General features: G+C 43.0%; 5 protein-coding genes, 2 long non-coding RNA genes and 3 pseudogenes across 12 annotated transcripts; 3 read left to right on the top strand and 7 right to left on the bottom strand.

Annotated features, from left to right (window-relative positions):
* The first annotated feature begins 6,525 nt into the window (after positions 1–6,525).
* Positions 6,526–295,074, top strand: LOC306639459. The gene is made up of 2 exons (XR_013757653.1): positions 6,526–6,675; positions 294,430–295,074. It is a non-coding gene; the product is annotated as an uncharacterized lncRNA (long non-coding RNA).
* On the bottom strand, positions 13,814–23,698 carry ACCSL (1-aminocyclopropane-1-carboxylate synthase homolog (inactive) like). The gene is made up of 14 exons (XM_079102855.1): positions 23,170–23,698; positions 21,979–22,038; positions 21,543–21,613; positions 21,127–21,196; positions 20,840–20,906; positions 19,657–19,754; positions 19,365–19,442; positions 18,563–18,663; positions 17,412–17,501; positions 16,687–16,732; positions 16,447–16,588; positions 15,145–15,287; positions 14,902–15,055; positions 13,814–13,913 (listed from the first exon to the last, which is right to left on the bottom strand). Exons 1-14 carry the CDS (start codon positions 23,680–23,682, stop codon positions 13,831–13,833), a joined length of 1,716 nt encoding a protein of 571 aa, XP_078958981.1. The 5' UTR covers positions 23,683–23,698; the 3' UTR covers positions 13,814–13,830.
* On the bottom strand, positions 113,548–114,904 carry LOC306639455 (uncharacterized protein C11orf96 homolog). The gene has a single exon (XM_079103053.1). The coding sequence runs from the start codon at positions 114,887–114,889 to the stop codon at positions 114,173–114,175; it is 717 nt and encodes a 238-aa protein (XP_078959179.1). The 5' UTR covers positions 114,890–114,904; the 3' UTR covers positions 113,548–114,172.
* On the bottom strand, positions 131,571–167,548 carry ALKBH3 (alkB homolog 3, alpha-ketoglutarate dependent dioxygenase). Of its 2 annotated transcripts, XM_079103049.1 has the most exons (10): positions 167,404–167,548; positions 164,574–164,722; positions 164,120–164,223; positions 163,224–163,258; positions 159,843–159,890; positions 158,298–158,401; positions 156,529–156,617; positions 151,067–151,276; positions 135,683–135,781; positions 134,988–135,194 (listed from the first exon to the last, which is right to left on the bottom strand). In XM_079103049.1, exons 2-10 carry the CDS (start codon positions 164,650–164,652, stop codon positions 135,168–135,170), a joined length of 795 nt encoding a protein of 264 aa, XP_078959175.1. In that variant the 5' UTR covers positions 164,653–164,722; positions 167,404–167,548; the 3' UTR covers positions 134,988–135,167. The 2 variants fall into 2 exon arrangements, with proteins under 2 accessions (XP_078959174.1, XP_078959175.1); XM_079103048.1 differs by lacking the exons at positions 134,988–135,194; positions 167,404–167,548 and adding an exon at positions 131,571–134,952 and having other exon boundaries at positions 164,574–164,667.
* On the top strand, positions 160,973–161,852 carry LOC306639457 (transcription factor BTF3-like; annotated as a pseudogene). Its single transcript has one exon. The product of its transcript is annotated as a transcription factor BTF3-like (transcript).
* On the bottom strand, positions 188,339–350,243 carry HSD17B12 (hydroxysteroid 17-beta dehydrogenase 12). Its single transcript, XM_079103047.1, has 11 exons — positions 349,946–350,243; positions 279,277–279,323; positions 276,090–276,165; positions 242,730–242,837; positions 227,092–227,156; positions 226,174–226,218; positions 210,962–210,996; positions 203,836–203,917; positions 202,243–202,308; positions 189,674–189,823; positions 188,339–189,409 (listed from the first exon to the last, which is right to left on the bottom strand). Exons 1-11 carry the CDS (start codon positions 350,103–350,105, stop codon positions 189,305–189,307), a joined length of 939 nt encoding a protein of 312 aa, XP_078959173.1. The 5' UTR covers positions 350,106–350,243; the 3' UTR covers positions 188,339–189,304.
* Positions 252,370–255,877, bottom strand: LOC306640264 (protein FRG1-like; annotated as a pseudogene). Its single transcript has one exon. The product of its transcript is annotated as a protein FRG1-like (transcript).
* Positions 310,009–316,111, top strand: LOC306638512 (uncharacterized protein; the record flags this gene model as incomplete). Its single annotated transcript, XM_079101752.1, has 3 exons — positions 310,009–310,078; positions 310,518–310,597; positions 315,594–316,111. The coding sequence occupies 3 exons, from the start codon at positions 310,009–310,011 to the stop codon at positions 315,951–315,953; spliced, it is 510 nt and encodes a 169-aa protein (XP_078957878.1). The 3' UTR covers positions 315,954–316,111.
* Positions 350,244–354,583: 4,340 nt separating the features above from the next.
* Positions 354,584–460,059, bottom strand: LOC306639460. 2 transcript variants are annotated; one of them, XR_013757655.1, is made up of 7 exons: positions 459,758–460,059; positions 441,486–441,499; positions 433,490–433,589; positions 381,640–381,739; positions 380,276–380,414; positions 379,267–379,374; positions 354,584–354,951 (listed from the first exon to the last, which is right to left on the bottom strand). It is a non-coding gene; the product is annotated as an uncharacterized lncRNA (long non-coding RNA). The 2 variants fall into 2 exon arrangements; XR_013757654.1 differs by lacking the exon at positions 380,276–380,414.
* Positions 460,060–494,798: 34,739 nt separating this feature from the next.
* Positions 494,799–495,228, bottom strand: LOC306639512 (ATP synthase subunit d, mitochondrial-like; annotated as a pseudogene). The gene has a single exon. The product of its transcript is annotated as an ATP synthase subunit d, mitochondrial-like (transcript).
* Positions 495,229–517,194: the final 21,966 nt, after the last annotated feature.

Raw genomic sequence — 517,194 nt, forward strand, 5'->3', positions numbered from 1 at the left:
GGCTCAGGCCTTGGCCCTGAGGTCTCCCTCTCAAAATCAAAACAAAACAAAAAAACCTAACAATTTTAAAAGACTGCCTTTTTAAGTCTTCGAAACATCAATTTTATTATACAATTTGTGAAAAAAAAAGGAATCAAGGATGAATTTCTCCCAAAGCATGTTAGAAAGGACCAGGGGCAGGGCAGGGGAAGTGTCCCAGGGCCAAGTCTCCAGATGTGTCTTCGCAAGTAGGGGCAGGGGGACTCCGGGGGATGCAGGCGCGCCACCGGGGATCCGGGCCGAGAAGCCAGGCCGGGTGGCCCACCTCAGGGTCTTCTGGCTGCCGTGGGTTCCGTCGGTCTTGGCTGGGCGCTTCTGGTGGGGCCACTCTGCTCCTCAACACCGCGGGACCCAAGCGGGGTTCGCAGGCCAGGGGTCGGATGCAGGTGGCGATCCTCCTCCTCACCCTCTTCCTGGGATGGCTCTGCCTTGGGGGTCCCATGGGAGGAGGAGCTGCAGTCTTCTGGACCCCGCTACTGAGACCCAGCGAGGGGTCGGGCCTGTGGGGCACAGGGTCGGGCAGGGCGGCCAGGCTGGGCAGGGCGAGTCCGCGTTGAGGAAGGGCAGCCGCACCGCCGCCCTTGTGCAGCGACTGCTTGGCGGGAACGCAGGGCGAGGGGAGGGCGGCTCGCTGGAGCACTCCTTGGGGAGCACGCCGGAGGGACCCACGGGCCCAGGGGAGGCCCAGCCGCCCTCCGTGGTCCTATCTCTTCTTTGCCAGGACACCCAGGTGTGGCAGGGGTCGTAGCCCACGTTGGACATGGTGGTTATAATGGCGGGTCTGGGAGCTCCAGGACGCCTCCCCAGAAGGACTGGGCGACGCTCCCTCGCCCGGGCTTAGCCTTGGCCCTCCTCACCTGCTCCAGGGAGGGCCTCTGTGGGCTGCAGTCAGCATCTCACCATGGGGCTCTGTGCCTCCCTGGAGACCTGCCGCCAACGTTCCCTTCCTGATCAGCCTCCTCAGCTCCCAGGTGGTTTTCCCCTAAACGGGTGGCTCCCCAGCATGAAATAGAGGATGACGCCCAGGCTCCAGAGGTCCCCCCCCCACTCCGGGGCCCTGGTTCATTTGAGTGGCCCAGCATCCTCCTACCTTGCACTTGTGGCTGGGAGTGAGAGCAGATGCCGCTCCTCCCTCCTGCGATATCTTGGCAGCTTTCTCTAGAGAGTTTTAAAGTGGCTGCCAGGGCTGGGGATATGGCTCAGTTGGTAGAGTGCTAGCCTTGCAAGCACAAGACCCTGGGTTCAATCCCCAGCACTGCAAATAATAAAGTGGATGCCACACTTCTAGGAATAAACCACAGCTACCTTCAGGAGTCACTGGCCATCCCATGTGGATCATGAGCTCCATTTTCAAAGACAGTGGCACGGGTTCCACCGTGATGGCTTAAACTACCTGTTTCCACGTGTTTCTTAGACCGCTCCTCTCAGGACACCTTGTCTTCTGTTGATTCACTTCCATCCCATCCGCTCAAATGCTGGGGGCTATGCCATACGGACTACCAGCCACCCAGAAGGTGTTTCGATCACATCGGAGGTGAGGAGGTTGATTAACATAAGCACACCCGGGTGATTTGTCATTGGCCGTATTCAATTAAGTCCACGCACACAATGCATGCGCATGAGTTCCCGAGTGCTCCTGATCGTGCCTGCTGGACATCTAGCTCCTCGCCTAATCTTCCCATAATTGGCGTCAGCCCTACCCTTCGCCTCCTGGAGGGGTATAAACCGGCTCTTCTCCAGCGCCCGGTTCCGGGTTTCCTGAATCTACAATAAACCATTTCGAATTCAAGAGCCTCGCTACTCGTTTGTCTCCTGTGCCAAATTGACTCCGCTGGACGGCGTCACTCAAGCTTCAAATTTGGGTTCCTTCGAATGCCCGGTTATTCCAAGTTGCTCTGTGACTAAGTTTGGAAAATTCGACCTAGATTCCTTTCTTGGAGAATTACCACTATCACTGTTCATACTGTCAGCATTTTCCAAACACATGTGTCTCCAGGTGAAACCAACAGATGCTTAGCGGTACTAAGGATTGGGATACCTGACACTTAAGTTCAGGATTCTCGTGTTGATGCAAACAGAGAATGCACGTAGTTTTTAATGTACAAAGGCTAATCAGGGCTCAGTAAAGGTGAGTGATTATTATCAAGCCTAGCGAAAGGTCCTGCTGTATCCTGAGCAACGCTCACAAAAGTGCATCATATTATTCAGTTGAATGCAAAATAAAGCAGAATAAAATTGTACAACCACCAAGGCTTAAGTTGAAGAGATGTCAACACGAAATACTGTCAAGACAGTAAAATAGCTAGACCTTTTGTATGTTGCTGGTGGGAATGTAAAATGGTATAACCACTTTCAGAAACTTTGTTGATGTTTTTATGAAATTAAATCCATCTTACTATGGTCCAAAAATTCTACTCCTAGGTATTTACCTGAAAGAATTGGAAATATACATATGCAAATACACTGTGCACAAATGTTTATAACTTTTATTCCCACAGCCAAAACCCAGAACAAAACCAAATGTCCATCGATGGTAAATGGAGAAAATGCAACATTCATTTGATAGGCTACTCTTCAGTAATGAAGCAGAATCAACCACCAATACATATGACAACACACATAAATATCATATGTTGAATGAACAAAGCTGAATGTAAAAGAAACACCTGTGTGATTCCATTTACATGGAGTTCTAAAACTTGCAGGATCGATCCATGGGGGAGTATGAGGCAGGGATCGGCCAGGAATGGGGAAGAGTTTCCTGGAGTGATAAAAATACTCTATACCTTAATCAGGGCATGGGTTACTTGAGTATAAAGTTTTAAACTTGAGTGGACACTTCAGAGCTAAACATTCTAGCTGGGCACAGGGGTGCATGCCTGTAATCCCAGTGACCTGGGAGGCTAAAACAGGAGGATTGTAAGTTCAAAGTCAGCCTCAGAATTTAGCAAGGCCCTCATCATCTAAGCAGGACCCTGTCTTTAAATAAAAAATAAAAAGTGCTGGGAATGTAGCTCTGTGGTAAAGCATCCCTGGATTCAATCTCCAGTACAAAAAAAAAAAAAAAATTTATATATATATATATATATATACATATATGTATTCATTCACATACATATTCCACTGAAAGAATGAACATTTTTTTAAGCTGTTTTAAAGAGTGAACATTTTTAAGCTGTAAGCTGTTCTAAAGAATGAACATATTTTTATCTCAACTCCCTAAGGTCTCCTGCCCATTGTCTTAACTCTCTGATGTCACCCTCCTGGTTATCTTAACTCCCTGAGGTCACCCTCCCAGTGATGGGAGCAAAAGCCCCTAAAAGCTGTTCCAGGAAATAGCCCCAAACAGAGGGTAAAAGAGTAAATTGGGCTAGATGACTAAATAGTGCTCAAACAGTAGGATTACCAGAAACTATTGACCAGAATCTACAGCCTGTTGTAAAACATTGTGAAACATGTTGTCAGCAAACCCAGACCCCCTTTGAAATTTCCTGGCAGCTTTGTTCCCCCTTTTCCCCCTTTCATGTGCGACCCCTCCCGATGTGTGGTTTCTGCCTTTATAAACCTACAAGATTTTCTGCTAGGGACTCGACTCCTGGAGTTGGGTCCCAGCGCGCTGGAATAAACACCTCTTGCGGTTTGCATCAAGTGACGCCTCCTGCGGTTGATTGGGGTTGCCGTCCATCCATGGGACAGAGTTGGGGTTTCCTTTTTTGGGGGCCTTACATTTGGGGGCTCGTCCGGGATAAGATGGCCCCCCTCATCCGCGGAGTCGACCTTGGAGGTAAGAAGGGGTACCCCGAAGTTGTCTGTCTTTGTCTTGTGTTTTGTTAGTTGGTCTGGTTCTGTGAGCGCGCTTTCAGTTTCGGTGGCAGCCGTTCAGTGACTCGTGAGAGTGGCTGAACAGTGGCCGGCAGACGTGCCTGGGGGGCCACAGGTTGCAGCCCTGGGGGACGCCCTAAGGGTGGAAGGAGAGCCAGGGACGCCTGGTAGTCTCCGTCGGTAAGGGCGCTGATGGGGTTCAATTGGTGGATCAGAGATTGGCGCCCGTCTGTATCTGGTTCTGGTTCTGTTGTGTGTTTGTGGCGGAGGTGGAGGAAGGGTTGGAACAACTGCGGGGTTCTCAGCCCGGGCTACTCTCGGGTGGACCCCAAAGGTTCCTTCTCTGGACTCCCGCTCCCGACAGCCCTGAAGGGTAACTTAGCAAAGTAGCTTCAGTCTCAAAAGTAATGAAAAATAAGGTCTCATAATTTTAACATCCAACCTGTCTGGATGAGATGGCTAAAATGCCTTAGACACAGAGTTTCTGTTAAAACCTGTTAGATCCTTCCAGATCTCAGTCAAGGCTTACATTGAAATATAAATAAAAGAAGCCTAAAGGCTCAGTAGGAGACCGGTCTCAAACCCAGGGAAAGAAAAGGTAAAAAGAGTCTTTAAAACTCCAGCAAAGTAAATGCTATATTTTTAATTATATGTTTTTTTGAGCTCATGATTTTTTGATCAGTTCTATTTTTTATTCAACTAGAGTTTTTGAACATCTGTTACACTGCAATGGAGATTCACCTATAAAGTTACAAGGGCTTGATTTTGTGTTATTTGTATGTTGTGCTGTCTGATGTCATGTTTTGTCTGTATCAAAACTGAGCGCTCCTAAAATTAAAATTTAAAAATGGATCCAGATACTTTTAATTCACGTGATTTAAAAAGGTTCAAATTGGGTAAACTAATAAGAGTAAAATGTCTTTGAAAATAACTTGCAAGTCTCTAGGTGGTCAAGCTAATAAAATATTGATGTTAATAAAATGTCTAATATCAATTGTTTCTAGGACTTTTCTTCAACAGGGAAGAGACAGCAAATACTGTTCAGGACACTTGTCTGATATCTTGGTTTTTTTTACAGAATAAGTGAATTAGAGTTAACATGTATGGGATTACTCTAATGTGTTTGTAGAGACATCTGATTAATTTACAAAGTTAAAATGCTAATTGTTAAATAACATCGAGTACTTTTAACTCCTTAAATTCCATGGGGTATCATACTTAAACATTATTGGTGTTTTCATAGGTTGGTAAATAAAAGGGTTTAAACTTGCTTTGTGTCATCACTAAACTAAAAACAAGGTTACTAAGAGTTATGTCCTAACAAGTGCAATTCTATATACAAAGGGTCCCAAAAGTTTCAACTGTGTTTCAATTAGAGTACTATAAACAACAGAATATTTAATCTTATTAAAATAGAGTAATTTATCTAAATTCAGAAATTTCATAAGAGTTGTTGCAGAATGTGAACAAAAAGGAACAATGAATAGGAAAGAGAAAATAAAAGGTTCTGGGTATGGAAATATATTTAGTAAAAGGAAAAAGGAAATGTTTCTGGGTAAGAAAGTGCTTGTGTGATGAAATACATGAGGGTCTAAGTAAGTGCTAAGAAAGTCGGTGTAAGTGAAGGGCAAGTTTCAACAAGTTTGTGTGTAACTAAGTTGGTTATATGTATGTGAGACAGCTAAAACTATTGAAGGTTTTTCCTAAGGTGAAATACTAACGTTCTGATATAAACCAAAGTTTAATCTATATGGTAGAATAACATGGTAAAATGACAAGGATTTGAAACACTAATTTACTCTTAACTTTGTGTCTATTAAGTTTATTCTTTAGAACAATTAGTCTTAAAAATTGGGGTGTATACAATTATGGTTAAACAACTATTATAGAGTATTGTACTTTGTTACAGAGTATACATTTCTCTTTAAAAACTCAATTTGGTAAGATAAAAGTGTCAAGGTATTTGTGAAATGGTCACTAGTTGTATATTAAATGTGTTCATATTTTTCAGGACCACAAGTTTTTAAAGCAAGGAATTTATTAAGCTCTGCTATCCTCCAGATTAAACTTGTCTGTAATGGTAATTTTAAACTTATAAAGAGCAATTTTATTGGGGATTTATTTCTATCATTTAATGTTCTATTATAGGACCTGCTATCAATAGGGTATGTGTAAAATTTGTTACTTTTTACACTGAGATAAAGAATTTCAAATGTAAATGTATTTCTAAACATTAGAGTCTGATTTGTTTAAAGGTTAATATTGTGAAATATGAAAGAAACATGAAAACATTTTGCCACTTAATCACACAAAAGGAAAGTTAAAAGCTCTCTCAGCCTTTCTTTGATTCATGTTTTAGATACTATGTTAAATTGTGTTAATTATAAAGTTTATATAGACTCAGGAAACAGTATATGTAAACTACTTAATGGTATTTAAGGAAAAGAAGCAAAGATCAACATCAGAATTAGAACACTTAAGATCTGTAAAGAGCCACGCCTTACCTGAGATAAGGCTCTGCCTCCCACCTCACTGTGTGTAGAATAGCTCCAAAATAAGCCAGACTTCAGCTTATTTAAAGTTATAGTCAAAAGATTGGTTCTTGTTGTAAAAGTACTGTGATCTCAAATAGGGGATAGAATGTAGTTCTCAATCAAAATTCAAGATAGCTATTATACAAGCTGAATATATTTTTACTCTTGCTAATTTCATTTTGTAAAACTGTTACCTGTTAATGTTTTGCAGAAGTAGCTGCTCCAAGAACAAACAACCTAGGTAACTTGTGATAATAAGCCATCACCTATAGAATAGATAGTGGTAACTTCCAGTACTAATGCAGACTCCAGTTAGATAAAAGGGTAAATAACTGTAAAGTTATGGACATTAAAGTTAAAGCCCATTACTCTTCATTTATGATTGGTGAGACTGGCTTGCTGGATAATTAAGATCAAACTTAGAAATTGGAGTTAAATACAGAGGTCAAGAAAAGTCCATATTTGGGTCTTACCCTCAACGTTAGCCTGAACCCAGGGAGTAAGAGAACTTCTCTAAGGAGCGTTGCAACTCTGGGTCACACAACCTCCTGATCAAGGAGATTGTTGAGACTAGAGGATGAAAAATTATCCAGTGCATCTGCTGCAGAGGAGGGTCATGGAAAAGGGGAAACATCCCTTGATGTTTCTAAAGGAAGTCACCTCATCAAGAGACCCTGCCTAATCAAAGTCACTGGTGGAGCTAAGGAGCCGCTCTTAAGTTCTGTACGAGTGATCCCTGTGGGAACTCAGCTGACTCTTTAACAAGACAGGAACCAGGTCAATTTGACCAGCTTGATCTTAGATACCCAGCAAAACAGTTAAAACCAAAATATAGCCATTCTTGGGCATTTAAAGGAAATAATAATTAAATGTAACTTAAGATGTACACTTGTATTAGCCCACTAGAATAAAGGCTGGAAGCTACAAATGAAAGAAAGATTCTTCAGCAAATGTGCCTGATAACTATCAAGAGAAACTGCCAGAGTCAGAAGTTTTTAGTCAGTTTAAGACCTTCCTAAGCTACACAGGTAGACTTAATCTATGTTTGCTAATATGATTATCTATTCCTAAGTAACAGAAGTATAGAGATCTCTAGTAAACACAGGTTATACCAATAAAGGGATATTTTACAAAATCAGATGACATTAAGTAGCTTAACTATATTTTCTGGGGACATCTATGACAATGTTAAAGTCCCCAAATAAAGGGTTCTCTCCAGCCTTTGCTAGGCCTAGTTATGGGAACAATTTCTCAGTTCTTCCACATCCTGGTGAGAGATTAACTTCTGTCATTTTCATGATACTCAGTGGCATGTTTCAGATGCTGCAACATTTACTTTGTGCTAATCTCATTTCAGTACTCATGTCTTTTTGTTCTTCTATCATAGAAGCAGCCGCCCCCAGATGACTTTACAAACTGCTCTTCCCCAACCAGGCTTCTTCCTGGGACCCCTTGATTGACCCGATTTTTAGAAAAGGAACTCCAAGCTGCTTGCCCCACGCCACCCACTTCCAGCTCGAAGAAGCTAGAGCGGTCATCGACCTCCTTCCCCAGCAGCATGGAGTTCCTGAGATTAGAGGGGGGAATGAAGCCAGAATTGGGAACAGGTAGTTAGTGTAGAAATAAGGGATCAGGTCAAATCAAGGAAATGGCCATAAAATCATCTGCCTCTGGAAGTTAGAAACTGCCCCTGGAAGAATGGAATGTCAAGGATCTCCGGAGCCCATTGATTACCAAATTTACCTGCCTTTATCAAGGACTGTTTATCAAGGACTGCAAACAAGGGGCTGCTAATTGGTGCCCGCCCCCTCGGCTCTTGCCTGCCTGAAATCGCCTAGTTACCTTCATCAGGGAAAGAGTAAGTGCTGTACAGGTGCTAATGCTCAGGCAACAATATCAGTCCCTCCGCCAAGGAAACAATTTGGGGGAAGAATATGTAGAGACAGAAGTTCCATGATTAGAACTTTCCGAAAAGAAAATGGGGAAATGAAAGAATGAACATTTTTTTAAGCTGTTTTAAAGAGTGAACATTTTTAAGCTGTAAGCTGTTCTAAAGAATGAACATTTTTTTATCTCAACTCCCTAAGGTCTCCTGCCCATTGTCTTAACTCTCTGATGTCACCCTCCTGGTTATCTTAACTCCCTGAGGTCACCCTCCCAGTGATGGGAGCAAAAGCCCCTAAAAGCTGTTCCAGGAAATAGCCCCAAACAGAGGGTAAAAGAGTAAATTGGGCTAGATGACTAAATAGTGCTCAAACAGTAGGATTACCAGAAACTATTGACCAGAATCTACAGCCTGTTGTAAAACATTGTGAAACATGTTGTCAGCAAACCCAGACCCCCTTTGAAATTTCCTGGCAGCTTTGTTCCCCCTTTTCCCCCTTTCATGTGTGACCCCTCCCGATGTGTGGTTTCTGCCTTTATAAACCTACAAGATTTTCTGCTAGGGACTCGACTCCTGGAGTTGGGTCCCAGCGCGCTGGAATAAACACCTCTTGCAGTTTGCATCAAGTGACGCCTCCTGCGGTTGATTGGGGTTGCCGTCCATCCATGGGACAGAGTTGGGGTTTCCTTTTTTGGGGGCCTTACACCACTACATAAAGTATGACTTTTTTTTTTTCTGTTGAAAGAGCTATTTATCACATGTGTAGTCACCTGACTTGATCCACTTGACTTGGATCATCTCAACTCAGTTTGAGTCAAAGCCAGGACCTCTGGCATTGTATCTCAAAGCTCTTGACCCCATAAACATACACAGTATCTGTAACTCACATCTTCTGGTACCTTCTCCTCTTCACAGAGCATGCACGCATACTCCTGGGAGCACTCTGGGATCACCTCACCATCCTGGGAAAATCCCCAAACCCCACCCTCAACCCTGAGAAGCACGGGGTTTTTGCCGTTGTTCCGCCCTGCTCCTGGTAAAGACCGAGTGCTTCCTAGAACTCTCCTCTTGTGCCAGGAGTCCCGTTGGTTTACTTGAGCCTGTCGCCCACACTTGGCTTGATGTTCTACCACCTGAATCTTGAGTTGAAAGGAAGACAGAAGCAGCCTTTTCCTCCCATGGAAGGCCCGATTCCTTCCTTCCAGTGCCAGAGAGACTGTCAACTGGCTTCCTTTACAGAGGTCCCAGAGCATCCCTGGGTTTCACGAGCTCCAGCAGCCCTCCCTGAATTCCATTTCTGTTTCTCCTGGCTATATTGGTTTCTGAAGAACCTTGAAGAGTCCAGAATTGGTTGATATACTTTTTTTAATTAAAAAAGTAAACTAGTGGAAGAAATTTGTCTTTGAAAAATAAGAATCACACCTGGACCTTGGGAGTGGGCGAGGAGAGTATGGTGGCAAATCCAAGTGACCAACAAAAGCCATCAGTTGGTGCCAGAAGCCTTTTCATTATCTGTGAAATGCTAACAGCCCTGCGCTGCCCATTCACAGCCTTAGTGCTCAGATGCACAAGGATTTCGCAGAGAAACCGAGGTGGGTATGATTTGAACGGCTGAAAAGTCTAGAGATGGAAATGGAAGACCCCAGGAGCTTTCCAAACAGTTCATGTCTAAATCCTCACCCCAAGAGGATGATAGGAGGTAAGGCCTTTGGCAAGTGATTAGGTCCTGAAGCCAAAGGGAGATTCCTCACCATCTCTGCCACATGAAGTCACAAAAAGAAGATGGCCCTCAGCAGATACTGTATCTGCCAGCACCTTGATCTCAGTCTCGCCAGCCTCCAGAACTATCAGAAATTAATCTTTATTGTTTATAAGCCATCTGGTTTCTGGTATTTTGTTATAGCAGCTTGAACAGACTAAGATACCAAGCTTATCACCAGAGATTTTTTTTTGGACATTTTTGAATTAAATTTTATTTTTAATTTTCAGAAGTAAAAAAGTTACAACACATGATATAAACTGCTGACACTATTGATATCAAGTTAACCTCATACATGAATGCTTTCCTTTCTTGAAAATATATTTATATCACATCCTTTAAAAAAGAAACTAAAGGATATTTGTGCTTATTAAAAATTTCTGTAATAAAATTCTAATACATCCATGTTTTTCATGACACTTGAAATACTGTTATATGTCAATTTAACCCTTTAAAAACATCACTTTTCACAATGAGAAAGTAGAAAACAATAAAAGGAACAAGCCTGAATCATTTATTCTCTTTGTCAAAAGATAACAGATTAAGTGTGGAGATCAACATGACCATGGAGACCAACCACTTGTTTCTAACCTCTAGCTCAGGAAAATATACATGATAATGCACAATCTACTGGTGCATATGAATTCACTATCCAATTCTTCCCTATTTTATAAGGAAATAAATTAGGTTTAATGTTTAAGAAAGGAATCAATTTAACATAATTGCTATTATCACAATTTAAGAAATGTCCACAGGAACCTCTTACAAAACAGGTTACTACCCATTCACCCCATGTGGGAGATTAGGCAACCCTAAATCCACATAAGGAAAAAATTCAAAACATTTTGTCTTCACACATATTACTTTTCCTCTGCACAAAGTTCAATTAAATGCCTTTGAAAGATCACTTGATATGTGTCCCTCAAGAGCTCATGTTCTAGAAGCTTGGTGCCTACTGTGGCAATGTTGAGGTAGTGGTACCTTTAAGAGGTGGGCCTACTGAGAGGTCATTTCTGACCCCTCCCCACTCTGTCACACCCTCCTGCATGGATTGTGATATCATCCACTATGAAGTGGTATAACCAGAGCCAGTACTATGCTACCTGTGGACTTTAAACCTCCCAAACCGTGAGCTAAATAAACATTTTCTTCTAGCTTCGGTATTTCATTACAGCAACTGAAAACAGACTAATACACTTGTATCTATTTTAGCAACTTTAAAATGGTTGTTTTTCATTTGTATTAATAAAAATCATAACACCATTTTTTAAACTGCAAATGGGACTCTCATTGTGTAAGAAAATGAAATAGCAAGTTCTTATGTCTGGGTAATTATTAACGAGTGCGACTGAAGCTCTCAAATTATTTTCAACTCAAAGACAGGCTACTGGAGTCATCTCTTCATCCGAGTGATTACCTTTTAGTTCCAATTCCCCTAAATTTTTTTGTCTATAGCTAATAGTTTTCCTCTCGTTCTTAGGAACTGCATCATCAGCGTAGAGTTTTGTCATTTTAACGGCTACTTCTTCAGATCAAAACCCTAAAAGTTTCCTAAGAGTTTTCAGACTGTTTGCATTTAAAATGCCTGGGATCAGGGTCATATCTGCGGGGGCGCCTAGCACATAAAACTCATGCCAGGGAAGTGTGCCTGGCGCATAAAGACCCATGCCAGAGGTTGGTAATCTTCCTCTGGAGGATGATAGCAAGGACTCGTCATAAGTTGGGTGCTGCCAAGGCCTTCCCTGGAAGACGATAGCAAGGACTCGTCGTAAATTGAGTAAAGCTGGAGCCCCTTCCTCAGAGTGTTAATCTCTCTTCCTTTTTTGTTTTTCACCAGAACTCACAATATTACGCGGATTAATCATGTTTAATAAAGTTCTTCGGTTGAAGGATGATGGGAACACAAACAGTTCATATGAGTTAACTCAATTCCAGTAAAATAAAGTTCATTTGTTTACACAAAGCACTAATATTCCTATAGGGAATGGTGGACATTCTGAAGCAATATGTCTTGTGATGTTTTTGTTAACTTTTACAAGACTCCCAGACATCTAGTTGCATATAAGTGATTCTCTTAGCTTCAGTGATCAACATATTTATTACATCTGGTTTCTTCTGCAAAGTAATGAGCCTCCCACAGAAATACATTATATTTAGTTCAAAAGAAAAGTTTTAGTTCTTTTAGATGAAGATTTTTTACTCTGAAGATAATAACTTGGTTCTTAATAGTATGATATGATTTAACATAGCATAGACATGTAATTATAGTCATGAAAAATTAATAACAAATTACTAGAAGTTATAATTAATCTTAGCAGTAAGAAATCAAATAGAAGTTAAACTTCAAGGAAAAACAGGTGGTATACAACAACTTGCCTTTGTAAGTTTCGAGTCAAGGATACTTCATTGTGGGGAAGTGTCAAGTAAGATAAGATATTACCAGATGGCGCCTGTTGGCTAAATGCCCAAATCCTTCTTCTGTTATCTATGCCCTTGAAACTCCCTCCTTTATTCTTAGTAAGTTTGTAAAGGGTATAAAAATTGCTGGTGAATTCAATAAACTTGTCAGCAACCTAACACTGACCTGAGTCTGTGTGGTTGCTGTCCATCGCCGACGCTGCGCCGCCTAATCTCTCGGGGCTTTTACATTTCAGGCCATCAAGGACCCCTGGACTCTGCTGCTTGGGCTGGTCCCCGGCACATATCCTTCCCCCTGCTGCTGCTCCCATTCTGTTCTGTGGTTTGCTTGATAACTGGGGGCTCAGGGGAGAGCCTCCTTCCTGCCAGTCCTTATGCTGTTATGTATCTCGATCTGCTCCAGCTCACTGCTAAATTTAAATACCTTTCAACTCATTTTCAAGCATCTTTCTGGGAATACCCCAACTTTGGGGGATCCAGATTTTGAAACCCCTGAAGCTTTTCACCAAGAAGATTGAGACATGAGGCCTTTCCATCAACTTTTTTCTCATTGGTGGGCCTCTCAGAATCTGAGCTGCTTCTCTACTGTTCGGACGGAGGACTCCCCCCGCCACACACACCCTGTACTTCTTCCCTTTGGTACTTTAGGCATGGCGACATCCAGGAGACCATGGAGAACCTCTGCATCCAGACCCCACAATCATGGATGCAGCCGCAGCGTTGAACACCAGTACTCCAGCCCGAACACGTGGGACCCAGAGATTTGTTCTAAAACGCTTTTGGGGAAGGCAAAAGCCAGTAAGCACGCTGGTATTTGGAAGTAGACATGCCCACAGGCACATCCCACCATGCCTCTCAGCAGCTCCTGTGCCAGCAGCTGTGACCTTGCAAGGACCCTAGGGGACACTGCATCAGCACTTAGAAAATGCTCCACCAGTTCGGGTCATGTCTTTCCTTATTTTTTGGTCTGCCCCAGACAGTATTTTTCACCTATAACCTACACTAGAATATTAAAAGTAAGAAAATTATCCCATCCCCAAAGGGAATCATAAAGAATGGGAACAAAAAAATAAAGCAGGCATGAATTTGAGAGGACATAGAATTTATTGACTATAAAAATAAACCCATCTCAATAGAAACCCCAAGAGATCCCTTTAACCTTCCAGGTACCTGTAGGCCCTCCCACCCTAACCCCAATAAAAACACCAGTTTGTATACACAATGCCCAGGGAGGACTAACAAGATGCGAAGCACCCAAACACGGCAGGTACTCAGCTGAAGGGGTGACGACTGGGAGTCCACTGGGTTTGAGCTCCCAGATGCTGGACCAGAGGCGGCCATCAGAGCCCCGAGCGGGTGGCTGGCCGGAGGGTCTACTCCTGCAACGCGTCCTCCAGCTGCTTCACCATCCAGTCGTACTTCTGTTCCTTGAGCACGTGACTGAACCGACGCATGGCTAGAGGGTCCACATGGGGACAGAGAGGAAGTAAAGGCTTCGTAGGTTTTCAGGTGGGACCCAGAGGTACCAGGTCATAGTGGACCGTCAGAGCCCGTATCAGGCACCCCGAACTTCAGCCCTCCCTCCTTTGGGATGGATTCCCAAGTCAATCTGTTATGCCTCTACCGTTTTTTTTGTTGTTGTTGTTGTTGTTTTGAGTGGGGGTACTGGAATTGAACTTGGGGGCACTCAACCACTGAGCTACATTCCCTGCCCTACTTTGTATTTTAAAGACAGGGTCTCAGTTGCTTAGTGCCTCCCTTTTGCCGAGGCTGGCTTTGAACTAGCGATCCTCCTGCCTCAGTTTCCTGAGCCACTGGGATTATAGGCGTGTGCCACTGTGCCCAGCTATGAGGTTCTTTTTGAACTTTATTGTCATATCATTAGCCTGCCAGAAATTGCAGGGTCTCATATTGTGCCCTGCAGGGTCCCTGTAACCTGGCCCTACTTGCCTCAAGTCTTCAGTCTGCTTTCCACACTAGACCAAGAGGCATTATCACCACGTGAGGACCCATGACTCACCGCTATATCCCTAGCGGTGGAACAGTGCCTGGCATGTAACAGGTTGTCATTGTTCCAATGTCATGTTCTCCACCATGTAGCCCCCAGAGACTCCCACGGTCACCTGTCTGTCTCCCCCTTTGTACTGCCAGCTCCATGAGGGAGGAGTACCGCTCCTTATTAGCTTATGGTCCCAACGCCTTGCCCAATTGCAGCGCAAGACAGACCCAGAAGGTGTAATGAATGAATCGATTGGTGCTCAAGGCACAGACCTCTTCCTGCTTACAAAGGAGTGTAATTAGAAACGACCATGGAAACAGGAGGCCTGAAGCTAGTGGCTGCTAAAGAAAAAAATGAAACAGAAGGGGAAGATTCGGGAACTGAGCGAGAGAACAGCTGAAGAGTGTCTCTCAAGGATGCCAGGGCTGGGAGGTCCCCCACTCACCCAGTTTTAGTCGAAGGGGATTTTCTGCAAAGATGACACGGAACCAGCCAGGCTCCTTGCACATGTAGGATTTGCCGCAGGACAGCATCAGCTTGTTGTCCAGGAAGCGCCGATGGAGGAGCAGCTCTTCCTCAAATGTGCACGGTGCCAGGTACTAGCAAGGGCGGAGGACAGAGCTGAGCCAGAGACGCCCCTGGCAGGTCAGCCCGCCCGAGAACCCCCGTCTTCACTCCCGGGGCTCACCGACCGCAAGTCGACCCAGACATAGAGGCCAGAGCCGCGATCGAGAAAGGGAATCTTCAAGGCCCTCAGCTTCTTGGTGATGTACTTGTGAGCTGCACGGAGCCGGGAGTGATTGGCAGGCAGGTACACTTTGTCAATCCACTCTGGACGGGTGGAGGGAGAGACCTGTCACAGATCTTATGCAGACAACTGTTGAGGTTTGCTTTCCAAATGTTCTTTGCCTGGGCTTCATGGAAACTATTTCTATCCAAGATGAATTACCTTATATTTGAGCTGATGGTGTCCACACCCAACATACCCATCTCTTACTGAAGGCTCTGGAAGAGACTTTGGGCTTTTCAATGGTTCAGTAGAGAGTGTCCCCTTTGGGTTCACACCCCTGAGGTGAGAGTCAGGGTATTCCATGAAGGGGTAGATGCTACTTTCCCCAGCTGGACAAGTAGGCAGTTACTCAAAATCTTCCTTGCCTCCTGCTTTAGACCTCACAAAACAGAGGTGAGAGGAGCTCAGGGATGCTTTGAGCCCAGTTCTCAGCATTAGCAGCACAAAGAACCAACAGAGCTTTGAAAAGCCCCGATGCCTAGGTTATACCTCTAGATCATCTGAATCAGAATCCTTCAGGGAGGTAGCCCATACATCGGTATTTAAGTATTTAAGCTCCAAGATCATTTCCAAGTACATCCAAGGTTGAGAAACAGGGTTCAGGGGGCTGGGATCTGGTCTCTGTCAAATATCAAAGATCCTGATTCTGTGTAAGGAAGCCTCCAGCTGGATTTCTCTATTTTCCCCGTCTAAAGCTGAATGCAAATGGTTTTCTAACCCTTCTACTCTAAGGATATTAGTGTGGGCTCGTTATATTGTAGGCATTGATTCAAGTCTTCCAGTCTGGCATCTGTTTCATTACGTTACGGGCAATTAAAGAAAGGGGATCTCTTCTAAGCTTGGGCCAGGGTACTATAAGAGGGATGCTCCTCTGAGACACTCCCTTGAGGCCCAGGGGAACAGTGAATCTGGGGGCCCAGATCTAAGCATGCCAACTGGCCCAAATGGCCATTCTCCTCTGGCTACCTTGGAAAATGAGATTAACTGTATTGGAAGAGTAGGGGTGTTCCTTTATAATCTGAGATAAGCAGGACCCTGGGAAGGGATCACAGACATTCACAAAGACTGAGCCGTGGGTAGGCCTGGGACAATGAACAGGGTCTGGTGTGTGGAGGGCATGTCGGAGGCCCCCCCAGAGTCCAGAATTCCCCAGGGCCAGGAGGTCCAGCCAAGAGGCTGCCCTGGGGTGGAGCTCGGTACCTCTGTCCTGGAGCAGTCGACACAGCTTGTACTGGGTGACGCCAGAGATACTGTGGAGGTAGCCAAAGGCACTCACAGCAGAGGCCACCTCTCTGTTGTGGGTGTACAGAGCACCAAAGCAGAAACCAGAGATGCCAAAGTCCTAGAGGAAGAGAAGCAGGGGAAGGAACGTCTGGTTTGTTTGCCTTTTATTCCTGAATCCCCTTCCTTCCAGACCCAAGGATGGGCAGCTGGGCTTACCTTGCTGGTTCCCCAGATCACATGAGTCCTTTTGGGGTCAGGCAAACTGGAGAAGAAATGGGGGGGGGGGAAATCAAGATTATAAATAAGTATTTGACTTGGGGGTCTATGAGTGGAAAGGGGAAAGTAGACTTGAGGTCCTTTCTAGATAATAGGGCCCAAGGGCTCCAAGTTCAAGAAACAATTGCCCCAGTTAAGCCAGAAAGTCAACAGATGAACCAGCCCAAGTGCCCACTGAGTGAAGTGCAGTACCCACAGCCCAACTAGGACTCTTCTGCACCTGGTTCAAAGCCACACGCTGGCTTGGCTCTCCAGACATGGACTGCCCGTTATTTCTAGAACATGCTTGCCTGTTTCTTATTGTCCCAACTTGGGTAAAGCTGTTCCTTCTACCAAGCATGCCCTTCCCTTGCTTTGTTGGAATCCTGTCCCCAGGGTCAAATACTACCCTTAAGAAATTTCTGCTCTTGGTCTATTTTTTCCTTGCGTTCTACTTCCCAGGACCTTCTGTGGGACTTTGAGGGCAAGGTAGAAAGTATGTTGTAAAAGGTCAAGAGAGCTTATATGCAAAATGGCATTTGAACTAGAGGATACTTGGGCGGGAAAGCGACACATTGGTCATATTTACAATCCACTTCTTAGGACACATCCAGTTAAGCAGATGTCCCATAAACTCACCCTGAAAAGCAGGCACCTCATTCCTACCCCAGCCGAGACAAACTTACCTTTCTATGCTCAGAACACTGTGGAACGTGATGGATTTGTCAAACACAGACAGCATGTAAATCTCATCTATGATCACGTGTAGATTATGCCTATAGTTGGGTGAAGAGGAAGAACAAGATCTAGCTTCTCACTGTAATCCTAACTCATTTTCGTTGATGTCCTTCTCTGGATACAGCTCAGATGGTCCTATCATCCCAGCAGCACATCCCAGCCTCCCGCGGGGCACAGTAATGTCCCCTCACACCCAGCTTAGGGGTACTGAGAAGGAGTAAGACCCAAAAGACACATGAGAACATCTTATCTAACCTTTCAACCATTAAGCAGAGATCAGTGTCTCTGGTCTTGCCAAAGACAATGGGGTCTGTGACCATGGACTGAAACCGTGTCCCAGAGTGCTTTTATCTGTAGCATCTGGCGTTTCCAGCCAGGGTCTGGATCAAGTAGTGGTACCTACTGGGCTGTGGGCACCCGTGCACCATCTTGTCTGCTCTCCAACAATGCTCTGACTGTGAGTGGTCATGACCATTTCACAGATGAAAAGGTTTAAAGACGTAGCGTCAGTTCCTCCAAGTAGCAGTACGAGCTGGTATCTAAACTCAGCATTGAGGAATTTGCCCACAACTCTTGCTTTCTTTTTCCTGTCCCTATGCCCTGTCACCAATTGGCCTGGTTAGTCCTGAAGTATGAAAAAAGTCCACACGTTCTAAAAAACAGAAGATTATCTGCCTTAACTCATAGGGTTATTTCAGAAGTCTGGGGAGAACAGGTGTTGATGTGTTCTTAGGAGGGGGCGTGAAAATTCTACAGAAAGAAGCTTTGTCTCACAAGGACTGAGAGCATCTTCCTTGGCACCTCAGTCCAAGTAATGCGGGAAACAGATGATTCTGCTGTAATGAATAGAAAAGCAACAACACTACACTATGACCACTATACAGGTGTCCATACACGGGAAAAGTCTAGAAAGGAAAGACAAAAGTGTCGGAAATGGTAAGCACATGGGTGCCTCAGCCTCCATTCCAATCTCAAGGGTTACATACGTTGTTCTTTGAACAATGCGCACCAAGAATATTTAGGTAAATTACTTTTTCTGCCTTCCTGACTATGGGTGACAAGAACCCCTTCCAGGGACACCAAGGGATGGAACCCATACCTTGTGGCAAATTCCAGATATTCCATCAGCGAGTCTCGGGAGTAGACGTCACCCAGAGGATTCTGAGGGTTGGTGAGCACAAGGCCTCTGACCTTTTTTTCCTAAGAAGGACCCAAACATAAATGAAGGGAATACAAATCCTTTATAGCTACCCCAAATTTGGCCAAGGATCCTTTATGGGCATCACAGTTTGATCTTAAACGTGCCCTAAAGCCCAGGTTCTAAAGGCTTGGCGGCCAGCCTGTGGTGCTCTTGGAAGGCGGTGGAACCTTCTGATGTGTGGCCTAGTGGCAGGAAGTTAGATTGTTGGGTTTGCCCTTAAAGGCGATATTCACACCCTGGTCTCCTCCTGACTCTTTGCTTCCTGGTCACCATGAGGTAAACAGATTTCCTCCACCACACACCCCTGCCACGATGTTCTGCCTTGCCACAGGCCAAAGAATGGGGCCAAGTGACCATGGAGTGAAACTGAGCCAAAATAAATCCTGCCTCCTTTATGTTATCTCTTGGATATCTTGTCACTGTGAGAAAAATCTGACAACAGATCAGGACATTCAACCTAGGACACCTAAAAAAGCTGAGACGGGATCTTGAGGCCGCAATTACCGAACTGCCTGCAGAGTGGGAGAAGCAGCAGCTCTGGGGCTGCCTTGAGCAGGACTCCCAGCTCCTGTGGGGACATTTGGAGGTCTCTTCTAACTAGAGCTCACCAGGTCTTGATGAGCGGGTTGTAGCAGAGCCTCTGTTCTCAACCCTTTCCGTGTCAAGCCGTGGCCCCCTGAAAATATGGTTCCTTCCTTACCTTCTGCCTAGCTTCAAGCAGGGTTTTCTCCAACTTGTCCACAGTGAGCTGGAAAGGCTGGGTGTTGTCATCAGTTATCTGGAAGAAAGCCACCACTGAGCAATGCCCACGGAAAAGCTTCTGGGTCTGGACTCCGCATCCCCAAGAACCAGTGCAACGTGGCTTCTTCACCCCCATTTCTCCAACCCCCCCCCACCATCACGGATGAGTGCGGAGTAAGGTCCTCTATGCTTCCCAAGCGTCCCAGAACCAGCCGGTGCCATGGGCTGAACCGTGAAGGGCCCATTCTGACCTCACTTTCCAGGTGGACGGGAATCAGCTCAACTTTCGCATACAGGCGGGAGCTGAAGGCGAAGCCACCATAGAAGGGAGTGGGGACCAGAAAGGCCTCTGGAAGCACAGGAAGACAAAGCTCTCAGTGCAGGCTCTTTCAGCCAGCCTGCCAGGCCCCCAGGCTGACAGCAAAGCCACCTACACAAGACATCACTTTGGCAGTCCCTTCTATCTGGGGGTTGATGTTCTTGGGCTTGGGCTTCATTAAAAAAAATGAGGGTGGGTGGTAATTGGAGATTGAACCCAGGGGTGCTTAACCACTTAGTAACATTCCAGTCCCTTTTTATTTTGAGACAGGGCCTCACTAAGTTGCTAAGGCTGGCTTTGAACTCATGATCCTCCAGCCTTAGCCTCTCAAGTTTCTGGGATTGCAGGCATGTGCCACCATGCCCAGCGAAGTTTATCTACTCTTACAGACATAATTTGGAGAAGAAAACTACTTCACCACCCAAAAGGAAACTAGACCAGGAGAAGAGGAAGGGTCATTGTTGTGAATGGCTCAGAATCGGGGACATGGGTCATGCTGGGTCAACTAGCAGATGGACATGGTCATCAGGAAAGTTTGTGTGCTCCAGGCCAAACAAGTCCGTGCAAGAAGTTCTCCCGTCATCTGGACCTGTGACCTCTTCCGTTCTTTTCTCCCCATCCTTTTGGCCTCGATGAGCTAACCAAGGACCCAAGCCTTTCATCTTGGACACTTCCTTGTATGTAACCAGAGCTTGTTAATACCTGAGCCTTTTGCTTGGGCGGTGCCAAAAGGGAGATTGAGAACAGACCTCCGCTTTATGTGGTTCAGAAATAATTGGCGCTTTCTGAGGAGGTGGGGGATCTATGAAGTCTAAGCCCGTCATCAGGGCTCCCGTATTACTCTCGAGTCCAGCTACGAACATGATGACTTGGCAGCCACTGTCAACACTCCCAAGGTGTCCCTCCTCGAGGACTGTTGTGTTTCTTTTCCATATTAAATGAGGAATCCAAATCCCTTGCTTCCCCAGAAATAATAACAGCCAACGTAGAAGTGCCAGCTCTTTGGGGGAAGCAACTCACATCAAGATGCTCTTCTTCCTTAAGCCCTAGTGCCTGGCTTTTCCTGCCCACGTGCCAGTATTTCACCGAGAGGGAAGCAGAGCCCACTGACTCACCACCTGGATCGCAGAGAACCATGGCCAGGGCAGAGAAGATGGAACAGCAGCCATTTAAAACCACCACCTGAAGGCAGAGGGGGAAAAAAAGCAGTACCCGTGTAAGAAGGTGAAGATGTGGCCACGCCATCTCCCACCCCCTAAGGGTCAGGCACCAGGAGCCTCCTCAGCTGGGGTCCACTGGCCTTTACTCTGCCCTGGCAGTCTCCACTGGTTCTCCCGTATTCCCCAGATAATGCAGAGGATCCCCCAAGAATGCCGCCCCCCCCCCCCCAAGGCTGACTCACATTTTCTGGATCAAGATGAGTGGGCGCCTTGCAGTAATAGGTCAGGAACCGAGCCACTTCTTCCCGCAGGCTGTGGACATTCAGGGTCTAGATGTCAGGCTCTCTCAATGAACACAGTGTCCAACCTGAAAGGGATCTTTACCACCCAGTCCAACCTCATAGGGAACCCTCATAGGGTTCTAGACCAAGGCCATCCGCCCTCCCCCAGGTCACAGTGGGTGAGAGTTGGATTTTGAATTGAGGCGAGGCTAGTGGACACACCAGGCTGCTTCTGCTGAGGTTTCTCTCTGGGCATTTCCTGGAAGCTGTTATCAGAGAACTATGAAGACAGCCAACCATAAATATGGTGCCTCGAATTCCTCCCTGGTTGAGGACAGTGCCGTGGACAGGAGATTCTGGGTGTGGAGGTCACTTACAATGGCTGGCCTCTCCAGTCGGGGTATTGCAGCAGGACCTCCTCAATGCAGTTCATGTCATTCTGACACAGCTGTTGACGAGCAGAGCATGGAGCAGCCGACCAGGGAAGCCCAGGAGGCCTCGGCCTGCTCCCAGTCTGCACGCGAGTGTGCGCTGCGCACTTCTGTGGCCTCCCAGGAGAAGGGTGGGAATAAATGCTGCATGCTCCTTGGTGAACGCAGGCCCCATTTGGCACAGACCGTGCCACACCATCCCCACCCCAAAGCTCCCGACTCTGGACAGCCAGCAAGGCCAGGAGCTGGGTGTGCCGTTCTGGAAGCCCTCCGTCCACTCCCTTTCCCTGCGTTCTTCTCATCACCCACATGAGACTGAGGAACATGCTAGAAGACTAGGCCTTGAAGGGGCGAGTCCAGCTCAGCCTGGAACACGACTTACCCTTTGGGTCATCAGGCCAGTGCAGAGCTTGTTCTCACTGATACCAAGGTTAAGAAAGCCCTGGAGGTGGAAGGGATCCGAGGTCAGCCCTCCTCCTACTCTGAGGACTCCTGCAGACATGCTCACGTCTCAGATGAGCTCAAAGGGAAGACTCAGCTGCCCCTTGAGGCAACTCAGTCCGTGTTTGACAACTTTAAGTGTCAGACCTTTCCAAGGACCCCAAATCTTACAGCCTACAAATGTCACCCTTCAGAGCCACAGAGATAATCGTATTATTCTCCATCTACCAGTCACTGAGTTACCACGTGCTAGCTGCTGGACTAAGTGCTTCATGTGAGTGGCCTTAACTTCTGAGAAGAGGGTGTTAAGCGATCCCCAAGGAAAAAGTGAAGGTGAGAAAAGTTGAGCCGTCTACCAGCCATGTGAACTTGCGTGGCAGGCGAGTGCCACCTGCCTGCCCCAGGGCCTGGACCCTGAACCCCGTGGGCCCCGATGCAGCCCTTCACAGAGCAATGGAGACACCCAATTCACCCCTCAGAAAGCAGATGGCCACTGTCCACCTCCCTGAGATGGGAACAGAGGGGAAAGCTTGGCTAGTGCCGTCCTCACCACTGGCTGGAGAGATGCTGTGACCTCCTTTGTTGGAGACCTTCTGTCTCCACCCTCAGAGTGACATCTTCACACCCCTGTCCACTTGCCATGGCACTCACTGGCCCTACCACTGCCACAGGGCCTTCCTTCCCGGTCGCTCCGAGCCCTTCCTGCTGTGAGGCCGTCATGCATGTGAGGCATCATGCTGCTCCTTCCTGGGAGACCACCCCAACACGGCTGGCTGGGTCAGCCATTGAGACGCTTTCCCAGACCACCTGAAGCAGAGCCCCTAGGGCTCTGGGAAACATCCACGTCCATTCCCCTGCTGGCCGGGAACATCCACCACCAGGCCACATTCCGTAATGGTAGGTTCACTCCCACTGTGACCAGCGAGACTGACCGACTCCTAGTGGTTAGGTGCTGGAGTTTAGGGAGAGACCGTGGGGTGGAGGGACCCAGACCTCAGCTCTCCAGCCTTCTGGGGCACGCCACCTCATCAGCCTTGCTGTAAGAGGCAGCAGGGCCCACGGTGCGGAATGAGGGCGAGAGGGCAGACAGTGTTGTTGGGACTGGGACTCTCACGCTGCCCCCCGTTCTTACCAAAGGGTTCTTCTCCTCGTGGTATTTGTCGCTTTGGTAGGCATTATAGTCCTGGAAGTGTGACTGGTAAAATACAGAGATGTCAACCCCACGGTTGGACAGGACGTGAGTGACAAACGAAGCTTCAAAATTGCTTTGTCGAGCTGGCCGGTCAGGTTGCCTAGAGGCCTCCTGGGCTTCCCTGGCCCTCTGCCCGTCACGTCTAGAGTCCCGGGAAAGGAGAGACTCCTGGAGCTTCTGGTCAACGGTGGCCTCAGACCACAGGAGGCTGATCATCTGGCACATGGTGTGGTTTATGATGTCCTCCTGCTCACAGATAACTTGAATGTGCTTTTCTTCTTCCAGGGACAGGCCCTGCCATTGCCTGGTTGTCAACTGCATGAAGTGATCCCCCATGATCTGCTGCAAGTTCAGCATCATCTCCAGCAGCTGAGCGGAGACCTCCCTGTCTCCGAGGCCCGCGTCACTTGTCTGGTCACAAGGTGTGGGGGCAGCATCTGACGGGTCACTCATATTCCAGGGAGTTTTGCTGTCCTCAGAAGCCTGACTGGAACCTACAAGAAAGAGAGGACAAGCACTGAAGCAGTCTCCCTGCCTCGGGTCCAGGCTCGGTGGGCACGGAACTTCCCCATCTCAAGCTCGTCACTGGATCTTCCTACCTCTGCCTCGGTTTCGGGCTTAGAATGGTTCAGGAAGTCACCTGCTCATTCAAGGCCAATGCCTAAGTGGACAAGCAGACACTCGTGCACCTCACTCAAGTGGCATTTGAATGTGCCTTAGGGCCCATTGAGGAAAGCAGGTACTGAACAGGAGCTCTCAGTTTTCCATCCTGTGCTTCAAGCAGAGCCTGCTTTATCAGGATCTAGAGAGCAAAAAACAGATTCTGCCGTCTAAAAACAATAAAGGCTGAGGATGTGGCTCAGTCGCAGAGTGCTCGCCTGGCATGTGTGAGGCCCTGGATTCCACCCCCAGCAGCAAAAAACAAAAAACAAAAAACACACACACAAAAAAAAAACTCAGTAAATCACTCTGCTAAAACAGAAGTCAGTAGGGTATTGTCTGATGGCCAAATCTGGCCTGTCACCGGTTTCTGTAGCTAAAGTTTCATTGGGACACACCATGTTTGTTGATTTATGTATTGATTATGGCTGCCTTTGCAAATGACAAAGTTGAATAGTCATGAGAGGCCACACAGCCCACAGATCTTCAACTAGTTACCATCTGGTACTTGACGGAAAAGGTTTGCCAACCCCTGCTCTGGAAATTCAGCTCTTCTTTTGCCCGTTTCCCCTGAAGGCTGCCAGACCAGATACCCAGTCCTTCCATGATATCTTGTGTGGCTTCCTGTAAATGTCTTCAACCTATTTGCTGAGAAGCTGCCTTAGCGATGGCCCCTGTGGAACCATCACCAGTGACCATAGCCTAGGAGGATGCTTCTCAAACTCTAAGTCCACCAGAATCACTAAGAGGCCCTATCAGACCACAGAGGGTGAAGCCAAACCACTGGACTTTGGTTCAGTATATATGGGGTCAGACCTGAGAGTCCTCATCTCCAACAAGTTCCCCAGACTATACTTGGAAAATATCTGACTGTTCAAACTGATATTATTTCTAAAAACATGAAAAATATACAGGTTATCCAAAAAATACGCCTTCTTATAGCTTCAAAGAAGCAATAAAATAAATTAGATCATACGAACCTAGAAGGTAAGGCAACTTGAGGCCAATGGCTGCCTTTAATTCTTTCAGACAATGTCCGTATCATCAGATAACAAGACCCCTATTACCAAAAATCTAGACTTATGCCCCTTCCACCAAATGCTGCAATTCCAAGTTTCTTTTTCTAACATTCCTCCCTGGTTACAAAACCTTATTGCTGCTTCTGCAGATTTACAGCACCAGCACTTCAAAGTACTAAATGCTTGAGATGTTCCCATGGCAACCTGCTCGTTTCCTCTGCGACACTCAATATCATTACTTGTTCAGTATCTGCCCAGATCAACCTCAGCGTCGTTTCCTTAGCACAGTGCCTGGCACACAGGGGACAGACACAGTTAATGAGCAGGAGAAGCACGGCCAGGCAGTGAAGAGAGGAGCCCAGAACGAGGACCTGGGCCATGGCAGATGGAACAACGGCTGCTGAAGCCACAGGACAAGCTGTGCCAAGGCTCACGGTGCCAACCCTGGCAACAGTGTACAATGAACTTTGTTCATCACAAGGGGACACACTGTGAAGCATGTGGACTACTGAGTGTCTACGCCTAGACGAACCCTTTGTTCCATGAGCAAAGGTACGAGCTGGCCAGAACTCCCTCTCCCACAGGAAGGGGTTACCTCGGTGGGGCTCCCAACTCTGGAGAGAGGCAAGCCTCACGTCCTTGAGGATTCCTGGACAGCATGGAGAGGTACTCCAGGGGCCAGGTGGACTCCCCTGGCTTAACTTTCCAGGGGTAGCATTCATCCCTGAACCTGAGGAGACTAGTATAAAGGGCCAAGATGGCGGCAGTGGCCCCACAACAGGGAGGAGTTTATCAACACCCTGGGCCTCGGCCTTCACCCAGGCCCAGACTCCCATATTAAGCATCTTCATCCTTCATCACTTCAATAACAAAATCAAAGACAAGACAGTTCTTTGGGCAGCTCTGTAGCATCAGCCTGGCCTGCCCGTGAGCCTAGGAGGTAAGCATTTATTTCAGTTCAGGGGCTCTCATGGAAGTACTTGCCATCACCAAGCCCCCACTAACCTGTCCCATCTCCCCAGCCCTCGGCCCAGGAGCCCAGCTACACAGGAAAGGGCAATCGGGATGGGACAGGGAAGCTGGAGGCCAATATGGCCCGAGGAGGGAGGGTATTTAAAGCAGTTAGAAAGAGAACTTCTCAAACAGGATGACGGAGCAGGAAATGGGGGTCACAGTAGGTAACTCAAAGACATGTATTTTCCTGGTAAAATATGTTTTCTGGAAAGGAAGTGAGTATCGGGGAGGCCAGGAGGAAGTCGAAGTTGGACCTCTGCCCAAACTTGCCTTTTCTATAGGAAAAGTAAAAGCCAGAGTCAGAAAGCCAAGGGTCGAATGCTTCTCTATTTCTTCTCTAGCAGAAGCTAGAGGGGAAATAAGGGATTTTTTAAGAAGTGGGTTTCATGAAATAGAAGGGAGAACAGGGGTGTAGAGAAAGGGATTGAGGGGCTGGAGCTGGGGTGGGAGGGGAGAGGAGGGGGGCTACAGAAAGAAATCGACCCAGCTCTGCCAGGTGCACGTAGGACCACCACAGCGAATTCCACTCTCATGCATAATCAAAACCATAATGAGCCCATTAAACAAATTCATAAGGGAACGCCAAGGTAGAGGAAGGAGATGGGGGAGGGGGCGAGGCGCAGTGCTGGGGACTGCAATGGAGGAAGAATGTCAGAGTGAGTCCCGGACTCCGTACGATTGTAATGCACTAACAAGGGCCCATCACGAGAGACGCTGTTCCGCAAAGGCCATGGTGCCCCTGACGTTTAGCCCTCATTTGCCTCTACTGGGGTGCACGACCCTCTCCTCCCACCTTCTCGCCATTCCTTGGTTTCCATATTCCTTGGCCTCTTGGGGTCTGCCTCCCAGTCGGCACTCAGGGCCTCCATGGCAGCTGGCAGCAGTGCCTCGGGATGCCATCGGCTGCTGCCCTCTGCCCAGCACTGAGGGACAGGCCTTGACCTGCAGAAGCTGGGAGGAGGTAAACACGGGCGGGAGCAGGCTGGCCTCCTGCTCGTGACTGTGCCAGCGCGAGGCTCTGGTCTAGGACCCCCCCAGGCACCGCCCGAGTTAATTTCCCAAATAGCTCTGCTTGGAAGGTACCACCAGTGGCCTCACTGTGCAGACGAGAAACCAGAGGCTCAGGAGAACGAGATGAATCGTCAGAGCCGCCCCGAGTGATGGGGGGCTCCACGCCAGCCCCGCTGGGCGGGACCCCAGTGCCCTCTAGGCCACCCCGTAGGCCTCTTCCTGGACCAGTGCACAGGCCTCGCCCCCTGGGGAACGGAGCCCCGGCCCCAGGCCAGCTTGGTCTGAAGCCCCTCACAGCCCAGCCCAAGGCCTGAGCCCCCCGGCCACCTGCGCTTACCGTGGCTCTTCGCCAACCTGAAATCCTTCCTCTGGTCGAGAGTCCCTGCCAGATCAGGGCTGGGACCCGCCGCGGCCCTCCTCTCACTAAGCTTACCTCAAGCTTTGCCCTGGCAGCTCTGCTTTTAAGCACAAGGTGGCCTCGAGGGTAATAATAAGATCCATCTTCCCTTGGGGCCCCTCCCCAGGGAATCCTTATTACCTCAATGCCTTTCCTTGCTCCGTTACAGAGACATGGTTCTCAAGCCATGGTTCTCCAACTTGCCGGGTGTTAGAATCACCTGGAGATCTCATAAAACACCAGGCCAGGCCCTCTGGAGGAGGGCAGGGCCCAGGCCTGTGTGCTTTACCCAAGGCACCAGGTGACTCTCACTTAGCAGCCACTGAGACCGGCTGGAGCAGGGAAACCCAATTACTATGCAAATGAGCTGCTAATTGTTCCGTTGCTAATTGTTCCGTTTCTGGGGAGGCCATGATTTGAGAGGTGCGGGGAGTGAGTTAACCCAAGGCAGGAAGGACAACTTGACCAGGGAGGATGGACATTCTCAGGCGGGCTGGGTCCCCCGCCCCCAGGCCCACCTGCATGTGTGTGGCTTTGGCAAGGTGATCCAGCCCTTCCAATTTCCCCTTTCTCCTTGTTAAAGATGGAGGTAATGAAATCTACCTCCTGGAAGGGGAGGTGAGACCCGGGGGTGGGGGGCTGTGCATACGCTAAGGTACAGGGCAGGTGGGACCAACTACCACATAGGGGATGTGTGGCGGGGTATCGTTGTGCCCTCAGCTCCTGGTCTGCTTTTCCTGAGGTCCCAGAACTGCAGCAAAGCCAAAAGCAACCTGTGGCCCCAGGATAACCTGCTGTGTGACTGTCTTCAAAAAAAAATTTTTTTTCTTCAGCACTGGGGACTGATCCCAGGATCCTGCACATGCTAAGCAAGCTACATCCCCAGTCCTGTTCTTCCATTTTATTTTGAGACAGGGTCTCGCTAAATTGCCCAGACTGGCCTCAAACTTGCAGTCCTCCTGCCTCAGCCTCCTAGGCAGTTGGGAATACAGGAGTGCGCCACAGTGCCTAGCTATTCTCAAACTTTTAAAGGGTACTTGTTTAAAATCCAAATGCCTGAGCGCCACTAAGTTATTCCAGGTCAGGTCTACAGTTGAGCCCAGAAACCTGCATTTTAAAATAAACACGGCAGATGATTCTGGACCCTCTTGGAGACACTTGGGGGAGCGTGAGCTGTGGGCAGGCGCTTTCTGCCCTGACAGCCAGCTCTTCTGTCATCTGTTCATCTCCCGTCTCTGTCATCTGTTCGAACATTCATTGGAATGTTCACCTCATTCATTAAAAAATACAACTGAAAACCGTCCACTGAGCATCCTTAGGTATCAAGCACTGTATTAGACCCTGGGATTATCAAAATGAAAGAAAGTTTTCTAAATTCAAGGAGCCGCAGAATAAGCTTTCCAGAGTCCAATCACGTCTTTCCTTGGCACAAGATGCTTCACTGGTTCCCTTACAGAGGTAGCCAGTTCACATACCCCCAGGGACATGATGTGTAACACACAGAGAACTGACTCAAGGCAAAGGGGAGGACTGGGGAGAACATGGGCTAAAGGCAGCAGCCACACCTCCTGCATGCACCTACTACACACGTTCAGATTAAAAACCAAAAAAGTGGCTGGGTGCCTGGCACACACCCCACTAATCCCAGCAACACAGGAGGCTGAGGCAGGAGGATCGCAAGTTTGAGGCCAGGCTGGGCAACTTAGTGAGATCCTGTCTCAACATACAAAGGGCTGGATGGAGCTTGGAAGAGCTCACTGGGTTCAATCCTCAGTACTGGGGGAAAAAAAAAAAAACATAGCCTTGCTCTTTGTCCTCCCGGACCCTCCTCCCAGCCTCCACAGCCCCAAGTATTGAACCTGGTGTGACTCCCCATGGCAGGCAGGCCGGGGGTCTCGCCGATGCTGGAAAGACAGTCCACAGCCCCACCCACTCCTCAACCTCCCCGTCTCCCATTCTCCCCTCCCTGCCGCCTCTCCCAGGACCCTTGCTCTTGACTCCTCAGGCAGATGCGGGACCCATGCTTGGAGCCCCATGTTCTTTGCTCTTGCCTGGCCTAGGACACACCAGGCAGGCAGAGCTTCAGGGTCTCAGCTCTCCTTCGGGTCTACCACCCGGAGTGCCCTGCCCCAGACACCTGCCTGGCTCCCTCCCTCCCTCCCTCCCCTCCTTCCAGTCTTTGCCCAGATCTCACCTTCCCCCAGAGGATACAGTCACCACCACTGAATTCTGTGACCTGCTCCGCACCCCGGCCTCCCCTCCAAGTGCATTATCTGACTTACACACTATGTCACTGTTTGCGTCCAGTGTCCCTCTCTAGAAAAGCAGCAGCAGGAGGACAGGGGTCTTCGATTGTTTTGTTTACTGATGTTCATACAAAGAAGGCCATCTGGCCAAAGAGGAGCTTGGTAAGTGCTGTAGTTTGGACCTGAAATGTCCCCAAAGGCCCATGTGTTATTAAAGGCGATGTTGAGGATGTGGAAGATCTTAGGAGGTGGAGCCTAGTGGGAGGTCTTAGGTCACCAGGGTGCTTAGTGTGCCTCAAAGCCGGTGTGGGCCTCGCCCCTTCTGCCCTCCTGTGCTTCTTGACTCTCAGGAAGTGAGGGCCTTCCTCCACCTGGGCTCCCACCCTGAGGCCCTGCCTCCCACAGGCTCAAAAGTCAGGGAGCCAGCCTTCCATGGGCAGACGCCTCTGACTCTGGGAGCCAAAATAACATTTTTCTCCCTATAAAGCTGATTATCTCAGGGACTGTGAGAGTAACAGAATGTCCACTGACAACGTTTGTGCGTGAATGGACAAATGAACGCGAAGATGGAGACCTGGGCGATGGGTGAATACCAGGGTTACCTGCCTACAGTCTGGGTCCCTTAGGATCTGGATGCTTCCCTGGTCCACTGCCTGCTATAGTTCTAAGTCACCGCGGGGCTCTTGGTGAACGTGTGCGAACACTCATCTGTCACCAACACTGATTAGCGACTAACGATGACAATGAGGGAATCGCCCAATTGGAGGCACCTGGTGAACGTTGTCAGGAGACTGATTTCCGCCGCGGATCGCCCTCCTTTTCCACCGCCTGCCGCTGGGAGCCTCCCTCAGACCACAGAGCTGTAAGGTGGACTGACCAGGAGGGGTCGCTAAACCCTTATTTTCTTGCCCGGGTGGAAAAAGGGGAGACCACGGAGCAGATGCAGAGAAGCAGGGTGAGAGGAATGCGGGGAGGTCCGGCGATGGCGGTCACCCTTCCCTTGGCCGAGGGCTGGGACACAGCAGGACCCCAGCGTGCCGGGTACCGCGGAGGGCGCGCAACCCCTTGACTCCCGCGCCCCTGGTGGTTCTTGGGACCTCCGTTCTGCAGACCGGACCTGGGCGAGGCCGGGCTGAGCCGACGTCTCACAGCTGGAAAACATCCGGGATGGGGCTGGAACGCGGACTCGGATTGGGCAAAACTGCGGTTTGCTCCCCCCGCCCCGCCCCCTGTGTGGCATCTCTGCGTCCAAGGCGAGCAGGATCCCGAGTCCAGCGCCTGCTTGGCCTGAGTCACATGGCCGTGGGTTCTAAGGTGGAGGAGGCGGTGGGTGGTGGGGCCTAAGTGGCCACTGGCCCCCCAGGAACCCGCCCCATGGCAGCCTGGCAGGCGGAGGCGAAGGCAGGTGGAAAGAGACCGCGCACGATCCTCTCGGCCCACCCCAGGGAAGGGCAGCCATACAGCTGAGGCCCAGACAGATGGGGCCTCCCTGAGAGGACCAGGCCGGGCCACACTTGCAGGACGGAGTCTCTGCTTGGATGGGGCCCAGCGTCCCACGTTAAAGCCTCCTCACCATTCAGTGAGGAAAGTGCCCCGCCTGCTTTAGAGGGCCAAACTGAGGCCAAGTGGGTTCTACTTGCTTGGGGTGGACACAGGCCCATCTGAAGCCAGGCCAAGAATGTCCTCTTCCCAGATTCCTGGGGCACAGTGATGGTGCCCTAATAATTTCACTAGGGCTGCCTGGTCTGTAGGTTATGCGAGTGACCTGGAGTGGAGAGCCTGAAGAGGAATGTCACAGTGTCAGTCACCCAGCTGGTTGCAGCCTGGTCACCTGCTGGGGAACAGTCTTCCTTAAACCACTTGCCTTGAGGTCTGTTCTGCAAAGGCACTGAAAGCCCCCGCCCACCACAGCCCCTGCCCCTTGGCTGTTCCAAGCAGTCCTGGGAGTGGCTCGCCTAGGTGTCCTCAGACCTCAGCATTCAGACCAGACCAGCCTGGGTCACAAAGACCCTGAAGAGGACTAACCTTTTGCTGTATTTATTCCTCCTCTTAGCCAATGGGGGCTGAGCATACAGTAGGTGCCAAATAGCTGCTTTTGTTTACTGGTTTACTGTTTACATGAGAAAACAGATCCACAAAACAGTTCTCTGTTTCCAGGGAATTTTTTACCCAATCTGAAAACGACATTTGTGTCCTGTTGGACAACAGAGAGGAGAGAATTTGCATTATTCATCATTCAATAAATATTTATTGAGTAATTGCCATGTGCTAGACACTGTTCTAGGTGCTGGCAATACAGAAGGTGGCAAAACAGGAGCAGTCCTCTTGCAATTTACCTTCTAAAGCAGGTGTCAGCATATATAAATAAATAGAACTTAACTGGACAGGCACTGAGGAGAAAACTTGAGTTGGTAGGCGGTTGAGAGCAAGAGAGGATGCTATTTAGATAGATATTGAGGCAAAGACCCACAGGAAGTGAAGAAGCAGCCCACATGGATTGCTAGGGGAAGTGTTCAGGCAGAGGCGTGGCACATGCAAAGGTCCTGAGGTATAAGTATGTATTTGTTGTATTTGAGGAATGGAATTGGAAAGGTTTTGAAACCTTGATGAAGACTTTGGCTTTTATTCTGAGCATGGTGAAAAGACAGCACAGGTCTCCTGGATTGTCAAACAAGTTCCTAACTGTCTGGTGGAACTGGCAGTTAGGATACTCAGGGTTGAGATAGTCTCTGGCTTGGATCCACTTGTTCTCACTGCTGAGAGGAGAGTGTCTTTGCTGTAAAGACATCTGGGACTCTCAATCCCCAGGGCAATAATAGTCTCAACCAAGGGCCACCTGGAGCTATTGTGAAAATTGTTCCAAAAACCTCTTCTCTGCTGGCCCAGTCTCTGGGGTGGACCAGGAATAAACACTGCTCACTAAGACCCACTGTCCTAGCAGGACTGTGGATGGGTCTCAGGGGGTCAGCGAAACGGGTCTGCGCCTCCTCCTCCCTGCCCCTCCCACCACCCCACCCTGGACGCCTCTTTTCTCGGGCTCCTCTGTCTCTCTGCTTTGCCTGGATTGATTTTGCTGGCAGCTTCTCCCTCCCTTCCAGCACTTAGCAGGCTGCCAGGATCCAATACCTCTTCAAATATGAATAAGCCCTTCTCCCTGCCGCGCCTGCCGCTCAGCCCGTCGGCTTCACTGGCTCTTCCTATTTGCGTCCCCCGGGGTCTTCCTGCTCCAGCTATCAAAGAGGAGTCTGTGGCAGCCACCCCTTCTCCCCCCACCAGGGCTTGACGTGCTGCTTGGATACGAAGAAAAGGGTTTTGTTTCATTTCCCACTGATGCCATCCGCTCCTGTCACCCACACGTCAAAGCCAAGGGGCGCCCTTCAAGAACCCTGTGCTGGCAGAGAGACCAAGTGAGCCCAGCGCTGGGCTGGGGTGGGGCAGCAGGGACCAGCAGCCATAGGTGACTGGGGGCCTTGGTTCCCTGTGGGGACAGGTGGCTGTCTAGCTTTAGCGGGCACTGAACCCATCTGCGGGTCGTCTGGGCCTCTTTGCCAAGATTCCTTGAGCTGGTTCTGCCTCCTTGGCTCTGATGCGGTTTGCTGCCGTCTAATATGGAGTTGTCAAGGGGGTGGAGGGTTCAAAGCCCAAGTTCAAGTCCCAGCTCAGTGGCTTACAAACCGAGAGACTGCAGGCAAGCTGCTAAGCGCCTCTGCAGATCACGTTCCTGCCTGCAAGGTGGGGGTCAGGAGCGGGTGCTGACGAGAGCGTGAGCAGCCGTCCTGCCACCCCAACCATTCCTCCCCCTGCCCCCTGAGCTTCTGTTCTTTCAGTGATGTTTCCTTGAGCCACGCAGGACCTCTCGCCAGGCTCCCGAGACTGAAGCCCTGGAAGGGAACATTCCAGAAGAGCTCCGGCTCCTCCTTTCACTGTCTCACCACACCTCCACCACACAGTGCCCGGAGGAGCCCCTGACTGATGGGGAGGTGAGAGTGTCCAGGGACCTTTGCTCCCAGTCCCCTGAAGTCTGCAAGACCCCCTGGGAAGCTTCTCTGCAGGAGGCCCCCTCCAACCTCTTAGGCTCTGTCCACCTGGGTCTCCCCCAGACCCAGAGGCTGTGATGTGGTCTCTACGGCTCCCTTCTTCCTAGGAATTCTTGGGCAGGGACAGCACCCATGGTCCCCTTGGCCCCCGCTCTCACCCACTCTGCTGTGTTCTCCTGCGACCCCCAGAGCCTTTCAGAGAGCAATGTGGGGTGCCCGGCCGCTGTTTGTGGGCACGTTTGCTGAGGTACGTGGGGCTCCACTGAGCACTGAGCACAGTCAGACTGGGCCCCACGCCCAGGGCAGTCTGTTATGTTGGTGGTCACAGCGAATCGCATCTTCTGGTGCTCACGCCCTTGCACCTTGACTCTGACCTTGGCCAGGGGACTTGCTGTGGTCAAGTGGACACTCACAAGCAGAGCTTGCTGAGAGCAGGCGTTGACCTGGAATGTCCTGACCAGCCAGCCCCCAGGCTGCAAAGCTCACACGAGACTCGGAGTGGCGACGGGACCTGGGAGGGACAGAGGAGGAGAGGCACCTACACATTCCAGCCCCAGTGGAGGGCCCGTCCGATTGCAGCCAGGGGACGGCGGGTCACAGAGCAGAAGCACGTGAGGCAGAACCACCCAGCAGAGCCCCCTTGGCTGTCTGTTGTGAGAAACGAGACGTCACTGTCTGAGCCATTAAGTTTGGGGCTGCTCTGTCGCACAGCTAGAGAAAATGGAAGCATACGCCTGCTGTAATTCCCATTCTGCAGATGCGGAGTCTGAGGTGCAAAGGGCTTTTCGAGTTTCCCAAGGTCGCCGGCAAGCCAGCGTGGCGGCTGTGAACCTGCACCCCTTAGACCTGCTGCTGGAGGCAGGGAGCTTAACTGGCTGACAGCCCTAGCCACTGTCCTGGGTCCACGGTGGCTGTCTCGCTGAGGCCCACGATTAGCACAGCGTGGCCTCAGGGACCCGGCGACTGACTGAACCTTTCCGGGACTGGCCTCGCAGAGCAGGACTCTTGGGACACCAGCCCCTCTCTCTCCTGTGGGGCCGCCAGGTCCTAAGCCTCTCCCGCCCCCTCTGCTCCCTCCCTATGCTCCACAGGGGTGTCCTCCAGCAAAACCATGGCATGTCTGACCCACCCCACGGGACAGCCACACTCCAGCCTTGAGTTTGGGCCCAGGTGTCCTCTGTTCCCCTCTAGACACTTTTCCTCCCAGGAAAAACCAGCATCTTCAAACATCACTCCCACCCAGACCTCAGAAGTCCTAAGGCCACAGGAAAGGAAAACTCCCAGAACAGGAAGAGCAAGACACAGGGTCTTGCTGCCACCATGCAGCAGCCTCAGAGGAAAGAGTGGCAGCAGGCGGCCACGCCCACCTTTGTTCCTTTGCCCCAAGCACTGGGAGGCTCACCACAACCTCTCAAGCACTCTAGACAGGACGGTGCTTCCTAGTCGCAGGTGAGAACTCCGGGTGGGACGGCTCTCCCTGCGTCACACGGCCGCCATGGGACAGTGCCAATGTCAAACCAGAGGGAAGTCGAGTGGCAGGTTCTCTGCAAACCCCAGGTGTGAATCCCTGCCCTGCCAGGGTTCTAAGCTCTGAGCCTCAGTTTCCCCATACATCAAATTGGGACGCTCGCCATCTCTTCCTCCCAGGTCAGTGTGGACCTGGAGCTCACACCTCCAGGCCGGTCCCTTTTCACTCCACTGCGTGTTTCCATCTCGGTATTGACCTGTACAAGGTGAGGGTTATCGGTAAGCCCCAGCTCCAGGCTGATATCCAGGCCTGACTCACGATTCAGTGTTGGTTGCCTTTATTCCTATAACACACACACACACACACACACACACACACACACACAGCACGTCAACTACTAAAACCCTGATAAATCAGCAAGGGACACACAAAAGTCGAAGGCTCCAAGCCAGGACCGCCCCCTCCAAAACCCCCTGGATTCCTTCCCTATGAAGGGAGGTTTTCCACAGAGACCCAGCCTGTGCTCTGTCGGGGGACTAAACTGCGCGCTCCCCCGCCTCTCCTTGAGAAAGCTCCTGGGATAAAAATAGCCAAGGAGCAGGCAGCCCTTCTGGGGCTGGGAGAAGTGGAGGGGAGGGACAGAGGGGGCCTCACTCCCCACCCCTGTGTCCATGAGAAACAGGACGTGGGGTCTCAGGGCCAGGAGGGGAGGCCCTGGGTGGGGGACTTCCTGTTGAGAACCAGGAAGAAAGAGCGGGGTCAGGACTCTTAGAGTCCCTTGACTCAGGGAAATGCTGTTCTCAGATTTACCGGAGGGAGAGAAAAACCCTGAAGAGGGCAGTAGGCTGGCAGAGCTGAAGGAGAGGGCAGCTGACACTGTCGTCCAACAAGAAAGACTGAGAGAAGCCCCTTAGTACATTAAAAAAAAAAAAAAAAAAAAAAAAAAAAAAAAATTTACAAGGCCCAGGGGACCTTGGCTTGACTGGAACAAACCCAGGGCCATGGGAGGCCCATTCTGCACGGCTGCTCTTGCCCCAGGGACCCCAGTGAGATTCCGTCCTTCCGAAGTGATCTCGTGGCCAGCCCAAGATCAAACAGCTCCTCTGGAGGGCCACCGTCCAAGCCTCAGACAAGCATGCAAGCAGAACCTTCAAGATCCTTCGGTTCCTTTTTAAGGCTTCAACATGCAGAGGAAGCATCTCAGTCCGGCAAGGGGGAGCAGCATGTCCAGGTCACATGACAGGTCCCCCGATTCCCAGTGCAGTGCTGCCTGAGCCACTAGCAGTTCTGTCCAAGCGGGATTTCATTCAGCACCAATGAGTGCACACCTGCTGTGTGCCGGGCACTGTTCCGGTATCTGGGGGTGCGAGGGTGGGCGGCTGTGCTTACTGATGTCAGGAATACAGAGAAGGGCTCTCTGAGAAGGTGCCTTTGAGCAGAGCCCTAAAGGCAGGACGGGGGAGCCACATGGAGGTCTGCAGGAGGACATTCCAGCTGGGGCAGCAGAGAGTGCAAAGGTTCTGAGCCTAGCGCGCTGCAGGAATAGCAAGGAGCTGGAGGCTGGAGGAGCTACTAGGAGACGAGGTCGCAGACAGAACGGCAGGCCCTGCAGGCCCTGGGAGGTGGCCTTCTCCCGGATGAGGCTCTGCAGGGCTCTGAGCAAGACGCTGACTTACAAAGGGACCCTTTATAAGAATCCCTCTGATCAGAGTAGCAAAGATGCCACTGTAGAGGTCAAGGGGGGGACCAGACAGAAGGACACTGCGATTACCCCAGGTGACAGTGTGGCCTGGGTGGTCACTGGGAAGGTGGTGAGAAGTGGCTGGACTCCGAGGAGCCGTCAAGCCCACAGGATTTGATGCGCCATTATTCATGGGGTGGGAGGTGAAGAGAGGCCTCAAGAGAACCCCAGGCACCGGGCTGAGGGGGGCTGATGGGAGGAGTCCGTGTGGGGGAGGGGCTGAGCGCGCGGAGCAGCCTCAACTCAGAACCGGATCCTGGTAGATCCCGGGATGCCATGCATTGAGTAGGCAGCAGCCACGCCCAAGCTCAGCTCCAGCTGTGTGGCCCAGAGGAGGCCTGGGTCAAGGCTGGTCACAGCTCAGATACCATCACCCCAAATTCACTCCCACCCCATCTCCACACAACCAGCTGGGCCCCAACACTCCTGTTCCAAGGGACGCACCCGTTATGAAAGTATTCCTTAAACCAGCGCTCACATCTCTCCACGCTTCGTGCTTATAGAACATTCCTTCCTATCGCTTCCACACCATCCTCATCGGAAGCCCGTGAGAGCCCCAGGGAGGCATCACTCTTCCTCCATACAGAGAAGGAGACAGGCACAGGAAGGCCCGAGGCAAGGCTGTTGGGCCGCGCCATCCGGGGGCTGGGTCAGGACCCTTGTCCGCTGAGTCCCGGGTAAGAGCCCTTTGGATCACACTGCTCAGCGAGCTGGATTCCAGGATGACCACGGAATGCTGGCAGAACCTTGAGCAACTGCAAAGAATGTGGCCAAGGCTGAGCTGTCCGGCACAGCAGCTGTGTACAGCAGTCCCTTAGCTGCTTACATGCAAATTTAATTAATAATACAATTAAAATTAATTCTTCAATCATATTAGCTACATTTCAAGTGCTCGCTGAGTCTAGTGGCTACCATATTGGATATCCTGACATGATAGCCCTTCCTGCCCGCCCCACCCTAACCCCCGTGCCAGAGCTGAGGGCACATGGATAGAGTGTCCCATCTCACTGTCAGCCATCGCTGTCAACTTCTTCCCTGACAGCAGACCACCTGTACTGGGACTTAATGGTTGTTTTCAGACTGATTCACTTTTTAAGCTTAACTACTTATATATGCCTTATCCTAAGCACAGATTCATGGGTTTGGTGTGCAAATCACACACACACACACACACACACACACACACACGCTGTGAGGTTCCGCATCACTCTCTTCTTGCTTACTTTAAAATTAAGACCATTTTTATTGGTGCATTACAATTGTACATATATAGTGAGTTTCACGGTTACATATTCATACATCACAAAACATAATTTGGTCACTTTCATGGCCCCGGCCCTCCCTCTCCCCCTTCCTCCCTACTCCTGGCCCCTCCTCTGTTCCACTGGTCCGTCTTCTGCTTTCATGAGATCCAGCCCCTTCCTCCACTTTTCCTCTCTAGTTTCCACATATAAGGGAAGACAGGAGACCTTTACTTCCTGACTCTGGCTTATTTTGCTTAACATAATGCTCTCAAGTTCCATCCATTTTCTGGTAAATGACATAATTTTGTTCTCCTTTATGGCTGAGTACAACTCCATTGTGTATCTATACCACATTTTTTTAATCTATTCTTCCATGGATACTTAGGCTGAATCCTTAGTGTGGCTGCTGCGGATTATGCCGCTATAAGTACGGTCTGCGTGTGTCGCTGGAGTGCGCTGCTTTGATTCTTTAGGATAAATACCAAGCAGTGGCATGGGTGGGTCAGATGCTGGGTCCATGCCTAGTCTTTCGAGGACGCTCCGTGCTGACTTCCCTAGTGGTAGTGCTGATTTACAGTCCCACCAACAGTTCGGAAGGGCACCCCATTTGTTCTTGGTATCTTTTCCAGACTCAGGAGCTCAGTGAGGAAGTCGGAACTATGTCTGTGTGTTGTTTTCTTCTAGCAGTTGCAAAGTTTCTGGTCTGGTCTCCACATCTTTGATGCACTTTTCTATTTGTTCTAATTAGTTAGACATGACAGGCATTCCGACGCACCGCGCGTTAATGGAGTGTAACTTCTCCTCCTCCTGGTTGTAATGATGTAGCGTTACACAGGTCGAGTCGACATATATCTATAGGGTTTTGACCCACATTGGGTTGACTTTTGTGCGTGGTGAGAGACAGGGATCTTCTACATTTGGGATTTCATTCTTCTACATACGCAGTCTTATGTAACCAGTTTTCCCAGCACCATTTGTTAAAACTGCTCTCTTTTCTCCAGTGCACGTTGTTGGCTCTCTTGTCCGATCAGATGTCTGTAGTATGTGGGTTTGTCTCCGCGTCTTCTGTCTATTCCATTAGTCTATGTTTCTGCATTTAGGCCAGTACCTTGCTGTTTTTGTTACTATAGCTCTGGGTATTGTGATGCTTCCAACATTTGCTTTTTTAAGTTACAATTGCTTTGGCTATTCTGGGTCTTTCATTCTTCCATGTGAATTTTAGGACTTTGAAGAATGTCGTTGGTATTTTGATGGGGATCGCATTGCATCTATAGGAGACTTTTGGGCAAGATGGTCATTTTAACAATATTAATTCTGTGTACCCATGAATGTGGAGAGTCTTTCCATCTCCTAGTAACCTCTTGCATTTATTTCTTCAGTGTTGTATGATTTTTACCATCATAGTCTTTCATCTCCTGGATTTTGTTTTTTTTGTTTGGTTTTGTTTTGTTTTAAGGGTATTGTGAATGGAATCCCGCCCCCCCGCCCCCCCCCCCCCGATTTCTTTTTCGGCAGTTTGTTATTGGTGTGTAGGAAAGCTGTTCGTTTTTGTATGTTGATTTTGTATCCTGCTACTTTGCTGAGTTTGTTTATTAGCTCTAGAAGTCTTCTGGTAGAGCTTTTTGGATCTTCTAAGTATAGGATCATATCCTCTGCAAACAGTGATGATTCGACTTCTTCCTTTCCTATTTGTATTCTTTTTATTTCCTCTTCTTGCCTGAATGCTCTTGCTAAAAATTCAAGTACTATGTTGAATAGGATTATGTAATTAAATATTATATATGATGTATGCAGTGTATATACATAATTAAAATAATAATAATAGAAAGGAAATCAGTAGAGCAGTAGAGTGGGTGGACGGCGGGAGGGAGGTGGAGAGGGAAGGGGACAGGACTAGGGAAATTGATCAAATTATGTCCTATGCCTATTCAAATATGGCATGATGAATCCCACTGTTATGTAGTATTATAATCACCCATTATAAGAAAGAAACAGAAAAGATGACCTATACAGAGGGCAGGGGAATAATCCATAAAAATTATCCATGAGGTTGTCCAGATATTGAATTTGTTAGACAAAGGCTTTAAATTGGCTCTTATAAATACAGCCAAAGAACTAAAGGGAGCCAAATATAAAGAATTAAAAGAAAGTATCAGAACAATGCCTCACCAAATAGAGAATCCAATAGTCTTTTATGATTAAAAAATGCATTTGGTAAACTAGGAATAAACTTCCTCAGTTTGACAAAGGACATCTATAAAAAAAATCCATGGTTAACATCATTTTTCACAGTGGAAGACTGAAAGCTTTCCTTATAAGATCAAGAACAAGAAAATGATGTGTGTTCTCTTCTCTCCTCCCTTCTTTTTGATTCTAGGGACTGAACCCAGAGCTTCACACGTGCTAGGCAAGTAGTTTACCACTGAGCCACATCCCCAGCTCTCTTTATTGTTTATTTTGAGACAGGACTTCACTAAGTTGCTGAGGCTGACCTTGAACATGTGATCCTCCTGCTTCAGCCTCCCAAGTCACTGGGATTATAAGTGTGTACCACCATGCCCAGTTTGCTCTCACCATGTCTATTGAACATTGCACTGGATTTTCTAGCCAGGTCAGAAGAGAGAGAGGTGGGGGGAGGGTGGGAGAGAGGGAGGAGGGAAGGAAGGAAGGAAGGAAGGAAGGAAGGAAGGAAGGAAGGAAGGAAGGAAGGAAGGAAGGAAGGAAGAAAGAAAAAGTGGGTATCCAGATTGAGGGGGAAACAAGTAAAACTATATTTGCAGATGACATGACCTTATATATAGAAAATTCTAAGAAATACATATACACAGATCATTGGAAATAACAACATACAAAAATCAATTTTATTTCTCTTCTGTAGCAAAGAAAGATGAGGGTTCACACTTCTCAATTTCAAAATTTACTATGAAGCTACTATAATCAAGACAGTGTAGGACTAGAATAAGTGCAGACATTTAGCTCGGTAGAATAGAATTGAGAGTCCAGCAATAAACCTTTACATTTTTGGTCGACTGATTTTCAGTAAGAACAGCAGCACAATTCAGTGGATACCAGAAAGATCTTTACAAGAAACAATGCAGGAAGAACAGGACACCCATGCAAAAGAGTAGAATCAGATCCCTTCCTTACACCATAGACAAAGATTAATTCAAGATGGGCCAGAGGCCTACATGCAAGAGCAAGAACTACAAAACTCTTAGGAGGAAACAGTAGTAACTCTTCCTGAGCTTGGGTTAGGTAGTGATTTCTTAGATGTAGCACTGAAAATACAAGTCACAAGAGAAAAACATTTCAATTGCAACTTCATCAAAGCTAAGCACATCTGTGCTGCAAAGGACGGCATCAAGAAGGTATAAATGTAACCTCAGAAGAGGAGAAACAAACTTGCAAGCTGTATATCTGAGAAGAGTCTAGTATTTAGAATATATAAAGAACACTTAGAACTCAATAATAATAAAAAAAAAAGACAACCAAATTTTTAAATGGGCAAATGATTTGAAGAGACATTTCTTCCAAGAATATAGGCAAACGTGCCCATAACATCATTAGTCATGAGGAACATGTAAATCAAATGAGAGGCCCTTTGTGATCACTAGGATGGCTAAAATCAAGAGTAAAGACAAGGATCAGGAATTAGCAAGGACGTCGAGAAACTGGGACCCTCAAAGTTGCCGGTTGGATTCTAAAAGGGCGCAGCCACTTTGAAAGGGTTTGGCGGTCGGTCGCTCGGAAGGTTAAACGTGGTTCCCATATAACTAAGGATTCCACCGCGAGGTTTCTACCCGGGAGAACTTAAAACAAGTGTGCGGCGGAAACACGGGTACAGGTGCTCCTACTTGCAATGGCCCCGAAGTGGAGACAGTCCAGTCCGCCCCAGGAGGAGTGGATGAACGACGTGGGCTGATCCATCCGCTGGAATGCCCGTCTGTGATGGAAAGGGAGGAGGTGCCCGCAGGTGCTGCGCCCTGAAGAACCCGGAAGACACTGGGAAGTGACAGCTGCGGCGGCCGCGCAGCGTGCGGCTTCGTTCCTGTGGAACACCTGGACCGTCAAATGCACGGAAGCACGGACTCAAGGCTGCGGGCGGCCGTGGGGATCGCAGGGTGGCCCTTGACGGTGCCCAGGGTCTTTGGAGTCATGAAGATGTTCTGGAATTAGGAAGGGTGATGACGACATCTTGGTGAGTCTACCTAACGCCCCTGAACTGCACACTTGAAGAATGAATTCTCAAGGCGAATGATATCTCAGTGAGGTTCTTTCTTTAATGAGTCCCTATCATGCTGATTTTATATGATCTTTGCCCCGAGCCCAGAAACCCCTCTCTAATGGGTCCTGAGGGTGCTGGCTCAGCCCCACCGCCCACGACAAGGCCCCTCAACCTCAGGCTGCACAGACAGGGAGGAGGAAGCAGGGCCTGGACTTAAGCCAAGTGGGGGGAGAAGGCCCTGCCCCAGCTGAGCAGCGGCTGCAGAGGGACCTGGGTTGGAGGGCCGACTGGGGTGGGTCGGGGGCGAGCTGGAGCCCTGGGTCTGTACGAGGACGAGCGAGCTGGAGGAGGACAGCCTGGCAGCACCGGCCTGGGGCTGAGGGCCGTGCCCGTCCTGCTCAGCGGCCGCTAGAGTGCTGAGGTTCCCCTCCCAGGCACCGGCATCTGGTGGCCGGGGCCCAGCCACTGTGAAGTTCCTTCCCCTGGTGGGGGTGGTGGACAGACAGAGGCCCAGACACAGGGAGTGGCCGAGGTCCCTGCCGGATGAGGAAGAGAACTCAGGTCCCCGGGTCCCTGGCTCCAGTGTTCTGCACAAAACGTCTTTCCCAAAACAGCTCTCCCTGGAGACCCGCCGGTGCCCTGGGAGCCACCTAGATTTACTGTTTAGGCAGATCATCACTACTGGGCGGTGGCTGGTGGCCAGCCCGACCTGAGGGGCTCACCCCCTCGCCTCCCCTCCCCGGCACCCAGAGGCTTCCAGGAACCACTCCACCCACCCTTCTCCTGTCCCCCAAGGTCGGTCGCCATTGCGGGCATCACGTCTCAAGCCCAGGGCTAAGCACTCTACCTGCAAGACCTGCTCCCACCTCGTCCCCAACCAGAGGTCTAGGAATGCAGAAGAGGCCCACTCTCAGGGAGGAAGCGGAGGCGAGAGTTAGGTCAATTGCTCAGAAAGGCACTGACCCCTGACTGCACCCTTCTCAGGAACACTTGGAGCCTTCTTCAGCGAATACGCAGGGCTGGTGCCCTAAGGCCAGGGAACAAATAGGCAGTCCCTGGAGACACCCTTCCCCTCTACTGCAGCTTTAGCAGACATCAGTCACCTACTCCAGCACTTTTTCCAGGGCTTTTGCATAAAGCCTTGCAGACTGTACACCAGCAGTGTAGTCATGCACCCCACAATGGGAGTGATGCCCCCGAAGTTGTGCAGTGCACAGCCCGCACAACTGTATGTGTGAGCCCTGCCTTTTCACCAGGGACACTCTGCTTGCTTCCTTCTCCTAACCTAGTGACTTCTGCACATGTTGCAAGTCCTGGCTCAAATTGTACCCAGATCACCGGGTCACTCTTCCTTGGGACCTCCATAGATAAGTACCTTCCCTTGGGTTTGGGGAGGCTGCCTCTGTGATGTGCCTGTGTATATCCAAGTGTCCTTGACAAGCTGCAGGAGGACAGAGGCTGGCCTTGAAATTACTTGTCTCCTGCCTCACCTGACAAGACGCCAAGGGCTCTATAAATATTTGCTCAATGGCAGATCTCCAAATTATGAGGGATGAGGCCAAAACCCAGAAGCAAATCAGAGCTTTTCAAAGCTGGAAGGGTTTCTAGAAGAGCACGCACTTTCTGGTTGATATGTCAGGAAACTGAGGCTCAGGGAGGCAGATGACTGGCCCAGGGTCCTAAGGTCAGTCGGAGCTCAGACTCGTCTCTCCATTCACCACCCTGGTCTCTGTTCTTGGCCCTGCTTCTTCCCCAGAAGGGTGTACTGCCAGAGGAAAGCCCTGCAACTCGGGGATTAGAAATGACCTTGGAGGCCTGACCCAGCTACTCTTCAGCTCCTGAAGGCCACCCAGCCTCTGCCCTGAGCAGGCCTCCACATTTAGACACAGTGCTTTCTGATTCTATTACGCCAAATCTTTTTATGATTATTATCATTTAAAGTTTAAAATGCTTCCTTGATTACATAAAGCCAATATCTGCTTACAGCAAATATTCTTGAGCGATCAAGTTACAGGGGCCTGATTCCCCCAAAACCTCAGGTCGGAGCAGAGCAGCGGGGAGGGGCTCTGGACCTGAGGGCGCTCCTCCCCTCCCCCAGCCCAGCCAGGACGGAGCAGCTGCTCCCCAAGGGACCTCCTCCCAGGCCTGCCCACAGTGACTAAGCCAGCCAGCAGCACTGCAGGGCCACTTCCCAGCAACCTGGGGTTTTTCCACTGGAGGACGCAGGCTCGGCCCCGCCCTGGCCCACCAGGGCAGCGACTGGTGGAAAACCAGCCAGCGCCCCAAGGCCCCCATCGTCCTGGGGCTTCAGCTCTGACTTTATCAAGACAGATATGGGAGGACCCATCAGTGCCTGAAGGTCCTCGTTGTCTGAAGAGGTGTTTGGGGACGACCAGGCCACACGGGGAACAACCTCAAGTGAGGGTCCCTTTTTTCAGTCGAAAGGACATTTTTATCAGAGGGAGAGCTGGGACTTTTGCAAATGCTCAAAAGGTCTAAAGACAACCAGAAACCAGTATGGCCTGGTACTAGCTGCGCACCTGACTTCTCACCTCTTTCTTTCTCTTGCTCCTCGCAACTCACTGGAGGGTAACGTGAGTGTCCCGTTTCACAGACACGGAGACTGAGACACAGAAACATTCAGTACTTGCCGGTGGCGGGAGAAGTGGGGTTTGGTTGCAGCTCCGCCCGCCGCCGTGGCCCAGGCTCTCTAGGACACCGTCCTGCTGGAATTAGCTCCAAGCTTGTTCTTGGGGCAGAAGTCCCTTTGCGTGAGGACAGGCTTCCAGGTAAAGTGGAGCTCAGGTCTGGCTCTCGGGAACCATGCTCCTGCCTCGGGACTGCGCCTTCCCCACCTCCTTGGTGGGGACGGGAGGCTGGAAACCCACGTCCTCCTTGCTGGACAGCCCTCTCTGCCACTGGAAGGGAGTGGTAGGAGGCAGGGCAGTGCTGGAGGCAAGAGTGGAGGCTTTGCAGAGAGGCCCAGCCAGTGTATCCTAGGCAGCTTTGGGCGACATACTTACCCAGCCTCAGTTGCCCATCTGTAAAATGGGGCTGATGTCATTACCAACCTTACTGTGCATGTTGGGGAACTGCTGACTCAGTGCATGTTTGTGCCTTGTGGGGACTCAGGATGCAGTGAGCACTCCATCCAGGTGGGTCCTCCTGCCCGCCCACCCCAGGGACCAGCCAAAGCCGGGATCCAGGCCTTCAGAGTAATACGCTCCCTGGAGCTGCCCAGTGGTCACCAGCCTCTGAGAGGGCCCTCAGTGGCCCCAGCTCTGGGTAGCCACACGCCTGTATAGTCCCCTCCCGCACTATGCCAGGGTTGGTCGGCAGGACCAATAGAATACAGTGAAAGAAATGGCATAGCGCGTCTGAGGTCAGCTTAGGACAGACGGCTTCCTCTCCTTTCCTCAGCTCATCCCTGGGGGTGGTCAGCTGCCACTTTCCGAGGACATGTGGGCAACCTGTGGCCACATGGTGAGGACTGAGGTGTTGGGCTGGCAGCCCTTGAGCACTCGAGGCCTGCCAAGGGCCACAGGGCCACCAGGAAGTGGGTCCTGTCCCCGGTCAGCCTTCTCACGACTGCGGCTCCTGCCCGTGGCTGGACAGAGCGCCTGGCGTGACCTGAGCCGGGACCATCCGCTGAGCCAGGCCTTCAGGACCAGGGAGGATCGGTGTTCCTGGCCACTTGGGACAGCGTCTCCCAGCAGGAGATGACTAACACTACCTGCACCCATGTGGTCAGAGCCAAAGGGGCACCTGGCACCGTGTCCCCTCAGCAGGGCACTGCGCTTCCTGGGCCTCAGCTCACTCAGCAGTAAGGGAAGGCCCAGAGGCTCCACAGGGCTGACACGAGGGCCCAGGGACGAGCTCCCAGCCGGGTGCTCGTTAGGTGACGAGGGGCCCTGTCAGCCGTCACCCACCCACCGCTCAGTGCACACAACTCCAGTGCCACTCTTGACCCGTGAGTCTTGTCACTGCCGAGGGACACCTGGCAGTCCCAGGTTTGGGTTTCAGTTTTTTATGACACTGTGTTTGGTGGTGGTGCTGGTTCTAGAATCGCTATGTCCTCCTGATACGAAACTAAAATTCAAAAACCTGGTGACATTAAAAGTGAAGACCTTCCCTTCCTCTTTAGTAAACTGTCTCCCTCACAGACAGCTGTTAGTAGGACTTACGATCTTTTACATAAATTCCCTGTGCGTGGACAAATGTGTTCATGTATTTCTGCCTATTTTAACCCAAAAGCAACAATGACGTACAGAGTCGTCCACCTGCCTTGTCGCGGTGCGTCTTGGGCTCTTGCTTGTAGGTGTGCTCAGAGCCACCTTCTCCTTCCTTCGACCTCTGCAGTTGGTCAGGGAGCAGCGACCATGTGCCAGAGCCCGTTCCCACGTCACGGATCTGTAAAGACGCAGTAGATTCCGGCACCTTCTTCCTAGGGCTTCCCAACCCAGCGCTATTGCCGTAGAGAACCTGAGGACCCCTGGTCCCCGAGGCAGCACGCCCAGAAAAGAACCGAGATGGGGCCTTGCACGTGATCCCACGGGGTCACGCAGGAGAAGCCCGCAGCAGGATGGGCAGAGGAAGGGCCGGGGGGGGGAAGGTGCTCATCTTCTCTCCTGCGCCCTCTTAGCATGGGTGGCGGCTGATGACTTCCTCACCTCCACACCCGGCACACAAATACCCGCAGCACAGTCATCCCTCAGGGTCACAATCCGCAGATGCCCAGATATCCTCCAGATACCTTCAATCACCCCTGGGTCGTTATAACACCGAACACGATGTACATGCTGTGTAAACAGTTGTTCTACTCAATTGTCTAGGAAATAATAAGGGGTGGGAGGATCTGTCCAGGGTCAGGACACACACAATTTTGTTCAAGTATCTTCGATCCTTGGTTGCTTGAGTCTGTGTTTGTAGAGCCGTGAGTGTGATAAGGAAGGCCAACTGCACTTGTGCAAATATTCATGGCACAAGTATTTACTAGAAGACTCCAGGCCTCTAGGTTGGATGTATTTGTTTTGTAGTAAGTTATCAGATAAAATTCTCACCATCTTCCTCTTTACGGTCTTACCTGGAAACACTTTTTTCACTAAACACGTGTGCCGGCGTGTGCGCACACACACACACACACACACACACGTCTGTTAGGGTCTCCGCCACCCTACATGAGCTCAGAATAGGCCAGTACATCCTTCCAAACACATGGTCTTGAAATACTTCTTTAGCATTTGTTGGGTGGGGGACTAATTTTGTATGTGCAGAAATTATCCCTTTTTTAATCTTTAAATCTCCCTTATTCTGCCAAGTGCCGTGGCTCATGCCTATAATCCCAGCAGCTCAGGAGGCTGGAGGACACAAGTTCACAGCCAGCCTCAGCAACTTAGTGAAGCCCTAAGCAACTAAGTCAGATCCTGTCTCAAAATAAAATATAGAAAGGGCTGGGGATGTGGCTCAGTGGTTAAGATGGTGACAGGGAGAGGCAGAGGTTAAGCGTGGGAAAGAGCTAACTGACTTCTATAGCGACCTTTACAGAGCGCAGGTCAAAATACATTTCAAATGCCTTCTTCCCTGCTCTGTGCTGAGTGCAGGGGACAGAGTGAGCAAAGCCAGGCGCAGTCCCTGCACCCGGGACAAGGTGCTGAAGTGCAGAGGCCAGGGCTTAAACAAGCTCACCAGTAAATCCTCATCAGGGCTGGTCAGTGCTCTGAAGAGCCAGAGCCGGCCAGGGAGGCCAGAGGTCAGGGAGGGAGGGGGAGGGAGGGGAGGAGGGCCCTGTGGCAGGTGTCCAGGTGAGGTGAAGAGGAGCAGGGGGCAGGAGGACAAGATCCTAACACTTAGGGAGCAAAGCATGGTGGGCAGGACAGAGAGGTAGGGGACTCGGGTTTCTGGCTCATGGGGCCCCTTTCCAAAGAGTGGGAATCCTGGAAGCGCCCCGGTTACAGGCCCTGAGCACAGCACCATATTTGAACTTATTTGGACTTTTATATCCCTGCTTTTCCATCATGCAGTTTGCCCAACCCAAGTCCCCTCACTGACTGGGGATGAGGGAACCGTCACGGACGTGTTTACCAAGTCTTCTTAAAATATGGCGCAAACGCCTCACGCCTGCTCTCCTGTCAGCAAAGCCTGAGTTGTCTGGACTTTGTGGCCCTGTTCCATTTTTCAATTTTCTTTTGCTATTTTCCAGACCAGACAGCTTCTCAGAAGGCCCCAGACAGGGTTTTGAGTTTGGAGAACAAAGTAAATCAGCCGCTTCTGGCTCTGCAGATCCCCTTTTGGCACTTGGAGATGTCAGAGCCCTGGGTGGATGCGAACGCCCAGGACAAAACCACTGGGCGGAGAGGGCTCCAGAGAGAAGGGACCTTCTTCCCACGGTACCCACTTAGACCCGGAGGGGTCAGTGCGAACCTAGCCAGCCCTGTGTAAGCCCCTCCGAAAACCCGAGTTGGCTCAGACCCGTGCCCACTTTGTTTCAAGGGCTTTTACCCCTGTATCTCCAGCACGAAGTAAGTGTTCAGTTAGTCTTGTTGAATGAATGAATGAGAGGGCGTTTTCTCTCTCACCGACGGGTCGGCTCCCTTTGTCTAGTTCTTCCATCACCAAACAGGTGTTGAGAGCAGGCAGCTCGGGTCTCACGTTTAGCATCGCTTAATAAGAAGGGAGACCTTTGTGACCAGGAGAGGCAGAGGGACAAGAGCTGGGGGCTGATCGTGGGGTCCTGTCCACTCAGGGGGACGAGGATGCCTGTCAGTGGGCAGGAAGAGCTTCTTAGATACCAAGATGCACGATTTGTTCATCTTTTAACAAGTCTGGGATCTGAATGGGCTTTCCGATAGACATAAACGTTTAAAAGGCAGTGCTATTTTTAATTTCCCAGAGATCCAGGATTAAGTCAGTGGTTTGTCATGTGACTCGTGAAAATATACAGTAGATTCATTTTAAAAGCACTGCCCCATCACCCGTCAGACCATTGCTTCAACCCCACACGCCATGTGGGTCCTGCCCTGGGGATGCAGGTATGGTGACCTGGTTGCCCCACGTGGTGGCTCATCTGTCCTTCTCCTGCCCAGTGACTCTCCTTTTTAAATAACCACACTTGCCTGAACCAGGATGTTCAGAGCAAGGGCGCCCACCCTGGCCTTCCATGGAGACACTGGGTCCCCCCCTCCCTCCAGCAACCTGGCCTCCAAGGCCCGCTGACCAGCAGGGTTGCCTGGAGAGGGACTAAGCCCTCCGTGGGATGCAAGCGAGGTCCCTTCACCTGCACCATCCCTGGCAGGGGCCAGAGAACAAGGGAAGGTACAATGTTCAGCATCACAGAGGGGAAGGCACCTGTGAAATCTGCAATGATTCAAGTGTGGTGTTTTGTTGTTGTTGTTGTTGTTTTGTTGTTGTTCTGACACTGGGAAATGAACTCAGAGGTGCTTTACCACCGAGTCACAGCCCCAGCCTTTTCATTTTTGATTTTGAGACAGGGTCTCGCTAAGTTGCTTAGGGCCTCTCTAAATTATGGAGGCTGGCCTTGAACTTGTGATCCTCCTGCCTCAGCCTCCTGAGTCGCTGGGATTACAGGCATTCGCTGCCAGAGCTGAGCTCAAGTGTGGTTTTGATGCACCAAAAGCACTCTCACTAATTCCCCCAGGGACTCGAGGCTTCCCTGGAGGCCTGGGAGCGCATCTTAGTTCAACATTGAATGTGACCTGTTGAGGTCAGGGCCCGGTGGTCCAGTCTCTAAGTGGTACTGGATTCAAATAGCACAAACCAATAGATAGCAATTAATAGAATTGTTTAGTTCAAGTTTCTTTTTTATTTTTATTTTGATTCATTGTACACAAATGGGGTATAACTTTCGTTTCTCTGGTTGTACATGAAGTAGAGTCACACGGTTTGCGTAATTACACGTACATAGGATAATGATGTTTGTCTCATTCTATTACCTTCCCCCCCGCCCTCTCCCCACCCCTCATTTCCCTACACAATCAATCCTTCCTCATCATCCACTTATCAAAGAAATCATTCAGCTGTTTTTTGGGATTGGTTTATTTCACTTAGCATGATATTCTCCAACTCCATCCATTTACCTGCAAATGCTATAATTCTATTCTTTATGGCTAAATAATATTCCATTGTGTATATATACCACAGTTTCTTTATCCATTCATCTATTGAAGGGCATCTAGGTTGGTTCCACAATCTAGCTATTGTGAATTGAGCTGCTATAAACATTGATGGGTCTGTGTTATTGTAGTATGCTGATTTTAAGTCCTTTGGGTATAGGCCAAGGAGTGGGATAACTGGGTCAAATGGTGGTTCCATTCCAAGTTTTCTAAGGAGTCTCCTTACTGCTTTCCAGAGTGGCTCCACCAATTTGTAACCCCACCAGCAATGTACAACAATGTGAAGAGAGAGCCTACAGAATGGGAGAAAATCTTTGCCACACACACTTCCGATAGAGCACTAATCTCCAGAATCTATAAAGAACTCAAAAAACTCTACACCAAGAATACAAATAACCCAATGGACAAATGGGCTAAGGAAATGAACAGACACTTCACAGAAGATCTACAAGCAAACAACAAACATATGGAAAAATGTTCAACATCTTTAGTAATAAGAGAAATGCAAATCAAAACTACCCTAAGATTCCATCTCACCCCAATTAGAATGGCGATTATCAAGAATACAAGCAACAACAGGTGTCGGCGAGGATGCGGGAAAAGGCACACTCGTAGTTCAAGTTTCTTAAAGGGTGCTTAAGAGAAGCCAGTTCAGAAACTGAGCAACGCCCTTCAGAACAGCGTCCCCTCCTCCCCCGCCCATTTCCCACCTGTCCTCTCTGGCTGTCCTCCCCCAACTCCGCCAGTGCTTCTGCAAATCCTGGGCCAGGCCCTATAGCGGAATCCTCTTGGGTGGGAGGGAAAAGGGAGAAACTAAGTCACAACAGAGTCATCTTCAGCCGAGGCAGCGAAGGCCTGGGGATGCGGATACCACAGCCTCTTCCTTCTGGTTCAATATCTGACATTTATGGAGAAGGCACCGTGTTAAATGTGGTCACAGTAACGATAAAATCTGACACTTATCTGTTAAGAACGTGGGTTCCAGAGCTGATCCCTTTGGCTGTGGCACTTACTAGCCACACGACCTGCGACCTCAGTTTCCTCATCTGGGAACACTGCTCCGGAAGGAGGTTGGGAAGACGCCATGGGCCACGAGCCCGCAGTGCCCGCCCCTGGAGGGTGCTCCACGCACCTCAGCAGGCTCCCTGGACTGCACGTGGCAGCAAAACAATGGGACAGGCACTGTCATCATGGCCATTTTACAGATGAGGAAACTGAGGCCCAGAGAGATAAAGCGAAGCACCCAGGTTGACACAATTCATATAAGGAAGGACGACATTTCGAGTTCATGCCGCTGGCCACAAACCCACCTTCTGGACCAGTCTTCTCAATTCCCTCTCACGGACGAGGAAAAGGAGATTCAGATGAGCCCTGTTCACCCCCGAGCAGGAAAAGAATGGCTCCGTGATGCAGAGCAGAGTCCTAGGACACGGGCTGCCCAGTGACCAGAACTCAAACAGAACCCGCTGCCCAGGCCTCCTGCAGTCTGCTCACCCTCCAGGGAGGAAGTTCTCCTCCTCTCATGGTCGGGACCCCCACCACCACCCAAAGCCGTCCTGAGCCTCTGCTTGTGGCCTGGAGCAAGAGGCAACTCAGCGGGTGACTCACCCTGAAGACGCCCTGTAGCACCGGGGTGTTGGCACGTCCAGGCTGATGGGGACAGTGAAGCCCAGAAGCTGGAAGTCGGTGGAGAACCAGCCGCCATACCCCTCCACCCGGCTAGCCCAGTGCCTCAGGTGCAGCAAGGTCTGACTTTGTCCCACACGGACGTGCCTGCCCACCTGGAGGGGGCGCTGCACCGCCTGCAGTTCCCAGGGGTCAAGAGGAATCGCCTCGTGCACCATCTGGCCTCACACACACTCTGTCTCATGACCAGAAGGGAAGGATGCGTGTGTACGGATGAACCCGTGTGTCGGCCCTGAGCTGGGTACTGCTCCCTTCTATTGCCTCATTGCGTCCCCACTGGAAACCAGAAAGGCATGATTATCCCCATTTTCCAAACAATAAGCTGAAGTTCAGAGAGGTGGAGCATCTAGCCCAAGGTAGCACAGCTCCTTCCAGGCAGAGGAAAGATTCCAGTGCTACCTTTCCTGCTGTGCTGAAGTACCTGTTCTCGGACTGGCCCAAGGCCTTGTCACCATGCAGCACTAAGGACTTGACTGGAAGGAACAACTTCATCCTGCAATGGAGAAGAGGACCTAGGTGGCGGCCCAGAGACCTCTCTCCAGGAGAAAGCCCTCGGCTTTGGAGCAAATGCTCCTCAAAAGCAGTGTCTCCAGATTCCATGCTGGAGGAGGACGTCTGGGAGGTCTCCAGCCTTGGGCTTCTTCTTGTCCAGGCTCTGGCATGTCTGGCTGGGAGGGGCCCTGGAGCCAGGGGCTGCTTCTCACTTAATCCAATTTTGAATAAATTTTGTCCCCAGGGAGTCGTCCATTCAAGGAAGAAGGAGCCTGTGACATTCCAGGGATGGCCCTGTGCAGACCTGGCAAAAACCATAGCAGGCCTGAGGCCCAGTCTGCCTTGCAGCTCCTGCCCCAAGGGCTGCCAGGTGGCACCGACTCTGGCCTTGTATGGGCAAAACCATCTTGCCAAGCCTGGCGTGGAGTGAGCTTTATCTCTATTTTAGGCCCAGGGTAGTGTCGGTCTCTCCCCTCGGCTCTCATTGGCTCAAACGCCAGGCCAAGGGACCTGCAGAATCCTTGATGCAGTCAGAGGGGAGAGGGGCAGGGGGTTCAGCTTGAGTCCCCAACCTCAGGGAGGAGGAGGAAATAGCTAAAAATAAAAACAACAACGCGAGCAACAACTAGCTCTTACTTGCTGCCGGGCATCCTGCTAAGAGCTTTCCCTGGAAGTCTAAGAACTTAAAGAGAGGGGTGACATCCTTACTCCCTTCACCAAGCATCTTCTAGAAGCTAGGTAACTGGCCCAGGGTCACACAGTCAGCGAGGATCTGCGAGGCTGGGCACACTGAGGCCAGCCGCTTGCGAGCTGCATCCAGCTGGCACCCGGGCTGGGAGCGATCTCGGCCTGCACCCTCGCCAACCTGTCCATCCCATGCAGAGGCCTGGGCCCCCTGGGCCCCACTTTGGCAGCAGGTCCAGGCCTAGATAATCTGAACTCTCAGGCCAGAGCTCTGTCCTACCACAGGAGCATCCTGTCCCCGAGGGTCTGGACAGGCCTTGCTGCAGGAGGGGCCCTGGGGTGAATACAGGGCACCCCTCCTGGGACTGGTCCAGTCTGTACAGAGAAGGGTCGGACCCCTGTGGGGAGGTCAATGGGGCAAGGTGGGGGTGGTGTGCGGGCCTGGGGCCTGGGCCAGAGAAAACACGGGGGAGGGTCACGCTGCAAACTGGACACTGGGACCCCCTCCCCGGCAGAGGCCTTGCAGATGCACCTTTGGAGCTGACAGACCTGGTCCAAACCCAGCCTCTGCCACTAGCTGCTGTCTGACCCTGGGGGTGACATCCTCCACCTTAGTAAGCCTCCGTTCCTTCCTCTGCAAAATTGGGGTCCTGAGTCCACCGTCTGCAGGTGCTGGGAGAATGAGATGGAGCGTGGCCACCTGTCCAGGCTGGCCTGGCCTGGGCTTGGAGGCATCCCGGGGAAGCCAGGCTGACTGGTGGCCCTGTGAGCTCTAGTGTGCAAGCTTGGAGCCTGAAGGCCACACCAGCTCAGAGCCCACACCGCTTCCAGGCCAGCTTCTCACCTCAGCTGCAGCTCGGCGGGTCCTGCCTTCACGGCAGGGGCTTTGCCATCCAGAGCGCCCCGTCCAGAAGCAGAACAAAGCCTGGGGCCGCCCTCGGCACCCCTCCCCAAAGTGGAACGCTTTGTCCTTGGAGGCCTCCCCTCCCCCAGCCGGTGGCGGGGTGCCAGCAGCAATCACAGAATCACTTATTCACAGAAGCCTGCGCACGTGCAGCCCACGATCGTGCGGTAATTAGGCAGCCAAAGGCGTCGGAAGCCCACCCACCAATGGGGAGGGGTGCTGAATGGGACAATCAGCCTTGCCAGGCGGGGGGCTGGGGGTGGGGAAAGATTGGGACTCATGGGGGCAGCCATTGAAAGCGCTCCCCAGCCCCGCCACAGCTGCCATGGACAATGGCAGGGGCGGGGGATGCACCTGCTGGGAATGGAAAAGTATGTGGCTCCAGGGAGCAGTGGCGGGTGGCAGGACAGGTCCGTGCGCCTCTGTGGAACAGGGGTCCTGCCTCTCCCTGCCTGGAAGCTGCATCCTCTCTCTCCAGGAGAAGGCCTTCTCTAAGCAGTGCTGATTCACCTGGAAAGTGCTAGCAAATTCCCAGGGTTCTGACTGAAACGTGGATTCCGGTGCCCTGGGTCTAGGGAGGGACCTAATTCCACAGGCGATCCTCACCAGCTCCTCCATGCTGGACGCTGCTGGCCCTGGGTTCTGCTCCAGGAGCAAGAAGATTCCAGTGCATCTCAGGGAGGATCCAAAGGTCATTTTCCGGCTCTGTGACCTTGGATAAGCCCCCTGTCATTGTCCTGGGGCTGAAAAGAGGGGCCTGCCTCACAAGCCCGGGCGGAGAAATGAGAAGTCAGCGGGAGCTTGCCCCTGTGTCCCCGAAGGGCTCTCATGGGAGGGGACCCTCGGCTTGGCTCAGCATGGCTCAGCTTGGCCCTGGAAGCCTGGGAGGGGGCCGGGAGCAATCCAAGCCCAAGCTCCCCACCAGACTGGTGAGATTTCTCTCCCTACTGGTTTTGGGTACTGACTTTGGGATCCCCTGGGAGTGGGAAACCTGGGGTGGGCAGACACCAAAGAGAGGAATGTGGCCCAGAAAACCGGCTCCAGGCCCCGCTCCAGCTCCTGACCTTCTGATCCGGGTCCTCTCCACCAGCCTCCGCCCTGGCCTAGCTGCCTGGGGCACTTTCTCCCCAGGGCTCAGGGGGAGCTGCGGTTCCCTTCCCACCCTGTCCTCACCCCTCGCAGACCCAGTGGAACTGGAGGCTGCGGGCTGCTAGGCCGACTTTGCCTAGGGTCCTGGGTGCCTGGTTCTATGCGCAGGCTGGGGAGCAGCTCCCGCGGCCGTTACCCAGGGCGAGGGGCTGGGAGGAAGCCGCCCTGGGTAACGGGTGCCCCTGGCAGAGCTGAGCTACCCCCGGGCAGCAGTGAGGAGGGTCCGGGAAGCCTGCTGGGTGGCCTCTCCCGGGAAGAACTGAAAGGCGGTGTAAAGTGCGGACACAGCCACTGTCTAACGGGGAGAGCTTCAGTTTTCCAAACGGAAAGCCTCTGGAGAAGGACGGCGGCTCTGCTGCACGGCGTTAGGAGCGGTTAATACCACCCAGCTGTGCCCTCAGAAACGGTCAAGTGGTAAAACACGAAATGTCCATTTTACCACAGTGAAAAAACAAACCGTCCGAAGGGAGAATCTGGCCGTGGCTGAACCGGCCCCACCGGGAGGTGCCTTCCTGGGCCTCGCTCTCTGCTTACACTTGGAACGTGGTGCTGTCGTTTTGAGGGGGGTGGGTGGTCCTGGGGATTGAACTCAGGGCACTCGACCACTGAGCCACATCCCAGCCCTACTTTGTAATTTATTTAGAGACAGGGTCTCACCGAGTTGCTTAGGGCCTCACTTTTAGTGAGGCTGGCTTTGAACTTGAGATCCTCCTGCCTCAGCCTCCCCAGCCGCTGGGATTACAGGCCTGCACCACTCGGCTGTGCTATCACTTTAAATTATCATCTTTCTCCTTTAATTGTTCTCTTTTTCTCTCATTCTTTAAAAACAGTTTCTTGTAGTTACTTTTCTGCAGAATGTAATAACATTTTACATTTTTAATGTTTACTATGAAATTTCAGATTAACCTAAAGCTCTCACCCGTGTGTCCCACCTCCATACCCAGCTTCAGCAATGTGACATCGCCACCTCCACAGCACCCCTGCACCCCTGCAGGGAGGGGCCCACTCCAGAGCGGCACCTCGCCGTCCACCCAGACTCCCGGGTCCGAGCGAGACCACAGCAGCCATTCTTGGTGATGGAGTAGCTTCTCCACCAGGCGCCTTGCTGCGGCTTCCACATATCATCGCATTTAATTTCCACGACAAAATCACTGCTCAGTAGGGAAATTATCCCCATTTTACTGGTGAGACTTCTAAGGCTCAGAGAGATTCAATATCTTACCTGAGGTCACTCGGCATTCAGAGCCCCAGAAGACAACAGCCCTTTTCCAGAAGCCAGTTAGGTGTCCCCCCCACCCTCAGTAAAGGGACATCCTCTGAGGTCCAGGAAGGTTCCCAAGGTCCAGTCTGTTGGGAAGTGAGTGGTGAACCTTGAGATTGTCTCAGGAATGACACTGTGTCAGGACCAGAGGGAAGAAGTTTGCTCAACTGCCAGAGACCCTTTCCCTAGAAGCCACCTGAGAGCTTTTTCCAGAAGCTTCTCCCACAGAGTGGGTCATTATTCCCAATTCATACTTCCAGGGTGGAAGCAGGCCAGCTGGGGTGACGCCAGGGAGGAGTCTGGATGACTCCCTAGAGGCCACACTCAAAGCCCAGAGCAGGGTGGGGAGGCTCAACCCCAAACTTCCCCACCAGCACGGCCCACAGTGTCTGCACGGTCTGGGCTACAGAACACAGGAGGGAGGGCCTGTTGTCACCTTGGCTCAGGCACAGGGACAGAGGCAAGGCCCCCTTTCCCACCCCCTTGTCTGCAGATGAAAGAAAAAAACAAGGGCACATTTGCAAACCCATCTCCTCCCCGCCACCAAGGCGCCCTCCCTGAGCCATAAGGAGAAGGCGTCCTGTTCTGCCCTCTGAGAGGCCTGTCACCAGGCGCAGTGGGGCCGGGACATGCTGGGAGCAGGGGGCTCACAGCCTCCAGCCCCTGGCACCTCCTTGGTGGAGGAGAAGGACCCCTGGAGGAGCAGGGTCCCCATCGTCTACCCTGCGCGCGCGCGCACATACGCAAACACGCACGATCCACACTCAAGACACAATCGCACACCTGCGCTCACATGCAAGCACACCACCACATCCTCACGATCACATACACTCACAAACACACCTACAGGCACACCCACACGCTCACAGGTCACGATCACCCAGGACGCTCCTGGTCTGTGCTCAATCACTCCCGTCCCCTTACAGTTCAGAGTTGTCACCCAGCTCCGGGGTGAGAGACAGGAGCTCTTATTTTGCTTCAACGAGCCCAGAAATGTGTGAATGAAACTCCATTTAGCGGATGGACAAACTGAGGCTGGACTCAGCCACCAACGAGTCACCCACAGAGGAGCTGACCCCCATGCATTTCCATATGGCCTTACCCCAGAATCTTAGAATATTTCCCAATTTAAGACTTCTCCCCCATTTTTCTCAAGCTTGGATGCCTGTTGCTATTGTCTGCTAAGAAAAACCTGAGAAACATCCAGAAAGGACTCGTGGGGACCTGGACTCCCCCCATCACCAGGGCTGGGCAGCTCGCCTCGCTCCAGCATGCAGGACAACCTCTTTTGTGATTTTATTCCCGAGTTTTCTACTGGTAAAACCTGTTCCTGGGCTCCCCATTGGCTCCCCATTGCTTGGTATTTTGTGTCTGCTTATGTTTCTGTCTCCCCCGCAAGACTGTGAGCTCCTTGGGAATAGGGACTTTCCCTGTATATCTCTGTGACCCCCATGCCTGGCTTGGCACAAAGCAGGTGCTTAGTAAGTATTTAAGTCATAATAGCAATGGCTACTGGTTTGAACGACTACCGGGTCTGAATCCAGGCTCAACTTTCTTAACTTCTCTGTAACTTAGCTTCCTCATCTGTGAAATTTAGAGAACTTACTTCCTGGGGTCAGGTAGAGAATTAACTGTGGTGGCCAATCCTAACTTGACTTCTGATTGTCTCTGTAGCCTGGGGTTTGTGCCCATGAATGGTCCACTCCCCCTGAGTGCAGACTACACATAGTAACTTGCTTCTAATCAACAGAGGATGGTCTGTCACCCACCCCTGGAATGGGGTGACTCAAAAGGAAGGTCTCTTCCATGCAGTAGGTGTCATGTTTTGAAGCCTATGTGGCAAGGAACTGAGGGTGGCCTCCAGCCAACACCAGCTGGGAACCGAGACCCTCAGTCCAACCCTGAGGAACTGACTTCTGCCAGCCCCCGAGTAAGCTTGCAAGCAGAGCCTTCTCCAGTCCAGCCTTCAGATGACACCCAACCCCGCTGACATCTGGATGGCAGCTTTCAGAGACCCTGAAGCAGAAGCCTGCGAAGACCGCGATCCTAACCCACAGAGACTGAGTGGTGCGTTGTTTTAAGAAACTAGGCTTGTGGTCATTTGCATAGGGCGATAAAGGACGATCAGATGTCATAGACGTGATAGGACCATGACAGGGCATGGCCCTCACTACCAAGCACATGACACACCTCACGTCACACTCCCCACTGAATCGTCACTAGCCACACGGGGACATACAGAAACTGAGGCACAGAGAGGTGAAAGAACTTTCCAACACCCCACAGTTAACCGTGAAACCAGGACTTAAACCAGGTCCATGTGACTCAACGCCATGTGTCAAGGTGAAGCCACACGCTGGTCACAATGCATGAGTCGGAGCAGAGGAGGGGCTGGGATGTGGCTCAGTGGCAGAGCGCTTGCCTCGCGTGAGCCAGCCCCTGGGTCCCACCCCAGCACCACAAAGATAAAGCAAGAAAGAGTGAAGGAGTCCACGGGGCGTGGAGGAATGGACATTGGCGCGAGGGAGAGAGCAGGGGCTCAGTGAAGACTCCTGAGAAATGAAAATCGCCGGCTCTTGCTTTGCCAGACCCACTGAAACCAGAGCTTCTGGGGGTTCCATTAGCGCCTGGCCCAAGGGGCCTGCTGAGCCAGCGGCCACCGGAACCCAAAGGACTGGGGCCTGAAGGGACGTGCCCACTGTTGAGGATGCCGGCTTCCCTGATAGACCCAGCCAGAAAGCTTCCTTTCCAGCCAGAAAGGAGGAGGGGAGGGGGCAGAGACCTAACTGGCCCGGGGAAAGGAAGGAGGCTGAAGAAAGATCTGGAACTCAGAGAAGAACCGGAGTGGAATTCTGTGAGCGCACCGAGCCCGGGGCCCAGGAGCTCACGCGTGGCAGTGACACTGTCCTGGGGCCCCGTGTCCAGTGAGTCCCCAGGGAGGCCCTGCTGACCTTTGTACACCCACCCACCGCCCTGTCCAGTGAGGCCCACTCTCGCCCCCTTTCACCGATGGGGAGGCTGAGGCCAGGCAGAAAGTTAGAACTGGGATTCGAACCAAAGTTTGCTCTCTCCAAAATGCCAGGCTTTTAAACCTCCACGCTCCGCTGATGGCCATCTGGTGACAGACACGGTTGGGTGGCTCGCCCAGCACCCTTCCCCACCCTGTCCCCGTAGAAGTGGAGGAGGGAGATGTCCTCGGCACAAGGCAAGACCAACCGGACTGCGGAGCTGCCGCCCGCACTGCAGCACCCGGCCCTCCGCAGCAGCTTCATTGGCTGAACAAAGCCACGTCTGTGCGAGATAAACAAAGCCACCTCTGTTTCAGTCACTGTCAGTTGGGGGCTCTGTTACATGCCGCCAAAAACCTTCCTGAGGAGACCCTGGGATTTGGATCTCAAGGTGTTTCATACCCGTGTCTTGGCTGGGCGAGACTGGAACTTACACATCTACTTTTGATTCCTCCCAAACCTCTGTGAAACAATTGTCAAGGATGTTCTTTGAGGCATAAAACTACAAGTATAGGGAGATTCAGAGAGGAAGAAAAAGCATAAAAGTTTCACAGCTGAGCCTTGCACAATGGCACATGCCTGTTACCCCACGACTTGGGAGGCTGAGGTAGGAGGCACCAGTTTGAGGCCAGCCTCAACAATTTAGTGAGGCCTTAAGCAACTTAGTGAGACCCTGTCTCAAAGTAAAAAAATAAAAAGGGCTAGAGATGTGGTTCAGCAGTTAAGCACCTCTGGGTTCAATACCTGGTACCAATAAAAAGAAAAATTACACAGGTGGTAAACAGCCAAACAAGTCACAGCTGACTTGCATACCCCTAGAACTGAGTCGTAGCCAGCACTTAGGGAAAACCGAGAATAACCTGGCTTACACTGTAGAATCCCCCAGACAACCTGGAATCGAGGGCTCCCAGGATATCTGGAAGTGGGAGGGAGGCGCGAGGTCACAGGTGAACTAAAATAAGAGGACTGAACGAAAACTTAGAGACACTCAGATTCCCACGTCCCTTTTCTAATTCTTTGCAATTGGTGACTTCTGTTCAGCCTCTAGCTCCACCCTACCAGAAAACAGGAGGAAACTGGAAGAATGTTCTCTGGAACTCCGCAGCATAAAAGAAACCAACATCAGGGATTTTTGAAATTCAGTCGACCAAAGTACCCCACAGTGAAGCAGTAACCTGACTAGATGCCCTCAGCTAAAGAGGAAATGCAGAAATACAGTCATGTGCTGCAGAGGACCTTTCTGTCCACGATGGACTGCATACAAGATAGTGGTCCCATCATGTTATATGGTGTAGGGACCATGTGGCCATCTTGTTTTGTTTTTTTTTTTTTTTTTAAATAATTTTTTAGATGTTGATAGACCTTTATTTTATTCATTTATTTATATGTGGTGCAAAGAATCAAACCCAGTGCCTCACACATGCTAGGCAAGCGCTCTACCACTGAGCTACAACCCCAGGCCGCCATCTTGGTTTTTGTGAGTATACTCTGTGAGGTTTGCCTGATGATGAAATCAGCCAACAGTGCATTTCTCAGAACATAGCCCCAGAGTTGAGCGACATGTGACTAAAAATGCATATAAACATACAGTCAGCTCTCTGCACTCAAGGGGTCCACATCCATGGATCTGACCAACAGAGGATCCAAAATATTCAGAAATAAAAATTCTAGAAAGTTCCAAAACACAAACCTTGACCACAGCTTGTGCTGAGCACTACCCTGAATCTGCTTGAGAAGAGGTGAGCGGGCACCTGCTGCAGCTTCCTTCCCCCATTCCCCGGATGCTGCTCTCTCCAGAACTCATGGGACATTTCTCCTGGACTCTCACTCACCTCGCTAGGCTCTAATGGCTGTGTCTGTGCTGGGTGTGTACAGCCATTATTTCCTGAATGACACAACTATTTATACATCATATTAGTATTATAAGGAATCTAGAGATGACTTAGTGTGTGAGAATTGCATAAGCTATATGCAAATACCACACCATTTTATATAAGGGACGAGAGCATTCATGTATTTGAGTATGTGCAGGGTGTCCTGGAATAAATCCCCTGTGAATTCAGAGGGACAAGTGGACATACATACATACGGGCCCACCGCTACCCCCCACCAGGAGAATTCTAGATTAATCGGTCTGGGGAATGGCTTAGATATTGAAATTTGTTTTAAACTCCCACAAGTATAATGTGAGCTGAGACTGAACACCCCTGTGGAGGAACAAGTCGCCTGACCATGGCCCATCTAAAGGGGTCCCAGTTGACTCCCCAAGGAAGGGGCTTCTGGAAACACCTGGAATGAGACCCCAACATCATCTCCAACCAAACTTTCTTCTGGAGGACAGAACCTGAGGGGCCACTGGCTGCCTCAGAAGCACCCTAAATGCAGCCCAAACTCACAACCCCGCCCTCACACATCCCAAACAGGCACCGCCATGCCCTGGGAGAGGCTGGTGTCCTTGGAGACATCTTGGACGTACCCGTAAATTCTATCTTCTAAGCCTCACCCATACCTGTCCACTCTCCTCCATCTGCACCCTCCTCACCGAGCTGCTTCAACTGTCACCAGAACATGGCCATCTTCTCCTGACAGGTCTTCAGGAGCCACTGCATTCTTCCAGCACATTCTCCACACCACAGCAGCAAGACCATCTTAAAAGTCCCTGCTAAGCAGAAATTGGCTCTCCCACCTTCTAGAGGTTGGAAATCCAAGACCAAGGAGTCAGCAGATTGGTCCCTTCTGAGGGCTGTTCCAGGCCTCTCCCCTGGCTTCTGATGGCCTCAAGCACTCCCTGACTTGCTGACAGTGACCTCCTGTGTCTTCACATGACCTTCTCTCTGTTTTCATATTTTGCCTTTTTATAAGGACACTAGTCATGGACTGGAACCTACCATAATAATTTCATTTTAACTTGGTCTTCTGCAAAGACCCTTCTTCCAAATTAAGTTCACACCCACAGGTTTTGGGGGTTGGGGCTTCAATATTTTGGGGGGAGATACAACTCAAGCTGTCACACACACTATACTTCCTATAGTTTCTAGGAGAAAGGTCAAACTCCTGCCATGGCCACCTTGGCCCTGTGTGGCCTGGCCAGCCACCTCTCCTGCATGTTACTGCCCGGGCTCCACCCTCACGGCATCCTCTTCCTCTGAGGTGCACTGGGCTGCTTCCAGCTCAACCACAGCTGCTTCCTTGGGGGCAGAACTGTGTCCTTTCTGTTCCTCATGAACCAGCTCCAGTATGCCCTCTCTGTCCTCGTCCTAGCCTTCTTGACCTCAATCCCAGGTCAGGCCAGTTCCCTAGGATATCTGGACATTCTCCTTGTCCTCTACTATCTGGCAGAACATCATCGTTGCAATGAACTATTTCCAATCTGTGTTCTCACTAGCTTCTGTGATGGACATTAAGTCGGTTCTGTTCACTCTGCCTTCCTAGGGTTTCATGCATGTCAACAACTGTTTGGTGAAAACAGCAGTCACTGCTCATGTCCTCCTTCAGCACAGAGTCAAAGCCGCCTTCATAGTGGGATTAGTCTGGGGTTGGCATCCTGGCACCATGACTCAACAACTATGCATCTCCTGGGCAGGTCGCCCAAATTTCTTAAGCAGAGCTATCATTAAATAAGTGGGCCTAATGATTCCCTTCCTTGTTCCCTATAATACCCAGCTCAGCTGTCCGTCGTGCAGCAGGCTCTCAGAAGTCACTTCTCCTCTTCCTAGAAAGAGCACTGGGCAGGGAGTCAGGGCACTGGCGAGAGACTTCCCACCACCTTGCACGAGTCACCCTGCCTGTCTAGGGCAGCATTTCATACTCCATGGATGCTTCTCGATTCTCCGTGGTGTCACATCCTAAAAAACCTATGATACGGCAAAAATATCATTAAGTCAAAAATGCACTCAGTCTACCTAATCCACCAAATACCAAGCTTAGCCGCACCGTACATGGTAGGGTGCCGACTATTTTGGAGTTGTCCCCTGGAAGCTGTGACTCCTGCTGCTGCCCAGTGTCACAAGAGGACTGCAGTGCATGTCACTAGCCTGGGAAAAGATCAAAACCCCAAATTCAAAGCACAGTTTCTACTGAATGTGTGTCGCTCTTGCACCAAAGTCAATAAATTGTAAGTGGAGCTATCAAAAGTCAGTGGGGAGGTGGACTAAGTCCATGACCTCAGCCCTAACAGATGCAGGGTCCCTCCTTTATAATAAACATTTAGTAACACCACCTTTACTTTCCAAAATGAAGTCTGTAGAAAAGGAAACCATCCATTCACTAAACTGAAATCCATACACACATACACAATGGAAGAACAAAAATGTATCCTGAAGTCACCATGTTTCAAGCCATTTGAATAATGGTGTGCCTACACTGAAGGTCTGTGGGGTCAGAGGCTGGCCTGCCTTCCAGGACTGGCTAGGGACATCCCAGCTGGGCATGCAGACTACCTGGAATCCTGAACTAGCATAGCCAGCAGGGGCTCCCGGTAAAGTTCAGAACAAAAAAGATAGGTTCAGACAGTAGCTGCGATCCAGGCAAGTCCATGAATACAAAAACGAAAAAGAAACCTGTGCATTAGATGTGGAACACAATCATAGTCTAGGTTTGGAGACTTAAAATCTGACCCCCCAACCCCCCCCCCACCCCACAACCATGATTTTCTAAGTGTGACATCCAGATAAGCAGCAGAGAATCACCCAGGAGTTGTTAGGAATGGTGTTTCCTCACCCTGCTGCAGACCTGATGAGTCAGGGAATCTGAAGCAGAGCCCAGTTCAAGTTTGAGAAACACCGCTCTAGAGGAGCACACAGCTGGATATAGGTTGGGCAGGGTGCAGGAAGGTCTTCTTGTACATCCCAGAGTCTGCCTGCAAATGCCAGTTTACCACCCCCATCACTGTGGAGCCCCCGATGCCCCCACGGGTCCCAAACAGCCCCACTGAGGACCAGCAGTCTAGAGGAGGGTCCCCCTGCGTGGGCTTCATGAAGCCCTTGGCCTTGGTGCGGGACTGGCAGAGGAGGGGGCATGCAGAGGACAGGCAGGCAGCAGAGGAGTCGCCCAGGATCCCCTTGTCCTGGTTGAGCAATGCTGCGCAGCCTTCGGGCATCAGCCAGGGTCTGGTTTTGCTTTTGATGGTTGGAAGTGAAGCAGAAAGGGAGGCTCAGCTTCCAAAGGCCCTTTCAACCTGGAGCCGAGAGCACTTGACCATGGAAACAGGCACAGTTCCAACTCTGGATGTGCTGGGTCCACGGACATTTCTCCTCCAAGCAGCTGCGGCCATGCGAGAGGCCAGGACTGAGGACGTAGCCAGGCCCAGCAGAGGAAGCAGATTGCAGACTGCCTGGGTCTGAGGCTGGGAGCCAAGTCCGAACCCAGGAGACCATCGGGGCTGGAGAAGCCTGCGTGGTCTGGTGGCCAAGCCCACAGGCTGCACTGAGCGGCCCTGCCCATCCCAACCCATGGCCAGCCCCCTGCCCGCTCAGTTTCCCTGGGGGGACAGGAGGGGCCATAAGCCATGAATCGCTCAGGTTGTTCCTGCCAGGTCAGTAGCGTCCTGCCTGCTGTCACCACACGCTGCATTGGCAGAGGTGGTCAGCGTTCTCTTCAATCCACATCCCCTCCTCTTCCAAGGCACCAGCCCTTGCTCTCGGGTCCGGTGGGGTGGTAAGGCCCCCACCAGCCAGGCTCATATAGAAGCCTGTGCGTTGCACCAGAGACCTGGCCTTTCAGAGCAGCTGCCCCTCCTCCACAGCCTCCACTGCTCGTTCCACCAGCGGGATGCAGAGGACAAGGACCTAAATGAGACCAGATGGAGGGAGCTGGGGCCCTGAATCACTGCATGGCGGAGAACCATACGCAGGCCAGGAACGGTCATCTCCGTGTGTGGAGCCAGACCAGCACCAGAAGACACAGCAGGAGACAAACCCACTGTGAATTTCTTCTGAAGTTCAAACTTCTATTGTGTTGGGCTCATTACGCATCCTGTGGTCTGCCTGTTACTACCGTCTAGGCTAACTAACACAGTCCACGACACTAGTATGTAGTGACACTTGAGTCATATCTGCCGCACCTGGCAGTAGAGATGGCACTTGCCAAGGCCCCTTTCTTCCAGTGGCAGGTGACTCTGACATTGATCATACCCCTTTCTTCAAGTAACCTAAGGCTGGCCATCTGAGTATGCACCCAGCACCCACGTTGAAACTTAATCTCCAACTTGGTGGTGTTAAGAGATGGGGCCTTTAGGACATGAGTAAGCCGGGAGGGCTCCAGCCTCCTAAATGGGATCAAGGACACTATAAAAAAGGTCCAAGGGGGCATACTAGTACCTTTCCCCTTCTGATCCTTCTGCTACGGTAAGACACAGCATCTGTCCAACATATTGGAAGCAGAGAGGGATGCCTTACCAGACACCAAATCTGCTGGCACCTTGATCTTGGACTTCCAGCCACCAGAACCGTGAGAAATAAATGACCTAGTCTAAGGTATTTTGTTACAGCAGCAGGAATGAACCCAGACAGTCAGGTACCATTCTCAGCACTCAACCTGCATTAACTCAATTTCCCTTCCCCACAAATCCATAAAGTAGGGTACTTGTCCCATTTCACAGATGCATACATTGAGGCAGAGAGAAATGAAAAGTGACAGATCCAGTAAGTGACAGAGGTGGGACTTGAAGCCAGGTACACTGTTGTCGAGCTTTTGTACGGAGGAGTCAGGGAGGCCCAGGGACCAAGGGCAGCTCCCAGGGTTCTGGCTTGGTAACTGAGAACTTGTGGGGCCTCTGCTTTCCCTGCTGGCCTGGAATGCAGACAAGCCAGGCTGCAAGCCAGAGGGCTGCCTGTCCTCCTGGCTGGGCAGTTCTCTGGGCAGCCCTGTCTTTCTCTAGGATCCAGGCAGCTCTGAAGGAGGAGTGGGGGAGTGCAGATCCCCAGCCCACCCCTACATCAGAACCCCTGCTGGTGTCCGGTGCAGGCAGTCAGGGAACAAGCTCTGCACAAGAGGGGAGCAGGCGGCCCGGGCTAGGCCAGGGACCTGGGGGCCAGAGCCAGGCCCCCATTTCTCTGCATTGCAGATTAGTGACCAGCGCCTCACCCTAAATTCCATCTCTTCTGGGGGCTATGGTGCCTGGGCTGGGAGCCAGGATGTGGGGGCTCCCAGGGCCCAGGCTGCAAGGAAAGGGAGGGTTGGGAGCAAGGGGCAGGGAAGGGCAGGGTCGGGCCCTCTGAGCCCCTCCTGTGAGCAGAGACCTGCAGCCACCACATGGCCTCCGGCAGGAAAGGAAACAGGAGGCTTCTCAAAATAGAGCAGGAGCTGCCGCTGGGCTGTGTTTCCCAGCTCCCACCATCTGGCCGAGCCTGGCCGGAAGAAGCAGGGGAGGGGACAGCTGCGTGTGGATGGAGCAGGCCGCCCACCACCCACCCAGCACCTCCCCTGCCAGGCCTGGCGTCCCTCTTCTTTGAACTCTTAAAGCTTCACTGCAAGGCAAGGATCAAGGACATCTGACAGATGAGGAAACTGAGGCTCAGAGAGGTCAAGTGATTTGTCCAAAGCCACAGAGCTGAGAAGTGGTCAGCTGAGTTGAGTCCAATGCTCAGCCATCCCCACAGCACCCTGGGGCCTAACAGCAGGGCCTACAGCCTGCGCAGTCCCTGGAACCCACTGTTCGTCTCCTGCCTTTGAACCTAACCTTAGACCAGCTCCCTCCACAGAAACCGAGTTTGCGATCCATCATGAGGACTAGTTTTTGCTCCTGTCACAAGCCCTGGGCTGCCTAAGAGGATGGCAGGAGGGGGCTTCATTCCCCGGGTGGTGTTGGTGCCAGTGCGGGGCCTGCAGGACGGGGGTGGCTTTTACCCACAACTGCTGCCCCTGCCAGCCACCCTTCGGTTAGCATTGCCTTGGGCATCCTGACGGTGGACGGGGCCAGTCTGGAGTCCCGCTGCCAGAGCACAGTCGCCTCAAGTTCTTTGTGGGACCCCAGGAGCCAGGGAGCAAAATGAAGGGTAGGGGAGAAAAGAAGGGAAAGAGGAAAAGAGGTGCGAACAGCATGAGGAAAGATAAGCGCCACTGAATGGGGTGGGGCGGACAGGAACTGCCACTGAGCCCAGGCTTCCCCACAGCGCAGCGGGGGCAGGGGGACAGGAGAGCCTGGGCCAGGGCCAGTGGTGCCTGAGGGCGGGCAGGTGGGCTTCCTGGAGGCGGGTCCAGACGCAGGTGTGGAGACAGGACAGGAGGCCTGGCTCAGGCCCCCCAGGGTGCTTCTCAGTGGGGTCTGCCCAGCAGTCCGCCCTCCCTCCCAAGAGCTGGGACACCTGGCTTCTGGGTCTGGGTCGTGCCTGCATTTTCTCAGAACCTCTGTACCAGGCCTGGCTGGTGGCCGGGGAGCCTCCCAGGTTTCATGGTGGGGGACAGGGACATGAGACCAGGAAGAGCAGGGCGGAACACCTGTGCTGAGATCCAAAAGAAAATGCCAGGCCTGGGGCCGCCGGGGTCGTGGCTCTGTGGTGGAGCACCTGCCCGGCATGTGTGAGGCACTGGGTTCCATCCTCAGCACCACGTAAAAATAAATGAATAAATAAAAATAAAATAAAGGTATTGTGTCCTCCTACAACTCAGCATCCCGACTTCCTTCAGCGACTCTCCTCGCCCTCCTCCCGCCTCTCCCGGGGAAGCCTGAACCCCACCAAGAGAGCCGTGCTCGTGTGGGCGGGGTCTCTCAGGGCTGCGGTGTGTCTGGGGGTGGAGCACCCGCCGGGCATGCGCAAAGCCCTGGGTTCCATCCCAGCCCTGCAAACGTCTGCTAAGTAACAAGGCTCTTTAGAGAGTCTGGCTAGCCTTGGTCCAGGCTTCCCCAGTTGTTGGGTAAGAGTACGCACTGGGGAGTCAGCAGCCTTGTGCTGAGAACTGATGCCTGACAGGTCATCTCATTTCCATGAGCTCGGTTTCCTCCACTGTAAAATGGGTGCAGGAAGGTACTCATCACCTGGAGTGAGGTTAGAGAAGGTGGTCTGTGCAAAGCCCTTGGCAGAGAATGCGGCATTTAGAAAACACCCAGGAACCGTTAGCTGCCTTATCCTTGTTATAGCCACACAACAGAACCTAGCTCCAGGCCCTGTACTTGGCACCAGAACTGTAAGAGGAAAACCCAAAATAATCAAATACCCAGAGCCGCAAAAGCCAAAAGGGAGTTGTTCACACTTTAGTATGAATTAGTTTTACAACTTAGAAGCAGGGAGGAGGCCTCCTAGTGAAAGGACCAAGTTCATATGAGCAAGGCACTATGGGAACCTCTAGCCTGGGGCTAGGGCATCTGGGAATTCATCCATCCTGTTGTGCTTTGTTGGGTGGGGGTGGGGATACTGATCTGACCCCTGAGACAGAAACCAGGAAAACCAGTTTCCATGAAAATTCTTTCAGAATCTGGAAGTTCCCTGCAGGAGGTAGAGGAAGAGGCATCAGTTCAAAGTGCCTCAAAGGAAAACTCTCAGCCAGCCAAAAGCCCATTATTGTTCTCATCACATTCCAGCCGTGGACTCATTTCTGCCAGGATTCCACCCTGTCTAGGCCTTGAACCCCAGCATGCTAGATTTTCTTGATTCTGTTGGCTGGGAAGAGATTTGGGTCTATTTTGGGAAGAGGGCCTGGTCTCGTGCTCGGTGCTGCCTCCTCCTTCCACAGACTGGAACAGTTATGACCCTGGCCTGGTTGACCTTCGTGGCTCTGAGAGAGGCAGAGCAAGCCAGGGAGTGGGACTGGGGAGAGAGGGGGCTGGGTGGGGCGTGATGGACCGGTGACCCAGATTGCACTTCCTGTCCTGCTTCCCTCCACTCCCGGACACCAGCTGCAGCGGACACTGACCATGGGCCAGCGGGAAACCTTATACTGCCTCTTCACCAGAAGGAGCGACTCCGGCTTCATTTGGGCTGAGTCGGGCACCCTCCAGCCCCTGCCAGTGCCACGCTGTCCCGGCTGGGACCCAGCACCAGCACTTTCTAATGGAGTCTGAGATCAGCACGCCTAGTCCAGCCACATCCCATTTCACAGAGGGCCGAACAAAGGCCCGGAATGGGGCAGAGACCTGCCCAAGGCCACACAAAGGGTGGGTGGCGCAGCCACACATATCCAGTCCCTGGTCTTCTGCCTGGTTCTCGGCAAGTTCAAGGGTATTGGTTCAATAAATTAGTGAATGGAGTCAGGACGCAGTATCAGGAATGAGAACCCCCGGAGCCGGCTCTCAGGGGAGGCTGTGCCCAGGCCTGCGGTGCCCGCTCCAAGGCAGTGCGCGGGCATTGGGCACGGCTGCAACTTCCTTTCCAGAGTCTGGGAGTCACTTTCTCTGACTCTTCCTAAAGAGCAATTCCTTTTTCCTCTTCTAGGACAAGGAAAGTGAGGGAAACAGTCCACCATTTAGCTAACGAAGATTCCTTGGGGGCAGATCATGCACTGAAAGGGTCATCTGCACTGCCCTCGGGGGCACGAACAGCCACTGAGCAAACAGAGGAATAGCTGGTGGCCAGTTGAGTCCCCGAGCGATGGAAGCAGCAGTGCTGAGCCCAGCTTGGTGGAGAGGAAGGTCGTGTGAGGGTGGGGTCTTCGTGTCCTCTCTGAGGCTGAGCCAAGAAACCAGGAGAGAGCTCAGGGAGCCCAGGAGAAAGGGCTTCTCCAGGCAGAAGCAGCAGCTGGTGCAAGGTCCCTGCGGTGAGCAAGAGCGTGGCATTGTCACCAAAGACAGGCCACCATGGGTGCTGGAGCACCATGAGGGGCAGCAGAGGGGGCCCAGGAGAGGGCTGTGAGGCTGGCCAGGCCAGGGCCAGGTCACCCAGGGTTTTGCAGCGTGCACAGCTTGGATCTTGTCCTGAAAGCACTGGCCAGCCAGGGATGCGCTGAGAGAGGAGCGGTGGCTTCAGCTTGTGTAGAAGGTCACATTTTGCTGAGTAAGGGTGATGCGGGGAATGGGAGAGAGACACTAGGGGGACTGGTCAGGATGAGAAAGGACGTCACCTGCCTGGTGGCAGTGTTGAAGGGAGCTAAGCGTGGTCAAATGACTGGGTTTGCTGAAGGAGGCGAGACCATGAGAGCGAGTGAGCTGAGGGTGTCTCCTCTGTGGCCTCTGCGAGTCCATGGTGCCGTTTCTTAGGACAGGGAAGGCTGAACCCAAGCAATCTGCTCTGGATAAGTAAGTGAGCGCTGCCTTTGGGTCCGCGGGAGGAGGGTCCAGAGGCCAAGAGCGTCCCGTCCCGAGGCTGGGCCTGCTTTCCTGCTTACTGCGCCCTTGAGGGCGGCGTTGAGCCTCTTTTGCTCCTAACCCCAATTTTGGCCTTGAGTTCCCAATAAAATACGGAATGGACAGAGGCCAGAGCCACAGCTCTACCTCCAAGCAGCCAAGGGTCCCCCGGGGAGACGGCCCAGACGGGTCCCAGGGAGACGCAGCCCTCCTGGCCACCATGGTCTCCCTCCCTCCCTGCCGGCCTGCCAGCTTCCTGCCAGGAGACGAGCCCCACCCTTCCTGCCATCAATCATTGACTAGAATCACCTCTTCCCACCGAGTGGACTTCCGTTCGCAAAGCACTGTGCTGTCCATCATCTTGTAGTATCCTTGAGTCCAGCCTGAGTGCTGTGGGCAGAGGGGTGGCTCCTGCCACCGATAGAAGAGGGGAAGCACCCAAGTGGAGCAGACTGGAGAGGACACGGGCCTCTGTCACCCTGCTCCACAAGGAAGGGCTATGAGTTCGTAGCCTCCTGCTCCCCAAGGACCAGAAGGCGTCTGCATCTGCCTGCGTCCCTTCAGGCTGCCGAAACTCAGTGCCAGGAGCCAGGTGTCTTACGACCCACAGAGAGTTCTTTCTCGAAGTCCTGGGGACGAAGAGGTCTAAGGTCGAGTGCAGCAGATTCAGCGTCTGGTGAGGGCCCGGTTTTCGGTTCACAGAGGCGCCTTCTTGCGGGAGTCCTTGCGTGGTGGAAGGGAGGGACTCTCTTCAGCACCCACAAAGGCACTAATCCCATGCATGAGGGTCCCACCCCTGTAGCCTGGTCACCTCCCAAAGGCTCCCCTCCTACAAAATCACCTTGGGAATTAGGTTTCCACATGTGAATTTGGAGGGGACACAAACATTCAGACCACAGCAGAGCGTCCCTGGTGACATTACAGGCATTGTGACTTTAGACCAAAGGGGCACGCATGGCTGAGGAAGGCCCTGGGAACACAGGGCCCACCTTTGAACGGGAAACCAGACTCCCTCCGCAGCCTTCCAGCTCCACATATTCCGTGTTAGAGGCCAGTCCTCTCCTGACATCTCCCAAGTGCTGGAGGGCCGGTGGGGAAGCCGGAAGGAACTCATGCCCTGCCTCGGGCAGCTCCCGGGGCTCAGTTTCCTCATCTGACAAATGGGGAGCTGGCTGCGATGTGGCAGGTGTCCTCCAGCTCCAACTCTGCAGGATGCCCAGGAAGATCTGAAGACTGACGTGAAGCCGCACCATACCTGCCAGGCCGCCCCTCTCTGGTGGCCTTGAGCCGGGCCCCACAGGAGCACCCAGCCATTCCCACCAGACACTCCACCTGCTGTCTGCATCCAGGTCTGGTGGCTCCAGGCTTGGAGCAGTCCCCCTGTTGGGCAAGGCTGTGACAGGAAGGGGACAGGACCTACCTCTGCTTGGAAGACCAGTTGTGCAACTTTGTCCTATTGGGGCGGGGGAGGCACGCGGCCACCGGGAAGGCTGTCTGTAGGAGCCAGGGCCTTCTTTGAAATGAATATCTTGGCAAGACCCACAAAGAAATGTCCTTTTGGACGTCACTAACTCACGGTCACTGCTGATTTATTCACAGCCTGGCCGCAGTGTCCTGGCCTGGCCTCCCTGGAGACAGAGCCTTGCTGGTGGGATTGCAGGAGGCAGCGTAAACTCCAACCCGACCTCTGTTTGTGCCCAGAGGTGGCCTGAGCTGTACGGGTGCCAGGCTAGCTCAGGCGCAGGTAAGAGCCACGGAGTCAAGACCCAGACCCCAGGAGCTGGGTAGGAGCAGGCTTGTGGCGAGCAGCCTGCAAACTCGCTTATTGCAGGAAAAACCATACATTTTATAGACTTTTTGCCCAATCACAATGTGCCACGGGGGATCAGACCACCAGGCCCCTACACAGGCTCCCTTGGTAACACTAGGTCAACTTGGGGCAGTTGTTTACATTCCTAGGTGGCCAGAGCAGAATGCTCCTCTCTGCAAGTTTACACACTTGAGACATTAACTGCTGCCAGCCAAGAACTAGGATTTCCCTCAACACTGAGCCTGTGGCACATTCCCTGGGCTCCCTCTCCCAAGGCCAGCAAGGAACATCCTTTCCAGGGAAAGTTGCTTTGAAGCAAGTCCAACAGAGTAGACGAGGGACAGAGAGGCCAGGCGAGATTTGGATGGCGTGGCCACACAGCATGAGAAGCGAGGTAGCTCTGAGGTAATGACGTAGCAGCGTCCTCGTTTGGAACACGTGCCTGGTTACGTGGATCCCACGCCAGCGTGTGCCAGACACAGCACTGCTCGCCCCACAGAGGCCTTGCCGGCAGACTGCCTTAGCAGTTCCACACGCAAGGACACTGCGGCTCCGTGGGGGTCACATAATTGCCCCCAGCCACAGTTACTAGGTAGGAGGGCTGGAGTCCAAACCCAGTCCTGTCTGTCCTCCCCACCAAGCTCCTCACGATTATCTGAAGGACAGCATTTAACGTGCGATTCACAAAAGGGACTCTGAATCCACTCGGTGAGTTCCTTGAAAAGTGACTGAACTCTCCTGATCTCAGTCTGACAGCCTTCTCTGCTTTCTCTCTGTGCCCTGCAGCCCTGAGTACCCACCCAGCCGGCAGCAGCTCCTTCCCCTCACTCGGGGCTGCTGGGAGAGGCTCCTCTGTCCCTCAGCACAAAAAGCAGCTCCCCGGCCCTAGTCAGCCTCCTCTGTGCCTTCTGTTCTCTACTGTCCTCTTGGCATTGACCAACACCCAGATGCCTCTTGTGTATTTACTGCTAGAGACTGCCTGTCTCTGGAACCAGCCCATAATTCATGAAAGTCAGGACCACATCCCCTGTCCTAGGCACATAGTAGATGCTCAACAAACATGTCTGGATCAATACAGAAATGAAAGCAAAGTTCATTCTTTTTCAATTACAAATATTCTCCAATGCAAACTTGGCCTCCTTTTTCTCTCGAATTAATTCCAAATAGCTGTTTCCTGAAGTGCCCTTTTTTCTAAAGCTTGCACACAGCACTCCTCAGGGTCGGCCCAGGACTGAACCTGGACAGGGAGCCTCCCGTCCACCTCCTCCATCCCGTCCACCCAGGCCGAGCCAGAGCCTGCAGTCTGACTCCCAGGCTTCTGTTGGAGCTTTTGGGCTACTGTCTGCCAGGTCCAGGTCTGAGTGGCGGGGACGAGGCTAGAGTCACACAAACACCAATAACAGAGGCAGATAAAGTGGCGGTGAGTTCTGTGTTGAGAAGTTCAGAAGCTGGGGACATAGTCAAGAAGGCCTTGGGGTGAGAGAGGGAGGTTGGTTAGGTGGCCCCGGAAGGCCTTCCTGAGGAACTGAAGGGGACGGGAGACCAGCTGAGAGTCCCGCCACACTCCACAGCAAGACTGGGTGGGGCCCAGGCTCTGTTGCCCTAAGACTTAGTGGATTAGGAAGGCGGTTGTTGGGGCCCCTCTGGGTCACCATCACCTGCGCTATGTTCCTGGGGAGCTGGTTGTGTCACCAGTGTTTATCAAAGCTTTGTCAACAAATGGATTCCTGCCACTCAGTGCCTTCAAAGTCACAAATAGAAAATGACCCGACTGTGGAGACTCTCGGCTCTCAGCTCCTTTGCAGGGCGGGCGTTCTGAATGGAGGTGGAAAGAAACGCAGGTGGAGAAGGTGCCAGGGCCAGGCAGGCGCGGGGCAGGGGCGGAGGAAGGGGCTGCGCACAGAGAGCAGCTGGCCTTCCTCACAACCTTGACCAAAGCTGATCTGGGGCACAGGCAGCCAGGCCACACCCCTCCCAGCTCGGGGGACTCTGCCAAGAAAGGCAGCCCGGAACGGGCTCCTGGGCAAAGCGTTGGTCCCCAGAGTTCAGTTTCCGGCAGGCCTCCTGGACCTCCCAAGGCAAACTTCCCAGAGCAAGAGCAAAGAAAGAGCTGCCAGCCAGCCCCACCCATGGCCCTGGAGGCAGCGGGGGAGCCCTGGGCTCACACTGGGAGGGGCGCGTGTAATGGTGCCTTGGGAGAAAGGAGGTTTTCCCGATGCACAAGCTTGATCAAAGTGACCGCTGTTTTCTCCATTTTAATTTAAAGATAAGTTGGGCTCTTGCGCACATCCTGCCTTCCGCACGCCTGACTTGCAGCTTTGAGCTGCGAGAGTCTTTGAGCCCAGCCTCCGGGCCTGGGGCTTTTTTCCAGCCGGTGTCCAGTTCCTGGGGCAGGTCCCAAGTGCTGGGTGCCAGGGACTTAATGCTCTCTAGGAGCTGATCTCTGCGGAACAGGAGCCTGATGCCACGCCTTCTTGCCCCTCATGTGGGACGCCAGGGAGGCATCTGCTACCAGTCTCCCAGAGGTCCCAGGTGGACGAGTCCAGCTGCCCACCAAGGGGACCTGCTCATTAAGGCAACCGACCCGTTTCCGGACTGCCCTGTCTCCTTGCTCCGCCCCCTCGCCGCTTCCTGCCATCACACCCCCAATAAACTGCACTCAAATTCTTCTCTCCGATTTGTTTCCAGGGTGCTTACACCAAGGCTATGTTGGATGACCAGTGACAGAGGACATGCCACGATACCTGGGCTCAAATTCTGGCTTCATCATCTACTAGCCAGGTGACAAGCTTGTGGCCTCAATTTCTTCACCTCTTGAATAAGGACAACAATAACAGCACCAACCACAGTAGTATATGGTAGGGACTGAATGAGATCGATCATAGAAAGCAATTGTCACAGTACCTGGTGCTTAGCCAACACTCAGAATTATTACAGGCTATCAGCAGGCATGGCGATGTCCTCCCCCAACCCCATGATCCCAGCTACTCAGGAGGCTGAGGCAGGAAGGAACACATGTTCAAGGTCAGCCTCAGTAATTTAGCAAAATAAAAATAACAAGGGCTGGGAATATAGCTCCGTGGTAGAGCACCCCTGGGTTCAATCTCCAGGATTGACGAAAAAGAAAAAAAAAAAAAAGAAAGAAAGAAAGAAGAAAGAAAACTAGAATAATTCACCAGGTAAAAATTGTTCAGTTGTAATATTTTTATTTTTAAAAATAAATTTTTGTCCTTTTTTTTTTCTTTTTTTCTTTTTTTCTTTTTTTTCTTTTTTCTTTCTTTCTTTCTTTTTTTTTTTTTTTTTTTTTTTGTACAGGTATTGAACCTAGGGGCATTTTACCACTGAGTTACATCCCCAGACCTTTTTACTTTTTATTTTGAGATACAGTCTCCCTAAGTTGACCAGTTTGGTTTCAAACTTGGAATCCTCCTGCCTCAGCCTCTGGAGTCACTGGGATTACAGGCAAGTGCCACTGCACCCAGCTCATGTTCAATCTTTAATTAGTAATTGCACATATATAGGGGTAGGTATGACACTTCAGTACATGTATAAAATGTGAAATGATCAGTCACTGGCATATATATCACCTCAGACATTCATCATTCTTTCATGTTAGGAACACTCAAATTCTCCCTCCAGCTATTTTGAAATATTCAATTTCCTGTCGCCAACCTTAGCCACCCCACTGTGCTCTAGAACACCGGGGCCATTACTGCAACCACTGTAGCCTCCACCTGGCAGCTGCTTCTCTCCGCCCCTTCCCCGCGCCCCATGGCCCCTGGTAATCACTGTTCTTGTCTCCACTTCCATGAGATCGACTTTTTAGCTTTACATATAAATGATAATACAGTATTTTTTAAAGATTGAGAGTTTCCTGGGGTGATAAGGAAGCAGCAAGAACGGGCAGCTGAGGAAAACATAAATTGCTCCAGTCTTTCTGCAGAGCAGCTGGTAGTTCTTACTCAGATTCACAGATCACTTGTAAGAATTTCTCCTAGAGGAGTCCCACGCTTGGGCAAGAGGAGTCAGCTGCAAGAATATTCGTTATGCCACTGTGTAAAGAAAAATTCTAAACAACTCAAATGATGATTGACAAGGAATCAGATAAAGAAATTATATCTAAATAAGAGACTGCTAGGCCGTCATTTAAAAGAACAAGAGATTAACATGTACTGCAGGAAAAGGAACACTGAGATTTATTATGAGAGAAAAAAGAAGTTGCACAGTTTTGTAAACAATAAGATTCTATTTCTGATTAAATAGCACTTTCATATGTCCTTGTAAATTTTTGTAATTGCCTAGATAAATCTGGCAATAACATAGCAAGAAGTGGTAGTTCTTTTTTCTCTTCTTTTTAAAAAAAAATTTTTTTTTGACTGGTATTAAATCCAGGGATGCTTTGTCACCATTTCTTTTTATTTTGAGACAAGGTCTTGCTAACTTGCCAAGGGTCTCACTAAGTTGCTGAGGCTGGCCTGGAACTTTTAATCCTCCTGCCTCAGCCTCCCAAGTTACAGAGAATATGTGTGACTCTGTTTCTGGCAGTGGTAAGTTATTTTTGAGGTTTAGGATTACAGAAAACTTTTACATTTAAATCTCAAACACCCATAACGTTTGAAATTTTGAAACCGACATTTAATCAGGCACCCCCTCTTGCCCTCCCTCCCCCATTTCTCTTGACCCACAAGTCATGGAGTAGACTCCATGCAAGTGTCGCCACCCACCTCCCAAGACCACCTGGGACACCCTGCATTCTACTGATTAGAGAGAGAGAGACAATAAGAGACCAAACCGCAGTAACAGAATAATTATGAGTGAAGAAATCTCAAAAAAATAATACATAAACCATAAACTGACAAAATTATTTACATCAAGGAAAAAAACTGGAAGGAGAAAAACAGCAAAATATTACCAGGAGAGACACACACAGGTGATTTTTTGTTCTTACTATGATTTTTCTTATGTTTTGGTATTTCTCATATTTTCTATAGGAAGCAAATACCTCACTTATACCCAGAAACAAAGCATAAAAATGTTAAAGAAAGGACACCCGAGAAGGAAGGGGTGGCCATGACTTGGCATAACTCACCTTTCAGGGAATAAGGAGAATGATCTAAAAATGTCCTTATGGAAATCAAATACAGGGTGCCACGGGGGTCTGACCCCTCTCTGATTGGTTATAGCCTTTTTGCTGGTAGTTAAAGACCAGGGTCTCCGCAACAAAACCAAACACGGAATTCACGCCTAGCTGCCGTGGAGGTGGCCATGTATCTCATCAGCACGGATCTGGATCAGATGTTGGCGCAATAGAAATCATGAGCAATCTTACTTTGGCCAGACAAGCCACCTTGAACCTGTCCCGTGGGTCTCTCCTTGGTCCCTTACCCAGACTTAATGGAAAACAATTGGAAACTTTCCTTACCCAGAAATAACAACAACAACAACAATTAGTACCAAAAGGTTTCCCCTATTATATCCCAAACCGTAGGTTCTCCCACTCAGAGTCGGGCTGGACCATTAAAGAAACGAGAACTCCTTACCAGGCCAGCTGACACGGGAGAACATGAAGGACACGACTGGGAGAAGAGCAGCTTCCCTTTTATTGGCTAAACCCCCACCCTCTCTACCAAGAAATCCAACCCATTTCATGTGGGGTTTTGAAGCATCACGTACACGAGGTGTCTCATCAAGCCCATTGAGCACTGTATCAAGCAAGGGGAGAAAAACAAGTCACCCCACTTCAAAAGGATGCAATGATGGGAGAAGGTCCCTCCCTTCTCCAGGTAGTAATGGATCCACTTGTGGGTGTGGCAGAAGGGATCTTGGCAGTGGGGAGACTGAGGAGGGAGCTTCTGGGCCCCTTGACACCTCTACCTTGCTAGGGTCTCCTTTATTGATCATGCAGCAATCTGTAAATGACTTACCATAGGCTAAGACTTTTGTCTTTAATTATCTTCTAAGAGCATCTTAGACAAAATGGTGGTCGAAGGACAGGACTTGACCAACTTGAGCTGGTCTTCACCTCCAAGAGCCAGGTGAAGGGAAGACTTTTCCTGTCTGGTGACACTGTGTCCATTGTGAGTTGCCCATTATATCTGGAGCACATCCTATGCATTGTGGAAGCCTGATGTCATTTGAGACCCACATGGCCCTCACCATTAGTAGCCCCATCTTGAAGATGAGGAAACAGAGGATCAGAGAGATGAAGCAACCTTCAAAGGTCACACGACTGGTGTGTAATGTCAGGATGCAAACTAAGTCCACCTGACTCCACCACCAGAGACTACTGTTACATTTGTGTGGGGGGGGGGGGGGGGAGAGAGAGAGAGAGAGAGGTCTGAAAACTACTTAGTGGGTTCCTAGGCTGTTCATTACCTTATTTCATCACAATTGTATTAAATTACCACAAACGTGTTATTTTAAAGTTTGGAAGGAGATCAGAAATCTGAAATCGTTTTTACTGGGCTAAAACCAAGGTGCTGGCTGAACTTCCTCCCTTCTGGTAGTTCTGAGGAAAACCATTTCCCGCCCTCTTCTGCTTCCAGAGGCCGCCTGCACTCCTGGGCACACGACCCTTCCCTGGACTTCAGAGCCCGCACTGGCTGGCCCCATCTTTCCCATCAGGCCATCTCCGTGGTTCTCCCTCTGCCCTCCTCATTCCCATTGAAAGACCGTCATGACTACATTGGGCACCTTGATAATCCAGATAATTCTAGATAATCTCCTATTTTAAGGTCAGCAGATTAACAACCTAATTCCATCTGCAGCCTTGATTCCCCTTGTTATGTAACAAGACATATTATTCACCTGGTGGGGGTGGGGGAGATGAGGATGTCTTTGGGGGACTTTATTCTGCCTACCACATTCAGAGGAGCAGTAGGTTCATGAGGTCACCAGGGTCTGGCTTTTACCTTCACATGGGGATTGAGACACTGATTTAGCCCCACCAAAAATATCCAAGACAATGAATCAAAGGCAAGGAATGGTCTATCACAGTGGGAGAAAGCATTTCCAGAGACCATTTCCATTTAAGGGACTGCTGTCCTGTCCCTGATGAGGTCAGAAAGACCCCACATGAGGATTATTTACCCAATCTAATTCCTGTGTACTCTTATCAAAGTATTATCTGTACATTCAAGATATTCAAACACTACAGAATTGCCAGGGAGACACTGTAATGTGCTCGCCAGAACCTCTTCCTGCTCTCCCTCTTTCTCCAGCCTTCCTTGCCATCTAGAGACCTGTTTTCTATCACTATAATGAAATACCTGAGGCTGGGTAACTTAGAAAGACAGAAGGCCTATCTATATCCCAGTTCTGGAAGTCCAGTATTGGGCTGTTGGCCTCTGCTTAGCTCTGGTGAGGGCCCCATGGAGAGCAGTGTTCCGATGTTGGGAATGCACATGAGAGGCAGAGATCACAGGGCAAGACAGGAAGCCAGAGCAGGGGGCCCAGGGCCCGTCTTTCTCTTTTTACAGTAACCTTCTTGAGAGAACTCAGGGTCCCACAAAACCCTAATTCCTTTTGAGGGCAGCACCCCAGCAAGACCTAATAACTCCCCATTAGGTCCCATTTTTAAAGATCCCACCTCCTCTGAATAGCATGACAATGGGGACCAGGCTTCCAAAGCATAAACCCTGGAAGGTCACGTTCAAATGATATTCAAACCATAGCACCACAAGGCACGTGCTGATCATTGAGGACAAGCGTGGGGGGAGGGTACATCTCCAGGTCTCACCACAGGAAACCACCACCCTCCCTGCTCCTTCCCCTCCCTGGAGACCTCGAAACCCCAGATGGTAATGGCAAAGTCTCGGGATGAAACTGGGGTTCTGGGTCACTATCAGAAGAGAGAGGCACATTGGCACGTGTTTTTTACTTTATGATCCAGAAATGTTTCCTGGTGCATGCCAAGGAGCTTGGTCAGTTGTTATACCAGCTCACCGCAAGGAACACTCATTTAGATTTTGTTAAGTTAGTCAGGATGATTTAAACCACAGAAATATAAAGCATATCAGTTTAACACAAATAGAGAAACTCTGTCTTGGTCAAAGGGCATGCGCTTTGAGTCATGACATCCGTGAGTTCTGTGCAGTGACCGTAGTCAATGCTGTCTTGCACACCTGTGGTCTGCTTGGACAGTAGGCCTTACATGTTCTCACACACAAACCACGGCAGCTCTGTGAGGCATTAGATGCGTTCTTTAGCTCGATTGTGATAATCATTTAAATATGTACAGTTTTTATTTGTCAGTGATGCCTCAATATAGCTAAATATAGGAAAAGACTGTCTTGATTTAAATTTCATTTTGAAATGTTATTTTTATTTAGTAGTAAATCAACAGCTTCTTTTGGTACATATAAGATCTACTTAGTTTTTAATGGCGTCAAATTTCTCCATGTAAAGCCATGCAGTGGACCTTGCCAGCCAGACTCCTCAGGGTCATTTCAAACTATCCTTGGGTTTTGTGCAAACAGCATGCCAAACACCTGCACGTACACCTGCACACGCCTTGGGGAATTTCTGGAGGCCGTGTTCCCACAGAGGAGAATTGCTTGGAGCCAAAATCTCACTCACACATTTTTTTTTAATTGAAAGGGTTATCATTCTTTCCAAAATACGATTTTGAAGGATTATCATCAAAGCACCTTCCTCTAAGTCTGTATCGATGTCAACTCTACGGGTGAATGAAGGTGCTCATCTTCCCAACCCCTTGCCAATCCTAGCTGTGCCTTCTATGCCAATGTGATGGATGAGAGATGACAGCTCATTTTCCTTGGTCTGCCTTAATTTTTAATAGGATGAATTGGTAGTTTCTTTTCATTATTAAGCATTTTGGTGGGCAGAGGATCACAGACTGGGACATGGGGCAGTCCCAAGTGTCATCCATACCATGAAACTCCCCCAAAGGAGTATCCTGGGCCCACCTAAGAATATATTCCTGGCTGCAAGAATTTAGAGTTGATCCTGCTTAGACCTGGACAAAGGGTACCATATCCTGCCTTTTGGGCTTTTAGCACTATTTTAGAGATTATTTTTAAATGACTGCTGGGTACCAAGCACCGGCTATGCACTCAGGACAGGAGGAGATGGGAATAGCCTTCCCTTCCCTCTCTCCTGCTAAAAGATCATGACTTTTCCCACTGCTGTCCAAGGAGCACCGGGCTCCAGGTCCTTCTTCCTAGAGACAGGTCCTTGACTAGTCTTTCTAGACAGCCTGATTTCTTCCTCAGGCTTTGTGATCAGTTAAAACATGGGTATGTGACACAGTTCCACCCAAGGAAATGCTCAGGGACATCTGAGAGGAGGATCCTGAGGTTTTGTTTGTTCCTAAAAGGAGATGCAGGCAGGATCCTGTCCAGAGTTGCAGAAGCATCTTGGTCCCACGAGGAGAGCAGGTCAAGAGGACAAGCCAATATCCTGAGACCGTGGAGAGGAAAGATGGAGGCTTTCTGGATCCTGAGCGACATCTCTGAGCCACCCAACCCTAGACTTCTTGAGGATATGAGAAAATAGGCAGTCCTTCCCGATTAATCACCTGGTGTTGAGTCTTCAGTGACTTGCAGCTGAAAACATGCTTTATGTCGTTTAACCCTACCCGAGAAAGGCAAGGATTTGAACCACAGACTTAGACTCTGAACCAAGACTACAAGTCAACCTCGACAAGAGTGTTTCAGGGCGACAGAACTGCATGCACCTGCACAGGACCTCTTTTACCACGTAGATGAAGCTGAATTCAGCTGACGTATGGAGTACAAGGAGATGAGGGTGGGGACAGAACGGGGACAGAACGGGGCTGGCACAGAAGGTTTCAGGGACCCCCATAAAAAGCTCTAGCTTTATCCTAAAGGTCTCAAGGAGCCACTGATGGTTCTGAAAATGGATTGACGTGATCTTCTTTGCCTGGACTGGGAAGGACTGGAGGGCCAGGGCGGAGGCAGTGGGCCCAGCTGGGAGGCTGCTGTCTCCCTCCTTGCCTTTTATTTACCTGGCTTCCTTTGTGGAGGAGGAGGGCTCTCTCACATCCTCAAGTTTCAGGAAGATGTCTCTGCAGCCCTGGAGGAGTGATATGACCTAGGTGTGACAGCTCTGCCAGGTGACCAGTCCTGGCCACCCACACATTCCAAGGCTGACAGAAGCAACACAAGTGTCCATCTACAGATGGTGAGTGGACGAGTGTGGTATATCCACACAAGGGGACATTATTCAGCCTTGAAAGGGAGGAAACGTTTTTTCTTTCTTATTGGTGCATTATAATTACACATAACAGTGGGAGTCATTGTGACGTATTTGTACATGCACAATGTACAAATGTACGATGTCACAATATGATTTGGTCCATTTCGTCCCCCATTACCTTCCTTTTCCCTCCCTGGGGAGGGAAAATTTGACAAATGCTTCAACATGATGACCCTTCGAGACTAAAAGGACAAATGTCACTTGATTCCTTACATGAGGCTCCTGGAACACTCACGTTCACAGGGACGGAAAGCAGAATGGTGGTCACCGGGGGTGGGCAGGTGGGGAAGGGAGCCACTGTGTGTGCCCTGGGTGCCAAGCTTCCGTGTTCCAGGTGTAGAGTCCTGGGGTGGGTGGTGTTGACAGGCCACAGCAACGCGAGTCGATGATCGGGGTCCTCCAAGCCCAGCCCCCTTCCAGCTTGAAGTGACTGGTGAGCGTGCTCTCTGATGAAGGCCATCAGTCTTGTGGCTCTCTTTGAGTCACCTCCAAAGTGCCTCGGCCCCCTCCCCGGAAGAGAGAGGACTCCTGTACTTAATGCCTGGCGTAGGTCGGGACAGGTCACAGCGGACTTTTGGTGGTGGCAGCCACCAGCCGGGGGATGGCTGCTGGAGACAGAACCCGAAAGGGCCCTCAGGATGTTCCTGGGCAGTGAGGAGGTGCGAGGCGCTTCAGAGGTGACCCTAAGAGCCACAAGATTGATTGCCTTCATCAGAAATGTCGTCCAACAGTAACCCCAAGCTGGAAGGCCACTGGGCATTGGGGACCCATGCGATCATCCACCTGCCTAAAAAAATGACTTCTCACTCTTAATTTTGAATCATTTCATATATACAGAAGATTCTAAAATGGTCACCCCTGTACCCATCACCTGAATGAAACCGATTTAATACTTTATCATATTTGTTTCAGTTTCTATTCATCTTTCACAGAAGAAAGGAGTAACGATCCAGTTGGAAACTCACTTATCCCACCTTGTTCCCTTCCTCCAAGGTAACCATCACACGTACAATGGAATCGGTTCCAGCTCATTCTACAGCTTGGAGTATCTAAGTTTTACTCCAAGCATCCATTTGAAGTTTGTCCTAATACCTCAGTAAAATATGTCTGCAACTTGGCCATATTGACATGAACAGCTCTGGTTTATTCAGTTTTAACTACTTTTGGTTACGCAATTATGACATTACAGTTATGTTACATGCTTAGACCACAAAGGTTTGATCCATTGAGAAACCTTTTTTCAATTTTGTTTTGTTTTCTGCTTCCAGCGTGTGCAATTAATATCCTTGTAACTTTTTAATTTGGAGACAGGGTTGCCAACATTGACTTTGAACTTGTAATTCTCCTGCCTCAGCTTTCTGAATGGCTGGGATTACAGCCATGTGCCAGCGTGCCTGGCCCTTGTATACACATCTTTATGTACTGATAAAAGAGTTTCTATAAAAAAAGTTTTCTCGGTAGAGCCCAGGAGTAGAATTGCTATGTATGGTGTCATGAATGTTGTTAACTTTAGCTGGTATCATGAAATTCTCTGTAATGTTCTGTGCTCACCATCAAGTACAATTAGGCTTGATCCATCTTTGCTGAACTGACAGATGCGAAATGATATTGTTGCAATTTGCATGATACTAGTGGAGTGTACAGCCTCTTATCAGATAAAGTGCAGGAAGTCCAGGATATAAGTACAGGAGGAACACAGGATCTACAGGACATACTTATACAAACAAGATACTATTGTTTATATGTCCTACATTTTTATTTGATGAGTTCTGTGAATTGCCAATTCACATGCTTTGCCCGTTTCTCTATTGACTTGTGCTTTTCTTATTAACTGGGAGATGGCCTTTGTAATTCTCCATACAATTGGTCAGTTTTATGAGTTCCGAACATTTCCACCCCATCTGCGGCATATCCTTTTACATGGCGTATGATGTCTTTGTCATCTGGAGGGGTTTTGCATTTATTTCAATGTGATTAGTCATGAAGACAAACGTTTATCCTATGTTTCCTTCTTAGAAGTTTTTGATTTGCAACTACATGCAATGGAAGTTGATCCCAACTCAGATTCATGCTTTTTTCATATGGATGACCACGTTTTCCCAGAAGGGAATGTTAAATTGTCCATACTTTCCTCACTGATCCGTGATGCTTCTCCGTCGATACTATACTCCCATCTGGTGTGTGTCTGTCTCCAGGTTCAGCTCCATTCCGAGACTCTGTCTACTCCTGCCCCAAAAGCATAGTATTTACATATTATTGCTTTAGTAACTATTACTGTCTTTTAGGATAATTTTTCCATTTTCCTCTGAAATTGTCTTTGCTCTTCCAGGCTCACTGTTCTTCAGGGTGAAATTTCCCTCCAATTCAATAGCAGAGACTTATTTAAAAATAAAAAGTATTGTCTGTATGTCCTCAAAGCCCCTTTCTCTGTGCCCTGAGTGTTTGATGACGATGCAGTGGCCTTCAGTAGAAGGTCAGGTCCAGGAGTTCTGCAACCAGACTCCTGGGTCCTCCTGGCTCTGTGCCTTTCTGGTTCTCTGACCTTGAACAAGTTACTTAACTTGTTTATGCTCTATCTCATAGGGTCACTCGGAGGGTTAAATGAGTTGACAGGTGTAAAGCTCTTTACTGATTATTAGGTAATTTGTAAGCACAGAATTAACGTGATTAAGGGCTTATGGTCTGATGTCAAGTTTCCTGGAACAGAGTCGCCCTCATTCATTCATCCATTCAAACAACAACCAAACTTTATTGTGAAATCTGACACAGAGGAGGACCAAAAGAAAAGGTACAGTGTGTCCCATATCCAGAATGATACAGCAAACACCCGTATAATCATCATCCAGGAAAGAAACGGACCATGGTTGGCCGCCATATGCCCCACCTGGACCCACCCCAAGGTACGCACTGTGCGGACTCATGGTCATTGAAACGTTTACTGCTCTTTAACAACCCTCTTTATCTCTACCAGTGCTTTTCTCGCCATATCTGCTTTGTCTGATAGTCATATAAATTCACCCTTATTTTTATTGCTTAGTATTACACGGGATAATTTTTTCATTCTTACATTTTAGATTCACCTCTTGTAAATAACATATTTTGATCTTTTAAATCTAATTTGACCATCTTTGTTTTAAAACCAAAACCTGTCCATCCACTTTTAAATTTACCCATATGTGGCTTTAAATCTACCACCTTATTTTGTGCTTTCTGTTTAGCCCATCCATTATGTTTCTTGTTAACATTATGTTTTTTCTTCTTTTTGTCTTTGGGGGGATTGAGTAGCATTCTCCCCACAATTAGTAACAGACATCATACACTCTTTATTTTTATATTATTGTCATACATGTATATTGGGTAGTAAAGTCTGTCTCATTCTACCATCCTTCCCAGCTCCCCCAACGCCCCCACTCCCCTCTGCATAATCCAAAGTTCCTTCCTTCTTCCCTACCTACCCCCACTATGGATCAGCATCCACTAATCAGAGAAAACATTCCCCCTTTGAATTTTTGGGATTGGCTTATTTCACTTAGCATAATATTCTCTAGTTCCTTCCATTTACCTGCAAATGCCATAATTTCATTCTTCTTTAAGGCTGAGTAATATTTCATTGTATATATGTACCTTATATTCTTTATCCATTCATCTGTTGACAAGCATCTAGGTTGGTGCCATAGTTTGGCTGTTGTGAATTGAACTTCTATAAACATTGAAGACATCATACACTCATTGCATTCTCTTTTTTTTAAAAGAAAAATTTATATGTATTGTTTTAGTTGTAGAGTTGTAGGTAGACACAATATCTTTATTTTATTTTTTATGTGGTGCCGAGGATCGAATCCAGGACCTCATGCATGCTAGGTGAGCACTCTACCACTGAGCCACGACCCCAGCCCCTGTATTCTTTTTTAAATATTTTTTTTTTTTAGTTGTAGGTGGACACAATACCTTTATTTAATTAATTAATTTATCTATTTATGTTTATGTGGTGTGGAGGATCAAACCTGATGCCTCACACGTGCTAAGCAAGCACTCTACCACTGAGCCACAACCCCAACCCTCTCTTCATATTCATTTTTTGGGGGCGGCCAGGTACTGGGGATTGAATTCAGGGTCACCAGAATACTGAGCCACATTCCCAGCCCTATTTTGTATTTTATTTAGAGATAGGGTCTCACTGAGTTGCTTTAGGGTCTCACTAAGTTGCTGAGGCTGGCTTTGAACTCTCGATCCTCCTGCCTCAGCCTCGGGAGCTGCTGGGATTATAGGCATGCATCACCGCTCCTGGCTCTCTTAAAGCTTATTCTTAAAGCTTAGTCTTAAAGCTTATTCTTAAAGCTTATTCTTAAAGCTGTTATCTCAGAAGTCATAATATGAATCCAAAACTTACCAGAGCCCAGTGAGACTCAACACCAAGCCCTCTTTCTAGACCATGCAAGGACCTTGGACCACTTTAATTCCATTTATACAATTTCTTAGTTATATGCTTTTGTTGTTGTGGGTCTTTTACTTCTAGAATCTCAGGAATACCTAAGGTATTGTCATAATTATCTTACATAATCAACGTTCATTTTGATTTACTTCTTCACCATTTTTCCATTGTTCAGTCTTACATTTCTAATCTTCCTATGGCAATTACCTATAGTAATTTCCCTTCTGCCTGAGAGTCCTTTAGAATATCTTTGACTTTAGGGGGTTTTGTCTGAAAAATCTTTATTTTGACTTTATTCTGTTTAAAAGATATTTTATATGAAAAACTGTAAGCAAAATCAAAAGAAAATAAACAGGCATACTGAATCCCTAGCTACCTATTACAGGTTTCAGCAATTATAGAAACTGGGGGCAAGCCTGGGTCCTGGAGCCTCCTGCCCCTGCCCCTCACCCCAACCACGTGGCACACCCCAGACTCACCCTGATTCACCTGTAAATATTTTAGTATGCTTCTCTTAAAGGAGAAGGACTCCCTTTTAAAACACAGCCACATAACCCACCCAAACATATCAGCAATGGCTCCTTCATATCATCATCTGTCTTGTTACTGTTCATATTGCCCCAGCTGTCCTGTTAATGTTTTTCCTTCCAATTTGCTTGAACTGAGATGTTTGTTCTTTGTATGGTTATTGGCCAACGTGTTGCTTTAGGTTCTGAGGATCTGACCTTCTACTTTTATTTTTCTTACATGTTGGTGCTGGTGTTGTTGAAGGAACAGTCTGGTCTTCGGTGACCGGTGACCATTCACCATCCTGTCATTTAGCAGTCCTCTGCTGTATTTTCTAAAAATTCATTGCTGGATTCGAAGACTTGGTCAAATTCAGGTTTGGTTCTTTGGAAAGACTACTTCACAGGTGAGAGTCTGTTTTCCATCAAGAAGCACAGAATGGTCAAGCACCCCTCTGTAACCCCATGGCTTGGGAGGCTGAGGCAGGAGGATCGTGAGTTCAAGGCCAACCTCAGCAATTTAGCGAGCTCTAAGCAACTTAGCAAGACCTGTCTCAAAATAAAAAATAAAAAGGGCTGGGGATGTGCTCAGTGGTAAAATGTTCCTGGGTTCAACCCCAGTTTTTAAAAAAAAAGCAGCACTGAATGTCTGTTGCTCTCCAGAGAAATAAACGGGGCTGATGGCCATTGCCCAAACCTGTTCACTCCCCAGAGGGTGGAAATGGGCAATGTGCTAGTTCCAGCAGGCCCTCCTCATTAGTTATGTCTAGCAAAGACTTTTCCTCATCAATCATGTGCTAATCAGTTGACACAGGAAAGCAGAAGGAGTGATTTCTTTTTCTGTGTTTTGCATTTTCAAATGTAGTTAGTTCTTGGTATTTCCAAAGGTGACTCATGACATTTCTTGGTAGCATTATGGACTTAAGGAATGAAACATTTTGGTGGGTTTCAACCCACTACAGTATTGTCCTTATTGATGCTCCAGTTGTCTGTCCATGGTCAGAAAGAGCTCACTCAAGTAGGCCCCTGGGACCTCTTGACTGACCTAGCAGTACTCGAGCAACCCTTGGCTTTCTGGTGAGAAAAGCTGTTCCAGGCTCACCCTGCATCCTTCTCCAAAGATCTGTGATAACTTTTAGTAGCAAATGGTAATTAAAGACCATAATCTAGACGGCAGGGGTGCTTATTATTACTGGGATAGTCATTGTTTCTGGACTTTCCAGTGACCAGAACAAGGAAATGTGTTCTCATTTCCACGAAAAATACATCATGAGAAGAAAAACGTTAGGAATCAATGCTAATATTTCTGATTCAAGTTTAAGAGCACAGGGTTTTTATTTAATTCCATCAGTCACTCTTCCACACCAAAACTGTGATACTCAGCAACACTGACGCATTCCTTCATTTCGTTTTATTGTACATGGAGCCAAGATTAGGGTGGGGAAAGTGAAGCACCTAGAGTGCAAATTTTAAGGAGGCCAGCACTCTTGGGAGAAAGCAGGTGCATGAGCATGTCCTTAAATTCTGAGCCCTAAGGATCTCACTTGCCCTAATTTAGTTCTGGCCCTGATCCGACCCTGTACATACAACACCCCAAGAATAATAACCTCAAAACCAGCACCAACAATGTGATGGTTAGAAATGGCCCAAGGTGGTAGCACTGTGTTCGATCTGTTATTTTGGAAGTTCTTGTTTCCTCATGTGGATTCTTCTAAGGACGTGCAGAAAATTGCCATGTTTTAAATATTTGGAATAATTCATCTCTATATTGACATGGCATCCATTGGATACACACTTGGGCTCATTCATTTTATTTTACTCTTAGTATCAGGATTCCTTCTTAAATTTAATTGTTTTATAATCGTGAAAGTGATTTACACCTTCCAAAGTCGAATTTAAAAAACAAGTTTATTCAAAGATGTCTAATTTCTATCTACATCTCCACATCCTCCCACCTGGCCACCATATGTAATCTTTTTTTAAAGCACTTTATCCTTTTTGTAATATAAATAAATGTGTGTGTGCGAGCGTGTGTGCGTGTGTGGGTACCCTCACAATTTCAGACAAAAGGTGACATACTGCACATACTTTTTGCGCTTCATAAGCCTTAGAGATCACTCTGGAGTGTCACGTAGAGCTCTCCCCCCCACCTAGGTTACGCAGCCCTTCGTTACATGGTTTTCCCATGGGTCCTTCCACCAGACCCCTACAGATGGGGTTTGGGTTGTTTCCAGTCTTTTCCATCACACCCAATACTGTAGTGAGCAACAGTATTGTCTTTTTGTCTTTTTATTTTATTTTATTTTTTAGCTTGAAGTATATTGCTTCGGTGTTCCTGAAGAATATTTTCACAGGGCATATTATTCTAGGTTGACATTTATTTTCTTTCATCATAATGAATAAGTGATTAAGGTATTTTCTGGGGTCTGGGGGTGTAGCTCGGTGGTAAAGTGCCTGCCTAGCCTGAATGAGGTCCTGGTTTTGATTCTCAGCACAAAAAAAAAAAAAAAAAGTCTCTATTTTCTGGCACTGTTACTGCTGAGGACCAACCCTCAGCCTAACTGCTGCTCCTTTGAAGGTAATCTGTCTTCTTTTTGGCTGATTTTAATAAGTTTTTCTCCTTTACTATGGTTCCCTGCAGTTTTTTCACAAAATGTCTAGGTAGGGATTTCTTTCTATTTATTTTACTTGGGGTTATTTGGGCTTTTGGGATTTGTAGGCTGGTATTTTCCTTCAATTCTGGAAAATTCTCAGCCATTATCTCTTAAATATTACCTCCTACTGTTTCTCCCTTTCCTCTCCTTTTGGAATAAAACACAGATTAGATCTTCTAACTCTACTCTTTAAATATCCTATCACTGTTTATATACTTTATTTTTCATATTTCCTAGCTGAATTCTGGATGTTTCCTCTGACCTTTGAGTTTACATATATGCACTTATTTTTCTGGTTTTCATTTCTTTCTTTTTTTCTTTGTTTCAAAACCACAGAATCCCATTTTTCCCCTATTTTTCTTTTGGTATGGGGGTTGGCATGCTATGGAATTTCTACTTTATTTTATCCAACATTCTTAGATATTTGCTAAAGGACTATTTTCAGGTTATCTAGATTGCGCGTGTGTGTGTATACACACACACGTGCGTGTGTATACTATCATCAGTCAATCTTAGTTAACCACTCTGCAACATGAAACGCATCTAGAATGTTAAGTGCCAGAGAAGACCAAGGGGGCAAGGGAAGAGAGATGCTAAGTTTGAAGTGTCTTCAGTAAACTCTCAGAAGTGACCTATCGTCACTTTTGCCATACTGTGTTGATCACATAGATCAACACTGGTGCATTGTGGGGAGGATTACACAAAGATGTGACCACCAGGGGATGAGGCTCACTGGAGGACATCTTGAAGGCTGGCTCCCACAGTCTACCATCTATTTCTTATTATTGCCACCTCTCCTACCTGCAAGGTACACTCACCCCCTCCCAGAACCTCCAAAGCCTCGCGCTATTACAACCTCAGCTTGAAGTCCAGAATTTCATCATCCAGCTTGGCCCCAGCAACAAAGGAGGGCACACAAGTACAGCTGCCTGCACACATTTCTTATCAGTCTGTAGACTTACAAGCTAAGAGGCAAGTTCTTTTGCCCCCCACGCAGCACATAATACTGGAATGACAACTGTACGCATCTTGTTCAGAGCAGGAGGCACAAGGGAGCACCTGCAGAGCAATGTACAATGCAGACGGTGCAGACGCTGCAGGTGCCTTGATTAAGACTCAGTCTTATTCCTGTTGAGAGTCATTCTCACCAGGTGTGATGACGAACACCTGTCATCCCAGCCACTCAGGAGGCTGAGGCAGGAGGACCTCAAGTTCAAAGCCAGCCTCAGCAACCTAGTGAGACCTTGTCTCAAAATAAAGGCAAATGGGCTGGGGCGCAGCTCGGCACCAGCACAGCCCTTGGCTGGACCGCAGCACACCAGGGCTCTGGGCTGCAAGCCGCGCTTCCTTCCCGTGAGAGCCACACGTGCTGCAGAGCAGTGGTCTCCTAGCCGGCTTTCCCTCTGAAGAAGTCTGAGGGCCTCCCTCGTTCTCTTCCGTTTATCCCTTATCTATCCCTTTCAGATCTAGCTGTGATGTTTCTGCCGATAAAATTTCTTAAAGGAGGCAGGTGCGGGCTGGAGCTGGGGCTCAGCAGTGAAGCGCTTGCCCCTGGGTTCGATCCTCAGCACCACATAAAAATAAATAAAATAAAGGTATTATGTCCACCTGCAACTAAAATAATAATAATAATAATAATAAGAAGAAGAAGAAGAAGAAGAAGAAGAAGAAGAAGAAGAAGAAGCAGCAGCAGCAGCTATGCATGGTGGTGCATGCCCGTAATCCCAGTGGCTTGGGAGGCTGAGGCAGGAAGATTGCAAGTTCAAAGTCAGCTCAGCCATTTAGAGAGGCCCGAAGCAACTCAGTGAGACCCTGTCTCTAAATAAAAAATAAAAAAAGGGCTAGAGATGTGACTCAGTGGTTGAGTGACATGGGTTCAAACCCTGGTACAAAAAAAAAAAAAAAAATTCTTAAAGTCCTCCTGGAGCTCTGTGAATCCTGTTGGGGTTTTCCCCATCACCCAAAAGCCACACACACATTTCATTGAGACAAACCCTTTCTATCTTGGACTTCTGGTGAGAAAGAACAACCCCGAGCTTCTTGGAAGCCCTATCATTTGGTCAAGTGAGTCTGAGATACAACTTTAATACTTTACTTTTTTTTTTTCTTTTGGTGTGGTGCTGGGGATTGAACCCAGGGGCTCATGCTTGAGACACAAGCACTCTACCAACTGAGCTATCTCCCCTGTCCAATACTTTACTTTTTTATTATTTTTTTTTTTTTTCAGCATTGGGGATTGAACCCAGGGGTACTCCACCACTGAGCTACATCCCCAGCCCTTTATTTTTTTCTATTTTGAGACAGGGTCTCACTAAGTTGCCTAGGCCGGCCTTGAACTTGCAATCCTCCTGCCTCAGCCTCCCTACTAGCTGGGATTATAGGCATGTGCCACCATACCCAGCACAACCTTAAAACCTAACAGGGTCTCTGTCTGTAGGATAGCATTCTCATGTCTCCTCCTCTTAGATTTTTCTCAAGTCTTAACAAAAGATCTGACAGTCATATTCTAGACCTCATTTTTAGGCCTTTTTTTTTCTGTCAGTATCTTGGATTTGATCTTTGTCAGATGTATTTATTATGAACATTTTTGAATTTTGGAGAGGCTTAGGATTTTCTAATGTATTAAGTTTTCGCTTCTTTTGTTGAACAGCATGGCTAAATTTCCTGCCACTGCATAACGTGAATCTTCTTTCCTCTAGCTTCCAATAAGATCCCTTTCTTTCTTTTGAGCCTTTACGGGAAGCCTCCATTAAAGATACAGAGCTTCTCCCAATGGTTTCTTCAGGTCGTTCAGATTTTTTGCTAATGCTGTCCTTGAAGTTCCTCCAGCTTCTGCCCGCTAAGTCTAAAGTCATTCAGAATTTTTTCTTTTGGTTCTGGGGATTGGACACAGAGGTACTTAATGGCTGAGCCACATTCCCAGTCCTGTGTGTGTGTGTGTGTGTGTGTGTGTGTGTGTGTGTGTGTGTGGTGCTGGGGATTGAACCCAGGGCCTTGTACATGCAAGGCAAGCACTCTATCAACTGAGCTATATCTCCAGCCCCCCAGCCCATTTTTATATCTTATTTAGAGACAGGGTCTCATTGAGTTGCTTAGTGCCTCCCTAAGTTGCTGGGGCTGGCTTTGAACTTGAGATCCTCCTGCCCTGGCCTCCCAAGCTGCAGGGATTATAGGTGTGCACTACCCCGCCTGGCCCATTCATACAGTTTTGAATATTTTTTTATGATAGTATCCCACTCCTGGTACCAAAAGCTGGGTTTTACATTCTATTGCTACATAAAAAACTGAGCAGTTTATGCTATCAAACATTTATTCTCTCTCAGTTTTTGTGTGCTGGAATTTGGGAGCTGTTAATTGGGAGGTCCTGGCTCAGAGTCTCATGCAAAGTTCAACCAAGATGTTGGCAAGGGCTGCAGTCAGCTAGCGGCTTGGCTGGACCTGCAGGCTCTGCTTCCAGCTTCCTTCATGTGGCCATTAGCCATGGGCTTTGGTTTCTACCACATGGTCCTCTCCATGAGGCTGCTCATGACAGGGCAGCTGGCTATATTCTGCTGGTCACACAGATCAGCCTTGTACCCTGGGAGAACAGACTCCATAAGATTTGAATAGTGGGAGGCAAGGCTCCTTGGAGGCTGATGTTGGGCTTGAATGGTACAAACTTTTTTAAAAAAGTCTGTTCATCTGCAACCTGTCAATGTGAACTTATTTGGAAAAGGGATCTTTACACATGTAAGTAAATTAAATATCTCAAGATTAGATCATGCTAGATTATCTCTGTCGGCCTTAAATCCAAAGACGAATGTGAGATGGTATGGATAGAAGACCACGAAGAGATTGGAGGTAGAGCCACCAATGATGTGTTTACAGTCCAAGGAATGCCAAGGATTTCCAGCAGCTTCCAGAAGCTAGGAAAGAGGCATGGGATAGATTTTCCTCACAACCTCCAGAAGGAACCAACCTGGCCAACACTTTTGGAGCAGCCTCAGTACATTCGTACACCTGGCTGGCACAAGACGTCAGCCGTCATGTGAGTCTCACTCAGTTCGAAGAGGAGATGGAGGTTTCCACCTGATTTTGCCTTGTGGAATCTCATGACAATCATTACACAGATATTTCCTGAATACCTACAATTTGCCAGGCACTGTTCTCAGTGCTGAGGATACCTCAGTGAACAAAGGAGACGAAATCTCTGCTTTTGTGAGACTTTCCTTCCACTAAATATCAGTTCAATATCTTGGAACTGTGGCTCCTTCAAATTCCCCATCTTATAAGAATTCTATATAGCCACTGGAGGGAAACGAAGATTCTGGGGCGGGAAGATGCATTTAATGAATGGAGAAATACAGAATTCTGTGTCACTGACTAATTCAACAGAAACACAGGAAGTGAATTATCCTTTAGCAACTCTGCCCACAGACCTCATTCTCTAAGTGAGAATGCAAAGAACAGCTGTCCCAACATCCACTGAGACCACCTCTGGCTGCTCCTCCTTTTCCATTTCATTAGTTTCTCTTTCCTGGTCTGGGACCTCCGTTTATATGGACTGCAATCAGCTTGTCCTACCCTAGCCCACCATGGGATTGAGGGAAGACTAGAGCAATTTCTTAGATTACTGGGAATACAGGCTGGCAGCGGATTAAGCATTATGACTTGTAAACTATTATTACATACACTGAGGTTTCTTTCCAGTCTCCATATCAAATCCAACCAAATAAAAGGGCAACTGCATTTAAAAATACCTACCTATGGAATCCACAAACGAACCCTCACATTGAAACTACCAATCAGAATCATGTTGTGCACAAAACGTATCACACAACAATTACTTGGCTGCCTGAGATAAACAGTATTGGATTTTCTCACAAAACCCATGTCCTCACCTATGTGTGGCACTGGACATGCCTCCTTCTGGACCATGTCATGCATGGATCATGTCTTTTCTCTAAGACACTGGATTTCAAGGCCCAGTGGACATTAGTATCACTTTGGCTGGATGAGTGCTTCCTCAAAAGCTGACAGTTAGCACTTGTCAAGGTTGAGTCCACGAATCTGCATCTGACCAGCTTCTTCAGTGATTCCAATTCCGACAAAGTGCTCCTGGGTTTCCCCCACCTGGCCCTGGTTGCTGACCTTTGGCTTTTAGCTGATATTCACCCTCTACTTGGCCCTGTTGATAAACCTGATAAAGAAACTCCTTCCCCATGCAGGCCAAGGACAGCAAACCACCTGTTTCTAGGGCGCATCTCCTAATCCACTTGGTTTAGCCCTGACACTCGCCATTACAGGCGGATCCTGACTTCCCGGGAGGTGTGAGAGCGTCTTCCAGAAAGGTGTCCTCTGGTTACCTACGGGCGGGGCAGCTGAGCTTCACTGTCACTTTGAGATGAGTTGTAAGGCCACTCCTGGTGTCAGATGGATCACCAGCAACAACTCAGTCACATCATTCTCAAAGTCACCTATCAAGGAATACAAATAACTCCATTTTTCTGTGAGATAGTTACCACCCAGAGTCTGCCTGTATGGGTTTCCAGAAGCCCAGGGCTACTTCCGTAGGATGTGAATCTGAACTCTGAGAGAAGGGCAGAGGGGACGCAGGTGCGGGAAGGGGGCTGGGCACAGCCTGGGTCCTGCTCTGCTCCTTGCCTGGTGTGGGACTTGGGGATCAGGCCCTTTCCGTCTGTGCACCGTCACACGTCCTCATTCTTCAGAGCCTGGGACTCCACAGGGAAAGTCAGTGTAGGAATGGGGGAGAAAGCAAGGGGCTCATGACACCTTCAGTAAGCACGGCCAAGCGCCTCCGGAGGCAGGAGCTCCAGGGACCACAAAGGCTGGCCGGCTATCTGCTTTCACCAAACTCAGCTGACCGGAGCAATGGACGGGAACTGACCGATCAGATCAATAGCTGAAATCGCAACAACAGTAAGTGCTGAGAAGAGGGTGAGTGGTCCAAGCAGGAAGCACTGGGGAGGGCAGAGACAGAGCTGCTAGGCTGTGACCAAGCTCTGCCCGGTTGACAAGGGACGCAGCTGCAGGATGGTAGGAGGCAGCACACAGGGCCCAGGAGCAGAGCACGGCTCAGACCCATGCGAGGCCACTCGGGGAACCGGCAGGATGACTGCCCAGGGCTCTGGACCACCACACCCTGTGCCGTCTTCCATGAGACACCCCTCCCGCTGGCCCCTCTGGGGGTCTTTCCAACTCCTCCTATCTTATACAAACCAGTCCATCTGTCTCACTCTTCATCCCGCGAATGCAGGCAACATGCCATGGTGGTCAGAACACAGGCTCTGCGGCAAACAGACTGGGTCTCAGATCCCGGATCCACTGTTTGTCGCCTGTGTAACCTTGACACTTCCTTGCTCTCAGCCTCAGTTTCATTTTGGGTGAAATATGGAAGTAATAGTACAGACCTCATACCATCAATGCAATGAATCGTGTAAGATTTTAGAACAGTACCTGGTACGGAGTAAGTGGGGGAGAATTATTAGCTTTTAATATTTCTGGTGTTACAAGAACTTTATACGCAGTAGCTCATTTACTTCCTGCAAAAACCCTATGACAGCCACTATCATTACCACCACTTTATAGATAAGTGTTCCTTCATTCATTTATAAAGTGTCGGGTACTGAATTAGTAGCTAGGGCTGGCAGAAATCAAAACAAACACAGGCCCTGCTCTTAAATGCAGAAAGAACAGTCAGAATGCTACTAGGGAGCCAGGCACAGTGAAGCCGGCCTGTAATCCCAGAAACTCAGGAGGCTGAGGCAAGAGGATGGCAAGTTTGAGGCCAGCCTCGGCATCTTAGCAAGGCCCTCAAGTAACCTAGCCAGATCAGATTCTGTTTCAAAATAAAAAATAAAAAAGGACTGGGGATGTAGCTTGGGTAAAGCCCCAGTGGGTTCAATCCCCAATACAAAAAAAAAAATTAAAAAGCTACTCGACACCCACTGACCAAATCTGGGACAATTGGAGCTTTGAGATAAGTAACAATCGTAACAATGATAAGGTCTTAAATAAAACAAGAATCTATACTTCCTTACTAATGTAAACAAACTAGCATATAAAGAAATAAATGGGGTGGGAAGAGGAAAATGCTTTGCTAGTAAATGCCAACTAGTAAATGTTGAGGAAGCAACATGGAGTTTTTATGAAATCACCAACTGGCAAATATCAGAATAATAAATGGTTTGGGCAAGAACTGCTGAGGGATCCTGAAGCCACAAGGTGGAAGCTTATGGGGATGTTCCTGCCGACATGCGTAACCGGAACCTAATCCGGAAGCCACATCAGATGCGCTGGAAGCCAGAGACACTCGACCTAACATAACGGTTTGTACCCTCAGAGATGTTAAGATAGGAAAGACGGGCAGCCGAGGGCCCCTCTAGATCAGAGCACTGATCCAAGAGAACTCGCGATCCTGGGCCAGAAAAGAAAGTCTATTGTTGTTATTTTTGCTACCGTGGAACATAATTGGAACAACTGAGAAACTGTGACTGTCTCCAGGTTGCCTCATAGTATTAAGTTCATGTTAATTTCCTAAATTTGACCATCACACTGCAAATATATATATATAAAAAAAAAAAGTCCTTGTTTTTAGGAATATGCATCATTGGTAAAAGGGGTACCAAAGGGTCCAGGAGCTTCACATTTGTAATTAACCCCAAATGGTCCAGAAAACGATGGTGATGATGATGATGATGATGATAAAGAAGAAGGTGTGCAAACTGTGTATGGATGGATGGACTGATGGACAGAAATGGCAAAGCAAGCAAGATCCAATGTGAAGCTGGGAATCTGGTAAAGACACACAAAAGCTCCTTGTGCATTTTTGCCCCTTTATTCACTAAATCTGAAATCATTTAAAAATTAAAATTAAAAGCTACCTCCCAAAATCGATAAAACTCCAGCCCTCCCCTTAGGCCTGTTTGGGGCATGGGGACAGTGTGGTTGTCAGGGAGGGAGGGAGGGAGGGAGGGAGCGGGGAGAGAGATGGAGCTCAGAAGGGGACTCTGCACACCCATGGGGACTGTGCCTCTGTACAGACAGAGCTGTTTCAGGCTGACAGTGAGAAACCTTATTTCCGGCCCTTTTCCAGCAAGGGAGGAAACAGTCAGGGGACAGTGAATGCTTAGTAAAGCCAGGGACTGGTCCCTGGGGTCTGGCGCCAGGGAAGTGGGAAGTGGGGCGTGGGCCGGAGGTGGGGCCCTGACCAGCCCCAGGGACAGCGGGGCTGCTGGGCTGAGCCCTGAGGGCCAGGGACTCACTGTTCAGGGCCAGGGCTGTCTCCTGCCACACAGGGAAAGGACAGCAGAGACTGCCAAGAAGGGAGGGGGGGGACTAGCCACTTGGATTCCAGTTAGTTCTGCTGACCTGCCATCCGCCACGCACTGTTCTGGGTCGTGGACGTGTGTTACCTCATCCTCACAGAAATGTGTGGGCTAACCTCTGCTATTATTCCCATCTTGGAGGCCGGGAAACAGAGGCCCAAGAAGTAAGGACAGAGATTCTGTTTGTGGCAGTAGAGAGGAAGAAATCTACCCGCTGACCCTCATGCTGCAAATGACCTAGAAGTCTGGCTAAATAGGAATTTTTAAAAGAATAATAACAATAATTGGTGATCTGTCAAGAAAGCCCAGAACAGTCGGAAGCCAAAAACTAAGTAAAAGCAGAGCCCCTGAGTGGTGGGCAGGGCAGGGTGGCCTTTTACCTTGAGGGCTTTGCTGCATCCTGTGACCTTAGCTTTTCTCCCAGGGACCGATAGGGAGGTGGACACAGAGTCCACTCCCAGAGCCCACACGAGGTGGGGTCTAACAGGAGTCCCCACCTGGCATAAAGCGAGAGGTCTCCACTGCCAGGCTAGTGTCACCCTTAGAACGAGACCCACCTCGGTGCTCCATGGCCACTAAAACCTACAAAGAAATCAGAAGTGGATTGAGGGTCACGGCATTTTCCCTGAGAATTCATAATCCCAAATGGGCCATCAGTGGTTTTGAAGCCTGAAGTCACATTCCCTGGTTAAAAGGAAACATCTGAAGCTGAAGTTTAAAGTATCCCTCCAGAGATCTGGGCAAGAACCGGGAAGCGAGGCAGAAAATCCCTTCTTCTTTTCCAGGAAGCTCAAAAAGCAACACGGTAAACAGAAAAATGATGCAGACTCCATTATATAAACCACAGATTCAAAAACACACGGAGACTGGCAAAAGCAGAGACTTCACAGGAAAGCCACCAAGGTGAAATTACTACACCCACAGAAATTACTTGGGGCCCAGGGAGCGACGGGTAGAAAGGATTTACTGGTTGAAGGCCGATTTCAAAAGACTCCAGCCAAAGTCGCTGTAGCTGAGGCAGCTCCTCAGCTGGGACACCACTGCCACTCTGGCCTCCATGACTGCTTGTCGTGCAGTCGGTGGTGTGCTGAAGATTCAAAAGAGCCGCAGGGTCTACCCACAAGATGCCAGGGCATCAGCCCCATCCGAACTGTGGGAACCACCACAGGTTGCAAAATATCCCCCAAGGGGCAAAACTGTTCCAGGTTCAGGACTTTTGCTCTAAAATAATAAACCTGGATCCCTTGGATACAACTCATGCTACAGACCTAAGGGGCACAGCTGGGAAAGCTCATGGGAGTAGGAGGTGGGGCGAGATGGTAAATGTGCAGAGAACTTGGGGGTAGCAGGTCTCAGACAGGGCCAGCAAGAGCACACTCCCTCAGAGAGCCTTCTCAAGAGCTGGACATGAAAGTCCAGCTAGTTCCATGGTGTATAAAGTGAATTAGCACAGAAGACAGACAAAGCGCTGAAGGGAAAGGGTGAGAAGGTCAGTCAAGCCTACCAGACAGAGAACATGGGCCAGGAAGGAAAAATGGAAGAGATGAACCTGACCAAGCAGGGTTCCACAAATTAACAGCTCTTAATAGGACAGCACGCCTGTGTGAGAAGGGACCACAGAGCAGAAGCGTAATGACAGAGTGAAGACAGAGCCAGACAGGAGGGCGATGGCTGAGGGCTGGAAGGACTGAGAGCAGAGGTGGAAGAAAGACAGACCAAAGTCAGGACTCCAGCCCAACCTCGGCCCCAGCGCCGTCATGGAAATCGAGATGGAAATGGCAAAGTGAAGAGTGAGACAGTGAAGAAAGCAGTTTCTTAAATTAGTGACAAAATGATAAATACAGGAAAAAAAGGGACAAAAGACAGCCAACAGATACATAGCTGGAATTTCTAAGAAGAAAAAAATTTCAAATGAAATACAGTAAACACTCAAAAATAGAATTAAAGGAAATTTTTCTTGAAACCAAAGATGTGACTCTACCTAAACGTTGCTACGTGTGCCAGGGAAAGCTGACCTGGAACAGTCAGTTCCAAGATTCTCTTAATAAAATTACCAGACTTAAATAAAGAAAAGTTCTTTGAACAGCCAAGCCAAAAAAGAAAAATCGAGTCACTCATAAAGGAATAAAATCAGTTCAGCTCCCATAATATTTCATGCCAAGCAGTGGCCCAAGACTCACAGGGTTTTTTTTAGCCATTTGTGTATCTTCTTTGGATAAATGTCTATTTATGTCTTTTGCTCACTTAAAAAGTTGGATTGTCCTTTTGTTGTTGAGTTGTAAGAATTTCTTATATATTCTGGATCCCCTCTCTTATCAGATATACGATCTGCCAATATTTTCTTCTGTCCTGTGGATTGTTTATTCATTTTATTGATGAAGTTATTTAATGTATCAAAGTTTTTGATTTTGATAAAATCAAACTTATCTATTTTTTGTTCTTTAGTTGCTTGTGCATTTGGTGTTATGCCTGAGAAACTATTGCCAAATCCAAGATCTTGGAGACTTACCTTTACATTTTCTTCTGAGAGTTTTATGATTTTAGCTCTTATGTTTAGATTTTTGATCTATTTTGAGTTAATTTTTTATATGGCATGGGGAAAGGTGCTAACTTCAGTCTTTTGCCTGTGGATATCTAGTTGTTCCAGGATCATTTATGAAAGATACTGTTCTTTACCTGTTGAATGGTCCTGGTACTCTGGTTAAAAAACAACTGAGTATAGATATATGGGTTTATTTCTGCTTTCAATTCTATTTCGTGATCTATATGTTGATGATAATACCACATGTTTAATTTCTGTAGTTATTTTTGTAAATTCTGAAATTGGGACGTGTGTCTTCTAACTTGGTCAGTTTTTTTTTCAGACTTCTTGTTCTTCAAGATGCTTTTGTCTATTCAGGGTCCCTTGGAATTCCACATGAATTACAGAGTCAGATTTTCCATTTCAAAGAAAAAAGGCCATTGGAATTATAATATGATTGCACTGAGTCTATAGATTAGTTTGATAAATATTACATTTTAACAATATTATTTTCTATTCCATGAACATGAGATATCTTTTCATTGACTTAGGTCTTCTTTAATTTCTTTCAGCAATGTTTTAGAGTTTTCAGTGTCTGAAACTCTGATAACTTTGTTAGTTAACTTTGTTCCTATGATATCATAAATTGAATTATTTTCTTAATTTCCTTTTCAAATTGTTCATTGCTAGTGTACAGAAATGCAACTGATTTTTGTTTGTTGATCATAAACTTTGTTTATTAGCTCTAGTTATTTAGGGTTGTCCACATATAGGATCATGTCATCGTGTATAGAGGTATCTTTACTTTTTCCTTTCCAATTGGATGTGCCATTGCTTTTTCTTGCTTAATGCTTCTGACTATAACATCCAGTATAGTATATAATGGTGAATAGCAATGGTGAAAAACAGATATGCTTGTCTTCTTTCTGATCTTAGGGAGAAAGCTTCTGTCATTCATCACTGAGTTCAATATTAGCTGTGGGTTTTTCATAAATGTCCTTTATCATGTTAAGAAAGTTTCCTTCCATTCCTAGTCTGCTGAATGTTTTTATCATGAAAAGGTGACGGATTTTGTCAAATGCCTTTTCTGCATCAATTGAGATGATCATATGATTCTTTGTTTTGTTCTATTATGTGGTGTAATACACCAATTGTTTTGTTTTTTATTGAAATGCCCTTGTATTGCTGGGTTAAATCCAACTGGGCATGGTGTATAATCCTTTTAGTTTGCCATTGAATTTGGTTTGCTAGTATTTTGTTAAGTATTTTGTCATCTAGATTCATAAGAGACATTAATATGTAGTTTTCTTGTGGTATATTTAGCTTTGATGTCAGGGTAATGATATCCTCATAAAATGAATTAGGAATTGTTCCCTCTTATTCTTCATTTTAGATGACTTTGTGAAGTACTGTTGTTAATTCTTCTTTATATGTTTGGTAGAATTCATCAGTGAAGCAATCTGGACCTTCACTTTTTTTTGGGGGGGTTGATTATTAATTCAATCTCTGTACTTATTATAGGTATATAATTAATTTGTTTTTAAAAAAAATTTTCAGATTAAACCTAAAAAAATCCAGCTTGGTACTGTATGCAAGAGACATTCCTAACACAAATTCAAAAGTTGAAAAGTAAAGGATAAACAAAGGCATACCAGGCAAATAAAAATAATTATGATGTTATGATTTAATTAGCAAAAAATGCAATTCAGCTTAAAAAGCAATAAGCAAAACAACAAGGGGCCATGTACTGCAACAAGTGGCCCTCTAATCAAATGCAGATATAACTTATGAATTTCTGAGCAACATACACCCTAGTTGTTCCAGTCACCAGGCATTAATTACGACGATGCAAGATCAGGAGCACACAAGTGGTAGGGACTTGAACTCATCTTTCTTAGGGTTGATCACATGGACAGAAAAGCAGACAGGGTGCAGCTAGGGTGAGACAGCTCTGCAGCACACAGGAGACCTACACCACAGTGAGACGGCCTGACTTTCCTCCTCGGTAACAACCCAGAATGGCAGACAGCTTTGTTCCATTCGGTAGTTCAGGGACCCAAGGTCCTTCCAAGCTGGGCCCCATTAATCCCAGAGGTTGCATTATCATCTTCTCGGAAGAAGCCAAGTGATCACCACGTCCAGGTCGTCGTGGCTGGCAGAAGGCAGGAGAGATTGCGGAGCCATTAGGATCAGGATGTAGAGCCTGGGTCCAGAGTGGCAAACATTACTTGTACTCACATTCTACTGGAGAAAACTTGTCATTAGATAAAACCAAACACAAAAGTAGGGCAGGCTTGGAGCAGTCTAACTTCATGATTAAGAAAAAGGATGGAAGCTGGGCATGGTGGTGCACGCCCGTAATCCCCGTGGCTTGGGAGGCTGAGGCCGGAGGATCGAGAGTGCAAAGTCAGCCTCAGCAACAGCAAAGCCCCAAGCAACTTGGAGAGACCCTGTCTCTAAGTAAAAATATAAAAATGACTAGATGTAACTTAGTGATTGAGAGCCTCTGGGTTTGATTCTTACAGGAAGGAAGGAAGGAAGGGAGGGAGGGAGGGAGGGAGGGGGGGAGAGAGAGAGAAAGAAGGGAGGGAGGGAGGAAGGGAGGGAAGGAAGGAAGGAAAGTAGGAAGGAAGGAAGAGAGAGAGAGAGAGAGAGAAAGAAAGAAAAAAGGAAGACAGAAAGAAAAAAAGAAAAGAAGGAAGGAAGGAGGGAGGAAGAAAGGAAAAGAGAGAAGAAAGACATAAAGAAAGAAAGAAAGAAAGAAAGAAAGAAAAGAAGAAAGAAAGAAAAAGAAAAAGGAAGGAAGAAAGGAGACGGATGGGGCAGATTTAAGGGGATCACTACCAAATCTATGCCACAGCTCATCCCTCTGGTCACTACCTTCCTCGGTGTGCTCGTTCCCTTGTTAAAAGGTCATACTCGACTATTCTCCATGGGGCACAAACCAAAGTCCATCTCTGAGAGATTCACAGACCTCTCCATGGGTTCAGATGTGGTCCCTTGTACTCTGATGACTATAAGCTAAAAGACAATTCATTTAGTGAGGTGTGGTAGTACATATCTGTATTCCCATTTACTCAGGAGGCTGAGGTGGGAGGATTGCATGTTTGAGGCCAGGCTGAGCAATTCAGTGAGACCCTGTCTCAAAAAATAAAAAAAAAAAAAATTAAAAAGGCTAGGGATGTAGGTCAGTGATAGAGCACCCCTGGGTTCAATCCCCAATACCAAAAATAAAGTTCATTTGTCCCATATCCCACCCACCTGCCAAATAAACCATGGTGGAACAGGGAAAGGAAAAAAATAAATATCCCCATTCAGGAGAGGGAGAGCAGTCGCAACACCCAGTTTTCCTTGGGTAGGAGTTCAAGGACTCCTGTCCTGAGAGTGGAAGATGTTCTGGCTGCTCTGGTTTTGTCCTCTGGAAGATTCTCCCTTGTCTCTTATCCTCGTCTGAAGTGGGTGTCAGAAAACGTGTCTTCCTTGAGGGCCGTTTGGGGACCTAAAGTAATTATGGGCTTTTATAGTTTCTTTGTAAAAAACAATTCCCTAGAAGATTTATTAGAGTTCAAGGCCGTTTGCTTCCAGTCATTTCACGAGCCAGTAACCACACTGTAGCTACATTCTCCTGTAACTCTTAGGCTTGCCTCATTTGTCTGCTTCCCGCTCTGCCACACCTCTTTCCCTCACATGAGTGACAGCTATTTTGAGGCTGCTGCAATAATGCGCTTAAGCAAGAAACACCACCCTGGACTGCACCTTGCCTGAGGCTGGATCCCTTGTACGTTTTGATTAATGGAGAGTGCTGGGAAAAGGCTCTAAGCCACAACTGTCTGAACTCCTGCTGTTTGGGTTACAGAAGCAGATGACTTTCAACCTTGAGAAGCCCCTCCCTTTATAGATGATTGCTATCCCCTTTCATCTCTGCTAAGACAGAAGGCCAGGGCTGGCAGAAGTCATCTTTGCCTATCTTGCTAAATGTAACAAGGAGCAGGTAATACTCACTGACATACCAGCTCTTGTCAACTTCTGGAGTTGCAGCCTGGCAGGCATAGGCTCTGCCTTCCAGGATACAACAGGAGAGAATTTTACCTATCATTTGACCAGGAGTCTCCAGATTGCCAGCCAACGTCTTTGTCCCTGCTTCCTGACCACTAGGTTTTGGTGATAACCACCAATTGGTTATGGTACCAATTTTTATATTTGCTGGGTAAGGATTGTTAATGGAAAGAGAGCAAGAGATTGAGAGAAGAAAACAATGATTTCAAAAAAAATTTGTTCTCATGTAGTAGAAGGGGGTAAGCATTTCAGGATGGAAGTTTTCTTCTGAATTTCAGTCTGCCATTTCCAGGACAGTGTCCTCGATGGCAAGGAAGAAGATAAGTCATGCCGTATCCAGTTTACAGTTGGAAAAAGGAATGTGGACGTGGCATATTTACAGTCACAGGACCCAAGTCTAGAAATGGCCCACTCCTACTCCATTGGACAGAGCCTAGTCTCATGAGCCTACCAATCTATAAGAAGGGCACTAGAGTCTAATCCTGTCCCCAGGAAGAATGGGAGAATAGATTATGGTGAATACTATTCGTTTATATGACAGACATAAAGGATATTAATAATATAATTTATTAGGCAGATCTGACATATGAAAATAGTAAATTACCATATTTTCATGTGACCATGAAATTCTCATAAGGTCACAAAGAAGAACCTCAACAACTTTCCAAAAAGATAAATATTATAGAAAACATGATTTGGCCTTAGGAAAATTAAAGAAAAGGAAATTAATAACTAAACCAGAAAATAAATATACACCTTCAATTAGAAAATATTACAACTAGCATTTAAACAACTCTTGGGTCAAAGAAAAAATACAAACTAAAATTACAATAATCCCATACAACAGTGAAAATAAGCCAGGCATAGTGACACATGCCTGTAATCTCAGAGACTTGGGAGGCTGAGGCAGGAGAATTTCAAGTTCAAGTTCAGTCTGGGTAAATTAGTGAGACCCTGTCTCAAAATACAAAATAAAAAGTCTGGGGATGTAGTTCAGTGGTAGAGCACCTCTGGTTTCAATCCCCAGAACCAAAACAAACATTGAAAACTAAAAAAACAAAAAAAAAAAAAAAAGAAAGAAACAAAAGAAAAAGAAAACATACAGTGAAAATCAACTGTAAAAAAGTACTTGGAGGAAAATGCATAGCTATATACCTATGTCAATTTTTTTAAAAAATGGTCCAAAGTAGGTTCAGTATGTGCAGTCACTTTCCATGTTTTGCATCCTCTGAAAACCAAACATCAGCTAAAACTCAGAATACACATAACGGCCAATAATATGGGGTAAATGGGGCAGTGGGTGGGGCAGGGGGCTGGGGTAGCAGACTCCGGAGGTCTGACCACTCCTAGACTAGCTCGAGTGTCCTAGACGCAGGATGAGGGGGCAGCTGTGTCAGGATCCTTCCCGAAGATCAGAAGGGAGGTCAGAGATTTCCTGAAGGCCAGCCAGCTGGTTCAGAAGAGCTCCGGGGGCAGGAGCAGGGCTCTGCAGCAGTGGCCCAGGGGCTGGTCCCACGCCTGCTGTGGGATGACACTCAGGTTGTTATTTGGGGTTGGCATGAATTATTCAGCACCTAACTGCTCAGCCAGAGTTTTGGGGACTCTCCCCAAGGCTGGGAAGAGGAGCAGGACGGAGGCACTGCTGTGTCAGGGAGCGTGTGCCTTGCCTTTGGGTCTCCATATTCCCTTCTGCACACGAGGGGCTGAGTGCCTGGTCTCTCCACACCCTGCCTACCTGCCTTGAGTTAATTTCAGGGCTTAAAGTCGTAAGCCTTTAGCGACAGGACACACATCAAGGAAGGGGAGGGCAGGGCTACGTGGTAGCCTGGCATTCCATCTCCCCCTCCCCTCCACCACTGGAGCACATCTGAAGTCCCCACCCCAGTCAGGAGAACAGGACATTTTCCTGTCATGGGAAAATCTGCTGTGAGCCAGGCTGGTGGAAAACCTCCTCCTGCTCCAATAGATTGAGGGAAAGAACTCTGCATTCGTTTGGCTAATACCAGGAGCTACAATCAAGAGACCCAGCAGGAATGCACTGGTTTGGAAGCAAGACAGAAATTTATTTCTGTCTCAGCCAGTGGTCCATCTAGAGTCTGCATTCCACATCCACAGGCGGCTCAATGTCATGGGCCCCCCAAGGCATTGTCCTCATTCTGGGTCAAAAGCAAGCCGCAGATACGCCCACATTCTGTCTTTTGGGAAGAATAAGCACAGGAGAGCAACACCCTCATGGTCTTGAGGCCCAGGTCCAGCGAGGTACGCACCATCTCTTGCCCCTTCACTGGGGAGATCTTAGGCCGTGACCCACACTCACTGCAAAGAAGCTGAGAAGTCCAGTCTAGCCTGTGCCAAGGAAGGGGCAGACATTAGATTTTAGTGTCCCTCTGGCAGTCTCCACTGTGGTTGGCCCTACTGGATATCCAGGGGTTCCTTCCTTCCACAACAGAACAGTCGCCCCCTTTCCAAGGAAGCCGATCCCAAATTCCATCTTGTTATACAGATCAAAGTGCAGGAATATCTCAGGGAGAGGAAGTCCTCTCCAGATCCACACGTGGCTCCTCATGGTCTAGTGATATCTCAACTGCAAGACAAGTCATCTGTCACCCCTGCCCTTCCCCCAGGTATACCCAATTTAAACGGTGGCCAGGGATAGGAACCCACAGTAAAAACTTTCTTTTGGAAAAGGGAATAATGGAAGCACACAGAAGTCACGGGTGTATAGTAGCAGAAAACCCTGCTAGCATCCTTCTCCAGGAGAGGAGAATGTTCCTTGGTTGGCTAAGCTGGTCAACTCTGTTCTGGGAAACTCTCCTTTTCCCATCATCCTCTGCGGCCACTTCTGTAGCAAAGAGGGTGCTAAATGGTTTGGCCTCCTCGGGGGGTTTCTTTGGGGGTCAAACCATCATACTCACCATTCCCTGTTCCTAGCTTCCTTGGCAATGAAATTCCCTCAATTCTTAAAAGGCTTCTGGACTTTGTGCTTCCAGACAGTTCCAGTTGCCAATAACCACTCCCAAAGATGTTTTCTCAGCAGAGTTTTGAAGCCTGATTTATGACTTGGTTTCCTGCTCTGGCCCAGGCCTCCAACTTTAGTTCTGGCTACCTTGGAGTGACTCTAAAGCAGCACTCTGAGCCTTCATCTAACCTTGCCCCTGGCCTGAAGCTATTGCTGGGCTTCTTGGGTGGCCTTTGAGAAAGCTCTGAGCAGTCACAGTCTGAACTCTTGCTGTGTGGGCTACAAAAGGGATTGCTTTCACCTTTGTGTGGGCTTCAAGGGCCAGTGCTTCTAGATACTTTCTCTGCCTGTCTATCTGGTAATCATCTACTAAAAGACACACACACAGCAGTCCATGTATATGGTACTCTGGCTCTTTCCAAACATGACTTCTAAGGTTATGGCCTCAGTTAATATATGATGAGTATTCTTCCAAATCATCATAAAAATGGTTTCACCAAATGGTTTGCCAAGGGATAGCAAGGGTCTCCAACTTTCCAGCCTGCAATACATGAACCTTACTTGCAGCAAAACCACTGAATTCATGCCTTATATTTGAGGGCTTCTGTTAGGATGGTGTTCCATGCCAGTACGAACTTTTATGTACTCGCAGTTAGGGAAGACTGCTATAAGACATTCAGCAACGATGTCGTAGCTCAAAGACAGAGGTCATATGTAAAAGTTCATGGCAACCATTCCAGATTGACAGAGTGTTCTGCTCCATGGGGTCACTCAGGGGACTAGGGTTCTTCTCTTATTTCTCAGTCATCTCCAAGGCCAGCAGCTTGATGGCCACTGGGTTGCTGGTACATACATATTCCCACTTATGGGAGGGGGAAGGAGAATGTGATGCCACAGAAGAGAGTCTGGGACATAAAGACCAGATGCGTGCCATGAAGGAAGTATTGGTGAACAATGAGCTGTCTCCACCAAGGGTCTGGGAGCTGGACGGGTCAATGGTGAATCGATAAGGCCTTGGGCGTGACCTAGATAGAGAGAACAACTGTCTATGAGGGAGCCCCTCCACACCTCCCAACATGCTCATCAAGAAATGCGGGGCAGCACATCAACGTGGAGCGTGGCAATGTGGTAAAATGATACCCACTGGGGAAGGAGGCCAAGGGAAAGACTTGCAAGCAGGGGGAACCCACCAGGGCTTGGAAGGGCTTCCCAGCCCAGATTCTCCAAGGAGCAGATGCTCTGATGGCATTAAATGTGCATAAATCTTACGAGGAGACTCCCCCGTGTGGAGTGAAATAGGGAGGGCGCCAGGGGAGCCGGAAGGGAGCCGGGCAAGTGTGAACCTGAGGGCAGAGAGGGGGAGAGACGGTGATCTTAGACAGCTACAGCACAGCCACCAGGAAATCTCTGAGCAAAGTCCACCAACCGGGAAATCCTCACGCCTCCCAGGAGCAGCTCTGCCTCAGAATCCCAGCCTTGTAGAGCAAGAGTCCATGGCAAGTATGGCCTTAGCCAAAAAAAGATGATGGATTCCAAGTCAGAGTCGTTCTCAGTCAGTTACTCTTGCTGTGGCAGGAGACCTGCAATGCCTATTCTCGTGGCTGCCACAGAGGCTAGGAGGAAGAAACCTGGATTCATATTCTAGAAGAAGACGGATGTTGGAACTAAGAAAAAAATCCTGGATTGCAATGCAGTTCCCCACTGACAAGCTGTGTGGCACTGGTCGAGAAACTTAACCTCTCTGATTCCTTATTTTCTCACCTGTGAAATGCAGAGGAAAACATTTTCTGGATGGAAGTATAGCTCCCACAGGAGGTAACCACTAAACAATGGCCCTTACCCCCTCTCCATTCCTCCAGAGCCCAAAGCGCCTAGGGCTACCCCCAGTATGCTTCCAGAGGGAGCACTCCCAAGTCGACAACCGGCCCCAGTTCCTGGGGATTGCAGACAGCTCTTCCATCTCAACCCCACACCACATGGGCCCAGAATTGGCACCGTGGGCTGCCAAGCTCACTTTTAAATCAGTCCAAGAAACACCCTGATAAATATCTTCCCCAGGGCCAAAGAGAAATATTTAGGAGAGGCTGCCGGCCAGGACAGAGATGGTCACTTGTTACTCGGCCTTGTCTGGGCTCCAGTCTGTTTGGAAACTCATCACCCAGGCAAGAGCATGGGCTGATGCTCACTATAGTATAGTGGCGGGAAGGAAGCCGGCAACTCCTTGGACAGGCCTGTCACTCCCCTTGCTGGGCAGGCCAGCTGCCCTCCCCCACCGCCCTGGCTCCCTTCCTCCCCGCCACCACACTCCTCAGGGAATGGCTTTCCTTGGCCCCTTCACACCGGCCGTGTCTTCCCGCCGGCTCCCTCGCCCAGGTGGACCTTCTTCTCTCTCTGGCCCCCAGCTCCGTTTTTCTGCCTCTCCTGTCACTTTCCATGACCTCTGCTCTGCCTGTGTCTCCTTGTCTCTCAAGGACCTCGCTCCTCCCCGCCTCTGGCCCTGGCTCGCTTGTTCTTCACCCCCGTCCCTGGACTCTGACCTCCTCTTCCACCACTTGGCTGCAGCCCAGCACGGCTCAGGTCTGCCCTCCTCTTCCTCTGTGCGGGCAGAGCCCCGGGAGCAGCCCAGGAGCGGCCCCAGCATGGGCAGGGCCTGCTCTCTCCGCACTGCCATTCCGACCTTCCTGCCGGCACCCAGCCTCTCTGGGTCACTGCCTCGGACGTCTTTCTATATCACCCACCGGAACTTCCAGTCATAGGTCAGACTAAGAAACTGGGACAAACAGGATGTCACTTACACACTTAAGAGTGGGGAGTTAGGGGGCCGGGGTGTGGCTCGGGGGTGGAGCACTTGCTTAGCACGTGTGAGGCCCTGGGATCCATCCTCAGCACAAATAAATAAAAATAAAGGTCCATCAACAATAAAAAAATTTTTAAAAGAAGAGTGGGGAGTTAGTTTAACTCAATGTGGAATATGTGTTCAACAGAATTTTATGAAAACCATTACACAGATTCATAAATCCTGGTATCAAACAAATCCAATTAAGACGTAGATTGAAAAACAGCACAGAGAGCATAAACCTGTATTGTCAAAGAAAACAAAGATGAATACATAGACATACATCCACAATGTCCACTGTTTACCTCTGGGTAGTGAGAGGAGACGAGTGACTTGCTTTGCATTATAGTAAATGAATATTTCTTGGGCAATAAAAATTAGAATCATTTTAACACAACCTAGGACCAGTGACTTTGGAGGCTGAGACAGGAGGATCACAACTTCAAGGCCAGCCTGACAACTTAGCATGACCCTGTTTCCAAATGAAAACTGAGAAGGGTCGGGGAGGTAGCTGGGTGCCGGAGAGCACTCCCGAGTTCAGTCCCCTGCGCCGCACGCACACAAAGACAAAGCAAAACAAAACTAGCAAGTGGGCAAGACCCGCCTGCTGTACTCACTGCCTCATTATTTGATTTTACCAAACATTTCAAAAGCAGCTAGTCAGCTGCCAGTGCTGGGTCCAGCCAGCTGCCAAGCAGGGAATCAGAGGGAGGGGACAGACCCTTGCAATGACACTCCTTGCCAGCCAGGGTGACCCAAGGAGCTGTGGCGGGAGATGTCTTGCAGCATCTGGCTCCTGAAGAGTAGACGTAGAGGGGGCAGAAGGGAGTCCCTTCTCTCTGCCCTTTGTCTCTGTGGGGAGAATCGGAGGGGACTGGGGGGAGGGGTCAGTGCCTCAATCGGCCCCTCCCACCAAGGAGCTCAAAGCAACCCCACCAGGGCAGCTGCAGTGTTGGACCCAAGAACTCACAAGAGGCCCTGGAACCACCGGGCCTCTTGTCACGCTGCCCCACCACAGAGGAGACACTACAATGGCCAGTGGGTTCTCAGCAGCTGGGACAGGAGCCAGAGACCCCAGTCAACAAGGCCATAGCCCACCGTCCCCTGGCAGAGCCAGGGGAGGGGGAGGACATCCTTTGAGGCCTGTTTTTGTTTCCTTGTTTCATCTCCTCTCTTCTTTTTCCACAGAGCCCAGGGTGTTAAGGGGGGGTGCCAGGACAGAAAGGGAGAATGGGGCCCATCACCCCAGACACACGCACACACCAGCCCCACCGCCAGAGGGCGCCCAAGCACAGAGAAGGGGCCCGTGGGGCGGGAGTAGAAGCCTACTCTAGCTCCCGCAGAGAGGGACAGGTCGGGTCAGGCTTGGAGTAATCTTGGAGGGTTGGCCAGGGCGGGGATCCCAGGTATGGGAATCCACCCTCCTCACCCGAATGTCATTTTTGTCACCCTGGTCGCAACCTGCTGCCAGGTGACACAGCTACGCTGGTAACCCTGAGGATTTAGGATGAGGACAGGGATGCGATGCGGGGCAGATGCTTTAGAAGACTAGAGAGAGTCTAGAAAGGAGCACTGGACCCGGCCCGCGGCAGCACTGGCCGGCAGTCACTCCTCTCCACGCGGCCCTTGTTCGTTCTCTGTAAACAAAGCCCGGCTGGACCGGGTGGGGTGTGCCCTGTGGTACCCAGGCACCTTAAAGGCTTTGACCAAAGACATGTCTCACCCGCTTTGCAGAGCCCTGAAGGGGACCAAGGAGGAGGGCTGGAAGAATAGCCAAAGGTCAGGAGCTGGCGCCGTTTGCTCCCGAGGTGCAGGTGCGCTGGGCACTGCACTGAGTCGGTGCGGGATGGCGAGACGCGGGGCCCTCACCCGCATCCCACCGTGTGTGCGCACCCGCACTTTTGCTCTTCCTCGGGTCCCACCGTCCAAGCATCCCCGCCGAGTTTCCCATCGCTTGCCCTGGCATCCGCAGCCTCCTGGAGCCGCTGTCAGGAAAGGGCGGAGGGTGAGTGGGGTCTTCCGTGCTAGGTCCCTGGAGAAGGCTTTACTCTGCCTCCCTGAGATGGCACTAGCATCGGGGAGGACGTTCTCCATCCTCACAGGGCCGCCTTTGCCTCACCAGCGGCGTCACTCCCTCCGGATTCCAGCGAGGAGGAACAGAACTGGGAGGCAGCGCCCTGGGCTAAACGTGGACCCACCTAGGGAGGAAGGTAATGCCGTGCACCGGTGGCCGATGGCCGGGGAGGGGGCAGCGGCCTCTGGTGACAAGCTTGTGGAGTAACCTCCAACTTGGGCCTCGCGGACCTCATCTCCGCACTTCCTCCCTTACCTCCCTGTCTTGGGAGGCTGGGCCTCAAAGGTTCAAGAAGTCAAGAGCCTAGAGAAATACACTGTGCAAATATATTGACTTTATTTGTCTCCATTCGGGAGCCTCACAGACATATCCGGGTAAAAAGATCGTTAAATAAACGCCTTCAGCTATTGCAATGCAAAAATAAATATCAATCCTCCCGCTGCAGCAGCAGCCGCGCTGCGCACCAAAGTCCCATCAGCCCGCCTAACAATTATAAAAGTGTTCAGCGAGAGAGTGTTGGCGTGAGTGTGAACAGGTGTGCTCTGGGGGGCACGGTGGAGCGGTGTGCAAAATCGGAGTTGCAAACCATCAGACGCGGGAGTGGAGCGGCTACCCCGGCGAGACCTGGACGACTCGGCGCGGGCCGCCTCCCGCACACACTCACAGTTCGTACTGGGAAGAGTTAAAAAATAAACATTTACAAGGGCAAAGAAAGCAGCCCCCCTCCCTGGAGTCCCCGAGCGCGCTGGGGCCAGGGCGAGCGCAGCGAAGGGCGCACCCACCAGTTCGCAGCGGGGCGGGAGTCCAAGCGCGCGAGGGGCGGCGATCCCCGGTCCTCACGGGTCCCCCCGGCGCGGGGCGCGGGTCCTCTTGGTATGCACCCGCGGGGCCCGGGGCCGGCCGCGGAAGCGCGCTTGTCCCCGCTCCGGGCGGCGCCCCTCACAGGGCCGAATCGGAGTCGCTGGAGTCCAGGCTGTTCCTCAGTTTGCAGCTGCTGAGCTGCTCCCTCTGCAGCGACAGGCTCTGCGTGCTGCGGCGCAGACACTCCAGGCTCTGCAGGAACGACTTCTTAGCCTTCTCCTCCTCCATGGGGGACACCCCCTCTTCCTCCACCTCCTGGATCTCGTCGAAGGTCACCGGCTGCGTCTTGAAGCGCGACTGGCGCGGCCGCCGCAGCCGGCCCTTGCCCTTGGACAGCTTGGCGGGCCGCACGGGCTGCGGGAACTCGTCGGCCAGGCACACGAAGTGCGGCATCACCGCCTGGTAGCTGGAGCAGATGCCCATGAGCTCGCTGGGCTTGGCGGCCGCCATGGCGCCGCCGGCGTCCGCGGGGCCGGGCGGCGGGGCGCTGGGGCTCTCCGGGGGCGGCCGCTGCGCCGGGCACCCCCGGGAGGCAGCAGCCTGGGGCTCGCCGGGCGGGGGATCCAAATCTGCTGCGGGGTGGCGGCGGCCCTCGCGGGCCCGGGCAGGCGCTCCTCGGAAGGGCGGACGGGCGGGCCCGACGGGGGGCGCGGGGCTCCGGGGGCGCTGCTCCGCTGCGCTCCGAGCCGCTCGCCGCCGCTGCTGTCGCCGTCTGCCCCGCGGCGGCCCGGCTCGCCGCTTATATAGCCCGCTCCTGCCCACACGACTGCGAGCTCGGATGACAGCGAATGCCATTTAAAGCGTGCGCGCCCCGCGCCCTTCCGCCTGACGTCGCCCCGCCACTCTGGGAAAGTAACGGCCCCTTACCCGGCGCCGCCCGCCCGCCCCCTGCCAACCCGGCTCCGGAAGGCAGGCCCCGCCCGCGGGGTTCCGGGAGAATCCGGGGAGCACGCGGCCGCACCGAGCTGCGCCCAGGGCAGGGTGATCCGATCGGCAGCCCGGGGCTGGTAGTGCTGGTTCTGGGATCCCCGAATCTGTACCAGCCCGAGTGACTGTGGGGGTGCAGGTCCCTTCCCCCGCCCGCTAGGACCAGATGCTCACACTCAGGCTCTGGTTATTCTGCCGTGGGGTTGCGCGCCGCGCGCCGGCACAAAGCAGTTCCAGGCTCTCCTGGCACCTGGGAAAGCCAGGGCGACCGGCTCCCCAGAGCTGAGCTCCGAGAAAGGAGCGGGCTCATAGTTCTTGCCACCCCCTTCCCAGGATCGCGCACACACATACGTGCACACACACACACACACACACACACACACACTATTCCATCCCAGCTCTTTACTTCCCTTGATGCCTTCTCTGTCTCCTCACCACCACCCCCAAGTTCCCTGGGCACCCCATTCATGTACTGAAGAAAGACACTGGATATGCACTAACAACAACAATAATAATAGCTACCATCTGGACAGCTTTACTCCAAGCCAGCCAGTGAGCCCCGTTTTACATAAATTATCCTATTTCATCTTCATGAAAGCCCTCTGAGGTAATTGGTATTCTCTCCATTTTCCATAGAAAAGGGAGGCCCAGAGGGGATGAGTCACTAGTCCCTAGTAACTGAGGGAGAGAGGTGGGGTGGACTCCAGAGTCCATGTTCTTAACAGCCCCTGATGAGGGTTGACACCACCAGCCACAGCCCACCACTGCCAGCCGGTCCACATGGCAGCACCTGTCCCCTGCTTTGGGGCTCCCTAGAGGAAGCTTTGTGGGACCAGCCTGAGCACAACTCACGGAGATATTGGCAAAGGAAGGACTCAGTGGGATCTGGCCTCCGTTCCTCCATATCCACTCAACAAAGGCTGAGGACCCGTGTGTACTGGCTCAGGGAGGAAGCACAGTGAGCAAGAAGGTAGAGTCCTGCCCTGGCAGGGGCACCCTGGGCACGGGGCAGTCAGGAACACATAAACAGGAGCATGTGCTGCGGTGTGGCAGGGATGCAGACAGCGAGCTGTGCGCAGCCAGACAGGCTTCCCAGAGGGGGTGACATGTAGCTGACACCCACTAGGAGTTTGATATGAGATGGCCTGAGTGCTTTTATGTATTAGCTCATTTAAGTAAATGTTAGCTGTTTTATTATCAAAGACTCTTGGGTACCAAGTACGTTAGCGTCATTTGCAGATGGGAAAACCAAGGCACAGAGAAGCCAAGCGGCCCGCCCACAGGCCCCACCGCCAGTAAGTACCAGAGCTGAGCTTCAGACCCACACAGCACGGCTCCTGAGCCCCTGCTCTTATCACACTGAAGTGGTCCGCCCTGTGGAGGTCAAGGAAGGACCAGCCGAGAGACAAAGTGGGGAAGGTTTGGGCAGAGGCACCCCTAGCACCAAGGTGTTAAACAAGAAAACACTCAGCTCCTTCGGTGGACCGCGGGGAAGCCTGTTGGCTATAGTAGAGTGGGCGACGGAGATGAGCAGCAGGGACAGTCAGTGTGGCCTCCAGGCCACGTACAGAAATAGAGTTTCATTATAAGGGCATTACTAAGGCACTGGAGGGTTTTGAGCAGGACGAGATACATCCTCCAAATTATGTTTGTATGTGTCGTGGTACTTGTTTGTATTGGGGATTGAGCCCAGGGGTATTTTGCCACTGAGCCATTATCCCCAGACCTTTTTTTTTTTTTTTAATTTTGTGATATGGTCTAAGTTGCTTAGGGCTTTACTAAGTTGCTGAGGCTGGCCTCGAACTTGCAATCCTCCTACCTCAGCCTCCAGAGTTGCTGAGATTGCAGGCATGTGCCACGATGCCCAAATGAAATTGTGTTTTTAAAAAATTCACTCTGGCTGACGTGTGCAGAGAAGACAGGGAAACAGTTGGGAACCCATTTAGGAGATTATTACATGACCTCAGACACAGGACACTGAAGACTTGCACAGGGTGGAGGCCATAGAGACATAGGGAAATGGTTAGATTTCAGACTTAGAGACAGAGCTAAGATGAATTTCTGATGGATTAGATGGAGGCTGCAGCTGGGGCTAGGGTTCAAGTTGACTTCTATGTTTTTCTCTTGAGCAAGTGTTAATGGTGGTGCCATTGATTGACAGGGGCAGAGAAGGTTGGGGAGAAGAAGACCTTTGTGGAGTCTGCTAACTGTCCATTAAAACCCACTCCCCGCTTGGCTGAGGCTGAAAATGCTCATATCAGAACTACAAATCAAAATCAACTTTATAATCTTAAAACTACTGTGATTTGAGCCAGGGTCTCAAAACATTGCCCAGGCTGGTCTCAAACTCTTAAGCTAAATGATCCTCTGACCTCCCCAGCAGCTAGGGACCACCATGCCCGGTTTGCAGCTCCTTCTAAAAGCAGCTTAGCCATACTCTATACCGAAACTGGTACCAGGAGCAGGAAGCTGCCCATGGATCAAAACCCTCGAATCTGTGGTAGTGGCTCAGCTCACAGGTGTTTCCACAGGCAAGCAGCACTGGAGGAGGGAAAGCCGGTGACCCTTGTTATGCTGGGACAAAATACTTAATGCAAACATCACACGTGAGAATAAAAGACAGGCACAATGCCTACTGAGTCTATAATTCTAGAGAAATGGTTGGAAAGAGCCAAAAAGACTGCATGCATTGGCTGCTTGATGCAAGCTATTTCATCTATTTCAAGACATTACAAGAAAGAGACTGGCTAGTTTACAAGAAGAGTGGACAGAAATAGAATCCAGAAAAATAGTGGCACTAGGGTTAGAAAAGCCCACTGGTTTTGTCCAAAGAGCAGGAGACCAGTCTATGGCTCAAAGGGTCTCTCAGTGCCCCTATTATGCCAAAAATTAAGCCAAACGAAGAAATCTCCCCTGTGGCACATTAATATATGAAGGAACCTTGGTATCCAGGTCCCTTGTTTCCTTGGTAGCTTTCACTGCAAGACAGGAGAAAGAGATGGGTTGGGCAAGGAAGAGAGGCTCACTAACTTTCACAAAAGGAGTTCTGGGTGTGGTTACTGGCACATGGCACTACCTAGAACCAGACAGATCCAAAGTCCGTCAGGTTTGTGGAGGAATTGTTATCATCGACAAAAATGTATAAGGCTGGAACACAAAGGCCAAATCAGCATCCAGAAGGGACAGGCGGAGCTGAAGAAACAGCTCATGTTGGAGAGCGCTCGCCTAGGATGTGCGAGGGCCGCGGTTCGAATCCCCGGCGCCCCAGAAAGGACAGGTTCTCACACCCTTTGGTGGTCATAGAGAATTGACAGACAAGGGAGAATTTCTGGAAAAGCAAAACCAAGGACCAGGGAGACACAGGACAAGGAGGGTCACCCCCACAGTCTCTTCTGCCACCAAGGCAGGGAAGTCCTCATGGTTCAAGAGGGTGGGCTTTGGCAGAGACTGTTAGCTCTCCACCCAGTGAAGTCACACCGCCCAACTTTCCCTGCAGCTAGTGGGGGTCCCATGTTTGCTCTCTCACCTGGGAATGTGTGTGTGCAACTCTGCTTCAATGCCTCAAAGCAGTGGCGCCATTAACCTGGGTCCCTCAATGACTATGTGGAACTGAGCTATCTATGTACACTTCCCTTGGAACTAGGAGAGAACAATGAACTGAATGATTTAACACTATTCTAATTTGGGGTCTTATTATATAAACTTAGCTTTATCCTGAAAGAACCATGAGGCATCCAAATGGAAACGTGAAGCAGGCCATAGGCACTTAGGGGTAGATGGCATTTAACACTGGGGGGAGTGGGTCAAGACCCACCTTCCGGACAGAGGGCTGGAACAGGTCTACACCAGGAGGAGGCAAAGCCAGTCAAGAACTTGGAAAGAGCTGGGGTTGTGCCTCAGTTGTACAGGACTCACCTAGCACACATGAGGCTCTGGGCTTGATCCTCAGCACCACATAAAAATAAAAAATAAAGGCATTGTGTTCATCTACAACTAAAAAATACACACAAAAAATTAAAAAAAAAAAAGAACTTGGAAAAGTGTCCAGGCGCAGTAGCACAGGCCTGTGATCCCAGTGGCTCAGGATTGCAAGTTCAAAGCCAGTTTCAGTCACTTAGCAAGGCCTAAGCAACTTGGTGAGACCGTGTCTCTAAATTAAAATGTGTGTATACATAAAGAAGGCTAGGGGTGTGGCTCAGTCCTTAAACACCCAAGTTCAGTCCCTGGTACAAAAACAAAAACAAACAAAACTTGGAAAAGCGAAGTCCAACAGCAGGGTAGGAGAACCCAGAGAACACAATTCAAGAGAAGAATTCAAGAATTCAAGAGAAGGGTGGTTGCAGGAGGAAGGAGATCATTCAAATGGAAGTCTGAGCTGGGCATGGTGGTGCATGCTGTAATCCCAGCAACTTGGGAGGCTGAGGCAGGAGGACTGCAACTTCTCAGAAACTTAGAGAGGTCCTCAGCAACTTAGTGAGACCCTGTCTCAAAAAATAAAAAGGGGGCTGGGGAGATAGCTCAGTTGGTAGAGTGCTTGCCTTGCAAGCACAAGGCCCTGGGTTCAATCCCCAGCACAGCAAAAAAATAAAAATAAATAAATTTTAAAAATAAAATAAAAAGGGCTGGGGATGTGGCTCAGTAGTTAATCACCCTGGGTTCCATCCCTGGTATCAAAAAGAAAAGAATGGGAGTACCAGAAGGGCCCAGCCTGGCTGTACCAGGACTTACTATGTGTCCTTGGATGAGCCGCTTGTCTGCCTACCTGCTGAGGTCTCAGCTGCCTTCCCGAGGATACCCTTCAGTCACTCCATTACATTTTTACATTTTCCCTCGTAGCATACTTATCACTTTCTAAAAGGTCTTCATGTTGACTTCTGAACTGTCCACCTACTCCTCTGGACTGTCAACATTAGCACTGCCTTCCCCAGCACCCAGGACACACAGAGCAGGGCACACAGAGGAGTTCATGGGTCCCTGTGGAATGGAAGCCACCATGCCCACCCTGCCCCAGGCCTCCTGGCAGGCCAGGGAGGGGCTGCACTGCTTCTGTTGGGACTTTCTCCCCAGTGCACACGGCTTGAGGCTCCAAGTTCCCAGACCAGGGAGTGGGGATACCCAAAATCGCCCCTGGATTAGACCCCCACCTTACCCCACCCCAGGGCATTGAAAATAGGAAAGAAGTGTGAGCTCCACAGCAAGGGTCCCAAATTAGCCATGAGATCATTGGCCTGAAGCCCTGCTCACAGGGGAATTCTGGGAAAAGGGGCATGAGGCTGGAGAGACTGAAATCTCCTGTCCAAGACAGGACCTGAGGGCTGGAGGTGTGGCTTAGGGGCAGAGTGCCTGCCTAGCACGCAAAACCAAGGAAAGAAGCAAACAGAAATGGGCCCTGAGATCGCACACTGCCTGGAGTCCCCTGCCACTGCTGACCCGCCCTGTCCTCTACTCCCCCCACTTCCGGATGTCTCCAGGGCCAGACCCTGTCCTAACTGGTCTTTTTATGCCTTCTGGATCCTCTATCTGCAGGAGCCAGCCAAGGGCCACTGTCAGGTTAGGAGAACACAGCTAGATTATAACCTTTCTCTGCCAGACTAGTTCTGTGACTTTGGGCAGGTCTCACTCTGAGTCTCATGTCACACCTAGAAAGCATAAAGACTGTCCCAGGGGTCAATGGCTACAGTCTGGGGAGCACCTTGCCTCATGCCCAGCCTGTCTTGAGCATGAAGTAAAAGTTCCTTTTGCTGTCATTATCTCATGCCCAAACCTTCCTGGCCCCCCAACTTGGCTGAGCAGATGTCAGGGAAGAGCTCCAAGACATTCCTGCTTCCGAGGGCATCCGGGGGCTGTGGTGCCTTACACCTCCCTGCTGCCTGACTCACAATTTAAAAGAGGACGCCGGACAGAGCCACAGGGAGCTCCAGGTCATGTCTCCAGGGGAGGAACTGCAGGCAGAAGTGAACCACGTTAAGGCTTACTGGGGCCCCCACAGCTGACCCTAGAGTGCGTGGGGGGTGTCAACTCTTCTATCAACAGACCCCTCCTCCTCGTTCAGTCCTTTCTCCAAAGGCCAAGAGCCAAAGTCTTCTGCTCTGTAGTGTGCAGAGGGCGAGAGGGGTGGGCAGACTTTGGGGTCTGGGCAAACCAGGGCCACCCAGGCACTGGACCCTGGTTCTTGTTGCCCTCTGGGCCCAGTTGAGTCTGCAGAGGCTGGAAATTCAGGGACAAGTCAATGTCCACTTGTGGCACTGTTGCTGCACCTAGTCACCCTGGCCATTAAAGGGGACACAGGATATTCCTTCTTCTCAGCAGGGCTGCAGAAATATCAGCTGCTGAACACCTACTATGTGCCTGGCACTGTGCCAACTGTGCTTTTCCTCTAAGTCACTCTCAGCAAGTCCCTAGAGGGGAATCCTAGCTTTACTCCATTTTACAGATGAGGACTCATGGTGTTTGGTAGCTTGCCAGGGTCACCCTCTGCTAAGGGCTAAAGCCGAAACACAAAGCCAGGCCAGCCTGACTCAGAACGGTGCTCACTGCTTGCGCCACTCTGTCCTGCTGTCTCTGATTCAACAGGAACAGGACCGGACTCAAAGCCAGATACCCAGGCTGTGGTGCTTCAGCTGCACTGCCACACTCTGGCCTTGAACCAGCAGCTTCCCACCTCTAGCGGCAATTTCCCCATCTGTGAAGTTGGAAGGTCAGACTTCGAGTCACCTGCTCTGACATTCTAGAATTCTCAGGCAGGGAATGAGGGGACCCATTTGCAGGAAGTAGATGCTTCCCCTTAGGCCAGAGAGTGACAAGCAGCCCAAGCTGTGACTGCGGGGGAAGGACTCCCTCCCCGGAGGGGCTGCGGAGCAGATGGGGTAGAAGACAGCAGCAGACCGGGAGGGGCCTGGGCCGCCACCTCCTCCACCATCCCCACCCACACTTCGGCTTTTGGGCAGAGCTGGGATTTAAAAAAAGTACCTACCAGTTCTTCAGCTATTAGCAGGGCTCTGATTCCAAGGAGCCTTTGGTATCCTGGGCCCCGGGTCGGATGGCAGCAGGGGTGTGGTGTGCGTCCTACGAGAGCCCTGGAGGACTCGATCAAGGTGCAGAGAACAGGGCAGGAGAGTCTCGGCTCCCGAGGTCGCCTGTCTTCCCCTGGGGGTGGGCGAGATGGCCAGGCTGCCACTGTCCTGCTGTTCTGGCCCAGACCCACTGCTGCTCAGAAGCCTTGATCAGTTGGGGAACCCCATCCTCCTCACCCAGAAGTCCCCCTAGAGTGAGTCTCAGGGCTCCACGTACTCAATGAGGGGACAGTTTTTCCAGATGGTGCTGTTTGGGTGGATCTGCACTTTGGGTGTTTTGGGTCCAGCCAATGTGGCATGTGTGTGTGTGTGACATAAATATGAATGTGGAAGGGGTAGAAAAGGGACAGCAAAAAACACATCTCAGGCAGTGAGTGACAGGGCCTTCACTGGGTGTCCTGCCTCCCGGCCGGCCCTCAGCTCCCGCTGGTGCCGCCCCACCCAGTGGGCCCTTGGCACAAAGCCTATGACTTCGGCAGCCTACCAACTGCTCCTGCCTCACTCAGAATTAGCACTTCGTCTGGTACAATTGTGAGCATAAAAAGTGTTTTGATAATTTTGCTGGAGGGTTGCCATGACAATCCCCAGCAAGCTCCAAGAGGGGGTGTCAGTGTGCACGAGCCGGAGAGAAAGGAGAGGGAGAGGGGCAAGACAGAGGAAGAGGCTCCAAGAGGCACAGGGAGGCAGAGAGGAGCAGAGCCAGAGAGACCCCAGTGACACCTCCCAAGTCAGACCATCCCACCCTGATGGCCCTTCAGGCTGCAATGAGCTCACTGTCTCATCTGATCTCCCTGTCCATGGTGCAGGGGGACACCAGCTGCTGGTGGGCAGGCTGTGGGGCTGGCACGGCAGCACAGCTCCCAGGCGGGGAGGAATCCTGGTACTTCCCTGTCCCGGGATGATCCCCAGGGAACACGAGGCTGGGGGTGGGGCAGGGACATTCTTGGGGACTCAGAGGGAGCAGGGAAACCTCTTGAGAATCCTGCCCAGACTGCTGGCCTGGCTGTGCTCACGGGAGTAATGGAAGCTCATTTCTCCACCAAGGGTCTGCTTCCATAACACGAGTACTGCCCCGGGTCAGTGGCTACAGTATGGGAAGCCCAGCATCCACGGCTCAGGAGGCCTTAGCGTCCCCGTCTGAGACCACCAGTCTCAGATCACCATGACTGAGTACCTGTACCACATGTGGCCCTTGAGCTTCACAAACTAGTTTCTCCTGTGACCTCAGCAAAGCAAGTATACTTTTGCTGTCTTTTGAGATGAAGACTTAGAAGCCCAGAGAGGTCACACAGCAAGCAGCAAGGCGGGGCAGTCAGGTTGGACACCAGTCCTGGATTGTATCCCAAGCCCCACTGCCTGCTGGTTCTCTGGAAGGTCCATCTGACACTACCCTCATGTGCACAGGGAAATGAAAGTCCAGCGACCTCACCCAGCTAGTTAGCATGAAGCCTGGCTTGCAGCCTCCAGGCCTGAGGAGTTTCTCTGCCTTAATTGAGCCACAAGCCAGGACCAGACATCTCACAGCCAACGGTAGCAACTTTCTTATGTTCCAAGTGAAAGTGCAAGTCTAGTCAGGAGACTGAGGCAGGAGGAGGACTCAAGGCCAGAAGTTTGGGCCCAGCCTGGGCAACACAGTGAGTTCCATGACAGGAAGGAAGGAATAGAGGGAGTCTGTCCATCAGTCTCCGCCATAGAAAGGAATTTTTCTGGTTATCAGCAAAACAGCAGAGGGCGGCTAAGCCAGGAACAGAGGCCAGAGGGTCACAGGTTTTCCCAGGCAGTCTCAAGTCCCCGCTGCACCAGGCAGACGTGCAAGCTTTCCTAGTCTTGACTATCAGTGCTGTGTGGTCAGGTCACTTGGGCTCTCGGAGCCCCAGGATGTGCAGCTGCCAAGAGCTGATGTGATACCAGGTGTGGCTGTTGAGTCAGGAGCCTGGAAAGAACCGTCTTCCAAGTTGTTCTACCCTGGAACACCGTCCTCATGACAGACGCGCCCTCATCCCTCATCCCTGAGGCCGGTGCAAAGCCACCCTTCCATAATTTACCACTAGGGTGGGGGCGGGGGGACCACAGAGAAAGTGCTAGGGACACTGCAGACACTTCTTACGGCCTTAGTAATGGGAGACAGCAAGAAAAGCAGCAGACAGCAGCTCAACACTGGCTATCTGGATGCCTTGGTTCTGATGTCTACTAGCAAGTTCTTCTTGTTACCCTGGGATTATAGAAGTCTCATGCCTGCCCAAACTTCTCTAGGGATGGAGGGAAGCTTATGAGGATCAAATTAGATGATTTATGAGAAGATATTGGCATAAACCTTAGTTCTTTTAGGAGAGTAGACATTTTAATTGATATAAATTGGGGTCAAAACGATGTCCTGTGGTACTCTAAGCCTGTCCTTGGGACGGGATGCACAGTCAGTCTTGTAAATAGCTACAGGACCTCTGGGACCCTCAAAGTCCTTCCTCAGGCTGCGCATGGACACCAGATGTGCCTGCTGTGTCTGGCCTCTGCGGTCTTAGGGCATGCCGGGGTGGGCAGGGGCTGCGCCAGGGCACCCAGCTCAGGACAGCCTCTCCCAACACTGCCCAGCTGTGGAGAGCATTCCTCCTTGCTTCAAAACAGTAGTAGTTGCCCCTTCTCCAGTCATTCCCTGAAGGGACATGCAGGGACGAGAGTCAAAGGGAGGTGGCTTTCGGAGCCTCTACATCATGCCCAGCATCAGCGCTTCTCACCCTTAGGTTTATCCTCCGAGACAAGTACTGCTACCCCAAGCTTTTGTTGAGGATGGGCCCACGAGCCCATGCAGTAGGCAGAGCCAGTGCTGGGACCTGAACCCAGGTATGTCTGTTGTTGACGCTGTTCTCCCCATCTCCACTTCCCACATGGTGAGTCCCAGACCTGCCCAGGGAGCGATTCAGGGGAGGATGGGGTGAAGAGGGAGCTAGCCAGGACTGGGGAAGGGTCTAGAATTCTAACTGGCAGCCAGGCTCAACTTGCCCACAACTCTTCCGGGGAGATGAGTGTCCTCTGGTCCAATCAGTAGTCTTAGAGCAGGGCAGGGAGGGGCCTTAAGTGACATCCAATCCCACTCCCCCTTTACCCACAGTGATGGCAGAAGGCCTGGGGGCCCCCCTCCCAGAGGCCCCAGCACTTGAGCCAGACAACCAGGCAGCAGGAGGGCTCAGGGACCTCAGCCATGAGCTCAGACAGGTGGCTCTCTGTGCAGCACACCTCCAGCCACACAGCCTGGTGACAGCCTTGCCCACAGTCCCAGCATCTGAGATTGGAAACCACTGTCTGAAGACACAGCCAAGAAGACCAGAGGCTCAGCTGGTGGGGGTTGAGAGGCCACAGGAAATGGAAGAAAACTACAAGCTGCTAGAGCAGGAAGCAGCCTGAAGATGAGCGGGAAGCTGCTTGCAGACCCTGGGGGTGTGGTGCAGGGACGGCCCTTGCACGGCTTAGGGACCATGACCAGCATTTTGAAAATCACACATAACAGAACACAAAACATCCAAGTCAGCACATCATATTGCATCACGAGGCTAGTTGTGCATTCGCGTGTGTCGATTTTTTCTTTTACAATCAAGCGTTGCAGTTTAAAAAGCTAAAAACGATGCCACATTCGACTGGTCAAGCCCTGCAGTTTTCTCCTATTAATGCCTGAGCGGCCTAAGTGAGCGCACACTTCCAGCGCTTCCTAGCGGGAGGCGCGCACATCAGGAGCTGTGGCCTTCTGCTGGGTGTACATTAGGGTACGCAGCCATGTTCTCCCGGACACATGCAAGCCCTGTACTTGACACAAGGGGAAACTGAGGCCAAGGGCAGGAAAGGTTTTGCCCAGAGCCAGCGGACCCAGGATTCCTAAGGCCGGGACAGGTCTGATTTCTTGCTGCCTTTTATCCACCTTGTCAGCTGCTAGCCCACGTTGTCCCCTGGCTCGAGTGGGCGGAGTCTGGTGTCTGATGTGCTGGGGGAGGGGAGGCAGGCCAGTACTGTGCTGGGCTGTGGTGACGAGCTTCTCCGGCTCTCCCTCCTCAGAGCTGTTCCTCTCCTGCCTTTGTCACTGCTTTTCCTCCTCCCACCCCTGCCCTGTGACACCCCAGATTCAGGTTCCTCTCCACCCTCCTTCCCACTGGTCCCCACAACGGCCCCCTGCAAATTCATCCCACTTCCTGACTAGACTGGGTCCCCCTCCCCCCAGCCCCTGTCCTAGACCCATCAACACAGTTGTTCTTCTCAGCAAGCAGCAAGACTCGCCCAGAGTCCAACAAGCCCCACCTCACTGGGTCCCCAGGAGCGTGTAGGGTGTAGGATGAACCGCGAGGACTACAACAGATCCACAGTCTCACTCAATTCTTGCAATAACTCTGTTTTATAGGTGGAGAAACTCGGGCTAGGAAATTTGCCAAAGTCTATGTGGCAGTAAGTGGAGGAGCTGGAACTAGAATCAGGTTTATTGGGCACCAAATATACACCACACACCACCCTGCTGGCAGCCTTTCCTGGGAACAATGTGCAGGGGCAGGCGATGCGAGTCCCACCTCATGCCGCAATGAGGAAAGGAGCGCTCCAGGCCCAGGAGGAGGAATATTGGAAAGGCAACACCCGTCCTCCTCCCAGCCTCCCTTACTCTTTCCCAAGAGAAAGGGAATGAGTTATCTGATGGGGTGGGGGGCACCGGAGAGAAGGAACTGTGCTGGGTATGGGGAATCTGGCCCTCTCCTGCCCACTTCCAGACCTGCGTGCACACAGAAGTGCGTACGCTGCTCCTGTGTCCCCCATGTGGGAAGGGCATCTGGGAAGGGCCAGCTCCTCCATCCCCCATGTGCAGGCTTCAGTGGGGCAACCTTGGTGAGTTGGACCAAGAAGCCCGACAGGTCCCAGCACAAGCCTCGGCTCCCACCAGCGGTCTCAGTAGTTCTACTGATATTCTGCCCTCACAGCCGAGTCCCATGTTCTTCTCTTGCTCCAGCACTCATGGGAAGAGGGGGTGCTTCCGGCACCAGAAAACCCTCCATCTTTCTCCTCACCATTCCCCGAGGGACCAGCAGGCCACAAAGCAGACCAGGCCCATGACTCCAGCAGTCTCCCCGGGTCTTCCTAACTCCAGTCTCCTCCCTATCCTCCATCCTGACAAATCCATTTTTCTAAAATTTACCCCTAAGCTCTCTGCCCAGGCAGGTCTGCTGGCCTGACCCAGCCCACCTTCCTCTCACCATTGTCACACAGCCCTGGACACAGGCCACAGGGGGCTTCGCAGCTGCCACTCTGCAGGATCCTCCTCCCCATTCTCCAGTGCCTCTTGCTCCATGAAGCTTCCCTGGCCAACCCACTGTGACTCCTGCTGCACTTCCGAATGTTACTGTCCATCTTCAACTGTGTCTTGTTTTTAGTGACAACGGAATGCTGGCTGCGATGAACATTTCTTGCCTGCTCTGGGTCAGGCCCAGGGAGCCTCTCCTTCAGGGGAGTGTCACAGGACACAGCACATCTCAGATGTGCTCCAACACTGTCACAGGGCCTCCTGTTTCTGGGAAGCCATTTGTGTTATGCACCTGGTATGCACAGCCTGTGGGATCGGGCAGCAAGCCCACTTTCAGGTTCTGAGAAGCAGTCTCAGGTGTACTCAGTTTCTGCCACAGGACAGTTGTACCAGCCACACTGCTTGGCTGTGCCTCCGTTTCCTCAATTAGAAAGTGGGGACAAAGCAGACCTCGTCCTCAGCCTGAGGTTAGTAAATCAGTGTTAGTATGTATAAAGCACTTCATACCAGTGCCTGGCACATATTCCAGCTTTGTACAAGTGTCACCTGTTCTCTGTCTGAATTGAGGCCCAAATGAGGCCAGAGCGTGGGCTTCGACTGTGTCATTACCTGCCTCTCATCATCCACTCTCATGATTTCCAAATGAAAACGGTCACTAACATTAAAAACCACACCAACACCACAATCTCAGTACTGGTTAAATAATATACTAGTGTATACAACACTATGCAGCCACTCAAAGTGAAGTTTGAAACAATAATGTCATATACTAACCTACATAAGAAGAGAAAGGTCACAAGACTCTCAATTCAGTGTGATGTAACTTTAAGTACACAAATGTGTAGGAAAATACTGCAAACTGTGAAGACTTGCAATTTCTGGCTTATGAAATTACAAGTTTTCTTTTTATCTTTTTAACTTGTTTGCAAAGAACACACAAACCTTTTGTGGGAAGGAGAAAAAACTAATTTTGCAAAAGAAAATAAAAGTCCCATTGGTTTCCTGCTATCTGCAGTGGAAGGGATTGTGTCTTCCTTTTATATATTCTCCACCACATCTAACACAATCTCTGGACATAAAAGCCCTGGTCTTGAACAGCATTCCAGACAGGCAATCTTACTTAATCTTCCAGGCCAAGGCGTTCCGTACAGTTTAGAAATGGCCCAAGCAGTGAAAAAAAAAAAAAAGAAAAATGACTGACTGGCTGGTGGGGGTGCATCTGAGTCTGGTCAGTTGGTGACCTGCTGGGAGACATCAAGAATTGACCTCAAGGGGAGGAGACAGTGGAATTCTGGAATCCAGCCAGGGATGTTGCATTAGGAGACCAATTACCTGGGGAGAGCATGTGGCCAGCCTGCCAAGAGCAAGCTGAGCATCAGGGCGAGACCACTTTGGCATCTGGGAGCTCTCTTCAGTGGGATCTAAAGAACTTCTGAGGAGAGGTTAAGTGCAGCTGGATCGTAATAGGATCAGCCCCACTTGGGCACCATTTTCGTTTCGGCCATCCTCCTGAGAGCCCTACCCCACCCCCAACCTTGGTGACTGCAACAGAGGCACATGCACCAGGGGAGCCTGCCGAGGGCAAGGCAGGGTTGCAGCGCCACCCATCAGCCACGAGGGACCGTCCACCCAGCATGAGGGTTGAGCTTGGGGTAAGCAGAGCATGGGCAGTGCAGCACTTGAAAGAATTATATTACTAAGCATGTTACTGTCAGGCATGTGACACGCATGATAACAATCCTCGCCAGACCCTCAAGAGGAGGGTGCTTCTCATCTCCTGGCTGAGGAAACTGAGGCTTGACTGGCTGGTCCAAGGTGACTCAGGCAGGGCAGAACTCAGATGCAAGCCCAGGTCTGCCTGACTCAGGCTGAGGCTCTTTCTGGCCTCTGACCTATATGGAGGCTGGGGTAGGGGTGGGGTTATCACAGCTGCCCTCTAATCCTGCATTTGCAGGCCGCACTGTGATTGGAAGAGGAGGCAGGTCCCCACTTGTCCATGTGAACTGGACAGTCTGGCCTGACACCCCTTGCCATTTGGTGCAGCTTCCACCACGTAAGGCAGGATGCTACCTCAAGCTGTGGCAGGGATCCCTGGCGTGTCGCCAGCAATCTGAATGGGGGAGCGGGGTGGCCAAGACTATCAATAGGGCCTCTTGGAGGGCTGCCCCATAGGCACTGTGACCTTCTGGTACTGCCTCCCGTGATCCCTCTTTGCACCAGGTCTCTTAGAGTGGCACTGAGAACATGGAGAAGCACAGAGCCTTTATCCTGTGCTCCTCATTTCCTGGGTAGCTTTTGGATGCTGACTAGGTAACTCTTCAGTGTTCTCGTCTGTTTAATGGGGATACACTTCCTAACGCACACCTTCATTGGCTCTGGGGAGTTAAAGGGTAATGCCTGCATAGTGTTCAGGACTCACCACTGGCCCACCTGATCCTACACCAAAGCTGAACAGACTCAGAAGATGAAGAGAAAACTACATTCCGATGTTCAGACGTACCCACCAGGGTTTCTGCCTCTAGGCTAGCTATCCCCACTCCCCTCTTACTCCAGGTGAACAAAGGATAAAGGATAAAGGTCAGAGAGAGGGAGTGCTGGGAAGAAACTGGTGGCCAATCCCTTCATGTTTTCACAGGAAACATCCCAGGAAAGGGCATAAGGCTTCTGTGAGGTTCTGTTCTTTTCCAGAGTCCTGCCTGGGTGGTCCTTGCAGTCTGAATACCCCTGGGACAGTCTGGCAAGCCCCAGGGCATCCTTCCTCCACCCATCCCCAAACATTCCTTAGACAGGTAGGGTATAGCCCGGGACCCAGAATCACTTTTGCAGGGAGTGGATTCCCTTCCTGCACAGTCCACCCCCACTATCCCAGTACAAGTTGCTGAGGCTGGGGGTCCGCGGGAAGGCGGCTCAGTGTCGGAGCTTAAGGTCAATCTCCTGCGGTGGGAGGGGCCAGACGCGCCTTCCTGCTGCAGCCTCTCGAAAAAGTGAGGCAGCTGTTCCACCAAGGCTGCAGGAACTATTTGGCCAAGATGCAGCCTCAGGCTACTGGGCTGCGCTTGGGCTTCAGGAACTTCGGCTGGATATCCTCAGCACGTCGCTGCAGGAAGCAGGGCTCGTCACTGAGCGCTCGCCCACACCCTTCCTGCAGTGGGCGGCTAATTGCACCTCGGTCACGTGGCCGCCGGCACGCGCAAGGCCCCCCACTTCCTCCTGCTGCCTCCCGTGAGGGGCCAAAAACGTGTAGCCCTGCAGCCCCAGGCTGCTCTGCCAGGGCCACCTCTACAGCCCTGCTGTTGGTCTTGTCCCCAGGGTCAGGAGGCCCCAGGACACACTAATGCTTCTGGCCAGGCTGCTCAGGCCTCACCTAGCCCACTGCCAACATGGGCACCCAGGATCCAACAAATCCTCTGGGTGCTTTAGTTCCTCCTGAGTTTGAAAAGACAAACAGCTCTTGTGATCGGTGGCAGGGATATCCCGAATTAGGATGCCGTCCCAACAGCAGAGCTACTCTTGCAGCCCTCCTTTCACCTCCACTCCCTATAGACAACAGAATTTGGGACCCGAGCCAAATCCTTGAGGTCCCAGCCACGGTCCTGCCTGAGCAATGACACATCCATACTCCTGAAGGCCATGTGAGAATAGGGACTGTCCCTGTGCTGGGTGACATCACAGTTCCCCTGAGGGGGAGTGACTGCATTGAAATCATCCTCACAATGATGTCACAAATACAAACCTCTGACAGCTGAGTGGGCTCATTTGACAAAACTCTCTTCAGTAGTGCCACTACAAAAGGACTGCCTCCTTCACCCCGTTTCCCTGCTGTTCTCTGACTGGCCTGCCCCGGCTTTTACACTAACAAAGAGCCCCGTCCAACACGGGCTCTCCTCCCCTGACAGGCTGGGGACAGCTTGTATAACACCCAGGCACATGACTACTAAATCAGCTGGAAGAAGCACCATTAGTCCGTGCTCCACACCAATAAATGACCATTAAAGCCATTTCTTTATTGACCCCCCGACGTAGAAATCGTATCTAAGAATGGATTCAAGCAGCACAAATCTGACAAGGGTCTCATATGGAGGTTTCTTCCAAGGAGAAAATGGGAGGCAGAGGGAAGGGACAGTTGTAAACTAGTCCCTAGGAGGGGAGTGAGTGGGTAGAATCAAGTATAAGTTAAGATTTAAACAGAATGCATCACTATGGAAACATCCAGCTTTCTCAAAGGCACTGTTAAGAAAAATAATCAAGACTTCAGATTCAACACTACAAGTGTTTATGACCAGAAAAGGCAAAGTGGGTCTTAGATATTCTGCAGCCAAGAAAAAGCTGCCAGAACTCAAGGAGAAATATTCCCAGCAGGGCAGGAACCCATCATTTGTCAGGACTTTCTCTGGAACCCCCCAGCAGGAGCATTCTGCTCACTGCAGGGCCTGCTTAACTCCTTCGGGGTTGCCATGACATGCCCAGAAGCCATGACAGTTACAGACCAGGTCCAGCCAGGCCTGCGTGCACCAGGACAGGGGCAGGGCAGCCGTGGAGGCAGTCGGGAGCTCATGCCCCAAGGAAACAGCAGGTTCGTGAGCTGTGTGACCTAAACTTATTAGGAATCACCAGCTAGGCTAGTGGTTTGTAAACATGGATCAAAGTAGAACCTTATTTCTGTACTGGGGACTCAATCTGTTGCTAAGTGTCACAACAGGCAATAAGACATTTCTAGTGTGAAGCCTGACCAGTTCCTTTGGGCTGTCTGTCGCCTAGGGTGGTGATGTTGGTGAATATTGTAAGGAAGTCCCACACTGAGTTCAGGCATCATGCAGGGTCCCTAAATGTACACACAGAGAATGAGGGAAGAAGGGATCAAAGAGGAAAACAACTTACCTGAGAAGTTTCAAGCTATATCTGTTTGAATATGGTCAATAAACACTTGCCAGGAAGATCAGCTGAGCATTTATCTAAAATCCAGAAATTGGTTTCTATCCTCTCTCAAAGAGCTTCCCCTGTTAAATGGCCAACTGCTGGTTCAGTTGGCAGCAAAGTTTCTGACTTGGAGATGCTAATGTTGATTAAGAAGAGATACGATGCAAACACCTGTCCTGATGCACAAGAAAGTAGGAGGCAAACAGGTGGCCAGTGGCTGGCTGTGGCCAGCTCTGCTTGAGCAAGGCCCCCAGGGACATCCGTTGACTGTTCTGCCTCAATTCAGTAAGGCAGAGCACACAGGTGACTTCTGGCTCTGTTGCAGAAAGTTCTGTTAAACTATTCTTGGAGATTTGTTTCCCCATCTCTACCAGGGGAACAATCCTGCTCTTGCAGCTCTGGGGGGAGGATCAGGGATTATATATCAAAGCTCTTAGGGCAGGGCCTGCAGGCTATGGTGCTCAGGGGGTGGGGGGCAGCTAAAAAAAAGAAACCTGTTTTTCTTTATGCTATAGCTGTTATAGTTGATTCCTCTGCTTTATGTGTATCATTAGCAAAATTAGCTTGATCCCAATCACTGGGTAAGAGCTACCATCAGAGAAACACTGCAACAGGTTGGTGCATCACTGAGTACGCTGTCCTTTGCTAGAGTCTGGAATTCCTATCCATTCCTAAACTCAGCAGTTTTATTGTGTGGCAAAAACTAACTTGACATTATAGAAGATATGCTATCTGAGAGGTGGAAATAAATGACAGTCAGGGCATATGTAGTCTACAGTGACAGCAAGAAACCAAAGGTAAGATTTGCGGCTGATGGAGAGAACCAGGTGGTAACCCAGAACATCTTCCAGAGAGGGGGAATCTGTCTCCCTGACAGACAGGGGTGAGTGAAGAGATCAAATGCACAACTGATGCCAGCAGACAGGGCAACCCTACGTTAGGAGGGTAAGTGACGGAAGTTTGGAACCATCTGCCAGTTCTTTCATTTGTAAAGAATGGAAGAGGAATTTGACAGTGTCACGCACCAAACTCAACCAAAGCTGGCTGTACCACCGAAGCCAGTTTTGTTGGCTTCAGTAGGAAAACAGCTAGGAATTAAATAGAGGATTTATTTTATGTTCACAGTGATTTGTACCTTTACTAGGAAGGCACAGTATGTGTTCAATTGTATGAAGCATTTAGTATTTCTTACAAAAAAGGAACTATATACATTAAAAAAAAGAAAAAAACCCCAACACACAAAAACCAGACTCCAGGGCAGGGAGCTAGAAAGCGTGTGGGAGAGCAGAGCCCTGCCAGGCACGGAGTCACACCTGAGCTGAGTGAGCCTGCGCATTCTGGCACCTCACCGTGATCACGGGATCGCTGGTCTTACAGCATGGAATGGAAACAGGATAAGAAGCAAGAAGATGCTGTAAATTTTCCCCACAGGCAGAGAGAGAAACACTAACTCCCCTGCCCTACTTTCTTCCATTTAAATCGACTGTTTTTTTCTCAGTTCCAAATCTTATTTGGAGTTAACCTGGCACTCTGCTCTGGAGACAAGAGGTCAAGGAGACACGTGCTTTTATGATGCAATAGGGGGCAGCCACTCTGTTCTGTTTTGGGAACCCTGGTGACATCACAGGCTAACCCTTGAACCTGGGGAGCTTGTGTGTAAGGGAACACTGAGTCAGAAGAGAGCCTTAGTCATGGGACTACTGAAATCTAAGGTGAAGAGAACCATGAGGTAATCGAGCCCGTTCCCTGCAGGACTGCTCCTGCTTCCATCTGGCTTGGGTTTAAATGACTCAAGTAATTCTCTAGAGGAAACTAATCTATGTGGAACAGCTGTCACTAACCGGGTATTTGCCCTCTTTAGCCTGCTACTTCTCACGACACGCTCGTTCCTGCCTTCCTTTAAGGGGACAGTTTTCTCTGGTGTCACAGGTAGTCCAGGGCCTGGCTGCACGGCCTTCACTCTGTGCGGAGGCCTGTAACCTGTCTCAACGGGCCCAGGAAGACTGATAGGTCAGGAGGCTCAGTTAAACAGTGTCCCCTGAATGCACAGCTTTCCACTGCAACAACACACAAGCTGAGATGTTAAGGAGCCAAGACAGACTTCAACACAGTCCCGAGAAGCCACCTCTGTTTGGGTTTTGGCAGCTGTCTGCCTACGGAAGGCTCCAGAGTCACTGACGCACATTTATATCTCCACTTCGCAAATGTCATTAAGGAATAAACACGTGCAGATTCTCCCCAGAGGCACAAGGCCATTTGTATTTCTTCAAATTATAGGGAGAGGGCAGGAGAAAAGCAGCTTCTGGATCAAATCATCTGTGAGCACTGCCACAGCAGTTTTAATTTGCCTAAAGATAATGTGCAATCTTGAGATGTGCTTTGGAATAACCGTCCCCACAGTAGACATATTACCAACATGAACTGCTGGTGGCTTTCATTTAATAGGACTCCAGGCTGGGAAGCAACGCCACCATCTTCCAAACAGCCACATCACGAGATCAGCTGGAGTAGCCTCTCAAAACTTCTTCCGGTGGAAGGGCTGCTCAGCGTTGGCGTGGTCCTGTTCTAGCCAGGACCTCCATCACCAAGGAGCCCCCTCAAGGGTGTGGATAAACTGTCCGAAAGGTCAGGTTTACTCTCGGTTCTCTGGAGTGGTATTCCTTGGGCACTCGATGCTAAATGGAAATGTAAATAACTTTCTGACACACACACAATTTTAGTTCTAAGGGATTTACAACTTGTTTATGAGAATATGAAAACATTTCCATTTTGTCCCTGTCTCAATGAACAGTGTTAAGCTCTCCAAATCACTGTGGAGAACAGTCTTCTCAGAAACAAATCTGTATCTGACCCCTCACACTATGCGAGCACCTTGCAGCAGGATTCTCTTCTAACTGTGGCTCTTCCTCTCAGACTCCTGCCATTTGTCCAAATCACATAAGAAAAACATAAGTGGATAACGTCAAAGAGAGGTATGAGACTTCACTCTCAGGCTAAGCAATAATATGCACACCTTAAAAATGCTCTGGCCTAAAAAGCTGTGCAGTCCAACATGGCAGCCACTAGCTACCTGACATTATTTAAATTTAAATTAATTAAAATTAAAAACTCAGTTTTAGCACCCTGGTCACTTAAGTGGTCAACAGTCACATGTGGCTAGTGGCTACTACAGTGGGCAGCAACAGACACAGATCTCTATCCTGGTCAAAGAGAGCACTCCTGGACACTAAGCCTGCAGAGGTCCGTTTGATAGTCAGCAGTATTTAACTCCTTGGAAACAAGGCCAACTTATTGGTCATTATAACAGCAAGTAGCTTTTCACCACATGCTTGCTTGGGAACTGAGACTCAGCCACGCAAGAAAGTGCCTCCAGAAGAGGAATCTGTAGTACGTGCCTGTCCTCACCTGCCAGTCAGCCTGGGTGGCTCCTTCCATGATTAACAAGGTCCCGTGATCCAAGGGAATCTTCACCCTCTCCACAAATGTGTAGTCTCCATTCTCCTCCTAGAAAACAGCATGCACTGCACTGAATGTTTTTCTTAGTGAGCAAGAGGCAACAGACAGCAGTCAGAGATGGAAAACACTGCTCCTCAGCCAGACTGTGGGGCCAGCTCTTTGGCCTTGGGCAAGTGTTTTCACCTCTCTGTACCTTGATTTAGTCAGTTGTAAGATGAGGACCGAGACAAAGGGCTGCTGTGAGCCTCGGCTGACACTTGGGCTCACGGTAAGTATGCACGAGAGCCAGCTCCATGACCACCACACCAAGATGCAGAAAGGCCACTCTAGCTTGGGAGGAAGCTGACATCCCTTACACCACGATTCCTTGTCTGCCCACCGCGGTGCTCTACATGCCAACACTGTGTGGCGAAAACGGCCTCCTAAGCCAGACTTGCTAGGCCGAGTCCTACTTCACCTTTTCCTGACTTACGCTGATTACTCAGTACCTATGTTAAAAGCCTCCGCTCTTCCCACCACGGTGCTCTGCTGTGTGGAGATCCATTCCTCTTTCGAGAACAGACAACTGCAAAATTTTCTTCAAGAAGGGAGCTCTGGCTTGCCCAGAACAATGCTGCCGTGTGAAGCCTGGCTGTCTGAGCCTTTGAGAACAGATCACAAATCCTGAATAGTTAGGGCACAAAAGCCTTGAAAGTACACTGCCCCTTTCTCCTGGAGAGCTCGAAACCAATTTCCGTCCAACACAGTCGTGAGTCTTCACTGCACAGCCTGCAAAGCCATCAGCAGGTGGCGGTGCCCCTCCTCCACAGCCGACAGAGGAGTGCATTCAGCAACCTCCCTGCCTGCAGCATCAAGGGCATGTCCAGAGCCAAGGCCGGGACAAAACCAAGCTTCTTGGTTTCTTCACCTCCACCATGGGCAGAAGTGAGGGGCCCACGCACGCATCTGCTTCACTTCCCATGCAGGGGTTACACTTGGGTAACTGTGGGATTCTATTCAGTGTAATACTGTGTTTATGTTTATTATTGTACGGGTGCTTCTGAGAACTTAACTGTTTACAGTGATTTCCCCCAGGAAAATAAAAAATCAAAACAATAATGAACTTGCATAAACAGTCTAAGTTCCAGGGCCTAACTCTTGGCAGTGACTTCGTCAAGGATAGTCATAATTTTTATGGACAGAAGACATAAGCAATATTTGAAATAACTTTTGGTTTTAGTGATTGATTTTAATTGTCTGCCATCTTTTCTCTTCCAGGAAGAATAAAGCACCAAAACATGTCCCTCTGACTACTCAGCCAACCAGAGAGCAGGGGGAAAGGTAACCCTGCCCTTGGGCAGCCCAGCTGCATCTCAGATGGCCAGAGCTGGCCCTCTGAAAAAAATATGCCAGAAAGAGGAGATGAATGTCTTACTGGAGAAAGATATTAGAAGGGACCAAGGCTCCTTAATTTAGGCTGTACAGGCGGTTACCAGAACAAGGTTCAACCGAGCTAGAAGCAGGACTCCCACTACCCTCTGCGGGACCATGGAGTGCAATGCAGCCGGAAGCAATAAATCACTTCTAAGATGGGAAAGTGAAATGAGGAAACAAGCACAGCATGAGACAATTCTGAGCTGAAGATCTCGGAACATCAAATATGTATCTGGGGAGGAGGGGATGCTAACAGCAACGGGTGAGAAGAGGCAAACACTGTCATTCCACCTGGAAAGCACCAGGCAGTGAAAGAGATTCCAAATGCAAGAGGAAGCCATCAGCACTGCCAGAAAATGAAGCTCAACAGAGTCACACTCCATTCAATATTCCTAAGATCAGAATGTTTCAAATGAGAGAAAGCCTCAGCTGGCTTTAAACACACTGCATTCAATTCAACTGCCAGCCACACCAAAAAGCCAATGAGGGGAGCCACTCGCCGTCAGTCCCGGGAGGAGACAGGGCGCATGCTGTGCACCCCTCTGCTGCTCGCTATGTATCCCTTCCCACACCTGTGGCTTGGAAAGCACATTCCTAATTTGCAGGAGGACAGGGGAGAAGACAAGGGAAGTGACCAATGCCACAGACAGCAGTACCACCCTTTAACTTAACTGAGACGCATGGAGGTGTCCTCCAGATGAAGGGCCAGAGGCGCTCCCGCGCTCATGCAGCTGCGCGTGAGGACTCAGCTGGGAAATGGATGAGCAGCGAGGAGATGGTTAGGTTGTCTGGAGGAGCGCATTCATGGTCACTAAGCGTGGTGGTTAAGCAACTACCACGCGTCTCGGTGACCCTTCTGATTTACTCAGGACTTTCTTCAAAATACAGAACACACCATTGCTTAAGATAAAGATTTTCCATTCCTGATACTAGTTAAAAGAAGCTGCTAAGATCAAAATCCACAGGGTGGGTTTTGTTGATGTTCTTGGTTTTCCACATACTTGAAACATTAGGTGAAAAAACTGAAAAATACATGTTATATTAATGCTGATCAATGTCCTCAATTGTGTTTTTCTAAGTGATGCTGGAGCCTCCACACATCATAGCTTCTCTTTCTAGGTTAAGAAGTGACATAAACTTCACAAACATGAATGATACACTTGAAACTGTTCAATGTCTGTCTTCCCACTCTGTTATAAAGCCCTCGAGGAAGGCTGCATGGTCTTGCTCTTTAAGAAATAAATCACAATGCCTATCACAGTATGTCAGTGCCAAATGACAGGAAAAGCCCAAGAAAATAGAGAAAATCACCTTCAGTCCTATCACCGGAGTTCACACAACACACAGACAAGAGTCTACATTACATAATCATGCACTGTTTTTGACACATTATGAGCATTTTTTGACATCTTTAAATATACAATATTTTTTAAATTTGGCTATATAATATTCCTTGGTCTAAACATATCCTTTCTTCTTTGAACTCACAACTACTTTTTGACCATCTATGTATTCAAGGCATTTTGCTAGTGCAAAGGATATGGCAGTAGAGAACACACTGTTAGGGCCTGAGACTTTACCAGGATTTTTTAAAAAAGAGAATATAAGGTTACTTCAAGTAGACTGAAGGCAAAACATCTCTAAATATGTATCTAGGATATATTTTTTTAGAATTTTTTTTTTTAGTTGTAGATGAACATTATACCTTTATTTATTTTTATGTGGTGCTGAAGCTCGGACTCAGTGCCTTCACATGCTAGGCAAGTGCTCTATCACTGAGCTATACCCTCAACCCCTCTAGGATATATTCATTTATTTTTTGTACCAGGGATTGAACTCAGGGGCACTTGGTCACTGAGCCACATCCCCAGCCCTATTTTGTATTTTATTTAGAGACAGGGTCTCACTGAGTTGCTTAGCACCTCATTTTTACTAAGGTTGGCTTTGAACTCGCGATCCTCCTGTCTCAGCCTCCCAGGTCACTGAGATTATAGGCATGCACCACCGCACCCAACTAGGATATATTCTTAAAAATGGAATTACTGGGCCAATGGTTACAAATCCTAGCATTTGATTTATATTACCCAATTGCTTTCCTGAGAAGACTGCATAATTTATAACTCCAACAGGAAAATTCAATACCTATCTTCTGGCTGAATAGCATCAGTTGACAAAGATTTTAAAAAGTTAGGAAAGAAATGACAACTCATTCAAGCTTAGGGTTCTGTGAGTATAGCCCAGTTCAACATTTTATTCACATATCTAGTTTTTGTCTGTATTTCTTCTGCTGTGAATCCTACTCAAGCAGTTTGTCCACTCTTCTATGCAGATGCTAATATTTTTCCTATAGATCTGTAACCACAGAGTAAGATGGTTACCCTTTGTTGTAGACTTGGCAAGTACTTCTCTTACTTGATATTTGCCTTTTAACTGTATTTATGTTATTTAACATAGAACAGCTCAAAAGTTTTAAGAGTCAGCTCCACTGACCTTCCTTTGGCTCTGCTTCATGGTTTTTATGCTTAGAAAGTCTTTTTCCATCCTGAGGAAAGTTAAATATACAACTTTTAGTTTAAAAAAGGGGGGAGGGTTTACATCTTTTTAGATTTAACTCTTTGGTCTACCTGGAGCTTGTTTTTGTTTTTTTGGTTTGGTTTGGGTTTGTTGTTCTGCTGGTTTTTCCCCATGCTGCTGCTTTTCTTCTTTTTTCTGTGTGTGTGTGTGTGTGTGTGTGTGTGTGTGTGTGTGTGTGTGCGCGCGCGCGCGCGCGCGCCAAGGGCATCACACACATCAGGCATGTAAGCGCTCTACTGCTGCACTTCACCCCCAACCCTAGGCTTCTTTTAACACAATTTCCAGGTACTTAATCCAAGGCCTGCTGCTAAAGTCTCTGGACCTCCAGAGCTTTGTTTAGAGGTTCAGCAGGAAAATGAGGTTATTGGTATACTCCTGAACAAAAAAAAAGTCCTATTGGGGATGGCTGTGCTTTTTGACTAAGTGTGCAGCTTTAGGTGGGACACACATGGAGCACTGGGGGAGGAAGGGGTCACCCACCCAGCCAGTCAGATCAGCTGAATCAACCCTGGCAATCAATGGAGTTACAGAGGATGCACCCAATTTTTGCTCTTGCATCTTCCTGTGAGACTTTTGGACAGGATCAACCATGGTGTAACTCGGGTATCAGACATGGTGGGTACTATAAATATTACAGCTAATCCTTACTACCAACGGGCAGGGAAGAGAGGCAAATAAGTCCATTTTATCAGAAGAAAAAGGAGCCAGAGGGAAAGAGCTAGCCAGGCAAAAAGCTGGCAAGAGGCAGACCTATCTAGCTTTAAAGTCCACATCTGTGTCACTACACAGTGCTCTCTATCCCTCCTGAAATCTGGTAATATTCTTGTCCTAATGACATGGCACCTAACTATACTCTGGGGGTACAAACGTACCTAGTAGCCTGAACAAGGGGCTGAGGCTATGGGGAGACAGGCCTGTGGGGCAGATGCTCACTGTTCCCCAGTACTACTCCATCTTCTGGATTCTCCAGGAAAGCTGGTAAATGAGATTTTCATATGAAATCTAAGTTATGAATTTTGGCAACTAATTCAGTTTGTTTAAAAACACTGGGCAGCATCCACAAGTCTGAAGGCCAGGGTCAGCTCCCAGCTTGCCCAGCTGTGCTCTTGAGTGCTACCTCCATCCCCATGTCAGTCGCCCGAGCTGGCCTGTCATGCAGCATTTTCTTGATCCTTTGCCACTCTACCCTTCAGTGCCCCAGGATGACTGGCACATTACCTTCAAGTATCATATTTGCCATCTCGCCCTCTACCCAGAGAAAAGGCCCCTGAGCCAGGCAATTGTTATCATCTCAGCACTAGAGGCATCAGGGAGGCTGGGAGGCTACAGTGGCCCCTGAAGTGTGGAAGGGCTCAGAAAGTAGACAGCGTGCCTAAAGGAAAACGAAGAGAGGATGGAGCAGCCACGGGAGACCAGAGTGGGCTGGGCTGAGGTTACAGGAAGACTCACAAGCTGGCCCAGGGGTTTCCAGTGCATCCCTTGCTAACGGGAGCAGGTGAAGGCTTTCGAGTTGAAAACTAAATAAAAAAACTTAGCTCTAGGTTCCCCTTTTTTTGTGTAGCTGGGCGCAGGGGGCATGATGGTGCGTGTCTGTAATCCCAGCGGCTAGGGAGGCTGAGGTCAGAGGCTGAGGCAGAAGGATCTTAAGTTCAAGATTAGCCTCAGCAGTTTAGTGAGGCCCTAAGCAACTCAGTGAGACACCATCTCTAAGTAAAGTTTTTTAAAATGTGCAATTCTATAGGTTTACATATCATCTATATTATCACTTTTAATTTGATTCAACAGACAGTAGTGTGAGCCATTTTGTACAAGAGATTAACACTGTGTCGCCATCACCCATCTGTAAAATGACAGCATTGATTTCACAAGATTTTTGAAGGACTCAATGTAAAGCACTTAGAACAGAGCTAGGCACAGAGTCAGCACTACATATTTGTGATTTATTATTAGCATTTTTCTTTTGTTATTTTGATAATCCCAAATCATATCTCTGGCTGAGGTCTATCACCTGAAACCCAGACCTATACAAACAGTGGCTTCCTTTCCACAAAGAAGTCCCAGACATCTCAAACCCAGAATAGAGAAGGAAATCCCTCATCAAGAGCAAGTCAAATGAAGAAATCTGGCTCCTCCATCCAAGTTCACAGCGCCTCCACCACCCAATGCTGAAGTCAGAAATGTGGCGGTTATTCTGGATTCTTATTCCCACATCTAACATACTGGAAGTTCTGATGGTTTAGCCTCAGAAACATTCCTCAAATCCACTCCCTTCTCCTCCTCCCAACTGCACCTACAGCCAAGCTAGCAGTCTCCCATGGTGCTACTGCTTCTACCGTCTGTCCACCTCTATCTACTCTTCTCTCTCCCCAAGCCACTCCTCAAGGGGCAGTCAGAGTGAATGTTCAGAAGTGCAGACCGAATCATGTCACAACCCCATTTACTCCCATTGCACACAGAATAAATCCAAATTCAGATCTAACCACGTGTTGTATTTTTGGGTTTGTTTGTTTGTTTTACTATTGTTTAGCTCTGTGACCTCCATGAGGGCAAGGACCAGATTTGTCACATTCACTACCGTATCTTCAGAGCTGAGCATAGTACCTGAAACACAGTTGGTCCTGAATCAATATGTGGTAGGGGAGGGAAGGAGGAAGAGGCAGGAAGGAACTGTTCCTGAAAATACTGTCTGGCATATGGGCACTGGACAGAATAGAGGCAGTAAAGACTGGAACTAAGGATACCAGAGGGAAAAAAGAAGTTTTACTATATTGGGCATGTGGTAACAAGATCCTGGGATGAAGATGGTCAATGTGAGGATGGGTTCTTTAGACATTTCAAGAAAGAATTTAAAAGCCAGGCATGGAGGTACCTGGTATCCCAGCTACTGGAGAGGCTGAGGCAGGAGGATCAGGAGGAGACCAGCCTGGGCAACATATCAAGAGCCCCATCTTAGGAAAAAAAAAAAAAAAAAAAATGGGAAAATTAAGATAAATCACAACACTGATTTTATAGAGAATAAGGAAGAACAACTGAAAATAACTTATACTATCAACCTAACCAAGAGACTGTGATACCATGAACATACGTGGACTTACTAGCAGCTGGAATTGTGGAGTTTTCCTGAAAGAACAGTAAGGAATCTCATTTTAGAATTTCAATTTTGAAGCCATGTGTGCTGCTGTTAAGTAGAAACATCTTACAAATGTAGAAAGTGATGAATGGAAATTGAGATAATAGTGAAAGCTGGAAATAAGAGATTCAGAAGACACCGGTCAAACAAATGACTAAAGTTATAAGAACTGAGGAGATCCAACTTATTTGCTTATTCACTCAGAGTACATATGCTGTGGGGACATAAGGATAAGGCAGAGACCTCGCCCATATGGTGACAGTCTACTGCCAGTTGATAATCTCCTAAAAATAATGTAGAAGGAGATAACAGAACCAAAGATAAACTTGAATGTCCACATTTAAGGGGTTGAATGTAAAGAAGAAAAACCTCAAAGAGACAGAAAAACAGCAATGAGAATAGTAGGGGAATACCAAGATTCATGACAGTATTTCAGAAGCCAAGAGAAAGAAAAGGCAGCTGATCAATGGTTGAGTGTCATGGCCAGAGGAGAAAGAAAAGCTGACTGAGGAAGATCGGTGGGCTTGGTTTTAGATGAACCGCATCAGTATAACTTGGGCAGAAGAGAGGAAAGAGCCAGAGAACAAGCATTTCAAGAGGGAGCTAGGTTGTGAGGAAGGGGAGACTCGAGTGTAGACAGCTAATTCCAGAGTCTTTTTTTTTTTGGCAGTGCTGGGGACTGCACTCAGGGCCTTGGGCATGCTAAGCATGTGCTCTGCCACTGAGCTGCACCCTCAATCCCAAATCTGTGCCTCAAAAGCAAAAACAAAACCAAGATATGTATAGTGTCAAGCAGGTTTTCTCAAAATGGTAATGGATATCATAGAGTCCCCTAGCTCTCTGGTCCGAGGATTAGATAAACGGTGAAGCTGATGGACGAGTACAGTCAAGGCTTTTTACAGAAGGAAATGATATCTGAAAACTAAATGCAACGACTTTACCTGCTGAGGGCCAAATGTCCATTTCATTGCCCTATCTCCCAGGTTACAGTTATACCAATAATGACATTTTCATCAATAATATCATTTATCTTCAGCTTCTTTCCTCAAACTGTGGTGCTGCCTGCCCTTGGAAACCTCGCTGGGTCCAGGACTGTGCCATGGGTCATCTAAGCTAGCCACTATATTTGAGCTGCAATTGTTGCTCCTATAGCACCAACATGAGAACACAGCTGAACTTTATGTTCAGAGTGGTAATATATTTGTAAAATATGACATAAACAAATATATTAGTTATGAAAATTAAGGAGAAAATAAAGCTGGGATCCCACAAAGTCATCCCTGCAGAGTTATCCTGCTGATTCAACCCACATTTAAATGATGATATCCTCGGCATCGATCCGAAATACATTACTTTAAAAACAGAAGCAGCTGAAATAAGATCTGCTAAAATAAGAGGTTAGCTGGAAAAGCATAGCTTTGAAAGCACTGAGGTTATTGGTTCAAAACAGTTTTCAACTCATGTGACATAAGAATATCTGGGTTTTTACCAAACTCCTGATTTGGGGGCTTCAAGGTTTTGATGAAGGGAATGACAGAAGGAAGGAGGTGCAAATGATTATCCTGTATCATGTGCACCCACTGACCTTCACAGCTCGACAGCGCAGGAGTTCACCAGCGCCTCACCAAGCTGGGCGGCGTGGCTGCAGTACAGCTCTGCAGCCATGGATGGCACATGGCTCCCCAAAGCAAGAGGTAGACTCCTATCTTTCCTTGTCAACCACACACACTGAAAGATAAGTGAAGTCCAGAGGGAAGAACCTGCTGATGGGGTTTATATGTACAGTATTAGGACAGGGTGGAGGTGACAAGCTCCTGCATCTTGAATTCACACTCGCAGCTGCAGTCACTCTAATACACTGCATCAGAAGAGTTGACGTGATGAGGAGTCCATTCTTTGTAATACAATATTTCCAAGAAATGCAGTTTAAAATAAGTGCTACCTTAAAGGAGCTTCCACCCAAGACTGTAGCACCAGAAACAAATGCTCTTGTCCTATAAGAGCATAGAAAACAAACTCCCAAGCCTGACACCCAGCTGACCTCAGTGGCTAGCAGAGGTGCAAGCTTCACTAGCCCAGTCGACACCAGGATGCCCCTTCCTAAAGCACTCCTGGATGTGATCTGGTCAAAATCCCCGCTCCCTAACGCTCCCTCCTGCACCCTCCACTGTGATCTATGGCATTCCCAACCGAAAAGAGAAACTCGCCTACATCCTCAACCTGCCTGCTCTACAGAGCTCCCTCTTCCTCCTTGTCCCGATCCCTGGCTATCTCCCCAAAACTACATTCCCTGAAGCCCTCTCAAGTGGAAGGCCATGGTGTCTCGTGACCCAGTGAATGGCAGAGCCAGGTGGGAGAGAATTCTCCGTCCTCTTTACTCCTCACACATTTTTCAGCTCATGTCATGGAATCTGTCTTTCTCTCTTCACCTCACCCTTGGTCCCAGGGATAAACAAGAGCTAACTGGTCTCCATGTCTCCACTCCTGCTACTGTTTTAATTCTAGTCCAGGTTCTGCACAGTAGCAATAGTGACCTTTTAAACTGTCAAAAAGGGCACATCACTCTTCTGCTTAGTGTACCTTAAAAGCTTCTTGATGAATTTAAAATAAAATTCTCTTTCTGGGGCTGGGGAGATAGCTCAGTTGGTAGAGTGCTTGCCTTGAAAGCACAAGGCCCTGGGTTCAATCCCCAGCACCAAAAAAAAAAAAAACAAAAAACAAAAAAAAACCCCAACTCTTTCTGAGGTTCACGAGTCTCCCCTGACTTGACCCATTTTCACTTTCCCAATCTCTTCACCCACTCTGCTCCCCATGCTGGCTCACTAGACTCCAAGGCACAGCCTCCTTTCCTTCCTTGAACACTCTAAGCTCTTTACTATCTAAACTAGACAGTCATCCTATGAAAATATGACCTGTGAAAGATGAGAAAAATCACCAGAAGGGAAGAAATAGTCCTTAGAGTATGCCTAAGGAGAGAAAAAAGGTTACTATTAGGACAAGTTTTAACAAATCAAGTTTGAAGGCAGATTCCACACCTAATCATTCCACATACAGAAACACAATGAATCACTAGGGAAAAGGTTGTTGTTCTCCTAAATCCCAAACTGTTGTTGGCAATATAAAACTGGGAGGTTCTTTGCAAAAAGTAATTATTCCAAGAGGATGTCAGGGCATGGATTTTAGGCTGAGATAAAGCCCCGAGGAAGCAAATGGTAATTTCAACTCCCAAAAAATCTCAAGTCTGAAGAAAACTTAAGACCTATCAAGACACACCCCACACACTTATTTACCCACTCATATCTTCCAATGAGATAGCTCCAATGACATCTAATGAGACAGCCCTAGAGATAGCAGCTATAAAGCTCCATCACTATTTCTGACCCATAGACCACTTCACCCTCCTGAGATTCTGTTACACTTCTTGGCCAAGAGAACCTTGGAACTCATTTCACTGTTATTCTTTTCTTTTTTCAATTTCTGATAAGCCACCATGGTATATACCATTTGCAACAGCTTAAAAATTCACTGATTACTGCAACAATTTTCATGGGAAATTTTTTTGATCACTCACATGAAGTGGCAACCAATTATCATTTCCATTTTAACAAGGAGTAAGTATAAAAGAGGCAGATAAGTGCTTTTTACCAACCTCAGGGACAGAAACAGGAAACAGAACCTGATTTTCTAAATTTCACTAGGTGTTTCAAAAGGACCATGGTTATCAACAGTTTCTTTCGAGTGTTTCTTGTGACACTGCAGAACAGATGCTGGGATCAGACGGTGGAATGGGAGACTGGGGTGCGGCAGCCGGGGGGCTGCTGCCTAACTGTGAAATGCTGCCCCAGTCTGGCTAATTCAGTATCCAGAATTTAGCTATTCAGTACCTTATTATTTTGGATTTCAATATTCTAATTTTTTTCTAAAGTCCAGGAAAAAATGTCAATATTTATGATCAGAGGTTTTTTCCTACTCTATTCTTCCCAGCAGTGTGCAGAACACAAAACACAAAAGAAAAAGCAAGGGAGGCAGCAAGTCTCCACCATCAGACCTGCTTTGACAACTGTCTTCTCTGGTGAGATGAACAGGGACCCTTCCTTCAGAAGGCTTGAGGGAGAGGAGCACTTGGAGAAAGGCCCAGCCTGCCCTGGCTCAATCACCTGGGGGTGGAGAGAAGCCTCTCACATTCACATACAAGACTTGGGTAAAGGAAAGAGCGCATGCAGGGTAATTCGCTAGAAAAACAAGGCTTTTGGCATCTAAACCTCCAGTGCATCACAAACTTCCTGCTATTATCTAATAACCCCCCCCACTCAGCCATCACTGTTTCCATGGTAACCGACAGAGAAATAGCAGCCTGCCAAATGGCTTTTGTAGTTCCTTTTCCAGTTTGTTCTTCTGTGTAGAATTAGTACTAGTTGGGAAAAGAACCAGGCTAATCTTTGCAAACAGGGACATGATGCAGTTTGAAAAGTACAAACAGGTTTGGGACAGGAAGTGTAGAAAAGCTCTCACAAACCCACCTCTATAAAATAAAAAAAGTGAACTGCAGTATATTTGGTAAGCTTGACCGTGGTCTTAAGGTGGGACAGTCTGGCAATAGGCAGGATATGGCTATGGTACTTTCACTCAGCCTCTGATTTGACTACACATGAGAAGGGATGCGGTAAATGACAGAACAAGATCAAACAAGCCTACCAGCCCTCAGGTATCTAATTATGATTAGAGGAAATGATAACTTTCTCTAAAATCGAAATAAATGAGCAAGAGTTTACAGACTTGGACACAGAAGAGTGAAAAAAGGATGGGTACCTTGAAGGAGTGAAATGTTTAACCCCAGGAATGATGTGTGCAAGAATCAGACTCAGTCAAATGCACAAATCAGGGGGTGCTGGTGCCTAGGAAACAAAGGTCACCTTCCCATCTCACACGCGAGAAATCCTGCGGAGCTGTGGCAGCTCTTAGAAGATCAGTAGCTACAGAGATCTTCTCGCTGCGCCCAACTGCAAAACAAACAGCTGCCGCAGGGGAGGAGGAGTTTGAAGTTTTAAAAACTCAAGACTACTTATCTTTGAAAGTAGCCCAAAACAAATGATTTTGTCTCAAAACTGCATATTTGCATGAAGTGCAGAGAATCTTGTGACTCCTCTGTCTGCTTCAGATGAGAAACTATGACTCAAGTCAAAGAGGTATGAGCTTCTTGAACAGGAGTTTGAAAGGTTCCCTCCCACAACCTTTAAAGTACTCAAGTGTCTTGTTGACAGACATGACAATTACAACGTATGGCAGCATTCTGTGATATGTCCCTAAGAGTTACAGAAAGTCAGACTCCCACAAATCCCACACAGAAGGTTAAACTAATTTACACTTTTGAATTTATGCTTTACCTTGGGTAGTATGAATCATGAGTTATGTTCCCAGAGCTATCACCTGAGTTTAGAGAGTAGACAGAGATTTTCAATAACCATTTCCCTTCAAAAGGATCATTATAATAAGTTGAAGATGTATACCCTAATGGCTGCCAACTTAAAGAAAGGCTCCTGCCCTACTACTTGAATGACATTGTGGAGCCCCAGATTTTTGAGAATCTATTCATGAAACCTGAACATGTCTTTTCAAATACTTCAACTTGTGTCCTGCTTACCCAAGAATGAGCTTCTAATGCACATTCACTGATGTGTGATTACAATTTTCAACATATCAATTTCCCCATCTTAAACGAAAGAGAGAATTGAGAAGATACAGAAAAATTGCAACACATTCGATGAGAATTAGGACTAGGTCAGGAGCTGAAACTTCCTACAGCCAACAATCTGCAATACTGATATCTTTATATTTCTTCTTGAACCCTTTCCTCAACAAGCATTGTTTCAAGACTTCAGACAAATTTTCTTATTTGTTAGAGTTACATTTTGATCAAATCAGCATCTATATCAGTGCAGATTCCTCACTATAGGGAGACAATGAAGGGGCTTTTGAGTGTTTCATGGACTGCACTTTCACTGGTGTTTCTGAAAATAAACTCCAAGAAACCTAAGAAAAAGAGAATCTCATAATGGTGGTCTTTCTCTTTGTTCTAAGTGATTGTCCACAGAAACAATGCTGCATACGGTTTTAATGGTCTCTGTCCACCCATTAATCTGTCACATAACTTAAGTATATTACCAAGAAATAGCTATTGATTGCCATGTATTAGGTTTTTATATGAGAAAGTCAAGAGCTTCTACTGCCTGGAGAGGCGAAAGAAAGGGGTGTTTCTGGGCACCAGAATATTGTTAATGTTTACGAGTAGGAAACTGCTTGTAAGGTAAAACTAACTACCCAGAAGGCATACTTTAGGAATTTTTAAGCTCCAATCTATAAATAGGTCCCACATTTTTTCCCAACGGGGTGGTGCTAGTGACTATATGTGTGTAAAGAAACAGTGACTGAGTACTTAAATACTTAGCAACAAAGAAAATAACTGTGAAGCACTAAAGACAAGGATTACACTACAGATGACATTCCTGAAGGCTGTGTGCCAGTCAGAAGGCTGGCAGGACAGCTCCAGGAGGAAAGTGAGCCCAGCTCCTAGGACCATGCCTGGTAGCATGATGGTGTTCCATGGGTCTAGCTTGAGAAGGTCTTAACTTAAATAATGAGACACAATGTTGCTTTGCAATTCATAAAGCAGCTATCTTATTAAGGGCAAGATGAATTCTTTACAAGTACGAATTTGGGATTTAACTAAGTGCCTGTGAACATAAACAATACCTAACAAGAATCCAGCAAAGGCTAGGTAGCCTGATTCTCATGTGGCACTCTGAGCACATGGAGGCTGCTTGCCAGTGACAATGTATAGGCTATTCAAGTGCTAAGGGAACAAACGGACAAGACACTGGCAAGAGATAATCCCCTGCCAACAATGACCAAAGTTTCTATGTAAACAAAAGCAAAGAAAAACTAATCAAGGGAAATTATACCAATAAAAGGTGCTTAATGGCATACATGAAGAATAACTCAATATGCTTCAAAATACCATGCATGGAAACCCAATACAGCCCAGGAAGGCAGCCCAGGGCCCCTTAATTGTATTCTTAGAGAAGTATATCTGATGAAGAACAGACTCAGCACTGAGTGACTAATGAGGATGTGGCCTAGATTAGGTCATATTCAAAATCAGCCTATTGGCCTCCACAGTTGACTGGGTCTGGTTTAATGATGCAAGCTGAATAATCAGGAACCTTGGTTAAGAAAAGACACAAACCCTGGGAAGAGGACAATTGGGTGGAAGTTTACTCTTTTCTTAGAGTTCCTGCTATTTTTCTATCTTTGTCTTGAGGTTCTACACTTTTGATTTTAAAAAATTAGGGCTGGGGCTGGGGATATAGCTGAGTTGGTAGAGTGCTTGCCTCGCATGCACAAGGCCCTGGGTTCAATCCCCAGCACCAAAAAAAAAAAAAATTAGGGCTGGCAGTGTGTATAGCTCAGTTGTACAGTACATGCTTAGCATGTGGGAGGCCCGGGATTCAATCCCTAAGATCAAAAAAAAAAAAGTAAAAAAAAAAAAAAATAATAATAATAGCCTTGGAATCAAATATCATGTAAGTTAGGTAAGAGCTGGATGAAAAACTGAAATCATTACACAGTTCAGTCACTGCTTTTCTACCTGAACTTAGACCATCACCTCTGATAATCTGGCTTCAGTTTCCCCTCTGAGAGAGTCCCAGGTTCATGCATCTTTCAGGAGAAGGCTAAGGAGGAACGAAGCTGCACATGACATTCTCACAGCACAAGGCCTGTGCTGTTGTGAAGAGCATGTAAAATGAAGGCTTCTTTGGGGACATCTTTCTTGAAGCTCTTCACCTTCTTGCCCCCACTGGCTTGAGTTACCCTATAAGCCCTCCATCACAGCATTTATCACAATTGCAATTATTTGAATAATGAGCAGCATCTGTCTACCCCCACTAATGATGTCCACGAGGGCAGGAACTGCCAGTCCTTTCCATCAGTGGAAATGAGCCCCTAACACACAGGGAGTGTAGGCATTCCTGATGGATACATAAATGAATGAATGGGCACTTTGGAAACCAGAAGTTTACCATGGGCAAGCAATCAGTTGAAAATGTTTCATCAATAACACATACTTCTATCCTCTGTATCTGCAGACAGCTTTTAGGAGCTCTGCTTTCTTCATAGAATCATAGGAGGCAGGGTGAGAATAAAAAAGAAATACTTACAGGTGGGGGCTTCTTTCTCATCTCAAAAGTGCGTGTGGCACCAAAACTGAGCGAAGCAATGACAGGGCACCTCCCTAGTGAGGGTTCATCATCGCTGTGCCAGTCCACGCTGTCCTTCTCGCTCCGATACAGATTGCAGAGTAAGGAGTTGAAGGTGTGGCCAGTGTTCCCTTCGATGCGGTTCTTCAGGGTGCTCAGCACAGGATGCCACTGTAGTCGACAGGCCAAGGACAGGGCAGAGGCAGTTACATAAGGCACAAGTTGGCAGCCACATGGAAAAACAGAAAAAAAAAAGGCAAAATCAGTCAAGTTATAAATAGGGGCATAGACTAAGCAAACCCCACGGAATGCAGTGAACAGAAGGCAGGAAGAGTTGGTCTAATTCCTCCAATCATTTCAATTTTGAAGCAAGTTAACCTGTGGAATGTTATAAAAGTACTAAATTTGGTATAGCAATGTCAAGACCATCAGGGCCTGTCTACCCATCTCATCTTTCTCATGCTAAATACGTGGCCCTCACCAAAAAGCAAATGCCAACAGTCCCCGTGGTAAGTTATTAGGGTGGCAAGTGAAGTTGACATGCAGCCAAGTAGCACAGACCCAGACAGAAGTCTGAGGAGGGAAAGAACTTTCCTGCCGGGTGCCCCTCTGTTCAATCTATTCTTATTTGATCCTCAAGGGCAGAGTTGTTTTTTAAAAAAGACATTTAATACCTTGAGTGGCGAACTTCCTAAAAACAGAACCTGAAAGGGACAAACATTCTTTTCTATACAAAAGGAATCATGACATGCTCTGAACATTGTAAGGGCTGTGAACTCCAGCAGACTTCATGGGATATCAAGTCCTGCCTCCTGTGCCCTGAGTTCACTGAGGCAGGTGGTATTTTGAACTGTCTGGCTACACATTCCACAGGAAGCTGACTCCAGTGTGCAGCTGTACTTGGTAACTACCATCAGCACAATTTGTATATTGCTGGAATTCTGCATCTTCCAAAAATCTCAAGGGCTCTATAGATACCTTAGGACAGTGTTTTTCAAGCTTTATGCTATCAAAATTATTGAGGACCCAAAAAACCTTTGTTTACATGGGTTATTGCTATTGCTATGTACCATAATAAAACTGACGTGCTGGGAATATGGCTCAGTGGTAGAAAGTTTGTCTAGGGTATGTGAGGTGCTGGGTTCAATTCCTAGTACCAGAAGAAAGAAAGAGAAGGAAAAATTTAAATTATAGGTCAACTTTAAGTGCAATAAAAAACCCATTACATGTTAATATAAATATTCTGTTATAAATATAATTTGTAAGGCAAAAAAGTGTTTTTCAAATGTCTTTAATGTATACAGGAAAGATAATTCTTCTTTTATGTTTCTGCATTCAACATGTTAAAATATGCTGGTTTTGTTGAAGTGTATGAAAAAATTAACTTCAACCAAATTTGTAGTTTATAGTGCTTTCAAATAACTGTAGACATTCAGTTGGGTGCAGTGGTGTGTACCTGTAATCCCAGTGGCTTGGGAGGCTGAGGCAGGAGGACTGCAAATTCAAAGCCAGCCTTAGCAATGGCAAGATGCTAAGTAACTCAGTGAGACCCTGTTTCTAAATCAAATACAAAATAGGGCTGGGGATGTGGCTCAGTGGTTGAGTGCCCCTGAGTTCAATCCCTGGTACCTAAATAAATCAATAATTGTAGGCGTTCTTCAATATTCCCTCAAAACTCAACAAGGACAGAGCTCTTAAAGGTTAACTAGAATGTGGCATCTGAAATCATTTCAAATTCTTTGTATTCTTTTGCATTTAAACCCATTGGTTTAGCTTGTACTTTGAATGAAACCTTTAACTCAGTATGATTTTGTAACATCCCCCTGGGTCATATGAAAAATGTTAGTTCAACTGAGTTATATACATATCTTCTATACACTGAAACATTTCATTATATAACAACAAAAATCACATCCATTAATACTATGATCTCGTCAGAAAAGTCTAAGTAATGGACAGAGGTCAGGCTTAAAGTAATGGATACTAGTTTTTCAAAGTTCTAATTTTTGCTTCCAAGTTCAACTTCTATTATTAATAATAAATTCTGCCTGTTGTTTTCCTTGAAGTGACACTAACTTCATTCATTTATGATAAAATGGATACTAAACACTCAAGTCTGAATAACCAGTCTGTTTCTTCTTATTCTTCTAAATAACAACAGTCCATGAAAAAAGCAGCTAGTTCAGCTTTCAGCTCACACAAATGCTCTCTGGTTTGTAGCAGAGGTTTCGTCCAACTAGAAGGAAGACATGTTCTCAAAAGCCAAGATTAAATAAAACTAACAATGTTTACTGCTTCATGAAGGAAAATTCTTTTTTTTTTTTTTTTTTTTTTTGGTGCTGGGGATCGAACCCAGGGCCTTATGCTTACAAGGCAAGCACGCTACCAACTGAGCTATCTCCCCAGCCCCGAAAATTCTTAAATGAAGTCAGCATTTTTTAAAATTTAAACTGGAAGTGCACAGTGGTGAAGAACACAATGACTGCTAGTACAGCTTGGTGACAATGCTTAATTCATATTATGGTGCCACCAATTTTATTCGCTAGCACTTTTGTACCATCAGTGCAAATTCAACACAGTGCAAATATCAAATAGTCTTATATTATTTTTAAAATAATACTATTGTGGATACCCCCCTAAAAGGTCTCACAGACCACCTTCCAGGGATCCACGGCTTCTACTGTAAGACTGTGACTTTGAGAACTCCTCAAATGTCTGTGTACGTTTGGTAGTGACAGAACAGATGTTTGGCAAAGCGAACATTATTGAGTATCACCCATGGCTACTGTCAGGTAAAAGCGCCTGGGAAGCATATGTGAGCACCACTTGTTGACATGGAAACCGTGGTTGAAGCTGGGAATCCTGTTGTAGTTATCAGCATTACATCCTAAGCACAACATTTTTTAAAAAAATAAACAGTGACAACAAACAAAACTTGGACCAAAACAAAAATGTTATTAAACTAACCAATGTTCAAGAGAAAAATTTCAAAGTAAAATTCCAAATATAATGTCAGCAATCTGTAATTCCTGTTTATTTTACAGCTTTAAACTTATCTTCATAGAGATAAAGATCAGATACTAGAACAAGAAAAAACAAGAATATAAAGGAGACAGGTAGTGTTTCTATAATGTGACTGTGAATCTAATTAGCACCTCCCTGATTTACTTAGGGGCTGAGCACTGTGATAATATCAAGTTTGCATTACATTTTGAAGTGGCTATATATTTTTTTCTTGGTTATTTTTGGTAGTGAAGTAGAGAAAAAGGAAGAAAAACGGGGATAATGAACTAGAGGATTAATTTAGACTCTTTAACCAATACTCTATATACAGATTCTTCAGAACTGAATGTCTAAATTAAAATTCAGCGTCATCGCACTGTTCAGTGAAGACATTCTATCCTTAAAAGACATTTGAGAAAAAGAGTACGAGAAAACAAAAATCACAGAAGTAAAAGATTTCCAGCAGTGTTTTGCAGAGTCCTTGGGACCACAGAGGTGGTTCTGAGTGGCATTCCCGGGCAGGCAGTGCTTGGATCTGGTTTACCTATTGGGTCCACGTAAGATTCACTTTGATCAAATCTTATAAAACAAATTTAAAACCTATGACTGAACCTGCCTCTTCTCTATGGGATGTTAAGCTTGAGGTAATGATGATTTTAAAATTAAACAAGTACCCTCAACATGCACACTTGTTGTGAATCCTCCTTAAAAAAAAAAAAAAAAAAAACAGAGAAAGAGGCAACTCTTGATTTTGTTCAAGATAGTACATAAACTAAATCTATTAGCAATAAACACAGAAACTTCAGATTAAAGAATTCTAATTTGACAATCTTAATGTCCAACAAAAGAGGCTTGCTTGAATGAGTTATGGAATGTTATGCGGCTTTTAAATGCGATGAAGAAGAATATTTAATGGCACTGAAGCATGTTAATGATATATAGCTAAATGAAACAGAGTAAACATAAGTGATCTTATTTTTATAGGAAATTCCTTTACATATCTTTGTCTAAAGTAAAAAAGACTGGAACTAAAACACCAGGTGGGAAAAAATTGTTAAAGAAATTTAGTACTCTCCTTTATGTTATTTGCGATTTCTACATTTTGCATAATAAGCACATATTACTTACATTAAAAAAAAAAAGTTCCCAGAATGAAAGGCAATAAGAAACTTTATTCAGCAAATCTCATACGACCTATTTACTCTAAAACGGTGCCTCTTACTGTGGCCAGTTATGCCCCAGCTGATGTGCGGCAACGTCTGGAGTCATTTTTGGTTGTCATGATGGTGTGAAAGGAACCACTGGAGGTCGTGGGTACTGCTACTCAGGACAGCCCAGCACCAAAGAACTATCCAGTCCAAAATGTCAGCAGCACTGAGGTTGACAAATCCTGTTCTAAAAGATTAACTAGAATGAGGGAAAAAGACCTTCTTCCCCACAGCCTGTTCAATCCCCAACTTCTGTTGTGGCTGTGGACAAGAAGGTAATTAATTCTGACAGAAACAAGGGCACTGGTCTATGCTGAACTGGACTAATTCAAGTCTCTCCATATTTCCAAATCAACCTCAGATACAAAGGGTCTCAAGACTTCCCTAGGTCACATTCTAAATACAGCCCTAGGAACCAAAGCATACCTCTTTTGTAAAAAATATCCCAGGCAATGTTTTATCTGTGAACATTTTAGTAAAGTGGTGGTTTGTGTTTACATATTACTAGAAGTTCCAAAATGTGTCACATTCCTGTGTATCCAAATACCCCAAGCAAAACTCCATTTTCTTCAGTCTATTACAATAAAGCATAGCATTATTTGCCAAAGGAAGATTCCAGGAACTAAACAGGGAGCTATTTCTTGGATCTTAATTCTATCTGCTGGACGAGCTTAATTTATAGTCTAAAATATCTTTGTCTACTGTCATGGAAATTTTTAAAAAACAAAAAAACAGCAAAAACAGGCCAAAGTGGTAATAAGTTGGAAGTCTGAGAAATATAGGCATAAAGTTAACAAAAAACAAAAGTCAGATTTTTTTTTTTTTTCACAAATAGCAAAGGAGTCTGAGAAATACAAAAAGACATTCTGACCTCACTGGCTAGTCATAAGGATGTAGCCACACAACAAATGTGTACCAGGGTGTACACAGAAGGGTCAGAACCAAAAAGCTTGGGGAAGGGAGGTATTGGAAGAAATAGTTCATGTTCTGAAATCCTGCACTCCAGTGCCAGTTTACTCTATTCCAGTTTCTGCTCATCCTGAGCTCATTTATAGATCAAGGATGACAAGCACAAAGTCTCAATGTTCAAACCCAGAGGATTTTATGAAATAGGAACCCTCATGTACCTTTGCAAAATAGTTCACTGTTACTCTATAGTTCTCAAAACTTACAATATATAGTCTATAAAATCACACCAATATTTCAACATACGTGAGGATTTGGTTCCATAGTGATTCTTGAATAAGTGTACGGAAGTTCTCCATACCATGCTGTAAGTCTTGGTTGCGGATAAGTTATATCTAAGAGAGAAAATACAGGGGCTCTTGAGATGGTTTAGTGCTATTCAAGGTGTACCTACTGTGCAGTAACTCTGTGCCTTGCAACGTGAAAGCAGTCAGGAGAATCCCAAAGGAAGAGAGGGATGGACTCTGACCCAGGTTCCTCATTCATGGACATACTGGGATTTGGCAAGTAGGATAGGTAGGGCTAGTAAGGAAGAAAAGACGAGAGAAGACATGCTGGCAGAAACAGCCTGAGCAAAGGCTCTGCAATGAGAACGTATGACTTGTTTGTTTCAGTGATGATAAAAGCAAGAGTCTCAAAAGACAGTAATGAAGCCTGGGCCCTTGCAAGCAGGAGTTTGTGGGTGCCAATGCCCATGTGAGAAACATGACAAAGCATTCACCCCCGTGTTCAACACTGCATAAGCCCTTCTGATTCCAAATGAAGGAAAAGTGTTCTGATCAACTATACCATGTAGCTGGTTTTAGCCAGAAGTTTTTGATGTGTGAATTTATTTAAAGAGGAAGTTATCTACAGATCTGCTCTTTTTCCCAAAACTAATATCAGTTTCAACCACAATAAGAACAAAATAAGCAGAAGCAGCAGCAGCAGCACTGGGGATGCAACTCACCAGTGAAGTGTATGCTCAGCACGTGCAAAATCCCAAGTTTAAGCCTCGGTGCCAAATAAGCAAATGAGGCAGTCGACCTATGCAAAGACCAGCTTACTATGTACCAGGCATTCAGTTAAACATTTATCATGCAGTATCTCATTTCATTAACACAACCACCATATAAGATATTATTATTAGCTCAGTTTTAAAGCTATGAAAACCAAGGATTAGAGAGTTACTTAACTAAAATTTGTTTAAAATTAACAATTACTTTGAATGACAGATCAAGTATGTAACCAAAACCTTGCTATAGAAACTCCTGGGATTTGGGAGTAGATTGCCTCCTAAAAGTCGACTCCTATTCTGATGTGTGAATAACAAAAATGAAATTGGGACACATTGCCTCTTTTTTTACAGAAAATTTATTCACACAATGTGCCAGGAAGGAAACACAATGCTAGCGCACAGATGACCCCCAGTGACCATCTGTGGCATAACAGGCAGCTTTGGCTAGTGGATGCCAACAGAGGAAGAAGCAGGCTCCATCCAGGACAGGTAATAAATTCTGCTTCAATTTCACAAGTTCAGTGAGCACTGATGCTGAAACTAAAAGAAACTGGACTCTTCTGGTCAAAGTCAAATGAGAATAAAAAGTCAGTAAGAATAAATGGGAAGAAAAAAAATGTTCAAGGCTTGAAGCTACCAAAAAAAAAAAAAATGGAAAAGAATGTATGTCAAATAGGATCAGAAAAAAGAAAACTCTGGAACCTTCCAAGAAGAAAGAAGGAAGCTGGCATTACAGGAAGTAAGAGGTAGTAAATAAAAACCAAGGGAGTGTGACAGTCACAGTGCAGCCAACCCAGCCTCCTCTGCCTCCTTCCACTCTCACCATGTCCTCCCTGATCTCTGGGCCTTCACCAGAGTTTCTTTTTTCCTCTCCCCTGTGGCTAGCTACTTCCAGCTCCTCCTCGGGGTGTCAGGTCAACTCTGTTTAAGACTGGCTGTGGTGAGCAGAGGCAGTGATCATGGAAAACATGCTGAGGGAGACCAGGCAGCGTCCCTGCAGCCTCGCAAATCTGCTTACCCTCTCTGATGCCCATCCTCTGTTTCCAGGGGACATCACGACAAAGCTGTTCCAACATCCAGTCAGCTTCTTTCAAGTCAATGAAGCCAGGATACAAGCACACCCTTGATGCAGAAAGAACTGCTATTAGCTAAGGAACATGGAAAAGAAGGATGTCTAACCCTGAGCAGAATGTTCACCTAGACCCTCCCTCCTGTGGGCAGATGAAGTCACTTTGCCACTCCAAAGCAAGTAAAGGCTAATTATCGTCCAGGTCACAATGCTTCAGATGTTAAATAAACTCCTTCCATGTTATGCCAAATGAAGGAAAAGGGATGCACAAGAGCTTTTACAGACTGTCATTCAAATACAACTCAGAATTTGAATACTACCAAGTATTACCAAGAATTTAAGAGCCAGAAATTATCAGCATGGCTTTTAACTATGAAACCTTGGGTAAGTTAGTCAACTCTCCTGAACCTTGGTTTTTCTCATCTGTAATCAAAGATGACATGCATCTCATAAAGTCACTGTCAAGAGTAAAAAGTAAAACTAATAAATGCCTGGAGCTGGGTTAGTTTAATAACTGGTGGTCTCTTGAGACACTATGCCAACTGCAGGGTAAGACAGAGATCATTACAACTACATCGAAATAAACAGATACAAATGAGGACACTTTCTCTCACTGAATACATGCTTATCTCAACAACGCCAATTTAGCTCAAAAACATTTTGTGTATCTTTCCAAAGAAATGTTCTGAAAGCCCATGGAACATTCTCTTGAAGAGCAAATCACTCTGAAGATGCATTCCATTATTTAAAATTCACCTGAAGTCATTACCAAGTTAAAAATGAACTGTAACCAAAATAATGCAACTGGTTCTGGGTAGCTGTTAACCTTGCTTAAAAAGGGGAGGTTCCGAGCAGGGTTATAAGGAGGACAGTGCCAAGGAACTTTTTAGAGACTTCAAAGTCTAGCAAAAGATCTTTCTAAGCAACTCACTTGGATGCATAAGCTCTGATATACTTGTTTTAAATGTCTCATTAATTTAATAGTAACAATTAGTATACTTACGCATTATGGTGAGGTTTTCAAAATGTTTTTAAAATAATGGCTAATGCCTAATATACATTTTAACTACTGAAATCCACCCTAATGTAGCAATATAACATGATATGTAATACTATATAATTAGTATTTGTAAGTAATTCACAAAAAGTAGTACAATGATAATACAATGCAGCACTCGCAGGCCAGAAGCCAAGGATAGGCTAGACACAACTCTAATATGAAATTACTACACCACAGTAAAAGGACTTAGTCTCTCCAGGCTTCACTTCCTTATCTGAGAAGCTAGGATAGTAACAGTTACTGTATCTGACAGAGAGTTTATGAAAATATTTTCACACTAGAATATTATATAAAAAGGAGATATTACCAAATTCTTATTCCCCAAGAATTTAAGGTGCAGAAATTACAAATCTATTTCAGATAAGGAGTACGCTGTTTTAACAGATTATAACTTGGTGATATTTATAGGCCCTCTCAAGTGAGGATTCACTTACCTAGATACACCTGTGGGTGCCAGGCTGATTTCATATACACCCTCCCTGCTAAAGAAACAAAGGAAACAGAGGTGTGAGTATGAAGCAAAAAATACACTCCACCCAGGGGAAGGGCTGCCCTTTGGAGTTCTCAAAGTCTGGCTCACTAAAATCACGTAACCATGAGAGCACTATGACTATGAGGGAGGTGTAACCCCCACCTTCTTCTACCACTGAGATAAGTGCAAGGTGGTGGAACATCCATAACAGCATGACAAATCGAGCCCTGACAGGGTCAGGCCATGGAGACAAAAGTGGAATAAAATAAATTCTCATTCTCCCCTTCCTATTCCACTGCACACAGGGTTGTCAATAGAGACAAAGACATGGGGTATCTCCCCTTTGGAGAATTTGGAATAGGGGTGCATTTACATTTGGTAAATAACTAGCATATCTCAGGGTTACGTGTTTCTGTGCTTTTAAAGACACATATTAACAAGGTTTCTCCCCTGAGTAAATTCCTTTAATGGCTCCCCAAAATTTGCTTCAAGGTCTTTATGATGTAACTCCTTCACTGACAGCTCCCACAGACTCATCATCCTCTAACAATCAACCGTTAGAATATGCTGAATGAACACGTCACTACATTTCCAGGCCCATGCATGTTGGAAGGCGTCCCTGACACCCAGCATCCCTAACCCAACCCATCTTCAGCTTGGTTGCAGTGGAGGATTCTAATTTACCCTTCAAAAATCTCACTCAGCATTGTCTCTAAACAATTCCTGACCTAAAATCCAGGCCAATACTGCTACCCGTCTCATCCTGTGTACTAAGAGACCTTACATACATGTCTACTGTTTTACCATATACAAGATTACAATTTGTTTACATGTCTATTTCATTTTGAAATGGGGATGACAGTCCCCTTAGGGAGAAGGAATGGGTTGGTATTGTTTCCTATTGCCTACACACAGCAGACGGGTAATAAAATTTACTGAATTTAATCAAATGTGAAAAAGGACAGAAATATTGCAGATGTGCAAGGTGTGAAATCCGTGAGAAAAGCAGCACAGTCTGGACAGGTCCATCGATCAAGGCAACCACGTCAGATCCTTCTTACAGAGAACGTACAAAAGGATCACTTCTGGCCTCCCTCTAGCTGCCATCTTGCGTCCCCATGTGTGTGCGCCTAATCTCAGCTGGTCTGCCAGAGAACCCCTGAGCACCAACCCTAGTCCCTGGCGCGGTCCCATTTCAGCTCCGACAAGATGAAAGAAACTATCATGAACCAGGAAAAACTCACCAAACTGCAGGCACAAGTGCGCATTGGTGGGAAAGGAACTGCTCCCAGAAAGAAAAAAGTGGTTCACAGAACAGCTACAGCAGATGACAAAAAACTTCAGTTCTCCTTAAAGAAGTTAGGGGTAAACAATATCTCTGGTATTGAAGAGGTGAATATGTTTACAAACCAAGGAACAGTGATTCACTTTTACAACCCTAAAATTCAGGCATCTCTGGCAGCAAATGCTTTCACCATTACAGGCCATAGTAAGACAAAGCAACTGACAGAAATGCTCCCCAGCATCTTAAACCAGCTTGGTGCAGACAGTCTGACTAGTTTAAGGAGACTGGCTGAAGCTCTGCCCAATCTGTGGATGGAAAAGCACCACTTGCTACTGGAGAGGATAATGATGTTGAAGTTCCAGATCTTGTGCAGAATTTTGATGAGGCTTCTAAGAATGAGACAAAGTGAACTGATCAACTTCTGAAGAAGATAAACTTGAAGAAGTTACTGGGAGCTGCTATTTTATATTGACTGCTTTTTAAAATTGTTTTGTTTATGGATCTGATAAAATCTAGATCTCTAATATTTTTAAGCCCAAACCACTTGGACACTGCAGCTCTTTTCAGTTTTTGCTTATACACAATTTATTCTTTGCAGCTAATTAAGCTGAAGAAGCCTGGGAATAAAGTTTGAAACAAAGGTTAATAAAATTCTTTGCCTAGTTAAAAAAAAAAAAAGAAAGAAAATGTACAAAGGGACAACTCTTAATATCACCTTCTGTTACAGGAGTTAGTAGTTCATGATCTCTGACCTCTTATAGACCCTTTGAGCCAAAAATACAGACACAGTTATCATCTATACAGTAATTACTACCTTTCTATGAATTAGCTACATGATTTCCTGGTACATGAGCATGAATACAAGTTTTAATGTGATATATTTTGGCCTGCATTTAGAAACTGGCTCACTCTAAATATGGAACCCACGTCTGAATATTAAAAAAAAAAAAAAAAAACTTTTGCATAGCTTTAGGTAACCAGAATTAACAAACCCTATGGCAAACAGGAATGGATTCTGCCATCTTTCTCTTGACTAGCAAACTGACAATGACCTATTTTTCAGCCTGAATGTCCCATTTGTAATGGATTTTATAGTTTTGCTTATTCCCTTTATCATCAATGAAGGAAATGCTACACAGATTTTTTTTAAATCAAAGACTATTAGAACCAGACTAAGCCTTAGGTGACATACTGTCCAAATCCCTAATTTTACAGACAAGGAAACTAAAATCCAGAGAGATGGAAAGAACTAAGGATTAGCTATAAAGTTAACTAGTGGCAAAGCCAGGACTAGACACTTTCCTTGAAAGTACATTGACATTTGTGTTGGTTTCAAATTCTTCTATGACATACAAGCAAACCTGAAAATAGCCCAACAGTACAGCAGATGGCTCATGGGTATGAACATACATCACGCAGATGGCTCATGGGTACGAACATACATCGAAAGCTAATTTGCTAGAATAAGAGGAGAGGTTTTACTGACAATTTATTTATATCAGATGGAAACTGAGAAGCAGGAAAGAAGTCAAAGCATCTCTCCCCAATTTTGGATAAGAACCATTTTTGACACAGATCAATACAAGAGGAATATTTAGTATCATTTAAATTGCTATGAAACAATCATGTGGTTTTAATCAATGGGCTGTAAGGTCATCTAGACTGCCAGCAGCTCTCTTAAGCACAACTAGTAAGATGGTACTTCAAGGCTTCTCAAAAAGCCATATTCAGATGACTCAGGAAAAATTCCCCTGTCTTTATCAAGAGTTGTTTTAGCTTACTGTCTGCAGACATCAGTGAAATACAGCCAGGAAATCTATACCAGAATCAAAATTTAATGTACTAAGGTCTTGTTGCATTTTCCATATCATCAGCAGATTCAGAAAGTCTTCCCAAAAGATCAAGTTCAAAGACATCTGAGATAGGAACATCCCAGCCTAAAATCAAGCCTAAAATCAAGACATTCTCATCCAGCTGGAAAATTCAGGGTGAGGAAAAGATCCCACGTTCTCCCTTTCACTGTGGGCAACAATTACAAGCAGGCAGCACATTACTTACTCAATCACGCGTGGTTCTGGAGCTCTACGCACTACCTGCAAGGAAACAGGCAGATGTTAATGTTGGAGTGATTCCTAATCCCCAAGAACACTCACTTACCATATCTTCTCATTTCTGGTAAAAAAAATAAACCAGGTTTACAACTATCCCTTTTTTATTCCCACCTCTTACTACCCCATCAGAGACCCTCAATTCCACTCTTCCAAGAACAGCCTTTGCTAGCACACAGAAAAATACAATTAATCAACTTTCCCCCTGGCCAACAACTCTGGAAAAACCTTCTTTACATAAAGGAGATTTAAAACACACACACACACATATACAATAAAATAAGGACATTTGATAACTATTTATGCAATAATTACTACGGCAAGATGCCTGATTTTTTAACTATTCCCCCCCATATTATTAAAGAGGGACTACTGGGGATATAGAACACTTGCCTCACATGTGCTAGGTCCTACATTCAATCCTCAGCACAGCAAAAAAAATAAATAAGAGAAACATAAAAAATAGAACCTACTCCTTTTTCAGAAGAGAATGAGGCATTTTGCTATAATAAATGAAATTTCAATTCAATTCCCAAGACATTTGCTGCAACATCACTGGAGACAGCATGGTTTAGGATTTTGAGGACTTCTATCACCCATGCAAGCCCGAGTCATGGCATAAGCTCTACCATCTACTAATGGTACAGTCTCCCTGCCAAAAAAAGGGAATAATATATGACCACAAACTGGGGCGGAATACAAAGAATCTTCAGACATAAGAGGGAACTGAAATATTTCACATTTCATGATTATTATAGATCTTTTGCTCTGCTATTCATAGTAAATTTATTCAGTCACTGTTGAGTACCTACTATATTTGTTACTATTGAAGAAATAAGAATTTACCTGCTGTGGTTCTCTGAACACAAACTCTCTGTCAGATAGATGATGCTCCTTGTTCCTCCAGGTCTGACCAGAAGTCTGATGGAGATGGCTCCTAGCAGTGGTAGCTGAAATAGGAGAATAGCTTTAAGCCAAGGAAAAGTCTGTTCTCATAAACTTCTACTGGGTAAGAACCAATAAAACCCACTTGGAGATGATATCTATGATATCAAAAATCAACTGGTAAAGTCAATAGAAGACCTCAGCACACTGTGAAAGGCTTGAGGGTATTGACTAAACAAGAGGAACACTAAAGACCCACCTTCAGTTCATCATAAAATCAGACAAAATGCCAGCTATATTTTAAATAATTCCTTAATATCAGTTGAAATGGGAGTTTATTATAAGCCAAAAGGATATACAAAAAAAAAGTTGTCTACATCAGTGAACACCTCCCCGGAGTCCTACAGGCTCTTGCCTGGCTGCACAGTCGCTGGGCTCTGGGCCGGGGCAGCCCAGGCTCCCTGCACTCGGGCTCGCCTTCTTTTATCCTCCATGTTGACCAAAAAGGTTTCTGCTCTGAGTTTTCAGATGATTTCATTCCTGATACAAACCACACAATGATAGCTGTTAATAGAAGAAAAAAAAGCACTTTTAGTTAGGATTGTGAAAGCTTGGCCTATTAAGGAGTAATTATAATCCTTTCAGGGAAAAGAGATGGCTCAATAACAATCAGAGCTTCTACATAAATCCACTTCTGTCATCACAACCTCTCAACTAAGGAGTCTAAGTCACTTGAGACTGCTGGCTTATCCTTTGGAAGCTTGTCATAGTACTTTCCTTTCTTTCATAGTGCATATTAAGAAATTCTAAAACCAGGAGCAATCATAAATTACACAACATAAGGAAATTGTAATACTCCCATTGTCCCCTACATGGACATTGAGAAATAGGCTCAGATTCAGTTTCCAAGTGCATTTCCATATCCATTATCAGTGGCTGCATCAAATTTCCCTGGAAGCTTATTAAAAGCACCTACAGGCCAGGCGCAGTGGAGCATGCCATAATCTTAGCAGCCAGGGAGGCTGAGGCAGAAAAATCACAAGTTCAAAGCCAGCCTCAGCAACTTAGTGGGGGCCCTGTGCAACTTAGATACTATCTCAAAATAAAAAATAAAAAATGGGCTGGGGATTGGTTCAGTGGTTTAGTGCCCCTGGGTTGAATCTGCAGTACCAAAAATGAAAACAAAATAAAACAACACAACACCCATGGCAGATCAACCTGGAGGATTTCATGCTATGTGAATATGACAGGCACAGAAAGAAAAATATTGATGTAGAATCTAAAAAAGTCAAGCTCACAGAAATAAAGAGCAGAATGGTGATTATTAGTGGCTAGGGGACAGGGATAGAAGGGGGATGAAAGATATTGGTCAAAGGGTACAAAGTTTCAGTCAGACAAAAGGAGTGTCAGTGATCTAATGCACGGAATGGTGACTACAGTAAATACCAATGCACTGTATATTTCAAAATTGCTAAGAGTCTGTTTTAAATGTTCTCACCATAGAAATGATAAGTATGTCAGGTGATGAATTTGTTTATTAGTCTGACTTGATCTATAATGTAAACATATATTGAAACATCACAATGTACCAATTATCATTAGTCAATTAAAAACAAAATTAAAATTAGGGCACAATGGTGTGCACCTGTAATTCTAATTACTCAGGAGCTTAAGGCAGGAGGATAGCAAGTTCAAAGCCAGTTCTGGGAAACTCAGCAAGATTCTGTTTTAAAATAAAGGCGGGCAGGGGGTGCTAGAGATGTAATTTAGTGGTAGAGCACCACCAGGTTCAATCTCCAGGATGGCCAGGCATGGTAGCACATACCTGTAATCACAACAGTTTGAGAGGGTGAGGCAGGAGGATCACAAGTTCAAAGCCAGCCTCTGCAACTTAGCAAGACAGAGCAACTTAGCAAGACCCTGTCTCTAAATAAAATATTTTTTAAAAGGGCTGGGGATGTGCTCCGTGATTAAGCACCCTGGGTTCAATCCCCAGTATCAAACAAAACAAAACAAAAACAAAAACTCCAGTATGTTAAATAAAATTAAAATAGCTATGGCCTGCCTCTAGAAAATCTGATTTAGGATAGATAAAAGTATTTTTCTTTATGAAAAACAGTGTAGATAATATGCCAGTATGTATGATTGAGTGACTTACCCAAAGTTATTCAGGAAATTAATAGGGGGTAGATTAATATTAAAATTTCATTAAGTTCCAGACTTTAGCTAATTGAAAAATCTACCTCGTAATAGCTAGTAATAGCTACTGTCTTGATATTTTTGCCAGTAAAATTTAACCCACTGTACAGAAGCATTCACAGTAACAAAAAATGAAAACAAAGACAACCAGGCCACATATTCTGAATCTATGACCCACTTCTTTATGGGTCTTGGAAAGGTTCACATCTCAAGTTCTCAAAAGTAACAAGTTAATTGTATAGCTTGTTTAGCTTACAGGTTCCCAGGTCCCACGCTCCAGAACTTCTGATTCAAAAGAGCTGAGCTGGGCCCAGTAGTCTTATGTTTAACAATTTCTCCTAGATGACAAAAATCACATATTTACCATTTAACAGGTAGGCGGACGATAGAGGCTGCCATTTGACCAAAGGAGTACAAGGCATAATTAAAATCAGTTCTCCAGTCCCACAAGATGTATGCCCCTGTTTGGCATTTTCTCTGAATTAAGGTCTTAAAATCTTAACACAACAACTAGCTATCATCCCCAAAGGGGCCATGGCCTGCTCACCATCCGTGCATACGGAAGCTGTTGTTTGTCAGGGGTCAACTGTTGAAAATCCACATTCCAGGTCCCCAATCCCAGGTTCACTCCATTTGTAGAGTCCCAAACCTGTCTGTTAACCAAGGCCACCCTCCACCCCGGGATTCTTTATGCAGATAAAGCTCAAGAATCCCACTGTAGTGAAAAGAACAAGAACTCTGGGGCCTGCCAGGGCTCGCTTTCGATCCACATCTGTCAATGCCAGTTGCATAACCTGTGGCAGATGACTGCACACTTCTGAGCCCGTTTCGTCCTCAATAAACAGAAATCGATACCTGCCTTTCGGATGGGGTGCGGACTAAGCGAGCCTCGCAGGCGAAAGCCTTGTCCTGGGTAAGGGTTAGCTCCTTTCCTTCATTTAGACCCTCCTTCTCCTGAAGGAGGCCCAGGATATGGCCTCAGGGGTCGCCCAGTAATGGCCACATCCCCAGCCCGGGGAACCCAGCGGAAAGTTCGGGGAGCGCACCTGCGGGCGGAGCCGGGCTCAGAGGTCCAAATTTGCTCCGCCTAAAAACAGCCTCAAGGTGCTCGACCCTCCGCCGCCTGTGGCTCGGGGAACCTTAAGAGTGAAGCACCGACTCCGGCATCTACCAACCACAGGACACGGCCTCACGTACTTCCTCCAGACGTCACGGGCCACCGCGGCCGCTTCCGGTGCCCGGCCTGGAGTCCGGGTAGCCCCACATGCCCTCCGCCTGGAGGGCCCAGTCGCAGAAGAGGCTGAACGGGGTCGGAGCTGAGGGCAGGGATTGCGGGTGCTTTGGTGTGAGGGGCCGGGGTACGGCGAGGGAGAAAGTGAAGACACGCCTCCTCAGCCCTGCTCCTCAGGACACGAGCTCCTCGAAACGAGATGTCCGGCGCTGGCGTCTATGGTTTATTGCGTAAAGAGCGACCACGTCCCAGCGCAGCTGTTGGAAGAACGAGGGAATTGGAGTACCAGGTCGTAGAGTGCCGAACCAGAGGACCTGCATTACATCCTGAAGTCTTGGAAAGCCTAAGATACGCCTCCTTTGTGTTCACATTACAGCCCGGACTTGCCCCATCATAGCATTTACGACAGAACCTCGGGCCACATCTTGTTGGTCTCTTCTCTACCGTGTTAAGCAAATTTTGCTCACGTGAATAGACCTAAATTCCAGACCAAATGCTACTTCTTAGTAGATGTGCAATCTAGGGCTGATACTCCACTTCCTTTTTAAATGGGCATGGCTTCTGTTAGGAGAATTAAATGTGAAGATGTTTTTAAAGAATTTAGCGCAATGCATGGAACACAAATTCAATAAATATAAAAAGTGTTATAAAGAAGAGCGTCTTCTCTTCACTCCATCTGAGCTCTTGCCTGTTAAAAGTGTGGGAAGCCATGCAACTTATGATGTGAAAACAGTAAACGTGGCACTGAATTAACTATTTTGTGCAGGTTACCTACCAAAACATGGTCGTTGTGGAATATTTAATCCTGATATAGATAGTGCTTACGTGGAGGAAGCTCAGTGTACCTCATCATTGTACCTACAATATTGCTACTGTCAAGTCCAATTTTCATAGCATCCATTTTTCTTTGTTATACTTTATGACATTGAATGAAAAATGATTTATCCTAGAACTGAAAGAAGAGAAAGCCCTGACAGTAATTTTTATCTTTTCCCCTCTGTCAACTAGTAATTTGTCAATTTCTGCTGGCTCAGGAACCTTGGCTATAGCTCCCAAAATATGTTATTTTGTCTCTTTCAATGATTATACTTTTGGAACAGGAACAAAGAAGTCTGGATTGAGGAGTCCCTAAAACTAGTGATTAACACCTACTCGGCCTCCAAGTTGAATATTTTTCAAAAATCAACCCATGGCCTTTTTGCATCTAAAATCTCTGCATAAAAAAAAAAATCACATGTATTCGTTTTTAGCAGTGCTCAAGATTGTTCTGATGTGCATAAAGTCAGAAAACTTCTGGGACACCTATAGGATGAGAAATCAGTCCAGTTTGTTTTGGACTGACAGGTTTCTCAGGACACAGGACTTTTAAGTGCTAAAGCCAGGACAGTCCTGAACAAACAGACAGTTGGTCATCAGCAATACAGGTAAGAATATAGTATTAGAAAGATGATCTTTCTGGTCTTGGAATCCTCATTGGGTCTCGTTTTCCTCATATTTGCAGTATTTGTATTTTCATCAGGGAGTGGTGGTACAGACCATCAGAGAGGACTGAAGACCAGGTGCACTGCAGATGAACCCATTGATTCTCAGCTTCAAATCCACTCCTCATTGCCTGGATCAGAATACTAGAATATTTCTCCCTTATCATTTGACCCATTGGGCAGTAAACTTCACCAACAGAGGATACAGGAAGAACATTGAAATAGGAAAGGCTCTTGGTCTTAGTTCTACTGTGCTCCTTCTAGCTGGAATCCTCAGTGCACAGTGGCCAGTAGGACTCTACTGTGTCTACTACTGTGTGTGTGACTACTGTGGACTCATTTACACTGTTAGTTCACTTTATGGTCTCACAAGTTTCTTTTTTTTAATATTTTTTTAGATGCAGTGGGTATTTATTTATTTATATGTGGTGCTGAGACTCAAACCTAGTGCCTCATACATGCTAGGCAAGTGCTCTGCCACTGAGCCATAACCCCAGTCCTCACAAGTTTCTTTTGTGAAAGTTAAGGCATTAGTTGAAGAGGAATAGAACCTCAACACTTGAACTAAGGACTCTACATGGACACAGATAATTGACAGTCTTGAACACCTAACTCACTCACCCTGATTCTTCATTGGCAATGGAAAGTAGCTTGTCTTCCTATGTCAGAGGAGACTACTCATGCTTTGCTTGAAAATATTATGAAACCCTCACCTTGGGCATATAATTGGAAAAGGGAGGCTCCTTCTCCACTACACCCACCACAGCCCGTTGCCCCTCTTTCTGTCCCATTGCCTCTAGACCCATATCTAGATCCAAATGTCAGTGCTGTAGTTGGTTGGACCTTTACACACTATGATACAGGGTTTGCACACCAAAAGAATTAGAAGATTTTGTTAATGTGTATCAGCAGAAAACTGGGAAATAAATGTACAAGTGGATTCTAAGTGTTTTAATCTAAGGAAGGCAGTATGTAATATTAGATCAAGCTAAATTAATTCATTTGGATACACTTACAAGATGTTCTTACAGACTTATGGTGTCAACTTATGCATCTGGAGGCAACTCATAACAACTTAGTTGGTGAATTTACTGCAGCTTTAATTCAGAAATGGTCCATAGTTAATGCTGTTGAGATGCCAAAGCATGATGTGAAGAGGAAGCCCAAAGATGGGGGAGAAGTGTTGGACTAGAGTTATCATATGTGACTCTGACCTGCACATGAACATAAAAGCTGTGTCCCACAAGAAGGCCCAGAAGACACTCCTTTCTGTAAGTATTGAGATATACTTTATAGTGGCACCAGAATCCTTGAAGACCTGTATGTGCTCCCTCCTTTGTAGGCTAGGTATGGCCAGGGGAATGCCACCACTGTGTTGGGCTCCATGATTTTTAGTGGAGACGATGAGACCAAATGGCAAAGTGGGCACATTGACCCCCATATGGGCATATCGGTAATTTTTAAAACAAACTTGGCCTATAGGGATCTTTAGAAGTCGCCCTCATCTCTCTGGGTATGAAATTGATGAGCTGCCTATTAGATAATTGTTTGATCTATCTACTGAGAAAAACGTCATCTAAGTTTAATAAAAATGAGACCTGAGTTGCCACAGTGCACAGACATGGTCTGCTACCTGGTTTCCAGACCTCAGTTAGAGCACAGGCTGAAATCTCTTGATTGAAGAGGAGGACAGATCTGCTCAAGGAAAGATTTCGCACCACTAACACAAGTATATAGTGTAAAATTTCCTCCAACTCTTCATTCAAGTAAATACAGCCATTTACTAGAATGACTGCATGTTGAGGAAGTGTAAATACCCAGACCTTTTAGGGGTCACTGGACCTTGGCTCGAACTGAGACCAGTCTTCAGGAATCTAAATCACCACTGTGGAGCATCCACAGAAGCGAGGGCTTACTCTGTTCAGGTGAGGAATAGAATCTTACCTCAAGTTTGACGTGCAGTTGTCCCAGTTCGCTCATAGCTTCTGTGGTTAGAGTCACAGTTCCTGAACACAGAACTGGATTAGACATATTTTGCAATGTGCAGAAAACCCATACTGACTCTCTGACCCATTAAGTGAGGGCAAGTTAGTAGGAAGAGCTAAGTGGATACCCCTGGAACTTACCCTCCCTACTAAGATGGTAAAGAGCAGCAATTCCACATCCCTAGGGGAATTACAGAGGTTAATACCATAGCCAAAGACTTATAAAACTGGATGATAATACCTATCACAGTTCCATCTGATTTGTTGTTGACCCATGCAGAAATCTAATGGATTTTGGAGAATAACTATGAACTATTGTAAATTCATTCAGGTGGCGATGCCAAAGCAGCGGCTGCCTCAGATGTACCTTTACTGAACTGTTAACATGACCCTTTGCTTTGGGTGTGCTGCCGTGGACCTGGCTAATGCCTTTTCCTCCGTATCAACTTGCAAGGAGCGTTCTGCCTTTACTTGGTAGGGCCAACAGTATACTCTTATACTTGCCTCAGGGGTACCTTAGTTCTCTTACTGTATTCATGTGATACTAATTGTCCACACATCATCCTTAAGAACATAGCACAGGTCAACTAAATGATGATGTTCTGCAGATTGGATGTGATGAGAAGGTTGAAAGTATTTTAGACACTTTAATAAGATGTGTGAACTAGAGGCTGGGAGATAAACCCCACAAAAATTCAGGGATCCCCAACATCAATGAATTTTGTGGGGCATGATGAGATATTTACTCCAAGGTGAAAGACAAAAGATGTGCTGCACTTGTTAGAATTTTATGACTTTGGGGGCTAGGCATACTACATTTGAGTATACAACTCTATAGAGTCACCTACAGGCCTGCTGATATTGAGTATGGACCAGATCAAGAGAAGATTTTGTAGCGAGTTGAGGTCGTACTGTAAGCCACTCTATCACTTGGGCCTTATGATCCAGGAAATCTAATAATATTTAATACTTAGTGTGAGTAATACTTAAACTATATACTTGTGTCTATGGTATGTGGGGACACTGGATGAAGCCTCTGCCAAGCACTAATAGGAGAATCACAACTCAGAACTCTAGGATCTTAAAGCAAATCATTGACCTCTTTCACTGATATTCTCCTTCAGATAAATAGCTTCCAGCTTGCAAGTGCAACTTGGTAGAAACTGAAAGCCTAACATTGAGACATTAGGTGACCATTGATGTTCTGGGCTGAGGATTGTCTGACTCACCTGGCTTTAAAGTGAGCCATATGCAGCAGCAAGTACTATCAGATGGAAATGGTATAGAAGAGATTGAACTTAGGCAGGTCTGCAAGGTATGAGTGAATGGCATGAGCGGGTAGTTCAGACCTTCAACACCAACGTCTGCTGCCCTGCCTCCTCTCCCTCAACCTGCGTGTGTAGCCTCTTGTGCTCTTTACAGTAAGTTGACTCGGTATGCTTCCAGGTGGCCTGATTTCACAGGTGAGTCTGCATGGTATGCTGGTACCACCCAGTATGGACCGCTGCAGCACAACAGCACCACTCAGGTGTGACCTTGAAGGACCGAGATGAAGGAAAATCTTTCCAGCAATACATTTGGTTGTCCACATTGTCTTTAGTGATAAATGGCCAGAAGTACAGCCTACACTGATTCATGAGGAGTCCTGAGTTGGCTGGATGGTCAGGTATGTGAAAAGATCAGTAATTAGAAGATGTGACTAGGAAGTCTGGGGAAGATACAGTAGGTGGACACATGCTGGGGAGACAGTAGTGTCCCATTTGAATGCTTGTCAAAAGCATGTCCTGTCAAGAACCATTTTAATAATAAGGTTGATAAATCAACACCCTCTATTGGTGTCACTTAGCCTCTTTTCAGGACTTACTTAATAGGTTCATGCAAAGTGGCCATGGTGGCAGGAGTGGAGGATGTGCATGGGCTCATCATGGACTTCCCTGTACCAAAGCTGACCTGGGTAATGCTACTACTCCAAACCTAATCTTCAAATGTTAAGAACGATACTGAGCCCTCCGTGTGTCACTATTCCTCAGGTGACCATCCAACCACTTGGTGGCAGATGGATTACATTGGACCTTTTTCATCATGGAGAGGGTAGAGATTCATTCTCACTGGAATACATACATATTCTGGATATGGATTTTTTTCCTTCCTTTCCTACACTGCTTTGGCCAGCACCACCTTCTCTGTCCTAACTAAATGTCTTGTTCATCATGATGGCGTAACCCATAGCACTGCTCCTGATCAAGGAATGCTGAGAGCAGTGATGGAGGATGGGAGAGCAGTTACTGAGCTCAGGGGCTCTGATGCCCTCATGGCTGTGGCGTGCCGGGTTCCTGGGAATGTTTCTATGCAAGTGCACAGGATGCCTAGCTGCTGTAGCAATGCCCTGCATGAGGAGGCTCTGTGCAAGAGCCCTGTCAGTTCTGACCTTGACCTCAGGCACACAGCTCCTGGGAAGGAAGGAATTCTTATGCTAGACAACGAGCTCCACTCCTCCAGTTCCTGCCCGCCTTACAGTATCTTTAAGCAATGGACTTTCTTGAGAGCTACACAAAGCTCCTCACATTGCACTTTGCAACTGTGGATTGCAACTATGGAAAAGCTACATAGGATGTCCTATTTCTGTAACTTTCCTGAATACAAAGAATAATGGTCGCGTGGTTTTTAACCTGACAATGAGACATATATAAATAAAGATTGCTGGCTTAACTGTTTAAACCTGCATCTCCATCAGAGAGCAGGCTCCACCTGATCCCAGCTTCATCTTCAAGGTCCGTGTCTGTGAAACTTTATTTTCCAATCCCCCTTCGCCCCTCGCTGGACCCCAGAGTTTGCCTACTGGTCACGACAAAGGAACTCATTTTTTTCAGCAAAAGAAGTACATCAGTGGGTTTATGCCCATGGAATTAGCTCCCTGGAAACAGCTGGGCTTCTTGAAAGATGAAATGGCTGACTGAAAAGTCAGTTATGGCCCCTGTTGGGAGACAACACCCTGAAAGGGTAGAGTTCTGAATTACTGGATCCGATTTATACCTTGAATCACAGAACATGATGTGGCAATCTCAGAACACATGATTCTGAGAATCTGGAGGTGGAAATGAGAGTGACTTCTCTCTTTAATGTATAGTAACCCACTTGTTTTCTGACCTAGTAAATTTGAGCACTACCATTTTGAGGGGCTGAATTCTCAGCATGGGACTGCTTCTAGTGGGGATAAAACAATGATTCCTCTTAATTGGGATATGAAACCAACACCTGGCCATTTTGGGTTCCTTATGTCACCGAATGAACCAAAAGGCATTGCTCTGTCAGCTGGAGTGACTGATTCCAAATCACCAGCAAATGTTGTGTTGCTGCTACAGAAAGGGCCCAAGGACTGTGTTTCAAGCCAAGGGATTTTTCTTGATTGCCTCTTAGTACTTCATGTCCATAATATTAACAGAAAACAGCAACAGCAGCAAGACAGAATGATTAATAACTTGGATTCTCAGAAATAAGGATTTGGATCACTCCACCAGGTAAAGGAACCAACCATCTGATGTTCTAACTAAAAGCCAGGGAAATACGGAAGGAGTAGTGAAAGAAGCAGCCATAGATATCAACCATGGCTTCATAACCAAGGACAGTAACACATACTGATGAGCTTCATGTATTTTTCTCCTTCCTTGTTATGCATGTGCTTATTTTTTATATATGATCGATCATCACTCTCTTCTCTCCATCCCCAAATTTATACACACACATGCTACTGGAAATGACGTTTACAATTTGATTTTTAGGTTAACAGATATTCAGTAGGATCATGACTAGATATGAGGAATAGCAAACATAGCAGCAGGTAGAGTTTTGAAATTTCATTTTTGGAAAATGATGAGAACTTCCATCACTTACGTGAAGGCTATATCATTTTTTTTAGGTGGAAAAGGAGCTGTCTTGTTCTGCAGGAGTTCAAATGTGTGCAGAAAGGTGCATGTGGCAACTGAGTAGCTGAAGGAGTGGGCTGTGGACTCCTTGACGTCTTGACTCTTCTTCAGACCCACCCTTCCCTGCCCTGTTTGGGAAGCAGTCCTCCCTTGCCACCTCACCTCTATTGAGCTTCATCAGTTGAGGGCCCTGAAGGAGGAAGGGGATCTTCTTTCCTGTTCCCTGGCTTTCCTGTACTGGGTTGAATAGTGTGCAAAACCCACGTCCGCTCCGAACCTGTGAATGTGAACTCATCTTGAAATAGGGACTTTGCAGATGTACTCAAGTTAAGGAGGTCATACTGAGTTAGGGTGAGTCCTAGTCTGATGACAGAGGAACAGAGACACTGGAGGAGAAGTCACACGAAGGTGGAGGCAGAGGCTGGAGCGATGCTGCCGCAGCCCGGCCACACCCGGGGCCCCGGTGGCTGGACAGGGCAGAGTCTTCCCTAGATCTTTAAGAGAAAGCACGTTCCTGCTGACGCCTTGATTTGGGGCTTCTGGCACCCAGAGAACACGTTTCTGTTCTTCTAGGCCACCCCATTCCTATCGGTTTGTCACAGCTTCCTTAGGACAATGACACACCCTCCCAGATGGCTCTGCAGTGCACAGTGACAGTGCACGGCACCTCCCCTAGCATCACGGTAAGCTCCCTCGGCACAGACTCAGCAAACTTCACCGCCCAGCAGCCACGGCCATATTGTTGCCAGTGAGGCTTGGGCCTTAACCCTAGCAGTGGGAGCTGTTCTGGATTTGCTTCTTCCTCCAGGCCCTGCCTCAACCTCGAGATGAGTACTGGCTGCTCCTTGCATCTCCTATACCTGTTTCCCGAAAGTTCTCTTTTTCCCTTGTAGGTTTATGATCTCATATTACAGGTAATTCTTTGACTGCTTTTTTCCTGTCCAAACTACTGTATAGTTTTTGTCTCCTATTTGAGTCCTGACTGTGACAGTGTGACCGTGGCATCAGAGGTCAGGAGCATGGCAGCCCATGGGTGGCCTCTCTAAGTAGTTGGTTTGCATCTGCTCTGGACCTACACGTTCCCTGGCTCTTCTCTCTTGTGTTGCTTCCTCAGGTTCTGCTGAGACCAACCCTCTTAAAGGAGGTTTTGCTGGCTGCCTTGCCCATACACTGAAACCAGTGTTTCTCAGCATGTGGTTGGAAAACCATCGGCATTAAGATCGCTAGGAGTTGTGGTTAAAATGCATATTCCAGGCCCCATCGGCATTCTAGCTGGTAGGTCTGGGGCAGAGTCCAGCGATCTGCATTTTAACAATGTCCTGTTTCATTCCCCGAGTCCTGAGGGTGCTCCTGCCTTTCCCAGCTGCCTGCTTTCTGCAGGTGATCCGGCTCCACTCAACCGTTATCTCAGTGTCTGGATGCCAAACGGTGTGCTTTACGGGCTGGTAGCTCTCAGCAAGGATCCTGCGTTAGCTGCACACTGCAGCATATTTTCACTTGCTGATTGTCACACCAGTCTTGCCAAACACTCCGTTTCGATCATAGGTAGCTTGTGGAGCACCTGCTGCTGTGTTCCTGTGAAAGTCCAATCTAAAGAAAATAATGGCACGTCATGCTAATAGCGCTCAGTGAAGACGCTGCATAGAGAAATCCTCAGCCCATGTCTCACTGCCAGACTTAGGGATTTCCAGCTTGAGGGACGTGGGTGGGAAGGGAAACTGCCAAGTCTGTGGCACGTTTGCCATGAGGTTTCCAGTCTTTGCCAACTCTAGACAACCTTGAGGGGTTGAAGGTGCTTCCCCAGGCTTGACAAGAACTCCCCACGGGCAATGCTCAGGGCGATTGTAGATGCTGCGGGAGAGAAATCTCCTTCCAAGGAGCCACAGGGTAATCTGTGAGTAGCAATTAATGAACAACATTGTTGGATGTGAAATTGTGAGTCACAGACAAAAAAACAGGGAACAGGGGCTGGGGTTGTGGCTCAGTGGTAGAGTGCTTGCCTAGCACCTGTGAAGCACTAGGTTTGATCCTCAGCACTACATAAAAAATAAATAAAGATATATATATATAAAGAACAGGAGAGATTACAAGACGTGACAGTGGCTGGTGAAGCCTTTATAAAATAGGTTTTAAAATATGTAGTATTCAGATAGCTCAAGGATATTCAAATAGTCACATCATTCCTAAAAAAGAGTAGGCTGCATTTACACATTCTTATTTCTAAATAATAGTAAACAATGGTAGGTGACATTTTTGAGGACCAGGTGTTGCTCTGATTATGAACGTGTGTGCGTATAATTTTCTAAACATGATGTCACAGGCATTATAAGTCCCATTTTACAGAGAATGAACCATAATGCCACATGATGTCACTGTGCTACTTCTCTGAAAATATATGGTTGAATGAAAATCAAATTAGTGAGAAAGGACAATTCCTGAAGTGGCATATGGGACCATTTCCTGAGACCTCAGCTGGTATCTTTCAGTGACTTCAAAAGTGAAGAGCTGGTAGCATTGTAATCCAGCAGACCCTGGGTTACAATTCATCTTTGTGGTTTTGTTTTTCAGAGTGCTCAGCGTGGAACCCGTGGCTTGCGCATGCTAGGCAAGCACACTCTCAGGGAGTCACACCTCCAGCTCATAAATCTTTCCTGATGGCTTTATCTAGATGGCTTAGCAGATTCTTCTTTGGAAACACTGAGTTCTCAAAAAACCATGAGAGGTGCATTTGAAGAGTACACAGGAACTGTGCACTCAGGTAAGCCTTGGTTCAAACCTTGCTCTCTCTACTTCCATGTGGGTAACTTCCGGTAAGTTACTCAAGCCCTTTGAGCCTTCCCTCCCCTTGTTTGCTGGACTGTGTGAAGATTGACTCGTACGTGCGCTGATTTACTCATTAAGTCAACAAGTACTGGTATTGATGGAAGCCAGCGCTGTTAGATGCTGGGGACAAAGCAGCGATCCCGGCAGACTCCATTCCTGCTCCCACAGAGTTGCAGCCTAGCAGAGGAGGTGGGCATTTGTCACATGTGCTGAAGACTCTGTCCTGGGGACCTAACCCCGTGGGGTGGTGTTGCAGTCCCAGGTTGGCAGGAGTTCTGCTGATCTCATTCAGTTTCAGCTGGGAGGTCAGCAGTTGGGGGCTTGCTGGTCTAGACTCCCCTTGGTTCCATGTTCTAACAGGAGAGGTAGAAGGAGGAGGTGGGAGAAGGGGCTGTTTGTGCAGACACAAGAACTCCTAAGGCCCAGGCAGGGAAGCCGCACAGAATCACTTCCACTGCCCACGCTGCCTGAGCAAGCCAGCCTAGTTTCTGGGAGCAGGGAAATAGGCTTTGCCTCTTGACTGGAGTTGCTGCAGTCACATGACAAAGTGAATGCTGGGCAGCCGAGGGCACTGGCATCCACCCCACTAAGTGAGAAGCTGAGAGAAGGTTCCTGTGGGAATAGAGGGGGAGGGAAAGTGTCGCGAGATGAGGAGAAAGGAGCCGGACCACGCAGGCCTTTGGAGACACAGTAAACATTAAGTGCTAATTTGCATATGGTACGAGGCATATGATGGACATTAAGCACTCACTCTCCATCTTCACCCTATTTCCTGTCTCACGGAAGGATGTTCCTTTGAAGTCGTCGCCAAGTCCATTTGTTTTAGGTGTGTATCTAAGGCACAGAGTTTTTGGTTTCTTGGAGTGGTTAGGATGCTTGTCAGCAAATAATCAATAAAAGCTTATTACTGAATAAATAATAAAGTACCTGAAATGATTAAGTTAATGACTGGTGGACCATTTCCCCCTGTGCCCTAGGGGTAAATTAGCCACTTTCTGGAAGTAAATGCATTATGTGAAGAAGCAAGAAAACTAAATTGATGTGCCCACACTGTCTTTTGCCCTTAGAGAACATGGCTGTTAAATAGTGTGCACATGCATCTGAGGTTCCATTTACAGCTCTCCCATAGCTGTGTGGTGCTTGGCAGTCGCAGCCATTGGTCTGTCCAAGGTTGGCTATTGCCGATGCCTGCGTCAGGGTGAGTGCTTGAATAAGAGACATAATGAGCCCAAATTATCCCTATGCTGAGTAATACTCTGTATAAACAGGGAATTTTAAAAAGTGGCCTTTATATCTCTCAAAGATTTCTAGTTTCACTTACTAGACAGAGATCACATTTATAAGGCATGAATCTGGAGGGCTCCCACCAGGTTTTGCATCTTTAGACTCCCAGAGACAGAAGAGTGGTTTTGTGGTGACGAACTTGTCATCAGTAAGTTCCTCAGGTCAGACAGGAAAATATGACCTGATGTGCTGAAGAATGTAGAGCTTCCACTCCTAACATGAGACGGGCCGGAGGACCTGAAGGTTGTCTGCTGCAAAGCACCCACACATGGAGAAGAAACCCTGTTAAGTAAGCAAGAAAACCTGTGCAAAAGAATTCCTCTGAGACCAGGAGCAAGCTGGGACCGTGAACCCAGAGAGATGAGTAAACTGGGATGTGTAGGTGGGTTGGGACAGGATAGGGACAGAGCTGAAACCCAAGAAGGGCCACATGCTCGAGAAAGGATGGACCAGGACAAGGTAAGAAGGAAAGGAAATAACCAGGGAGGCAAACAGCAAGAAACCTTTTCTCTCTTGGCCTTAACTCAGGGCCCAGGGGGAGTCTCCCCTGAGGATTTATGGCCACTAGCCTAAATTTACAAAGGTTTAGGGGTTGAATAAAACCTACATAATCCCTCCTTCTCATGGCCCCCACTCCAAACCTCAACAACTGTACGAGCTGAGAATTTCGATTTAAAGTAGATCAAAGTAGGTAGTGCCCCATGTCTGATTCAAACAAACACAATCTTCCCATAAAGAATCTGCACTTAATAAGGCCTTGAAGTTACAGTTTTTCAAACTTACAATGGTGTGAAAGCAATATGCATTGAGTACGAATCGCACTTGGGATTTTGAATTCCGATCTTTCCCAGGGCTAGGGATATGTGCCGCGGTACTTTTCCATGATGCACTGGAGCAAGCCACCACTCGCAGGGCCATGTCATCAAGAGGGTAGACAGTGAATACTCTATAGTGGGCTGAGTTGCCAAGATATGATTTCGGTAGGTGAGTGTATTAAATGCATTTTCAACTTTCCATTTACGCTGTATGAGGACGGAACCCCATTGTAAATCAAGGAGCATATGTAATTGTAATGAACAAAACTCACTCCAACAAGTCATGAAAAACATAAGTAAATAAAGCACTATTAGCACAAATAGCAGATACAATGGGGAGAGAGCTTCCAAAATTGTGGTTGGAACTATCAGATACAGACCATAATATAAGGATTCTAATATGTTTAAATCAATAAAAGAATGGCTGGCATGGTGGCACATGCCTGTAATCCCAGCTACTCAGGAGGCTGAGGTGGGAGATCACAAGTTTGATGCCGGCCGGGACAACTAAGTAAGAGCCTGTCTCAAAATAAGTTAGTAAAATAAATAATAAATAAATAGGGCTAGAGATATAGCTCAGAGGTAGAGCAACCCTGGGTTCTCTGGTTTCAACAGGGGTAAAAAAAAAAGGTTCAAAACCATAAAAAAAAGACCAGGTATTTTTGAAAAAGAATCAGATATAGTAATTAAAATTGAAATTGTAGTGGAGGTTTTGCTTTTGAGATGTGGCAGCAACAAATCCATCTTCCATTGTAACTTAGGATATAAACTAGTTATAAATTTATCTTCTTTGAAGACACTGGAGACTGTGGAGGCAACAGGAACCAGTTGAACTAAAATTCTAGAGGAAAGAACCTTTTTGGTGAGCCGCCACGTTCTTCATGCAGAGCTGAGGACTGAACTTGACACAGGCACTGGCACCTCTACCAGGGAACGAGAGCTGGAGCCCCTTGACAGTGGCTGGATGGCAGGATGGACGGGAAGCTAGAGGAAACCCCAGGGCACGGCCAGTTTGCCCCATGGGGCATTTGGCAAGTGCTGCGGCAGCACGCAGGGGTGGAGGGCTGGGGGGAAAGACGAGGCGCAACTTCCTGTAGTCTCCATGGGTTTAAAGAACAAAGAAGAGCCCACAATAAACACACTAAAGGTCTCATTCTGTTGACGTCTGATATTCCAGGGGCGCTGAATCTAATCCCAAGGCATCCCTGGCGCAGCTCAATTTCTAACTGGACTGAAAGTGATCAGCCCTGACCCTATCCAACAGGGAAAGGGCAAACCCTCTCTCGAGGGAAGTGACATTGACTTCAGTTCTTTATGTTTATTTATAAAAATGCATCGTCTGCCACACAGTTTTTAGAAATCATGAGACATGTAAGAGGAAACACAGCAGCAGATCCCCAGACGATGCAAGTGGAGGGACGAACAGACAAGGACTTTAAAATGACTACAAATACTTGTAAAAATAGATGGAAAATGTGACAAGGGAGAAGTTTAACAGGAAATTGGGACATATATAAAAGAATCAAGTGAGCATTTCAGATAATCCTTGAGATTAAGAGGTTATTAGGAGATTGTAACAGCAGACTGTACCCTGAACTCAACACAGTGAACTTAAAAAGTAGTCAATAGGAAATGAGCTAAATAAAGCTAAGCCGAGAAGTCTCACCTTATGATCCAGTAATTAAGCTCCATGGTATTTACACGAATGAGCTGAAAACAAAAAAAAAAACAAAAACAAAAAAAAAAAACATGCACACAATGGTTTATAGCAGTGTTGAATTGAAAGTAGCCAAGATGTGCTTCAATGGGTGAATGGGCAGAAGGGTATATCCATACCATGGATACACAGAACGTACTACAAAGCTTGAAAACAAGATGTGAAGAAACCTTAAATGCCTGCTGCTATAGTGAATGGAGCCAGTTTGAAAATGCTACATACCATGACTTCACCTACAGTGACATTAAAAGGATCAGAGGTTGCCAGAAGACTGAGGAAGGGAAGGATCAACAAGCAGAGCATAGGGGATCTTTAGAGCAGTGAAACTACTGTGTACAATACTACAATGAACATATAGCACATGCATTTGTTAAAATCCATAAAATCCATAGACCCTTAAGATAACTAAGTGATTTAGCTAATAATAATAACATAACCTGTATTACTTCATCATCTAAAATGAGTCATACAATGCAAGATATTCTTAACAGGGAGAACTCTGGGAGGTGGGGATAAAGAGGGATATGAGAACTCTGTACTTTCCACTCAGTTCTGTAAATCTAAAATATGTTATTTTGGAGAAAAAAGGCAATAGAAAATATCTGCTATGGTTTGGGTAAGTGTCCCCCAGCCTGTGGCATTATTGGGAGGTAGTGGAACCTTTTAGAGATGGACTAGTTGGAAGTCCTCAAGTTCTTGAAGGTGATACTGGAACCCTGGCCCTCCTCTCTCTCCTTTTGCTTCGTGGCTGCCGTGAGGTGAGCAGCTTCCTGTGCCACCAGCTGCTGCCATGATGTGCCTTCTTGCTACAGGGCTAAAAGCAATGGTGCCAACCAGCCAGGAGCTGACCTCCAAACTGTGAGCCAAAGCTTTCCTGCTGGATGTGTTGGTGCATGTCTTGAATCCTACCTAATTGGGAGGCTGAGGCAGGAGGATCACAAGTTCAAGGCCAGCCTGGACAAATCAGTGAGACCCTGTCTCAACACATAAAAAATATGTAGCTTAGTGGTAGTGTGTGTCAGGTTTCGTTCGCAGTACCACAAAATAAAATAAAAATAAATGGGCAAGTCTTTCCTCCTTTTAAGTTGATGATTTCAGGTATTTTGTTAAAATAACAGAAAGCTGACTAATATGATATCCACACTGGAATAGAGGGAGGGAAAAAAGAGGGAAGGAGAGAGGGAGAAAAAGCAGGGGAGAGGAGAGGAAACCTGAGTGGAGGCTTCTGGCAAGTACAGCCAAACACGACTGGATTTGGGCAAAATCTGAACAAAAATAGAGAGGGAACTCTGTGTCCCTATCAGTGCTCGGTAGTTGTCTGTATTCCTTTGTTCTCTACAGAGATTTACATTTGCTCTATGTTGTTCTACTCTGTATTTGTTTGCTTGCATCAACACTGGATCCCTATCTAGGAAAATATAAAACCAGTACTTAGCCCAGGACCCAGACTCCTCCAAAATCAATCTGTTACCGCTCTAAGCATTTTAGTGCAAGGTTAGATTTCAAAAGAAATAAGCAAAATCTCTAAGGGCAAGAAAACACACTAAACCAAAAAGGAAAAATATAGAACTGGAGGCAATGAGCAGCAAGACAACAGGAAACCAGTGGGTTCTTCTTGAGGATGATGCCAAGACCCAGAACAAGACTAGTTGCTGAAATCACTAGAAAGCACAAGAACTAAGCCTGAGGTTCCTGCTTTTCAGATGCCTCAAATGGGGTCGGAGTGGTACTGGGCTGGTAGAGGCCCCAGGCTCAGGGAGGAAGCAAAAAGAACATGCCAAACGAGCCCTCAGAGTACCCCCAAGATTAAAACAAACCAAAGAGGACTTCCAGATAACAAGGAAAATGAACCACTGTGAGTGAAGGCTGTGAGAAATAAAAACAGATTTAGATTCTTAAGAACTTAAGATTGGAATCACCAGATTTGGACCATAAAATACCCATGAATTAAAGTCATAAAAACTTTGAACACTGAATTGTAAAAATGAGCAAGAAGTAAAGAAACTATTAGGAATTGACCAAATAGGTTTAAATGAAAATCAAAAAGAATTTTTTCTTTTTTTGGCAGTGGGATTGAAACCAAGGGCACCTTGTCACTGAGCCACATCTCCAGCACTTTTTTAAATTTTTTAAAAAAATTTGGGACAGGGTCTTGCTAAGTTATTTAGGGATTCACTTACACATTGAAGATGGCCTTGAACATGTGATCCTCCTGCTTCAGCCTCTAGAGTCATTGGGACTACAAGCATGAGCCACCACACCTGGTTCAAAAGAACTTTTAAAAATGAAAAACATAATAAAAATGGCAGTGCATAGATTTAATAGCAGATTAAGACACATGGCGAGACCTAGACAACTGGAATAGAGATGCGAAAGACATATGCAGCATATAGCTCACAAGGATGGAAAGCATGAAAGGGGAATGAAGAGAAGGATGAAGACGTGGCACTTGGAACCGAAGTCCTGGCTGCAGGCAATGAGCTCATGTCTGCTATCTCCTGCCCACTGAGATCACGTCTGATGAAGACATGGATTCATAGATAAAGAAAGCACACGATACACCACACTTAGAGACAATGGCATGAAACTCAGGAATACTGTCATAAGGTATGATAAAAGAGCCCAGAAATATATCAGTTACAGAAGAATACCATACCAATATTGACTTCCAAACACCAACAGTGGAAGTCAGCAGTCAGTAGAAAGATCAAGTATTTCATTAGCTTCAAGATGCCACCCATTCTAAACCATGCCACTATTGTAAACAGCACTATTAAAGAAATGGTGCCAGTTAAACTATGACATGCTCAAAGTTTTCTGAGGCTTAATGTGGATAAGGAACAAACAGGTAGCAGTTTATTTTATACACAGGTGTGTGCATCAAATAATGAAAATGTCTAATTTGTAGGGTTTAAAATTCTTTTTTCTTAGTTGTAGATGGGCATAATACCTTTTATTTATTTATTTATTCATGGTGCTGAGGATCAAACCCAGTGCCTCACACATGCTAGGCAAGTGCTCTACCACTGAGTCACAACCCCAGCCCACCATTTTAAAAAATAGGGTTTTAAAAAACAGATTAGAATACTGGTCCACTATAGCATGTAAATCTGGAAAGGGTTGATCACAATAATATTTCAAAGTACCTACTGTTAAAGATGGTGTCATGATATCACATAATTTTAGATCGTATTGAGTATGCTGTGAAAAAACTTAAGGAATACAGAAAAAAACACAATGTAAATCTTCCAAACAAGCACAGAGAAACAGTATTTAAGACAATAACAGTAACACAGAAACAAGCATCAAGAAGTGAGAAAAAAGAATAAACAAATATCAGAAATAATGTGACAGAAAAGTTAATGATGCTTTAGAAATACTAATAAACATAAATGGAATGAACTTGACTATAAAAGGCCAAAGGTTTATTTGGCTTAACAAGAATCAAAGCTAAAACATAAATACATAGTAAGGCAGGAAGTAAAAGGACTGAAAAATACACAATAAATAGTATCCCGAACAAAGCAAAGGTAGTTACTGATATCACAGAGAACAGGTGTTAAGTCAAAAAGCATTGGCATTAAGGAAGTCACTGCCAGGATGAAATAAGAATTCCACTTTACTCAGATAGCTCAGTTGATAGAGTGCAAGCACAAGGCCCTGGGTTCAATCCCCAGCACTGCCAAAAAAAAAAAGCATCAGCTAAAAATTAATAAAACAGAAGAAACTGACAAATCTACCATTACAAAGATAGAATTTGAAATATCTTTTTCAGTTATTGATAGGTCAGGTAGACAAAAGTTAGCAAAGATATGAATGATTTGAACACCATAATTCTACTGGATTTAAAGACATATTAAACTATAATAAAAACCGTTTTAAGCACGTGTAGAACATTTAAAATGGGCCACATGTGAACATAAAACAAGTTTCAAAAAATTTCTAATAGTTAATTTTAAAAGTTTACATTTGTTATTGTTTTCTTAGGGCTAACAAATTATCATAAACACAGTGGTTTGAAACAAAGTTCACTAGAGGTCAAAAATCAAATTCGGTATCACTATTCCAAAATTAAATTGTTGGCAGGGTCCTTATCTTCCAGATATCTAGGGGGAGAACATGTCCCCTGCCTCTTCCAGCGCTTTTTTTTTTTGGTCAAAACGTGTCACCTTTATTCAATTTACAAGTTACACACAGAAATGCTTACAAACACACACATACAATTTTTCTCTTTTACATACATAGGATCACACTATTATGGTATTTTGTAACTTGCTTTTCCCTTTTAACAATGTTTTTTTAATATGAAGTATTCTTACAGTATATAATTTTAATGATTCCATAGTAATCTACTTTATAGTGATATTATAATAATATTTGGCCAGCTGCCTATTGGTCTATTTGGGCTCTTCCAGTTTCTTGTGGCTAGTGACATTGTTTGGCTTGTGTCCACATCACTCTGACTCTGCCTCTGTGGCCACAGTGACTTCTCTCCTGTTCGTAATCTCTTCCCGACTCTCTTATTTAAATAAGACACTTGGGATTGCATTTAGGACCCATCCAGATAGTCCAAGAAAGTCTCTCCATCTTCAGGCTCTTAACTTAATCACATCTGCAAAGACCTCTTTTCCGCTTTAGGTAACACAAAGTCAGGGTTGGTGTTTGGGGAGAAATTATTGTCCACTAAAACACACACACACACACACACACACACACACTTTGTGCCTGGTTGGATTCTAAGTACCGTAAGTGTATTAACTTATGCTTACAACAATCTATGAAATAGGTGCTATTATTTTCATTTTTCAGATGGCAAAGCCAAGGCAGAGAAAAAATACAGTAACTTGCCTAATACAGTCACTGCCAGGATGAAATAAGAATTCCACTTTACTCAGGATAACCATTTGTATTATCCATTTTGCTTACTTTTCAATGATATGTAAAAGGACAATGGACAAAGTTATAATATGCCATTCACATTAAAATTTTTAGAAATCTATTCTTTGTGTCCATGCAAGATACAACATTATATTCCCAGATGTCTCCAAATATATCTCAACAGGAAAAATAATTATATTTCTATGTTAGTAAGCTTTTCATCCCAATGACAAAATGCTTAAGACAAACGAAAGAGGAAGAATTTATTTTGGCTCATGGTTTCAGGTTACAGTCCACAGTCGGCTAGTTCCATTGCTTTGGGGCTGAAGTGAGGCAGGACCTCTAGGCAAGGGGCCTGGTGGAGGAAAGCTGCTTACCTCAAGGCAGCTGGGCAGAGAAAGAGGAAAGGGCCCAGGACAAGATAGTCTCCAAGAGCATGCCTTCAAGGATTCACTCCCTTCAACGAGGTTTCCTCTCCTGAAGTTCCACCACTTTCCACAGTCTTTTCAGCTGTGAATCCTTCAATGGGTCAATCCATTGATGAGGTCAGAGTCATCATGACCCAATCATTTCCCAAAAGCCCCACCTCTGAACATGGCTGCATTAGGGACCAAGCCTTTAACACAGGAATCTTTGAGGGACACTTCATATCCGAACCATAACAACTTTCACAAGGGAATTTAAATTGTCCATACTTACATGTTTTGCATGATGAAATGAATGGTACAATTATGCTAAAGATATTAGAATATCACAAAGTAAACATTTTTAAACTAAATTGTTTTCAACATACTAAAAAACTTCCATCATTTGCTTTCGCCCTGGTAAACTACACACCAGAGTAACAGAATGCAGGACCACTGAAACCTCAGCTTACTTCTGGTGTCAGTGGAGTTAAGAAGTTATAGTAATAAGCTCATTTCATTCCTATATTATCACAATAAATCTCTTACACATTGAATCATATTAGGATTAACATCCACTGATATAAAGTTCAGTTCTATTACATTTCAATGAAATAAGTAGTGAATGAGAACTTAGAATTCATCTCTTTAGGGCTGGACCATTTAAGGAAATGGAAGACTAACAACATCACTGAACAGTTATTAATTTATTCCAAGTGCTTGTGGGACTGGCATTAGGGCAAATCAGAATAGTGCAAGCCATTGTTTTAAGACACTTCCTCTAATGCACAAGGGGGAATATTTTGCATGTCCATGCAAACTATTTTCAAAGTATTTTGTATCTTTTAGTGTACTGGTCTTGCAGACCAATCCCTCCCCCATGTACCCACAGGTTCTATCTTCTACCTTTCTGCAAAAACAACCAGGACAATCAACCAATGTGGGAAAGCATATAAAATACTGTGTCCAAGTCATTGTGGTGTCACCATCTCTATAACAAGTGGAGAGAGGGGGAGAAAGGCAAAGGATTATTCTCAGATTATGCTCTTCCTACTTTTTGGGTACTAAAATACATTTTCTTTTCCATAATGATTCTGATGGATGATGGTAATTTGTGGTTGTTTTTTTTTTTTTTTTTCCTTCTTTTTAAACCTTGAACTGGCAAGATTAACAGCTAGAAATACTTTAAAACCCCATTTAAATTTTTTTCTTTCTTCTTCTTCTTCTTTTTTTTTTTTTACAAATTTACAGGTGCTTAACACCAGGAGTCACAACCTAGGTAAAGGCCTATCTTGTGCTGCTTATTTCACAGTACTGAATTATTCCTCAGTGGCATCCCTATACAGATTTGAAACAGGATAAAAGTCAGTCTTATGTTAAACCAGTATAAATATGATCATAAGTTTCCAGGACAAAAAAAATATACTTTCATTCAACCCATGGTTATATCACCTTTTATTAAAGCTAATTGTATCAGTACTATAGGGTACCAATTTTAAAAGTACAATGCCACTTCCATAATAACCATTACTATTTAAGTAGTCTGTTTTCATACATGTGAGCGATATTGGTGCAGAGCAAAACAAAGAAGGTTGGGGGTCTGTGCAGATCCTGAGTCAGGGTCTCAGTGCACCACAGAGAGTAGTCTGCCTCGATGCACATTTTGGTCCATTTATCTTTATAATTCAATCATACCACATAGCTTTCAGTATTTACATGTGTAAACTGAGAGGAAATAACATGTTACAAGAAAGTTTATTTTAGTGGGCTTTATGTGTCATAAATAACTCCCCCTTTCATAATCATTTTTATGTTATTAGCTACTTTTTAGAAAGAATAGTTCCATATAAACATATAAACTGGTACATTTGTCTACAAAACCTTATAGAGATCTATGTAAATTGCAGTTTGGCCACCGATAAGCACATTAATTCCCCATTTCTTCAAAGTCATTATTGTCACCAGTAAGTAAATTAATTAATTAATCCCCATTCCCTCAAAGTGAATACAATTTTTAAAAAAGGAAAAAAAAGCATTGCTAGTGATTATATTTTATGGTATATTTCCAGAGAAAATATAATAATGATCACTGATACTTTGGGCCAGATGAAACGGATGGCTTTTATGTTTGACTGTCATTCTGTGATTTGCTGCAATCATGTTCCTTCCTATTAAATTGTTCTTGGTAATATCAGTTCTATATCCATTTGATATTAAACTTCAAAATTAGTTCTGGTGGGATCCAGAACACGTGTCAGGAACTTCAAAAAGCAACTTGTTTTCCTCCCAATCAAGACAACATTTAGCCAGGTTCCCGACTGCTGAAACGACAACAGCAGCTTCTGGGGTTTGGTAGGTGCTGTGCAGCTAATACGCACAGGCTGAAGCCTCTAAGTTACTCCACGCTCAGTTCTTCTTGGCTTTCTTCAGATATCGAGCCCTCAGGGACTTGTTGAAACCCATGGATATTTTAAAATGAATCCACAGAGGCAGGATGGAATTTATTGAGCCCTAGGGAAAGAAATGGCAGAGATATGTAATTACAGCACAGAACCTGGGCCAAATGAAGCCTATGACCTGATGCTACTAAATTGTTATTTTACTTACAGGTAGATTTTAAAGTTCTTGGGTGTACAGTTTAAAATAATGCACAGATGCCTCATTAGACATTTAGAGAGTGTACATACACTATTTTGTATCACTATTTTGTGACTCAGTGAGAAGGAAAAACCCCAAACCAGAAAGTACCGAAGTGAGACTTAAAAATCAACATACCATAAGAGAGTGGATCAGGTATCCATTGGTTCGGGACTGCAAGCCTACTGTCTTAATTGCAGACTTCACAAATGTCTCTGAAGAGGGCTTGTCCCAAGTTGGCTTTCGGATTTTAGCCAGTTTTGTGGCTACGAAGTATGGCAGGACACTCTAGAAAGACACCCCCCCCAAAAAAAAAAAACAAAAAACAAAAACATGTCATCCATTAGGAAGGCCACAAACTCAGAACAGACAGTGATGCTTAACTGACAGCTGTAAAGAAAGGAGAAAAGAGAGGCAAGTGTCTAAACATAGTTTGATAGAACACATGAAGCACACAACAAATGGTAGCAAGTCAATCTATGAATAAAACAGAATGAGACTGGTGGAAGTATTAAAAATAAATAGAAACCTACCTTTCTGAACCTTTGAAAGGAAGGCATTGATAGCAATCCAGAGAGCCGAGACTCAGGGGACCACGCCCTGACTAAAGGGAACACTGTTGCAGAACCAGTAAGTTTGAGTTTTTGACACTGTATCCTTTTAAAGAGATAATACTCCTTTGCCCTGTAATTGATTGTGAATTAAGCATGCACTATAAACTTTAGACTTAAAACGGACATTTCATTTTCTTAGTCTTACACTACCACTTTTCTTTCCTAACTTCTTAGCATTCTGATTCTGAGTTTTATAACCTTTGCTAGTGATCAGATAGGACTACCTCTTTTTTTTTTTTTTTTTTGGGTGGGGGCTGGTGAGTAGGGTGGAAAGACTGTATAACAATATGTAAACTGCTTGAGTAACAAAAGACACCTGACAGGACAGATATGGGATGACAAATCTGAATGAGATCTTTCAGAGGATTTTTACTAATGTCATTTCTTGCTGATCTTGGTACATTTTGAATGTGATTCAACACAGAATTCCCTAACAGGAAACCCTATTACAATGAGTCCTGAGTCATGACAAAAGAGGTTTCTTCTGTGATTTGAAATAACTAGGGCACTGTAGTTCACCAAAGGTGAACGTATTCTCTTCGACTCACATGTGTGAAAGGAAAGGGCATAAATCTTAATGACACTTCTGTTAAAGAGGAGGATCTGTTCCAACAGGTGGTAGTCAAAATTAACACTTCCATATCAGAAATAAAATTGAGGTCTATTCAATAAAATTGGGTTTCCTTTCTGCTGAGATTGGAAGCAATGGGTCCATGCCCCTTTGGCGTTTTGTACATATGCAGGTTTTTGTAATTTTGGGTTCCTCCTGCTCCCAGGTCTGAGTCAAACAAAGAATACGACCCTCCATTCTTATAAGTACTGCGCACTAACCGATTGCGCCACCAGAGCTTCAACTCAACATTCTTAATATGTAACCTGAAACTTCAGTCCACTAGTTCAGTCTAGAACCCCAGGACTGGCCACTGTCACTCTCCATCTTTCCCCTTCTCATCCCTGCAGCCTCAAACCTACACTAAGTAAACTAACTTCACTAAAGCACTTCAGTACCTGGGCCAATTTTAATTATATAACTTTAGATTTTTGAGAATTTGTTTTTTGGCATTATCACTATCCATTCACCCCTCACTTAATAAGCGAGTTTTTTTTTTTTTGGGGGGGGGGTACAAAAAAGACTTTAATTTTAAAACCAAAGTTTTGTTGCGAGGATCTGAGCACAGACCTGTATCACTGGCACTAAGTATAAAATGTGGAGTTCAATGGGTAAGTCAAGTTTGTTCACCCAGCAAAGCTGAGCCACAAACAAAACAGAACATATGCTTACACTCTGATCTCAAATAGTGAAGGAGCAGAAGCAAACCTTTTCTCATCTCTGTGCCTCTGGTTTACTGGTTATAAAAAAGTGAGAATTTAAAAGACTTTCCCACATATAGATCAAAGCCTGCTAAGATTCTGTAAAGTTTTGAGACTCTCAAGATGCAGATGCTCTGATAATTAATACTTTTCAATTGCATTATAATTTCTGGTTCCTTTATTCCATCCATCCTTCCTTCCTCTCCCCTTTAATATGCATGTGGCATAAACTGGATTCTTGATCTTGTAGGAAAATCACACTGCACTGCCTGAGTGAACCACTTGATGGTGCCAAAAGTTAACTCATCACTTAGCTAAACTGTGGCAAGAGTCTAGAAAAGACCCTGGCTCTGGGGGGGGAGGGGACAAGAGATGCACACAGGAATTCCAAGTCGAGTTATGTTTTTCCAACTAAGAAATGCAAATTCTGTTCTGTAAAGGGTATTTATTTACTTCTGCCATGGTTTAAAATCAAGGTGGTTGACATGATGGAAAGGATTCAGAGATGAACTAGCTTTTAAGTTAAGTCCTAAACAGTGGAGGCACCCACCAGATAAACAAAGAGAAAAACAGAAGCAAATAAAAGGAGACAAAAAAGAGCATGATGTTCTCAGGGAACTGTAAGTAGTTCAACACAGTTCAAACACTGGCAATGTGGGAAAGAGGCAAAACAGCAGAGAAAAAAACAAAACAAACTGCATCCAATCCCTGGATGGTATCAAGGTCTAGAACACAAGCTACATATTCACCACTATGCTCCAATGCTTAGAACAGCCCTTAGTATACAGTAGAGGCACAATCAATACCTACTGAATGAACTTGCCAAAAACCCCACTTCATAGGGTTTTTCACTTCATAGGGACAGCACTGAAGAGCAGTATTTAGGGCCCTTTCTGCTGCTATGGTCCATAAAATTAATCATACCAGGAAGTTGATAATGAGAGCTTAAACCAAAATTTTAGATACCATGAAGCTTAAGTCAGATAATCTATCTAAACAAAGGCAAACAGAGATCCAGTTACTTGCCAAGAATTGTAAAAGGAATATTGTTTAAGTGTATGTGAACATAAAGAATTATCTTTTCTATCAAAAGGCCATCTAGGTATATACTTAAACTATTAAACAAAAGCCCCATACATAATTAATCCATTTTTCTGTTTTCCTTTTTTTTTTTTGGTACCAGGGATTGAACTCAGGGGCACTCAACCACTGAGCTGCATTCCCAGTTCTTTTTATATTTTATTTTGAGACAGGGTCTCACTGAGTTGCTTAGGGCCTCGGTAAGTTGCTGAGGCTGCTTTGAACTCGAGATCCCCCTGCCTCCACTGGGATCAGTGCACCACTGTGCCCAGCTCCATTTTTCTCCCTAACACATCATGGGAAATAGGTGCAGAAGATATACATACTTTTATGGTAAGTGTTCTGGGCAGAATTTTAAAGTTGTTTAACCTCAACAAGTTCTATACAAACTTTGTCAGCTCAGAAACAACCTGACCTTGATAGCTATAGATGTGGGCAAATATCCTTGTTTCAAGATTCAGAATCCCAAACTGAAAATAACCGGTTAGGTCATTACACGACGACTATTAATGGTTTTTCTTTGTTTTTGTTTTTAAATCCATGGAGTAACTTAGTTTTTTATTTTTATACACAAATGCGCGCGCGCGCACACACACACACACACACACAGTGTACATGTATATTTATATTTTTCTTCCTCACTCAAGTAGAATGCTTAGGTACCTGGTCCTCACAAAACAGGTGAGGGGCCTTGGTTCAGAACAGGAAAGCTACTATACCTTAAGGCCACAGTGGGAAAATACTCAAGAATCTTGGGACTTCATGTGGAGCATCTTTCGTGTGCAGTCAACTGTGTACTAAGTACACCTTCTCAGATTTAAACAAGACCACAGAACAGTTCTTAACAGGGTTTGGGATAATGTGGATCCAGAGGACACCAGGCTCCCGTCCATTTGCACAATATGGGATTCTAGACCTGGTGTCTAATTTGCCTTTTCTGTGAATTAAATCTACCAGTGTGGCCAGCACATATTCCTAAGGCACTCCTATGAGATATAACAGGAGCACTTTGCTTCCTTGAATTTGTGTATTCATCTGCTATTTCAGGATCTGAAGTCCTCAGAAAACCTGATAATCATACACACACACTATAGTTTGGGAGTTTGTATACTCTACTTGCAGACAACAAAATTGGTTTTCCCCCAAAAGGGTCCTTGATTATGTAATTGGTAGAAAACCTCAGACATCCTAGGAAATGTTAGAGAGAAGAAAATGTTCTGACAGTGCAGACAATGAAAACTGATGTTGTGTGGCAATGAAAAATAGGTATACATTTTGTCACTTAAGCTCAAAATAAAGGAGTTCAACATATTACACTTTGCACAAAGAAAATCCTTGACCAATGCTGGCTAATAATTATACAAGTGACCTGTCTCTGAATATGTGGAATTTATATGTCAACATTCAAAGAATGAAAGGAAAAATGGTGTAACTGCACAAAAAACATTTATTTAACAATAAATGATTTCCTGAGCACATAGTAAAACATGTTTAGACACTAGGAACACAACTGAGCACAGAAAAGTCCTTAATCTTACAGAGCTTACATGTAGTAAGGGGACACTGGTAGAGGACACTGGTAGTGGAGGCTGTTTCTGCAGCTGGATAGATAAGAAAGGCCTCTCCCATGTGGTGACCCAAAAGCAAAGATCTGAAAAAAGGGAGGGACGCCAGCCAAAAGGATACCTGGAAGAGCCTTTTAGACTGAGGGGGACAGCTAGTGCAAAGGCCCTGAGGTGAGAGTGTGCTCAGGGCATTTCAGGAACTACAAGGAGAGCATAGAAGTAGTACAAGGGTAGGATGTAAGACAATGTGGAAGTCTGAAATCAGAACACTGTAGGTGATAAAAACTCATGGTTTTACTCCAAAAGAAATAAGAAGCCATGGAAGAATTTTGCTTTAAGGAGATTATTCTGGCTGCTGTGAGCAGATTGCAGGGTCTTTAGACACGCGTGGGAACAAGGAGGCCAGGCTGGGAGATGCTGCACAGGGACCAGGGTAAGGTGGCATGGTGGCTCAGATCAGAGTGGTAGCAGTGGAGGTCCTGAGAAGTGGTCAGAGAGGGGGTACATTTCAAGGATAAACTAAAGTCAGTAGGGTTTCCTTATGGACTGAATTTGGATGTGAGAGAAAGAGGCAGTGGCATACAGGGAGAGGGGCAGGGGTCAGCGGCAGGTGAAAGCAGACTGACCTGGATTTGAATTCAATCATTCCCACTCACTAGCTGGGTGATCTTAAGCAACAGGGGTGGGAGAGAGAGCACTGTTCTTAATGTACTAAGATGAGGAGTGAGTTAAACACCATCCGTTAAGAGTGTGAGATTTGAGCTCTACTGTATAGCAGCAACTATTTTCTAAGTGTTCTAACATTCATGTTTTTAGAATCACCTTGGAAAGAATTTGGCTAATCTTCACGTCTTGTAAGAGGTGCAAGAACACCATTTCCACAGAGAATATCTGACTACTGAGGTAACTATTTGGTTATCTTCCCTCTGGACACAGAGTTGATGGTTGGAGGGACCCAGCAGGTTCATTGATCATGTGGCGCAACACTGTTGTACAAGGCCAAGGAAAATGTACATCAGCACTGACACGGGTGGAGATTCACCTCGTTGGAGTTCAATTATTCCAGCCAATCTAATCTTGCCATTTTGAAGCCATTTCTCAAAGTTGGTGCAGTTGACCAGATCTGAATATTTCCAGAGAGGATTTTTATGTTGCTTCATAGCTCTGTTTAGACTCCATTTGCACTAAAGACACACTCTTTTACCTCCTTTTATTGTCACTGGCAATTAGCAAGAAAATTGAGTGGATACTTATGTTTTCCAGTAGCCCTTTTATAATATTCAGCTTTCTAACTCTTTGAGACCTAACAGATCTCTATTACATTTTTTAAGAAATCCTTGAATTTTGTTTTCTCCTTTAATTTGTTCTGTTTTCTAAATTTCATAGATGAAACCAAATTGAGTTTATTCTGATTTTAAAAAAAAAGTCACTTTTTTAACCCAACTAACCAAACTACCAACTCTCATAAATGAAGAGGACAAAAGAACTGTAAGGTGACAACTTAAAGGGATGGGCCTAAAGGATTTCTTCGTGTTGGTAAGTTTAGATCTAATGGTGTGGTTTTTTGTAATCTATTGCCAAGAATAAGAAAACCTACCTCATTTTCAGGGAGCTGAAACCTACAGCCACCCCCTCTGGGTTCAGGCGGTCTCTACCTGCTTCCTCTCTGTTCCTCTGCCAAAGAGGTAGGCAAAGGAACCTTAGGGATGGTTTCAATTGGCAAATGGTCTCCTGGTTGATAAATTTCTCAGAGACCCGGCTTCCTAGTCCCAGGAGGAGCACTGGCGAAAAGCAGCACCTCCCTGAGAGCCAGGGAGGCACCGCAGACCCAGCGGCTTCGGAATGGCGCAAACCCAGGTCGCACTTCCCGCATGCTTGAACGCATCACCCACCTTTAGTTCCTCACAGCACCATCACGGCACCAAGCCACGGAATTCCTGTCTTCATTTACTGCTTTGCTGTCTGTCTGCCCTGGTTGCCACTGTATCCTTGATTGCCAGACCAAAAAGTACCCTTGAAATATCTCTTGACTGAAGAAATTTGGAACACGACATATATACCTCCAGTCTGGGGCTCACTGAAGTGTAATATGCTTAAATGTCTGTCTTCTCTCTCTCTCCCTGGAGGACAGGAAAATGTCCTATTTACCTCTTTCCCCACTGCCTGGCTAAGGATCTCTTAAACAGCACTTACTGTCCGATAAACAGAAGTGACCTCGGGCAGGTCACGCGCCTCCTATGGACCCCTCGTTTACTAAGTGTAAGATGGACTCGGTCAACATCCAGCTCAAGGGAGGTCAGTCGGTGAACGTGGAGCATACTGCACATGCTTAGTGCAGGTAGCTTTCTCCCTTCTTTTCTCCACACTTCCATGCCATTTCTGAGTCTGCTGTGTTTCTCCATATGTCACATTATTTATCCCACTTGCCAGAAAGATTAAGTCTTAAAGTAATGAAGCAACTTTCTGTGGGTCAGACATCACTCAGCAGTAAAAGCAGAACTCAAACCTTGCTCTGCTGACTGCGCTATGTCCTTTTCTCCCTGCCCCTAAGCACATGGTGGCAAATGCAGTCTGCACCAAAGCACAGACTGGATGGAGGGAGCACAGATGTGGGTGTGCTTTCGCTGTAATCTCTTGCTTTGAAACATCTGAATATCCAGGCAGCACGTTCTGATTTGTATTTACAAGGCAGGCTGTGAAGAAACATCACCGGATGCTAAATCTAAGGGAAATTACAATAGGCAGTGGGATACGTGCATGTTTTAAAGTGTCTTTCCTCAGACTGCTTATTAGTCAAAGGGAAATTCAAGTAATTGCATGGTAGAAAAAAAATGGGTGACACATGACTGAAGGGTCAAAATTGAGGATCCTATGTCTACGTGATGCCCTGAGAGGACACATCACAGATGCGGTATTCTGGACGTGAAAGCATAACTGGAACCTAACTTTGCAGAAGCATCAGACAAGCCCCAAGTGAGAAAGATTCAGTTAAAAAAAATGGGGAGGCATGCTGTGTGTTTCAAAAACGTCAATGTCATAAAAGACAAAGAAAGGTGGCAGATATATTCCAGATTAAAGGAATCTCAATAACAGGTCAATGAAGTTGGACAAACCTGATTTGGTTTTTTTAAAGATTTAATTATAACTTTTTTTGACTTATTAATTATAAGGTAATAATGAGACAAATAGTCCTCACCAATGGAACATACTTTTGATAAGTTTTACCCAAGGTGCTTCTTATTCTCATTTTCTGTTCAAAATCAATACTCTATCAGGCTCATAATTCAGCTCCAGGGCATTCACATAACTTGTTGCTGCTGCTGCTTCTTCTCTTCTTCCTTTTTTTTTTTTTTTTTTTTTGTAAAAGGCTGGGGTCTTGCTATGTTGCCCAGGCTGCTCCTGAATTCCTGGGTTCAAGTGGGTCTCCTGACTCAGCCTCTCAAGTAGCTGCATCTATAGATGTGTGCCACTGCACCAGGTGTTGCTACTGTTTATTTGTATTTCCAGAAAATGATTAAAGAATGGCAAATCTGAATTAGCTTCTCCTCTCCCTCTCCCTCCCCCCCCCCCCCTCTCTCTCTCTCTCTCTCTCTCTCTCTCTCTCTCTCAGGTGCTGGGGATTGAACCCTGGGGCACTCTACCACTGAGCAACATGCCAGTCTTTTTTTTTTTTTTTTTTTTTTTTTTTTTGCAACAGCATTTCACTAGTTTGCCCAGGTTGGCTGCAACCTAGTGATCCTCCTACCTCAGCCTCCCAGTTGTTGGGATTACAGGCATGTGCCACTGCACCCAGCTGGCAAATCTGAATTCTCAACAGGAATTTTAAATACTCTTACAAATTATAGGAAACAAGTTGAGGGAAAGATGGGGAGGGAAAGCAAGGAGAAAATATTAACAAGGAAGTAAAATAAAATAATCTAGAATTTGAAGAATATACTTTCTTCTACGAAAGAGCAATCTGGCACACATTCACATGGAGGCAGGACCTAAAAAGATGGTTGTTTTTCCAAAGTTAGTCAAAACCTGAAACTCTGCAACATAGCATTAGCCCAGGAACCACCCACAACTGAAGATCTGAAGTTCATGAGAGCAACATAAGCAGCTCAAAAGGCCCTCAAAAGAAATGACTGTGTCACAAAGCATAACCACACTCAAACCAGAGTCCTCTGTAGCACCAGGCAAAAGGCAGGTCTCTAGTGTAACACAACTTACACGTGCCATTAGCTATACAAAGACAAACAAGATAAAACTCTTTCTGAATTAAAAACAAAACAAACCAAAACCAAAACCAAAAACAAACCTTGTTCTCAAGAATACACTGAAGTGGGGGAGACAGGGAGCCAGAGAACAGCAGGCAGAAGTAGGTAAGATAAAGGCAGAGAGGTGTGAGCAAATGTGTCGTGGGACAGAGACAAGGATTTCCAGTAGGCAAACTGTGACCAGAGCCTTCAAAGGCCAGGGATCACAGCGCTCAGGTGTGACGGGCACTGGGAGGACATGTGGCATGGACTTGGAGAGGAGCTGGGGAAACGGATGCCCGTGAAGAAGCCAGTCATGGTAGCTCACAGGGCAGCACGCGTGCTGGACATCAGTGTCCATTCTGGCCTGAACACAGGGAAGGACGATGACAGGATGTCAAGAAAGACAGTGGCCCCGTGGAGAATAGATTTAATCCTAAACCTCATGCGCAGCCACTTGAGAACTACGAAGGAAAGCAACATTATCTGATTTCTATTTTAATAAGAGAAACATGTGAGATGGAGTGGACAGTGGAATCAGCTGACAAATATGTCTAGTCCCCAAATTTGGAGACATAAAACATCACCGAAAAAACCCCAATAATTTTAAACTCGGAGTTTTATTTAGACCAGATTTTTTGCCCCTTTCATCAGAATTAATGAGGTTCTTTTTATTCTCCTTCAGCATTCTGATGTGTTCACACAGCATGACAACTGTGCTTTTCTTCATAATTTGAGTATTTTTTCACCAAATTCATTCTAAGTTTAAATCTCAAACAAATTCATGTGAAGAAAGACAATGATTGGTGAAATTATTTAATTTAGAATTATTAGGGAAAAATAAGTTTATCAAAGTAAATATACTTCAGAAGACAAATACTGTAATGTTATAGTAGTTTCTAGTCATACCAGATTAATAGGAAGAGAATCTGGAGAAAAATATCTTTGAGGGTAACAGGCTATGAAAATGAGAAGCCAAGCATGGCAGTGCATGCCCGTAATTCAAGTGACTGGGGCTGGGGTACCTGAGGCAGGAGGACTGTAATTCAGTGAGACCCTGTCTCAAAATAAAAATGACTGGGGGTGTAGCTTAGTGGTTGTTAAGGTCTGGACGTGAGGTGTCCCCCAAAAGCTCACATGTGAAACAATGTGAGAGGCTTGATGGGGAAATGATTGGGTTCCCAGAGCCTTAACACAATCAGTGAATTAATCCCCCAACTGAATGTGACTGAAGGCAGGTGGGGTGTGGTTGGAGGAGGTGGGGCACTGGGGGCATGGCTTTGGGATATATATTTGTACCTGGCAAGTTGAGTCTCTCTGCTTCCTGCTCATCCTGTGAGCTGCTTCCCTCTGTCACACTCTTTGCCATGACGTTCTACCTCACCTTGAGCCCCACGGAATGGAGTCTGCTGTCATGGACTAAGACGTCTGAAACTGTGAGCCCTCAAATAAACCTCATTCTAGCAAACCCTGTCCTCCCCAATGTATCTTATACATATGAGAAACTGCAACTCCAAGTATTACCAAGTGGCTCTGACATCCAAGCATCCCTTGGATGAAAGCAAAGGTGGGAATTTACAATAAGCAGGCTCTCCATGGGCCCTGGTACATGAGGAAACAGTCATCATTTCCTTTCTTTCATTACCACTCTCTCTCATGATAGGTAACTTGGCTCCAATATCTACCAGAATGAAAAGGGTTATTAGCAGCAAGAGCTAGACAGCACTTAGGTCTATCCTGATTATCTGCAGATATGAAGGATGAAATGGAACCAAGCGGCCAAGTACCTTTTGGCTCCATCACTTCTCAAACACAGATGAACCAGTAAGTGTTCAATACAGTCTTACAGGTCAAGAGCAAGTAGCTTGGTGGGTAAAAACAAGGGCTTTGGTGCCAAACAGACCAGATTTAAGTTCTGGTTCAATGTGGGCAAATAGCTTAATCTTTTAAAGTCTCAATTTTCACAACTTTAAAAAAAAATGATGATAATCACACTATCTTATGAGATCCTTATGAAATGGAGTGAAGAGAGGCAAATAAAATGTTTAGCACTGCCCCTGGAAAGTATCCACTCAAATACTCACAATTATTTTGATCGATCATTTGAATTTTAAAGGTGCAAAAAAGCAAAATGTAAGGCTGAAAGTAATGAAAGCCATAGTAAGAACCAGGTGTGTGTACAGGTAGGGTAGGGGATGGGCAGAAGCAGCAAAAAGGCAGGGATTGCAACTTCTCCCAAGACATTTTTTAAAATGTGCCTAAGGGGCTAGGGCTCAGTGGCACTTGCCTAGCATGTGTGAAGCACTGGGTTCGATCCTTAAGACTGCACACAAAAATAAGCTAATAAAATAAAGGCATGCTATCCATCCACAACTACAAATAATAATAACAATAATAATATTTTTAAAATGTGTCTAAGCATGGAAACACTGGGAGCATTATTTCTCTGGGTTAAACAACAGCTAATTTGAGATAGGTACTCATAAAACCCACTGTCTGTGCTGCCTCACAGTCTGTATTATACTTCACAGTACTATATCTACTAACTACATAATAAACTCAAAAGTCAATACGAAAATCAACTCAAAGTGGATCAAGATAAGCTAAAACTATAAAACTCTTAGGAAAAAACAGGGGAAAATCTTCGTGACATTGGATTTAATGGATATTTCTTGGATATAATGCCAAGGACACCAGAAATAAAAGAGAAAGTAGATAACCTGCACTGTACTAAAACTGAAAGAACACTATCAATGCTCTGCACAGAAGACACTACACCAAGAGAACTGGGGACTCTTGTACACTGCTGGTGGAAGGTAAAATGGTGTAGCCAATATGGAAAACAGTATCATAGTTAAAAATTTAAAATAGATTTCCCATGTGATCCATCAATATCACTTCTATATGCACATCCAAAAGAACTGAAAACGTGGTCTCAAAGACATACTGTGCGCCCAGGTTCATATCTGCGTTATTCAGAATGGCTAACAGGTAGAAGCAACCCAAATGTCCGTCAGTGCAAGGGTGGCCAAACCAAATGTGGTGCTATATGTATGAAAGAATATTATCGAGCCTTTGAAGGAAATTTAACACATTCTTCAACGTGGATGAATCCACGAAACATTCTGCTAAGCAAAAGGGAGACTAAGGCATTCTGCTAAGTGATTTGATCGTGAAAGATCAACCTCTATATGATTCTACACATAAGAGTCATCAAGAATAGACAGATTCATGGGCTGGGGTTGTAGCTCAGTGACAGAGAACTTGTCAAGCATGTGAGGCAGTGCGTTCTTGATCCTCAGCACCACATAAAAATCAATCAATCAAATAAAGATACTGTGTCCATCTACAACTAAAAAAAAAAAAAAAAAAAAAAAAAAAAGAATAGACAAATTTCAGAAGGACAGAAAGCAGAAGGTGGTGGTTGCCAGAGAGAAATGGGGAGCTAGTATTCAGTGGGCAGAGTTTCAGTCTGGGAAGGTGAACCAGTTCTGGAGATGACGATGGCGATGGGTGCACAGCAAGCGCATGTATCGATGGCCCTAATTGCATGCTTAAAATGATGAACACGGTAAGTTTTGTGCTATGCATATTTTACTACCACTTAAAAGAGCTATCAATGATCTGATTCTCTCAAAATTAAACCGTTAAGAATGTACAATAATCATGCTTCAACTGTTTGTCGTTCTACTTTAGGTATCTCTACTTAATTCTAGGTGATGATTTTGAAAAAGCTAGACTTAGGTGCATCAGGGAAAAAGCAAGCATGTCTTTAATGGTGTGCTAACGTCACATCCACTTACTGAGGAATGTGATTTTCTTTCGTTGCCAAGACAGCAACTGTTGCTGTGGAAACCACACAAAAACAGGGATACTTCACTGAAACAAACTCCACTCACCTGCACAAAGATGCCCTTGCTTCTATACTCCTCATGGAGGCACTGAGAGAAGAAATCCACAAAAGCCTAGGAGGGCGGTGGGAGTGAGAAGAAAACACGCTCGTTACATCAATCTGCCTGATCTGTAGCCATGGAAACAAAAAGTAATAAACTACTTAACTCCATCATTTCTAATCATTCTTTCATTTCGAAGGCAGGAAAAATGTTTTAAAAAACCCTCAAAGCCCCAAGTGATTTCTATCTGCCACTAAATGAAGTCTAACCTTACCAAATATAATATCCAGACCAAAATTTCTGTTTAACTGGAAAAAGCTCATTCTTTTTTTTTTTCAAAAAATTATTTTCTAACAAAAACATTTTTATTATAACAAAGGATATATTTCTACTCTCTACTTGCAATGTAAGCAGAAATGCAATATGAATTTTGTCCTATTGGTATTCTGTTGTGAAAAGGAGACGAGCAAGCATCTTCTGGATGCTTCAGGGTGGCAAAATCCAAGAAGCATAGAGATGAATGAGAGCCCATCTTTGGATAATGCAACCTGAAATCTATCTGTCGCCTATAATGGGCCCTTTCTCAAAGGTGAACTCAACCTGGGGTTTGAAATGCAAAGTACCAATAATGACTCTACGAAGGTCTGAAGTAGCAACAGTCTGCACCCATGGAGAACAGGCAGGAAACTGAAGTTCAGCAAGCACTTCCAACACATGCCTGCATTTTAAACATATCTGTGGTATGTTGGGGTTGTGGGGTGGTGTTGAGGTTTTTCAAAAAGAAAGTAGTGACTGAGGTTTTTCAGGTGAAAAAGGAAGCAGGTGGTTTGCTCTTTTCTTTCACTGGCATGTAGCAAGTTCTTACTATGTAGTATAATTTTGCTTATTTTTCTCTAAAAGCTTGTTTAACTTCAACATCTAAATAGTCATTTCTCCCTCCGGAAATTTATTCTATGCCTCAATAATGTATCTGAACATGACGCTACTGACCTGCAGGCAGAAGGCATTCTACATTATTATCCTAGCAGTAATGTGAGGAGGTGAATAGAGATGTTGTATGAAATTATGACAAATTACACAAAGTCTGGAAAATTCTTGTCACACCCCAGAAGTGACAATGTATTTCTGTGAATTCTGCATAATGTGACAGAACATTACACTCTCACCAGTCTATCTTGGCATACTGTGTACATTTATGTGCTGACTGGATGCAGTTCTTCTATGTTATGTGAAACTGATTCACTCACATATCAAATCTCTAATCTCTGACTCATTAGCATCATGTTCTAATTAAGAGAGTAACTGGCCTAGGCCAGCTCTCCATGGAAAGCACAAGCATCCCTTTAAAATCAGTAAATAAATGGGGGGAGAAAGCATCAGCAGCTCTGATGTGTTGGAGTCCCATTTGTAAATTTACACCTAACAGTACGTCTCCAGCGGTGGCTTCCCTAAAACTCATAGGGACTATTCTTCTCTTCTCCTAGTCCATTGGAAAACTGCCAAGAATAGAAATTCAAGAAAGTTAAGTCTATGTTAATTACTTGAACTAAAAATCATTCCTTGGTCTTATAATTACAAAATTGACTAAAATTAATTCACCTTGGTCGCAGAGTAGATGGTCAATAGTGGAACCGGAAACATGCCACTGGCAGAAGAGATGTTCAGAATTGCCCCTTTCGATCTAAAAAGGAAAATGTGCCAAGTCAATGGAGTGAAATCACATACACAATTGTGTGTGAATTACAGATTGAGATGTATAATTATTTGAAACAGAACAACATAGCTGCTTTCCTAACACACATCTCTCCCTGCCTTTCATCAGTGAGTGATATGCTTGGTTAGTGAATGAATCATAATTTAATCAACTAAAAATAGCTCCTCTTTACGATGAATTCACTTCCCAGTCTTAGTAATCCAGAGCATGATGGGATCAGATCTATGCTCGTGCTGATCTCTATCTCTCAGGTCTTCTCTATCCAAAGCAACAAGAATGCTCACTTACAGGGCTAAGGGCAGCTCGGTGATAGAGTAAGTGCTTAGCATGCATGGGGCCCTGGGTTTGATCTCCAGTTACACACACACACACACAAATCCTCACTTACAGGTGCTTCCCTACATGCACCTTTATTGTGGAATATCATCTAACACTAGCTTGCTCTAGTATTTAATCATTCTGTTTGCATAAATACGTTCCCCCTCAACAAAATCATAAACTTCTGGGAATTGTACCCCACTTTTATTCAAGCACTCTGCAAATGCTAACAAACAGGTACTTAAAGAAAACCTCTGGCAGTGAGTGAATAGCTACATTCTGCCCTCATACTTTCCTTGGTTTGCAGATATTTGGGCACCAAAGAGTTTACTCCAAAACTCTCCGTATCTAGTTCACTTATGTATTCTTTTGCCAAAAGGCAAAGCTTGATTTCTTTTATAACTTTTAATCATACCAGTTGTTAACAAGCACATGCAGGTAAGAAAGGTGCAATTATGATTTTAGGAACGTCAGAACTACCAACTCTCCCCCTCATTCTATTCTTCCGAGGGTTCTCTCCCTGTGCTGGGGATTGAGCTCAGGGCCCCACATCCACTAGGCAAGCACTGTACCTCTGAGCAATACCCCTAGCCAGATCCTTTTCTTCCGCTACTGAAATCCCACCCCACCCACCTCCCATCCTCCACAGCAGGTTCGTTTCCTTTGACCCAGTTTCTCATTGTTCTTTGTGTTCATTAATTTCCACAAAGCCCATTTTCTTTAAGTATTAAAAAAAGGGGGGACTACCTAGACCCTTTTGGGGCAAAATAACAGAGGAAACAAGATTAAATGGCATCTAAGTTATTTCAAACGTAAATCTGAAAAGAAATAATCCCCAAAGGTCACCGGCTCCATCTGCCAGCCTCTAGGCAAGATGCCACTCCAACCATCAAAGGGAAAGGGAAGTCTGGATCCTCAGTTTCATGTGTGTCACCGGAAACAAGTTGGTGGTGCTTTGTCTTTCTATTTGTGTGTGTGTGTGTGTAACAGAAGTCCTTATTAGTAATACATACGTCTCTAAGCAGTAAAATCCATTAACATTTTTGTGACAGAAATAAGACTTCAAGTTTAAAAATGCTATTAAGGGTTTTGAAAAAAGCCATTGATGCATGAATTACATCATTCTTGTTTTTTTTTTTTTTTTTTTTTTTTTGCTTGTGTCTCTCTCAGAAACAGAATAGTCTTCTTTTTTAATTTTAAAGTAAGAGTTTATATCAGGAGTTAGAACCCAATCCTTTTAGATTAAAAAAAAAACCTAATTAACAATGAACACCTAATCATTTCATTTTATCTATATCTGTAAGAAATTCCTTTGATAAAAATGGAATAAAAATCACTTTTGTTACAGAAGACTTTTAATACAATATTAATCTCTGTTTAAATTATCTTCATCCTTTTAGGGTGCTACAATTAGATGATGGTAATGATTGCACAGCTCTGTGAATATGCTAAAAGCCACTGAACTATGCACTTAAAATTTTAAGGTATGTAAAATATATCTCAATAAGTCCAAACAAAAAGAGAAAATACATATTTACAATATACTGGAGTGCATCACCTTTCAGCAGGGTCAGAACCCAATCAAGTGAAAGCCAACAGTGACTGTGTAGTCTGTGACATGGTATGCTTTCTGAGAAGTGACCTCCAATCCTGATGAGCTAACCCCCGTCCTGTATGCCAAGAATCTTTTTATGTGTGAGTTCTTATTTTAACTTTTTTCTCATAACTAAGAATTGTTATCTCCTCACTCATACAGAGCAAGTAAAGAGAAGCCAGTTGGAAAAAGATGCAGATGACCTTTTCCACTGAAGCCAGTCTACCATTGCTGGTTTTGTCAGCTGGATTCTGTACTCTCTTCCACTCACACTAGAAGGGGTGGTTGTGTTTGCCCTGGATCAGAAATCTTACATTTCTTATTTCATTTCTCACAAATGAAATGCAATTTAAAAGTCTTTAAAGGTATGCTTAATATTATCAAATACTTCTTAAACATTAAATCTTGAACTCATTAAACAGGTTCTTAAAACTTTACTCACTGAAGTCATGATTCCAACATTACAGATAATAAAAGCTTCTTTCCCATTTTCAAGAAATATTATCAGTAATCCAACAAGTCACAATCATACAACCATGCTCCTTCACTTGCTTATTACTCCCTGAGGCAGCTAAGATCTTTGTTTCCCAAATATTCTACCCTGATTTAAAATTCTAGGGTGTAAAGCTATTTTCAGCAAAAAGTCAGAATTTTAGGGTACTTTCTACAAAACACAGCATTTGCATTTTAAAATACATTAAAACAAATTTAAGACCATTCAAGTGCTGCATAATGTGACAATGTATTACACCTAAGAAATAAGAGGATAGCATTTATGATTCTACCAATGACAGCAGAGAAAGTACCCCCTTTACAAATCTGTCCTACCATCGAGAACACATATTTGTCAAGCAAAAACCTTCCCATACCCACAACAGCACACAATTCTATCTCTGTCTCACTCTCTCTCCAAGGATAACACTATTCAACTTAGTTTTGTCTGAATCACAAATAACACACTGGTATGGCTTGTCTCAATCCTCTACTGTATACACTATCATTTATGTAGAAACGGGGGTGAACATTTGAGACTGGAAGGCACAAAGGACTGGTCTTTAAAATCAACGACTTTGTCTAGCTCTAATCCTCCATCTAAGCAGAATTAGTGACGTCAAACCAGTTTCCATGGCAGAGCCAGACTCATGACAACTCTGTTATATCAAGCAGAAGGACGAAATGGGCTGCGCTTAATTGTACACAGAAACAAACCAAACCCTGGTTAATCTCTCATTTTCCAGGGACTTGGGAATAATTCTAAGATTGGAAGGAACATTAAGAATTTTTGCCTAAGTTCTATAATGAAGACTCATGTTGCTCATACTTCAGCAGATTTTCTAGTTTGTTATGACAAACATCCAAATAAATAAGTTAAGAAATATTTTCTGTGATGCAACATTCTTAATTCATCATACTGCTTACTCGCTAACAGTCCACAATGGTATCACAGTGGTATGAATTACTGAGGATCTACTAGAATTAAAATATTGCAAAAACAAAGCAGAAAATATCAGCCGCTAATAAAGAAGTACCTCTCTTCCATTATTAGTCCCCCCACATGCCAAGCAAACTCACCCAATCCTATAAAATTTAGGACCTTGCCTTTATAGTTTCCTATAGCTATGCGGTCTAGAATTCCCTCAAACCTGTGCAGTTTCCCATAAGACTCTCTTTAGTAGTCACCTGGATAAAAAAAAAAAAAAAATTGCCAAACCTCTGTTCTATAAATGTCCCACCATTATACCAGACTTTTGTAGTATCCTTGTTTTCACCTCTATAAAAATACTATTATCATACCGGAAGCAATAGGTCTCCTTTGAAATAAGACACTGATTTCTGCCTTCCTCAGGAAACCTCAGCACTGCCCCACACTGCAGGTGAAGAGAAGGAAGTGGAGAGGTGGAAATGCTACTGTGAAGAACTGGACACAGGGTCAATCACAGTGGGGACAGCTACCTTTTATAGGATTTGATGATAGGCAAGGGGAAATATGCGAAAAGACTCCCTCACAGTTCTTCACATTTCCACTGCCTATCAGAGGACACACTCGTGCTCCTGCAGTCATTACATATATTATAGATATCTTAAGCTTAAACATAAAGCTGAAATTGGTGTAGACAGCTCTCAGAGAGACTCTCAGAAGACAGAGAAATATATTGAAATAGAGTTCTATGTCAGCAAAGAATCTTGGAACATAGGGGTCAGGTATATAATTAGAACCAGCAATCCAAATACTTACATTATACAAATATTGCTTTGTTGAAGAAAGTTTGCAAACATTTAACACATGAAAGAGAATTACCTGCCCTAAAACACCATAACATGTCATAATTCCACCTTAAGCAATACAATATGAAAGAGGCTATTTTTAGCCTTTCCATGGTTGTTATGGCAACCACCTCCTGGCTCCAGCTGTACACAATGTTTATAATTCCAGGGAAGTAGAAAGAGCGAGTTTCCTCTATAATGTAATTATGTACTTTCTACTTCTATGGTAATAATACCTTAGTTTGATTATAGATACTTGTTTAGTGATAGTCAGTTGGCTCTAGGCTACAGTTCTGGAGGGTTTGGAAAATCTCATACATCAGAGGCAGAATCGGTGAAAGGAAAAGGGGGGGAACCAACAAAGGCTTTTTCTAAAGGACACTGCTGTTACTCAATGGAGACACCAATCTATGGAAACCAGCTGTAAGAAACAGGCCATTTGGGGTGGTGTAAAGAGTAGAATATAAAGAAACCACTTATATAATGTGTGGGACAGACTGCTTTCGGGTGACCTGTTCACTTGGAGTTTTCTTTCCTTTGGGACAACATTTCTGGCTTCCCTTTCAGTTAGCTGAGACTGTGACAGAATGAGTCTTGGACAATGGAAAATGGGCAGAGCTTTCAGGCTAGCCCATGTGCACCCCCCCCAACTCATGCTGATTCTCCTTCCCTCATCTGCATGCAGAGGAGAACCTAAAGAATGATAGAGCCCTTAGCTGGAAGGAGCTTCAGATCCCTGAAGGACGGGGTAGAGATATGCAGGAGAAATAAATCTCTACTATGCGAAGCCTAGGAGGTTTGTCTGTTATTGCAGTTAGCCTGTCTCGACGAATAGACACTAAGTGACTTCCTAAATTCCAGCGGATGTAGATATTGCTTCCCCTAATCAGAAGCACTGATTCATAGAATCCGTACACATTTCTCACTAGTCCTTAGCAAGTACCACAATCATCCCCATGATGTCAGTTTCAGTCCACAGCTTCTGATAGCTTTCCACCAGGTCATTTCTCAACTTTGGTTTAACATCAACGTGACTTCTTCAGGGCAAGGATTCAACTCATCTTCTGAATGCTCCATAGTAAATTTTACTCAATGAATTCATCCTGAATGAATTAATTCTTTTCTTCACACTTTTTTTTTCTTTCTTAATCGGTGCTTTAATTATAACTGGTGATGGCTGCTAGGTCTACAGAGAGAGCAGTGACGCTTGTAGCGCTTCACATTTGTAATCTTTACTCACTATGTAACTTTATAGCACTCTATTTGTCTGGACCTAAGTTTTTTTCACCTCTCATATTGGAGGGTTGCTTTCAATTAACATAAAGGACTAGATTTCTACGACTCTGAAGCCAATACTTGACACTTTGCAAAATGATTTCACAAGCACTATCCCTTTTAATAAGGTTTTCATCAACATACTCAAAAATTTCTTTTACAATACTTCTGTGGTTTATAAGCTTTTTTTTTTTTTCCTTTTTTTCCTTAGGTGCTGGGGATTGAACCCAGGGCCTCACACATGCTAGGCAAGCATTCTTCCATTGAACAACACTCCCCACCCAACTATTTTTTAATGGATGGATTTATTGTCCTCAATTATTACTACGTCATTTGTGGACGTTAAACGTTAATTAAGATGATAGCCAAAATTTCATCCTTACTGAGTTCTGTTCTGTCTTCCCCAACTCTGCTCTTCTAGGGTTCTGCTCTGGTGTGACCATTACCATTTCCATGTCTGACCATCAGGAGAACACTCCCACTGCCAGCCAGCAATAAGTATCTTGAAGATTTCAAAGGAAATTTACTAAAATAAACTACTACAATACACAAAGCAGTATATGTAAAATGGAATTACAAAGAACCTTGATGAGAACAGTTTCTTCATCAGTCTCTGTAGATCCCCATCTCTAATGATTAAATGAGTTAACACACATATTAAATAGCCAATGTAACACCTGGCACACAGAGGTACCCAATAAACCGAAGGTACAATCCCTGCCAGGAGCTGGTCATGGAGGCTTCTAAACAGAAGTTAGGTCCTCAGGTCCTTCCTTTTCAAAGCTGCGATTTCTTTGGCTCTCTTCCAAACTCAGTGCAACTTTGCAGAGGAAGGAGAACTCCGAGGTCCTAAATGCAGAAATGATCATGCTGGCTCAAGATGCAAGCGTGGCTCTTCCCGACAGGTTTTCTCTGGAGGTCTCGCCATCATTCAGGTTTTCCAAGGGAGGAATAGAGCTTAATTGTAATTTTACACTTCATGTTACTTCAAATACGAAAACTACCACATTTTCCTCAATAAAAATGAAGCCACTCAGCATACCCTAGTGGTATCCAATTTGAACTGGAACACAGATGAGACCAATGGACACTGCCATTCCTCCAAGGGGGTTGATCTTGTGACCACTTCCTAACATGCCTAAGTTCCTCCATACATCCATTCTCCTAGTAAGAAGTGGAGAACCAGCGGATGGCATCTTGCTCACGAAACTCCACTGACCTGGGCTCTCAGAGGATGCAGCTTTAAGAAGGCAATCCCAGGAATATCCCAGGAACTCTCTCCACCCCCTCAGAATAGCAGGCAATTGAGTTAGTGATGGTGACTCAGGCTGGCTTTTTAATCCTGATCTAGAGGAACCACCACAACCCTGGAGAGGGAAATAAAGAATCGAGTGGAAAAGGCCTCCTCTGGTGACTCACACTCCACCATGTAACTCGCCTGGCACTCAGACATGGAGGTTGGGCTCATTAGTCACTTTAATGAAATTTTCAAAGGATTCTCCCTATAAATAATAATGAGCTCCACATCCACAGTGTTTGTGTGTGAGCTCGTGACTCACCTTTCTACCATGCCAGGCAGCACCAAGCGTGTCATCTGCAAAAGGGAAAACAAAACACGGTGACTGAGAACACAGGCCACGGAGTGAAGGACACCCACCCACACAGGAGAAGGGGATCACAAAGCCACTTGCCACTCAGCCAGACAGCAGTTCACTTCATATACTCTGTATAATTTGGCCGTGTCAAGAGTGCATAAAAAGGGAAACAGATGAAATTACTGGAGATGACCCTGAGAATACTTTCAGTGAACTTGGCTGAAATTACCTGCCTGAAACACAATACTGGCCCAGACATCTTCAAATAATAAAGGACTTACGGTGAAATCAATGGTTCCCAAAATGTATTATTAGAAAAGGACATATGTTATCACAAGAAAGATCCTGCCTCCCAAGATTCCTAGAACTTTCTAATCTCAAGAGTTCAATCTTTTCTGATATATGAAAAAAACAAACAACCCCCCCAAAACAAAACAAACAAACAAACCAAAACAACTTAGAAGAATTCTGTAAAGTGACAAGTGGGAAAATATTAAGTGTACCTTTCACTTAATATTCATTTCTTTTGTTGTTCCAGCTAGATGTAAAATTCATCCTTACAGAAAGTCAAGGTCATCTGTGGTCTCCAGTGACCAACAATGAAAAGGTAACGTCTGCATTCTTTCAAGACTTCATAATTGTGGCTAAATGCATCTAATCATGAGAGGCTACTTTCAAACTCTGTTTTGAGAGAGTCTTAACAAGAAGAGTTCTGAAATCCAATGGGTTAGGCAAGACGACTGCCCTGTGAGTACCAAGGCTGAACTACAAATTCCCTACTCCTGTGAATCATCAGCTCTTTAAGAGACAAATTCTGTTCTGTAATAATAAAGCCTGCATGCATGCCAGATTTTTAAGCATTCTAACTTGAATACTATATTAATTAAAATGCATAGTATTTGAATAAGAAGGGATTCTTTTTGCCTAGAAGCACCCTGAAGAAAGAAAACACCACCCAGACTTTGCCCCGGTAAACTCTACTTCGTGGACGTCCAACCCAGATGTCAACCCTAGAGATGTCACATACTTCCCAGCGAAAATGCAAGTTCAAGCTGGCACTGTGTCACAAAAGATGAACTCATATATTGCCAATTTCAAAAAAAGGCACGTCTTCAAAGCATAAGGGAACCTTCCCTTATTGCCCTTCTTCCATACAAGTCTACTTTTTTTATATTAAAGTGGCTAAAATGTGGACATGATAAAAGGAGGTAGGCCAGCTATCTTCGACCTCAAGGTGAGAGCCATGTGCTAACAGTGGCAGAGCAATGAGATAAAAAGAAGCAGGTTTCCTGGTGACTTCGGAGCTACTGTGACAAACCCTGATTACCTACCCAGCTTTCCATCGGAGACGGAAATTTCTATTTTGTTTAAGCCACCACTGTATCTAAACCAATTTTCTAATTAATACAATTGACCATTTGTTTTGATAACAACAGACCAGTGTTAACATTTTAAGATAATACAAAAACAGAACAAACAAAAAAAACAGTTTCCAAACTGGCTATGCTGGCAGCCCAGTTTCAATATTTCATAGTTTTTAAAACACAGTTCTACCTCTTCTCTTTTCTAGGTTTGCTTGACTTAAAATTAAAAATGTGCCTACTGGGCTTCAAACCAAACTTTATGGAACCAAGTTGGAGAAAAGGCTGATCCACAGCTTACCCTGAGAGCCACCTTTTCTCTTCTTGGACTAAGAGCTCTTCAAATTGTTTACATATTTCCTAAGAGTTGTGCTTTCCTAGAAGCACACAGGAACTGCTCAGTGCAGCTTCTGAATCGCTACTAAATGCAAGTGTGGTCTGTGGTCAGGCCACGGTCCTAACCCCAGCCTTCGACCTCCTGCTGCTGTGACAGCCACTCCTCTTCTCAGCGGAGTCCAATCAGTCGATGAAGGAAGTACCTACATTACAGCTGACCAGATTCTGAATCTCAGAAGAGGGAATGGGTATAATGGACCGAGCACAGAGCACGTCAGGGACATCACTTGGAGGGAAATCGTGTCCTTTATTGTCAGCCTGCACTACCCTTTTAGGACGCAGCACCATCAACGACCTGTCCTGCCTTCATGTGTGGCACGCCCCAGACAGCCCAGAGCCAAAAACAATGGCATATTTTGAGGTCATTCAGTTCAGCTATTCGCAAAGAAGTTGCTGGACAATTTACTTTTTTAATTTGTTCTAATTAGTTATACATGACAGTGGAATGCATTTTGACAATCATACATAAATGGAGTATGACTTCTCATTCTTCTGGTTGTACATGATGTACAGTTACACCGATCATGTAATCATATATGCACATATGGCAATAATGTCCAATTCATTCCACTATCCTTCTTATCCCACAACCCCGCCCCTCCTTTCACTCACCTCTGTCTAATCCAAAGTACCTCTATTCTTCCCTAGCCATGCCCCCCTTGATGTGAATTAGCATCTGCATGTCAGAGAAAACATTCCAACTTTGGTTCTTTGGGATTGGCTTATTTCGCTTGGCACAATATTCTCCAGTTCCATCCATTTACTGGCAAATGCTATAATATTATTCTCCAAGGCTGAGTAATATTCTGTTGTGTATATATACCATATTTTATTTATCCATTCATCTGTTGAAGGGCACTTAGGTTGGTTCCATAGTTTAGCTATTGTGAATTGAGCTGCTATAAACATTGATGTGGCTGTGTCATTACAGTATGCTGATTTTAAGTCTTTTGGGGGACAATTTTATTAATATTTTAAAATAAATTAGTTGGGATTTTCTTGGAGGTAGTGGAATTATTCTAAGATTAGCTCATTATGACTGCACAACTCTAAATGTACTAAAAACCACTGGACTACACACTTAGACAGATTTTATGGTATATGAATTATTCCTCAATTAAACTGCTTAAGAAATATCTTAGTGATCATATGGATAAGAACTGAAATTACATTTGATGTTACTTGCTGGGTGCAGTGGTACATTCCTATAATCCCAGCAACTCTTGGAAGGCTGACTCAGAAGGATCACAAGTTCAAAGCCAGCCTCAGCAACATAGTGAGGCCCTAAGCAACTTAGCAAGACCCTGTCTCAACACTGACAAGAAAAGGGCTGGGGATGTAGCTCAGTGGTTAATTGCCTCTGGGTTCAAACACCAGTACCAAAAACCAAAAAACCACCACCACCACCAACAACAAAAATTTGATGTTACTTTATCAAACCCATGATGTAAGAAGTCACTCAGAATGCGCTATGTGTGTATCAACTTATAGTCTGGAACAATGAAACAACATGGTGGTGTAGCCTCTCTCTGTCTCTCTCACAGTGCTGGGGATTGAACCCAGGGCCTCACACATGCCAGTCAAGTGCTTTACCACCAAGCCACATCCCTAGTCCTGTTATTGTCATTCTGTGTTCAGCTGAGGTCATATTAACAGCCAAAACCACCTAGATGTTGAGGGCTCAGGATCTAACAGGAGAAGACACAGATAAATAAATCATTACAATGCTGTAAGTGGACAGGGCACTGACACTTAGAAGGACCAGTTCTGCCTGGGAATCACGTAGAGCTTCACAGTCTATGTTTCCATTAAGTTCTAAGAATAGAGTTCACTAGACAGAAAAGAAATCCCAGTAGAAAGAATAGAGTGTAAAAAGGCAAACAACTTGTGAGAAAATAAAAATGTTATAGAATTGATGAATTTTAAAAAATTATCCACTGGATGAACAAATTAAACAGATAAAGAAATCAAGTATGTGCAGCTTGTTAAACATGTCGTGTAACTTATATTTACATAAAATATCATGGTCAGCTTCACGTGCTAGTAAAACAATGTACATGAGATATGTCAACAGCTGTGGAATTTTTTTTTTTTTTTTTTTTTTTTTGGTAAAGAACAAATTATTTGCATTCTTAACAGTATCTAAACAATTTTTTTACATTTAGCACATTTCACCAGGGGACCATAATGTTTAACTAATGTATAAAGAGGTCCCCCAAGTATTCTGTCCTGAGATCACCAGAGACGGAATGAAGAAAAGGACTGGTTATAAAAATAACCTTACCTCTGTGTGTGTGGGTACATGCCCATTTGTGTTAAGGAAATGAGACTTGTAAACTGCTACGTAAAGTCTTGAAGGGGTAGATAGTGCCTATTTAGCTTTCCCATACAAAAGGAGAAGGAATGAGATTTGTAGGCCAGCACTCAATCTGGAGAACTACCAGGAAAGTCACAGACCTGCTAATGAACAGATGCTGACTAGGGATCCGAGCACTAGATGAATACTACTAAATGGTCACAGAGTTTTAAAGTTCAACTCAGTTTTCTTCCTAGACACAAATTTATACATTTAAGTATAGTCCAAGAACAATAAAACCTTTAGTTGGAATATTGGGGACATATAAATGCATACATCAGGAACTATTTTTCCCTTATACCATGTGCAGGCATGCCACATTAAATGACTCCTTCCTGAATGGAAAAAATTGTCCAGAAAATGATCAGAGACAAAATAAATCCCTGAAGATATAATCATGCTGGGCATGGTGGCACATGCCTGTAATACTAGTGACTCAGGAGGCTGAGAAAGGAGGACTGCAAGTTGAAGGCCAGCCTCAGTAACTTAGCAAGGCCCTAAGCAACTTAGTATTTTGTCTCAAAATAAAAATAAAAAATAAAAAAGGGTGAGGGATGTAGCTCAGTGGTAAAGCACCCTATGTTCAATTCCCAGTATAAAAAAAAAAAATCATGCTTATAAAATTATACAAGTAACATGCTAAACATTAAATGCATTAAATGTTTTCTTGATGGTTTATGTGTATGCACATGATCAAGATATATATTTTATACATATGAATTAGAACTCAAAAGTTTTAATAACATAAGTTAGGAAGAAATAGCAGTTTTGATGCTTGGCTACTAAAGAGCCAGAAATACCTGTTGAATGCTCACTGACCAAATGATTCATCATCAAAGACACATGTTCTCTTATGTAAAATTTAAATTCTTCCTTAAAACTCATTAGCTTCCCTTTATAAATTCTGATTCTAAATTATTTCTCCTTGCAGAAAAATGGAACACTATTTCCTGTCAAATAAAGGTTAACATTGAAAAGACTGAAAAAAGTTAACTTGAAATCTGCATGTTTTCATAAAACTAATGCCTTCATCTATTCTAAGCTATCTTTCTAATCAGATTGCTTAATATATTCAGTGTCAAGCCTTCTTTGTTTGGGTACTTGTACACAAGTTCTTCTTAATAGTCTATGCATACGTGGAGACTTCAAGTTCCATTAAATAAAAATTCTCTTTAACATCAAGTTTTTTACATAAGATATTTTAACTAAGATGTTAGTTGTTTCACTTACTTCGTATACACTGATTGGGATCTTAATATCTGGTTATTTATATCCATATATCAAGCATTTCTGTGATAGCCTGAACTCCATTTCACAGATCATAAGCTGTTTCTGGAGTTAACTCAATATGCTAATTTTAGACCATCTGCAGGTGATAATTGCTGTACCAGGAAATTTTTGTTTCTCTTAACAATTTCTAAAATAAGGTTATTACGACTTGCAAGTTCAGTGGTTAAGAATACTAGTCAAATAATAGTAAACATGAGTTCTATACTTGTTTTCTTCCATACTGACTCTGTTTCCAAAAGTGTACAGCAAGCAATTTTAATTCAATGAGGTAAAATGCCGCAATAGTACTTCTATAACAATAAGAACTTCAACTTCTTGAAGGAAAAATTAATGTTTACGATTTATATACATACTTTTAAAATTTCATTAATCCTCACCACAAAAAAAAGATAAAAACCTAAAATCTAAAAGGGGAGAAGTCATTATATGTTATATCACATTTAGATATCAAATCACTTTACATGCTAGTGGGTCATAAAGTACACATATGTACAAAGATAAATGAATGTCCTGATGACAGCTAAGTTTAGGATTCCTTGGGGGAAAGCACATATTCAATTTCAAGAATGAAATATTAACTGATATTTACTAGTACAGCTATGTATATTCTGGTCAAGAAATAAAGAAGTTTTCATGAGCTCATACGAAATAAAAACTGGCATTATTAGATCATTTAGTTGAGATACATAACTCAAAAATACTCTGGCTGGCCAAGAAAATCCTTGAAATGTTATATTAAAATGTAACCATCTGTGGATGGGATCATACATGATTTATTTTCTTCTTGCTGTTCGTGTATCTTCTTCATATTTTGGCAACAATTCTGCATTGCTTTTATAATTAGAAAAGTACCCACAATCTTAAAAAAAAAACAAAAAACAAAAAGCCTTCTCACATAAATAAAGGTTTTTTTTTTTTTTTTCTCTTTCACTTCTGTAACAACAGTAATCAATAATTTGTACAAGGAATTAAATAGGTAGGCACCAATCTAGATTTTTCCACTTTTTAGTATGAAATACTAAAAAGTTTTTATACTCTAGTATAAAAACGGATACAATACGAATAAATTACTTCTGTATCATGTAACTTCTGGTATTTGGTCATTTTTTGGAAATGCTATCACATAATGCTAGAGACAACCAAAGATTCAAATAATGAAAAGATTAAAGTTCAAGATGCTTTCATAAAATAAGAGAACAAACGTTGTCACCTGTGTCACCACTGTGTGCAAGCAGAGAATAAAGCATAATAGTTTGCCCACGATATTGGCTATCATACACAAAACTGGGGCACCACAGACACTCTGTCCATCCCAGAGAAATCTGTTTCAACTGAACAGGATTTGAATTCAAGCAACTGAAAAATGAACCCACACAAATGAGAAGAAAATTTCTTAGATGCAAATACCTTACATAAGTTTTCAAATGAAATAGTTAATAATTTTTATAAATCGTAGTTTAATTGTGAAAAGAATTAACAACAACATTACACAATGCCTGGTTTGGGGAAATTAGGTGGCAACTCCACTGGAAGCCACACTAGAATGACACAGCACACATTTCCTTTGTCAAACTGTGTAATTTGAGCTCTGTGGTACCAAGAACACAACTTAATTAGAAATTCTCAGAAGCTCACCTATATGACTAACAGAATATTTACTGCACAGGAGGTGGGAAGTTGGATTAGATCAAGTTTTGAAGTGCTTTGAGATCTCCATGTATTATTTGGTTTTCCTTTTCACTGATGTTTAATTCTTTGTGGAAGGCAAGAGTTCTTTTTGCCATTTTACTTTACCTGAAATTCTATCCCATGCCATATAAAATACGTTTTTCCTTTTGTAATAAATTCTAGTTGATCTACATTATAATAATTTAACAAAATAAAATAAACTTTTCAGAACAGAGGGCTGCAAACAATTAATAATGAATCTGAGGCCACAATTTAAAATCCCTAAACAAAACTTTAAAAAAGAATATATGTACTATCATACTTTATCTTTTGCAAGTTTAGTATACTAGTATATGCTAAGTGCTTCCACTTCTTTAATTTTTCCCAAGTAAGCTAACTTCTCAAAAGTACAGACTTCAGGAGAAGGATCCCTTAAGTTCTCAGAGAGATCTCTACATTGTCATCTGTATATGAGGCATTTCTTTCCTGAATTAGTTTTGCTTTGAGCTCAAAAGAACCTTAGAACCAATCTACAATTACTTTTCATTTTTGAAAGAAGAAAAGGTAGTGTGTCATGTAGTTTGGTAAATCCATCATTTTGTAGTTATGTCTGAAGTAGCCCATATCTATGAGACCCAAAGGACTAAATGTACCCATAATTTCAAAAATTTTAGGAGCCTAAAGGTAGCTGATTTCAAGATGAATGAAGACTCAGGATATAAACTTGGAATATCTTCATCAGGTATTCTAGATATTCCCCTGGGTGGGGATCAGTGGTGAGGCTCCAGCTCTTCTTTTAGTGATTAGTTTCCTAATGTTGTTAACTTAAATTCTTGGGGCAGGCTGATGGGATACATTCTTAGCAAAATCCCTACATTAAATACAATTAGACTGCTGAACCGATAGATTCTCATGAATTTCCAAATTAACACAGGGCTCCCCCTACTGGTACTGGGTCCCATGTCCGAGGCAAATCCAGGTAAGAAAAAAATGTTTCTGTGCTTTTCATCCATCTGTCCATTCACACAAATGTCACCATGTTCTCCACCGGCAGGGCAGTGCATCAGGCACTTCTGGGGAAGTGACATATAATATATACACAGTGGTACAGATGAAGAAAACTGGCTTTTCAAAAAGATGCAAAGGCCCTCACACTCTGAATACTTCATTTTCAGAGAATCATAAGAACAAACAGAAGATAATCTGAATGTTTACATCCCCCTAAAATTCATATGTGTGACTTGAAGTTCTAATGTGGTGCTAATACATATTAAGAGGTGGGGACTTTGGGAGATGGTTACACCATGAAGGCTCCACTCTCATGACCCGGATCAGTGAATTCAGAAGGAGGCCCGAGTGAGCTTGTTTGCCACTTCCACCATGTGAAGGCACCGCAAAAAAAGCACCAAAGGGCCCTCACCAAACTCTGAATCTGCCGGCGCCCTGAACTTGCACTTCCTAGTCTCCAGAACTGTAAGAAATAAATCTTGGTACTTTTTTTATAAAAATAATTTTTAGATGTTGCTAGATCTTTATTTTATTCATTTATTTATATGCAGTGCTGAGGTTCAAACCCAGTGCCTCACACATACCAGGCTAGCGCTCTACCACTGAGCCACAACCCCAGCCCCAAATCTTGGTTCTTTATAAGCAACCTTTTCTAAGTTATTTATTCATTGTTACAGCAGCCCCAGTAGACAAAGACAGAAAGGACTGATTAATTAAAGTAACTCTAATCCATCTACTCCATTTAATAATATTCAGTTTGAAATTGACCCAACCAAAATATACTGGTAGTTCCTATCTAGTCCATAGACCATTGGTTTGTAACCTCTAACCCTGAATCAGAAAGGAAACTTACCTTCTGCCAAGTCAACTGTGGCAGGTTCAAAGATTAGGAAATTCTTACTGTTGACTTCAGCAGAAATATCAACAACTGATCCAAGCTCAACTTTCTAGGCTACATACGATCAGTGTGATCTATATTCCTGAAGAACTTGACCTAGAATTTTCAGTTTTTAGAATTCATTCATTCATTTACTCAAAAAGTGGTAGAGCACTTGCCTAGCATACGCAGGTCCTGAATTCAGTCCCCAGTACCCAAACAAAACAAAACAAAACAATCTGTTACATCTACTATACGTAAGGGCTAGGATAGGGCAGGGAACAAGTGGGACATGCTATTGATCCTCACTGTGCTTACGATTGATAGAGAGGATCAACACCAAAAAAGAAATGCTGAGTGAGCGACGGGAAGACCTCCAATGTGCTGTATGGTACTGCGCTGACCCGGAGACCTAATCTCGTCAACGGTGGCAAGGAAGGCTCCCCGTCCACCTCCACCCCTAGTCAGATGTGCTTTCAAGTCCCTACTTTGGTTGACCATATGATAAAGGAAGAACTAGAAAGAATTATGCTCTGCTTGAAGGTTTGAGGATGTAGCTCAGTGCCAGAGCGCTCAGCATGCACAAAGCCCTGGGTTCCAGCCCCAACATCAACAAAAAAACAATTACTGTGCTGTTTGAGATTCCTTATCACCATTCCCCAATAGAGCAAACACCAAAGCTCAATGGTGTCTCACTATAAGCAGTCATTCATAAACTTTATTTGGGGTTATACTTGCACTCATTTCCTTGTCTGCTCTAAGAAAAGTAATAAAGAAGGTTGGACATGCCTCTCTATTTGTCAGAATGGTAGCCTGGAAATCTAAGGAGTGCAGCTATAGGAAGGCCTTGCCCTAGCCTTCACCTTATTGACCAAGCCCAGCAGCAGCTTCCCGCTCAAGGATCATCATAAGGAATGGTCCCCACCCCATCCTTCAGTGGGTGCTATGGTTTAGATGTGGTGTCCCCCCAAAGCTCATGTGAGACAAGGCAAGAAGGTTTGGAGGAGAAATGTTTGGGTTAAAGCCTTAACCTTATCAGTGAATTAATCCCCGATGGATTAACTGAGTGGTAACTGGAGGCAGGTGGAGTGTGGCCAGAGGAAGTGGTTCCGTGGGGGCGTGGCTATGGGATATATGTTTTGTATATAGAGAGTGCAGTCTCTGCTTCCTGATCACCATGTGACCTGCTTCCCTGTGCTGCACTCTTCCACCATGATGTTCTGCCTCACCTCGAGCCCTGAGGAGCAGAGCCAGACTTCTATGAACTAAGACCTCTGAAACTGTGAGCCTTCAAATAAACTTTTCCTCCTCTGCAACTGCTCTGATCAGGTCTTTTAGTTACAGCAGCAAAAGAGCTGACTAAACCAGTGGGGCTGCAGGCAGTTCAGGTAATACTGTTTGGACGTTGCTCACTCGGAAAGGAGTGAAGTGCTGATGGTCCCGAGGTCCTGAAACTGTGATTAAAGCAATCAAACAACAGTATAGCTGGGAGCAGGAAGGCAACCCCAAATTTGGCAGATGTTAAAACAAGCAATCTCAAGTCAGAAACAAATGGTACCAACAAAATCTGTTTTGTCTCTGGATTGATGGAGTCAGCGAACGTGTTTGAACTTAGGCCTATATTTGCCTGCCCCTGGACCTACGGCACTTCTCTCATTTTTTATGATTGATCCAATGGTGATCAATAGCAGGCAAACAATTTCATTTGCAAATTCTCTCAATATCATGGGATGGAAACCCCTCCAGGGATAAAACTGAAAGATTCTAGAAGAGTGTGGTTCAATATCCTGAGGTTTAGCTGTCTCTATACTCCACCGTTTCTGGAGTGAATATCATTGTTCTTGATAAGAAATCAGATTTGTCTTAGATTTTAGTCACAGAGCAACTGAAATCCTAAGAAAAAAGCCCTACCTGGAGCACTTTTCTTCCAGTTTGAGAAGATCTACCTGCCACCCTGGTCATCTACACAGAGCTTCTATATCACTTAAGGAAGAAAAATAAGGCTGAACTTATCCCTAAAGGATTTAAGAGCAAAACTAGAAAAGGAGACTACAAGCCTTCTAGGAGTCTGAGGGAAGGGGAAGCCCAGTTAAGTAAGCCGCTGAGAGGGACGAAAGGAATCAACTGAAATTATTGGGTAAGACTGAAAAGTGGGACCATCAGACGGACTCAGAGGGCAGTTTACAATTAAACGTTAGTGGTCTGCAGCCAAAACTATTCTGGTTAGTATTTCTTCTGCAATATTCCCCTGGACCACATCACCATCACCTCATCTAATGATAACCTGCAATTCATTTGCTCTGAGGACAGTTTAATTTTATCATTCCTCTACTGGAATGTGGGACCTATGGGGTATTTGTAATCACCTGACCTATGCACACAGGACAGGAGAATGTGGACCCAAAGGAAATGTAGAGACAATTTGTTCAGGGCCCATGGCATGGCATAGGCCTTGCTATAAATTGCTGGAGCCCTACCCAGCAAAACCCTCCAAATTAGGGGCACAAGCCCAAAGTCACAGGACAAGCTGATTTCACCATGTGGTTTGGTGAGGAAATAAAACTTGGACCAATCTTGCTGGTAAGAAGAGACTGTTCTTATTTTCATATAAGGTTTGTTGAAAAATTTATTGTAGCTTTAGGCTGCAGACACCCATGCCTTAGACCCCCTGATGTGCAGCCACCATAAAACCTTTCGAAGATTCTGTAGCCAGACCAGTTTTCACTGCCCTTTAAGTTATTCCAGGGCTCCAAAGAGTCATGCTATGAAAAATGCGTCCCTGTCCTGGGCAATATAATCTAGTCGACTAAAGAATGACAGGAGCCGTCCATCCAGCATCTCACAGGGCAAATGGCAGCGGCATGAGAGCCCTAAACCTGGGACTGCCACACACAACTTCACCAAGGCGAATGCCTCAAATGCCACAAAACACCCACTGCCAAGTCACTCCACGCTAGTGTGAACTCTGAACCACAGGCTGGCTCCCGTCCCCCTCGCCTCTACGGCTCTCCGTTCTGTGCAGCACAACATTTGAGTTCCTGCACAATCCCGCCCTTGGTCTTCTCGCCTCCTGGTTTGCCACGACACTGTTCCAGTCAAACCATCTTCATATCTGAAAGAGCACTAGTCAGCTGTGCGGCAGAGGTGACATCACATCGACCCCACTCACCGCACCACAAAAACATACTGACTGTCCTTCATATTGTTTTAATTCCAGGAGTCACTGACTTCATAAACCAAGAGCTTGATTTTTCCCCATTAAACATGCACATCACAACGGTACAGGAAAATTCAAATTCAAACTAAAAATCAATTAAGGGCTGATTATTTGGCTTAGTGAAGAAATATCTTAAACAGCAAACTCCCTTAGTGCTTTTTAAATGGGATTTGGTTTTTGAAAAAGGCCTACATACAATATTTTAAGCATATATCCAATTCTTCTGCTATTGTTGCTTCCCATCAATATGGCTCACAAGCGATGAAGAAACTAGCATTTGTCTCCACTAACTCATTTCACGAGAACAAGTGTATATGACAATGTGAAAAAAGAGAAGGGGAAGAGGAAGAATGAAGAGGGGGAGGAAGATTTTGCATTTTATCGAGATGTTAGGAATGGTGCCTTACTACTTTTTTTTTTTAAAGTGCAAGCTACTTTCCAATGCTGTTGGGTTTGTGCTGTTTTATCCACAATGTCACCCCCGTCCCCCTGCAGCACGGTGTGGTCTTCAAGCAAGGGTGTAATGTGATCACTGCTGCACGTGCTAATCTGGGTTCAGAGGGTGCGTGAAGGGCACAGGCTGTGGCTGTGGCGCATGGCAAGCTCACTAGTCCTCCCAGATTAAAGGCAGGACCTTGGCCTTTTATCATTAGTATTCTGTAGACTGCCAGCCAAAAATCCATGTTCTAGGAGACAGAGCAGGCACCTAAGTGCAGACAAGCAGGGGGCTTGTAAGAGAAACTACTACTGCATCTAGAGTTAAAAATCTTACATAGTTTATCTGACAGAGGAGTTAAAATTATCAGAAAACAAGTTTGCAGCTAGTATTAACAATTCTGTCAAATAAAATTTAAACACTTGAACACATTTTCTCATTAACTCAGTACAATATATTAATTATGAAACATGTGTGCATTGTTTTTAACACTCATTATTTCCAAACACTTGGCCAAATGTACCAGAAAAGATATATGAAAGTAACAGGACACATCAGTCATTTCAAAAGGCAAAATAACAGAATACAGAATTACAGACTAGAAGTGATATTAATTTTGATCAAAAACTTTGCTTTCTTAAAAATATAAAATCATAATTACACATATTTACTAAAATGCCTTTATCAGTTCTGAGTTTCACAACAACAACAATTACATTTTCAGAGCACTTATTATATATTCTGGGCACTGTTCTAACAGCTTTATACATATTACCTTATTAATTCTCACAACTCTATGAGGTAAAGAGAATTATCATCCTCAATTTACAGACAAAAACTGAAGTACAGAAGTTAAGCTGTCCAAGGTCAGATATACTAGTAAATAGTAGTTATTTAATTATCTTGAAACCACAGACTATTAAAGAATGATTACACTTATATAAGGGAAATGTCTTTAAAACCAATAGCTCTCTTCATGTGAACTGCATGTTAAAAGTACCAGTTTTATGCATGTGGGTACTGCTCCACATCTACTCAGATCCACTTGTTACTGATTTACCTCACTTAAACTAAATCTCATCTGAGAAAAAAGCCTGGCTAATAACAATAAAGAAGATACAATGGGGGTGATTATTTGTTTTGTGAAATTTGTCATTTTGCAATATAATTCATCTGAAGTGCCTTTAAGTAGCAAGTTACCAAATGTTATTTTAAAAGACTGAATTGGGGTTGGGGATATAGCTCAGTTGGTAGAGAGCTTGCCTAGCATGCACAAGGCCCTGGGTTCAATCCCCAGCACTACCAAACAAACAAACAAAACATAAAACAAAAAAAAACCTGAATTAATACTTTCAAACAACACGTTATACAGGGAGAAGGATAACCATACACGAAAAGCTGGACAACACAGAACATTCCTAGGTTCTTGCACTTGACATCAAACATGTAAAAGTTATACTTTCTCTAAGGACCTGAAGACACAGGAGAATTTTTCTTTTAAACATTCACAATAAATACCAATACCATGCCATAAAGTAAAAATTAACAACCAGTTCTTATTTATATTTATCTGATCAATTCAGAGAGTTCTGAGTGAAACCTTTATTTCCTTAAACTAGTATGAGTGTATTATATATATAGTATATGCTAGTTTATGTAAGCATGTTATAACCGTGTTTTATATACTATATATATGAATGTATGTATACATATATATATACATATTCTGTATGTATAGTGTCTACACAAACTAATGTGTTCATATATAGGCTAGTGTATGTTGTGTGTGTGAGTGTATATATATATATATATAGTGTATATATATAATATGTATGGTTATTGAAAATGTATTTGGCTTTCCATAAGAATGCTCAAATTTAAGTATCTGATACTGCACCCATGGGAATTTTGCCTCAGGCAGAATTTTTCACTGGCCTGAAAAATTATGGCCTGAATCAAAGTATGGTAATTTTTTGTAGTTACTGTTAACAACTAAACAAAAATAGTGTTGAGTTACTTCCATTTGCTAGCTATTGTTCCTTTTAGCAGGAATTAGCTGTGCTGTCTTTTGTTGGCATATCCGAGGGACATGGCTACAACACATGCTTAGCACTTAGCAGCTAGGCTGGCTATTAGGTGTGGCTACTAAACATCACTCTCATTACTTCATAGTACCATATGCTCCAAACAATGTTGTGCCATGACTTTTAAATTATCAATTTAAATGGATCATAGGGGAGACAAAATGAAAGTAATGTAGTGATGACTAGCAGATGGATGAAGCCAATCTTCAGCCTAAGTTTGTTTTTGTAGTCTCAGGACATACTATAGTATTTGCATGTAGAAGATACTTAGTAACTGTTAGGTTATTAGAAAGTGAACAATACAGATACTTGTTTGGTGTCAGTTCTTGCTACTTCCTGAGAATATAAGTAAATATACACCTTTCAAATGGAATAACATGTTTTCTCTAAGCAAGAGCTGACTGAAGTGAATCAACTGACCACAAATCACTATTTTTAATTGAAAGAACCAAAAAAGTTAATATTTATAATAAAGCTACTTACCTTACAAACAGAAATAATATTAATATTTATCAGTTTCTTAATGACCTGCAAAAAACATAGATAATTTTATATAGATTTGATCATGGAAGTGACCATATTACATATATATATATACTCAAGTAATTTGTGATATATTGCAAGTTTCATGAGATATTGCAAAGACCTTGAAAAAATTATAGGAGTTGGGATGGAGAGGCAGATTTTTATCTTACTCTCAGTGATACAGTATTTTTCTAACAAAAGCAGCAATTCATGCTAATATGCAAAAGACAAGGTAAATGTGCAAGTAAAATTTGGAAGTGAAAAGACACATTAAATTCAATATAAATAGAACACTTTGCAATTTCCTCTCTCCTAATATGGAGAGTAGAAATTATTGAGTCTGATTTTCAACAGTTTAAAACGATTTACATAGTCCTTCAATGACATGTATTCCTTGTTTTCATTAAAGGATTATGTGCATATCAAGGACACAGTTTTCCTTCTAGTAGAACTGGTTTACCTGAATCAATGATGCTGACAGATATTAACATATTTATGATTTTAAAATTGATGTTTAGAATCCTAATACTTACAAGAGTTGTCTTGATATAATAAAAATAAGAACAAAACAAACTGATAATAACTTACTGATTATTATTATTATTATTATTATTATTATTACTGATAATAACACTATATAAATGAGTTTATAAATATGTTCTCATTCAATCTTTCTAACATTCCTATGAAGCTGCCTATTTTATTGGTGAAGAAATTAAGGTTCTTCTCCAGAGAACTCATGGAATAAGCAGAAGAGTTAAGTATGAAACTCAGGCAGCTGAACACTGGTACTCACAGACTGAATCATTACACAGTACTGTCTCACTAATACCTGCAGGCATTCTTTTTGTTACCATAAGACAAGGAAAGACTCACATTGTCCAAGTCAGGAATTTCCAAAAAGTATTCAGGATACTCATATGACATTCCCACATTGTTCACTGAAATAAGACAAAATCATTAGCTAATACACATTTTACAGATTTATTGAAAACAATGAGATTAAAGTCATCAAGACTAAAATGATACAATTACATAAAATACTGCTTATGTTTGGAATAACCTTTCCCACACTTTTCTATTCAAATTCTATACACCTTTAAAAGTCCAGTTCAAATGTCTCTTCCTTCCTTTCTGGTAGACTTAGCATCTAACCCTTGTCAAAAGGACTTCTACTCACCTCTTATGTTCCATAGCCCCATAGTACACAGAGAGATATGTGTACTCTCCCTCTGTAACAGTTACTTGTAGATATTGCTAAACTCTTCTCTACATCTTCAATTTTCATAGCGTAGTATAAGTCACCTATGACATGCATCTCTGTTTGTTCATCTCTGAGAGCTTACGTAGTCATGCAACAAATATTTGCCATATACTTTGGGGCAAGACATGTGCTAGGCACTGGGAAAAGAAACCGCTTCTCACATCATGGAGTATACAATCTAGTAGGAAGAGAAAAGTGCTTGTTATGATTTAGATGTGAGGTGTCCCGCCAAAGCTCACGAGTGAGATAATGCAGGAAGGATCAGAAGAGAAATGACTGGATTATACAAGTCTTAACCCAATCAGTGAATTAATCCCTGATGGGATTAACTGAAGTGGTGGGGTGTGGCTGGAGGAGACTGGAATTGGGGTGTGGCTTTGGGGGATATATGTTATATCTGGAGAGTGGAGTCTCTCTGCTTCCCGATGATATATGTTTGTTCAGATCACATCAACAGTCTTAGAGCTCTTAAGCTAGGTAACTGGAGCTGCTTCCCTCTGCCACAGTCTTCCGCCATGATGTTCTGCCTCACCTCGAGACCTGATGAATGGAGCCAGCCTTCTCTGGACTAGGACCTCTGAAACTGAGCTCTCAAATAAACCCCTTCCTCCTTTACAGTTGTGCTGGTCAGGTCACTTAGGCAGGGCAGCGAAAAAGCTGACTAAAACAGTGTTCAACCAAACAATCAAACCATTATTTCATGACAAAGTGCAGAGTGCCATGGGGAGCCTGTCCATAGCACTCTGTCAGCAGAGCCTGACTTCATCCGGGAAGTGCAGGAGGATTCTTCGTGGAGACAGGAAAATGGGTGAGATTAAATACCTCTGATAAATCACCCATCAAAAGCTGAAGTCATGTCTCTGTCTTCCTTGTTTCCTGACTCCCCAGTTATCTAGCTTAAGGTTGGGGCTCTAAGACTATTGATGTGATCTGAACAAACATATATAATTAGGTCCATGATTTGAATGCTCAGATATCCTGTGTTTTTCTCTAGCTCTGGAAAGGCTAAGACAACTCCCAAATAAGGAACATTTATAGGAATTAAATAGTAAATAAACTTCTGGGCACAGTGACACATGCCTGTAATCCCACTGGCTGGGGAGGCTGATGCAGGAAGATTGCAAGTTCAAAGCCAGTCTCAGCAACTTATCGAGGTCCTAAGCAACTCAGTGAGACACTGTCTCAAAATAAAAAATAAGAAGAACTAGAGATGTGGCTCAGTGGTTAAATATCCCGGGTTCAATCCCTGGTACCACCCTGACAAAAGAAAGAAAAGGAAAGGAAAGGAAAAAGGAAAAAGGGGAGAAAAAGGAAAAGGGAAAAAGAAAAAAGGAGAAAGGAAAGGAGGAAGGAAGAAAGAAAGGAAGGAAAGAGACAGAGAGACAGAGAGAGAGAGACAGAGAGAGAGACAGAGAGAAAGAGAGAGAGACAGAGAGACAGAGAGAGAGAGAGAGACAGAGAGAGAGAAAGAGAGAGAGAGAGACAGAGAGAGAGAAAGAGAGAGAGAGAGAGAGAGAGAGAGAGAGAGAGAGAGAGAGAGAGAGAGGAGAGAAAGAAAAAAGAAAAGAAACCTGATAGTAAGTTAAGGTTTGGTGCTCAAAGCTAAGTCAGTCACTTGAGGCAGCTGTGAGTTTCCAGATCTGACTTGCAAAATTTGGTCAGGATGGCTTGAACAAGACCAGTGAAACCTGTCTGAAATATGTAAGTAAAGGACAACGGCAAAAAACCCTGCATTTAATTAGAATTCATGGCCATCTGAATAGGGACAGTATCTAAACATAACAGAGGTCCAAATTCATTTTCAGTTTATTCAATAGGTTTTCCCTCCACTGGGGGTTCCAGGGATCAATTCTATAAAAGATCTGTTAACAATTTTAAGTCAAAACTAGTTGAAGGTAAGGTTTTATGTTCACTTGACTTTGCCCTAACCACTATGGAAATATCAAAGATGAATAATTTATTCAAAGTGTGACTGAGAGAAACCAAAATACCTATTAAAATGTTACACATAAACAAAATATTCTTTACAAAGTCAGTTTAAGATAACAGAATCCTTAAGGAATGGTTTTGCCAGATGGTAATATTTGCAGTATTTTATTTTTTAAATCTATCATGTAGAGAAAATTCCATTTCCCTTCACTCTCCCATATCTAGAAAGACTTCTATCCTCAGATTTCTTTCTAGCCTATGGAAATATTAATGCTATATTTTAAAATGCTAAATAAAGTTGAACAGTATAATAATAAATCTTTTAAAATCCAGACTTGGTTGGGATTTTTGCTTTTGTTTTTTAAATCTGGGAGCTTTGTAAGTGGTACAGATGACTTCAGGAGGCTTGTGAATAAGTAGGCAAGCAATAAGTAAGTACTACTGTGGTTAAGGCTGGGCTAACAATAGACAGTCTTCAGATCTGCCTCTGCTAATTGAACAGAGGAAAGCTATCAACCCTGTCTATTCATACAATGAAAATGGGAATATCTATTTAACTTAGCTCTCTTTACAAGAAAACATGCTCAACACTGAGAACTTTAGCCTGAAGAAAGAAATAATGTGTACAAGGACTATTCTTTTATTAATGCAAGTACACACATTTTTTTAAAAAGTTAAAGTTAGAATAGGTCTTTCAGAGCATCGAGTTCAATTTTATGAGGGGAAATGTATACCACGGTCACAATGGCAATTTACCCTACACTAGGCATTAGGACATCTAAATTCCTTCTTGCTTTACTGGTTGCATCTTTTGCTAGTGAGATGCATGCTACCCTTCATCTTTCCACAATAAGCCATCACTTTAGAGTGCTATTATTCAAGAGTTTAGAGAGAAACAACAATTGCTCCTTATTGGTGTTCAGAAAATGACACCCCAAAATATGGTGCGTTGGTGTGCTGATAATTTTAAATCAAAGTCATTTGGGGATCAGCAGATTCTGGATGAGGCTTTTCTCTGAAGTTCCCTTATCTACTTAAAGACCAGATACACCAAAGAAGAACACAATTGCCTTCAATCTTCTTACTGAAATTTCATTAACCAAGGAAGATTAAACTCATATTACAGAGGAGGAGACTGAAAACCAAACGTCACACCTAGAGGCTAGAGTAACTTTGTCCCAGGAAGTGTCTGCTCTTTGGCCCTTTTCATCTCCCTTAAAAATCATTTCCTACCCCTCTGAAGTTGCCTACATTTCCCTCTTCCCCTCTCCTACCAAGAGAGCATTTAAGCTTCAACCATCTGGCTCTTCTGAATTTCATATTTTGTGTGGCTCCCATGCATGTGTGCATATTAATGAATTTGTGTGCCTTTTCTCCTAATCTATTATTGTCCTTTTATTTCAGCAGACTCAATTATCAGACCTTCAGAGGGAAAGCTTGAACTTCCCGACACTCTCAAACAGTAATTTCCATAAACTACAGAAGAGTGAGAATCTTTTGGAAAAGGCAAACCACTGCAATTTTATTTTGAGACGTTAGATGGCAGCAATAACCAAACAGCAGGCAGAAAGCTTTCAGGGAATGGCATAAGGAAGAAAACAGGCTTTGGGTAGGAGTGAAAAGATGGAAATAGTTCCATTATAATTTAATCTCATTAAGAATGAGTGCAGGCAATGCCATCTCTATATTTTACAAGATTCTTTATAGGATTTACAAAACCAAGCAATGTTACAAGTTGTTCTAACATTATTCAGAAAGTTGAAAAGCCCTTCTAAATGGTAGTATCTTAAAAATTCACATTAAATATTAGATTATTAGTGTTTTCTTGAATTTTTCAGATGAGGCACCAGAAATGGATTTAATTTTTTTCAGTGCCCTGAAAAACCCTTTCACTTGTGTATTCTTTGTCTTTCAGAAAACAAAGAATATCTGTGTAATCTCAAAATCCTCACCTTTTAGCCCAGGGCCTGGAACACTAATGAAATCTTTCCCATCCATTTCTCACTGAGTTCTTAGACTGGGAAGAACCCAAGAGAAGAGATGAGGCAGACAGAGAAGAGAAGGGAAGAAACACCAAGAACAAGGCCCAAGAGAAGTGGAAAGAGAAGTTGGACAGGAAAGCGATCCTCCTCGAGTTGACCCTGGAGGAGAACTGGCAGTGAGCTGTGCTCAGCTGTGCGCTGCTGCCCGCTCCAGAATTGCAGAAAACACCAATGTCAACGTAAGTGCTGCATTGGAATGACGCAGAAAATCCAGAGTGATTCTGAATGTTGTTCTAACTTCTGTCCTCCTACTTTAGAAAATCACTTCCACATCTCTTACTTAGAAAAAAAAAATACAATAAATTCTTGTTTCTTCTAAGGCCATTTGCTGCTGATCTTTCTGGGCCTAGAATTCTCTATCAAAACCAGCTGCCAGAGAAATAATGTCATTAGAAAATTAGATTTTTGGTATCTGGGTTGGGCATGAAGGAGGAGCAAACAATAACTTACTAAAGGAAAAACCACTCATACGAGTAACCCCACCCAGACTGTCAACCTGCTTCTTTTTCTAGATTAATCAGAAACCTAAGAAATTAATGTGGCTTGAAAGTACTTTGCCTAATAGTTGAACTTCCAAATATAATTCAAATAATGCAAAGTTTTCTCCACTATTTCCTTCTCATGATATTAAAGCAGAAAGCAAGTTTACATTTTAGTTACGTTTGTAGTTCTATATCCTAATCCAGTTTTAGCATTTAGAGTTCATTAATAAAAAATGCTTCAAAAAACTGCTGTCACTTCACTATATTTTGAATAAATATAATAAAAATTTTAAATGTACCAGTAATAGTGAATACATCAAAAGCGAGTGAGGGGAACCCCTTCTGTACTTAATTTTTTAGCTTAAATTTTTGTAAATGGGTTGGAGGTATAGTTTAGTGGTAGAGCAATTGCCTAGCACACCTGAGGCCCTGGGTTCAATTCCCAGAACTGAAAAAAAAATTTTTTTTAATTATTATTTTTATTTAGCTTTTAATTTTTTATAGGCTGCATTTTGAGTCATTGTACACAAATGGGGTACATCATTTCGTTTCTATGGTTATATACGATGGAGATTCATACGATTCGTGGAATCACACGTGTACACAGGGTAATGACGTCTGACTCCTCCCATCATTCTTCATACCTCCCTCCTTCCCATTTCCTTCTGCATATTCTAAAGTTCCCCTGTTATTCTCTCATTCCCCACCCCCACCCCCACCCCCATTATATATCATCCTCCACTTATCAGGGAAAACATTGGGCCTTTAGTTTTTTGGGCTTGGCTTATTTCACTTAGCATGATATTCTCCAAGGATACAAACTTGAGAGTCCAGCAGATCCCAGGGTTCAGTTCTGGCTCCATTAGCACCAGTTTCTAACAAGAAGCAAATGATTTCACCCTAATAAGCCTCAGTTTCCTTATTATCTTTATATATGAAATAGAGATAAGAATTTAAGAAGCAAATGAGCTAATATGCATAAGCTCTTTAACCCAATGTCTGGAACATATTAACGTATTAAATAAATTGAGGAGGAAGAGCTTTTATCATGTAGACATTAATTCAACAAAAATTTATTGAACTCCTACTCTGTGCCCTAAACAAAGTGCCCTGCTTCTATTTTATATGACCAGCATCAAAATAGAGAAGTTCTTCTGCAAGACAGAGCTCTGGGTAGTAGGTAACTAGAAGAGCTGTTTATACTGATCAAATTTATCCCAATTCCTCCTCTACTCTCTTTAATGCATTCAAGTGGATCTAGGCTTACAGTCTATACGGAGTGTGGAAAGTGATGCAAAGAAAATCCCTTCTCTGCCTTATTTAACATATTGCTGTAGCTAGCACATGTTCATACACTGACAGATGATATTTGGAACACCATGTAAAACATTTTGCAAACTTTACAGTTTTCATACACTTGTGAGGAGCAATTTCCAAATAAAAGAGAGTTTACAAGGCTTTAAATTGCAGTGCCTTTAATCAGAAATTGAAAAATTAAGATTGAGTCAGAAGCAACACAACAGAACATTTTCTTTCCACTATTTAATTATAAATTGCTGTGATCCTTGTTACAAAAGTAGGTAATAGTTTCCATACATAAAACTGGAAGAGGGGACAAGGAAAGAAGAATGACATGAGGTTGGTAGCTAAATGTTAGCTAACAGGAACACATTTATCTATTTCGTGACTTACAGTTCTATTTACATTTCTGAATCACAGAGCTAATTACCCAGGTTTAAGTTAAAGGTTCTGCTTTAATTAATATCATTAGTGGGTTTTGAGTAAAAGGAAATAAATTTGAATTCTGAAAGTCTTATGCTTACTTTAGAAATCCAATCTCAGTCAATACATCTAATGGAATTATAAGGCATTATACATAGTCTGTAATATTCCTGATGAGTCTCCTGGTATGCGTGTGTGTGTGTGTGTGTGTGTGTGTGAGAGAGAGAGAATTGATTCACCTATTCTGCTTACTGTGATTGGCTATACCAGGCTTCTGTCTCATTCAGTACAAAGAAACCTCCCTTCTAGCAAGGAAGGATGTTTGTACCAGTGATCCAACTGTCTATTTGAGTCTCCACCTGGATTTCTTACATTCTCTCAAGCTTAACATATTCCAAAGAGCACTCCTTATTTTGCTCCATAGAATTTACTCCAGATCCAGTTTCCTATTTTAGAGAAATGCCATCTAGTTGTTCCAAGTCAGAACCTGGAAGTTGCTTATTACTAGTTGTCTAATTTTGGACAATGAATGTAATCTCTTTACATCTTCGAAATGGGTACACAAATACATCTACTTTATAAAGATGTTGAAGAGTAAATGAGATGCATCAGCATGGTGCCTGACATGTAAAGAATGCTCAATGAGTGTTGACAATAATGATTTAAAATGAAGCTATTATTGTAATTCTTGACTCAAGACCTCTAATAAGAACACATCAGAAAACAATCCTGGTGTGTATTTGTCGTTGTCTATTTCTATCCATTTCTACTGCCACCTTCCTAACATAAACCATCATCACCTATGTTTCATGGCCTAAATAACCTTACTGGTCTCCTTGTATCAATTTTTGCCTACTCCTGCTTGGAAGTCAAAAGGGATTTCTCTAAAATTCTAATACATTATCAATTCATTCTTAAAGTTCTACAGTGGCTTCCTACTCTACTTCCAATAAAGTCTATTAAACTAAATCTGGCCTGAGGATGTCCTCCATACTGAATCTTTACATAACAACTCACAACTTGGAAAGTGAACCTAACTTAAGGGTATGCTTTTACAACAAATAGCTGAGTCTCGGTTAACCACAGACAGCCAACTGATTAGACCACGTTCACATGAGGTGAACATGAAGCAGCACCAGTAAAGTTGTCTCTGTACCTGACTTCCATTTTCTGTCCATAAGTGCTGCCTGCCCACTTTGCAGAGCAGAGTTCTTTGAGCCTCACATGCAAACAGTTTTCTGCTCAAAACAAAAACAAAAACAAAAAAAAACTCTGTTAAATTTGGTTTACTGAAAGTTTTTCTTTTAACAAGTCCCAATTTATTAACCTGGTTTTCTAAGACTTTCATGATCTGGTTCTGCTTAATTTTCAGATGCCTCTGTCTCTACTGCCCTCTCGAAAATCCTTGCTCCAGGTTAGCAGTCCTGTGTCAGTTCCTTCAACATGTTGAGCACACAGACTTTGGGGTGTTTGTGCATGCTGTTTTTCCAACCAGGAACTTCTGACAACACTCCTCTCAGTGTTAGCTTTCAGGTTTCAACTTGAATATTACTTGCTTGGGGAGCCCATCTGTGATAGTTTTAACTTTCTCAATAACATAATCTTCCATTACATGTAACACATTCCCAACTACTTGTGCCATGGCTACCTTCCATGGAAGCAGAACAATGTCTGTTGCATACCACTATGGCTCTGAAATTTTACTTGGTTAGTAAATTAGTATATGATTGATTGAAGGAATCAATTAACAAATAGGAGGCAGAGAATAGAATAGTGGTTACCAAAGGGTGGGGCAGAAGAGAAGGAAGAATAGGGAGAGGAGAGCGAGTGGGCACAGGGGAACAGTTGGAGAGGAAAAATAACTTCTAATATTGTATATAGCACAGTATGGCTGGCAGCAAGTAATTGTATACTTCAAAGTAACTAGCAGAGGGGATTTCAGTGTTCCTAAAACAAAAAATAATAAATGTTTGAGGTGACAGATATACCAGTTACCCTGATCTTATCATTACACATTGTATATTATACACTGAAATATCATACTGAACCCCCAAGTGTTTTTTAATAGCAAAGGAAAGGTGCTGTGTAATAAAGAATTTATTTGGCCCCTGTTAAAGGGATGGAGGTTCTAGACCTTGGAATACCCTTAGTGACAGCAGTGCCTTTGTTATTAATGGCAGACCCTTGGATCACACCTGGGTTTATGCTAATAAGATGACTAGAGATAAGTGTTGGTCACTATCAAACTGGAGGGTTGGGGTTTTGAGTCAGTTCAGTCTTCAGATATGGGAGGAGGGCTCTGGGGATTGAGTTCAATTACACTGTCAGTGACTTAATCAATCATGCCTACATAATGAAACCCCATTACAAACTCTGGATACTGAAGCCTGGTGAAGATTCCTGGTTGGTGAAAGCATGGATGTGCAGGAGGGTGTCCCGACTCATAAGGCGAGGGCACAGAAGCAGCTTTGTGTTTGGGACCCTTCCAGACTGTTCTGTCTCCTCATTCAGCTGAGCCTGGTTAGTATCCTTCATAATCAAGAATACAGCACTTGCCTGAGCTCTGTAAAAGGCCCCAGCTAATTGTCAAACAAGAAGAAACCATAGGAACCCTGCAATCCGTCAAAAGTGTAGGTGGCCTAGGGACTCCTAAACAGCTGGCATCTGAGGTGAGGACAATCTTGTTGGAAACTGCCTTTGAACCTGTGGTGTCTATGCAAACTCTGGGTGGTTAGTGACAGAATGTGATGGTAGTCCTACAAAAGGAAAGATTTAGAAGTATCTTAAAATTTCAAAAAGCACAAATATCATATCCTGGCATTGGCGGAGAAGCTCCACCCCCTCCCTAAACTGTCATCCTAACGTAGTCCTACAATTCTTTCTACATTCCTGCTCTATCAGCCTCCTCGCTCTTAAACCTGAGCCGTTTTCACTTGCGGCTTCAGACAAAGAGGGCAGTGGTGTTTTCAAGCACGTGAAGTTTACCCTTGGTGCCTTCTAAACCAACTTCATTTTGCCCTTCTCTTCCCCCCTTCTCAGCACCCCACTGACCATCAATCTGCCAATACAGTTTTCTTCTTAAGTCTATCCTCCATTTCAAAATGATTTTCCAAATCTTTCATTAACTAAAATAGCATTTCCTCAGGGCAACTAATCCAGCAAGAAGTAGACAGATGATAAAATGAAGAACCAATCCCAGTAAGATGTAAATGACAGTTGTAATCAGACTTTTCAGAGGTATGTTTAATTCAAAAGACAATTTAAAACTAACTTCTAATTTGTAAAGCTCCCAAACAGCAAGAAGACCATCTACAGTTTTATGTATTTCTAGACCCCCTACAGAAGTGAGGATCTCTCTTCTATTTATAACTTCCTTAATCAACTGGAACTGGGAAGCTGCACAATTTCCTAGTATGCCTATTCTCTCTTCCTTCCAAGCAATCCTACACAAGCTTTCCTCAGCACACTTCTGTGGCCCCTTGGGTCCTTCTAGTTCAACGTCTATTCCTCTTCCTTTGATCCTCTGAGGACTCAAACACAAGGAAGCCCTCTCTGGATCCCAATCTAATTATCTGGGAATTTGCCATTTGGAAGCTAACTCCTCTTTTACCCTAAGTAGCTAATAATACTCTTGGGTCTTTTGTTAACTAACTTGGAAAACCTAAATATACCCAGAGAACTGACTCATCTTAACTCTGATGAATACCTCTCAAACTATCTTTTATATTAGTAAACATAGTATCTATATTCAACTCTTCTCTTTTCCAGAACATTCTGGGAAATACAGGTTTTAGGGGAGAAAAGTAGAGTACAGGAGCTTCCCTAAATTCTTAAGGGTAAGGGGGAAAGTGGTGGCATGGGCCAGGATGACAAAGAGGTGGGAAGGGCACCAATTAAAAACTAATTCACTAAGTAGATGAGTAGAGCAATTATTCACTTACAAAGGGCGCGGAAAGAAAAGAGAACAATAATGTCTAGCTCAGCTTCACTATCTGTACATATTATTGTTATTAAAATGAGGCCTCTTAAAATTATGGGCAACGTGTATGGGTAGAATCAAAAGTCAGTGGTTGACATATAGTTCTGAATACAGTAAACCAGGATGACAACACAGATCAGGTACCAATGGATCCGCTGGATTTTTCAACTGACATAAACCATGACACTCTGGGTGGAGAGGACCTTGAGAATATTTGGCATGGGGAAATTCTCATCTAGTGTGCATTAAAAGCTTGAATAAAGTTACGGTGGCTTTTAAAAATTGATTCACAAACTAAGTAACTATATTTTTCCAAGAGGATCTTTCTTTCTCTTTCCAGAATAAAGACTCTCACCTTTACAAAGTTAAAAAAGCCATAGTAGTGAAATTTGAAAAAAGTATTGTCTGTGGCATATTTCAAATCCAAGGCTACTCCTTTGGCCTTGGTAATATACGCCTCCCTGCAATGTATTGTGCAAAGCCCTCCAAATCAATTTGGAACACAGAGGAGAGTCTCTCCAGAGGATCAAGTAAGTATTATAGCAATCACATTTTGTTAACCAATTGTTTGCTTATTCAGAGATGTAAGGATGTCATTTTCTCCAAATGTTGAAGTTTCATAAGCTTCTGAAATCTGTATTTCTTAGTATTTGCCTGAAAGACGACAGCAGATGCTTACTTTTTTTTTTTTTTTTTACATAATAGAATTAAGAATTCAACTTTTCATTCTTAAGCATTTAGAATCTCATCAAGTTATGGTGACCTTTCAGGATAAATTCATACAATACATGGCTGTTTTCTTTCCACTTACCTCATTGAAAACCTAATGTTTCTTTCATGACAAAGGTCTTTAGCATTTTCCTTTGTAATTCTGAAAATATTAATTTTCTTTATTAAGCATTGACTATAGTTTGGAGCTTAATGCTATTCAAACAAATAGAGTTTATCTTGGTCATTTATTTTTCTTTTTATCATTACTAGTTTCATTAATACTCAGCAGAAAAAAATTCTTATAATAGTATAGTATGGACTGCTAGGTCTTACTAGAAATCAAGCTATACATAGAATATCATAGAGAAATCTATAAAAGGTGAGATTTTTAAGAAGCAAAGGAGGAGGGAGAATAAATGATTTTAGCCTTAGGAAACAGAGGTGAGGATACATAGGATCTGAATGGAGATGAGAGAGGGAAATAAGTCGAAGGGGCTAGAAACCCAGGTAATGGGGGAGGGAGGGTAAATAAAAAAAAAAAAAAAAAAAAATCAGACTCCCCTCACAAATTCTAGAAGGTTGGATCCTACTAGAGAAGGTACTGTAAGATTAGAGTTGGAATATGACCAAGTAATAAGATAAAATTCTGCTCACAGGTGTGATTTTCAAAATTATAATGCAATCTAAGTATGCTATATTAGCTAATAAATGTGGATGACTGAAGGGACAGTTGTGATAGAGTAGAAAGAAAACTAAACATACAGCCTAGTTCATAAGATGATTTTTCAAAGTACCACTGTACACTTTCAAGAATTATGTAAACATTAGCTATAATTATTTATATTACTGATCTGTAACCAACTATAAATCAAAACTAAAGTTGCCTCTATCTCAATAATTATTCAATCAGAACCATAGGTTTGTGTGGGGTTGGTTGGTTTGTTTGTTTTTTGTCTTTGTGGTGCTGGGGATTGTACCCAGGGCCTTGTAAATATGAGGTAAGTACTCTACCACTGAGCTTTACCCACGGTACCTCAATCAAACTGTTGAATGACAGTAACTTTAAAGCAGTATTTCTCAGTCTCGGCTCTACTGATATTTCAGGCCAATAATAATCTGCTGTGGGAGTCCAAGCGGCATCCTTAACATTTACCCAATTGGGGCCAGTAGAACTACCCAAGTAGTGACAAATGACAAATGCTGTTGTTCTCTGCCAAACTGCCCTTGGCTCAGAACCATTGCTTGAAAGCACTGGGGGAAAAATCTAGAATTTATATTTATGGCTCTCCCACAAAACTGAGGATGAGAGACAGCCAAGATGAACAAGAGCTAAGATGTCCATCATAGCAGCCAACTGCCACATATGCCTACTGAGTACTTAAAATGTGGCTAGTCAAAACTGCAATGTGCTGTTAGGGGAAGCTACACACTTGATTTCAAAGACTTAGTTATGAAAAAGAATGCAAAATATTTCAAAAGTTTTTCATAGTGATTACTGGCCAAAATGATAACATCTTAGAAATAGTAGATTCAAATCAAATACATTATTAAAAATTAACTTCATCTTTTTATCTTTTAAAAATGTGGCTACTAGAAAAGCTATAATTGCATATGTGGCTCATGTAATTGTTCTATTGAACAGTGCTTAAATCATGCAAAAGAAAAAAAAAAAAAAAAGATGCTTCCTCCTTCATGCTATCCATTCCTGGCAGCCTTTGATTGAGAGAAAAGCAAACTCAGAAGAATCTCTTTACACTCTCTACAGTTTCTTTGGATCATATCTAATCTCACTGCTTCCATGAAACTACTACTCTTAGCTCTCCAAACTGAACCTCCAGATCTAAATATCCAACTATCATGCTGACAACCCCACTGGGCTCTCCTAGAAGGGCCCAAACTGAAATGACCCCACTCCCAAAATAACTCCGCTCCCAGGATTCATTTTAGTGAGTGGTGTTACTGATGTGGATGATGAAGCCAGAAACCTGAAGGTCATCCATGAGTTCCCTCTTCTTCATCTAACCTGCAACTTCTCACAAAGTCCTCTTCTACTTCCTGAATATTTCTGGAATCCCACTGCTTAGGCCGGGTCACTATGATCTCTCCCTGAATCAAGTGCCCCTTCCCCTTTATACTCTTATCACTTGCCTTTCCTTCTAGAATATTATACTATAAAAATAATGTAGTATAGTTTTCCTGGTTCATTGTTGTAACTCCAGTTCACTGACTCATGAATGGATGAATATGAATGAATGAAAAGGGGTACAAAGTAACATACAGGTTGCCACTTGCTAAGGGGCTGGACTACATGAATAATGGCTCCATTAGCATATGAGGCCTGGGAGAACATCAGTCCTTATGTCTAAATGCCAGTGCTTGTATGTTGACCCAAGTCTTAGGAGTCTAGAAATGGGGGGAAAATGCTTGGGGACCATGTGCCCTGCACTCCCATCCTTAACACATCTAACTATCAAACTGAAACTCAAATCAAAGCCTTCCCATCAATAGTTCTGGATCAGGAAAGAGCTGCTGAAGATGCCTTATCCAAGACTCCAGTTCTGCACCAACCTGATGCCTAACAATTTCTGTCTCCAATGTCCTCACTGCAGAGTATCTATAGTTTCACAGTCACACAGGGAAAAGCAGCTAAAATGTATACAAAGAACAATTATGATGAAATGTACTACTTCTGTAAGTCATTCTCCAAAAAGACAAGGTCAAAGCAAGTTATAAGACCTACCCGTGGTCTCCTTTCGTTATAGATTCTTGGCCCCTTTCCTGCCTAAGTCATCCTTCTTCATTTCCTAGTCCCTCACCAGTTTGAAAGGAGGCTGGGATAAACTGTGGCAGCATCTATCCTAATTAGTAATTTGTAGTTGCTAATTTGGAAGTTTAAAAACAATAAAGATTTTTACATATCTTAGTGTTGTTTAATGTATTCCAGATCTAAGCTATGGAAGAACTTTCCAGAAACACTTGTACTTATATTATATTATAAAAATAATGTAGTATAGTTTTCCTGGTTCGTTGTAGTAACTCCAGTTCATCGACTCATGAATTAATGAATACGAATGAATGAAAAGGGGTACAAAGTTTTCCCTATAAAAGGTTTATAGGTGAGGAATGATGAGTAAAAGGCTAAGAATACTTTTCTAAGCCTTCCTTTCCCAACTACAAAGTACCCCTTTTAAGTGAAAGACTTTCCAGAAACGCGTATTTACAAAAGAACATGTAGGCACAAAAGCAAAAACTAGATCTGTGTTTTTATTCATCTTTCACCTACTGGTTCTCCTGTAAGAGAGGAAAGAGTGTATGGGAGGATGAGGCATGATGAAGTGTGGTGGACAAGGCAAGGGCCAAGAAAGGATAATATGTCAAAGCCACGGTTTACCACAAGTCCAAGGGTACCATGTAAGGCTACACTTGTGTAACTGATGTTTTAAAACTATCTTATCTATAAATTATATAAAAGATAATTCTCTTGTAGGATGAGGGAGATTAGGTCTATGACTGAAGAATGTCAGGAAACATAAAAATTCTACTTTGGAGGGTAAACAGGAGGATCAGAAGTTCAAGACCAGCCTCAGCAAATTGGTGACACTCTGTCTCAAAATAAAAAATAAAAATAAAAAAACAAGCATAAAAATGGTTTTCTCTTCAGTTATCTTCCTTTAATAGCCCAAGAAAGAAAAGAAGAATAATTACCAGGTTCTCACCACTTTAGGCAGTGGAATAAAGAGATTTAGTAATAAAGTGGTTTTCCTAGACTACAGATACTATTGTATGGAAGACAGTAGTAGAGTTAGAAAAAAAAACAAACCAAAGATGGACTCCCAGTTGTGCCACTCGATCTTTATGAGATTCCAGGTAAATCACCAATCTCCATAAACCATATTCCATTTGGTATGTGTGTGAGGAAATTATTCATTTTTGGAAAAAAAGGACAGCTATTCAATATATCTGTGATATTAAAACTTCATGGGGGGTAGAGAGGGAGGAAGAACATCAAAAAAGGTTTACAGGTTAGGAATGATGAGTAAAAGGCTTAGAAAAGTATTCTTAGCCAACTACAAATGGGTCTTCATCACCCTTCTGAACGGATTATTAAGATATAGCTATGTCGCTATCTATATAGAATGAGACTGGGAATAAAGCAAGCAGGGAAAATAACCCAAACTGTGCAACTGTCAGGAATTTATAATTAACACAAGGAGTCAAACATATACAGACTATTGTCATTTGATGATCAACTATACTAATAAGACAATTTTCTTCTCACTAGTCATTTTACCTCTGAATACCGAACATCCCAAGAGAAAATAAAGGGATAGTAAAAGTCAAAAAATAAATTCAAAAAAGAGTATAAATACAGTAAAAATACAAACCTAAAATGCCGATTTCAAGACCTGCCAGGCCTGTTTTAATTTTATCATAAATATCTTCTGATGTAAAGTCAACAGCAATGGTCCTTGTCTCCACTTTGAATTTTTCTTCTAGAAAAAAACAAAACACATACACAAATGAGAAAAGACAAGGAAAATTAATATATAGCAATTAGGATTAAAGCATTTGATAACATTATCCTTTCAAACTCTTTTTTCCTCCCAATTTGATATGACATTTAGACCAGGATAATTTTAAGCAATCATGAGACCATCTAAGAGATCACAATAGTTCAGCAATTAAAAATTCCAGTGTCGTCATAGGGCCGGGCTGATGTTCCTTCATCAGTTCTCCTTTTACAAATCAATAATGGGGACTACTTTTTAGACCCTTAGGTACAAATAATAAAACATGATTCATATCATAATGTTATATACTCTTTAAATATCACTGGCTTTGTGATTTTAATTGCAAATCGATGCTTCATAATTTAAAAAGGAAGTCTTTATGTTGTAAAATATCTTAAAGTGTGATATATTAAAACAAAAAGTCCACCTTATTAAAATGGAAATAAAATGAGTATGATCTTATTGTAATTTTGGATCTTGGTTAATAGCCACTACATTTTAAAATCCTCACAAAATACACAGTAATAAATCTCTAAAATGACATGAGAAAGACCTCAGTGTTCTCCTTTGCACAGGACTATTAAAGTCCAAACAGAGCTGAAGGAAATAACAGCTTCAGAAATGGGACCCTGGAGAAACAAAAACTCATCTGAGGCAAGGTATAATGTTTACTTCTGCCTTCACGAGTCAGCCCCTTTGAAGAGAGAGAGTGGGCTTTGAGGTCACCCAGACATCGGATCCAATTTCATTTCCACACTTATTTGCAAAATGACTTTAAGCAAGTCACATGTCCTCCTTGAGCCTCAGCATCCTCTTGTGAAAACAAAGGGAATACACACAACTTAGGATGTGGGGCTCAAGTGATACCTGTGGGCAAACAGGAGGTACCCCAGAAACACAGGTCCCCTTTCCCCATCAATCCCCAGCCTCCTTCCCTACAAATGTTATTCTTTGAAACCTGCTGAAAATTCAAAAGAATTAATTTTAAAATCCTCCTTCCAAAAATAAATCTTTCTTCAGTCAAAGTCAATGTCAGCTCATCACAAGAGTTTGTAGGATTAATCCTCGTAGGAGGTATCCATTCTTGACCTAAATGGATTTATGTCTAAAACTAAAGAGCTGGTTCATTAGAGACTTGATTCTTGGTTAGACTCAATGAAAAGTATTGACCCTAGGTACAAATTCATGCATAAATTGAAGAGAAGAAAAATCGACCAAGAAAATACCTTATTTGGTGTTAAAGGTATTCTTACTGTTGCAATATGTATGAGGTAGATATGTGTTCAGGTAGTGGAGAGTTAGGCACGGAGCTGTTATTTCACTAGAGCTGGGTAACACATCTTATTAGGAACGGCTCAGAGAACTTACCACCAGTAGCTAAAGAACACCGACTCTATTATAGCCCAAGATTCACACGGGGGCAAAAAGCCCCAAAACAAAAAGCTGAAGGATACTTTTTGCTGTATGTAAAATTTTATTCAAGTATAAAATAATTTTACTGATTTACTTTGAAATAAAGGTATTTTTCTATACTAGCATTGGTTCAGGAAAATCTCTCTCTAGTAATAAAAGTCACCCCACAATCCCTGCATCTGATTCACTCTTTTATAGCTTACAGGATTTGGTGAAAGTTCTTGCACTACTGTAGTCTTGTGCAGATATGCTGCTAAAAACAATTCAGCCACTTTTGGAAAGTATGCTATTTCATAATGAATGCCTGCAGAAGCTTTCTTTGTATTCACATTAGGATAAGCAAATGACTTCTGTGTAAGTTTTTCAGGAAAATTTAAAACTTTGAACTTATACCCTGATTCCCCAGAATCCTGTCCTAGCCCAGTCAATACTGCTTTTTTCCTCCTTACTTTTTCTTCAGTACCTCTGAATATGGGCCTTAAAAGCTTTTTTTTTTTTCAACGTAAGTCAGATAATATCACTCCCCTCCTCACAAACTGTCTCACTCAGAGTAAGAGTCACAGTCTTTGGCCACAGCCTAACACTTCTCTGATCTCATCCCCAACCGCTCTCCAGTGGCCCTCCAGTGCTAGCCAGTGGCCGCTCACACTTCCCTAAAACTCAGAATATGCTCCAAATGCCCTTGGGGTGCCGGCACCTTACTATTCCCGGTTTGGAGTGCTCGTCCGCATCCCGTGTCTCTGTTGGGTCCTTGAGCCAATGCTGCCTTTTCAGAGAAGCACTGCTTGCCCACCTTTTTCAAAATGCCCCTCCCGGCTTTACCGATTCTCTTGCACTGACCACCTTTGGATGCACTGTGTTTTAGTGACGTAAGTCACAAATAAGCTTCACAAAGACAAGGACTTGACTCTGTTTTGCTCAGTTATTCAACAATGACACAAATGATGGAGGATCTTTCTGCCCTCCTCTTATTCCTCAGGTTGGCTCCCTCCTGATTCCAAGAGGGCTGCAGCCATCACCTGCTGACAACAATGTTCAGAGGCAGAACAGGGATGTCTCTGTGACGTGTCCCTTTCACAGACTGAGGAAAACCTCCCCAGAAGATTCCTACAAACTCCCCTCTTGTTTCCTGGGGATCGTGATCTACACCTGCTCTGGACCAGGCCCTCCGATGGGCTGTGAGGTTTTCATGAACTGACCCCACACCCGCCATAAAGTTGTGAGGGGCAAAAACAGCAGCACATGTGTATGCGTGTACGAAGAGGAGAGGAACAGTTCTCTCCGACCCGGCTATCAGACAAGAATGACAGGTATCCTAAAAGGCTGGCTTTCAGGATAAAGTGGCTGGCTTCCTTGGGACTTAGGGAAGTAATTCGAGGCTACGCATCTTTCTCCTTCCCACAGCCTACCACTCTGCATCTTGTCCCAAAAGAAGGTCAGACTACTGGACAATCTGCTCACATTGAACATCAGCACGAGGGTATAGTAAGCACCAGCACATGCTACAGAGCAAGCTGTACTGCCACCTTCGCGACCTCCCCAAGACAAGGATTTTCATAAAACACACCAGTCCACAACCCAGCAACAGCCCCTGCTGGGGAAGAATGAGAACTGCATCGAAGCCCCTGGAGCGTGTGCATCTGGGCGCTCAGATCCTTGCCCACAACAGAGGCCCACGGAATGACAGCCTCTGCAAGTCTTTTTCCCAGAGTAGGAGCTGCAACAAGATACGATCGATACCCTGCAGGTGTGCAGGATAAAGATACACAAACAGAATTGGAGGCTGCAAAGACAAAATGAGCCACTCAAACGCTGACAAGGTAACTCTCATTGCCCCAACTGTGGAATATCATCAGCAAGCAGTTTTGGGGTGTCCGACAGTCCTTTGGAAATTGCTGCACCCAGGAACCTCTCCTTCCAGTGGGGGTCCACAGTCCATGAGGTATTGCCATGAGGATACAAAGTCACTGGACAGCTTGTATCTTTCAGGTCCTGATTCCAGAATTAGAGTCTGTTTATTATCTTAGTTTTCTGTTCTTTATAATGCCCTAATTTTAGGTATGAGTTTAAAGATAGTGTTTAATATTTCTAGTAGTGTAAGCCTCCCTCATTACTCTTCTTTTACAAAAATTTACTGCTTTTTCTCACCTGCTTAGTCTGTTCTTATTGGGTCTGCATTAAGCACTTCAATTAAGTTTGTGTAGAACGACAATGTGGCATTCCCTCTAGGCTCTCTATATATTCACATGCTGACTAAACTTCTGATGATAAAATCTGTAGTTACAACTTCTTAGAGAATTAAAGAATTCCCTTGGGCTGGGGATGTAGCTCCGTGGTGCAGCCTCAAGCCCATAATCATGGGTATTCTACTTCTACAGCCACCCTGCGATTTTTGGACTCAGTGTATTCTGAATTAGTTCAAGGGTGGGTCTGCAATTCACAGGGAAGGAACTGTACCCACCAGAGGTCTCAAGATGCTGCTGAAATACCCCTAAACATTAATACTAATGCAAGTTTAGGTTCAAACCAATTGAGGTCATAAACATATTCAGAACAGCCTCCCTTCAACATGCTTCTAGTTTTGCCCATCCTTTTTTTCTTTTTTTCCATTTTGCTCCCCAAATTGGCACCTCCTTTTAAATTCAACAGTCTTCCTCTAAGACTTTTCATACACTTTGGAAAAGCTTTCCTCAAATATCTCCCCTATGTGACTGGGGATATTGTGAGAATGCCAGAAAATGAGTCTAATCTACATAAATTTGTGTTATTTAAATTTTCTAGCAATAAAAACCAAAAAGAATATATTGATTCTCCTCTACCCTCCTCTGCTCCAAATAAATAGCCCGTTTTCCCAAGTTTCAGGTTTCACCCTTAAAAAATTCCGATTACTTTCACCCTTCCCTACCTTTCCTCTAACGTAATATTGTCTAAGATTCTAGTGGGCCACTGCCTGTGTGGACAAATTTTTAATGATCCATTTCCTCCAAGGGAAAGCTACTTACTCTCCAGGGATACTCCTGGAGACCTTTAACGTAACCCCATCAGGAGTTTACCATCCTGTGTGAAGCAGAGTCTCTATTTCCTAACAAACAGGTATCATTTTTGTCATTCTTCTATTTCCAGCACCTTTATGCTTGGCATAAACCAGAGGCCTCTCTGCTAAGGCATGAGTCAATACCTCTAGGCCAATACAGCTGATTTATTAAAATCCCCTTCATGGTACTTGCTGAACTTCTCTCCCTTAGAAATAAAACCACATGCTGGTAAGAAATGTCTATATAGGATATAACATAGGATATATTAGTCATTTTAAAGCATAAGATAAACTGAGAGACAAACTCAATTCTTTTGTCTATCATTCTCACAGAAATGCAAACATTTTTGAGTTGTAAAAACTTTGTAAACCATCTAGCCTCATGAATGAAGTACTGCAGGAGCTTAACTTGGAGGTGTGGCCCTGCAGGTGGAGGCTGAGCCAGGGACAGGCCACTCTCCCTATCCCCAGTTCTGCCAAAGGGAGGAGAAGGAAAAGGCTTGTAGGGAAACAGCTGGAGTCAGTGCTCACGATTTCAGCTCCTTGCACATCAGTTCATTAAGTTCTGTTTATCACTATACACATATCTTTCATGTTTAAAAAAAACTCTCCATTTTTGCATAAAATTTTCATGGCTTATGTTGCTTTGAAGATGTTAAATAAACACAATGAGGCTTTTGTACTCTCTGAGGGAGAAACAATGAACAAAATCCCCTAAACAAATTCTCACCACTTCTTTCCTTCTGTCATTTTCTCTTCCCAGCCTCTCCATCCCCAGGCCCTGCCATATTCTTTCATCCCTATTTCTTGGGGTGAGACACTCCCAAGAGAATGCCTGCCTTCTGTGGTTCTGGAGGAAAGAGGATTGTGCCTTGGAAAGGAATAATTCATCTGACTCCATTTTTAAAGGTTCACTTAATTATAATTACCAGAGATGCTACTCAAATAATGGTCCATTTTTTTACCCTGCCCTTGAAAAATATTCATAATAATTTTAATCTCATATGAAGAGACCTACTTTCGGTCAAACCAAAAAATTAATCATAGCTCATCAGGACTCCATCCCAAACCAAGTACTTCTTTATTTTAAGCCAAGGTTATTATATAACATTACAGTCTCTTTAACTAGAACAACTACCTGCAATAAATAAAAACCTTCTACCATTTGAATTTGTTCTATTCACGGGACATGAATAGGTTCCATTCTTTTGAAAGCTCTGGGTTCTACACTTGATTCAAGAATGGTGGACTCTAAGATAAGTCACCCTTGAAATTTTCAGGTGTTTATTTTTGGTTCTTGGAAAACAAAAGATCTGCCAATAGAGCACTTGATTTTTAGTTTTTTGAAAGGAGAAAAAGAGAAAAAAAAAAAAAAAACCAAAAACTTTCTAACACTCAGAATCTACACTTGATTCCAAGATGGTGTTGCTAGTAATATGGAAGCAGAGTTTCTTGGGAAGAGATGGGATGCGGCTGCAAGCCCTGGTGGAGAGCCCTTCACTCGGCCTTTGACCTTACAAGAATTTCATTTCTTAGTCTATAAACCACAAGAGATAACGTCTGCCCTATATAGTTCTTATAAGGATGATATGTGATGGCAGGCTGCTTGCCATGGTTGGTTCTCCTTGACAGCATGGGCTTCTCTAGGTATTAACCATCCTGTTAATGCTTATCTCTTTCTATCAGCTGCTTTTTTTCCCCCCCAAGTTGGCCATGAATATCCAACTCTAGTTTAGAAAATTATTTATTTATTACAGTATCATCCATGGACTCGGTGTCATGATGCACTATTTTTATCCTTGCTCTTAGTGTCCAAGTATTTTTTTTAAGTTGTAGGTGGACACAATACTTTTATTTATTTTATGCAGTCTGAGGATTGAACCCAGAGCCTCACACATGCTAGGCAAGTGCTCTACCACTGAGCCACAACCCCAGCCCCCAAGTATTTTTTTTTAACTCAACTTGCTTGTGATTTGAATTTCTGAATTACATTTTTATTCACTTTTCATCTTTGCGGATCAGGAGGTGTTACAACGTATGGCATGTCAGTTTAACTGACAAGTTTTCTTTACTAATGGTTATAAGCCACATCATTATTCCAAGATCAACAGTGTCTTAGATTTGATGAAGGAAGCCCAGGACCCTGCTGACATCCACCCTTTTCTCTCTTTTTTTTATTAATGTTTTTAATTTGTTCTAATTAGTTATACATGACAGTAGAATGATGCATTTTGACACACTGTACACAAATAGAGCATAACTTCTCATTCCTCTGGCTGTACATGGTGCTAAGTCACACCAATAGTGTAATCATACATGTGTTTAAGGTAATAATGACTGTCTCATTCTACCATCCTTCCCATCCCCACCGCCCCACACCTCCCCTCACTCCCCTCTGCACAATCCAAAGTTCCTTCATTCTTCCCTACCTACCCCCCACTGTGGATCAGCATCCGCTTATCAAACATTTGGCCTTTGTGTTTTTGGGATTGGCTTATTACACTTAGCATGATATTCTCTAGTTCTATCCATTTACCTGCAAATGCCATACTTCATTCTTCTTTAAGGCTGAGTAATATTTCATTGTATAGCTGTACCACATTTTCTTTATCCATTCATCTGTTGAAGGGCATCTAGGTTGGTTCCATAGTTTTAGCTATTGTGAATTGAGCTGCTATAAGCATTGATGTGGCTGCATCACTGTAGTATGCTGATTTTAAGTCTTTTGGGTATAAACCAAGGAGTGAGATAGCTGTGTCAAATGGTGGTTCCATTCCAAGTTTTCTGAGGAATTTCCATACTGCTTTATATATTGGTTGCACCAGTCTGCATTCCCACCAGAATGTATGAGTATGCCTTTCTCCCCACATCCTCACCAACACTTATTATTGCTTGTACTCTTGATAACTGCCATTCTGACCGGAGTGAGATGAAATCTTAAGAGTAGTTTTGATTTGCATTTCTCTAACTACAAGAGATGATGAACATTTTTTCATATGTTTGTGGATTGATTGTATTTCTTTTTATGTGAAGTGTCTGTTCAGTACTTTAGCCCATTCCATGACTGGGTTATTTATTTTTTTGGTGTTTTTTGTGTTCTCTATATATCCTGACATCCACCCTTTTCTTTAATGTCACAAAATAACCTAGGACAGCTTCCAATTGTAAGATTCCCCGATTCCAGAGCTTGTAATATTCTACCACCAAAACAACTAGTCAAGAAAACTACCCATCCTACTATGACCTGAAATCTTTAGTATGTGCTCATTCATTTATTCAAGTGCACAGGCATCTGGAACTAGGCAAAGTATCTCACTCCCTAACCTGTGTTACAAGGGTCTGAGTCTGGTTTGTGTTTGTTTTTCTTATTTATTGCTACACACTTATAGCCCAACAATACCTGCTACATTATAGAAACTCAATAAATATTTTGATTGAATAAACTCAAGAAACACATACTAAGCAGTACCCACATGCCAGGCTTCACCCTGAGGACAATAATTGGTCATATTTTGGTGAAGGAGATATGTGTAAATCCAACTGCTGCTCTAATAAACATGAACAACAAGCATTAAAGAGAAAGAAACTTCCTCTTGCTTGCAGAGGGAGATATTCTAAATAGGATGTACTGTTAGTGTGGAATTTTTGAGGAAAAGCAGGAATCAGCCGTGCAGAGAAGTAGGCAAAGGCAGAAACTGGAGAAAAGGAACAGCATGTTGTAAGAACCCCCGTGGATGGCTACGTGGTGCCCAGGGGGGAAGTGGGAAAAAGGCATTGTGGAAGGAAGCTGGCAGAGGCTGTACGTGCCAAGATAAGCATGCCTGGCTACATAATTAGTGGAACCCACTGAAAAATAAAAATGCAGGGCTCCTTGTTCAAAAGTGATTAAGAATTTCAGGACAGTGACAGCAGAGCATTAAACCAAGTGTGGACCCTTCTAAGTGCAAGGCCCTGTACAAATGCTCTGGTCACAGGCCTAGGAGTCAGCCCTGTAACAAGGGTACACTTCATCCTGTGTGCTGTAAGCACTTAGCAGAGGCTATTAAGCCGGGAAGTGACGAGATCACACGTGGGATTTTTATTTAGGACGGAAATGATGAGACAGTGTAGAGGATCCACAGCCTGTTATGAAAAGCAACAGGTGGCCGGGAAAGGACAAAGCAGGTGCTTCATTAGTTCCCCGAGAGAGGAAGGCTCGAAGGAGAACAGCAGAGGGAACAGGGAGGCAGGCCAGCCTGGGCAGACCAGAGTCAGGACTGCAGGATTCTACGCTGATTAGATACACAGCTTCAGGGAGAGAGGACACAATGGTTTCATCCACTGGCTTTAGAAATCTGGTTAACACACTATCACATCTTAGGGGGAAAACAGTCTTCCTGGCTTTGCATATTAAGCAACATTCTCAATGTTCTTGTGTGTCTCAGCATTTTTTATGATATAATAAAATGTTTTTCTATTATTTTTTTAGTAGAGTGAGTCTCTTCTGGAGGCATCTTATCCTCTCTCTTTGTTGGCTTGAAAAATAAAATGATTACCAATGAGATTTGGGCCAGAGCTGACCAATTTTCCATGCAGGATAGTCGTGAGCTCAAAATCAAGTTAGAAGAAAAAGAGATCTTTGTGTAACCCACCATAATACTCTTCCCCTCCTCTTTCAAACAACGAGAGCTAAAATTAGAAGTCAAATATCACACTATACCTTTCTTCCACAAATGTGGAATGAGCTACTTTTTTTTTTAAAGAAACCTCTTTATTTTAACCTGTTCAAATACCCTATTCTGGTTTTGTGAAATCACACAAGGAAAAACACATTCTTTTCAAAATCTATATTTGTCATTTTGTTTTTTTTATTTTATTTGTGTATGTGTGTTGGTTTTTATTGTTGTGTTTTCAGTACAGGGAATCAAATCCAGGGCCTCAAGCATACTAGGCCAGTATTTTACCACTGAGCTACAACCCTAGTCTTATGTCAATATTTTTTTAAAGGGATGCTTAACAGTTGCTTTTACATTAATAAAACTTTTGAAAAAATTAATCAAAACCATAAAATTTAGGGGCTGGGGAGATAGCTCAGTTGGTAGACTGCTTGCCTCGCAAGCACAAGGCCCTGAGTTCGATCCCCAGCACCACAAAAAAAAAAAAAAAAAAAAAAAAAAAAACATAAAATTTTAAATGTCAGTTATTTATTTACTTACTGATTGCCAGTGATTTTTGGGGGGGGAGTGGGATGGTATGGAGATTGAACCCAGGGTCACTCAACCACTGAGGCGCTCACTTTTGCTGAGGCAGGTTTTGAACTCACCACCCTCATCCTCCCAAGCCTCTGGGATTACAGGACTGTGCCACTGTGCCCAGCACCAATGAATATTTTATTCAGAAAAAAAAGAAAAAGAGAAAAAAACTCCTGGTCATTTGCAGTATCTAATCAGCTTTCAATTGCCTCTTCGGTCCAGAAGTATCTCACACAAAAATCCATCTTTCAGAGCCTTTTTAAAAATTCTGTTGTCTTCATTGTATTTATTTTGTGGTCTTGGAAGCACTGAATTTTGTTTTGTTTTGTTTTTGGTACCAGGGATGGAACCCAGGGGTGCTTAACCACTGAGTCACATCCCCAGTCCTTTTTATTTCTTATTTTGAGACAGAGTCCTGCTAAGTTGCTTAGGGCCTCTCTAAATTTCTGAGGCTGACTTTAAACTTGCAGTTCTCTTACCTCAGCCTCCCGAGCACTTGAGACTACAGGATGTGGCCTGAAATTTCTTTACATAGTTGATTCCATACTATTTTATATTTCCTTTGTCTTCTTCTGGGATGTCATTGTTTTTCTTGGCTTCCCTTTCAGCACAGGGCCTAATCTTTATCATTTCTTCTTCTCCTGCTATTTTAATTTTTGCTTCTACATCTCCTGCTTCAATGCATCTAATAAAGCACCTCTCTCTAGCCGATAAAGCCATTTTCCCATCTTGAAAGACTGGTTCCCATTGTTCTGTTGGTTCAATTGCATCTGAACAAACCACAACAAGCCCATCTGAGTTTATATCAAGGCAATCCTGAGTCAGACAATTTGACGGCCGTGAACTGCTCTGGAGAACCCTCAGCAACTTCTTGGGTGCCGCCCCCATTGTCAAGTGCATGGATATAGGTTCCTTTATCCATTTCGATGGCGATGGTTCCTGAAATTTCACCAGAGTTGGATACTATCCACCAGATTCCAACATCGAGTTGGGTTTTTTTTATCCTTTCCTTTCTCTTCTTTTCTCTTTTTCTTCTTATTCTAGCCCTCCTTTCCTTGAGCATGAGCTTGATGGACTTGACATAGGAGTATGTGGCCATGGTTCTGCTATACAAACAGGTGGGATCTAGCTCAGGACACAAGGCTTAGACCAGAACAGAAACAGGTAGAGGAGAAACAAAAGTGGATTTGAAGTAAGAACTTTCCCAGAACTTAGGAAACTGAGACAATGTAATGCATCCCTCAGGTCACGCTCTGCCTTAACACAACACTGACTCTCAGATATGGAAATCTACTTTCTGTTTCCTACTGGGAAGCTCAATATCAGCTATTTAAATGAGTATTTACTTTATTGCAATTGACATTTTAAGGTTAATGTAGTTAACATGCCAAAACCAGAGCCATCATTCTCTTCAACACAGCCCTCTTCATTTAAACTGTTGAAAGAGCATAGTTTTCACATACTAAACCAAAATAAAAGCAAAGGTGTACACTTCTGATGAAGTACAACCTTGTACTTCAATACTCTAAGAACAAAGAATAAGAGTCTAACACAAGTCATCCTGATCCTAAGACACAGCAGGCACCACATAACACAGGTAGGGTTGCAGATAATATTCTACTAACAAAACAGGAGTAACAATTACTAATTACTTAGCACCAACTTGCCAAGAACTCTCTAAATGACATTATGTTATTTAAGCTGCATGAGACTTCCTATACATTGATGAAGTTTGATATTTGAATTATTCTCATAAATGTTCGTTTCCACATTTAAAAGGTCATCATTTAAGTATTTTAAATTTTTTAAATAGTCTCGAAGTTACAAACACTGTACAAAAGTAGCTCTTCCCCCTGAAATCACTATGGATTAAAACTGTTGATCTGATACCCAACACTCAAAAATACTTCATGCCTATCCAGAGTCCCTGAAAGTCAAAAACATTAAAAGACATTTTTTGCCTTCTTTCCTACATTGGCAAAAGCAATGGTGGGTAAAACTACTAGAACCTTAACAGGAATCAAAGTGTGTCACCTAGAGGTATTGGAAGTCACTGTATTCTTCGCACTGTAGTAAAAAAGAAAACAAGTCAGTTTCATTTAAGTGTCCCTTAATTTTTTTTTTTTCCTTAATGAAGTAATAAAAATCATTAATTTCATTAAATCTCAACCCTTGAGAGCACAACGTTTTAAAGTTCCACGTGACAAAAGGAGGAGCATGCACATTTTTCTAGATACCTAATATAGTGGCTGTTCTCAAGAGAAACATTTTTATAATGGCATCAGGAGTCCCCTTTCTCCAAGCAACATCATTTTACTTGAAATAGTAACTGACAGAAAAACTATGCTTATTCAGATTTGGCAGACATCATCTCAAAAACGAATGAAGTGGCACCTGTCACTTTGATAAAAATAAACAACAGTATTTTGTTGTCTGTGATAAATGTTGAGTTTTAAATGAAAATTGGAGTCCTGGAAAACTTTCATCACCACCCTGAATTTGAAAGAAAAGACTTTTGATGAGATTGGGAGCAATATTAACAATCATGATTCTGTGTTCTGATATGTGGATGCTAAAACACAATAAAGGAGGGGGTGGGGAAGAACAGAAGTAAGGGGAAGGAAGGGAAGGGAGGGGGATGGGAATAGGAAAGACAGCGGAATGATTGGACATAGCTTTCCTGTGTTCATCTATGAACACAAGACCAGTGTAACTCCACATCATGTACTACCACAAGAATGGGAAGTTACATGCCATGAATGTACAACATGTCAAAATACACTCTACTGTCATGTACAACTAAAAAGAATAAGTAAAATTTTTTAAAACATCAATGCTCTGTAATGTGTCAGAGTAGTGATTTGGAAAAATCAATAAAACTAAGGAACCAATATTTTCCAATGCATAAAGATATAAAATCCTGATGGATGTAAGTCCTATTCAAAGTGTGAGGTAGGCCAATGAATTCTAATACACCTGAGTATGAAAAATTCTTTGATATGATTTTAGATTCCACATTGCAACTAACCTTTAAGAAACCTCCACTTACAGAGTTTTGATGTATCAAAAGAATATCCACAATTATCTAAAGAGGCTATAAAATAATTTTCTCTTTTCCAATCACGATATATGTATATATCCAAAAACATATATATCTTGGTATCGATTTTCTTCTTATTCTTCAACTAAATAAATGTATTGCAAAAATAGATGGGCAAACCCAACTCTTGTTATGTCAGATATTAAAGAGATTTCCAAAAATGTATAGTAATGCCATTATTCTTACTAAATTGTTTCACAATAGTTATTTTCCTCAAAAAACAGCGTTGCTAGCATGTAATAGATGTATTGTTATTTTAAAATAATTATTTTAAATAATTACTTTTAAATAATTATTTAAAAATTTCTCCACTTGAATTTATGAGAAAATAAACATTGATATCTGCATCTGACAAAGAAAATGCATGCCAACCAACAATTTTAAATGCAGCAAAATTCAGCTTCAGATTTAAAGATATCTGTATTTGACATAAACCAAAGCTCTCTGGAGTCCCCCATAATTTTTAAGAGTTACTATATGGAACCTGGGGCCTTGTGCATGCTAGGCAAGCACTCTACCATTGAGCCTCATCCGCAGTCCAAAATTAACCATTTTAAGGTAAACAATTCAGTGGCATTTTGGACATTCACAACATTGAGCAACCACCCCCTCTAGCTCCAAATCATTTCCATCGCCACAAAAAGAGATTCAATATTCACTAAGCAGTTGTCCCTTATCCTCCCTACCTATACTCCTAGTAACCACCAATTTGTATTCTTTCTCTCTAGATTTACCTATTTCAGATATTTCATATAAATGTATGTTATGAAATTATATAAAAAAGTAAGAGTTGCCCAGTGTGGTAGTACACATCTGTAATCCCAGCAGCAGGGGAGGCTCGGGCAGGAGGATCACAAGTTCAAGGCCAGCCTAAACAGTGTAGTGAGGCTCTAAGCAACTTAGTAAGACCCTGTCTCTAAATAAAAAAGTAAAAAAGGGCTAAGGATGTAGCTCAGTGGTAAAAGTGCCCCTGGGTTCAATCCCCAGTACAAAAAAAAAAAAAAAAAAGTTACTAGAGTTACTACTATAAAGAGATCCTGAGATCAAAAAGGCTGAGAAGCTGCTTTCATATGTATTTATGACAAAAAAGTCTTCGAAATAATATACTATCAAAATCAAGAGATTAACATTGATACATTATAATCTTCTAATCTTCAGTCTATTCAATATTCACCAATTGGCCCAACAATGTCCTCTACGGCAAAAGCACCCAAAATGGAATAATGCAACACATGAAGCTGCCTTTCTGTTTAGCCTCTTTCCATCTGGAGCAGACCTGCCATCTCTTTTTGACCTTCACGTCCTTGACACTTTGATGATGACAGGCCAATTACTTTGCAATGTCCCTCAATGCAGGTGTGTCTGCTTCCTCATAATTAGAGTTAAGTGGTGCTTCTTTGGCAGGAAACCACAGAAGTTAGGCTATGTTTCTCCTTGTATCCTTTTGGGTGGCACAGAATTTCAATTTGTCCCATTAATGATGATGTTAACTTTGATCCCTTATTAAGGTGGTGCTTGCTGGGCTCCTTCACTGTAAACTTATATTTTTTCCCTTTTTAGATGTTGATAGACCTTTATTTTATCCATCTATTTTTATGTGGTGCTAAGAATCGAGCCCAGTGCCTCACACATGCTAGGCAAGTGCTCTATCACTGAGCCACAACTCCAACCCCTATTTTTCCTTTTTTAATTAAAAAATAATTTGGCAGGTTGGGTCTGTAGCTCAGTGGTTGAGGGTCTGTCTAGCATGTGTGAGGCACTGGGTTCAACCCTTAGCACCACATAAAAATAAACGTTTAAAATGAAGGCATTCTGTTCATCTACAACTACAAAATTTAAATAATAATAATAATAATTTGGCATTTTGTGAGAAATTATTGAAACTATATAAAAACCTCATTCCCCATCAAAATTTTAATTCATTCATTTATTTGCCATTATCAGTATAGGCTCATGATCTCCTATCTTGTTCAGTGCATTATAACTTATTCCCATCATTTTAATTTTAGTGCTCAACTTGTCCAGATTTTGTTAGTGAACGTCCTTTCAAGCTGGCATTTGTCTTTTTGACATTTTTCCTGAACAATATGGAAAACAACAACCCCCAAGGAAAAAGGGGAAATCTCCCCAGGGAGAAAGGAGGACAACCGGTCCCAGGGAGAGAAGGAAAACAATGGGCTCTGGACTTTCACGTTTCCAGCTACAACAGGCTCTGAACGTCCATAATTTCCCAACTGCCCAACTGACACATTCTGCCATGATTAAGTCTCACTGAACCCTATAAAATTCAGACCGCTTGCATTTTCTCTCTTGAAAATGTGCCCCTCCACTGTAATAAATATCACTGATCCACTGAGGTCTGTCTCCACTTCTTTTATTTCTCTTTCATGTGCTTTAATCTGACCATTCTTTGAATATTTGCCTGCTTTCTGACATAATGAGACACTCTAGGTTCATCTTCTCTCCTCTCTGTTCTGCAGGAAATCCTGGTTCCTTCACTGGAAAACAGTTTCTGGGATTCAGGAGCTGGGTGTCAAGTTTGCTCACTGTGACTGGAGTATCACTTATCCCAGAAAGACTCTAAGCTTTAGTTAGCACCCACCTTTTGAAGCATCACAGACACAGTACATTGAGCAGTGTCCCAAAGAGTCCCAAAGAGTCATTAGTTGCTGACTGGAGATCCTACTTACAAGCCTTTGATAGAGGCAGTGAGTACACTTGGGGTTCTTCCAGAGTTTGGAAACATTGTAAATCTTCTTAGATAACAAATGCACAAATAATTTATTTAATCAGAAGGAAAGTAGAATTCATTGTACTGGAGGAGGAGAATACATTAGGGCAAGTTAGGAGAAACAGAGTATGAAGATGGTAAATTCAGAGGAATATTCACTAGTCTCCAACATCTCATGGAGGGGAGGGAGGCAAAATAAGGTTGGGGAAACTGCAGAATGTTTATGTTTGCTACTACCAAAGTCAAATGCTGTTTAACCAGGAGGAGGTACAGGTACTATTTAGGCTTCCTGGTGGCCAAGTCAGCAAAGAGAAACTAAACGCGCACAAATGAAGTACGTAAAATAAATCATAAGCCAAGGAAGGCCACACGTAGTCAAATTAAGGCCAACTTTAGAGAAAGGTCTGACAACAAATTCAGGAAAAGTATACTACAAGCAACAAAGGCATGAAGTTATATAGGAGAGAATTTGAGCAACTTACTAAAGATCCATACTTAGCCAAAGCTTTCAAGAATATGTGTGGATGCTGGTCACCAATTTTATCCCTGTGACTATGGTCAAGACAGGTGATAAACCACGTGGGCTGCAGTTCTAATCATCCATATCAAGATCTAGAAGTTACTCTCTGACCCCTACCCTATGTATAAGATGGTCTAGTGACACAGAGCAATCTAGGGGTTGTTACTAAATCCCTGTCTGCTCAAGAAGGGAACAGAAGAGGGAGTCAAGGACAGACACTTAGGTTCCTACTTCTTCTCTACTGTAAACAATATTGTCTTGAACAACCTGTTCATAAATCTTTGTGCAATTAAGCAAGTTCTTCTCTAGGAAAAGTTTCTAGAAGTAGAACGGTTTAAAAGGTATTTATGTGTTTGTGGTTTGGGCATAGCAAAGGTGATCGACTTTCACTTTTTATAGTTCTGTACAGTTTGAATTAATAGACCGATTAGCCTCAGAAAGCAATTAGTATTTTGCAATTAAAAAAAAAAAATACCCCCTTGACTTCAGGCCTCCGGGGACTATGAAGAGGGTCATGCTGCAGACAGTAAAGCACACGAAGGAAAGTGCCGCTCAGGAGACAGAGGCCTCCCGCCATGGCAACTCGTAGGAGCCAGCTCTCTTCATGTCATATCCGCAAACCAGAAGCTCTGGGAGAGATGGCATGCTCATGAAGGAAGCTTCTGGTTTTATTTTGGCTTCTATTGTGGCCAACAGGGATCTGCACCACAGTTGAATACAACAAAACGTTTTTTTAAACAGAAACAAAAGTTTGGCATTCAATTTTTTAAATTTGTTCTTTTTAGACATACCTGACAGTAGAGTGTATTTTGACATATTATACATTCATGGAGTATAACTTATTCTAATTAGGATCCCATTCTTCTGGTTGGCATTCAATTTTATCAGCAAATTAAACTTGGTTTCATGCAAGTTCACCCTGAAAGATACAGTCCCTCTCAGTATCCTGAAATCAGGTTTCAAGGGCCACAAATTTGTATGATGGTTCCTAAATCCTTGTCAATATTTTAAGAGTTCTCTTTTGAACCTAACTGTGCACAGTAAGCTTTCTGACTTAGGAATAAAGGTCAAGGATCAAAAGGCTCACGTGATTAGGTCAGGACCACCATTAATTAATCTTCCTTCTGAATTATCCAAAGTCAGCTGATTAGAGAACTTAATTGCATCTTAAAATTCACTGCATGTGACCTAATCACAGGAATGATATCTAGTATACTCATAAGTCCTTATATCATCTCTCAAATGGGAACAACACATTTAACAAGTCGTAAAGGGTTAAGGATTCAATGAGATGATATCTATTGTGTTTATAATAATCCCTAGCAAATTTAATCATCACAGAAATAATGACTTGATAAAAACATAAATTAAAACATTGGGCCATGGATTAATGAGCCCTGAATAATGTGACCCTCTACTTGTGGCACAAGCTTCTTGGTTCTCCATGCCTCAACCCTCACTCTTGCCTCACCCCAGGCGACTTGGTTCATTTCTATCTACTGCCTCGCTTCTATGAAAATATGGAAAATAGGATCTAAATGGACCCGTTTCAGTCTATGGCCAGGATACAACAGAGAAACAGAAAAGAAAAACATACATAAAAAAATAATAATAATTTTTGAAGACATAATGTTGAATTTTAAAAATGAATAAAAAGGTAAAAAATATATACTTCCTTTGTGCTTTTAAAAAGTCAAAGGAGGATATGCTAAGAAATCTAGATATAGACACTTTTACAGGCACTATATACGAACAAAAATTAGAGATCTAAATTTATTCTTTCCAAGACCATGAAAAACTTACATTGCACCTTAGGTGACAATGATATGTCAATATAGGTTCATTAACCTCAACCAATGTACCATTTGGATGCCAGATTTTGATAGTTGGGGAGGCTATTTGTCTATCTAGGAGCACCAGGTATATGGGGACTCTCTGTACCTTTTCTTTGATTTTGCTGTGAACTCCAACTGTTCTTTTAACAAGTCTATCTGAAAAACAGACTGTGAAATATTTTTAAAATTTAGTAAGAAAAATCTGCTCCATAAAATACTGTTCAAGAAATTTTTGGACATCTTCAAAAAGCTTTCTCTCCCCCGCCCCCCCCAAATCATTCATAAGAAACTGTCAACTTCAAGAAAGAAACCCTTTCACAAAAAGACTAGGAACAGACCACATTCCCATGATGCTCTGTTCTATTCAAGAAAAATTAACTGTTCCCACAGGATTTATTCTCCATTCACACAGGACCACAAGCTAGCACATGGATGTTTTACTTGCTTTTAAAATATATTAATATTCCTAAAATTCTGTATATCAGTACTTAATTTCCTTCCCCTACCATTAAGCAGCTGCATTGCATAAAAGTACCAGAGGCAATGTTGCTATGTAAAATGATGGTTTAAGTAACATTAAACCCTTCTAGCAGAAGTCATCTTGTAACTGTGCCAAGAGAAAATTCAATTAATTTCAGCACTGTGTGTGAATGGGTGATGGAAAGAAGGCAATGCTAAAAATACAAAAATATTTTAATTCATGATTTCTTTAAGATAGTACAAGCCAACTTATATGAACACACACTTGTTCTATGACATTTTCGAGAATGAACTTTTAGGATAAAACAGGGTGGGGAGAAGGGTAATTTAAAGATAGCTTATTTTTCAACTGATGAAGTAACTTGCAGCATATTTAGTCTCCATCATCATTAAGGATCTTTAAAATGTACTTTGAGTCTGCTCGCTACTAATAAGGAACCATGCCAGCACTTGGGACCATGTCAAAAGGAGGGCAATGTCCAGGTGAACAAACTTAAAAAAACTTTGTAGGTTGATAATTTTTTCTTTTAAATTTTTATTTGTTCTTTTTAGTTGTTTTGTTGACAATTTTTAAAAGCAGTTAAGTAAAAAAGGTTAGGTGTTCAGTATTGAAATAGGAATGCAAATGTGTTCAAAATTCATAAAAAATACCAAAAGTTAAGACTTGAAAATAAAAAAAAAATGTGTGGTCTCAACCTGGTTTGGGGGTTTTGTTTTGTTGTTTTTGTTTGTTTGTTTTGGTACTGGGGATTGAAATCTGGGCTCTAGCATGTCAGGCAAGCACTCTATTACTGAGCTACTTCCATCACTTGCAGTCTTGTTAAATGTTTATTATCTTGTTTTGTTTTTAAGATGACAGCAGACATAATAAATGAAGGTCTAGATGCCAATCCAGAGTCTATTACAGTATTTGCAGAATTATCTTAATCATAATCACTGTATTTGATACCTCTATGCCAAAGAACCTAAAAGAAACAGCAACATCTTGTGCATGAGAAAAAGACTATTGCTATTTTTCAAGTATACAAAAAATGTGTACAAGATTATTCGAAGTAGTGTTACTGATCATGGTCCCAAACTGGGGACAACTCAAATGTCCACCAAAAAGAGGTAACTAAATTGTGGTATATTCACAGAGTAAATAAAATAAACGAACTATACTTACATGTAAAAATACGGATGAATTTCACAATTAGAGTTGAAGAAGCCAAAACTAAAACACACACACACACACACACACACACACACAATATCATGGCATGTAATTTATATAAAGTTCAATAAAGTCGAAATTAAAAGATAATATTAAAAATTATGATAGTGGTTACCTCTGGGGAGAAAGATTACTTCACTCTGATCACTCACTAACCTACACATGTATATTTCTGGTTTTCCTGTGTTCTAAGTTTATACTGTTTTTAGTATTCACATTTGTAGGTATGGTTCTATTATGAGACAAAAGCAAAATTAATGGAGAATATAAAGTACAACATACCCTACTAAGAGAAATATATTTCACTGAAAATAAGCAAACCCAAGAGAAAAAAACAGTCTACAAGTCTCACAAACAGCCTACAAGGTTATTGCAAACAAAGTCAAACTTCTCACGACATGTGCTGCGATGCCAAGAGACCTCAAAGGGTAATAGAGGTTGCAAACTCCAATGTTCTCAGGCCAAGCTGGTTAACTAAGTGAGCGATAATAAAAGTATACAGGCCGGCACTGTGCAAGTGGAGAGGGGCTGTGGCAAATAGGACACATCCCATCTAAGGGACAACTGGGTCATGCTTCCAGCTGATAGTTCTCTGGGCCCAGGGTTAGCAGATTCTTTGAATTTTCAAAAGAAAATGTAAATTAAGATTCTTGTGATAAAGTAAAATGTTCTGGGTCGAACATTTTAGTGGATCAAACAAAACTTGTCTATATGGTACCTGTTTGAGACAGTATCAGGAGAAGACTGCTTTGGAACCAAGTCCCAATGGAACCAGGGAAGAAAATGGCCATCGAGAGACCAGCGGATGATTGGGTTTTAGAGAGTAAACATGCATTGCTCTGAGGAAGATGAAAGGCCTGTGGATTAAATCAGAACCCTGCCTAAAGGAAACAATATGGGCTGGCAGAGAAGAGGCAGGGTGGGGTGCACTCTAAGCAATGGTTTTCAAACTTCACTGCAACAGGCCTTTTTAGCAAAAAGATGTGAAATTCAATAGAGCAGTTCTTGTTTATCCTCAGTTTCATTTTCTGAGGTTTCATGTACCCACTGTCAACTGTGGTCTGAAAAAATTAAAGGAAAATTCCAGAAATAAGCAACGGGCAAGTTTAAATAGTACATTAAATTCTGAGTACCATGATGAAACCTCATGCTGTCTGGTTCTATGCTGCCTGGGATATGATCTATCCCTTTGTCCAGAGAATCCACAATGTAGGCACTACCCTCCCGTTGGTCATTAGGTTTGGTTATCAGATCAGCTGCTGTGGTCTTCTAGTACCTGTGTTTAAGCAAACCTTATTTTACTTAAAATGACCCTAAAGAGCAAGAAGAGTGAGTCAAAGGAGGCACCAGGGCACTGAGCATGGACGGACAGATTAACTGGTACAATGTGGCAGTGCTGCAGGGCACACTCATGGGGCCTTACAATTCTAGATTAATACCATAAAGTGTAACTGGGGACACGCGGGGGTAGAATGAATACTTGGAAATATCACAAGAAACATCACCCAGGAGTGTAAAGAGAACTAGACCCGCAGTTAGATGGCCTGCAACGGAAGCTCAGCTTTACCGCCCACTGGGTGATCCTAAATAACCTGCTAGGTTTCAGTGTTTTCATAATAGTTCCAAGGATCAACTATGTATGTGTATTCACAAAATGTCTCATATTACTGTAAGGTTGTCTTTAGTCAAAGCTTATTTAATAAGTATATATAGTTTTATTTAATTTAATTTCATTTAGCTATTAGTTTTACCAATTCAAAGTAGACCAAAAGTATATGGTTGTATCTTAAGTAATAAAAAAGAAAAAAAATAATCCATTTTAACCAAAATACTCACGTCTTCCAAATGATCCATGATCCAGTGATAATGATCGTAAAAAAGCAACTACCTTCACACAGCCATGCTATGAATTGTTTTTTATTCTCTCAATATTATTCTGATACTGTTTTGGGGATGCACCTCCTAAAAGTACCATTCGGTTATCCAACCACCATATTTTAAGTATAATTAACAGCATGATGTAATAGAAAACATAATATAAGAAGCCAAACACCCAAACTTTGTCTATCTCTTCCATGAATAGATATGACTTGGTCTCTTGGACTTAGCTTCCATATGTATAAAGTAAGGGTTTTAAGCTATCAGTAGTTTCTAAACAGAGGTAACCTTTAAAATCATGTGAGGAGTATGTTCCTAAACTACACATGCCTAAATATTAAGGGCTCCACAAAAAGAAATGTATTTACACTTAGGCTTAATACTTCATCAGGCATTGCAGCAATTTCATCTTGGATTATGTACATTTCTACAGCATTAAACAGAATGAAAGAAAATTAAAGCTAATTACTTATCAATTTATTTGTATTAGTGGTCTGTTGTTATACTAATTCTATCCTTTTTTTTTTCTTAAGTAATATTATGGTTTGGATGTGAGATGTCTCCCAAAAGCTCATGTGTGAGACAATGCAAGAAGGTTCAGAGAAGAAATGATTGGGTTGCAAAAGTCTTAACCCAAACAGTGATTTAATCCCCAGATAGGGATTAACTGAGTGGTAACTGAAGGGGTAGGGTGTGGCTGGAGGAGATTGGAATTGAGGCGTGGCTTTGGGATATATATTTTGTATCTGAAGAGTGGAGACTCTCTCTGCTTCCCTCTGCCACACTCTTCTGCCATGATGCTCAGCCTCACCTCAAGCCCGGAGGAATGGAGCCAGCCTTCTATGAACTAAGACCTCTGAAACCGTGAGTCCTCAAATAAACTCTCCCTCTCCTATAATCGTGCTGGTTGGGTTCTTTTAGTCATAGCAGTGAAAAAGTTGACTAAAACAAGTAACAAAGGGATAAAATAAGTAAAAATTTGAAAATTCCTTGTGTTTTTAATAGATTCATTAGCTCCTTGATGATACAACACTAGATGATATAAATTACCTAAATAATTGATTTGTAGTTATTTTAAGACTAGCATGTAATCAAAAAACTGACTTTGGTTAGTAATGGTAAAATAAGATTACCAAAACAATTGATAATGAACAAGAAAATATATAACTTTATTCGATGGAGAAATCAAGTTAAAATGATCCTTTTCATTAAAAGTTTCAGAGTACTTTCTCTTATGATGAAAAAGGAAGCAATCTCTACACAAAACTACCAAAAATTAGAAATGTTTCAAAGACTATGCCTTTCTACAGAATCTTTTAAGGCCAATGGCTGTACCCCAAATTACAATTATCCACTTAGAATAACAATCAACAATTTAAAAGTGGGAGGAGAAACACCAATCATCTACTTAAATAGTTGTGCTCATTTTATAACACTTCGGTCCCATATTTCCCAACCTAAAAAGTTTTTTTTTTTTTTTCTTAAACACAAAAGTCACTGAACCATCAATAATCCAATTGGAAAGACCACTTACTGTTTTAAAGAAATCATACAAACACAGGAAAATATTTTAATTAAGAGGTACAGCCAGAGTCTGGCCGTGGAGCAGTGCACTCCCACATGCCTCATGCCTGCTGTAGAACAGCATCTTTCCAGCAGCTGCCTTAATTGGAGATGCAGACCAACACATGCTAATTTGGCTGGGCCAACTAATTGGTAGGTATGCACATTTCAAACAAAATATCCACCCATATTACAGATGTTGTTCTCCATCTGCCTAAATGATTGGTAACAAACAGTAATGAAGTTGAAAATAAGCTACACTTGGTGAAATTGTTTAGTTGAACAGCTTTACAACAGGGTCCCATATTAGTTTAAAAAATCAGAACATGTGTGCCAAAATTAGAACATAAACTAAATATCAAAAGCATCTTTCTGTGCAAGATTAAGAATAGGAGGAAACCTTACAATAGCTCTGCAGGGGCACCTAAGCACTTGGCCACATGCCCAGCCTTTTTTACATTTTATTTTGAGACAGGGTCTAAGTTGCTTAGAGTCTGACTAAGTTGCTGAGGCTGGCTTCAAACAATCCTCCTGCCTCATCCTCCTGAGCTGCTGGGATTACAGATGTGCCCCATCACACCTGGCTTATAAAAGGCTTAAAAGAAAGAAAAAATATGTATGGCCAATAAACCAAGAAATTAAATAAAATGGAATTATAAAAAAGCTTGCAATTAATTCAAAAGCAGGTAAGGTAAAATGAAAAAGGGAACAACAATCAAAAAGGAGGGGGGAATAAATAGAAAACAAAGTTAAACTGGCAGATTTTAACCCAATCATAAATAATGGCAGAGAATGTAAGTTGTCTGAAGACCCCAAATAATGGGCAAAAATCAAACTGAATTGAATAAAAAAGCAAAACCAACTCCATGCTGCCTACAAGAAACCCAATTTAAATATAAAGCAATAAAGGTGAAAAGTAAAAAGATAGAAAAAAGATATACCATGCTAACAATAATCAAGAGAGAGCTGGACAAGGTAAACTTCAGACAAAATAGACTTCAGCACAGAGATTACTACAAAGACTAGACAGGGCCATTTCCACAATAATAAAGGAGTACTTCATCAGGAGGCCATAGATACACGTTAATCACAGAGAAACAGGCAGATGGAGATTTTAACACCCTCTCACAATAATTCAAAGAAATAGTAGAAAGAGGACAAAGAAGGGCAAGGACAAAGAAGAATTGAACCATATGATCATCAAACTCTTTCTTTTAAAATTTAAAAGGGTCACTATTCTGAATAGCTTACAGACTAACAGGTACTTAATTAAAACTAAAAGAGAAAACTCGAGAATTATCAGATAAGAACAAAAATTCGGATGCTTTTAAGCATGCTGGCATTTCAGAAAAATCATTCCTTACAGAAATGGTCAACCCAGATCAAGTAATAATAGTTTAAAAAATTCAAACAACCATTTGGCTACAAACTATTATTTTAAAATGTATTAATATAGCTTTTTAACCATTTTTAATAATTGATAAATGCAGAATTACAAGAATTCAAGTTTCTCCTAATTAAAGTGAATCCTTGGCCAAATTAGAACTGGTTTGACAATTTTAATTTTAAAAATAGCCATATGCCTTTTTTCCTGATCTTATCACAGTATGAAATACAATGCCAGTATAACATTCCCTTTCTTGAACTTTTAAATTTTCTACATAGGCTTTACCAGTTACAGTATCACTGCTTCTACAAACTAAAGTTATGAAAACCTGATGTCTTTATCAGAGGCTTGAATTTTCTGAAACCTGACAATGCCACAAATCATATGAACTTAACTCCCTACCCTCTGCAGAGAACTTCAAATGTCATCTCTTTGACAAACATGGTATCAATGATTCTGTTGCCCTGCAATATCAACCTAAATATGATTCTTAATTGACCTTAAGATCCTTTACAAACATTCACAGTGAGTTCAATAATGAGGAACCTTTGATTACCTAGACAATTTCTAAAGATTAAAATTCATAAAGAAAACTACAATTAGGATGGCAAACTCAATGTAGTATGTGCATTATCTTATTAACACAGTAACAAATATTATTATATTTTAATCTAACATAAAAGTGATAACTTGTCATCTAAATTTATATTTCACTGGGTACATAAAATATATTGAAATCAACAAAGAAGACTAATATCTTAAGTAGTCCGGAAGCAGTTAAGGAGAAAATTGATTTTTGAGAATATAAAAATTTATTCTGTTCCTTCAGTATCCAGTCTGATGAATAAAGATTCTGTATCTCCCAGAACACTCTCCCTTCCTAAGTGTCTGTTAACTTTTTGAGCTTTTGTGTTGACTCTGGTCATTCTGTTGAACTTTTTTTTTTTTACTACAGTTTCCCATTTCTAAAGAAAGATTCCCTAATTATTATTGTTTCTTGTAGCTATCCTTTATTTTAATTACTGTCACTCTAAACCAAGACTGTAATCACTTATTGTCTTGGGCACCTATGACTTCTGCTTATATTTTGGTATAACGACTAATGTTCTGGCAACATTTTATGTTGCTGTCTTTACAAATTTGTGCCTCAAACTAAGAATAATACAATTGTCTGTTAAGATATATTTGAGAGCCAAACAATCTTTGGTGTTGCCTAGGCAGTCACTAGGTAGCACTATTGAGCAAGGAGGATTCTTAGAATTAACTGGAGAATGTCTTCTCCATATCTTTAATTAGTTCTATTCTCTTATAAGAGCTGCTCTGTTAACAAGCCCATAATATGGGAAGAACTATTAAATCAATAAGAGAAATTCAACATCCTGTTCAATTATGCATAGGCAAAGTGTAACTAATAATGAATATGACTCAATATGAATATGACTTGTAATACTTCTCAAGATGAAGAGAAATATATTCATGATCCTGTGCAAAAAAACAAAAAAACAATGTGAACAAAACAATGCCTGAGATTATGTTTATAAGTATAAAACACTCTTGTTAAATGGTGGCAATTTAAAATCACACTTTATGGAAGTCCCTGGAGAGTTATCCATGCCTTTAGAGTCATAATAAGGCTCATGGTCTCAGGATAATCCTTGATTAAATTATTTTAATTATTCTATGTTATATCCCAATAGGGGATTCCACTCTGACACTGCTAATTACTCTAATAAATTAATCATTAGTCTTTTCACATGTGGGTCCTACTCTTCCTCCAAGCTTAAATAAAAGCCCTGGCAATAAACTAGAGGGTAGAACCCCAAAACCTTAGAAGAAACATCAGAAGAATAATGGAACTCAGCAAAGCCTGAATCAGTACTCTTAACTATTGCTGATGCTGCAGAGACTCTACTCATGGGCCAGGTTTCCCTCCCATGTACACAACACTGCCACCAAGAACAGATTGTCAGCACCAGGAAACTCAGTATTCACAGGGTTCCACACTCCCAAATCAGATACTTTTTGTAAAAGCATGCTGTTGACAGTAGAACAATAATTAATTTCATGGCACTTGGGGTTGTAGCTCAGTGACTGAGCACTTGCCTAGCATGTGTAAAGCACTGGGTTTGATCCTCAGCACCACATAAAAATAAACTGGAGGTATTGTTGTCCATCGACAACTAAAAAAAATAATAAGAATAATTTCACAATACTGAATTGAACCAATGAGGAAAAAAATTAATAGTAATTTTGAGAAAATATCTTTTCTTTCTCAATTTGCACTAACCCTCATTATGGTTGGTTACACTTGGGCAAACTGAAATTAATACATTTTTAAATGGTATGCTGTCCCTACTCAGCTCTCATAACTTAGCAAAAAATATTCCCTGGGAAACCTTAATACAGCTTACAAAGTAGCAGGTTATATTTTCCAAATAAAGATTGTACTTTCCAATAACATCTCCCATCCTGCATGTTCTCTGCCAATTTTACCATGTTACTCTCTCATCAAAAGGTGGAGTCTAGGGGTAGGGGGTGGCTCAGTGATACAGCACTTGCCTAGCATGCATAAGGTCCCGGGTTTGTTCTGTAGTACTGGGGTAAAAAAACAAAAAGGTAGAGTTTATTCCCCTCCCCTTAAATCTGGACAGATTCATGTCTGCTTTGACTATGTAGTGGCAATACTACACGAATTCTGAGACTAGGTCACAAAAAGACACCAGTTTCTTCCTGGTTCTCCTGAAACGTTCACTCTGGGGGCAAAGAGTTACCAAATAAGAAGTTCATTTACTCTGATGGCCATGCTAGAGACAGGTACTCTCTTCAATAGTCCCAGCTGAGTCCAGCCTAGGAGCCATCCCTGGCCATGGCAAACACCTGAGAGAGAAGCCATCTTGATCTTCCTTCTAGTACATCTTCCAGTGAAGTATCACTGAGTTATCTCAGTAATGCCATGAGGAACAAAAGTCCTGGCAGAACTTGAGAGTATCTGAAGTGAATTTTGCTTTACCTCAATAAGCTTGAGGTAGTTTGTGACATAGGAATAGTAACTGGAACATAAACTAGCAATTTATTAGATAAATTTAAAGATGACAATTTTGTAGAAAATGTAACACATATTGATTGACCCTGTCTACAAAACTAATAAGAATAACAAGCAAATATTATGTCTTATTGAATTCTTTTACTTTACATGGCAAAGTAATTATTTGCATTAGCCTAATAAAAATCCATCTTTCTTCTTTCCATGATATAATTAGACAAAACAAATTTGTAACCATGACCATACCAGAGATGTTTCATTTAATGGTAAATCTCATTTGATTAGGCATGACAATAACACGGGTAAGAAAAAAGGATTACACTCCCATATGTAGAAGCAATGCTTCAAAGACCTTCCAAGAAACTAACCTTGGGGGCTGGGGCAGTAGTTCAGTGGCAGAGCGCTTGCCTAGCACGCGTGAGTCACTGGATTCAATCCTTAGCACCACACAAAAAAATAAACAAAAAAAATAAAGGAATGCTGTGCATCTACAACTACAAAAAAAGAAAAAGACACTAACCTGGGACCTTTCCTATAGCTTGAGAAGTCTCAGTTTTACATGTAGAACAGGATATCACTTTCTGGAAGGCCAGGAACATTGACAAATTTGGAGATCTTAGAACAAGAGAATACCTCCACAGTTTCAAGTACTACAGGCAAAACATGTAGAGGCAAGTTGGATGGATTTGGGTTTTTGGCCTTGAAATACATGAACTCTAAGGGCAATTAAGATATTTCTACAATTATAGAAATGATTTTTAAAATATGACTCTAAGAGTTATATTGAGATTAACTCTCTAATCCTGATATCATGTCATTCTGGCTTCACTGAGCATAAAACAAAAAGGTCTTTATGTGTTAACTACTGTATCTTGACCTTACATAAATGAAATAGGCTAAATATAACAAGGGGGTCTTAAATCATAAAGTTCCAAGTTTTCATTCTTGAGAATATTAAAACCAAATTGACAGGCATATTAAAATAGGTTAGAAATCACAATCTAGAGCTTATATATCCTTTATATAGATTTTCATATACACACCTGGAAATATATATTTTCAAATGCGCTAATCATTCACCCTATTTTCTCCAAAGAAAAGAATTCTAAAAGCATAGTATTTGTTTCAAAATGATCATAAGCAGTATATTTCTTGCTCAATTTAAGTTTTTTATGTTTCCTATACATAGGATGAAAACACACAGTGGGTTAATAAAACTGTTTCTGCATCACAAAATTGCAAAACAAATTTATCTGGTCAAATATACATCTTAGCTACACAGATTTGAATCACAAGTAAGGACTGGAAAGAAGTGGAATGGACCTTTTTCTACCTATCCTATTCCTCTTGTTAAGTACAGACCAGCAAAATGGAATTAAAGGGCCATCCTACAGCTTTACAGCCTGAGATAAATTACAAAAACAAAAACAAAACAAAAAAATCACCACAGTTTGTTTTTAATCAAAGCTGATTAAAGTGCATCCAATCAGAATTACAGACTGCCAAACAATAACGTGACTGGTAAATGTCACCATCTCTACATCCTGCGAGCCACAGGTTATTCAGGAAGCTAGTGCCCTTTGTATTGTGCTTCACTGTAAATAAAAACCTGGCTCAGCATTCAAAAATTAGCTAGGAGTGCTTCTCTTTGACAAATTAAAATTGGCAAAAATACTTAATATATAAATAATCCTGGCTGACAATGATAATAAAATAAGCTTATTATATGTGTGATGACTTTCAGCTTGTCTTAATTCAACGGGTGACAGGTATCCTTACAAAGAGCTGTAATTTCATCAAATCAATCAATCCAGATGAGGCATTTATTCATTGTTGGTGAAACGTTTAGTTCCCTACCAAACTATATATAGTCCTTTTAAAATTTTTCTGAAGAACTTTGGCTTTGATGAGTAGGCTGCCCTTCACATTCACAAGAGATTGCTTATAAAGGCATCAAATATCCAAGTTTGCATGACGACAGGAGAGCACTCTGAGCCTCCCTTGCCAGTGCAAACAGAAATAGCCCGCAAACAGAGGGAGAGAAAAACCTCTCCCTCTTGAGTCAAGATTAGTCTTCTCGGGCTTGAAGATCCTGGAACACAACATCACGACAGCAAGAGCCGTTTTCTTTCAAGAGGATTACTCTTGTCCTCAAGACTCAACCCGGCCATCCCTTACTGCCACCACAACAGGGTTAGATTGCAGTATTCTCTGGGGAACATGTACAAAGTCTGATCCATAAGCTTACACACAAAAATAACTGCAAACTTGCTACTTTGTATTGGTAGAAGAGTTTTGTGTTGGTAGAAAGCTAAGAAATACATACAAGAATTCATTCTTTGAGTATTAGACCAAGGAAAACGATGTAACACCAGAATGGGCCAATTTTTTTTTTTTTTATCTGATTCACGTACCAAAGAATTAGGAGGGGCTCAAACAGTTAGCTGGGTTGGCTGACTGACACTTGCGCTTCATGATAGCCTAGATTTAATAAGACCAGGAGGTCACAACTTCCTTGGCATATGGTAAAGGCAGGGCTCCAACAGCTTAAGGAAATTGGAATGTAAGAGGAGAGTTACCATGTGCAATTTACACACACACAAACCCTCTGTCATTACACCCGCAGGAGGGCCCAGAGGAAACTTCCCTCCCTCGGGCTCTACCTCCATGACTGGAAGGCTATTACAGGCAACTTTGGGTTATTCTGGCTCCTTTACCATCCTGCCTGTCACGGGACCCAACACATTGCTACAAAATAAAAACCTCTCCATTGTTTCCTCTCTCGCCCTTTGTTCATTTTCTTTGTGGAACCTGGTACAAAGTGCAATTACTTAATTTGTTTGGGTTTTTGTTTTGACTTAGTTTTGAGTTTTGGATTTTTCCTCATTGTCTCCTCCACTAGAATATAAGCACTGGAGAGCAAGGACTGCATCCAACTTATTCATCATCGTGTCTCAACTGCCTAGCACAGAGCCTGGTGTACAGACAGTCAGCAAGGATGTGTTAAAGGCAAAACTAAAGGGATGTAGAGATCGTTTGTATTCGTCAACATTGAATTCTGGTACTTCTCTTTTCCTGGAACAGATAGGTTCATGAAAACATTATCCCTCAAAGAGATTAACATCTCAATTTAAAACATGTCCTTACTTGTAAGTCTTCTGTGTGTTTTTTCAAATGATGATGTGGTCTGCTGGTATCACATGTCTTAATAAATTATATTATGCCCAGAAAAAAATTTTTTCAGAATTTTCAACAAGGAAAAAAAAAAGTTCCTTTTAATAAATGTCAATTCAGTGTTTTTACCATCTCTTTTTTCATGTTTGAACAGGATCATCTTCCAGATCACGTTTCTGCCAACAGTCACAAGTCACCTGATATCAAAAGTTAACCAAATTCTCAAATATCATTAAAGTATATTTTCTGACTCACTGAGCAAATTTTGTGCAGGCTGGAGTACTTACTAAAAGAGTGTCAAGAGGGAGCTTTTCCTATTTCTATATCAAGGAGATGGTGTGCTCATTCCCATTATAGAACTTAAAATTCAACATTCCATTTAACAAAAAGGCTTCCGCTTTCTGCCTTTGAACCTTTACTTCTAGCAACTAAACAGTTGCTTTCATTAACAGAACATTTCTATAAACACAAACACAATATTTCTATAACTTTAAGAGTTCTTATACACTTGATCACAGTAGCTAAGAATGAAACAGTACTAAGATCCAGGAAGTATGATAAGTTCACCTACTGTTTCAGTAACAACCTCAGGCTCATTAGTACCAGGCTTAATTCAAATTCACATTTCAGCAAAATTGCAAAATGCTGTATATCTTGGCCCTTCAGTGTTGCATTTACATAGCTGAAATCTTGAATATTAAAATCCTTAAATGCCAAAAGACCTATTAAATATCTATATACCACATGTTTAGTTTAGTAAAGATCTGTGCTCTTAGCCAGGTTTAAAAACTTTTTGAAAATTAATTTTAGCATATTTAATATTAGGAATCTTCAACAAAAATCTGTTTTTTGGACAGGGGGTGTAGCTCAGTGATAGAGACATGCTTAACAATGCGTGAGGTCCTGCATTCAATCACCAGAACCCAAAGGAAAAACAAAATCTGTGTTTTGGATAAAGATGAAGTACACTATAATATGTAATCTGTCCAACAGGACTAGCTATGGTCTGGAAAGAAATAACAAAACATTTATCTCAAGGAAATTGGAGGGATGAAGGAAAGGACATGACACATATGAAAGAATGTATAAAAATAAAGCACTATATAAGTATTAGAAGTGAGTGGCAATGTTAAAAATAAAAAAAATACAGAAGAAATCCTCTTTCATCTGGAAGATTTGGTACAATTTGTTGGTTGGCTTCTCAGAGAAGTTAAATCAAGGAATCACAGAGATGAATACACACTGTAATCATTTTTATTTTGATTTAAACTATGGATAAATGTAATTTATTCACCAATACTCTACACAGGGTCAAGACCTTATCTTTGAGACTGGATCTGCAGACCAGAATTCCATAGACTCTTCTGCATGTACTACACCCAGGTATTATTTGACTACAGGTTCAATTCTTTTAAAGTGCAGCGAAAGTTTCACATATGAAATAACCAGAGATTTCTTGAGTTTTATAAGTTTTCAAATATTTTATATTCGTCTCTTGGTCACATCAAATTTGACAACAAATTTCTGAAAGAATGCATTTTGCTCACTTTCTCAGAGCACTCAGATGTAGTTTTTATAGAAATAATTTCCCTTTTTTTTTTTGGGTGCTGGGGATCGAACCCAGGGCCTTGTGCTTACAAAGCAAGCACTCTACCGACTGAGCTATCTCCCCAGCCCAATAATTTCCCTTTTTACACTAATGTTTCATTGTTGTACAGAATATGTATAACAAATGTATCTGGCAGAAGTCTGGAAACAAATACAATAATTCTTTTTTCGGGGGGACCGGGGATTGAACTCAGGGGTACTCAACCACTGAGCCACATCCTCAGCAATATTTTGTATTTTATTTAGAAACAGAGTCTCACTGAGTTGCTTAGTGCCTCATTTTTGCTGAGGCTGGCTTTGAATCCTCCCTAGCCACTGGGATTACAGGTGTGTGCCATGTGCCTAGCACAATTAACTCTTAATAAGGAAACAATTTGACTTGGGTAGGTACAAGTGTCATACCCAGAAGTTTGTCAGTCACAGGTGGTCAGCACACTGGGTACATTGGTCGGTCAGTTTGTTTTACCAAAAAATGTGTGGCACTGATTTATTCACCAGGTTGGTTAAGCAGAAGTTAGTTAAGAGAATCTTTGCCATGTATTCAAGTCGCAGATATGGCTGACGAGAAAGAAAGTTCAAAAATAGTACCTCTGCCACAGGTGCACCTGCCACCTTTTATATTTGCTCTCAATCATATGTGTTATGCATTTAGAGACACTGAAATCAAAAGATGTTCACTATTAAAATGAAGCAATAGAAAAGGATTCAGTGTTTCACTGAAACATGATAAAATAATCAGAAAATCTGACTCTAAACCACAAAAATAGGTGGGTTGGTAAAGGGCATTTCAAGCAAATTACTATAGGCCTAAAATAATTTTATAAAATTATTTTGAAAGATTAATAAAAACAAATAAAAAGTTATTTAAAAGATGGTCCATCTTTAAAACATGCCATTAGCGGAATAAAAAAAGAAGTTTCCTGAACTCTAAATAAATGTCAGTGTTAGGTATCTGCCTGAAAACATTAAACTCATATTAGTTATATGCTTTTGCAATTGTGGAGTGTTTAATGCAAGAACTTACTTATCTCACTGGAAACCTGGTTCAGTTTATCTTGTGATCTGCTGATTAGGACAACCTTCATTCCACGATTTGCTAACTGAAACAATAAAAGAGAATGCAAATTACACTTTTGCATTTCATTTTAAAACAAAAATATATACCCATATAAAGATGTATACCCATTTTAGGAAAACCTGACCAGATGATAATTCAAAATATAAACCCAAGTGTAACAAACAGGCAATCCATAATGAAGTCTTCACAGAATTTCTCAAATGGCTGTCTTTCTAAACTAAGTACTCAAATCTCAAAGTGTTTTAGAAGGCAAGTGACTTTTTCCTTTTTCTTTTGAATCTGTACATTGTTTGGGTCTTTTAAATTGTTAACATGTCCACTACTTCAATAATTTAAAACAGCTTTAAAAAGAAAGTTTTCATTGCAAAGGAGAGGGAAAGGAAAGTACTGAGTAATAAATTGATCAAATATGTCACAATGAATCCCATTACCATGTATAATCACAATGCACCCATAAAAAAAGGGTTTTGTCATGGACTGAAGATATAAAACAAAGATCAGAAGACTAGCAAAGAAAACTATAGTTAAAATGTTAGGAACTCCTAAAATATAGGATAAATACTTAAATTTTTACTTGGGCATTATAATTTATAGACAACTGAGGTAAACTAAGATAGTTAAATTAATAAATTAATAACAAATTTCCTGAAGAGCACCTTCTATGTATGTATGCAATGCTGGAAAGTGCTGTATAGAATGAAAAAGATTTATGTGAATACAGTTACTGCCCTAGGGACATACAAATACGGGAGTAAGGAAAAAAACTAATATGCACAAAACTTCTTAGTGCACTATTCCAGTTTATAAATGAGCAATCAGTTAGGTTCTATAAACTGTAAGTAATTTCGTAAATTAATAGTCTAGTCTTAAATCCTAAAGGCAGCTTTTATTAAGTAATGAGTAGTATTGCAAATGAAGTTATAGAAGAATATTTTTTATACTAACAAAGGCTGGTAATTTTTAAATTAATCTGCTATAAAACCACTGAAGAATCCATTAGCTATACTGATATTAAAAAAAAAATTAACAGAAGAGGGGAGACAAGGAAAAGCTTTTATTTCTAGAAAAAAATCTAATAAACGTAGGACAAAGACCATTAGAAAATCACCATTTTTTAAGCACTATGATAATAATAATAATAATTTAGGCAAAAATTGTCAATGGATCTTAAAAACACTGGATGAAAGATTGCTGGCAAACGTAATATTTATAGTCTCAAAGTACCATGCCACATACTTTTTATTAATTATATTTATAATGGAGAGTCACGGTGTTATGATGTGGATATGAGGTGTCCCCCAAAAGCTAGTTAATGCTGAAAGGTTTGGAGGAGAAGTCATTAAAATATGAAAACTCTAGCCTAATAAATCCATCCTAGTGTGAATGGACTGGGTAGTAACTGTAGGCAGGTGGGCCATGGCTGGAGGAGGTGGTCACTGGGGATGTGCCAGGAAAGAGTTCATCTTCCTTATGGCCCCTTTCAATCCCTGCTTCGTGACCACCAAAAGGTGAGCAATGTCCCTCCACCATGCCTTTCTGCCATGATGTCCTGCCTTACCTTGGGCCCAGAGCAATGGAGTCCCACCACCATAGACTAAATCTCTGAAACTGTGAGCCATAATAAACCTCTCCTCCTCTAAAATGTTCTTTTCAGGTATACTGGCCACTGCAACAGCTGACTAACATAGAAATAGGCTAACTAACATACAAGGTAGACTTAATAAATTTAATAAACAGCATCTTAATAAACTGTTTATCTTAACACAATCAATAATGAAACACTTGGATTTCTTATACCTCTTGGTAGTATGAACTCACAAGGATAAATATCACTTGCATAACAATCCTGCTAGAACTGTTTCTCCTGCCAACATACTTGTAATCCCAGCTACCTGGGAGGTAAAATCAGGAGAATAGCAAGTTCAATAGCATCAGCAATTTCAGGAGACCCTGTCTCAAAATAAACAAAAAGGGTTGGGATATAGCTCAGTGGTAGACAGCCTGCCTAGCATGTGCAAGGCCCTGGGTTTCATCTCAGGCATGACAAAAACAAAACAAAACAAAACAAAACGCCAAATCAAGTGTACACATTATAAAAGAAAAAGTAAAAAGGCTTAAGGAACTTTTCTAGATTAATGGAGACTAAGAGATATGGCACTAAACACAATCCTTAATCTTCAATTAGAAGAAAAAAGCTATAAAGGACAGTACTTGGACAATGGAAAACTTACCCATGGATAACAGTAACTGTCAAGTGAAATTCTGTGTGAGCATCGTAATGGAGCTAGAAGGGTGAGTGCTTAGTTCTTACCAGACTAATCCCAAAATATTTTGGGGTAAACGATTATAATATCTATATGAATTTACAAATGGTCCAGTCAAATAACAATAATAATGAAAATAGTAACAATAAAGTAAGTTAACAGTGACAAAATGTTAATTGGTGAATCCAGGTAAAGGGTATATGGGTGTTCATTGTATTCTTCTTGAAACAATTCTACAGTTTTGACATTCTTCAATATAAAAATGGGGGGGGGGGTGATTTTTTTAAAAAGCTGGGGAATGATGGGAGGGATTCAATGCCTTTAACAGGATCTTCACCAGAACTGGGTAACAACAGTGGCTGCAGGGACTTCTGTGGGGACTGGAGGGCAAGGACATTTGCCTCAAGAGCATTGCTGAGGTTTCTGCTTCACAAATGGGTCTTCAACACCTCTTCTTTCTTAGCCGTTCCCTGCAGTACACAGGACTTCAATGCTCTGCCTGAGTCTGTCAATATCTTTCTGTTAATCATAGTCCTTCTTGTAAAAATTTGACTTCTAAAGTCAGTTGAAAATAACTGACTTTAAAAACTGAGACCTTTACACACTTAAATGATACAAAATAAAACTACACTAAATTTCTTACAATTAAACATCATGGAAAGTTTTATTCTTATTTTGCTCAGATATTTGCTTTAATTTTCTTTGTTTATGTACATAACCATGGCATTTCTGACAAGATAAAAACAAACAAAACCTATTGTACCATGCAGTATTATATTCATTATTTTCAAAAATTGAAACTATTATGAAAGTATGCTACATTTGTTCATTTTTTAATAATAAAAAGAAAAGTCTTGAAAATCACCTACCTCTTCGGCATATGATTTTCCAATTCCATCAGTACTACCTGTGACAACTGAGAAAGGAAAAAAACAATACTTTAGTTTAAGAACAACAATGAGGAAGTGGACATATTTAAAACCCAACAATTACACACAAGAAAACCTGTGTAATGTTTTGATGTTAAAAAGCAACACCTGGGGCTGGAGGTGCTCAGTGGTAGAGTGAATGCTGAGCTTGCACAAGGCCCTGTGTTCAATCCCAGCACCGATAAAATAAAATAGCAATACCAGTGGTTCAAATTTAAGGTTGAATACCCATCACACCATTGAAATTAAATGCACTGCAACACTATAGTATCAGGGGTAAAGTAAAGATGTACAGCAACTAAAATTCTCACATAGTGCTAGTGGTACTATTTCAGAAAAACTATATGGCAATATATCTAGAACTAAAGCCATGCCTACGCTATGATCCAACAATTTCAAAAGACACAGACACATATAGCTACCAAAAGAATGTTCACAGTAGCTTCACTTATGCAGAGTAGGTAAGCATGCGTAAGTGTAATGCACGGGAAAGTAAGTAAACCAAGGAATAATTATACAATGAATACTAAAAAGCAATATAAAAGAACAAACTACTGATGTATGGACAAACCTGAGACATAATGGAGTAAAAGAAGTATGACACAAAAATATGTAGTATTTCCATTTATTAAGTTCAAGAAAAGGCAAAACTAATTGTTGGTGACAGGAGTCAGAATATTGCTTACCTCGGGGTTGTGGGATGATTACAGGGAAGGGGTATAAACTCCTGGGATGCAGGAAATATTCTACATCTTGATTAAGACAGCATTACTTCTGTGTGTATGCATTCATTGAGCTCTATGTGCTCCTAAGTACACAATTATTTATATTCATATCTTAATAAACTAATTTTTAAAGGTAGTACCAAGAAATTGAATTCTTCTATGGGAAAGCATATTTCTATTACAACCTTAAAAGTTTTATGTAGCAGAAACATTTGAAAATTATAATGTGGGACTGGAGATTTGGCTCAGTGGTAGAGCATTTGCCTGGTATGTATGAGGCCTTGGGTTCCAGGCACTGGTTCCCACGAACACACACACACACACACAAAAGATGGGTCAAGCTACACCATGTATCTTAACCCTGAAATACTGGAATCATGTTTGTCTCAAGTTCAGAGCACAAACTAGGCATGGTGGCAAATGCCTGTCATCCCAGCGACTCAGGAGGCTGAGCCAAGAGGACAGCAAGTTCAACACCAGCTTTAGTAACTTAGCAAAACTGGCCCTGTCTCAAAATTGAAAAAAAATAAAAAGGACTGGAGATTAGACATTAGCTCAGTGGAAAGTGCTCCTGTGTTCAATTCCCAGTAACCTCCCTCCACCCAAAGAGTTCAAAGCATGAGCATCTGCTTCAAAAGATTAAGGATGTCCCCAAACTTCTCTAAATGAGCTTTTCTAAAACAATTAGATTATGGAAAACAACTTATGGTACAACTTATTTTCTTATACTTGTCCTAAAGCTACTTCTTTCAAATTACATAAGATAGCTTCCAATTTTACTATTCAGAAATATGGGAAACATTCATATTCTTCCTGGCTATATCTTTCATAATCTCATACACTTTCATCAACCTCTTAGCCATCATATTTCTAGCATTAAAAAAAAAAAAAAAAAAAAACTTTTTGAAATAAAAAAGTAAATAAATATCCGGAGCAGTATAAACAAACCTCCACATACCCATGGTCCAGCTTTACCTATGATCAACTTGAGGTTAATCTTGTTTCATCTATACTCCATGTTTCCCCCACCTAGGATTATTCTGAAATGAATCTCAAACATCGTATCACTTCATCCCTTGATTTCAGTTATGTATCTGCTATTAAAAATAACAAAATCATTATTATACTACTAAAACTAATAATTGCTTGAATCAAGTATCTAATCAATATAAATTTCCCCAAATGTTTAAAAAAACAATAATTTGTTTTAATAAGGATTCAATAAATTCCATATTCCATACTGGTCAATATGTCTATTAAATCTCTATAAATTTATAGGTTCTATCCATCCACTTCTCTCATTCACTCTTAGAGACACACTCTCTCTCATTTTCTCTCTCTTTCTATTTGTTGAACATACTGAGCACAAGCTTATGCTTTCTCAGCATGGCACTTGCTGACTGCATTTCCCTGATATGATTTAACATGTTCCTCTATCCTTTAGTAGTTGGATATAGATACATGATCAAGTTCAGGTCTGAATTTTTTTCCCTAAGAATACTTCATAAGCAATACTGCATATTTACATCAGAAGGCACAGGTCTGGTTATCTTTCTTTTTGTTATATTCGTGGTAATTGATGATCTCTGCTGAGACCCATTATTTTATTAGGGGTTGCAAAATGATAGCATTTGCATTCACTCATTTATCTTCATCTATTAAGTAGAATATTTCCAGAGAACTTATTCCTCATTAAAGAGTTACCACAATGGATGGATAGTTTGTATAGGAACACAAGGTTAAGTATTTGAATATTTTCACCTTTTACATATATATATATATGTAATATATATTTTAGTTGCCAATGAACCTTTTTAAATTTATTTATATGCGAGGCTGAGAATTGAACCCAGTACTTCACACATGCTAAGCAAGCACTCTACCACTGAGCTACAACCCAGCCCCACCTTTATCAGTTTTTAAAATAAATTGTTTCCTTGGCATTTTCCACAGGTAACTCATATTTTTACCATTACAGTTTTGTTTGTAAGAAGCATTATTAACACACAGATTTAAACATTTGTCATAGAACCTAGCTAAATGAAATGGAGCACCACATGAAAGTTCCTCCAACTCCTTATCAATACATAATTGTGCTTTCCTTTAACTTTTCATCTCCTGAATATTTCTGGAGGTGTGAGGATCTAAACTTTGTACTGTATTCCTGTTACTGATGCAGTAATGTTACACAAGTAAAGGACAAACGCATGCTAACAGTGTTCAGTTCTCTCCTTTTCTTTCTCTTTGATAAACTTCCCTGATCTTTCCAACTTCCCAGAACCTCCCTCCTGCCCTCTTCTTTCAAAGCCAAATTCAAGCTCCACCAATTCCACTGTTCCAGATCATTCTGAGCAAAAGTAATCACTTCTTTTTCTAAATTCCTGCAAGCACTTTACACAACCTTATGACACTTCACTACTCCTTAGTTTGAATTATAATTCCTTGCATCTACATGTCTTCATTCTTCAATCAGATTCTAGGCTCCTTTCCATGATATGCTCAACATGGTACTCAGACATTTGCTGACTACATGAATGATGCTCAGCAGTTAATCTTTAAAATTGTAAAACACAAGACTGCTTGCCTGAGAACCTGATATCTCAAAGGTCTTCACTTTACAAATTCAGTATCTTACACTCTTCTACACTAAACACCTATCAGTCACTGACCTATCTTATTTGCAAAGCCTTTTGTATGTAGATTATTCTGTTTAAGCCTGTAACTATGAAATAAGCAAGCCACATCTGCAGTTATAGCAATGAACTAGTAGCAACATCAGATTTCTTAGATTATAGGTTTAAAATCTGGTAACAACCTCAGCACCACAATAAAATAAAATCTCTCAACAAGAACATGACTAAGAATTAAATGACAGTAAAGTCATTTGGTGTTCTACAACTAATATGATTGGCTGGAATACATTTCAAAAGAATATGAATAACTCTGTTGTGTGTGTCTGTTTTGGAAGTTGCCAACCCCAGCTGTTCTCAGCACACTTTATAACCAAGGACAGTCATAGGTGTTGGGGGCCGCTGCCCTGTAGGGCCCGCAGTGGTGGCTGGCCTCGCCCTATGGCGCCGAGAAGCCCAGCTGCAAGTGCTTTCTATTGGCTGACTGATCTCCTCCGCGTCCGTGCTTAGCTCATGATCAGTACATGTCCTCATTACCCACCATTAAGTCTCCACGAGCCAAACGCCTGACCCATTAAGGTGATTGGCTGTTACGTCCCATAAAGCTGTGTATTTTGCACGGCGGCGGGAGCAAGCAAGGCAGAGCAAGCAAGGTAGGGAGGGCAGGCAGCAGCTGCGGGATGAGAAAAGAGGAGAGGCGGCCCCGGCGCGACTAGAGAGGAAGAAGAGAGAAGTGACAGCTGCACGAGAGAAAAGGAGAGAGAAAGCTGCACGACAAGAGAAGGAGAGAGAGAGCTGTGCGACAAGAGAAGAAAAAGAAGATGGCGGCGGTGGAGGAGGAGGAAGAACCAGGCACTCGGCTCAGAAGCTCTCCCATAAAAATAAAGACCTTAAAACTTCATTTGAGAGCCGAGTCTTCATGGTACTCACTGGACGAGACAATAGGCAGCTAGAATCTGCCAGGTCTGGAGATTCCAAAATTTGCCTAATGGATATCGAGTCTTCCTTTTCCAAATTCTCCAGTTTGGGGATTTATAGTGGTACTCACTTCATGAGTTACTTACTTAGTTGTTATGAATATGGAGATATTTTTTCTTTCTTCTTTTTTTGTACCAGGGGTTGAACCCAGGGGCCCTTAATCACTGAGCACGTTCACAGCCCTTTTTATTTTTTGAGACAGGGTCTCCCTATTGGCTTATTACAATTGAGGAAAAATTTCTACACACCCCTTTTGTTTTCCCCATCCTTCTGATAAAGTTATACGAGAACGTTCTGACAACAGTGTTTATATTATTGGGATACTGCAAAGTAATTCTGACATTCCCCATCAAGACTGAGCACAGATCCCTTAAGTAAGGGCATGGTACCCAACAAGACTGCCCTTCTGATGTCAGACGTCAAGTTCAGAGTTCCCCAGGTTACCCACATTTCTGACTACAAACTGGCTAAAAATTTGGGGGTTTCCAGCAGCCCCTCAGATTTGATAATCTACTGGAATAATTTACAGAACTCACAATAACTTCCAGTTATAGAGGATACAAATCAGGACCAACCAAATGAAGAGATACATAGGATCTGAGGTCTGAGAAGGTCCCAAATGCAGAGCTTCTGTGTCCTCTCCCCAGGGCATAGAATCAGGAGAGGGATGCTGCCTTCCCAGCACATGAATATCTTTACCAACCAGGAAGCTCCACCCAGCTTCAGTGTCCAGAGTTTTTATCAGGCTCCGTTATAAAGGCATGACTGATTGGATCACTGGTCAATGATGGAAGTCAATCTCTGGATTTCCTCTGGCCCTTCCCAGAGGTCAGGAGGCTGGACCGATAATATCAGGTGGCTCAAAGTCTCAAGTTCTATTCACATAACTTTCTGGCATGTCCAGGCCAACTCTTGAAGCTATCTAGGGTTCCACCATGAGTCATCTCATTAGCATGAACTGTCACAGTCACCCTGAATAACAAAGGCACTCCTATAAGAAGTTTATCCAAAGAATTTGGACTCTCCTCCTCAGATCAAGGATAAAGCCTAGTCAAATTTTTTGTTATACAACAATTATTATGGTTCAATAAAAGTATTTCTCAATACTGATCCAACGGTACAAAATAATTACATTTCATTTTCTAGTCAACCTTCTGTCTTCCCTAGAACAGAACTGCATCGCTTCTCATCTGCATACTTTCCTTTATAAACACCCCATGCTCTGACCTCAACACAACAGTCCACGTGAGCAGGCCCATTCCCTTGATCACTTTTTTCTTCTTGGAGATCACCTTCCCAGTGTCTGTTACCCTGCTCCAACTTGGAAGGGTTCCTCTGCCGTACGGTACAGCTGTTGTCTGGGAGCATGGTCTTGGGAATTCCCTTGGCTTCTCTCCTGTGTGGAAGCCCTTTTTTCTAGATCTTGTTCTATTCTCTCAGTATGGGAGAGCATATCTGCCAGTAGCTTCCCAAGAATAAATACATGGAGATGTGTTTGCAAACATTCTTTTAATAAACTTTATTTTAGAATAGTTTCAGACTTAAAAGAGACAGTACTAACATCCTACATTACTATGGTATGTTTGTCACAATTCATGAACCAATACTGGAACGACTAACTAAAGTCCATATTTTATTCAGATTTCCTGAGTCCTTACTGAATGTCTTTTTTCTGTTCTAGGATCCCATCCAGGATAATTATATTACATTTAGTCATCATGTCTCTTTATTTGATGGTGTGAGACAAGTTTCTTTTGCATATTTTTTTAAAAACTCTATATTCAAACCTCAAAATTATAGTTTGACTAGGTGAAGAATTCTAAGCAGAAAATCATTTTTAACAAAGCATCTTAGACAACTCTCCATTATCTTCAAGCACAAGTATTGTTTAAAGTGTTTCACCATCATATTTCAGACTATTGGTAAGTAACCTGCTTTTCTGTCACTGGGGCTTTTAGTATTCTTACTTACTCTTTAAGACTCCATGATATAATACCTAGGAGTGGATGTTTTTCCATTCATGGGTGCTAGGCACTAATGGGTCTTGAAAATTGTGGCTTTAAATTCTGAGAATTTTCTACATTAACTTTGATAATATCTTCCCCATATTTTTCTCTTATTAGAATCCCTAATAATCTGAATTTGAACTTAAGAATTTCTCCATCAATCTTTTTTCATTTTCTGATCAACGGTTGTTTTTTTGTTTTTTTTTTCCCCCAGTGCTGGGGATTGGAACCCAGGGCCTTGTGCTTGCAAGGCAAGCACTCTACCACCTGAGCCATATCCCCAGCCTGTGATCAAGTTTTAATATAGAATAGTGAAGCCTATTTTGTGTAGAATAGAATTACACAGTATAAAATTAGCAATTTACCTTTTAAGGTACAATCATACAGTGGGGGGGAGGGGGGCACCAGTTTTCCTCAACTGATTATGTTAAAAGTATAGGCAACTGTTTAACATGCTATTTCAGTGTTTATCATGAGGAGACAGTGCTACAAAACATGCACAATGTAGTCTTTAGATTATATAGAAGTAAAAATATTTTACATTTTGATTTCATTCATGTTATCTCTTCTGTCTTTCTCTTCAACATGAGACCAGTAAACTGTCCACAAGGAGATAAGTAAGTGGAATCAGGAGATGTTCCCCAGCATAGAGATTAATATTCCAGGTAACTGCTCACACGAACAGTAAATTTGGCTTTCTAAACAATGTTATCCTTTCACAACTGTGGCTGTTTGTCCCCCCTTTTTCCTGGGACATAGCTCCTGATAATAAAGACTATTACAAACATATCTCCCTTAGCTGTTTTCACCATTTCATAAACATGTCTACAAAATTCATTATATAGTAATACACCTGCTTTATCTTCTGACACAGCAGCACTGAGGAGATGTGCTGGGGTGAGAGGGAATGAATGCAGGAATGGGGCAGGGGATGAAAGGAAGGGCAAGTTTAACAAAATCAGGAATGAAAAACTGAAAGGGCAGTGTCTAATGGACTGAGCACAACATGCAACCCGATCCTTGACAATGGTGTACATTAAACAACCGTCGTCAGGAACAAGCTTGAAAGGATTTCTAAGAAGCCACTGCTGAACATCATCTTGAGAAACAGCTGAGGGAAGAGGACTGGATACATGAATGCATGAATAATCAGAAGTTCTACTGGTCTGAGTAAATTATCAAAAGTTTTATATTCTAAGCTTCTGCAAGAGGAAACTTTTGTAGCAATTTAGCTGCCAGAATGTTACAACTGATTATGTAGTCATCCAACATTGTTTGCTACGGTTTGTGCAAAGCTAATATTGTTGAGGTCACTGTCTTAGTCGCCAGTGCACAAAGTCCCCATATAAAATGCAACACCTCTTACTGTAAAGAGGAGCACGAAGTCCTGCTCATAGTGTCAGGCATCACTGGAACACCTGAAGACTTGCTGCTTTTTTCCAGATTGGTTGAGATTTTTCTTTTTCTTTAGTCCATTTTTATCGCTATGCTTCTTCTACTTGGTGGCTGCAAGTGTGTTTCATTTAATAGGTCTTGCCTCTGACGAACCACTGGTTTGTGGCTGACAGTGGCTGTATTTGCTTTGTTGGGAGGAATGTATGTCAAACTGGTCAGCAGCTCTCATGGCGCCTTCATTGAGGCAGGAAGGCTTGCCAGGCCCTCAGAATGCTGCCACTGGATGCATCACTCCCAGCCCCAGGCAGGGAAGGGTCCAGACAGAGGGGCAGGCGGTGATGGTGGCAGCAGTGGCGAGGCAAACTCTGTGCCCATCTCCCGCCGAGGGCACTGTGCATCGTGAGGTCCGGTACGCAGGAGAAAAAGGCCGCCACAGCCCCGTAGTGCAGGAAGCCTCCCGAGGACCGCCTCCATTATCTTAAAAGTTATTTTCTACTTTCCTATAAATTTCTCCAACTTTATCTTCAAGACTCTCTACTGGCCTTTTAAGTTTACATTTTCAGTTTTTAATCTTAAAGAACTCTTCCCTTTTCTGATCGCTTGCTTGTACTTTCCCGACCTCTCTCGGCATCCTGTCTTCTTTTCCCTGAGGACATTTATCATAGTTTGTTTACATATTTACATTTTCCTCTACTCCTTATATTTTGTCTCCTCTAAGTTCCTTCTTGATTGTTTTGCTCTGTCTCATCTTGGAAGCATTAAAACGTTGGTAAAAGTGCACAGATGCGGTAATTATACCGTGGCCTTCACTACAGGACAATCAATGGTCGAACCAGCTTTTTCACTGGGGAAGCCACAAGTCAGTATCAGTTTTCTCTGGGAATCTTCAGTGTCTCTTAAGAAGCATTCCCATCTTCCAGTCTTCTGGGTGGGCAGTCATTAGTTTGTAAACTTTTTATTCTTCACCTGATCACTGCATTCTTCTGCCCAGTTTCCCAAAGTCTCAAGCACATCTGGCTCAGAGCCCAGCCGCACTGTCTTCTGAAGTACTGAAGTACACGTTCAATTCGTGTGCTGTTCTGGGGTCCAAGGGATGACTTGCTTGTTTCCCAGTTGTGGTCGCTCTATGAGCTCTCAGGTGACTGCTCTGTGAAGTGAGTTACCACTCTTCTACCTTCATTTGCCTGGACTGGGGATTAGGGATGACAGAAATTCCCTTGTTGCATCAAAATGGAACTGTTTCCCATTCTTCTAGTTTTGGGGGAGGAGATCCAAGAGATGAAAAGCCAGAAGTACTATTACTTGACCATTTTATTTATTTTTTGTTTTTTAACACCTTTATTTTATTTATTCACTTTTATGTGGTGCTAAGGATTGAACCCAAGTGCCTCACGCATGCCAGGCAAGCACCCTACCACTTGCCTAGCACACATGAGGCACTGAGTTCAATTCTCAGCACCGCATATAAATAAATAAAATAAAGGTCCATTGATAACTAAAAAAGAATTTTAAAAAATGGAAGCACCCAACATTCCTCTTAAGCACATTACACTTAAATAAACTAACTTTAATTCAGGATGAGGTACTGAACACACTTCCTAGAAAGATTTCGCTTTCTGCTCCCCGCAAAAATGCTTTTTCCAATCATCAGCTACTAATAATTACTAAATTTAAATCGAACTGGGCTGAGGGCATGGCTTGGTGGTAAGGGGCTTGCCTAACATGCACAAGGGCCTGGGTTTGATTCCCAGCACCAGGGGGGGAAAATGAAACTAGCCTTTCTTTAGAAACCATTCTGTGCATAACTACAGAGAATTCAAAGACACGTAAGACCCACTCTGGGTAGTAAAGATCCTAAAAAATCACCCATTTCATTGTTAGGACTTTAAATACTTAGTAAAAACAATATGACTTTAAGTTGTACAAATATTAAAGTTTGTCCTCTGATGTTTTTAGTAGATTAAAAATACCATTCTTCCACTTTTAATACTTTTCAAAACCAAATCCAATACTACATAGTTGCATATCACACTGCCTCAAAGAAATTTTTTTCCTGAGAAAACAGAGAAGTACAAAAAGTATTTAAGGGCATAAAGAAATAAAACAGGAAACCCAGAGCCTCTCATAGTCATAGCTACAGTGCCACAGGTGTTCTACATAACCAGCGTTCTACACAATGACCAGGCAATAGGGAATGGAGCTATCATTTCGCCAAAAGCAATGGCAGACCCTTTAGTTCTCCAAGCCACATGGCAAGTAAAGTATCCGCAGCAATGTACAAACATAACCAAGTCATCTATAAAACTTCAGTCAAGCACAAAAACAAAGTTTTACTCAATTAATGTGGAAAAAATTAAATTTATTTAAGATGGGGAGGTGAGGTGAGGTAGGACAACAACAAAGACTAGCCCGCTTTTGCTAAGATATATTCTTTAAGGATACATATTTTTGATCAGTAGTTACAGAGATAGGCATTGTAGTTGGACAGAAAAATCCCTCAATCACATTCAATTTTTTAAAAATAAAATAATAGTGTGATATTAACTATGAAGATGATACTACATTGTCAGGGGAGTGACTACGTCATGCTAATCCGGGACACCATCTTAAATCAAGACTGTTGGTTGCTTTTGGGAGATCAGAGAAAGAAAAGAAAGAGATTACTTTTTAAATTCCTTTTACTATTTGCATTTTTTCACATTGTCATGTACATTTTATCATGTCATATATTGCCTTTTTAAAAAAGAAAGTCCTTTCTCATCACTATGAGTAGAAAGATAGTGTAAACTAAGCCAAAAGATCTTCGTCTACTCCAATTTCCCCAAAGCCAAGGTAATATTACTTAGATGAGTATTTCCCAAAGTCATTTAATATTTTCTTAAAACTGATCCTTCTGGGCTGGGGATATAGCTCAGTTGGTAGAGTGTTTGCCTCACAAGCACAAGGCCCTGGGTTCAATCCCCAGTACCACAAAACAACAAAAAAAAAAAAAAAAAAAAAAAACCTGATCATTCTTTCTCAAATAAAATGCAAAAAAACCTGACTATTTAATTACTATTTACTCAATTCATTCCTATAAATGCTGTCAGCTTCAATGAATAGAAACAGACTATCAGTGTAACATATACTGCACATATATATAGTTTATATGTTATACTGATAGTGTCTTTATATATTTATATATTACATTTATAGAGACTATATATATCAGAATCATGTATGTATTAGTCTATATATTTATAGATATTTAAAATACATATATTTAAAAGTACTCATCAACGTGTGATCATCTCTTAGTTTATTTCTGGGAAAACACTGACCTAAGCATTCCCACCCTAATATTCTAATTTTCAATGAAAATCAAATGAAAAAAAAGACCAGCTTAGAAGTCATTCAAATTAGTTTTTTGTTGTTTCTTAAAATGACAGAACTAAGCACTCACAGCTATAATGAAATAAGATGTAATGTGCAAAATCTTCCCTATGTGGGGCCCATTCTTCATGTGTCAAATGCACGTATGGGCCAGAGCCTGCTACATGCTTTCCTTAACAACTATATTTCCTTCCTTCTTTGCAAGAGAACACTGACTTTTAGCCCAGCATACTGTAACCTGGAATCTTTATTTCCTGGAATCTCTATTTCCCAACCTCCAAAGCAGCTAGGTGTGGCGATGTGATTAGATTCTGGGAAAAAGATGTAAGCACAGTTGTGGAGGACTTTGAAACAGATAGCTTGAGGAAAGCTGACGCAGCAGAGAAGGCCCTTTTGCCCTTCATGTAGTCAATTCAAAAGTGATGACCAAAACTCCGGCAGCCTCTTGACCCATGAAGTACCTTTGAGGGTAGAAGACTCAGAGGAATTAAGCTACCTGATCGTATCACTGAACTACTGCGGGGGCGCCTAGCACATAAAACTCATGCCAGGGAAGTGTGCCTGGCGCATAAAGACCCATGCCAGAGGTTGGTAATCTTCCTCTGGAGGATGATAGCAAGGACTCGTCATAAGTTGGGTGCTGCCAAGGCCTTCCCTGGAAGACGATAGCAAGGACTCGTCGTAAGTTGAGTAAAGCTGGAGCCCCTTCCTCAGAGTGTTAATCTCTCTTCCTTTTTTGTTTTTCACCAGAACTCACAATATTACGCGGATTAATCATGTTTAATAAAGTTCTTCGGTTGAAGGATGATGGGAACACAAACAGTTCATATGAGTTAACTCAATTCCAGTAAAATAAAGTTCATTTGTTTACACAAAGCACTAATATTCCTATAGGGAATGGTGGACATTCTGAAGCAATATGTCTTGTGATGTTTTTGTTAACTTTTACAAGACTCCCAGACATCTAGTTGCATATAAGTGATTCTCTTAGCTTCAGTGATCAACATATTTATTACATCTGGTTTCTTCTGCAAAGTAATGAGCCTCCCACAGAAATACATTATATTTAGTTCAAAAGAAAAGTTTTAGTTCTTTTAGATGAAGATTTTTACTCTAAAGACAATAACTTGGTTCTTAATAGTATAATATGATTTAACATAGCATAGACATGTAATTATAGTCATGAAAAATTAATAACAAATTACTAGAAGTTATAATTAGTCTTAGCAGTAAGAGATCAAATAAGAAGTTAAACTTCAAAGAAAAACAAGTGGTATACATCAACTTGCTTTTGTAAGTTTCGAGTCAAGGATAGTTCATTGTGGGGAAATGTCGAGTAAGATGAATGTGCCAGGTGGCGCTAATTGGCTAACTGTGCAGACCTAACTTCTGTTATCTATTGATAAACTTCTAAGAACTTTCTTCTTCATATGAAGTCATAAATATTTTTAGTGAAAAGTGTAAGGGTATAAAAACTGTAAGAAGAATTCAATAAACTTGTCAGCAACCTAACACTGACCTGAGTCTGTGTGGTTGCTGTCCATCGCCGACGCTGCGCCGCCTAATCACTCGGGGCTTTTACATTTCAGGCCATCAAGGACCCCTGGACTCTGCTGCTTGGGCTGGTCCCCGGCAGTTTGGCGCCCGAACAGGGACCTGATTGGTAAGTGTCTTATTCTTTTCTTTTCTTTTTTTCAGGCGGTTGGCAGCTAGGATACTGCCCGGGGAGCCGCGGTCCCCTCAGTAACAGAGACTGAGAAAGAAAGGGCAGGGATTGGAAAAAATGGGTAATACAGCATCTAAGGAGAGAACTTTATTTCTTGATATAGCAAAGCATTTATTAAAGAAAAGAGGTGTTACAGTAAGTTCTTCACAGTTACAAGGCCTTTGATTTTATGTTATTTGTTTTTGTGTCTGATGTCATGTTTTGTCTGTATCAAACTGAGCGCTCCTAAAATTAAAATTTAAAAATGGATCCAAATACTTTTATTCACGTGATTTAAAAGGGTTCAATTTAAGTTGGGTAAACTAATAAAAGTGAAATGTCTTCAGAAATAATTCGCAAGTCTCTAAGTAGTCAAACTAATGCAATGTTGATGTTAAACAATGTCTAATATCAATTGTTTCTAGGACTTTTCTTCAACAGGAAAGAGACAGCAAATACTGTTCAGGACACTTGTCTGATATCTTGGTTTTTGCAGAATAAGTAAATTAAATTTAACATGTATAGGACTACTCAAATGTGTTTGTAAAGACATCTGATTAATTTGCAAAGTTAAAATGCTAATTGTTAAATAACATTAAGTACTTTTAACTCCTTAAATTCCATGGGGTATCATACCTAAACATTATTGGTGTTTTCATAGGTTGGTAAACTAAAAAGTGTTTAGAATTGCTTTATGTCATTACTAAAAACAAGGTTATTAAGAGTTATGTCCTAACAGGTAAAACCCCAACCCGGAGGATAAGCGTTCCATCTGCTTCCTTATCACTCCCCCTGCTCCCCCTCCAGGTCTGCAAAGCTCCAAGGAGCTCTTAGGTTTGGAATTAGAGTTACCATCTCTCCTCTTACTGTGTTTCAGTTAGAGTACTATAAACAACAAAGTATTTTATCTTGCTAAAATGGAGTAATTTATCTAAATTCAGAAATTTCATGAGAGTTGTTTCAGAATGTGAACAAAAAGGTGTTGACAGAAAAGAAAGAGAAAATAAAGGGTTCTGGGTATGGATATATATTTAGTAGAAGGAAAAAGGAAATGTTTTTGGGTAAGAAAGTGATTGTGTGATGACATGAGGGTCTAAGTAAGTGCTAAGAAAGTCTGTGTAAGTGAAGAGAAAGTTTGAGCAAGTTTGTGTGTAACTAAGTTGGTTACAAGTATGTGAGACAATCGGTTAAAGCTATTTAAGGTTTTTCCTAAGGTAAAATGCTAATGTTCTGATATAAACTGAAGTCTAATCTATATGGTAAAATAACATGGTAAAATAACAAGGATTTGAAACACTAATTTACTCTTAACTTTGTGTCTATTAAGTTTTATTCTTTAAAACAATTAGTCTTAAAGATTGGGGTGTATACAATTGTGGTTGAACAACTGTTGTAGAGTGTTGTGCTGTGTTGCAGAGTCTACATTTTTCTTTAGAGGCTAAATTTGGTAAGATAAAAGTGTCAAGGTAATTGTGAAATAGTCACTAGTTGTATATTAAATGTGTTCATATTTTCCAGGTATACAAGTTTTTAAAGCAGGGAATTTATCAAGCGCTGCTATTCTCCAGAATAAACTTGTCTGTAATGGTAATTTTAAACTTAAGGAGTACATTTTATTGGGGATTTATTTTTATCATTCAATGTTCTATTATGGGACCTATTATCAATAAGATATATGTAAAATTGGTTACTTATTTCACTGAGATAAAAATTTAAATGTAAATTTATGTCTAAGAGTTAGTGACAGCCTGATTTGTTTAAAGGTTTATATCATAGAAGGTGAAAGCATTTTGCCACACAAAAAGGAAAGTTAAAAACTCTCTCAGCCTTTCTTTGATTCATGTTTTAGATACAATGATAAATTGTGTTAATTATAAAGTTTATATAGACTCAGGAAACAGTATATGTAAACTATTTAATGATATTTAAGGAAGAAGCAAAGATCAACATCAGAATTAAAACACTTAAAATCTGTAAAGAGCCACGCCTTACCTGATATAAGGCTGTGCCTTCCACCTTACTGCATGTTAGAGTGACTCCAAAATAAGTCAGACTTCAGCTTATTTAAAGTTATAGTCAAAAGATTGGTTTTTGTTATAAAATTACTATGATCTCAAATAGGGGATATAATGTGGTTCTCAGTCCAAATTCAAGATAGCTATTAAACAAGCTAAATATGTTTTTACTCTTGCTAATTTCATTTTGTAAAACTGTTGCTTGTTACTGTTTTACAGAAGTAGCTGCTTCAAGAACATACAACCTAGGTAACTTGTGATAATAAGCCATCACCTATAGAACAGATAGTGGTAACTTCCAGTACTAATACAGACTCCAGTTAGATAAAAGGGTAAATAACTGTAAAGCTATGGACATTAAAGTTAAAGCCCAGTACTCTTACTTTATGACTGGTGAAACTGGCTTGCTGGATGATTAAGATCAAACTTAGAGATTGGAATTAAATACAGAGGTCAAGAAAAGTCCATATTTGGGTCTTGCCCTCAATGTCAGCCTGAACCCAGGGAATAAGAGAACTTCTCTAATGAGCGCTGCAACTCTGAGTCACACAACCTCCTGATCAAGGAGATTGTTGAGACTAGAGGATGAAAAATCACTCAGTGCATCTGCTGCAGAGGAAAGTCATGGAAAAAGGGAGACATCCCTGATGCTTTCAAGGAAAGCCACGTCATCAAGAAGACCCTGCCTAACCAATGGCACTGGTGGAGCTAAGGAGCCGCTCTTAAGTTCTGTACGAGTGACCCCTGTGGGAACTCAGCTGACTCTTTAACAAGACAGGAACCAGGTCAATTTGACCAGCTTGGTCTTGGACACCCAGCAAAACAGTTAAAACCAAAATATAGCCATTCTTGGGCATTTAAAGGAAATAATAGTTAAATGTAACTTAAGATGTACACTTGTATTAGCCCACTGAATAAAGACTGAAAGCTACAAATGAAAGAAAGATTCTTCAGCAAATGTGCTTGATAACTATTAAGAGAAACTGCCAGAGTCAAAAGTTTTTAGTCAGTTTAAGACCTTCTTAAGCTACACAGGTAAACTTAATCTATGTTTGCTAGTATGATTACCTAGCCCTAAGTAACAGAAGTATAGAGATCTCTACTAAACACAGGTTATATCAATAAAAGGATATATTACAAAAATCAGATGACATTAAGTAGCTTAACTATATTTTCTGGGAACATCTATGACATTAAGAGTTAAATGTTGTGTTTAGATTCCTGGTAACCTGGACAATGTTAAAGTCCCCAAATGAAGGCCTTGTCCTCTCCAGTCTTTGTTAGGCCTAGTTATGGGAACAATTTCTCAGTTCTTCCACCACCTGGTGAAAAATTGACTTCCGTCATTTTCATGATACTCAGTGGCATGTTTCAGATGCTGCAACATTTACTTTGTACTAATCTCCTTTCAGTACTCATGTCTTTTTGTTCTTCTCTCATAGAAGCACCCACCCCCAGATGACCTTACAACATGCTCTTCCCCAACCAGACTTCTACCTGGGACCCCTTGATTGACCCGATTTTTAAAAAAAGGAACTCCAAGCTGCTTGCCCCACGCCACCCACTTCCAGCTCGAAGAAGTCAGAGCGGTCATCGACCTTCTTCCCCAGCAGCATGGAGTTCCTAAGATTAGAGGGGGGAATGAAGCCAGAATTAAGAACAAGTAGTTAGTGTAGAAATAGGGGATCGGGTCAAATCGAGGAAATGAAGGCCATGAAATCTCCTAGTTACCTTCATCAGGGAAAGAGTAAGTGCTGTACAGGTATTAATGCTCAGGCAACAATATCAGTCCCTCCGCCAAGAAAATAACTTGGGAGAAAAGTATATAGAAACAGAAGTTCCATGAGATACTGATTTTTTGTCTTCCAGTTATCCTTCGACTCTTAACAAAGGTTTTTAAGGGCCTTCAAATTCAAAAAGGTCTTTTTGATCTTCAAAGCAAAAAAGGGGGAACTGCGGGGGCGCCTAGCACATAAAACTCATGCCAGGGAAGTGTGCCTGGCGCATAAAGACCCATGCCAGAGGTTGGTAATCTTCCTCTGGAGGATGATAGCAAGGACTCGTCATAAGTTGGGTGCTGCCAAGGCCTTCCCTGGAAGACGATAGCAAGGACTCGTCGTAAGTTGAGTAAAGCTGGAGCCCCTTCCTCAGAGTGTTAATCTCTCTTCCTTTTTTGTTTTTCACCAGAACTCACAATATTACGCGGATTAATCATGTTTAATAAAGTTCTTCGGTTGAAGGATGATGGGAACACAAACAGTTCATATGAGTTAACTCAATTCCAGTAAAATAAAGTTCATTTGTTTACACAAAGCACTAATATTCCTATAGGGAATGGTGGACATTCTGAAGCAATATGTCTTGTGATGTTTTTGTTAACTTTTACAAGACTCCCAGACATCTAGTTGCATATAAGTGATTCTCTTAGCTTCAGTGATCAACATATTTATTACATCTGGTTTCTTCTGCAAAGTAATGAGCCTCCCACAGAAATACATTATATTTAGTTCAAAAGAAAAGTTTTAGTTCTTTTAGATGAAGATTTTTACTCTAAAGACAATAACTTGGTTCTTAATAGTATAATATGATTTAACATAGCATAGACATGTAATTATAGTCATGAAAAATTAATAACAAATTACTAGAAGTTATAATTAGTCTTAGCAGTAAGAGATCAAATAAGAAGTTAAACTTCAAAGAAAAACAAGTGGTATACATCAACTTGCTTTTGTAAGTTTCGAGTCAAGGATAGTTCATTGTGGGGAAATGTCGAGTAAGATGAATGTGCCAGGTGGCGCTAATTGGCTAACTGTGCAGACCTAACTTCTGTTATCTATTGATAAACTTCTAAGAACTTTCTTCTTCATATGAAGTCATAAATATTTTTAGTGAAAAGTGTAAGGGTATAAAAACTGTAAGAAGAATTCAATAAACTTGTCAGCAACCTAACACTGACCTGAGTCTGTGTGGTTGCTGTCCATCGCCGACGCTGCGCCGCCTAATCACTCGGGGCTTTTACATTTCAGGCCATCAAGGACCCCTGGACTCTGCTGCTTGGGCTGGTCCCCGGCAAACTACCATGCATTTTCAAATGAATCATGTTATGGTTTGGATGCAAGGTGTCCCCCAGAAGCTCACATGTGAGACAATGCAAGAAGGTTCAGGAGAAATGACTGGGTTTTAAGAGTCTTAATCAGTTATTTAATCCCCTGATAGGGATTAACAGTGGTAACTGAGGTGGTAGGGTGTAGCTGGAGGAGACTGGAATTGGGGTGTGGTTTTGGGGTATATATTTTGTATCTGGAGAGTGGAGTCTCTCTCTGCTTCCTGATCCCAGTGTAAGCTGTTCCCCTCTGCCACACTCTTCCACCATGATGTTTAGCCCACCTTGAACCCTGAAGAATGGAGCCGGTCTCCTATGGACTAAGACCTCTAAAATTATGAGCCTTCAAATAAACTTTTCCTCCTCTACAACTGTTCTGGTCAGATCTTTTAGTCACAGCAAAGAAATATGTGACTAAAATAAATCTTTTCTTTTATATGATTGATTATAATAGAGAATCAAGCATATATGAAAGTTCAAATCTTTAAAAGTGGTTGAAAACTAAACTTCTATTAAAGTCACTATAATAGGCCCAGAAACACAAGAGTAACATCAGTCAATTATGAAAACAAAATATTTAATATTCACATTAGAAGAAAATTTGCTTACGGACATTATCTAGTTAATTCTCACAACCACCCCCTGTTCTAAGCTATCACACCTACACACAAGGACTTGTGCAGTGAAGGTCTCAGTCCCCTCCCACTCACTCCCCGTTACATACAACCTAAGAATTATCTTTCTCAAAAACCGCTTTTATAATCTCCTTCCCTTGCCAAGAAGTGACGGTGTTTTCCTATTGCCAGTTACACAAAACCTGAAACAAAGCCATCACTCCTTCCCAATGGCGTCACCTGGAGGTCCCACCATTCATCTCCCATAAGAACTATTGCAACCGCCTTCTAAGATATTTGCTTGGCCCCATCCTTACTCTGCAATTCATTCTCCACGACGCAGCCAAAGAGATCACTCCACATGCAAATGTGAGCAGCATGTCCCTGCCTAAAGCTCTCAGTAGCTTCCCACTGTCCTCGCCCTTGACAAGGTCTTCTAGGAACTAACCTTCCCTGCCACCACTTTCCCCCTTCCACTTCTGCCCCACAGTCATGCTGAAATGTTTCCAAGGTAACATGCTCTCTCTTTGCAAATGTTGTTCCCTCTACTCCCAATATGCACCGTTATGCTTTGAACATCTCCTTTCCAAAATGTAGGCGTTGAAACTCAGTGGCCAATGCAATAGCAAGAAGAGGTGGGACCCTGAAGAGATGATAAGGCTTCCAGCTCCTCCTTCATGTGTGGGGTTAACTAAGGCACTCAATTAACACAGCATGCAGCATTCATTTGGTCTTCTTGCTATTTTGTCATCTGCCATGTGAGGATACTACATTCCAGCAATGCATCAACAAGTCACCAGCTTGGAAGCAGAGAGTAGCCCTCACATGATAAGTGAATCTGTTGGCACCTTGAATTTGGACTTGCCAGTCTTTATAAATTACTCAATTGCGTGATCCTTGAAAAAGGAGGAGAGATCAAACACCATGTCCCTGAGATGCCCCTTTCTATTCCAAGACTCTAGCCAAGTCAAGGGGGCAACAAAAGTAAGTCTGGACCCAAATGTCCAGATAAGTATTACCTGAAGGAGCACTGGCTCCCTCCATGTACACAGGGAACTGAGCAAACATGTATTCTCTGTGAGAAGTGTTCTTTTCTGCAGGTACAGCAAAGGCAGCTGTTCCTTGGAACGCTGGAAGGAACAAAGCAAACTAACAACAATGGTTGTGTAGCTTAAGCTACCAAACCCTCCCTCCTTAGTGCAGGGTGTGGAGTGCTACCCATCAAGCTGGCCACCACTAGACTTCCCATTTCAATAAACTATTTCTTGCACACCATCATCTCAGGGTATTTTGTTATAGTAGCATACACAGGCTGAGACACACTTCTACTAGTGTTTCCCTTCCATTCTTGATATTTTTCACTTGAACATCTCTCCTCCCCCATTACCCCTTCTTTGACTGCTAGATTAATTAGGACCCCATAGTTCTCTGTGTCCATCATACACTGTACTTTCCTTCATGACAATTATCACACAAGTTTCCATAAGGGCAGAGTTTGTCTGATTCACCACAGTCTAACTGCTAAGACACTGCCTAGCAAGAGCAGAAGATTAATGAGGTTTTGCTGGATACATGGATGAGTGAATGAATCCAAGAAGGTTATGAATGGAAAACTAGCCTCTTGTAATACTACCCACTGCTTCACCCACTCCTTATGTAGAAACGGTACCCAATCGCATTCACTCCTCAGCCCCTCTCAACATCAAGTGAGAATCTATCTAAAACGAGGTTTTCAAGAAATTTAGAAGTTTAACTTCTTCATGATGGGTCTACAGAAGTACACTTTCAATGGATTCTGTGGTTGTCCTTGAAGTGAGCTGATGTTCAATGCTAGAGGGACACAACATGCCAGGGTGGGTATGAAGTGCACGTTCAAAATATGATTAGGCAAAGGGGAGATTAACCACTTTGGTTTAGTAAAGGATGCTAAGTTACCAAAGGGGTGACAGTTCACTATTCTTAGCACTATGAGTTGCATCTTTAATTAACACTGGATATCCTCAGATCCCATTCTGTTACAGAGTAAGTGGAAAAATTAAGGTAGCTTTCAACATGTACAGAAAAAAGCTATGGGCCTGTGGGCTTGGGGAATAAATAGGATAGCCATGGGTAGAAACGAAGAGAAAATGGGATTGCGGGGGTGGGGGAGGAGACTTTTAAAAGGCTTATGTCTTTATAGATAAATATAACACCAGGACCAAATTTGCAAGCCTTTGAGAAGATGAAAACTGACAAGTATAAAGACTATCCCAACTTGGCATCCAGAAGAGTCTAGCTTGTTACAGATTACATAAAATACTGGCAACTGACCAGGGTTCTACTTCCAGATTTTATACAGTCAACAAAAATACTTTAGTTTGTGTAGGTTAAAAATATTCTACTCTTTTTGTCCTCAACTTGCTAGGAACAGATATTTTTAGTAAGAACCCAATCAACCTTATCAAAATCAAACATCAAAAATAGACTAGAGGAACACTGGAAGCAAACACACTATTTTTAGCTCCTCTGTCTATTCCCTGCCACTAACCACCAAATTCTGACTGCAAAGGAGAGTTCAGTTATTCCAAGCAGGTTCCTTCTTGTGATCTTTCCCCACCCTCCCACCCCCAACCCCAAACACCTGAGTGCAGAAAACACTGGGTTGATTAAAGATTAATACTGCACAAACCATGACAGCTGCCTTTCCTCTGAGTGCTTGGATGGAGGGGGATGGAAAATGACAGAAAGCTTGCATCAGTATTCCTCTTGGGGATCTATTACATGGAAAGAAAATTGCTATTTCAATTCCCTTTTGTTGCTAAAAATAGCAGTCTCAATTGATTCAAGCAAACAGTCTACAGGCTTAGCAGTGCTGAATTTAGAAACCACTGAAGTCCCCAAGAGCAAATGCTAACGTAGTCTAACACATGCCAGCTCATATTTAACAGAGAACAAAGAAGAGAAGCATGCAGGGTGCAAGTTAATAAAACAGCAGCAACTTCCTACATTTGTATTCAAGAGAAACAGTGAAAGTGATGCAAAATTAGAAAGGTCAACTATAACTTATTCTTCTAATCATATTTTAATAAAAACTAATTTTACAGAAAAATGTAAGTCTGTCCATAAGCCCAGATATGTGGGCATTTCCTACAATCCCACGATTTAGAGAAATATACATCTTTTTTCCAAGCATCATGGATTATTATAGAAAGAAAAGGCGCAGTTTGCCAAAGTCCTAGCCCAACAGAGTCCCCTTCCTCCCATTCAGTCCTTGAGGGTCCTGCTGAGCAGCCCTCTGCTATCTTTCACTGTCTCTTAACCCAATCAGACACTACAGACAGTCACCACTTGCCACTTAAACTAACAAATAAAAAACAAACTCAAACAAATAAACATTCAAAGCATCTGTGGGTTCAGGACAAGAAGGAAGAAACTGTGAAAAGCAGGATCCACTTGGGGCAGCAAATCCCCTAGGCTGATGTCCAGGCAAAGTCACGTGGTTCCTTCTGGCACCACAACCCAAAAATATCTGCTGTCTGATTTTTTCACTTTACTTGGTTAACTGAAGACCTTTCCAAATAATGATTCATTTCAGTTAATGCCACATCCTCTTTAAAAATGCAAACCCTTGTGCAAGAATTAAAAGGCTATCAATTCTCATGCCTCAGCGTGATTAAGTAGACCCAAACCACTTAGTAGCTTTCTCCGAGAGTACCTGAAATGTGAGGGTAAACTGGAAGAGGCCTCATGAGAGCAGGAATTCTAAGTAGCAACAAAGGAGTTACCACCTTTGAGTCACAGAGCCATAGAGACACCAAAGTGGAAAGGCTTATTAGGCTTCTGCTATTTTAGTACAAACACAGTATAAGTGGTAAGAACATAGATGCTAAAATCAAACCAGAGAGGCTGAAGTCCAGGTTCCAATACCATCTCATTGACCTATTAGAGGTTAGTTACTCTCTATTATCTCAGTTTCTTTAGTTGTAGAGTGAATGTAAAACTATCTGTCCCAAAGAGTCATTGTAAAGATTTGACAAATAACATTAATGCACCCATCCCACAGGACTGAGAATATTAAACAAGACAATGTATATAATATATTTACCAAGAGACCTGAACACAGTAATTCTCAACAAATGTTAACAATTAAAGTAGAAGTAGGAAGTAGAAGGGATATAAAAAGGAAAATAAAAAACTACTAAGGTTTGATATCACACTAAAAGCACAAGCAACAAAAGAAAAAAATGGAAAACTTGGACTTTATCTAAACTAAAATTTTAAGGGTGGGGAAGTAATTCAATGGTAGAGCACTTGCCTAGCATGTACAAAGCCCTGGGTTTAATCCCCAGAACCACAAAAAAAAAAAAAAAAAAAAGTAAATAAAATAAAATAAAATAAATTTGAGGGCTGCGGCTATAGCTCAGTGGTAGAGTGCTTGCCTTGCACATGTGGGGTGCTGGTTCGATTCTCAGCATCACATGAAAAAAACTGATGAATAAAGAAAGATATTGTGTTCATCTACAACTTAAAAAAAAATTTTAAATAAATATATAAATAAAATTGAGCATCAAAGGACACTACCAAGAGAGTGAAAAGACAATCCAAAGAATGGAAAAAATATTTGCAAATCATGTATCTAAAGGTCTAGTACCCAGAATACATAAAGAACTTCTATAACTCAACAACAAACTTAGTTCATTGGGTTTAAAGTTCAAAACTGAGCAAAGGGCTTGAACAGACATTTGTCCAAAGATGATACACAAAAGTCAACAAACACATGAAAACATGCTCAATATCATCACAAACATAGAAATGCAAATCAAAACTGCAATGACAAACCAGGTTGGCCATCATTTTCAAAAATGGAAAATAACAAGTGATGGTAAAGACAGATGTAAAATAAAATAGTTGCTGATGAATGCAATTTGGCACTTCCTCAGAAAAAGGTAAACACCATATCATTCAGTAATTCCACGACTAGATATACCCAAAAGAACTGAAAACAGGTATCAAACAGAAACTGGTACATGCATGTTCAAAGCAGCTCCCCTGACAAAAGCCAAAAGGTGGGAACAACTCAGATATCTATAGACTGAAGAACAAATAAACAAAATGTGGTATATCCATATAATGAAATATTATTTGGCCATTAAAAAGGAATAAAGTATTGATACATGCTATAATGTGATTAGCCTCTCATCTGAACATCATGCTAAGTAAAATAAGCCAGACACAAAAGGTGAGTTATAGACAGTAAGATTCTATTTACGTTAAACATCTGGAAGAGGTAAATTCATAGAGAAGAAGGCAGACAGAGATTTCCAAAGTCTAAGGGAGGGAGGATGTGGGGTGACAGCTTTAAAGAAGATGGTGTTTTCTTTGGGATGATGGAAATGTATCAGAACTAGACAGAGGTGACGATTGTATAACATTGTTAATATACCAAATCCCATGGAATTATTCAACTTAAAATATTGGATAGTTAATTTTATGTGATGAGAATTTTACCTCAAAAATTTTTTTTAAACCCATTTTAAATAGTTATTAAAGATTAGCTTTTTACTATGGACCACAGTATGAAAGGAAATTGCTATTTCTCTTGCTGCTTTGTCCTATAAATTGGAAGTAAAACTTCAATCAACATATCATCCAATTTACTCTTCTACATATGGTGGACCCTAAGTCTGGATTGCTCCCATGGGTAGATGGGCCCATTTACGTATGTATAAACTGAGTACCTTACATGTGCCAAACACAACAGCAGACCCTTTACAAACACTATCTTTTTTAACTGCCCAACACTCTATGAGGTACAATCAGCAGCTGCCCAGACAACTCTATGAGGGTTGTAAATAACAAGGCCTTATTATAGTATCTAATTTTACAGATGAAGAAACAATCTTAAGAGAGGTTGAATGACTTGCCAATAGTCACATCATCCTAAATCTAATCACCAGAACATGAATCTACTACACAATAGAAAACTGCCTTATAAACTCAGAACTACCAATAAGTCACATTTAGCAAAAAATGTACTGTGCATACAAATACTCCAGTCTCTTCCTCATTAATCTGATAATGCAGAATCCAACTTTATTTGGCTGTCTCATGATTATATCTCATGATTGTACATATTTAACTAGTAAAGTGATAACTAAATAGTTCCTTAACTTATAAACAGTAGGCAGACATACCAGTAGAAAAATAGTGCTCTCTACATGACTGCCCTTAAAATATATAACTCTGGCCTGATAAAATGAGTTGTACTGAACTTTACCCAAAAATTCCCGTAATTAACTTCTTTGCAATGACCCAAATTTATAAACACCAAGGTAGATAAGAATATAGGGAGGGTCTAGTGCAGATTTTTTTTTTTTTACTTGTTTTAACCTAATTCATCCAGTTTAAAATTTAACAATATTCCTCAGGTAAGTGAGTAAGCTATCCAAAAACAAAGAGACAAGGGATTCTATTCACTCCGTACCTCCCTGCTAACAAGCTATTTTCTCCTAAGACACTAGACTTCTCAGGGACACATTACAGTGAAGTCCTGTTTGAGTCAGTCTTCCTAGGAAAGACCTCCTCACTTCTCTGAGGATTAAACACTACCTGGAAGGCATGTATTTTGATGCTATGACCAAAGAGGTCTTCCCACACTCCTAGGTACTTTACATCTAGGAGGAATCATCTTGTCATGTGTCATGTCTTAGGCCTGGTCAAGGACTTTAAAGCAGGGGCTCTGTTGTAGCTCAGTGGTCGAACACTTGCCTAGCATGTGTGAGGCACTGGGTTTGATCCTCAGCACCACATAAAAACAAATAAAAGTATTGTGTCCATCTACAACTAAAAATTAAAGAAAAAGAACTTCAAAACAGCCACCCCAAGAGATCATTGGGTAATCATTCAGTATACATATAGATCTTGGAAAACAAAAGAAATGATGGTAGGATCAACAACAAATTTGAGGAAGGAAAGGAAAAATGTTCATCGATTCTCACCTAATTCTTCCCCTGCATCCCTGAAGAGGCAAAACCCTGGATGCTCAACAGAGTCGCTTCTTGCTACAGAACATCTGGCTGGATCCTCTTCCTACTTTTTAGGAAAATCAAGACTGCCAATGAAATCATGCTAAGCAACCTAACAACTATCACACTTTTCAGAATGAACACTCAAATTCACTTCCAACTGAATCTTTTTAAGGGAGCTTAATGTAATTCAACACCCTTTTTCTCAGTTACAGACACTATATTCTACAGAAAACAGTGGTGGGCTGACTAGCAGTCAGGAAACCCATGTTTCCAGTTCTGGCTCCCACTAGACAAATGGATCTAGACCAATAATTAACATTTCTGAGCCTCAGTTTCAGCATTTCCAAAATGTAGTCACAGATGAAAGGAACAACCAAGACCTTAGGAATACATAACCATGATGAATATAAGTCACAGCAATGACTTCTCTCATTTTTAATTTCTAAACAAAAACCCCATACATCCATGTTTTACAAACAGTATCAGTCGAGTCAGAGCTGATTTAAAATGATAATAAGCCTACAGCTATCTCACCTTCTAAAATCCAAAACAGAAAGAACATAAGTAACTGAACCAAAAAACCACTTTTATTTATTTTCAACTTCTTTCCCATGGACCTTTAATAAGAAAGGTAGAAAGCTCGAGACTAGTTTCTTCTGTTTCTCCTGGGAGTCCTTGGTCGAAATGCTGAAGACCAGTAAAATAATTCTCTGCTTGTGATCTGAAGTTTGTCTTATTCAACTTCCTAGATAAACTATCTCCCTGATGCAGAGGTGGGTGGCAAGAACCTCTATGGAGGAGCACTACGGAATCAAAGGAAGCATACTTTTTCTCCCTTGAAGAAACCACCTCTTATCAACAGAACCTCTGAAAAAGGCTGATCTAAAATGTAACCTTGGGCTGAGGGCATAACTCTGTGGTACAGCACTTGCCTAGCATGTGCGGGGCCCTGGGTTTAATCGCCAGCACCACAAAATAAACAAAAAACCCCAAAAAGCAATCCTGTATACTTCTCAATGATATCGTTTATTTGCTCACATCTGTCTATTCTACAAAGGCATTGTAGAAACTTTAATAGTCTCTAGTAAAAATTTCAAATGTAAATTATTTAACGAAGTTTCACTATCTGACTAGAGCCCAAACAAAGAACAAGTTCTCTGATACATAGTTACAGTTGTGTTGGTCCCCAACCTACTCACCTCCCTTGCAGGTGTCCTGAAGCAACTAAAACGATCGGCTATTTAATGTTTTGAAAACACCTTCAATTCTTCCCATGATTAGACACTGCTAAAATTTATAAATCCAGTATTAGATTCTATTAGATGTATAGTTGTCCTTGTTTTTCTTGTTTGGCCATTAATCCTTAAGATGCAAGGGCACCTGAAATAATCCATTAAATGCCATGCCTTTCAATGCCATCTGCTGGCCCTTACTAACTTAATACCTTATTGCCTTTCCTTTTCAGTTATTCAGAATGAACATGACCTTTAAAGATGCTGGTATATGGCAGCATTGCTTACAACAGCAAAAACTGAAACCATTCAACAATAAGGAACGACTAAATTAAAACATCTAGTTGTAAAATGCATATAGTGTGCATATATTATACACATACATATATATACAAATATAGAATTAAATAATAGGTAGTTGTAGAACATATATTGTATGAATATATACCTATATGCACACATATACATATAGAGTATATAATTACTGCATAAATGCTAATCTGTAATATATCCATATCTATGTGAATAATATATGGCAATCTATATTATATATTACATAGCACAGACTATCAATACAATGGAACACAAATGCAGCTATCGAAAATTAGAGCCCAGCCGGCTGAAGAGTGCTTGCCTAGCATGCATGAGGCACTGGGTTCAGTTCTCAGTACCACATATAAATAAGTAAATGTCCACTGGCAACTAAAAAAAAAAAAACATATATAGCCTAGGGTTGGGGTTGTGGCTCAGTGGCTCACCTAGCACATGTGGGGCCCTGGGTTCGATTCTCAGCACCATATAAAAAATTTTTTTTTAAATGAGGGCACTGTGTCCACTTACAACTAAAAAAATTTTTTCAAAAAATTATAGCCTCATAGACCACATATTAGCAGTAAAAGCTGTCTGTGATAAATTGCTAAGTGAAAACAAATTGGAGCATAATTGTGTGAAATGAAATTGACTATTTTTGCTTAGACAATATTTATTTTTACAGAACTTTGGAATTTCTAATAACAATTACCTAATGATGAGCCAAAAGCAGCTTACCAATAATCTACCTCAATTCTCAAAGGCAGTAGTAGGACTGACAAGTACAGTAACGAGTGTTTTGTATTTTTTGTATACATGTGCATTTTGTTGGGAAAAACCAAGCGTCTAAAAGGTCACACATAAACTAAAAATTTAGTGGGAGGTACCTCTAGGTAGAACAATGTTAAGTAATTTTTATTTTCTTCTTTTTACTTAGCTGTATTTTCTAATTTTTGTATAATAAGCAAATGTACTTCTTGTATAATGTTTTTAAATTTAAAAATGTAAACGTCTTAAAATTTGAAGTTTAAAAAAAAACTACATCCTGTAAACTCTTTTTTTTTTTGCGGTGCTCGGGATTGAACTCAGGGCCTTAGTGCTGTGAGGCAAGCACTCTACCAACTGAGCTATCTCTCCAGCCTATATTCTGTAAATTCTAACTTAAACAGAATTTCACTCCTCGAGCCCAGGGGGACACTGCCACAATGAGGTGTCTGTTTAGTTCAATTAGCATTTAAAGCCTGGAATAGAAAAAGCACTTCAACTCAAGCTTTCCAGAAATGAAACAAATGAAAAAGGAACAACCCTGCCCTGTGGAGAAACGGGGGCCACAGTCCCTCTCTCTCAATCTGAGACCAAGAGGTATAGTGGGAAAAGGACAAGAAAAAGGACTGATCAAAGAGCAAAATGGATAAAAGGATCGAGAGAGGGCAAGTTATTGTGGGTTTTCTGCTGCTTTACCATAACACCAAGTCCCTGGAGAAACAGAGTTGTAAAACTCAGCATTAAAAAGTAGCAGTTTGTTCTGAGGGGAATTTTTATCAACAAAATGCCTTATACTCATGATTTATTCCTCTAGCATGCTAAAGATTCCAGTAGATTCAAAGTTTGTATAAAATTCCTCTAAATTGGGTCTTCCCCGGAGCCTCCTAAAACTCAGGTTTTATGGAAATATAACAAAGCCACTTTCAGTGAGTTACCTGCTACCATATATAAGAATATCTTCTACTGAGAATAGAAATGCTGTGATATTTTGCATTAAATGTTTTCTGATGGACTCCACTTACTCCTGACAAGGGCTACTCGGTCTAACAAGGCAACGAGGCCCACTCAGCTTCGCCAGGCCTCTTGGTCTATTATAACAGGTCTCAGGACTTTCTATCGTGTATCTGACTATACAATTGCCCCCTTCACTGAGAACGAGTATGACATTTTTTCATAACTAATCCTTAATATAAAGCACAGTTAAGTAAGTTTACCCTTTATGTAACAACTGCAGTCTCACATTTATATACTGTGTAAATAAAATCTGTTCTTTGAATCAGTATGCAAAGCCAACTTCCTCCATTAACTTAATGGAAGCCTTATGAATCTTTTTGGAATGCAAATATCCCCACACATACTTCAGCTATTTTTATAGATTTGTATTTTCCTACACTAGGTTTTAGGAGGTAGACACCACCTGTACTCTGACAGACTGGCAGTTCTAATTTGGGACAGAATGTGTACAAGAACCCAGACAGAAATTTTACTAGACAGGATGTGTCATAACACTTGTTCTATAGGAGCTACCCAGACACCACGTGAACATGCTTCAACTGGGGAACACGGTCCATCTGAGGGCCCGTGCTGGAAATGGGAAATCCCTCACTCACGAGATGACCGAGTAAAGAAACACACAACAAGACGCTGCACGAGCAAAGGATTCTACTTGTACCTGTTGAGTAGGAACATGCTTGCGGATCAGCTTAGGAAACAATCTGAAATATGGCAGAACTCTGGACCCAGTCACGTCTAACAGCAAAACTCAATCAGTTGTGGCAATCAGGGGCACCTGTGCTTACAGGCGCCGTCTCAGGCCCCACTCATGCCCTCCAAGTCTCCTTTCTTGCTTTGTTCAGGCTTTAGAGTCTACCTAGTGCACTCTTTTAGCATCACTTTCACTCTCCTAGTCCCTCTGGAACACGGAGTGGGTGGGATGCCCTCTCTCCAGTTGCTTATTATTGGCCTCAGGACAACAGTGGCCCAATGTATTTAACTGCCTAACCACTCACCCGTAAAATAGGAATGGTGGTAGTACTTAAAGATTAGGTACAGATATCAGATCCTTAGAACCACTCCTGACACAGTAAACACCGTGTGTGTGTCGGCTGCTATGCTTTATCAACAAGGCTTGATAAACAAGCACCATTTATTAAATCATTGTTCAGTTTTTGTTTATTATATAAAGTGAAAATAACAACATGCAGACATTTTTAAATTTAGAAACCTTATACAAAAATCTTTTATTCATGGCTCCTGACTACTAGATGACTAACGTGGCACATCGACAAAAGCCCATTTGGAAATGGCTCTTCTATTCTTTCTCACATCCTACCCTCCACTGGGTTTTCTCTTGCCTGGCCTTCGTGTAGTAAACTCTCATTTCCTTACAGCCTAACATCAACGGGCCTTCCTGCACAAAGCTTTCCAGGATGCCCTCCTTCTAACAGTAATGACTTACGTTTTTATGTTGTTGCTTCTTCCCCTTTCTTTTTTTTTAGTTAGAATATAAGGCTGTTGAAGATAGGTATAGTTACATTTTATTAATGGATGAATCACCTGTGCCTAAAATAGTACCTGGCACATTATCAATTAAAAATGTTGGATGATGATATTCATCCTGGCCTACCCCAGAATTCTTTATTGAATAAATAAATAAATCTGTTCAAGCCTCATAGGTGTTCTGTACTTACAGCTAAAAATATTTCTATGGTAGGGACCAAGCAGTATATTCACAGAATATTTGTTATTATCTCTGCCATAAATACTAGTTATTATAAATTAACTAGAATTTATCAGGTGCTTACTATGTTCTAAGCATGATGCTTGGAGTTTTTAGTACATTGCTAAGTGAACGTCATCTTCTTAACCCTTATGATAACTTCAGAGGTACATACCAATTTTATAGATGAAGAAGCTGGAACTCAGAAAAGCTAAACAACTTGCCATCGTACACAACACTGCAAGAAATCAACTAACACAAATGGTAAATGCAATGTTCTGGCTCCAGTGCCTACACCCTGACCTGGAACGCTAACATGCCATGTACGTGAAATATCCATAAGTAAGTCTCTTCTCTGTAAAATAACAATTACCTCTACACATCAAAAATCCTATTTCCCAAGCCACAATATCCACCAAAGCAATTAATGTTATTAGGCCCTTAAGCAGTTATTCTGTTAATATTTGCTACACAAATAGACAAGTAAACACCAATCCTGTTTTGGAAATTCTGAGCTTTCATAAAAATGAGACATGAATACACATTGTTAAAAAATTCATTTATCATATTTAAAAGTATGTGCCCCTTTCTTTTTCTTGATTGCAGGATGTCACAAGCACCTGGAATCAAAAATGCATGTTAAAATTCTCACCCACAAGGGACGGTACGAGGAGGTGGGGCCTTTGGTAAGTATTCAATTTGTGAGGACAGAGCTTTCATGAATGAATTAGTGCTCTTTCAGAGACCAGAGGGGGCTCATTTGCCTCTTCCCCCATATGAGCAAGGTACCACCTATAAACAAGGAGACAGGTCATTGCCACATACAGAATCTGCCAGCACCTTGGTCCTGGATTTTACAGTCTTCAGAACTGTGAGAAATAAAATTCTGTATTAATAAGCCACCCAATCTATAGTATTTTGTTATACAGCAGCCCAAGTAGGATAAAACAGTTTTCTAACCAATTACATGGTGAACTATGTTCTATGTATTTACAGCTAACCCTATACAGTTTAGATATGAGGCATCCCAAAAGGCGCCTGTGTTAATGCAGGAATATTCTGGGGTGAAATGATTAGATTATGAGCACTGTAACCTAGTTAGTCCATCCTATTTAAATGAACTGACAGTGGTAAATGTAGGCAAGTGGGCGTGGCTGAGGAGGGGGGTCCCTGGGAGCACACCCTGTAAGGGCACTGTCCCTGTGCCCCCTCTTCTCTCTCTGCTTCCTGGCTGTGAAGAGTGGAGCAGTGCTCTTCCACCACACCCTTCCCCCATGATTTGCTGCCTCATCTTAGGCCCAGAGCAATGGAGTTAGCCATCTATGGATTGAGACCTCCGAAACCATGAGCCCAAAATAAACTTTTCCTCCCGTAAGTTGTTTCTGTCAGGTATTTTGGTCACAGCGATGAAAAGCTGACTAACTGTAACAATGGATTTATTTTCAACCCAAGCCAGTAGGCTTTCTGCCATATATGGTAACCCCTAGGCCCTTTAGGCAGCTATTTTCCGCAAAATAAGGTCAACCCCTTGTTGTATGAGACAAATAAATGAACACAAATACGTATACACACATAAAACAACACATTAAGAGAAGGCAGTCAGAATCCAAATGGACCCATGAAGAGTGCCTCCCAGGTATGTATTCTCTTTTCCCAGCCTTCAGCTCAGTGATCTACAGCAGCTTCCCATATTAGACAATAAGCCAGAGATGCGTAAGCAGCTGCACTGAGATGAATGAACTGTGTGGTGCTGCAAATCTGTGAATTGAAGAATCTAATGCATGAATTGAAAAAAAAAAAAAAAAAAAAAAAAAATTCTTTTCCACCAAACAGTTGTTGTTCAAACAAATCAAAGGAAAAAGAGGTGTTGGAGGGAAAATGAGACAAAGAACAAAATCTGGTCTATGTGACACATTTATAAAACTGACGGTCTGTCAGCAAGATACTGATGAATATTTTTGCAGGATAAAAATGGCAACCCAGGTCTAAAAATAAACCACTGTGCTGCAGACCTGTCTGGTTCAGCTGCACCACTAGAATACAAACACCCTCCCTCACCAGTGCATTTCGACTCAAGGGTTCACAAAGAAGGAAAAACTGAACATTTTGTTAGAAAGAGAAGATATTTTACCTGGTTTTAAAACAGTTACGTTACCTATGTAACATATATTGAATTCAATATGTTTCATTTTCTTAAAAAAATTTCATTTTCTTAAAAAAGGTAAAGTAAATGGTAACAGCAATAAACCATTAATTTGTCTTTTATAAAAGATTACTGCCTCCCAAAAACCTTATAATAAAATGGAGTGGTATTATCACCAATGAGATAATATCCTAAAATAGGAATTTAAAAATAAAATTATGTTATTTCTAAGCCATGCTGACTTGAATGGCAGATCTAGTCAAATGCTATCTCCAAAATAACTCTGGAGATAGGACCAAAAAAAAAAAAAAAAACAAAAAAACCCTATTTCATTTTGCACCCAAACTTACAATAAAAAACTGCCAGCTAAAATGCAAATGTGGCTAGGGTTGTGGCTCAGTGGTAGAGCACTTGCCTAACGTGTGAGGCACTGGATTCGATGCTCAGCACCACATAAAAATAAATAAAGGTGCATCAACTGAAAAATATTTTTAAAAAAATACAATACTTAAAAAAAATAAAATAAAATGCAAATGTGAATTAACTGTCCTTCACAAGCAGCTTTTTAACTCATCAAATCTATTCACCTTACTCAATCTTGTAGTTACAATTCTGGCCCGAGCTAACTGGTGATTTGCAACTCGAAGAGTTACAAACCTGTGGAATGCTATCATTGAACACTGAGACTGCTATTCAAGACAGGGACTTGCTATGTTGCCCAGGATGGTCTTGAACTCATGTGCTCAAGTAAACCTTGGGCTCAGTCTCCCAAGTATCTGGGACCATGCCCACACATCACCATTTTTAACAGTAAAGATAAATTAACTCTCTGAAACAATAAAAACATGAATAATAAATTTCACTTGATCCTTTATGGCCATACCCACTTGAATAAATAGAAAAAAAGAAACAGACCATTTCAGGGTCCAACAAAGTTGTCACAACAGTTCAACAAACCCCTCCTAAGTTCTGACGCTGTTCACTTGGGCTACTCATTTCACAGTAGACAGCTATACAATATAAACATATCCTCCAACATACATCCACATACTTCCACCACTGCAGCTAGTGCCTCAATCAAAATGGCAATATTAATGGGGAAATATCAAAAGTCATAAGATAAAAACAATTTGTCAGAAGTTTTTATATCATCAATCTTATTTTTGTAGTGGGTTTCACAAACTTAATGATCAAGATAAAACTCTTACTTCCCATATAAACCTTGTTCCTCTATCTAAACTCCCTATGGGACAACCTATTTAGTTGCTCTTGCCAAATGCCTCCAAGATGGCTTTGATTCCTCTCTATCCCATATTTAATCCATCCAACAAGACCGGTCTACTCTAGCTCCCAAACACATACCTTATATGACTACTTGTCATCCCCTAAAGTGCTCCGCCTAATTCAAGGCACCATCATTCATATCTCCCCTTGATGACTGCAAGGCTCCATAACGCCCATCCTGTGCCCATGCTTGGGCACTAGTCTATTCACAACACAGCAGACAGTTATCTCGGTATAAAGTAGACAACATCCCATCACTACCCTCTTGACTTCCCATTATTCAGGATAAAATCCAAAATTCTTTCCATTTTCTACAGAATCTTTCACAACTTAACCAGGCCCACCTTTTATCTTCTACTACAGTAACTCCCCCTCACCTTCTCTACCTATTCATATTCCAGTTGAAAGTCTTGCCTTTCCTAAAACACACCTAATCATGTTCCATCTGTGGGTCTTTTTATTTGCTTTTCCCTTCACCTGAACACTTATCCTAGAGCTTCACGTGACTCACTGCTTCTCATCACTCAATGTCATGTCTTCCCAGAGGCCTCCCTGACCACCCTGTCTTATAAATCTCAGATTCTTGCTTTATCCCATCGCCACCTGATTGTTATTGAGTTGATTACTGTCCATCTTTTCCTACTTGAACATAAGCTGTCTTACTCATCACTATATCCACTTAAAAAGTTAAAGCATAAACTAATCATCTACAGCAACAAAGAATGCAAACTTAAATATCTGTAGAAGACAGATAATGAAAATGAATAAAGGCAATTTCCAGCTAATATAGTAATGCAGGCCCAATACAACAATAGCTTACTAAATTTCAAAAAAGGACTAATAAACAACCTTATAGATGTAATCTTCCCATTATTTGTTGAAAACATTGTTTTAAAAAAACAAAAACCAAAAAATCTGTACAAGTCAAATAAACCATATCTGTAAGCCTGATATACACATGAGAGCCACCATTTATTAACTTCTTGCCTACAGTAAGTTTCCTAAATGTACACTTATTTAGTGGAAAAGATTATTCCTAAGATGACCATAACAAACCATCTCATTCTACACGCCTTTTGGAATGTGAATTTGCCACTCCTCCCACCAGAAGACAGAATCTACTCTCTATCCCTTGAATATGTGACCTGCTTTGACCAACTTGCTTTAGTCTTCTGGCCTAGGTCTCAGGAGGGCTTGCAGTCATGTAAGGAATTCCAGCCAAAACTACTGAATGAGAGCGAGACAAGTGGAAGAGATTTGACACTCATGAGGAAGGTCATCTTAGATACACTGGTCCCTGTCAAACTTCCATGAGCAGCCACAGACTCCAGACAAGTAAGGTCATAAAATATCTGGAATCCTCCTGCCCCAGCAAAGTCATCTTAGCTGACCCCACAGGTACAGAGGTGAGACATTCTTGAGCCTAGCCCAAATTTTTGACATACAGAAATATAATGAAATGACTGTTATTTTAAGCAACTACATTTTGGAGTGGCTTATTTCTCAGCAACAGAGAATTGAGACAGAAACCAATATCTAACAGTGAGGTGTTGAAAACTACCACCTAAAACACGTAACATTAGATTTTGGGACCTGGTGCCCAGCAGAAGCTGGAAAGTGGCAAGTACTATGTCCGTAAAGGCCAGAAGAGAACACTGCTATTAGAGCAGGAGAGAGGACAAGTCATATGGTATATAAGGGCAAAATGTTTAGAAAGACTGTTATTACAATAATATTTACCTACTACTACCTAATTTAATAATTACATAAGAGAATACTTGCCTAACTTGTGGAACTGACTAAAGACATCTCCAAGTAGATCTAAAGTGCCAACTGGCTTCTTTTAATGCATAAAATAAGAGAGAAATTAATGAAGGACTGACTTGTTTAACTTTATAGAAGAATTCAGAGGACGTACAGAGGGCTGAGGACAGTCTCTCCAACTGGCAAAAAGATTCTCAAGTTAGGAAATTGCCTCTGAGTAAATATCTAAGTAAGAGTTTGTTCATCAGTCTTTTGCTGAAACCTTGAAAGGATTTAATGTATTGCCTAGTAGAACCTTCTCATCTATACAAAGGAACTTCTAAGAATCTTAAAGATCTGCCTTTCAATAGTCTAACAGAACCAAAGCAAAGAGAGCTCTATACTGGGAAAAAAATTATGGATGTGGCTTTAGGGACATGGAATTAATCCCCAATAAAATTTATAGAAAATTCAAAGTTTTAAAGAAAATGTAGTACTAAAAGAACCACTAGAGGAGGTTCTGGGTGACTTTGAGCGTCCACACAGGTTGGGTGCAGAAGCTGCTTGGTCTTGGGTCAGGCAGAGCTGTTTTTATCGCTTTTGGGGCCGGAGCCCTCGGTTGCAAACTCCGCCAGATCATCGGTCAGGCCAAGAAGCACCCAAGCTTGATTCCCCTCTTCGTATTTACTGGAGCAGGAGGTACTGGAGCAGCACTGTTTGTGATGCGTCTGGCATTGTTCAATCCAGATGTCAGTTGGGACAGGAAGAATAACCCAGAACCCTGGAACAAACTGGGTCCCAATGATCAATACAAGTTCTACTCAGTGAATGTGGATTACAGCAAACTGAAGAAAGAAGGTCCAGACTTCTAACTGAAATGTTTCAAAATAAAGCTGCTTAGAATGAAGGTCTTTAAAAAGTCATCCGCACAATTTTCAACTTAACCAAGAAATACTTCTCCTTTAAATGCATGAAATCATATTGATTTATTAGAGTTTATTACAGTTATGAATAAATCTCTGAAACTTGATGTGTCACTATTTAATGTAGAAAATTTTAGAACTTTATTGAGTATAAGAAACTATTAAAATTTAAAGAATTTCTTGAATATATTCGTATATAATTGAAACTGCTTTAATAAAGGTTTCATTTTGCAAAATAAATAAATAAATAAATAAAAATAAAATAAAAGAACCACTAGCTTGGATTAAATAATTTTAAATAAATTCAAAGTAATTTTTAAAAATAGTAAAGTCTTTGTGAGTACTTAACTTTAAAGGTAGGAAGCAGGTTAAAAAGGCTACTCAGCTGCAAACAGAAACCATTCCTGTGAAAAAGAAAAGGAGAAAACCAAGAGCCCAAAAGATAGAGCTAAGAGTCTCTGAAAACAATATAAAAAGAGAATTCCCAAGGAGCAGAACTGGGCACTAATCAAAGTACATTCTTGATATATGGAGTAAGAGAACTAGTGATACATACCCAGTGGACTTCAAAACTGCTATGGACCAGTGAGGACTGTTCTTCCTGGGATTTTTTTGAGTGGGAATGTCTATTGCAATTTTCTTGTCCCTGTCTTACCACTGTATGCTGGATGGGGAGAATGGAGAGGTAGGAGTAGGCAATTTGTAGTTCACAAGTCTCTACATCCTAAGAAGCAGTATCAAGGCAACTGTGCCTTATAAATCTCATGTGTATCTATACTTGAGTTAAATGATAAGATTCTGGACTCCGTACATGCCTGTAATCCCAGTGACTCAGGAGGCTAAGAGGCAGGAGGATCACAAGTTCAAAGCCAGCTTGGGAAACTTAGTAAGACCCTGCCTCAAAATTTTAAAAAAGTCTGGAATGCAGCTCAGTGGTAGACTGTTTTCTTAAAACGCATGAAGACCTAGGTTCAATCCCTAGTACCACACACACGCACACACAAAAGATACGGGACTCCAAGTTGATGCCATAATCAGATAAGACTTATAGGGAAGCATTAAGTATATTTTGCATGTGGCGATGGGAACTGTTATGCTCAGAGGGCAGACTATAGTAGACCATTTTCAAAGATGGCTACTATACTACCTTCTTTCTTCTTCTTTTTTTTTTTTTTTTTTTTCTAGTGCTGAGGATTGAACCCAGGTCCTGTACTTGTGAAGCAAGCACTCTACCAACTGAGCTATATCCCCAGCCCCTACCTTCTATCTTCCACCACCGTGCTCTGCAATTTGTCCTTCTCCTGTCAAAAGGTGGGATCTTTTCCCTTCCCCTTAAATCTGGGTTGGTCGTGTGATCTGCTCTGACCATCAGAATATAACACACACAGTGGGGTGGAGGGAGGGAGAAAATATAGCTTCCAGAGCCTTAAAATACCTCACAACTTTTGTTTTCACCTTCCTGAAACAAACTCAGTGCCAGGTAAGGAAGCTCAGCCTAATCCAGTGAATGAGGCCACATGCAGAAGAATGGAGGTGCACCAATTAACGCGTCCAGGTCCCAGACTTGGATATGAAGCAATTTTTAATCTGATAGCTCGAGTGGAGCTGCCCTAGCCAGTTCTACACAGGATAGAGTAAAGTTATCTCCACTGATATCTGCGCAAATTCCTGATCCACAAAATCATGAACAATACTGTGGCTGGTTGCTTTTTTAAGCACCGTGTTTCAGGATCACTTGTTATATAGCAATAGGCAACTGAGATACTGGGGAAAGGTCAATCTGAATAATGGAAAAGTCTGAATTCTTGAATTTAAAAAAGTACATTTTTAATAACTTTTAATCTTTCACAGTGACTTTAAGGATAATAACCTAGGACTGAATCCCTCATTTATCAAATAGAGCTCTTAATGTATGCCAGGTAAGTTCTGGGCTCTAGGAAAACACCAGTGGATTAAAGACCTCATGGAGTTTATATTCTCATGAGGGGAACAAGGATAGGCCTCTACTGATCTGCTTTAATAAACAGGAAGATCTCTAATTACACACCAATATTGTGAGCTAGTGTTTGCCAACTAACTAACTAAATCTGGTTCTACCTTTCTCCTTGAAATTGTTACTTGGATGTTTTATCACTGTACCAGGAGCTATTTTTAGCTTGGCCTTTCTTCAGACTGAGCTAAAAGAAAAACAAGGTCAAGATGATATAAGACCACTAGTAAATTTGGTGCAACTGAATGTTCAGTTATCTTCTACATACTAAATTCATTCTCTGATCTAGAACATTAACACTTTCACACCTTTGTTTCTCTCCTGGAGTGTCCTTCCCCTGCCTTTACCTGGGGAACTCCTCACTCCCTCACGTCTCACAGCTGTGCCAGGTGCATACATACAGCACATGACTGAGTATTCCCAATTCTAAGTTCTTGTTTCCTTGCTTAATTGTCTCTACTAGATAGTTAGTTCCACCAGGGAAGGAACCATTCTTCCATTCCTAACACAAACTTACATGTGATTTTAAGTGATCAGCAAATGTTTGTGGAATAAAAGCCTTAAAACCTTGACTAAAGCATGGTTCCCTCATCAGTAAAATGGGACTGATCATCCAAGGAGAAGACAGAATTGCAACTTGCCAGGAAAATTGAATGTACTGTTTAAATCAAATTCCCATGCAGGTACATGTAAGCTCTGGTTTCTTGTCACTTTTGTTTTGCTTTCATTAGACATTCATTTTGCAGTCACTTGTCAGATCCCGACTATCTATATTTTAACTCAGAAGCACAAAAGAAAACCATCAGGTTTTGAAACACATCCAAAGGGCAAACACAATTTAATTTGTGGGTTTTTAAAAAGTTCCAGGCTTCTAGACCTAAACAGACTTACCAACTTAGTTTGTAAGACATGATTCCTCTGTTTTCCACATAAATGTGATTATTTGGAAACGAAGTGTTCACATGTTCTATTACACAGGCAGGATTATACAAGTCAAAGAACTTGAGGAATATGCATAAGGACCATTGAAGTTGTCATCCTGTCCTTGAAACATCTACTAACTAGCAGAGGGACTTAAATCTATACTGTTCAACACAGTATTCACTAGACACATGTGGCTATTAGTTTGATTTTAAATTCAAATACAATAAAACTAAGCATTCAGTTCCTCAATCACACCAGTCACACTTCAAGTGGCAATAGTTGATGACCAAACTGTAAAACACAGGTACAGAATGTTTCCATCATCACAGAAAGTTCTATTGGACAGCACTGCTTAAATGAATAAAACACAGTTTTCATATCAAATTACTGAAAAGTCTAAAATGGCTCTCTGCCTGCAGTAATGAAAACAGTGTGATATTTCAGAAGAAACAAACAGAGATATTCTGTGGAAATATATCATTTTTTCATAGGCTGATAGAATGCAAGCTTACGTTAAAATTCATTCTTTGAAATGACTAACATTTCAATTAAGGACAGTTCATTTTGTTTAGCAAAGTTTTCTCACTATAACATAGATAACCCGCCTCCCTTGACAGGAGAGCTTGCTCCCACAACCTCCAAAGACCTTTTTCGTAATGTACATCTTCAATATTATCACCTTTGGTATTTAAGGAAGCAATTTTCTAAAAGCCTTCCCAATTTAAAAGTCTGAATATTTTCTTCAAATTAATATATCACACTATAGTTTTGGAGTATTCTATCTGCTAAAATATATGAAACATTATGCTACTGGGACTCCAGTAGATAAATGTTAATTTTATAAAACCTAATTTAAGAGTAAAGTTCCTGAACGGCTTTTTCTAAAGAAGGTATTTCTGCAAATTTCAATTTAAAAGATGACAAACTGATTAAGTACTAAAGTTTATATATCATATCCATAAAATAGGTTCTTTTCTTTTGAAATACTAAGTTTTCAAAAGCAGAACTCAGGTTAGTTTGCAGGAATTCCACAAATTCAATGGAATTTTTAAAGAATTTCAAAGTACAGTGGGCAAAACTACTTACTAGATTTAAAAACAAACAAAAAACAAAACTAAGTATGTTTTTCCTGGGTCCTCTTAAAAGAGCAAAATATGTTTATTTCCATATACTACACATATTTTATTTACATATATGTATTTTTATACATATCATATATGTATAAATATATAATGTTTATTTCCATATACTGGATAAAAGCCAAAGGAAAATTCACTTGAATAAAAATCATCTTTATTAAAAATTTTTAGCAAGTCTTTTGTGCTCGTCAGCACCCTCTAGAGTCAGTTACTACAGTTCAGAATGAACCAGATTTTAAAACACAGAAATTTATTATTTAAAATAAAAATATAGGTAAAGAATTTTTATGTAACTGAAATCTATGACATATACAATCCTCCTCGAACATTTTCAGCCTCCACTGAGTGAGCCAGTTTTCCCCACAAAGGGGCGGAAACAGGCAGTGCCTGCTAACTCACACGCACAGCATTCCACTGTAGAACTCGGTGTCCCCTGACAAAGGCTCCAGTCTCCAGTCAGAGCTGCACGTGGCCCATCTGCAGGTCACCATTAACACGAAGAAGCCCAGTGTTCACCCAAGAGACAATGTGTAGGCCACCCCACAGCATGAAACAGCAGCCCTTTCTCTTTAATAAAGTGGGGAGTGGTAGTTAAGTCCCTACTTCCTGAATGCTTAATATATACAGAGTAGTGGCAAAATGTTTCTTGTTCATGTGCTGAATTAACTTGGGTTTTCTTTGGTCTCTTCCAAAAATTTTAACAATTATGAAGTTATCATGTGAGTTAGGCATAGAGGGCAATTTCAATATCTCCCCACTTTCAACTTCTATTAGAGTTGCCAAATGTTTCATAAATTGAATATGTCACAAGGGAGAGGACAAAAGGTCACAAACACTGCATCAAAGGCATTAAGTCAAAGCAATGCTAATAAATCCACCTTTGAATCATCAACAAACTCAGAGGAGAATTTATGCATAATATCCTTGTTTATGAGGGGTAAAAAGACCCTCTTTCTTTTACGTAGAAAACAGTTATGCAGCTTGGATCTTAGGTGGCTGTGCGACAGCCTCTCCTGTCTGCTGCTTATTACCTGAGCTACTTCACCGCCCTTTGTCTTCTCCACTGGAGGGCACAGTTAGCTAAAAAGAAAATTTGATGAAATCTAATTTGTTCTGCTCTGCGGTTCTAGAAAAAGTATGGGTGAAAAAGAAGGTTAAGGCTGCTACTGGGAAAGACATTTCAGTCATGTTTAGGAATTACATTTATCTCTGCTCTCCTTGAAAGTCATTAATAAAGACGATCATTAATTGGTTAAGACAATTATGCTCCAAACAGCACTATCTACAAAGTATAAATAAAAGATGAGGTGGAAGGCAAAGAAAGATAAAATCCAATGATGGAAATGACCCACTTCAGGCACAGAGTGACCTATAAGAGTACATGCAAACAGAGCTGGCAGTGTAGCTCAGTGGTAGAGCACTTGCTTGACATATGCAAGGTCCTGGGTTCCATCCCTGGTACCACAAAAAATAAGTAAAACAAAAAAGTACATGCAAATAGAAAAATCCCTTTTTTCAACAATAGTACACCAGTACCTCTGTCCTGTTAAGGACTCTCTAGAGTCTCACCCAGGTCTACAGCAATGGCATAAATCATATACTCAGCAAAAATAAGGTTTAGTTTTATTGTTTAAAATAATCATTTTAGAGTTATGCCAATAAAGGACACTATTCAAGAATTCATTCAGAGCTGCCTCTTCTTTACAAACCCAATCAATCCTACGAACATAGTGTAAAATATTTTCAATATGTAAAAAAAAAAATCATTAGTAAAGAGACACATAAATACCACACTTCTAAATAATGTCAATAAATGTAGTTTTCAAAGAAGCTTATAAACAATAGCCTTTTGTTATATTTTAAGTTGCTTTAGAATAAAATTGCCATTAGGTTTCAACTTACCAGTAGTAAGCTTTCTAAGAGCTTTTGTTTGTATTAAAAGTAATGATGTGATAGGACAATTCTCCAGGGATCTGACCCAGGTTATCATGTTTTATTATGTCAGTTGACAAAATATTACAATTTACATTATGAACTGAATGCATCTCCCTGAATTTGCTATGTTGAAGCCTAAACTTTCAATGCGATGGTATTTAAGTGTGAAGTTTTTGGAAGGAAGTTGGACAGGAGCCCTCATGAATAGGAGTAGTGCCCTTATCAGAAGAGGTGAAAACATGTGAGGACACAATGAGAAGACAGCCAACTGCACACCAGGAAACCCTCACCAGACATCAGGAGCCTTGATCTTGGACTTCCCAGCCTTCAAAACTGTGAGAAATAAATTTGTGTTGTTATAGCCATCCAGTCTGAGGTATTCCGTTATAGTAGCCTGATCTAAGATAATTTAGTTTTTTTTTGTTGTTGTTACAGATAGTTCAATTTAATTTTTATAAAGTAACTTTTATAGAGTAGAGCAAAATAACTTTCAATGGTAGTAAGTCTTCAAAAAGGCCATCTAAGCAGTGCATGTGTATGTGTGTATTCTTTAAGTGCCGAGGATTGGTGCAGAGCCTTGGACATGCTAAGGCCACACAAATTATTCATTTTGTCTTAAAAGTGATTCACCAAAGAAACCTAAAAATCCCAGCTTAGATATTCTGCATAATTCAGCCAGAGCCATCCTCTGCAGTTCTAGAAGAAAGGCTTCCATTTACCTGATAACACAACTGATTGCTCTCAAACCTTTCCTTCATTTACTTAACTACTAAGAATAGTAGTAGTCTAAAAAGGCAAGGAGAAAAGTTAGCACAAAGTTCCTCTGTTCTCCTGACACACAAGGAATAACAAAGAGGTCAGTGTGATTGGAGAAGACAAAAGAGATTTCTTTCAGATCTCAGCTCAAATGTCACTGTAATAAGAAAACCTGCCCTAACCTAAAACAGCAGGGATATATCCATCCTCCTCTGTTATTCTCTATCACTTACCTTGCTGTGTTTTTGTTTTTAGTACATGTCACTGGACTCACCAAATATTTGTTTGCTTATTGTCTGTCTTTTCCCATGAAACACAAGATCCATTAGAGCAAAGACTTTGTCCATCTTGTTCACTGCTCTACCCTAAAACACTATAAAGAATCTAACATACCAGGTGGTCAAATACCTGTTGAATCGACTAAATAAAATAATTATAGCAATATGAAGAGAACTCAAGAATAGTTGATGTAACCTCCCTGATGTCATATCCCTGATGTGAGACACCAGTATCAAATAAGGAACAGAAGTGATAATAATAAATGTAACAAAATGTAAAGGAAAAAAAGCACAAGAACTTCAAGATTAAAACTGGTAATAACAGCTACCTATTCTCATACTTGTCTTGAGCCCGTCATTAAAAGAATTAGATTCCTACACTAGTCAGCGATAATATTGTATCTTAAACACAGGACCGGTTGTCTTTAACTCCAAAGAATATTTCACCTATCAATATTTCATCTATAACAATAAGGCAGGAAAAATATGTGCAATACACACACACCTTCATTCCTAAGGCAAAGTTTGAATAAGTGACTGAATCTCTTATCAGAAGGGATACGCCTGTGCACAGAAGCTAGGTTTCCTTGAACCCCCAGACTGTGTGACCACAGTCTTCTGAGACTGAGAGGATGAACTTCTTATTGCCCTACAATCATTTTACACTTGGTCTTTATATTACTGCTGCTCAAGATAAACTTTATTTTCTATTTAAAGCCTTGCTTTTGAAATTCAACATCAGTAAAGCCATATACCCATCAGGGATACAAACTGGAGGCCAGGTCTCGGAGTTCCATGTATCTTTGCTCTAGCTTTTCCATGACTCAAATGGCACATTTCCTCACCATTTCAATTTTTTAAATAAATAAATTTAAATATCTCTGAATCTTTAACCATATAATTGATGATCTTCCAAACTAGGAATATTTAAAATGGGATCTATAACTATTACACTTAATACATGAACAGGAGTAAACAGTGGGATGAGAGTATACCCCGAGAACCACCGATGGCTTTGGAACATAATTAGACAAATATACACGAACGTCAGTAACCTACCCATACATCCACATACCCACCCGATCTTCATGTGGTCACTTCTAGTCCTGATCTCTTTCTAATAGTTGGAACCAACTTTGGGTCACAGGTCCCCAGATTATCAAGTACTTGCTAAACATTAGATAGTTAAAGTAACTTACAGTAGACCATACTAAGAAACTTACTTTAAGTTAAAAACAAGATTCTAGATTTGTTTGGTAATAGTCCTCAAAGAATAATAGCACTAAGCCTATTCCCACACACCTATATTCTTTAGCTTTCTAAACTTTATAAATTGAGGCACTACAATAATTTAATAGTCTGAAGTGGCTAAGAATTCAACAACCAGCATAATGAGGAATGAGATTTCATTATTTAGTGAGGCTTGCATTCATATTCTGTGCCAAAGTCTTCATCCAGTTTTCAAATGAACAACCACAAAGTTCAACCAAATCTAAAATAACTTTAAATCAGTTATAAATTTCACTCAAAACCAGAAAAGTTTCCTCCTCTTCTACTAAATCTTAAGATGCAACAGAAATAATTTTAAGAAAACAGACTCTGTCATCTCAAAGTTAACAGGAAGTGTAAGGCACCTCCAGAGTGGGCGAATTCAGCAGCTCAGCGTTGGCACCACGGTCCCAGGTGTTTTCCACCTTTCCGCCCTGCAATCTGCAGTATTAGTTCTTCCCCCAGTGAGTTCCCTTTGGTCCCCAGGATGTCTGCTGGCATCACATCCGAACATAACATCATCCTTCCTCTTCTTCCTTTTTAGATTCAAAAGACCTCTCTTCCAAGGTCCCCTCTCTCACATCTCATTGACCAAAACCTTGATATGCCCATCACTAAATCAACCATGACCAAAGGGAAAGGGGTCACTAAGATGAGCGTGAACAAAGGGATCACAGATGAGGAAGACTGGGGCCCTGGGATAAAGGAGCCAATCTTCCCTGAAGTACAGTTATCCAGTATCCATAACCCGTACAAATCTGAGACTCTATTAACAAGCATCCCAACTGTATCTGCCATTACTTCCCCAAGTCTTGCACTCATCCTGTACTGACCAAGTGGAAAATCATCTTCCACTCAGATCAGAATTAAATTACATAAAAGAGATTATTCCATACTTTAACACAAACACATACCTACGAAGTCCATTTGGTATTTAGTTAGCAGTAATCTGTATTTATAGAAAATGTTAAAATACTGAACCAACCAATCTATCAACCATCCTAGAGGTGGCAAAACTTCCACTCACAACTAAAGAATATAACTTACATCGCATATGCCTCAAATGTACTGTATTTCTTTTATTATCTCCAGGAATGAACTCCTTCTGTACCCTTTCCTCAAGTCTATTTTGTTGCTTTATTTTAATGGTTTTAGTTGTAGATGGACACAATGTCTTTACTTAATTTTTTATGTGGTGCTAAAGATGGAACCCAGTGCCTCACACGTGCTAGGTAAGTGCTCTATCACTGAGCCACAACCCAGTCCAATTTTGCTGCTTCATTAAAAAAAAAAAAAAAAATGACACCAAATGTAGGTATTGGTTATTAGAGTTAAGCTGGTGATGTCCTGCCCAGCTCCCCTGGGCACACTGCAAAGGCATCTCTTTGCCTAAAAGACTTTCTTAGTTGGCTAAAGCCAGCAACTCCCAAGTGCAGGCAGACTAGACATGCTAATGAATGCTCCCCCTACCAACAGCCCTGCTAGTGACTAGTGGCCACTGGTGTACACTCAAGCTTCTTGGCCCCTCCAGTGAGGTCAATCTGAAATGTGGGTCTTCGCTAGCTCCAGAGTTCTGCAATGAGCTGATCACAATGCTTGACAATGCCCTCTTTGCTGGCCAAATCCCCCTCTATGCGTCACTCCCTGCAGGTGCTTCTTGGGATCCTCTTCCAAATGAACTATGTGCACTTTAATTCCTATCTCATCATGTTTCTAGGAAAACCCAAACTAAGATAGGAACACAAAAGGAGAAAAGCAAATGTTTCCATTTGCAGAAATATTAACATATAATTTGCAAAATAAAATAAGTAATTCACGATTTGTTTTAAGATGTTGATAGACCTTTATTTTTTTCATTTATTTCTATGTGGTGCTAAGAATCCAACCCAGTGCCTCACGCACGCTAGGCAAGTGCTCTACCACTGAGCCACAGCCCCGGCCCAATTCGCAATTTTCAAAGAATCTATTTTGAAGCTAATGTCATTAGGGGATAAAAATGTTACTATAGAGTCCTAATATTTGCTGTATTAAAAAAAAAACCTACAAAGTACATACTGGAAAATACTTCCTCAGGTCAAACATGATACTTTTGCTTTAGAAAAAAGCAGAAAGGTCCTATTATGCCGCCATGTCATAATTTGTAAGAATCTACCTTAAGTAAAGATGAGAATAAAAAACCTTTAGAGAACATGAACGCTCATTTAGCCTGCCATGGGAACAGTGGGGTATTGAGTGAGAAATGACGGGAACTTATAATCATCTCTTCTAATGCTTCTAATATAATAATGGGACAGTTGTGTCAAGCTATGAAAATCTTCCAATTATATCATAGTTAAAATGACACTGCACTAACAATAATTTAATTATATACTTAACCCATTACCACACCTTTTACATATGCTAAAAATAAAGTTGAGGGCTTGAGTATAGCTCAGTGGTACAGTGCTTGCCTAGTATGTATGAGGTTGTAAGGTTCAATCCCCAGTACTGTAAGAAAATAAAATTAAAATTAAAATTTATTAATTTAAAAATTAATTTTTAATTTGTAAGCTGAAGTTTAAGATACTTCTTTAACACTGTGGTTAAATTAGTTTAACTTCTGGTTCAGAAACACAGTTGGAGGGAAAAATCTATTCCCAGTTATAAAAAAAATCTGTTTTAGTTATATTCTAAAATTGATATGAATTAGATAATCACATCAAAAAGAGAATCAGTGGCCTGGGGTTGTGGCTCAGTGGTGGAGTACTTACCTAGCACATGTGAAGCACTGGGTTCAATCCTTAGCAGCACATAAAAATAAATAAAATAAAGGTATTGTGTTCATTAAAAGAAAAAAAAAGCGAGAATCAGGTGTTGATCACAACAAAGTTGCAGATGATCCCAAAATAAATTTGAAGCAATCTGAACCTCACACAATTTGATCGTATCATGGGGTAATTCTATTTCTAGGTTTCTAATTAAAAGTGGAAGTGGGGGAAAGGCCAAAACCTTGTATGTGCATGATGCTTTGTACTTTCTACACTGCTTCCAAAGATTTCTCTTAAGACAGACAAGGTGAGGATTTTTAGACAAATCTGACAGATGAAAAGAATAGAATGGTTGATCAAAGATTCCACAGCTTTAATAAGTGGGACAAGGACTCCAGTCTTGTGATAATCTAGTGCATATTGCACTATATTTCGCTCCAAAAAGAAACAGTAAATTGATTTACCAAATAATAGCATAGAGTGCTACATGGGATACACCCAAAGTGTTTAAAAATAATGCTCTTTCCTAAAATATTACATGTTGAGGCGCCAAACTTCGCTAAAAAGACGATAAACTACAGCATATAATTTAGGTCAATTATAAATGATGATTGAACCAAAGGACTGAGGTATGGAACTTAACACGCTTGGCTCAGTTTGGTGCTCGTCTATGATAAAATTGCATGACATCCACACAGAAACTGTCAGAAATCAACCTCATTATCTTCTTCCCAAAGCCTGCTCCTTTCCTTTGTATTTTGTCAGTGCTTAGAGCCCCAACACTTCACAGTCCTTCTGGACTTTGCTGTCTTTCTTACCCCCAAAACCATAAATTTGTAAGAGCCCATGACCTCCGCCTCCTACCTCTCATCCGGTTCCCTCTTTCAGTCCTTGCCCTGGTTCTCTTTACCTAAGCCACCCCCGGACCCCCACCATACTTGGTTTACCGCCACTAGTTTCCTGGTGATTTCCTCACCCCCAAGGATGCTCCCTCCGCAGGGGTTCTCCAAAATACCAAACTAAATCATCCAAAATATAAATTTGATCATGATATTCTGCAGCTTAAAGTCTATCCAAGACTTCACTGTCCTTAGGACAAACAAACCCCTCGTATGGCCTCCAGGTCCTATAAGGTCCTGTCTATATTTCTCTTATCTTATCTCTTGCTTCTGTCCTAGAACTTTCAGATCCAGCAGTATCCAGTTTCTCCTGTTTCAGAGTTTTCACTCAAGGTGTTCTTTCTGTCTAAAATACTCCCCTGTGCCCAACCCTCCTTACCCACCCATGTCTAATTTGTTGATGCAGTTTAGTTTAGTGGCTAAGAGAGGACATTCAAGAAACAGACTTGTTTAAATCTCAAATGCTCCTCCACTTAGGAGCCATGTGGTGTTGAGAACAGGGTGATATCTGTGCAGCTAGCTGTCTTAATTACCAGGATGCAGGCAGTTGCGACTGCTCCCTCAAAAGCCAATACAGCGCAAACAGGACTGCTGGGCCCCCATGCTTATCGAGGTTGTTAAGAAATATTTGCCTGAGAAATGTGCAGCTGCCTAGAAACCTTATCTATCAAGGACAGGGGGGCCTAACTGCAACTCATCTCCTGCACAGTTCACCCCTTCCCTCCTCCCTTCTTCCTCTAGGGCCGTTCAGTTCTGGTGGGACCCAATGAGAATCAAATAGATTGGCAGGACCCAACCAGAGGAGGACTAATGTTTAGCTGTTCAAATGTTAACCAATTAAAAAGAACACTGTAAAACTGTTTGCCTTTCCTTATAAAAGCCTGCTGAACAAAGGCTCAGGGCCTCTTAGCATCACCGGGTTACCGTGTGCGCAGAGGACCAGGCTCGAGCTTGCCAATAAATGACTCTTTGTTGCTTGCATTGATCGTGGTCTCTGGTGGTCTTTGTGGGGTCTCGAGCCGCTGGGCACAACATATGGGGGCTCGTCCGGGATACCCCAAGCCCACCCAGACACCTGATCATAGAGTCATAAGTAACATCATTGGCCGGTGAGTAAGGCATTGCCGTATTTCTGTCTGGATTGCCTGCAGGTTCTGGTTCTGGGCTGGCAAAGTCCTGGCGGACGCGCTATAGGACCCCAGCAGGGTCTCGGGAGACGTCCCCTCGACCCATCTGGGCAGCCTTTGTGCTGCATCTGGGCGACTCTGTCGCATCTGGGCAGCCTTTGGGCTGCAATCTGGGCAGCCTTTGTGCTGCATCTGGGCGACTCTGTCGCATCTGGGCCTTTGTTTTTGTCGACAAAATACCAACTAGCCAACTTTGATCTAGCGCGCTATATGTCTGTCTGTTTGTGTATTGTATGGTATGGTCTTTACTCTTGCCTCCTATTGAATTCTTCATTGTGTCAGTTTGCTACTATTCTCACTGTTTCTCATTCTTAATTTCTCATCTCCAATCTGGAGGAAAACGGGTCTATGAATCTCCTGATAGACAGGAGAAATACTAATCAATGGTCAAATTCATTTTATCCTTTTGGAATTATACAGGGAACAGGCTCAGGTGACTCCTAAGACTTTCCTCCTGAGTCACTTCTCGAGGTCTGTGCCAGAGGAAAGAACTTCAGTGTGAACACCTAAAGGAGGGTAAGTTTGCTGCACTCTGCTCCATGGAGTAGCCAATCTTCACCAAGATCTACTTCGAGTGAGATAAATAAGCTTCTCTCTCCATGCACCCCACATCTGTTTGAGGTGCTGGTTTCTGTCTCTTCATTTTTGGAGGGTAAAATGGGCTACACAATACTCCTGCACATCCACTCCCTCCTGGATGCTCCCCTTCCCTTGCTGGTCAGATATAGGAATCCAAACTGTAGGAATAAGACCTGGGACAATTAGTATGGAAATGCCCAGGCTCCCTTTGTTTGCATAGTTGCCCGTCACTAGTCTGTCCTAAGCACCTCTTTGTTTGTCGGAGGATGGGCTCCCTTTGTCCTCCCTCAGGTCCCCTATTCTTAGGCTTAGGGATACTCATTGCAGGGTACTTTACAGTCCTTCTCCTTGTTCCTAAGAGATTTGTTTACTCCAATCCCCCTAGGCGGAGAGCTCAGCAGCTCTATTCTCCAAAAGTAGTGGGAAATAATGTTTTGTGATTTTCTGCATTCAAACCTAACCCAATTTCTCAACCAGGAAAAAAGGGGTTAAAAAGTCCTGGGCAATCCCTCCCTTCCCCCTGCCTGGCCTTGCTGAAGTCTGCATTGGAATGTGAACTGTAGCAGTTTCAGTGGGAGAGGGGGGAGTAACCTGAAAAAAAAAAAAAAAAAAAAAAAAAAAAAAAAAAAGAGGCGCGTTTTAAACTCCTGGGCTGCTACACAGATCTAACTCATTCTCTAGGATTCTTGTTTTGTTTTGTTTTTCTTTAATGCTGTATTTCTGAGCTCATAATTTTGATCCTACATACCTAGGTTAATGATTTTTTTTGTTATCAGTTCTATTTTTATCCAACTCTAGAGTTATTTTTAAACATCTGTGATTGTTCTCCAGTAAGTAAAGTTACAAGGCCTTTGATTTTATGTTATTTGTTTTTGTGTCTGATGTCATGTTTTGTCTGTATCAAAACTGAGCGCTCCTAAAATTAAAATTTAAAAATGGATCCAAATACTTTTATTCACGTGATTTAAAAGGGTTCAATTTAAGTTGGGTAAACTAATAAAAGTGAAATGTCTTCAGAAATAATTCGCAAGTCTCTAAGTAGTCAAACTAATGCAATGTTGATGTTAAACAATGTCTAATACTTTTCTTCAACAGGAAAGAGACAGCAAATACTGTTCAGGACACTTGTCTGATATCTTGGTTTTTGCAGAATAAGTAAATTAAATTTAACATGTATAGGACAACTCAAATGTGTTTGTAAAGACATCTGATTAATTGATTAATTTGCAAAGTTAAAATGCTAATTGTTAAATAACATTAAGTACTCTTAAGTCCTTAAATTCCATGGGGTATCATACCTAAACATTATTGGTGTTTTCATAGGTTGGTAAACTAAAAAGTGTTTAAAATTGCTTTGTGTCATTACTAAAAACAAGGTTATTAAGAGTTATGCCCTAACAGGTAAAAGCCCAACCCGGAGGGTGAGTGTTCCATCTGCTTCCTTACCACTTCCCCCTGCTCCCCCTCCAGTTCTGCAAAGCTCCAAGGAGCTCTTAGGTTTGGATTTAGAGTTACCATCTCCCCTCTCACTGTGTTTCAGTTAGAGTACTATAAACAACAAGGTATTTTATCTTGTTAAAATGGAGTAATTTATCTAAATTCAGAAATTTCATGAGAGTTGTTTCAGAATGTGAACAAAAAAAAAGTGTCGACAGAAAGGAAAGAAAAAATAAAAGGCTCTGGGTATGAAAATATATTTAGTAAAAGGGAAAAAAATGTTTCTGGGTAAAAAAAAAGTGTTTATGTGATAAAATACATGAAGGTCTAAGTAAGTGCTAAGAAAGTCTGTGTGTGAGTAAAGAACAAATGTCAACAAGTTTGCATGAAACTAAGTTGGTTACAAGTATGTGAGACAATCGGTTAAAGCTATTTAAGGTTTTTCCTAAGGAAAAATACTAATGTTCTGATATAAACTGAAGTCTAATCTATATGGTAAAATGACATGGTAAAATAACAAGGATTTGAAACACTAATTTTCTCTTAACTTTGTGTCTATTAAGTTTTATTCTTTAGAACAATTAGTCTTAAAAATTGGGGTATACACAATTATGGTTAAACAACTGTTAAGAGTATTGTACTATGTTACAGAGTCTACATTTTTCTTTAAAAACTAAATTTGGTAAGACAAAAAAAAAAGTGTCAAGGTAATTGTGAAAGTCATTAGTTGCATATTAAATGTGTTCATATTTTCCAGGTATACAAGTTTTTAAAGCAGGGAATTTATCAAGTGTTGCTATTCTCCAGAATAAACTTGTCTGTAATGGTAATCTTAAACTTAAGGAGTACATTTTATTGGGAATTTATTTTTATCACTTAATATTTTATTATGGGACCTATTATCAATAAGATATAAATAAAATTGGTTACTTATTTCACTGAGATAAACATTTAAATGTAAATGTATATCTAAGAGTTAGTGACAGACTGATTTGTTTAAAGGTTCATATCATAGAAGGTGAAAGCATTTTGCTATATAAAAGAAAACTTAAAAGCTCTCTCAGCCGTTCTTTGATTGATTCCTGTTTTGGATATAATGTTAGTCTGTGTTAACTAATGTTCATATAGACTCAGGAATCAATATATGTAAACTTCTTAAAATGACATTTAATAAAGAGTATAATGCGCAATAGCAAAAATGAGACAACAATGACTGAGATTGGGGTCTCTGACCACATGACTGTAGCATGCCTGGTGCCTGGAAGTGTTCCTGTGTAGGGGCACAAAATGCCTAACTGATGTGGCAGTGCCCTCCCTGGGGAGGCTCTATACAGAAGTCCTTTCAGCTCTTACATTGATCTCAGGCACACAGCTCTTGGGCAGAGAAAAAAAATTGTTTTGCTAGATAATCAGTGTTTCATCAGCTCCCTTCTCTAGTTCCTGCCCACCTTACAGTAACTTTGGACAGTGGACTTCTTTGAGAGCTACACAGAGTTCCTAACATTGCACTTTGCAGTTGTGGAAAAAGTTACGTAGATGTTCTAGTCTCTGTAACTCTCCTGAAAACAAAGAATAATGCTTACATAGTCTTCAACCTAATAATAAGACATGTATAAAGATTGCTAACATAACTCTTTGGATCTGCATCTCCATCAGAGAACAGAGCTCCATCTGATCTCAGCTTAATCTTCAAAATCTGTATTTATAAACCTTTATTTTCTAATATTCCTTTGCCCCTCACTGAACTTGAAAATTTGGTCATGCTGGTTATGGCAAAAGGGGAAAAAATTAGCTTCAGGATTAGAACATTTTACTTAAGATTTGTGAAGAGCCCTGCCTTACCTAAGATAAGGCTCTGCCACACCCTGCTGCATATTAGAGTGACTCCAAAATAAGCCAGACTTCAGCTTATTTAAAGTTATAGTCAAAAGATTGGTTTTTGTTATAAAATTACTATGATCTCAAATAGGGGATATAATGTGGTTCTCAGTCCAAATTCAAGATAGCTATTAAACAAGCTGAATATGTTTTTACTCTTGCTAATCTCATTTTGTAAAACTGTTGCTTGTTACTGTTTTGCAGAAGTAGCTGCTTCCAGAATATACAACCTAGGTAACTTGTGATAATAAGCCATCACCTATAGAACAGATAGTGGTAACTTCCAGTACTAATACAGACTCCAGTTAGATAAAAGGGTAAATAACTGTAAAGTTATGGACATTAAAGTTAAAGCCCAGTACTCTTACTTAATGACTGGTGAGACTGGCTTGCTGGATGATTAAGATCAAACTTAGAAATTGGAATTAAATACAGAGGCCAAGAAAAAAACAGTATCTTGCCCTCAAAGTCAGCCTGAACCCAGGGAATAAGGGGACTTCTCTAAGGAGCGCTGCAACTCTGGGTCACACAACCTCCTGATCAAGGAGATTGTTGAGACTAGAGGATGAAAAATCACTCAGTGCATCTGCTGCAGAGGAAAGTCATGGAAAAAGGGAGACATCCCTGATGCTTTCAAGGAAAGCCACGTCATCAAGAAGACCCTACCTAACCAATGGCACTGGTGGAGCTAAGAAGGTGCTCTTAAGTTCTCTACGAGTGACCCCTGTGGGAACTCAGCTGACTCTTTAACAAGACAGGAACCGGGTCAATTTGACCAGCTTCATCTTAGACACCCAGCAAAACAGTTAAAACCCAAAATACAGTCATTTTTGGGCATTTAAAAGAAATAATAGTTAAATGTAACTTAAGATGTACACTTGTATTAGCCCACTAGAATAAAAACTGGAAGCTACAAATGAGAAAAAGATTCTTCAGCAAATGTGCCTGATAACTATCAAAAGAAACTGCCAGAGTCAGAAGTTTTTAGTCAGTTTAAGACCTTCCTAAGCTATACAGGTAGACTTAATCTATGTTTGCTAGTATGATTACCTAGCCCTAAGTAACAGAAGTATAGAGATCTCTACTAAACACAGGTTATATCAATAAAAGGATATTTTACAAAAATCAGATGACATTAAGTAGCTTAACTATATTTTCTGGGAACATCTATGACATTAAGAGTTAAATGTTGTGTTTACATTCCTGATAACCTGGACAATGTTAAAGTCCCCAAATGAAGGCCTTGTCCTCTCCAGCCTTTGCTAGGTCTAGTTATGGGAACAATTTCTCAGTTCTTCCACCTCCTGGTGAAAAATTGACTTCCGTCATTTTCATGATACTCAGTGGCATGTTTCAGATGCTTCAACATTTACTTTGTACTTATCTCATTTCAGTACTCATGTCTTTTTGTTCTTCTATCATAGAAGCACCCACCCCCAGATGACTTTACAACCTGCTCTTCCACAGCCAGACTTTTACCTTGGACTCCTCGATTGACCCGATTTAAAAAAAATAATAATAATAAAAGGAACTCCAAGCTGCTTGCCCCACGCCACCCACTTCCAGCTCGAAGAAGTCAGAAAGGTCATCGACCCTCTTCCCCAGCAGCATGGAGTTCCTAAGATTAGAGGGAGAAATAAAGCCAGAATTAAGAACAGGTAGTTAGTGTAGAAATAGGGGATCGGGTCAAATCGAGGAAATGAAGGCCATGAAACCCATCTGCCTCTGGAAGTTGAAGACTGCCCCTGGGAGAATAAAATGTTAAGGGTCTCCAAAGCTCATTGATTACCAAATTTACCTGCCTTTAAAGACTGTAAGCAAGGAGGTCTATGTGCAGCCCTAGGAGAAAAATGTTGTTTTTATATAGATCACTGTAGGATAATCAAGGATAATATGACAAAAGTCAGAGAATGACTAGCAAACAGAAAGAAAAAACGGGAAGCTAGTCAGAGCTGGTTTAAATTCTGGTTCAATTTTTCCCCTTGGTTAACTACTCTGGTGTCCACTATAGTGAGACCCCTAGTATTGTTGCTACTAGCTGTAACTATAGAGACCCAAGATTGGCTCTCTAAATGTTCTTGGAAAGGGGGGAATGTTGAGAACAGGGTGATATCTGTGCAGCTAGCTGTCTTAATTACCAGGATGCAGGCAGTTGCGACTGCTCCCTCAAAAGCCAATACAGCGCAAACAGGACTGCTGGGCCCCCATGCTTATCGAGGTTGTTAAGAAATATTTGCCTGAGAAATGTGCAGCTGCCTAGAAACCTTATCTATCAAGGACAGGGGGGCCTAACTGCAACTCATCTCCTGCACAGTTCACCCCTTCCCTCCTCCCTTCTTCCTCTAGGGCCGTTCAGTTCTGGTGGGACCCAATGAGAATCAAATAGATTGGCAGGACCCAACCAGAGGAGGACTAATGTTTAGCTGTTCAAATGTTAACCAATTAAAAAGAACACTGTAAAACTGTTTGCCTTTCCTTATAAAAGCCTGCTGAACAAAGGCTCAGGGCCTCTTAGCATCACCGGGTTACCGTGTGCGCAGAGGACCAGGCTCGAGCTTGCCAATAAATGACTCTTTGTTGCTTGCATTGATCGTGGTCTCTGGTGGTCTTTGTGGGGTCTCGAGCCGCTGGGCACAACAGTGGCTTTGGGCGAATTGTTCAACCTGTTGATATTTTCATTTTCTTTCAGTAAAATAGGAATATTAGCAGGACCTACCTTATTGGTTAAATGAGTTAATTCAGATACTTAGAAAAGATGTGATCCATGTTACATTTTTTAATAAACATCATCTTATTACCTCTGTGAACATCATCTCCTTCTTTCTACTACTCTCTTCTTCAATACCTCAGATTAAATGTTAATTCCCCCCCCCACCTCACCCCACCCCACCCCACCCCTATCTTCCAAAAAATCTGTAAACTCCTCAAGTAGGTTAGCGGCCACAGAACTGGCTCCTTTTACATTTCTTGGAGTTTCTTATGTAATAATTCTGTGTTCTCTGCTAGACCAATGGAGGTCCTGGATTTCTGGCTCACATTATATTCATTGGGTCTGGCACATAATCAGCACACAATGGATATTTATGTGCTGAATGAATGACCCAATTCCTTTGCTTAATCACTACAAAAGTCATCCAGATGGCCAACTAAAGTCTAAATTTCTTTTGGCTGAATTTAAGGCCATTTTCCTTCTGAACTCACCATTTGTACGACTCAAAAAAAAAAGAACTAAATTATTCTCTCCAGTCTATTGTCTCCTTAAGGATCATTACCAAAAGAACTGCTATCAAAAAATCATTATGATAATCACAATAAAGCTAATTTTTGAAACTGCACTGATAAGGAAAGAAAACAGACTTAAAACTTTCTTTTCTCTCAATGTAATAAAAATAAACTAAGAAATAGCACCCCCCACCAAAAAAAAAAAAAAAAAAAAATCACAACTCTTTATGGTTAAGTTTCCAAAGCCTTCGGCTATGCTTCTATGAACCTACTTAAACTAAAAGCAAATTAACACTTCTAGCCAGGCACAGTGGCACATGCCTGAAATCCCAGCAGCTAAGGAGGCAGAGGCAAGAGAATTTCAAGTTCAAAGCAACTTAGGGAAGCCCTAAACAACTTGGTGAGACCCTGCCTCAAAACAAAAAATAGGGCTGGGGATATGGCTCAGGTTAAGCGCCCCTGGGTTCAATCCCTGGCACCCCAAACGAGCAAACAAAAACTTCTGTTATTTTGCATTTACCCAAAACCAGTTTTATTGAGTCCTAGGCCCTCAACTGATAAAAACCAGGAAATACTGGATGTGCTGCCTGTGGCTCTCATTGCATAGAAACATACTGAAGTTTCAGGGTTTTTTTTAATCTATTTCAAACACATGAATGCAGAATTAGTCTAAAATTATATCCCTATTTAACTACAATAATTATGAGAAAATGGTAAGTACAGAAATCACTGTAAGTTTTAACAATATTATTAACCAAACCTGGTATCAAGAATAGATATTTAGGGGCTGGGGTTGTAGCCCAGTGGTGGAGCACTTTCCTCGAATGTGTGAGGCACTGAGTTCAAGCCTCAGCATCACATAAAAAATAAATAAATAAATAAATAAATAAAGGTATTGTGTTCATCGACAACTAAAAATATTTAAAAAAAAAAAAAACCAGATATTTGGCTAAAAAGTCTGCATGGATAATCTCCCTCCTTCTTCCAGAGTTAGCTTGACCACAGTACAGTGTTTCCCAAATTGCACAGTATCTTAAGAATTATCTTGTTAAAAATACATTTTCCCACATTCTTTTCTTGGAGATTTTGTTTCAGTAGGTCTGTAGTGAAGTCCTACAATCTATTTTTAACAGGTACACCTGACTGATTTACCAATAGCATGACTTTGGCTATTGCCGTGACATAAACAGACCTTTCACATTCAAGCAACATTTGAGAACACTGCAACTTGTGAGCTCTTTTACAGGTATTCCAAATTGACTTAAAATCACCCTTACTCATGAACTCTGGCAGTAAATTGCAAAGAACATGGAGCCTGAAGTCAGAAAACCTAGATTCGATTTCTTCTGCCATTTACTAGCTGTGTAACCCTTCAACCCATCACGGTATCTGCCCCCATCCTGGTATATTACATGGAAATAACAAAACCACCTCAAGTTGCCTCACAGGGTTGCTGTGGACATCCTTCAAAGACACTTGGAAAGGACTTTGTAAATTAAGATGTCATCATTTAAGATGTCAACATTTCATAGATTCAGCCTCCTTTAATTCAGAATGTGTGAATGTTGTCCAGCCTGATGTGGTTTTGTTTTGTTTTTTCTTCACATTATCTACACATTATCACCTCCTTTCACATGACAGCAATGATAGGAATTGGAACAACAGATAAGCAGTATATAGACTGAAAGTGCAAGATTAGGGGAGGTTGTTTATGGCATTAGCACTGTTTATGTGACAGGACTGGAGTTTCGGCTGTCATTAAACAAGTCTGGTAATATTTCTACTGGAAGCTAGCTTGACTGTGTGCAGTTAATGTCAGTTATTAGAGAAAAACCAATCTGGAGAATGAGTTTTATACATAGTAGAAATATTAGGGGAACTTTAAAACTGGTTATTTAAATTTCTAAAAGATACTGAACTCTTTCCTGGCCACCTTGAGAAGCATACACTAAAACAATATATTTCTTTGGCAAACCAGTGTCAACGTTATCAGCGATTTGGATTGAGACTGTGGGTAAGAGATATTGGAGCAAACAACTTAGTTCGGATTGCTTCATAAAATGAACAAGTTCCCCTTTCCTAATGTCTAGATAGGGTGTACCAAGAGCATGTGGCATAATGGTGGCCTCAGGACTTCAGATGTACGCATTTTTTACAGTTTCAGGCTCTTATACTCCACTGGCGGTATATCTCCTCATACCAGTTGCAGGTATGTGTGATGAAGTATAGTTTGGCCAGCATTCTCATTGGTACAGGTTGGGCATCCCAAATACTTTGGATCAGAAGGGTTTCAGATTTTGGAGTTTTTCAGATTTCAGAATATTTGCATAGGCTTTACCAGCTGAGCATCCTTAAACCTCAAACCTGAAATCTGAAATGCTCCAAAATCTGAACCTTTCAAGTACCATGTACCATAGGTTCAAAGACTTTTGGATTTTGGAGCATCTCAGACTGAGAAAGTTCAACAGGTACCACAAATCACCTCCACTTCCTCCCTGACTACTCTCTTCACTACCCTGCTGCCCGAGCCTGCTGCTCATTACTCCCAGCGTTCAATCTACTCTAGATGTAGCCACCATTTCCTGCCCTTCGCCACTAAAATGTCTTACTGGGTCATTGTCTAAAAAGCATGACTGTGAGCAAGTTGTCACTTCTTCCTGCTCATGTTTTTCTTGTAGTTCAACTAATGAGGTTAATAATTCTTCCAGTTCAGTTATTCTATCATTGTTCTCCCCTGCCTCCTGACGACTCTTCCATTTTCTCAAGTTGCTCCCAACATGGCTGACTGCACTTCTGTAAAGACTGTCAACTAACTGTAGCATTCGCTTCTTTCCATGAAGCCAATAAACTATATATTCAGTGTTCTATGTTTAACTTTTGTGTATTTATTGGCTCTATATACTCACCATTTCATGTTACAATCAAAAGATTCTCCAGGGAATGTGCCTATATGTCTCCAATAATTTTTAAAAGTCTGAAGGTCTGGGTTTATTTCATCAGGTCTTCAAAATAAAAAGCTACATTTTGACCTACATTTCTTAGAACTGAATTTTTCACTAATTTATCTCAGCCTTCCCATTTAGCAAGGTTTTATAGGAATTTTAATTGGAAAATTTTTCTTACTAAAAATCTATTTGCAACAATTTTGTAAAGAAGATCTAGAGACAAATAATATATAACCAAAATGTATTAATATTTAAATTTTGTTAAGTCAGCAGAGTATTCAGTTCTCTATAACCGTTTCCTACAACCACAGATGAAGAAAGGTTAGCTTGTTACCTTAACATCACTCAAGAATAATTTTTGATCTTACTGCATTTCACACTCTCAAAACTATTATTAGAGCCTGCTACCATAACTCTGTAACCAATCTTTGACTACTCAGTCTTAGTTTCATTTCAGTCTCTTTTCAGGTGGGAAATTTAAAACAAAGGGGAAGCTGGGCTCAGTAGAACACCCTTGTCAACCCAGCTACTTGAGCTACAGCTATTTGAGATCCTGTCTCAAAATAAAAAGTGCTAGGAATGTAGTTCAGTCGTACAATGCCCCTGGGTTCAAGGCCCAGTACCACAGGGGAAAAAAGAAAAAAGAAAGAAAATAGGTGTATAAATTATTTTTCAAAATAACAAAGAAAAACACCCACTTACAATAAAAACATGCCAGTACTACATTATCAAGGGACTTACAGTTTAAAACAAATGCATGCTCTCATGTACCATGTACCTCACAACTAAGGTGACAAATGTGAGGAGGGAAAAAAAAAAAAAAAGAAACAATAAGAAAAAACACAAAAAGAACAGTCACTATCAGAGCTCCAAACGTGCATAACGACTTCTATCTAGTAGTCCCCACGGAAGAGATTCAGACTCTGCACTCTATAAAGATAAAATCTCACAGAATGAAACAGTGAGGAAGGATGTAGAATAGGAGAAAGGCACTTCGGGTAGTATAATGGACTCCAATAGCCGGGGAAACCTACTACGGTTTCCTTTTTCAAGAGGTGGTGGGAGAGTCTGGGTCACAGCTACTCACCCAAGGAAGAATACACACAGAGAATTCAACAGAAGATGACACAAGAGCAGGTTCAAAGTGCACCAAGGAGCTTGATGTTTGCAAAGACATCATGAAACTTCCAAAGTTTCTGGTGTAAAGTTTAACAGGTAATCAATCTACTAGAGATATTTTTGCAAGATTAAAGTTATACAGAGGGCATACAAGAATTGGTAAGTAGGCACTATATTAGGGCAGCATAGATCCAAGAGTCTGCGACAGTGGATTCAGCATGACTTGGTAATTTCCTGTCCAGATGTGGGAAAGAAAGCATGATTCTAGGAATTCAAGAAGCAAACTGGCCACTTGCTCAATTTGGCCCTCTGACATAATATATTTGGCACACATAAAAAATGTGAGAAGTCTACATGAACCTTAAAAAATTAAGAAATTAAGAAACTCTCCACATGGAAATCTAGATCTGGGTTTCTTGTGGGAAACCATCAAGGCCTCTGCCAACAGTGCTGAGGGGGACACTCAGTAGTGGTTGCACAGAGTAGCCCACCCCTGAGCAGCCAGACATGTCCCTACATGCACTTCCGCTGGCCACTTCTCTCATTTCCTTTACCTGCCTCAGGTGCCTGAATTAGACATCTCTGATAAAGACCTGGGTGATTAGCAAAGTGGTGATATAATTAGCAAAAATAAGAAAGTCTCCAAAAAATTGGACAGAGGTTGAACTTTAAATATGCTAGGATTAAGTCTTTCATCACTATCCAAAGGGGAAAACACAGCAAGTCATTAAAAATTCAAGAAAAAAAAATCTAAAAGAGAGAAGACATAGACAAATATAAGAAATATCCGCAGACAAAAGTGATAACATATAACAATATCAGCCAACATTTCTACAGCATTTACTATATCGGATGTTGTTCTAAGGATTTTACACCCATTAAATCACTTAATCTCATTTAATCAGCACTGTCAACCTAATATTATCCTGATTTTACAGATGAGGAAACTGAGATACACAAAAGTGAAGTGACACAGCATGTAACTGTTAAAGCCAGGATTCAAAAGCAGGTAGTTCAGCTCCAGAGTCTGTCTATACTAGGACAATTTTTACATGAGGTTATAGTCTGTATTTTGTTTTCAGACTAAATAATTTCATTTTAAAAATACCAACATTCTTAGATCTGTCACTATTTAATAACTTAAGGGAATGTAGAAAGAGAAGATAACCCACAAAAATACATTAGCTCTTAATCTCAAAAATACTGAGTAACTCCCAAAGGCGCAGGAGGTTGAGGCAGGAGGATCAGGAGTTCAAAGCCAGCCTCAGCAAAAGCAAGGTGCTAAGTAACTCAGTGAGACCCTGTCCCTGAATAAAATACAAAATAGGGCTGGGGATGTGGCTCAGTGGTTGAGTGCCCCTGAGTTCAGTCCCCGATACAAATTAAAAAAAAAAAAAAAAAAAAAGTACTGAACAACTTGATATTTTCATTAATTCAACAAATATGTGTCAAAACTGTGTGCAGGCACTGTCCTATGTGCATGAGATTCAAAAATGAACAAAACAGACAATCCTTGTCTTCAGGTGCTTACTTCTCAAAACAAGAAACATCATAAATGAGCAAAATATATAGGACGGGAGATCAGGACAGGTACTGACAAAAAGGAAAAGTAGAGCAGGATAAGAGATCAGGGTGATGGTGTGGGAGGACTGTCACTTTAAAGGTAAAAGGGTAGGTTCCATTTGGTAAGGTAATATTTGAGCTAAAACTTGAATGAGGTAGGAGTCAGCTGTGCGACAAAAGACACAAGATGGCAATACCAAGTCTGTTCAAAAAACAATGAAGACAATGTGGTGGCATACAACTGTAATCCCAGAGGCTTGGGAGACTGAGGTAGGAGGATTGCCAAATTCAAAGCCAGAATCAGCAACATAGTGAGGCCCTAAGCAACTCAGCAAGACTCTATCTCTAAATAAAATGTAAAAAGGGGCTAGGAATGTGGCTCAGAGGTTAAGCGCCTCTGGGTTCAATCCCTGGTACTAAAAAAAAAAAAAGAAAAAAGAAACAAACAATGAGAGGTCAGAGGTCAGTGTGGCTAGAAGGGCAGGAGTAAGAGCATCAAAGGGGGTGGAGATGAGGTCAGAGGTAAAAGGAGGTAAAGGTTTAAAGCCTTGCTTAATATCACAGGATGAATTTCAGTTTTTAATCCAAGCAGGATGAGAAGCCACTGAAGAGATCTGGGCAGAGGATCACATGATCTAACCAGAGTTTTATAAAGATCACTCTGGCTACTGTATGAGAATCATCCATAGGGGAGCAAAGGTGGATGCAGAGAGACAGGAGGCTATTGTTGTTATTAGGGCAAGAGATCTTGATGGCTTAGAAATGACTGGACTCTGGTTATTCTGAAAGTGGACTCAAGGGGATTTCCTAACAGACTACACATGGAGAAGACTCAAACACGACTGAAAGGTTTTCTCAAATGTAACTCAAACACTGGCCCTAACCAAATTTTTCTAAGTCTACCCTAAGATTTACTAAGGGGGAGTCACATATAAATGAACTGATAGTAAATCTTGTCACCAAATAATTCTTCTGTAGGCACATTAATTATCCCAATTGATCTGTTCCTAACTTCAGCTTTTCCATAGTAAGTTGAACTACAATCATTGCTTGGTTGCAACAATTCCTTTTTGTCAAATAAGAGTACACTGTACAAATAAAAGATGTTCTTAAAAATGTTAGTTGGTATCCATACAAATGCGCAAAGGACTACATTAGAATCTCATTTGCATCTCATTTCATAAAAATCACAATAATCCTGAAAAATATCACTGCCATTTGAAAGATGAAGGAAGTTAAGCTCAGAGGTTAACCATCTTTGCCCAAGGTCAAAGAGCTTATTGAGCAGCAAAGCTTGCCTGGGCCTACCCACTCCCAAAGCTCATGTCGTCAGCTATACCAATTGCTAACGGAAAACCCTTGTGAGATACTAACAGTTCAAATTCTTAAACAATCTAGCCTTGCCTCCCTTCCTCCTATAACTAGGTTATTTATCTTTTTTAATGCTTTAAATTCTTTAAAAATTTTTTTTAGTTGTAGATGGACATAACTTGATTTTATTTATTTATTTTTATGTGGTGCTGAGGATCAAACCCAGTGCCTCACACGTACAAGGCAAGCACTCTACCGCTGAGCTACAGCCCCAGCCCTGACGAGGTTATTTAAAACGAAATAGTTTCACCTGAAGGTAGTAAAGTAAACTTTTAGAAAGTAGACTGTCTCCCTGGAATTGACAGAGATAGGGCAAATGCCTTGCCTTGCTAGACAAAATCAACAAATCAAACAAAACATTCCTTCTGACAGGGATTTGAGGTAGGCTTAGTTACCTTGGGAAAGCTGTAACTCAGTTCCAGCATTCAACAACCCCATCACTCATTCCCTGGGAAAAGTACTTCCCATTCCACAGTGGTTCGATTCTTCCCTTAGAGAAATGGTAAAATTCTATTCACAATTACAAACTCAACAATGTTATTCTTTGGCTTAAATCCCTCTACAGCTTCCCTTTATTTTTAGGATGGAGAAGAAAGGGTCCTGCTTGTTGACTCCTTGCTTCCTCTCCAGTCCCATGGAGCATCACGTCATGCCCCACTTTCCAGACTTCACTCAGGCATCTTTCATGAAGGCCATACTACTTCCTGCTGACATTCCCTTTGCAGGGTGCAGTGGCACACACCTGTAATCCCAACAGCTTGGGAGGCTGAGGCCAGAGGATCTCAAGTTCAAAGGCAGACTCAGCAAAAGTGAGGTACTAAGCAACTTAGTGAGACCCTGTCTCTAAATAAAAAACAAGAGTGCTGGGGATGTGGCTCAGTGGTCAAGTGTCCCGGAGTTCAATACCCCATCCCCACCCCCCATCCCTGCAAAAAAAAAGAATGTTCCCTTTAGATCTCAGCTTAGTAACTGTTTCCCAAGGGCAGCTCTACATCCTCCCCTTATAGACTCTTGTAAAACCAAGTGCATCTTCTTTCCACAACGTGTATATCTGGTTACTGTTTGTCATCTCTTCAGACCTTCCCACTCCACTCCAGAGATGGGTAAATGAAAAGTATAATATCACAGTCTCCCCAAAACCCAGTGAAGGTTTTGCTTGCCCTGCTTCCTCACCCTTAATCTCAATGCATATGAACTGCATGAACTGCATGTATTTTGATTTTTTGCTGAGGATCACAAAGATAGAAATGAAATAAAAGATCCACTATTTTTTAAAAATCTTTTAATTTACCCTTATCTATAAATAGCATCTAACAGTATCACAGTTGATCTATTCAAATCCATTTACCATGTATTCTGAACTTATAAATTTCATTATCTAAAATCTGGACAATTTGTTTTCTGAAACTGAAATAAATAAATTAAACTCAATTCAATCATTCAAAACAAAAATCAGTTCTGAAACCCAACACTCTCAGATGCAGTGGCAACAGTAATCTCAATTTTCTGAAGACCAGTCACCTTCCTTTTTCTTATAAAGCTTTGTCCTAGCAATCAGCTCATGAGGCTACCAAGGCAAATAATATTAATATTACACAATTTGTGCCAGGCACAGTCACATGATTTACACACAATAAGTGTTTTCATTTACCCTTTACAACAATCCTATGAAACCTGCTAATAATGCAAGAACTGACATTCAAGTCTAGCTTTGGGTCTCCAAGGTTCAAGTTTTGATTTCTAAATAGAAAAGTTAGTATTGTACATAAAGAAAGGAAAACAGAAAAGGCAGGGCAGGGGCCTGTGAGGGTGAGGGGAGAAGAGACTCTAAATCACCCAGTACAGGACTGAACCTAATTCAGGGAAATGTCCCTCAACTTTTCTCCAAAGAGCATCCAAGTGTGCTTGAGATCTGCTTGCCAGCTGGTCCACTCCTCTTTCATAGCCTCTGGCAGGAGCACTTTAAGGTTGACCTGCTAACTCCAATCTGGAGAACTTGACCCATTTAGGCACACAGACTCCCTTTTGAGAGCTGAAATGCAGAATGAACAAGTACTCAAGAACTTTTATGACTTCACCTGCCCTCATCTTTTGAAAAACATGGTCCCTACAATGGGTACTATGATCAACATCAGCTCACCATTAAGAACAGATATCTACTCCCTGATACTAGGACTTTCTGAATGTCAACAGGGAGCTTGCTACATTTACCAAGCTGGACCTCCAGGGAATCACTGAATTCACTGGAGAACACTGGCGTCATAAACAGAAAACAACAAAGTCCAGCCATTCTGGTGACTATTTGCTTTACTAAGCCCCTCAGTGACCTTCCAATGTTTTCTCACACCACAAGATTCATGATTACAAATCTGAAGAAAATCACCAGCTACGTGATTCTAAAATGAACCAACTATTTTACAACACTTCCAGAAATAACAAGCATTTGCAAATTTTAAAATATGCCTTTAATCAAGAAGTTTTTAATAAAGTTCCTAGGAAATAAAGAAATCTACTACAAAGTACTCATCCAGTCTGTAGGCCAATTACCACCAACACAGCATGGGGATCTTGCAGAATGGATAACTAAAAACTCCTATCTGCAATTCTCCATCTATGAAACCATAGACCAGGGAAATGATTTAAAGAAGCATTCATTTCCTCCTTATCCAATGGGGAAATAGAGTACAGCTCGAAGAGAGAATCAAGACAATACCTCTCTGTCAAGTGCCTGGCACACTTCAAGTATTCAACAAATGGTGGTTATTAATATTCCTCTGGGTTTGCCAATTTTAAAAATTAACATTTCATATCTAGTTCTTCATATTATGTGATACATTTCCCAAAGAAAGGCCCTAACAATAAGTTCTGATTTCTTCAGCAGTCTTCAACCATTTAAGGGAAATCCTATGTACATATCCAATGTGCAAACAGAATGTGTGTGATCATACTAGTGATCTTGGCAATCCTTTGTTGCTGGAGCTCGGTTAAGCAGTTGTGAATGGCTTTTCGGAGAATCCCAGCACAACATGCCCTTTATAAGTGCTCAGTAGCCACTGAATTAGAAGCCCCCTTGGAATATTATAGATCCAGATGAGTTCCAACAGCATCCAAAGTTGCAACACCTTGAGGATTTGCTAATGTAGATATACAGAGGGCAAAATGCAGAGGTGAAGGTCCTATGTGAAATCTAACCTCATTCCACAGAACAGAATATTACTGAGCAATAAAAATGATTCCATGCTATAACACGGATGCACCTTTAAAATATTATGCTAAATGAAAAAAGCAAGTCACACAAAAAAATGCATATTGAATTATTCCATTCGTATGTAATGTCCAGAAAACACAAATCATAAACAAAGTGGACTGGTGGCTGCCTAGGGTTAGAGTGGGTAAGGGTTAGTCAGTGAGAGTTAAAGAGTATAATAGATAGGAAGATGAAAATGTTCTGAAACTGGATCTGGCTGTACAACCCTGTGAACACAAAACCTTGAATTGTACACTTTAGATGGTTAAAATGTATAGTACATGAATAGTATCTAAATAAAGCTATTTTTAAAAAAAATCTAACTCACTAATAAATGAGTGGATCCTTTTTTCTTTGCTACCTGCAGCAATACCCTCTCCATTCAAAACTAAAAACAGGCATTCAGAGTGCTATCTCATGTTTAGTTATCAAATATCTTGACTTTGGAAGTATGCTTACCTTGCCTTAGCATCTATCATCTCTATTTCAACAGCAATCATTTTAAATGAACTCCAGTGATAGAAACTGTACAAAATGCCAAGTTTAATCTATGCTCAGATCAAATTCTACAGATTACATTCTTTGCTGCTCTACAGTAATGACAGTTCTCTCCTTTACTTAGTACAAACTGACCACCTTTACTGGCAATCTTTTGTTTACTTGTTACACTGACCTTTAAACTACTGAAGCTCCACTCTCATGGGCTCTCTTTGTTCTCCCAAGAAATGCAGTACCTGTACAACAACGCCAGGCAAGAGTCCTAAATTGGCTAAACCTACCTACTAGAAGCCAGGTGGAAGCAAGGTGATTCACTTGGAACATGACTGAAGTGAACTAGGAAAGAGATGACAACTGAACTCTTGATGAGGAGCTCAGGGAAGGGAGTGGGGGCTGAAGAGTAAAGAGTGTATGATCTTAAAAAGTTAACTAAAGAATCTTGGCCTTCGACGGGAGTTGTAGGTCAGTGGTAGAGCACTTGCCTCGCACATGTGAGGCACTGGGCTCAATCCTCAGCACCACATAAAAATAAATAAAATAAAGGTATTGTGTCCATTAACAAATAAAAAAAAATTAAAAAAAAAAAAGAATCTGTGATTGGAATATTTTCACTGATTGCAAAGCATACTCATAATTCAGGGGTTTTCCAAGTTTAAGTTTAGAAGAGATCATATCTAAACAATGTGCCAGCTACTATGGGAAACAAGAAAAATTGAGAAGCCATAGTTCCTGACCCTCAGATCCTAAAATCTGAGGAAAAATCAAATTTACTCACATGAAGAGACTTAAGAATAACAAGAATAAAAATATACTATCAATTCAACACACATTACTATTGAATATCTGAAATATTTAATCAATTATAGAGAGGAAAATACTAAATGAATATCAGTAGAACAATTAAGCAATGCCTCCCTAATACTATCTCCCACCAGCATTTATTCATAGATTGCACAGGAATAAACAAACTCTCAGTTTTGTAAAGGAAACAACTTATTAGTACTATTTACATATAAAAATTGTAAAATCGTAACTTTGGTTAGACAAATTACCTATTTTTAGTTAATTAGATCCTAATTACTCAAGTGTCACCTCTGCTAGTTTTTTAAATCATTTCAGTTCATCCCTCCAACTGATACAAAGAACCTGTTTAAAATACTGTTGACCTTAATTTCCTTTGTTTTTGAAAGATTCCCCAAGTTTGAAGAGACTAAGAAGTAGGGTTTTTTTGATTTTATTTTGTTTGACATATAAATAATGCTGTAAATGCCCAATTTGATCATGTCATCTGCTTAAAAACTTAAAATTTAAGATTCTCCAATAATCTGGGATAAACTGAACTCAAACATTTCATTTTGATAATGATACCATGATTTTCTCTGCTGCCCCATGTTCTAGTTCTAAATCCTACATAAACCCTTTCCTAATTTATCAACTATCCTTCCCCTGGAGTCAAATGTTTTCAACGAAATGACAATGTTACATTACTTGACTTTTACTAAGGTGTTACATATAGATGACTTGGACCTACCATTTGAGTTATTACTATGGTCAATTTTAAATAGTTTAAAAGTTATTAACACTAGTCTTTGCAAATTACAAATTTTTATCTTGATAATTGATTTCCCATAACACTAGTGTCTTGTGTAACTGCTGACAAAGTCCACAAGCAAGTTTTTCCAAACTGACAACTAAGAAATTGGGTGAGTCAATTGTGAAATTATAATTTGATTACAATACAGTTGAGAGTCTTTTTTTTAGACTATCAAAAGATTACAATGTCAACAGCTGCTTACATCAGGGAAAGATCTCACACAACCATTTCTACTTGAGTATGTTTTCTCCTAATGTTTATGCTGTTGTCCCGAAAGGTTAATTTACTATGTCTTTCACAATAAATTATTTAAATGTTTTTGAATGAACAAAGTAAATAACATGAAGTAACATTATTCGTGTATCTTATTTAAGCTCAGTCTGCAAGCAATTCCTAACCACACCAAAGTTCAATCAAATTAGAAGTGAATACTGTTGTGAAACATCAAAACAAATAATCACATCAAAGAATAACCACAAATGTCATAAGCAAACACTTGGTTTTTTTGTTCTGTTTTTTAAAAATCAAAACAGAGGGAAAACAAAGAAAAAAAGGAGGGCGGGAAAAGAGGTGATGGGAGATAGCGAGGACAAAAAAACAAGAAATTTTCCTGAATTCTCCAATCTGACCTTTGTCCTCCATTTGTTCCAACTGGCTGTTAAAGAGGGTTAGCTCACTTCGTGGGGGTGCTTTTCCCCCACAAACGACCTTCTGCAGTATTTCTGATTGCAACACGAAGAGCGATTGTTTTGTGAACGCAATTAAGTTTCTGCTACTCATTGGGGCGCCTGAAAAGTGTAGCGAGGATTTTTTTTTTTCTTTTTTTTGGGGGGGGGAAGGGGGCTTCGTAAATTACATGAAATCTCAAGTAACTGGAAGCAAGGTTCCATGGATCCGAAAGACTGCTGAAATTCAGGGTTCCTACACCCCCTGCCCCATCCTCACCCCTCACAAGTCACCTGAATGCTTTTCAACCCAAGCACAGGGTCTGTTTTCAAAACTTCTTTTCAAACCCTCAGCAGGAGCGGATCAAGGCGGGTAGGAAGCCGAGCCTCGGCCGCCACGCACCAGGAACGGCTTCAAAGACACCAGCCCAGCGCTACGGCAGATGTCTGCACCCACGAGCAGCACTTCGGATTCCCTGAGTTCAGCCTGCAACGTACTGAGCATTTTTAAAGTCTACACGAAGTCCGAGCAAGCCACCAGATGGCTAAGGCAGGTCGGGCGGGTGCGCGGGACCCAGGAGCCGGAGGAGGGCGAGGAAGCTGGGGAGGGGAAGGCCGAGCACCGGTCCCGGCCAGTGCGGGCCCCGCCGAGCCGCGAGCGGGGGCAGGAGGGAGGGCGCGGCGCTGCATCCGACTCACCTGCCCATTCACCGAGCGCCGGGCCGACCTCCGCCTCGTTCCCCACACCCCAGACCCGAAGAGCGGTATAGAGCGAGTACGAGATGCGCAGGGACAGGTAGGCCACGGTGCCTACGCCCACCCAATACAGGAAGCAGGCAGCAGGGAGAGCGCTCTCCATGGCTTTCGAGCAGGCCTCTCAACCTCCGTGAATGGAATTAAAAAAAAAAAAAAAAAAAGAATGAATGAAGTCAGAAGGAGGTGCCTGCGGTGCCTCTGAGGACGACACTCACGCGCCGTTCGTAGAGCCCTTTGAGCCTAAACTCCGCCCACGGCGCCATATTCGTGCTGCCATTGGTGACTTACCTTTCCTTCTGCTAGTAGTGAGTCACCTATTGGCTAATTACAGGTTTGTTGCCCCGCCCATGCCCCCCGCCTACAGGTACCGTGCGACGTTGCCGTTCTAAGACTGTGGATCATTCACCTGGCAATCAAATATCAGTCCCGCCCAAACGCCTCACCAAGACCTACAGGATTCGGCTCCCAAGCCGCGTGTCTCACCCCACCAAAGCGCCCTGGTCTCTCATTGGCTGCGATGGTCCTGGAGCTCTGATTGGCCAGGCAGATCCAGCCTGATTTAGCTCGGGCTTGAAGACGAACTTTGGATCGCAGAAACGACCAGCGAATGGGAAGTTTGTAGTAGAAAGTGGGCGGGGAGCCATGGTTTTATTTTCACCTGTGTATTGAACACTTCTATGTCTTTGTTAGTGTGTGGTCACGGTTTCCATAATCTTTCCGGATAAAGACTTGCGGCGCCTGTTTCTGTGCCTTTCCCCACCGCACCATTCGCTCTGGTTATCCTCACGTCTTCCAGTTCTTCTAAATGCGTGGCCTCCCACACTCTCCGTGCATTAAACAACTGGCAGTTCCCAACGACTTGAGTTCAACGACTTGAGTTTGACTTGCTGCAGTCAAGTAACTCTAATTCACAACGACTGAAGAGCCGTAAGATAAATGAAAAAATGACCATAGGAATACAGCTTGCAGAGCAATTGATTTTGGAAATCTACCTTCTAACTGGGTCTTATAGAGAATTAATTTTCTTTCTTTCTTTCTTTCTCCCCCCCCCCCACCCCCCCAGCGGTTCTGGGGATCGATCGAACCCAGGGCCTTGTACTTGCAAGGCAGGAGAATTTTCTTTAACCTCCCCCCACTTCCGTTTTTGTGGGGTGAGGGAGTGCAGTTTCTTTCTTTCTTTTTTTTAGTACAGGGTCGCCACATCCCCAACCCTTTTTATTTTTAATTTTGAGACAGGTCCTCTCTAAGTTGCTTAGGGTCTTGCTAAATTGCTGAAGTTGTCTTTGAACTTGCGATCCTCCGGCCTCAGCCTCACAAGTCGCTGGGATTACAGGTGTACCGCCACCAGGCCAGGTCAGGGAATGGGGTTTCGCGGACAGATGAGTCTGGACACCCAAGGAATTAGCAGGAAGCAGATTTATTGGCTGCTGCCGGCCCAGAGTCGTTCATGCCTTTCTTCTAGCATGGGTTAAACAATGTAAGTTAACAGGGTCACAAAAGTGTGCAGTCCAAGTAGAGACATGGACCTACCTCAGCTGAGTTCCAGAGAGAAAAACCTCAACGTTTCAGAAATTGTGTAAGACTGTTGTGTAAGTGCTTTACCCATAATTCTCCCTTCCTCTCTTCAAGACTTTCTGTACCCTTTTATGGCATGAATTTGGACTCACAGAAGGTACCTAAAACTTATTCTCAACCAGTAAGGACTGCTGATGCAAGTTTTTTTGTTGTTGTTGTTTTGTTTTTGGCAAGCAGGAACTCAATGGTAGTAATTCTAAGGGTAACAATTCAATTTATCTTGAGGCTAACCTGATAGTTTTTATAATATTAACTCTGAGCCATATCCTTCCCTGTCCACTCCCCCGACTCTTTCTCCACACTTACCAGATTCATTAGGTACAACAATAAAGCTGACGTGTTCTTCACAAACTGTTGGTTGTCTACTAGAATTCAGTTATGTGAATGAAACTGACATATTTTTTGAGTTTGATACCTTTGGTTGAGGTTGCTTCTTCATTTTAAAGTCCCACCACCCTCTCCCTCAGTGTCTCTCTCTTCTGGATCTTTGCCTGCAATAGAGCTCCAGATTTATGTATTCCAGCTCATCATTGCTCACCAGCTCAGTACCTCAAGATATTCAGTCCCATTTTCCCCAGGATAAGATAGAAGAAAGGAAAAAGAGACTTTATAAACTAGCAACACACAGTTTTGTCTCATGTATGCATGTATGTGGTCCACACAGACTCTGTTTCAGAGGCTGTATGCTATGAATCAATAGGACCTAGAACAGTGCCTGGAACCTTAAAGGAACCCAACAAATGTCTGAGAAAGAAAGTAGAAGTAAAGAAGAAAGAAGTAGAAGTAAGGATTCATTCAGTATGTATTAATTGTACTTTAATCACGTGCCAGTCACTGAGTTAGGTACTGGGCATACAATAGGGAGCCAATGATCAACTCTCTGTTCTTCTCCTATTCTACCGTTCAGCAGTGGGTGACCCATTTTTCTCACTAGCTGCTCCTTCCCAGAGTCCTTTGCTGGCCCTTCCTCATCTAGCCTCTAAATGTTCAGTGCCCTTGTGCTCAGACTCCAGCTCTCTTTATTTCTCTGGACAATTCTCCTACATGATTTTATCCAGTACTTGGGGTCCCAATATCAGTTGTAAGATGACTGATGACTTCCAAATGTCTCTATCCACACTCCTCTGCTTAGAGGTCCAGATGCCGACTTGGCATCTCTACTCAGATGTAAAATAAACAACATCTCAGTGATGGGGGTAGAGCTTAGTAGTAGAGCACTTACCTAGAATGTGTGAGGATCTGGGTTTTATCCCCAGCACTGAAAGGAAAAAAAATATATATGTGTGTGTGTGTGTGTGTGTGTGTGTGTGTGTGTGTGTGTGAGAGAGAGAGAGAGAGAGAAATTTATTTTTAAAATAATAAACATCTTAACATGTTCAAAATATGTTTATCACTGAAGCACATGTGCATGCACACAAACACACACACACACACACACACACACACACACACACACACACTCGCCTGTTCTGTTCTTTCCATCTCTGTTTAATGATACCACCATTCAAAGATGTATTTGAATGCAGGTCATTATCTGCATTCAAAGACCCCCAAATCTAGGGGTCAACCTTGATTTTCTTGTTAGATTTCCATATTCAATTCTTCAGCAAATCTTTTTCACTCTACCTTCAAAATATACCTTGAATGATCACTTTTTATCTCTGCCATTGACTGCTAATCCAAATCACAAGCATTCCTATCCTGGAATATGACAGTAGCCTCCTAACTGGTCTTTCTGAACCTGTCTTGGCAGACAAACATTGTTGATGTAGGACTTTTTTTTAAAAATAAGAACAGCCAGACATGGTAGGGGTATGCCTGTAACTCCATCAACCCAGGAAGTTGAAGCAGGAGGATCATGAGTTCAGCCTAGGCAATTTAGCAAGACCCTGCCTCAAAATAAAAGGACTGGGAAGGTAGCTTGGTGGTAGAGCTCCCCTGGATTTAATCCCCAGTACTGCAAAGAGAATTGAAGAGGAGAGGAGGAGAGGGAAGGGTAGGGAAGGAGAGGGGAGAGGAAAGAAGTGAGTGTATTGTGGAAAGACTTTCCATTGATTCTATAATTCATTTTGAGTATATTATTTTAACAAAAAGGAATACTGAATATTGAAACAATCTCTTTTGATATCCATTCTTTCTCAATCAAGTCTAGACACTGCCCATGCAATTAACAGGAATAATGTTTCTTTAAAATGTTCACATTTATTCTGATCACTTCAGTCTCCTTTTCAGAATACTAATTGTTTATCTACTAAAAGAAAAAAATAATGACTTCTACAAAGTGAAGCAGTATGTGCCAGAGAAGTCCTTTGGAGTTCAGGAGTTCATACACTTTGGGAAATGAACAACAATCCTTTGTTTCTGAGTCAATTTTGAGTCACTGAAAAGTTTAATGTGTACAAGACCCTATAATGAGAGCCCACTACTTTTCAGAAGTATTCTGTCCTAAAATTAAACATGCAGACAAGAATTAACCAAACCTAAGGAACCATTATTAACTCTCCAAAGAGAAAGCAATATTTTTAAATTCTGGGCTTTAGTGTCGAATATATCAGATCCTGATTCCACCTCTTCCTAGCTATATGATCCTGTGTAGATTTTAATTACTAAACATTCAACTTCTGCATCTGTGAAATAGTGAAAATATTACATAAGCATATAACAGTGATTGGCAGATAGACATTGTATTCAATGAGGTGGGTACTAGTCTGATTCCTATTTCACAGGTGAATGAACAGGGACTCAAAGCACTTAAATAACTTTCCTATGGAAATATAAGAGATTAAGTGGCAGAATTGAGATTTGAACCAAAGACATGTGGCTGTGAAATCATGTCTCCAGAAGTAGTTAAGAGAAGGCAACATTAAAAAAAAAAAGAAAGAAAGAAAAAAGAAAAAGACTAAGGGAGAATAGAAGCATCTCTAGAAATATCCAGTCATTATACAAATAACATACTCAGACCCAACCATAGTGGATTTCAGTATTTTTTATTTAAAAGATTTAGAGTTCAAAATAGTCTTTAATATGGAAAAATGTGAAACAACCATATCGTATCATATTAGTAGACAGATATTCCCATTTAATTTGAAATTCATTTTCAGTATTTCTGTAAATTGAGTTTCAGACCAGATTTTCATGATGAAATTAGGAATAGTTCAATATGATGAAAGAAAATTCTGTAATTAGGGAATTTCATAGAAGCTACGAATTTTTAAGAATGCCATCTTGGTTAATCCTTTGGGACATGTTGAATTCTTCGTGTGGCAGTATAATGAAATTTACATATTTTAACAGTTCTGTCTTCTACCTCATCTTCGATTAAACATAGTTCAAAATATTGAGTTTAACTCGCCTTTAAATTCAGTCGTCCAATCCTGGGTTGAAAAAAAATTAAAAGTTTGTGATGAACAAATCAATTTAAAAGAAACAGAAACTTTAGCATTAGAAATTACGAGTTTTCAAAAACGTTAATACTTAGCTTCTTTAACAAATATTGGCATACGAAAGCAACCTTATATGCTTCAGTGTTGCATTATGACTTTCAGAGTGATCTCACATACATTATTCCATTCAAGTGTCGCAAGAACAACCCCATTTTTCCAACTAGAAAACCAGCTCCTTAAGTTAAACTTTCTTTATAAGGATCTCTTTAGGGCAGCAGGCCTGGTTCTAGCGTGGAGCCATCTCACGCAAAAAAATACCGGCATCTTTCTATTCTACCACCTTTTTTAATAATAAAACTTAGGTTCACATTTCTTGGAGTTTTCTGTAAATATATTTCTTAAATTAAACTGAAATCAGTAATTTTGGGGAAAAATGAATTTGAAAAGACAAGTTTAATATTTTCCTTAGTTTTTAGTTTCAAAGACTCAGAAAAACCACATAAAATGGAAAAGTATGCCATCTCATTTCCTAGTACTACTCATCATGTCTGGCATGTTTGGATTGTATTCTTCCATTTCCTTTCCTATGTAGGTATAAATCCATATGATATATACAACATATGTACACACATCTCTTTTTAAAGTAAAAACTGCAATCATGATCCACAACTTTTTTCTCCGCTCACTCAAAAATATATCATTAAAAATACCACAGTGAGCCACACACAGTGGCACATGCGTGTAATCTGTGGCTCAGGAGGCTGAGGCAGGAGGATCACAAGTTCAAAGCCAGCCTCTGCAAAAGTGAGGCACTAAGCAACTCAGTGAGACCCTATCTCTAAAAAATAGGACTGAGGATGCGGTTCAGTGGTCCAGTGCCCCTTAGTTCAACTCCTGGTACCCCCTCCCCCCAAAAAAGATACCACAGTAAAATCTTGTCATATCAGTTGACATATCCTGACATATCAAATCTTGAAATATGAATCTTGACACAGTAACTGGTTTTCTGTATAGCATCAGAAGATCTAATGATCATTCCAGCAAACTTACCAGAACACTTTTCTTAAAAAAAAAAAAAAAAAAAAAAGGAATAACAACATAGTTAAACAAACCAGTATAAAAGTAGGTGGAAGGGGGTGTAAACTGTGATACTTTAGCAACATCAGACTGCCAAACAAAAATGAAAACTTTAGGATGGTTATGGAAACAAAGATAAAGTAATAATAAAGGGGAATTTCAGGAGTTTTTCTTCATCTGAGAGCGTATATTAGCAATGGATTCAGAATTTGCTATCCTTACCCATGTTTTTTTTTCCTAAAAATTCTACCTACTTTATTTATTTAGGCAGTGCTGGGGATCAAATCCAGGGCCTCACACATGCTGGGCAAGCTCTCTACCACTGGACAACACTCCTGGTCCTAGCTACTTTGCTGTCTTTTACTTGTGCCTAGTTCCTTCCTACCTTGCCTTTATTATCTTTGTAAATGTATTTGATGCATATCAAAGATTTCATGAAATACATTTTAGTTATAAAGCAAAATGTAATGAAAAACTGTAAACTCACCACCCAACATAACAACCTACACCATATGTACTTTTATCACAAATAGGCATTAAAAATAATAGATTGTTTCCTTTTGTGTGTTTGTTTGTTTGTTTTTCTTGTTTGTTGTTGTTGTTGTTTTGTTTTGTACCATGGATTGAACCCAGGGGCACTTAACCACTGAACCACATCCCCAGTCCTTTTTATTTGAAACAGGATCTTGCTAAGTTAATGAGGCTGGCTTTGAACTTGCAATCAGTCTTCCTGCCTCAATCTCCTGAGCCCTGGGATTATGGGTGTGCACTACCACACCTGGCTAGTTTTACTTATTTCTGAGCAAAAAGGATGTAATCCCAACTATTCAGGAAGCTGAGGCAGGAGGATCACAAGTTCAAGGGCAGCCTCCACAACTTAGTGAGATTCTGTCTCAAAATAAAGTTTTCGTTTTATGTTTTTAATTTTTGTATTTGAAGAGGCTTTATTATGATATAAAACACAATATTAAACTATGTGGTGGTGCATGCCTGTAATCCCAGCAACTCAGGAGGCTGAGACAGGAGGATCGAGAGTTCAAAGCTAGCCTCAGCCATGGTGAGGTGCTAAGCAACTCAGTGAGACCCTGTCTCTAAATAAAATACAAAATAGGGCTGGGGATGGGGCTCAGTGGTCAAGTACCCTTGAATTCAATACCCAGTACCCAAAAAAAAAAAAAAAAAAAAAAAAGAATGCAAAGATATATGTTCAGTCAAATGTATAATTAAAAAGTCAACACAATGAAACTCTCAGACAGATAGATAGTCATTGCCCCAGAAATCTCCACTAACTCTTCCCAGTGAAAATGTCTCCCCATCTTAAGGTAGTCACTTTAAAAAAAAAAAAAAAAAAATTTAAGATGTTGATAGACCTTTATTTTACTCATTTATTTATAAGCAGTGCTGAGGATGGAAACCAGTGCCTCATACATGCTAGGCAAGCACTCTATGGCTGAGCCACAACCCCAGCCCCAAAGCAGCCACTTTCTTAATTTGTATGTATCACTTGGTTGCACACATCTACACACATACTTACTCTATCCACCTATATGTTAAATTGCACATTATATCCACATGTTGAATATATAGCTATAGGTAACCTATACATATGCATCCTCAACAATTTATCATTTTTACGGTGAAATTTTCAAAATCCCTTCTTCTATCTTTTTGAAACATACAGCACATTATAGTTATCTATGGTCACCCTACTGTGCAATAGCACAACAGAATTTCTTTTTTTTTTTCTCCAAATAAAGCTTTACAAGAGGGCTGAGGATGTAACTCAGTGAGCAAGGGCCTAGATTTACTCCCCAGTACAAAAGAAGAAGGAGGGGGGGATTAAAAAGGGGAGGGGGAGGAGGAGGAGGAGGAACATAATGTAGTAGATACTGGGGAATGCAACTCAGGACCAAGAAATTACTTCCTTTATTTTCCAAGTGTGCTGGCTGTTGAGGGCTCAGAGCTGTGCCCCTCTATGGCCACAGCAGTTGGCCAAGGGGAGTGGTTTTGTCTTCCCCTCAAGGGGAGCCTGCACCCATTCACTAGTTGACACAAGGATACAAAAGCCTGGACCACTTACTTCAATTACACATCCCTCTGGAAGACCTTCCCAGCTTCAGAGTTCCCTATGGGATTGCTAGAATCCTTCATTGTAAATACTAAGCTGTTCAATGTCTCCTTCAGCTTAATTCTGCTTCCCTCTTCCTCTTCTGATAGATGTTCCCCAGAGTTCTCTATAACAAATCCCCTACAAGCGAATCTCAATCTTAGAGGCTCCTTCCTGAAAAGTACCACCATTATGGGTTGCAATATGTTTCCCCCAAAAAATATGTTGAAGTCCTAATCCCCTGCCTGTGAGATAAAGCCTTGTTTGAAAATAGGGTCTTTGCAAATGTAATCAAGTTAAGATGAGGTCATACTGGATGAAGGTGAACCCTAATCTAGTAGTTATGTCCTTGTGAAGAGAGAGTCATTTGGAGTGACACAGAGAGGGAGAAGGGAAAGGGCTGGCCTCTAACAATAGAGACAGAGATTATAGTAATACAGCTGCAAGCCAAGAATGCTAAGGATTGCTGACAACCACCAGAAGCTAGGAAGACACACAGAAGGATTCTTCGGAGTTTCAGAGAGAACAAGGTCCTGCCTGCACCTTGAGGCTGCACTCCCAGCCTCCAGAACTATGAAAGAATAAATGTCTATTCTTTAAAGTCACCTAGCATGTAGCGATTTGTTATAGGAACCCTAAGAACTCATTCATGGATCTAGTGCATCCTTGGGTAAGTCTTTTAGTACTTGTTTTTTAAACTCAACATCCTGTATCTAAGAATTATTCATGTTGACTGTTATTCAGTTGTTGACTACGGTTATTGCTATGGTTTGGATAATTGTTTGTCCCCCACAGGTTCTTGGTTAATGAATGGTGTTGAGAAGTGGCGGAACCTTTAAAGGGTGGCGCCTAGTTGTCATAGAGGAGACCTGCCATGGAGCCAGAGTGACTGCAGGGGTTCCCAGTGACCGGGTCTTAGGAGGGATTTTAAACAAGTTGCACAGAATACAGACAAGAGTTTATTAGCAAAAGTGAGAGTAGAGAGGTCCAGTACCGGCTCCCTGCAAACTGCTTCTGGGGAGAACAGCGTAGCTCTTAGAGTCTGGGTTTTTAAGTGATTTGGGTTCCTTTGTTCTTGCCTGAGTTTCTCATTTTCTCTTAGGTCACTTATTACCCTTTGTGTAGCCCTTACCAAATTTTCTCTGAGGTTCCCGATGACCTGGTTACAAGGGGTGAGTGTGGCATGGTTTCAGTGACGGCCTGAGCCAAGGGCTGGGTACACCATGGTCTTGAAATAATAGTTCCCTTATGGGGTTGTTATTAACTGTGGCTGGGGGAAGTTTGGCATACCAGCTCTCCAGTTGTGTGTCTGCTTTGATAAAGTTCCCTGTGACTTCCATTTCAGCGACCCATAGACTCTCTTTGATATATATGCCTGATGTCGCCTCTGTAAGTTACCACCCTTCATTGGCCTCCCGCCGCTCATGGCTGCCTAGCTCCCTAACATAGTGGAGGTGATGGGGCCCCACCCTTCAAGGAGATCCATCAATCACCTGTCTCAAGGGAGTAGGTTTTTTTTTTTTTTTAATAATTTTTTTGTTGTCAGTGGACCTTTATTTTATTTATTTATTTATAGGTGGTGCTGAGAATCGAACCCAGGGCCTCACACATGCCAGGCAAGTGCTCCACCACTGAGCCACAACCCCGGGCCCGGCCTCCTCTCTTGCTACCTCTCTCACCTCATGATCTCTTCCACCCATGCTCCTGAAACTGGGATGCCATCTGCTACATCGTGAGGTATGAAATCCCCATCGAATGTGGGCATCAGGTCCAGCGTCCAGAACCGTGAGCCAAAATAACCTCTTTTCCCTGGCACCAAGCCTCACGTGCTTTGTGACAGGAACACATAATGGACTAAGGTGATAGTGGTTCTCCGTTTCTTTTTTCTTCAATGTCAATGGCAATGTCTCGTGGGAGATGTATAAACAACATATACATGAAAAGAACTTTATTCCTTCTAAAATGATTATGCTTCTGTTTTGGGGATATACTGTCTTATTGTTTATGTTCCTTTATTTTATTTCAAACACATTCAGAAAAATTCCTGTATAAATTTAAAAGTTCATTACATATCAGTATTTGCACATGTATATGTTAGGCAGAATAATGATCCCCAAAGGTATCATGTCCTAACATCTAGAGCTTGTGAATGCTACCTTGTAAGGAAACACACTGTAATAACAGGATTCAGTTAAGGACCTTGAGATGGGGAGATACTACAAGTGAGCCTAACTTAATCATATAGGTCCTTAAATTGGATATCTTTTCCCAGTTTTGGTCAGAAAGGGAGATGTGGCCAGAATGATCACAGACATGGTAATATTGCTGGCTTTGAAGATGAAGGAAGGGGCCATGAGCCAAGGAATGGAGGCATCCTTGAGAAGTTTGAAAAAAGCAAGGAAATGAACTTCTCCGGAAACTCCAGAAAAGAACCCAGCCCTGACACCTTGATTTGTAGCTCAGTGAAACCCAGGTTGGAGTTCTAACCTATAGAACTATAAGATAGTGTGTATTGTTCAAGTCATTCATTTGTGGTCATTTGTAACAGAGATAACAGAAAATGGACGATATGTGTGTCTCATAAGGAAGTGGACCATGCTGTAACTGTGGCCCCTCCTCCGCTGCTTACCCTCAAGCCATGAGGTCCTCTCTACAGTCCTCAAAAGCACCACCTCCGTGTTAGCAGGGCTGGTTTTATGTCAATCATCTGGGATCACTCAAGTGAGAAAATAACTCTAGATAGCTCATGATATAAGTATACATATATACACATACAGAAGTATGTGTATATAATTATATATGTATGTATATATTTATATACAAAAGTATGTGTTTATTATGCAAAATATATCAAGAGCATCTTTTCAGTAATTTGAGAAAAAGAACAAGCCCTCAGTTGTGTGACCTTGGACATTCTGGTATTTAGTTGGCTGAAATGTAAAATGCAGATGCAAATAATGCCTACTTTATTTATTTATTTATTTTTGGTACCAGGAATTGAACTCAGGGGCACCTGACCACTGAGACATATCCCAGCCCTATTTTGTATTTTATTTAGAGACAGGGTCTCACTGAGTTGCTTAGCACCTCGCTTTTGCTGAGGCTGGCTTCCAACTTGGCAATCCTCCTGCCTCAGCCTCCTGAGCTCCTGAGATTACAGGTGTGGCCACTGCGCCTGGCACTTAGGGGTTTCAGTTCTGGTATATTTATACTTCCAGCGGTAGAAATCGGATTTTTTTTAGACAGGGTCTTTTCTGTCCATGTTGCCAGCCTCATCTGGAACCCCTGGGCTCCGGTGGTCCTCCCACCTATCTTTTCCCATCCAAGCATCTGGTCTTACACATGTGCCCCACAGCATCCAACTGCACTTATTTTTCTTTTCTACTTTGCCTATTCATGTGTTTTGCTTGCTGGAATATTTTTCTAATGATTTTTTTTTTTCTTCTTTGTACTGGGAATCAAACACAGGGTGTTTTACCACTAAGCCACACCTGCAGCCCTTTTATTTTATTTTATTTTTTTAATTTTGAGACAGGGTCTCACTAAGTTGCTCAGGCTGGCCTAGAATTTACAATCCTCCTGCCTCAGCCTCCCAAATCACTGAGATTATAGGTGTATGCCACCAAGCCTGGCTTTCCTAATGATTTGTAAAAGGTTATTATAAGAGTATTCATATAATGTTACTGCTTTTAAAAATATCTTTTTTATCATGATTGATTTCAACCCTATAAAAGGTAGAATAATGAACTTCCACATATAATGAACTTGCATAATTACAGCTCATGTCCAGTTTTGTTTCATCTATCCACTTTGCTTTTCCTGAATTATTTTGAAGTAAATCCCAGAAAACAGATCATTTTATGGGTAAATATTTCAGCATGTATAAGGGCTCTTTTTAAAAAAAAACTAGAATACCATTATCCCATTAAAAATTAACTACAGTTCCCCCTGGCTATTATAAATTGTGCTGCTATAAACATGGGTATGCATGTATCATTGTACTAAGATGATTTTAATTCTTCAGGATAAATACCAAGGAGTGGGATGGCTGGGTCTGTCATATGGTGGTTCCAAGTGAAGGCTTTTGAGGAACTCTGTGCTGATTTCTACAGCAGTTGTACTAATTTACCAGTAGTGCAAAAGTGTTCCTTTTTCTCCATATCCTCCCAGCATTTATTATTGTTTGTATTATTATTATTACTATCATATTATTTATTATTATTTGCATTTGCCATTCTGACCAGTGAGAGATGAAATCTCAGTAGTTTTGATTTGCATTTCCCTAATTGCTAATAATGTTGAATATTTTTTCCAGTATTTGTTGGCCATTTGTATTTTTTTCTTTTGAGAAGTGTCTGTTTAACTCATTTGCCCATTTATTAATTGGGTTATTTGATTTTTTGAAGTTTTTTGAACTCTTTGTTTATTCTAGATATTAATCCTGATAGAAGAGTAACTAGCAAAGATTTTCTACCATTCTGTGGGGTTCCTCTTCACATCCCTAATGTTTCCATTGTTGTGCAGAAGCTTTGTAATTTGATGCTGTCCTATTTACTAACTCTTGAGATTATTTCCTGAGCTCTGGGTTCCTGTTGAGAAAATCATTGCCTTTGCCTATATGCTGGAGTGCCGACCCTATATTTTCTAGAAGTTGCATAGTTTCTGGTCTAATTCCAAGGTCTTTGGTCCCTTCTGAATTGATTTTTGAGCAGGTGAGAGATAAGGTCTAGTTTCATTCTTCTACATATTGGTAACCACTTGTCCTAGCATCATTTGTAAAAGAGGCTGTCTTTTCTCCAACCTATGCTTTTGGTACCTTTATCAAGGATCAGATGACTGCATCCGTGTGGACACAGATGACTGCATCACCGTGTCTTCTATTCTGTACCACTGGTCTAGGTGCCTGTTTTCATGATGGTACCAAGTAGTTTTTGTTACTGTTGCTGTTATGGTTTAGATGTTAGGTGTCCCCCAAAAGCTCATGTGTGAGATGATGAAAGAACATTCAGAGGTGAAATGACTGGGTTATGAGAGCCCTGACCCAATCAGTGAATGAATCCCCTGATGTAGTAATGGAAGGTGGGTAGGGTGTGGCTGAAGGAGGTGGGGCATTAGAGGCACACCTTTGGGGTATGTACTTTGTATCTGGCAAGTGGAGCCTCTGTCTCTGCTTCCTGATCATCATGTGAGCCATTACCCTCTGCCACTCTTCCACCACAATGTTCTGCCTCACCTCAAGTCCTAAGGAATGGAGCCAACTGTCTATGGACTCAGACCTCTGAAACCGTGGGCCCCAAATAAACTTTTCCTCCTATAAAATTGTTCTCGTTGGGTCTTTTAGTCACAGCACCAAAAATGCTGACAAAAATAATATTCTATGGTATAATTTGAAGTCAGGTATTTTGATGCCTCCAACTTTGCTATTTTTAAAATATATATATATGGTTGTAGATGGACACAATACCTTTATTTTTATGTGGTGCTGAGGATGAAGCTAGTGCCTCACACGTGCTAGGGAAGTACTCTACCTCTGAGCTACAACCCCAACCCTCCAGCATTGCTTTTTTGACTTAAAATTGCTTTGGCTATTCTGGGTCTTGTATTCTTCCAAATGAATTTTAGGACTGTTTTTTTCTAGTTCTGTGAAGAATGTCATTGGTATTTTGATGGGGATTGCATTTAATCTGTATATTGCTATGGTGGCATGGCCATTTTAACAAAATCAGTTCGGCTTATTCATGAACATGGGAGGTCTTTCCATCCTCTGAGGTCTTCTTCACTTTCTCCTTTGTTTCATAGTTGTCGTGGTGGTAGAGGTCTTTCACCTCCTTGGATAGATGTATTCCTAAGGGTTTTTTTTTTTTTTTTTTTTTTTTTTTTTAATTGATTGGAATTGTTTTCCTGATTTCTTTCTCAGCAGATTCATTGTTGGTGAATAGGAAAGCTATTGATTTTTGTATGTTGATTTTGTAACTTGTTACTTTGCCAAATTTGTTTATTAGCTCTAGCAGTCTTTCGGTGAAGCTTTTTGGATCTTCTAGGTGTAGAATCATATCATCTGCAAACAGTGATAATTTGACTTTTCCTTTCTTATTTTTATCCCTTTTATTTCCTTCTCTTGTCCAATTGCTCTGGCTAGACTTTCTAGCACTCTACTACACAGAAGTGGTGACAGGAGGCATCCTTATACTGTCCCAGATTTCAAAGGAAATGCTTTTAGTTTTTCTGTATTTTATCATATGTTGATATGTGTTTAATGAGGACATGAATGAATGCTCTTTTGGTAGATTCCTTAACATGAATCTCCTTTTGATCTGATTTGCAGAAAGACTAAAAAGCCCAATTTTAATATTTTCACAATCTCCTAATAAATAAGTTGCTTATTCATTTTGTGAGGGTTTTTTTTTTTTTTTTTTTTTTTTTTTGGTGGTACTGGGGATCGAACCCAAGGCCTTGTGCTTGTGAGGCAGGCACTCTACCAACTGAGCTATATCCCCAGCCCTGTTTTTTCCTATTTGTTTCTGTGTGTGTTGCTGGGGAATCAAACTCAGGGCCTTGCACATGCTAGACATGAGCTCTATCACTTAGCTCCATGAATATTTTGATTATTTAAATCAGAATGTTAAAAAGACTTGCTTTCCATAAACTAAGACTATTTCTTATTCATACAAGATTTTTAATAAACTGAGCTTAACAGAAAAGAAGACCGTTTGTAGAAATCTTATTAATTGTAGATTTATTTTAAAAAAACTTATTGACAGAATTATAATTTTCATTACAGGTTTCCAAGTATATAGAAAACATGGACTAAAATATTCAAGGACTACCACTAACAAAATTTCTCTATTTAAAAAAAAAATCAACTGATATTCAAAAAATACATCCAATTATTTTAATAACTCTTTCTTTGACCTCGTGTGCCCCAGTGACCCCCTTGCCTCAGCCTCCGGGGCCGCCAGGCCTATGATCACATGCTGCCTCGCCTTGCTTTGTCAATGATTCCCACCTCCCAACTGCCAGCATTGTGGATTGAAGCCCAGGCCTTGCAGATGCTCCTGAGCTACACCCCCACTGTTCATTGACTTCTTTTTTTTAATGTATTTTTTAGTTGTTGTTGGACTTCATTTTATTGATTTATTTATATGTGGTGCTGAGACTCAAACCCAGGGCCTCACACGTGCTAGGCAAGTGCTCTAACACTGAGCCACAACCCCGGCCCCTGTTCATTGACTTTTGATACATGTGTGTGCACTTGTGTAACCACCATCAACATGCAACAGTTCCATCAACTCCAACCCAAGAGTTTCTTACTGCCTTCCTGACTCCACCCATCAGAACCACTGATGCTGCTTTCTACAAATGCATATGAATGGAACCCCACGGAAAATCATTGTCTGACAGGACAATGTTCTTGAGATTAACTGGTGGTTGTGAATATTGGTAGTCTGTTCCTTTTTTTTTATTACTGAGAAGTATTCCATTTGATTATCCATTGTTCAATTGATCAATATTGGGTACTTTCCAACTTCTGACATAAGACTTTGTGTGAACAAAAGCTTGTATTTCCTATGGAGATAAAACACTGAAGAACAGAATAATGTCACAGAAGTGCTTAATTTTATGAGAAACTGCCAAACTGTTTTACACAGAGTCCTTTCCATTTTGTTCCAGTTGCTCCCCATTGACACCCTTTGGTATTGTCTTTTTTGTCTAGTTGATATACAATGGTATCTCAATATGGCTTTAATTATTGTTAATTAATTAGCATTATCTTTAAAAATATTAAACATATTTTCAAGTGCTTATTTGAAATATCTGTTCAAATCATATATAGGAAGATTTGGGACCTTATCAGGGAAAGGTGATCTTTGGCTCATTTATATAACAAAGCTTTTGCTTATTCATTTAGACTGTTATTATTGAATTGTAAGAATTCTTTATATATCTGTGGAGCGGAATCCTCCATCAGATATCTTGCAAAATTTTTCCCAGTATGGGTTGCTTTTTCATTTCCTTAAAAGTGTTACTTCAAAAGGAAGTTTTTACTTTTGGTTACACTTTTTGTCTTATCCAAAGAATGTTTGCATCACCTATGATCACAAATATTTTTCTCCACTTTTCAAGGTTTTTTTTTCATACAGTTTTAGTTTTTTTTTTTTGGTTTGCTTTAGTATATTGCACATCTTTCTAATATAAACTATGAGAAAGCACAATTTTTTCTCCCAGGCCCCTCAGGCTGATTCTCATGTTTGCTGTGGTAGAGAAAGGAAGTGATGGGCTGAACCCAGTGGCAGTGTTGAAAAGCTTTCCAAATCACACTTGGTCCAGGTTTCTCCAGGGAAGATGGACAGAGGGAAAGGAGGTGCTGGCACCAAGTGAGGCCTTGGCATAGGGCTCTGGAAAGTTCAGAGGAGCTGGAGGCCCTGGTGGCTGAACATGCCTGGATAGCCATGGACTCCTATGGCCATGTCTGCAATGCCCATACAAGGGACATCAGTCCAAACACCATCATACATAAGTAGATGGAGCAAGTCCAAAGGGACTTGCCTTAACCTGTCTCCCATGTGGGACTGACCCAGCCCCATTAAGCCCATGGTGGGCAGCCTGGGAGAGTGGTGGTCAGGGTAGCCCAGTGATGGACAGGATACCATGGCAGACATACCCCATCTGGTTTCTGAGGTGAGGTGGTATCCATCCCTCAAAGCCTTTGGACATGCACAAAGCTGAAGGAGGTCTTGCTGGCTGAGAACTTTGGAAAGCTCCTTCTAGTGAGACTGGGCAGGGGTGGCAGAGTAGGGACTGCCTTGAGAAAGCAGCTGAGGAATGGATGGATTGGGATTTCCAGAGACTTCAGAGATGATGCCTGGTCTGATAGGAACCAGGATTCAATGCTTCGACTTGGGGCTAATTTGCCGAATTAGGTAGTTCCATATACTGACTCTCTAGGCAGGGTTGGTCTGGGAAGACAGAAAAGAGACCTTCCCAAGACTCATGGGGATGAAAAGTGATCAAGGAAAGCTAGATTGGGCTCCCAGAATACAATGAGAAAAATTGAGAGAGGGCTGTAAAGGATTTTAGGTGCAGGCTGAGCTGATGGTGCCTTCTATCCATGATTCTGATCCTGACATTGGCTTGGAGGAAGAGGCAGCCCTCCTCTGATCTTCCAAAGCCCCTAAGGAGATAAAGGAAACAGTTGGAGGATGGGCCCTGGGCCATTCAAGGGCACAAGTGTATGATGGCCACCCCTATGGAACTCAGCAGGGACCACAAAGTTCAAGCCTCAGTTTGTTCTCAGAACAAGCATGGCATGGGGTTTGGGGGGCTTCAGTCTTGGAGACAGGGCAGGGTTGCAGGTCTGTCTTCTTGGCCTGGGAATATTTGGGATCCCCAAGCTGGGCCATCAAGATCACCCTTCTGGAATCACCAGCTCTCTCCTCAGTGGACAGGAGAGTAGGTGGGAGGGCAGCTTCACCCAGGAGATAGGACACTATCTCCTCTCCATTGGACACCCAGCCCCTCTCCTGGCCACACAGGCGTGTCTAGATCTCCATGTCCACAGGGCAAATGTTGCCCGTTTTGTGCTGTCTTTGGCCAGGTTCACTTTTTGAAGCAGTTGGTCCACAGGCTCAACTTTGCTTTGGTTGAACACGTCTGTCTTGTGCCGCAGCTGTGTGTACTGGCACAAATGTTGTGGATCATCTCTACTCTCTCCATTTCCAGTCGCTCCAGCTCCAAAGTGGTGGTCACCATTTCTTCAAACCACTTGGATTGGGCCTGGCTATAGGGGTCCACACCACGCATGAAGTCATCACCAGCCTGTGTGGACTTCCTCCGTGCCTTCTTGATGTCCTCCTCTGTCTTGTTGCTCAGCTTGATCTCCAGCTGCTTGGTCTTCATCTCCAGGTCTCACTGCCACTCCGTGAGGGATATCCGGGCCTTCTCCACCAATGCATAGTGGCTGGCAGGTTGCTTGTGGAGGTCAGCGATATGGTGGTCACACTTTTTCATGTCTTTCTTGAAGTTCTCATGAAAGTTCATTAGGGGTTTCTCTACCTCGCTGTGAAGCTTGGCAGAGAACTTGAGATGAACTTCTGCTTCATCTGCCAGGCTCTTCTTCACCTGAGCCCATGCTTCTCCCTGGGAGCCTTCCTCCTGTGCAGCCAACGGGTTCTGAGAGAGCTTAGCCAAGTTCTTTGCATATTCTTCTTCAATCCTTATCCCCTCTTGGACAAATTCAGACATTTATTTCTGCATGTGTTTGCCCTTCAGTTGCTTTTGGGGCAGCAGTTCAAACCCCGCCATGGTGCTATTGCCTTGAGGGTCTTTCTTATCAGGCCAGAAGTAGTCACAGTAGCTCCCCACTCCGTTGGCTTCAACAGCTGCTATTCAGGCATTGTGTCTGGGTGAGAGAACATCATGCAATTTATCATCTCTGTGTGGTCACCTTTATTTTCAAAATTACATATTTTGTCTTCATTGCCTGAAGTTCTGTCTTCCAAGTGGTCTCCTCTGTTGGTGCTACTTTCCATTGAATTTTTATTTTGGTTTATTGATTCCTTCATTTGATTTCTTCTCAGAATCCTTATCTCATTACTTATCTTCCTTCTCCTGAAACATAGCTCTGATTTCACTCTTTATATTCTCCTTAAAGTCGCCAAGCAGTTTTACTAAGTAAATTCTGAACTCCTTCTCTGACATTTCTTCTACTGGTTTGTCAATGGAGTCTATAATTGGAGCATCCTGGTTTGTTTAGAGTGCTTTAGTCCCCTCCCCCCTTTTTTTCATTTTGTTTGTGTGTCTTCCCATCTAGCCTTGGGGATCTGAGGCAGTACAGTTTCTACCCTGTAGACTTACAGTATCCCTGAAGGTTTCCAGTACCTCACAAATCTGGGTTTCAGTTTCCGTAGGCTCTGCCATGCTGCAGCCCCCCAGTTTTAGTTCTTATGTTTAAGTTTTTGGCTATTTCAAGTTCTTCTTTGAATACAGTATGAGGCAAGGGATAAGACTCATCTCTTTACATATGGCTCTCCAACTGTTCCAGCACTATTTGTTGAAAAGATTCTCTCTTCCCTACTGACTTACCTTGGCAATTTTGTTGAAAATCCTTGGATGATATGTGTGCATCTCCATCTTGTTATGTCCCTTTGATTTGGGTATCTGTGATTACATAAGAATGATACTGTCTTGACCACTTCAGTTTAAAGTCTTAAAACCAGTTAATAAATCCTTCTTGTCTTGCCCACTTTTGAATCTTTGCATTAAAAAAACAAAACAAAACAAACAAAAAAAAAAACACAGCCTTGTGGCATTTTGATTGGGATTGAGTCTGTAGATCAATTTGAAATTGAAATCTTAATAATGTAGAATCCTCCAATCCATGAACATGGTATATTTCCCACTATTTAGGTATTCTTTAACTTCTTCCAGCAGGTACTCAGGTCTCACATAATTTCTTCAGTGTATAGGCCTCACATAGTTTCTTATATGTATCCCTAAGTATTTTATTTGCTGATGCTATTTAAGTGGTTTTTGCTTAATTTCAATTTACAGTTGTCACTAGGACATAAACACTTTTAAGGAACCTGAAATACTGTCTTCTATAAAGGTCATACCAATTTACATAACCAACAGAATATGAGATTGCCTTCTTGAACACACTCTCATGAGTACTGATCTCATTTAAAACTTTTTCTCAAGTGTGGAAGATTTTTTAAGTAGTCTGCCAATTGACTTAGATTACTTAAGAATTATGACCTTTTCTTCTTGTAGAGAGCACTGTTGGACCTGCAACATAGAAAATTTGACGATTTTCTGCTCTGACTCACTACACCCATCACCACTGCCATAATTTTCTCTTTTACCTCATTCTTCACTCGTTTTCTCTCCCCTTTGTGTATGGCCCCCTAAGTAACCACTTCAATGTGTCTGACACATCTGCTTGAACACTTTTTATTGCAAAACACTTTTGTGTACATTTCAAATTTATACAAATCATATTGCTATAGGTTCCATTATCATTTTTACTAAACTCATCTTTTAAAATTATTTGTGGATATTTGTAGTCTTTCCTTTCATCTGATGCATGGTACTACATCTATACCTATCAGATATTACCTGTGCAATTCCCCAGTGATGAATCCCAGGTTGGAGCTAAGCCTCCAGCACCGAAATTGTGAATATCTTCATTTTTTTGTTTGTTTTTTCTCCTTTAGACTTAAGATTTTGAGGGGCCACATACCCAGAAACAATTTAATGTCTACATCCATTTAATTTAACTCTGCCAGGCTGCTCTACAGAATGGCTCCATCACTTTCCACTCTCATCAGTAGTGCATGATGGTTTCTATTCCCCCCATCCCCAATACTTGACATCAGCTATCTTTCTAATTTTTATCACTATACTTCATGTGAAGAGATTTCTTATTGTTTTAGTTTCAATTCCCTCTGATTACTAGTAAGTTTGAGTACCTTTTAATATTGTTAGCTGGCTGGATTTAACTTCAAAACTGCCTGTTCATAACCTTAGTAAGTTTTTCTATTAGGGGCATGCTCGCTCTCTTTCTCTCTCTCTCTTATATATATATATATATATATATATATATATATATATATATATTTTTTTTTTTTTAATGTATTTTAGTTGATGGACCTTTGTTTATTTATACGCGGTGCTGGGAATCAAACCCAGTGCCTCACACATGCTAGGCAAGCACTCTACTACTGAGTTACAAGCCTAGCCCCTATTTATTTATTTTTTTGAATGCAGTCCTAAGGATGGAACCCAGTGTCTCACACATGCTAGGGAAGTGCTCTGCCACTGAGCTACAGCCCCAGGCTCTTGTTTTTTGTTTGATAATCTAGGCATTTTTTATCTTTTGCAAATACTAATTACTTGTCAAATTTAGACATGCAAATATATATTCCCATACTGTTATCTATTATAAAATTAATACTGCCCCAGCATTTGTTGTATTTTTCTATAGCTGCATAACAAAGCACCAAAACCTTAGAAGCTTACAAGAAACCATTCTAATTTTTATGGATTAGATATTGGGAAGGGTGACACTGGGTGGCTTGTGTGACTTACACAGCAATAACTAGGGAAGCTGGGGCTGGAGGATTCACTTCCCAAATGACTTCTTATGTTTGCTTCCTAGGTGCTCCTCTATCTCTCCACTGTCATCTTTCAAGGCTTCTTCACAAGAGTTTGGGTTACTCACAATAGTGATTTCAGGTTACAAGCATTTCTTACATAGTGGGTGGCTTCCAAGAGGCAGGAAGCAGATGTTGTCAGACCAGGTAACTAATAAATAGAACTGACACATTATCACTTTGAAACAGTCTAAAGACCCACCCAGAATCAAGGAAGAAAGATATGTGTGTGTGTGTGTGTGTGTGTGTGTGTGTGTGTGAGAGAGAGAGAGAGAGAGAGAGAGAGAGAGAGAGAGAGAGAGAGAGAACACACTGTGGATTGACAAATCCAGGGCCTCAAGCATGCTAAGCAAACACTCTACCACTGAGCCCATGACTACATTTTTGATGAAAGAGTGACAATGTCACAATGAGGAATAACATACTGAGCTAGAAGAAAGTACTGTTGCCATCTTTGGAAAACACAATCTGCCACATTATTTACTGTCATTTTGAAGGCACAAGGTCCTGGGTTCAATCCCCAGCACTGCAAATTTAATTTTAGAATACTTCTTCCTCAAATAGAATAATAAAATGGGAGTCAACTTCATTTTAATTTAGTATTGGTTTCCTTTTTAAATTGTTTGGTTAGAACGAAAAAACTATGTAGCCCTATATACATCAAAAAATGAACACAAAATATATAGGATCTTTTCTGGGAATAAGCCTCTTCACAATGTTTAAAAATTCTCATTATAATCGACTACAGGTTCAAATCACAGAATAGTTGCATCCTGGGGGTTTTTGCAGGCCAAATTCTGGCACTCTGTGGTGAGGTTTAAGAAAGTCACTGGCCTCAGGGTTTTAAAAGTTAAAGCAAATGATTTGAAAAAAATTTTTCCAAAATAAATAAAAATGTCATTTAAATTCTGGAACCACACAGGTATACTGAAGGAGAAAGTGAATGAAAAGAAAAGCAAGGAAGGCAGAGGATAAAGCTTTACAACACAGAATGAAGTGGCAGGATGTAAGTGTGTGATTTCACTCATTGGGAATCAACGAGTATCTTTTAATCTATATTATGTATTTTGAAATTACTGCTAATTTGCTCTGTCCTGCCCATAAAAATCATGTGCTAAATATTGTGACTTTAAAATATTGGGCCTAGCAGAGCAAAGATAATGTATTCTGTCCTAGAAATGCATGTAGGAAGAATCAAGAAATAAAATTAATCATTGACAGGCATATAAAATTTTAAAAATACCTTATCCATTTCTCCCAGTTTCTCCCTGAGAACTTAGTAACCTCTTGAAGTGGGGAAGATAAAGATACATTCCATGTGTAAGAGAATTACAATCTAAAACCAAACAAAATGGGTTCAGAAGACCACACACAAGTCCACGAACTATAATAAAAATCTTCCTCTTAAATAATAAAAATGAAAAATGAAGATCAAGTTCTAAATGGGTGACTTGTAGTCTTCTTATGCAATCTTACTACTCACAAATGTTCATAGATGCAGAAATGCACCAGTAAGAATTGCTTACTCTCAGCAATGGAAATAGTTATATACAGGAAAATGAGATTAGAAAGGATCCGAGTAAAGGCCCCAGATAGATAATCCCACCCAAATCCCTTCCTAGTGTCTCCATAAGAGTTAGTCTAAAATGAAAACTTTGGATTTTTTTTTGTCATCTATCAAATTCTATAATTTGGAAGTATGCATTTCATTTTTAAATGAACACTACAATGAAAAGTTTTCATTTTAACACCTTGGTCAAGAAAATTATTCTTTGGTTGTGATGGGCTGACAGATCTGACTCCATGAGAATGTTACAGGCCAGACTCTAAGGGAAATGACTAAACAGACTCCATTTTGCTCTGAGACTCCATGTTATGTAGGAAATAAGCTTCTCCCATGGGAACACCCCACCTCTGTGCCCATCATCAGTTACTTGGTGTGATATGTTTAATAATATACAATGGCAACTCCTATGTAGTAAAGAATTGCTCTTTTGATTCCTATTGCTCCTAAACAATGTACCATGTGAACAGTAACATGTAACATGTGAACCATTCTTTAGTTTGTACCTAGGTAAGGGTCATTTTGACCCACTTCCCCCTCTGTCGATGATCTCGTGATGTTAATATGTAATTTCGAATCATAGCAACAGACACTTATGATTAATGTAATTTTTGGTATAAGAACCCCTACAACCCTGTGGTCGGGGCTTTTCTCCTAATAGCCATTTTTGGGGGGCAGTGTGTGAGACAGCTGGCCAGTTTAATGAAGACTCTCAAATTTGAACTTCTCAGTGGTGATCGGTCTATTTTTAAGTTGCGCCCCATAACATGGTGTATGTCTTATTGAAAGTAGTTTTGGTGAAACCATGTAAAATCTAAGTTTCAAAAAGACAGCTTTTGACAATATCTATCAATCTGAAGAATCATTTTCTCCAGAAAACATAACTGGCTCTTACCATGCTTTCTTTCAAAACACCTCCTGTTGTCTTTTATATTACAAGACATTTTACACCAGTAGCAGAATGGGAGTGATAGGAATAGAAAGCTGAGTACCAAATACAGTAAAACCTCACTATTTCATGGAGAGGTAGGTATTTATTGGAACATCTAAAAGGGTTCTGTATAAATGCACAGATGAATTGATCTCTAAACCTAACCAAGTAAACACTCTTCCATTCACAAAGCACCTTCAGACACCTTCTAATGAATCATTTGTTATACTCAAGTCAGAGATAACTTGGCAATAAAAATGTATGCAACTTCATTTGAAGCAAATTAACACTTTGGTTGTGGTTAGTTTTCAATGGTTCTACAAATCCAAACTCTAGACATTCAGACTTTCTAAGATACAAAACTAATTTATCAGAATTGATGGTATTGCACCATATCACCAAGTAAAAACAGTATGGACCATTTAAAAATAAATTTCTCAATCTTTTTTCAACTTAATACATATTTACTTATGTATGTATGTATTTATTTAGGAATTGAACCAGGGGTGCTTTACTGCTGAGGTACATCCCCAGTCCTTTTCATTTTTTATTTTGAGATAGGGGCTCAGGAAGCTAAGGCTGGCCTTGAACTTTTGATCCTACTGCCTCCACCTCCCAAGTAGCTGGGAACATAGACCCCATGCCCCAGATGAGTGAGTTAATATTCTAAGACACCTTGGGGTTAGGTCAGAGAGAAGGAAATACCTTCTTGATCTATCAATCTGAAGCTGACATCATTTTCAACAGAATCACATACAAACCTAGCCAGCTTTGTTCCTTTCTGTACCATAACTACATTCTGAAGTCGTGAAATAGTAAGCAAACCCAAAGAAGGGAGTTATGAAAATCCCACTCATCACACACATTAAAAGTTGTTTTTTAAATAATGCATGAAAGTGGTCTAACATAATGAGTTTTTATGTGCTCTAAATACCAACAAAAAATGCAACAGGTTTTTAACTTTTTCTAGAAAAAGTCATGTGGCTGCCCCTAAAACTAAAAATTGATAGCTGAGTTCCTAAATCTTTGTTGTATCTTACTTCAAAACCCTTACTTCATTGAACTTCAGTGAAAAAAACCTTTGACCCCAGTTCTCCTTGTGGGAAAAAACTTTTAAAATAATATTGTCTGAGAAATGGCTTTTTGTGACCAGTAAGGCCTCAAGGTATGTAGTCAACACCCGACTACGGAAACAAGGCATAATTTACGGAACTACTAGTACACAGTGACATACACAGTGAGATCCAAGTTTGCATGGACAGGTAAAACAGACACTAATGTGCACAGCAATCTGTTATCCTGAGATTCTGATACATGTAGTTACATGTCAAAACACAGTGCTCCATTTTGTCTCAAGTGTTGAAAGAGTACCTGATACCAAAGAGCTGAGTCCCAACATGCAGAGGGACCTTGTGAGCCAAGAGTAAGGTAACACACCTGAAAGCAAACCTGATTTCCATAAAAGAACCCCCAACAACTTCACAGTACAAGGAAAGCCAAAGGGGTTTACTCCCTAGAATCAAAGGTACTTGTGATCCTGACAGTTTTTGAAAATTAATTTTGGACACACATTTTTCCACAACTGCAAAACACTCATTTGAAGCCTCCAAAGATTTAAGAACACACCCAAGTTAACAGAAAAGCATTTCACAAGTAGGAACTGCCTGGCACTGCCTCTCAGCATTAGCAAACACGGGTAAAAGTCTACCATACGCTACAGAAAGTTAGCCACACATTCAGAGATTCATGAAACTGCTCAGATTCATGCAATTTCTTACAACCCAGACAATCAACACCGAGGGCACTGCTGTACACACCTTGTAAGACTGCAGTTCTTGCACGAGTCCCACTAAACCCAAAGAAAAGGATCCCAACTTAATCCCAGAGGGTCGTGGGCATCATACACAAACAGAGTCAAACGCTAAATGGAAAGAGAAAGGTGCAGGACACAAACTACAACAGCAAAAAGCACATTGCTAAACTCCTAGGTGCTGGCCACCCCAATGTTTCAAAGAGGTAGACGGCCAGTCGGCCAGGGTCTGGCAGGCTGGACCCTCCCCTCACCGAGCCCGTAGTAGCCAAGAGGCCTCCCGGCCGGGAAACCACTGCAGGTCCCAACGTTAACCCCTCATGCCGCTCTCCCACCTCCCAGGAGCACAGTTAGCAGGCCCTCGGCAACCTGGGGATCTGTTGGTGGCCTCTGACGTGACAGAGAGCCCCCAAAGCCCCCCAAAATGCAGAAACCGCGTGCTCCGCGCCTCGGAGGCGGCCATGACGGCGAGAAAGCAGGCTTTTTACGACAACTCCCACAATGCCGCGCGCGGCCTACAACTCCCAGAGTGCACCGGGCGCGCCGCCGTTAACCCTGTCGTGGCGCCGCGGCTGGCGAGCCTGGCGCCCCTCCTCCTCCCCGGACCTAACTGTTGCACCTGCTTTCACCCTCTCCGTCCGAAACTAACTTCAGCAGTTTTGTCCAACAGTTGCAATTATGCCCTCTCGCCCCCTACCCTTATCACACAAATAACCTCAGCTGCCCAGAAAATGATCCCCGATAGAGTACTGTTTGTTAATCTCCAGAGAACTCCTCACAGTGTCAAATTTTACCATTTAAGGGGGACACAGGTTCATTTCATCTTCCCCCTCGCCTTTATACTTTCCTGGCATTTAAAAAAAAAAAATTATTAAAGTACAGAGATTCTTGTACTCAACACTATTAATTTAAAATGTTTTCTAACTTCTGAGAACCAACGAGAGAAAGACTATCCTACAACTGTCCACAATATTCTACATCTCTCAGTTTTAAAAGACAAATTGCTTCAAATACATCGACTCAGAAAAATTCGTGCAATTCCAATTAAGTTCTAATTAAAAAAATAATTATGGGCAATATATCTTTTCAATTTAAAATTTAAAATTTTAGGGGAAAACTGTTGAGCCCAACAACATGTTTACTTTCCCTTTCTCTCTCTGGATAGAAAGATAATCAGAAATAGCATATTATCCTGTTTTACTTCTTTCTTACTTTAAAATGTCAACAAACAACACAAACAGTTTTATAAAATAAAAAAAAAATAAAGTCGACTCTTTCAAGAAAGTGCAAAATCCCCTATTTTATTCATGAATGAACTCTTTCAGTCTTTGTCATATTAATTAAAAAATGAGTTTTAAAATTCATTTCTTTTAAATATTTTGCCCATAATTTCAGTAAAGATAACAATAATTTTTAGAGATCCTGTATCATCAATGTAAGTTAAATATGCCCAAGATGTACATACACAAATTGTAACATGTTCAGACGTGTAACTGACTAAGAAAAAAAAAATTGTTTGGTATTTGATGCAGGCACTAAAATGACAACTAGAACTCTCCCAAAGCATCTGCTATTTTTCCCACACCCAAATGTAAAACAAAATGTACACAATGTTTTATTTTTGCACAAAAACATTTTGTCATTTGAAAGGGCATTCAAAATATATCATGAACTTCAAATTACAGTACTCAGAAATCCTTATACGCACGCAAAACACTAAAGCCTTATCAGGAAAAGTATATCTTCAATGAAATTCTGCAAAATTCTATTTTAATCCTGTCCCTTAATATTCTGGCTAGCTTATTAGTAAATTTTTGTTCCAGTAAACTATGATAATAAAATACTTCTCCATCATTTATTTTTTCACTCATATACAATATGTAGTTTCATAAACAATTAAGACAAATGCTACAAGACATAAAAAATAATATATACCTATTTGGAATTGTAATTCATTACATTATTTAGCTTCTGCATTTTTCTAATTTTCATTTAACAATTTAGTTAGTATCTGTTGGCAAAGTAGCATTTTCCCCTTCTATTTTTCATAGCTGTCAGAACATAGACATTTTATGCATATTTTATATATTAATCTTCTGATGTTAAAATATATGATTCATAAGAAAGGATCAAGATCGTGGCAGAAATGAAACTGATCTCATATATTTATAATATGCTTACAACTCTTTTCTCAGTGCTAAGAGATTATGGTTACCATTAGAAGGTTAGTCATGTTTTTCTTTTATCTTAACCGTCAAAATATTAGATTTAAAAAATGATACATAAAAGAACTTTATGTAAAGATTATATTAGAAATAACTTTATAATTTTTCAGATTACCAAAATCATCCTTTTAAAAATAACTTGGAAAGTTTAGTTTATCCTAATTAAGTAATTTAAGTAAGTCTTTACCTCTATACTTACATATTACTATAAATATCTTTATAAGAAAACAAATATATTTTAGAAATGCATTCTTCAAATTTATGTCAAAAAATTAGTATTTTTCTCCCAAATTTTTATATTCTTTTTACCACATGAATTTTTAATGTGTATTTTTTTACAACCTAAACTCTATACTAAGATTTTCTTAATATGCATATGTAACTGAATTAATATATTTAAAAACTAAGAGAAAGTATGTGTACTCTTGAAAATATGTACATGCTAAGAGAAGACAAACATTACAGTCTATTTCTTTTTCTAAATGTGGCATTGGTGACAAAGCTAGAATGAAGGTATTCTCCTATTTATAACAGATCCTATGTAAAATTTCTGTAACTACTTATTTTATTTTTTAAATTTCATATAAGACATCAAAGCATCCTAAAATGTTTGCTTAGGCATTTAAATTACATGTTTAGTTTATCTGCTTTAAAACATCTGACTTTCACGTATGTAATTTATACTACTCATGCAAGTAAACTGCACTAATAGAATTATTACCAAAATAGAACGAGTTGCTAATAATAAAATGTGCTCAAAAAATTATTCTGCCTTTTCATACGTTACCAGTATAACATTATTACCCAACACTGAAAAGAGGTCACACACAAAGGGCAGGTTCTTGCCTGATTCATCAATTGTTTATATTTACTTCTGGTCCTACAAAACAATAATTTCCCAGCATATATGTAAATACCAAAGTCTATATTTCTCTATTACTGCCCAAATCCTAAATTACCTTTAATTCACTGGCCTGCTTTTAAAGTATTGACCGGACTTTGAAATTTATCAAAATAGTCTATTTTTAATTATCACATTAGTTTACATTAATGTTTAGGAATATTTTAGGTGTCTAAAGAATCCTTTTTTTATGATTTTGCTAAAAAAATTTTTAAACTTTGCACCAGAAATATAACTTTCATTTTAATTTTATGTCTTAAATACTTTAAAAAAAAGAGGAATCATGTTAATCCTATTATCATGTCAGCCTATGAAAAAGTGCAACAAATGGGGTTTCTCTCTCTTTTTATAATCAACAAATTGATCTTTTTAGATGAAGAATTCCTATCTAATTTCTTTTTTTTTAACTTAAAAGTCCTGCTTTCTGTCATTTTCACAGTGTTTTATATCAGGATAAACAAAGTTTAAGTACGTGACTACCTTTTTCATTGTAAGGCCCTCTTTTCAGCTGATGAAAAATAATAGAAAACATTTACTCACCTAAAGAAGGGAAGTTTCAACTTTAAAAAAAAAATCTTCAAAAAGGAGAGAGAGAGAAAGAAAAAGAATCTCCAAGGTTCTTGAGGAGATGAAACTTTTGATATTCTCCTATAGGAAAAAAAATGATTATGATCATTTGTATGAAAAAAATCATAATAGGATGATGGAAATTTGAAAATTTTAAGTCTTAATTTTAGATATCAAGGCTTAAAGATGATTAAATTAAATTAATTCTGCCAATTTAAAAACCTGTTTTTAAATGTTATCACAGAAATATTGCAAGTCAGTATTTTCTTATATCCTTAATTGTTCTGTACTTTATTCTGCTATTGACATATTTGGGAGCCTTATCTGAGTCAATAGTTTTAATATTCTTTCACTACATTGAAGTTATTAACTGTCCTTATTGGTTGTAAGATGTTTTCTAATATGTAATAATGCCTCTCTAATACATAACTTGTATATATTAAACTTCAAATAAACACATGAAAGAAAAAAATCCAAACCCTAAAATCTCTACTTTTCAAAAGGCCTTTCTAACTTCAAATCAATTTTCCCCAAAAGACATATATGAAACACTACATAATCTGAGATGGAAATACTAAATATTCTAGGACAGAGTACAATTTACAATTTACAATTATCCTGCTTCTCCCTCTCCTTCTTTCTATGCATAATTTTCTCTGTTTTTAATGCAGATTTGTATTCATTAACCCGCCTGCCTTCTCTCTAAGGAAAAATTTTCTACTTATGAAACTTTCAGAATCCTTACATGTTCGCTTAATTTCCTATAAGGACCTACGGTTTCAAATTCTAGAGAAGGGGGATGAGTTTTATACTGTTTTGTTCCCCAAATTCCTTTTCCTAGACCTGTCTTCTAGTTCTTCTTTCTGTATGATTCTACTGTACTGCACTTCACTATTTTTTAAAAGACAAGATTTGCCTAATCTTCTCCCCAACACTTGAGGACATATTCTGATTTTGTTTTTGTGTTTTGATGTGTACATACCGTCTGGCTAAGATTATCTTTCTACACTCCAAACATAACCAATTTTCACTTCCAACTTGGGACTTGTGGGCTTGGATTCACCAGACTCTAGCAATTTCTTGTTTACCTTCTTTACCAAGGCAGCCCATTTGGGGTTCTCCTTCGAATGAATGAATAAAGTTGGTGTGCACAGGTGTCAGGACCACAAGAAAGACACAAACCACAGACGCACTCCTCAAATCAGGGAAGAAGTCCTGCTCAGAACCAACTTTTACGCCGTAGAGCAACTTAGAACTTGTCAAGGCATATGCACAAACTCTAAAAAATTCCTTTCTTTTATGTCACTTTATGTCACCTGTAATTATCTCAGTCTTTTTCTCCCAAGGATGTGACTTTGATGATGCAAACAATTTTAGAGGTGCAAAGGGAGATTTCTTTTAGGGGTAGGAGAGTGAGCAGCTCACAGGCCCAACCACAGGCAGAAGCAGTATGACCCACCAGGTCTCCACCCAGACCAAAAGCTTGAGTCTGATTCTCTTGTGGCCTTGTCACGTGCTCCCGAGAGACTAAAGATAAGCCCATGACCACACTGTCCCTCAGTTTGTCTAATTTGGTTCCATCACCCAGCACAACCAGCAGACAGGAGAGGCAGAATCAGAAGAAGAAAAGGAAAGAAAGACTTAAATTAAGATGGTATTTATTTTTCAACTCTATGCATTTCCCCAGAGCCTTTCTTCCAGGAATGGAGGTGGGCTGTGCTCTTACGCAAACTTGAGGGGTACAACATGGGGAGCTTCCAATGTCCCCGGCAGACATTAATATGGAAATAATATGGAGAGAAGTAAGTGCAATTTTTTTTAATTAAAAAAAAATGCCAAACTAAAATAAAACCCTCTTTCTGAAATACTCATAGACACGGTAGGTAAATGCTTTTTGTAAAAAATGATCCACGTGGGTACAGAACCCTGAAAACTTCATCTTGCTTCCTCCTCAGTGCAATTGGCTTCTTTTCCTCCATGTAAACGGACAAACAAGGGATGCAGACTTCCACGCTGGTAGTCATTCAGGAACCCAATGCTATTGTAACCGGGGGAGCAAGCACAGTGGGGAGCTTTTAAATCCTTCAGAAAGATTCCCTCCACCCCAACCCTGGCTGGGGGAATTGTAAAGGAAATTCAGCAAAGCATTTTTAGTGTTCTGAAAGAGGATTCCTGCCCCCTCCCCTGCTCAGAATTCCATGCCAAATTAATCTGACTCATTAGTTGCTATTGAGACACTCCGTTATTTAAAAGAAAGTACTAAGCATAAACTTAGTTAAATGTGATTATTTAAAAAGCCAAGACTGATCCATCCTAAACAGTAACAGATTAACATAAACTGCTTACCAGGTTCAACACCAGCTGCAAATGGATTCTTCGTGTGTTGGAATCGTCAGTGCTGCCAAATTCTCCCTCAACTTCCTTTCCATTTAAGGAAACCGAGTTTCTAGAAATAATGAGGGGTTTCCTTATCATCAACTTTGAAGCATAAGCTATATATCCAATCTAAGACTGCATAGCATAAAATTAGATTCTTTTTTCCTCCCTCCCTCCTTTTTCCATCTCTTTCTAAATTGATTGAAGGAAATTCACTGCCTTCTCTTCTCCATTTCCCTCCCCAAGCGTCATTCAAACTGAAGGAGTCTCCACTCTCCCTTCATCCTTACTCAAAATCCTCTTTAAACACACCACAAACTTCCTGCTTTCACTGTATTGCAATCCTGGCCAATTTCACCCAACTCTATCCTCATAGAAATGCACAATGTGAAATGAGGGGGTTGTACCGGACAACCTCCAAGGTCCCATTTAGCTCCAACATTCTATATGCGTCCATGATGTTCCAAAAAAACTAGAGTATTTCCACATCAGCACCCACATTTGGACTTCATTTCTATGTGTTACTTCTGTCTCTCTAGGTCTGTCTTCCCACCCCCTCCCAAACACTGATGATTTGGCACAGCCTTCACGCAAAGTCTGCATTCTGACTAATGCCACAGAGCCCAGGTCTACCCATTGCTCCACCAGCGAGCCCTCAAGGGCACAGAGAGAGAGAGCCATGGATCCGTTTTGCTAATTACTCCTTATGGCTTGCACCCATGATGGCATTTACATCTTACTTTTTCTCTTACATGTTATTATTTAAAGTTCATAACTTTAAAGACAACTGAGGAATACAGGTGCCAGTGTGGTTCAAGTACACTGCGCTCTATAAACATTTTGCTGAATATAATTTGGCAGATATTTTTCTGGACTAAGGGTCCCCTCTTTGCTCTGCTTCTGCAATCTAATTCATTTCTTTCTCCACAAAGCCATTCTGTTTCATTAAAAATGAAAATTTCATTCTTCCCATCAAGACCATCATTACCCCCAGCACCTGCTGAAGATCATTTAATTCCTCTGCAACACATTCTTTTAAGGAATACAACCACGACTACTTATCTAGTTACTACTCTCATGTTCATTCTTATTCGCTGGAACTTTTACTGCACATTTAATCTTAACAAACTTGCAATGCAGATTCTTTTATCATCCCCATTGTGCACATGAGGAAACTAAGGCAAACAGAGGCGAAGTCGTTTGTCCGAGGCAGGTTCCTATTTACCAAAAGATTCAAGTTTGAAATATCACATTCAAATTCAAAAATATTAAGAGTTTGTACCCTTAATCACTGTGATGCACTGACACCCAGATTAAATGATTTTCATGGGCCTGCCCACCTCTAAAATTTCTGATTACTTCAGACTGTCTGGTATCCTGATTGATAAATTATGTGTAATAGCAATATCTACTAAGTTGCTGTGAAGAATAAATAAATTTAAAGTAAAGCACTTATAACAGTAAAAAGTTTGGGGAAATGTCCAGAATTATTACTTAGTAGAGGTGTCTCAATTTGCACATAAAGATACTGATACCATGAATTAGCAAAACAAAATAATAAAATAAATTACAAATGGAACCCAGTAGTAATACGCGTCTCTTTAAAAACAAAACAAAACAAAACAAAAAAAACCAAAAACCATTTAGCCAGACTCGGTAGCTCATACCTGTAATCCCAGCAACTCAGGAGGCTGAGGCAGGAGAATTGCCAGTTCAAACCCAGCTTCAGCAACATAATAAGGCCCTAAGCAACTCAGCAAGACCCTATATCTAATAAAATATAAAAAAAAAAAAAAAGGCCTGGGGATGTGGCTCTGTGGGTAAGTGCCCCTGGGTTCAATCCCTAGTACGAAAAAAACAAACAAAAACAAAACTAAAACAACAACAACAACAAACCAACAACAACAAAACCCATTTATTAATGTAGTGGTAACTTCAGAGGCATGCTTAAATTTTAAGACTAAAATACCCCACTTTTGTACTTAGTCCAGGAATTTCTTGAACTATGCCCCTTTTTTCCTTGCTAAAAGGTCAATTCAAGGACTCAGGGTCTCTGGATTCCTTTGCTATTCTTGCTTTTTACCCCTCTTATCCCTCCTATGCTCAGTTTTGCCACCAATTGATCAACAGTTCTGGAAAAGCAAGCTTGCCAAAGTCCTCAGATATATTAAAATCATGTTCTGTGTTGAGAATAGGTTTAAAGCTTTTTTCAAATGGTGATTTTGATTTGGTGAAACCTATTTCTCATCAAAGGACTGCTGCTTCAAAATAAGACCATTTTATATTTATTAAGTGGGGTTTTTCCCCCCACAATGCTGGGTATCAGAACTCAGAACGTGTGCATACTAAGCACATACTCTACCACTGAGCTACACCCCAGCCCCAATATTTCTAATATAGTAGATTTGGACATGCACATGAGTACAGCAAGGAATGAAAGGGTCTAACATAAACACCACTGAAGCTGGGCTCTCGTGTAGAAATATTTCCCAGAAAAAAACCCCTCCACTACTGGAGGTATGTCCTTGTGGTAATGAACACATATTTTGCAATAAACAAGTACTATATTAACATATCACAAAATATGACATTACTTAGGTGGAACACAGCCCTGTAGCAATAACTATTCAAAAGACAAAATAAACATTTTAAAGAAGCACGTTAATCTTCAGAATTAGTGGTGATTCCAAAGATGATTCAAATCACATCGTTTCAGTATAGTTAGTTTTCATAATTTCTGTCATTACCTTTAGACTTTCAGTTAGTTTGTACCATGATACCAACTGTTCTTAATTTCCCTCTCAAGATTTTACCTGCAAATCTAAGGTCCTCAAACACTTTTTTTATGTTTTCATTTTTTAAAAGTCTACTGTACTTTTCTTGCAGATTCAATTCTATAATTTTAAAATGCATTCTTAAAAAATAAAATGAATAGTTTTTTGTTTTTTGTTTTTTTTTTGGGGGGGGGATTTTACTTTTGTACTGATTTATGTATTACTGACCATGCCCTAAGGACTAAGGCTCTGCATATAAGTCAAGAGAAATTTTAAATTCAAGCTCCCCTCACAACATATACATTCAATAAGATTTTATTAATATGTGAGGTATTTTTAACATTAAAATTTTGGGTCTCAAGGGTTTTTGTTTTTTTCTATTTATTACAGAAATTTTCAAACAAAGAAAAGCACATAGAATATAATAGGCACCATCTTGCTATTTAATAATTATTAATATCATGTCATATTTACTTCATTCCTCCTGTTTTTCTTTGCTGAAGTACTCTAGAAGAAATTACAGATATCATGACATCTTTCTCCTACTTCACTTTACACAGCTAAAAAATAAGGACATTTTCCTGCGTAACCACAATACCATCACCACATTTACAAAATTAACAATTCTCTAATACCCAAGCCACAGTCTAATTTTTCCACTTGAAATTTAATTTGCTTGATATCATTTTTAAGTCTCTATTCTGTCATCAGTGATGGTTCACATGTGTTCTTAAATAGAAGTCACCCCTAGAGCGACTGATTCCAGTCAATTCTGCTAAGCAATCATTCCCGTCTCCAATCTGATATGGGCCAATTTCTTACTGGACCGCCATATATGTCCGTTCTTATCCTTAAACCTGTTGGGAATGTCATTTCGTCGTTTATTTGTTTATTTGCTGTGCTGGGGATGGAATCCAGGGTCTCACACATGACAGGCAAGTGCTTTACCACTGAGCCACATCTCCAGTCCTGGGATGTCCCTTTAAATTAAATATTATTAACTGGATAAAAGATGCTCTTGGATTTTAAACAGATATTTTCCCTGAGTATTCACTGTGTTTGGGGAGCAAAAAGAGCAAGAAAGGGGGATCACAAAATGTAAATGGATTACATAGTTTAAAATGGGGTTGTTTTGCCTAATAGTTCAGTACAGGTCCATACAACCCAAACCACACATGATGTGAAGGTGTAATACACTACAGAGTAATATTCATTGAGGGTGAGAGAAAAAAAAATCATTTCTTTTTTAAATACTTACTTAGTTCCGAAAAAAAGTGGGATTTTGGTAGTTTGTGCTGGTAAAATAGCAGGATTATTTGGATTTTGAGCCATGGAGGGCTAGAGAGTGACCTGACATACATTTTAAATCATGCTCAGTCATAGAGGCCAGAGGAAAAGGTCTTACTTGTCCTTTTGTAGGAAATAGATGGAATAATAGAGAAAGAGATAATCTAAGATTCTTTTCCTCTTCAATTCCATCTGCAATCTGTTGTTGTTTTTCCTTTTAAGAAATGCCAGGACTTCCTGTGTATGAGTCTCTCAGATACTGATGCACGCGAGGGGAGCCAGTCAAAGTCTTTGGAGTCTTGAGGGTGTATGGGGGAAATAAAGAGATACCTCCTTTTTCCATTATAACCAAAGCATACTATATGATGCTTTTTTTCCCCCTTTTAAATAAGGGAACTATAATAACAGGATCAAGTAGGAAATATTTACTGATAGTATCAGAATTGAGCAAGGATGTCCATCAGCTCACACGTATCTGCTGCTTCCTGACAAACCTCACTCCAAAAGACATGCTCAACATGCCCAGATGTGCATGGACAAAAATGTCTGTGTAGATATACTCACATTTCTACATGCGATAATTTAGCTAAAAAACAGTATGCAAATTCAAAGGGAACTGCCCCCAAAATAGGAACAAAAGACAGCAAAAGCACCAGGTTCGGTGGCGCACACCTATAATCCCAGCAGCTCCGGAGGCTGAGGTAGGAGGATCGAAAATTCAAAGCCAGCCTCAGCAATTTAGCAAGATCCTATCTCAAAATAAGTAAAAAGGTCTGGAGGATGTAGCTCGGTGGCAAAGCATCTCTGGGTTAAATCCCCAGTATAAAACAAAACAAAACAAAACAAAAATACCCAAAACCAGCAAAACAAAAACAAAAATCCCATCACCACCGACAACAACGAAACAGCAAAGGCAACTAGCAACTAGAATCCAAAGACAGTCCTCAATACTTTCGTTTGGTCACCAAGGACTTTCCAGAAAAATCAATAAATAACTTAATTGTTAACCCTTACCACTGTCCTGAATAAAGCCTTAAAGCAAGAAAACCAACAAGTAAGAAGTAAAGAAGAAATATAAAGGATCTACAGTGATCTTAAAACTAGGAAATTCACTCCTGATCAATGGCATTGGCAACAGAGCCACCCAGCTTAAGAGCACATGGACAGACAGGCTGTGCACGCATCCTGGGGGGTGATCGTGCCTTCTCCTGCCTTCCTGCCAACACTCAATGGGATGGCATGGGAAACACCCCGCAAATAAACACTCACGCACTCTAGAAAACTTTAAATGCCTCACGGGAAATGGAATCTTAAAACAAGCCTTTAAAAATGCAATTGAGAGTATAAACAGTTCTGTACTATGTTATCCTTTACAGATGTCCTACCACCCCAGAAACAGGATGTCACGAGCATCGCTTTCTCGGGTACTGATTACCTGTACCCGCCTGGCACTAGAAACATTGGTCTTAAGGTTGGAAGGGCCCTCAGTGATCAGCTAACTCAGTTCATTGAGTCTACAGATGAAGACAGCAGAGGTAAATGACTTGCTAAGGCCACACTGACTGCTGAACTGTTATCTTCCTGAACAGATGACAACGGCCCCAAAAGAAGGAACTGCCAAATGGTACACCAGGGTCAGGACAGAGGATCACTGCAGAAAACAGAAGCCGAAGGACTGTGCTTTCTGACAACTTTTCAGAAGAAGGAAACAAATCTGGCAAGGAGACCCCCTGGTTCCCAGACCCCCGCTAGTGACTTGTAACCATCCCCCACTGCCTCCCAGAGTCCTCTCCAGCCCTGTGCAGTCCTAAGAGGAGGGATGTGGAAAGGAGCAGAGCGCTGGTCGCAGGAAAGGGAGCTGCCCTGGACAGAGTCCAAATAACGATTCGGAAACAAAGGACCTGGTCCTTAATGCCAGTCCTCCATCAAAGACCAATAGGGTGGTTATTTGCTCTCGGAAGTGCACAACACAGCTGAACTTTGAACAGAGAACAGTTCTTACAATGGGAGAAAGGAAAGGAAGAGAGAGTCGGGGAGGGGACAGCCCCCCCACTTTAATCCTGTTCATTTGCCTCCTGATATGAGGCCTTAGCGTCTCCCAGCTTTAACTGCCAGTCTCCTTTACCAGACGGGTCAAAAGGATCCCCACATGAGCCTGTTAGGAACAACTGAGCTCTGGACAAATTAGAAGATGTCTTTAGGAATTTTGAGGGAAAATGTCTAGACTTTCACTAACCTGGAACTTATTAAATACTTATAAGGAGGTACTTGAAATTCCTTACTTTCTACCCAATCTATATTTGCTTAAGAAACCCCATAGATAGATATTTTTTTCTGGCCATACCATTCATCATTAGTTTTCTGATAGCACCAAACTCTAATCTCCTTTGTAAATCAAAGTCACATATCCAAGTAAAAAACAATTCCAACTTTTGAAAGACAGAATTACCATTTTTTTTTTTTTTTTTTTTTTTTAAGGAAAGAAATCTAACCAGGCATCTGTGTGATCCCAGCTACTTGTGAGCCTAAGTCAGGAGGAACACAAGTTAAAGACCAGCTGGGGCAATTTAGCTAGACCCTGTCTCAAAATAAAAAATAAAAAGGGCTGGGGATGTAGTTCAGGGCTGAGCACCTGTCTAGCATGTATGAGGTCCTGGGTTCAATCCCCCGTACCACTTAAAAAGAGAGAGAGAGAGAGAGAGAGAAATCTAATGAGACTATTAAGATTCCATTTTCAGGTAAGTGTTTCAATACAGGTGACATATTAATTAAGGCAGTAACAGCTCAATCACCTTATCCTTTCATGAAAAAGCCATCCAGTTAGGTTATTTATTTATCTTTGGTACTGGGGATTGAACTCAGGATGTTTACCACCAAGCTACATCCCCAGTCTTTTTATTTTGAGACAGGGTCTTGCTAAGTGGCAAACTTTTTATTTTGACACAGGATCTTGCTAAAGTTGCTTAGGCTGGCCTCAAACTTGGGATCCTCCTGCCTCAGCCTCTCGAGTTGCTTGGGTTACAGGCATGCACCACTGCGCCTGTCTCCAGGTAGGTTCTTAAAGGGAGATAAACTTCATAGAAACACAGAAATTGAGGTGGCTGAATATCTAGCCTTCCCCTTAGGATTATCTATGGCAAGATACCTTACTGTTGAGCACTACAATTAAAGTGGCTCCCAGTTATCTGGAAGCACTGGGGATTGTCATGTTTTGGAATAATTTCTAGGGCAATATCCCTTAAGAGGTCAGAGGCATAAGAACCAAACTGAAATGCAGGGCATTATCTGAGCACAGAAAAAATTAAAGGGCACCCTACAGATCCCCAATGTGAGTATAGCTCAGCACCTTGCTGCCTTGCCAAAGACAGATACCTGCCCTAACAGCCATCACCATCCCAAAACAGGTCGTCAAAGGTACTAGGAAGGAATAAGCATTCTATCTAGCCCAACTTTTATATTTTGTAGATAAGGAAGAAAGGAAGTGATTTGTCCAAAGCCATACAACCAACAACCTCAAGATCCAGAACTTATGCCTCCTCATCCAATTCGCTCTCCTATGTACTGGGATTTTCCTTCCCAATACGTTCACCCATGTATCACGTCATCTGATACTACAACAAATCCTCTGGAGCACATAAAGTATTAGCTCCATTTTCCGGAAAGATTTGCATAGAACGTTTACCCTAAGAGATATTGCCAGACCTAGAAGCAAAGTCAAGTCTCCTGACATTGAATCAGATATCTCCCAACTGTTGTCTGAAACAACAATAATAACAACGCTATACCTGAGGAAGGTCAATCAGCTATATGAATGGATATACTTGCCATCAGATAATTTTAAATTAGAACCACCATCACCTATGCTGGCTAGAATCACTCAATATATTTAAGGCTTAGAAACAGAGAAAATTCAAAAAATACCAAGGATAAAAAATATAATAGCTTTCTGAAGGTACATTCAGAGATCACGAACGAGTCTTACGCCTGTCATGAACATGAATACCTCGAGTGGCCACAACTTGAATACCAAGTCCTTACAGGATCCCATTTGAGTCATTTGATGCTGATCACTTGAGAAATTGTGAATTATAAAAGTTATTAGATCTTGTTAAGAAATCTGTCTAATCCGTTCAACACAAAGGGATCCAGCTGTTCCAGAGAGGTTTTGTCAGAATTGGCAGTTAAATACACCTTTTCAGGTTGTACACACGGAAAGGAAGAAAGATGTTTTTTTCAAAGGTAGACCCCCGGGGTAAGTAAACTTTTAAATCCATCAACATGGAAAAAGTAGGGATGGGATCGTGTTTGGCCAAGTTACTGCTTTATATCAATTACAAACATAGACCCAGAAACTGGGTAAGACATGATTATGAGATTAATGGTATGGATTATCAGTCAGAATGAGTGACATTCATATTATGTAGCCAATAACACTTTTGATTAAGCAGTCAGACAATGTTGCAAAAGTCAACAATGCTTGTTTGAAAATTAAATGAACCTCCGAGCTTTTAAAAAAATTGTTTTTAAATTAATGTATAATTGGCAAATAAAATTATACATACTTATAGGATACAACATGACATTTTAATATTTCTGCATTTTTAAAGAGAGGTTTAAAAAAAGAGGAATACTGTACCAATGATATAATGCAATATCACAGTTTAGTTAGAGCCATGAATAGAATAAACATATCAAATCTAAAGTATATGAGGGTATGTTTCCATTCATTCATTCATTTCTGATTTTGCCTGCCACCCAGATACAGGTTTTAAAAAAAGATTTAGAAAGTTAACACAGCTCTGCAGACTAGCTCTAATCCAGCCAAATCAGTATTAGGACACAATGCTTTTAAATAGTCTGAAAAATTGATAGGGGCTGTAGTGGTCTCCCTGTCCATCTATAACATTTATATTTGCTCAGCATCTTTTGGGGTAGGTGATTTATTTTCTATCTGTAAGTTGCATTTATGTGCTCATCTGATGCCTGACAAATCTTGAGAATTAAAAATGCTTTTTTAAAATTATAGTCAATAAATGACAGTGGGAAGTAATCAGGATCAAAGGATTTTTTGTTTGTTTGTTTTTTCTCGTAATGTTTGAACAGCAAAAGAGAAATAGTTGATAGTTTCCAAGCAGGAAACAATAATGATCTCATTGAAAATGCTTAAAATAAGTCTTTTATTTGGGGTAGGTTACAAATAGAAAGTTCTTCAGCAAAATGGAATATTGCTATAAAAACAAGACACAAGAAGCCAACAACAACAACAAAATAAATAAAAAGAAAGAAAATGAAGGAAAATTTTTGCTTGTAAGAGGAAAGAAAATTTCATTGAGAGAAGTTCCAATTTCTCTAGTAATTAAAAAAAAAACATTACTTTGTAATATTTATTTTATTTGGCATGTTGTGAAACATTTTAAGCTATAACTTTATGCTTCTTAAAGGCATTCTGTAAAAAATAATAATTTCATAAATACCAAAACTTATGGACCATTATGAAGTTTTAAATTATTATTTGCATTAAAAGTAGTGAAAAGAAAATTTTGTCAGTGCATTCGAATTCTAGTAATATTATTTTAACACAGAAAAAATAATTTTAAAACATTAGGCAAAGTCAAAAGTTTTTAAAGATTTATTTATCATCATCAAGATTTTGAAGATTAGCATTATATCAGAATTCTTCAGTCAAAAATCTAAAGAAAAGAATATCATTTAAGATACTTGCAAATATACTTGAGAAATCACCCCAATTTAATTGTTAGGTTCTCATCAATATTGGCAACTACTTTAAGATACCAAAATACAGATTTCTTAATATTATGAAGTTTTAAAAAGTTAACTAAAAATTATATGCTAACTGATCTAACATTACTATTTTTTAAAAATGTGTCTTTTAATATCTAGTGATATTATGGTAAAGAATAATTAAACAGCAAAATGCCATTTTAGTTCTCATCCATTGTTCCTATTTAATAAGATATCACTGTAATTTTTTTGTCAAATAATGTCACTTTATTCTAACTCATAAAACTATTTTTTCCTTAAATATAGTTCATTGTAATTAAGTAATTAAGTCAAATATTTTTTTAAAAAATCAAGGGCTAACATTTCAGTATTTAGATAACCGATCATGTCAAAAAAGCTTTATATTATGACTGTAAAATGAATTATTTTGCTTTCACAATAACAAGACGTCTGGATGAAAATTTTAAAAATGCATAGGATTATGCTGCCTGGGTGGTGCCTGAAAATTGGATATTTGTAAACATCAGGTAGTTAGAGCTGAGTCATATAACCTTTATCACCTTCTAAAACCATACAGTCCCTCTTTAACTTTCAAAATTGTAAGTTAACTAAGTAAAATAAGTACAGCATTTAGCGATGGGTTTGAAGGTTCTAAAGCTATATTAAAACTCCCTTTGCATTGATTCTTTTGATAATAGTTCCTATTTTTCTGTGTAATACTTCTCCTTTTTTTTTTTTAACTCCATAGGATGTATAACATTTATTTCTGTGTGAACGTAAATATTTAGTCTACTAAGATATGATTATATACTATCTTTTGAGTTAAAATTTGCATGAAAATTGTAACTGGCTGCAACTATTTTATTAAGTCTAAGAGTTGGTAAAATAGAAAATTGGTAAAAAAAGAAAATTGTCATTTTCCTTCTAAAACACAACTTAAGATACTATGGATTTCAGATCAAATAAAATCATTCCTTTTCATGAAATCATTGTTTTAGCCATTTAAAAAAAAAAAAAAAGCACAACAAAAGTTTAATATGCCATATAGTCTTTGTTTCTTGCTACTAGTTCTTATATTTGTATGTAAAACAAAAAATGCATTATTTTATGCATTTTTAGAAACTAACAAATGAGTATGTGACATACTCTAGAATCCATACCCTATGTTAGAATTTTAAAACAAATTGAAATAAACAGAAGGTTTGTATTTCCAACTAAAGAGTGAAAAAAAAATCTGAGCAATAAAATACAAAATTACTTAAATGGTTGGAATTGAAAGTAAAATTTTGTTATTCTGCTTTACAAATCTAGAAACAGCCTAACTAAAATAATTTTTATTTTTATATTTAGATAAGATTGCTTTTAGTTTTTAGGAAATGCTATTAAATAGTATTTTTATTCAGAATGCATACTTTCCTATTGTTTTACAAATAGATACAATGCAGAATTTAAAAAATTCAAAATTTAAAACAGGTTTTAAAAAGAAAAGAAGATGTAAGCAATCCATACCATCATAGCAACTCTTTGGTTTTCATGAAAATAAAACTTTTAACTAATGTAATTTGTTCATCTTTTTAATAATTCAAATTCTCGTATTTGAGCAAATATCAAGAATTTAAACTATTTTTTAAAGTATAGGAAGAGTTTTAAATGTTTACCATTTTATTCCTAAGTAAAAATGTTTGTGGATTAGAAATGTTTCATATTGAAACAGAGAAATTGCCAATAATTTCTTGTGAGAGAAAATAAATAATCATATCTGTTTTTAACAAAATCCCATGTTAACTGTTAAGCCAAAATTGTTTGATTTGGTCTTCTTAACATTTTTTATGAATTATAGTCTCAGATAAAGGGACTGAGTTAACAGTGAATTTCTATAGGGATCAATTTTCCTTCAACAAAATATTTATAGCTGATAAAAATTTAAGCAAGGTAATTTGCAGAGATAGAATACTCTATAAAATTTGGTTGTTTCTTTTAAAAGAAGGACCTCATAAACGTGGTAAAATGTATTGAATGCTGATAATGTATTACATATGATTCTTTAAAAACATTTAGACTTATCTGCTTTTTTGTGAACTATAAACCAATTGCCTAAATGTATTTGTTAATAATCAAAGTTTAATTTTTAGTTACTCTAGAATTATCTATTTTTATTTTTATTTTGAAAATACTTAAAAGTTTAAAAATAATTAATACTTCTGGGGCATTTAATTGTTCAATAATTTTTTTAACAATACCATTACTCTTATATTTAGTGATTTTTGCCATGATATTATCATGGGATTTAAAAAGCCTTAGGTTAAGAGCTTAAAATATTTAAATATACCATCTTGAAAAAGTTTTCAAATTTATAAAATTGTAATAATGTTCTGAAAAGTTAAGTTGGAGAAAATTTGATTTTTGCTTTTGTTTTCTATTTCTATTTTGTCAATCTAATTTCAGGAAGTTTAAGCTTTTTGTAAACAGATAATGGTCATTTCATATCTGATATTTGAAGAATGTTGTTTTTATATTTTTGTTTGTAAAAGAACTGCCCTTTAAATTTTGTGTGTGCCCGAACTTATCTTTAAAGCACTATTAAAATTAACATCTCTCTGTGGAATGCATTCCACAAGTCTATATTTGAAGAACAAATGAGACAAATATTAAGCTTCCTTTTTATACTCATTTAACCATTCTTGGTCCAAATATTATGCTTCTAATTTTCTCAAAGGACATCTGACAGGTCTTGGCAGTACTAATTTCTGGCATGAATGGATTTTTAATTTTAATTTAAATATCTGATATATTTCCTGGACTATTAATCTACCTGATTTTTACCTTGAAATTTGTAACCCAGTTCAGTTTTATATGAATATTTTCAAATTTTTAAAAAATATATTCATAATGGATTTTCAAAATATTTTCAAAAGACCGATTATCTTGAGCTGGCTGAATCGATGTAATTACTTCTGACTCTCTGAACCTTTAAAATTTTAAAGCTTGACTATTATTTTAGCACCTATCAGTAACTACCATAGCATGCGCCAGATGTACAGGTAATAATTTCAGTTTAAATAATTTTTATTTAAATTGTGTAATTCACAAGAATATGCAAATACCATGTCATCTGAACTAAGAGCTATCACATGCAGTTTATAGACAGCTTAACGAGTTTTCTTCTGTTAAGTCTGATCATCTCATCTGAAAAAGAAAGGTACCTAGAAGGTTAGTATTCTGAAACTTTTTTGGAGAGAGGGGTACCATTACTAAAGTAATCTTTGTTTATCCTTACAAAAATTACTTTATATATTCTTAAAAGAGGATTTTTCAAGACTCTTATTTTCTTTTCCTTCGAAGTATACACATTTCACTGAAGTTGGGTGCACAGAAAAAAAAAAAAGAAAGAAAGAAAAGAAAAGAGTAGAAAAAAAAGGAAAAAAAAATGTTTATGAAATTTCTCCGACTTAAATCTTGTGACCCTCTTCAGACTCTCAGGATGAAGTGCAATTATCTAGTGAATTGATCAGTGAAGACAAACAATCCAGATAGCTCAGCCTCCCCAAATCTTCTTCTTGTTCTTGTTCTTTTTTTTTCCCCACCGAGGAGATTTCTTTTCCTTTGAATTATCTGAATAATTGCTTCAACCCTTCAGTTCAATTTACATGTCTAGACAGGTAACTAGACTGAACAAGACTTGGGGGGACTGCAATTTTTGAAATTGCATTTTTTTGCAACTGTATTTTAAATTATAATTTGTACAGTTTTCTCCATGTAACCTCACTGATGTACCTGAGGTCTTCCAGAAATCTTGTGTCATTTTCAGTAGTCATGATCCAGATATATGTACACATTTTTAAAAACTTAAAAGCAAGGCTTTCCTTTTTGTCTTTCGAAAGCCCATCACAGATCTTAATTAGGCACTTGTACAGGAAAATGTGAATTAGTACCTCCTTCTTATCCCAGTTTTCATGAACAAATGAAAGCATTTTACCCCCATTTTACAAAAATAAAAAGTAAGAATTAAAAAGATCTTTATATTTTGTTAAATAAATTGCCAAATTGCTACTTAAAGGTAATTCTTTTTAGAGAAGAAAACTGGAAGAAGGAATAGTTTAATTTGTTAAACTATGAGTAGTTCAATTAAATTTTGCTGAAACTTTAAAAAAATGTAATGATCATTTCACAAAGCAATATACATGTATATTTTACCTTTAAAAAAAAGTTGAGAGATATGAAAAAAAAAAAAGCCACCAAAAAACTAAAGTGTCATCATTCTCCCAAATGGCTAAGAGACTAGAAAGAGTTAAAAATACAATTGAATCAAATTTTAACACCTGGCAGCTATTCCTCTAACAGTTACTATTGCTGTCCTGATAAAGAAAGACTTGCATGGAATCCTTCATTTTTAGTCATTTCAAATAAATTAACTTTCTCTTCCTCCAGATTAAGATCTGGAAAAATAAAGCGTTAGCTGTACAATCTAAAAAACATATACCCGCTTGAATTTTATTACTCGATTGGATTTAAAACGTTACTGGAGCAATGTTATTTTTCTTCCCTGTTGTTGTTGGTATTATCGAGGCCCACAACATGACTACTGGAAAATACACTCTTTGGTATCACGAAAGTCCTGCAAACCAGGAATCAGGCTGTGCTAACCAAAAGGGGGGAAAAAATCAAGGCACAAAAGATTTTGATCATTAGCATTGTAGAACTGGCGACTCCATGCCACAGTTAAAATTCCTGATTGCCTTTTGAAAATGGCCTTTTCTTAGACCAGTGGTTGGGGTTCAGCTGGAAGTATTCTTATAACTTCCCACTGAAAAATAAAAAAAAAATTTCCTAAGGGGATTAATTTCTTCAATGCCTTGTTCATGTTCTTGTCTTCTCTAAGTGCATAATCTAGTAAAATCTAGGGGAAAGAAGACTGGACTAGTAAACCCACAATATCACTTTTCAAAAATAATTTCAAATATTATCAATTAGTTGCTGTTCTGTTCTTTATAAAATTGGCTTGCATTGTTTACCACCTCTCTTATTTATACCTCTTCTACTTATCCTAAAAATGATTCTCAATCCTCTTCCTGATACAGTGAAAGTGACTCTCTAACTTCAGGTAGTAAAATATGTCCTTGAGAATTTGGGGGCTATGGGGTTCTGAGAAATCAACAGGGATCAATAGGAATGTCAATAGGAAAACTTCTTATCCCCCAAATGATGTGCAGCATGTTTGGTTCCCTCAGCCGGTCTCTCAGGGTAATCCATCCCTGTAATACCCTCTCCAAGGACAGAGCCCATGCAATGGAACAGAATCACTTCAAAATGGTCAGAGTGCAAACCCCTTCCTATTTTTGGACAAAAAGGGAGAGGCTGGAATGTCAGATACATAACTGGTTCTGTGATTCAGCAAAACCTTTAGCAGGAGGCAGCTTTGGTTTTTCGGGAGAGAAGTCTTTGCAGCTAAGCAGATGGAGATCAGTTAAGATAATCTACAAGTATGAGGACCATTCAGGGGATTTTATGAGGCAGTCCCAATTTTAGAAGACGTCATTCCTTTCAATAAAAACAAATTATTAAATATATACCAAACGTGATGCAAGTTTATAACTCAAAGTTTTTTTTTTTTTTTTAATCAACAGAGTCCTGATCTTGGGGGTGGGTTGATATTAAATTTTAAATAGATCCATATCCCATTTCTAATTAGGGCATTATTGTCACCATGAAATTAAAGAATTTGGAAAGTATTTCTTTGTAAGAGATACAAGCATGAATTCAAAGTTTTCAGACCCAGGTTCCCAAAACGGTATATATAGCTGAAAACTGGGGATGAATTTTACATGTTCACATGGAGACAAGAGTCAAGGCACTCCTTTACTCTGGATCTAGCTGTTATTTATTTGCATTTCTGTCCAGACAACCCTGAGATAACTGATGAGTTTCATCAACTGCATCGGCACAGTGGGAAGTGAACAGAGGCAAGTCAGATGTGTGGCTCTGCTAAGAGGCACAATGACCCAGGAGCCTCCATGCGGTGGCCCATGGGGACGTGGCCTTCCTGCGATGGCTGGGGTGGGGTGTCTTGTGAACTCTGATGCCGATGGGAGGAGGCAGGGAGAGACCTCAGCCTTCCCTGTACTTTACACACCACCCGTCAAGACTTCTGTCTGCAGGAGACAAGCCAGGAGCCACCGCAGAGGCGGAGGGCTGGCTTCACCAGAGGAACCCACCGACCGATCGGAAGGGGTGAGCAGACTTGGCCTTGTGGACCAAACACTGGATTTTATTCCTTTCTGAGAAAGGGCATGTGGCCCTGAGATAAATCTGAAAGTCCTTGTTGTTGTTTTCTCTGTTTGTTCGGGTTGTTTCTAACTATAAATCTACAAAGCATTTTGATCACTGTTTCTAAACTGAACTGTTTGTGGGGTCTGTTCAAACTTTTATTTGAACATAAAAATAACTTGGTATCAGGTGTGTTTATTGTGGCAAAGGTTTATGAAAAGGTGTGTCTCAGTCTCAGAGATGGATCCTCTTTTGCGGACAAGTAAACAAATAATACTTTCTTGCTTATTATGGTATCTGGGGTGTCAGGGTTGAACTTCTGTGCAAAGATCTTTTTAACTTAAACATTTAACTTAAATGCATCTTAACAAATGGACCAGAATAGCTTCTCTTCATCTTCTGGGTTGCCAGCTTTCTAAAGACTGGCGTAAATGTAAAATGGACTGACCATCTATCCTGCCTTATTTATGCAACAGATCATATTTGAATATTTTGAAGGGGCACTCTCAAGAAAAATAATGCATTCAAGATATTCTAAATTGGTTAACCTAGAACCTGTTACCTCTGGGTTATAGGCATTTGAATGTACTTTCCCATGACCATGATAGGTAACTCTTTCTTACTTTTCCCTTTTCTAAAAAGATCTCATTCTAACAGTTATAATACCTTACATGTGTGTCTGACTTTAATGCCTTTACAAACATTTCTCTCTTTTGATCCCACAGTGTCGATGATGATGCCATTATTAACCCTATTTCAGAGTTAAGAGCTCAGACTTGGAAATGACACTAATGAGGATTCGAACCGCTTTAATTTTCTAGCTGTACAACCTTGAATGGGTTTCACAGACTTTCTGAGCCTCAGTTTCTTTATCTGTAAAATGGGGATGATAATGCTTACTCCATGGTATTGTTGTGAGGTTTAAATGAATAAAAGGCTGAGCCTAGTAATTGGTGCATGGTAAGTATTCAATAGATGTAGCTATTTAAAGCAAAGGTAAGTGCAGCTTAGAGACATTGAGAGATATGTTCTCTATGCAGCAAGGGTCAGGCCCAAGGTTTGTTGACTTCAAAGCCAAGGTTTATAAAACCCTTTCACTTTGTTTGCAATGTGGTTGCTTCAAGGTGTGACTCAGCATTCTGATCAAACACAAAGCAATTCTCCCCTTTAACCGGTGGACTTCAAAACCTTCCAGAGATGCCTTCATGAAAGTCAGTGGACAACTGGGCCATGTCCTGCCACAAGAAAATGTAGCAAGGTTAAAAGGCACACACGGTCGAATTACTGTGACAAAGATGAGCGTCAGTAGTAGCTCACTGTCGTTGCAGGAGGCTTTCCAAGAAACAGGTGGTTACTATAGGATTTGGGAAAGAACGGAGGTCTTTCTACCAATATCTAACCTATCTTTTAAAATGGGCATTCTTAGTACTTAGTCCGGTTTAAAAGAATAAGTGCATTGGTCTGAATGTATGGTAAGTGCCCAGGAATGTCCAAAACATAGAGAGCAGCCTCCTTAAATCATCATACATATGTTTTTTCCCATCTGTTGAGAAAGCTTATAAATGAAGTTTGTCCGGGTCCTGTGGTTCTTCACGTTTTCTAACGAGGTTCTCTCCTTGAGTTCTAAGTGGGGCTATTATCAAAAGCAAAGTCCCTTGTTACTCTGCCCATCTTTGCTTCTATCTGCCTTCTGAGTCATTTCAGTGTAATTTATTTACCCTTTAGCTGCATTGGATGCACGTTCGAGCCCTACTGACGTTCATGTGGGCTGCGTCATGATCAAAGGCAATGAAACTGTGGTCCTCTATTTTTAACCTTAAAGGCAATACCATTGTAGTTCATCTGCCCTCTGGACCCTCGAGCCCTGATCCTGAAACTTCTGACTGGCTTCTAGTCCTGGAATTCTCAAGAGACTCATGGTGATTTTTCATGATTTCAAGCCCAGCATTTTATCACATGGAACTTTGCAAACAGTTTGCTGGGGTGTGTGTGTGGGGTACAGCTTTGTTTTTGAAAGAACTAAAAGGGAGAAAGAGAGCCAATACTTAACTGACCCTTCAGTGGGACATTTTTAGAGTTGATTACTAGTAGTTGGGTGACTCTCAAAATATTAGCTTCAAAATATTTAACCAAAAATGTATCATGCAAGGTGGCCCAATTTCTTTGGTGGAATGTCTATTGGAAGATATCTCTAATATATACAGTGTAAAGAATATTTCTTGGTTTGATAGGAGGCATAAGGTGTTGAGTAGAACCTGAAATTCTTCACAAAATAAACAAAAAAAAACCAGCATCAGAGTTTGAGATTCTTCTTCAACCAGCACCAGGAAAAATGAAAAAAGAAAAAAAAAAAATTCTAACCCAGGATTTCTGAAGAAGATACATATTTTTCATGTGGAAAAAAATGAACATAAGTAAATAAAAATCAAATCTCTCTTGGAGTTATTAGTCTTAAAGGATAGTTCCCTGGAACTTATGCATCTGTTTAGATTCTTTCTTCAACAGGAGACTCCTTCCGAAAAGAAAAGAAAAATAACAATTATATACCATAATTGCAGAAATGTGATTGACAAGAGAAAAAAAGATTAACTTTCTTGTTCTAAAATGGACCCACGCAGATCTGTTTAAACCCAGGTCTTCCCAGTAAATAAGATGTTATCTTTCCAAATACAAACTCCACCTGTTTTGTTTTATGAACTATAGTGTTCAATGCAGATTCCTTAGACTTGACAAATGAACACCATCTCCGTAATACATGGTTCAATCCATGTTAAAAATACTCAGGGAGATGACTCACAAACCACGGACATTGCCAACAGAGAAGGAAGTGGACAATGGCACCCCCTGTCTGCAAGAACATGAGGTTTTGTGACCTGGGATAGTTCCTGCAGAGCAGGCCCTTTGAAGGTGCACACTCCTGCAAGGGGTGGGTCCTGACATTGCTTGGGACCTTATTCACTGCTATGTGCTGGGCGACTCAGGAGCTTGGTTTTGGCACATGCACAGACTCTCCGCTCTGAATTTCAAAGGCAGTTTGGTTTGACAGCGCCTGAATCAAGTTCATGACTCAGAGAACAACTGTTTGGTGGCCAAAGAGAAGTGATCTTGCTGTAATAATAGACTGCAATCTGCTTTCCTTCCTGAAATCTCAACCATCGCAGAGAGATTCCATCCCAGGGAACTCAACTTTTGGGAAAAGAAGGGGAAACAAAAATCACAGTGACCCAGTGCTTCTGGTCACTCCCTTCCAGTTTCACTGCCCCAAAGGCAAAAGTAGAATGAGGCCGAAAGTCTCCTGGTGCAAATTACCTTGGAAAGTGATATTTTCCCCCAACAACTTCTTATATCTCAAAAATGATGGATTATCCCAATTGCCAAGCAGTCTGCACTAAGAAGAAGAAAGACCCTGAAAATCTCTGACTTTTTCATCAACTTTTTCCCATACCTGGATGTCACTCAACCATCAAGAGAATAATGGTGACTGAAGTTGATGAAGTGGAAGATGCTAAAAGAAAAGAGTCCAATGTGAAAAATGTGATCAACAGAGTATCTATCTTTTCAATTGTCATGCATCTCTCACCAGGTTTTTATAGTTTTATGATCCACTAAAATTTGCCGTGGATTATTTTCTTAATTTGGTACAAGGGAGTAGTACAGGAGACAGTGTCAAAATCATTTTCTAATATGAAGGCAGTGTAGACATTAAAAATGAAGATTTTGTGATTCCGATCACCTGGGATCAAATCCCAGCTCCTACCTATTAATCCTCAATCTTGGGCAAGTTATACCATCCATCTACATCTCAGTCTAATAGTCTGTGAAATGGGGAGAAAACAGACACTGACCACAAAGGTAAAGATTAAATAAGTTGAAATCCATGAAGCACCTGGGGGAGGGCTGGGGGTGTAGCTCAGTGGCAGAACTCTTGCTTAGCATGTTTAGCATGTGCGAACCTCTGGGTTCCATGCTCAGGACTTCAAAAGAAAACACAACAAAACAAAAGCAAAAGCAAAGAAAACCAAAAACCAAAACAACCCAGAAAAAATAGTAGAATAAAGGTTGGGGCAGGGAATGTAACTCAGTGGTAGAGCTCATGAATGTAAGACCCTGGGTTCAATTTCCAGCACTGCAAAATAAAACAAAATTAAATTAAAAGTGAAGCATTTGAAACAATGCTTGAATACAATAATAATTAAAAAGTTGTACTAAAATTACTAGAGGTATTTCTTAAAATGTTGAAGTTTTAAAAATGATTTTTATGCTGAATATTATTTTAAGAAATAAAGGTTCTGATCCTTCCAGTGTATTGTCCCTACATTTATACTTGCTTGATCCTTTTTCTGCCTTCTCGTACTTATTTTCTCTCACTCTTCTTCTCTCTCATACAAATTTACAAAAGCACAAACCATACTTACAAGAAAAGCATTAATTCAGGATTTATAAACAACACTTTGAATTATGCACATTACCTTGGCCATAATCTTGGTCTATAAACTAAATATATATAGCTTCACATGCCTTTTCAGAAACATCCCTTTTCTCAAGGATAAAGCCATGGCCAACTAAGATGGAGGGGGATGAACAACTGGAAATAAATCATTCAGTTACACTAAAGACTTCTACTATCAGTCAGGATGAAGTAACACCAAACTAGTCTTCCAGCTGGAAACAAATACAAAACTGATGCAGAAGTTTTCACACTTTAGGCAATTGTCAGAAGAAGTGTGATCCCTGAGAAAAGGAAAACACATGATGTCAGTCCACAGCCACCTTGAAGATCTGCTGGACTATGGTGCAGGAAGGGAGAACTCAAGCAGAGGACAATGACCTCACTGAGACATGAGGTAGAGAAGGGAGTTTAGGGTTGATGAGGAGGCTGGAATTGTGCAGTGGGTACGAGAGAGAGAGAGAGAGAGAGAGAGAGAGAGAGAGAGAGAGGGATAGCACTCCAGAAATATGCATAAAATTCTCTTTGAGCTGGGGACATAGCTCAATGGTGAGCACTTAACCCAGCATGTGCAAGGCTCTGGGTTACAGTCCCAGCACCATTGGAAAATAATTAAAAAGGTCTTGAATTCTTAGCTGAACACTAACTTGTGACCCAACAGGATGTACAGGGTAATACTGTGAGCCATGGCAGAGAATTACTGAGAAGTTTTAAGCCAAACAGGAATTCCAGAGATTGCACAAGGCTGGGAAACACTGGAGATGTGAGAAGCTAGAATAGAGAGATCTTTGTGTACACACTGGGCATTGATCTTAGAAGTAAGGCTCTTCTAGCTCTGAATAAGAGTTTCAGTATTTCCTCCCTCAAAAACTTTAAAAACAGGGCATGGTGTTGCATGCCTGTAATTACAGCAGCTGGAGAGGCTGAGGCAGGAGGATTGCACATTCAGACAGCCTTAGCAACTTAGCTAGGCCCTAAGCAACTCAGTGAGATTCTGTCTCTAAATAAAATATTAAGAAGGACTGAGGAGGGGGCTCAATGGATAAGCGTCCCTGGGTTCAATACCTGGTGCTGCCAAAACAACAACAACAACCAAAAAAAAAAAAAAAAAAAAAAACAAAACTCTAAAAACAAGCCTTGAAAGGATCAAGCTCATCTGTGAGTAAATTAACCACCTGCAGAACAAAACTCAATATTCTTTAGAGCAAGAAAAATGCCATCTTGCAACAATGTGCAATCCATACTGTTCAGTATACAATAAAAAAAAAAATCACTGGCTGTGCAGAGGTAGAAAAATATGACCCATAAGAAAGGAGAAAAAACAGTCAAAGGAAACAGACCCAGAGATAATACAATGTTGGAATTAGTCTACAAGGACTTCAAAACATGTCAAAAATTGAAAGCAAAACTAGACATAGTAGGTGAAAGGATGAATAATCTCATTGCAGAAATAAAAACTATAAAAAACCCTGAAATTTTTATAAGTAAAAATTTTGCTATGTAAAGTTAAAAATTAATTGAATGGACTTAATGGCAGATATGTATAAGAAGAGATGAATAACTTGAAGTAGAGAACATAAATGACTAAAATAATAAACAGATGCCAGGGAACTGGGGGATAATAAAAAAAATGGTCTAATATAGTCATAAATGAAGTCGTAGGAGAGAAAACAGATTGAGTCAGAAAAATGTTTAAAGAGCTAATGACCATTTCCCCTCAGCATATAATAAGAGATATCAATATACATATCCAAGAAATTCAACAAACCTCAAGAAGCAAAACCACAAGTGAAAAATCACACCTATGCATATTGTAGTCACATTGCTGAAATCCAAAGATGAATGCAAAAATAGAGAATGAATAGAAAAATTCTTAAAATAATCAGGCCAGGTGTGGTGGCACATATCTATAATCCCATCAGCCTGGGAGACTGAGGCAGGAGGTTCTCAAGTTTGGGGCATCAGTAACTTAACAAGACCTGTCTCAAAATAAAAAATAAAAAGTACTGGGGGTATTAGCTCAGTGATAGACTGCCTCTGGGTTCAAAGCCCAGTACCAAAAAAAAAAAAAAAAAAAAAAAAAAAAAAGTCAGCACACATATGAAAAAATAATAAAAATGCCAATGACTTTTCATCAGAAACAATGGAAGTCAGAAGACAATGGAATAGCATCATTAGAGTGCAAAAAGGAAAAAAGAAAAACTTGCCAATGAAGAACTGCACAGCCAGTGAAAATCTACTTTTTTTCAGAGCTGAGATAATCTATTTCAACCAGGCTTGCACTAAAAAAAATGTTAAAGGAAGCCCTCTGGGAGTGAAGAGCATCATATAGGTGTGGATTTCCTGAAAAGTTTTTACGTAAAAGTATGGTTTATAATATATGCAGAAGCAGAATATATGAAAACATCATACCGTTAAATTCTTAAAATAGTAGTAAAATAGCATCTTGTTAATTTGGGGGAAGTTATGATAAATTAAGAATGCAAATAATCTCTAGACTAATTGGGGAAAAATAAAAATCAAATAGGTATAACTTTTAATTGGTCTCCTGGTTACATTTTTGCATCTCTTCAACTCATCCACCAGCAGCCAGAGATCTTTTGAAGTATAAGTCAAAGCACATCATTCTTTTCCTTGAAAACTTCCAATGGCTTCTTATTGATATTGAAATTAAAGCTCAAATTCCTAGCGGGGCTAAAAAGAACCTAAACAATGTAGCTCTTGAATGTTTTTCGACACTGGCCTTCTGTCCAATCACACTCTGCTTTGTGGCCTTAATCTTTTCTGGAACATCATTCTCCCACATCAGTACATGGCAGCTCCTCCTCTTCGTCCCGTCTCAGAGCAACTGCCACCTGCTCAGAGAAGCCCCTCTTGACCCTCTGTCAAAACCTTTAAACAAGCCGCCAAAGGATCAACCTAACCTGTGCGTAAATTAACCAACGCTCTCCAGAGCAAGACAAATGCAGTCTTGGAACAACGTAGAATCCACACCGTCCAGTATACAGTAAGAAAGTACTGAAGTCTGAAGCCTAAGGTCACCATAGAGTCTGTCCTACTTCTTAACTCTTTCCTGTGAGCCATTTTTGTTTCCTTCATTCTCCAATGCTACCTGTATTGTTTCACATGATCTAGCTTCCTTTGCTAGATTTTGCCTCTCTTGTTCATGGCTGTTTTCCCTGTGTCTGGAGAAGTACCTGGCATAAATTCTATGCTCAATATGAACAAATGAGTTCCATCCCATGAGACTATGTATATTGCCACTGATCCATCCAGCCTCTGAGTCAGTCCAGACCAAAGCGGGATTTTTCCATAGATTCCAGTCTACCTCCTAAGGAAAGTAAATGCAATTGTATTATGCATGATATATTTATTAAACATCATGTAAGTACCTGTTCTGTGGAGGCAAAAAATAAGACAAGATTCCTACCCAGCAGGATTTCCATTACAAAGATAGACCAATAGTAATACAAATAAAATAAAATTATAATAGTAATTTTAATTATCCAATGATCACCATATTTATTATTAATAATATTAATTCTAATATTACTTTAGAAATAACATAATTATCAGAATACATTAAAATTTCATGAATGCTTTACCACTTTCAAAATATTTTCCTGTGCATGATGTCATTTGATACTAAGGGAGTGACCATATTTTTCTGACATTATTTCCAGCTAGAAAGGAGCCAAAGGAAAGAAGATAGGAAGACTCTGACATAATGGAAAGAACACAGAGTTTGGAATTCTCTAGAAGATTGCACTCATCACTTTGGAAAGTAATAACAATGAGAATAATAGTAATCACTCTTTGTTAACTTCTATGAGCCTACGCAGGACTAGACCAAGTCACTCATTTAACATTGGCACATACCATGATATGCCTTTGGGGAATAACCTCACCTTTTACGCCCTTAGTTTCTCACTTCTGAAATGGTAAAAAAATTCCTTGGTGGTTGTCAACATTTGAAATAATGTATAATGGGTAGAAGGTATATGAGAGGAGCTTTAAAAAAATTAACTATTATTTTTAACAACTACCCCAAATCAGATCCTTCAGAGGAGTCTGTAGGCGACCACAGCAAGTAGTGGCTGCAGTCCAGCTGTGGCTTGCTCCTGACCAGAGCTGTTTGGTTGCTGGGGAGACCTGTAACCCTGCTAGGCTCCAATGAAGGAGGCCTACCTCGATCTGGGACCCACCAGTTATGGAGGATTAAAATAGAACAAAACAACACAACTGTAACTGTCGAACGTGAGTTTCATACAGTAAATTCCCATCGTATATTTCATCCACTTACTGAACAAATGAATGCCACTGCGCTGCCACAGAACTAGCCCCTAAGCAACAATTCATGGATCGATTTAGAATTGGGAGAAGGGAGGGCTTCATAAAGCCTTTTGAATTGGGTCTGGAAGGATGGGTAAATTTTGCCTATGGGCTAATGATATTACCACTATGGGATGAGTAATTCGAAAGCACAGGATGACAGAATATTTGGGTTCCCACCTACATATATTTAAAATAGACTTACTTTTCTGGCACTTTGTGGTTGTTGGTAGTGACTATCTTTTTTTTTTTTTTTTTAAAGAAAATATTAAAATAAGTTGCATTCCCTGATTATCTATCAATTAAAAATATCAAAGAGTTTCGTTTTGTTTTTTTTTTGTTTTTCAGGGTTTTTTTTTTGGTGTTCTTTTAGGTATCAGAAAGAAACGGGCCGGATTCATGATCTGACATACTCTGAATCAAATAGGCAGTCAGTATGCACATACACTGAGTTTTAGGAAAGACCAGATTTCGGACTCTTAGAACTCTGAATCGCCCTAATGAATTTCTAAGAAAAAGTACTCCTTGTCTGCCGGGTGGCCATCTCTAAAGTGCCGTAAGTGTGTCCACAGGAGGAAAAATGCCGCGTTCCCCTAGAGGCCCTTAAATGTTCCCCAGGTATTTTTTATAGACGGGAGTCTGAAGAGTGGGTGCAAACTGTGTCCACGGACACGTCCCACTGATGAATGCGGCAATGAGAAACAAACACACTTGTTGGTGACCTTAGTTTAAATATGCCCAAGAACAAAATTGTCCAAAGATCTCCTTTGCTGCTCATGGTCTCCCCCTATAGTAGCTTAGAATATGTTCTTTCCTGAAGCAAAACTCATCTGGATGAACCTCTACTACATATTACTATTTTATATATATATATATATATATAAATATACATATATATCAGCTACTTTAGATATATACTATTTTATATAAGTTAACATATTATTTGTCATTTTACATATCTTGTTATATATAAATATATACTATTACATGGGACAGGTAATGTATAGGAAAAAGAGGCAAGCATTATCATCTGCATTTTGCATTCGAGGAAACTGAGATTCAGAGCACTCAGGTAGGCAGTGTCAGAACCTGGATTTGAATCCATATCTTCAGGTTCCATCAGGCTTCTTCCTTGTCCCTTGGGACTTCTGGTAGTTCCTAAGACTCCTAGGGTGAGCTAGTTGTCTGAAACCAACAATTGACTGGAAGTCAGATACATGCCATTCTGTCTGGACTCCTGTCTGCTCACCTCTCTTCTTTTAATAACAACAATCATTAATCATCAATTATGTGCCAAACATTATGTCAGATTCTGGGAATATGTTGATGCATAAGATATCCTTGGTTTCAAAAGTCTCATGATGTGGTAAGGAACTCATAGTTTTATGCTGTGTCTCTGTGACACCAAATTAAAAAAAAATCTCTTTATATCTGAATCAACCTAGCAAAACAATAACAGAGCAATCCAAGCAGTGAAAAGGGAGAAGGACATTGAGAAAGGACACCTTTAGGGAAAAGGGCTGGGAAAGTCATCTTCTAGATTTTTCTTTCTAGTAACCATCAGGAGACACAACGCTCGTTTTATCCACTGCTACCAGCCTTGCAGAAAGAAGCAAATGAAAACACAAACTAGACCCATCGTAGGTACAGACTTAACCTTCCAGGATCTTGTTTTCTTCGTGGGATGAATAATTCTCAGTCTATCTCAGAGTCAGTACTGATTACAGCAAAATCTTGATGATGGGAGTCACCGGGTGCAAACACATTTCACAAACGGGGAAACTAATTCCAGAGAAGAAAGCAACTTGCTTAACCTGTTAAGGCTAGTTAGTAGCAAATCTGGGATCAGAACCCTCACTTTCTTCCCAACTTGGGGATCTTCTTTCTCTATCAGTGGTACAGGGTCTGCAGTTTAAATATGTACAGAACTATAGTCATCCTAGCTTATGCAGGTAAATGTTTCCACTATTTTCAAAGGAAGGTGCATATACATTGTTTCAATTCTGAAATTCTAAACTCATTCCCATTTTACTGATGAGGAAAATGAGACTCAGTGGAGTCACGATTTTCCCAATGTCTCAGCTTGTAGCAGAGATAGAGTACGGACCCAGGTACTTCAGTCCGCTACCCTTGTAATTCCTATACACTGAGCTTGGCACAGGCTCACAAAACATGTTCATTAAGGCCTTCAAGAACCAGCTAGAGGCCTGGGGTTGTGGCTCAGTGGTAGAGTGTTTGCCCAGCATGTGTGAGGCACTGGGTTTGATCCTCAGCACCACATAACTAAATAAAATAAAGGTATTTTATACATCTACACTAAAAAATAAATAAATAAAATTAGATGCCCTCTCTTAAAAAAATAAAAAAGAACAAGCAAGATGTCATACACCTGACTTCATTGAGAAAAGAGATATCCCTCAATCGAAGGACTTTTTCAGTTAACTGAAGCAGACCCACTTAACTGAAGCAGTTTCCCTTTCCCCCCTTCTTTTAACTCTCCCCCTTCTTTTGGCTGCTTTTGATACATCTTCCTAAGAGCTTCACTATTTGGAACAACTTTTCTGAAGAACAATTTGGCTATAATGTGGTCTAAGAAATAATTAGGGATAGTCATGAAGATTTAGCTACAAATGTCTTCATTACTGCATTACCTGATAGCCAAAATCCCATCTGATTTTAAGTTGAAATTTTTCGAGCAATAAGGAATGGTTAAATATGTGTGATGTGTGCTATAAACTGGAGCTCTCAGTCATTCAAATTATGTGGTGTGAGTGTATCTCAGTGGTAGAGTATGTTTAGCATATGCAAGGCCCTGGGTTCAATCCCTAGCACAAAACGAAACAACAAAAACAAAAACAAAAACTACACCAAATCCCTCCAAAAAAAAAAAAAAAAAAAAAAAAAAAACCAGTTGTAGATATTGCCGTGAAAGACTGTTGTCAAATTGTTGTGAAAAATGTGTATGTGAACCTGTTTTTATAAGACAAACAAAAACAAATCTATACACAAAAGCACTACATGATATTTCTGAGTGATAGGATTATGAGTATTTTTTATTCTCTTTGATTAAGTGTATTTTCCAATTTTTCTCCAAAGAAGGAGGGCATTGCTTTTTAAATCAAGAAAATGTTGTTATGGGGGCTAGGGAAATAGCACTGTGGTAGAGTGCTTGTCAGCATGTCCAAGGCCCTGGGTTTGATCTCTCCCATTAAAAAATAAAATTTTTTAAAAGTGTTAATTTTACTTTTTAAAATGCATCAATTCACTGGGCATGGTGATGCACGCCTGTAATCCCAGTGGCTCGGGAGGCTGAGACAGGAGGATTGTGAGTTCAAAGTCAGGCTCAGCAACTTAGAGGCCCTAAGCAACTCAGTGAGGCCCTGTCTCTAAATAAAATATAAAAAAAGCATGAGGATGTGGCTGAGTGGTAAAGCACCCCTGGCTTTAATCCCTGGTACCAAAAATATGTAATAATAAAAATAAAAATAATAATAAATAAATAAAATAAAATGCAGTAATTCCTCCTCCAAGGAACATCACTTCATCTTCCCATGACCCAACCATCAGCCGCGGCCCGCATAGGAGTGCTGCACCCAGGGTGCGCTGCCCAGGGTTTATTTCCACTGCATAAGGCTCACACCCCCGTGCTCTCTTCTCATGCCTGCATTTCAGTCTTTCTATCTACTGTCTCGAAACCAGCTTTCCATCTTGTCAGCATCACTGTCAGCCCCAATTTCTGCCCCACAGCTTCCAATCTAACGTGGGCTGGGAAAGGAGATAATCAAAATTTAGACTCAGTTATAAAAGAAATGCATGTGAAAGTCATGGAGGAAGTATGTGGTACTATCTGAATACATAATACAATCATTTTTATGCTTTCTAAGTTATGTGTGTATGCATTATTATTATTATTATTTTTTGTGGTACTGGGGATCGAACTCAGGGCCTTGTGCTTGTGAGGCAAGCACTCTACCAGCTGAGCTATCTCCCCACTATGTATGTAATGCATACATATTACATTGTATGCATTATTTATGTGTATATTGTTGTGACTCAGTTCCTCGACTGGAAAGTGGGGATATTGATAGGACCTTCCCTTACCTTTTGTGAAGATCAAATCAGTTGCTTCTGGTAAGGCACTTACACCAACATCTAGCATGATAGTGAGTGTTGGATAAAGAAAAAATATAGGGGAAAATAAAAGGACATGAGCTGGGCGCGGTGGCTCATGCCTGTAATTTCAGTGGTTCAGGAGGCTGAGGCAGGAGGATCATGAGTTCAGAGCCAGCCTCAGCAACTTAGTGAGGCCCTTAAGCAACTCAGGAAGACCCTGTCTCTAAATAATATATAAAAAAGGGCTGGGGCTGGGGCTGGGGTTGTGGCTCAGTAGTAGAGGGCTTGCCCTGCATGTGCGAGGCACTAGGTTTGGTTTTCAGTACCATGTAAAAATAAATAAATAAATGAAATAAAGGCATTATGTTTATCTACAACTAAAATATATATATATATATTTTTTTTTTTTTTAAAAGGGCTGGTGATGTGGCTCAGTGGTTAAGTATCTCTGAGTTCAATCCCTGCTATCAAAACAAACAAACAAACAAACAAACAAACAAACACATGAGTGCTAAATCAGAGTTGGAAGGGCATTCCTATGAGTTAAGTGCTTGAGAGTTCTTAAGTGATCTCTGGCATCTCTTTTCTCTTCTTGGAGACTTTTCTGTTTTCCTTCTTGCTCCTCAGGGCTTCATGGTGCGCGCACACACACACACACACACACACACACACACACAGGAGCACACCAGCCAGCAGACCCATCGTCCTTCCTCTTCTCTTCCACCTGGGACACGATATCCCACCCGGGACATTTTGTATAACGTCAGCACAAGAATAGCTAACATGATATATGCCGTGCTTTTGACATACTCTCTCCTATCTGACCTAAGCGTTTCATATATGTGCATTCCACAATAGCCATTGGAGGTGGGGACCGCTCTAGCTGCCATTTTGCAGATATAGGAAGTCAGGCCTGGAGAAGCTGAATATCTTGCCCCACATCACACAGGACTGTTTACTCCAGAGGCGATGTTTGGAAGGCATGTTATTTTAAGGCATGTTATTTTATGGTAAAATGAATGTGTGTAATTTCCTAGAAGAGGCACAGGCAAGAATGAATATTGCTTGCTTGGCCTCCACTTGGAAGGTTCTGGTGACTCCAGTTTGACTTCATTTCCCTTTCACAGAGAGCACTGGCTATATGGATTTGGTTGGGGAATCACTGGGAATATGGGAAACTTCTCCTGGGACCCTTGCCTAGTACTCTGCACTTAGAGGCACAACTCCTGTGTTCGAGGCCCGTCACCTGACCCTTGCTGATGAATGCAGTGATTTCATTTAAACTTTATAAGCATCCTGTCCCATATATTCCAAGTGAAGACCTCCATCATTGAGCTCATTGTGAGAACCAAAAGTGTCTTATGTTTGTGAAAATGTCTTACGAAACTCCAATGAACCACATAGCCAGAAGTGGGATGGTCATTTATTGGGGGAAATATTCCTCCTGATGACCCACAGCTATGATCACACAGGGATCGTGCACAAATGGCAGCCCTGCCCTTGGCCACGACTGCAGCTCAGAGAACACCAGAGCTTGGGCTGCTTCGGGTGTGACGTGCATCCATCCTCCGTCAGGATGCAGCTGAATTGTCCCTCGTATCTTCAAAGAACCTGGTTCGCAGGATGTGCTTGAATTGGAGAAATAATGGGTGCAGTCAGCCATCAGGAAGAACTTCCCTAAGTGGATTGAAGTGATAAATACTAGCCCTTTCCTAAGGGCTCCCTTCATGGAGATATTTTAAATAGACTAGGTGCTTGACTGTTTCTGGAATCGCTACCAGAGGCAAAGGTCAATGACCTGGGAGGGTACCATGGTTTGGATGTTGAGTATCTCCTAAAGGTCCATGTGCCTAAAGGTTTGTCCCCAGGGTGGCACTATTGTGAAGTGCTGTGGATCTTTGGGAACTGAACGTTGTAGGAGGTCCTTAGATCACTGGGATTATACCCTTGAAGGTGACTGTGGGACTCTGGCCTCTTCCTCTTTCTATATTGCTTTCCAGCCACGAGAGTATCAGTTTGCACTACCAAGGCCATCGAGTGTGCCCACTAGAGGCCAAAAGCAATGGGTCCACACAATCTTGGACTGGAACGCCAGAACTGCAAGTTAAGTAAACCTTTAAGTTAATTATCTCAGGTATTTTGTTATAGTGACAGAAAGCTGACTAACACGGAGGGTCTTTTCTACGTATGTCCTTCTAGACTGTTCCAGCATTAGAATCCTTTTCTCAGTGTTGCCAATCATCCTCATTTAGATGTCTTGGTTATTAGATCAGCTGTATTTGTGATACCAAAGACAACTCATTAAGACCTTCTAATGTTTTTGGTGTATTTTCAAGCACACACAGTCTCCAAAGAACACATATCTATTTTTATATACTTTTGAATAAAGGGACTATGGCACTTGTTTCTGAAGAAAAGTCTGTGATTATTACTTATGATAATAAATACCTTCTGTTTATGTAGTGCTTTAAGTCCTCCAGGATACTCTGTTATTAGACCTCAGAACAATTATTAAAATATAGATAGGCAATTATTATTATAGTCCATATTTTACAAAAGACAAAACAGAGAAAAAGATGTTTAGCAAGCTGCCCGAGACAACAAAGCCCATTAGTAACTGAGGTGAGTCCTGGGCCCAGTACAATTTCTGCCATTCACAAAAAAAAAAAAAAAAAAATTACTTCCATTCTATGGACCACCTAAGACAGAAATGGATGAGAAGGGTCAGGGAATTTCGGGTTGCTACTCACATAGCTATTTATCTTTCCAGTCCACAGAAATCCCAGGTAATTGTCTCTAAGCTAGAAATGTATTCCTGTAACAAGACCTTCTGCATGTTCTGACCACAGAAAACCAGGCTAAGCATCACTTTCCCTACCTGAGGGTCTTACACACATAGCAGCTCCCAACGGCAAATCTTGGAGTTTTCTTTTCTTTCCCCCCAAGTATTGGGGATTGAACGCAGAGGTGCTCAACTACTGAACTACATTCTTAGTCCTTTTTATTTTAGTTTGAGACAGAGTCTCACTAAGTTGTGCAAGCTGGCCTCCGATTTGCTATCCTTCTGCCTCAGCCTCCCAAGTAGCTGCAATTACAGATATATGCCACCGTATCCTGCAAATCTTGGAAACTTTTTGCAGTGTCACCTTTAAACAGATGGCCTAAATCCAGGAAGTCCAAGTTTCCCCTCTGCTTTAACACTCACAGAATTATCAGCCTGCTATGGTTACTGAAGAACAGTTGTAACTTGACTTGTAATAGACGGAAAATACACAATCATATCATCATAACTACAAAGTTTTCATTAGAAAAGTTCTCAACTTTAAGCAATTTTTAAAATTGAATTTAAGAGGTAGAAGGAAGATCACATGACTATGTTCACAACTAGGAAGCTGAAATTCCCCCTGTAGTATGATCTGGTTCACATCCCAGATCCAGGGGGCCTGTGAAATCTTGACATTAGACTGACTCATTACAGAATTCTGTTTGATGTCAGTAGTGGATTATGGTGGAAACCTTAGTTTTAACTATTATTCCCATTTCATATTTCAGTTTTTGATACCAGTATTTTATTAACAACAGTAAATGCCTTCAAATTACTTTGGGGGCCCTTAGAAAAATAAAAGCACATTAAAAACCACAAAACAAGCTAATGTACACATTTTTCAGATAGACTCTATTGACAAAATAATAAAATTCTAACAATTGTAACTAAATAAGATGATATTTAATGTAAACCAAATAACTACTTGAACATTGTCCTCCTTTATAAAATAAAGAATACCTCTTTTAATTGAAGATTATTTTCCCAGAAAAATTTGAGTATCACAAAATTTGATCAGTCTAGGTCAAAAAAATCTATGTAGGATAAATTCTTAATAATTTGAAAGAAGAGAAATAAGAATTATTTAATATTCAGAATTATAGTTTATTTTAAAAAATACATATTAATTTTTTCCATGCATAATACATATTATAAGGTCAGATATATCTGGGAATTAATAAAGAGAATGAAACATGTACTTGAAATGTTACAGTTCAAAATAAGCCTATGTTACATAATAATGAATTTTAAACACAAAAGCTTTATGTTATTTCATTTATTTCAAATATTTCTCAAACAGCATAACAATTTTTAAATGTTGGCCACAGAATTATCAGGTTAGCACATCAGTAATATGTATTCCTCTGTATTAACAGATTATGTCTACATTTTAAGAGGCAAATTTGGATTAAATTCTTATATAACTTTACCACTGAGCTAAGAATAAATATGGAAAAATATTGGTCTGATTCGTTGAGAGGATTTTTTATTAGAAATGAGATATTAAAATAAATTTTATGTAAACTTAATATAGCATAATTGGGGCACAGATTGCATGTGATCCGGAAATCAAAAATAATCAGCCAAACCCCGAACCCAAATTAAAACAAAACCAGCTTTTATTTTTTAAGATTAAGCCATGGAGTTTCAAGATATAAATAATAATTATTCCAAATTAGCTCCTATAACCCATGGGGTACAATCTCTTTCTTCAAGTGGGTCCACACGCGTGTGCACCTTATGAATTCCAGAGCACACGTGTCCCTTCTGCACCAGTTTCTCTACGCAGAATAAATTGTTTCCCCCAAACAAACATAATGCCTTTATAATTTTAAAAAGAGAACAAGGGCTGGGGATATATCTCAGTTGGTAGAGTGCCTGCCTTGTATGCCCAAGGCCCTGGGTTCAATCCGCAGCACAGAAAAAAAAAAAAAAAAAAAAAAAGAGAAGGAAAAAAAGAACAAAATTAACAGCATCCTACAGGGCAATGTGCTAGGAAACCACACATAAGAAAATAAAATGACAACCTAAGTGTTTTAAATCATAAGGTTAAGAGACGTAAAAGGCACATTCGTATAGCACTTTCCATACCAAATCATATCAAAGTTCACCCAACTAAGATTGGCGTCACCCATTACTGATGTGGGTTCATTCCTGCAGAAGAAACAGGGAATCTGATTAACAGCAACAGTATACTTCAGATATTACTCTCCTTCTGGACCGAGAAATTTAAAATAAAATAATGTTTCAGCAAAAAAAAAAAAAATATCAAGAAGAGTCCATTTTGACTGCGTGACCTTAAATTCACCAACTACTACTCTGTCAGTCTTGGTGAGTTATTTTTCTGGTGGTGGAGCCACGTTGGGTACAAAGCCTTGCACAATCTCACACCCACCCTCACTGTCCCTGCAAAATAACCTTAGGAAGTTTGGATGATGAAAATCTTGTCTTCCAAATGAACCAACCTATCCAGGGTCACTGCTGTTATCCTGACCTTTTGTATTGGTGTAAGAACCCAGTGAACCTAAAGGCTGGACCAGAGGGAACAATTCCTTGTGCCTGCCGGGAATACCCAGGTGCAGATCTCTACTTCCATCCCATCATGCTCCTGTGGTCTCTCCCATCCCTGTCTTGGTATGAGCCCACCGTTACCACAACCAAGATGATATGGCTGCACTACACACATTAACTCAACTAACCTAGAGCTACTCAGACTTCCCAGGCCTTACCTATTGCCCTTGTGCAGCATAAATGCCTTTCAAAAGAAAAATATCGGAAACCTGTTATTCATTCATTGGCTTATTTATTCACCAATAATGTACAGAGTGCTGCCGTGTGCTCAGAGTTGCTGTCATCCCCAAGATGGCTAGAGGAATAGTGGCAGAACCCAAAACTCCATTTGCAGAGGGCTTACATTTTTCCCTATATTCTCATCTCCAAAGCCCACATGTGCAAGAGTCCACCAAATTAACCAATTGTGCAAAAGGACCAAATTTGTGTGTGAACATTTTACAACAGATTTATACTACACCTTGATTCTAAAGCATTCCTTTAAAAAACAAAAATTCCCTCCCACAAACAAGGTGTTATCTCACAGATAATGGAAATGGAACACTTGGAAGGGGGTGGAATATGCATTTCATATTTATATATCGTTGCATTATTTAACTGGTTACAAAGAGTATGCATTTTGTAACTAAATATAATTTCACGAAATTTTAAAAAATGTCTACTACTGGCCCCTCAATATTCCCAAGAGATTGAAGTGAGACAGATGGAGGTGAAGGAGGTCCAGAGAAAGATCTAGAGTCGAGGAGAAAGATCAGCATTGCCTCATGGAGAGTCCTTCCCTAATATGGAATGAAATAACAAGTTCACTCACAGGAAAGGGAACAGTCAGAACTCTAGTGCTCAAAAAGTGGCAGCTGAGAAAAGAATTAATTCTGGTTGCACTGGGTGGCAGAATGTCAAGGTTCCCAATTGCTCCCTGATTCTTCAAACTCTGGTCATAAGTCGAACCAATCTTGGGATTTCTCACTGAACATTCCAAACCCAACAAAAAGCAAATTGTGAGGACATCCTGGTGTTTTTCTTCTTCTCTGGGAAGTAGTAGAAACAGCTGTGAACAGCTGTTTTGAGAGAACAGAGGAAGTGTTCAAGTAGGCTGGCTCTAGAATGGAAACCCAGAGTGGAAACCCCAGAGCTATGTCCCAAATGGGCTGTGGTTCTCCAGCCACAGGTTATGTGTCATCAAAAGGAGATACACACACACACACACACACACAAAGGAAATACACAGCTGGACTCCATGGCTAAGGCCTATAATCCTGCTACTTGGGAGGCTGAGGCAGGAGGATGGCAAGTTCAAGGCCAGCCTCAGCAAATTAAAAAGACCCTGTTTCAAAGTAAAATAAAAAGGGTTGGGGGTGTAGCTTAGTGGTAGAGTGCTTGCCTATCATGCAGAAGATCCCAGAGGTCATTCTCTAGTAACACACACACACACACACACACACACACACACACACACACAAAAGGAGAGGCAGTCTCCCCTCCCCTGAAACCAGGAGGTGTAAACGCTGACAATGAACAAATAACAAAACCTCTGAAGTCAGAACAGAGCCCAAACTGTTCAATAAAGATTGTCTCATTTCAGGTGAGTCCTATCCTGCCACTTGCTCTTAGCCTATCCATAATAATTAAACATAAATAAATTAAAAAAAAAAATCAAACAGCTCTTTAACTGCTCTTTTTTAAGGAAAGAGCAGATGATACTATGAGATGGGAGTCAAGACATCACTAACTCATTAACATGATAAAAATAAATATAGCCGGGCACGCTTGTAATCCCAGTGACTCGGGAGGCTGAGGCAGGAGGATAGAGAGGTCAAAGCCAGCCTCATCAAAAGTCAGGTGGTAAGCAACTCAGTGAGACCCTGTCTCTAAATAAAATACAAAATAGGACTGGGAATATGGCTCAGTGGCTGAGTGCCTCTGAGTTCAATCCCTGGTACCAAAAAAAAAAAAAAGAAAAAAAGAAAAAGAAATTGAAAATGCCAATGCAAATATGTATGATACACATACCCAGCAAGCAGAAGACACAAAAATAACCAGTCTAGAAAATAAAACGCAAGAAACAAAAGAAAAATTCTTCACATATGCACTTAACTAAAATAATCTAATGAAAGCATGAGTTCATAAGATGATAAGACAACAGGATGGGGGAAAAAAGGCAGATCTAAAGAAACAAATGCCAAAATACCATTAAAAAATTCACAAATAAAAATGCCCAGGGAGAGAATAAGCACAGTTTAAAAGAATGTCACAGATTAACAAATTGAAACAAAATATATGCATTTGAAAAAGACAAATAAGTAAATCAAATAGAAGCCAATAGACATGAAGGATAAAGATGATCAATAATAATACTAATAATAGTAATAATTATAGTAATTATTATATAGTAATAATATAATTATGTAATAATATAATATATAGTAATAATTATATTATATAGTAATAATAATAGTAATTATCTTTAGAGCAGTAAACTCACCAAAGTGAAAAAAAGTATTAAAAGAACTAACGCAAGAAACTTTCCCTAAAAAGATAGCAATCTTGTAAGTAGTGTTTATGTGCCACTGTTCTACACATATATTAACTCAAAATATTCCAACTTCTCTATGAGATATGTGGAATAATTATTTACATTTTACAGAAAAAGAATCTGAGCCATGAAGAAGTTAAGTAACATGCTAAAGTCCTACAGTGAATACTAGTAAGTCCTGTAGCATTGAATCTACCTATTAAAAAGGGCACCCAGGGTCCTAGAAAGATTAAATTGTAAAGCTCACAACTTCAAAATGTAACATCGGGGATTTAAAAAAATAAAAAAAAAACTTTCCAGATATTCAGTCAGAAATGTAAATCACTAACAATGGGAAATAATCCTGCTGTAGCCTTTTCCACAATAAGGTTAAATGCTAGAAATGCAGAGAAGAAATGACTACATTGCTCTTCTGAAATACAGTGTGACCCAAGAATAGTATTGCTATTCAAATGTAAAAGCAACATAGATAAAAGAATTCAATGAAACCATACCAATGAACTATTTTAGAAAAGAGCATTTACAATGAAATCTAGCCAATTAAACGATAAATTCAAATAAAGAACTTAAGAACAGAGAAGCTTTGGTAAGAGAATATGGCAAGAAGAATGAATACTAGAAAATAGTGATTCATTATGGCTACATAAAAAATAAACATGATATAAAATGATATATAAATAAAAACAGCATAACTAAATGTCAATAATAAAATAATGTAAGGGTTATAACAATAAAAATCAAAATGAGGGAGAAGCAGGTGGGAGAATAAAGTTTTCAACTTTCATAGGGAATAAATCAATACTGCCTAACAGCAAATTATTTAGGGTAAAAAAAAAATGTTTACAGCCTGTTAAAGTATTTCCTAATCTCCTCCTAACAGTAAGGGGATATTTTAAGAAATGGTAGGTCCTGTGCTAAAGAAGTGTTTATTCGAAGCTAGTGATTCCTTTAATCCTTTTTCTTCTTTCAATTTAAGTAAAATTAAGGGTAGCAATTTTGTTTAAAAATAGCAGGTCAAGGATGATCCCATCTTATGTGAGTGACAATATCTTGAGTGCCCATAACTGTATATGGGCATCCATCCAACCATCCACCGTTCTATTTGTTATGTGTCCAGAAATGCATTAAAATCATTGTTATTTTTAAAATCATAAACCATCTTTAAAAGCAAAATTAATAAAGTGATTTTAATATAAATAAAGAAATAAAGAATCATAGGTCAGGGAGCCCAGACTTTTAAAATCTCCTCTTTTATATGCTAAAGAGAGATTAAAAGAAAGACGGAGAGGGAGAGAGAATTAAATGCTAAGGGTCACATAAGCTGTTGTGATCTGAGCCAACATTCATCCTATTCCAGGTATTCTGATTTTCTATTAGGAATTCAAGCAGTGCAGAAGAAGATAAAGAAGAAAATTTTTAAAAAATTACACCCAGCCCTTCCGTCTAGAAATAACCATCATTGCCATCAGGAGAACATCATGCCAGACACTTTCTATTTGGATGCAAGAATTGGTGGATGAACAGATGAATGGATGGATGGATAGAGAGTCAAGCAGATACATAGAAATAGTATTTTGAAAACAGAGATTTTATGTACTATTTGCTAACAAAAATATTCCATTTAATTCCTCAACTCTAATATTGCCCAAAGTGACATAAGAAACCAGTTGCAGAGTTAGCAGTAAAACCCAGAACTTGAAAGGCGAAGGTCTATATCCTGAAGATCATGTGTTCCCCTCACACACACGCTCTGAGTCTACGTATACATTAACAGCACACCCACCTGCACACAGGTACATGCAGCCTACCAGTCTGCTGACCCTACCTACGTCATCTGAGGAGCGAGTCTCATCTGCCCCCACCGAAGGGATTTTCCTTGTCTGGCTTGTCATACCCTACTCTGACCTGGAAGGTCTGACGAGGGGATAGCTCAGCAAGACCCAAGATGCACGTGTGAGAAAAATTTCAAAGGGAAGGGCAGTCGAAACCAAGAGGATTGAGAGAGGGAGAAGGTTAGGGACAATGATATGATCCTAGGGACAGGAAGGGAAGACAGGCAGGCGCAGAGCATGCACACTCACTACGTATAAAGAGAAGAAAGCTGCAGGATGGTATAAGATAGAAGAAGGGGGTCTACTTTCCACTCTGAGGTCCACAAAAAGAGAACTCCCTACTGTCATATCCTGACTGAACAGAAATGGGAGGCAATAGGGGACAATCAAGTCCATTGAGATCGAGTTTGATTCACTAGTCAAAGCAAGTCAAAGCAAGATTAAAAAGGACCCTAAGAGGCCTATGTCTATCCCACCCAGGCAAGGCAGTGTGTGGACGCGTGGCAGAGCCAGCTGGCCCGGCAAAAGCATTTGCCGTGGTGGGGAAGGAGGAACCATTTCACCCGAGGAAGCAGTTCACAAGGTTCACAAGTGACCCAGGGGACCAGACGCGTGGGACACGTAACTCCGGATAAGACATTGGATATTTGGAGCTCATTCATTTTCCCCAAGCCGTGAGCCTTCTCCATCCCAGGAGGGACACTTGGTGATCACACGACAGCAGACTGCCCAAGAACTTGGCTGCACTTTGGAGAGCACTGACCAGTACCCAGAGTTCTGTGGCAAAGCCTAACCAAACGCCACGTGGCTCCTCAGACTACTCCTGGCCACGCAGGATTGTGTCACCCTACTTCAGTGTCTACTGAGCATTGTCACAATCCTCCAGGTTCCCCTTGAAGCCACACGCCCACAAAGCAGGAGGTCTTTCTCGATGTCCAGGGCTAATCCGAGCCCCCCGTGCTCCGTGTCTCCACTTCCTTACTCCTCCACACCACTCTTTAGTATTGTCACCAGAGTCATCTCCCCTTGTCTAACGCCTCCCACGGTTCTCTGAAGTCCTCAGAAGTCAGCACCAAGTCCTCTGCTCAACCTTGTACGTCCTCTCTGATCTGACACCCGGGGAGCCTGGTGGCCTGCTTTTCTTCCCCACTGGTTCTTGCACCCAATGCTGCAAGCGCAATAGGCTCCCCAACATTTCCAGTATGTACCACACACTCACCACTCCATGCCCTTATTGTGGCGTTGCAACAGCCAGGCATGCCTCTATTCATTACCTTTCTATCAAAATCCCACTCATCTGACAAAGCCGAGCTCACAGACGCCCCGCCCCTGTGCTGCCTTCAGAATTGAGCATCGTTCCTTCCTTCCAGCGCCCCGGTATTTGCGTTGACCTCTACTTAGTACCTGATTCATTTTGCCTTGGATTAATGGCTGTATAAATCTGTCGATTGAAATCTGTCCTTATAGGTGGTAAGTGAATGGACATTTATTGGACATCTAATGTGGGTACCAGGTACTTTCTTAGCCATCATCTGATTTGTCTTGTGTTGCTATCATCCATGTTGGCTGTGTTGGTCTAGGAAGAGAAGGGGGCTGTTTGAATCCCAAGCTTCTACAGATAAGAGGTCACTACAGTATGTCTCCTTTGGAGACTCAATAGTAGAAATGAGAAAGAGTTAGACTGATCAAGCCTGCTGGGTGGCACAGAGACAAGAGGGACAGATATTTAGTCTTGATAAGTCTGTTTTAGAAGAAAGCCCTAGTCAGAAAATAACATCGTCTTTCTTTGCTTGTTTTGTTCACCCTACCCAGAATCTCAGCACCCGGTCTCTACTGTGCTGGGCGTCAGATCTCATCAGACCCGACGCTCCTAACCCCAGACTAGTCACAAACTCACTTATTTCTGTGGGTTCTAGGCGAAATGGTGCCCTTCATGCTCCCTCAGATTTTCCTTGTGTAAAACAGGGAGTTTGGGCTGGATGGTCTTGAAGGTCTCTAACCGTTCTCTAAAAATCCTAGAATTCTATGTTGCAGGAGCATTTAAAAAGGCCCTGGGGATCGGCTTGTTCTTTAGGCCAGCTTCCTGATATGGAAGATTTAACAGGGCAACAGTGCAGGAGATCAAAATTCTCATGCATGTGACAGTGTGTGAGTTCTGTGAAAATTTTCTCTGTGTGCAAGGGGAGAAGATGGGAAGCTGTCAATCCATCAGCATATATTATATTATATTATATTATATTATATTATATTATATTATATTATATTATATTATATTGTTTTTTGGAGCTGCGGTGTAACTTACTGGCATAACACTTATCCAGTATGTGTGAGATCCTGAGTTCAAACTATCATTTTCTGGCTAGGGTATTTATTTTTCTAAAACAGATTAAAAAAAAAAAAAAAACGGGAAAAGAAAAATTGTTTCTACCCAAATACCTAACTAACAAAAACATTGCTTGTTTTTCCCCCACTAGGGGTTACCATTTATTTTTTGTTGTTGCTAATAAGAAATCAGTGAAGATTTATTTTAAATGCACTAATCTTACAGTTAAGGATCACTTTAAAACCCACAGACCTTGGAATCCAATGATCAACTTGAACGAGTAAGTTCTCTTCATTTCCTCCTAACACCTGACCAGTCAGCCAGAAGATGTTCTGCCAGAAACACGAACAGATAACTCAATAGGGCCAGGTCAACTTCTGCAGGAGAGGAAGCCTGCCACAGTTGATTCCAGTCAGATAATCAATGAAAGTACACTGCTCGTTAGCTGATCTGAATTCAACATTATCAATCAGACTGAAGTAAACACTCAGTCAGACAAGTTTGGGTGAAAAGACGCAACTTACATACAAGGTGAACCCCATCGAAACATATACTCCATTAGCGGGTCTCATAAAAACCAGAGAACTTTCAGCTGGATATTGGTGAAACCCACCACAGACCTCCACAGAGCTCAAGGATGCAGAAGCCTCCAACCCCTTTGCTGTCATGGAAAACCAAGAGGAAGCAGGGGCTTCCCCTCCACAAGGGGGGCTGCATTGATTTATATCAAATGCACCTCTGATAGCAAGACTGCTTTACCTAAAGCCATGTAGTAAAGGGTCCCAAATGTAGAAAAACCACAATGATATCAGGGCAATGGTTCTGACTATATAAGATTAGTAGTTTGCTATAAGTAAAATTATTATTGACTCTGTAGGAAAGTTTGTGTTTTTTTTTTTTAATAAGAAAAAGGAGGTGGGGAGGAGACAATAATTTATTTTGATTAGGTTCTTTTGGCAAGATGGGGACAGGATGATGTGGAATTCTGAAGAAAGAGAAAATATTTAGAAGAGAAAGGTAAAGAAAAACCAGTGACTTACAAACTTTACAGAGTAAACTGTTTTTAATACAAACATAGAAAACAGGGCTCTTCTAAAAGGGGACCATCCAGCTACATATGGACAGCAGTTCATCAGCCCTTTATTTCTTATCTGCCTGGGTTTTTATTTTGTTTGGTTTGGTTACTTTCATTTTGCAGGGCTGTAGGCTGAGGCCAGGCTGGTGGGTGCTAGGCCAGTGTTCCACCACAGCTACACCCCGAACCCCAGTTCATCAGCTTCTAGAAGGACTAACTAAAAGCCAGACTGTGAGAGCCAGCACAGCTTAGAAATCAGTGTTGTTAAACCAACACAATTTAAAAAAAAAAAAGAAAAAGGAAAAGAAAACCAAATTGGTAAATAAAAATTTGAGGAGAGTTCAATAAAATGTTTTTAAGATTCAATTTCCTCAGAAAATAGAGTCTCATATCTTTTTAAAGAGCATTTTTCACTGTGTTAAATGCTTTTCCTAAAATCAAATATATATTTTTGTTTGCTGAGGATTTTCCCCAAAAGAACATTTCCCTCCAAAATTGCAATGTATTAATAAAGCAAAGTTAACCCAATTTCTTGTTTTGTTTTTGCTTTTCCAGAAATTGTTAGCATTTTTTTTTTCCTGAAAGAAGTCTCCTAAATTGTACTTTTTTTTTTTTTTTTTTAAATCCAGGACATATAAAAATGGTTACTACTTTTTCAAGGATTGTGTATTATGGAGTAATTAAGATTTTAAAAAGCTCATCGTCTTTATGACTCAGGTAGTTCAGTTATCAGGGTGAAGGATGCACTGACCTTTTCCCCTCTCGATCTTGTTGCTAGTTTGAAAAAAAAAAAGGCATTTTTTTCCCCCCCAGAGACTACTAATTTGTACACTTTACCAAAATATGGTAGCAAATTTAATAGTAGGGGAGTTTTTAAAAAATTGATGTATCAATTAAAAATATTTCTTGTGATTAAAATATGGGCTTATGCACATGCATTCCTGTAAGAAAATAGTGGGACAGAATTTCGTTTGATGTTTATGTTTAAACTGACTTCAAATAGTCCTCCAATTTAATTACTTATGATCAGATTTTTTCTTTCCTTTTTTTATATTGTAATTTTTCTTTTTAAAAATTATTCTGGCCTTTCCTTTTTTGCTTAGTAGCAATAACTTTAATAAATTCAGAGTAAATAATTATAGTTATAGTAACATTGAAAATTATAACTGATTTACCAACTTCTTTCCTTCCAAGGATATCAGGGTAGTTTGCAAAGATAAAAATCAGCTTGCTTTCTCTTTTCACAGGATTTAGAAATTTGACAACTGCAGGTAGTAGTTGTTGCTTTTATGATATTGATGCTAAACTATTCTAGATAGTGTCTCTCCTGGGTTGGGATTTCCCTACATTGAAGGCTGCAGATTAGAATTTTATTTAAAGATATTTTGGTTTAGCATTGTCAGATATAATTGCACATTTCAATAATCAGCCTTTTTAAGGCAGCAAAAAGGATTCTGAGGTTTAGTTCAGATTTGAGGGTACTCACTATTCTATGTAAAAAATATTATTAATTTTCAGTTTGTTTATATGGCACATAGGCTACACTTTAATTTTTTTTTTTTTTACACTTTAATTTTAAATGAGATTATACCTTCTGGTATACTGGCCAGCCTGGGCCAGCATAGGACTATTTTAACATTAGTTTACCTTCAGGTACAAATGGGTAAGTTCGACCTAGGTAAGAAAAAGGGGTTAGGATCTTTGCTCTGAGTGTGTGGTGTGTTTGTGTGTGTGTGTGTGTGTGTGTGTGTGTGTGAGAGAGAGAGAGAGAGAGAGAGAGAAAGAGAGAGAGAGAGAGGGAGCGCACACACGTGTATAAGTAAAAGAGCCACCCAAAATTAACAACACATAGACCCAAACTATACAGCATAGGATTTCAAAGTCTTCATCATATCATTGAACTAAAATGTTGGAGTGTGCTCCCTGTATCTCATCTTACTCTATCGCCTCTGAGTTACTTCCTGGCTGGTGACCTCCCTCTGAACATCTTCTATGGTCATTACCTCCCTCCTCTACTCTCGTCAAAGTACATTAGCCTCCACAAGTGTGTGATGTGGGGAAAAAAAAAAAAAAATCCTGAGCCCCTTGAAGAGGAATAAACAGGCATGAACTTTGAATTCTATCAAGTAACCTCCCTCCATTTAAAAAATAGTCTGTAAAGCCATATTTTTTGCCATAAGGGTAAATATTAATAGCTAACAGGAAGAATGGAAAAAGACTTGTGTCTGTGTGTGTATGGAAAGACTGTGCCCCAGCTAAGGCCTGTCTGCTCACGACAGGCAGTGAGAAAGATGTAAGGGATGTACAATTAATTTCATCATGTTAATTGCCTGGTGTCCTCTTCTCTTTTCCAATGCAGACAACACATTTATATGCAACAGGTGGGTGAGCACGATGCAAGGTATGAAGAACAATGAACATTTGGAAATTTAGGGAAAAATTTTAATTTGGAGCAATTCCGAGACCTGGGTTCTTAAACTTGTAAAAAAATTTAATTGTTGAAATTATATCTGAAAAATTTCACAAACGTCACTAATTTAGTGTTTTCTCAAGTAACTGTCAGAATATCATTTTAATTTATTAAGGCCCCCATGCATTTAAAAAAATTTTTTTTTTGCAAAAAAACCAAGCAGTAAATAGTTACTATTTATTTATGTATAATTCTTCTTTTTTTCTTTTTTCTTTTTTTTTTATGTGGTGCTGGGGATTGAACCCAGGGTTCTTGCTATGTATAATCCCTTTAAAAATACTATAAATAACGACCTATTCTGATGTGCTATATTAAGGTCTATAAACTTTATAATCTACAAACATACACAGAAAGCATAAATAAAGATGAAATCAATCTAGTGTTGAAACAAAAACTCTTAAAGTTATGCTAGTAAAAATGCTTAGTTTAAAATTGTATCTGGAAAAATATTTTGATCAAAAACTATATTTCTAGTTTTAACAAAAAAATTTTTAAAGAAACCTTATTTTTAAATGAAGGAATGCATTTAAATAGAAAGTGGCACATCTCCCTCAAATAATCATATTAATGAATTATCACATAACTCTCTATAGAAAGTTACATTTTCTTTGGGTCACATAAAAAGTTAATATTTTATAGTAATAAATAAAATAACTTCTTAGGTATTTGAGGTTTGGTTAAATAATGATGTTTACTGGGATAAACTGCTTTTAGTGTTGTACAATGAGCTACCCAGAAAAAAAAATATACAAAAAAGGAAACATAAAATTTTCATTTTAAATCTCAGATTAACTGAAAGGCAACTCACTGAGAAAAAAGATTTTAAATTATAAAATAAAAAACAATTATGTAGTTCATTTAAAAAGGGTTTTTTTTTTTCTTTTCAAAAGGTTTTCTTTTCTCTCAGAATTCTATAGCATCATTAAAAAAATAAATTCAAAAGCTAACAGCTAATCCTCAAAAAACCCCAATAAGCTTAAATTTGTACTTTTTAAATGTCATTTGTTATTTGGAATGATAGCCACTGTTTTCATGAGTGCTTCGTGTTTAAATGCAGATATTTTTTATATGAAACTATTTGAGACAGGTTTTTTTCTGGATAAACTTCCTAAAGGATAATTTTGGGAAGGAATATCTATGATTTCACGAGTTTTATAAACCTGAAAATACAGGAAACTACTAGGTTAGATATCTCTTTATATAACAGTCTAAAAGAAATGTTTGTTTTTTAAACATTGAACAAATTCTAATTCAGGAAACTCAATAAAAATGATTTCTCTTTTAAAATTTGTAGTATAAATGAGAGTTTTTGTGCTCTATTACCTATATGTATTTTAAAATATTTTTAAAATTAGGCATAAAGAAATTCACTGACTGAAAACTGTTTTCCTCTTTTATTTAAATATTATTTCTTTAAACATGGTGTTAAGGTTCAAAACTGGTGGAAACCTAAAGGGTAATGTTTAGAGGGCTATATTTAATTTACCTTTTCCTTTTAAACTAATTTATTGGCTGCCAATTTACTTACGGACCTTTAATGAGCCCAGAATGACCGGGTTTTTCAGATAATTTCATTTTGGTTCACAGACCCTGCCCCCATGCTTGGTTTTAGTAGGTTGTGCTCCTTTTGTTATACCTGATCCAAATACTCTTGTTACCCTCTTTCAAAAAGGGGAAGGCGACCCCCTACCAAAAAAATAAAATAAAAATAAATTTAAAAGAAAATCACTCCTTCCACTTGAAACAAATGATTAAACTATTTATTCTCCTGATTTTTTTTTTTTAAATCAAACCTAAAATTTGGGTCTTGAAGATGAGTTATAGGGGTGGGGGACAAAGGGCTCCTCTAGTGTGTCTGAAGTCCTGGATTCCATCCCTATGAGTTGCCCCTGGGGATCCTGACTCCCACTCCAGGGCTAACCCAAGTAATTGCCAGTTGATTCATTAAAGCTTTGATGTGGACTAAGTTGTTGCAATTGAAATGACCAAAATCTACTACATGTAGGCCAGGAAGTGTTGAGCAAGCTCTCTGATGCTATCACCATTTGCTCAGCTCAAACAGGACACCTGAGTCTTGGTATGGTCCAGACACTCATGGGGATCCCTTGACTCTAGACCCCTCTCCTCCCTCCTGACTTCTTGACATTCGCCTTGCTGCTTCCTCGTTCCTCCCTGAACGCCATCACTCCAGGACTCCATCTAGACCTGTGCTTTGAGGGACCTGTTTTAACGTTACAGTTAACATCAGTGTAGTGCGTGCATCAGTGTAGTGAGCCCGAGGATCTGAACAGGCCACTCCCTGACATCTCGTTTCACTTCGCCAACAATCTTACAAAATCAGTATTTTCAGTATCCTCATTTTACAGGCGAGGAAACCAATCCAGAGATATAATTTATTCAAGGGCATGTGGTTCCCAAGGGCAGCACCTGCCTCACTGGTCTTCAGGGCCCATTCTCTTGACTATTAGGGCCCACTGCTTCCTTAAGCTAAACTCTCCTCCTCCTCTTAAGCCAGCAGGCAAGAATTGGCAAGAGCATCCTCTAGGCTGTGTTTGATGTGACCCCCCTCCTCAGCTTCTGTTTATGATTTTTTTAAAAGAAAAAGAAAGGAAAGACATCAAGTAGAAGTAGTGAGTAGGCTGCTGTGAGTTTAATAATAGAAAAGAAGCCAGGTGTGGTGGTGCACAACTATAACCCCAGCTACTCAGGAGGCTGGGGAAGGAGGATTGCAAGTTCGAGGCCAGCCTTGGTAACTTTGTGAGACCCTGTCTTAAAATAAAAAAATAAAATGGAAAAAAGGGCAGGGGATGCATCTTAGTGGTAGAGCATCCCTGGGTTCAATCCCCAGGACAACTTTAAAAAAAAAAAAAAAAGTGGAAAGGTACATGGGGAAGGCTCTGATTTCTATGAAAATTAAATATAATAAATGAAACCAAAAATATCTCTTCCTTCCTTTGGAATAGCCTCAGCTGTACTGGGAAAGCCTGGGGTACAAATGGTGGCCCTGGTCTTTTTTATTTTCTAGCGTTACCCAGAAAATATGGATACCACATCAGATTCTTCTTATAATTACAACTGCAGTTTGTAGCCAAGACTTAAAAACAAAACAAAACAAAACAAAACAAAAAAACCTGTCTGCTAGAACAAGTAAAGTTCATTGAAAGGAGAACAAAGTTTTTTTGGGGGAAGAAGAGGGGGTCATAAGAAAAGATAAAAAGATTTTTAAGACACTGAAAAGTGATTGGAAGAAGGAAAGAAGGAAAATAAAATACACATGAAAAAGAAAGAGAATGTCATCTACGACAGCAAAGAGTATTACCTATTCTGGACCTTCTATTTTTCCTTTATTCTTTCCCTGGTGGAAATTGCCTAAACTGAATATTTAGGATTAGATATGAGCTAAAAGAAAAAGGTGAATGGCAAGAATCTTAGGAGAATCCCTTTTCCTCCTGATCAAAAAGTTAAAAAAAAGGTGAAGAAAGAGTTGCGAAAACAATTGTGATTAAATTCAAAAGGTTTTTTAGAAGATCAGGAAGGCGAAGAATTAAAGGGGAATGAAACCAGAGAGAGATAATCTTCGTGTAGGGGCACATAAAGTAGGAAAAAAGATTTCCCTCTCAGCTCTTCTGATTTGCTCCCAGCCCGGTAATCCTGAGCACTGGCAGGCTATGGAGCAAATGGACAGATGCTTCCAGAAAAGATTATCTTTTATCTGTCACTCTGGGAATAGCTCTGGTCCTATGGCTGCTGATTCTATGATCTAAGCCTGTGTGACATTGCTCCATGTGCCAGGGAAAAATTCCCAGCAAAACAACAACGACAACAATAATAATAACAGCCAGCATTCACTGAGCACTGACTGGTCCCAAACCCCTCTCAGGCACAGTCTCATTTAGTCCTCGTCAGAATGTCACCGTGGAGGTGTTTGCGTTAGCCCCATTTTACAGATGAGGAAATTGAGAAAATGAAAAGAACCAGTTTGTGTTTGTATGGATTTTCCTATACTCGAACCTCAGCAGCAGCAGCCTGCCCCTTCCTTTAAATAGCTCTTAATGCCCTTGACCCTGTCCTGCAATCTGACACAATTCCTCATCCTCGCCCGGCCCTTTCAAAGGTGGGTTGCTTAGTTTCTGGGATCACCTCCCAGCGGTGACTTCCACTGGCTATCCTCACCGGGAGTGCGGAATAAAAGGATCCAATCCCCCACAAAGTACAGCTTGCATTAGCGTCTGCCTGGTACTAAAGCCAGAACTAAATGCCCCCTTGTCCTGAAGGAAAAGCTCAGGCCTTCTTCATTTCAAGGAAGAATCTGAGGTATAGAAGGTAGAGGAGGAAAAACACTGAAAGATTCAGAACTCGTGGGACACCTTTGCACACTGACCTCTGTCTATTTTGAGCCTTTAAGACCTATTTGCTCCTTTGTTGAAGACCTCAACAGAACTGTCTATCATAAAGCCCCTTGATCTGCTAGTCTACGGACCCCACAGCACCAGAACTGGACTGGTCATTGAGAAGCCATGTCATCCCTGGCCTTGCCTGGCTGTGATTTTGCCTGGCGGTCAAAAGCACTGAAGGAAATTCATCTTTGCTAGGAGCCCTGATCTTGTGACCTTAGACTGTCCAGCTCCAACATAAACCTCTCTTCCCTCCACCAAACTGCCAAACTTTGTCAAGAATGCTTGATCTGAAAGATGGATCACCTCTTTGAAATTCTGCAGGACCAGGGTGGTTCTATATCTCCAATGCCTACAATAAGGCCTGACACATAGTATTGGACTCAGTAAACATTTATTCATAAACATTCAACATTTGTTGAATAAATACATGAATAGGAGAGGTCTGAGCTGCGTGGCACTTAGAGATGGAGGAACAGGTCTGGAGGGGTACTGTTGCCTTTTCAGACAGCCAAGCAGTCAGAACCAGGTGGAGTTAGCTCCTCGAATTCTTTCCTGTTTCTCGCTTGTTTTGCTTTTTAATCTATTCATCTCTTTCATCCCATTTCTTATTTCTTCCTCCAGATTTGTTTCTTTTTAAGCAGAGAAATGACTCTTATCTCCTACTTGGACATTGTCAGAAGTTCATCTCTCAAAGGAGTGGAAGGGAAGTAAAGGGCAGGAGAGTCTATGAAAGAGGCCACCAGAATTCCCTCTTTGTGACGGTCGCCGCATGGTCCCTCTTCCCCCATAGTGAGGGCAACATTCATGGGGTGTTTGCATGGCTATCATGGGTGGAATGGCAGAGGCTGGAAGAGGGAAGTTAGAACCAGGGGTTGGCAATGAATCTTAACACTGACCACGTCAAGCAGCTAGGTCTACAGCACAGGACCTAGAGCATTCCAGAAAACAGTACCTGAGGGACCTCAGCCCTCCCGTGGTGTGGAAGCTCCTGGGGGGGCCTTCCCGCTCCTAAAGGAGGTGCTGGGAGAATTCCAACTGGGTTTTCCTACCCTCTGGATAGCTCACATTGAGCCCAGCAGGCAAGAAGGATGGAGAGCAAACTGCCCTCCAAGGAGAGGGAGCTGGGACCATGGAGCAGCTTCACGCTGGCAGAGGTTTGGAAAGAGCCCAATGCTGGGGTTCTATGACACAGCAAATTTCTCGTGCCAATGATTTCCTCAGCAGATAAAAGGTAACTTGGAGGCCCTGAGGTCTAGGCCGTATCTGGGGGAGAAGCAAGAGCAGTACCTAACCTTCTACTGATGCCCCAGAATGCTGATTGCTAGTAGAAGAAACTTTCTGTAAACTCTTCTTGGAACTCTGGCACCCTGAATGGAAGGGATTCTCTTATAACAACCTAGTTTGTGTATGTGGTTTTTCTCTGTTATCTGGTAGTGATAGGAAATATTTAGTGAATAAAAAAAGAACCCAGGATAGACAATAAGCAATGCGAGTTGGAGCCCCAGCTGTGTGACCTTGGTGAAATCACTTAATCTCTCTGAACCTGATTTTTGATTTAAAAAAAAACAAAGCAATTAGCTATATGTACATAGTCTATAGTTCTTTCCAGTTTTGTCTTACTGTATATTATATTGAAGTTTGAAGTTTAACCATCAATGGATTTTTCAAACATAATTAAAAGAGATTACCCTTCCAGGCAAGAAAATCACCCCTCCCCAACATTATTTTCTTAAATTTTTCTCACAGCACAACTGAAATATCAACTAAGGGGAGGAGGGGAATATCTTAACCTCTTGGAATTAACAACGACTCTATTGCCCCAAACAGATGCTATAAATTTCAGATCCTTGTATTCAGAAGCATGGCTTAAGAGAAGTTAGGTACAGCCAATAATCTCATCCTTACTTTGCAGGGTGGGAATTAAACAGGATTCCAGTTAATTTACTTATTATTTGAGTTCTATTCTCGGAGTTCAAAAAGCCCCCAAAAAATCCATATGGCAATCATTTAATTGCTACAGTAAATAAGTTTGAGGTATAATAATCTGAAGTTTTCAGTGTACTGTACTTCTGTTCTGCCCCGAGTCTGGCTTTCCCTGTAAGATTTCTGGCAGTTTCCTGTATCTGACTCACATGACATCCAAGAATTAGCAAGGTAACTCGGTTTCTTCTTTTCTCACAAATCTAACAGCCCTGGAGTTTCAAAATTCTCTGCCAAAGTCTGAACTACACCACACCCCCCCACCCCCAGCACCAGTGAGAATCACAATATGACTCTGAAGCTCAGAAATCCAGCTAAACAAAAGTTCTGTAGCAAGGGATTTTGCTGGTTAACAGAAAATGTAAAAGTATTTAGAGTTTAATGCCTTGCCCCTCAAAAAAAAAAAAAAAAAAAAAATCAATCACCTAAAACTTTCCTTAGCCATCCTATGCTGAACAGACGAAACTCAACAGTTTGGTATCTTCAGAGAAATTCAGCTCACCAAAAGACCCTTTTATCTTTGCCTCGCTCCATGGGAGGCCAAAAATGTTCCAGGACGTAGAGGTGGAAGGGGAACAGTGGGTCTCCCTGAGTCAGGTCTGTGACCCTCTACTGGGGTTTGGGAAGTTTCAGAGCATCTAAGGCCAAGTCCTGTGTAAGGGACAGAACAGGAAGTGAGCCTGGATAGTGCAGAACTTCCTCATAACTTCTGTGATGGGTGTCTTAGTTTGAGAAGGGCTGAACCTTCCAGAACTGTCCTCAAATGCTAGATCACTGGCTTCCCTGTGTCTCACCAACAGGTAGGGAGTGTGTGGGGAGGCCCCTTGAGCTGTCCAGGCAAAGGGGCTGTACTCACCAGGGACTCCTGAGCTAATTCCTCCGTACTCTTCAGCTTCTGTGATTTCCCAGATATCTTCCCTTTGTAGACCTCGGGGTGTTAGGACAGGTTTGACCACCTGAAAGTGCAAGAAGATGGGCAGAGTTACCTTGCTGGCTTAGAAGGTGAAAGGGAGAGCGTGGGAGGGGGGGGCATTTGGTAGGAAATCCAGGCACAGGAGACTGAAGGGAGGAGAAAAGGCAGAGGGGGTGATGGGCCAAGAGCTATCAAGTCAGGGGGCGCAGATGCGAGAGGAGAACTTTTCAAAGAAGTGACAAAGCCCTCCAGTTTGAAAAGTCCCTGCAACAAAAGAGGAGGGTCCTGGTCTGAGATGGCAGCAAGTCTGCCTAGAGTCTTCAAATCAATTCCTGCTTTTGCCTCCAACTGGAGACAGAAGCACTTAAGGCAACCACAGGTCCTGGAAAGAGGGCAGAAGGGACAACAGGCTCAGACAAAGGGGAAAAAACTGGTCCAAATTTGGGGAGTGGGGTGAGGGGAGGCAGAGGGGGAACAGCACACATAGAGAGCAGCCACAGTGGACCTGAGAAGAGGACAGGCAGAAAGAGGACAGCCTAGCAGGGCCCTGTGTGGCTTCCACACTCAGCTCTAGAGAAAATGGCTGGTGGTGGTGTTGAACACAGGCAGCAGTTATGCTAGCTGGCTGGGCCAAGGGGACCAGGTTTCCCGAGTGGCTTTCTCAGTAGTCCACCCACCCCCAGGGAGAAGTAGGTTGGGGTGGGAAGGGGTCCTGAGGAGGGGTACCCCATCTCCTCTGTGACCTCCAGAGGCTGGCAAGAGAAGCAAGTGCCTGGAAGTTTCCATCAGGCCCCTGGCTCACTGGATGAGGCGGCTTTTTCCAGGAGGGGGTGTGCATTAGCAGTCTAAGAACTCAAAGAGATAACTGCCCCCCCACTTGCCTTTCAACCTTGGCAAAGGCAAATTGGGGAGAAAGCGGGGGGGAACAGCTCCCACTAGCCTCAGACTGACATAACCACCCTAAGGAGGGAAAGAAAAGACTCAAGAAGCCACCCAGTCACCGATTTTCACTTATTGAGAAAGAAAAGGGGAAGGGGTCCTTTGCTCCCATCCCACGAGAAGGAGAGAACCCCTCTGCGCAAGCCCCCAGCCCCAATGAAAAGTGAGCAGCCTCAGCCCCAAGCGCACAGCCGCCCAGCAGCTGCCTGGGCAGCAGCAAGCAGCAGCAGCAGCTAGCTTCTTCCAGGCAGCAACAGTTGCCTGGCTGAGGCAGGCGAGGCGAGGGCTCGCTCTGGTGCAGCACGACGCTGACTTCGGGCGGGTGCGCCTGGGCCCTGGAGCCCCAGTCCCGCACCTAGCCTCGGCTGGGGAGGTGAAGGGGCTGGGGGCACAGGAACCCCCGGCAGCCTGCGCTGCTGTTGCTCAACCCCTTCTGTGCAAGTTGACTTCGCTTAGGTCACCTCTCTCCCAAAGCTGGTAAAGCGTTAGGCTTTTGGAGGAAGAAGGGCTTTCTGGCTGGGGAGAGGAGGGGGGTGTAAGTAGCAAAAGACAAAAGAGGAATTGAAGGGACACAGGGTGAAGCTATTTTTAATCTGACGTGGCTCTTCTGCCTTTCCTTCAGTAGAGCTATCGCTCCACAGACGGCCCCAGGTGAGAGGCAGGAGGAAAATCCCCCAGACCTTTTTCTTTTGCTCCATCTCCAGTGCAGATTTTAGGGACCTTTTTACTCTTTCAGAAAATGCATCCCGGGAGGCAAACTCTCCTTTATCTGGGGAGGGGGACTCTGATTTAGCCCTGGAGCTTGGTGTTCTCGCCTTCTCTGCCTTCCCAAGGGCTGAGCTCGTACAGACTGCCTCTGTCCAGCACTCTCCTACTCCGGAACCCTTTACTCATACCGGAGAGGGTGCAGTCGGGTGTTCTACTAACCGACAGGGGGATGCTGGTGGGTGTTTAGTTTGTTGGAAGAACGATGGTTAGGACTTGGGGGAAATTTCAGGCCCTCCCCGAAAGTGTGACGCTTCGCAGCCCTCAGGTCTTGGACTCTGGTATCCTAGACCCATCCTCTGATCTATAACCATCCCCGTGGGCACTCGTGTGTGTCTGTGTGCCCTTCTGGCCCAGTCCCTAAGGGCAAGGGCGTCTAGCAGTGCTCTCAGCTGACGAAGGGCACGGGGCTCCAAACGTGGTGAAGGCCCGATTTGTGCCACTTGTAACCGAAGTGGTCACGACTGCAATGAGTGGAAGGAAGGAGGGGGACCCATGGAGTCTCCCCACTCTGCAGCTTTGCCCCCCTCCCCAGGACCTGGCCCTCGAGAGGCCAGGATGGGGCTGCCTGCTGCTGCTACTGCTAAGCTGCTGAGGTACAACCGCAGCTTTCAAAAGCTCCTTGCCTGCGGGGGGATTTCCCCAGTTTTCGCCTATTTTACCCCCTTCGGTGCTACATAGTTTTGAGAAAGAGGAGATGGGGACCCCAGGCTGCAAAACGCCTCAAATCAGGTTAGAAGCAGGCGCGGGAGGAAGACTCCCGGGAGCGGGCGGTGCCTGGGTGTTTTCCCTCTTTTTCAGGGCTACTGGATTCACCGCGGTTCTCCTCACCTCCGGGTCCCGTGCACCGGGACGGAGGAGGATGAGTGCCTCCCGCCCCTCCCTCAAGGGCTTCCCCATCCCCCTAGTACAGAGTCGGATCATTAGGGTAAAAAAATGACCATAAAATACCCTAAGTTGATTCATATTCCAGGTACTGATTTGGCCCTACGACCAGGTTCTTTTTTTTGCAGTGTGTGAATGGGGTTATTCGGGTGTGGGCAGGGGGGTGGGGGAACGACACAACTTCTGTAAACTTTTATTGTATTTTGGCTTCTTCCCACTTCTCTGAAAACACACGCACCCCACCCGCTCCAATTCCCCCTATGATACAAAGTCGATTAAAAAGTTGGGGGCGGGGGACCCGAGCCGAGGGAAGGCGGGTGACCAAAGCCTCGGGGAGCGCAGAAAGGACAGGAGGAAAGGACTGATTCTTCCGTGGAAAACGGGGGACAGGCTGAGGGAGTCTCGGACTGAGCCGCTTCGGGAAGGTGCGAGCTTCGGCGATCGCCGGTGGCTGCGGTCTTCTCGACGAGCGAGCCCTCCGCGAATGCTTTTTGGGGTAAGGGCTTCCGGCTATTGAGTTATGTACAGCAAGCCCAGACCGCAAAAAGATTCGCGAAGGGCAGAGTCTGCCGGCTTCTTCAGTCCGCCGCCGCCGCCGCCTTCAGCCCAGGATGTCTCCGAACCCCGGAGCCGAGCAAGCTGGGTCTCCCAGCGCGCTCCACCGCGGCTCAGCCTCCCCACCCTGCGCGCCGCGCGCCCTTCCTCGAGCCCCTCGACCGGCCTCTCTATTTCTCCAGACCGCTCAAGATCCCCCAACTCAGCCCGGCCCAGCCACGAAAGAGGTGTGTGGAGGGCGAGAAGGGGAGCTCGGAGGGGGACCCCGGATCCCGGAGCCCAGCCTCCACCCCTTTCCCATAGCCCCAGCACTCGGAGCTTCCCTCCCTGTCTGTCCTATCACCCCGCTATCCTATCAGGGTTCTGCCAGCCCTGGCTGCAAGGTCGCGGATCTCTGAACAGGTACAGTTCGGATTCCCCCCGAATCCCCTCTTATCCCTCTTAGTCCCCAGCAGAGGTTCCAGCCGTGACTACAGGCGCTGCGTAAAGAGAAAAACTCCCCCAGAGCACTAAATAAATACAGACGAGGCCGCCATCTCATTGGTGTGGACTAAAATCGTCACTCACCAATCAGAAGAGGGCTCACATTTCCCTTTTTTTTTTTTTTTTTTTTTTCAGAAGGGGAAGGGAGAAAAAAAAATATTTCCATTTCTAATTATTCAACAAAACCTAGACTGGAACACGTTAAAATATTGTTGTTGCAAAAAAGCTGTCCAGGACCCCCCTCCCATTCGTATCCAAGTGAAGGGAATAGCGCGACATATTGGGAGAAAAGGGGTTCAAGAAAGCGACCTCTCTCAACGGGACCCGAGCCAGAAGATCCAGACGGAAAATGACAGGCAAAGATGATCATAAAATACACCCAAATTCCACTCTAGTCGGCTTATTTCTAGAAAAATGAGAATCCCCCCCCCCCCCCCACTAAAAAAAGTTCTGAATGCTCAAAAAGAATGGCGAAGCTCTTCCCTCGCACCTTCCCTGAAACCGGGCCAGCTCCTGGGTGTCTAATGGCCCATTTGCCTCAGGTGCCCTTTTCCTACTGCAGCCCCCCTCCTACCCATTCTGCAGAATGCTGGGGGGAACAACAAGGGAACAGCCGGTCTTTGCCAGCTCCCACAGCGACGGGAGATTCCAGCGTCTGCAAGAGGAAGGAGAGAGAAGGGGAAGGAAGACTAGAGAGAAGGGAGGATGATTTCCCCCCCACTCTCCCTCCTTCCCTTTCCCCTCCTTTCCTCTAGACTTCCTCCCCCATTCTATCCATCCAAAACTTTGAAGGGTTGCTCTCTTCAGTGCGGCGCCACCCTCCCCCCTCCGTCCTCTCTTGCCGCCCCCCTCCCCCTTAGCGTCTAAGAAGGGTTGAGCAAAGGGACGTTTGTTTCCCTCTCCAGTGGTATAGTCCCCCAGTAGGGAAAAACCTAAACCAGGGTGGGATACTGCGAACATGACAAGAACTTAGCGGGAAAGTACCGTGTTTTGGGGTTTTTTTGGCCACCGTGGAATCGACGTGCGGGAGGGCGCGCGCGCACGCATACGCCCTTGCCCAGCACGCCGGTGGAAAACGTCTCTAGACCATGGAGTCGCTGTCTACAAGTCTCTGTCGGCCCACCCCCTCCGCCCATCCATCACCCTCCAGCAGCTCTGCGACCCACCCACCCTCCCACTGCATCCCCTCGGCTTGGCTCAGCGACGGACCGACGCAAGCACACACCCTCCGAGCGTCGGCGCGCCAGCAGCGCCAGAGGGGGCTCTCCAATCTGTGCCCGCGGCCGCTACAGCGCCCGGCAACTGGGGAAAAAAAAGTTCTGCTCAGTCGATCAGTGAGCCTACGGACCACCAGCCGGCCAGTACACCATCCCCCTTCTCCTTACCTGGGTCCTGGGGCCAAGGGAGCGCGGCGGTCCGGTCTGCACTGCAGCCAGCTTGAAGGAGCCCTCTCCGGCCGGCCCGCTCCCCTCCCGTCCCTCCCCGCCCCCACACGGGTGTTTGCCCAGCGGCAAAGCGGGCTCTTCCAGGTAAGTATATAAGTTACTGTACTGTGTGGGAGGGTCACGATCTTGGTAATTGCGGTTTCTCGAGCTTAACCCCTGCGTTCCTGCCTTCCTCCAACTTGTTGAGGACTCGTCGGGTAGCGGGAGAGCAAGCGAGCGCTCCAGAGAGCGCTGGCTGGGAGGGGGGAAGACAGGTGCGCGGGGCAGAGAGGGGAAAGCGAGACCGCGAGCAGCGGAGTTCAAATGCCCCCCTGGCAGCGGTTTTCATTGGATAGGACTTCCCCCCCACCCCCGTCCCCCCAGGTTTGCAACCCCCCCCCCCCGTCTCCCATGTAGGGGACGTCTCCAGGCGAAGTCACGATTCCTTCTCAGTTCGGAATGAACTGTGACTAGAGCCGTGACGCAGCCAGCGCGCATTACTCACTTTTTGCAGTCACGACTTGGGGATCCGTGCTGGTTCCAACCAAAATTACACCGCTACCATTGAATTATTTAATAGGATCCAGTTCGGGGGTAAACTTGTGCATTGTGCCAAGCAATTGGGAATGGGAGGGGCAGAGCGGGGTGGAGGGAAATAAGGACAAGGGGCGTCCCTCCGCCCTCTTCATGACTCTTGGAAACCCCACTACCACCAACACGGCTCCACGTGTTCCAAGCGCTTTAGTGCGCTACCTCTCCTCTCCACCCGGCCGCTCCCTCCACCCGCTGCTATTTCCTTTGCAAATGTGGCAGAATTTGTAAACATAACCACGCAACTTGTGGGGCTGCGAGGGGCGAGGCTTGGGAGAGGTCCAGTTGGATGACAAGAAGACCTAGGGGTAGGGGTGGGCCGAGAGACTGCGAACAGCTTTGGTTTGCGCTGAACTGTCAAGACAAAGTGTGGGTTGCAGCGTTATTTGTGTTCTTCTCCGCAACATCAGTAACAGTCCTTGTTACTATTATGAGTTGACTGAATACTCAACCTCGGCAAGGGAACCTTTCCAGAAAGGGTCTGCTTCTGAGCTAACGACAACTCCACCCACACTATTTCAGTTGCCCTGAGAGGAGGTGAGGTCACCAAAGTTAGGAGCTGTTGTCAGGTAGATGGAACAGAGAGAATCTAGTTTCCCTTTCTTTCTCTTATGAAAAGGCTAGCCCAACAGATACTTCGCTGTCCTGAGGTTCTTTATTTTTTAACATTATATATATATTATTATATATATATTATATATATATATATTATATATATATTATATATATATATAATATCCCTGCATGCACATAAGTTTACTGCAGATCTGCAAGAGTTCTTCATTTTTTCCCCACCATCTACAGCCCACCCTTGTGGACCAGCTTGAGGATGCACTTTTATTATCCCTCTCCGAGGAGTTAATCAGTATGAATGTCTTTGCGTGCCGCGTGATATTCGTCCCCTCTTTTGCCTCTGATAACCTTCCTCCCTCCTCACCTGTCTGGCTACAGGTTTGGACAGCGTCTGGAACTGATTGCAGTGAATCTTGGGGTCAAGCCCACAACCCCAGGGAGTTGATGGCCTCCCCAGTGACATTGGTCAACTTGGAGAACACTCCTTCCCTATGTCCCTTGGCTGGTTTGCAACCCTTTGGCTTTCAGGCACCCAGCAATGTTCCCAAGCATGGACTCTCTGCATGGCACCACCAAACCTCTGCTTTTGTTTCTAATTCGCTCTTTCCACCAAGTCATTTAGGGTTCCTATGACTAGGATGCGAAGGAAGTGGAAATCATAAGAAAATGCCATTACACACACCCTTACACACCTCCCAGAAATTGCAGAATGTGGGAGTGTGGGGGGGGCATGAAGTGGGAGCAGACGAATAAAGCAACCTATAGCCTCTTATTTTGAGTCACCATCATCAGGAAGAAGTCTTTCAAACCCGCTGGCGGGAAGGTGTGGGAGCCTGAGAATGGAGATCCAGAGAGTAGCCAGCCTCTGCAGGGAAAGGCGGTGAGCCACTGGCCTTCCATTCCTGGAGCGCTGGGCCTTGGATCATCCTCGAATCTAACAGTTCCCTCTCCTTTAAATTTTTTTTTCCCTTTTCTTCCCACTCACCCCCTCCTTTCCCCAAAGCTCTCACCGAAGTCACGACTATCCCCTTTGAACATCCTTAACCCCTTCCTCTCCGTTTTCCTCTTCTGCATCCTGGGCGGGGCTAAACCGCGGCTGGCGCCAACCCCGCCCCCTGGTGCTCAGAACTGAACTAACCAAGGACCAAGGAATTTTCAGCACCTATCTTCCGTGGACAGCTACCGAGTCCTGGGCCAACCCAGAACAGATCTTGGTCCTTGGGTTTCCGGACCGGAGCGAGCGGGGAGGTTTGTCAAACGAACAGGGATTTCCCCCTCTCTTCAATGCCCTAGCCCCACGCAATTTTGTATATTGCACAGTGTCCATTAATATCGCAGAGAGATGGCCCATTAAGTCCTGTCTGGTCACCCTTTAAGACAGAGAAAATGAGAGGGGAGGGGGCAGTCGAGAGAACCGAGCTCAACAGCGCCGACCCATAACGAGAGACAGAGTTGCAGCAGCTATTGATTCAGAGATTTGTCAGGGTGATTCCCGGCTCTGCAAGAATTCCCTCTCTCTGTTCCTTTGCATGCAGCCCCAAACTCATTATATACATATATATATACACACACACATAACTATACCCCTAATCCCCTACTCAGTTTCATTCTCCTCTTTAGAAAGAGGTAAAAAGGCAGCCAAAAAAGAACCCCAGAGCATGCACAAAGTAAGCGTCAGCTCATACTTACAGTCTGCGGCATGCACATGACATAATATTACTTACCCAAACGGGAACTCCTTAAGAGAAAGAGAGAAAGAGAAACATAGGGGGAGGGAAGAGAAAGTGGATGAAGAGAGGAGAGAGGAAAGGAAAAATCCAACAATTAATTTCCAGACATAGTTGGGGGGGGGGGGGGAATGCGGTGATGTCCAGGTTTTCTTCCACCCGCGCTGGCTTTTTATCCCAGTACAGCCCTCGGTCTATTTCTGGAACACGATCAAACCCTGATGCTATTTTTAGCAAGTACTGAAAAAACCTCCACACACAAAGGCATTTCGCTGGAACGTTGCGTCCAAAACATTAAGTGTGCATTCGGCACCCCCTCCCCACTTTTGTCTGCACCACCAGACTCACTTGCATTACTGCAGAGGATGTTTTTCAAAGCAGAAAAATACCCAAATATTTCTTATATTCTCCCTCCCTCCCATTAACTCCCGTCTGCCTCTGCCTGTTGCAAGCTCCTCGCAGTCTCCCCGAGCAGAAGGCGTTGGAGTGATTGTATTCTTAGAGCTGCATGTCTCCATTGACCAGAATCCTTACATCCTGGGGTAAGGGGGGTGCTTTCCCCTTCCGCAGAAGAGCTTCCCAGGAAAGCTCTAGAGTCTAATGCTATCCACGATGGAGATTCCCAAATGAGAAGGAAAAAAATCGTCCGTACCCTTCCCACGTTTCCCACCCACGCTTTGCAAAATCGCGTGGTGTTTGCAACACACCGCCTTTGGAAATGTATATTTTGAAAGCTGCATATGTGTGTCTGTGTGTGTGTTTTGCGTTCTAGTAATTCACTACGAGGGGGTTGGAGAAAATAGACTCATGAAGACAGCGCGGAGCAGCCGCCTTGAGTCTCCTTTGCCAGCCTGCGTCAGTCATCAGCTACTGACGTCACGTGCAGATTCTCCTCTTTGGTGGGTCTGGTTCAGCGGAGAAGAGGCTTCTGCTCGGAGACAGCGCTTTGTGTTTGGCGCAGCCACTGAGCAGGCTAGGCGGCCGAGGCGGGCGCCACCCCAGGCTTGGGCTGGGCAGCTGCAGAAGAGGCTGCAGCCCAGTCTGCGCCCAGTGTGCTGGGCCCAGAGGGGCGTGCCCAGCAGGACAGCCCCCTCCCCAAACCCCCCTCCGCCCCTCCGCCTAATGCAAACTCGGCTGTGCACAGACTCCGACGCGCGTCCTTTCCCCGCCCTTTCTCATCTGGCCACTGTAGCAGAGACAGCTATGGCTATAACTCGGATTAATTCTGTGTGTTTGTCGGGCAGATAGCCCCAGCTCCTCGAGTGACGCAAATAACAGATTCTACAGCTCCCGCTCCCTCTCCTGCTCCCTTTTTCTCCCTCCCTCCTTCTTTCCCCTCTTCTGTTTCCTGCGCCCACGCATCCTGCTTGGTCTCCCACGGAATCAGCCAGCTACAGCTTCCCAGAGAGCAATGATCTGAGTTCCAGAGAGACGGACAGACTCCCAGAGCAGGAACAAATAAGCCTGCAATTAAAACACACATACACACAGCCTTTTTGCAAATGGCCAGCAGCCTTTGGGGGCTCCCCTGTGTAGGGGGAGGGGCGAGCTGATTCACAAATCCACCAGCCCCCAAGGAGACTGCTAGCGTGGGAGCACCAAGAGGGGAGGGTCGGAGCTTGTTGCTGCAGTTTCCCCTTTCCTTGCCTCCGAAGAGGAAACCCACCTCCATAGATACCTAGCATGTAGGGTATTAGCGAATAAACAACTTTCCTTCAATGGTAGGAGGAGGAGAAAATTCAACAAAGACTGCAAATGCTGTCTCCAGCGACATTATCAGGACTTTTTTAAGGCGTGGTGACTATTTACCCTTTCTCCCTCTGAAAGAACAGGAGATCTTTTTTTTTTCCTTCCTAAAATAAGGTCCCTGAAAAATGAGCTCCATGGATGAGTGCTATTTTTAAACCAATTTGAATGGCGCTCCTTTCATAAGGGTGGCAGTCTCTGCATGTACGTGTGTCTCAGGGTGTGTGGTGCATGTCTGAATCGGAGGTGTTCAGCAGGAGAAATGCCACACCTCAGCATGACAAAGGGTTATTGATTGATGGAGTTGGGAAGAATTCTTGCAGATTGGAAGATCCCAAGAGAATTACATGCACACAAATCACCTTTCTCAAATGAGCGAAGCATCTCAGATCCACCTGGCATAACCTCTGCCCTGAGAGGAGGGAACACTGGGAAGCAGGGAGCTATTTACAGATGTGGCTGGATGCATGATTTATCTCCTTTCTTAACCTTAAGTGACATTTCCCTGGGTGCCAATCACCAATTATCCAGAGGTTACCATGAGGATTTGGGGCACAAGGCCTGGGATAGAATGATGATTATCTCCCTCCTCGGGCCTCCTCGCCTTTGTAACTTGCCTTAGAAAATTTGTTTTAAGCTTAAGCCTGTTCAGTACCCTCAATTTCTGTCTATGGTTTAAGTCATGCCTACTAAAGGGAGACAGAGGACGTCTGCTCAGAACGGAGGACACCCTCTGGCAACCCATCAGCAGCTGTTCATTTTTAGCTCTACAAATGCATGTATGCATGCATGCGAGAAAGTTGCTGCCATTGGGAGGTGTGCAGTCAGGGGAAATGTCAATGACAGGGAGGCAGCCCTTGTTCTTGTGCTGAAGGTGGCTTATCACATGGGGTCATCAGATGTGACCCGGCAGACAGGAAATGCTGGGAATGTTTCAACGAAGTTTTCTTGGATTAATGGAAATGTCAGGTTCAGCATGTTTTAAAAAGCAGAGAGTAGTTGTGTTTCTAGATGTGAGAGTAGGTGTGCATAAGTATAAATCCATGCATGTGGGCACATTCACAAAAACGATAGTTTCTGTATGGATGACACACACTATATAGAGGAGAGGCAATTGAGAATAGTGTTACCTGCTTTCTGTGCTATACATGGTGTTCAGGAGCTGTTGTGTCTGATGTAGAGACCACTGTAGATTCATATAAGATCTCTAACAGCTTTCTGCAAATCCTCAGTAAGATAGAGTTGGGAATAACAGAAATGCATTCAGAAATGCACATTAGAACTTTGAGGGCACCAGCCATAGAACTTTGAGGGCACCAGCCAAAATTATGCTCCTCTAACCCTGGCCCACCTGGTGACTCCGTGACGCCTCTCTTCCCTCCCAGAAGAAGGTGCCTCTTTGCCTCCTTCCTGTCTTGTGACAGTATTAAAGCTGACTGGTTAGATTAGAAAGCACAACAGAATCATTTGCAGAAAGTTAGTCCTCTGTGGCCAGTGTCTCCATTTCTCCTACTCCTTGTCAGGTCCTGGGCTTGAGGTGGTGACCTTGTCTCCCTGAGCTGTCCCACCACCCTTTGCTGAGGCCTATGATGCCCACCCAATTCCTGTCTGTGCAGTCCAGCTAAAGCCTTGAGGAATTAATAGACTGATGTGAAAGCTGTCCACGACGAAAACCACCTTATACAATGCCAACTCTTCCCTGGGCATCCCAGGCATGTTTGAAGAGGACTCATTTTTCCTAATGCTCCCTGGAGAGGGCCTGTGGGCAGAGGGAATAGGCTGGCTGTCCTGTGGCTCTTAAAAAAACTTAGTCTTTTCTCTTTCAGGGTCAGGTGAAGTCAAGAAATGTCCTGCCTGGGTTTATTGTCTCCAAACAGGAGAAAACTGCCAGTAGGTAAATAACTGTTTGGAGGAGGGAAAAAACAAACAACCCCCCCCAAAGCCCAGATTCCAGAAAAATCAGACCCAGGGACCCTATTGGGAGGAAGTCCACAAAAGCGGGAATTCCTCTTTGCCTGAAGGGGTATTCTTTAGGGAGCAGAACTCTTTTGGTTTAAGGAAAGGGGAGAGAGAGAAGAAACCAGACATTGTGTTGGGAGCTTTAACATAAATGACCATATTTAATTCTTAAGGCAATTCTGTGTGTGTCGTCATAATAGCGAGGCCTATCCTAGGGAACTCAGAAATCACTCCAAAAACATTAGTTATCATTTTACCCATTTTAAAGTGGTGGAAATGGAGACCTGGAAGTTTGACTCATCTAAAAGCCTTCCAACTTGGAGTTGTAAAACTGGGAATTCACACCTGCATGGCTGCAACACGCATGTCCACACCTTTCATCCCGCGTTTACTCTATTCCAATCTCTGGTCTTCAGTATTCAAGTTCTAGGCTCCAACATTTGGAGTTGGAGGTGTCTGGGACTTTCTTGGCAGTGATCTAAATAATGAAACTGACTAATTCCTGCTAAGGAGACCTTTAGCCAACGGACATCATCCCACTATCCCCACTCCCTGCAAGACAAATCTACGTGAGAAGAAGACTCCCCTCCATTTTATTCTAAGGAAGGCTCCAGCTAGTTCAGCTCCATCCAAAACTTAAGGGGTTTTCTAAAAGCAGTCAATTTAAGATGGAGATGTAGTGAACTTTCTGTCCATTCAGGCTGCTGCACCAAAGTCCGTTCCTACCCTCACTGAGGAAGCAAGCCCCTTGGGTGGAAGTCATGAACAGAAGGTTATCTTAAGATAAGAACTGCAAATCTGCACCTTGAGTTGGCAAGCCACCCCAGCTCTCATTCATGCTTCTAGAAATTGGCATCCCTGATCATTTTTCTGATTCTGAAAACTTTAGAGGCTGAGCCATTAGCCCAGTGGGGGCAGATAAACCACAGCATGCATAATACGAGCTATTCCACGGTCCCCTTCCCCTGTTAAATACATGTTTTCACCACTTACCCTGATCAAGAGGTATACTCAGTCTTGGGAAACACTTCTTAGAAGCCAGCCTAGATGGAGGTCTGAGGGTGAAAGTTTTATGGACTAACTGGATGCTGGAGGAAAGGGACACATTCCATGCCCCCCCCCCTTTTATTTTTACCATCCACACTCAAAAGTCTCAACTCTCTGTTCACCTGAAAGTAATTACATTGTTCAACTTCAGGACAGTTCAGTCAATATCTACTCTTTGTACAACTCCATTTTCAAGGGACAAGCTCTTTCAAGGACTCCCCTGCCTCAGACAATCTAACTGCTGGACACCTGGGAGGACCAGATGAAGGTTTTCCCCTGTCTTGCCAAAGAAAGGCACTTCTGGGAGAAAGGACTAGAGGGTCACCCAGGAATGTCTAGAGTAGGTTTCATGGTGAGGATCTAAGCAAAGACGGGGAAGCCAGAGCAAGCACATGATAGCAGGCAGAGGCTGAGGGGGTGAAAGGAAGCCAGCATCCTATAAAGGATAAAAAACCAGGTGTTAGAGCTGGGAAAGCATGGACCACAGGGAGGAAAGGACACTCTGAGGGATGCTTGGAGATACCTGTAGGGGTTTAGCTTTAATCTTAAGGTTGATGGAGGTTTGTTTTACCCCGTGTGAATCCTGCAGGCAGAGGCGGCTCAATCACAAATTCATAGGGCTCTATTGGGTATGAACTGGCTATTCACTATTAAAGCAGCCTTGCAATTAGCTGCTGATCTACTAAGCTTGGATCACTATGTCTGATAGGCCAGGAGTAAAGAATGAGGATTGCGTTTCTGTAAGGCTGAGTCCATAAGTACAGGGAGGGTGTGAAAGAGAGGGGAAGAATCAACTAATATACCTGCTGACCTGGCCAGTTTTTTTTTTTTTTTTTTCTTTTTTTGGTCTTTCCAGGCAAGACCGTGAATGAAATAATGAGTTGAATCTTAATCTTGCCACAAGAAGAAATACTACCTTCAAAACCTCACATCTTCCATCAGTTACAGGAGCTTACAGGAGGTGGAAGAAAGAGGGAGGGTGTGCTTTCTAGGTGGGGTTTCAGCCTTTCTCTCCCTAGTAATTAAAAAAAAGAGCCTGGAATCTCAGCAAAGCCTGACTTGGCCAATCCTCAGGGTTTGTTTTGTTTTGAAGAGTCTAGGTTAACATAGTGGGGCTGAACTAACAGTCATAGCTGGGCTGGGGATTTCTGCAGGGTGTTCAGGTCAACAGGGAGCCAGAGAGGACAACTCTTAGGGCCTCGCAGGTGGTTCCAACTCTTCAGCACTGGGTTTCTGAGATCACTGCAAAATACCCAAGACAGTGCTGACTAATGTCACTTACCTTGCCATCCAGGAGCCCGTGGCTCAGGACCCATGAAGAAAAGTCTCGGGTCCCAAATGAAAATGTCTAGAGTGAAGCCATTGCAATGTGGTAGGATGAAATGCAAATTTAATTGAAGAAAAAAAATCTAGGTGATTCCATCTTGTGTTCCAGGGCAAACCAATTCTGAGGATCTTTCTCTTTCTCCTCCTTCCTACCCCCACATTCTTAATCAGTCCAAACAGTCACGAGTAAGCTCTTTCACTCTATCTGTCTGGGATTATGGGATTTCTGGCCTTTCCATCTGGTTTCAATGACATCACACTCAGATATACCTTGGGTCCCTTCACTCAGTGTGACCGCTTGGGTAGAGTGTCTTGGAACTTCATTTTGGAATTTGCTGTAGTTTACCTGAGTGTTGGCCAAGTCTGGCATGAGGAGGAGATAGAAGAAAGGGAAACTAATGACAGCCATCGGGGTACAACTCAAAGGGGAGCTTGCCAAAGATCAAAGCCATTTCCCACTGGAGGGGCACCTTAGAGAAAGAGCTGAATGGGTGGCAGATGGAGGCAAGGCGGTGATCAGGAAGGGGTTATCATGGCAGGGTTAATAGGAAGATGAATGTGAGCAGCAACATTGCAGAAAGCACGAGGCAAAAGATGACATGTATCCTGGGTGTGTGAGGACTGCTTTGAAAACTCATCTGGTCTCCTCTTGGTCTTTGGCGCTCCTACAACAAGCAAGAGGAAAGGGACAGGGTATCAGCAATCCATGTTTCGTCACGTGCAATTCCCTGTGAGTGTTGAGGTCCCGGGCTTTCCCCGCCCCTCCTTCTTGGTATCATTTTGGCTTTCCAGGGGATGGGAAGAACACGAGGGGCAGATGCTCAAGGCTCCCGCAAAGGGTGGCCAGCCTTGCCAGCCAGTGGTCAAAGAGGAGCTTACTTCCACTTGGCAGGTCTGGACCCACTATTGATCAATTAGTCCCATTTTGGACAAAGTGGAGTTTGTAGTACTAACAGGTCAAATCAGACAGTTGCTTCCACCGGTAGCTGAGGGCCAGGAGGTTACATAATGGACAAATGTTTTTAACCCAGTCACTCCGTTTAGTTCAATGACAACTCAAGCAGACATGCAGATGGCATTACAAAAGCTTGCTCCTGTTATCTCTGTTATTAACATCAGGTATTATTCTGATCTCATTATGATATCATTATGTCAACTGAGGAAGGGGCAGTTAATGGGAGATCCCGAGTTGGGGGTAGAGGAACTGGGTATAATATTTTTAGCCACTGTGTAGATTTAGACACATTGACAGTGAAATTGGGGTACAGCATCCCCCCAAAGCAGGAATGGGAATCCTGTCACTTACCCTTATCTCAAAACCCCAGGAAGAACCAATATGGAAAGGCTTTGAGGTTCTCCTGGGTAAGCAGTAAGGTTTACACTTTCCCATGGTGCAGGAGAGTTGAAGTAATATTTAGGGTTCTCCCGGGGATCTAGATCATTCTAAAATGTAGACTGCTCAGACACCAGTTTTTAAAAGCCAAGTGGTTTGTATAATCTCTAATTCCCAAGGCTCAAAATTAAGGGAGCTTAATTGTGAACCAACCCAAAATGGCAAGAAGCAACTTAGGAAAGGATCTGTTTGCAAAATGAAGAAGTGGTTTTGAAATCTTTAATTTCTGTAATTAAGAAGCCCAACTTAGACCTCAGTTCCAACCAACATCAACCACAAAGACTACTTATACCAAGTCACAAGTCTGTTCTTGATGCTGCCATTGGCCCCTAACCAAAATCTGGAACATGTCACTCAATATCTTAGGTTCCCACACCATAAAATGTGTGTACTGCTACCTGCCCTACCTACCTCACAGAATTTTATTTTTGAAAAAATAGAGGTGAACATGTTTCACAAATTTAAGAGGTCTTGCGTCCATAATGGAAATTCTTCTTAAGTCCCTATGCTGGTTACCAAGTGAGAACACAGAGTGGACAGGCACTGCCATCTAATTAACTGCCTCATGAGCTAATCTATTTATTTATTTTTTTTATAGCAGGACTGAAATGCTCTAGGATCCAGGAAGTTTATGGAGCCATCTCGGAGCCAGGACAATGACTTATATTACGTGCTGTGAACAAGTTCCACTTCTAGTCTCATGGTGTTTCTTGGCTCTTGCTTCTCTTGAATTCTTGCTTAGGAGAATCCTAAGAATAAGGAAGGTCCCTAAGGGGTTCTACTAGTCTCTAGGGGTGCCAGGAACTTATCTGATCTCTTCAGGTCTTCAGGTAGGTTTGTAAAATCCTACCATGGGCAGGATTGTGGTGAGCAGTGAACGAAAAGTACAGTGCTCAACACCATGTGGGCACCCAGAAAACATTAGTGAAATGACGAAGGAGTCAGAAGGGCCCAAAGTTTCATCTTCCTGGTGGCTCAGCACATCTTGTTTTCTCATTGCTTCAAGGAACCAAGGCCAAGATGCTCAGAGGCTTCAAATTAATACCCACAGGGCGGTGGGTAATGACTACGATGGAATTTCTTTCAAGCAGCCAGTAGAGGGAGCTCCCGAGTAACACTGTTCGCTGGTCCACATCTCCTTCGTTTCTGTATGAGGAGATGGGCTTTTTCTCCTCCAGAACCTTTACCCCAGCCTTGGTTAAAGGATCTGGACAAGATCTGCTCTCAGAGAACGCTAGGTACTTGAACCTGAGTGAGTCCCACATCAAGGATCAACTCTCGGGCTGCACTTGCAACTTGGAATGGTAAGGAGAGTTCCTATAGAGCTGATCTCAGGAGTTCTGGGGTTGAGACTTTGAGGCCAACACTTCTCCAGTCCTTGGAATTTTGAAAGTGTTCTAGTTTTTTTAGTAATTCTTATCTCACAAACAACTATATTTCTAGACACTAAAGGACTTCACCATATACTTCTTATAATGGTGTCATGGAGCCCTGACATGCCCCTCTCCCTAAAGATATGCTTTGTGTATTCCATTGAATAGCAGCAGACTGAAGGGAATGATCCTTTCCTGATCCAGGGACCCTTTGGAAGACAACTACAGGATCCCTCTCCAACAACAGACCTACAACGGCTGCCCAAAGTCCACCGGATGGACTTTACCAAGGCTCTAAGACACACTTTCTCATAGTTCCTTCTTGCTCAGATTCCTCAGGTCAACAAGTACAGCTATTTGGGGCACAAACCTTTTTTTTCCCCATATTTATTTTCTGGCTCACGGTTAATCAATGCAATAGTAGAAGCCCAAGAGATGATGAGAGACCTTTCTGGTCTTTCTTACAATTAACATTTGCTCACTGGCTGATTTTGATTAGCAATGGCCTCATTTCTTTTAGCGTACCCAAGAGGCTTTGTGCCTTACCTACTTACAGGATGACACATAGCTCAGAAGGAACTCAGCGTAAGGCAAAGACTTAAGAGTAGCAATAGTTATTGAGTATTTAGTAACCTCAAGTAGTGTGCTAACAAGGTACGCATACATTATCCCATTCAATCCTTGTAAGAACTCAGTTCCTATTCCAGTGTCCATTTTCGAGTTGAAAAACTGAGGCTTAGAAAGGTTAAATAACTTGTCCAAAGCCAAACAGCTGTTAAGTGTAATAACTGGTATTCTGAAACACAGACAGCCCCTCTTCGGGCTCTGACTGACTTCTCCAGAATAGACAACAAAGTTCCCTTCAGTATTGGGAGAGGTTTCCAAGGTTCAAAGGAACCTGAGCAATGGAACCTTGTTAAGGCCAAATAGGACCGATGGACCCATCTGGTGTTCCTTCTCATTCCATCCGGCAAGTGCAAGCTACTTCAGGAGGAAAAAGTCACCACTAGAACAAAGTAATTTCTCTCCCTTTCCGTCTCCAAGGTGATCTCTGAGCTACCTGACCAAGGCACACAGAACAAAAGGGACTCATTACATTTTCAGAAAATGCATTGGATTTTGGATTTTGGTAATTTGGGAATAAACTGGAAAACTAACAGCTGGGACCTAGTTCACGAGTAGAATTCTTTAGGTTCTACGCCTTAGAGGAAAAGACACACTTTGGGAACAGCAACTAAGGAGAATCTGAGGATAGGTAAAGGATTTTATCAGCAGTGATCAAACCATTGCTACATGTGCCCTTATTTGTAACTTTGCTGGGCTCCGTTCACTGATTTCTGGTTAAGGATCAGTGCTGACTCCTTGGATACAAGGGCTTGGAGCAGGGAGGGAAAGCAAAGACCATATAGCTAACATCACAAGAGACACTCCTCGTTAATCAGACCCTGCCTTCATGAATTTGGCTGCTTCTACTCATTTTTCCACTTCCTGAAGTCAACAGAGGGAATCTGTCAGGTAAGATGGTGTGCTTCTACTGACATGGAAGAGAAAAAAATGAAGGAGCTTCTGCCTTGAAGAGCCAAGAACCACTGACTAGAGGAAGAAGAAAGGACTCAGCACCCAGACTTGGGTCCATCCTGGCCCGTCCTCTTATCCTCTCTTCTCTATTAGCATCAAATGGATGTTTTCTAAAATATGGAACACTTCACAAATTTGCACATCATTCTTGTGCACGTCCCATACTAATATCATTTTTGGTATATTTGCTACAGAAGCGAGCACAAGCACCAAAATGTTTTGATTCATGGAATAACTTGGTGCTGTAGGCCACCAGTATTAGAAAATATATGGTTTCCAGTTGGATTGAAATAGTTCTTTTGGTTGCAAATCAAATCACAACTTTGGTCCTGATTGGACTCAGGAGAATTAGTAACATGTTGACAGGATCTGGGGTTCACGCAGATGACAGGTTCACTCTGATAAGGGATTTGTGGTCTCGTTTACTTCCAGGCTCCGATAGAGATAGGAATGTACTTCCTTCGGAAGGGATCAGCCTTCGTCATGTATACATGGTGGCTAAGTTTTTTTTTTTTAAATCTGAAAACTTAAAAGCCTACAAATTAATGTAGAGTAGTAGAAACCATCTTGATTTGGCTAAAGAAGGAAGGATAGTGGGGAAGAAAAAAAGAAGGACAGATAGCAGGGAAGAGTCTTCCTTCAGGGAAGGAGAGTGTCTATTTTGATCTTCTATTTTCCCTTATGTCACCTCCATGAACCATTTCTGTTTTCCAAATCTGTGCAAATACAGTACAGAAAAACAAGTAGAAGCAAATAATCCTTGTAGTGCATTGGGATCTTAAGTCCTACTCCAGACTGAGGGCCTTTACTTGTCCTGTGGTTCTTAACACCCAAAATGCAGTGGCCAGGGCAAATCCTACAGTTCTAGGAACCAGGCCCCCTAACGTAATGAGCTCATGGTCTTCTAAAAGGATGAATCACCACAAAAGCCTGGCATCCTCACTAAATACTATGAAGGATCTCTGGATCAACAATCTGGATCTTGATGAATAGATCTTATTCTTGTTTCCAAACTGGTACATCCACAACCAATTAACATGCTTACATAAACTCAGGGATGAAAGGATTCCTGATGGAATCTAGATGAGTTTGGAATAGAAACTTACCAATTATGGTTGGTAAGGATCTCACCAAAAGAATAATAGGTACTGTTAAAGGCTTCTCTCACCTTCTGGACTAGATTACCATGGTGGCAACCAGGATCTTAGTTATCACTGGACATTCAGAACCTAGAATATGGCTTGCTGTAAGTTTTTCTTGAGTTCCCAATTTTAATGAAGTCATAGGGACCAGATAGGAATTACTTTCTTCTGTTCTCTACTAGGGAATGAGGTCATTGAAACTTAAGATTGGTATTAGGAACAAATACTCATGTTTGCCTCCAAGGAATCACAGAGAGGGTCTCACAAAGTTCAAGGAGAACTTGGGATACTACCTTAGTGCAGAGAAGACTCCAGTCTGGTCTCTAGGCTCCCAGGAGTGAAATGCAGATGAGCCTCTCATACCCATACCTTTCAGGTCCAGACTGTGCTAAGTAAAGGATCCACTGGGATCCTTTATCTCTACCTAGATGCCTCCTCTTTGAGGTTTGGGGGTGCCAGGATAAAAGAGTGAATGGGCTTTGAGTAGAGGTGGAAGCTCTGGAGAAGATGCCCAAGACCTGTTCCTTGCTTGGTAGGGTCAATGAAAAGCACTTCCTTTGACTTCCAGTAGGGAATGGGGAAGACAGACTTCACCCAGATCTCCCAAGAGGAGACTCTGTGTGTGAAGAAAGACTTAAGAAAAACTCTGCTAGCTTCAGAAAAGAGAGAATCTACTCAGGTAACAAAGGTATGTAGTAGAAACACCATCTACAGCACACCTCATGAGAAGATGCTCTGAAATCACTTTTCTGATGCTTCCCTGGGCCCAGCAATGGCCAGAGGTATAATTATAAAAGTAACAATAAAAATAATATAGTAGACACTGAGTATGTGGCAGGCACTGTGTCAAACCATGTGAAAGTACAAAGTCGATGAATCATCATCAAAAAAACTCTTTGAGGTAGGTACATGTGTGTGTGCGTGCATGCATGCGTGTTTGGGTGTGTGTATGTGTTTTACTGGGAATTAAATATATAAATAGGCAAACACTCTACCGCTGAGTCACATCTCCAGCCCAAGGTAGGTATCAATTTTAATTGTAAAGAAACTCAGGCTTAGAGAGTTTAAATAACTTATCAAAATCCACACAACCACCTAAGTACAGGAACCAAATGTTGAACTCAGGTCTATCTGGCTTACAAATCCTGAACTATTCAGCAGCGCATGAGAGACTTATGCCCACCTCTGTTGCTGAGTAAGATGGGAAAGAAAGGAAGGCAGGATTTAAAGAAATTTTAATATCTGCCTCTGTGCACACACACGTGTGTAAACACATGTATCACATGTAGAACACTCAAGAGTGCTTTCAAATGAGCATCCATTTCATTCTCAAGATAATCCTGTGGGGCACATTAAAATGTGCACACTCCTATTGCTCAGGTGAAGTAAGCAGATCACAAATGAAATAATTTGCCCAGAATCATACAACCCACTCGATGGCTTAAACCTATGTAGTGGGATTCCAAAAATGGGAATTCCAAAAAAGTGGTTCTTTCAAAAATGAGACCTACTCGATTATGAACTGCCCATTATAGGTCAAACACTATATGAGGCTCATAAACAGTGAATAAGTCATGGATTGGTCTCTGTTCACTAACTGGACTGTCACTACAATAGCCTTGAAGTCTAGCACAGGTTATGTAACAGCATAAGCAAGAGTAATTCCCTTTCCTCTTTTTTCCCTACACAGTTTAGACCAAGCTAACTATTTCACAAAAGGGTGTTGCTGTCACCCAAAAGGACCAGGTGGAAAAGAGGAGAGCTAGATGAAGGCTGAAATCAGAACTCTCAAAGTCCCCGAACCAATGTTGGAGGGCCAGTGGTGTCCTCATTCTGCAGGTTGGATACACTTTTAGTGCCAGCTTTGTTCCACACTGGTCATCTCACATCTTTGGCTTTGTTCCTTAGAGGGTATGGAGCAGGAAGGCAGTTGACACAGGAAGGAAAAATTCCTTTCTTACCGGCGTCCATCAGGAAAGTAGGACTGTCTGTCCTTTGACCCTTTGAGATTCAAGCCCTACTTCGTCCCCAATAACATCAATTGAATTTATTGCCCAAGAGATATCTGAGAACCTATTAACCCAGACCAGGAGGTCCCTAGACAAACTTCAGGGCAGTGGTGAGATAATAATAAGCACTTGATCATGAGCACAATCATTCATGAAGAAAGCTGAGTATTATTTTATTAATTTTAGACAGTGGAAGCTAACTATGGATCAGGCAGAGTATCTGTTTGATGGAACCAAGTTTGAAAGTGGTAGGTTTGCAAGTGGTAGGTAAGGATGGAGGGGATGCTTCATTTCCAAGGTCAAAGCTCTAATCCAAGGCATTGGTGGACCTGGAAGAGATTAGCAGATGAATTCTCTCTTCAAAGCTGTGATGCTGTCACCAGGAAATGGTGAGATTTTCAGAGTGGGACTTGGTTAGAGAAGAAGAGGAAGAACAAGTATTCCTTCCTTCCTTTTTTTTTTTTTTTTTTCTACAGGTATTTGCTTGATGAAGGAAAATGAGCACCAGGATTCTCAGTCTGGGATCTGGGTTACTTCCTGGCTTGTTAAGGGTACGATGTGTACAGTCACCATGCAGGGCCCTGTACTAAAAAGGACTACGCGTTTGGTCAGAGAATCTACTGCCATTGCCTTGAAATTCTTAATGATTTTAGCTTTGAACCTGTGTTTGACGTCAATGAGCTCATGGAGAGCATGAGTGAAGGCAGAAGACAGGCACAAGGCATGCCCATCTTTCCTTGCTGTCCCAGGGTTGGCAGTGCCCCATGCGCAAAGCGAGTCAATTTCAAGTGTGAATGAGGACACTGCAGTGCCGAGAGGCCATGCTCTCTGTTGGAACCAGATGCAGAGAGAAGGCAATGGGGCTGTAAATGACACTAAAGACCAAGGAACCCTAGCACATCATTTCTTATTCATCTTCCTTCCCTGTACTTGCCATCCCCCGAGGCTATGGTGAAAATGGTGACATCCCAGGAAACGTGGTGACAGAGCGACCCATAGTTCTTTTACCTTCAGGACTTTCCCTATTCAACAGCAAGCGGAAGGTTGAGAGGGCCAGTAGAGTGCACTCATATCAGGAAGTAAGTAAAACAAGTCGAGTTCCTTTTATTCAATGTCTCCTTTGTTCTGGTATGAATGAAATACCCATGTAGGTATGGCCTATGGTTTCCTATTTACGAGTTGCATAATTTCCACAAGTCTGCAAATGAACCAAATGAACCAAATGGTGTTGTGCCCGGTGCAATGATGCGCACCTGTAATCCCAGTGGCTCAGGAGGCTGAGGCAGGAGGATCGAATCAGTGAGTTCGAATACAGTCTCAGCAACTTAGAGACATCCTAAGTAACTTAGCAAGATCCTGTCTCAATGGGCTGGGAATATAGCTTAGTTGGTAGAGTGCTTTCCTTGAAGGCACAAGGCCCTAGGTTCAATCCCCAGCATGAAAAAAAAAAAAAAAATCCTGTCTCAAAATAAATATTAAAAAAGGGCAGAGGATGTGGCTCCTGAGTTCAATCCCTGGTACTAAAAAAAAAAAACAGAAAGAAAGGGAAAAAAAAAAAAAAAAAAAAACACCCAAACCTGGTTGCACAATAAAAAGATGAATGGTAAAATTTATGCTAAAATATTTAAAGTTTTAATTTTTTAAATTTAGTATGACATTGGACAGCAAATAAGAAACACCATGACAAGTCCAGAGAGTGTGGAGGAAAGGGAAAAGCTTTATATTTTAGTACCTTTAACGGCACTTTCTTCCTACATTTCAAATGAGGGATTCTGCATTTTCAGTTTATATTGGGTCCCACAAATCACATCGGCTGGCCCTGCTCCTGCCCTTGTTCTGTTTTGATAAACAGAGTGGAAGCAGCAGGGCTTATGCAGGATGATGATGAGGAAAGTCGGGCTTCATTCTTCTTACAAATGGGTATACCTCTGCACGCAGGAACATTCTCCAACGTCGCATGAAGGGGCAACTGACACTCCTGAATGAATATGAGGAAACCCAGGGCAAATTCAGGTTCACCACATACACTCAGGGACATCAGATCCACCCCTAGACTGGCATTGGCGTTTCTTGATTGGCATCTTTAGACTTGAGAGAAGAGGAGGGAGGATGGCTTCCTTACGTGCTGCTCCGGAGCTCAGCTGTGGAGAGGACCCTGGGCACACACATGTGTATTCTTGTGGCCTCTGCACACGTGTGAACATGCACTGCACATCCTCAGCTGCACGCGACATGTGCCTGGCCACTGTAGACCTGAGAGAGGTTTGGCCTTTATGTGCATTTGGGGGGCGGGGCTGGTTGATGAACATAAAGTCCCTTTAGTGAAAATAGGTGGCAAGGAGTGTACGTTGGTCTGGTGTCCTTCTGCAACTTGGTCCTGAGGGGATCCCAGCTGAGAGTAGAGACAGATACTGATGGGTCTGGGGGACTTTGGAGGACACATGGCTAAAGATTTTTTTTTTTTTTTCTCATAACCACTTTCCCTTAAAATCAAAAGTAGACAAATCTTTGTGGACTTTAAAAAATAGAAAAAATTTCCTTTTGAGAAGAGCAACCTGTGACATCAATGCCTCCCAGACTGTGAGAGACTCTCTCCCTCCTTCCACTGGCCAGAAAAATGACGGCGCCTTTCCCAGGATGTCAGACGCGCTGGCCTGGCAGGTCTGTAAGAACTGAGTCCCCATCCTCTCTCCTCTCTGGCTGGACAAAGGTTCCCACCAGCAGACTTACGCCAGTCTGTGCCACGTTACCCCCATTTCCTTGTCCTCTGCCTGTTGGTGATTCTGGCCTTAGAGGGTGTGGCAATGGCATCCTGATTCTAATTTCCAAGTATCCTCCCCAAATCTCCCACCTTTTTGCTGGAAGAGATTCCCTTCTCGTATTGATTTGGTGACCCAGTCGCCCCCCAGGAGGAACCCCCTCACACAAACTTGCTCCTTCCGAAGTATATCCCAGCCCAGGTGGTCCTCTCTACCCAAGCAAGACACCCACTGCTTTTTATCTTCAGGTCCAGTTTACCCAGATATTCAAATGGTACCCACACATCTCTATTTAAAGATCATGAAGGATGTCCCCCACCCCCATGAGGCTTGTGCTCCACCTCCTAGAAGTGGCTGCTCTTCAGAGTGGAGGTGATTCAGCTTTCCTAGAAGATCATGTGCAGGGCGGGGGGGGGGGGGAATACAGTACTACAGCTGAGTGCTGCCCGCTTCCCTAGATTAAAAAAAAAAAAAAAAAATCTGCTCTCAGACACATAGAATTCCCACTGACAAGGTTTGGCCAACACCAGGCGCTGAATTTTTCCCATTAAACATAAAGCTTAGGATGGAAGATGCTGGGTGGGAGAAGGAATAATGATGATAGCTTTTCAGCCCTCTGGAGGATTTGAACTCTGCCCCCCCCACCCCCAGGTCAAATGGCAGATGTTCAAAAGCCCCCTCCTCTGTCCCATCACCTCTCTCCTCCAGCTCCTTCCCAACAAAGACTGACTCCTTGCTGCACACAATAAAGCCCTGGTGGATTTACCCAGATCAGAAAGCCCCTTGAAGTCTCTGTCAAAACTAATCTTCTCAGGAGAAACACTTGTTGATAACCACCTCACTTTGTGCTTTGTGCAGCGGCAGGAAAGAGCAGGGCGGGAGGGGAAACCTGGCCTCTGACCTCTCCATCTCCACATAGCCTTAGGCACCATGCAATTCTTAACCTCATAAAACACCCCCCCCCCCATACCCTGCAAGACGTGGCTCCCATCCAGCTTCTCCATCTCTGGCTCACCCATCTTAGCACTGCCCCCGCACCCCTCAAGGCAGGAGGCCAACCCTGAGCTTCCCAAACTGTGAGCAAGTGACCCTGGCCAGGTTCCAGTCTTCCCCAGACCCTTGCAGCCCCCACACGTAACCTTCTGCCCTTTGGGGCTGGCCCCGCTTGGCTTCCTGCTGCAAAGTTTGCCAGGTGCCTTTCCCGGTGGTTTTCCTTTCCACAACCGGCCCTAAGAAATCATGCATAAAGATTTCCCTCTACAGGTGGTTGTGAGCTGTAGCAGTTTTTGCTCCAGCAATGGAAACGGTTTTTTGTTTTGAAATTGCATTTCACCCACTAATAAGGTTTTTAACAAAAACTATTTTGCTCATACCCACTAAAGACTTACCATTTTCTCCAAATAGTGGGAAAAGAGAAGATTCAATTCTCTATGCAAGAAATCTTATCACTATGATCACCACCACCCTGCCCTGACTCCCTTTATCTCCCCACACTTCCCCCACTTTGCTCTGACTTCATGAAACCTTTTTGGAACTAAATTTTCACGTGCAAAATAATTATAAGAATGAAAATGCTCAGTGAATGAGAATCAGTCCAAAATATGGCAAAGTAGAATAAGCACTTGCCCACTACAGAATCCCCCTCCACCCTCCCTTCCACACCACAAAACACTGGGGGGGGGGGGGCTGCCCAGCATCCCTTCCCCAGTTTAACACCACAGGATTGTCTTCCAACTGGCATGCCTCCTGCAGAAACCACACACAAGACCCCAGGAAAGCCTGCCCAAGAAGTCCAGGCAATTTGTACAAATATTGCTGTTCGATGAAAAAGACAGTAATCATGGCCAGTCAGACAGATCTACTCCTCCAAACATTCACCAACTGACATCATAAACTTTGCAAAAGCCAAACACAAGACAGTGCATGGTATAACCTACCTTGGCGAGCTCCTTCACTTTTTGTGCAAATGTTTTCCCCTCCGCATGCTTTACACAGATTTCTAGGGAAATTTGGAAGGACTGGTGAGGGGGTGGGAGAGGTGAGGGAATGAGGGTAATATAAATAAGGAAGCATTTTAAATGCACCACGCAAAAAGCTCGGGATTTCACGTTATGTGTCTGCACTCTTCCCGGAGCAAAGCAAAACAGTTCGCGTTCAGTGCCAGACTTGGAGGGAGAGGGAGAAGAGAGCGGGAGGGGGAGAGAGGGAGGGAAAGGAGGGAGGGGAGAGAAAGAAAGAGGGGGGACGCAGAAGGAGAGAGAGAGAGAAGAGAGAGAAAGGGAGAAGAGGGGGGCGGTTAAGGGGAGGAAAAGAGGGAGGGGGGAGAGAGAGAGAGAGAGAGAGAGAGAGAGAGAGAGAGAGAGAGAGAGAGAGAGAGAGATGAGGGAGCCACAGGGAAGGAGGAGAGAGGAGGCAGCCCCCTCCCACGCTCCCACCCCCACACATTCAGGCACCTCCTGAGTAACTGATCAGAGCAAAGAACTCATCACCCACGTTCGAAAACCCCGATCAGGGACCAAGTCCCGATGCACATACTCGCGGGTCTATTTATAGACACACCCTAATGATATGCATTGCATTCTGAACCGTAAATGTGTGTGTGCACACGGATTACATACGGTTTCTTTGACAGGTATTTTTTTTTTTTTTTTTTTTTTTTTTTTTTTTTTTTTTTGTACTGCAGTGCGACTGATTATATCTGTTAGGATTTTCTTTTTCTTTTCTTTCTTTTTGCATCAGGAATACATGCATCAGTTTTGAAGACGTTCTGAAAAAATGGTGGGGGTCTCAACGCTTCCAAAACCCTGGCTTTCCCCCCCTCTGCAAAGCTGGGATATTTGCAGAGTTGGGGCTGTTTGGAAAGGCTCCAGCGCTGGCTCGGTGTAGCACGCCCAGTTCCAGCCGTGTGTGCTATTGACCTGCATTGACGTCAGTGCGTCATTAGGTCTCCCTTAGAAACACTGACTTTCAAAAATAGTATCAAATTAATTCAGTTGGAGCCTGGTGAAGAAAGGCTACTAGCTAGAATCAGCCATAAAACTCCAGAATTTTCAGCCCTAAATCTCTTCTTCTTTTTCTAGGAGCCAAATAGAAATCAGATTGTATGGAAAATGCCATTGATAGGGATTTTTTTTTCCTTAAGAAGAGGGACCAAATTAGATTGCAAAATCCAGAACTGTCTCTCTCTCTCTTTCTTTCCCCTCTTTTTTTCTGATCTAAAAATAACTCCCTGCTTGAGCTGACTGCGGTATCTTTTGTGTTGCAGCCCTCTGTTTTTAGCAGTCTGGCCCCGGTGAAGGGTGGAACACAAGTACAGACATTGATCTATTGATATTTTTGCAAAGCCAGGGATTAATTTTAATAAAACAGGTGTGCCCTTATTGTGGTGATGGGTATTGTGGTGGGGGATGCCTTGGGGGAGATTTATGTCATTCACACCTTCTCAGTTTCATTTCTTCCAATTCATTTTTTTTAAAAGACATAATTCCCACCCCACGTGTCTCACGTGGCCTCTGACCAGCACATGCAACCCCCATTCATACAAACACAAAGCGACAGTGCATTCACATTTAGCAGAGGTAGCACATTCATAAGCAAGGACTCTGATGTGTTCCTCCCCTCATGGCTGCTAGGCAGAAAAGGCACAGCAGCCCCCACAGGATTAGGCTTTAATCTGGGGGATTTAAATATGCAATCTGATAATTAAACTGTATTATTATTAAAATATGCATTTATTAAAAATCTGCTTTTTATGGGGGAGCATTGCTTCTTCCCATAGCTAACAATATAGGTTTAGTTTTTCTATTTTACAAGCATACATTTTCATATACTATGACGTATATATGTGAATATAGAGTGTCCCCCTCATGGAAGTCAAGCAGGTGGGATATGCTACCTGCAGGTCTTTGAGGGGTGCATTAGACCTTTCTGTTTTCAGAGAAAACAGTTTATAATCGTTTTGTGATCTGCATTTCCCACATTCTTGCTCCCCACCCTCCTTCCCTGACTCACCCCCTCAAATGGACTGCACTTGTGTCTCTGGCTGATAAAAGAATTTGGTTTCTCTGACCCATTCAGTCTTTGGCCTCCGCTGAGACTGTTAATGAGGGGACTAATTAGGACCATTGTATACAGGGGACCTCCCAGAGGCCTCTTGGATGACAAGGGATGTGGGGGGCCTTGGATGAGGGAGGGGAGCCAAAAAACAGTGTTTAAATCTGAAGAGTTAAAATCGAGTGACCATAATTTTATATATATTTCCCTATAAGATCAGGTTTTCAATGTGTAAACTCCCAATAATTTTTGCTTCTTACTAGTTTCTAAAAGAATGAGGCCCTTCCTTTCATTCCCTGAAATCTGATTGGGAGAGAGAAGAGGGTAAGATCTTGTGGACCCCAACGTGTCAGACAAGGACAAAATATGCATCATTTTACCATGCCAGGCTAGTGGGTGGGGGACGTGGAGGTCAGAGAAAATCATATTCCAACTGCTACCCACCTGCCCTTGGCAGTCCCAAGCCGGAGCCTTACGGGCCAGTCAGGAGGCTGTGGAGATAGAGTTTATCTAAGGACAATTCCTGGTGGCTGCAGGAGACTTGAGCTGATGACAGACTGACCACGTTTTCCCCTTTGTCTTTCTTCCCTAACTTCTCTGTGGCTTCAGGGAGGACAAGCCAATTGCCACTAGCTCATAATACCACAGCAGCAGCAGCAGCAGCAGCAGTAGCAGCAGCAGCAGCAAAAGGGAAGTGTCATGAGAGAATAAAATATTTCTCCTCCCTGCCCCCAAGCAAATGCTCGTAGACTTTGGTAAAGACACCCTATCTGTGGATGCTTCCAGTCAGCCAGGCACCTGCAAACCACTACCCCAGCTTGCAAGGGCTCCCATACACCCTCCATCACAAATGCATTCATTCACAGAAACTACCGTCATTCATACACCTGCACACAACCACGTTCATTCATATTTTAGCCACAATTGAAGCCACACACTTGCCTGCAAAGGCTGGACCAAGTGCACACGGCAGGAACATGCCTTCAGAAGGTTGTTTCTACTGCTTCCCCGCCCCTTGCACAGCTTCTTTCCCCCAGGGGGTTTCAGCTCTGAACTGTACAAAATCCTGGCAGAAATAAATTTCTGCCATTCAGACAGTGGATCCTCAGCCTGTATAAAAATCCACTGACCTGGTCCATGATTAGATCACGGACACGATGCCCAGGCACTGGCAGAACTACAAATGCCTAGGTAGATGAGGGGGCCAGTTCTTTTTCTGGCCTGGTTTTCCGCACTTGGCAGCCCAGTGAATGAAGTGAGAGCCAAGGGAGGGGCTTGCAATGTGGCCCAAGACTGCATAGTGTCCCACTTGGCCAGTTCAGATCTTGTCCTTTAGGGAGAGGTGAGAGCCATGTGAGCTGTCAAGCACTGCAGGAGCCAAGAGCTGGCATTCCAGGGCCTGGGAATTTTTATTGGTCTGTGCTGGTGCTGTGGATGGTAAGCTGGGGATTCTTCATTTTGCCCCCTTAAATCCACCCTGCATTTGCTCCACCTGTTTTGTTCCCAAGAGCTTGACCTCTAGGGACTGCATCAGCAGATGGTCTTGATCTCTGGTTCAGCTAAGTGGGTCCCTGGGAGCAAATCCAAAGATGGGAGGAGAACGTGGTAGGATATTTATTTTCCCATCTCCCTCCTTGCCAAGCTAGGGTTTGTCAGTGGCTGGTTCCCTCTACTAAAGCCACAGCTCCTTTCAAGTGGCTCTCTTGAACAGCTATGGTAACAGCTTTTTCTGTGTATGTGTGTATGTGACCATTAGACCTGATTCTCAAACTTTCTAGGTCTGTGGAACTCTTAAGCAGGACAAAAGTCTACACACCTCATTGATCCCTACCGGCTGCCTTAAAACATGTCTCCCATTAGGATGCTGGGTGAGCAGTTTATTTTCTGACATAAGCCAAGGGGGAGCTTTTTCAGTTAAGTACAGAAAATCAGAGAAGAGACGCTGCTGCGGATATTGCAGAGTAGTGGTTAAGGAGAGCTCTAGAAGTGGGCTATTGGCTTGGGAGTTAACCAGCTTTGTGATCAGGGGCAAGGTACTAACTGTCTTAAGCCTCAGTTTCCTTCTCTGTAAAATGTGAATAATGGCACTCTAAGACTTGTTATGAGGACTTTATGTGATAATGCATATAAATACGGGTAGTTTCTTAATTATTAAGAGTATAAAGCTGGGTGCATGCCTGTAATTCCAGCTACTCTGGAGGCTGAGGCAGGAGGATTAGGTTCAAGGTCAGCCTGGGCAACTGAGTGGGAGAGATCCTGTCTCAAAATAAAAAGAGGTGGGGATGCAGCTCAGTGGTAGAGCACTTACCTCGTATGTGAGAAGCCCCTAGAAAGTTTGAGAATCATCGGTCTAGATGTAGACATACACATTCTCATCCCCTCTCTCTCCCTCTCCCACTCCCTGCCACCCACCCTCTCTCAATAACCATCTATGGGGGAATTAGGACTTTCAAAGTTTTTGGACCATAGCCAACAAAAAGATATTTATTTTATACCATGACCTGAAGATATACACACATACCTGAAAGAAAAACGATATTCAGCCTTAAAACCTACAATGCACTCTGATATTTCCTCATTAATTCTTTTTCATCAAAGTAATTGGGTCACAACCCATTGATGGGTTGAGATTCACAGACAGAGAAACAGTGACCTGGCAGAACTCCCAAGGATCAATGTGATAAAGACTGGGTCATCCTGGGGATGAGGGAATAGGTAGAGGCCATTTCCTGATGACTTTAATCAGCTGTTTCCCCCCAACCTATGATTTTGGTTTCTGTGGTTTTAATTTTCTGTGGTCAATTTCAGTCCTAAAACATCTTAAATGGACAATTTCAGAAATAATTCATAAGTTTTAAAGATAGCTGTTTTGACCAGCATGATGAAATCTTGCTCCATCCTGCTTCAGAGGTGACTGTTTGGCGCATCCACATGGTGGATGCTACCCACCCGCTAGTCATCTAGTAGCCATCTTGGATATTAGATCCACTGTCACAGTATCCTAGAGCTTGCGCAGCAGCACACTGCCTGTATCACTGCCTCACTTCATCTCATCACAGAGGCCCTGTGTCATCTCCTATTATCATGAGAACGGTGAGTAAAGTACGGTGATATATTCTGTGAGAGAGACCACAGTGACATAATATTACAGTATATTACTATAATTATTCTATTTTATTATTATTGTTCTTGATCTTTTACTGTGCCTAATTTAAATTTTATTATAAATAGGTGTCTATGAGAAAAAAAATCATAGCATACATAGGACTGAGTACTACCTGTGGTTTCAGGCATCTACTGGAGATCTTGGGACTTATTCCCCAAGGATAAAGTGAGACTATGTAGTTACATTAAAGTGGGCAACAGCTGGGGAAGTTCTCTTCAGAATGTGAGATTCACTTGACAAGCTTCCGAGTGTACTTACCTGTAAGAAAGCAGGACCTGGACAGGGGGAACTCAAATGCCTAGAACATAGTGTTTGTCCTCAGGGAGCGAATGGCTTAGTAACAGAGTTAAAATTAATTCCCTCATTTACACATTTAATACACCTACTACATGCGAGGAAGCACTGTTCTACATTAGTGAAAGTGACAGAAGTTCCTGACCTCGCAGAGTTTACCTTCTCATGGTAGTGAAAGACAACAAATAAAAACCAAAATAATATAGTGTGTTCAAATAGTGGTAATGGCTTTGAAGAAAAAGTGTGAGGCTATGGAGACTGACTGGTAGGAAGACCTTTTGTAGATAAGGCAGTCAGGGAACGGTTCTCTGAGGAGAAGCTATTTGACCAGAGACATGCATGAAGTGAGGAATGAGGCATGTGATTTTAAGAGACATGCACTCCATTAAGTGGGGCCAATAAGCACAAAAGCTCTGAGGCAGAAATGAGCTTGGAATATTCCAGAAAGAGGAAGAAAGTCAGTGTGGCCAGAGCTCAATAAGCAAGGCATCTGAGAAGGACATGGGGCCAGATGATGTAAGTCTTGACCATGATGCTACGTTTTGAGTAACATCTGGACGTGATGGGAAATCATTACAGGGTTTTCAGCAGAATAGTGACATAATCTGATCTATATTTTAAAGGATCCCTCTTGCTGCCCAATGGAGAACTGACTGAAGAGGGCAGGAAGGAAGCAACGGAGCTGCTCAGGAGGCTATCACAGCAGTCCAGGTAAAAGATGGTGGTGGCTTGGGACAGGCTGAAGGTGATGAGGCCCACTAGCTCATTGATGAAGACCTGGTGGCCACATCAGTGGTATCTCCCTCGAAGAATGATGCCTCTGCATGTTCATAACAAAACGTAGACCGTGAGGTGCCAAGATGAGTACACGATGTTGTGGGAACTCAGATGAAAATTACATCTGGCTGGGGGATGAGCTGGCACTTGAGCTGTGTTTTCAAAGATGAGTAGGCAGAAATGGCAAGGGAGGAGAGGACATTCCAAAGAAAGGGAGAGGCCAGGGAGTGAAGACTCACAAGGAGGGATGTAGAGGGCATGCTGCCACCAGGGGCCATGTTGTGGATATGGTGGGTCTGAAAGGGTGGACTAGGACAAAAGGCTGAGCAGGTAGGTTTGGAATAGATCATAAAAGGCCTTGGGTGCCATGACAGAGTTTGGGCAATCTTCACCGATGTCCCTGAGAAGGATTTTATGTGATCAGAGCAGAGCACTCAGCACCTGGGTGGGGTAGGGGGTGTGCTGCAGGAGAACCTAGGAGCCTGTGCTTTGGCTTCAGCAGACTAAGCCATCAAGGTCTGTGGCCCTCCCAATCCCAAATCCTTCCTTCCAGACAAATCAGCCTTCTCCCTGACCAGTGGGCTGGCCACAATCACCCCTTCCACTCTGCCTTTGCTCATGCATAAAGCTCCTGTCCTTTTATCCAGACCCTCCCCAGTCTTCTCTGTCTCCTTGACCTCTACTGCTCTCTGCCGTGTATCAAAGCTCTTGTCCACCATTCATATTGGGTATAACCTCACATACAGGCACTTCTCTAAGCACGTATTTTGAGAGCCTAAGATTCCCCCATGGAATATAAATCCCTTTGGGTCAGGGACTGCACTTGGCACTCCCTTTGGTTTCCCCAAGGTGCCTGGCACTCCATAGTCAATTACACTGACCACCGCCACACGTAATTGAGTGTCCAGAGCCAAGTAGCCTTCTGGAGAGACAAGGGTAGAAAGGCAGGTGTCCAGACACACAGACACCTGCCAAAGGGCACTCAACTCCCTGTTCCCAACCCTTCCCCCATTCCATTTCCTGGCCATCTAAGAAATTAACTCTAAGATCAGGACACACTTCCGTCTTACCTTCCATAGAAGGGTCCTAGGGGACTATATCTACATGCAAACACACCAACCCTGTGATTTCCCTTAGGGAGACAAGGAAATGGGCCTGGTCAGATTCTGATGTCCTCCCCAGTCTTCCTCACATACCCGTCCTTACTCCCTGTCATTTGGGTGACAGGAGGCTTCCCTGGCTCCTTGACCCCGGGTTATACGCCACACCATGCATGGCTTTCCAGAGACACTTATTTGCTATGGGAGTCTCTGCTGTGGAGTCCTTGTCTCAGGCAGCCCCTCCACCTCATTTCACGTCATTGGAAACAGCTACCAGTGGAGACACAAGTTTCAAGATAGCAACAAGGCTGTGCGACTACCTTGGCACCTGATACCTTGCAGAAAATGGGTCACTTAGGGACATATTGCCAAGGCACTGATAATGGGTTTCCTTCTATTCTGTTGCTGTGGATACTCGATTTGGTGCTTGGGCTGTCCTTGGCCTCCATTCCTCACCGATTCTTTCCAAACCTCTGTCTGACGTTTCTGGGAGGGAATAGGGTGAGGGAGATCGGTGCAGTCAATGACCCGGGAAGGATGAAGGTGCTGGATTCCTGCTCACGCCTTGAGTTCTGTGCTGAGTCCAGGTTCCAATAAGTCTCTGCACCTTTCCCACAACTGGGTCCTCAAGACGGAACCAGGCGGGGACGCCTTGTGCATGCAGTGATGCAGGCTGAAGAGCGCGAGCGCGGTGGAGACCCCAGCCTCCAACTTCCCTTCAAAAGTCCTTCTCCCTGCTTCCCTCCCAACCTTAGGTGCAAATGTGGGACCAAGTTTTCCCTTAGGGAAGAGTCTCCCATTTAGTGGAAGGCAGGGTCTGAGGGTGCCTGGGGAGGGGCGACCTCTTTTCACAGAATCCACACCCCTTCCCCAAATCCACGCCAGCACAGAGCTCAGCACATCCTCCCCTCGACCCTCAAATGATGGCCTGGAGCGAAGGTGAGGCTGCAGAAAGAAAATGTCCCCACCCCCACTCCATCGCCTCCCTTCGGTGCGTGGAAGCCGCGCTGGGACTGCGGGTCACGCGGGTGGCACGCGGCCCTGCGCCGCGGGCACGTGAGGAGGCGTGGCCTGCGCCCAGGATCCCCTCTCGCGGCTGCTTGCGTAGCAGCGCGGCACCCGCCCCGCCCCCGCTCCCACTCCCGCCCGCTCCGCCCCTCCCGGCCCGGCGCTGCCGCCCCCGCGCTCCTGCGCGCGCCGCCCCCGCCTCGAGAGCTGGCGAGCGGGGGCGGGCTGCGAGCCCTGGGAGGAGCTGCTGGCGGCGGCGTCGGGGACTGGGGGCCGGCCACCGCGCTGCGGGACGCCCCCCGCCCGGGAAGTCCCCTCCCCAGTCCCTCCGGGGGCCCTTCCAGACCTTCTGGACTTTTTTTGGTTAAGATTAGGGGCGGGGAGAGGCGGGGCTGCGGGCTGGTGGAGGCGGGGGAGCTGCAGTTGGAGGTGAGGACCCGGTCCCAGTCCGCCCACGCACGCGTGCTCTCCCGGCGCTGATGATGTCCTGCCCGCTCTGCTGCTCCGGCTGGGCTCGTGACTCTGCTTCGTGCTGGCAGAATTCCGCAGCGTGCACTTGGGCTTGGGGGCGGGGATGGCTCCCCATGTTACCCCTAGAGCACGTCCACTCTGGCCTGCCAGGAGGCCGTCCCAACTTACCTGCCCCTCCACTGTCGCTCTCTGGCTTCCCAAGCCAGGTCATTTCCCCTCCCCCTCCCTCGCCCCCGCCCCCGTCCTGTCCCCTCTGTCGGGTCTCCATCCTGCACCTAGTTGCTTTATGGGCATTGGGAAAGTGCCCATCGCTTCCTCTAGACCTTCACAACCTCACCTCCCGAGTTGACAGAAGAGGGGCGTGGTGGGATAATGGGGCTACACACAGACTGCCACAGGGCTCCTTCCAAGGACACCTCGGAACAGGGAGGCGGAAAAACAAACAGGAACTGTTGAACAGGACGACATGGAGTCAAAACATTAGCTAGTTTCCACCCTCCCCATGTTGATCACACAGCGCGTGTCTGTCACTGGGATAAATATTGTGGTTTGGTTTTGCTCAGCACCCAGAAGACGCACTGGCTGCCCCTGGTAACTGGGCAGTGAAGCCTGGCCCAGGGCTCTCTCCTGTGGGATGTCGTGTTGGTGACGCAGGGTCCAAGATAAGGCGGTTTGTATTGGACACACAGAGAGGTAGGGGGAGAAAATAAATATTATGAAGAGCAGGAGATTCTGTCCTCAGAAATCAGACCCAGTGCACTTCCTGAGGGTAACCACCTGCCTGGGGGAGAGTGCCCACACACTCCTCCCCTAGCCAGGAGTTGATTTGGGATGGAGCCTGAGAGCTATAGAGACTTGGGGCCCTCTTCTCGAAGTGGTGGTTGCCTGGGCTGAACTCTCCCCAGGAGGAGGGCATCAGAGCCAAGCTTCTGAGCTGTGAGTGGAGAATTTCAGGTTCCAGCAATAGAAGCTGTCTATGAGCTTGACCTGGAGAGGCCTTAAAACTGCTTCGCAAACAAACCCTATCAGCCCTCAAGAAGTCTGAATAGATGGCTCAGTTTTCCCTGCTCTCTCCTGTGCTGCGCCTAATGAATGTATTGAATCTGGTTGCCTTTAACATTAGAAACTTAAGCATAACTTCAGAAAGCCTTATACCTCCGTGCCATATTGGCCTCTCAGAAGTCCTGTTACTCAGGATAGCCCTTTCGTAGTTTAGCCGCAACTTGGTTTTTTTTTTTTTTTTTTTTTTTTTTTGAGTCAATTTTGTTACCCCATGTCACCTTGAAGACAGGGATTACGTGCAAGGGGCCTTAGGAGAGGGATGCACTCCTTGTGGAGAAAAGGACAGTGCAGTTTTAGGGTCCTTAGGCCATCCATTCATAGTTTTTTGAGTGCCCACTGTGCCTTGTGCAAGATATTGGGGGAACAGTTCAAATCAACAACTCTGATGTTGGGGACTTCTGAGTCTACTTAGAATAAAAGCAGTAAATGAGTATATCACAGTGAGGTAATTGATATAATTGGATTGCTCGTGAGGAGGGAAGAAGTGGCAGAAATCTTCCCCAGGGAGTGTATCAGTTAGCATGGGCAACATCATGCTGCAATAACAAATGAGTCCAGCATCTTATGGCTAAAAAACAATAAGGGTTTTATCTTCTTAACATTTGCATCTACCAGAGGCCTCCTGTGGTTCTCTTTCATGCTCTCTTCCTTGTGGAACCAAAGGTAATGTTACAGTCCCTGCATGGAATTGGTTAGTCTTATGGTAGATGGAGTCATGTAGTGCCTTTTGTTTCAAAGTAGCCTGTGTCACTCCTTTTCACATTTGATTGGCCAAAGAAAGTCATGTGATTTAGGTTGGTCAGGAAGAATAACCCATCTATGAAGTCAGGCCAATAATAAGCTGCCTACCACAGCTTCCCAGAGGAGATGAAGCATGGCCCCACTGCATATTAGACCTGGAGCTGGCAGGTGGGCAGGCAGGGTGGGAGGAATCCTACAGAGGGAGTCCGGTTGGCCATGCCATGAAGACTTGAAAGTGGACAAACCAGTCATTTCCTGCTGAACAATCTTTCCCCTAAACCTACACCGTGTAGGAATATGTCATCTACCCTCACCTGCATTGTTGGATCCCTTCTAAAGGGCTTGTCCTGGCCCTGTTTCAATAGCTGTCACTTGAGGGAGAGGATGCTGATTGGATGTTGTACATCTTCCTAGGAAATGGACCCAAGGTACCACAAAGGGACCTGTACTCCATGAATGCTGGAACACCTGTCAGGGAGGTACCTTTAAAAAGACCACAAACCAACAGGTTGACTTGGTAGTTTAATCCTTGAAGATGCAGAGTCTAGCTTGTGGTGCGTCTGGATGGCTACACATGGGATGGACGAGGGGCTGCTGAAGTGGCTGCTGAAGTGTCTTTAGAGATCACAGCCTTGTTCATGGCACTGACTGTTGTGTCTTTAGAGATCACAGCCTTGTTTATGATGGCTGCCTAGGGCTGGGACACCCAGCCTCTCTGTCCTGGTGAGCCTGGTCATGAAAGGCCTCATTCCTTCCCCTTCTTCCTCTTCCTGTCCTGCTATGTCAAAGGAGGTACATCTCCTGGCCAAGATGCCTTGGTGGCAAACACCCCCTTGAAAGCAAAGCAAGGACAATATGTGCTATTGATTCCTGAACTAGGGTTGAACAGTTGTTGGCTTTTTCTGCACGATACTATGAAGGCCTGGGATGCACTTTCCCTGATCTGTATCCCCTGGTTCCCTGGGTACCATAGCTGCTGCTGCCCCAGGAAAATTTATTAATGGGTCGGCTAGTTACCAATATCCTGAGTTACCAATATTTCAGTAGCAAGTGACATAATCCAGCCTAATGGGCTCTTTTTTTTTTTTTTTTTTTTTTTTTTTAAGTTCACATAACTGAGAAGTTCATAGGGCAGATTCAGCTTCAGGTCTGGCTTCACACAGGGGCTTAAACACACACTTTCTCTGCTTTCTTTTTGGTTGGCTCCATAATCAAATGGGCTCTTTCCATCAGGCTGTAAGTTGGCTTGAGAACTTCTATCATCCACCCTCCCGATTCAAGCCCGGTAGGAAAGAGTGTCCATGTGTGCCTCTCCCAGCGTTTCTGGAGTAAATGTTACTGGGCATAGGACCTTCCTGAATCAGTTGTGGTGGTCACTGGGGCCTGCAGTGACTTAGACTTAGACTTAGCTACTGGGGCAGTAGCTTGTGGTGAAGCCCTGCCCACGACAAAGGTGGAGAGGCAAAGGTTCCTAGAAGGGATCTGGGGGTGGTGAGGAGAAGAAAGGAGAATGGAAGTGGTAGAGGAGGGGGCAGAAGCAGCAAGGGTCCAATTTCCTAACAGTCTGCTTTGCATTAGGTAACCATCTATGCTAATGCCACAAAACAAATCACCCCAAGACTCAGAGGCTTACAATAATAAGCATTGTTTTCTCACACACAAGTCTGTGGGTGGTTGGGGTGTCTCTGCTTTGGGTGACTCCAGGTTAGCTAAACTTGGTCCCAGGATGTGGGCTGCGTTCAAGCCTGGCCCATTTTCTGTCATCATCCTTGAAACAGGAAGCACCTGTGGCCTGTTCTCATGGCGATTAGGGAGAGAATGTGAGCAGGAGCAGGAACACAGCAGGTCTCCCGGGTCTGCAGACCACCCTACAATTAGCTCTGCCCAGACTTCTGTGGCTGAAAGGGGTCCCAGGGCTGGCCAAGTTCAACATCAGTGGGGCTGAGAAATATGGAAAAATAATCCAGTTACTACAGTCACAAGAAGTGAGGTTCACAATTAGAACAGGCTGCTCCCAATTTTCTGAGCTCCACCTGCCTGTGGTTTCCTTCACAATTGTTCCATGTCCCTGTGGACACACAGAAAGGTGGCAATGGGTACATCTCATACTAAGTGCTTTTGTCCTCCCGCACGTCCTCTTACCCTGGCCTGGCCTTCAGGCTGCCTCAAGATTTTCCTGAACCAACTGTGATTAGCTTTGCCTCCCTTTGAAGCTCTGAGGGCAGATCCAGGAGCTGTGTTGGTGAGTGTCAAAAACAAATGAATGGCCACCTGTATGGAATGTCATGGAAGGCGTTCCTGCCCTGTGTGGGGACTGCACATGATGAGGTTACTTTTGGGTGTCCTAAGGTGCTTTGATTCTGGGGAACCCTATTTCTGACCTATGTAGTTGTATTTTAGGATACAGGGTTGGGCCTGTAAATCCTTTTTGCTCCCAATGACCTTAATCTGGGATCCATCATGGCAGGAGACTACAGTAGGTCCAGTTACCCTGGGGGCCCCTGGTCTGTCTTCCCTGGGGAAACTGCCAAGGAATTGGAAAAAGGCAAGATTTCCAGTAGCCATGTTTCTTTGTAATGCTTGCCTTTGCCTCTGAAGAGTCTCAGGGAGAAGAGTGATCCTGGAAACACTAGTCCCCTCTCTCTTGCTCTCTCTCTCTCTTTCTCATGGATTTTCAAAGAAAAAAAGGAAGGAGGTGAAGTGTGGTGGTGAATGCCTGCCTGCAATCCCAGTGACTCAGGAGGCTGAGGCAGGAGGATCTCAAGTTTGAGACCAGCCTCAGCAATTCAACAAGACCCTGTCTCAAAATAAAAATAAAAAATAAAAAGGACTGGGGATGTAGCTCAGTGATAGAGCACCCCTGGATTCAATCCTCAGTACCACTAAAAAAAAAAAAAAAAAAAAAAAAGAAAAAAAGAAAAAAAAAAAAATAGAGAACAGAAAGGAAGGAAGGAAAGAGGAAAGAGGAAGGGAAGCCCTCAACAACAGGAAGTTCTTCTTCATGTCTAACTTGTCTCTCCATGGTTGTGGCTACAGGCTATCCTTCCTCCTTTCTCATCTTCCACATTTTTTGCATATGGTGCAGTCTGTCTAATGCTGGTGTTATGGAAACCTCTTCATTTTGTGGTTCCAGAAGAAAAAAAAAACCTGGTATTGTTTATTTCACATCAATAAACAATTGTTGAGTGAGGCTGATGTTCTGATTCTGGCTCTGCCCGCTTTCTAAATTGTGACCTTGAACAACTTATTTAGCCTCTCTTGTAAGACTGTGTACACAGTCTCCTTGTCTATAAGATGTGGTTATAATAGATCCTCTCTCGCAGGTTCTCACGAGGAGTAAATGAGTTAATACCTGTAAAGGGCTTGGAATAGTGTCCGGTACATATGTACTCAGTAAGTGTTGGCTATTATTATCCTCACTTTGAGATGAAAAATTTAGCCACTGTCCTCAAATAACTCAGACTCCAGGGAGAAAAATGGCACTGGCCACACGGTGATACAACTGTTCTCTTGTCTTGGGCGACAGGGGTATGTGGGTGGTTATGGGAACGCAGTGAGAGAACGTTACAGGTGGTAGATTTTTATTTAAGACAAGATCTTCCTAAGCATTAGAACTTGTCAAAAAAGGAAGTAATGAGCTCCCCTGTAATCAGAAGCATTTAGGCAAATTCTAAAGCTCTACTAAAATTGAAGAGACTTGAGTTTGCAAACCAGTGGTTCATGGGCTGGATCTGACCTGCAAAGGTAGTTTGAAGGCACTGTATTTTTTAAATTTCAATTTAATGCCAACAGATTAGGAGATTTTTGTTTTTAGACTTTTGTCATTTTCATTTGTTGCAGAGTTGGAAGGTCTGGCAACTCCGAGCTTCCAATTCTGCATGTCATTAGTGGTGTGGTGCTATGCCTGTTCCCTTATGATTATGCCTGTATTACAATCGTTATGTCTTATGCCCTCTTCCAGGACTTTGTCTTTCAGGTATGGGACTCACCTGGCTTCTCTCCATTTTTGCATCTGTAGCATCTGTTGCAGAAGATTTGAATAGTGGGTGCAAATCTCAATGAGATGTTGTCACCTCTAGGACTACCTGATCCAATAATTACTTTCTCCTTATTCTGAGAGCCTGTACTTGTGTTCTGGAAGACAGATCTGACACTGGCACAGAGCCCTTCATTATACAAATCCTTTACCCCTACTTCTTGACAAGCCCCGTGATTCCCTTTAGGAACTCTAGGATACTAAGCTGAGCCTCGAGGGGCCCTATTATGTATATGATACACACACACACCTGCATACTGATGCAGGAGGTGTGGTATATATATATAAAACATAAACTTTTCTATTTTTAATTGTACAATTCGGTTGCATCAAGTACATTCACAATATTGTATGCTCATCACCACTATCGATTTCCAAAACGTTTCCATCCCTAACAAACTCTATTAAGCAACTCCCCATTTTTCCTTCCTGTCATCCCTTAATAATCTCCATTCTACTTTCTATTTCTATGAATTTGCCTATTCTAGATACTTCATGTAAGAGGAATCATATAATATTTGTCCTTTTGTGTCTGGCTTATTTGTGTCTGGCTTATTTCAGCCCAATGTCTTCAAAATTTATCCCTGAATCTTGTAGCACATGTCAAGACTTCATTCCTTTTTTTTGGCTGACTAATATATCATTGTGTGAAGATGCCATATTTTGTCGATCCCATCACCTGTGGATGGTTACCTGGGTTGTTTCTACCCTTAGCTATGGTGAATTTTGCTGTTGTGAACATGGATGCACAAGTTCCTGTTGAAGTCCTCCTTTCAAAACTTTTGGGTGTTGATGTTCCTACTAGGCTTGAATTTAAATTACATCATCATCTTCCAGGTCTTTCTTCTTAGTAAAAAGCACCTGGCACTTCCATTTGTGCAGATGCACAAACCGAGCAGCAGATCAGGGATGGAAACTTGGAAGCCATGTGTGTGGTGCAAGGTCTTCATGCTAGTTGGGAATCTCCCAGGGACCAAGGTCATGTCTGTTGCTGTTGCATCTCTAGGGAAAGTGACCAGAATGCAGTCAATATGTTTTTGAAAGAATAAATGAATTGTGTGTGTGTGGTTTACACTCTAACAGAGCCTTTTGATTGAACTCCTGGTGTCTGTTATTCTCATTCTTGTCTTTTTCTAAGTGCCCTTCTCCATCTATTAGATACACCATCACCGTGGGACCTGGACAAACTGATCGTGATCCATGTCTTAGATAATAACAACTTCAGCCTCAGACGGCCTGTGCTTTCCAAAGTGCTTGTGTCCACAGTCCCAGAAGCATGCATTTCCCCATCTAGTGTGTGGTTTCAGCAGCAGCTGGCTCCTGGCTGGTGTGAGAAACGTCCCCCGATGGTGGGGGGTCTGGCATGGAAGAGGGGGCAATTTGAATGCCTTCGAGCCAGGTTTTGTCAGAAAACCTCTCGTGTGCTGCTTAGTATAAGTGTCGTGGTGTCCGGGGGTCGGAATCTCCTCGCCAATTCTCTTTTGTTTAAAAAAAAATGAGATAAATGTAATTTGAGTGGAGTGAAGTGGTAAAAGTACTGCTCTTGGTAAACCGCACTGTGGATTTGGCGGTGGATTCAGAAAATGGGGCCTCTAAGAAGGATTCCCCCCTTTCTCCTCGGAGGAGGAGCCCCCTCCCGACTCTCCGAGGAGGTAAGGGGTGTGGCTTCAGTCATCGGTGTCCTTTGTCCACTACTTCTTGCCTACATAACAATAAAAGCTGTCATGAACGGCACGAAGACGGAGTGCGGACGGCGCCCTGCCTGCTCGCGCTGCCGGGGGCGCTAGTGCAAGAAGACGCGAGCGGGGAGCGCACCCTGCAACCGCCGCGTCCTGCCCCGCAGCCGGTGGGGCTGCATTCCAGCTTCACCGGGGACATTTCTTTGACTCTCTGGTGTGGGAAGAGGTGCTGAGGCATGAGGCTGGGAGGTGGGTGCAGGGTGCAGGTGAGCTTGTACAGGTTTGGCAAAAATGGAGAACTGAATCCATCCACGAGCTGAAGGCAAACGTTTGCTGAAGGCAAACGACCTTCCCAGCTCCTCGGAGAGTGGGCAGGGCGGAGCAGCGCAGGCAGCTAGCTGAGCGCGGGAGGTGGCTCTTCGCGGGCAGGAGAGGGTTAACCCCTCGGGCGCCCAAGGACGTCAGAGCGAGTTCTCATCTCTGGCTTGGTTGGAGAGCTTTGATCCCTGGTTATTCCCCCCCCCCCCCCATGCCTACGCTTTTTATTGTGTTTTGATTTCGAGATATGGCTTCTTCTTTTTAATATTTAAAATATTTAGAGGGGATTAAATTCATACTAGTGAAAGGAAAGAAACCCAGCAGGCCAGACAGTGGGGTGTTGGGAGGAACCCTTGGGAGTCCCTGGTTCAGCTCAAGAGCAGGACAGCCACCCTGACCTGGCTCCCCTCCATCTCTTCCTTCCCTGGCACCCTGAACACTGCCACCTGCCATGGGGCTTCCTTCTTGGAGTCACTCTCATCTACTAGTCAGTTGTCATCAGTGTGGGTACATTAATATCATTAATATGGACAGCTGCCACTAACAGAGACCTGAACCCTCCTGAACAGTCATCTGAGCCTCTGTTGGGTTATGAGGCAGGAAGATCCCCAAGTCCCCGCATTCCTTCCTCTTTTGCTGACCCAGTGACAAAGAGCATGGAGGAGAAGAACAGTCTCTCTAAAGGTGAAACAAGGAAGACTGAGGAGATTGGGTTAGAGAAATGAAGGTGGAAATGGTTCTGTTCATCCAGTGACAATGTAGAGCAGCATCTCAGCTGTTGATAAGATATTTTTAAAAGGAGTTGTCATAACTTGGGGAGTATGTTAGTTAGGTTTTCATCACTGTGACCCAAATACCTGACCTAAGAACAGCTTAGACCTAGGAACAACTTCGAGATGGATAAGTTTATTTTGAGCTGACAACTTCAGAAGTTCCGTCCATGGTTAGCTGCCTCCATTGCTCTGGTCCTGACGTGAGAGAACATCATGGCGGAAGGGCAGTGGTGGAGGAAACCAGCTCACTTCAGTGATACCAGGAAGTACAGAGAGGACAAGGCACCAGGGATGGAATATAAACCTCAAATGCACACCCCAGTGACCCACTTTTTCCAGCTACACTCCACCTGCCTACACTTACCACCCAGTAATCCATTCAAATTATAAACCATCCAATGGATTAATCCATTGATTAGGTTACCACTGTTGTCATCTAATCTTTCCCCTCCTATTAACACAGGCATTTTTGAGGGACATCTCATATCCAAAGCAAAACAGGGAGGGAGGGCATGGTTAGTCTATGGTCATATGGAACCCAGTTTCCCATAGCCAGTGGGCTCCATATGAAGAATTTTTCATCTGAAGCAAAAGGTGCTGAGCTCTAAGGTTAGGTGAGCGGAAGGCAAGGCAGTGCCTTTGTGTGACATCTTGGAGCCAGAGATTGGGAACAGGGATATGGAGACAGAGTCCCTGAAACCCAGAATGCCAGAGGTGGAAGAGGTGCCTGAGGGCATCTAGGGGCACCTGCTCCCCAGAGCAAGAGTAAAGATCATGTTGGCCCACGTTGCTAAGATGGAAGCATCCAGTTGACTTGCATTCTTTGGGTCCTAGGGAGATGACTGGGGAATGGATAGTATTTTACTTCAGTGGAAACTCATCATGTGAAAGGCCTGGGAAACCTCAGGAATTGCAGGGGGTGAGTTGGGCGTTCCAAGGCAAGACCAAGTGGCCTTTATATCTTCTTAGTTTTGCACATAGTAGCAGTAACGGGGACAGAGATCAAGGCATGGTAGGTGGCCAACTAGTGTTAACGATCAGAACTGAGTCTTCTGAATTAAGATCTGCATTATATGACATGGGCTTTCTGCCAAGGACAGAACATTTGAAGGAGATCATGACAATGGTGTTTGGGAGACAAATCTCCCACCTGATCAGAATAGCTTAAAATGGAAATTTGGAAGGAAATTTCAAAAACAAGCCCAGTATTAGTGAAAAAAGAAGAAACAAAAAGTAATAATCCTGAAGTAATAATCCTGATGGGGTCTCGGGTTTGGGCTGGGTGTCTTTACTTTCTCCAGTGGCTCCTCTCCATCAGCTTTCTCATGTCTCCAAACCCCGAGGCTGACCATGATGGATCCATCAATGGGTTCTCAGGTCCTCTGGCTTCTCTTGGATTCAACTAATTAGAATCCATCAGCATGAGACTGGAGGGTAGGGGCAGGGTGAAATTGGGGCATTTTAATTTCTCATCCCTCCCAACTGGGTCTCCATTACCCTTCTCAAGTTCATGGCTCTAGTCAGGTGGAGCACTGCTTCAGCAACCTTCGTGGTATCCACCCCTTCCCTTGCTCCTCCAGGATTTGGAATGCTAACAGGCCTCCATTGTTGCTAGCTCCACCTCTTGCTAGCTTCCCTGAACCCTGCCCACACTACTTAACCAGTCCTTTTATTAAACTCTCCTCAATGACCCTATCTGGGAATGACATTTGCTTCCTACTGGGACCCTGACCAACACAGTCATTGTTATGGTTTGGACGTGAGGTGTCACCCAAAAACTCACATGTGAGACCATGCAGGAAGGTTCAGAGGAGAAATGATTGAGTTGTAAGAGTCTTAACCCAATCAGTGAATTAATCCCTGATGGGGTTGAGGTGGTAGGGTGTGGCTGGAGGAGATTGGAATTGGAGCGTGGCTTTGGGGTATATATTTTGTATCTGGAGAGTGGAGTCTCTCTCTGCTTCCTGATGATGTGAGCTGCTTCCGTCTGCCACGCTCTTCTGCCATGATATTCTGTCTCACTTCGAGCCCTGAGGCCTGGAGCCAGCCTACTATGGACTAAGACCTCTGAAACCCTGAGCCCTCAAACAAACCTTTCCTCCTCTATAATTGTGCTGGTTAGTCACAGCAGCGAAAAAGCTGACTACAACAATCATCTAATAATACAAAGTCGAAATTGTAATGTGGGGTAAATATGGGTGCAAAGTCACCAAGAAGACTCGGATGAGATATATGACATGAAATCTATGGTGGTAAGAATCCCTCCATCCAGACAAATAGGTTTGGTTGCACAGTGTCAAGGAATAGAACTCTGTTCATGCATTTATGTAAAGAGATACTGAGTGTCTTCTTTATGCCATGCACTATATTAGGAACTGGGGAGTCAGTGGGAGGCCAAAACAGACAAGCCTCCAACCTTCATGGTATTTTCAGTCTAGGGAGGGTTATAAACATGAATCACATAGCCACACATATAAAGATACGGGTAGAAACTATGATAAGTACTTGGCAAGATAACTCTCAGTTTCTCTGAGAGCATCTAATGAAATGCTAATTAAAGGTGAAGCATCAGATAAAGCTTTGAGGAAGAGACACTTGAGCTTAGGCAGAAAGCAAGGGAGGGGGCAGGGGAAGGACATCATAAACAGGGGGAAGGGATTGGTCAAAGAGACTAAGGGAGAAGGGTCTCACAGGTATCCAGTGAATCTAGGGGGTGAGGTCTTTATATGTTGAGATTTAGTTTTAAGGGCCGTGAGAGGCATTACTAAGTTCGGAGCAGTGAAGCAGCATAATATTTTAAATTTGTTTTAATTAGTTTTACATGACAGTCGAATGCATTTTTGACACATCATACATAAATGGAGTAAAACTTCTCATTCTTCTGATTGTACATAATAGAGAATCACATTGTTTGTGTAATCATATATGTACATAGGGTAATAACGTCCAGTTCCTTCTACTATCATTCCTACCCCCATACCCCTTGCCTTCCCTTCATTTCCCTCTGCCTAATTCAAAGTACCTCTATTTTTCCCTACCCCACCCTTATTGTGAATTAGCATCTGCATATCAGAGAAAACATTAGGCCATTGGTTTTATGGGATTGGGTTATTTCACTTAGCATGATATTCTCCAGCTCCATCAATTTACCTGCAAATACTATCGATTTATTCTTCTTTAAGGCCGAGTAATATTCCATTGTTTTGTGTGTGTGTGTGTGTGTATTGCATTTTCTTCATCCATTCATCTATTGAGGGGCACCTAGGTTGGTTCCATAGCTTAGTTGTTGTGAATTGAGCTGCTATAAACATTGATGTGGCTGTGTCACTGTAGTATGCTAATGTTAAGTCCTTTGGGTATAGGCCAAGGAGTGGGATAGCTGGGTCAAATGGTGGTTTCATTCCAAGTTTTCTGAGAAATCTCCATACTGCTTTCCAGAGTGGTTGTACCAATTTGCAGTTCCACCAGCAATGTATGAGTGTACCTTTGTTCCCACATCCTCGCCAACACCTATCTTTGCTTATATTATTTATAATTGCCATTCTGACTGGAGTGAGATGAAATCTTGGTGTAGTTTTAATTTGAGTTTCTCTAATTGCTAGGGATGTTGAACATTTTTTCATATATTTGTTGACCATTCATATATTTTTCTTCTGTGAAGTGTCTGTTCAATTCCTTCGCCCATTTATTGATTGGGTTATTTGTTTTTTTGCTGTTTTTTGAATCTTTATATATTCTGGAGATTAGTGCTCTATCTGAGGTGCGTGAGATTAAGATTTTCTCCCATTCTGTAGGCTCTCTTTTCACATTACTGATTGTTTCTGATTGCCAAGAAGAAGTTTTTTAGTTTGAATCCATCCCATTTTTTTATTTTTGAAAATTTGTTCTAATTAGTTATACATGACAGTAGAATGCATTTTGACACATCATGCTTAAATGTAGTATAACTTCTTCTGGTTGTACATGATATAAAGTTACACAGGTCATATAATCATATATGCACGTAGGATAATCCATCTCATTTATTGATTCTTGATTTTAATTCTTGAGCTTTAGCTAGAGTCTTGTTAAGGAAGTCATTTCCTAAGCCAACATACTGAATATTTGGGCCTAAATTTTTTCTATTAGGTGCAGGGTCTCTGTTGTAGTGCCTAGGTCTTGGATCCACTTTGAGTTGAATTTCATGCAGGGTGAGAGATAGGGGTGTAATTTCATTTTGTTACAGATGAATTTCCAGTTTTCCTAGCGCCAATTGTTGAAGAGATCATCTTTCCTCCAATGAATGTTTTTGACACCTTTGTCTAGTATGAGATATTGTATTTATGTGGGTTTGTTTCTGTGTCTTCTATTCTGTACCATTGGTCTACATGTCTATTCTGGTGCCAATACCATGCTATTTTGTTACTATAGCTCTCTAATATAGTTTAAGGTCTGGTATTGGGCGCATCCTGCTTCACTCTTCTTGCTAAGAATTGCTGTGTCTGTATTGGATCTCTTATTTTTCCAAATGAATTTCTTTTTTTTTTCTGTTTTTTTTTTAAATTTATATTTATTGTAAACAAATGGGATACATGTTGTTTCTGTTTGTACATGGAGTAACAGCATGCCATTTGTGTAATCATACATTTACATAGGGTAATGATGTTTGATTCATTCCGTTATTTTTTCCTTCCCCCACCCCTCCCACCCCTCTTTTCCCTCTATACAGTCCCTCCTTCCTCCATTCTTGCCCCCCTCTCACCCCCCATTATGTGTCATCATCCACTTATCAGTGAGATCATTCGTCTTTTGGATTTTTGAGATTGGCTTATCTCACTTAGATGATATTCTCCAATTTCATCCATTTGCCTGCAAATGTCATAATTTTATTATTCTTTATAGCTGAGTAATAGTCCATTGTGTGTGTGTATGTATGTATGTGTATGTGTATATATATATATATATATATATATATATATATATATATATCACAGTTTCTTTATCCATTCATCAATTGAAGGACATCTAGGTTGGTTCCACAGTCTGGCTATTGTGAATTGAGCCGCTATGAACATTGATGTGGCTGTATCTCTGTAGTATGCTGATTTTAAGTCCTTTGGGTATAGGCCGAGGAGTGGGATAGCTGGGTCAAATGGTGGTTCCATTCCAAGTTTTCTAAGGAATCTCCACACTGCTTTCTAGAGTGGCTGCACTAATTTGCAGCCCACCTCCAAATGAATTTCATGATTGCTTTTTCTAGTTGTATGAAGAATGTCACTGGGATTTTTAATAGGACTTGCATTAAATCTGTGTAACGCTTTTGGTAGTATGACAATTTTGACAATATTAATTCTGCCTATCCAAGAGTGTGGGAGATCTTTCCATCTTCTAAGGTCTTCTTCAATTTCTTTATTTAGTGTTCTGTAGTTTTCATTGTAGAGGTCCTTCACATCTTTTGTTAGATTGATTCCTGTTTTTTTTTTTTTTTTTTTGAGGCTATGATGAATGGGGGTAGTTTTCCTAATTTCTCTTTCAGTGGATTTATCACTGATGTATAGGAATGCATTTAATTTATGGGTGTTGGTTTTATATCATTCTACTTTGCTGAATTCAGTTATGAGTTCTAGAAGTTTTATGGTGGATTTTTTTTGGATCATCTAAATCTAGAATCATGTCATCAACAAATAAGGATAGTTTGAGTTATTCTTTTTCTATTTCTATCCCTTTAATTTCTTTCATCTGTCTGATTGCTCTGGCTAGAGTTTCGAGGATTATGTTAAATAAAAGTGGTAAAAGAGAACAACCTTGTCTTTTTCTACATTTTAGGAGGAATACTTTCAATTTTTCTCCATTTAGAATAATGTTGGCCTTGGGCTTAGCATAGATAGCTTTTACAATGCTGAGGTATGGCTCTACTATCCCTAGTTTTTCTAGTGTTTTGAACATGAGGGGTGCTGTATTTTGTCAAGCACTTTTCTGCATCTATTGAAATAATCATATGATTCTTGGCTTTAAGTCTATTGATGTGATGAATTACATTTATTGATATCTGTATGTTGAACCTACCTTGCATCCCTGGGATGAACCCCACTTGATTGTGGTGCACTACCTTTTTAATATGTTTTTGTATGCAATTTGCCAGAATTTTATTGAGAATTTTGCATCTATGTTCATCAGGGGTATTGGTCTGAACTTTTCTTTCCTTGATGTGTCTTTGTCTGGTTTTGGTATCAGGGTGATACTAGCCTCATAGAATGAGTTTGGAAAGGCTCCCTCTTTTTCCATTTCATGGAATAATTTGAGGAGTATTGGTGTTAATTCTTCTTTGAAAGTCTTGTAGAACTCTGCTGAGAATCTGTCTGGTCCTGGGCTTTTCTTGGTTGGTAGGCTTTTGATGGTGTCTTCTATTTCATTGCTTGAAATTGATCTGTTTAAATTGTGTATGTCCTCTTGATTCAGTTTGGGTAGATTATATGTCTCTAGAAATTTGTCTTTGAGATTTTCTATTTTATTGGAGTATAAATTTTCAAAATAATTTCTAATTATCTTCTGTATTTTAGTAATGTCTATTGTGATATTTCCTTTTTCATCATGAAATTTAGTAATTTGAGTTTTCACTTCTTCTCTTCATTAGTGTGGCTAAGTTTTTATCGACTTTATTTATTCAAACAACTAAATTTTTGTTTTGTCAATTTTTTGAGTTGTTTCTTTTGTTTATTTCATTGATTTCAGCTCTGATTTTAATTATTTCCTGTCTTCTATGAATTTGGTGTTGACTTGTTCTTTTTCTAGGGCTTTGAAATGTAATGTTAGGTCATTTATTCATTGACTTTCTAATCTTTTAATGGATGAGTTCAATACAATAAACTTTCCTCTTAGCATTGCTTTTATAGGGTCCCAGAGATTTTGATATGTTTTATTGGTATTCTCATTTACCTCTAAGTTTTTTAAAAATTCTTCCCTGATTTCTTCTGCTGTCATTCAATAGCATATTATTTACTCTCCAGGTGTTGTACTAGCTTCTATTTTTAAATTTTATTATTGATTTCTAATTTCATTCCATTACACTCTGATAGAATGCAGGGTAGTATCTCTATTTTTTGTATTTGCTAAGAGTTGCTTTGTGGCATAAGATGTGGTCTATTTTAGAGAAGGATCTGCTGAGAATTCTTCTCAATGAGTATATTCACTCATTGATGGATGGAATATTCTATATATGTCCGTTAAGTCCAAATTGTTGATTGTATTATCTAGTTCTGTATTTTTTGTTCAGTTTTTGTTTGGAAGATCTGTCCAGTGGTGACAGAGGTGTGTTAAAGTCACCCAGTATTATTGTGTTGTGGACTATTTACTCCTTGAAGTTGAGAAGGGTTTGTTTGATGTATGTAGATGCTTCATTGTTTGGGGCATAAATACTTATGATTATTATGTTTCGTTGATGTATAATTCCCTTAAGCAGTATGAAATGTCCTTCTTTGTCCCTTCTGATTAACTTTGGCTTGAAGTTGTCTTTATCTGATATGAGGATTGAAACCCCTGCTGGTTCACACAGTCCATGTGCATGATATGTTTTTTCCCATCCTTTCACTTTAATGTGTGGACGTCTTTTTCTAGGAGGTGAGTCTTCTGAAGACAGCATATTGTTAAGTCTTGTTTTCTCATCCAATCTGCCATTATATGTCTTTTGATTGAAGAGTTTAGGCCATTAACAATCAGTTTATTTTTGAGATATGATTTAATTTCCTGTTCATTTGATTCATTTCTGGGTTTTAATTTGACTTCTCCTTTGATTGTCTTTTCCTTTAGTGTAGTTTCTCCCTTTGCTGGTTTTCATTTTTTTTTTTTTTTCATTTCCTCCCCATGGAATACTTTGCTGAGGATGTTCTATAGTGCAGACTTTCTAGTTGTGAATTCTTTTAACTTTTGTTTATCATGGAAGTTTTTTATTTCATCTTCACATCTGAAGCTTAATTTTGCTGGATATAAAATTCTTGGTTGGCATCCATTTTCTTTCAGAGCTTGGTATGTGTTGTTCCCAGATCTCCTAGCTTTGAGGGTCTGGGCTGAGAAATCAGCTGAGATCTGAATTGGTTTCCCTGTATATGTGATCTGATACATAATCTCTTGTGACTCTTTAAAATTCTCTCCTTATTCTGTATGCTAGGTATTTTCATTATAATGTGACTTGGTGTGGGTCTGTTGTAATTTTGTACATTTGGGGTACTTTAAGTCTCTTGTATTTGATTTTCCATTTCATTCTTAGGATTTGGGAAATTTTATGATATTATTTCATTGAAAAGATTGTGCATTCCTTTGGTTTGTAACTCTGCTCCTTTCTCTATCCCAATAAATCTTAAAATTGGTCTTTTCATGTTATCCCATAATTCTTGGAAGTTCTGTTCATGGTTTCTTATTATCTTCTCAACTTTATTTTAAAGATTATGTATTTTGTCTTCAATGTCTGAGGTTCTGTCTTCCAAGTGGTCTGGTTTGTTGGTGATACTCTCCATTGAATTTTTAATTTGGTTTATTGATTCCTTCATTTTGAGGATTTATGCTTGATTTCTTTTCATAATCTCTATGCCTTTATTGAAGTGATCTTTCATCTACTGAAATTTGTCTTTGATTTCACTCCTTACATCATCCTTTATGTCAGAGATCAGTTTAACTATATACATTCTGAATTCCTTCTCTGACATTTCTTCTACTGTGTTGCCAATGGGTTCTATTATTGGAGCATTTTGATTTGTTTGGGGTACTTTGTTCCCTTGTTTTTTCCATGTTGTTTGTGTGTGTGTCTTCCCATCTATCAGTGTGGATCTGAGGCAGTACAGCTTCTACCCTAGAGGCTTATAGTGTCCCTGAAGGTCTCCAATACCTCGCATTTGAGGGGGAAATCAATATTGACAGCACCCAATGCAAACAGTATTCAGCCTTAAACCAAAGAGCTCCTATCAAGATGTCAGGCACTTCTCTCCCAGGCAGTCCTGAGGGCTGAGCGCGGGACCTGTGTGCCTGTCATGGAAAGATGTTCTGTATTTGGCAGATCAGGACGAGGGGCTGAGAGGTGAGGGTTGGCCGTGTAACTGTGAGTGCTGGGCCAGGTTGGTGGCTAGGGAGGGGTTGAGAGACTGGGGATTGGGGAACCAGAGGGTCCTATTGGGTGCGGGACTGATGCCAAACCTCTGGGACCAGGGGACTGATGGATACCAGACTGGGGAGGGAGTGAGAGACTGGGCTGGTGCCTGGTCCAAGCGAATGCTGGCCCAAGTGGGCCCTGGGAACCCAGTGGGTGTTGGACTGACTGGCTGGGTGAACCAAGAGCAAGATGCTCTCACATCCTCTTCCTACCTTTGGACTTGCTGTAGACAGTCCCATCCATCCCTGTGTGCGTTAGGACTCCCAGAGCTGGGGAGAGCCCAGCTCCCTCCTACCTCTGCAGCAAAATGGTAGCTACTAGCACATCCAGCAGGAAGTCCTCCAGTGTAACCAAACCCACGGGCACCTTGATAATGGGCCTCCAGGCCCCAGCCTCTCAAGATGGCAGTGGTGGTGGCAGCAGTGTCCCAAGATGGAGGCAGCTGCACCCAGAGATGGGGCAGTTGTGGCCAAGTAGCATGATTTAATGTCATGAAAGTTGGTGGCCCCATGGGGAGCCCCTGTGAGCACAAAAGGAGAAACAAGTGACATGGTTATGGTGGCCTGGCTCACGGTGATTTGCTGCATTCCTTGTTTAGAAAATTAGAATCTGACTTAGAGACAAGATGCCAACTGGGTAGAGCCATTGGGCGCCCTATTCTGTCATATTTTGGCATTAAATGCTTATGCTTTTTCAGGAAATTGAGAAAGCAATGAGGGCAGTCATATATTATGACCAACAAAGGAAGAAATCGTAGGCAAAGTGGAGGTTTTTGGAAAAAAAGGGGAAATTCTAGGGTGAAAGAGACATGTGATCTTGTGGGTGGGTCAGAGAGGAGGAGAGAAAGAGAGAGAGAGAGAGAGAGAGAGACAGACAGACACCTAGACTGGTCACAGACAGATATGCTGGAAAGCAAAGCCTTCAGAAAGAAAACAGGAGTTACCAGCTTCTGGTTAGAGAGTAAAAGAAAAGGAGTAACTGAACATGTACAGGAAACACTACCGTTTGAGTTCGTTCAGGTTGCCATAACAAAGTACCCCAAACTGTCTGATTTCAACAACAGAAATGTATTGTTGTTTACAATTCTGGAGGTTAGAAGTCTGCATTCAAGGTGTCTGGTGGGTGGGTTTCTTCTGAGGTCTGTGAGGGCAGGAACTGCTGAGCATCCTATCCTTTGTTTATACATGGCTGTTTTCTCTGTACGTCGCTTCATATTGTCTTCCCACCCACTATAGATGTCAATCTGTGTGTCCATCTTTCCCTGTTTATAAGAACACCAGTCACATTGGATTAGAGCGGAACCTAATGGCTTCCCTTTTAGCTTGACCACCTCTGTAAAGATGCCATCTCCAAATAAGGTTGTATTCTGAGTGAGTTCCTGGGGGTCAGGACTCCCAACATATCTATTTTTAGGGTACACAGTTTCAACTCATAACAACTAGTAAATAAAATTCAAGAAAAACTCAAGTGCTCATTTTGTACCAGGCACATTGCTAAGTATGACAAAGCCCTGTAGGAACACTTGGTGCTGTGGTAGAATACTGACACCCAGAAACTTGTAAAGCAGGTTAACAAGTGCTATGATAGATACACTTACCTCCATGACACACTAACATGGGACACTTTAATGTAAAATTAAAGCTACATTTAGGACAGATAAATCACAGTGGTGCCACAAAGAAAGGGTGGTCAGCTGTACATTAGTGGTCAGAGAAAAGCTTCTTGGAGGAGGTGACATGAACTGTCTCAAGGATGACAGAGAAGAGGTCCAGGTGAAGAAGCAGAGAGAGCTTTCGTGCAGAGGAAATCCATGGAGCAAGTCACTTCCATGGGTTTATACAGAACTTCAGGGTCAGTGGAGGGAGAGGAGGTGAGAGAAGCCAGATTTTGAAGTAAATTGTGTGTAGGACAAGGAATGTGAACTTTACCTCAAAAATCTTGTCAGGTGTGTAGGTGTGGGGATATTATCTAGGGAATTTGAAGAAGAGGGTCATATGGTGAAATATGTTTTCTGTGTGGAGGGGGGATTGAGGGGGTCGTGAAGGCAGTCAGGGAGAGTAAAAGTGAATGGGCAGAAGAAGAATTGGAAGAGAGAGAGAGAGAGATACCAAAGCTGGGCCAGAGAAGCAGGGATGGAGAAGAGAGAAACCATTACAGAGTAATAGTGGCTGAAGTGAAGTCACTTAGTGATAACTTAATTGTGAGGGACAAGGGATGGGGAAGCTTAGGATGATTCCTAGATCTCTGGTTTGAGTGTCCGAGTGGACAATGTTCTCACTCACAGGCCAAGGACTTAAAGGGAAGAGCAGAAACTGGGAGAAGATGAATTTTGCGTTGGACATGTTGAGATTGAGGTGGCTATGAAATGGCCAGGTGGAAACAGATGTCAAAAGTTATTGGATATAGAGTAGAAGTTATTGAAAGAGTAGCAAGCCTTCGGATATGTGATCTGGAAGTCAGGGGAGAGATCTGGAGTAGAAAAGGTTTACGTCATGAACTTGGATGAAGTTATCTAGGGTGAACCATTGGAGTGGAAAAAAGTAGGGCTCAGGGACAGACCCTTGAGGAAAGTGTAAGTGGAATAAGGAGTCCCCAAAAGAGACAGAGAAAGACCAACCAGAGGATCCTGTTGGAAGGCCCAGGATTGTTTCATGATGCTTATGGAGGGGAGAACTAGTACTGTCAGATGCCTGAGAGATCAGGGAAGAAAGTGACGGACAGAATCCTTTGGATGTGGCCATGCTTACTCCAGGAAGGTCAGTTTCAGTGGAATGAGGGCAACAAAGGCTAAACCGCATGGATAAAGGAATGACTAGAAGGGGAGGAAGCGCTGATGGTTCTCTTAGGGAGCTTGACAGTGACCCTAGCTAGAGTGGAACAAAGAATTTGGAGGATTTGTTTTGTTTTCTTTTTCATGAAGAGAGCTTGGTATGTTTCTATAATGAATACACAGAAGAATAAGAGGGAGAGCGAAAGAGAGAGAGAGGAGAGAGAGAGAGAGAGAGAGAGGAGAGAGAGAGGAGAGAGAAGAGAGAGAGAGAGAGAGAGAATAACGGGATATAGCAGGGAAAGAGACAAGAGACATGGGATCCAGAGCAATGATGGACATGTTAGCTTTGTAGGAAAAAATATAAAATATAGTGGGAATCATGGTGATAGTGGATCCAGAGATGTTAGATGTGTAGGCAAGAAGTTGAAAAGTTCCTAAATAATGTTGTCTTTGTGTTTCTTCCCTGAAGTGTAAGAGATGAGTTTATCTCCAGGGAGCACGATGTAAGGTGATTAAATATTAGAGAAGAGAATTGATTGGGGAAGAAAAACTGGTAAAGACAGTATATTAGTCAGGGTTCAATTATATATCACAAAATCCATCATAGCTCCCTCAAGCAGAAAGGATTTAATACAGTGAATTGGGTGCTCACAAAATCATTGGAAGGGCTGGAAGGCCAAATCTGAGCCACCAGGACATCTCATCAGCAAACCTCCCAGAGGAGTCCCCACCTCCACCGTAGTCAAGAAATTGCGGAGTCTGGAAGCCATTGGCACGACTGTCAAATCTAAGAAGACTCCCGTAAGCAATGGCAATCAGGAAGCTGCTACTGCAGGTTTTGGATATGGAGTTGTTATGGTTTAAATATTATGTCCCCTAAAGTCGAAAGTGTGAGACAATGCAAGGAAGCCTATAGATAAAATGATCGGGTAATGAGAGTCTTAACCTAATCAGTGTGCAAATCCACGAATAGGAATGAACTGGATGGTAATTGTAGGCAGGTAGGGTGTGGAGGAAGTGGGTCCCTGGGGGGTGAGCCTTTGAGGTGTACATTTTATCTTGATTGAACTGAGCACTCTCTCTGCTTCCTGGTGCTATGTCCCCAACTGCTTTTGTCTATCACACACTTCCACCATGATGTTCTGCCTTACCTTGTGCCCCAAGGAATGGAACTGGCCTTCTATGGACTGAGACCTCTGAAACTGTGAGCCCCCCAAATCAACTTTTCCTCCTCTAATTTGTTCTTGTCAGGTCTTTAGGTTGCAGCAATGAAAACACTGATGCAAACAAGAGCCAATGTTCCAAATTCAAGGATCGACATTCATTGACATAACCTAAGTCACTATCTAAACTCTAGTTATGAATAAATCTGGAAAGATGTTGGTTTGGACTTTTTACAATATACTAATGCCCATCTTTATTCCCTTAATTCTAATAAAACAACAATTCAACAGCGTGCTCCTACCTAACAGACTGGGATGGACTGATGAGGGTAGAGCAGCTTCAGAATCCCATCTTTCCATCTCTGAATATCCCTGCATTAACACGAGAGCTTTGGTGGGACATCTCATATCAAAACCATAACACGAGGTAATGTTAAGATCTCATGATAACAATTCTCATGAGTCTTTATGAACTGATTCCTGCACACCACTGGCTCACTGTTATGGTTTGGCTATGAGGTGTCCCCCCAAAAGCTCCTGTGTTAATGCAGGAATATTCAGAGGTGAAATGGTTAGATGATGAACGCTGTACCCTCACCGTTCATCCTAGTTTGAATGAACTGAGTGGTGAGTTTAAGCAGGTGGGGCTTGGCTGGAGGTGGTGGGTCCCTGGGGAACTTGCTCTGGAAGGATTCGTCTTCCCTGAGGCCACTTCCTTCTTCCCTCTCTCTGCTTCCTGACCCTGCCATGGACTGAGCACTTCAGCCATGTCACTCCACCTCCTCGGGCCCAGAGGACTGGTGTTCACCCACCATGGACTAGATTTCTGAAACTATGAACCAAAATAAACTTTCCCTCTAAGTTATTCTTGTCAGGTATTTTGGTCACCAATACTGCATTTTCCAAGTCTTTGGTGGTGGCACTAATCTCTGTGATTGCCCTAAAAAGATGACTTTGGTTTCCGTTCACCACTTTATGAGGCAGGGGTTCACCAGGAGTTCTTACTGGTGCTTCCTATCATGACAGTCCTTCATCCATGGGTCAGGAAGACAACATGGAGATTCAGTTTACCTACTGAGTGTGTACATTCCAACTGTGCCTTCAGGACCTGGAGAAATAACCGAAGAATAGATATGAATCAATCTACTTGACCCATTGTTAAATGGTTTGGTACAAACTCAGTTTATTTCCTCACTCCTCTTATTTCCCACTCGCCCCATGACCGGCATCAACTTAGTCAGTCATAAGCCCAGAAAAGTCTTATATTTCTTTTTTTTCCTCAGTGCACACTCCCTCCACTAAATGACCACAACTCCCTTGGGGGAGAATTGGGAGGAAGAGCTATAAAATAAACTTGCAATGTCATATGCTACGGAATACATAGGTTTTCTCTTCACCTGACATAGGTCTGGGAATTTAGTAAAGACTTACAACTCTCTGATGTCCTCAGACTGTTAGTCAAATCTCTAGATTTCTAGGGTTTTTTAAAAAAAATTATTATTCTACATATCAAGAAGGCCTCTAATGCAATGCCCTGTGTATTTTAGTCCTTGGTACCTATGATTGATTAGCTGCCACCAAAGATCCCTGTGTGTCCCTCTATTCTGACTGCCATTCTGGCCCTGCTGCCTTCTATGTCCACTTTACTTCTGGCCACTAAGTGTTACTACATAGCCAATGCTGGGATCTCACTATCCTCCTTAAAGCCCAGGAACAGATTTCCATGCCAGTATCTTCCACCATCATCCCCAGCAAGCACACTACCCAGCAACTAGAGTACTTTCAAAGGGGGCCAGTGCCCTTCCCTCCCTTTCTCCTCCTCCTGCCTGTTCTCCAGGTTTTCATTGCTATATAAATTTGTCTCTTTTGGCACAGCTTGGGTACAGCTTGACGGCTGACTCCCTGGACATGGAGATTGTCTTCAGCCATGGATGTGGAGGATGAGTGAGGTATTGGGGGCAGAGAAGAGCCGTGGAGTCTTCAGGAAAGGCAGGATTGGCCTTTCCAGGCAGGCAGGAGAGGTAGGGAGAGGTGGTTTCTACTGGTGAGAAAAGCTTGATGGAGGTCTGGAAGTTCCAGATTTAACTGAGTTCTCCTAAGTCCCGCCATTCTGTTTTGGGACTTGGTCCTGTCTAATCATTGTGCCAGCTTTCACATGGGAAATCCCGTGAGGCTGTGAATGCAACTTAGGTTGTAAGTCAGTCACCTGTTGGATAAAAACATCTACATTTGATTTTTGGTTACATCAACTGGCTGACTCTGGGACCAGAAATTATTTTAGGGCAATCATAGGATGCTCTTTTAGGACAGTTAGAGGAAGTCCTTGGTTCTCTGGATCTTGAGCCATGATTTAAAAGCCCTGTGCTTGTTACATTACTTTAAACCCTCCTGGAGGGTCAAAGTAGTGACTTCCTCCACAGTCTTTATAGTCTTCCTGTGATGGACCCATGCAGGTGAGCACAGTCTGGAAGGAGGCTGGGTTGAAGGGAATCCTGGGGCTGGTTTGTGATATCCACAGAGGACCTGGTTTTGTAAGGAGACGCTGGCAGAGGAGCCTGGGAGTAGTATGGGAAGCCCAGAAACATCCCACTCCTCAAAATTCTGTACCAGGCACAGGGTCACCTCTGCTAGTGAGCTTTGTGAGTAAGTGACCTCCCAGGGAATTAAATGAAGAATGTTTGTCAAACACATAGTGTAGGGGGTTCTCCTGCCACATCCCACGTAGATGAGGGAAAGAGTTTCTGTCAGAGAACAGGATAGTGCTGGCTACCAATTAATCACCAAGAAACGTATCTAATCAATAAACACAAGAGTCAATATTCTTTTCAAATGGAAGAGGGTATGGTGGACTGGGCCATGACAGATCTGGCCTCCAACAAAACCGAGAAGACCACCTTCACCTGTATTTATAGTCACATAGGTAAAGAGGGACTGGGAAGGGCTTCTTCTGGGAGGAACAGGATGGGGTGGAGTTAGGGAAGCCATTTGCTTAGAGAATTAGCATTTCCTCAGATGAGGAGCCAACTCTGTCCAGGGCCACCTACCCCATGCTATCTGAATCTCTCAAGACTGCCAGTTCCGGCAGTTGCTCAACCAAGCCTGATTCTGCTAAATATCAATGGTTCCCCACAACATAGCACTGTGAGCTCTGATTATTATTAAAGTGAGTGATCAGCAGAATAGAAGATGGGTTGATGGGGGTGGCGGAGAGAGGGAGCAGTCCCTTCCTCTCCCTTCTCCTCCTGCCCCACCCGTCCCCCACTTTGTCTTTTGGTAACAGCTTCATCAAGATATTTCACATACCATACGATTCACCCATTTAGATGGTACGACTCAGTGGTTTTGAGAATATTCACATAATTGTGCAACCATCACTACAATCAATTACAGAACACTTCAATCACCTCATACAAAACAAAATAAAAACTCCCATATCCTTCAGCCACCAACCCCAATCCCCCATTGCCTCTGGCTCTAGGAAACCACTAATCTGCTTTCTGTCTCTATAGGTTTGCCTATTTTGGACATTTCACATAAATGGAATCAGAATGCATGATAAACAAATTCCTTTCTTAATTTGCTTTTTATTTTAGCTGGAATAATACTTCAGGAAAGAATGAAGCACTAATGGTGGACTGGTAGGTACTAGTAACAGGTGTGCATGTGTGTGTGTGTGAGACGTGGACGGAGGGTCAGCATTTGGAGATGGAGATCTTCCCTCCTCTGTACAGAATGCTATCCTGCTTGTTTTTCTCTTATAACGTGCTTAGAAGGGAAAATGTCAAAAGCTGACCAAGAAGAGAATCCAGGAGGCGGCCAGTGAGTCACTGTGGTGACTGAGGCCCTGCTGAGCGTTGCATAAAGGCAAGGCTGGGAATCTCTGCCCTTGGGGCTCCTCCTACCCGTGGGGCTCCCCTCTGGAGTGGAGACCAGCTGACTGTGTGGAGGCACAAAAGGGGGAGTCCGAACAGTGCTGATCTGGAGGTGCAGGTGGGGTGGGGACAGGGACGTTAGCGGAGCTCACAGCCGATGATCCTGATTACAGGAAGGGCTCAGTGGAAGGGAAGAGGACCACGTGGAGAACTGTGCATGACGGTCATCTGAGGTCCTGACCTGTCTTCCGAGGGGGACAGTCACCTATTCAGGGAGGAACCAGGACTCATCGGTGTTTCTCAGTTGTTGGTGTCAACTGTGTAGGCTCCTGAGAGGGTGTCAGGTGGCTCTTGTGTGGCAGCCCCTGCATAACATTAAATGGCCCACCAAGAACGGTTCCTCCTTTTAAAATTCTCTTCCAAGTCTTCTAAATCAAAGAAAAGGAATCTGTTGGTGTCTGTAAGGTTCTACATCTCGCTAGCACTTGCTAATTTTCCTTTTTAAAAACCATATAATTATTTTTATTTTTAATGTCCTTTGTAATACAAGGGCTAGAGCTTCCTCCTTGATTCGACTTTACAAATTCTTAGCGGGCTGGTGTGGTCAATAGGGATAGTTCTTGTCTGATTTGTCTTCTGGGAAGACCTCATTCAAGTCCTCAATGGTATTGCATTCCTCATTTTCTTTAGCTGTGTCTCTTATTCCTCAGTCCTGGCTTTTGAGAGAGACACAAACTCAGCACAGCTTTGTACAGCTTCCTTTTCTGCAACATTCACCTGGGCAGTATCTTTATCCTCTGGCACAGAAAACTTCAGGGCTTAAGCTTCTTTTCAGTCATGCACCAAGCCCACCTTGGCATCATTGGCCATATAGTAAGTCCAGTCAATAGCTGGTGGTTTCTCAGACAGGACTTCAGGGAGTTAGCAGCAGCCTTTTGGTTTTGAGGAGTGATCTCCCCAAAAGCTACCCAGTCAATGGTTTTCAGAGCAAGTTTGCAATCCGCCATCTTGGATCCTTTACTGACCCCAGAAGAGCACAGTCCTCACCTGCAAGTCACTAATTTCCCTTTTACCTAAAGAGAGTGAGTCTTAGAGTCACAGGGTCCTTGGCAGCAACCGTATCACCTTAGAATCTTATAATGTTCTGTTTACAATGAATGCATTTTATGATATAAAATACATGCTGTGGATATAGAGTTATGTTTTTAAAGAGCTCAATAGTGAGTTGGTGTAAAAAGTTAAATAATATCAGGTGGTACATAGATATGGCACAAAGGGTGATGCATGGAACCACCAAAAATAGGTGAGAATAGAACTGGAAGAATCTCGTGATCCACTTCAGCTCAGACAGTGTGTGAATTGGTGATTCAGAACTTGAGAAACGCCATCGAGGCCAGCCTCAGAGGGTTCTGACTTGAAGGCAGTCACAGACACCATCAAAGGGACGGCCCCCAGCACCTGGACCAGCTCTGCCTTGGAATGGGCGGGTTACCTGTCGGTCTCTCTCACCAGACATGGAACCAGACCTCGTTCTCATTATGCCTGACGTGGTGTCTGGCACACAGAAGTCCTTGGTGCACATTGACTGAGTGTACAAGTGAATGAGGGAGTGAACGGTTGTCTGCTGGGTGATCGCCCTAATGCACTGAATGGTTACTCAAAACCTATATCCCTTCCCTCATTGCAGTACTTACCAGGCAGCTGCAATGTGCAAGACACCCTGCCCTTAACTTCCTCATAATGGCTTTATTTTTAGTCAATAATCAATCTACTTATTGTGCACAGCAGTAGTCCTGATGCTGTCAGTAGTGGGGAGAATGTGATCTCTTCTCCACTTTAAAGCAGGGTTGTCGGAGCCAGGCAGACCTGAGACTGAATCCTGCCTCTGACACTCAGTGTCTGAAGCCTCTTGGCCTATTTACCTTTGGAAGAAGTTTCCACAGGTGTAATGTGGTTTTAATAGTACTTAACTGACCAGGTGGCCCTGAGTCCTCTCGTGAATGCTGTTGAAGGAGTGAGAGTCAGAGTGGGTGAGTGGGTGAGTGGGTGAGGCACCGGGCCCCAGGGCAGGTGGCCATTGCCTGGCTTTTCTCCCACAGCCAGGGTCCTGCCTGCTGGTTGGAAATTCAAGACAGGCAAGAGAAATGTTAAGCCCCAAGCTTTGTTTAACCAAGCAAAAATGGAGCAAATTGGGCCCAAAATCTAGAAAAATCCTCTCCCAGAGTGGACTCAAAGGCTTGTGGCCGGGCCAGTGGCAGGGGCCCTGGGGCAGGTGACCAAGGGACCCACCAACTGCTCCCTAGACTACTGAATATCTCCTTGGCCCTTCCCTCCCCCTCCCCCTCAGGGATGTGGGCAGTGTGACGTTGGCATGGTGACCACTCAGCCTGTCTCCCCCTCCTCTGCATCCTGAGGTGACAAAGAGGCACAGAGGAGAATCGGGTCCTGTAGCTCCACTGGCTCAAGAATGGTAGGGAGAGCCAGTCCGGGGACTGAGGGGGCCTAGTGCTAAAGTGCGACAGGAACAATGGAGCCGTTGCCCTGGCAACCAATGGAAGCCTCCCCCTGGGCCTCTAGGCTGAGCCTGGGCAGAGGTGTCCTAAGAAAGGGAGGTGGGAACGGGGGGGGGGGGGGGTGTGCGCTGTTCTCAGAGCTGTCTGTCCTCCCAGGAAGGGAAGGAGGAGGCCTCTTTGCAGAGAAGCTGGTCAGTCTCTGTTGGCCCATTCTCCAGAGCCACGGAGAGAGGCCCTGGTGTGGACCCTGATGGCTGGGCAGTGGACACCTCACTGCTGGGTCTGATGAGCACCTTCCCCTCATGCCCACCCTCGACTCCCAGGCCTCTTGAGGGCTGATTAGGGGCAGGGACCGTGAAATCAGGATTTGGTGCTCTCAGCACAGAGCTGTGACCTTGGAGCAGTCTCGAGATCTCTGGGTTGTGTGGATGCTGAAGGTTCAGGCGAGGAGGGCAGAGCTGGGGGGGACAGGGGAAGGCTGTGTTCTCAGGGCCTGGGGGCAGAGCCCTGCCCTGTGAGTCCCGGGGGTCTGCAAGGTTTCTGCTTCTGGGGACGTCAGACCTGACTTCAGATCTTGGCAACATCACTTCTGCTGCAAGGCCACCGGGAAGTCATCCCATCCTTCAGAGTCCCGTTTCCTCAGCTGTAATGCAGGAATAATACCAGCCAGGGGATGCTTACTGAATAAAGGAGACACCCTTGTCCCCGGGGTGGGGGGGCACAGAGTGGGTCAGCTTGCCTCTGCTTGCTCCCCCCACCAGCTCAGCTACTTGTCCTTTCAGTCAACTGTGGCTCATGAGCCCAGAGGTGCCTCCCGACACCCCAGCAACACACACAGACCCATTCTCCCTGAAGGTCCTGTTGCTCACCAGCCTCTTAAGGGACAGTCTGTTAGGGTCCTTGAAGGCCACCCCCTGCATCGTGATGATGGGGTTGCTTTGAGGAGGGTCAGTTCTAGGTGTCCTTTGCCTATCTTGATTTTCTCACTTCCCCTTTGAATCTGGGCTTCTTTGACCACAAAGAAACAGAAAGTTAAGAGGGGATGAAGATTGCTTTGGGGAGAAAGGACTGTGAGCTCAGAGGTCCTGGGGTGAACACCCCCGAACCCAGGGTGTCCTGGCCTTCTGCCCAATGCACCTCTATCCAGGCAGCGAGAACCTGTTCCATGGTGGCCACCTGAGCCCTGCACCCGCGCACCGCCCACCTCCACCATCAGCACCGACAGCGGGCGGGGAGCTTGCGTGGGTGTCGGGGGACGAAGGCGGGAGACGCGATCACAGCCCGGCTTCTGGTTCTTTCAGCGCACATGGCTCCCTCTTGTGGCTGCGAGGCCTCATGGCCGGCAGTTTCCCGTCCTGTGCCCTTGGCTGCCGCTCACAGCAAACAGGCTGCCTCTGTGCCTTAAGGGAGAGGCGCCCAGACTCGGAGATGGTCTGGCCTTGTCCTTGTGTGCCCAAAGTACAGACTGTGCTTTGCCTGCCCCTCTGAGTTGGATGGGAACCCCAAGGCTCTTTCCTGCTGCTTCCCAAGCAGGAACCTCGCTGAGGTGGAGATGGAGCGTTTGAGGAGGGGGGCTCCGTGCAGACGAGCCGCTGAGTGGAGAGGGGCGGAGGGGGGCACTGGCCTAGGAAGCTCATCAGCAGAGGTCACCTCCGAGTGAAGATCCCACAGGGGCTATTTTTGGAGACCTGTGAGGTCACTGCCCTGGCCTGGGCTGGGCTCCTCAAGGTATGTGTGGGCAGAAACCAAGAAACAAGCGAAGCGTATTTATCGCTCCCTAGGTCCTTAAAGCTGCTCATGCGCTCATTCCAAGTAGAGGTCCTTATCCTGGAGCCCATGGGCTCCCCAAACTATAAGCAAGCTACCAGCTCATGAGCATTTTTCTGGAGAGTGAGCGCTTTCATCAGGTGCTCAAAGGATTCAAAAGACAGACTCTCAGCTCAAGCGGATGAGATCAGCATGTTCTAGTCCTGTGGCACATAGGCCACTTCACAGCAGTCACCTGGGGAGGGTGGACGTGCTCATAAGACATTGTCTTTGCTTCCATCTGGGACTCCTTCGGGCTGTCCTCAGGGACAGATTTAAAACTATGAAAGAATCTCGGGCTCATTTCTTTGTAACCACCTTTCATTTTTGTCCCCAGTGTGACCCAGCTTGATCACCCACCTTAGTCACCAGTTTTGGATCCAAATGACTGTTAGCTGTTTCCAAAAATTCCATCCACCTTAACAAGGCAAAGATTTGTCACCCTCAAGAGTGTTCAAATGGCATTACTGCAGGAGTTCTGGAAACTTCCTTCAGAAATCAAAGTGCATAAAAGTATAATCTTTCGAGATGACTACTTTGTAAGGGTCTGATATAGGTCAGTAAAGAGTCAGCAGGTAACTTTGTAACAATGAGTTGTAAATACAACAGCCTATCTAGCAATAGCTAGTAGATGAGATAAAGGGTCAAAAGAAGGTACAGAGAAAGTGAGAGAAGGGAGCGGTCTTGGTGGCCTGTAACAGGCCACCATAGAGTGCTCAAGAGATAGCTGTTGACATCTACTCTGGGACCCTGAAGAAGAAGGCAGCAGTTCCTGGGACAATAGAAGGATAAACCCACAACCAGCAATAGGGTCTGTGGGATATGTTACAACAGAGGGCACTAAGTTTACCAAGGAAGTGACACCCCGGAAGTTCATCCCAAAGTGATAAGTCCTTCTGGGGTAAACAGAGAGCACAAAGTGAGTGTCCTGTTTATCCAGCCCTCTGGAGGTACAGCTAGGAAGAAGTTGGGGTAGATAGGGTTAGTGGCCTGATTCTCCACCCCTCTCGTAACCACGCATGTTGCTATAGGAGATTAACAGACACGTGACTCAAGCTGCGTCTTAAAAAGGGTCAACTGACTCAGCTTGAATGATTCTCTACAGCCCCTGCCACTGCCGTGAGAAGGATCTGAGCTAGCTTGCTGAACTCCAGAAGAGAATGAGAGAGAGGTGAGTGGAGTTGCCCCAACTAACCATGCCTGGAGAACTGTGAGGGGTTGACATATTTGACTCCATGGAATTGTAATAGGCCAGGCTCTCTGGGCAATGACTAAACAGACTCCATTTTACTCTGAGACTCCATGTTAGGTAGGAACTTCTTCTCCCATGGGAACACCCCGACTCTGTACCCGTCATCAGTTACTTAGCATGACTTGGTTGACAATACAAAATGACGAAATGGCAATTCTCGTATAATGAAAAGTTGTTCTCTTTTTGCTTCCTATTTTCCTAAGCACTGTACCATGTCAACCGTGATGTCAACAACGATTGTCTAGATGTTAGTAACCATTCTTTAATTTGCACCTAAGTAAGGTCATTTTGACCCACTTTCCCCCTCTACTAATGATTTCAGATCTCACGATGTTAGTTTGTAATTTTGAATCATAGCAACAGACACTTATGATTGATGTACTGACTTAGGGTGTAAAAACCCCTGCAACCCTATGGTCCGGGCTGTTCTCCCAATAGTCCTTTTTGGGGCATTGTGTGAGATAGTCAGCTGGAAGGCTTAATAAAGACTCTCAAATTTGGACTTCTCAGTGGTGCTCGGTCTGTTCTTATGTTGTGCCCCATAACATTAACCTCCTACCACCACCGGAAGCAGAAGACACAGGTGAGATCAACACAACCCTGACTCTTCCTGCTTCCATCCTAGCTTTGTTTGGCATGTGACTTGTCAGTCCTGAAAAACAGAAGATATGGTAATAAATGACTGTTGTTTTAAGACAGTGGGTTTTGGGGTTATTTGTTACTCAGTGATAGCTAACTGATGGAAAGGCCCTTTATCAGAGATTTCGATATATGTCCCCTTACAAGTTATCTGAAAGGCCAGGGACCTCTTGTAAAGGAATTTCAATCATTATGCAGTGAACATCCCTGAGCACCTACCACCTCCCAGGTTCAAGGCACTATGGCAAGTAAACCATCTGTAAGAGGTTTGGTGTCCAATAGAGAAGATGATGGAAGAGTATAAATATGGAGAAGGTAGAATATGATTAAGGTGTCACAAAAGACATCAGATGAGGGGCCAAGAAAGTTAGAGCTATTATTTGTAGGAACATCACGGGCCTGGGAGAAAAATCCTCCTTCGATGGTTCATTCCCCAGTGAACTTTCAGTGGACGTGGTGCCAGGCCCCAGGGACTCCAGATGGCTAGAACCTTACCCCGAAGTCTAGGGATCCTGCGAGCTGGGTTAGAGGAGACACACGAGCACACACTCATAGCAACGGGACAGGTGTACAACCAAAGTGAAGTCAGGCGTCCTGGGAACCCGGAGGAGAGACTGTCCGCTCTGCTTGGTGAGGAGGGCTTCCTGGAGAGGCAGATGTGACAGTAGCTATGGGGCTCCCTAGGCAGGGAGGCGTTTCCCAGGAGACACAGGGCGAGAGGACGCTGCTGTTTCCCGGGGTTCCTGGCTTGGCCATGGCTGCTCCACTTATTCACTCTTGTCTAACCGTCTCCTCAGCCCCCTGGCTTCAAGCACCCCTAGATGTGGATGGCTTCTAATTCCACATCTCCTTAGAGCTTGGGAGCCATGTCAGCTGCTCCCCACACCTCACCGTGTGGGAGGTGCTGACTTTGACCCCAAACCCGAATTTCCCTTGGAAATTCTTTTCTCAGTGAATGGCTCCATCTCCTTCTCAAATGAGCCGAAAACATGGGACTCATTCTAGACTTTTCCTTTCTCTTCACCCCAGTCTGTGGGTTGAAAGCCCTCTTGAAGGGTCCTCCCTCTTCTTGAGTGGTCCTTCCTTCCTCTCTCCCTCCTCTCTCCTCTCTGTCTCTGTCCCTGGTGCGCAGTCTCTTGTGGGAAAATGCATATAGCATAAAAGCCACCATCTTAACCATGTGTAAGCCTAAGTGCAGTGGCACGAAGTCGATTTATATCGCCACTACCTGTCTTCCTTCCATCCTTCCGTAGTCCCATCAGTCCGAAGCTCTGTACCGAAGCTCTACACCAAGCAATAGCTCCCCCTCCCCCTTTGCTTCCAGCCTTGGTAACCTCTGGTCGACTTTCTCCATGATTTTGTTATCCTCATATATATATATACGTTGGATCATACCATTCTGTTCTTTTGTGTCTGGCCTATTTCACTTCGCATAACATCTTCAAAATCCATCCACATTGTACCACATGTCAGAATTTCATTTCTTCTGAAGGTTGAATAGCATTTCATGGTATGTACGCATCCCATTTTGTTTATCCACTCATCTCTCAATGGACACGTGGGTTGCTTTCACCTTTGGGCAGGTGTACACATATTGATCAGAGCCTCTGTTTTCAATTCTTTTGGAAACTTAGTTCTAGAAGGGGAATTGCTGTATAAAATGGTGGCTCCTTGGTTGTTCTTTGCTGTATAAAGTGGTAGGTTTAGTTTTCTGAGGACCTGCCATGCTGGTGTCCACCATTTTGTATTTCCACTAATCATGCCCAAGGGCTCCCGTTTCCCAGCGTCCCCCCCTTCCCCGTGCTTGTTTCCTGGTATTGTGACCGTTGTTCCACCACCACCATCTAGTCACCATCTAGTGGGTGTGAAGTGCTGTTCCATTGTGGCTTTCCTTCACATTTCTCTAGTCGGTAGTTGAGATTGAACAATTTTTTATGTGCTTATGTACCATTTGGATGTCTTTTTCTTCTCCTCCTCCTCCTTCTTCTTCTTTCTTCTTCTTTTTTTTTTTTATTTTTTATTTTTTTATTTTTTTGTATCAGGGATTGAAGCCAGGGCTGCTTTACCACTGGGCCACATCCCCAGCCCTTTTTATTTTTTATTTTCAGACAGGGTCTTGCTACGTTGCTGGGGCTGACCTTGAACTTGCAATCCTGGGCTGGGGAGATAGCTCACTCCTGCCTCAGCCTCCCGAGCTGTTGGGATTATAGGTGTGCACCACCATGCCTGGCTGGATGTCTTCTTCTTCTCTCTCTTTTTTTTTTTGGTATTGGGGATTGAACTCAGGGACACTTGACCACTGAGTCACATCCCAGCCCTATTTTGTATTATACTTAGAGACTGAGTTGCGTAGTGCCTCGCTTTAGCTGAGGCTGGCTTTGAACTCTCCATCCTCCTGCCTCAGCCTCCCAAGCTGCTGGGATTACAGGCGTGCGCCACTGCGTCTGACTGGATGTCTTCTTTAGAGAATTATCTATTGCAGTTCTTGGCCTGTTGTTGAATCAGGTGGGCTGGTTTTTTGTTGTCAAGTTTTATAAGTTCTTTAAGTATTCTGGATGCTAATCCTTTATCAGATAAGCGATTTGCAGATATTTTCTCCCACTTTTTTTTTTTTTAAACTCTGGTGAGAACATCTTTCCATGCACAAAAAATTTTAATATTGTGAAGTCCAGTCTGTCTCCTTTCCCCCTTTTCTATGTGTACCTCAGTTATCTTTAATGAAACCCTCTCTCTTCTTCCCCACCATCTCCATTGCCTTGGTCTAGAACTCTAGGCTAAGGTCTAGAAGGCCTTAGCCTGGCCCTTTGTCTCCACCTCTCCAAACTCAATTTCCTTCCCTCCATTAGGCACACTCAAACACAGATTGCATCATTTCGTGCCCTCCCTCACCTGCTCAGCATTTATGGAGGACCTATTGCAAACCAGGCCCTCTGCCAGGTGAGGCAGGTGTAGCTGTGAACAAGGGGGCCCTGGTCCTTCACAGGTGTCTATTGTACCAACACAGACAGCCGAGAAACAGATAAACAGACTCAGGAAAATGGTTCTAAAATATTCTGATATGTTTTCTGCTGCCATTTGGATGTTGAATGTTCACAGGCAAAGGCTTAGTCCCTGGGGTGTGCTCTTGGGAGGCCGTGGAACCTTTGGGAGGGAGGGCCTAATGGAGGTCATTTGGTCATGGGGGCAAGAGGTAGTTCCTGACACCTCCTGATAGTTCTCATGGGACTTCTCGAGTTCTCTCTCAAGAGGATTGTTAGAATTCTCTCAAAAGGATTGTTATAAAAGGAGCAATCCTGGCCCTGCCCATTCCCTTTTCTCTGTTCTGGTTGAAGATGTGACCATTTGCTCCTCTTCCATTTGCTCCTGTGATGAGGTGCACCATCCATTGTCCTCATCAGAGGTCAAATCAGTGACCCCTACCCTGACAAATCCTGGACTTTGAATCTTCCAACCTGTGAGCTAAATGAACCTTTTTTTCCCTTGTAAGTTAGCAGCCTCAGGTATTTTGTTATAGCAATGCAAATCTGGCTAAAATATTTTTTCCTTTAAACAATTTGCCTTTTCTCCATTGTCCTGTTTCTGTACTATTCCACCATGAAGGCTAGGCCATGGAACTTACGGTCATAGGGAAGGAGAGGGAGATCCTACCCAGAACAAAGTTAATTGAAAAGGGAGGGAAGATATACTACAAGGGGCCTGGGCTCTTTACAGAGAGGAAGAGGAAATAGAAAGAAGTTCAGGAATAAAGAAGAGGCCAGGAGTTGGGATAACGGGTCAGCAGAGGACACAGCAATAGGAATGTCTTTTCCTGGACATGTCTTGCCTCCCTGCCAAGGTAAAGACAAAGGGTGGTATTGGGAATCTCCCTGTAGCTCCTTCCCCTTTGGATCCCTTCCCCACCCTCTGACGGGCAAGCCCTCTCCAGGGCCCAGACTAACTGGGAAGACCGTAAAAGGGGAAGGTAAGACACACTGCATAATGGAATTTTTTCTTGAAATGGCCACACTCTTTGGACAGTGTTGGCAATATTTAGATTTATCTGAAAAGACCCTTATTCTCTGGGCATGGTGGCACATGCCTGTAATCCCAGTGACTCAGGAGGCTGAGGCAGGAGGATTGATTGCAAGTTCAACCTTAGCCTTAGCCTCTTAGCAAGACTGTCTCAAGATAAAAAGGGCTGGGGGTGGGGCTCCGTGGTAAGACAACCTTGGGTTCAATCCCCAGTACCCAAAATAAACAAATAAACAGAAAAAAGAAGAGACACCTTAACAATGAGCCAAATATCCTGAACTGGGGGAACTGGGAGGGGCTTGAGAACAAAGCTGAATTCAGTCCTTGTGGGAAACGGGGTTGGCTTTTCCTTTTGTATTTTTGAGTTGAAGTGCTCGACTTTTCCCTCTGGGGTGGAAGCAATTAAGACAGTTCTCACAATTAATGATTCTCATTAGAGTTTAGTACTAGCTGAAGCAAGGAGATGGGCAGAGTGCTGTGACAGAGAGGACTCGGGACGCCTGTTCCAAGTCAGGCGGCGGCCTGGGAAGGAAGACACTGGGGTTGAGCCTTGAAGGACGAGAAATTACCCAGAGGGGAGCCATCCCCGCTCTAAGCAGCAAAATGCAAACAGAAAGCCTTTTACTAATTTATTTTTTGCAGTGCTGGGGATCAGGCCCAGGGCCTCTTGGATGCCAGGGAAGCATTAAGCTACCCTCAGCCCTGGACATGTTTGGGGATTGGAAAAGACTGGTGTGCACAGGACACGATGAGGAAGGAGAGAGAGCGGCCTCTGGATGGTTTGTAACCCTCTGCTGCTTCGGGTTCTTCTGAGACGTGTCATGTTTCAGAATGAAGTTCAACAGGGTGCCATGGTGCACTCCTGTCAGCCCAGCAGCTTGGGAGGCTGAGGCAGGAGGATGGCAATTTTGAGGTTAGCCTCAGCAACTTAGCAAGACCCTGTCTCAAAATAAAAAATAAAAGGAACTGGGGATGTGGCTCAGTGGTTAAGCACCCCTGGGTTCAATGCCCAGTATTAAAAAAAAAAAAAAATCAAAATGATCTTCAGCTGAGTCAAGAATCTTCTTTCCTGGCTTCTTTGGTCTCAGCTTCCCTTGCTGTGTGGTGCACACCTCTCACCAGCCACCACTCAAGTGCACCTGAGCCCACCTCCTTCTGTCCTCCACCTGGCCTTTCCTTCCACCAGGGACACTGGCCTCCCTCTTCTTTACCTGCCCAAACCCCTCCCTGTGTTTAAAGACCCAGCCTCTTCCATCTCCTCCGAGGAGCTTCTCTGACATTCCCAGGTCGGGCGCCACCTCCTCTGTGCCTCTGCAGTTCTTTCTGGGTGTCCCTCTCCTCCCTGTGCTGTGAGACCCTGCCCTTCTCCCCGTGTGACTGTGTGCTCCTGCGTTTCCCTCACAGGCACTGTGTCAGCCTGGTGTCTCCCAGACCTTCTCTGCATCCCAGTTCTCGCTCTTGAGAGTTAGACCCACACACCTACCTGCCTCCCAGAAGGGCTTATGCAGCTGACCTACAGCTGTGGAGGTGGGGACACAGGTATTCTGTTTGGACCTCTTCCTGCCTCTGTGGGATGTTTGGCGATGTCAGACACACAGCTTGAAATCTGCCGTGGTGGGCTTCTTTACACCACCGGGATTGGCAAACACTCCAAGTCAGGGCTCCCCTCTGCTTGGAGAGCCAGTTGCTGCGTATTTCCAAGACACCACTCCTTGGAGAAGGAGAGGGTTTATTAAAACTGGGGCCATTGGACTCGCTCAGAGCTCCTGATTCAGCAGGGTCTGAGAAAGTTCATTCTGCACATTCCCGGTGTGGGGACCACAATTTGAGAACCAGTGATTGACAGGCCCCTCAAGATCATGTTCAAAATTAAAGTCATCATCTTTCCCTCACACCCACTCCTCCTGGGTTCGTGTTGCTGGGAATGCTGCACCATCCACCCAGTTTCCTAAGCCAGAAACCTGGGGAGCAGCCGGAAGCCTCGTCTCCCTGGGCCCTGGTGGCTAAGTGATCGCCAGGTCCCGGCAGCTCTCCTCCATCAGCTCTGATCCTTTGCCTTCTGCCCATTGAGAGTGCCCGGGCCCTGCCTGCCATCATGCTTTCTCTCCTTACCGCTGTTCCTGCACCAGCCTTCTGGGTGGGCACCAGGCTTCTCCACTGCCCTGCCACAGAGGTCTTCGTGAATGTCAGTCCAATCCTACTGTCCCCAGCCTGCAGGCATCAGTGGCTGCCTCTGCATAGTCTGCAGGAGCGCTTCTGTTTGGAGCCCCTTCCCTGAACTAGCCCCTTCCTACCCTCTCCCACTCAGGCTTTGCCAGTGTCTGGCACGGGGCTCCTGCGCCTCCTGGCCCTGACCCGGGGCTGCTTACCCAGGTCTGCTGATCGTCTCTCTCCCTCCCGCTTCAGCCATTGCACTACAAACTCTCCAGGGAGGAACTGAGTTTGTGAGTGTTTAAAAAAGTCTCCTTTCCTCTGTGCTTACCACTGGGTCTGACACGTAGCACCCTGGGCTTGGCTTGGGTGCCCCCAAAGAAGGCTCCGAGATTTGTGCATACTGTTTATTTGGGAAGAGCCTGAAGAAACACTGGTAGGGAAGAGGAAGTAGGATAGGGGCGGAGGAAGCTGATGAGGATGTCCCATCTGGCCAGTTCCCCACCAGGACCATCAAAGCCAATCCACTGTGGGACTCTGGGAGAAAGTGGGGAACACACCTCAAGAGTGTGTCTCCACCCACACCTCATCTGCTGGCAGCTGCTCCTGGGGACATTAGCTCGTTGGCACTGCCTGACTGTGCAAAGGCCAACTGTGCTCCAACAGCCAGAGTGACTACTGGAGGATGCTCTGTGGCCTCCATGGCCGGCAGCCTTGGGCATGTTCCTGTGGATGCCAGGGAGGTGGGCAGGCCCCACAGGCCTTGGCACAGTGCTCGCTGTTGGATAAGAAGATGTGAAGGGAAAAGCACCCAGGGCAGAGGTGATGGCACATCCAAAGGCACTGAGGCCCAGGGGAACTGACGTGATGGCGGGACCTGCTGCAGACACTCAGTGCACCGCCATTGTCTCTGAGCCGAGGGACTCAGGGCCTGTCCCATCTCACACCCAGTTTCATCTGAACCCAAGTTCTCTCCGCAGAAATGATTTCTCAAGAGGGAGCTGAGGAGAGGGAGACTCCAAGGGGCCCGTCCTTCAGGATCTCTGGAATGGTCCTTCTCTAGGGATGAGCCGTTTCAGGCTCTGCTTGGTGCCTGCGTGGTGGTGCATGTGGGCTGGGTGGAACTCAGTGTCCAGGCCGGGGCTATCCCATGGGACTCGCTGATGGTGCAAATGTCTCACATCTGTGTCGTCCCATACAGCAGCCACCATGGCAACTGAGCGCTTGAAATGTGTCCAGTGCAACCAAGGAGCTGAACTTTAAATTTTATTGCATTTTAATGAGCATAAGCGAACATGCCTGTAGGCAGATGTGGTTAGCGGCTGCTGCACGCGGCAGGGCAGGTTTAGGGGTTCTGACCACCTCTCCTTTCACCTCTCCATCCTCTGCAGCCAGCGGTTTCGAGCATCCTGGTGTCTACACAGAGCAGGGAGCCATGAGGGCCCCTGCTTGAGAGCCTCACTGTGTCTACAGACACATCCACCAGGGGTGCCTTTCCCTTGGTTTGCCGGGTTGGCTTAGCTCCTCGGCCTGGTGTCTACTGCCCCCTGCAGGATTTAAAGAGAATGGCAGAGTTGGATCCGATGCCTGATCAGGTCCCTGAAGCCCACTAGTCTCACTCGCATGGAAGCCCCTCTCTGTGGCACCATCCTCAAGCCTCCTGGACAGAGCTCGGTGGAGAAGCCCCAGGCTCCCCTCGGCCATTTTTATGAAGTCAGTCTGTGTTAAGGGTTCGACTGGGCCTTAATTTCAAAGGGTTTGAGCCTGTGATGGATAATTTTACGGGTCAACTTGATGGGGACACAGGGCACACAGCTATCTGGGCTAATGCATATTATTTGTATGTGCATGAGGTGTTTCTGGAGATTAGTGCTGGAATGGATGAACTGAGCCAGTGGATGATTTCCCCGGGTGGGGACAGAACAGCCAGCCTGTGCAGGGCCCCAGCGGGACAGAAAGCTGGAGCACGTGGGATTCTCTCTACCTCACTCGGGGGCAGCAGCATGCAGTCCTCGTTGCTCCTGCGCTCAGACTCAGGCCTAAATGTACACCTCGATTCCCTTCTCTGACGCTTTTGAACTCGCCACCAGATTTCTGGGTGTCCGGTTTGCAGACAGCAGATCATGGGACTTCTTTTGTGTCTGTTCGTGTGTGCGTGTGTCCTGCTCTTTCTCCGGAGAACACTGACTAATTCAGAGCCCATTTTCAAATAGTAAAAGAGACTTCCCCAGAGGAGCTACACTTTTTCAGAGGAGTCAGGCTTCCTGTGATAGGTTCCTGCCGAGATTTTGGGGTTGGAGGGATGTCTAACTCTGGAGGAGGTGAACTTTAGACAAACTAGGAGGCTGCTCTTGAGCAAGATCATCTGGTTACTTCTATCTCTGTCCTTGTGGTGGATCTAATTCACATCTATCAGTAGCAATGTTTCCCACCCCCACAGGGGAAGATTCCAGATTCCAGGAGAAAGGTCGCAGTAGACCAGCCCTCTCCTGACTTCTAGTTGCCCTGACATGAACAGGGATAGGAATCTCCCACCTGCACCTCCAACTTGTCCAAAGGCAGGATACAAGATTTCAAAACTACAGAGCTAACTCAGAAGCAAGAAAGAGGAATTTCCAGGTACCAGCCGTGGAGTGGGAAGGCCCCCAGGCCTGAGGAGCTGGGGTCTCCAGCCCCATGTAGGGACGAGAATTGGGCTTCATGCATGGCTGAGAGGTGGAACCGGGCTGAATGTGAGGCCAGAAGCCAGGAGAAGACAGACCAGGGAACCCTGTCCGCCAGGTAAAGAGGGGCTTCAGCACCTGCTGCCAGTGGGAAGGCGGAGTCCTAATGGCTACTCTCCAAAGAGTGTGGAAATGCCAGGTGGAGATTCTAAGGTGGAAACGCCTTCCATCTTGTAGGGAAGTCAGCTGAGACAATTTCAGAAAATGTCCTGTGGGAAGGTGGCCTCAATCTCAATGTAATTTGTAGAATTATTTTAGGTATTAACTCGTGCTGAATAAGGACAATAATATAAGGTGTATGAGGCAGTGCTGTGCCACTCATTCACTGATCTATTTTGTCCTTTGACAGATTTTTAAGAGCTTTTTCCTGGTGCGTGATGACTGTGCACACAAGTGGGATTCACTGCGCACATTCCCAAATGCACATGGCGTCAAGTGGGCCCACTTGACACTCAACACTCCCACACTCTGGCCTCATCTTCCTCCTCCCTCTCCCAATTCCCTGTCTCTACTCTACTGATCTCTCTTCTATTTTCATGAGGTCCCTTTTCTTTCCTTTTTCCTCCCTACCTTCTGCCCCTGAGAGAAAACATTCAACCCTTAACTTTCTGAGTCTGGCTTATCTAAGTTAGCTTGATGTTCTCCAGTTCCATCTATTTTCCTGAAAACGATTCATTTCTTTCTTTTTTTCTGGCCAATTAAAGCTCCATTGTGTAAATAAACCACCTTTTTTTTTTTATCCATTCGTCTGTCGACAGACACCTAGGCTAGTTCCATAATTTGGCCATTGTAAATCGGGCAGCTATAAACGTGCGTCTGTGTGTACCACTATCGCATGCCGACTTCAGTTCTTGTGCATAAATACTAAGGAGTGGTATAGCTGGGTCATATGGTGACTCCATTCCTAGTCTTGCCTTCAACAGTTGTTTCTATACAACTACTGTATACCAGGACCAGACAGATACCAAACAGAGGCAAATCTTGCATTCTTTGATCTTGGAGATTGTTATGGTTTAGATGTGGTGTCCCCCAAAAGCTCACATGTGAGACAATGCAAGAAGGTTTGGAGGAGAAATGATTGGGTTACAGCCTTAACTTGATGGGATTAACTGGGTGGAAACTGGAGGCAGGTGTGGTGTGGCTGAAGGAAGTGGCTCATTGGGGATGTGGCTTTGGGGTATATATTTTATACCCCAAAAGACTGGAGAGTACAGTCTGCTTGCTGATCATCATGTGAGCTGCTTCCCTCTGCCACACTCTTCCACCATGGTGTTTTGCCTCACTTCAAGCCCCGAGGAATGGAGCCGGCCATCTATGGACTAGGATCTCTGAAACCGTGAGCCCTCTAAACTTTTCTTCCCTAAAATTGTTCTGGGCAGATCTTTTTGTCATAGCAGCAAAAAAGCTGACTAAAACAGGGGTGACAGACAATAAATAAGGAACATATAGTGTAGACCCAATAACAATGAGCACTGTGAAGAGAAGAAAGGCAGGAAAGCGGGTTAGGAAATTGTGGAAAATTGGGGAGGAGGATGTCCCTATTTAGAATAGCAAGATCTAAAGCCGACTGTGGCGGTGCCCTGATTGCTCAAGCCCACAAATTTGACAACCGCCTGGGCAACCTAGTGAGACCCTGTCTCTAAATAAATCAAATATCGTGATCCAGGAAGTCTTACAGAGAAAGGATGTGGTGAGAAGGAGAGCCCAGTGGATGTTTAAGGGAAGAGCATTTCAGGCAAAGGGAACTGCACAGCGGAAGTTGGAGGTCGGTGCCCTGGGGCAGGAACCTGGTGGCAAGTTTTGAAACACAGCAGGAGGCCAGCATGGCTGACCTCAGTAAGCTCTGGGGAGAGTCATGGAGATGAAGCAGAGAGGCGAGCCAGGTTGAGGAGGGCTTTAAAATTTTTACTTTTTAGGGTCTTCTACATTATTTCAAGTCACTAGTTTTAAGAAGAGGAATGGCATGATCTGACTTGCATTTAACAAGAGTTTAGGGTTTTTTGATCTGAATTATTGGGTGGAGGGAGTTGCTATTAACTCAGAAGACCAAAGGTTGATAAGAATTGGGTGGAAGATAAAGAATTCAGCCCCATAAGGACCATCTGAAAACACAGAGTAGACCATTGGATAAATGAGTTTAGAAGTAATAGAGGACATTTATGCTGGAGAAGGAAATTTGGAGGTCACACAAATTGAACCCAGGTGACTGGTTGAGATCACTAAGGACAGAAGAGAATACAAGAAGTGTAGCCATCCGAAGACTAAGAACTGGTGGCATCAGGGTGTTACAGACCCACCAGTCCACACCTCCAGCCAAGCGAATCCCTTCCTGAGGCGCACGAAATAACCGGAAATTATTTGAAAAGTAAATACGCTGACAGTGCTCACATGCTTCAAGGAAAGAGTAGGATCCCTAAAACCAGGAGAGATAATGAAACAATTAGGTGGATAAACGAAGAACCAGATAGAAATCCTACTCGTGGAAAGAGGTGACTAAAGAAATAAAAGCCTCAGTGGATGCTCTGGAGCAGGACTAGAGGCAGGTGAAGTGTGGGAGGGAACTGGAGGACAGAATGGAAGAAATCACCAGAGTGCACAGCACGTTTCCGGGTGTTTCCGGCAGAGCCCTTGTGCAGCAAGCACACCTTCCAGGCTAGGAACCGCCCTCCTGGGGTCTGGGGATATAGCTCAACTGGTAGAGTGTTTGCCCCTCAAGTCTGAGGCTCTGGGTTCAATCCCCCCAATATTGTGGAGGGAAAAGAAATGGAATCACTGTTCTGAATCAGGGACCAAAAGTGGAAGAAAACTTTTTTTTTTTTTTTTTTTTTTGGTACCAGGGATTGAACCCAGTGGCAATAAACCACTGAGCCACATCCTAGCCCATTTTTTTTTAAACAGATTTTTTTATGGTAAGACAGAGTCTTGCTAAATTGCTCAGGACCTCGCTAAATTGTTGAGGCTGACTTTGAACTTGTAATCCTCTTGCCTCAGCCTCCCAAACCGCTGGCTTAACAGAAAGGAACAGGTAACTTATTTCTGGAGCTGGGTAAAGGTTTAGTGGCAGAACGAAGGCCCACGTTATAAGGAGAGTTAACATTTCTTGGTTGCTTAGTATGCGCCTCTTATGGTTTGGAAGTGAGGCGTCCCCCCAACAGCTCACGTGTGAGACAATGCAAGAAGGTTTGGAGGAGAAACGATTGGGCTACAGCCTTAACCTTATCAGTGAATCAGTCCTCTGATAGGGATGGACTGAGGGGTAACTGAAGTGGTAGGTGTGGCGGGAGGAAGTGGGGATTAGGGCGTGGCTCTGGGGTACATATTTATATCTGGAGAGTGGAGTCTCTCCCTCTGCCTCCCGATCACCGCTTGAGCTGTTCCCTTCCGCCACACTCTTCCTCCATGGGGCCCCGAGGCATGGAGCCTGCTGCCTATGGATTGAGACCTCTGAAACCGTGAGCCCCTAAATAAACTTTTCTTCCTCTACAGTTGTTCTGGTGGGGTCCTTAAGTCACTGCAGCCAGAAGAGCTGACTAATACAGTGCCTGTCCCAAGTGGTTGAATGGTGGGGGCGGAGGGGTGGGGCTGGAGGTCCGGGGTGGGAACAGCTTCTTCACATACCTGGTGGCCTTCTCCTGAGTGAGCCTTCCTGCTCCTTAGTTTTTCTTTTCTTCTTCCCCCTCCCTTCTCCTCCTCCTCTTTATTATTATTATCATCATTATTATTTTGCAGGCTCGATGGAACCCAGGGCCTCACACGTGGTAGGCAAGCACTCCACACCTGCAGGGTTCCCTCTCCTTCCAATTCCTGGTCCTGGTCTCTTTCCCTGATGTCACTATACCCTCCCCAGGGGTACTTTCTGGGGAACTGTTCACCATTGATTCACTAGTTCAGTAGCTTTTTTAAAAATCAAGCCACTGTTTTGAGCCAGGAGGATCCGTCGTAAGCGCGGGGGCTGGAGATATGGATTGGCCACAGCGTCTGATTGGAGACAAGATGGTAATCAGCTCGAGTCTGTGCAGCGTGATGAGCGTCGTAGGGGTGATCACAGCCCACAGGAGCCTGGCACCCTGTGGCTCCAGGGTCTCGGGAAACGAGTTGAATTAAGTAAGTAAAAAGCGGGGCAGATGGGCGGAGGGAGGGGAGCCGGCAGGATCTCCAGCACAGAGACGTGGAGGTTTGAGGCCCCCGTGAAAACCAACTTGTAGCTGGAAGTGCGTGCGAGCTGGCAAGTGGCTCTGCATGCCACTCGGGACAAAGTCTGAACTCCTTAGCTGTCTTTCATGATCGGCCGTCTCCTCTCTCGCCACTGCCTCCCCATCTCCTATTCTCCCACCCTATTGAGTGACCTGTGGTGGCCGTCATGGTGCCTGGCACATCGCAGGCATTCAAAAGGTGTTTGGTGAGTGACTAAATGAATGGCAGAGAAGCATGGGGAGGCGGGGGGGGGGGGGGGGGGGGCGCTGAGCCGAGGAGTAGGGTGCCTACCCCAACCTGGAGGACCAGGTGCCTCCACAGAGAATCATCTGTGGTCCTTACAGTATTCAGGTTTTTGCTGGAATGGAATTTGTACCCTCTCCTCTAATTCTCTCGGTCTTGTCTCTTCAACTAGATCCTGACTCTTGGAAGGCAGACTATGCCTGCTGTCTCATCTGGTGTTGGACATCAGTAAGTGCTAAGCTAAATGCGTTTGTAGGAAGAGCTGGGGTTGCTCATGTGCATTTTCACAGAAGGGGGACACAGGGACGTGATGCCTGTCTGACCACTGGAATAACCAGAGACATTGAGTTCAGAAGTGAGTCTCCTCTGCTGCTGACTTGACCGCTGCTTCAGGGGGTGACAGCTGGCATAGATGTCAGGGTGGAGTCCCTGGAGACCAGGACAGGGGAGGCTGCCCTCAAAGCTGGCTGCACTAGAGTTGTTCCATCATCTCCCCAGCCAGTGGGGCAAGACCGTTTGGCAGTGAAGGGTAGTTCATGGGCAGCTGGGCGCTTTCCTCTATTAGCCAAACTTGAGGCAGGGAGCCTGAGGCAGGATGGATGCACTTTTTTTTTTTTCTTTTCAAGTTCCATTGCAGAGATGCAAGCTATTTTACTTTCTGAGATTGGTGTCCTAAAAAATTGTGAGCTGTGTGTGGAAGGCCTTCACAATGCAAATGGCAGGAAGCAGAGGAATGATCAATTGCGTTGCTTGTCAAATCTCTTGGTATTCAATGAGTACTTACTATTAGATCTACCTTTGATGCTATGAGACAGACATGTGACATATGGACACACATAGGAGAGACATCAGCACATCTGAAAGCAAAGAGGGGACAGTGAAGGAGGAAGCACCAAGCTGGGGTGGTGACTCATGCTTGGAGTCTCAGCTACTCAGAAGACTAGGGTGGAAGGGTCCCTTGAGCCCAGAAATTCAAGGCCACCCAGACAATATGGCAAGATTCCACCTTAAAAAGAAAAAGAAAAAAAAAAAAAAAAAAAAAGCACTTCCTAACAGAAATAACGTCTACCTGGAGGCAGCACGCTAGAGCAGTCAAGAGCTCTCATTTGGTGGTAGGCAGATCTGAGCTTGGTTAGCGTCTGAAGTCCTCTGCAGACTAACTGTGCATTTACAAGTGGGTTATGTGACCTCTGAGCCTTGGTTTTCCCATCTGTAAAATAGAGATAATGTCATCTCCCTATTTTGTAGTTGTGAGGACTCAGTGCGATGATGGATGAATGGCAGGGTGGCAGGAGCGCTGGCTTTAGAATTAGACTGGGCTCCACTCTGTCACTCCCCACCAGGGGTGGTGGGCAAGCTGAGATCAGGATAAGCTCAGGACCTCACTCTTGGGTTGACATGAGGCTTCAATGCACTTTATCCCTCGTAGGCTCTTAGAATGATCCTGGGACATACCGAGAACTCACTGAATCTCTGAAGACTGCACAGCCTCTTGCCTGGCTTGGTAAATAGAAGCTGTTATAATGACCACAAGGGTGATCAGCATCTGCTGGAGTGACCAGGAAAAGCTCTGGACAAAGAGGCCCAGAGAGGGTAGCAATCACAGAGGACTAGGAAGGCACATCGGGGGCCGAGACAGAGCAGGAGCTTGGAAATCAGGACGGTGAGGCTGGCCTGAGCAGAGGCTGTGCTGAGGAGCTGGAGGCTGGGGCTTGTTGAAAATGAACCCTTGGAATTCTTTCAAGAGCCCAGTTCTTAGGGCAAGGTGCCAATGACAACAGCCACCTGGACTTACACGGTGCTGCTTCGTAATTTTTATTATTTATCTTTTTAATTCTCATGGCGACTCCCAGTGAAGAATAAGTAGTTCTTACATTCTCAGATGATTTTCTGTCAGTGAGAAATCCAGCTCAGGGCTCAGTGACACACTCAAAATCTTGTGGCTAGTAAAAGGCAGGCTCAAGGTTTGCACGGGGTTTGTTGACCCCATTCCAGGGGCTGAAGCAGGAACAGCCCTGCCAAAAGGAGTTGTCATGGTGGCTCCTATCATGTGGCCAACGTCCTGGGGAGTCTGCTCTGGAGGCTTCCAGGGCCCTGTGTGTGTGGACAGAAGGGACACAGATGGCTGCTCCTGGTACTGGAGAGCTGGACTCCATCTAAACCCCAGCAAGAAGGTACCAGTGTCTTGGTCTAGGGCAGGTCACATCTTTGACCTAGTTGGTGGATAAGCCCGAGAGTTCTGGGTTGGCAGCCACAGGGCAGGGGAGCTGTGAGGAGGGATGGGAAGACAGCTCTTCGGCCTGTTGGTACCTGTCCCCACTCTGCCACATCACTGGGCTTTCATGTTACTGGCTGTGAAGGGCAGCTTCCCACCATGCTTGACTGGAAGCAGCACCTGAAACGAGGCAGGGGACAAGGCTGTGCAAACAACTACCCGTCATCTCATAGACAAGCCCTGCTCTCTCCCCTTCCTTCACACTTGCCACTAAACCCATCCTCCTTCCGTATAAAACCCACTTGACATGACCACCATTCAGTTCTGGCTGATGGTTCTCACTTTCCAAAGCTCCTCAGCAGGAAGAAAGCTGCTCAATTATTAACACAGGAGAAATGAAAACCCATGTGTGCATAAAAACCTACATGTGAATGCTCATTGCAGATTTATTAATAATTGCCAGAAGCTGGAAACATTCTGGCATTCTCCAGCATGTGAGCCAATGACGGAATACTACCCAGCAATAAAAAGTAATGAGCTACCGAGTCCCATAGCAGGGCAAGTCCCCAGCGCATTAGGTCAGTAGAAGAAGTTAGACCCCAAAGAACATGTACTGCGTGATTTCGTTGACATGGCACAAAGGAAAAGGAGCTACTAGGGGGACAGAGAGCAGACCAGTGGCTGCCACCAGTTAAGCGTTGGAGAGTTTTGACTAGAGGGGTAGCAGAGGGTATCCTTGAGGTGGTGGGAGTTTTACATCCTGATTGTTGTAGTGGCTGCCTGACTGCACGTCAAAATTCATAGACCAAAGTGCATTTCACTATATGCATATTAAAAAATAAAAGACAAGAAGCAACTGTTGAGGGTTTTGGAGGGAAACTCAACACCAAACTGGCGAGATGGAGGAGGGAACTATACTTAGACACATTGATTTATAAGGATCCTCCTACTGAGCCAAGGCTCACTTTATTCAGTAACAAATGAGCTTACTGTTCTCAAGACATCTGATAAGACTGTTCAGAATTAGCTGGACTCCAGATGCATACAAACTAGAGTTCACAGGTATGTCTGATTGCTCAGCTGCTTCTAAGAAATCACAGCCTGTGTCAGAACCAAACTGTGCCTGCAAAATGAGCCAGTGTTTGTGGTGACCTGTTGACTCTGAGTCTACAGAAGACTCTTTGGGGGAATCCTGTCCCAAAGGGAATGCTCCACATCATGCTGGC

The sequence above is a fragment of the Sciurus vulgaris genome, assembly GCF_902686455.1.
Source record: "Sciurus vulgaris genome assembly, chromosome: 11".
Taxonomy (NCBI): Eukaryota; Metazoa; Chordata; class Mammalia; order Rodentia; family Sciuridae; genus Sciurus; species Sciurus vulgaris.

What these genes read in the sequence shown, in the direction of transcription:
- LOC306639455 (XM_079103053.1), bottom strand. Translation starts at nt 114,889, where the DNA reads ATGGCATTCGCTGTCATCCGAGCTCGCAGTCGTGTGGGCAGGAGCGGG.
- HSD17B12 (XM_079103047.1), bottom strand. Translation starts at nt 350,105, where the DNA reads ATGGAGAGCGCTCTCCCTGCTGCCTGCTTCCTGTATTGGGTGGGCGTA. An exon ending in GGCGCTCGGTGAATGGGCAG is followed by an intron (nt 279,324 to 349,945) that starts GTGAGTCGGATG and finishes TTCCTTTCTCAG; the next exon opens with TTGTCACAGGTAGTACTGAT. An exon ending in AAATTCCTGACTTGGACAAT is followed by an intron (nt 226,219 to 227,091) that starts GTGAGTCTTTCC and finishes TGTTTTTTGCAG; the next exon opens with GTCATTAAGAAACTGATAAA.
- ALKBH3 (XM_079103048.1), bottom strand. Translation starts at nt 164,652, where the DNA reads ATGGAGGATAAAAGAAGGCGAGCCCGAGTGCAGGGAGCCTGGGCTGCC. An exon ending in CCCAGCGACTGTGCAGCCAG is followed by an intron (nt 164,224 to 164,573) that starts GCAAGAGCCTGT and finishes CTCCTATTTCAG; the next exon opens with CTACCACTGCTAGGAGCCAT. An exon ending in GCACCCACAGGTGTATCTAG is followed by an intron (nt 158,402 to 159,842) that starts GTAAGTGAATCC and finishes TTCTGCATCAAG; the next exon opens with GGTGTGCTTGTATCCTGGCT.
- ACCSL (XM_079102855.1), bottom strand. Translation starts at nt 23,682, where the DNA reads ATGAGTGACCCGTCAGATGCTGCCCCCACACCTTGTGACCAGACAAGT. An exon ending in TGCTTGAAGCTAGGCAGAAG is followed by an intron (nt 18,664 to 19,364) that starts GTAAGGAAGGAA and finishes GGTCCTTCTTAG; the next exon opens with GAAAAAAAGGTCAGAGGCCT. An exon ending in AGTGTTCTGAGCATAGAAAG is followed by an intron (nt 16,733 to 17,411) that starts GTAAGTTTGTCT and finishes TTTCTTCTCCAG; the next exon opens with TTTGCCTGACCCCAAAAGGA.